Source organism: Parasteatoda tepidariorum, chromosome 8 (genome assembly GCF_982258835.1).
Source record: "Parasteatoda tepidariorum strain Cologne lab strain chromosome 8, Ptep-v5.0, whole genome shotgun sequence".
Classification (NCBI taxonomy): domain Eukaryota; kingdom Metazoa; phylum Arthropoda; class Arachnida; order Araneae; family Theridiidae; genus Parasteatoda; species Parasteatoda tepidariorum.
In genome coordinates this window covers 57,552,045-58,051,729 of record NC_141762.1, presented here as the reverse complement: position 1 = coordinate 58,051,729, position 499,685 = coordinate 57,552,045, and the positions used below count along the sequence as shown (strand labels likewise).

The following is a 499,685-nucleotide window of genomic DNA, read 5'->3' as shown; positions in this document are numbered from 1 at the left end:
AAATATTTTTATAATTTAGCAACTTTTAATCTATATTAAATCTACTTTTGTACATGATGTTGATTGCTAGTCATAATTTCAAACTTTTTATTTACCCCCAAAATGAGCTTTATTTTTTTTAATGAAATTATTTTTAAAGTGTATTAAATGTCTGTAAAAAGTGTATTTCTTAGCATAATTGTATGTTTAACATAAATTGTTTGTTGTTTTATATTTTTGGTTTTAAATTAAATGAAGATTTGTTAGAATAATAAAACTTAATTTATAATAGAAATGGGGAATTAAAACTGGTTAAAACAGCATAATATTTTTTAAAACTTTGTAAAATGCAAAGCAGAAAAATAACGCGACACCATTTAATGTATTGGAAGACCGAGCTTCCAATTATCTAACTGTTAGGAATGTCATATAAAAATAAAAGATGAATGGTTGGAGAACGAATGTTGAAAAAATGTTCCAACTCAAAGGAAAAAGAGCAAAAACGAATCATAAACAAAAAATCAACTAAGATCAGAAAAAAATGGAAGCAGAAAAGGAAAAATGAGAAAACGAATTAAAATTTTTCAAGCAGTAGATAAAATTGTGAATCGGTGTTTTAATTTGAAGAAAGCCTACTAAAAGTTTTTTTTAAAAGAATTAAAATGGAGTTTTGTTGCTTTTATATCAAAATTGTTCATTTTGTTAGTATAAACTCACTACACTTTTGCATTTCTATTTCAATCAGTAACTTCATTTAAAGCAGGCTTACAAATACTTATCCAAAGCGTGCAGCTTTTGATTTTCTGTTGCTCATATTCTCTTCAATAAAAAAATTTGCTTTAGTAATTTATATAGCAATGTTTCCATTACAATTATTCCAATCTTGATAAAAAGTTCTCACTGTTACAAAAATTTATCAGTGTCTAATGCAGCTCTTATTTACATTCCAATTTTTCTTTTTTTAAATAGATTGTTTTTCAATTTGTATTTTGTGCTCTAAATGTAAATAAAATATTTGTATGAAATTGCTATTAAGTGTGTGGTTTTGTGTGGTAATTCTTGTTTGAAATATGTAAAATGTGTGCAGAAAAGATGCAGCTTAAAACTTCAGGAACATGTTTTCTAAAATATATATATGTATATATATATATATATATATATATATATATATATATATATATATATATATATATATATATAAACATTAATTTTAAACTAAACTGTAATAAAAATTATTAATTAAAAGAATAATTTTAGATAAAATACAAATTAAAAATATTTTTTAAGAACATAATCATTAATTTCCTTCTAGGTTGTATGTTATTCTGTTTTTTTATTTTATTAATATTTAAGAATCATTTCTTACTAGCAGCCAATTTCATAACTTTATATTGTTTACCTTATTAATTATCAGATAATTTACCTTGCATACCTTATTTCATAATCAGAACTTAAAATTTTATCAATATGTCACTCATTTTGGTTGTAACTAATCATTCAAGATAAGTTATCTTAATGACCCCTCTTTAAACCATTTTTAAAAATTTGTAGTTATTAAATTGTTATTTGCAAATCACTTGAAAAAAACTGCACTAAGAATTCTCTTAAAATATTTGAAACTATCTTCATTATACAAGATTTGATATCATGTAATATAAATAGTTAATAAGTATATTCCCCTCATAAAATTTCATCTTAAGAAAATTTAAATTTTTTCTTTTTACAGGGTGCGTAGCCAAATCTTTGAATCAAAAATAAGCACTTTTTAAAAACTTTTCTAGCACTTTACAAAAATTTTCAAGCAGTCAAAAAATTCCTATTCAATCAGTGATATCATTGAAAAACAAAAACTTTTTATAAACAGTTTTAGCGTTAAAAAACCCCCAAAAAGAAACGGACGTAAATCAAAACAATCATTACTTTCCCACATCATCGAGTGAATTCAACTTGACCCTGAACTGAGAACAAAAGTACCCGTACCCCCTACGTCAGAAAAGTGCTAGAAGTAAAATAAAATAAATTAAAAAGAAAAACATTTCATAAGGATCTGATATTCTCCATCCGAATTGGAGCACTAGGGTTTCGGTTTCAAGTGTTCGTGAAAGCGCAAGTCATAACGTGGGTACGACATGAAGTCCGCGTGAATGATTACGTAGCAAACACCCCATTTTTCGTGAAATGACCTTTAAAAACGAAATCCCCAAAAAAGCACCTTTAAGTACTTTTTACAAACGCTACGCACCCTGTTAAATTGTTATTTGCAAATCACTTGAAAAAAGCTGCACTAAGAATTCTCTTAAAATATTTGAAACTATCTTTATTATACAAGATTTGATATCATGTAATATAAATAGTTAATAAGTATATTCCCCTCATAAAATTTCATCTTAAGAAAATTTAAATTTTTTCTTTTTATGATATCATTTAAGTTTTCTGAATATTCTAAAGCAAGAAATCAATCACTTTTGTATATTTTACGAATGAACCAAAAACGATATTATGCAATCTTGAAAAATTAATTTTTTCTAAACTAATATTGGGTTTTCAGAATTTTTTTAATAAGATTTAAAATAAATGCCTCAGTTTACCCATTTTATTATTTCAAGATTTATAAGTTAAGACTGGTATATTTAAATTTTTACATCTCCTGAAAAATCTCTGTAAAGATTAGGATTATAAAGACATCCTTTTTATCTAAACTGTCCAATTTTCTATTATCTGCAAGATAAATAATGGTGCAATTACAGAATCCTTAAAAATTTGGCTATTCAAATTTTTTTGATTAATTACACCTCGTTTTATAATCATTTTTCAATGGAATGGAAAAAACTTGTGGTTGAGTTCCCCCCCTTAAAGATAAAACAGTGAAAATTAACTAAATATCAGGTAGCTGGAATTTCTAATTCAGTTAACTAGAACTATGAAAGAAAAAACCACTAATAAATACTTTCAAACTTCTTTCGGGGGAATAAAAATATCTGCCACTACCTAGACTACTATGAAGCTTTGCATACAAATATATTCACACACAAAATCTATTGTATCCATTTTTAAAAGTAAAATTAATGAAATCACTAACTTTTTGTCAATCCTAACCCTTTTCACTTCCAAAATGCTATTTCGACTATCGAATACACTAAATCATTTTAATTATGAAACGTATTTTACCTAATAACTACAATGTTTCAATACATATTAAGATATGAACATTAATTTCAGAGTGGTGACTTTTGATGTCTCATTAGAGGACATCCAAGTGCAAAAGGTGAACTACTATGCCATCTATTTTTTTTTTTTTTCAGGCAAAGAACAATCCTGTAAATACATTATAGCTGTCAATAAGTCTTTGTATTTAAGGATATTTTTACTCAGTCGAAAACAAGATAAACTTCAAATAATTTTACTACCAGTGTTTTTTTTCCTTCCCCTTTTCAAAGTAGCTAAAGCAGATTGTGATAAAACAATAATCCTAATTTACTTCAACTTAAGGTTTATTACTTTAATTTACCTTTCCCTAAATCACTTAACTACTGATACCATATGATGCTAGCCATTATTTGCTAGATCCTGGTGAGTAAATACGTATACTCCCTATTCTAGTTTTTGAAAATTTTAATTAGGAACCCTTTGTTTTGCTAATACTTGTTGAATCTGCAAATTTTTTACTAAACATGGGTAATAGACATTTTTGCGGGAGAAAAGGAAAAAATGCTCACCAGTAACTCTAATCTGAGACTAATTAAAAATCCTTAAACTGAAAGAGAAAAGTATTTTTTCAAATTTGATTTTGAAATGAAATTCATGTTTATGTCGTAATTTTTGTACCAATATTTTTTTAAATTTTTTTTACTAGATTTTAAATTTTGGTGCTACTTTTTAAATGCTACATAAAATCTTACATTTACAAAAAGATCAACTAAAAATTAAGAAACATTTATTAAATATGAAGCTCGTAAAAACCTTGCACGTTAAATCTCTTGACTTTCACAAGATAGTATTTTACATAACATAATTTCCCATTATGTAAAAATACCCAGTGAAGGCTTTAACAATGAGAGTGAATATTTCTATGATATTTCAAAATTCTATCGCAATATTTTTATAAATTTACTTCAATTTAAACAAAATTTCGCCATCTTTGCAGTTTTAATTAATTCTTATAAATTCTCCTTTAAGGATAAATTTCAAAATGCAGAAGAAACAATAGATTACATGTGAATTTAAGATAAGTAGACTATACAAAAAACAAAGATACAATACAAAAACATTTTATTATTATAAAAATACAATAGAAAATTTCTTTAAAATATTGAAACATTTAACACTAACTATACATGTTCACTTTTATGTTTAAGAAGTTTTATCTTCTGCTTCATGACCCTTAGCAACATTTTCTTGATTCATTTCCTCCTTGAAAAGAAACAAAAATAAAGTTTAGCGCATGAAAAGTTTTTAATGTCTTTTTAGAAAAAGGAACTTCACAATACTTTAACCGAAAAAAAAAAGAGACAAATTTTAAAAAAACTACTAACTTTTCCTATTGCAATTTTTAACTGCAAATTTTATATATATATTAATTTGCTTTTAACATAAAAGTGATAACCTTGCAAATATGTTTGGAGTTAGACCTATCACAAGATTCAAAATTTTATTATGGCCAACTTAAATATCAACCTCAAATTTAATTCTGTTAAAAAATAAAAATGGTATAGCATTGGCATTATGATTTTAGACATATAGTTAAGTTTTACATTTCTTTAATGAAAAATATTAAAACAATTTCAAAAACGGTATGAAAGCTTTAAATTTAAAAATTTTTAAAACAAGTTTATTATTGGCTTGGAGTTATCTAAGTTCAGTAAACATCATTCAGAGAATATAAAAACAAAAAATTTAAAACTGAAAAAAAAATACAAATTCATTGAAGATAATGAATTTTTCTTAAAAAGATTTAAATAAAATTACTTATTAAATTCTTTCAAATTTACCATTTCAATTTCTTGGGATTTCAAACTTTGAATAACTTCTTCCAATGAAGCAACTTTTTGTCGAACTGTTTGTAACAAATTTATTGTTATTTCACCAGCATTAGTAGCCTGTAAAAAATATAAAGTAAAATAGTTAAAAAAAAAAACAGATTTTTAGCATGAAAAAAAAAAAGACCTCACATTAACAAATATTTTTCTTAATTTCAACTCAACTCCTGTTAAATTTTAAGGTAAATTTAAAACTTACAATTATAAAAAAATAATTTGGAAAAAAAAAGCTATAATAAACACCTATATTTAATCAATTTCAATAAATAAACTAAATGCTTAACAGAGACACTTTTACAGATGTTTGGATTATATTCAAATGTTTGATAGAAAATAAAATTCTCTAATGTCCTAAGGATTATCCAGATAATGATTCAATCTCTTTCTATTATAACTGGAATTATATTTAAACAGCACATTTGAAATATTAGATTCCAATAGAAAAACACTTCGATAGCAGTAATTTACAAAAAAATTTTCAAGCACTTTAAGTAATTAAAACAAGTTTGTCAACCACAAAGTGAAAAAAAGTAAAAATTGAGAGAAACATTTTTCAGTAGATTTTAAAATAGTTAGATTAATAAACACATTTTTGAAGATTTAAATCGGAACATTTGCTGAAAACAAAAAGATTACTGATGTTAATGTAAAAACTATACCTGATCAAGTTGGGTGAAAAGTTCCGTGGCATATCTTTGAGCAGTTTGAACACCATCCTGATAGGTTGAGGGAAGGGAAGCTAGAGGTAAAGTTGATGTAGTGTAAACATGTACAAGAACTGAAGTTGTTCTACGGGCCAGAGAAAGTGCTCTTTGTTCAAGACTCTGAAACAATGCATTCATTACTTACATTCTATAAAATTTCTTTAAAACTAATACGTTCAGTGAAAGAAAAAAAAACTAATTTAAACAAAAACTCTAGCTTTATATAATCAGATATTTTCTATCTTTCATTCCACTAGACACATAGGAAACTCATTTCTAGAGAAATTTCTCTATTGGGCCCAAAAAAATCTAATTAAGTTTAACGAATTCATAACCTTCCTGTGCAAATATTTGTTTTTTAAACACTATTTTTCCCAAAATCATGGCATGACAAATGTTATCAATTAAACATTTTGATGGCAAAAGAGCCCGATAGGACTATTGGGCAAGTTTGTGTTCTAGTTTCGTATTCTGCGATTTTTTTTCCTTCCCTATTAATTTTAACAATGAAAATATTTTATCTTAACATTGAAACAGCTATTTGCAATTACACTTAATTTGCGGATAATATGTTTTATAGTACGATTTTTTTTTTTTAAATATTGACTTTATATTATATACCATTTAAAGTCTGCCATCTTTTGGAAATTATAGTTTGTTAAAGGGGCTCTCTATAATTTTTGCAAAAATAACTATGAGAAATAAAATTTTAAAGTATTAATTGAGTTTAACTGATAGAAATTTCTAGTTAATTCCATAAAATCTTCAATAATTCACCAATAAATCTTCAAATAATTTTAATTAGATTTAAACCTTAATAGTTAGCATTCAAGTTTTAACCTTTCAATCCCATTTGGACAGGTATATTCCACAGATATTTTCAAAACGCTCATGAGCTAAATAAGCCTGAATTTTTTACAAACACATGTTTCACTGGTTTTCTGTGGTAATACAATAACATTTCAGTCCAATTGTTTACTTCTAATTGGCAGAATATTGTCATTTTCCCCTTATTTGATCTATTAAAGTCAGTCATTTAATTTGAACAGAAAACTAGTCTTGAAAGGGTTACGATGGTAGGTTTCATGAAAATGAGGAAAATAGTTTAAAGCAAGCACACATTTTGCAAGAGTCAATGCTTAAGAATATGGAAATTTATAAGGGAAAAATTTCAATTATGAGTGAATTAATTGAAATTACCTTTTCAGCTTCGTCAGATGCAGATGGTTCTTTGTTCAGTTCATCCCAAACCCAAGTTGCTTTCAATTTGGCTTCATCAACAACTTCCTGTACAGATTTATTGGCCACATTTTGTTTTAGCTGATTAACCTGATCAGTAGATTAAACAAGGTTTAAAATTCCAAAATTAAAATACGTAAATTAGAATTTGTCAATTGATACAGAATATCAAAGTGAAAATTTTTAAATTTGAGCAATTGTGCACAACTTGCTGAGAGGAACAATCTAATTATCTATAAACTAATCTATCATTCTAAATGTTACTGAATTTTAAACTAAAGCTTAGCTAGGTATTAGTATAAGCATAGCTAGGTATTAGTATAAGTATAGCTAAGTATTTTAGTAAGAAACTATTCCAGCAATTTAAAACATAACAAAAGCAATGAAAAAAAATTCTCTTATTATTAGAATGTTATCCCCAAAAATATGTTATTTCAAAAATACATAAATTGCATAAATGTTTTGTTTTTGAGAAATACTATCCGAAATTGCTAAGACTACGTCCATAATTCAAAGCTTTTAAAACAATAGTTGACCAAATATTTAAAAAAAAACTTTGCTACATGTCTTAGTTATTATGACACATTAAGCATTTTATTTTATAACCCTCGTTGATCAGCAGACCCAATTTTGAGTTTACAGCTACCAATGTTCAACTCCGCAGCCTCGTAATTTTGAACCAAATCCAGAAAACAAGGAAACTCCTGGATCAGTACCCCCAGAGGTATTCGTGATATAAACTTTGAGGACTTTGTGACCCAGATAGATTTAACGTGCACCACCATTTAATACACTGGGATTCTTCAGCTGGCTGGATGCGAACTCCCATCCTCTCGAACAATAGTTCAATGCCCTACTGACCAGGCAATTCCAGCAATTACCACTTAAGAACGAAATACAATTATATTATTAGTTTTTTAGCAGGTGCAAGTCCTTTTGCTGCCCACAAAGACACTCATGCATATTAAATTTTGTTACATCTAATAACTTAATTTTCTAGAAAGTATATTTAGTATTCTAGTCATCTTGTTCGTAATTCTTCACATATACAATCAACTCATTTCTTTTTGAATAACTTCTTTTACTATTAGTAAAATATTGCAAATTTATGTTATAACCTACTTTGAAATGTTATTAACTCTCCATGTTAGTTTTCAGACGAATCTAAGAGATTTTGTTCTAATAGTCTAACTCATGGTTGAAATTAGTATATAGCACACACTTTAGAATCAATATTTTAATTATAACTATTAAGAATTTTTTCATTTCACAGGAATGATTAATATTACTATAACACCCAAATTGAACATGCCAACTTTTTCTGAATCTGAAAGATTTAAATTGAAGTTTCGAGCTCCTATGTTTAGACATATGTTTAATTTATCAAAAGTAATACGAAACTTTAACCATAATAACCATTAATTTATCACAATACTTCTACATATTTTAAGCTGTATTTGAAAAAAAAATATGCAGTCAATTTTCATCTGTTTCTATAACAGATTTCTACCAATATGGTATTGTAATCAATTCATATCATGACTTGCATAGTTTCTTTTCAATGCAAATTCTGAAAACTAACAACTCCATGCCAAATATGGAATAAGAGCCTTCTAAATAATCAAGATATTTAATGAATTAAATTTTCTTTACGAAAAAATATATAAAAACATATTTAACTTACAAGTTCAAGAATGTAAGACAGTTTTGAAGCATATTCCTCTGAAACACGATGGACAACCATAACACGCTCCACACCATGACCATACAAACGTAATCCAATTTTGCTGGTTAGTTTAGAAGCCCGATCATACATAGAGGAACTTTGAGTTGAAGCTTCAGGAGATCCTAAAAAATTAAAAAAATGTTTTAGAACTTCAAACATCAAATATTACAGAGACAAAAATTAAATTTTTAGTACAAGAGCCAAATTTACTCATAAAGGTAAATTTAAATGACATACAAGAGAAATTGAGAGTTTTGTAAAGAATAAAAAGAAATGCCAATTAAACCCAATGGCAGTTTAGCAAATGGGCAAAAATCTGGAGGATGTTTTCACATTATGGACTACTTCCTTATTCAATAACAAGGGAAAACCAATTTGATTATAGAGAAAAATGCAGGTTAAAATAAGATTTTTATGTACAGGACTGTGGATAATTTGCAAAGAAAAATCTAAATCCATATTTTAAATTCATGCAAAAGCAAAGTTATTCTAAGTTAAGAAGATAATTTTTTTTTAATATAGAGAACAGTTAAAACGTAATGATAAATTTAAAAAATCGTAATCTGAAAACCATTAATAGTTTTGCTAAAATTATTTCCTGTTAAAAATTTGATTTCGTAATAAATTAAAAAATTTCTAAAGGATTATAAACCTTAGTCAATGCTACAATGAATTTTTAGAAGCTCAAATCCTTTTTTGCAGGACCCGGAATAAACTAACAGCACAATATTGCATTTAATTTCGAAACTAGAGTAGTTTATAACTGAGTTAACTTGTTTCAAATTAGTTTAAACTGTAATTAAAAAATATTTAAGACTAACCTTCACCAAAAGCTGGAGGTAAATAGGCATCAACCAAGTTTTCAGTTTGGTTCAAAACTTTAGAAGCAGTTTCTACACCATAGCTTTTAACATTATTTAAAGTTTCAGTGCCATAGGTTTTTATATCATCCACTTTTTGATTAGCAAAGTCAAGAGTAGAAGAAGTTATTTTCCTTGTTTCTTCAACAAGTTGTTCTGGAGGCATCGTAAGAAATGGAACTTTTTCTTCCATGGCAACTAAACCTTTGCAAGCAAGTTGATCAATGACTTTAGCTAAAATAAATTAAAGAAAACTTGTATAAAGATAAAATTATAACAGTAATCCTGAAATATTTTAATTACAGATATCAATCACTACAAAATACTCTTGTTTTAACGATTGAGATTTCGGACATCTTCAAACTTTTTAAAGTAAAAGAAAGAAAAAAATACTATGGGCATAGCAGTTTTGCAATACACACAAAGTATCAAAACAACCCTGGGCATATAATTTTTGAAGGAGACAAATACATTACTCCTCTAAATTTCTCATTTAAAAAAAAAAAAAAAATGAAATTTTATACAAGTAGACTTTTGTACTACTAACATATGTGTAACATCTTTAGGTTGTTGATAAAATTAAAGCTGTCTGTTAGTGAGATCTTAATAACTTTTTAGTCTGAGACCAAATAAAATAGACAACATGACTTCAAGACTTATTAAATTTAGTTTCTAAATAAAAATGTTTTGTACAAATAAGGCTTAAGAAAGATGAATAAGTACAACATAAAATATTAATATATATATAATTTTTTAAGTTTATTTTATCATAATGCCCTATCAACTTACACTCTGGAAAGAAAATTTTAAATAAAACAAAATAGAAAACTTTATATGCAAATTTGTTAATAAATTTTTATTCTTTAAGTTAATGAGTGGAACTTTAAAGTGTTTAAAATTACTATTGAAATAATTGAAATGTATTTTGACATTTAACACATTATAATGCCAGTTACTATAATTTTAAAAGAAATTTCACACCAAAAGAACTGCATTCTGGAAAATTATTAGGCTCTGAGAATTCTTTCTTTACACCAGACTTGTTCTAGGATTTAGTCAAAACAAATTAAATCTTTAACATGATTTTTTCTCAACTTGTCTAAAATATTAGAAGGACTTAGTCATTTTAAACGTAGAGAAACACTATCCCAAACAATAAATTTAGTTACATATTTCATTATGTGACACTTTAAGGAAAATATACTGTAATTATAACTGAATCATTTATTCATATTAAGAACCAGGAATTGTAAAAATTCTAGATCAAGGTCTTAAGCTCTCTTCAACAAATTTTAAAAACAAATTACAATCACAATTTCAATATAACAACTCAATCGCCCTGGCCAAAAACAAACATATTGTAGGATGCATGAAAGTTTTAATATTTACCTACTCCTAACTGAAAATGCTAGATTAATTTTTTTTTTCTTTGATGTTTAAATACATAAAAACAGTTTTAAAAAATGGCTAAATGGGGAAGATTTCCGCAACATGATCTGCGGAACAGCTACCAAGTCCGTGAGAAACTAAAGAAATATCTCAGAAAGAACAGACTAAGGGTATAAACTTGTAGCCACCTCAGAGTAAACACCACTACATTTTTTACTTTTTTCACAGTGTTTACATCGCAGAGAAAAAATGGGTGAGAATTTCTCACCCTTTCTCAAAAACAGGGTGAGATTTCAAAAAGTTAAGTGAGATTTCTAAAAATTAAAAAACAAAAACGTAAAGAGACATGAAAAAAATCATTTCTTTAATTATAATACATTTTTAATTTCTTATTTTTAAAGCATTGAATATTTTTGCTGCATCATCATATGGAAAATGTTCGATATCTACTTTTTCATCAGCTATTCTAATTAGGTAACTCAAATGCGTATTTGTTTCGTTTTGATCGTTTCTACCCACATTTGTTTCATTTTCATTTGTCCGTTTCGGAGTAGAAGATATTGCCTTTACAAGGTATTTGTCCATCTTGCATTAATGTGCAAAAAATTTGAACGTCTTACATGAAGAAACCTTTACTACAGTAAACACGTGGTTGCAGAGAAATGCGTTCTGAAAGAGGTTCGGAGGGATGGTGTTCTGTAGTTCTTAAAGATTCTGAACAATACTGGTAAACAGGGAAGCTAGATAATGGGGCAGATGTTGAAAATAATGAAAGATCCAGGAAGAAAAGTGAAACGGATTTCATTCTAATTGGCGCAATGAGAAATTTTTTTCAAAATGCGAGAAATTCGCGAATTTTGAAATTGGTTTATAGAATGCGCGAATTTCTCGCGGTAATCATTTTTTAATGCGAGAAAAGAAAAAAATATGCGAGATTCTCGCGTTCTCGCGCTGTAGTGAAAACACTGTTTCAATTTTAATTAAACTTGGCACCTGTTAATATCTTTTGTCAAGAAATTCAAAAAATGGACAAGGGAGTTTTGCTTTTGTTTAGACTCTTATTAAAATGTGCAACCATACAATTCAATTAAGTTCAACAATTTAGGAAAATAGTTACAGCATTTTAGGAAATTAAAGATAATTAATGCAAAAAAAGAGATATCAACCTATAAAATCTAATAAAAAAGAAATATTTATAAAAATAGATAATTTTCAAAATTTGTGACACCAATAAAGAAAAAGGTTTGCGATTAAAAAAATAAATAAGTTTAATTTAAATATATTTTGAATATTTAATACTTAAAAAAAATTAGTTTATGATTAAATTCTATATTATTTAATTTTCCTGTAAGTTATATCAGTCATCAATTTAGAAAAAATTTTAAATATCCAGTAAAATTAAATGTTTTAAAAACAAAATTTATTTTTCACTGTAAAATTTATTTTTTTTAATATTCCTACATTTTATGTTCATAAGTTTAAAAAGAGGTTTTGTATTATAAAGAGAAAAAAATTTATAAAAGAATTAGAAAAAATTTTATATATAACTAAACATTCAGTTACTTAAAGAACTTTAGTAAAATAAAATAAAGTTCACAGTGAGAAAAATAGATATAAAAAATTGTACCAAAGAATTTGAAACATTAAAAGATTAATAAATAAAATCTAACATGCAATAAAATAAAAATTCTATTCTTTGATTTCTTATAATTTTGGATTAACATTAATACAACTAAGCACTTACTCTCGGAAGTTTATTTATACAAATCAAACAATTTAGATCTATAAAGTTTTAGATCTTCAAGTTATTACATAAAAATAAAATAAGCAAAAAGATTTTAAAGAGTTAAAACAATTTGCAAATTTTCTACGAAAATTTTAGTTTTTAACAATACAATTTCTATGTCAATATGACCATTTATTGGAACAAGTCAAACTTCGCAAAAATAATCTTACATATTAAAATAAAAACTCATTGACTCCATTACATATCAAATATTAAAATTAGATTATAAAACTGGAATTTTTAAAAACTTAAAAATTACCTTGTGGTTGCACTTTTTCCAAAAATGGTTTAGCAGTTACAGCAAGATAAAGAGCTGTTGATTCAGCAGCAGTAAGAGCAGCTGAAGTAAATCTATTTAATCCTTTCACTTGATTGTACACAGCAGAGCCATATTCCATAGCACTACTCATAGCAGGGAGTTCTGACACTTTTTCCAGAAACTCACTCTTCATTTCTGGACTAGCAGTAGTTTGTTGTTGGGTTTCAGCTTCAGGATTTGCCATTTTATATTCAAAAAGTAGCGAACTAGACTTTCTAGAATTAAAGAATATTTCAGTTTTAATTAAAAGGCATTATATACATACGCATTAAAAGTTAAATTACAACTGTAAAAAAAAAATTACATTAATTAGGTGAATTCCTCTAGCTTTAAATATTTAAAATATATGTCATCAGTCAACACTTAAAATTTCTTTAAAAAAAAAAAAAGTTAAATTTAAGAACGATCGTAATAAGCTCAGGCAATAGGAGCCCCATATAATAAGATTAAACGAACTTAAAACATTTTAAAATAAAGAAATTTTATGCCAGTTTAGTTTTTTTAAGAACAAAATTTTGGAAAAATGCAGGGAAAAAAAAGTTTACAAAATAAAACAATTTACAAAGACTAGTTTACAATTAGGTTTGATGTTAGGTGCTCATACGCGAATAAACATTCGAGAAAATTCAGAATCAAAATATATATTAAACAAGCTTTACTCGATTTGCAGAACTATGTAATTAAAATAAAATGCTTTGAAAGGAAAGTTAATAAATTACAAAACATGCCACAACCTGTACAATACAAAAAAAAACTTAAATAGCTTTTGAAATTAAAATAGTGAGTGACAATTTTGCTCAATTTTTCCTGCTCAAACTTGAAACAAAATTAAATGGCTGAACATAAAACTTACAAACAAAAGTATCCTCACGTAAGTGGTTAGACACAATTAAATTAATTCTAAAGAGGACTTATTCCAGTAAAACAAAATTATTTATACTCAATTTCACACACTGACAGTTCAAAGTTCACATACGATATGTCATTTACGCACCTTTAAATTTGCATCCAATTGCGCTACTTGCTTTCTGGGCGGATCTAGCTTTAATCATGACATGACTTTATGACTACCATGTTACGAGTACTTATTGCTACTTTGGCGACATGTCTGAGTCAATATTAATCCTAATTTCATCATCTGACTAGATAAATTCCAGAATCGCTTCAGAAATATCTCTTAAAAATAGAAATAAAATTTAGAATTATAATCTTACACACTCGCAATCGAATACTAATTATAAATGTAAATGATTTCTATTTCTAAGAATAACTGAAATTCCAATTGGCGATCTGATGACGCATAAGGTTTTCGGCAAACCTAATGATAGAAAAAAACAAACAAAATAAACACGTGTTGCTTGCTTCTCTCTGAACTTTTGCAATACGTCATGGAGGGGGAAAAGTTTCTATCACATGATCACGTCAGTTTTACCTGTTGAATTCGAAGGAACTAATTAAAAAATACACGGCTTTTGGATTTATATCTATTTTAGTAAAATGAAGGGAAAAAGTTTGTGAAAAACTTTTATGTAGTCGATCTCATGCTTTTCTTTTCGAGATTTTTATTCTTCAATAATAAAAGTTTAAAAAAATATTGTTTTGTTGAATTTTAATTGGAATTTCTTTTCATATAACTGCAGGCACATGCATGATTTAAAAGTGAATTTCCATATATATATTTAGTATTATTAATAATGTATTAAATTTATATAATAATAAACAATATGCTTCAATTTTTTAAAATAAATTGTATGTCTTAATGTGGTAACAATTCAGGAAAATTCTATAGAATTCTGGAGAATTCTTTAAGGAAAGCATCCCATTTTGTGTCATAGTAAATTTTTATACTTTTATTTTTCTGTCACTTAATTTAAGCTTGAAACATACTAAATACATAAAACAAGTATTATAAATTTAAAAGAAAACCTAACTTGATAACTCAAGAGTAGAAACTCCCTTACAAAAAGTATAAAAATAGAATTTATCTTTTAACGTGTAGATCGCTCAAAATTGATACATGTTGGAAATTTTATTACACAATGCAGTATTATCAAAGGCATGTCTTTTTGACCTTGAAAAGATGGTGTACAGATCATTCGACCAAAACCGGGGCAACTGATCTCCACGCGCGGATCTGAAACAATTGAAAGATTGTCTTTTTATTTATTTATTATATAGTAAAATAATAATGTATATCCGGTGTGTTTTAACAAATATTTTCAATCAAATTACTTATTAATATGTTTTTCTTTTTTGGAAAACTACCTCAGAATAAAGTAATTTAAATGAGAAAACTGCAAATATTGCTTTTCAAACTTCAGCTGTACATCCTATCCTTTATGGCTTTTAAAAACTAAATACGTATAAAAAAAAGGAACATTGCCTGTATTTTAAAAAAGGTAGGTAGTCACAAAATTAAAATGTCTCTATTTATTATCACAGTGACGTTGTTGTTATTAATTTCGAACTTATAATTTCTTTATGCGTCAGGTTGAGTAATAGAACGATGAATCAGATCTCAATGCTCATTTAAAAATAAAAATAAAAATAGGTTTAAAAAATTTTGTATTTTTCTGATTTTTCAAAATTAAAATAAAATGTTTACTTTTTAAAAAACTGCTTTAAAAAAAAGCTGTACATTTTATCCTTTATGGCTTTTAAAAATTAAATATTAGAAAAAGAACATTGCCTGTATTTTAAAAAGATTTTGGTAGTCACGAAATTAAAATGTCTTTATTTATTATCACAGTGAAGTTGTTATTATTTTCGAACTTATAATTTCTTTATGCGTCAGGTTGAGTAATAGAGAGATGAATCAGATCCCAATGCTCATTTTTTAAAAAAAAATCGGTTCAAAAAATTTTGTATTTTTCTGATTTTTCAAAATTAAAATAAAATGTTTACTTTTTAAAAAACTGCTTTAAAAAAAAGCTGTACATTTTATCCTTTATGGCTTTTAAAAATTAAATATTAGAAAAAGAACATTGCCTGTATTTTAAAAAGATTTTGGTAGTCACGAAATTAAAATGTCTTTATTTATTATCACAGTGAAGTTGTTATTATTTTCGAACTTATAATTTCTTTATGCGTCAGGTTGAGTAATAGAAAGATGAATCAGATCTCAATGCTCATTTTTTTTAAAAAAATAGGTTTAAAAAATTTTGTATTTTTCTGATTTTTCAAAATTAAAATAAAATGTTTACTTTTTAAAAAACTGCTTTAAAAAAAAAGCTGTACATTTTATCCTTTATGGCTTTTAAAAATTAAATATAAGAAAAAGAACATTGCCTGTATTTTAAAAAGATTTTGGTAGTCACGAAATTAAAATGTCTTTATTTATTATCACAGTGAAGTTGTTATTATTTTCGAACTTATAATTTCTTTATGCGTCAGGTTGAGTAATAGAAAGATGAATCAGCTCTCAATGCTCATTTTTTTAAAAAAAATCGGTTTAAAAAATTTTGTATTTTTCTGATTTTTCAAAATTAAAATAAAATGTTTACTTTTTAAAAAACTGTTTTCTTAAAAAAAAAAAGTGTTAAATAATATGTTATAAACTTAAAATAGTTTAGATATTTTGTTTTAAAAAAGAGCAAATTACAAGCTATAAAATTTTTTTATTTTATTTTATACCCGTCGTTGAACAGCCGACCCAATTTTTGGGTTTACGACTACTAATGTTCAACTCCGTAGTCTTGTAATTTTGAACCAATCCAGAAGACAAAGAAATTCCTGAATTAGTACCTCCAGAGGTATTGATTTGTTACGGGAACATGGAGGACATTGCGACAAGCAAGATTTAACGTGCACCAGTCACCATTTACTACACGGGGAGTCTTCGGCGGGCGGGGATCCAACCCACGAGTTTAAACACTTAAAATAACTTCATTTTTTAAAAATAAAATAGTCCCGCAGTGGACTGATCGTTAAGACACGGTTCCCAGAAGATCACCGAAGTCAAGCATCACTGGCTGCGGTCAGTGTGCGGGTGGGTGTCCACTTGGATCAGTCTGCGTAGGAACCGAGGGTGTGCGGTATTGGTCCTCGTTAAACTGTTCTACCGTAAAGTGCTTGACTTCGCGTGCAGGTCGTCGGGCTACCGAAGCAGGGGTGCCATCCATAGAGATGCAGAGGATCAAAAATGTGATGGTGAGTCTTCGGATCATCCTCAGGGATGTTTCCCAGACCATCGCAAATAGCTCATTGTGCAGCTCTAGTGTGACGTAAATAAACTACAACAACAACTAAAAATAAAATAATTTCTCTTTATCAAAAGAAAATTATCAGTTGCATTGACTAGCGAGGACCTGCTGGACCTCCCGCCTGCATGAAATCATGGATTCATAGTTCCACGTTGATTCCTCTAAATTCTCAGCATAGTATTTTCCGTGTTAATCGGTAGATTAAAAATCTTCCTCGGGCTCACCTGTGCTGCCCATTACTCCTACACAAATTAAAAATTGTTTTCATATAATCGTCCATCTGCATAAACTCATCTCTTAGCGGTTCAATAGCAGGCGAACTGAAATCGGCTGTGCTGCACTTGATGCACGAGGGTACTTGATGGGAACGTGGTATTTAGCATTCCTGTCAATTAGGCTAATCACCACGACAATTAGCGAAGGTCGAAATAAAACTTTTTTTTAAATTTTTCAATTTCACTCACATGATTCAAATTTTTCGAATACTTGAAACCAAAGACCTTAATGTCATAGCCAAGTCAAAGAATGCGTCGCAACTTCCTACTTTTAAAAACTACCCATAAGACAAAATTAAAGCCAGAGGGTTATCTGTACAAGCTTGCTTTGCCGTTTTTCTTACGTAATTTATGATAAAATAATTTTTTTACTGTCGTGAAAAGCGATTTTCTTCAGAATACTGACAAAAATTGAAGTTTAAAAAAAAAATACACACTATTAAATTACCAATTCAATTTTACTGACAGCATACTTTTAAAGCTTTGCATTGTTTCCAGACGAAAAACTTGCACCAATCCTAAAAGTTATCTATGAAGGGACCTAAAATTCTAACCTAACAATCTAAGAATTTTAACCCAAAATTCAAGATGAAGTGAACGGATCCGACAATCCGGTCGACTTCAATGTGTGTTCGTCCCGCAGTGGACTGATCGTTAAGACACGGTTCCCAGCAGATCACCGAAGTCAAGCATCACTGGCTACGGTCAGTGTGCGGGTGGGTGACCACTTGGATCAGTCTGCGTAGGGACCGAGGGTGTGCGGTATTGGTCCTCGTTAAACTGTGCTACCGTAAAGTGCTCGACTTCGCGCGCAGGTCGTCGGGCTACCGAAGCGGGGGTGCCATCCCTTCCGCAGAGGATCAAAATTGTGATGGCATGTCTTCGGATCATCCTCCGGGATGTTTCCCAGACCGTCGCCAATAGCCCATTGTGCAGCTCTAGTGCGACGTAAAGTAACAACAACAACAACAAATCAATGTGTGTTCACACATTTTGATTTAAATACTAAACATTTAAAATCAGCGGATCAAATACTTTCAAATCAAGATGTTGTTTTCTTTTGTACAGAAAAATATCAATGCTGAATAAGGCTCAGTAAAAATTTTAAATTTGAGACACTTTTAAGAAAAAATTGTATTTCATTTATTAAAATGCACAAGTCCCGCAGTGGACTGATTCATAAGACACTGTTCCCAGCAGATCACTGAAGTAAAGCATCACTGGCTGCGGTCAGTGTGCTGATAGGTGTCCACTTGGATTAGTTTGCGAAGGGACCGAGGTTGTGCGGTATTGGTCCTCGTTAAACTGTTCTACCGTAAAGTGCTTGACTTCGCCTGCAGGTCGTTGGGCTACCATAGCGGGGGTGCCATCCCCTCTGCAGAGGATCGAATTGTGATGGCATGTCTTCGGATCATCCTCAGGGATGTTTCCCAGACCGTCGCCAATAGCCCATTGTGCAGCTCTAGTGCGACGACGTAAATGAACTACAACAGCAACAAAAATGCACAAAGTTTAAAATATGAAGATGATCTATAATGTATTTGTTTCTGAACTGTAAGTGCATGCTTATGACAAATATCGTGACGTGTAAAAAGGGGAAACAGTTTGTGACAAGGTCAAGGATGGGGGGATACAAAATGTGTGTCATCATTTATGACAGCCTTCATTTACATGGAACAATATTTCAATTTTATTTTTGGAAGCGATGAAAGACTTTAAGAAGAATTCTACAAGAAACTTCTCAATATTATGTATCACTTCCCAAAATCAGAACACTTCAGCTGGAATTTAAGGCATGGGTATCGTTGGAGAGAGAGAGTGGACGGTGCGTATATGCTCCCTTTAATAAGTCGAAATCTCTAATAATTCCCCTTAATATTTTAGACAAATAAAAAAAAATTGAATTATTATTGATTTAAATTCCTTAAAGATAAAAACAAGAACGTGAGAAAAATTTTTTTTGTGGGAATTTAGCTCATAAATTTTTATTTTTTTTATTTGTGAAATTAAGAAAACAATTTTGACTGTGTCATTTAATTTCGTCTTCTTCAAAAATATAGCTCGTGTGACGCACGCGTTTTAACCCTTTGACACAAAATTTTTATCAAGCATAATTTTCATATTTTTTTATTTATTATTTTGTACTAATTTAAGTCGAAAAATAAGCGAAAACTATTATATTTAGCATTTTAACAATTTATGGTTATGAAATACATCATGAAACACTGGAATGCTTTTTTGCATTTAAGGCAAAATATTCCAAACACGGTTCACTTTCAAGCAACAGTTTTTCAAATTTGCACTTATTTAGATCTAAGAGAAACAGTTATTCATGATTGAGATTTTGTTTTTTTACAAAATCAATTATTTATAAAATTTTGAATATAAATGAAAAAAAAAATTTCAAACTATTTTTAAAAAATATATATTTTAATACCAATGAAATTTTTATAATTTCGCAGAATTTTTTAGTAACTATTATACTGTTTTTTAATAATTAAAAAAATACTATAATATATATTTGAGCTTGTAATTAGAGTGTCAGTAAAAAAATATATACCGGTATCCCATCTGCGCCAATAATGGCATTTTATAAATGCAGTTGCAGTTTCATTTGTCATATCAATGTTTGTATTGAAACGAGAAGATTTACACGTTTAAGAATATATTATATAAGTTAGCTATTTATTTTCTCTTGCTGCTTAGATAGCTCTTAAAGAAACTATTCCATCACTGACATAGACCTATGGATAAACTATTAAAACGATATAATTTTGCTGGAAGTACTTAAAGCAGCTCTTTCAAATAAGTTTGAACTATAAAAAGTTATCTAAAAATTGAAATGATCGAAAAAAATTTAATAATTTTCAAGATCAATGTTTGTAATATTATATAGTATTTCTTTTAAGTACTTCTAAATTTTAAAAACTAAATTGCAGATATTGAAATTTTTAAAAATTTTACATAGTAATTACAGTATGGAATCGATTATCCGGAACGGTCGGGACCATCGCTATTCCGGATAACTGATTTTTCCGGTTTTCTGAATCGCTACAAAGAGTCGTTTTTTTATTGTTAAACCCAACTAAAAAAAAAAAAATTGGAAATAATCTTAAAAATAAGAAAAAACGATGAAGTAATACACTAATGATTATTTCCAAAATGATGGTAAGGTAAACATCTTTAAGTAAAGAAAGAAAAATCGTAAAATCTTATGAGGAAAAAATTTTTTTTTTTAAAAATGGCGAGAAAATTTATCGAATTTCGTTCCGGTTTTCTGATTTCCGGATAACGGGTTCTGTACTGTATAATAAAAAAAAATGAGGTTAAAAGATTTCAAGTTGCATATACAATCAGATTTTTAGTAAATAGATTCGGAATTTTATCTAGTGAAACTTAGAGTAACAATTTGATTGCTTTCGCTAAATACACAGTTTGTCAGTTAGTGATAAAAGGTATCTTTTACATCAAGTTTGATTTCAAATTTGTTAACCATTTAAAAATTATCCTGCTCGCTATAAAAAATTGCTAGAGCGAAAATAAGAAAACAAATTTATGCAAATTTTATTTAATTTTGATAGGAATGTCAAAGAGGTAACAGAACTAAAAACATTCAAATATTTATTTAAGCAAAACTCATGTCAATAAATGAAGCGGCGCATTTCGTAATGAAGCTCTTTAAATTTCCATCAATTTGATTTTAAAAAAACAGTGATATGTAATTATGATACGTCATGTCATGAGTTAATAAATTTTTTTTTTATTTCTTTGACTATTTTTTTCACTCTTATTTTAATTTTGTCAGAAGAAATATGACTCTGAGAAATTGAAAGTAATACAGCAATAAATGTTTATTATTATTATTATTTTTTGTATTGTTCTGCACTAAAAAATAATTTTTATTGATTGATAAATTCGACGTATAACTTCTTTAGCATTATAGCGTCAATTTGATTCGAGAGAAAAAGAAACTGTTAAAACATGAAAATGCCTCGTGTAAATCATCAGTGGCGTCCAATTTAAAGTCCAATGTATGAATCTATTTTGGTCAGATTTTTCTGAAATTCAAAAAAAGATACAATTTATATTTATCAATTTTCTTTCAAGTAACTGAGTAATCACGGAAATAAGATCATGGTTGAAGTTCAAAATGGCGATCGTAAAATGATAATACACGGATGTGATTTATAAATCACTGCAACTTGACTGAGTGAAAAATTATAATCATTGATAAAACCAAATGCTTTGCTTTTGATGCGAAAAGTATAACAAACGGAACTAAAAGTCAGATAACATGGATTAGATAGATTTTTTATGGATTTTTTTATTATTTTTATTTAATTATTTAATTCCAATATTGATAGTAATTTGATATTTGGAAAAAATCCAAATGATGACTGCTTTTATGCACAGCAATTTATTGGATGAAGGAACAAAAAAAATAATTAAATAAAATAAAAATTAATAAATATATAAATAAAAATATCATTATTTAAATAAAATATACTTTTTATGAAAGATTCATGGAAATACTAAGCATATTATGGTTAACTGTATAGTTTGTTATACGTACATAAAAAAGTGGCAAAATATTTGTCTCGGAACATTTTCTCTAAAGAATCTACAAACATTTTCACTTACGAATTGTATATTTTGTTATGAATATGGAAAAAAGGAGAAATTTCAAAATATTTGTCCCGGATCATATTTTCTAATGAATCTAAGAACATTTTCACTGTATATTTTATTAAGCATACATAAAAGAGGAAAAAAGCAAAATATTTGTAACGGAACATTTTCTCTAAAGAATCTACAAACATTTTCACTTACGAATTGTATATTTTGTTATGATTATATAAAAAAGGAGAAATTTCAAAATATTTGTCCCGGATCATATTTTCTAATGAATCTAAGAACATTTTCACTGTATATTTTATTAAGCATACATAAAAGAGGAAAAAAGCAAAATATTTGTCCCGGAACATTTTCTCTAATGAATCAATGAATATTTTCACTAATGAAGTATCATGGACAGATTAGCTATTGTTTGCGATGTGCGTAATTATTCTCCACTTATCATTTTTTCTTTCCAAGGTCATTTATAAAATTTCTTTCATTCCATTGGTATTTTCATTTGATAGAATTCTTTTTCGTTTTAGGACAATCAAATCTGATTGATAACTGTTCTCCGTATCTATTGGTATCCCAGAAGAATAATCAAAGCTTGCTAGATGTCATTCGAAAGATACCGGGAAAAAATGATAGTACTTGAGAAATTGAGTTGGATTTCCTGAATTTGAAAGTAAACAGAAGGGCTTCAAATCGATGTGATTAATGAAAAAAAAAAAAAAAAAATGTGTCATGCGCTGCCACTCGTTGCTCGTGTATTGTATATGAGCTAGAAAGTATTTAAAGGCAACTCGCTTTTTTAAGTTTAGCTTTCTGTTTTAAGAAATTGAGTTATTAATAACATTGAGGAACAATTTTTGTTTTTTGCTTTATGTTGTTTGAGATTCTTTAACGGATCTCAGATACTTCTATATCGCTGATTTCAAATCTGCAATCGGCTTCTCTCTCCAAACTACAAGTTTTTTTTCTTCTTTTTTTGTAAAATGTTATTTTTAATTTGTTTTTTGTTGAAACGTGCTGGTTAAAAAACATTTTACAGAACAGGGGTCGCGTAAATATTACGACATACTTCTAAGTGAGTTAGAACACATCATCAGGATTAAAATTGAATACCCTAAAACTAATTAACAATTTAGCGACCTTTAACGTCTTGCTCTCTTTTGTGGAGATTTTAATCTTGACTGTAGTTGGTCCTAATTATTATACAAGCATTTATTTCTTTTGAAATGTGTTACCTGAACTAACGTAATATCAATAATCAAGTTCTCTCCTTATTTAAATTAAAAAATTAAATAAAAAAATGCTAAACATGGGAGAGGGGTGTTAAACACCACTGGATAATAAATCGTTGCCCAAAAATGTCGTCATACGTCGCATGGGGGTGTTCCCTATTATGAACTGTTTCTTCGCATGCTTCTGAACAGGTCATTATAGAAATCCACCCCTAGCTGCGTACGGTGAAAATTCTGTGCATGGGTTTTTATGTAATTTTAATCTTGATGATGTGTCCTAACTTATCTAGAAGTTTATCGCAACATTTACGCGACCCCCTGTTATATGTAACGTTTTTAAACTTCGACATTTCGACAAAAAAAGAAGACAAAAAAGTGTCATTAAAAAAACTGTAACTTAATAAGTAAAACTAATTTCATATTTGAAATACCAACACCCAAATTAGGCAATATCAAGTATTTGCATACATGAACAAAACATTTGCTTCTCAGCGTAATTCACATTGTTAAGGAAAAATATATATAGAAAAAAATTATTACATTTCCATATATAACGACGCGTTTATAACATTTAAACATCCACTCCTATAATATTGTAACGAAGATTGTGGTTGTCTGTAGGAAAATTCAGGTATATATGCTAAAGTAATCTTGTTCGTGTTCGTATTTTTCATGATAGCAACTACATTTTTGGTTTGCCAGCTATGCGTAAACTAAATGACTAATGAACCAAGTTTTAAAAGAAAATATTAAAAATGAGTCAGACATTAATTAAAACGTACTTAAGTACTTCGAGTTTTTAAAAAAAAGTATCTTGCACAAAAGTTCTTTAAATTTTCTTTTTCTTTCTTTCTTTTAAACTTCCACAATTTAGGCTTAGAGCAAATATTACTTGAAATGATTTAAAAAGTATACGTTTACCTACATAAAAAAATTAAAAATTTTATAAATAAAAACTTTTTTTCCAAAAAGAGTTGCCGTTTAAATTTGAGTTTAGTTATTGAATTCATCTAAATCAACATTTGTTGTAGATAGACCTTATTTGTGACCAAAAAATTTCAAAACTGAAAGATTTTGAAAAGTTTTTTTTGCACAAGGGATATTTTTAAAGGTATGTAATGAAGTATTCGCATTAATTAATGTCTTTATAAATTTCTGATATTTTTTTAAATGACATTTTGCATAAAAAGTATTTTGTGCATGTATTATTTCAAACAAAATTAAAAAGGTTCCTGTCATAAATACATGTTTTATATGCACATATGTGCGAAAAGTGTTTCAAAAAAAAAAAAAAAAAAAAAAAACCCGGAATTTCTGTAGTTTTACGAAAGTTTCCCCCCTTCTTTCTTTTCTTTTTTTGTGTGGCTGTAGTAGAAAAGGTAATGTATTAATATTTTAATAAATTAGAATTATAAGAATTTTGTCTACCATTGCATATAGTTAATTTAAACATGCAATAAAACTATACGTATGATAGCCTAGCCTGAAAGTTCTATAAAAGTTTTAATTAAACTCGATTTTCTGTTTTAAAAAAATTCTGCTTTAGTTCACTACTATTGAGAAATATTTCGCGCAAATATTATGATTTCACGTTAACGTAATAATCAAAATGATGTTGTCCGCCATGGAATTTTAAAAACTGGATGACGTATAAAAAACTCAATAAGCTTGCTGTGCTGTTTTTAAATGCTAGCGCAAAGTTTTAAACAAACTTGCTTTCTTAGTAATCTTAGAAATACTATAATTATTTTATTCAATAACTTGCGAAGTGATAAATTCTGAGTTTACGACTATCACCATTCACCTCTGTCGTCTTGTAATTATGAGCCCCACCCAGAAGACAAGGAAACTCCTGTATCAAACATTGGGACAAACTACCCTTCGTGAGGACTTTTTTGATGGAACTACCCGTATTTACGTTACATGGAGAGGAAAACCACGATACCCTCTGATTGTTAGCCCGGCCGCAAAGGGATTCAAATCCATGATCCGTCAACCACTAAGGATAACTTAAATCGGCGAAAGAAGGAAAAGTTGCATATTCCCTGTCTTAAGGATTGGAAAGGTTATCATTTGGAATTGTGCAGCAGGGATCAGAGTTCGTATCGACCATCCCTCACTGGGATTCGAACCATGATCATCTCATTGGGAGGCGAACGCTCTATTCCCTGAACCATCATGACTGTTCGCTATTATTATAGTGGCAAGCTAAAACTCCAGTTTAACAGCTCTAAAACAATGAAACATTTTTATTCATTTCTTTTCAAATGCGATTTTTTAAAGTCCACTTTTCCCATTTACGAAATACAGTGTACAGGTACTTTTGCATCATTTTTAGAAGAAATTTTTATAGCATAAAATATCGAGCTCTTGGTGAATTTTAAATGTAATCACTGGAATTCATTTTTTTTATTCCATTGATTATGTTTATTTACAGAAAAATTCGTGATGTGTGTTATTTAGCCGCATTGTCAGTAGGAGAGAGAGTATTGAGGTTGATAATAATAGCAGTTGAAGTATCTGTAATAGCAGTTGAAGTATCTGTTTACAGTAACTCTCGTTAAGAGACTTAATTGGTCACAGTTAATAGTGGTGTTTACTGTTGTAATTTTGTTTTTAAGATTGGCAACATTTTGAAGTTTACCAAGTGCTTTTGAAAAAGCCTTTGTAAGGGAAACGACGAAACTTTTTCAACTTTTAAATTTCCATTTGTGTTTTAGTTATAAAGTACACGAACGATAATATAATCAAATGTATTAGTGTTCCATAATTAAAAAAACTTTTTCAAAACTCACATAGTTGTAATTTATTATTTGTTTGTGTTGTTCCTAGGATGTGTTGACCAACAAGGAGTTGACTATGGCTTGCCAGCACTGTTTGCAAGTTATAATGATTTTGAGTAATTCTTGATTTAAATGAATAATTTATCAAACTTTGCCAAACATGGGTGGAAGCTGTCAAGGGCAGGTAAAATTCTCACAACTGATTATTTCTGGTTTTCAAGTAATTTCACATGCAAATTTAAAAATGATTGTAATTTAATTTTTTTAACACTGTACATTATGTGTGGGTGACGTGCATACGAAAATTTAAAGGATGTTTGTTATCAATTTTTTTAATAATCCTGTACACTGCTACTTAGATGATAATGGCATTATCAATATATTACTTTATTATTAATGTTGTTTAGACACTGATTGTTCTTGAATTAATTTTATGCACTTATAATATTATAAGTATTATTAGTTGCTTTAATTTGTTTCTCTGGTCTTGTTAAGTGTAATCAATCTAATTAATTCTTTCGAATTTCAAAACATTTAAATCTAAAATTTCTGAAAAAAAAAATCACCTTTAACAAGTATCTTTTGGTTAATTTAAAAAGCAAATCATAATTTGATGTCTTTCGTGCATGATATCAAACTACAAATGAATTCTCCAGATTTTTATTTTGTAAGTTCTACTGTGTATGCTGTTAATGAAATCACTAAATTACTGACCTATAAAATTAGTCTGCTATAATAGATTCATTGCAATATCAAAGTATAATAAAACATGTTTTCATCAAAAATTTTTTCTCAATTTCTCACCACAAGGGAAAGTTTTCTTAAGTGGTTCTCTTCATCAATTCAAGTTTAAATTTAGCAATTCTACTAAATGCTACAGCCCAGAGCTCATTCTAGGCAGGGTAAACAGGGCACAGCACCCTGCTGCCATTTAGTCAAAAGAATCCACCCTGTTGCCCCTGAAGTAAATTAGTGCCCTGATGTAATAGACTCCATGCACTTTCTTTCCTCAACCCTTCTTTATTTCCCCCCCATTCTCTGCAATGGATTTCTTAAACTTTTGTTATTTTCGACTCTTTTTATTTTGTTTGTCGTTGCTGTCAATACATAGATTTATATGGGAAAGGAAAAATAACCATCACACCCCCTTGTTGCACTTGTCTTTGAAAGTTTGCAGCTAATTCCACTATCATTAAATCATAACTATTATTAATCATTTTAATTATTAAATCATTACTACAGACACTTAAAAACATACATTTATTATTTTATTAATATATGCATGCATTTTGAATAAATTACTAGGCTAATTAACTAGATATATATGTTAATTTTTTAATAAAAATTAGTAATTAATATGATTGCTTTGCTACCTTTAGTAAAGTGAAATTTTTTTTCTTTTTCTTTTACTAATTGACAATGTCTTTTAATAAAATGTGTAAAGCCCATAGAAAGAAATTGTTGCCTTTGTAGAATAATAATGCCCTTTTTTTAAACTTTTGCACCCTGCCCTTTTTTCTGCCTAGAATGAGCTCTGCTACAGCCTATTAGATACCCTAAAAAGTGTTATGGATGGTAAAGAAAATGTGCCCTGGCCTATAATGTTTACCTGAAAAAAAAAATTGGGTGAATGCAGTTTAAAATAAGTAAAATTAAAGCTTTCAAAAGAAACTAATAAAAGAAACTAATAAAAGAAAAGAAAAAAAAACAATTTTGTTATTAAAAAAATGCATAAAACAGATAAATACTAATGTATAAAACAGAATATGTGAATATAAATTGAAAACAATTATGCTGATTTCCACCTAGGCTCATGACACCGAGGAATTTGTATGAGATTTATATTCAGATTTAATGGGGGATTTATATTGTTTTAAATATGGCTTGATTTTAATGAAAAAGGAATAGGAAATTGGAATGTTCTGTGTCCTAAGCCCCCATATTTTACAAAGCAACCAAAGTTAGTAGTTACTGAAAGAATATATTATAGATCTATCTAATTACTTTTAGACTGCTAGGCATTCTCTTTTGTGTATTGACAACGCATTCAACATTTGCGCATTGCTATCTGGAAATGAAAATGCCAATAAACAAATATTACTTCCGTCAGTATACCCAATTGAAATAATTTAGTTACATTTGTACTATAAGTATGTAACCAGATTTTTTCCTATCAATTTGATTTTTAAAAAGATCCTAATAACAAAAAAAAAAAAAAAATATTTTAGCAACAATTAAAAAATTTCTCTTATAGGCACATTTAAGTTTCTCATAAAAATAGTAATTGTTTTGTATATGGCTTACATGCATGTATTTTAATGTATTTTTTATGTCTATTTTTATTTTATATTTTTGTCCATTAAAGCATTTATTTATAGCTTGGTTGTTGTTGTGGCTGTTCTCCGTGTCGCATGTGTTGCAGATTTCTGCCATCAGTAAGGGAATCAACGTCCACTAGACTCATGTATACATTGTACCTATTATTAGGCACACTTTTGATGTGTGTCATGCTAACAAGAGAAGTTCAAGATAGGATTATTGAAGTTGTGAGTTTGTGAAAATTCTTTATACTTGAAAATCTTTGTGTTCTACACCATTTGTTTAAAGCTATAAATTTATTATAATATTGCAGAAATGTCTTAGTAGACAAAGTGATGAAAATTGAAAAGATGAGAAGCTTGAAAAATGACCAAATTGTGTATTTTTTAAATATTTATTAATAATTATACAATTCGGTACAACTGTGCCGTATAACTACTACTGTATAATGTTTAAAATTTAGGTGTGTAATTCAAAAAACTTAGCAACTTCTTGTGTTCAGTGGCAGCTAATGATCTTTTTAGCTTATTTAAAATGGTTCCATTTCTAAAAATTAATTCAAAAATAGATCTTGGTAGAAAAATAGAGATATATAAAATCTAAATGAGGAAAAAAGAAATAAATAAACCTAAAATATTTAATATTAGTGATATATTTTAATTGATTTATTTTATTTAGGTGTAATAATGAAAGAAAATTATTCTTAGTCATTGTATTTAAATATGTTCACGAGACTCCTCTGGTAAATATTTAGAAAAAATTATTTGTCAGTTATATAAATAAACAGTTGCTCCTTTAAATACTATAATAATTTCTTGAATGTAATATGCATATTAGTGTTTCATAATCTTTCAAATATGTGACCTCATCCTAAGAAAAAAAGTGTTAAAAACTCATTTTTGGAAATAAAACATTTGCTTAACACATAACAATTGTTGCTTAATGTTAGTTTTTTTATTGTCTTTGATTTATTTTCAATATAAAATATTTCAAAATTTATCTTGAATCCTTCATAATTTTATGTGAAATAATTTTATAGTTTATTATATATATTACACATAGATTGATTTTATTATATATTTTTTTTATAGTTTCCAAAATACAATGTGACTTGCATAACATTGAATGCTGGAGAAAATTGTGATTTGCTTGTTGGTTACATGGCAGTTTACAGGGTGTCCTTAGCTATGGCCATATTCTTCTTTGTACAGGCTATTTTAACAATTGGTATATCAACAAGTCTTAACTGTAGATCTGGTTTACACAATGGGTAAAATTTTTTAAATTTTCTCCTTTAAACATATTAAACATAACCTACTCTTGCTGGTTCCTCGAAGAGTCAGTGATTTCATTTGTATTTACCATTAGTCATGTTAATGCTATTTGTTATTACTTGGCAATCAGCTAAAGTTAGTGCCAAGTTTTGGATAGCTTTCTTTACTTTCATTATCAGTTCTCACTAAACAGAGTATAGATAAGTTTTAATATACAGTATGAGACCACAAATCCTTAGACAGGAACCTCGTAAACTGTTCTACTGTAACGTGCTCAACTTTGTATGCAGGTCGTTGGGCTGCCAAAGCAGGGGGGCTATCCCCTCTGCAAAGGATCAAAATTACGATAGCGTGTCTGCAGATCATCCTCAGAGGTGTTTCCCAGACTGTCGCCAATAGCCCCCTGTGCAACTCTAGTGCGACGTAAATAAAGTACCTACCAAATCCTCAACACTGATTGCTGCTGATATTCCGGATTTTGGATCTGAACATCAACTAACAAAAAAATAGTATAATATGTAATAAAAAGTGTTATTTAATAATAAATAAAAACAATGATGGAATTTACAACCGAATCACTATTTATCCTGAACAACAGAGGTATTTTTTGTAAAAATCGATAAGTTTAAGGTATTTAAAACATTTCTGGTTCTTTTAATATTTCAGTTTCTATAATTTGTACAGCTGTGTAATTTGTTCCTATGGAATTAAGTTTTTTGGTTTTGTTTTAAGTTCGGAAATCAGTTCCTTCGTTAAATCATTTACTAATCGACACATTCTCTTTTACTGTTTTGTCTTTATCGCTGGTTTGGTATTGGCCGGTTAAAATAGTACGATGTGACAAATCAGCATTAAAGCAATCTTTAACTGCTTCATCATTTAATAGCACCTCTCCCTGACACAAAGCATTTGCCTTAGCATAACTGACTGATTCTTTAATAAGTCTTTTCTATTAAGAAATTAGAAATCTGAAATTCATCATCATGGCTCCCTGCGATGAATATGGGATACGGCCACAATTTTTGTAACTTAGTTATTAAAATTTCTTCATCCACTATGTATGTGTTACGATTTATCTCTGATGATTATTTATTCTCCAGTCAGTGCTTGCTCTGATTTTTTATAATAAATTTGTATTTTCTAGAATGTGGGGTTGGAAGTTCTTCATCCTTTGTCTCATATGTGCAGGTGTTTTTCTCATTCCTTCAAACTATGTTTCTTTATATGGCCATAGTAAGTAGATAATTATAGCATATTATATAACCTCACTTATAGCAGTATGTAACAATGACTTGAAATGCAACATTTTTTTAAAAGTCTTAAACAAATATTTTTTTTTAAACATAGTTTGGATGTATATCTCAATGGCTGGAGCTTCTGTGTTTATCATAATTCAACTTATGCTCATTGTAGACTTTGCACATGCTTGGACTGATAGTTGGTAAAATATTACTTTCATAAAATTTTATTTCTGATTTAAGGTAAACTAACCAGTGAAGGAACACTTAAGCTTCACTTGCCTTTTAAAAAATCATATTAATTTCAAAATTCGTAATTTCAGTTAAATGACAGTGTCAACATATTTGTTACTAATTGCAGACTATGCAAAAAAATTGTAGAGGACTTACATAATATTGTTTTAAAGTTTTGGAAATTCAAATAACAAGTAGTAAGAAGACCCAGTGAAGAAACAGCTCTTACCAGTGAAAGAACACAAAATTGCCCAGTAAAGGAACACTTAATTTTGGTTATTTTTTAATGCTCTTTATGAATTTTTTAGCCATACAAATATATAAAAACAAGACTATTTGTGAAATTATAACATACAAGTACTTGTAAAATGCTAACTTTTTTCTGTAATCATGAACTAGAAATTAACGTGATGTTAAATACAAAATAAATAATAAAAAAATCATTCTTTCTTATAATTTGACAGTCATTGTGTCATCCGATGCTGTTTATTATCATTATTATTTTATCACCTTCTTGTTTACTCTTTTTCCTCTTATTTCTTGAAGCTTTTTTTCTTTTTTAAGTATTTTTTTTTAAGTATTCTTTTTCTTTTCCATGTTCTCTTGTTTTAACTTTTCTTAGATCTTTCAGCCTCTTGAAATTTTTGCCATTTCTCTGAAGTTAGTGCAAAAGGTAATTTATTCGTTTTTCTTCTTATTTGACCTTTCTTTTTATCATCAATATTTGGCCAATGTAAATGGCCAAACTTCTTCTGATTTTTCAGCAACATTTCTAGAATGCCTTTCTCGAAAATAGACGGGGGAAAGGTGTCTTGAAGTTTGAGGCAAATCCATCTCTTGTTGACTTATATCTGAGGATCTTTAGAAGTACTGATTTTACTTATACAATCATTTCTTTTTTCAACTAAGAGAGGATCAGCATAAGGACTCATTTCAAATTCGATATCTAAGATGCATTCATTATCAATACTAGCTTCAGTTCCTAAGTTTGACTTAACCAAGTGGTCTTCTTTTAATACGTACTTCTTCCAAATTGAAAAAAGTACAGGCTCTTGGATATTTTCGATATTAGCACTCTTCAGTCAATGCTGCGTTAAGAATTTGCAACATATGAGTGATTTTCCTCTCAAGCTTTTGAAGAAATTGAGTATCGTTTTTGTTTAACTCTGTTCTTTGTTGAGGAGCTTGCTTCTAAATTCTAACATTGTAAAGTAGTTTTTATAAATTATATAATCACGTTGCTATCCTATAATGATAGCTTATTAGGAGTTCTTGGTGCAAAAGCCAGCGAAAAAATGTTCTATTCAAATTTTTATGATTATATTTAATTAGTTTTCGATTTGTAAACATAGTTTATTAAGTTGCCTAACATTTGATGTAACTACACACTCCATTAATAAATATGAATTATAATTTTTTCATAAATTAAGCTATTAAATTAACATTTTGAACTGAAATTATTTCAGGAATTATTCATACAATTTTTAACAAAATTTCGGTTGTCCTCTATATAGCAGAATTACTTTTCCTAGAGTCATGCAAAATCATATTTCACACATTACTGTTCATTCATCGGAAGTATTCCCAGTGAAGGAACATGCCTGTTTCTTCACTGGTTAGAAGTTGTCTTTTGTCTTTTAAACAGAATTTTGATGTATAATATGACTAAAATTACAAGAAAATTAAAAAATTTCTTTTGTTTTCATTAACTGGGAAAAGAACCCAGTAAAGAAACACTTGTTCCTTCACTGGTTTTTCATCGTTTGGTGATCCAGTGAATAAACACCCCCTTATCTCAGTGATTGATTATGCTATGGTGCTTTAAGAAAAATAAAACGTAACTTCAATAACTATATTTCGAATTCTCTTTTTCACAGGGAGAAAAATAAGACTATTACATACAATTAATTCCACTTCAAACATATAAATACAAGCACTCACCTTATAATTTTTTCAACGAAACAAGGTGTTGCAGAGATAATAACAGATTCAAAAATTTTTCCAGAGAAGTCTATTTGACCAGGTAATCCAAAATATTGCTAAATGACTTCCTATTGTTTGGCAGTACCAATCGATTATTGTTACCAATCAATCTAAAAAAAAAAACTTTCAAATTCTTATTTTTAATCAATATATATGAAATGTTCCTTCACTGGTTGGTTTACCCTATAATAAAATATAATAACTTTACAATTTTGCTGTATTATACATAACATTTATCTTTTCCTTTAAAAAAATTCAGTTTTGCTTTTGAGTTTAGTTTTTATTTTCATTTACTTCGACAGAGTTTAATTTCTAACCAGATTTTTCATTTGTCTTTCAAAATATTGAAGTGTTGTATTTTTTACTTTTCTTAGAATAAAGTAATACATTTATTGTTAATTGTACTGTCATACTATTTGTTCATAAACGGTTCTTTCTGTGAGATAGACTTTCTCATTGTTTAAGTTTATCTTTAAATCCAAAATATATTTAAATCATTGTTTCATATTATTTTCCAATATAAATAATTTATATTTATTATTACAATAGTTTAACACTAATTTATTATTCAATATTTATTGATTCTATTTTTGTTTTATATTGTTTCTACATTGTATTCTATGTAATTTCCTTTTTAATTGTGTTTCACTTAAATGTGGGCTTTTAATTTTAGGTTGCAAAGAGTATCTCGCGGAGGAAGTAGCTGTTGGTTTGTTTGTATGTATTATATTTTTCAGCTTTTTACTATGTTCTGTTCAATTAAAATAGTTGCAGTTATATTTTTATTCAATGGAATATATGTTTAAAATTAATCTTATAATTAAATTATGTTTAAGTCAAATGAAGATACATTTTTTAAAAAATTAAGATATATTTTTAAAAAAATTAAGATATATTTAAAAAAAAATTAAGATATATTTTTTGAGAATAAAGTTATTTTAATGAGGAAGCATGAAGGCAAAGGATAATTTTAAATTGTAAAACAATAAGTTCGTAAAGACAGACATACTGTGTGTTGATTTGCTTTTTGTCTGCATAATATTTTAAAGACTAGAAAAGTGTTATGTTTATGCACTATTTTTAAATCTACAATTGCATAGGCATAACATCAGGGAGAGTAGGTGTTTGATAGATTTATTAATTTATTAGACCTTATTGACAGAATCAAACATTTTCCTTCTCTCTTTTAGGTTTATTGAGTGTACTTATTTGTAAAATTTAATTAATTAATTCGTCTACATAGAATCATTTTCTCTTAAAATTACCTTAACTATATTTAGTTTATCACCTTTTATAGGTAGACAAAATTTTATCACACAAAATTCAGATTGTTAGTAAAAATTTATTCAGTGGCTGAATTCTAAATAATTTGTATTGACATTGTAATTGACAAGCCAAAAAAGCCTGTTTGCCAAACATTTGGTATTCCGACAAAGCTTATATTAAGTGTGTTGTTAAAAATCACCTATAAATACTTTCTTCTCTTATAGTAATGGTGTTTTGTGCAATGATAATCTACACTGCAGTTGTTATTGGAATAGTTTTGATTGCACAGAACTACACTCGTGCAGAAGGATGTTATACTAATAAAATCTTCATAGGAGCAAATGGTGGATTGTGCCTTCTGTGTTCTTTTATATCTATAATGCCTTGTGTAGAGAAAAGTGAGTGGTACTATTTATAAGAATTTACTTTTGAAGTTGTCAAAATTATTTTGTAAACTTCTTTTTGTTATTAAACATTTTTAAACATTACTTTTTATAAATATATCCAACCATTTGGTTAACTTATTGAGTACATAAATTGCTTAATATAGCATAAAAAATTACCAATATAGTTGAAGCAAGTGCAACAAATTTGCAACTGATGCTGCTCAGATAACTTGATTAGTCAGCTTGCTTTTGTAGTGATTAATAGATTTAACTGCAAATCTTGTAGACTTATGCAAGGGTAAGGGTATTCTGTTGTTTTATCTGCTTATTCGATATTGTGGGAATATAATCTACCTTTCAAATAGGTTTATGGTTAAGTATATGTGATTGTGACCTGAGTAATGTGGCTTGTTTTTTCTTGCCCATTTACCTTTACAATTTCATGTATATTAGAGTAAGAAGGCCAACTTTGAATAGGAATTTTGGTGGACAAAATATTCATGTTAGTAACCTGTCTGAAAAGTGGTTGTTTTGCTTCATTTTAACGGCAGCTGCACTTTTATGTAGTTAATAAACATTTTTTTAAACATGGTTTCTACATGTTTTGTGCATGATTTTTAAATTATTAATGTTTTAAATAAGTTGTGTAACATTGTAAAACCTTTCTAAATTATTTTTTATTCTAAATGAAATATGCTCTTCTTTGGATGGTGTCGAAATAAAGATCATTAAAAGATTCGGAGAGTGTCTTTAAAAATATCATTATTTAAATCTATTTTATGACAGATTATTCTTTAAAAATGTTCATTTAGTTCTTATCTAAAAATCCTTTTTTTTTTTTTAAAAAAAAAAAGATTATTGTATCACTTTTTATTTTGAACTTATAATTTCACCATTTTTTTTATTCAATGAATGTAGTAGTTTAATGTTTTTTTTCTGATTTCATAATGAATATGTTACTTAAACAAGCTAGAAAGCTGAAATTTTAAATTTATATCATTTGTGCTTTGTTGTTATTACATGAGTTAAAATGTTTTCAGATACTGGTGATTCAAGAGCTGGCCTACTCCAATCATCAATCATATCAGCTTATGTGGTCTATTTAACTTGGTCTGCTCTTTCAAGTGAACCAACAATTTATGGTTTGTTATTAATGTTATGTGGCTATTTAAATTTTTTATTGTTTTGTTTTAAAATACATGATGTTTTTTCAGGTCATTTTTTACTAGAATTTATGATTTATTTTTATTGCTCTGTTGAAAATGTTACATATTTGATGCAAAATATGCAATTCTAGTTAATGCTGTTTTTTGTTGTGAAATTATGTACAAAAATATTATATCTGTTAGATAATAGGTTTAATATAGGTGTTTAATTAAATATTTATGACTGAAACTATAATTTATAAATATTCTGTTATTTTTTCTTTATAATAATTGATATCAAGGTTTTAAATAATTTTTTGTTGTTGTTGATAGGTAGTGGTGTTGGAACTCAGCTAAAGAGATCAGATGAAGATGAAGAATATTGTGGCCCATCTGAAGTGTCTATTTTCTCCAACAAAGAAATTATATGCTATGGAGGAGTTATCATTACATTTATCATGGTCATTAGCTCTACGTTAGTAATTATATAATTTGATAAGATCATTTTAACTGAAAATTTGCAGTCTAGTTCATTTGTACTCTTATCATAACTAATTCATTTTTAGCATCAAACTTGCATTGAACATTTATCAACATAATATAATTTATTTACTTTGAGATTTGCATTGTTGTTTATGTTCAGCACAGGAAAGCCATTTTGTACTGATAAATAAACCCTACATTTAAACAAACATACCTTTCCAAAATCTAAACTCATTTATTGTATGTCTGGTTTCTAATCCAAAAACTTTCTTGTATAACCATCTAATCGTATATGTACAGAACCTCTTATCCGAAAACCAGAATGCCGGAAAACCAGAAAACCGGAACAAAATTCGATACATTTTCCCGCCATTCGAAAGAAATTTTTTTTTTTCCTCAAAAGATTTCAGAATTCTTTCTTTTTTAAAAGATGTTTACCATCATTTTAGAAATAATCATTAGTTCCCTACACTGTCAAAAGAAGTAAGGGTTTTTTAAAATTATTCTGAATATATATATATTTTTTTAGTTAAGTTTGACAATAAAAAAAACGGCTTTTTGTAGCGATTCAGAAAATTGGAAAAAATCAGTTATCCGGAATAGTGATGATCCCGATCATTCCGGATAATCGGTTCTCTACTGTACTTATTTTAATATATTTTTTCTGTGTGTATTGTTTTTCTGTGGAATAGCGCAGTAAAAATTTTGTAATTTTTGTTTTATGAAGCATATGATTTAGAACACATAATCTACATGTAGATATGTTTGATAGTTGAGGAATTATTTTCTCATCTTTTATTGAACTTCAGAGGGTATCAGGTTTAGGGTTTAAGTGCCCTGGGTAATAATTCATTGTTGATCCCCTCCTTTAAACAAGAAAAGTGTAATTTCTATACTTCAAAATATTCTTTTTTATATGTTAAATATTATTCTTTAAAGTATTAATTTTCAGAAACTTACTAAATTAATAATGTTAAAGTGTTTTGATATTGCAAGTTTTTGCAGAAAACTTAGCGTGTAATGGCTTACTTTGTTATTTACTTGATTTGTAGTACTGTCAAGGGTTAAAAAATTGTAAAATTTTCAAATATTTTTTTAAAAAATGTTTTGTTTTTTAACTTTTCGTTTTTCATGTGAATTATAACCAGGCCCTGAACTAACTTTGATCCGGAGCAATTGTCTTTTTTTCTTCTTCTTCCATCTTGAGAAATTGCCCTGCTGTCCTTTTATCTGAAATGCTTACTATGTTTTTACATATATTGTATTGCTTACTGTTTTTTTTCTTCTTCCTTTTTACAGATTGCGCACATCTCATTTTTCATACAAGTTAGGAATAAGAGCCCCAGATCCTAAAGTAAGTTCAGGATAGATTTATTTTTATGCATATTTTTAGGTTTATGTACTTTAATTCAACTGTATTTGGGCACAATTTTTATGTAATGTGTTTTAAGTATTGAAAATTTTAAGCATTCTAGAGAATGATATTAAACTAATAGAAGTAACCACATAATTATTTTCTTTAATTTAAGTATAAGTCGTATTTGCTATAGTATTTTTTTATGAGTTGAAGTATTAAGGTCAGAAGTGTGATATGCATCATACGTAATACACTAATAAATAAAATCAGAACTATGGTAAATATATTGAAACAACGTTAATTTAATTTTATCAGTGTATAGTTATTTCATATCGATAAATTGAAACATCTGATTAATCAGTGTGTTTGAATTAAATGGTTTTTTGTGATATGTTTTGTCTTATTTTATCTGATTCAAAGGTTTGATCATATTCAATGACTGAAATAAATTCTTAAAGAAAAGTGAAATAATTTTTTAGTTAATTGTAATTTATGAACCAACTGTGCAATTTCTATTAATTTAAACATAATTTTTTTTTAAAAATATTTAGTCTAATGTATTCAATTATATATTATCTCTAGGACTGTTGTTCATGCTGTGATAGTTCATCATCTAGAAGAGGTAATTCAATTTTAATTTTATTTCTAATTAGTAACGTTAGGAGTAATGTGTCTAGTCATATTACTAATTGTTCTAATTTAATTAGTAAAATAAAATATGAAATATAAATTTAATGTTTAAGGTATACATCATTTTTGAAACATTTCTGTTAAAAGGTGTAATATAAAATACAGCTTAAAATTTCTAATTTAATAACTACAGTGCCGCCGATTTGTGTTAGTAAAATCAGTTATTTATCAACATCAAATTTCCAAGAATGGAATTACTTAAGTATGATAACATTAAAATTTCTTCAGTTATCAGACCCATGACTACTAAATTTCAAAATCAAACTGATGGTAACTCATTGAAATTTATAGTCGTGACAGCCTTTATAAATTTTATAAGCCTTTAGAAATTTATAGTCGTGACAGTCGGAGATTCAGAAATGCTCAGTGGCAAATTTTTGCCCCTGTTAAATTACTTGTACTCATTTCATTGTTGTTATTAAATATTGTATTATATGCTGTAATTTCTTTACATTAAGCTAATCGGTTGCAAAACTTGTGTGTGCCCTCTAGGTTTTACTATTATATTCTTAATTAATTCTATAATAATTAATGATGTTTTTAAATTTTAGCATCCAAGAGGGTTGAAGAAGATGGAGGGCAAAAAGTTATTCATAATGAAGCAGAGGGTGTTACTTACAGCTATTCATTTTTCCATGTCATGTTTTTCTTGGCATCATTGTATATAATGATGCAACTCACTCATTGGTTTAAGTGAGTAGATTATTTTAAATAGTTTGTACTTTTGTCATTATTTTTATTTTTTAGCATTTTATACATTATTTACCTTTTTTAAACCCAATATAGTGATTTACAGTCATATAATCAATACAGTTTAAGGTCACTATTAAAAAATCAGCTGTTATTTATTGGTATATTTTTATAGTATATTTATATTATATAGTATTTTTAAGAGATATGTAACATGATATTAAATTAAGAACATAAGAATTTTAAGAATTTTTTTTTTTTTTGGAATGATTTTTAAGTATTGATTAGCAGTATGAATCAGCAAACTTATTGTTTTTGTTTTTTACGTAAAAACTAACCATAAAATATCTTGCTTTTTGAATCAGAAACTTTTTATTGCATATTATTTTTATTGCATATTATTTCTTAATAACCAATTCATTAATTCCCATTTGTGTTATTCCATAGATGTAATGTTATTTCAATGCCCATTAGAACGCACAAAATGAACTCTTCTTTTCATTAGAGTTATCTTAAGTTTTGTTTAGTTTTTTAAACATTTTTTATGCTTTCAAAACAGAAGATTTTCCAATGACAATGAATCAACGGACATCAAAAGTTTCCAGAAATACTTTGATACTACAGCTCAATAAATCTGAAATATCTTAAATTTTCTGTGATTGAAGAAAGAGTGACAAGTCCAACTATTTTTATCCTAGGTGGTTTGAAATGTAGTAATTGGTCAAAAAATAGTGAAATATTGATAATTTTTAATTATTTAGAAATGGCAGTGCATATTGCTATCTTGTGTGGAGATTACAGGCCCCTGTCACTGTATGCATTCATTATTTTTGTAAATTTTTACAAATGGTTAAGAGGACGCTATACCATAGAGAAACTCTTGGCGGCAAATTCTTTTTCACCTCCAAAAAGGAATTAAATATAGATGAAATGAGTTAAGGTAAACCTAGAGTAAGCAATGATGTTTCAAATGCTGAAAAAAAAAATTCAAAATATTAAAATGAAACAAATTATAGATGATTGATCAAAGTTATGTTGTAAAGTTCTCCAACATATTCCATTCTCCATTTTGATAACATTTTTTCAATGTTTGAAATTTATGGTTTTCCATAGGTTCACTTGAACTTATTTTTCTCTTAACTTTAAATTTTGTTGAACCAATGGAAATAAAACAGAATTTGGATCGAAAAGTTTCTTCTCCAATATAGCATCATCTTAAATAAATTCATCTATCATATTTTTCTTCTTTGAAATTGCAATCTTTTTTTGTGTGTAGTGTAATGTGAGGTAGTTTATTTTAAAGTTAAAATATGAGGTATTCACATTTTTCTTGATTTTATCTTTACTTAGACTTAATAGTTCAAAGGATGTGTAAAGCCATATGCTTAAAACTGAAGTTAAAAATTCTGGAGAAAGTGGACAGAAGAATAATGTTTTTGTTCAAATAATTTTAATATTTCTGAATTATGAGTAAATATTTGTTATAGTTTTGTGTTTTTTGTAATTTCATCTTAAATAATATTTTCTTATGTTTTTGTGAGTACAGTAAAAAAAATTTTTTTTTTGCCTTAATTTTTTCCAAGTGATGTAAAAAAAAAAATTATGATTTTGTTCCCTTTCAATAGGTTGAGCAAACATGAGTTTTTGCTGATAAGATCTGATGGGTTTTGGATTTAATTATTTGTTTGCCTGCAATGTATATAAAAGCTCTATAACCTCTGATATATTGGTTATATTCATATGAGCGAGGTTTTGAGTTACTATAATTCAATTCAGAGTAGAACAGAAGTACAAAACAAATGTCACTTGAGTGTCTTTGAATTATTAAACTATAAATCTCCTTTTCCCCCAGTAAGTTCTAGATTGAGGTTGCTGCTCACTTCAAGAGAAGGCTTTAGATATTTAAATTAGACCTAAATCAAGTATTTTAAAACAATTTATAACAGCAGCTCCATAATTATTTCTGTATGCAATTACTCAGGTAAAGGGTTTCTAACTTTAGGGCCTTATTATAAAAAAGTTAACTCAGAAACCATAGGTCTGTTGATTGATTTCGTTTCTGCTCTTCTTTTCCAGCAAATTTCGAACTCGTTTAGTTTTGCTGTGGGCAGTATTGATCAGTTTCTTGCTTCTTTAAGGTCTCACCGAATATACACTACACAAATGTTTATTTTTTAGGTACAACTTATTGATATTTACTCACATTAATATATACTTTTGTGGTTCAATGTTGCTCAGTTGGTTGGTAGATTTTGCCGGTCAAAGCGCATTTTTATGAAAAAAAGATTTTTTAATAACTTTCGTCTCAAATTTTCACTGAATTTGTCTTAACAGTTAGTGTGACAATAGTCTAGCATGAAATAACATTCAATGCCATGAATTACTGGTTTCATTACTGGTTGAATTACGGGTTCAAAAGTATTGCAACTTGTAGATATGTTTTTATCAAAGATCTGAGCCCCCTAACTTCAAGAAAAGTTTTTTTTTTTTTTTTTTTTAGCAAATGTGCTGATAAGATTTAGATTTGATTAGTTTTGCCAATTAGAGTCATAATTGTTTGTTTAATATAGTTATATCATTTGTTTTTGGAAACTTCAAAGAATTTTTGTATGATCATAATGAATGTACTTTTTCTTTCAATTTTCCCAAGTGATGCAAGAAAAAGAAAACATACCTGATTTGTTCCTTATTAATAAGTTGAGCAAACATGATTTTTGCTGATAAGATCTGATGGGTTCTTCTTACGTATCTAAATTTTACATGAAAATAGTACAGTTTTATTTTAACCATAATTCATCTCATAATATATTCTTTCGATGTTGAAAATAGAAGGAAAAAAAAGCATTTGTTTCAAGAATAAGTAATTAGGAAAAAAGAATTTGATATTTCAGTTGATCTCATGTTGATTTCTTTATTTGGCTACAATGAACTTTTTTTTTAAAGTTATAGCAGGTTATTATTAGTTAGCTTTATTTCTATTTCTGATTTTTTGCTTTTTTCTTAATTTTTCCCAAGTGATGCAAAAAAACTTATTTGATTTATTCCTTTTAAATAAGTTGAGTAAATATGATTTTTTTGCTGATAAGATCTGATGGGTTTTGTGAAAAGAGCTTAAAAATGGACATTGCTTTGAGAAATTGGCATGAGTTTTATTTTTTGTATACTTATGTTTTTTGGAGTGCCCAACATGAATTTGCATTTTGGGATAATTTTTTTTGTTGAGAAATATGTTTTTTTTCCTTGGAAAAATCCACTTATTATTTGCATATAATTTTTGATCTTCCCCCTAGAAATTTTTTTTATATGCTAGATCCCTCAAGAATTTTTTTTACTAATTTAAAACCTTTTATAAATTATTATTTTATAAATTTTATTTTATTTTTAAAATTTTACTATTTTATAATTTAGTCATTATTCCCATACTTATAATTTTTTGAGTAATGACCGTACAGACACATTGTTGGTATAGAATTAATAGGAAATTGTCTCTAGTTTTCGAAGATGATTTAAAAAATATTGTATTTTTAAAACATATGAAACTATATGTAAATAACAAGTTTTTCCTAGATAAAAACATTTTCTGGATTAGCAATTGGTCAAAAAAAGAAAAAGAAAAAAAAAACTCTCACTCAATTTTTTGATTTAATTATTCTATTGCCTGGGCTAATCTTTACGACAATCAACTAGTCTTTAAGACAACAATCTTAAGATAAATATTTATATACATTTAACAAAATTTTGTATGAAAAAAATATAATCGTAAAAATAGTTTAGTTTTAGATGAACTTTAATTTATTTTAAAATATATTCTCTCAAAAATGTATTGACTGCAATTTTGGTATGCAGTAGGGTAGATGGAAAAATTGAATTTGCTTGAAAGGAGCAGGGAGATAAAGATCTATTCTTCTTGTTTTATGTTTGAAATTTTTTTAGAAATTATTCTTTTACCTTGCCTTTTTTGTGACTGTCATCATATCACAATTAATAAACTTAAAGTTGCCACAATCAATAAACTTTTCTCAATTTTTCCCAAGTGATGCAAAAGAACTTATTTGATTTATTCCTTTTAAAAAAGTTGAGTAAATGATTTCTTTGCTGATAAGATCTGATGGGTTTCACATTTTTAAGACAATACTAAATCAATCTATACATTTAGCAAAATAATATGAAAAAAAAAATTAATTGCAAACATAGTTTCGTTTTTGATGAACTTTATTTCATAATGTAATCTTTCAAAATTGTGTTGATAACAATTTTGTTAATCAGTACTGTAAATGGAGAGATTGAATTTGCTTGAATTGAAAAAAGGAGGGAAATTTAAATCTAAGGTTTTTCTTTGATATTTGTAAAATTTTTACAAATTTACTCTTTGCTTTGCCTTTTTTGTGTTTGTCTTCATGTCCCAATTACTTAACTCTAAGTTTTGGACTAAATCTTGATTTTACATCTGACCAACCTTTTACATCTGACCTTTTTACCTTGATTTTACATCTGTACCAACCTGTATCTTGCTGCCATAATTGTTTGTGCTCTGTTTCCAGGAATCAGAAATTGATTTTATCTATGTATTTAACCTTTTTCGTTGTGATAGTTTCGTTGTGTTTTATGGAAACCTTTTTTGTTGTGTTTTATGGAAAAATTTTCAAAGGTTATTTTGTTTTGTTGTAATTACAAAATAGTGTAATGTTTCCTAATTTTCCCAGAATGAGGTTAGAAAACTTAGATGAATTGTTCTGTTTATTTATGTTGAACAACCGTGAATTTTTGTTGATAAGATCTGAGATGTTTGCTTATTTTAACTAGATTTGTGTATTCTTTTTTAATTATTTAAATTAATTGGAAAATTTAACTGTAATTTGATCCAAATTATTTAATCATAAATCTTATAGACAACTGATTTATAGACAATTTCTAGAAACTGAACTTGTCAATCATTTAATCACAAAAGTTAACACCCAATTAACAATCACATTTTACATGAATAAACCGTTACTTGTTTTTAATTTGAATTGCTTTTAATGTAGTTTTTTTATTTATTTTTTAATTTAAAAAATATTTTTAATTATTATTTCTTTATTTTTTAAATTATTTATCTTAAAAAATTGAAAATCATAACTTAATTTTTCTTATTAACAATAAAAGATAAAGGTATTTAAACTTATATTAAATACTTATAAGCATAAATACCTTTAATGAAAGTTACAAAAAAGTTATGATTCTGCTGTTAAATTGTATATATCAGCTATTCTAAATAAGAAAGTAGTAGTTTTGAATTGGTGTATTCTAGATTAATGTTTTCTACTAATGAAATTTAAATAAGGTTATGGCAGTAGTGAATCATAACAAAAATGTTTTCTATCTTTGTTAACTTTGAATAAAATTGATTTTAAAAACATAAGTCATTCGTTTATACTCTCTTGAAATTCAGTTTTTCAAGCTTCAAAGCTTTTACAAATATTGATACAATGAAAAAGTATTAATGAAATTAAATATTAAAGCAAGTAAGGAAAATGAAAGTTACATTATATTCTTCTCAATACAATGTTTACACTGAAGTTTCTTTATCTGATTATAATATAACTATCCATTATTTTTTTGGTGTTATGCAAGAATATTCTTTTCAATATAATAGGCTTCTAGTATACAACATCTGTTGTTTCAATTAATTTTCTTTTATTGATTTTGTACTTATCTTTGGATCATAAGATTATTCAGTTATTCTACATGTAAATTGCATTTTTTTAATTATTGTATTTTACGTGTACATTTTTCAGACCAGAGCAAGCTCATCTTCTTACTTTTGAAAGAAACTGGGCTTCTGTTTGGGTAAAAATTGCCTCATCATGGACCTGTATTGCCATATATTTATTGAGTCTCTTTACTCCCGAACTTTGTCCTGGACGCCTCAATCGGAGTCGCTCGGGTAGAGATGATGTAGAGATGAGCAGAACTCGACGATGTTCCTCGTCATCAAGTAATTAGCTTAAGGAGTGAATTGAATTGAGATTTTTTAATACAATATGCTTAATTAATGCTATTAGACATGTGAACCATTTATAAAATCTCAGCTCTATCTTATGTTGGAAGTATAATCTCATTGTTGTTAACTTTATTGCAGGTAGTTACATTTTTAAGAGCTTAATATTTTTTATTTTTATTTTAAAATTATATTCCGAAACAAATTCTCGTTTGGCCTCTTCACAGTGCTAATATATATAAGTTAGTAATTTATTTTATGCAATTTTAAATCTGAACTGCCTCAAATAATATTTATATTTCACGTTTTTATATTGACACTACACTGTGTTTAGACATTAGGCTTATTGTATCTTTGTAAGCACGTTTAAAAATTTCATACATCATTCTATATTTACATGCATTGTAAAATCTTTGTTTTAGTAAGGATGTCATTTGTATTTATGCAAAATTTTTACAATTATCACTCAACTTTTGCATAAATACAAATCATTAATATATTTTGTTTATTAACTTTAAGACTTATTTTGGATGAAAAAAAATTACTGTGTTAATGTGACTGAATGAATATTTCTCAAGTTGTTCAAAAAAGAGGCTTTTCATTAAGCTTTCAATCCTGCTTTGGCACATAAAAGTGAATTCTTATTTGATATAAATTCTAATGCTAAGCTAAAGCTAAAGGATATAGCGCTTTTCGCTTAGTAATCACATTAAGTTTTGAATTCCAATTTCTGGATAGAATCAAGTTGCTTTCCTGCCTATCAATTTTTCTTTTTCTTAATGATATTTTATGTGAAAATAAACAGCTGGAAATTTTTTTTTACAAATCTATTTAAGGTGCTCAACATTTTAAGAATAATGGTAACATAACAATTAATCTGCTAGCTCAGTGTTTCTCAAAGTGTGGTACACATACCCCCAGGGGTACGGGAACAGTTTAGAGGGGGTACATTTCTTATGCAAAATATCTTACAACAAACGAAAATTTAAAAATTTAAAAAAAAAAAAACAAAGCTAGCCATGAAAATTTATGATTACGTATTTTTCTATTGGCTATTTTTTGCAGAGTTAACAGTTAATAATTAGTGGTGTCAGCAGTCAGTTGTGATTTTTAACTTTTGTGCAATTTTTTTACAGTAAAAAATACATTCATTTTTTAATTAGTGGTACACAGCGTTACAAAAAATTTAGAAAAGGTACACAAAAGTCATAAGTTTGGGAAGCACTGTGCTAGCATATTAAATGGTTGGTCTTCTCATTTTTGAAATTCTGTGTGTTTTTTTAATTTTTCTTAATATCTAATTAAGCTTTTTCTGCTTTTATAAAAGTTTAATTTATGCTTATATACTCATTTTATATTAAGCTTATATATTTCACTGCTTTTTTCTAAATATACATTGTTCAGTTAGAACTGAATATATTGTAAAGCAACAGCTGGATTAAGTTAACTAATTTAAAGGGTGATATTATTATAATGTATGGTTTTACATTCTGATCTCACTGCTCCATTTTACAACCAATAGAATTGCAAATAAAAAAAAAAGATTTATTTCATGATATTAAATATTATTATTAACACTTTATTACACATTAATAAAATATAATAAATTATTATTCTAAGATAGATAGCATTTCCTTCCATAAAAATTTTTATCTTTTGTGAAAGTTTTACAGCCTTTAGTTTAGGCATGCATTTAAAAATGAAGCTAAAACTATATGAAAAAGAGTACAAATAATGTCTCATGAACAAAAACATATCAATTTGGTACAATTGTCTTCTTCAGTGTCAAAACTGATAAAACTATAGAAGAAACTATTTAAGAATATAACTATAAAGAAACTGTAAAACTGTATAAAAATATTTCGTTCTATGTTTTAAGATTGGATGAAATGATTTTTTGATAAGTCCTGGTCGAATTTTGCACAATTGTTGGGTATAAATGAAAACTTTAGTTTTCACTAAATACTTAACTTTCAAACTAAGAAGCAAAGACATTATATCATACTTGATTGCCAGCTTTTTAATTTAAAAATAAATAATTATTAATTCTGAGATTGTGAACATTTGATATGTTGGACTGGGAGGACATTTTTATATTGCACAAATGTGATTGAGGTATCTTATCTCTTCTAATTATTTGTGGTTTCGGAATTTTTTAAACTCTTGAAACTTCTTTTTTAAACTTATAAAGAAGAGAAAAAAACAAACTTGGCATCATGAAATTTTAGGAGTGTGAATTAAGTGTTATTTACTTATTTATTTTTAGAAGATTGAATCAAATGTTTAACTTTAGTTGCTTCAAAAATTTGGAATAATCTTTAAGTACAATTTATTTAGTGTGATTTTAGTTCAAATAATTTTTTGAAAATCACAGAAATTTTAAAACAGTAAATTTAAGGGATACTCTTCGATAATAATAACTATTTTTCATAGTGTTTAGCCGCATTCAAAATCATTGAAACACTTCTTTAATTAAAATCATTAATTTCAATTTTTAACAAAATATTAAACATTCAAATTTGTTCTTTGCAAGAATTAAATTCAATCTATAGTTCAATCTGTAATGACATTTTTAAACTACTAACAGAGGAAACATTCATAATTTAAAGTGAAATTTTTAGATACATGTATTGAAAAAATTCTTTAATTTCATTTATAGTTTGTTTAAATATTGTAACTTTTGTAATTAGTGTTTAATTTATAATAATGTCGGAAACATATTTCTGAAGTTTTACATTACTGTGCAAAGTTCAACAGATCTTAAATATTATCACGTAAACAAGAATATGATCTTTTTGGTACAATTGCTTTCTTTAGTGTCAAAACATGGAATGAAACTATGTTTTTCAATATGTTTTTGTTTTGCGTCTATTTTTTTCAATACTGCTGTGGCATGTTTCCGAAATGATAATCTTTCTGAACATTATTTGGCTCTTTTAATTTGTTTTAGCTCTCTTCCTGTACTAAGTTAATTTTTTCTCATTTGATTGTTAATTGTAAGTTGTAGAATTCTGTTAATTTGTTTTGTTAAAAATTTAATTGTTATAATTTTTTCTTCAATCAGTTAAAAAAATCATTGTTAGCAGTCTGATATTAGCTAAGAAGTTTAAATTTAAATTGCGATTATTAAAAACATATCTACAATAAAATTAAAGCAACAAAATACAACTTAAGAAATGGCATGTCTGTTAAAGTTTGGCAACAGTCTTGTCACATTTTGGCTTAAAGAAAAGGGTTTGACTAATTAATTATCCCTGCATTTACAAAATCCAATTTTTTTCCGTTTCAGCACAGCATTTATCAAGTGATAGCTAATCTAATTTATTAATTGTCTGTGCCTATATTATTGAAATGAGGTTTTTGAGACCATTTTATATTATCTTAAAGTAAATGTATACTAAAATTTTTTACTGTCGTATGTTGTATACAACCTTTTTTATTATATTTGTTGTAGACTAAAGTGTGAAATTTTAGCCAATAATGAATTTCATGCAATTTTTCTATTTGGAGCATATTGGATAATTGTTAATAGGATATTTAAAATGTTTAGATCCAGTTTATATATGTTTTTTTTGTTGAGATTATAGTAAAAATTTTACCATACTAGAATAAAATTGTGCATTTGTTCCACCGAAAAGAATTTTATAATTGCACAATTTTATTAGATGTTTTTATGCAATAAATACATTCTCTTAGATATGTATTTTTAAAAAATGTATAGTTGATATTGTTCCTTTTAATAATTTATTATATGTTTATTTTCTAAGAAGTTTAGTTTTTTCTTACAGATGTCAAAATTTCTTCCTATCATAGTTCCTTAATTATGTTTTTTGTTGAATATTTTTACTCCCCGTGTTTTTTTTTTAATTTTAGTAATATATTTTTTAAATTTCTCTCTTTATTATTGCATTTATGACATTCTTTTACTTGTACAAAAAATCATTTAGTGACTTAAGTTTTCAGTCCTACAAACTGTAAAAAAGAAAAAATAAATAAATAAATCAAAAAAAAAAAAAAAAAAAAAAAATATAATAGACAAAAGCATTTATTTATGTGAGATTTTAAATTTTTATAAATATTTTAACTAGTCGACTTTTTATAAGAGCAGGTTTCTTATGGATTAATATGATATTCTTTTCATTATGCAATTGCATTAATGAATTGAATGTAAAAAATTGCTACTTACCTGATAACTCACGAGCTTGTGTTTTAAAGTGTCTTATATATTGATATAAGTATTATATTCTTATCCATTGAAAGTTTTGTAAATAATTTAATATTAGTCACTCATTTATGCCTTTTATATGCCTTAACATTTTTCTTAAAAACTTGATATATTTTTATGTATATTTATAAATGCCTTATGAATAAAATAACAAATATTAATAAAATAATGAATCTTAAGTTGCACAGTTTATTTTTTTGAAAGATATCTATTCGCAATTGCTACTCACATTTTTCTGATAAAAAGCTCAACTTCAAATATTAATTATTTATTTTAAAAAACATGTAGGGAATTCATACATTCAAGATACAGTTTTCAACATAACATATAAGATACAACATTCAACATAACATATGATAAGATACTACTTTCAACATAACATATGATAAGATACCACTTTCAACACAACGTATAATAAAATACTACACTCGAGGACGTTAAAAAGTTTTATGACATATAAAAAATTATATAGCTTATTTTAAAATAAATTATATAAAAATAGTAAACTTTTTATTACTTTTAATTGGTGCTTTTCAACTTTTTGGTACACCTATCACTAATTACAATGATTATGACTAACAAGACGATAAAAAAATTTTTGTATCTAATTTTTTTAAAAATAAAAATAAAGTTATTTAATTTTGCTTGGAAAGCTTGCCTTACATTCTACGTAGTAGTGATCTTTACTTGCTTTATTATTTTAGCATCATTTATATATATATATGTACATACAGGAGTTGGACAAAAAAATGGAAACACTTTGATGCTAACAAATGTTCTGATATTTTTCAGAAAATCCTTAAAGAATCAGTTTATAAATTTCAAAGGGTTTAGATTGTGGGATTTCTAGTATTAATGATGTTTAAAGCTTTTTAAGGCTTGAGAAACCAACATTAAATTACAAACTGAAAAAAATGTTTTTGGACACCATAAAATGTTTTGAACACCATATACCGTAAAATGTACTAATAAATTTGTAACTTATAACTATGGTTTTGATTATTATATGCAATAATTGCTCAAATTTCCGTAATTCTAGCTTAAATTTTTTAGGAGATAGGGACATTGTTATAGAAATTTTTATTTTTTCCGTTTGCTATAACTTTGAAAATATTCAATAAAATGAAACAAAACTTTTGGATCAATTTGAAATTGATTACAAAATTACTGTTTTAGAATTTGAAAAAAATTCGTTCAAAACCGCGCAAGATAAATTAAGTAGTTCTTTTATACTACCCATGTTCGGAAAAATTAAAAATTTTTTGTTCTTCATTTGTAGTGAATCAGAGTGGGCAACTAATTAAAAAAAAGTTCGATTTGAATATCTAAAAAATTTAAATGCATAAAGCAATTTTCTAATAGTGATTTTTACGCTTTAAAAGAAAGTTTATACTATTAAACAAGATTTATTAAAAATGACACTGGCATTGTTGGTTATCCCCTATAAAAGTATTTTTTCTTGCGCATGTTTTATTTCCTAATTTCCTAACACCATCAAACTTTGTTGTCCGAACCATTATTAGAGGGGTATTATCGAAATGAAATTTGTAAGAACCCCATTATTTTGTAGTTTCTTTTAAGAGTAAAAAAACTACTGAGAAAATGGCTTGAAGCTTTTTAAATTTTTAAGATATTCAAATTGGACTTTTTTAATTAGTTGCCAAATACGATTCACTACAAAGTTAAGAAGAAATTTTTTTAAAAATTTTTTCCGCCCATACGCAGTATAAAAGAACTACTTTAATTACTAATTACTCATATCTTGTACAGTCTTTAAAGAATTTTTCTCAAATTTTAAAGCTATAATTTTGTAATCAATTTTAAATTGGTTGAAAAATTTTGCTTAATTTTATTGAATATTTTCAAAGTTATAGCAAAAAAACATAGACAAAAAAAATAAATTTTTTATAAAAATGTTCATATTTCCATAAATGGAGAAGTTAGGTGTATAAAATTTTGTGCAATTATTGCATATTATATTCAAGAAATTAGTAATAAGTTACCAATTTATTACTACATCTTATGGCATAGGGTGTAAAATTTTTTTCCCGTTCGTAATTTATTGTCGATCCCATAAACCTCAAAAGCTTTAAACTTCATTGAAATGCTTGAGAAATTGCATGATCACTTCTAAATTTATAAACTGATTTTTTAAGAATTTTTGAGAAATATCAAAAAATGTGTTAGTATTGAAGTGTTTCCATTATTTTGTCCAACCCTAAAATATATATGCATTATTTGAATTTTAATTATTTAACTTTTTTTATTAATTATTTAACCAGCTTTTTAGCAATGAATCAATATTGAATTGATATTAATGAATTTTCCGCATTTACACTTAGATATTAAAACTATAATTGAGATGAACCATTTATCTCTTGTTTTATTATTATATTAATTTCTTAAAATTTAGGTGTTTACTTTTGAATCCTTTTCTTCTTATTGTTTAACTTTTTTTTCAGAATTAAATGTTTCATTAATATTTATTGCAGAAAAATATTGAAGAACTTTTATAAGCATTATATAATTTAAGAGATAAAAGAAATTTATTTATTCATTACATTTTGAAAGAATTGAAGTTTAAGTGATACATGAATATTTTCTGAGTTTGTAGATGGTATGTAAAATATTGGAAACTATAATCTAAGACTGTTACTGCTAACTATACTGGGAGTTTATAATTATTTGGATAATATTAAGTAAAAAGTACTATACTCTAATCTTATGATTTCTAAATTGCAGTGCTTGTATTTTCAATCATTATATCTATCGATAACACACTACAATCAAAAACTTATTTATTCAAATATTTTGAAACACAAATGGAATCAATGTAGTTCAATACCTGTATCTGTAAATAAAAATATTTAAACTTTTACAGCTTAATATAAGATACCCACTATACAATGATTTTATCATTACTTAGATGATCTTGATTAAATAATTCGAATGACAGGTTTAAAACTTTGTAAAATGAATTATAAAAAATTTTTGTCAAACAAAATTCTTGAAGTTGAAAAAATTTTGCATTGAATCTTTTATAACTTATGAGTATAGACTGCTATTAGCTTCTAAATTCACTAACGCACCTTTTCGGAAAATTCCTTTTTGTTGTACTTACATTGATTACTTTAGATATTCTTTCTGCGATTGATATTCTCCATTCATAGGAACTTGTCACATTGTATTGTAATTTTAATTGATTGTGAACTTTTGGATCCTTCAAAATATTTTAAGTCATAGTAAAGGATGAACACGTTTTTTTTACACATTTCATCTGTAGGACTGCTTTATTTACGTTATATTTTAACTGCACAATGGGCTATTGTAAGCAGTCTGACAAACATCCTTGAGGATGGTTTAAAGATGGGACATCAAGACTGCTCCTCTGCAGAGGGGTTGTATCCCCCTTTTTGGTATCTCAACGACCTTCACACAAAGTTGACCATTTTATAGAAGCATAGTTTAAAGGGGACCGATACCGTACACCCTTAGCCCCTTCGCGAAGTAATCACTCACTCCCTCATGAGATTTAAATAAAATGCAAACTTCGCTCAAGCAAACACAAAATCTAATTAAAACACTTTCTACAAACAATTTATTAGCTATTGTTATTAATTTCAATCCTTTCGTGCCAACCAGTTTTAACGAAATGTGTTCGAAATGCACTGATTTTTTTAAGAGTATTATAATTTTCATAAAACTCTATATTGATTATAAAACATACCAGCACATATTTCTTTAAGCAGTTTTTGGAAGATGTAAAACTAGTTATTAAGTTACCTTATTCTTGGCTTTCTTTGTATATCTGAAATCTTAAGTCAGCGTTTTTTTTTATTGCAACGAGTTTAATATTATAACATTTTTTGTGATGGGGTTTTGAAGAATTTTCCATAAACAGCGTTCGCCTGCTCATGTTTGTCATGCGTATCTTCCGCCCACTGACAACAGTGATTTACTTGACTTTGGTGATTCACTGGAAAGTGTGTCTTCCGATCAGTCCACTGTGGGACATTTTGTTTGATTCATTTAATAATGCAACTAAATACTAAATGAATTAGGATGAAACTCAAATAATTTATGTAAATTAATAATACTCATTTAATACCTTTTACATATAAGAGTTTGGTCTCTGAGTAATCTTAGCATTGTTCTTGCTCTTTTGTGAGTGTACTTCCTGACAAAAGAATTGTCATCCACCACTAATCTGCTTTCTCTCTGGTTGCCAACTGTCTTCATATTGCCCATTATAATTAATTCTTTTCCAAGTCCAAGTTTAGGGCACTGGCAATGACTTGGAGACCATATGTACTCCCTGGGCATTATGGGTATTTTATTTTTGAAAGAACGGGTGACTTCTATTTCAAAACGAATATTTTCTTGTTGTTTTTCAAAGGAGAGCACAACAGCTTGCAATACTATAAGAAAAATTAGATCTTGAAGTAATAAGTTTATTGAGATTAAAAGTAAAATTAGTCCATTGTTAGTAATTATTTTTGAAAGTAAAATTAGTCCATTTGAAGCTAAAAACTTGGATTATTAATGTATATCAGAGCTCGAAAAAACTTAGAAATTTTACCCGTCCCCCAGGACGGCTTGTCCAACAATGTACCCGTCCTCCTTTGAAACTAACCCGTCGCTTCTAAATAAAAAAAAAATTATTTTTTCTTATTTATTACAAACATTTATATAAATTACACAATGAATTAGTAGCTACTAGGATTACATTATACAGTAATAAAAGAAATACTAGATTACTAATAGTAAAACCTAGTATTTCTTTTATGAAATAATTTCTTTCTTTTATGAAATAATTTAAATGACAAAGGTCAAGTTATCTGGAATGTCAATTTATCCGAGGGTACTGCGTTTTTTAAATGAATCAAATATGACGTTTGCCAGTTCCACAATCAAGCCTATGATTTACAGAGGTTTCTGCACAGAAATCTGAAAGGGGTTTTCCATTTAGGTGGATGTTCATAGTTGCGTTTAACGCTTACGTAATGTGTTTTTTTGTAAGTTCATTGCTGAAAAGTCCCTTTCAACTGCTGCAGTACTCCCAGACGGAAATAAACATCAATCCACCATGCGCAGTATGTTGCTGTACGGGATTTCTAGAATAGAGGGTCATTTTCGAAGTGAGGAGCTAGACTCTTGTAAGATAACAAAAATTGAAAGTGTATCACGAACATTAACGGGAAAATGGCCGTCCGCGCGGACGTCTGATTCGAGAAATTCGTTGTCCGCGGGAAATTTTTAACTGCCGAGGACGGGTGGTTTTTCGAGCCCTGATTGTATATATAGATATATTTTACAATTTTAATGACCATTGTGGAATTTTGATGTTTCCTCAAATTATAGTCTTAAAAATACCAAATTGATTAACTTTTACCAATATTTTTAAATTTATTCAAACAATAATTCTTAAAAAAGCCTTGGACTTATACCACATTTTAAATGAATTAATTCTATTTTCAAAAACAAGACATAATTCAACAACTTATTTTTACTCTCTTATTTTCTTGATAAAGATCATTGTGCCGCTCTTGTGCGCCGTAAATAAAGTACCTACCAACCTGTTTTCTTGAAAATATTATTTTAGTAAGAGAAAACAGTAAGTCAACCTTAAATTATTTTTGACAGTATTAATACTTAAAGCTTTTCGTCCACGAGCACTTAATTACGTTCTGATACTTTTTGAAGTTACAAAAACGTAATTTTCGAATAAACATACCTATTGTTTTAGACAGATTCAGATATTTTTTCCAGAAACTATGAAAAGTGTAAATCTAGAAAATATGGTCTCAATTGTTTAGTCAAGGAAAAATTGAAAGTTAGAGCCCCTTAATTTTGATTTTTGTATAATAATTGTATCTATTATAATTAATTTTATAATTATTTTGTATTGAGTGTTGCATAATTAATTTTTATTGATAAAATTATATAAGTGAATCCAAAAATATTTATGCTTAATTATAAAATTAATTTTTCTAAATATAACAGCATTTTTAAATGTTATAATTCAAAATTTGAGAGAAATCTGTCCAATTGCGCAATATGTAATGCTAAATCATTCTTTAATTTTGAAGAGCAAAATTTCGCTCTTGTTCTACAACTTAAAATATCATGTGTGCTAATCAGCACAGTTAACGTCTACCTCAAAAACCATACAAATTACATTTTAGTTTGGGAAAGTGCCCGCTTTCTTTTGTGCAGTTGTCACATGCCCTTTATATTTTTGGTACTAGCACCGATCTCATTTATATTATGTATGCTTTAGTCCTGTAATTATAGCAAATAAAAAGAGTGTTTCTTCTGAAAAATTAATACCCAAAATATTTTTTAATAAAAAGCAATTGAAATATTTACCAAAGTCACTGAGACAGAAGTGTTTTGTTTGGCGTTTTGATTTTGGACAAGGTTGACAGTTATCTGAAAAATGGAAGAAAAATAGATGTTACGTTAAAACTTAATCAAATTTACTGTTATGAAATTTATATTATTTTTCTTAAAACTATTACCGTTATTTGATTTTCTTTTCCTCTTATTGTGATTCTTTTTTTCTGAAAAGTAAAGAGAAAACGATTAAGTCTATGCTTGTTATTTGATAATTTTCGAAACTTAAAGAAATTTCGAAACATTTTTTTTCGAAACTTTACAAGAAATGATGTTTGTGTTGTTGCCGCAGGCCATTAAAGCAAGGGGTGCTATTGTTCTTGCTTTCCAGTGGCGCCGTCTATGGTCAAGAATTCGACTTCTGCCACACCCATATGTCGCACTTTATAGGGTGGATTTATTCATTCATCCATTTATTCATTCACAGATCGTATTTTTGACCTGAATCAGAGAACGCCCAATCTCCAATTCAGTAACCCCAGACGTATAATTTGATATGGGAACATAGAGGACTTTGTGACCTGACAAATTTAACGTGCACCAGTCACCATTTACTACACGGGGAGTCTTCAGTCAGCTGGATTCGTTCCAGCTCCCTGCCAACCTGACTTTCCCGGCCTAGCAGGAAATGATGAAAGGTTCGTAACAACGAATCCATTATCCAGAGAAAGTTTTATCAAATTTCTCCCTGTTTTTCGGCAACTTAGAAAAGATCAATAAAAATCATTAATTCCATGGGATATTAGATTTTTCCTTATGGTTTAAAGCAATGACTTATCTGATTCTGAAATTTTTTTTCTCTTAGCACCTTATATTATTCCTGTTCCTACGTATTACCTGCATTGACAAGATATCATTCAAAATTTTGAAATGTGGATTTTTATTCCATTCCATGATTCATTAGGGTTCTAAAATAAAAAAAAAGTGAGCTCAGCTTTAAAACAAGTAGTGAAAAAATGAGTTATTTAATAGTTTTGGGAAGAAAGAAAAAGTATGATTAGTACATGCGAAAAATCCGCAAGAGCAGTTTGATCAGTTTTCGGCATCTAATGCGGGGTAAATATACGCTCAAAAAATGCTCCTTTTCAAAACTTCTAAATAAATCAGGAATTTATTTTCCGATTACCACGATTAAGACAACATATTTTCTAATTACAAAATTCGAATTTTCTGCAAAAAAACGTTAATTAAAATAAATAAATAAAAAATAATAATAACTAAATAAATAAAAAGAAAGCAATTTTGGAGCTATTTGCTTGGTCGCCGCTGTAATTAGCCACTGCGATTTCTGGTAATGCGAGGACTAGGGTTAAAGATTGGTGGACCAGTAATATTCTTGGCCGTTTCGCGCAGCGAATATGGACGTGGACCACTTCAAATGACTTGGAAATGGGCCGAAATGGAATGCTCCTCTCCATCATTGTCCGTAAAGACTTATATGGTTAATCAATTTTAGTGTGTAATTTTACTCTGTGCTAAAAAAATAATAATTCCTGCTATCATCACCATGGTTTTAGAAGATTTTTCGCCAACTTTTTTTTTCCTAGCTCAAAATCTAAAAGATTTAAAAAAAAATTTTTTTTTGCCAATTTTTGGAAAAATGTTTAAGGAATGAATATTTTAATATAGAAATGTTTTTGTTGATTTTTGAGTTATTTTATGTCAAAATTCAGTTTTTTCTTCCCTATTCGGATTTGATGTAAAAGGAAAACCGATCTAAGTAGAATTGGATATTTGCACTTCAAGAAGATCACGGATACCCACTCATGTGACCTATGAGTCAGCGCCAGCTGATCGTTTATAAGCAAATGTGGCTAATTAAAGTTGAGCTAAATTTAAGCTAGAATGTTAATTAATGTGAATTTAATTAAATACAGCGCTGTATCGCACATCAAATTTATTAAAATACAATTTCACGTCTACGTCTTTTACTTAGATTTATTAATTGTTTATGTATTTTATTGTCACAGTGATATATTTTTGTTTAGTGTACCTGGCAACTTCGACGCATATTCAGTTTGTTTATGTTCTATATGGCTTCATGCCTGTCTTTGTGTTAAGTAAGAAATATGTAGTGAAAGAATTGCAATCATTGTTTAAATAATCTTTGTCAAAGACTATAGAATGTGTCACTCAAGAGAATTGATACTTGATGGGCTTGGCTTGAAATAGAAGAACAGTTGCTAACGTAAACAAATGTTGCGTTTTAATAACCAATCAGGATCGGGATACCAACACTGCGTCACTTGGAGGTATCTCATTATAGTTTTTTTTTGCATCAACGTATTCTTATGTCTGAAAAAAACTTGTGATTATTTTTTTAATATATTTTTTTTTAGGTTTGGAGGGATAAAATTATTAAGTTTTTTCATTTTAATGAAATTAATTTATGTAATCTCAAATAAATAACGAAGGGGAAAAAAAAAATCTTTTTTTTTTTTGTTGCTAATCCGTGATGTAATACGAGAGAAGCATATTGTCATCACGTCTGTATGATCTTGGGCTGCTAGTGTCAGAAAGGCTCGTTTTATATAAGATACCGTGGGCCGCGTAGGGTGATAGGTGCGATTACATATACGTGATCCCGGTTCTGGAATGGTTAAAGTTTAAAAGTTGTATTATGGAACAAAAGTTATGGCGAAAAAAATGTTCAAAGCGATTTGAAATGAACTGTGTAAGCAATTCCGATAGACGGTGAGCGATAACGAATAAGGGATGAACACTCTTAGTTAAAAACAAAATAATAGTTAAAAATTTTATTATAAGCATACTTACTTTTACCCCTTGTATTTAATGATTTTTCTTTTCGTCGGTTAATAATTGTTTCAATATTTGATTTATTTTTAATGTTCTGCTTCAGAAAATCATCTTGCACATTATATTCGAACACTTTGTTTTGGTTACCCATCTGCGCTGAAGTTCCAGTTGGCCTTCCAGCACTATCCAATGGAACTATTTTATCATTCAAAATGGGAAGGTTCTTGGATTTTATTTGTTGATAAACTATATTATTCGTGACCTCTTTCGCTTTGTTTTGATTCCAGTAAGCAGCCTCAGTTGTGCTTCCTCCATCAACAGAATAAATATGATTTGGATTTTGGTAAGATAAAATATTCAGAGGATTCTTGTAATTAGAAAATCTTTTGATGCTCCACGAAGGAACTGACTTTAAAATCTCATTTCGGTGGTAAAAGGAATTGTAGCCTTGGAGTTTTGGTGATAGAGTAATTTCTTTTGTAACGGGAGTTGGGTTCGTTTTTGGTTCATTAAATTTTGTGTGATAGGAACGTTGTTCCAAGGGGTCTGCTTGATATGAAGTATGTTGCTGACTTGTACGTTGTTTGTGGCTGTATGTTGACATCCAGTATTCATATTGCACTGTTGGAACGTCTCCATTTCCCATGACCTTAAAACAAAAGATTTAATATCTTTAAAAAAAACAAAAATTAAGCTCTAATTATGTTTTACTTTAAATCTATTTTTCGAAGGCTTCGTCATCATATGAAATGATGCGCTTTTGCGATTAATATGTTATTTTAATGATTGTTCTGAGTTGACAACTGTTATTTATGACTGTTAGATAATATTTAGCCAATCTAAAGCCAACACTGTCGATGCTTATTCTGAAAATGGCTCAAAACGTCAAGAAAAGTGAGCAAGAAAAGCGACAGTTTTGTAAAAATGAAAAGCGTTTATAATCTAATTAATATAAGAAAACTTACTCCAATGCTGAATTATCTGGAATCATAAAAATTTTCGAAAACTGAGAATTAGGTAGTGATTTTGATAATTTATATTTAATATCTAGCGGGAAAAATTTCGCCAAATTTTAAAATATTTAAGTCATTTGTCTGTTCTAAAACCCAGACAATTCTTTCAATATAATTATATACATATATAGTTTAAAATCGTCGCTTTGCTTCACTCGCAAGGCACTTAAACTGTAGCTTTTTTTCCCTTGGTTACAGAGCTTTGGAAAACCTTGTTGAACAATGTAATGCAACGGAAAATATGTATGAATTCAAACTTACTAAAACAATAAGTATGTATCTTGTAGGGTTCATTGAAGTCAATATTTCTGTTCCATCCCAAGTTCGATTGTAAATAAATTCTGATCCATGGACGTTAAATTTTCCGGGTGAATCAACTCTCCAGTTGCCATTTATAAAGTACTTCCCTTTTTGATCTGCCAAAGCTGCGGGAGGACAAGCAGAAAATGCATATAGAAAATGTCTTAAAATCATGACAGAAAAGAACAATTCACTATCATAGGGAAACTTATAATTCGTGTTTTTAGAACATATAAAACATTTTGGCATTTTGTAATCACCTGCTTTCATATCTATTTTTATGATTTTTTTATATCTTAAATAAAGTAAAAAAAGTACACTTTATGGATCAAAAACGTAATCAAATTCTGACGAACTACTTTTGAAGATGGCGAGATTAAAAGCATACGAACCTGTTTGATCGACGAAGATAGCTAAAAGAAAGCTGAAAGTGATCAGAAGCTCCTTCAAGTTATTATTGGTATGGTTATCAACCTGATTTTTATGTTTTAAACTCATCCTTCCTCATTAGTGATTCGTTCGATTTTGATAACGTTTTTGCCCCTCTATATAAATTTGTAAACCCTTATATGCTTATTATTTTATTTCATTTTTGGCAAGGATTCTAAAAACGTAGATTGATGGTAGGGGTTATGAAATACTTGAGTATTACACCAAATTTATAAATTTTTGTTCAACTAACTAGTTGTGGTGTGGTAGAAAGTTTTTTGATTCAAAAGTATCTTGAGGAGCAGAAATGATATGTACCGAAGAATGATTTCTTAAAATGAGAAAAACAACACAGTTTTTTTTTGAGAAAATAATTCTGTAAATGGTGAATTATCGAAACCTCTTTTTTATTTTCAATATTAAAATTTTGTTTTTTTCTCTAAAATAAAGCATATTAATAAATTTTTGTACGCATTTTTTTTATTGTACTGCTTTGCAAACAACAATGAATGCTATCAGAAATCGCTAGAGGGAGTTCAATATTATGCGTATTATACAACAATAAAAAGAAAATCATACAACAGTGTTTTATTGTTGTTGTATTTCAACACATGTTACACTTTAATGACTACTACAGCAGATGCTGAATTGTTGCGGCAGCAGGATATTTTCGAGATATATCTTGCATGTTAGAGAAGACATATCTTGTATGTTAGCTTTCCTTGTAGCGTCTATTAATTCGAGTCTCAAGACATCTCGCCCAAAGTTTGAACATCTCTTGTAGTAGTACTATTGGTACACAAGTGTGTGACATGTATAGAAACATTGAAGTTATTAGCATGGTTTTTGTTTATTGTTCTTGTGCATATCATATCACATATGCATTTTCATTTAGCAGTTCCATATTGCTCTAGCGATCCAATGTGATATTTTATTCATCCTCATTGTGTGTTCTTTCATTTCGTCGACGTTATTTTGTAGCACCCTGCAAAGAATCTGACTAGAAAGTGTTATCTCCCCTCAATATTGAAAGTGGTAACGAAATAAAGGATAAGGTTTGACAAATTTTTTCCTGCTTCAATCATCAGTTGTAATATATTTGTTTAAGTTTACAATGCAATGATGGTTAGAATCATTGTCAATTAATTTTATTTAATCATAAATAAAATAAGAAATTTTGGATTAACTAGCAAAAAAAAACTCGATATCACGCTTAACTTATTCTCCATCAATTGTGCTAGAGTAGTTTTGAAACATTATTTCTTTTAAAATTTCAGCAAAGTTGAAGTGTTTTAGTATTTGCATTTTGAAGTGTTTTAGTAGTAGTAAAGTGTTTTAGTATTTGCATTTGTTTAAAAGCAAGAAACTGTTAATATGTTGATATTATTAATATGCATACTTCTCTCTGAATTTAAGGAATAATGCCGTTTCAGGAGCTTTAGTGGTAATTAAAAAAGTAAGAAAAAAATCCATTTAATCTACATATGCTTGAATCTACGCCATTTTACGTAGAACAGGGATGGTATTTGACCTGTTGAATCAGGACAAAAGTGGAGATTTAAAATTAATATTAGGTGAATTGTGGAAAGTAATGTCGTTTCGGCTTATTAAATATTCGTTAGTCTTAAAAACCGATTCATTTTTTTCGATTAATTTTCGATACGGCATTGAAAGGTTGTTGCTAACGAGGGTAAATACATTATTGATTAAAAATAAAATCTTGATAACAAATATCAAATGCACCGAAACGATATTACTTTCCGACCCACCTAATATATGTGATTAAGTTACTTCATGATTTTCCTGCTGCTGACAAAATTGATACATATTTAAAGCTAACTTTAAAGAAACAGCTTTTCTCTTAACTGTAAATGTTTTGGAATATATTATAAAGCAAAACAGTACATTTTGAAAAATGGTAAACAAAGTTTTTAGAAATGAAATCTTAAGAGTTTGAATTTTAGGTTATTCTATTTGACTTTTTTTACCATTTCTTTTTCTTTCAACAAATAGATAACATAAGTATTCTAATTAGAAAATTAAATAATGCAAGAATTGAATTTTCTCCTTACCCAAGAAGTTCGTTTTGCTTGCTTCTTGCACAAGAATATTTGTTGCTCCAGTTGGTATACGAAATATTTCATCATATTCATAATGATAATCTGAAAATATAAAATATGTGTATCACACGGTGTTTCTACCCGGTGACTGAAGTAATGGAATGATTACAATAATGAAGTTTACTTATTAGGTCACGAGGTGACTATATAATCCAGTTTTAGTCGATTTTCTTTCTTGGCAATAAAATTATGCTGTTGATAAAAGTAACAAACTATTTGGATTAATCCCAAGTATATGTGAGGAATTATAGTTGAAGTAGCTGTTCGAATTCCGTCCTAGTAGAAGTTCGAATTCCACCCTAACCATGGGTGAATATATTTAGTATCTTTATCTAATTTGTGCCATCTATTCTTCATGTCTTGACGAGGGCTGTAAGCCGTCTTTGTAATGATCACAGAAGCCTGCATGAGTATAGATGTGAAATTTATTGTTGCACATATATATGCAGGCTTATATACTAATTATAAATGTAAGCCCTTGTTCAGTTTAACCCAATTTAACGAGTGAAACTCGTCGTGCATTTATTTATTATTTTTTTTTAAGGAAAATCATTTTTCTATAAAAAGTCAGATAGGCAAATGCTACTGTTTTAATAAATTTTTTCTGTTTGTTTCAAAAACATTTGCTTCACTTTACTACCATTTAAAAAAATTGTAATAGCCTCAAATAATTGGAGTCTCTGTGTATGTTAACAACAAATAAACAGTGCGTTATTAAAGTTAAAGTGGTAGGTAACAAAAAGAAATCACCACTTGATTCTATTTTGCGATAAAGTCTGTAATGCTGACTTGGAATCAGAAAAAAAATTACCGTCCTGTCAAAGCCAGATCTTCGTAGCTATAACTGTTGAACTCTGCTGTAGTAATAGCCATCAAAGGCAGTAGTAAATGATCTCAGAGATAAAAGTTAAAAATCTTGCAAGATATCTAGCTCCACCACCGTCTTACGTATTTAGCATGGAGCTATCTGGAAACAAATGTAACCTATCTCTTCTTGGAAATCGATCGTACATAGTTTCCATGGTAATAGCTTTCATTTGTTCAGAAATATGTCCTTTTTCACTATTTTTATATTTAGATCGAGGGGGGGCATATTCCAGCGCTTGGCGAACAAAGAACACGGGGCGCGCTCAAAAGAGCAGAAAATCAGGGTCATGAATCGTGGTTGCCGGGAGAAAAGTGTTGCACCAAGCAGACTCCTCAATTCTGCTTTTAACATGTAAAGTCTATGGCGGGCTTGTCATACTTTGAATCGATTTTTCTTGTTCAAGAATCGGAGTGATCAATTAAAAAAAAATACTAATAATTTTTTCAATCTTTCCTATCCACGAAAATGTAGGTTAATTTTTTTTATCTTTATTACTTTTTGTAATATTGCCTTTGAAACACAAGTCACTTTCTACCTTTGAGTAAGGGAGGAAGGCAACTTCCACCCCCAAGTTCACTAATCTTCTCGGTGGGAGGTCTTGCCCCCTTTTGAAAATCTTTTTCTCTCTCTCTGTCCTTCTGAAGAAGTGATATGGGGAACGCTTTAAAAACCGATAGCTTTCTCTTTAGTTATAAGCTTGTAATTTATTATGAAAATTATATTTGCTGATAATTCGTTCATTCTATATACATTTTATTTATTTAGTAGTAATAATTTTCTTGTGTTTATTCATTTTGAGAATGGAATTTATTTTTTAAATACATTATTCCCCTTTTTTTAAACTTTGTTTCTTGTTTTTTAAAGATGTTTCAGAATTAAAAAAAATTAGCTGCTGAATAAAGTGAGATTAATTAAAATCGAATAAATGACGTAAAGATCTTCCAATATGCTATAAAGCATCACAAACCGCCGTTTTCCTTTTCTTTAAAAAAAATATATCGTACACTCATTTGTAGGTTTGAAAAAACATTTACATTAAAGAAATTTAAAAGGTTCCAATTTTTTCATTCCGTAAATAGTTTTAATTACTCCAATAGCTGGGATAGTATGTTTTTTCACGGTAAGGAAAAAAAAAATAGCTAGTACACAAGACCACGCATCATCCAAACATGAGCAAGCACTTAACCCTGTTTTTAGGGCTTTAATGTAAATACACAAGAACACTAAAGTATTATGAAATTTTCATTTTAATCAGCAAATGAAGAAAAATATGAAAATACACGCATGTATTTTAAAATTCTTTAAAAAAAAAAGGGAAGTAAAAGAACATTAGTGGTCATAATTAATATTCACGAGAGAAAAATACAAACGGTATAATGAATCGATGCTTAGGAACGCAACATTGAAAATATTGAAACCAGTTTGATTGCCAGATGAAATAAAAAGAATGAGAAATGTGATTATTATAAACACCACGAAATTTCATTACGAAAAATTAAAAAATAAAAATAAGCTGTAATACTTAGAGTTAAGTTACTCTTTGTTACTTCAGACAGTCAAACTGGTTTTGATGTTTTCAGACCTGATTCCTTAGTACCTGATTCCTAATATTCCCTAATCGGTAATTCCTAATTAATACACTTTTTAAAACTTTTTTTCGCAATATTCTAAAAATATATATTAAGAGTAGTAATTATGCAATATCTTATGTATTTAATAATGAGAAATTTTTCGAATTCATATTAAAAGTGTATAATGTAACTTTTATTCATAATTTTTTGCTAGAACAAAGTATGTAATCAATGTGTTATTTTAATTTCTCTTCCTTGACCCTCTTTTGCCATTCATGGAGAAGAGTTTTAGTAGAAATTTCTATACTGCAAACTTTAATTAGTGTAATTATAGTTAATTAAAATATAAGAAAACTAACCGTCATTAGCATTACATAAAGAGGAAAAACACGAAAACTTCCCAGGGTTAGCCAGCATGCCATCTATATGAATATATCTCCCAGATAACCATAATTTTCTGTATTTTTGTATTTAATAAAATTTTGTAAAGTAAACTTGTCTCAATCTGTTGTTATGTTGTAAGTTTTAATGAAAACCAATAAATGCCTTTTCTTTCAAAAATTTCGTTATCGTACTTTTTTATAAATTAATTTCGATTATTTTGATAAATCTTTATATTAATTACAGTGAGCAGTCTCACAAATCTATGTACTAAAATGTAAAATAACATAGAATTGTTTTATTTTGTTGTTTTTAATGATCCATCGAAATGATCTATTAGAAAAATAAATTTAAACTGTCACTTCAGCTTATTAGTCGAAAATGTTATAATTTATTTTTACGACAGAAATGATGGTATTTTTTATGAATCCTCAAAACTGAAATGAAAGAGTTACATCAATTTTCTTATAATATTACTTCTACGTTTAGAAAATTATAAAGCTTATCAAAGATAGTTTTTAAGGAATTTCTTAGAAATAAGTTATACTTTTGTAAGTTATTTATTTGTCCTTTTATTTACGACATTTACAAATAAAATGCGTTCATTACCCACTTTTACCATCATTCTTTGTTATTAGGGTTATAATAATTTTAAGTTAAAGGCCTAAAATTAAAAATGAAGTTCCTTTATTAAAGTAATCACAAGATATTACTTGATAAAAATTATTTGATAAAATATAAATACCTTTTAACAAGCAAAAGCTGATAAATAAAATATTTTCGCTTTTTAATAAGTTATGTTTTCCTTTATTCCTTTAAAATAAACTTCATATAAAACTGCGCTTTCAAAATGTGCAGTTTAATAAATTTATACTAAATAACTGCTTTAGATCAATAAGGAATTTCTTTTGTATTATTGTTAAATAATATCTTTGGCGATAAGTTTTTAAAGTAACTATAACTGAGTAGAAATAATGTAAGTAAAAATGATGAATATGAGTTTGTGGGTGAAGTTTTAAATGTATCCGAGCTAAATTATTTGAATAAGTTAAGTGATATAATCGGAATTTAGATCTGTCTTAATATGATTTAAAATTTTGTGATAATTAAATCGAATAATTTTCAATTTTGATGTTTCAATTTGTTTGTGACAAATAACAAATAACCCCGGTGTTTATTTGTTAAGAATCAAATCAAAATAATAAACAATTCAAGATATAATTAGAAAAAGTGCATGTTAAATAAAATGATAAAACTATTTTGAAAATAAATAAAGTCGTTTTAGAGTTAAAAAAAATATTTTTTAAGTTTATCTTAGAAAGAGAAAAAGCATAATATAAGATGAAGAGTGAGTTTCTTCTGATATCTTTTGAAAGCTAGTTGACCCCCGCAGGTTGCAATTCCCCTTCTGTGACAGTGATTAGTTTCGGGTTACTTAACACACGCACCCCCACAAAAAATGTAGGGGAGACAGTGAAACGGGTTTTGGAGGTGCAATATATTTCGTCCCTTTTCGAACCTATCCTTACTGAAGGTTGGAATTGAAATGAAAAGGCCTCCTCAGGTATTCTTTGGCCAAGTTCCAGCGACACATTGGCAGAGGTAGTATAGAAGCCTTGTGATGAAGTTAAAGAGAACTATCAACTCTGGATGAAGCCGTCTTGGGTTTTCAGATTTCTAGGTCTATTTATGTCATAATTTCTCCAGAAAGGATAGTTGGTCAGGCTTCTGAGTTTTTGAAACAGGATCATCGGATATATACATTTAAGGGCAAATGCCTTACCGCTTTTGAAACCCAGGATCATCTGATATATGTATATAAGGGTAAATGCCCTACCACTTTTTTACAGAATTTTCCGGCAAACCTGATATTATTATTTTAAATGTACCTTTATTAGAATAGTATTCCCTGTTTCTAGGTCGTTTCCAAAATGTATTCTGAAATTTGACACAAGTTGAATTATTTCCATCACATATTCCACACTTATCCTTCTGCTTAAATGAACCAATTTTTCCAGAACAGTCGACAAGCTGAAAAAAACAAACAAACTTGACTTTAATAATGGTTTTTAAAATCCGTTACCCACATGAAATGTAATAAAAATTCTTATATTTTCAGGGAAACAAAATGATTCGTTCATTTCAAAAGATTTTATTGAGTAAAAGAGACCTATAATCTAAATTCTGCTGACTTTTGGTTACTTTTGTAAATACTTGAAAAAGCCTCTCTACGAGATAACTGGATCAAAGTAGCATTTTACATGTATATTTGCATTTACGTGGTAATCAAAAGTACTTAAAAAATTTACTATCTCCAAGAATCAAACATCAAGACACAAATTTTGCCTTCCATTCAAAAAAGTTTCCCTACAAAACGGAAGAAGTTGCCTGTTGGATGTAAAACTTGCGGTTTCTTCTCTATTTTAAAATATTCAAATCTAAGTCAAATGCATGTATGTGATGCTATTATAATCAACTAAATTTTATAATATGTATATAGGCATATTTACTAGTCAAAATATATTTTATAATATTTGATTTACTTTATAACCGAAGTTGAACAGCAGACACATTTCTGAGTTTACAGCTATTAATATTCAACTCAGTAGTCTTATAATCTTAGAACCTAACCCAAAAGACAAGGCTATTTTTGCCACAGGCATTAGACAAATTGGCTTTTGTGGAAGACTTTATGATAGAACTGATCCACATTTTCGTTACATAAAGAGGAAAATCTCTCACTGTTAGACCGCGACGGCAAGGGCATTTTGACCGAAAATCCGTCTACTCTGAGAATATTTAACGTTACTGTTTGTGCGAGCCGGTAGCTGAATTCGTCTATCCTTAGAGCAATTGAGAAAAAAATGTAAATTCTTAAAATTTAGCATATCTTACCGGTCAACAATGCATTATGTATAGAATATTCTAGAAAATGTTAGAATAATTGAGGGCCTCGAGGCTAGAACCAGGGTAGTGCCGATTTACAAATTGTAGGGGAAAACGAAATGGAATCAAGATGCTAGGTTGAAATGCAGTTTTTTTCCACTATTTATCATATAGAAAGCTGATGTCACACATGTGTCTGGCTCTTGTTCTGGTTGTTGCTCTTGTTTCGTAGTAAATCACAAATTTTTTTTCGAACTTACCACCTAATTCTTGCACCAAGTCTCTCAATAAAATTTTTTAGTCTATTTTAAAATCGAATTTTAATTGTTTTGCAGAGGTGTCAAATATTCAGAAAAAAATGTGATCTAATGGTAAAAATAGTATTGCAAGGTGTCTACCATTGACGAGAAACTCAAGCAAAAATCTTTTAGTAGTTCTTTTCATTGCTACTTTTCAAAAATGAATATCTATTTGATATTTTTTTTAAGAAAAAAGATTACCTACTTGAAGTATTATATCTTTCAATTTAGCTGCATCAAAAATCGTCGAATTCGGAATAAAGGCAGCGCAAATTTTCGTCTCAGGTAGACACCCTGTATTATAATCTGATTGTTCTATTTATCAGACAAGCTCACAGGACTGGCCTTCAATGCATATTACAAAAATCTTGAGGTTAAGTTATCCCTCAATATGGGGATAGGTGATTTATTAACAGTTGCAACATATAAGGGTGCAAGGTACTGTACTAAAAGAAATTGGTGGTCATGGGTGGATAACACTGGAGAACATTTTTTTATTTTTTGGTTTTGTTTTTTGTTGCATAAGATTTTTTTAAACAGATGAAGTACTTTCGAATCGCTGATTTCAAATCTGTCAAACTTCTTGGAGAGTTAGGGAGCGTCTTCCACATTAAAATTGCATAGAACCCCATGTGCAGAAATGTCTTACGCTGCTAGGGGCGCTTTCCTATAATGACCTGTTTAGAAGCACACGAAGAAGTAGTTCACAATAGGGAAGCACCCCTAGCGGCGTAAAACATTTTTGCGCATTGGTTCCTCTGCATTTTTAATCATGATGATGTGCCCTAACTCCCCTAGAAGTTTGATTCAATATTTACACATCCCCCTGTTATATATAACCTTTCTAAACTTTTACATCTTGACAAAAATAAGAGTAAAAATGACAGTTTAAAGAAAGGAGAGAGAAATCGATTGCAGATTTGAAATCAACACAACCCTAATCAGGCAAGATCAAGTATTTGTATAAATACAAAAAATTTTTTTTTCCCTAGTGTAATTAAAAACAAAAAAAGCTTCATATTTTTAGTTTTCACTTTATTTTCTGAAAAACAGATTTTGGAGATTTTACATGTAAATATACAATCTCACTTGCTTATAACAAAACCCTGGTTTAACGAGAACCCGGATTTAACGAAGAAATTAGAAATACTTGGTTGGTACAATGCTATGTCCATTAGAGGATTGCTTGTTTTTAAAGAGCAAACTCCAATTTTAGCAAGTGATATTTTTACGATTTATAAAATTTCAACTTAATTACACATCTCTAAGGAAGCTAATTCTTTCCTCAAAAGCTCCTTTTCGATGTTTTTTCGTTCGACGAATTCCTTTTTAATGATGACGATGTTCCGGGTCTTATCCGAAGAATAATAACACAGCAAGGAAACAATAAAGCAGTTTCAAAACATATTAACTTCTTTTGCATTACATAGACATAAAAAAAAAATTAGTAAGTACTATATTTCAAATTTAATAAGTTTTAAGGGTTTTTATGATTATATTCAAGGACCCGTTTCTTACGAGATCCCTATTGTAACCAGCAAATTTAAGGGTCCTTTTATCCTCGTTATAAGCGAGTTTGATTGTATATGTTGTATGTAACTGCTAAGTCGTCGTAGTTATGAATATTTTACTCCTTCTAAATATGTAACATTCAAGATACCACTTTTTATTTTTTTATGAAAAATGAACCGCTATAGTTGATTATATAAAACACATGAAGTTGATGTAAGTAGTTGATGCTTTCCTAAAAATGGATTACATACCGAGCACCTACCGTTGATACATATTGCTTCTTCTTCTTCTGTATTCATGTATGAACATTTTGTCCCGTCCATGACTTTGCCAAAACTGTGAATGATGAAATTTACTTTCGACCAGCACTGAAGTTGACAAGAATTTACTCCTAAAATATAGGTCATTTCAATAAATGTCAGGATAACTTGTTACAATATGCATAATACAATATGCATAATATGCATATAACAATATGCAGGATATGCATAATGAACATGATTTCAACTCATTCATATTAAAAGTCAGAATTTTTCAATAATGTTTTTTTCATCAATACTAAACGAGAAGAAATCTTCTATTAGAAATCATCTATATAATAGAAGAAATATAATAGAAGAAATCATCTAATAAAAATCTTAGACGTATTTCGTATCGTTCACGAATCGTTACGTACGTAACGTAATCCTTGACGTATTTGTATAGAAAAATGTAGGAAACTTCAATAAATGTGAGGAAAACATGTGGATATGCATAATGAACATGATTTCAACTCATTTATTCTCAGGTGAGAATTTTTCAGTAATACTTTTTTCATCAATATTAAATGTTTGAAATCTTAGACGTATTTCGTATCGTTCACGTATCGTTAAGTACGTAACGTAATCCTTGACATAATAAAATATGTGGATATGTATAATAAACATGATTTCAATTCATTCATCATAAGGTCAGCATTTTTCTATAATATTTTTTTTTCAATATTAATTGTTAGAAGGCGACAACGTATTTCGTATCGTTACGTACGTAACGAAAATATTGACGTATTTGTATGGAAAAACGTAGAAAACTTCAAAAAATGCCAGGAAAGCATGTTACAATATGTAGATATGTATAATGAACATAATTTCAACTCATGGATCATAAGGTCAGAATTAAATATATTTAAAAAGATACGGATCCACATTCAGAAAAAAGTTTTATTAAGTTGTTAATTTTGTTACATATTGAAAATGTCGCAAATTTTTTGCATGATTTAAATTGCATTTTTTCAAGATTTATCTACGTAAAGAGTGGTTTTAAAAATTTGAAAAAAGTGTTCTGGATAGATTCTGAGAGTTCAGGAGGGGATGGTAAAAAACGCGGTTTTTATCATAGGTTTTACCATAGTGTCCTAAACCTTGAAAACCCTATACATTGTTTAATAACTTACCATATTTGTAAGGGAGCCAATCGCTAACTCTTTTTCCCGCAATAACAAGGCCATTTTGTAACGAGCATTGATACTCCAAAAAGTCTTTGTCAATTGGTGAGCAGGTCTAAAAAAGCAATTTACAATTATTTGCATTACAGGGTTTGTACGGTCTTTAAGAAAACTTTATAAAATGCTGCTAATATTCATATAAAGAAGCATTGCATTTTTTCTTCTCATTAATATTCCCTTACTCATACTCATATGTGGTAGCTATATCTTAGCATCAGCCCCGCCAGGGGCTCTATCTAATTCATCTGAGTGGGAATGTATAATAAATCGCCGAAGCGCAATTGAATGGTGAAAGTTGGGGTTCAGTAACATTTACTGAGAGAAAATTAAAATAAAGTAGCGAGATTAAACAAACAAATTTAAGAGAGAGAAGAGGTTTTCCGGCAGACTGCCTCGCCTCCCCCCGAGGTATTACCCCCGAGCTTTGCAGGTGCATAGTAGTCACATAGCCTCAGAGAAATAGGAAAAACAATTATAATAAATGCGCAAAAATATATTGGTGAATATCGAGTGAAAAATTATATATAAGTGTTTACAACTATTTACAAAATTTTCGGGACAGTACCCCATCGGATAGGAAAAAGGCTGTTGCCGGACTATATTTTATATTATCTTTCATGAGCTCAAAATCAAAGTTTTTAAAGTAGTTGCACGCCTCCGGATTCTTCTAAAGAACGGTAAAGAACTATACACTAAAACTCGCTGATTTTCGGGTAATTTTGCTAATTCTTAAAAGGCTCAACACAGTATGCTCTTATTATGTGGCGTTTCAGATAAGCCTTTGAATTATTTAGAAATAGTGGTGAGAAAACCATGGAAATAGAATTTACTAACCAAAAATCATGCATTAAAACATTACAGTTAAAAAATATTTATCTGCAGTCCAGTCCGGAGCAAGTTGGCATTTCTAAGTTTCTAAATGCTTCAAGCATGATCTTTCAAATTTTGCCAACAGTTTTGCCATGCAAAAAGTTCCAAAAGATTTGCTGCTAACAGAGAGATAGTTTAAATAGAATTAGTATAGAAGTGCTCGCAGTATTTTATCATCTATCTGTATATAATCATGTATCTCACATTAATTTCTAGAGATAAATAACTAATTCTACGGAATTGAGTTGAATTCTAGACTATGGCATGAGAAAGGAAACTAGCTTCAGCATATTTTGTCAACTCTGTTTAAAGCTGGGTTATTTGTTGGCCATCAATCATCATATAAGACGCAGAAACAAGTCGAGACTTGCACACAAGTCAAAAATATTCCATCTTTGTCACTTGGCTGATTTCAGTAAAAATAATTTTATTTTTATTGGATTCATGAAATTTCTTGCGGATTTTTATTCATATGTATAATAGAGCAGTTTTTGCGGTTTACGTGGAAGATTTTATGCAGTTATAGTGGAACAAAAATAGCAAGAATTGTTTACATTTTGGCTGTTCTTAAAAAATGATATGGTTATCAGGTATTTCATACATCTATTTAGATTATTTATATGTGATGGTGGCGATAATCATTTTAAATAAAGTTTATTAGACTAAACATTAAATGTTAAATATATATATTTTGGATGCTAAAGTATATATTTTCTAGGATAAAATATATATTTCGGGTGTTAATCTAGTACAATTGGTAAAATCTTCCACAAAAAGCCTATAATAAGGTCATAAAGCAAATATTAATTTCTTGCCGTATGTCAAAGATAAAAACGAGCTTAATTTCGAATTTAGTTGTTAAAGAACTATTTCAGTGTAAATAAAAAGAAGTGTAATAATGTATTTAAAAAGCCATATTGACTAAAATTATTAATGATCATACAACACTGACTTTATTTCATAATGAAAAAATAAAAAATTAATTTGATTACAGCCGCTAATATAAAACTATTTGTTTAATGCGCATTAATTTTTTTTTAAAAATTTCTTTAAGTAATTTCGCTCTTTAAATTATTTAATTTTTTTTGAAAATCAATTTGCCACTTACGCTAGTAGAACAAAGTTCGTGTTCGACATTTTCTCCTAGGCATGAGTCATTTGATACTGAGTATCCATTCACTCTGAAAATAAGACGGAAACATGCTTATTTGGAAAATAATCTATTTAAAAAAAAAAAATCAATAAACTTTATTATAATAACTAAATAAATAATAAACTTTATTTAATTTTTTGGACAGTTAAATCACAATAACACAGGGGGACACAAATAATGTAGTTAATAGAGACAGACAAATGTTGTAGTATTATAACATCATAACAAGTACCATCCTCTGTGCTGAGTCTCAGATGATGGGATTTTTAATAGTGCCGATATTTTTGATTGCCTCATTTGAATAAATTTTTGTCCGTATGCGTTGTTATTCCCAGTTTTTTACTGCCGCATATATATATATATATATATATATATATATATATATATATATATATATATATATATATATATATATATATATATATATATATATATATATATATATATATATATATATATATATATATATATATATATATATATATATATATATATATATATATATATATATATATATATATACGTCGAAGAGCCATTACATTATGACCACACTGTTAATAACATGTAGGACCACCTTTAGCCCTCAAAACTGCCAGCACCCGCCGTGGCATTGATTCCACAAGGTGCTGATAGGTAGTTTGAGGTATCTGGTACCAAGAGCTCCTGCAATTCCCTCACATTGCGAGGGGGTAGCGTGGCAGCACGAAATTGGTTCTCCAAGTAGAATCACAAATGCTCTATTGGATCAAGGTCAGGTGAATTTGAGGGTCAAGACATGGCTTGAAAGTCACTGGAATGTTCCTCGACGATTCGACCCTTATGACATGGTGCATTATCCTGTTGGTAAACACCATCTCCCGGAGGAAAACTGTTGTCATGAATGGGCGAACCTGGTCTGCAACTGTGTTCGAGTAGCTTACAGACGTCAGGGATTGTTCTATGTTTGAGGATTATGGGTCCTAATGTACCCCATGAAAACATTGTTCCTGGGCGAAAAACCATGAAAACCTGGGCGAGCCCAATGTTGTAGATGGAGGGTGGTCATAATGTAATGGCTCTTCGGTGTATATATATATATATATACATATATATATATATATATATATATATATATATATATATATATATATATATATATATATATATATATATATATATATATATATATATATATATATATATATATATATATATATATATATATATATATATATTACCGGCAAAGTATAAAATATATCTCCGATTCGTTTCAAATATCACTTGGCAAGGTTCGTGACTTTTAACGTGTGGCTCGTGATTTTTGAGTAATAACAAAAATTATTTTTTTACTGTGCTACATGGAAATGGAGGAATTTAATGAAATTTGCATGGAAAAATTTAATGAAATGTAAATCAAAATGTCATTCAAGCCTGCCATGTTGCAACAAGTAGGTTAATTTCATATTTTTTATATGAAAATTTTGTTTCCCTTAATAAGAAAGACTTAAATTTTGTTTTACATAACTATTTAATTTTCTTCCCACATTTTGAATAAAGGTTTTTCAATGGCACTCTCAGTATTTTTTCAGAATAACATTTTTATTTTTGAGAAATGCATATTACTGTGAATGCCCGAAATCGGTACTTTTACATTTATTCGATATTTTAATACTTACTGACGATAGATTAGAAGAAGCATCAGTGTAGGGTATACCGGGCAAATCAATACCGGGCAGTGGCACTTGACCCTAAAAAAACATCAGTATAGGGTATACCGGGCAATGGCACATAACTAAAACTAGTATGACTTCGGTAAATGTCCGAAATGTATACTAGGTCTAGTTAAGCGCCATTGCCCGGTATACCTTACACTTTTTTTTTTATTTAGGGCCAAGTGGCATTGCCCGGTATACCTTACACTGATGTTTTTTTTAAGGTCAAGTGCCATTGCCCGGTATACATTTGAACGGTATACCTTACAATGATGTTTTTTTAAGGTTAAGTGCCACTGCCCGGTATACATTTGCCCGGTATATCCTACACTGATGTTTTTTTTAAGGTCAAGTGCCATTGCCCGGTATACCCTACACTGATTTTTTTTAAGGTCAAGTGCCATTGCCCGATATACATTTGCCCGATACTCCAAACACTGATGTTTCTTCTAATCTATCGTCAGCAAGCATTAAAATATCGAATAAAAGCAATTGTATCCTATAATAAATTAAATATCAAATCGGATGTAATAAATATTTCGGACATTCACTAAAGCGACTATGTGACTGTCAACATTCATCGGTGAAAGTCAACAACCACCGGTTTCGCTCATACACCGTAACATGCACATCATTCACATAATAACCTCATCGGTACGTTTATTTCATACTTTGTCGGTAATATATATATATATATATTAGTATAATAACAACAAGATATAAATAATAAAAATATAGTTATAACTCATCAGCAATGAACAACAATAATACATACCTTTTAACGATTTATTTCCTATTAACCCTTTGCACTCGAGAGGTAACTGTCAGTCACCACTGTCGCCTGTAAATTACCCACCATTCTAATTGTGAAATTTTTTTCATCTTAATGTTTAGTTACCACTTCATTAAGATATCTCCGGGTATTATTAGGTAAGTTTGTAAAAACTCTTTCAAAATGTTAGTGGTTTCGTCCATTTTTTTGACTGTTGAAATAACTTATAGTGCAAAGGTTAAATATTTAAATGTTAAATTTGTTTTCAAATATAAACCTCCTTTTTCCAAGTATGTGGTTAATTACAAAGAGGTTGCAACTGACTGCAATAGTTATACTGACATGGATTGCAAATGCAGTGAGTATAAAGATTCGATCTACTTTGATCAGCTTTAAAATCATATAATTACTGATTATATGAACTTTATTAAAGAAACCAATTTGAGAAACTTTTGCATGGTGCAAAATTTAGAGTCAACATATATGTTAATTTTAAATATGCTTTAGATTTTTTACAAAAAGATATTGCTTTGCGCCTTTTGAAACTGAGTTTTAAATTTTCTCTGTGCCAGTAGAATATAAAATTAAACTATTATTACCACTGCTTTAATTATCACTTAATACCCTTTTAAATTATTTAACTTTCACACCTCTCACTAAAAAAGATATTATTTTTTTCTAAAGGTAAAGACACTATTTTGTATTTATCACTGTGGATAAAGCAGCTAAAAATTACTCTATCTGTTTCAATTCATTTTATGCCAATATTATAATTAATAAAATTAGTAGCACTTGCACTTATAGATGTATTAAAGATAATATCAACTCAATTTTTTAAAAAAAGTTTGTGACAATGTATAAATACATGCAACTTAAAACACCAAGGCAGATTTCACAAAAATCCAGTTACCTTTCGTTTTATTCGCAGAGCTTGCAATCCTACTGGAATTTCAACTAAAAGAATTAGTTAGTGTTCTTAAATCAGGGAACTATCCATGATGGTTTTGAAAAATACAAAACAGTGGCGAGGTGATTGAAAAACTAAAATCTTGTAATAGCAGCGCTTCTAAAAGCATCTTTGATTTTGTTAATCTTTTTACCTCCTTGTCTCTCGAACTTTTATTATCAACAATTTCTAATTTAGTTCAATTTGCTTATGCACAAATTAAATTTTGTATTGATAAACTTCTAGCTCTTTTTAAAATTTTGTCTATACAACAACTACATTAATAATGACTTTTTTTTACTTCTAGAGATTAATGGTATTTCCGTGGGAGCCAATATTAGTTCAACTATGGCTAACCTATTTTCAATTTACTATGAAAAACAACTGTATTACAGGATAAATCACAATTTTATATTTTGCAGTTATATTGATGATATTTTCTGCATTAACTTTCTTGAGTTTCAAAGTTTACATCATTCAATTTATCCAAATCGTTTAAATCTTATTAAACTTCGCGTGCAGGTCATCGGGCTACCGAAGCGGGGGTGCCATCCCCTCTGTAGAGGATCAAAATTGTGATGGTATCTCTTAGGATCATCCTCAGGATTGTTTCCCAGACAGTCCCCAGTAGCCCATTGTGCAACTCTAGTGCGACGTAAATGAACTACAACAACTCTTATTAAAACTAATGATGATGATATTGCGGTAAACTTTTTAGATTTGCATAGTATTGGGCCACGAACCTATAACCCCTGTATACGATAAACGCAAAGACTTCAAATTTGAGATATTTAGTCTACATAACTATTTCAGTTGCATTAGTGTGAAGGTTCTCAGAGGTATTATTATTTCTCTCTCAAATCATCAAACTTAAAAGAATCTCTAACAACAAACCCAACTGTATGTTGGATGTGAAAAGCTTCAAAGTTAAAATTTTTTGCAATTACTTTTCAATTAATTTTGTCGATCCCCTTTTGGCTCAATTTAATATTTAAGTCTGAATTTAATTCTTGGGATTTACAGTGCCCACAAATGCCTAAACCGTAACCATCACTCTTATTAATTTATTACGCACCATCTCAAATCCAATAGTTCAGAAGGATGGTTGTTGATGTGGTGGTTATATGTGAACGTGGACTAGGACAGAATTTGGTTTTGCACGGAAAAAAAATTCCGTTTTATATTTTAAAAAATCTTTGATTTCTCATCTTATTATTGTTAGTGTAGGATCCACCGGATAGAATCTAATTAATAATTAATCAGTATTTTTTAAAATTTACATGATTTACAAAGAAAGATAATTAAAAAACACGTAACAGTACTTAGTAGGATTTGTATTACCATTGTGAAATGAAATTTTATAAGTATTACCTTATGCGACAATGTCTTGATCGCATTCTAACTCCTCCACCACAGGTGCGACTACATTCTGACCAATGTGTCCACGTTGACCATATCTTAGACGCAGATCTATGCCTCTCATACTGAAATTTCATTCCAGAACTGCTTTTGGCATTCACTAAGGACTAGCATCATTAAGAAAATAAATTTTTTGAGTTAAATTTCTGAAAGAGTTGGAAGAGTTTGCATGGCAAAATTGTTGACACAATTCGAAAGATCACGTTTGAAGCTTTCAGAAATGGGGTCCTTTTTACTCGCGCAAAATTTGACTCTGCTAAAATAGGAAGTTAAAAGTTTGTTTCCACATTTAATGCCACTATAATTTAAAAAAAATCATTTCACTTTAAAAACTGCAATTTTATAGAATGATTTCGAAATTACCGGTATTAAAACGAGGAGAAAGTTATTTTGATCGATCCGAATTTACCAAATGACACAATCTCTAAAAGCTTCAAGCATATAATCTTTTAAATTGTGTTTTGCCATGTAAAATCTTCAAAAACATTTGCTGCTGGAAGAAAGATTATTTACATAGTGTTTCCATATTTTTGTCCAACCCATGTATCTTTAAAATGCAGAATAATAAAAATATTTACAGTCGCTGCTGCGTCTTATTGAAAATAAAAGATTAGTGGGATGCTTAAGATATTTTTTGCTTACTTTTCGATGAAACGAAATATTTCAACCCTTTTCCCTCAAAGTACTTTGTTGTTTGCACTAGTATAAGAACTGAATAATTCAAACATTTTAATTTTAGAGTGGTGACTGCTGACGTCACCTCAGAGGCGACATCGGAGGGCAAAGGATTTTAGTACCACGGTATATTAGTAATTTAAATAATGCTATTTAGTATTAAAACTGCAAACGGTGTTATTTTCAAAATAAAGTGAAATCTAAAAATTAAAAATTTTGCTATCTTCAAATTAAATTAAAATATTTAAATTTTGTTTGTTAGTTAAACACATTTTAAAGTTGACGTGCACATTATGACATTATTTCTTCAATTGCTTACGTCTGTCATATAAAATTGAAAGTCAATCGTATGTTTGGAAGTGAAAATTACTTCATTTCCAATAAAACTCTCTGCCGCTATAACCGTCATTTGCTCATCACGACGTTTTTTTTCTTTCTAAATCATTTGATATGTTATCTAGAATGTTACATCTATTTTTTGATGTATTTTTGAATGATTTAAGTAGTTTACTTCGCCCAAATGATACTTTAGTACACTTCGTATTAATGATGTTCCTTTTTTCATTAAACAAAATTTCTACCACCTGGGTGTCTACCGGTTATGAAAATGCTTACGTTATATATTATAAATTCGATAATTTCCAAGGAGTCTTGAGCTAATTAATTAAGATAAATTTTTCCATTGAATCTGACATTGAGGAACAGGAATTAGCCTTTGACAAGAAGTGTTGATTCGCTAAAAGAGGTTTCAGTTTGAGTCTATAGACGTCATTTGCCTACTTATTGCTCAAAATTTAGACAGCAATAGTAATCATTTGGGGAAACGTGTTAAATTAAATAGCCTACCACTTTGTAATTTTTCTATAAAAGGCTGTGTGACCACTTATTGTCAAAATTTAAAGTTTAAATTAATTTTTATAAATTAATAATAAATTAATTTTTAAAATAATTTTTAATTAATTTTTAAAATAATTTTTAATTAATTTTTAAAATAATTTTTAACTAAATTTTAAACTTTTTGTTCAGTTCTAAAATATTTAAGTTAACTTTATTGTAAATCTAGGGTTTAAATGTCTTTTACAAGTGAGAAATAACCAACGATTAGAAATTCTAATACAAATAAAAGTCGATAAAACGAATTAAGAATGTTAGTGACAGAGATTTATTATATCTCAACATAAGAAAAATTAAAACTTGCATTTGACAGGTTGATCACAAAATGTCTGACCAAAATTAAAATTAAAATTTAAAGTATTTGGAAAGACATACATCACAGCTGGACTCACAGGGAGCACCGTAGCAGCCAAAGAACAGACCCAACTTGACCAATCCACAGGTATTGATAAGTCGCATTCAAGTGATTCCTGGCATTGCAGTTAAAGTGTGCCGATGCTTTATCGCGCTGAAACTATCATATATATCATCTACGAATGCACCGAAGCCCGACAATTAAGGCACAGTAATCCACAAAAGCACAACAACAGTTAGGGCAAGACCAGTAGCATGAAGATGGGGTATTTTTAGATACCCAATTGATGAAGTTCAACCCTCCGCCAGATTTTTAATTATTAAAAAAAACTAGTCTAGCTGAAAAAAATCTATTAGATGATCGGAATTATGTTTGTACTAAAATATAAAATCCAAAAAAAACAGTTTGAAATTTTTTTTCCAGTCATATTCAAAATTTTATCAATAATTGATTTCATAAATTAAAGAAATTTCAATGGTTAAGATCTTAAAAATTTTAGTTCTTAAAAAATGCAAATGAAAAAATTTTTGAATTCTGAAATTTGAAAATTGTTTTTCGTCTGGAAGTGAGCCGTGTTTGGAAGATTTTACCTTTAGCGCAGAAAAAGGCACCGGTGTTTCATGCCGTATTTCATAACCATAAATTATTAAAATGCTATATATAATATATTTCATTTATTTTGACTCAAATTAATACAAAATAATGAAAAAAAAGCATGGAAAATGTATTTAATTAAAATTCTGAACTAAAGAATTAATTGAAATTCATTGGTATAAATAAATAATAAATAGACTGAAATAAATAATAAATATATTGAAATAACTAATAAATAGATTGAAATAAATAATAAATAGATTGAAATAAATAATAAATAGATTAGAATAAAATAATAAATAGATTGAAATAAATGATAAATAGATTAAAATAAAAGGATAAAGAATTTCAAATAAGGTATTAAACAAATGTACATGAGACCTTATATGCCTCAAGCATGGTTAATCAGGATAACAACATGCAACAAATGGCATTTATCAAACATTAAATGTCAGTTAGAATAAAGGAGTTATAATTGCGATTTCAACTATGAGATAACCAGGGTAGAAAACTATATGTTAAGTTGGCATTTAAATAACGCCTTGGTTTTTAAGTAACAAGCATAACATAATCTACAGTTCCGTGTTCACTTATCAAACTGTCAAAAAGGCAACAGAAATAAATGTAGAGACTCATGACAATCCAACCTCTCGAAGTTTGCGTAGGACGAAAATGCATTTTCCTTTCCATAAACTTACAGTGCAATCAATAGCTTAAATACTATTCGAAACAAATATTGAATCATTTGACGAATTTCTGAAGTCTTAAATGCTCTTGAAAAATAGAGGACAATTATTTGAAATTGGATTATTTATCCTGTTAATGAATAGAAATAAAAATGCGTCGATATATGAAAATCACTTACGTGAACAATTTATATATAAAAGCATATATATAACATATATGCTTTTATATATAAATTGTTACTATACTATATGTAAACATTTCTACCTGCAATTTTATAGCTTCCAAGAAGTGCCATACTTTGTCTTCAGATAGGAATACAAGTATTTATTTTATTAATTAGCTATGGTACACAGAGCTGTCACATTTCTGAGGATAAAACACTTGTGCTACCATTTTTTTTCCTTCTTAAAAAAAGAAAAAAGAAAGGAAAAAGAAACGTGTCTTTAACGCATTGTTGACGGGGTATGTCTGATGACATACTTCGATGATCGAATGTAATTGACGAGGTAATGAATGTAATTTAAATGAATGCAATACATTAATATTGTGATTATCGTTTATTGACCTTTTAAATTACATTTTTAATTCTATCTATGGGTATAAGATATAAAATTCCAAATTGCATGATTGATGTTGCATTCCGAATAGCATGGTAATATCCCCCTATGCTAACATGTATGTCAGTGCTTCTACTTTAATTATTAACCTTTTTCATAGTTAGGCTGTTACTTCAAGTAGTGCTTTATTATTTAGTTTGTTATTTCGTGTTAATGATTTTGGTTTTCTTCTTCTGTGCTGATACTTTTAGTGTTCTTTTATGAGGTAATAACTCATTTTATTTCATCTTATATTGTAGAATAAGTACTGAGTAAGTTGTATCGTTTACATTGAGTAAGTTGTATGTTATAATTATTAATAAATTTATTAAACATTTCTTTGTAACTAAAGTTATATTTTTGCCGTGCACAAATCCAATTCGGGCGAATCCATGGCTAAAAATTTTCTAATGTATAATAAATACTCTTTTTTAATGAACTTTTTTAAAAATAATTTAATTAATTTCTCTAAAATCGTCAATATTAAAATTTTATAATTGAAATTCAAACTTATTACTTAGAAACTTTGAATTATCCAGTATAATGTAATTACCATGCGCATATCCGATTTCGAGCCATTCCAAGGTAGCTAACAAATTGGTAAGTAACTTTAAAAAATTTATAAATTTTTTTCCCTGTCTTTTTCGAGATTTTAACTTATTTTATGGGTTCCATGTATTTGCAACTTATGAGCAATAAATAAAACTTATTATTATTTCTCTATTTAATAATCATAATTTTATGTAACATTAAACATGCAGTAAGAATATAAAAAAAACGAAGTATTCTTACCGGTTTATTGATGAAGCAAAGAAAATATAATAGTGCCCACTGGTAAAATGTTATCTCGGTAGAAAGCATCCCCTTTTCCACCTGAAAGATTAAAAACGATATCACAAGTGACAAAGTAATAATAAATGGTAAAACTAATAAGTCCAGAAAATAAAGACAAAATAAATTTTAAATTGTCTTTTCCTAAAATAGAAAAAAAAATTCCATACCGAAGAAGAGGACAGATTTCTCAAGGATTTTTTGAAAATTAATTGGAACAACGTAATTCTGCACGCGTTTCTTTCCTTATTAATATTCATAATAATGTATTAAAATTTTATAATTTAAAATGTAACACTATAACGAGTTCATAGTATAAACATAATTAAAAGTATTAATTATAAATAGCGATAAAAAAAAATTCTTCCTGCTGTTCGTAATTTTTTTTTTGTTGCTCATTTTACCCCCTACAAAGGAAGGATTCTGATATTGTCCTTTCAAGTGGTCACCTGAGGCTACTTGCAGTCTTATTTCCATTCATCTTAAAACTTCGACGTTAAAGGGAAATTATAGTAGTAGTTGAAATGCAAATGGTGTACAAAAAAGCATACTTTGCCTTTATAGTAAAAAATAGTTAAATTGGCAATTTTTTTCAAGATTTCCAAAAAGGTGACTTTAGTGTAGTGTCAATAGAAAATGTATAGTGGGAAAAGTTACCCTGTTGTTCAGGTAACTTTAACCACTAGGTTTTTAATTTTTTGAAAGTAGAAAAAGCAATGAAAATCTATCTAAATGCTATAAATAAATTCCTTAAGCTCTCCTTCAAATCTGGAAATTTTTTCTTCGATCCAATAAAGAGGGAAGCATACAGTGCTTTAATAGAAGATTAAAACCGAGCAAAGTTGAGTAATATAACTGTTAACATGTTGAATGCCATGGGGGTCATCGGTCACCGGCGAAGCCAAGATCATTAGAAACACAATATTCGAGTAAATTTTTAATTTTAATAGATTATTATCGTTATTAAAATAGTTTGAAGAAATTAATGCAATATGTAACACACAAGAATAGTTTCATTTATGTACACAGAGATGCCAACTTGCTCCGGAGAGCGAGTAAATATTTTTCAGTGGTAGTTTATTAATTGTGGTTCTTGGTTTAATAAATTCAATTTAGTAGATTTTTATTCACCGCTATTTCTAAACAACTAGGAGGCTTCGCCCCCTGCTCGCTGGCGCTCGCCAACCCCCGGAACTGCTTTCGCAGTTCATTTCGGATTGCTTCCTAATCCGATGCTCGCTTTGCTCGCTCATTGGATACGTTCTTAACGTCTAGCTTTTGTATACTTTTTTGAACACTGAAGTTCCGAAAACTTTTCACTGTAGAAAATTCTAAACCTGTGCATTTCAATATTAATTTGAAATTGCAAACAGTTCACATATTTTTCTTAATCACACTATTCTAAATTTCAGTTGTTGAGAAAAGTAACTGTTGTAAGTTTTGTTTTAAAGTCTTTCCCACCAGAGGGCTAAAACCATGTGCTGTAAAACAATATAAAATAGTACTGAAAGCCGGGTGTAAAGCATCGGCTTCGATGAAGATAATTTTGTGAGAATTTTTTTGATAATTCGGTGAGAATTCACCCGATTAGACACATGATGCTCACTACGTGCTCTTGCGTGCCGAAGCCTATCAATTAAAACGTATTAGCGTTTTATATAATATAGATTAGCCATATGATGCTCACTACGTGCTCTTGCGTGCCGAAGCCTATCAATTAAAACGTATTAGCGTTTTATATAATATAGATTAGCCATATGATGCTCACTACGTGCTCTTGCACGCCGAAGCCTATCAGTTAAAAACGAAAACTGTTGCCAAAGCGAGAAAAGAAATATCATGGGTTTTATTGATACATACGTATTAGCGTTTTATATAATATAGATTCGTAGGCTTATATAATTCAACACTTTTTTCAGATATGTCATGCTAAACCTTTTTAAAAACTAGCAAAATCTGTCTAATATTTGCAAATTTAGTTTGTAGTTATTTACCATTCGGCCAGACGGGCAAGTCATGTAAAATTAGCGTGCCATTCAACGTGCTAAGTAGTGGCTATAAGTGCTAGTAAGTAGTAGGTAACACTGTTTGCTCTACTTTATAAAAGGTAAAAGAGACATATTTCACAATCAGTAGACTCATAGATTTTCTGGATGAGTAGCAGACCTGTTGCTAACTTTTAACTCTTTTGGTGAAAGCTTTTCTCAAATATTAAATCTGGGTGCAAATTAATGCTTCTACAAATAACTTGGGTTAAATAAATTTGATTTTACCATTTACCCGTCAAACTCATGTTTTTGTAAAAGTTAAAAAAGTGACTTTATAAGCAAAAGTGATGGCACATTTGAGACTAAATTAAGAAATATTTCATTCATTTAGCTATTTGGTTTAAAATATAACAACGACGATATTTCAGTATGAAATATAGATTTTAGTGTTATTTAAATATTTTGATGGATACGGTTTCTCTTATCCATGATAAATATTAATTATGAAACAACAAAACTCAGCATGGATGTCGTTAAAATCTTGATAATGGTGAATATTAAAAAAAAAAATAATCTTTTCGTTCAATATCACTCTTTGTTATTTACTCATGCAAATTTCGACATTCTGTAAGCACTGATAGGCTGGACCGTAAGTGAGAAATAATGTTATAAAAATGTTTTTACTCAAAATTCACCGGCAGTGCAAGTTTAATGTTGACATTTGTAGTTGTAGAGAAAAACGAATAAAAATCTAAGATTTTTTGGGGTATTTAACAGGGTATTGCATGCTGAACTGAACTGTACTGTATAAGAACATCTGAGAGCCAGAGGCGGCTTGCGACTCATTACACATTAACACTTCCAAAAATAAAGGTAAAACTAAATTCAATAATGTAACAAACCACCAGAACTGTAAAACTATTTGCTTCTAAACGTTCAATAATTTTTAGCTACCACTATTTTTTAAGTAACAAAGGGATAAAGCATGTCTTTCTTTTTTAAAGAATACACTGTTTAAAGTAGCAGTTCTTAATGCATTGCCTGATTAAAATTTACATTCGAAATTTGTTGTTCTGATAAGAAGGGTTGACAAATATTTCGGACACTGCAATTACTTTAAGTGCTGATGGATCATTTTGTTCTTACAGCAACATTCTTACATTATCGTTAAAATAGCCAGTAAAGAAAATATTAGGAGCTATTTTTATAAATAGCACAAAGAAATTCTTTTTCTATTAACAAATAATTCTTTTCATCGCTTGACGTAGCTTTGAAATAAATATTTTTATCACAGTTTTTATAACTTCTTCTTCTTCTTCTTCTTTTCTATTCTGATAAAAAGTAGCAGAATGGCAGTAAGAATAAACTTTAGAAAACTAAAAATCTTTTAGTTTTCCTTATCGAACAAATCATAAGTGAAAGAAGTTCATTCATGCGAATATCTTCTCTGAATATATTAATCAAGATTTTGGCAGAATCAGCTTTTCCATCCCTCAGGAAGAGAAAAAGAAGATAAAAAACGTGACAAAGAATGAAGGGGGGGGGGTTGAAAATCCCCTCTTCCCATTTCGATAAAATGAAATAAAAAAAAAACTATTATTGTAAATTTCGAAAAACCTTTTCATAGAAAAAGGATGAACATCAAGTTGTCATCTTTATAAAATGATTGAAGGGAAGAATATCATTTATTCGATTGTTGCATCATAGTACACAATAGCTAACATATTCTCGCTTCAGCTATCAAAATTTATTTTTTAATGTTTGGTTTTTATTTGATTGTAGCTAAAATGTTTCGAGGGTATACGAGAAATCAAGACACTTATTTCCCTTTGCCTTTAAATTTGCAAAATAAAAAAGAATAATAAAATAGAATTAATTTTGAAAAATAAAATCATTGGTAAGTTTACGATATTGCACGTTTATACATTGTTTATTTCAGCTGACAGCTAATGAGTAACATACGTTGTTCACTTCTGCTGACAGCTTATGAGTAAGATACCTTGCTTATTTCAGATGATAGCTTTTGAGTAAAATACGTTGTTTATTTCAGCTGACAGCTTGTGAGTAAGATACGTCGTTTATTTCAGCTGGCAGCTTAGGAGTAAGATACTTTGTTTATTTCTGCCGATAGCTTATGAGTAAGTTACGTTATTTATTTCAGTTGACAGCTTATGAGTAAGATACGTTGCTTATTTCAGCTGATAGCTTTTGAGTAAAATACGTTGTTTATTTCAGCTGACAGCTTGTGAGTAAGATACGTCGTTTATTTCAGCTGGCAGCTTAGGAGTAAGATACTTTGTTTATTTCTGCCGATAGCTTATGAGTAAGTTACGTTATTTATTTCAGTTGACAGCTTATGAGTAAGATACGTTGTTTATTTCAGCTGATAGCTTATGAGTAAGATGCTTTGTTTATTTGAGATGACAGCTTATGACTAAGATACGTTATTTATTTCAGCTGACAATGAAGAAGATAGAAAAATATAAAAAATGAACAAAGGCATTCTTATATAACATTCTAAAAGACTATGTAGACTCCATATATTATTCCAATCGATTTAGGCGGGCATTGCTGTTCCATAATTAGATAAATATGCATCCTCGTTCTCAAAAAAAGCAATGTGCATAAAAATTATTTTTTTAATTATGCTGGTCAGAGATATAATTCTAGAATCATTAAGTTGTATTTAATTGCTCATCAATTATTCTAAAATATAATTTCAAATTTCTTAAATTACGCTAGTTAACCCCATCAATTCAAAAACATGTTAAAAAATTTAAAGTTAATAGCTATTCATTTGTTCGATGTAACAAAAGTGGGGCTTAAATAAGGATATTATCGAACATTTTGTCCAAGGCTGTCCGCCTACGAGTCGAAATTTAAAAACTTTGCCATTCATGATTTATTAAGCGTAAAATTTCGGTAACTTTTGATGTGAAGCATGCATTTTTAAAGAACAATTCCTTAATAAAGTGAAACTAAATATCTTACGAATTTCGGCTGCAGCATATTAAATAACCTTTTATTGAATCAAAGTAACAATAGAACTCGAAACCGAGACTGTCTTTGTTAGAAACCTCGTCTTAATTTTAGAATAAAAGAAAGATGTGTCATCATAAATTTGTCTGCAGATCGCTAGTTTTAGAAAATGAAATCTTTTAGGGTCCCCTGCGGACAATAAAGATTGCACAAACCCATGTTAGTCCAAGTAGAATTAATTAAACGAAATTTCCCTACTTAAGAATCTAATTAGTATTTTTTAGTACATTTAGCTTCATTTTGTTCATTGAATTGTGCTCTATTGAATCTAGTTATCAAATTTTACATTTCAGAGTTATAAGTACCTTTAGAACTTTTTCAAAGTTTAAGTTTTAAAGAATACTTACCTTAATATTTTAAATTTAGTTCAATAAAACGCATTTTAAAGAATAAAAGAAAACTAAAAATTTTCAAAATATTTAATAGTTACTTAAATTGCGTTTATACAATTCCACGTTCATAAAGTAGAATCCGTTTTCTATGTTACTTATAAAAATTATAGGCCTATTTGTTATAAAATTTTATGACAAACTAATATAATTGTATCGATTTCTGAGAAGTTCAAAGCAATAGTTTTTCTTTAACTGGTATTGTTATAACAATATCAAAACAATTTTTATTTATTTAGATTCAGCATAAGTAATCAATCAAAACTACTAATTCCGACAGCAAAAACTTTTTTTTTTTTAGTTTAACGTAGTTTTATGAAAAATAAAAGAGAATATCAAAAAGGCTTATAAAAATAAAGCTTCAAAGTATTTTGTAGGAAATGACGAAGTAATTTAAAATGTATTTTGGAGAATTCGGGGCATAAATTAATATGGAATACGATAGGGATAGGTTTGGAAATAGTGAAGCATTCACAAAACTGCTTTTAATTTATTAGATCGGCTGTAAACTATTTTCTACTCTCTGATCAGACTTTTGTAGATGGGCAATATTATGATAAAGTTTTTACTCTTCAAACCGCTGTTCTATGTAATATAACACGGCTAAAACTAACCTGTACAGCAAAAAAACACACAGATTGAAATACGGACTAGGTGCTGATCAGCAGAAGATTTTTAAAGTGTTTTTAACTTTTTAAAAGAATTGTTATCAAAGCAGTTTTTTAATACAATTAAAATAAGGATTTGGATTGAAAAAGAGTTTGGAGCATTTTACATTAAAACAGATTTTTGATTGGAGTCCAATTCTGTTGGAAGTATATGAATTAAGTGCATATTTTGTGCCTTTTGATTTCGAAGTTTCTTCATCATAGGTAGAGCTATTAGCAATACACAACCTTTTAAGTAACCGTTTTTTCCTTCTGACGAACATACTTTTGTCACTTACAATGTAAACTTACCAAATAATCTCAGAAAACAGACAACCTAAAATAATCAATATCACAGTTTTGTGGGCAAGTTTTCTATGTATAGAAAGCAATTTGTGCAGAATTTAAGGAATATTATTTAATGCAAGGATCGAAGCAATGTTTTTAGTTTAAAACTTGTGTTTGCTATCGAGTAAATGTCAGATCTGCAAAGCAAGTAATATAAGTGCTTAAAACTAATTATCATGTCCATGACTTGACTCAAAACCTCACTACAAGCTTTGATATTTTCAAAATATATAGGGACGAGCTATAAGCACGATGACTTAAATTTTTTAAGCCCAATTCTATTTACTGATATACATTTTGTATTTGTTCCTTCTACCATATTCTCTGACCTTGTTTATGGTTCTCATTTATGGACTAATTTCTAAAAAAAATCAATAAAAAAGCAGGTTTATTTTTCAAAAAAAATTTTTTTTTTATAAATTATAAAATTACTTTAATTTAGTTTAGTGAGTAATGCAATAAAAAATTAGTAATTTATCTGTAATCAGTTACATTTGTTATTAAACAATCGCTTTTTGAAGATACTTCATCTAATTGTGATATGATTGAATGTTACATCAATCGCAATTAGTCGAAGAATGTCACGAATTTTCCGTTGGTGATAAAAATGTTGGAACACAAGCACATTAATCTTCATTTCGAACAGGAAGATGAATTTGATGAACGATTCCTCAATATGACAGGAACTTCCCCTACCCGATGACGTTTAAAAGGAATCGAGGGGCACAAATTTTATTAGTTGGTGTGAAGCTTTTACATCATTTTGTAATTTTTCTTGGTGTATAGTTAATTTAACCGTTTACCCGTTTGACTAACAGCTAGTAATAATAAAAAGGGCACCTTTCTGAAAAATAATTGTAATTATTGATAATTGAATTGAGATAATATTTTATACATTTAACTAATTTGGTTTTCATAAACTGTGAGGATTCAGAGGGAAATGAATCAGTTTAATCTATCAGACTTACTATTTACTGTCAACATTCCAGTCACCTAAGGGCACTAACATCAATGAAGTGAGAACGCAAAGCGGACAGGTATATCGAATCCCATGCAAAGCCAAGCCAAGAATAATTTCAGGAGATGAATTAGATTATTATATTATTACGTTTCACTCCAATGTCACCTTTGGGGCTTCATCAACAGTCACCAACAGTCGCCATCAACAGTCACTCATTTAATAATTAACCACAATAATTAGTAACCACATTATTTTAATTATATTAAAAAGTATGTCAAAATGTTGCATAATGTATTTTAAATGATTTAGAGCTAAAATTAGTTCAAAAGTATAGTTCGCTCACCAGGAGTTGGCACTTGGCTCCACCTCCTCGGACGCAGAATTCATTTCAGAGAGGGAGTAAGAGGAGAAACATCTCCGCGCTTGAAATTGCGACAACCCTTAATACGCGCCAAACGCAAACTGTGGATTCTTTTTCAGTCATTTACTTTGCTTTATCATCTGCTATTATACGTTTCGTCACTCTAGCTAATTAAATATACTTTAAATTTAAAAACTGCTGTTTTCCTCGCAAATTTTCTCAAAAAGGGCTAATTATTCACTCAAAAGAGAGAAATATCATCAAATTTATATGAAATATTTAATGTTAAAAAAATGCGCATAAAGATTGCGTAATAAATATTTCTGTCATACGATTGCCAAATAGCAAACCTTGTTCAGGATTGTTCACATCCTTCTCTTAGAAACAGCGGAATAGTATCGTCGGATACCACGTGATGAAGGCGGAGCCAAGTGCCAACTCCTGGTGAACGAACTATACTCGGAGTGCAAAGGGTTAAGAAATTTTGGTTGATATGAACGTCAACCGAAATCTTATCCAATATTAATGACTTACTAGTCTTTTGGAAAAAAAACCTGTCCCCGAAATTGAATTGTCTCCTCTTACTATTTTAGTTAAAAAGAAAATATATTTGCAAACAATAGTGATTAATGTTTAAATGTATTGATTGAAATGTCGAAAATGGGAAACCTTTTTTGAACTGAATATATTTCAATTGTATTTTTATGAACATACAAGGATTTTTCTTTTAAAAATAAAAACCTTTTGATTATTACACGGTGAAATATTTATTAATGATAAATCAGCCATTGCATGTATAATTTTGATCAAAAGATTATTAATTAGCCGATTTGGTCTTTTATAATTCTTTTACTACATCTTTTCAGTTACTTAATTTAAATATTATTTTTTCGGGAAATATTATCAGATGTTCAAATTTCTTTTAATAGCATAATGAATTTCGGCATATTTCTTTGATCAATTAACATTCCAGAGAAACTTAATATGTTTAATTTTCGATCTATAAATATAAATATGGAAAGATCGAAATGAATCTCTAAGATTCCTTTCTTTTTAAACTCGTATGTCAAATATTTATACAAGCACACACTAACAAATGAAACGGAATTAACTGAAAAGATCTAATTGTGATCAATTAAATGGGGAATTGATACGGCTCGTTCGATTTAGAACTGACAAAGATATGTTTTCTTTTATTTTGGAGATGTATGTGGTACTTGTAATCAATGAAAGAACCATCTGTTGAAGCGAATAAATATTTGATTGATTTAATGACACGATGCATAAAATGCAATAAATGAACTGATTGTTTAATTAAGCTCGATAAATAAGAACATATTATTCGAGATATAAAAAAAAGTCGAAACATCTAGGACCAGTTTGGGATCAAAGAACTGTCTGGTGGCTTTTAAAAAATCGGCAGGGCTACTAATTTTCGAAAAAAGAGAAAATAGTGCTATTAAAAAAATTTCATATTTGTTCTTTTTTTACCACGTTTATATTAACTTGCCTTCGTGTATGTCTGTTCGGGATGGAATTTTGTAATCGATTTTAAACTAACTTCCCGACTAGCTACAGACTTCAAAATAGGCGCATAGTTCAGAATTGGATGACAATGCATGAAAATGAAGAGAAAGAAGACATACAAAGTAAAATAAATGTTTATATTTTCGCGATTGTCTTTTGTTATCGATTCGATTGTTTCAAATTAGTGTTACATGTCAGTTGAAAAGTTTTGTTTACAGTGAGTGAAAAAATTGAGATTTTGGAAGTGAGTACAAAAAAAAAATCAAAATAAAAAATAACATTTTTAAAAACCTTGTTTTTGTAGTGGAGAATAATAATTAAAAAGCAAAAATTTGAAAAACGAAAAATGTGGGGCACATGGAATACATAACAGTACATATACACATTTTCTTACTCATACACATGCACAGCCACATACACATCCACATACACATGCATATACACAAACATATTCCACATCCACATCCACATTCAGATACAATTACAATTACAGATATACATACACATATTCTCATGAGCACACATACACACACTAATGTAACATTACTGTTATGTATTTCATGCTCCCCATGTTTTTCGTTTTTCAAATTTTTATTTTTCAATTATTATTCTCCACTGCAAAAATGTGATTTTTAAGAATATTATTTTTTATTTTGATTTTTTTTAGAATTACAATTATATATTAACAATTGCAATCGGATGCACGTTTCAGCGCTTGTAACGTGTAAACTTTTTCTTCGTTTATAAAATGTGATGGGTTCGTGACGGTCCCTGTTCTCCAAAAAATAAATTATCGAAAAGTTTTTAGCTGAAAATACGGCAATTTTTCTTTTAACAGTAAAATATTGCTGAACATCTTAGTTTTCTTGCTGATCTAAATAGTTCATTACTCTCTTTACTAACAATAAAACAATTTGAGACGAATTCTTTAAAGAGGAACACGCAGAAATTGTTTTTCGCTTGGCATTCATTCAAAGCGTCACATTTAATTACTCGTAAAATTTTGATTTGACCGGATTCGAATAGGAAAATGAATTAAAAATTTAAGCCTCTTCTTTTCTTTATAGATTGTGTTGTATTTAGTACAAGGAATAAATTGAAGCTATTGTATCATAAAAGGGTAAAAGACTTCGATAAAAATTAAAACTAAAGTTACTATAGGAACACTCGTATAGTTCGGTCCCTTCCCGAAGAAATTCTTTTCTTAAAAAATATTGAGACACACTTATTTGTATCTATACTGGGGTGATATGTATTTGTACTGAGCCCACAAAAACTGCAGTACAGGAGGAAAAAAATAAAAACATTCAAGATTAAAAGAAGAGTTTACGTGCCCCAGAGCAAAATTTATTGCGGGTCTCATCCTCAAAGCACAAAAATTCATTTTCATTTCTAGTCTAAATTTTTAAATACCTTTTTAAAAAATTTAGTTTTTATGCAGATGTAAAGAAATTTGCTGCCATTCTTTTGAAAGCATTAATGAATGAACAATATATTTTTTGTAAAGAATTTTCGTTGAGACCTCAGCCGTCTTGGGTCCGGGACAATTGTTCCTGTTTCCTCCCTCGCCTTAAATGCATAATTTTTTTAAAATTGTCGTTTAAAATAGAAATGTCAACTAGTTTTTCACTAAAATTCCAGAATATCTAGCTTTTTTCTGTAGATAACAGACAGTAAATGGTTAATAATTTCATACAACCTATCAGATAATTTAGTTCTCATTCCCATTTAAGAATTTGCAAATTATGTGAAAAAAAGGTAGAGAACTACGAACTAAAATTTAAAAATTCTCTGTTGATTTAGTCAATTTTTTAAAATGTTCAACACGGCCTAACTGCAACAAAGTTGTGTGTCTCATAAGCCTTTGAATTATTTAGACGTAGTGGTGAATAAGAACACTGTAAATCGAATCGATTAAACCAAGAATCATGTATTAATAGATTACTACTCGAAAATATTTATCCGCCGTCCGGAGCAAGTTAGCCGCTTTGTATCAGTCTCGTATCTGATATTATACGCACCAATCAAGAGGTAAAAATTAAATATAAAAAATTTAAAATTAATTCTCACAATTTGGCTGCATTTAATCCATTAACATTCGTAAGAACAACCTAACTGAAATCTGGTTTCAATAAAGTGTGAAAACGATTACTTCTTCAAAATGTTCTAATACCTGGAATTAAACTTCTAGAAATGGTTTTTGATCACCTAGATATTTTCCTTAGTAACGTAGATAATTTTCCGTTGTACAATAAAATACAAAGCTCGACTTTTCATTGACATTCTGTAAATTACATATGCATACCTGCCAACTTTTAATCCTTTCGAGGATGATTTTCCCCAGTGGTGGTAAAATGTAAGTTAAATTGCAATTTTATGCAGAAACATATGCTGTTTTTTGAAGAAGCTTAAGCGAACTGTCACAACAGTATTACATATTTATATATAAGTTTAATTTTTTAAAAATAGTGGTGGTCAAATAGATTATATATTAAGTTTGTAAATGCTGGGAATATATAGAAAGCATACATTTTGCTACCACTTTAAATATAGAAATAAAATTTTACGCCAAATGCGTAGAAGTTGGCATGTATGCATATGTATCAATTAATCATAAAATTATTAAATCGCATTAATATTAATGATCACAGTTGACAAAACCATAAAAAATGGCTTAGGACTTAATTACTGAATAATTGAGCAGAGAAAAAAAAGGTAAGTCACTAATATTTAAAACAGTTACTAAAAGTAAGAAGTAATTTAACCATGTACAAAAATATAAGTAGCTTTATAATCCTTTAGAAAGTTTTTTTTAATGAATCTAAATAATGACGAAATATATTTACATAAAGTTACAGTTAACATAGCTGATGCCACAATTTTCATGTTTACGGGAAAATTAAGTATGAAACTTAAATTGTAATCCTTTGTCTGAGGTTTTTCTTTGTTTTTTTGTTAATGCTTTCTAGATTAATTAGTAACGTTTGTTGCTTTGTTAGAAAAATAATTCGCGTAGTAAAAAAATGTGCTTGCAAAATTTATAGTTTAGTTGTTCGCAAGAAAAGTTTTTTGTTGAATGGAATGTCGGGCACAAATTTATTTTAGCTTCAGCAATTCGAAAGACTGAAAGCCATTTACATGTAAAGAATTTTTTAAGATTGATTAACCATGAGAATAGGGCGGCTTCTTTGCCAAAAGCTATCACATTTTGTTGAAGCTTGCAGTTACGTGATGTATGGTCGTAAGCTGCTCAACATAGATTTTTGTTTAGTATATTACTATGACAAAACAAAATGTACATCATTTTGCCGGAAGATATCCCGTTTCGCTAAAGTAAGTATTTATTAATGACTAAAGCTAATAGAAACTTCTGTGATGACAATGTGAAAGAAATGAAAAAGACACAAAATGTTTAGTTTTTTAGCAAACACTTTGGAATGAAAAATCACTCTTCGCATTTAACAGGCAAATATTTTATTCAAGTTTATAATTTCAGCGAATAATAAAATTAGTCGAATGAAAAAAGTCAGACAACTGTCCTAAGTAAATGCTTTCAATAAAATGAAAATAAAAAAAATTATGTTATTAACTGTGAATAATGAAATAAAATTATAATTTTATAAACTGCATTTCATAACTGTTGGCACATAATTTTTGAATGAGGGAATTTTTGGTGGTGATAAAAGTTTAAAACTAAAATGATGCATCTAGCGTTTTTTTTTTGTCTTCAGGTTTGACGATAATAGATATATTTTCTACTTTTGCCCACTTCAAAAACGCAAAAACGTAGTTTATAAATATATTTATTTTACTTAATTATTTTCTTCTTCTTAATTTTGTTTATATCAGAATGACGATATCTTCTATTTGGAGATTTCTATTTGTAGCGATCAGGAAACGACTGAACTTCGTATTGTCAGCAGACAATGAGGCTCAAGTAAGATTTTATAGTTCTAGCTAGTCAGAAAGTGGACAAATCTTTGCTGGTCAAAAATTTTTAGTTGTCTATAAAAGGACAATAAAAGTTGCTTGTAATGGTCAGGAATCGAATGAAACTTGTATTGTTTTCAGAAACAAAATTCTCAAGAAGAGGTCTATGAGTTTTAAGATGTGGGAAGATTCTACTCTAACCCAAATGGAAACGAGTTCATATAAACGGTAATAGTCTTAATAGTTTAATTAAAAAATTGTAATAGTTTAAAGGAAACATCCTACATATGCTAATTAACTTTTGCTATCAAATAAGAAACATAAAAATGTTGCTGTTGTTTTTATGACACTTGGACAAGTCAAGCTTGCCAGCCATCGATCTTTAGTGAATTAAGTCAGAAATATGTACCTTCCGTTTGACAAGAGAGCACCGCAAGGGTGAATGCACGTCTTAGCTCAGAACCCAAGGGATAGATGTCAATAATACTCATTTCGGTCGCCACTTCCTCAATTTAGACACAGATATGAAGGGGAAGGAAATTTTCTCCTGCTCACTCTGCCCAGGGTACTGTTCAGAGACCAACCATTGGACTTATTATTCCACAGATTTTACGATCACGTATACTCGATCATGTACTCGGTGGATCTTAGCAGAGTCAAGGATCGAACTTAAGCCCCTCCGGACCGGAGTTTGATTTTCTTACCACTGAACTGCCGCGCACCCTACATAAAAATGTACTTCCTATGGGTAAACTATCGCTTTCTTTCACAGAAAGTTTTTGAATGATTTCTTACCCTGTTCATGGCCGATCGCACATTTCCAAATCATGTGAAAAACGTCTTAATGAAAAAAGTGGACGCTTCTTAATGTCTTAAACAAGTAGAATTTTACTTTGTTTACTTACTTTAACTTTGCAAAGGCACTGACAGGAAGACATAAACTTTTTAAAAATATTATGAAATATTATGAAGGTAAAAACAGAAAAAGTATTCAAAGCCCCCTTAATTACTTTATGTTCACTCTATCAATGAAATCTGTTCATGTCACTATTCAATATTATATTATGTTCACTGTTTCAACTTCTTCCACCACGGGCGAACTTTTTGAAGTCTGAGTTTACCCGAGATTGAACCCAATAATGCCCGATTACAATTTCGCAATTATGTGAAAAGAGATTTTGCGAAACGAAAGTGGATTCTAAATCAAACAGTTCTCAAAAACAAATGTATATTTACTCAATTTACCTACCATTTAAAAGATCATGAGCCATATTTTTCAGATCCATATAAATATATTTATTGCTATTAGATTACGGTTGATAGAACTATCTTGTTTGTCCAAAATTAAGGCTACTGTTAATTCACTTCTGCTACCACTTTTTACTTTTTGCCGAAAAAATGATGCTGGAGATAAATGGGTTAAAATGCTACATACCAATAAAAACTATAACTTAAGGACAAAAATTTTGTGCGTTACTGGAATATTAGTGTAACCATTCAATCTCGTGATATAAATAATAAGTCATGAGTTATGATATTTTTATATGATATACTTTTTCTGAGAAAAAGTTTGTAAAAGATTACTGACAGAAGTAAAATCCATTTTTAAAGATTACTTATGTATATATATATATGTAAAGCTTCTCTTTCACCTTCCTAGCTCGAGCTCATGTCAGACCCTGGCTCAGGCTAAGCTCGTCCCATCTCTTCCTAAGACCCTTTCGCAAATCTGTTTTGCAGTATAACTGCGCTGTTTTATATTTCACGATTGCGTGCACGACTGTAAGTTTCTGTTAAGTAAAAACTGAAAATGAAGAGCAAAGAATATTTTTCAATGAAAAGAAGAATAGAGAAAGAAAAATAGGGAAACATATGATGAGAGGAATCGATAAGGAAATCATCGTGCTCTTGAGGATGATGCAAGGATTTATGGAAGAGGGTGATAAATGTTTAAGGATAAATGGCCGATTCTTTAGCAGCTTTAGAAAAATAGCTGACATGTGGTATGTTTCGTACGGGCTTTTATTCATCATGAAAGCTGGCTTTCAAGAAGTTATTTCACACAAAACGTGTGATATATCACCTTAGAGTTGCTTTCTTTCAACACTATTTCGCAAGAATTTTTTTTTTTTTTTTTGAAATAAACTAAACCAACTTCTGTCTGTTTATGATTGATTTAAACTTTTCATACCGAAAAAAAATTGCGGCTATTTTAAAAGTAATATCATATGAAAAGAAAAAGGAGAATTTTTTTTTATTTTTTGTTTCTCTAACTGATTAATGTTCGTTTATAAAAATGATCCACCTTTGAAACAACCTGTGTAAAAAATTGGCAGTCAATATTTGTTTATACCCAATAAGGTACACAAAACAAAAATATATCACGGTTACAATAAAATACATAAACAAATAACAAAAATAGTGCGTGGAGTCCCTCCGCGTGGAAGAAGTTAAACCTGCGTCGTTAATTGTAGAAGAATCAGCAGTCGTAGAAGGATCACTAGTTCTATTCAACGACTCTTTTTCCTGCTCCGCTCGCTTCCGTGCTCTGTAATAACGGTAATATTGTGCATTTTCCCCTCGTGAAACCTTTTGAACCAGTGGAAGTACTTGTGGTTGCCTCATCGTCTCGCCATGGAAAATGTATTTGCATTAATAATGTATGTGAATGCGTCATAATGTAATTTCAAAAGAGAAAACCTAACAATCAATTGATATTCACAAGAAACGTACCTTGACATAACCTTAAATCCGTCGCATTGTCCGTGGGATTGTTTTCACTCATTACTTACAATTGTTATCCACTAAATTTGAAAATAAAAATTTTTATACCATTAAATTATATGTGTATCAAATCAAACTAAAAGAAATATTTATAGAAAAACAGTATTTTTATTACTTTCATTTTTTTATGCTAGTGAGAACCAAAACAATATGGAAATGAATGAGGGAAAACTGGATCCTATCACGTGATTTCCCGGCCAATAAGAATGTAGCGTTAAACGTTTAACGCAACCTTGTTGGAAGTCGCATAAGAAGTATAACTTCAATAAATCTAAGTTAAGCAAAAGACATAGATGAGAAAGAATTATATTTGAACAAATTCAATGTGCGATACGGCACTATATTTATTTAACATCACGTTAATTCTAACCTAGGTGAAGAAACTTAGCTCAACTTAAACACGCCATTTTGCTTATAAACGATGAGCTGGCGCTTTACATCATTGGTCACATGCGTGGGTATTACCGATTTTCTTCTTGAAGTGCAAGTGCCCATTTATTAAGTGTGGGGGTCAAGTTTAAGTATTTTATTTAAAGTTTTTCTCGATTTGAAACTTATTATATTTTTTATAAAAATAAGCTCTTATGAATTTACCGTTTTCAGAAAGAATTTTTTAATTTAAATATTATTTGTTCAGGAGCAACAAACTAAAAGAATGATTGTTATAACCGTTACATTTCAGCTCAAAGTATTGCACACGTCCCTACAGAGGCTACTGTTTTTAAAATAATAGAAAATGAAATAAGGAGTGTTCTTCTCATGAGCTATGTTTCAGTGAAAAAGGTAAGATTAAGGTTCTTAATTAAGTATTTGTTCTTTGCTTTATTAATTCCTCTGTTATGCTACAATTTCAACGTGCTCTCAATGAAGCTCATATTTGGTTTGATAGAGCTATAAGCAAGCAAATCACTAATATTATGAAAGATGATATAATATTACCCCATAAAATTGGATTCGGCATCGGTAGTTGACCCTAAACGCACGCAATGCCCCAGAGACGAAATTATCTGGCATCATTGGTAGAAAGGATTGAAAAGGGATCAGAAATTTTTTTATTTTCTATACTTTTAAAAATTAATCAATCGTCTAATGATTTATTTTCTTCGTTTGGGTCGCAAATAAAAGGTAAAAATTGAGCCGCATATGTTTATCTAAATTCGAAGTTAATATCTGATAAAAACTCAGGGAAGTCACTATTTAAAAATTTCGAGGAAAAAGATGAAAAAGTGGATTTCCCCAATTACATTTTTAAAAATAGAAAGAATCGTCCAAAAAAATGAGAAAACAAGATGGTTTATTTTGAACCAAAAAATATAAACTTTACAATAAAAAAAAAGAACGAAAAAAGTTCTAGCACATTTTGTTTGAATGCAGTGGGCTTCCAAATGCAAAAATATATATTAAAAAAATCACGAAAAAGCATTTATAATACACCTAAAAACACTCATAGTTAAATATTAAATTTAAAAAAAAATCGAAAATCTGGTTTCATCATTTGTATACAAATAGATTTATCTAGTTTCATATTAAATGTCATATTTTTAGTTCCTACGTTGTACAATATAAATAAATTTCATTTTCTTCAAGAACACAGAAACAGCAAATTACAGTTGACATGTTTCAAGCACTTCAAAAATTGGCACCCATTTGCAAGACTTAAACAAGTCTTGAAAATGGACGGTTATTTTTCAAGAGCTTGAAACACGTTGACTGCTATTAGTTGTTTGTGTATTTTTGAAGCGAATGAGGTTTCTAATCAGGTAATATCTTACCGCTTCAGTTTTTTGGGATTATTTGTTTAACACAAATTCTTTATTTTATTACATATATAGATTGCTTGAACTAATGTAGTGTTAAACTTTCAAAATTAATTATATTATTGCGTTTGAATTAAAGATTTAGATGCTATATGCCATTGATAGTTATAAACATCTGAACTAATTTTTACCACGTTTATATCAACTTGCCTTCGTGTATGTCTGTTCGGGTGGAATTTTGTAATCGATTTTAAACTAACTTCCCGACTAGCTACAGAATTCAAATTTGGCACATAGTTCAGAATTGGAAGACAATGCATGAAAATGAAGAGAAAAAAGACATACAAAGGGAAATAAGATTAAAATTTAAAAAAAATTATTATTTTCGCGATTGTCTTTTGTTGTCGATTCGATTATTTCAAATTAGTGTCGCATGTCAGGTGAAAAGTTTTGTGTACAGTGAGTGAAAAAATTGAGATTTTGAAAGTGAGTACAGAAAAAAAAATCAAAATAAAAATAATATTTTTAAAAGCCACGTTTTTGTAGTAGAGAATAATTAAAAATCAAAAATTTGAAAAACGAATAACGTGGGGCACATGAAATACATAACAGTACATATACACTTACATATACACATTTTCTTACTTATACACATGCACAACCACATACACATCCACATATACATCCACATACACATCCACATTCAGATACAATTACAGTTATACATACGCATATTCTCATGAGCACACATAGTGTTACTGTTATGTATTTCATGCGCCCCACGTTTTTCGGTTTTCAAATTTTTGTTTTGAATCGCAGCGTTCATCAAATTCGTAAAAAGTGATTTTTTTTCAGCTTTTATTTTATTTTAAATTAAATCTACTTTCTAATGTTACGTAAAAAAAAAATTGCAGCGTGTGAAAGTAAACTGTAAATAAAAAAAAAAGATTAAAATTGTAGAAATTAATATTTTTTATTCAAGAGTGATATTAGAAAGTTTGCTTAGTGAAAACCTTGGAATCGCATCAAAATCGACTGTAAATTCTTACAACCAAACCAATCCATTTTCGTTTCCATCTCATTTCCATGCACCTGGATGACCCTGCGCCTGTTTAAAAAATCACCTATAAGGTCTTCCAACTTTCTTCATTTCAGCGAAGTAATCCGTCTCATTCTGATAACATTCGTGAAATAAAAAAAAAATTCGAGGCAGCATCTCAGGTGTTGACCTACAATTAAACGCTTTTCCAAAACACAGGGTGATTCAATCAGAGATACGTTATCCCCAAGCACTTGAGATGGAATCTTTGGTATGATACGTGATGGAGGAGGGGGAGAAAGGGGAGTAAGCTGGTGAACACTTGTTTTAATGGATTTCCACTTAGTGTCTCCGTCACCTTCTTCACACCAATTAATCATTATTTTTTTATTACTATTTTGTTTATTCTTCTGATTTCATGGGCGGAGATAGTGGCTGTTCATGACATATAGAAAAACACCGTTCAGCTGATAAAACAAGTTTTTTTTCATACGGAGTGTTCTTTGGAAACAGAGTCTTGTCAAATCGACAGTAAAAGAGAAATTTCAGAAGATAATTAATTAATTATTTTTTTAATTTGCTATTTCATGATTAATTTCTGTAGTTATTTAGTTATTTGTCGAGGAAACAAAACTTGAAGATCCGGGAAATTTGCAGGGCCTTAACACGTATGTACAAAAAAATAGAAATTACTACTAACAAATATAAAAATGACAAACGTGTTACAAAGTCTGTTAACTTCCTATTACGAAGTGTATTCACTGGGTTCTTTTTCAAATTTTTTAAAGCAGAAATAAAACTGTCAATCACAAAATTTGAAATGTCAAAAAATAATATCGTCCTCTTCAACGGGAGAAGTTGTTCCAAATATCATTGAAGTGGAATTTAAATTAATCTGGTTAGTCATGGATAATTTACTTCTTCTAAAAAAAGGTAGAAGTTAACCCTTTCCAGTGCAGAGTATATAATCTGGTAACACTAATTCAAACAAATGTTACAAACCACTAGAAATGTTAAACTAATTGCTTTTATGTTTATCGACCACCATATTTTTTGAACCTTCACACTTAGTAACCCAGCCGACTGTTAAGCTCGCTGTTCTCAATCCATCGATTAAAATACTTCAGGATGGATGGCATAAAGGTCGTTGCACAGCTCCAGTTGCCTAGATTTGAATTCACACTAGGACTAGGGTTCTTTAAACAACGAAGAGGTAAAGTATCATTTAGAAATGTAATGTCTCTGGTAGCACTGGCTTGTGTCTTGACTAATTAAAATTTGCAATCAAAATTCGCTGTTCAAAAAGGGATAAATTGTTTTACAACTAGTTTTCCGCTTTTCTGGATTAAGCCCGAAAATATAATTGCCTACTTATTATTTAATGCAATATAATAACTATTTACTATTTGCATTCCTCTTTCAACAAAATTGCTGTATATGAACAAAAAATTACTTATTTACTATATTTACGTGCAATAAATTTAATGATATAAAAATTAAGGGCATTTTAATACTTTAATGAATATGGTCTTATTTTCTGTATGGTTACGATAGACGTTTGTTTTATCTGATGACGGATGATTGTTTTATTCAATAAAGGCTCCTGATCATTAAAAAAATGCAGTGTTTCAATATTTTTAAAATTAAATGATAAAAGTGTAAAATATAAGAAGATGATTGTAAAATGTTTTCTTTTTTGTAGTACCAGCACAAAGCAAAACTAGTCTCAACTTTTAAGAGGTTGAATGAAAACTAAAACAGGATTTTAATGGTGATAGTATGAAATCTATTAGTTAAAAAGTAGTATCATAAGAACTTGTATTTTTAAGTATTCTTGTATATTTAAGTATTCTTTATGGTCAGGACAGCCGATTGTCTTATCTAATAATGGCATACATGAAATATTTATACATGCAAAGCGAAAGTCACATATTGCAATAAACAATATATAAAAAAAATTTAGTTTGGTTAATCTAAATAGAGACCAATATAAAAAAATAGTACGTAAATAAGTAAACTTGGAAAAACTTCATAAATATCGTATGTGGTTGTTTTATTCGGTAATGGATGATGATTATTAAAAATTGCAGTGTTTCATTATTTTTAAAGTCCAATGATATGCGTAATATCGGGTGTAGAGAATGTGTGCGAAAATATGATTCTAAAATGTTTACTTTCTTCTGATGTCAACAAAAAGCGAAACGAGGCTTAACTTTTAAGAGGTTGAATGAAAACTGAAGCAGGATTTTAATGGCGCTAGAATACGAAACCTATTAGTTAAAAAGCAGCGCAAGAGCTTCAAATATATTTAAGTACTTTTTCAACGCAGCATCATTAAAAGAACAACGACTCTTTATTTTCAGACGCTTAAAAAATAACAAAACCTCTGACAAAATACCTTCTGTTAAAAGAAAACTTACCATAAATAGATTTTGGATCCGCAAATCAATTTTTTTTCTTTGTTGTGGGAATCCATGCTGAGAAACATAAATGTTTGTGTTCCCTATTCGCATCTTTTTTTTATTTTTTATTTCAAGCGGAAATTAAGAGAGTACGAATTCTTCACGTTTTTCTACCTCTCTCGAATTTATGACATATTCCTACCTGGCAACAATTTTTTTTCCTTCTGAAAAGAATTACTGCGTTTATTAAACACTAGGCTAGATCTAAGGTCAAAGCTAAAGTTCAAGGCATAATATTTATTGTTTAGAAATACACACACCTGTGTAATACAGAAATAGAAATAAAAACATCTTAAATCGGTTGCTTACTTTTATAGAGATGCTAGTTAGTTAGCGATATTTATAGCGATGAAGTAATGGCAGAGCTATTTTTTCGTTGTTTCATGGAATAGAGATAATTTTCCATGATAGTATTAAAATGTAAATCGAAACATTTAATTCATATTGCATTAAATATATTTCAATAAAACAACAGAATTCGATTCTAAATATTTTACTGTATTACGATTATTAAAAGGGCTTTTGAAATTTTTTTTTTTAATGTTGCATAAACTTATTGAATAAAAAAACACAAGAATGTGCCAATAACATTACTAAAAATAAGCGGTTGTTTTCAAATTTAAATGCAAAAATAAATTATAATAATCATTATCGGCATGACAGCCCCTGATGGTCATTGGCCTTCTCTTGAACATTTCTCCATTTCATTCTCTTTGTTGCCAGATTTAGTTCAAGAAACTGATTGTTTTAAAATCTGCATTTATGGAGACCAGACATCAAAGTTTAGATTCTTTCTTTAGCTTTGCTATACCAATTGATTTGTATTTAAAAAAATTATGTTCTTGTCTAGTTATATTTTAACAGCAAATGTGTCCTTCAAATCTCATTCTGTTTAACTGTATACATTTTATTACAACAATGACCAAATAAATATTGTAAGTATAAATATAAATATAATATGTATTTGTATTCTGTTCTTCTACTGAAGAAATTGCCCTCTAAGATTCTGCAAAAAATAATTCGCTATAACTTTCTTTGGTGCAGTCCAATTTGCAAATGCATAGATCAGTACTGAACGTATTATAGTACTTTTGTTTTTCGTTTTAAGTATGCCGATCTAAGAAAAATTCTAAAAGTCAAACATCTTTTTGTTTCTATAGTATATAGTATACGAATACTGGAAAATAAAGGGTAATTGAAGTAAATCGAATATTGGATTTTTGTTGCTCATAGAATAGACCTTGAAAAATTAATTGCGTTGAAGCTAAGATTTTCCAAGGCTACTGAAAAGTGTTTAAATTTAGCTTTTATTTGAGAATTAAGAAATTTTTCCTGAGGTATTTTTCTTACACCTATATATATTTAATTTAATTAAAAATGTATAGGCAGTTTAAAGCATTTAGATTTATCTCACTTTTGCTACCATTATAAAAAAAAAACTTCCAGACCGTGGGAACTCTCGTTGAAATTTGGTGTTATTTCATATCTTTCATGATTTTCGTAAAAAATTAATAGAATTTAAAGTATTATTTGTCTCTGTTTTTATTTCAATCAAAGAAATGAAGGAAATCCAGAGTTATCAGTAACGAAATACGAATTTTTGACTTCTGTGTATTTAAGCACAGTTGAATGCTTGTCTTAACCAGCAACTGTGTTTCGTAACTCTTTTTATTTTAGTTTATTATATTGTTTCCTTTGACCTACCCCGGACTGGGCTGAGGCTCCATGCCATGTGCTGAAAAGCTGGGTCTCTAATAGGACTAGACTTTTTACGATTGTGTTTTAGTGGTTCGGAATCAACTTTATAATCTAATGTATCAAGAGATGTCAGAACCGGTAAAGTTCACCAACGGTTGGTCAATCGGGAAGATTAGTGGAAGGCCAAGTTATTACTTACACCATAACTTTGGTTTACACAATGGGATACCTGCAAGTGACGTAGAGTGGGGATCTCATTCCTGAGTAGTTGCTGAAACATGGCATTTGTTTACGTTAGCAACTGTTCCTTCAATTCCATTTCGAGTAAGCTAAGCCCATCAAGTATCAATTCCCTTAATAGTGACACATTCTGTATTCTTTCACAACTATTTCAATCCTTTCACTATACATTTTTTATTCAATACAAAGGCAAGCAAAAAGCCATGTAGAACATAAACAAATTAATTATGCATCGAAGTTGTTAGATGCACAAAGCAAAAATATATCAAGGTTAAAATAAATTACATAAACAAATAATAAATCTAAGTTAAATAAAATACTTAAATGAGAAGGAATTATATTCTAATAAAATCGATGAGTGAAACTGCTTTGTATTTAATTAACTGCAAGTTAATTTGCTTTTTGACTTATGTAGAGAAACTTAGCTTGACTTTAGCTCGCCCTTTTGTTCATTTACGATCAGCTGAGGTCATAGGTTACGTGTCTGTGTATAAGTGATCATCTTCTTCTCGAGTTGTTAGTACCCGATTGAGAACGTTCAGTATGTGCAGCATCAGTATTCTCTTTAGATCTCGTTAAGGACGATAATGATCCGAAGGTTTAAGAGCTGAAAAAGTCTACAAACGACTGGGTAGTTGGAAAGGAAGACGATATTATTGCTACCAAATTATGATGGTAATAACTGTGTGTGACGATCATCGTTCAGGATGAATCCGAGATCGTCACCAGTAGCTCCCTGGTGTGTCTCTAATGCGACTTTAACAAACATCTTTCTTTTTATTACAGTTGATCATAACCCTTCTCTTAATATTTTATTAAGTTGTTAGGGAAGGGAAAAGACGGTAACCACTTGATCATAGTGTCTGATTAGTTTTGATGCCAACAAATTCTCTTTTTGCAAAAGATTTATAGTGTGGTAGAAGATAAAAAACTGTAGCTTTCAATATAGTTGGTAATTTTGTTAACATTTAAAGAGTTTCTTCAACAAAATGGCAATTCCACAACAAAATGGCGTTTCATATAATTTGTAATTTTTCTGTAGTGGTGTGGAAAACAACTTTTAAGTAAATTTACAAAACAAAAATAATACATTAAAGCATAAACCTAGCTAACACTGGAAGAAAATTTTCCTAAAAAGCATAGAATGTCGGCAGTCCTGGACTGGTACAACTACTAGATATGACTGGATTAGATATGACTAGACGGCGAGAGTAGTAGGAGAATTGTAAAACTCATCAGATCAAAATCTTTTTTACTTTCAGATGATTCTCATGCATCGAAACGAAAATACATTCAAATTTAATTTATTATGTCAAAACTAAAATATTTAAGCATAAGTTCTTGCAACCACTAGGAAAAAGCTCAGTCTCCTCGTAATAACAATAAAATATAAAAAGAAAGAGACATTCCGCTGAAGTGGCGAAAAAATTTTTAGATTAGAGAAAAAGATTAAAACATTCTTACATCTTTCTTAATTACCATTAAAGTATTTGTCATCAGGCTCGCTTTAGTATTAGGGGCAATGAATAAAAGATAGCGAGCCATGTGCGAGGAACGGATGAGGAGGATAAAAAAGAAGAGGTCAAAAGTGGGGGTCCATAAAACTTTTCTAAAAGGGGATTAGTGTCAGGGCATGGAACAGGGAGTGAATAAATCCATCTTTAATGATTCACATCAAAGCTATCGAGGGACTTCTCGGCACTTCCGACAGAGATTTAGGTGTCCAGACAGGAGGGAGGGGGACTTTTCAGTTTATTTTGGGAGCATCGAGTAGAATATTTATCAAGTAGTTCCCATCATGGCCTTTTCCGATGGGGAAAGGTTGAAAACATGATTTAATCGATGGCTGAAGGCTAAAAAATCGCAACATTATCGTAATTTTAAGCAAAGAATAAATATTTCGAAAAAAAAAAGCGATGACCTTTGTTAATTTATTATTATTTTTCAATATTATTAATGCGATGGGGAAAAGAAGAAAGCATGATTTAATTGATAATTAAAAGGCAAAAAATCGTACTATAATTGTAATTTCAAACAAAGAATATAAATTTTGAAAGAAAAAAAACTATATTTTTTTGTTTCATGTCTGCTTTGGGTATTTTATTAATAATAATTATTTTTCATTAGTACTATAGCGATGGGAAAAAGTAGAAAACATGATTTCATCAGTGACTGAAGGCGGAAAATTGTAGCATAATTGTAATTTCTAGCAAATAATAAATTATTAAGAAAAAAATATAGAATGATTTTTATTATTTAACGGTTCAGGACTCTTATTAATTTTTTATTATTATTTTCTTAGTACTATTATTTTGAAAGGGTAAAGGATGATTTAGTTGATAATTGAAGGTAAAAAAATCTTAATTTCCAACAAAGAATAAAAATTTTGAAGAAAAGAAATAGCGATGATCTTTGTTACTTATCTGTTCAGGACATTTATTAATTTATGATTACTTTTTATAATAATTATTCTGATGAGGTAATGAAGACTGATTTAAAGGCCAGGATAGCCTGGTCGGTAGGGCGCTGGGCCCATGTCCGAGAGTTCGTGGGTTCGAACCCCGCCGGCCGAAGACTCCCCGTGTAGTTGGTGACTGATGCACGTTAAAATTCTGCCGAGTCGCGAAGTCCTGCATGTTCCCATAACAAATCAGTACCTCAGGGGGTAATGGATTGTAGATCGATAATTCTCTGATTCAGGTCAAAATTACGATCTGTGGATGAATGAATGGGTCCGCCTTATAAACAGGTGTGACGTATGATGCGGCAGAAATCGTATTCTTGGTCATAGATGGCGCCACTGAAAAACAAGAATCGCACACTCTGCCTTAAATTTGCTCGATTTCACCAAGCAGGCTTGCCCGTGTGACAAGTGGCATTAGAACCAACCAACCAACCAGACTGATTTAATCAATGGCTGAAGGCAAAAAACAGAGTTTAATTGGAATTTCTAACAAAGATTATAAATTTTGAAGAAAAAAAATCACGATGATCTTTGTTATTTATTAGTTTTGGGACTTTGCGGCCCCAGGTGTTTAGTTAAAAGATTATGATCGTAATATACTTTAAGTTGCTAATTTATTAGGGTTGTTACTTTGAAAAACCCGAAGTCTGGTGAATCTTAGATTTTACTGGTAAAACTTAGTTTTTATCAATGTGGCCAAGTCTGAAGTATGCTTTACTACGGTTTATTGGAAAACTTAGAAGTTATCAAACCCAGGGGCGGATCTACTTAAGGGCTTTTTGGGCTGCAGCCCAGGGCCCCGTGGATACAAAGGGCCCCAGTCTCCACTGAAAACAATAGGTGATATTTTGAATTTAAAAAAATATCTAATATTAAAAAAAACTATTATAAGGTTGGCAACCCTGAGATCAATCAACCCATGCATGTGCGCGTCTATCGAACGGAACGGGGAATTCCTCGGTACTTGTTTTTGGCCAGTGTATTTTTTCGCGTCTATTACGGGGGACTTCTCGGCGCGCCACTTTACGCCCGACGTAATTTTTTCTCTCCCACACTTCTGTTCTCGTCGTCAAAGTGACAAACTTGTTTAGTTTACTAAAAAATTATATCTTAAAAGTTATAAAGATCAGACCTTTCTCTTATTTTACTTATAATTGAAAGTATATAATCAGTATAAGAAAAGATTTCCTGCTCTTAGTTGGTAAGTGCGAAGAATTATAAATCATGTTTATTTTTGTTTTTAATGTATTTTTTCAATACTAAATGAACTTTTTAATCGATTTCTAATGATAATTTGTGAATTACTGCACTCATTACAAAGTATTAAAATGTGACGTGAAGAACAATATTACATCGATTATCTCGTTCCCTGCTTATTACCAGAAAATTATCAAGTTCATTGTTTATTTTCAGAAAAATATCAAAGTCTTATTTTACAATATGTCTGGTTGAAAATATAAAAGTGGAGCTGAGAAACGGAAATTACAGCTAGATCAAGAAAAAAAAAAAGAAAGAAATGTGCAAAAATTTAAACTTTTTTCAAATTAGAAAATAAAAACGAGAATGAAATAGCTACAAATTTATTAACAAGCGAAAAGGAAGGGATCTTATCCGAAGAGAATCTATTTGAAGGGAGCAGAAAATCGCAACACCAGGAAAAAAATACAAGTGATGAAAACTTACAAAGTCTTGACTACCAGCAACCCTCTGATCCCACTGAAAACTATATTGGTGTTCAGCAAGAGGACGGTAATACCGAGGCGGAAAGAAATTTAGAGAATACTAAGTTTGAGTTTGAGAAATATGTTGACGTGGGCTTGTGGCCAGAATTGCTAAATAATGATTTTATTTATGACATCCTCTCACATGAAATGACTGACTTTCAAAATAAAGATCCGAAAAATATATATTCAACTTCAATAAAGAAATACAAAGAACAAAACAAAACATTTTCAAATAGGTATTTCCTTAAGGAAATGAAAAATGGTCAATCACTGGAAAGATCTGGGTTATGTTATTCAATCAGGGTTGGTACTGTTTTTTGTTTGACTTGCAAACTTTTTTCTAAAATCCCTTCTCAATACACAACCGGATTTTCTGATTGGAAACACATAGGAACTTGTTTAGAAAATCACGAAAATTCTAATGAACATAAGAAATCAATGTTAGTGTGGTTGACACGAAAAGAAAATAGATCTGTTTTAGACAAGCAGCTTCAGAAGCAATTAAGAAAAGAAACAAAATATTATCACAATGTCCTAAAACGGGTTATTGCAGTGGTCAAAGTTTTAAGTATAAGGGGCTTAGCATTTAGAGGTTCCGAGGAAGTATTTGGTTTTCCACATAATGGTAATTTTATGGGCGTTGTGGAGCTATAGGCAGAGTTCGATCCATTCAGTCGTGAACACATTAAACAACGAGAGCTGTGACCAAAACCGATAATATCATACTTATCAAAAACAGTATATGAGGAAATAATTGAGATTATGGGCCGACAGATAATTAAACAAATTATAACTCAAATAAATAACGACGACACTAAGCATTATTCAATTGTGATGGATTCTACCCCAGATCTATCTCACAATGATCAATTTGCTATTGTATTACGATACTGTTTTCGGGGAAAAGTGTATGAAAGATGTGTATCCTTCATTAAAATTAGCAGTCATACTGGCTTACATTTATTTAATATTCTACATGACTTTTTAGAAACAAATGGACTACTACTGGATAATTGTAGAGGACGGTCTTATGACAACCCTGATGGCGGGTCACTACAATGGTGTACAAGCACTACTAAAACAAAAAAATAAATCCGCGGATTATGCTCCATGTGCTGTGCATTCCCTTAACCTAGTTGGTGAAGAATCTGTTAAGGTTGCAACCGAAATTGTGAACTTTTTTGGAGTAGTGCAAAAAATATACCTTTTCTTTTCTACTTCGATCCATAGGTGGGAACTGTTAAATCGTGAAACAAAACTCAAATTTACGTTAAAAAGTTTAAGCCAGACCATATGGTCTTGTCACTATGATGCTGTCAAAGCCTTGAAGAATAATTATGATGACATTAGGAAAATTTTCGAAAGTTTCAGAGAAAATGAGGATGAGAAAGTTGACTTCCGGAAAGAGGCACGAAATTTATTCAATAAAATGGCGAAAATCGATACTGCAATTTTGATTATTTTTTGGGAAGAAATTTTGGGGAAATTTAATTTAGTTAATAAAAAAATACAGAGCCCTGGTTCAGATATTTGTGAAGGCAACAAGTTAATTGTGTCATTAAAAGACTTTGTGAACAACATAAGGCACCAATCAGATCAGAAGCTAAAGGAATACGAAGAGAAAGCTAAAATATTAAGTAGTGAGGGAATAGACTACAATGACATAAACAAGAGACGCATTGCTCCAAAATTTTCAGATAAGTCTACAGATGAATTCTCAGTATACAGCGCAGAAAAATTTGAAAGAGACACGCTAAACGTTGCGTTGGATAAGCTGGTTATGGATTTAAATAAAAGGAGCCAAGTCTATCAGATGTACAGCAATAAATTCAAATTTTTAATGAATTTGCAAGACAAAAATATGGAAAACATAGATCGGAAAAGTGTGCGTAATATTGTTGATTATTATCCAGGTGACGTAGACGAGCATTTAGTGAATGAGTGCATGCATTCAGTTAAAATCTTATTTACTTCAGTCTAAGCCAGAGTCTTACATCTCTTGCAGGGAAATTTTTATGCTAATTTATGAAAAGAAACTTGTTGATGTTTTCCCAAATTGATATACTATCCTAAAGAATTTTTTAACTTTGTCAATCACTAGCTGTGAAGCGGAGCGCTCTTTCTCCAGGATGTCATATATGGAAAACAAATATAGGACAACAATGTCGAACCATCGACTAAATCATTTATCAGTTCTTTCCATAAATTGTGATTTAACGAAGGACTTACAATGTGATGAGCAAATAAATGAGTTTGCAGCACAAAACTGCAAAAAGGTTGCTTTATAATTTATATAACATAACTACACATAACCTGTCAATTTCTTTTGCAATAATGTTGTACAGTTGCTGTTTGTATGCACAAATAAAGATAAATAAATAAAAAATAAATAAAATTATTTTATTGTCCTATTTTTTTCTGTATACTTATCTACATCACTATAGAAAACAGTTTTTTTGACAAAATGGCTATTAGGGCCCCTAAGTAGTTTCAGCCCAGGGCCCCACAAATTCACGATCCGCCCATGATCAAACCACTTGTTTCCTAGGATTTACCAGACTTCCAGCGTATGTAGTAACAAGGATTTTTTTAATGCTTTGACTCTGCGAAAATGCGCTAATATAAAAAGGTTTTTTAATAATAATTTTCATCTTTTGGTCTTAATCAAAACTGTACAACTAAGTATCGCCATTTAAAAAAATAATCCATGTATTAAAGTTTATACCTGCCAATTTCATACCTGCCAACTTTTACTAGTCGAAAATGTTTTTTTCTTAGTGGTTGTTTAAGTGAAATACCATTTCAATTGAGATTATAAGCTGGTATTTCATTAACAATTAATCAATGCTTAAGCATATTTTGCAGAGAGCCAACAAGCCTACTATATACGTTTCAGGCATTTAAATGTAATTGTAGTCAAAATCATTTTATATCACGTTTAACCAAATATGAATAAAGCTCGAATGTGTAAATTTTGTTACCACACAAAAATCTAAAAGGTATGCAATTTCATATTGAAATCGTCAAATAAAACAAACGTAAAAAGTCTAGCTTATGCCTGCCTGCAAGAAAGCAGCACTTCTCTCTCCAGACATATAATTGCATTTAAAGAACAAAAGCTTAGGTTGATGCCGAAAATAAATAGAATCATTCCATAGAGTCTGTCAAATGTGTACCGGGGCAGATGTTATTGTTTGACTTAACCTAACAGCCAGCTAGAACAACAGAACACATGAAAGCGATTTCGCCCAAAATAACGAGAAAGACTCTATTTCCCCCTAATTGTCTCTTGGTATTATTTACTTTCTAGGAATTTTTAGGCTAGGAGAGCACGCCATTCTATTGCAGTAATAATGAAAGTTGTTTAGGGGTTAAACGCATAGAAATAACCTGAAGAGTTTAAAAATAGAAGTTTTTTAAAAGATGAAAATTTATTGTCGAAATACTTATATCATCGTTAATGTTACAAATTTTGAAGTTTATATAATTAAAAGACTTGTTTTAAGTGAAAAAGAAATTGGTAGAAATATTTTGGATCCCACTAAACAGCCTTATATAAGGATTTTATACCCATGTCTACTTGTAATTATCGAAATTTTCTTAAATCTTTATAAATTGCTACTGATTATATATTTTATTATTTGGAATGAAAAATGATTAATATATAGTAAATAATTCGTGTGCACATGATAATAATAAAATTCATGGATTAAAAAATACTACAAATTAAAAAATGTTTCATTAACCCATTTGGAAATAGCGTCCTTTTAGAAAGATGATTCCTTTTTATAAAAGATAAAAAGTGACAGCGCAAATGATACATTATTAAAACATATTTATTTTTGAAAAAGAAAAGAAATTCTGTCCACTATAATATATTAATAATATTATAATTTATAATTAGACCTGAAATCGAAGTACGGTGCTTTTTGATAGCTAATGTGATAAGTAACAGAAAGAAATATCCACTTGGTATAAATAAACACTCACAACCATTTTTTTTTTATCATTGGTTGTTTTACATATGTAAACCTCTTTTTCTGGTTGAATTCTTTTGGGTCAATTAAAGCTAAAAAAGCAGAGATGCAACCGGCTAATAAAGAGCACTAATCTAACAAAAGAGACTAATATTATCAACCTTAAATAAACATTTTTTTTTAGTTTACTTATGAAAGTAATAAAGATTGTTTTAAATATGTGAAATTTGCAGTATAAGCCATGATGGTAGTTGCGATTGTACAATTAAATAAATAAAAATGAACTGAGTTTTTATCAATTCTCGAATTTTTAGTCGCCCGTGGCATACCCGAAAAAATAAACGTAAGCAAATATTTTATTATGAGAATTTTTATTTTTATATTAGATCTACGAACACCTCTCGTTTTACAGTTAAGCAAAAAATTATTTTATAAAAGAAAGTGATAGGGTATTTATCATTTAACTCATTTGTAATGTTCTAGATTAAAAAGACAAAACATATAAAGCGCAAAAGTGCGATATATATATATATATATATATATATGTTTTGTCTCTCTTTAGTGCATACATATTCAAATTTGTAGCGAAAGTATCGGGCTGACCTAACATTACATCTGATATATGCACTTAAAGGAAAATCCTCTGCATGAAGATACCTTTTGCCTAATTGCATAATGGAGCGTGTACTTTCTTGGACAGAATTCTTCGGTAGACCTAATATTAACTTGTCACTATAATGCGATATATTTTCGTCTTTTCTTTGATGAATTATTTAGAAATCGAAGTGTAGGCTCTTTAGGGAGCAAGGAACTTAAACCATTTCTGCTATCTAACTATGATGTCATAATTATGTTGTTTGACTGAGTTACAAGGCTGTTCTAAGAATAAGATAAGAGATTTTAAAATAAATCTAGTCGTCTTTTATCGGCCATCTTGCCGCCAAAAATATCACCATCATTTAGGCACATAAGATAACAGCAGCACACCTTGTCTTTCACTAAGTTCAGTAAATCTTGGAATATTTCATGATGGTTCTAACACTATTAGAATATCTATTTATTAGACATTTTGACACGTTCCTTGTTTAAGTTTTAATTATGTAAATGGAACTATTGATATCTGTTTGAATAATTAATTGAAGAGATTATTCTGTGACTCTAGAGACGATTTGATGAATAAAATAAAAATAAAAAACTAATTTTGTTTGTTTGATTTGATCTAATCTTGCCTAAATTACATCATTATTTAATTCTCTTATAAGAACAACAAAATTGTCTTTGAGCTAGATATGGTATAATTTAGATATTTTTAGAAGAAGAAGGCGAATAACATGTAAAAAAATTTTTGCATTAAATTATTTAAGTAGAAGATAGGTTCATTTTTAACAGAGTAACAGTTTTAAAAGTCATAATCACAAAACGATATATAACAAAGACTTTGGGAAATAGAAAATGCCCGTTAAATTATATAATTCATAATTAGTGCAATAACTCATGCCGATAATATGGTGATTGAATAAGTTTTAAGACAAATTAAAAAAAATTACAAATAAATTATACATGAAAAAAAATTACGTGAATTGTTTCTAGTTCGCGTCTCTTTAGAATGAAAAATATATCATGTAGTTTACGTATATTTTGCTTCGCAATTTTTTTTTGTTCTATAAACTTTTGTCGTAAAATATAGCAGATACACAGTTTACACAATACTTTAAATAATTCGCATAGCAACCAATTTTTCCGGATTTCCTCGAAAATTTAATTTTTATATTTAAAGTGATAGTAAACCTTTTCCTTTTTTATCCCTGGATTTATAAATTTAATTTAGAATGATTTTAACTGACACTATATATAAATAGACAAAAAATTACTTAATAATCATATAAGATTATTAAGTAATCATATAATCATATAAGCCTTTAAGCTGTAGCAAAATATAAAAATAATTTTACCTATCATTTATTTTTCAATTTAATTTTACTACCGCTTTGAAAATAATTTTTAAAAATTTGGTAATTATCGTACCCAAATCAGTAGAAGTCTGAAGCAAAGTGGTGAAAAGTTGCAAATTATTTTGAATCGTTCACCCATCTCAACAATAAAAGTCTGAAGAAACGACGTGAAAAGTTGTTAATTCTCTTTTATCGTTCACCTATCTCATTAGAAGTCTGGAGCAAGTGGTGAAAAGTTGTGAATTCTTTTGAATCGTCTATGTATCTCAATAGAAGTCTGAAGAATAGTTGAGAATTCTTCTGTACTGTCCACCTATCTCAGTAGAAGTCTGAAGCAAACTGGTGAAAAGTTGAGAATTTTTTTAATATCGACCACTTATCTCAGTAGAAGTCTTAAGAAAAATAGTGTAAAGCAGTAATTTTACGAGAATAAAAGTAGGCAAACAGAAGCTGTACTCCGCGTTTCTTGTTTGTATGAATGAGACAATAGAAGTTCGACGGAAGGATAGCTAATGAAGGAGCAAGCGAAAAGTTTTAGTTACTGATCGCTAGAAAAATTTGTCGCCAATCAAAATTGGGATCAATTTCTTAAATAAACAAATGAAACTAAAAAAAAAGAAAATAAAAAGAATAAAATAATACGAAAAAATTTTATATTTATGTTTTAAAAGTAAACTATAATGAATTTGTTACTTTTCTCCAACCTAAAAACTTAACAGACACATCACTCTCGCAATATATCTCTATGAGCACCGAAAATTCCTCATATCTTTCGAAAGAGATGTGTCTCACTATTTCCGATTCAGGTCTGACAAAAAAATTTTTTCTTCTTTTTTGTTCAATTTAAAAACACAGAATTCAAAATTTTATTTTATTTTCTTATTATTTATTACGATCGTCAATTATAGATTACTGGGAATAAGATTCTAAGAAGAATATAATATTTTCAGAAACATTTTATTAATAGTATATATGAAATATGCACAATGATATAGATAATAACTCACCGATAATAGTCCTCTCTTCGTATCATTTATAGGTAATTTTTATTTTATTAATACAATCGAACTCGCTTATGGCGCGAAGGAACCGCAATTTGCTCGTTAAAACTGAGTGCTCGTAAAAAACGATTTATTGAAAATATCATAAAAATTCATACAAACTTACTAAATGGCAAATAAACTGCATACTTTATTCATTTATTTTTAACTTCTGAAGGTTCAAAAGAAGTTAGTTTATTTGATTTGAACTGTCTTATTCTATCTTTGCTGCATTCTTCCTTTTCTATAACTCATTGCCCAAGAAACAAGTCCAAGATGGGATTAGCTAAGCCTCAGAAGTAGAAATTTTAGTTAAATTTTATAAATTTTTAATCAAGTAGAAATTTTATGAATCACGGAAATATTGCTCCCTAAAATCGGAATTCATCTGTTTAAAGCGAGCTATGCTCCAAAGGACTCAATATTGTACCAAAGTAGTATTTGAAATTTCTTTATTATTTCCAGGTTATAGTTAAATCGGGTTTGACTGTAGTGACAGTAGTACTTAACTGCTCCATCATTTCTTTTGCTTTTATTCTTTCCTTTAATAATTATTTTTGATTGTAGATATTATAAATGAATGTGCTAATATTTTGATCTTTCGTAGTAAACAAAGCAGTTGAAAAAAGCAAATATTAATGGCTCAAATTTTAAGTATGATGGATCAATTGAGTTTGGAAGTTAAGCTTCATTTAATTGACATCAAAAGTTTTTGTAAAATAAACTACAACCTGTGAAAATTTTAAACTGCAATACAAATATCTATTCAAATCATCACTCATAGCGTATCACAGAAGACTAAATCACATGATCTGTTACTACATAAATAAAGCTGATGCAGACATGTGAAACTGTCAGCAGAAAATAAATAAAAAATTATTGCGCCATTCCCTTGTCAGTTATTTTTTATTATTTGCCTGATGTAGCATTACCTTCCAATAATTATGTCGTTGATTTTGTTCTATTTGTGACAAAGAAATGAGTTTAAGGCAAAACTTGATTTTTGTTTTTGCTTATTTAGTATTATTATTAGTATTCTAAGAAATTCTATAATAATAGATTATAAATATCACCGTCATATTAACAAGGCATTTTATGATTATTCTTTTTAGTTATCAAATGTTTTACTGCCAAATATACACGCTTCAATAAATAATTGTGTATGGGTTTTTAAAAGTTTTTCTTTCGTATATGTAAATACAAATTATATTAAGTTTATAATTTAAATGAGTATTTAAATTTATAAATTACTGAAAATTTTGTATTTCCGTGGATGAGGGTCGGGCGTGCTAAAACCTTCCTCATATACAGGGTATTTTAAAAACTTAAAAAGTAGTAGCAAAATGAAATGTATTTTAATATAGATCTTTAATATAAACTGATTAGCCTCCTCTAGGAAATATCTGGACAGATGGTAAAATTTTGATACGAATATTTGAAAATTAACCACTTTATCAATTATTCTTAGACCGAGATCCTTTGCTGGGATTCTCTAACAGAAAATAAATTTTAAAAAGATAATAGGGGAATTTTCGAATGCTCTTTTATAAATTTTGCAACCAATTATTTAGTTTTTTTTCTTCTTGAGAACGTTGGTCACCTGACAGTAATAATCACTATGGTCATAACATTTCGAAATAACTATATCTTGTTGTTAGAACTGGGATTTTGAATCTTTAATTTTAAAATGAAAGCTAATCAAATGAAATTTGCTACCACTTTATTAAATTATTGACATTACTTTTTTAATTTTTATAAGGACTTGACAAATGCTGTTTAAACAAAATTGTGTACTGTCCAGAAATTCAATTAAACAAGTTTAGAAATTCTTAAGCATTAATTATTTTTTCTCACGCCAACCATTATGCTGCGATAACTGAATTCCATATTGTAAGACTATTTAATTAAACTAAATTATCAGCCAATGTCAGAAATTCATTACATTTGTTCTAACGACAGAAAATAATTAATTTAAATATTTTTTCGCGAATAAAATAACTGAAAAATGTTTAGAGACGCAAAACAAATCTTTAGAGAAGAGAAGTCTGTGACATGAGGGGTCAAAGATAGGAATATTTTTTCTTTTAATGAGTTTCTTTAGATTTTTATGAAATTAGTTATTTTGTGTCGAAAAGCGAAGAGGATTGGGATTAGTTGTTCCCGCAATAGAAAATACAACAATTTAAATAAAAGTATTTATACTATTTTCACCGATTAATCATTTTTAGTTAAAAAGGTATTGAAAAATAAATTGCATAAACTATCTGGACTAATTAAATACTAATAAGTATATAGTTACGAAACCGATAAAAATTCTTTTCTTGCAGTGGTCAAGAAAAGTTGAAACAAACTGAGCTATAAGTTTGGCACAAATGACGAGCTAAATAATAGTTAAGAGTTATATTTTAGTTTAAACAATTCTTAATAGTTAATGGAGGAGTGGGACGCGATTTGTCAACGGAGATCATCCACAAATATGTTGCTCATTGAGTACACTTAAATTTTTGTTTTATCTCTAGCTTATTGGTTAAATATAATTTTCTGTCTTATCCCTGCGTTTTTCTTCAAAATGCTCTGTTTCGTATCAATCGCTTTTAAAATTCATTTTTATTTCCTATCCATTCAATTTTTACGAAAGCAGAAACAACAAAAAGTCTAGAATTAAAGAAATTTTTCAAAAAATAATAAAGACTAGACTGCCACAACTAAATTTTTAAAATGTAGCTCATTCATAAACGACAAAAGAAAACGTGAGAAAATAAAAAAAAGAATAGACATTTTTTGATTAAATGTAGTACAATAGTTTTCTTGTATTTGATATCATTTTAATTTTATGACTATGTCCAGAATATTTCAAATCTAAATATAATTCTTAATTATAAATGTTTGATTTGCTTAATAAGCAAAAAACTTACCTAAAACGAAAATTTTTGAATATCGCTTTTTCATATTTTTGGAAGTACATTTTTTAATTAAATGTAGTACTATAGATTTTTTTGTACTTGATATCATTTCAATTTCATTAAACTATGCCCAGAGTATTTCAAATCTAAATAAAATTTTTAATGAAAATTTTTTGGTTTATTTAGTAAGCAAGAAACTGACCAAAAACGAAAAACATTTAACATCACTTTTTATAGTTTTAGAAGAGTGTAACTGTCTCCAAGTAAAATCTTTTCAATATTAATTGTATATGCTCATTTTTTTAATAATTTCTAGCAAATATAAGGAGCAATTTTGTGTTGTTTTTGCAAAATATAAAGAAAGAAATTTTTTTAAAGAAAATTATAGAAATTTAAGGCATACCTGTTGCACCTTTTCAAAGAGGGAAATTAACCTTTAGATTATAAGGTGTTAATAAATTACTTTCATTTAAAACTTTTCATTATCTCCTAATTCTTCTACAGATTGCAAACTCTAATTTATTATTACTTTAAAAAAAAAAGCATCAAGAGAAACGTTTACAAAACAATAACATCCAAGCACACCCGCATTGGCTTTTCCCCACGTCTTTTCACGTCTGCTTGATGAATGAATGAAAAATGTTCTAATGTAATGGATGATTTTAGCGCCATCTATTAGAGAGAAACAAAACAGCCAGGCGATTAAATGAAGTAATATTTTTAAGTGCAGAATGATGAAATTTACCGGTAAAAGAATAAAAAAAGGGAGTAAAGTGGTTCCATATTGATATAAATGTTAATTATGACAACTTAATACTAACAGAGATGCCAGCTGCTCCGGACCCGCCAAAATAATAATAAAAAAGAAGGGTAAATAACTAAAAACTAAATGCTGAAAATATTTGACTATTCTTGCTTGGTTTTTAAATAGGTATAGCATGACACAACTACTGGATGGGATGTGTATGATGCTACGCGGGGGGAGAGAGGTCTAAGTCACCTGTTAGAAGACATCAAAAGTGACAACTGTAAAACTTAAAATGTTTATATTTTAATAATTGGTAACGTCATTATTATTCAGATATTATTTCAAACCGCATATTAAACTACTGGGAGTACAAAAGTGAAATATTTTAACATTCATCAGCATTTTAAATACAAAAAAACCCCCCTTAAAATATACATTTCGAACGTTGTTATGTCTTACAAGACTGCTAAGATCTTGAAACAAAAACGTGTTTAATGTTTCATGATACCAACCGAAATTCAATAGAATTCAATTTTAATTAAATTTAAGGAGCTGAATTAAGTAGTTTTCACATATATCCTCCCGAAGTTTTCAAACTTGCTAAATTATTACTCCTCAACTATTTTCAGAAATTATTTTTTTCATATATGTGTCTACTTTTAATTTTTCCGAGAGTGTTTTTTCTCACCACTGGTAGTAAAATTAAAATTGAATATTTGAATATTAAAATTAAAATTGAATATCAGAATTTCTCTAGTTACTGAGTATCAGCCCTTGTGGGCTCTGACTGATTTCATCCAGGCGACTAAGGCTTCAAAGATTTATTAAAAGGGACAAAAATTAGCAACTTTTTATTGCATACATTTTAGTTTACATTTGAAGCAATTGCAAAGAATGTTTTTCCTTTATGAATAATTTAAAATGTAAGTCAAATTAGTAATTACGATTTATCGATTAAAGAGATTATAAATAAATAAATAAAAAGAAATTGAGTTTCTACCACTTTTTACATTTTTAGTCTCCTATGGAAGCCCTGATTCTCCGGGTCTGACAAAACTCAAAGAGATATCATAAGTATAGGGACGGCACAAACATAATATAGAAAAAAACTGGCTACATGGGTGCACGGCCGTAGCTGTTTCACAGGAATAATATATATGAATGATATTAAATTTATTCAGATAGTGCGTTTTTAAATAATTTTATGATTTAAATTTTAATAAATAAAGAGTTAGGTAATTAAGATTGAATTTAGCCCTTTTGTGTCCAAATTCTCTGAATCTTATTTCCTATTGAATATCAACAAAATGGACCAGGAAGGATTTAAAAAAAAACACTTATTTCAAAACAATCCTTAAAGCTCCAAAATATCCAGTTCAGTTTTTAAATCCTTCATAAGATTTTAATCTGAATGATTCATTAGGAAACTTTAACTTTTACATTTATAACTCTACAACCATTTTATTACAATTTTGAGTTTTAGGACTACCTACTCGTCAAAATCCATTTTTCAAGAAATAAAAGTATCTAAAAACCACCTATAACTTCACTTTCATTTATTCTTTTAATTTATTGTGTGTAATAGGGCTGTTTGTAGCCCGGAAAAGGGAAAAAACAGGTTGTAAAATCCATTCTATTTCCAGCTTGCTGTGACCGCTGGTTACCACGATTTAATTACAGCTGTTTCCCATTAAACGAAGCGGTATGGTACATGCATTATAACATTTCATTAATGTTGATAACCACAGACTTTTTATAAGTAACAAAATAGTTTTAATACCAACTTCTTCGAGGAGCCGACAGCCCTGCTTTAAATTACACCTTTTGAGCTGTATCCACATTTTTTAAGCGAGTTTTTTGAGCTACAGCTCTTTTTTTAAGCATGCATTTTGGGCTATCTCCATCTTCTTAAATGGGCATTTTATTTTCTTAAAGGAAATTTTGAGCTATGTCCATTTTCTCAAACGCACATTTAGAGACATGTACATTTTTAAAAAGTGCATTTCATTTTCATGAACGCAAATTTTTATCTCCATTTTCTTAAACAAATAATTTTACCTATGCGCATTTTCCTTAAATGCACATTTCGAACTGTGTCCACTTCTTAAACCGTGCATTTTGAGCTATGTTCATTTTCTTAAACATGCAATTCTAACTAAGTACATTCTCTTAAGTGCGCATTTCAAGCTATGTTCATTTTCTTAAGATCACATTTTGAGTTATGTACATTTTCTTTGTTCAAAAATTAAAAAAGTTTGCTACTAACTGCTAAAAATGAAGATGCAGTTTTACTGATAAATCAAGAAAATATTAACCTAATATTTTACCTAAACATTTTTTTTCTTCTTCTTCGATCAAATGTTTTTTTAATTTTATTATATTCGATTCAAGCTATAAGCAATATTTTACATCTTCGCGATTTTTGTTAACTGTTTTATTATTGTACTTTTAAACCTAAACCGCGTTTTAATTCACGCCGGTAAGTTTGATTTCCTTTTACATTTTTCTTTTATTTCATGTTTTTTTACAACATTAGGTTTCTGCGATATCGACACATATAAAGAATAATTTTTATCTTAGGATAATTATTCTTTATTCAGAAATATCGCATTATTTATGGCAATTAGATGTGTCTTGACAACGACTATTTGCCTTTACCATTCTTGTTTCTCTACCATTTAGTTTTTTATTTTTATTTTATTCATGTTTTTCATGTTAATTTGTGTTATATATATATATATATATATATATATATATATATATATATATATATATATATATATATATATATATATGAGATTTACCATTATAACCACAAATGTAGGAAAATTTCAATATGTCCGTAAGAGAGATTTTGTGTCATGATTTATCAGCGAAGTACCTTTGAAATAAGGAAATCTAATTCTAAACGTAAGAATAAATTTTAAATGAGGTTTGATTTTTAAAATAAAAATCCACTGGGAACTGGAAAAAAGTCTGATATGATTTACGATGTCAGCTGTCTGAAAATAAAGCTGTCTGAAAATAAAATACACAGCATAAAGGTTTTTATGATATGAAAGAACTATTAAAATAGCCTATATTTTTTTCTCATGCGGAAATAGAGAATATTTTCATTCTTATGTAATGACAATAATAAAGTCTGAAGTACTGTTCTATATTTCCTATCTACTTAACATTCCTATTTCCTGTTGTCCTTCAGTAATTCTCCTCAAACACATTTCAATATTTTGGGAAAATAACATTTTTTCAATGCAGAGGAAACAATGACTAACATGTTTTTCTGTTAATATGCCTGTGTATTTTACTAAGAAAGGAAGTTTTAATCATTGAAGTATGCTATTGATGAGCTGAAACTTTTATAAAAATATTCTTTCAGTTTTAGCTTTATTTAATTTAGAACATTCCTGTAGAATGTTTGATAAATATGTTACTAAATACTCAAAAAACTTACTTAAAAATGTTGGAAATCTTTTTTTAAATCCAAGAAACTAATAATTCAATATAAAAATTAGATTTTCATAATACGAGATTTGCCAGAAAATTATTTTAAATTTTCACTTTCGTTTTCATCGCTGATTAAAGTTATGATCTCCAACAGACGGAAGCACAACTTTCTCATGAAACATTAATATTGGCTGTATTCGCTTTAAGCTAAAGAAATATAATTAGTATTATACAAGTAAACAAAAAAGGAAGATAATAAAACATCGTAATGCAGTTTTTTGGGAAAAACTATTAAAAAGAAACTATTGTAATTTAAATCAATAGAAGTATCGTGCTTGGTACAAATAGTATTGTGTACTTATAACAGCCCAGTAAACTGCGCATAAACATATATTATGCGACAAGGATGCAGCAATTTCTTAAAATTACGGGGTCGTGCTGCAGAAAATATAAAAAGTGACTAAAAATTTAAAAACAAATTTGAAAACAAAATATTTAAATTTCTCTCTTGTTCTAATTACTAATTTTCATTTATTACAGCAAATGAAGGACTTTTTGTTGCGCAAATCATAAAAGAATGTAGAAAATAAAAAACTGAGGAACGTATTGTTAAAAACACTGATATTAATTTAAAAAAAGTTTTAATAGTCTCTTGTTATTATAAGTCATCGAAGTATAAAAAATACCAAAATATTAAAATATCAGAAATTTCCCCCTACTTTTAAAACTTCATACTTCTATACTGCCGTCTTTCGACACTGAAACACCATTGTTACATTTAGGCTTAGCATCAAATTCTGTTAATGGTAAGGGGTCAATTGTTTAAAATTTCTGAGCAGATCATCCTTTCTCACAGGAAGCTGAAAATTTTATTATCTGGAGTATATTCGGAAATCTCGCTCAACATTCTTCACTTTTAAAATTCTTCAGCATCGAAACGAAACAGCAGAAACGAAAGAAGACTTGAATTTTGTCCACTCTGCTAGCACATCTACTTGTTCATAGAAAAGACCACTAATGTTCAACGCCGTAGCCTTGTAATTTTGAACCAATCCAGAAGACAAGGAAACTCCTGGATCGGTACCCCCAGAGGTATTGATTTGTTATGGGAACATGGAGGACTTTGAGACTCGACAGATTTAACGTGCATCAGTCACCATTCACTACACGGGGAGTCTTCGACCGGAGGGGACCGAACCCACGAACTCTTGGACATGGGCCCGGCACCCCACTGACCAGGCTGTCCCGGCTTAGGGGTTTAAATATTTGCAAAATTTCTATAACTCCTCTTTCCAAAATTCAAGATTTTGGGGGAACGTTGTCAAAATAATATATATTTTAACATGTTTTATGCCAAGGCGTCAAAAACATGTAGGGATATTAACATATTTGCTGATATAGATTGCAGTCTTTTCTCTGATGCACATTTTTGCATATTTAGTTAATATCCCTCTTAAAGTGTTAAACTATTTTGCCTCTTATTTTCATCATTTGTCAACTGAAAGCACACAACTATAGGAAAAACATGCTAGCTTGATTTTGAGACTTAGCATTTTATAAGACAAAACTTACTCGCCAGCCCTAAATATTCAGTGGCCAATTGCGAGCTGATGAGTGGAATATATTAATATATGTGTGTTAGCCCATATGAGGTAGTTCCAGTTCGCTATTGGTTCAGACTTCGTTTTTATGGATAATAGTGCGGAGCTACATAGAGTTCACATTGTTGAGGATTTTCTTAAAGGATATCTGGAATATATCGCCGCATGATACATCATCAAGTTTCAAACCAGTATATCAAGATTCGATATGCCAAATTTTTTTAAAATCAAATTTCTTGCTTATAATGTATTTTTAAGTTTCATACTAACGTATCAATATTCATTACACCATAATTTTTGTTAAATTCCATGCTTATAATGTGTTATCAAGTCTCATACTAACATATCAAGATTTATTGTACCATAATTTTTTTTATGAAATTCCATGCCTTTAATGAATGTATATTATTAAGTTGCATACATCATACTAACATTCAATAAGCCAAAATTCTTTTTAAAATTCCATGCTTATGATGTTTTATTAAGTTTCATACTAATATATCAAGATTCAAAATGTAATATTTTTTTCTTAAATTCAATGCTTATGATTTATTGCCAAGTTTGTATAGCGAAATCACGTTCAGTATGCTGTATTGTAAAGTTTCAAATTTTAAGCTTAGAATTTATTAAACTTTAATCAAAAACTTGATTTAAAAATTTCAAAATTGCTTGAAGAGGCTTTGTAAAATCTGGTTCAAGTTATAAGTGGTAACGCATGCACAGAATTATTAAAAAAAAATTCTCAAGCTGGATTAAAGTTATAAGGCGAAGAAGCTAAAATCAATAATTACTGTTAATCCACTGGGAACATTTCCCCTTCTGTGCCAAGCGTCTTTTAAACTCATAATGCACTGTTACAAAAAAAAAGTGGTATATATATAAGAAACACCTACGTAAAAAATGTGGTAGTACGTATTTTATTCTCTCATATTGATATTTACCAGTTAAATTTTTTAAAAAAAGCACTGCTTCGAGTCTCTGCAAATTTAAATATTTATACCATTAATATGTTATGGTAGACAGGCCTTGCTACCGCATAACAAATCTCAAAAATATTCAACATATTCAAAAATAATCAATTTCTTTTTGTAAAAGAAACAGCTCATTTTAAAGGTTGCTAGGATCATTTATATTAATAAAACAGTTCCTTTTTTAGAAAAAGAAAAAAGTGGTAGCTCAAGTTTTTTTAAATATTAAGCATTGTGAATAAAATGTATATTTCTTTTTTAGAGAATAGCATACAGTGGTTATCACAAGTATATTAAATAATTAAATGATCGAAGCTAAGCTCTTTTTTATTAAAACCATTTAATTATTTCTTGACCCGCGGATGCCCTCTATAAAGAAGATAAGAGATATGATGTATGGTAAATAAATAATGCTGATATATACCTTTGAATAAGGTGTAGATAAATAATTTGCAGGTTAATAATTTTTACCAAATTTAAACTGATCTTTGATATAAGCATCACAATCTTCTTTGATTATTAATAATTAAAGCGCGTGATTTTTCTGTCCAATAAGAATGTACGAAACGGCAAAAAAAAAAGAAAAAAAGAAAAAAGAATGAATTGCATTTTTATGATTTGTAGAGATATACTTAGAACTAATGCAGGTTAGATATGTTAGAATTAAAAAGTAAGCAAAGCTAAATTTGTTATCTTATTTATATCTTATTTATATTTTTGATACAATTTTATGTATTTTCCCTCTTTGACGCTTCTCAAAATATGTTTTTATTTTGGTTTTAAGGACAAATTTTACTTTTAACTTGTAAAAATGGATTTCTGACGCAAGTGAAAGGAAAATGTATTTATATCAGTAGTATATTTATTATTTTTACCTTCTTTTTTAAAGATATTTATTGAATATTTAGTAATTTGAGAACCGAATTTCTCCCTTTAATAGCATATATTGTATTAACTCTTGTGACTCATTTGGTTTACAATCTTTTAAGTCATTATTCTCAAAAATTACTTCCCTTCCCGTTAATATTATTAACTATTGCTAAACTTATGTTTATAAACTTATTATTAGTGAAACAAATATATTTTTATACAAATACTTGTCATAAAAACTCCCATTAATCATATGTTAGAAGTAATTATTTGTTTTAAAACCATTTAAATTAAAGCGAAATTTATAGATGGACAGTAGCGAAGATCAGTGAGAACACGAACGGTATTTTCGAATTTTAGATGAGAAGTTTGAATCTGGTTTCCAAATAAAATGTTTTCAATTACATCTCGAACATTTGAAGACATTCAAAGTTCCATAACGCAAATTAAAACTGGCCATACAGTTCCCATTCAAATACTTTTGCTTACATCTACATTAGCTTTATTTATATGGTAAGTACTAAAAGATTTTCAAACATTCCTTCTTAAAACAAGCAACATAACTTATACTGTAAAATTAATATTCAGTTGACAATTGTCGCTTCTATTTATGTTTTCGAAATTTGACTTGAGGAAAATGATTCAAAAAAATCAATAACGCCATGAGCTGTATAGTCATTAAAGCATAGAGAAAACAAAGAGTAAATGAGTACGTATTGCGGTAACTTCTAGCCCATCTCAAAATTTAATTCCTTCTTTTTTTTTCAAAATTTAAAATATTTTAATGGAACTTCATCATACAAGATTACTTATACATTTCAATGCATTCATTGCATTAAATGCATATTCATTTTACATTTATGGGCATATGAGGTGCCAAAAAATTGACGGTTAATTAAAAAGAAAAAACCAGAAAGACATATAAATGCATGATTTGCATAGACCAGTTCTGTTTCATTGGAAGTTTGAGAATGTATCTATTATTCGAATTTACGCTTCCTGCTGGAATGATTTTTTGCCTAAAACGTTATGAACAGCAGTTTTTACAGGTTTAATTAACTTACATATTTCACGATCCGACTTCCCAGAGCCTTTAAGAAAGCAAATCCTCAGAACTTCAGCTCAGATATAATAATTCTTTTAGGCGAGACATAGTGAATTTTCTTATGAAAACTAGCAAATTAAATTTTCATTTTCTTTATAATATTATCATTTGCGTTGTTTGCAAGGTAAAGTGACAGTTTACGATTTGCAAAGAAGAAAAAAATCGAAAAAGCAAAAGATTTTGAAAAAAGAAATATGTAGTCTTATACTTAATCCTTAAAAAAATCGTTTGCTGTGTGAAACTAACTCATTTTTTTAACTTTTTCATTTATTTGAGAAAATATAACTTATTATAAAATATAACTTATGTTGCTTCACAACTTTAAAATTATTCATTTCATGCAGTATACCCTAAATGAGTGATATATAGAATGATAATTTTGTAACATACTGCAATGAAACTGAAAGCTAATATATTCTAGGTATAACTACAGAATTCGAAATTATTGGAAGTCTAAAGGAATTTTTCAAGTGAAACCTCAATCAATATTTGGAGCATTTTTAGATATTGTAAAAAAGGTATATTAATTTTTATTATAGTGTTAAAATGTATATCTAAATAAACTTTTATATAACAATTAAACAATAAATAATTTTTAATAATAACCAGAGCGATTCTTATTTAACTCTTATGTTCCTGTTATGTTATGAGGTTATTAATGTGGTAAATAGCAAAATCATTCGAGTATCGAATTGTTATAGACACTTCTTATACTATACAATTTACGATCCTTTGTGTATCTTCTTTAAGTTCTTTACCCTTTTTCTTGTTAGGAACAAAAAGAGGTTATTGATGGTGCATGGTTGTCAATTTGCAACGGAATATTATTAAAGTGGTATGCGTATCAAAAATAAGCAGATTATAATTCTTTTTTAAATGTCGCTAATCAAATTCTATTTTTCAAATTCTTTTAATGACCACATTTGTCTTCTTCTTGTGGGATGAGTACGCCTTTGCTTATTCATCATGAAATGTTGTTTCAAGGTGAAATGTATAATGGTACCTATACGTTGTGGTTTTGTTCGTGTAAAACGCACCTAACTTATTACTCCAAAAATGTTCTATATGTAGATCTTTTAATATAATTTAATATTATGCCTTTTAAATGCTTTTAATTTAAACATTGTGATAGTTAACATATAACAAATAAATTTTACATAAGGGAAAAATATAAACGTTTAAATCATGCTACCAAAGTGAAATAAATTTTTGTTTTGTTTTTGTGATCAGAATTATTACTTTTTCTTTTATAATATATATACATATATATTATAAAAGCCGAGCAAAAAACCATGAGACGAAACTGAAAATTACTAGTGTGTAAGAAAAGTGTACAAGAATAACGATGGAATATATAAAATAACAATCGATAATTTGTTGAAGAATTATCAACTGTTAAACTTGTAAAAAATACCATACGTGCCACTCTACAGGCTGTGGAAATGCAACTCAAAGTTGAAATTTTGCATGCTGAAAAGGCCACATTTGTTTAGAGTTATTTTCGAAATTCCAATTTGTTACAAAGTTATTGCAATTTTAAATGCTTTTTTCCCCGTTGAATTTTGTTTTACTGCTCAAAATCTCTAACAATTAGAAACTTGAAATCATGAAGGTGTGTAGAAAAATGTGCAAGAAGTTCGATTGGATAACGAAATTCAACTCAACTGTTAGTTCTAGAATTATTAACTGATAAACTAGTTAAAATAATATTTTTCTTCTTCCAAAATTCCAATTTGTTCGAATGTTATTGTAAATTTTAGTGCATTTCCGTAATTTTTTTAGAAATTTTTTTAAATTTTTTTTTTTTTTTTTTTTTTAAATATTGACTATTTATACATTATCGAAGGAAATTTGTTTTTCCCTCGTGAGATCGTCATTTTATCAGCTCGTAATTGAGTAGATGTCAATCAAAAGTAGCAATAGGACGATACTACACGTTGCCAGATCTTCATTCGCAGTAAAACTTTCGCAAATAAAAAAAATTTAAAAAATTTAATGAATAGCAATAAAAACCTTTCCATATTTAAATTGGTATAAATCTTTTCAACGAGTGAAATTAGCATCTATATTTCTTATTCTTTTGGTATAAAATATGTGTTCCTTAGTTACAAAATCCTCTAATTTATATTTCGTAGGTACAAAAGATTATTTTTCATATATCGTCATTTTCGTTAATATTAACAACATTTTCTTACACAAAGCTAAAATAATTGTACATTTTGAAACCAAAATGTTCTGCTTTTTTAAAGATACTATTGACGTTTATAAAGAAATAAACAGAGATGAATGAGACACAATTACGAGAGCTGACAAGCAGAGCGAGTAGGGAGAGAATCATCCTAGTCATTTAAATAATTGGAAAAAAAAGGAATCTGTAGTTTAATTTGTAACTATGTAACATCAAATCTGTGCAAAAAATTAACTTTTCAAACATTCCTGCCGAACGAACTAATTTTATTTTATTTTATAACCGGCGTTGAACAGCCCACCCAATTTTAAATTCACGACTACCCCGATGTTCAACTCCGTAGCCTTGTAATTTTGGACCCAACCCAGAAGACAAGGAAACTCATGGATCAAGTATTGATAGAAATTTGCCTTCATGGACGACTTCTTGATGGAACTAACCAGCATTTGCTTTACATGGAGGGGATAACAACAAAAACCTTCCACGGTTAGCCAGACGGCAGCTTTTTTTTGGAACTAACTCTTTTTTGCGTTGCGTGGAGAGAAAAAATAGGGAACCCTTCCACTGTTTACCTCACTGCAAGGGGACTCTAATCAACAATGCGTCTACCACTGAGGATAGTTTTCGCCAGCACTGTGATCTGTGCGAAACGGGTGTGGAATTCGAATCCACCATCTATACTGGGATTTGAAACCGGTTCACCTCATTGGAAGGCGAGTGCTCTAATTTTTAACGATATTACTGGCCGGGATAGCCTGATTGGTAGAGAGTTGGCCCGATGTCCAAGCGGTTGTGAGTTCGATTCCCACCTGATACAGACTTCCGTGTACACAATGTTGACCGGTGCATGCTAAATCTGTCAGGGTCACAGAATCCTCCAAGTTTCTAAAACTAATAAATTTCTCTGGGACTTCTAGATCGGAGATTGTTAGTGCTTTGGTGTAGGTCAAAATTACGATTTGCGGATGGATGGTGTGTGAATTTGTCCTCGTATGTGTGTAAGAAGTCAAATTCCTGGCCATAGATGGCGTCACTGGAAAACAAGAAGAATCGCATCCCTATTGCATTAATGACCTACAACAACAGCAATGATATTACTGATCAAAGGCAAGAATTGCCGTTTGCACTCGCTGTTTAAATTCCAGGACACTAGCATAAATGGTTCTGGAATTATAAGAGAGACACTTGGACGCAATGACAAGCCAACTCTTCCTTTTATTTATTATACAATATTACTTTTTTATTAGGTTTTAATAATTGCAATATCTACGTACCTGTTACAGGAACTTTTCTTCATGACATAAGAGTTTTATTTATGCAATAAATAAATAAAGTAAGTGAATAAAGTGAATAAATAAAGTGAATAAATAATAAAAAAATAAAAAATATTAAGATTTATTACATTTATTTATTTTATGATTTTTCAGCCTGTACATGAGCTTGAGATTCAGAGGTACAAAAAATATGGTTCCCTTTATGGGTAAGATTAAAACTTTATTTATTTTATAAAATATCTGAATTTTTTAAAGGAAATAACCATTAAAAGAGAAAAGCGAATTATAAAATTCTGTTGTTGTCGAACATCCAAACAATGGATTTGTGATAGAATAGAAATGTCTTAAAGAAAACACTTACTATTTTTAACATAGCCAAACTACATAGCATGTTAATACTAAGTAAACAATTGACGATATTTTTTATTTTGGACATTAAAAAAGTGCGTTAAGAAAGTGATCATAGCTTGAAATACTAATTTAAAACAAACGGACATAGAATATTTTATTCTTTTCTTAAACTACTACTACGTTTATTGTACTTTCAAAGAATTAACTAATGAACCCAACTTTCGAATAGTCCTTAAAAATTAAAAAGTGGTGTTAATATTTAAATAATTAGAAATCAATTTTTATTAACTTTAATAATAAATATACAAAATCTGTGTTTTCGTAACTAAATATGCTTAATTTAGAAATATTAAGTGCGGTGGTGGACACTGTCTTATAAAAATACTTCTATTTTCTAATTTTTGCTACCACTTCTAAAATTTTTAAGGACACAACGAGCCCTGATGAAACCCTAATAAACCTTTAATTAGTTACTTTATACAATTTGCAAAAAATGAAAAGGTTCACACTTTCTAACATTTGAGCAATTGACGAAATTTTCATTCTGTAAATTTTTATAATAATGCTTGAAAGAAATCTTTTGCAAAAATACTCACAACAGTTAACTGCGACCGTTACGGAATATTATTATTTAAATGCTTATTTCATATTTTGTGTAAAAATGCATGGATTACTTCTTTCGATTAAGCGTGTAAAAACAACTATTGAAGCAAAATTTCACCAAGCTAACATTAAATATTTACTATTTTTACTATTTTTCTAACTATAAGAGGGCCTCACTCAGGGCGACCACAACCTAAAAAACTTTAAACAGAGTCTATAAAATCCTACCAAATCAGTTGATGAAGCTAGTAAATGCTGAAAAGTGAAATAAGTTAAAAGGAAGAGCATCCCCGGGTCTCTTAAATTGTTATAGTGGTTATTAGCTTTTCAACGCAATGGAGATTCATCTGGTTTATCAACTACTATTTCCAGGAACGTTTCATGCTATGAGTCCGTTTTTTTTAAATATTAGACAAGATTGGATACTCGATATTTTAGATTTTGCTTAAATTTTCAGGATTTGTTCATGTAAAACTATTACATGCGTATTTATTTTCGCGAAAACAAGTTCTTTTTCTCAAGATTTTTAACGTTATCTCCACTAATGTTAAATGAGATTTCTAAATTTAATAAAATTCAAAAATATTAAATTGAAGCGAAAATGACGTATTCATGAATATTCTTTATGCATGTCTTACGCTAAATATAAAAACCGTTTAGCTTAACCCATTTAGGTTTGTCCGATGTAGTAAATATCGTACTGGCAAAGTGTGTGGTAAATGCCCCAATGGTTTTCAATACTGATAGGAATTTTACGAGAGTTAAATTTAATTTTGTTAACAGGCCTAAAAATACTTAAGGAGCAAGATAGAAAACCATCAATCAACCATCAATTTCTGCGCATTGTTGAAATCTTGGGCGTAATTTCACTTTCGACAATGCCAAGTTATTTCCATCCCCACTACATCAACTCATTTGGATTCTCTGGAATCTTGTTTTATTCATATTAATGCTGATTCCTTTGTTAACGGCATTAGTTCCTCTCTACTTCTCCGTAGCATGACAAATTTTTTTATTATCCTGATTTGCCCCACTTCACTTAAGTTACAGTAGTGTCTCTTGTTTTGATTTTTCATCTTTTTTTCTTTAATCGTTTTTATTTTTTCCCTCCTAGCTGCTGCAGTTTCTTTAATTGTAATGTTATTCACTTTTATATTCCACTTTTTGTTGTCATTTGTCATGTTTTATGTTTCAAATCACTTTTTCGTTCATTCACGTCTGATAGGTCTTGAGAATCAACATACTGTAATTTCAGTTCCATAAAAAAAGAACTTCATTAATTTCTAAACATCAAATGACTTTTACTTCCCTTAAAATGTCTTTTGATGCCCTTGCATCAGAAAGCTTCTGGGTTCGAATCCCGGGCAAGGCATGGATGTTCTTTCCTTCTCTGTACTATCTGTTCTCACTGTGGGAGTGACGTTTGCCCACCTAATATGGTGCCCCTGAAAGAGAGGCAAACAAAATCGCCCTGTATATGCCCGAATTAACGGATGTTAACACAGGTGGGTATTGGAAAAAAAAGAGAAATGTCTTTTGATTACTTCCTTAGTGTCTAAACACTAAACACATTTGGTGTTTAAGGAGGCATTACGGATCGAAACTATAGTGTGTCCGTTTCCGTACTACTTTTATCTCTATTCACGTTTCCCCACTTTTTTTTTTTTTTTTTACTCTACGTGTTGTTGTTTCTAATCCCCAAGAGGCCTATCCCAATTAGACCAATTCCATAAGTCCAAAAATGTCCAGGAAGTCTAGAAACAGATGGGGTTTTGAAAAAACCTCGTCGATCTTAAAATCGATACAGTTTAGAATATGCTCGGGCGAAGCCTGAGCAGTCCTACATTTAGTGCAAAGTCCAAAAGTCTTTTGCCCCTGAACATACGAGAGACACCTCAAGTGACCACTTGCAAAGCGAGATAAACAAGTCTGCTGGCTTCTAGGTCCCTCAAAAAGCAAGGCACTTCCAGGTCGTTTTCTGAAATACCAACTATGCGGAGGAGGAACCCTCCAGAGGTCCATAAACAATTTTTTTGGACTCTGCAAAGACCTTCTTGAAAGTGGAAGGTAGATCTTTCTGTAGAGGTTCCAAAGAAGCATCTTTAGCCAGTGAGTCCGCCATCTACGTATTACAAAGTATACTCTGTCCACTTTTTTTATTTTTTGGGATTTTTTGATTATACATGGATTTGTACTACATGATGGTCATTTCTTAGATTTTTACCTTCCTATTCTATTTGTTTGTTACAGTTATTTTGAGGGATCTCTTCCAGTATTGTCTGTTGGTGATCCTCAACTCATACGAAAGATAATCGTTAAAGATTTCAACTACTTCACTGATACTTGGGTAAGAAAATATTGAGTTGAATCAATTTTATTACAGAATGTGCCGTATGTCCCAACAATGAAAAACGATTTGAAAAATCAATGAAAGAAAAACTAGAAGAGACAGAGAAATGTGCAGTTTGCTGTGTACTGCTTCGAAAAACAGAAACTCATTCGCGTTGTTTTAAAATTAGTTACAAAGTTTGCTAAGATATGTCGTTTCAAATTGGAAAAAATTTTAATAGAATACTTTTTATACTAACATTATTTGACGCGGTTCAGTCTGAAGACCAAACTGATGTATACCTGTACAAATCTTTCAGTTGAAGTGGTTTGACATGCAGGAGAAAACCTTGTTTTATAGTTTTTCAATAAACATCGCCATCTTTTGATTAAATTTGTAACTAGTTTTGTACACTTTCTGGATTCTTAAGCAAAATATAGTAAACTATTCTTAAAAAAGATTTCAAAACATTCCTTTCAAAAAGGATAATTTAACATCAATACAAAGTGCTGCGCCAGCCTGAAAATTTAAGCTCACTGTATTTTCCGTGGTAGAGGAAAAGAAATAAGGTAAACTTAATTTTGATTTTGCCACCTCTTAAGAAATTTATTTCACAAGTATGTTACCGTTTTTCTTTATTTTATGAGATGTGTGGTAACAACATTGTTGAGATAATTGAAGTAAAAAATTTTAAAGTAACAAAACTATTAAAAAAGTCATAATATTACTATTTTAAAAATGGTTAGATTATTTTTAAAAAGGAAGAGGTTGTCGCATTAAAAATTATGAATTTATTGTGAATTCTTATCCTCTACCATTTCTTTCGAAAAGGTTATTTAACATCACTACTAATTATGGCGCCAACTTGGAAGTTTAAGCTTACAACATTTAACGTCGCAGAGAAAGACAACAAGGCAAGCTTAATTTCAACTTTGCCTCCTCTTAAAAACTTTTTGTACAAATATCAGTTATTATCTATTTGTTCAAATTGTTTATACATTATGATGGTCAAAATCGTTGTAAATTAAATTTATTAAATCAAAAATGAAATATTGAGAAAATTACTATCGCTTCAAATATTATGAAAAAAATAACTCTATAAAGTAAAAGAAGATTCCCTTATTTATTTGATAGTGGCTTTTGGTAACGAAAATTTAAAAAACTTGCTCTTTCGATTTTCTTTAGAGATGCTTACTTCAGGGCTTATAATTTGAATGATCGTTGTGTAATTACCAATTTCAGTGGTAAATGCATTTATGAATCTACGTAAAAATCTTCGTTTATAAAATTATTGGGTCACCCGGAAAGTTCGTGCCGATTTTAGATTGGCACAAAGCTCCCAAATGCTCAATATTTCCAATTTTCTTTCTTTTTCAAGTCCACTCCTTTCCTGATTTTCAACTGTTTCAGTTGAGATAATAATCTTATAGCATACATCAGACTTGCACATGCGTAATAAGTGTCCAAATTTTTGTGGTGATCAAGAAAATTTAATAATCTATTTTTGAAAACAAGAAATTTATTTTAGAGTAAAAATTTTGCTACAACTTGAGTATTTTTGGCACACCTTTGGGAGCTCCACCAATCGAAAATAGGTGCGAACTTTTCAGAAGATAAATTATCATTGTAATAATATTGATTTATTTTCTACAACTAAATAACAGTTCAAAAATTTCTGCAATAGATATTTTGGTTAAACGCTTAAGCATTTAAGTGTAAGCGAAGAATCTCAATTTTATGAAAATTCGATCTACTTTAGTTTAAAGATTTTATTATCAATTAGTAAAAATTTTCTCCAAGACAGTACAAATTGGTAGCTATACAACTTTTTGTGCTTTTAAACAAATTTTAATGGTGCTTGCCTTTGGTTGAGCTTAAGAGCAACGAGAATAACCAGTTGTGGCAATTTTGCTCAAGATTATTTGACCGGACACAGCCTGCCCACGGTTTCTTAAAGGTAGTCCGATCAGACCACCATGAAGATTAGCCAGTTTTCGAAAGAACCATTTAATAAAAAAATTTAGTAAAAATAAGAAAGTGATTACAAATATTTGTCAAAAAAATTTTATAATTTATGAATATAATTTGTTTGTCTTATTTACTTGTCAACCACCATGGATTCAATTCTTAAATATGTACACTACATTTCTCTCAATTACTTTTAAAATAAAATTTGGATTCATGCGCACAACTGGTTCACTTTTTGAATTGTTGAGAGAACTATTTGCAAAAACCGCGTGGATGATGATCTCTGATATAGCAGATGATGTGCCATAACCCGATCGTGGTGCTATATCGGTTAATGTAAAAGTCTCAATTTTGTAAGTTTGATTTTAACCACCACTAATTGCGAATGGTTTAAATGCCCCATCAGTCAAGTCTAAATTTATGGTGAAATATAATTTTTTTTTCAAGTTTCTGCTATGAGATCTGTACCACTTTCATTAAATATTTTGCGGAAATTCGAGCATTTGCGTATGGAGAATTTTTTAAAAATATGATAAGAACGTTTAATCCTTTTGCAAATTATCTTAATCCTTGGTTTCTTTATGATTTCGATAATAGTTTCTTTTTTAAAGCAGATTTTTTGTCTAATTTTACTTTTATTTATAAAGTTGTAGCAAATCTTACGTTTTTTTTTTATTTAAATCAAATAATAAATCATTAAATGTCTTTCCATTAATAAAAAGCGTAAAATATCACCCGTACTTCCTTAATATATATGATTCATTCATTTCATTTTTAAAATCTTAAGTGATTTTACAGACATTTGATACTGGAGATGAAATTGCCGAATCAACTATTCAGATGCTTCATGGCGAAGAGTGGAAAAAAGTCAGAAGCATTATTGCTCCAAATTTCAGCACACTCAAAGTAAAAAAGGTCTGAATAAATCTTCGAAAAGTATGGTTTCTTTTTATCAAAATTGTCACAAGAAGTAGTACAAGGGTTTCATTGTTTACATTCATTTTGCAGTAAAATGACTGTACGGTCGACGATAATAATATAAATACTGTCGAACCGAAGTCAAAGTTTCGTATTAATCCGGTAGTAGAGTCAATCTGCAGTACAACTTTCCCATATTTAAATTTGTTTATGACTCTAACTCGGCCAGGTAGAGACATATTATTGAAGTATCAATCAGCAAAATAAGCACAGATTGGATAGATAAAAATAAAATGCAAAATTAAATTAAAAATGTGTTAATTTAATTAAAAAATTTTATACACTTTTAAATCAATGGATTTATAAAATAATTAAAATTTAAGAAATTGAATAAGTCCTTATGTTGTTTTTAAACGAATTAATAGTTTTTAGAAATTAAAAATATTTCAAAAAATTTTTCTGGTCTTTTAAATTTCTTATTTTTAAAAATTCTCGTTCATTAATCTGCAGCACCCGCTGCTGTGTTGGAGGATTTCTGCTGCCGGGACATAAACCGAAAAACAGAAATATGCTTTTTACGATAATTGTGAAAAAAAATTACTATAGCAAACAAATAAAAAAAACTTTAACAATATATCTTGAGAGAGCCGTTTTTGGCTCAGGGGAGAGAGCGCTCCACTGAGGTGCCCTAGGTTCGAATCCCAGAAATGGCTGGTCGATACGAATTCAGCCTCCGGCTCGCACCGACCACAGTGCTGACGTAAATTATCCTTTGTGTCGAACGGATCGTGGGTTAGAGAGATCGTGGATTAGATTGAGTTTGCCGTCAGGGTAACTGTGGGTGGTTTTCGTGCTTTTTGATCACCGTGTAAGGCAAATGCAGGTTAGTTGCACTAAAAAATCTTCCACGAAGACTACTTTCTCTCAATACTTGATCTAGGTGTTCCCTTGTCTTCTCGATTGGGTTCAAAATTACAGAACTACGGAATTTAATATTTGTAGTTGTAAACTCAAAATTTTCTCGGCTGTTCAACGATAGTTATTAAGAAAAGTAGCCAATGATGAGTCCTTTGATCGTCAGCTGTCCTTGGGAAGTTTTCGTACCTTCCCCCTCCCTAAACCATAAATGTGGATAAGTTCCATTATAAAATTCTCCACAGGAGGATAGTTTGTCTCAATGTTTGATCCAGAATTTTGATGAAGAAATAAAATATTCTTTGAGAAATATTTAATGGCCACTTTAAGTACATCAGTATTTTTGTACAGAAAAATATGTTTGTAATATCACCTAAGAAACACCCAAGCAATTACATACAGAGATATAAACACACAAGATGATTGCATTTGTATTGTAATATTCTTTTAAACAACAAATGATTAAGCTGAAATTGCTGTTTTTTTTCTTTTTTTCAAAAAATTCTACCACTAACATCTCATAAAAACTTCTGCTTGAGAGGGGGTTTTTTTCCTTCTCATTTTCATAACTAGATACCCGACAACAAAAATCAACAAGAAGCTTGCAACTAAATCAATTGAAGACCACAATAAATTTTACCATCAGCATTGAAAGAATGAAATTCGTTTCTCTTTCCCCGGAATGTCGACGTCACTCACCCAGTTGTCATCTCCTCACACGTTCTGTTGGCGACATAACCAATTATAAATTGATGTGTTACACGAATTTATCTGTAAGGTAAATACGTGTTAACAAGACAGGATTTCAAAATAAGTTGTTTTTTGAAATTAGTCGCATATAGATACTGTTTTCAACTTAATTTTATATTTGTCTTTATCATAAGTTTCTTTCTATTTTCTTTATTTTGTGATAATTTCATGCATTTTTTTCCAGATGTCTGAAAAAGTTAAATATTGTGCAAATGAATGCGTCAAAAACTTCGATGCTTTTGCAAAAATTGGACAGCCCGTAGACGTAAAAAAGTAATAGTATTAAAAGGATTATTTATTAAATACAACGTAATATATATTTTTAAATGCATATTATAAAGATAATTTATTAGTAATTATATTTATAACTCGTACCAAGGAAAATTCATTATTTTAGAAAAAAGTAGCTAGTTCTTCGTATTAGTACATTTGATTCAATAAAAGAAGGGTGCCTTGTACTTTTACGTTTCAGTTTGAAGAAAATAAGTTAAAAAAGTATGATATTACCCAAGTGTTAATTCATAAGTTACCAGAAAAAGTTATTTTTGCACTGACGATGACATCAGATTCTTCGTATTGTGAACTATAAATGACCACAAAATGCTTGTACTTTTTTGTTTTAGTCAGGTTATAAGAAAACTAAGTTAAAAAGCGCAATGTGTGTGATACTACGCAGGCGTTAAGTAGTAAGTTATCGGAAAAGGTCATTTTTGGCACTGACATTGGCATCAGATTCTCCAGATTGCGAACAATAAATGCAGTGGTCAATTAGGAATTTCATTAAATTTAATGTTTTCTTTTTTTAAATTTTTACTACTGTAAAGAGCTTAATATAATTTTTAAACTACTTATATAATTTATTAAATTGGATTTTTTTATATTCGACTAATTTCTTTCGTATTGGAACTGCATTATTACATTATAGACTTATAGTGCATATTTTTACAGATTTTACAATGCATTTACAATGGATGTTATCACAAATACTGCGTTCTCATTGAAAACAGATTCTCAAAGAAACCCAAGCAATGCCTTTGTTAAAAATGCAACCGATTTGTTCGAAAAAGGCATAAACTGGAGATATATTTTATACCGTAAGTACTGTATTTTTCATCATTTAAAACTTTCTTTTTATTTAGTTGTAATGCCCCTTCCTCAAAATGCTCTAAAATAAAATCATAAAACTTTGTTTCAACTATATACATATATATATATATATATATATATATATATATATATATATATATATATATATATATATATATATATATATATATATATATATATATATATATATATATATATATATATATATATATATATATATATATATATATATATATATATATATATATATATATATATATATATATATATATATATATATATATATATATATATATATATATATATATATATATAGGGTGATTCTAGAAAGATGGGCAAAGTTTTAGGAAGTGATAGTTCACACCCAAGCAAACAAATTTTATCAAAGAATGCATAGTCGAAAACAAACGCGTCAAAGTTTATGTTCTTACATGAGGCAAAAACACACAAAGAACGATGAAGTTAAGTTATAAAAGCAAATTTAATGGCATGTGATTACAATAAGTGCTCAAAACAGTGACCGGCAGCGGTTATGCACGCAGTAGAACGGCGAAGAAAAGATAGGCAAACATTCTGAAACACACCAGGCATATTACGAACTTTCCCTGCAGCGACCGAAAGCTTGGCAACAAGTTCTTCCGCAGATTCAATGGGAGTCTCATACATAAGAGCCTTCAGCTGTCCCCACAATAGTATTGGTCCTCGTTAAACTGTGCTACCGTAAAGTGCTCGACTTCGCGCGCAGGTCGTCGGGCTACCGAAGCGGGGGTGCCATCCCTTCCGCAGAGGATCAAAATTGTGATGGCATGTCTTCGGATAGCCCATTGTGCAGCTCTAGTGCGACGTAAATTAACAACAACAACTGTCCCCACAATAAGTCAATTATTTTTTTCATATTTTTAGACATTATAGCACTTGAAACAGCAGCTTTTATGTATGAATCGTGGCGAAAAATTTGCACACGAGCCCTTCTTCCCATAACATGCCAATAATAACTCGCAGCGCAGTAACTCGCAACAGGAATGGAGCTTTCACGTTTGCATCAAACAACTTTCCAAATGCGCCAGCACCTTTGCGTTTTGTTTTCGACCATGCATTCTTTGATAAAAATTGTTTGCTTGGGTGTGTATTATCACTTCCTAAAATTTTGCCCATCTCTTAATTAATATTTATGTATATATATATAAATATTAATTAAGAGCTCTGTTTGCTTTTTATGATAATATACTATAATTTTTGAATGAATAATTTCGTTTAAGTATATAATGACAAAAATTGGTTACAGTTGTGATTATTAGACTTTTTCTACCATGAAGGAAAACTCTTCGTATTTTCTTCAACTTGCTGTTGAAGACTTTCGGGCCGTACTTCGGTGATGTCTATACTCAGAAAACTGTGCAGAATTAAAAGGCGCTCGTCTCAGTGTTAAAAAACCTTATCTATTTTGTTTCCACAGATTAAAATTCAATCTAATTTGTCAAGGTGTTAATTATACACATTTTGGTTTTGATTTTTTATTACAGTTTATATAGTGGTAGCTGTGTAACAATTGATTTTACAATTGTAAGATAAAATTATTTTAAGTACGCAAACACCTATTTCAATTTATTTCATAACCAAAGTTGAACAGCCGACCTGTTAGTTATTATTTATCTTCATTTTTTTAAAAACAATTATGAAAAGAAGCTATTTCCACATTTATTACTGAATTTCTTTACTTTTAGTTTTGTTTCCACAACTATTTAAACTGCTTAAAGTTTCAGTCTATGAACCAAAAGCAACGGAGTTTTTCGTGAATGTCACAAACGAAGTGGTACGAGAACGAAGACGGAGCAGTTTAGTAAGTAATGCATTACGTGCAAATTATTCACGCATTACGCGTTTCAGATAATTTTTGATTCTTATTGTAATCACATTGAATCTGGTAGTTTTGTGATCATTATTTAATTCTTAATTTAAATTTTTTTCAAACAGAAATCGGATGACTTTCTTCAGTTTATGATGGACAATACTGATGAGCAAAATAACAAACGTGAAGCTCGTAGAAAAAGTAAGAATATTTTGCTCCATGTTTTAAATATATAACCAAAATATGGTTTTGAAAATTCTGAAGGTGTATAGACATAACCACAATATTATATGCTAGTGGGCTGTGCCCCCTGCTCGCTAACGCTCGCCAACCCCCGAAAATTGCTACGCAATCTTATAGGGTTAGCTTCGCAATCCAAGCTCGCTTCGCTCGCTACTAAGTTAGGTACATTGCAAATCCATAAAATTCTAAGAATTCAAAACAATCATTCAAATCCATATAACAACTTATTTTTAAAAAGAAAATTAAATCTTTTTAGTAAATACTAAGTCATTAAAATAAATTTGAATTCAAATAATAGACATGTAATTCGTTAAACCTATCAGAAATGTGCTATAGTATAAAATCTTAAGGCGTGACAGCACGACGGAGACTCATTTTTCAATGAATAACTAATAACAATAATAAAACAAATAAATTCGTGATATAAATCAAAAATCGTCTTCGTAATATATAAATTCGTGAAAAAAAGCGCTTTCGACAAAATACTAAAATAGAGATCTATCGACAAAGACTACTCACTTCTGCCTAGCTTAATAGTATGAGTTTGCCGCAGCTGATAGGGTGAATTTCGGAAGAGATCACATTTGTTTAGAATGCTCTTTTTGGTTATTTCAGTTTCCGTTTTTAAAAGCGCTATATGTTGAGTCACATCATCTAGATTTGGCATGTGAAATTTTTAGCGGAAATCATTGGTCGATTTTCTAGCATTGCCATTCGGGGTGTTGTAATGAGGCTTTTTTTGTCGCCGTGTAAGAGAAATATATATATAGATGATTCCAATAACCACTATCACAAATTTGCATCGACTAAAATGAGAGTAAGAAGTTATAAACTGATTACCATTACTAATACCACTATAATTTAAAAGCATTCTTATATAAATATTGCAAATTATTTATGAATTTCTAAAAAAATATAGCTAAAAAATAGTGCGTGGAGTCCCTCCGCGCGGAAGAAGTTAAACTTCGCAACGTTAGTTGTAGAAGAATCAGCAGTCGCAGAAGGATCACTAATTCTATTCAACGACTCTTTTTCCTGCTCCGCTCGCTTCCGTGCTCTGTAATCACGGTAATATTGTGCATTTTTCCCTCGTGGACCTCTTGAACCAGTGGAAGTGCTTGTGGTTGCCTCATCGTCTCGCCCTGGAAAATGTATTTGTATTAATAATGTATGTGAATGCCTTTTTTGCCAGATTGACATACACAGGAGAGTAGCGAGGGGGTAAGAAAAGGCAGTATTATCGTGATAGTTATAAAAGAATACTCTAGTCGGTCATCGATAGTTAAACTTATTGATTTTTTTAGTTGTCTTTTATTTCAAATGTATTTATTTATTTTTACATAAGCAAGGGAGCAGACGGTAAAATTATTTTGCCATGGACGAATTTCATTTCGCTTTTAGTCTGTCAAAGCTTCATTAAATAACAAAAGTCTATCAATAGTTAAATCAATGTATATTTTTCGTCGGACTTCTTCTTCAAATCCCTTCTTCTTCGAATCCCGCTCCAGGCATGGATGTTTCTCTTCATGTGTTGTCCTCTGTTGTATGTGATGTGTGAATGTGGCCCACCCTATGAACGGGTATCTGTGGCAGTGCGGGGTGGGTAATGTTGCTCGCCTCTGTGGTTCACAGATGCCCACTGGGTAAGGTTAAATGAGCAACACTTCCGGCATGTTCCCAGATGAAGAACGTAAAAGTTCAGTACTCTCCATTAGAATTTTTTTTTCTCCAGACTGTGACAACCCAGTATTATTGGTAGCGACCAATAAGATGGCATTTACGGGGTTTCACAGGAGACTATAAATGTAAAAAGTGGTAGAAACTCAATTCATTTTTGTTTACTTATTATCTCTTTAATTATTTAATTATAACTACCACTGTGACTTATAATTCAAATTATTCATGTTTAAAAAATGAAAAGAATTTCCATATTAACTTTTTAAGAAAAATTAATTAACTATTAAAATAATAAGTACACACTAAAATTATCTGTGCTTAGAGGTTTAATTCTGATTACTATTACTTTAGTAGGATAATTCTCCATTGGTTGAATTTTTATAAGTTTCTCTCTTTTGAGGGGGTATGTAGATGAATTTTTTAGTGATGTTAATATTTTTTTTAAAAATAAATACCTTTTTTGAAAGAATAAAAAGTACACTTTTAAATGTTCATTTTTTAATGATTTTTAGTTTAAATTATAGAAAAATGCTTTTAAGCTGTTTTTCAAAAAATTTTTTTTTTTTAGCTTACTTTCTTTTTTAAAAAAAAGTGCAGAGATGCTTGTATGTACAGAGATTGTAACTTGGCATGCATTTAATTATTTTTCATAAACTAAAAATTTTGGTAATGAGTGAGCATTACTATTTAAAATATAAATAATCCATTCAGTTATTACGCGATATTTGCATATTTTTATGAATTCTTTACTTTGTTAAGTGAGTAGTGCTCTTTCGAAACTCAAAGTGAGGAAGCCCCCTGCCCATTTTTATTCCTAGAGAGAACTCTATATAATGTTTCGAGAAACGAAGTGACTTCGTAATGCATTCTTTACAGTTAAACTAAAATAAAAAAACTGAGTTATATTTCCACAGTAGCTTTTATTTCTAGATATTTATTTATTAAAGTACGTTCATTAGAAAACTCATTTAGTTCTTTTTGTAAGAAGTTAACATAGATCCTGTCCATTAAATTTATTGGTAAAAGCACGAAAACGTTTTATTTCTTTGTTTCTTCTTTTCAGGTTTATCAGAACAGGAGTTAGTGTCACAATGTGTCTTCTCATTTTTGGCTGGATTCGAAACAACTGCCATCACTTTATGTTTCATTACATATTTCTTGGCGCTTTATCCGGACATTCAAGAGAAACTCATCGAAGAAGTAGATGCAATTATGACAAGTCATAATGTAAGTTTCAATGAGCTAAGACCAGGAGGCCATGTAATCTGGGCTGCCAACTCAAGAAGCTTTTAGGGAAATTGTCTCCTAGTAGTAACTAAGTCTATGTTTTAATGCATAGATTCTCAACCTTTTTAATGTTACCGCCCCCTTATGCAGCAAAAATATTTCAACGCCCCCCTTTGTGTAAATTCTGTTATTTAGAGCATGGTGATGGAACGATGTGTGCTCAATTATAGCAGACAACATTAAGCAATTTATTAAGAGTTACATTTGTTTGGTTTTTTAAAAAAATAATATGTACATTAACTCCATACTTTCTCACTGCGGGTAATCGCAGTCTATTTGTTTAAATTAAAATAGATACGGTAATGAAAAAAACACAACAAAGAAACCTATGCTTAAAAAGAATCCTTTATTCTTAATTAGATAGTTAAAAAAACACCCAAAATAATTTTTTACACTAAAAAGTAATATCAACGAAACATTAGTTTCTTAACGTTCGGTTCAATACATTTAGTGAGGTGAGAAGTCTTCTCGTTGCACAATTTCGAGCTGATTTCTTTTTTTTTTTGTGACAAGATCAACAAGTTCAAGTTCGACAAGGCAGGAGGAAGGGAAGGCATTTAAAAAATTTTTTATCGATAGTCCGCTGTTCAGGGTACTGATGTTACTTTGAACTTGAAGCCAAAATTCTGCGAGAGGATCATCACTTCAAAGTTTCATTTGTTGAAAGTTCGACCAATTCCTCATAAGTCTAAACCTCTGCTGTTTCAATATTCACAAAAAGATTCATAACCCAATAACCCATTGAGGGACTTTCAGGGAACGAAACATCTTTAAAACGGTCAGAAAAGTCCACGTGCAAAGAGTCAATGTGTTGACAATATTATTGTGCATCATCAGAGCGACTTAGCTGAACCCATTCCAACCAAAATTCTGCTTCCACAAAATGAGTTGTTTCAGAAAGGCAGAAATGACTGACTTTTGTAGGGATCAAATTGCACTCGTCGCCATGAAGATGTAAATTTATGCCATTAAACTTCGCAAATAAATCCGCCTAAGTCTTTCTTAAATTCTAGCATTCTGTCTCTCTGTTTTAGAGGAACTCCATCACTGAGTCGAAAAGAGTCCAAAACCTATTGAGACAGATGCCTTCGGAAAGTCAGAGAATCTCAGTGTGTAGTAGCAAGCGATTGAGTTCTTCATCATACACAGCTGTTTGAAAAATCAATCATTGAGAGCATTACTGCGAATTTTGCTCACAGCAAACATGACATATAGCAATAATTGATGCAAACGGTAGTTGAGATTTTTTCCTACTAAACGCTGTGTGTGAATGACGCAATGAACAGCTAAAATATCTGGTATTTCCCTTTACAAAAGGGTGATAAACCCACGATGTCGATCGACCATTGCAGGAGCGCCATCATCCCACTCACTGTATCGTTGTTTAAAGGGATATTTTTGATTGTATTGGATGTGGGTGGATGGTGTAAAACTGTTTCTAAAACTTCCTTGACAACCGGCAGTGTCAGCTCAGCGCCGATTGTATGAGCTTTCCCAGAATCAGCAATAAATTTTGATGTATCATAAGAAGCTATCGAACCATCGTCGAATTTTTGTGATGAGGTTGCTAGCAATCCTGAGACCGAAGGTGTCTTCAGAAACTTGTCTTTGTTCGTGAAAAATGACAAATCTTTATTTCGCTTATGTTTCTTTAGTTCGCTTTGTTACAAAGTAAACACATGGTCAGTTAGGAGTTCAACAGCGATTGAACAAATCCAAACCTCAAGTACGTGGTACGGTATTGATGACACTTCTTTTTGTTATTCGGCATTGCTGCTGGCAGCAAAATTCAAACGATGAAATAAAATCAACTATTTCTCCAAATTAATAAATAATTTATGGTAAAGAACTAATTCGCGCTTATACCTGGCCAAATAAACAATGAGATCGAATCAAAACTGGGGAAGAAACTGTAAGGAAACTAACGAAAATCATCATAAGAAGCATGGGTCAAATCAAACATTCATACCGAAAGCTCATGTACTTTGATTTCCACCAAATGGCTTGAATGAGTCAGAGCCATTCGCGAAATAGCTTGAATAAATCAGAGGCAAAAACTACTGACTCGTGCGCTGCGCTCAGAGCCTAACAAAGGCAGGGACATACTGACAGTTGCCCCAGGCCCCCCAAATCGAATTAAAAGTTTATTTTAAGTTTCCTTCTTTAATGAATTTTTTTTAAACAGAATATCAGTATAGTGTAAAATCCCTCTGTTTTATATTAGCTTCTTCATTAATCTATCGTATGTACACAAGAAATCTATATTTCGTAATTCCATGCCTTTCTGGTGCGGAATTCAGTTGAATTTTTGCAATTACGATGGACAAATTTAGCTAATCAAATGCCTATGTTTTTGCATATCGCAAAATGCGACATTTTACAAAAATGCAAGCTTCTGATGGTCTTAATTGAGTCATCGTAATCTCGAAAATTTAGCTGAATTTCACCTCAATGTCAGCAAGGATGTGAATTTTACGCTGCTAGATGACAACCAAAAAAAACTGCATTCGGCACGATGGACATAGAATTGTCAGAAAATCAATAAAATGGACAGAACGATACCATTGGAGGGTGGGGTGGGGGGACATTACAGCTATTTTAGTTTCTAGTCAATTTTCTTGTTATTCATGTATAATGAGGAGAAAAATTTAAATAACTCCATATAGTTTAAAGGAGGGCCCCAATTAGGCTAAGTTGGACCCTGGCTGCGTTGTGTTAGTTCGGATCGGAGAATAGGTGTCGTATAAGTTTGTTTCACTGGTGGTACAAAAGGTGTATCAGATAATCTTAATTTATTATATTAATTTAATCTTTTTTTTCTTTAATATTAATTTTATCAAATAAATTTAATTTAATAATTTTATTTGGAAGTCTTCATTTGTAAGTGTTGTATTGTTTTATTTGTGTTTTATCATAAAATTTAAAATTAAATTTAAAATTAAATTTCAATGACAAATCATGCTCATCACCCCCTTACCACCCAAAACATACCCAACGCCCCCCTGGCGCCCAAAACAAGTTCACCGCCCCTCAGCATACTCCCAACACCCCCGTTGAGAAACAATGTTTTAATGCATTATTCTTTGCAAATGAGATTTAATGTAATTTTCAACATCACATATTAGTGATTCAGAAGTTTAGATGAAACGCCGCCTTTGTTACCCCACGTTGTGAGGTTCTTAAAATGATGGCAAAATGTCCAAAAATCTGAAAGCTTCAGTTTTTAATCGTCCAAAACTCTTTAATATATTTTGCTAAAAACGCTTTAGTTGGTAGTTCTTCATTACCTTTCAAAAAGTCGGTAGGATGTAATTTAGCTATAGAGAATTTTTTGTTGAAAAATGCTATTGGATTATGAACCATAGGGGCATTAAATTATAATGTTTATTTCAGTTAAACGACATTATAAAATTTTTAAGACCAGTTGGATTATTGATTTTTCTTATTTACCATTTCTGACAGAAACTTCACTGAAGTAAATTCTTTCATTTTCAGGGAAATATTACATATGAAGTAATCCAAGAAATGCAATATATGGACCAGGTTATTTCTGAAACTATAAGACTTTGCCCTCCTACAGTTAGGTAAGTGTTTTACTGTTAAGAAAGCTACTAGGAAACTCTTAGGTAAGATATTTTGCAGTTAAATGTAAGCTGAAAGTTGATATTTTTTTGGAAATTAATGAAGAAATTTTTATTAGTTTTTTAATTTATTTTAAATTGCATTTTAGACATTTCAAAGTATTATAACATGGTCATAGTGGTCTAAATTCCGATTGAATAAATATTGGGAAACAAAGAAATAAGTAATGATATACAAGGTTTGCTGCTGTCATTAGGAACACTCTTTTAGGTTTAGATGGAGGAAAACCTTCAAACTAAAAATAAAAATTTAAACTGTGATGAATAAGTACTTGTTTCGCAATAACTTTTCTTCCAGAAACAATTTGATACAGATCTACTTTTCGATCAATTTTGTTATTTCCGGGTACGAAGAAAAATCTCTTAAACTCTTCAAAGCTAAAATGTTGTTGTTGTTTTCAATTTCACTTGCCTATACCAGAAAACCTGCTTGATGATACTAAGCGAATTTTTGGTCAGGGTGCATTTCTTGCCTTTCGGTGGTGCCATCTATGGCCAAGAATACGACTTCAGCAGCACATACTCCACAGCCCACTCATAGGGCGGAACCATTCATTCATCCACAGATCGTAGTTTTGACCTGAACCAGAGAACGTTACATTTCCATTGCAGTACCCCCCACAGGTATGATTTATAATGGCAACATGGAGGACTTTGAGACCCGAAAAATTTGACGTGCACCAGTCACCATTTACTACACTGGGAGTCTTCGGGCTGCGGAGATCAAAGTTACGACCTCTTGAACACAAGCGCAACGCCCTATCAACCAGGCTATCCGGCCCAAGCTAAAATGCTCTGAAATTTGTTTAAACAATGTTCTTATCAGTGGTGTATTGACTCCAATGGTGTAAAACGAAAGGGGTGTAAAATTTTACATAATTCTAGTGTCTATCGGTTAAAAAATTTTTGTTACCCTATTTAAGAAAAACTAGAATGTATGAACCCTATTTCCCTGACTTTTAATCTAAATTCGTCGAATTTCGAGGATTTTGGACCTTACTAATTTTGCAGATGCAATTTCTCAAATGGGTATTGGATCTTGCCTTGTTGCTCGGCACCAGCCTAAAGGCTTTCGCGGATTCATCTGGTATAGTAACAATAGAAGGTGATATAAATGTATCTTGGAATAATCAAATATAGAAGGATGATCACAAAACATAAAATTTAAAAGAATGAAAAATTATGTGCGCAGGCACAGGCTTAGCATATATTTTAAAAACACGTGATTAAAATAACATTATTCGATACTATATTCAAGTTATTTCCATACAGCGATTTCTCGAACAAATTCAAAATAATGAAATCAGAATTAGTCTTTTTTAATAGAATTGGTAGTTAACAGGGCCAGAAAAGCGAATTTTTGTTTGTGATATTCGTTAATGGTAGGCATCTTACTTAAACTTCGCCGCACGCAAGATTAAATTACAGTTTTGAGAAAAATCATTAAAAATTTAAATTTAAAAAAATTTAACTTCTTTAAAATGTAAATATCTTACTTTTTTAGATAAAGCTGTTTTTATTTAATGCTTAAAAAATTTAGGGAGTTGAATAATACCTTAAATTTTAAACTATGCGTGGAAAAACAGTTTCTGATTTTTTTTTTTAAATGACAATTCTTAAGGTGTATGCAGCGCCCTAATGAACTGGTTAATTTTTAGGTTGGACAGAGTATCTGTCAAAGATTACCAGATTGAAGATACGGGTATTGTTATACCCAAGGGAACTATCATTTTAATTCCAATTATTGCCATCCAAAGAGACGAGAAATATTATCCAGATCCAGAAAAATTTGACCCTGACAGGTAATTTTCTAATTTCAAGTGTGATATAGCACTGTAAAATCCACGGAAAAAAGTTTTTTTTCTTTCTGTTGTTGTAAATATAATGTTTTCGGTGAAAATATACGGTTTCAGTCATCGATCGGAACATCGTCGGGTTTCAATTCTGTTTTCTAAGTTAATGCGTTACCCATGATCAGTCTACCACTGAGGAAATTTCACGTCAGCACTGTGGTGGTCGGCACAAGCCGGATGCGGGATTCACACCTGGTTTATCTCGTTGGAAGGCGAACGCTTAGTCCCCTGAGACATCATGGCTCAATATACTTCCACTGTCACGATTTGGTTGAAAGAAATGCAGGATGAAATACAACAGAGTGTGAAATGCGCGTTTTAAAATTAGGCATAGCTCAAAAGGCGCGTATATGGAACAAAAACGTATATGCTCATGGAAAAAAACACACACTTCAAAATGCTGGTTTACGAAAAGGAGCAAAGCTTTGAAATGCGTCTTTGAAAAATTTATCATAGCTGAAAATGAGCATTAAAGAAACTGGACTTGATATGCACTTTTTTAATGCTACAAATGGGAAAAGATTCAGACCTTTAAAATATTTTCATTAAAAAAATATATACAAAATGATTTATACCTTACGAATTGTTTTGGATTCAATAGTTATTTCTTTTAATAAACAATTAAATAGTAGCTTAAATACCGGAATAAAGGCTAAGTCCATTTTCTTCAATACGCATTGTATGGTATGTCCATTTTTTCTTCTCAAACTTGCCTTTCAATACCTGTCTATTTTCTTAAACACCCATTTCATGTTATACTTAAATTTAAAACGCGTGTATCGAGCAATGTCCATTTTGAAACACGTATTTACAGCATTATTTTCGAGCCCACATTTTAAGTCAAGTTCATTTTCTTCTTACAAGGAAGCTATAACGCGAGAGACACTTTTCCTGACACATTCCGTTTCACCTCTATTTTTAAATTAAGGTTTAACACATAAAAGAAGTGCGTTCAGGTTGACCCAAAGTAAACCATGAAATTTCAATCGATGAATTTCTTTTTTCACAATATCAAAATGCAAGCAAACTACGGCAAGATTACTTTTCCACTGCTTATTTATGAATAATCTTGCCATAATCAGTTTACATTTTGATATTTTAAAAAACAAAGTCAGCATTTGAAACTTCGTGGTCTGCAGTAGGTTTACTTGTACTCAGTTTTTTTCTATACTTTAAATTTTAAAATACTAATGTATGTAAAACAGAATTTGCTAACAAGCGTTTCTCTTACGGTATAGCTTCCTCTTAAACACGAATTTTGAAGTGATGTGATTGTCTAATATAAAAAATATCATTGACAATAATATGTTGAATGCTAACTTTTTAGTGTCTAACCGCGAAATAAATTGAGTAGTTAATTGCCTGTTACTTTATTGTTTGTTACTTTATTGCATGAAACTTGTGTGTTAGTTAAAATCACAAAGGTCCAAATATTATTACTAAATTGCAACATTATTTTGGAGGGGAAGGCAAGATTATAAGAGCCAGAAGCTGAGCCCATTTTTTCTTTTAAAAAATGTCATTTGAGCTGCAATGATAGCATTCCTGCCATTTTTTACGATTTTTACGATCGATATCTTTTTGTGGTTGCTAATTTTATGCTTTATATTACTCTGAATTTGAAAAATTTGATTTAAAATTATCTTAATCACCGCAGCATAAAGAATTGAAAATAACATACTTAGGAATCGTGAAAATTGTGCTATATATGTGCGAATACCTGACAAAATTTAAGAAATTGCTAATAATTTTATACTTCCTCCGGCCCAAATTAGTTGCTACATTTAGGTCAAAAATTGCCGTTCAAATTGGTTGTTACATGTCTAGGAGGTGGAGTCATTAATGACCGATGCAGTCTAGTAGATTGACACCAGTAAAATTATACTACTACTGTAAATACAGGGCCAAGGATTTCAAATTATTAGCCAGTAAATTTGCTAAATATCAAAAGTCTTCGCCAATTTTCTTAAGTCTTCGCCAAATGCAAATCTTAAAAATTTTTTATGATTAATTTTTTCCCATGGAAAACTATTTTAAGGTAGTTTGTTTCTGGTTTATATTATTTGAATCCGATTCTAATTGGTTATGCAGCCCATACACCGAAAATTACTGTAGTCAAATAAAAAATACTGATTTGTTTAGAAAAATTCCTTTTGATGCAATTTTCAGGATCGAGTTAAATATATTTTTTCCTTTCCAGTGGAAACAAATCATTTCCCAATACTTTCGAAAAAATACAAATTTATTCGCCAAATTTATGATTTTATCGTATTTGGCGAGGTGACGAATTTTTAGCGTGCTCCCTGCAATATAACAGATTATAGTTTAATGCGGTTGAAGAGTTGTACTGGTTGAAGAGTTCTTACAAAATGGGACGTCGTGTACGAACCCAGGATTTTTTTTACCTAATTTGATACTGATTTAATTAGAGAAAAAGGGAAAGCTTGGTTATTAATGTTATTGATTGATAGCATAGCACCCTGAATCTCCGAATTATCTTCAAACATAATCGCAAAACCATCAGTATCAATAATCAGTACAAAAGTACTCAATGTAGCAACCAATTTGGGACAGAATGAATAGCTTTTACTCTTCTCTTCAATGACAAACGATGAAAAATCTTTAACAAAAGTCGTAAAAGTTTGCAGCTATACGATTGTTATTGACTTACCATCACAAGAAAAATTCCCACAATAATCCGAACCCGGAAGTGAGAAAAGAAATTGGCATCAAATTCGTTCTTTTTCTTGCTTGTTTTCAAAAGGAGTGAAAGATTTTTTCAAGCCTAGAATTAGTCCTGCATATTTTTATATCGTTTATGAAAGCATGATAGTGAAAGCTCTCGAAAACAAACTAGACGGGAAATAGTTTTTTTCCCTTTTCTCATTTCCATTCTTTTTAAAAGTTAATCTCGGGATGGTAAATCAGCAATTTGTCTTACATTTTTATCATTAACATTATTTTGTATGTTTTATCAGATTCAGTCCTGAAGAAAAGTCAAAGAGGGATCCTTTTACCTATTTGCCTTTTGGAGCAGGACCCAGGCAGTGCATTGGCATTAAATTGGCACTTTTAGAAGCAAAAATTTGCTTAGCATACGTATTAAGTCATTTTAGAGTTAAAAGATGCTCACAAACAAAGGTAAGCTTGTCATAAGTATTGTACATTTTCATATCTAATAGTCTCGCAGTGAACCTGATCGTAAAGACACGGTTTCCAGTAGAACATCGAAGTCAGGAATCAATGGTTGCGATCAGTGAACGGGTGGGTGATCACTTTGATCAGACTGCGTAGAGATTAAGCGTGGGCGGTATTGGTCCTTGTTAAACTGTTCTGCTGTAAAATTTCGACTTCGCTCGCGGTTCGCTGGGCTACCAAACGGGGGAAGCCATCATCACTGCAGAGAATCAATATTGTGATGGCATGTATTCGGATCTTTTCAGGGATGTTTCCCAGACCATCGCGCAGCTCAGGGTGGCATAAATTAAGTACAACTATTACTACCCATATCCGAGGATCATTTGTGCATTTGTGTATGCACCGTGTCTGCTTCGTACCTGCTCTCCATCTATTTTAGAAATTTCATAAAAGATTTCCTAATTATCTTTTTTTTCTTCTTTTTTTTTAAACTAAAGTTTATGATTATTTTGAGATAAAGATAAGTTACATCATTAATATTATTTTGTTGTTCGAATAAGGAAATATTTTGATTCAAGCTTGTTTATGATACGAACTCGTTTTATTATCATTTGTGGATTCTGGTGAGATTATTCGAAAGAAAAGTTTGCGTTATATTTTGAATTTTATCTAAATCAATTTTTCGTAGGAAATAGTTATTTATAACAAAAGTTATTTTAAAAAAATATTATTTTGCTTTTAACTTACTGTTACTGATATTTATTCGTGTTTCATTATTTTAAATATTTTTACTGATTGAAAGATATTTGGTTATGCTAAAAACTTTAAAAAAAAGTTGTAAGAACTGCAGAGAATTTTTTTTTAAATAGTTAATTTATTAACTCTCGAACTTTTAAATCGAATGAATTTTAAAATGGTTCCCATTTTAAACGAAGTAATACAGTTGAGTAACTGCAAATATTTTCCCCAATTGGCTTGTACCAAAAAAACATATCAAGTGGTATAAAAAGCATGTTGCGATTCAATTGTCTCTGTTTAAAATTTGATAATTTTTCCAAGTAATTAATCACAATACTAATGATGATGACGCTGGTGAAAATGTTAAAATATTTGTTAAAAAAATAACCGAATTTCAATTAACTAAATAATGTTTCTACTTTTTAGGAACCATTGGAATATAACAACGGTGTTGGCTTTCTTCATCCTAAAGAAGTTTTCGTAAATTTAGAAAAGCGGGAAGATTGTCCATTATCCTTACACTTACAAAAATGAGAATTTCTTTCCCATAAGAAACATTTTTTCTCATTGAATTTCTTCACCTCCATTCATTGTTATAAAAGGAAAAAGAACACGAAATACTTAATGCAGGATATTTACTATTTATATATTTATTTACCTTTATTTATGAATCATTGGTTTTCATCGCTTCAGTTATTGAAACAAACAATAAAATGTTTTTGGAAAAGAGTGAGTTTTGCAATTATTTTTTGTTTAGAAGAATGGATGTTTCATTATAAAGTGTTTCATAGAAAAATAAAGCGCTATAATCTTTTAATGTCTCTTTATTATATTTAAAAATCGTAAGGCCGTGGCTATTTAAAGTGTTAAACTTAACGTCACGTTTTATTTTGCTGCGTACAAGATTTTTGAATCAGAAATTTCAAATTACGATGGTGAGAAGAAAAATTGTGGGGTGATAACTATGGAATAAAAGAATTAACATTCCAGAATTGTAACTATTTGAGAGTTATTAACACGTTGAATGCCACGCTAATTTTACATGGCTTGCGCGTCTGGCCACAACGGTAAATAACTACAAACTAAATTTGCAAATATTAGACAGATTTTGCTAGTTTATTAAAAGGTTTATCATGACATTCCTTAAAAAAAGTGGTGAATTATATAAGCCTACGAATTCTTTCGAAATAATGGTGGATAAAAATCTGCTAAGTTGAATTTATTAAACCAAGAATCACAATTAATAAACTACCACTCGAAAATATTTATTCGCTGTCCGGAACAAGTTGGCATCTCTGTGTATATAAATGAAACTATTTTTGTGTGTTCTATATTGCATTAATTTCTTCAAACCATTTTAATAATGATAATAACATTAAAAAAAATTAAAAATTTACTCGAATTATGTGTTTCTAATAATCTTGGCTTCGCCGGTCACCGGTGACCCCTGTGGCATTCAACGTGTTAACTGTTAAACTAGTATTAAAAAATACCACGCGGACTTTCCTACAGAGAAAAGGAGCTAGGGATTTGATAATTGGTTTGGTAAAAAAGCAAAAAAAAAACACGAAGTATAAAGTGAAAAAGAGAAAAATATAACTTAAAGTATGGCGTTAATTATGAAAAATGTAAAGGCTGAAGTATAAAGCAAAGTAAACCTTAAAGTATTAAATAAAAGTTAAGTGTAAAAAGAGAATATAAAGCAAAGCGTATAATTTATAGCAACTCTGTCAGCTTTTATTTCCGAGGAAGTATTTCCCAAGTAGTAATGAAGACTGATTGAAATGCAATGGCAGATAAAGTTAACTTTTCCCAATTGCTATAACTCATTTCCGTTTCTATAACTAGCTCTTACATATAAGATTAATTTATTTGCATTAAGTGGTAGACAAAATCGTATTAAATTAAATTTATAAATCCAAGATTTAAAAAGAAATTTATATGATTCAAATATGAAATGCAAAAATGAAATACTAGGCATAATCAGTAACTGTTGGCAGCTATGTGCAGAGTATAAAGTAAATTGTAAAGTATAAAATAAAGTGTAGACTATGAAGAAAAAAATGTAATGCAAAGTTTAAAGCAAAATAAAAATGGAGCAAAATGTAAAGTAAATAATTAAATACTTGTTCAACTTAAAAAGAGGAAGAAATATTTGTTCTATTCAAAGAGAGAAAGAAATATTTGTTCAATTAAAAAAAAAGAGAGAGAGAGATATTTGTTTAATTCAATCCAAGAAATTTTATTTTTCTTATCCCATCCTAGTAGAGAAAGAAATGTATGTCTTTTGTTCTCCTTATGATTCTTGCCGAAAACGAGTAAAGAGCCAAAATTTATTTCTTATCCATAATGATAAATGAAGTGTGTGTGTGTGTGTTTCATAACTCAAGTACCGTTTCTGCTGGCGTCTTGAAATTTAGACAGTGGAGGAAAGTGACAATTTTAGCCCCCGATCTTAAAAATCGTTCAAAAATTTCAATTAGATTGTTCGATAGGGACGTTTAAAAAATGGAATTTTCTCATTGTCTTCGGACTCAAGATAAATATAAATTAAACTGCAGCTTATTCGGTTTTATCAAATAGTTTAAAGATAACAGCGATGTTTGCTGGCTTATAGTTTTCATTGATAATTCACATTCGAATAATAATTCGCATTGTTTTGAAATAATATATATGATTATCTTCTGCTAAATGCAATAACGATCAAAATTTGACACAATGAAAATAAAAAGCAATTTAACAAAAACGATTAGAATTTTTATTTTCAAATTCTTTTAAAACAATACTTAAATTTTCAGCATACGAGTAATTGTTGAAATATTTGAACATTTATGTGCAGACTTAAGGAAAAATTTCAAGAAATCGTGGGGAATCTTCTCTAGCGTAATTACTTTCCTGGATCATTTTCATAAGAGACTTTCTTCCATAATCTGCATTGTAAGTCTGCAAAATAAAGCTAAATTTTAATTTATTCGAATGGAACAAAATGTTATGACATTAAAGATTAAACATTATGTAAACATTTTTCTTTTTTTATGCATTTCTCATAGGCTTATTAACGAATCCGACTCTTATCAAATACCACTGTTACTTTGCAGTGCATTAATAAAACATTTTCTTGTACTTTCTAATTATCCTAAGATTAGTGGGCTTGCTGCATATTCTTGCATATCTAGAATTAGGTCTACTGGAAAAATTTCCCCTTGAAAGAACACGCCTCATTGTATAAGAAGGCAAAAAGGTGCCTTTACATATAAAAAAATGGTACCTTTAAATGTATATATCAGATGTACCGCTTAGTTCTGTCGGATGCTTTCGTAACAAGTTCTGAACATGTATGCACATGCTCTTTTGCGCCATATATGCTATGTCTCTTTTAAGCATTACAATTGGGTGAATAGCCTACAATTTTCTTTTATAAAAGAAACTTTTGCATTACTGTAAAAGGAGACGTGTACTTTCGCGGGTAAGACTTTCCGGTAGACCTAATGTATATGATATATATCTAATATATAAATGAAATATATATTAGGCTTATCATATGTAAGCCTGCATGAATTGAGGCAAATTACAAATTAGAGAATGTGCTGTATTTTTGAAGTCTAAGTATTTATTATATTATGAAACATATTGTCCTAAATCTGGATAAAATGAGGTTTTTAAATATTCAAATTAATATAAAAGTATATTAGGTCACATCAACCAGTTTTAAAAAGAGTCAAGCAAATTAAAAAAATGGTGGAGTGTTTTCAGGTTAGCCTGGTGCCCTGCAAGAAGACGGTGATATTTTGCAAGGATATACATCATTTCAATTAGCTTATGAAATATGTCATTTTCAAAATTGAATGTAAAAACAAATTAATTTTTTTTAATAAATCAAGATTCTTAAGTGAAACTTATGGGATTTGATAAAAAATTTAAAGTCGTTACACTTTTTCAAAATGCAACAAATCGCAAAATTAAGTCTAAAGACAACATGAACTCTGAAAACAAGGCTGATGGCAGACCTTGCGAGTTTAAAATCAAAAAACATAGAATTTTATAAAAATTTAACGAACTTTAGGAGTTGATTTCTACATATACTTTGAACTAATTCTAAATGCTTACCAATAAAGCTTACTAATAATTTTTTAGAACGTATTTAACATTTTAATTATCTAATAGATCCGTTAAAGACAACTTAAGAGATAAAAAAACAAAAACGCAATATGACGTTTTGGGAGGATGGGTTTCCTTTTTGTATAAATGTGAGACAGTGATATGACCCAACATTGAAAAATTTTAATAAAAAAACTAGTTATAAATCTGTCAATAAATGTAAAGGAAAGTTACTGTTTTTAATTATTGCCTAATCACATCAAGATAATGCTAAATCGTGATTATATTTATTTAAATTTTGGGGCATTACTTTATCTGAAAACAATGAGGTTTAATACGTAAACTCATTGAGTGATGATACGTAACTTGAATTATGGTACGAAAAATCATTGAAAAAAAAAAAAAAAAAAACACAATAAACACGTGTATTCACTCACCGTTTCGTACCTAGCCAAATTAGAAGATTCATCATGTTCACCATCTCTTGTAGAGTAATTAAAACGTAGCAATGGAGGTGGGATGTGATCACATTTTTCACATTTGCCACTGTTGTCTGTTTTGCTTTCTCTATGATCTTTTAAAACTGCAATTAAAATATATAATTCTTGCAAAGTCTTCTATGACCACTACTACTTATTAATAGTTCAAACGTTTTACTTATGGATTTCCGCTTATATTTTCCAAATACGTTTCTAAAATATTTTATACAGTATTTGTTTTTTTTACGCGAATAAAAACTGCCGACTCCAATCTCGCAATAGTAAATTTTATGGTGGTTAAGGAAATTTCTTTCCAGACAAATCTGTTGCTGAGCATCAATGCAGAGTTTCTATCGTCGACGAAAATCTCAAACAAAAATCTCGCTTAGCAGTTTTGTTAATTACCAATTAAATTATTATTACTATTCCATAATTTTGGTTTTTAATGATGAATTGTTATAATAAAAAGCAGTTTTGTCAAATTTTCTAGAAAGTCGCCGGAGGTCACAAATTTCCCTGATCGGTAGACACTCTGCAATGAGAGAAAATATGGTATTGACTGAAGAAATAAGAATTTTAAGAAGCTTATTTCACTTCCTAGCATTTGAAAGAATTCGATATTAAGTTTTATTCGATATTAAGATTATTTTACAATATTTTCCTCAAACATTTCAGGATTTTCCCTTGTGAGTTTAAAGTATATTCAAGTTTTTTTTTCACTCAGAAAAAGTGTCCCCTCCATGTAATTCAACAAAGGAACTATGTACTTAATAGAATTTTCTTTTGTTTTCTTTCTTTCTTTTATTAAAAACTGATATAAGTAAAATGAATTTAAAAATATTTTACATCTAATCTATTAAATTATAACGAAAGTGATGCTCACCATTTGAGCAACAAATATCTTCACAGCTTTCACTTTCAGAAAGATGAGCTCTAAGTTTCGGAGCTGAAGCATTAGAGCAACAAATGTCTGCATACCCACATTTAACATCTCGATTTAAAGGAATGCAAAGTTTAGGAGCGGGAACATTAAGGCAAAAAGCATGATCTGCCTCCAATAAGTTGTTATTGCATTCTTGATATTGTTTACAGCATCTAGGAAGTTAAAAATATTAAAATAAGTAAACATAAAACTATAATACTACGATAACCATTAATTATTATTTAATTTTTTTAAAATTTCAAACATTGATTTTGTACGTCAAAAAGCTACATAATAGAATTTTTTGGTAAGTAATCCTTACCATTTAATTACAGATATGTTTTCCCCAAAATGAATGTCTAGGCCATTATTCACAATAAAACAATACATACTGCAAGCATGCTTCTATTGTAGGACACAAAATCTTTGGTAGGTGATGGTACGTGGGTTTAAAAATAGTGATTAATTTAAAGCGTATATCTTTAAAAAGAGATTGAAATCAGCAACTCTTTAAATATATCTCTTTCAATTACTCTCTTTAATAACTCTCTAAATAATCTCAATATATCTCTTTAAATTTCTCTATCTTAATAAGAAAAATAAATACTAAAAAGAATTTCATTTTGAGGATACGTCATTCATATTGTAAAATATTGTGGCTGGAATGTATAGTTAATGTGTTAGGAATGTATAGTTAAATTGAGAAATAGTATATTTAAATAAATATTTGTTAAGCAATGGACAAAACAAGTTTTCTTTACATTGACGAGGCCAATAATCAAATATAAAAAACTTAATGAAACTAATCGGAAGAAAATTTATGCTCGAAGAAGATTAAGTTGGTATCTTTGTAAAATAACTGTTTTTTTAAAGTCGCTTCCAAGACTGTAATATAATTATGGCAAGAAGAATTTGCGTCAGCTCTTAAATGAATGTTAACGTGACTTGTGTCTCTAGTTATACATATATGTAAACTTTGTGGTATCAAGAATATTTCTTACGTTAAGAGCTAAATGTTTTAGCATTAATTTTGTTATTTTTAATAATTGGGAAAAAACTTCTTATTTCGGGAGAAATAATTGGTAAGATTTCCCTTTTAATCATCATTACTTTTTAATACGCTTGCATCGCAGGAGAATCTTTTCATTTATTGAAAAGCCGTTCTTTTTTCTTCTTTCAAAAAAATGACATTTTTACGTCGATCTTTACCTTCGATTGGTTTCCAGATGTTTTCATAAAAAAATATTTCTTTAACAAGTTGAAAGCGTGACTTTTGTATACTGCCCTAAATTCGGAGAGTACTTTTTCGTACTAAGCTCCAAACTTCTCATTAAGTCACTAAAATTCTTCACGCACTGTTTTTTTTATAAGTATAAGTTACTGTACAATGTATTAATCTAAATATTCGATACATTTTGCAAAATTAAAAGGGTACTAATCCGTTTCGGGGAGCCATAGAAAAATCGTCAAAATGACGCTGGTAATGCTTAAATAGTTGTGGTAATAGATACCTAATGTATCGTTATAGGTACTGCAACCATAGATATTTTATGGCCCCTAAAACTAATAAGTACAAAGAGTTTAAAGTCTCTGTTCAAAAATGAAGATGCATTACTTAGATGGTTGAGTGCAACATTTACACGAATCAGCTTTATGCATATCTGCCAATCTGGGAATTCATCAATAAAATTTTGGTCAATGGTTGAGTATATATATAACTATGATTCATCTAATTTTTCTTCATAAATAATAAATTCGTTACTTTAAACTTAAATAAAATAACGAACTTATTACTCACTTAACTCACCATGCTCGTAAGTTCAGGTTTCTAACGTCAGTGTTTGCGGGACGGGTCTCAATTGTGCAAAGCTCACTTGTTCTGACACCAAGTTTCTGCTACGGTGTGGCAACAAGATTGCTACTGATCCAGTTAATTCCTTTTAACTGTTTTATTATTTGGCACTTTAAAGCTTATAAAAATAAATTACCAATTTCAAAATGTTTTTTTTTTTTTTTTTTTTTTTTTTTTGCTAACATGGATATCAGTTAACATGGGTTACTGTTTCATAAAGACAATTTACTTTTATTTGACTTTATTTACTTGAAGATAACTATCATTCATTTTTCAAAGTACGTTTAATTATTTTCTGACTTAGCAATTTCACTTATTGTTTTGATAATTTATATGATGAGGATAATTTAAAGTTTCAACTGTAGGAAACTGCAGCAATACAATGCAACAGAAGTATTATCTTTAAAATTTATAAATATCATTAGTAAATTCCACTGCAACAAGGTAATATAATAGAGATTTAAAAAAAAACAAATATCACAAAGTCTCTCAGAATTACTAATACAATTACATCTAGAAAAATATTTGTATTAAAAATAAATTTTTTTAATTGACCACAAGATTGTTTAATTTTATGTTATTTATGTATACTATAATAGGTTAAATAATACATTCTCAATTATTTATTAAGGAAGTTATGTTTATGCTTTATTATTTGATAAAATTTCTTACAAATTTCATTTTTGAGTTACAACAGAGTTGTTTAAAATTTTAATTAACAATTTCAATAATTTTAATAACTTAGTTAATTTGAGCGAAGAACAAAAATTGGGAATTAAAAATCAAATTCAATTTACCTTATAAATCAATTTCTTGTTTCAAATATTACAAACATACACAAACTAATTAATAGTTTGATTTTAAGCAAATGTATGCTTACCTCTAAAAAATGCATTTGTTTGAAGTATTCTTAATGTCCGATACGATATAACGTTCTATTTAAAGAAAGATAAATTAATAAAATTATAAAATTTAAATAAATACTATTGCAACTAAATTGCAAAACGAATGAGAGAAAAAAAGTAATATTTTTAGTTCAAACACTTCTTTAATTAAATAAAAATATATTCTTTTCAAATATTATAAAATATTTTTAAATTATTTTATTTTAAAAAAAGAATAAAATAAGAAATTTATACTAAATTAAAATTTGGCACTAAAAGAAAAGGATTAGATGTTTTGTTGAAGAACTTTAAAAAAAAGTAGTAATAAGTTTGTCGTTTGTCATTAGTCATTAAAGAAGAAGAAAGCGCTTTTATAATGTCTAACTAAGAGGAAATTTCGAAACAAAATGACCTGACCGAAAGAAAATGTTAAGAGTTTCATATCCCCTATAAGTTTACTACATATTACATTAAATTACGAGAGTGTAATAGAAGAAAAGAATATATTTTTTATTACGCAATTTGGAAATTACCCGTTATTTGATAAGTCGATCACCAGATGAAAAATATTCAGAATAATTCCTTTTTTAAATAATTATTTTACTATTTATACTATGATGAGCTTCTTACTTTTATACACAAAATGAAGAAAAAAAAAGAGAAGCGTTTTTAATAGCATTTTGCAAATTTTTAATAACCGATCTAATTTTCTCATTTCGAGTTGTTCTACGCCTGCAAGACAATTTTAAAGAAATAACATAAAGTATTCTAATATTTTAAAAATATATGAGAGAAAGCTGAAGTCTTCATTTTCGCTCTTATATTGAATGCAAAAACGGTGCTATATTATGTATTTCTATCAATGATTTTTCTCTGCCACTCAAGCTTTTTTAATGAATAACAAATTAAGTAAAATATGCATCTTCATTGTTATAATTTTATTAGAAATTGTCATACTTATCGTAGTCATTTGTATTGGGCTCTTTATATATACTTTTTTGCGGGAATTTTATTTCATTGATTCAAAATACTTATATTCCGAAGCTTGCAAATTTTTACTGTTTTCTTTGTTAAAAAAATTATTGTTTTTCTAATATAGATTCCTTTTGTTTCAATTTTTAATGCGACACATCAATTTCTAAATTGTGCACAAACTCAAAGCAATATTTTCCCAACTATATAATGTTTGTGAAATTTTAAAATTTGATTGTTCTTTGTTAAATTAGTTCACTTTACTTTTGTTTTGTCTGAAATAAACATATTAGTATCTGATAAAAGTATATTTTGCAATTCATATTTCTAATTGATGGAGGTTTTGAATTCGCATAAACGCAATATTATTACAGTTATAGTTTTCTGATAATCTATAGTTTTTAAAAAAATCTGTTTTAATATAATTAAAATATAATCTTTTAGAGAACAGCTAAGATGATTACATATCTGAAATAATGCAATAATTTTATTTTTGTTAAGGACATATTGTTTTGGCTCGAAATGAAATGTAAAAGAAGTTTGATTTGGCACTAAATTTAAAAAAAACTGTTGAAAATTAAAGTGGACAATCATCATTAGTGAGTGGATACAACATAAAATAATGCAGTGTTTTAACCCCTGAATCTTTCCTTTACTTCCGTCTCTGTGACAGTGATGATCTGGAAAATTTGATCTCATCGTCATAAAGGAGCTTTGTCAAATCGTTGTCTAAATAATTATTGAAACAGTTTATTTTTCTAACAAATGCTTTGCATAATTTACGTTATAAAAAATGAACTACTCTATATTTTTTTCTACCAGGTTTTTTAATATTTTTCTAAGTGATGTAAAAGACAAGAAGAACATTTAAATAAAAATAAATAGTTTTAAAAAAAAAAGCTTCTTATTTCCATTACAAGAGAAATCTAAAAGTTTTCTAATTTTTTTAAATAGTTTTAAACTTCTTCAATTTGTGAAAATTGAAAATCTTTAAATTCTTGGGAAGAGGAGTGTGACCCCTCAGTGACCAAGTATTCCTGTCAATGTTTGATGCAAATTAATATGTTCTATATTTTGTGAATGGATGGTGTTTTCAATAGAAATGTAAACAATAACAATCTGGAGCTCGGCACCTACTCTAGTTCCGGTTAAAAAGTTTGCAGCTGCTTACTACATGTTATTCTGATAGGCGATGTTTTCAAACTAATAATTTTGTTTTCAATAAAAGAAATTAATTAGAAAATTTCAGAGCTCAAATCTGCCGTATTTCATAAGATATTATGTTATTATGTAATTCTGGGGAGTTTGGAGTGAAAATTTGCTTTAGTTATTTTGTTATTTATTATTAAAAAAGGTCACATGGTTGCTAGATTTTGAATAACTCGCTTTTTTGGCAATCTTGCCTTGGCCTCTTTCCATTTGTTTATTACTGTTTGTTTGTGTTGCAAGCTGTGCACCATCTTACGTTAGTGTTGTTAGCATTGTAAACATAAGTAATAAGTAATCAAATACATTGTTTGCAAGAATCTCAAAACACAATGATGCCAAATGGCTTTAAAATACAATGGAAACAGTAACCCGGAAATTTAGGCAGTCCCGAGCTTGCAGCGTTCCCTAGTGTAGAAAACACCATCCCTTGGACGATGTTTTTTTTAAAATAAAACGTCACTATCTCTGTTAGCGACATCTAGGATTGAATAAACTAGATTTTTGAGAAAAGAGTAAATTTTTATTCAAGCAGAAATAGACAGGCGGATGCGTAAGATTTCATATATTCAAAATAAATAAATGAGAACGTTTTTCGTCGCAATTCTTCGTCTATTAAAGTGTTCTTGATTTTCTCATACTATCAAAGTGTGGTATAGTTATCGGTTTGTTAGTGAAGTAAAAATAATTTCAGGTTTAATAATATATAAATATTTTAACATCAAATTTCAAATAAGTTTTGTTATTATGGAGACTTCAAGTGCAGGTAAAATAAAACCAACTTTGAAGAACTAGTAATTCTTAATGTCACAACGAAATAAATTTTGTATTTTTTCTATTGTTTCTGGTGTAATAGTATTTAGTTTCAAGTCGTGTTTTTAATTTCTAACAATTTGCTTCAGTTCAAAACTTAAATTGAATTAATTTTGGAATCTTAGGTTGTAATTTTTATTTTTGTTACCAGAGTTTTTTTTTATGTGTTTATACCTATGGTATTTGTTCAGTGTTCGACAAACTGTGGCTCATAAGAACTGTGACAAACTGTGGCTCAAAATTTTATAGCAGAGTTTGCTGCTGTATAACTGGAGTATATTAATTTCGTACAATTAATACTTTCTCTTTATCTAGATGCTGAGGTAAAAGATACATTAATAGAATCTGCTGATTATAATGTTCTGTCTAGGCCTCCAGAGTTAGTTGAGTCACAAAAGTCATCCAGTAGTAAAAAGAAATTTGGTGAAGTATTTTGTAAGTTATATTTTTAGTCTAGATTATTAAAGGGATCCCAATAATATTTTTTTAGATTATTTGTTGATGAGCATGTAAGTGTATGAGATAAACATACATGGTGTTTCACTGATTAACAATGTGGTAACTCCAGACTGCTTGATACTTGCAAGTGCAGTGCTTTCACTACAGCCCGAGAATCTCGCATATTTTTTTTTTTTTCTCGCATTAAAAAATGATTAACGCGAGAAGTTCGCGCACTCTATTAATCAATTTTAAAATGCGCGAATCACTCGAATTTTGGAAAAAATTTCGTCTTCCGCAAATTTGAATAAAATCCGCCATTTTGAAAAAGACATGAAAACAGCTACGACAAGTGTTGAGAAAAAAAAAATGAGTCCTTTATAATAATTTGTTTAAAGTTAGCTCCATTTTTAGCTGTAAATGAATTACCGAACTCCCTCACCGACAATTTACAGCAATTTGTAAAAGTTGAAGCCTGTGAAAACAATGCTGGAAGACCTAACAAGAAGTATGAACATGGAAATAACTTCAACAAACTATACTATAACAGAAATAATTGAAAAGCCTATACTGGCAGATGTAGAGGATAGGAAAGTGCGTGCACAATGCTACAAATTTAATTAGTGATTCCGAATATTTCAGCATCTGTCATTTAGCACTCAAAACCGAATTAAAACAAAATATTGCAACAGATTTGACTGATGAGCATTTTAGCAACCTAATGAGAATAGCTGATGAAAAAGTAGATATAGAACATTTTCCATATGATGATGCAATAAAAATATTCAATGGTTTAGAAATTAGAAGATGTTAAAAATGTATTATAATTAAAGAAATATTTTTTCCCCAAGTTTATTCGTGTTTTTTTAATTTTTAGAAATCTCACTTAACTTTTTGAAATCTCACCCTGTTTTTGAGAATGAGCGAGAAATTCTCTCCCATTTTTTTTCTGTAATGAAAAACCCAGAAGCAGAAAGTGCCTAAAACTGTGACGTACGTCGCAGAGCAAACGAAGTCCTGCAGAACAATTTGTAACTTGAATAAAATTCTCTTTAGCTTTTACCACTTGGTGTTTCCCAGGGATGACGTTGCTTTAGAACAGGAACATTTTACACCCTGCACAAATTTCAGCACATTTATCAGTAATCTCCCTTTATTTTTAATGTTCTGGTCTTCATATCATAGGCATTTTATTAATAATTCATCATCGTCATTAACAAAATTTTGTACTTCAAAAGTGATTGAAAAGTAAGAAAAATCAAGAATGTTTTCTTGGCTTAAAAAATAATGTAGTGTATCTGTGTATGATCCTGAATTTTAATAAATGAAAATACAGTATTTTAATGCAAAGTTGACTTTTTTAAGCCGTGAAATGCTTGGAGAACATTTGTATAAATTAATAAGTCCTGTTGCAGAACATTTGAAAATATTCTGCTTATGGGATGAAAACACTGAAGTGTATGGTTGAATTTCTGAAGAAATTTTTTGTTGACACAAATTTTATCTGGCCGATGATTAAATGTATTATGTTTCTTTGTTTTTTTCTCTAGGTGTTAATTTGTCATGTAATTAAAATGTATTAAGCTCTCTTTTCTTTATCTGTGTGTGTTGACAATTTACTCTATAAATTAATATGCAACATTATTTGTTCGCATATTATTTTTTATTCAAATTGCTAAAATATTGTTTGCTTATGTAACTTAAATTTGGTCGAAAAGTACAACTATAAATTTTTCATGCTTTTCTTTTTTTCCCTTCTATATATTATATATATGTATTTGTGTATTAAAAAAGCGATATTAAAAATATAAAGAGGGAAAATTGACTGTTTGACAAGTCAAAGTAATTTTTATTTAGTGGGATATTTTGTATTTTATAAGTTTTCTTTCATTTTTAAGTAGATCTCCAATTATGTTACTGCTTTTTAAGGATATAAATGCATTCTGAAAATTATCTTGCGATAGTTGTTTTTTTGTTCAAAAAGTGTTTCAGAGATAGCATTCATCAAAAGCTAAGTTTTTCAATTTTATGTTTTTATTTTTGCTTTTAAGTATGTTATTTACATACACACATTTTCTTTGAACACATTTCTTTGGACTTGTTTAAATGCAACATAGCCACCAAGACAGCTTATTAAATAATGCTGATCAGTATTATCAAAAATAAAAGTTGATTCATAAAAATTATTAAGGAATGCTTTGTGAGGGTGCTAAATTATCTTTTTTGGAAAATGTCAAAATTTTTTATGTTTTTATAAAACTTTCATAAAATTTATATATTTTTTTTTCTTCTTTTCCTACCTTCTACTGATATAACTTTGCATTTTTCCATTTCGAAAGATGTGTGTGACTGAAAATAAAGTATCAAATTTTAAGTCTGATTTAGAATCATTTGATCAAGAACAAGCACACAAGGACAAATAAGCAATCTGAGGTAGAATTTATTCAATGGTTTGCATAACAACAGCTTCTTTACATCTTTGATCTGATCACTCATAATTTTTTGTTCCGTATTGCTGTGTATCTTAATTGTTTGTGTGAGTCATGAAAAGGCAAGAAATATAGAAGATGAAAGAGACCATATATTGTTGCTTTTTGTTACTGAGAAAAATACATTATTTGAATAGTTTGAATAAAATAGGTTTTCGCCCCTTTCATAAGGACTGAAATTTGCAGAACAATCACAATATTTCTTTTTACTGTTATTTCCAATAAAATAATTTTCAAGAAATTCATGAAAAAATTATTATGAAATCAAAGTTGTGCTTTTAACAACAGATTTTTATAGTGTTTAATTTTTTTTTTCAAAATTAAGCTTCAAATTTTTTTTTAAAATTTCCTTGTTGTACCTGGTTTCTCTTTTAATAAGAGTTTAGAATGAAATAGTTAGGCAAAATACATACTTTTATGTAATTTGTAAGAATATCAAATTTTGCAGAATTACCTGCCATATTTAGAGTCTGAATTTCAGATATTTTGCTTTTATTTTCTTTTTAAAATAAAATTTAACAGCATTGTCAATAAATTTATCTTTATTATGTACCTTAAAAAACTGTAAAACACGAATTAAAGGGTCTAATAATTTTATTAATTTCCTTATATATATATATATATATATATATATATATATATATATATATATATATATATATATATATATATATATATATATATATATATATATATATACATATATATTTATTTATTTATTTATTTATTTGTTATAAATTTTTTAGGTGCTGAGGGAAACTTATCAGCAGAATACTATCCAATACAGAGATCTCAAATAATTGCTGCACCCCATTTTAGATCTTCGAGAACTAAAAGTAAAAGTGGCCATGAAAAAACTAGTGAGTAAAATGTTTTATTTATTTATTATTTTTTTTACTTCTATCTATTGGTTGGATATCAGATGAAGCTTGGCAAAATTTGCTAAGCTTCAATTTATCAGTTAGTAAACTAATTGACATTGGAGGACTTTTATTTTAATTACGTTTAGTTCTCACAAATAAGATAAAGTAGATAGAAAAATAATGTAAAAAAAATCAACTGAGATTATACACATGAAATCGTAAGTTTCTTTAAAAATTGCTGAATGGCTTCAAAATTGTGACTATTCTTCTTTTTAATACTTTAAAATAAGACTATTATCATTATATAAAGAAAAGTGATAATATGTAAATTATGACCATTGGTGTTCTCCCTAAGCAGTTTAACACTGTACAAACCATTATAAAGCCTGATTGCTCAACAACCTTAATCTAAACAAATATCACCAGGTATCATCTAACAAGATTATTTTAAAGGAAAGTTTTACATTAATAGAATTTTTTTTAAAACTGCAGCTGGCCAGGGTCTGACGTTGTTGACTTAAATCACTTGATTTAAATCATAATTTGAACACCAATTTTTTTTATTAAAAGAATCATTGATCACTGAAAATAAAAAGTTTTTTAAAAGACATCAATTTAAACAAGTTGAATTTTTTAAAAAAAATTTTTAAGTACGAATTTTTGTTGTTGTTGTATAATATAGTTAATAAATACATTTTTTAGAGTGTAATTTTTATTAAGTCTGATGTTGGTGAAATTTTACTAAGAATGGTGCTTATTTTTACTATTTTTAATAATACTTACTTTTTCTAAGTTTTTTTTTACCAAGAATGGAACATACATGTAATGAGTGGAATATACATGTAAATGATGTTACTCTGCGCTTTCCTTTCATTATTTAATTAAAAAAAGCTTTGATTTAAATAAACTTTTCTTTTTAAAATTCAACTAATTAAAATGTAACTGTTTTTTTTTTAAAATTATTTGTTTGAGTATAATTTTTTTTAAAATTTAATATAATTGTACGTTATATAAAAAGTAATTTTTTTTGAAGTCTTATTTCATAATAAAGATTTCTTACCAAGGAATAATAGAAGTGATAAACATGTAAATTATTATATTTTAAAATGGTCCAAAAATACAATACATATATATGTATATTTATAAGATATAATATTTATAAGATAGAATAATCTCTCTATATGAGGAAATATCTTTTTCTTTCAGTCAAAAGATTTTTTAGATTTATGAAACTTTTGTTAGAAATGCTTTTTTTAAATGATTTGTCTTTAGTATGCTTAATGTTTGTTTTGCAAGGTTTAGAAACAGTGTAGTTCAGGAATCGAGTTCCGTGATTACAAATAATTATATATTATTGTAGTATGTTATAGTTACAGTTATAAAAGAGTATTAATATTTTATTATTCAAAAAAAAAAAAAGAAAAAAAGGTCATCAACAGTGTTTTATCTCTTCAATTGTTGAGCTATTGTCTTATCTCTTCAATTATTGAGAAAATTTCCTTGCAGCACACTATTTTCTTATTCGAGAAACCACTTTTTGGATGCAGGAAAGCTACCAGTTTAAAGTTTGGAACAAATGCTCATTGGGTTTATCGAGAAATATATTTTTCTTCTAATCTAAAACATCAAGCTAATTAAATTTTCCGGCTTTAACCAATTTTGAAAATATTTTTAGACGACGCTAGATTTGTTTTAAAAATAGTTTTGAGAATTATTTCTGAACATTAAAAAAAAAAAAATAAAAAATAGTACAAGACTTTTTGAAATTAAAATGGAATTGAGATTTTAATGAAACGTTCAGGAACAATATTTAAAAGACAAAATCTGTGCTGTTTTTCATCTTAGGTTGATGTTATATGATTGATTTATATAAATATAATTTTGGATTTGTAGCTTCTAGTGATGGCAAAAAGAAACCAGTTAGAAAATCTACTGAAAAGCTATCAAAGGAAAAGTTTCTTAGAAATAAACTTGTCAAAAAAGGTGAGTTTAGTTTTATTTTAATAAGAACTTTATTGTTTTCTTTCTGTAGGAGAGAAGGGTGTTATTATGTTAATAAAACTTTTTTTTAATGCAAAAAGCTTGCCATATATCTCAAAAAAAAAGGAAAAAAAAAGAAGCAAAAAATATCTTAGTATGAAATCTTGTTACCAATTTAAAAAAGTTTAGTGATTCTAGGTATCAGACACACTAGGAATAGAAATTTGAACTTAAAAAATTTGTTTCCGCTAACTATTACAAATACTAACTACAAATTATTAAATAAAAATTTTGTTTAACAAAAAATAATATTAATAATTCTAATTAATAATAAGAAAAAATAATATTGATAACTATTATTCTGTGTTACATCAAATATGCAACATTTTTATTAAAAATGTACCAAGAATTATACTATTTAATGTTTCAAGTATATTATCAACTATAGAACTTTGTTTTTATAAAATTTAGCATATATATATATATATATTGCTAAATGTATCAAATTATGGTGTGCAAAATGTAATTCATAATAATTTAATGTCTCATTTTTATAAATTTTTTTACCTGATATATTTATTTAAATATATGAACATTCAATTTGTTTGTAAGTGTCTTATTGATTTTTAACTATGTCACCTCCTAAAATTAACTATATAATTTTGGATAAACTGAAAATAATGTTTGTGACAGGTCTAAAATTCTGATCATTGTTACTATTTAAAAATAATAATAAAATTTTTTTGCCTAATATCTTTCTAAATGAAAGTTCTTTATGTAAAAAAGTTTTCAAACATTCCTATAATAATTGTTGCTCATTTGTACAAATGTTTACACTGGGATGTACTAGTAGAAAATATTTGCCTTTAAATGTTTTAATGTCCAAAGTTTGCTAGAAATAATTATTTTACTGTATGTTAAGCTGATGAATAGTAAGAATTATTTATTTATTTATTTTTTCAAACTTTAATCCTCCTTTTATTTTCTACTGTCATATAGAAAAAAATAGCTTTCTTCTAAAAATGTTTGAAATATTTATATTTTAATGACCCAATGGCAGTATGTTTAACAATCCTCAGATTTAATGAAAACATTTGAACACACTGAAATAGTAATTTTGTATTTTCAACTTATAGTGTATTGAAATTTTTGATGGCATTCCTTTTATCTGTAATTAAATTTTTAATCGGTACTGTAAATCAGAAATTAAATTTTTTGTGTAGTTGAACTGCTTTTCTAATGTTTATATTTCTTCTAAAGTGCAAATTTTTGCATTATTTTAAACATTTTTAACATATTTGTATACTTTCACTTAAATTAAAAGAATTATCTTTAATATTATTTTTAATTTGCTTCACTCTATATCTTATTGAAATTTTCTCTTTTCCTTCATTATTGTTACAACTTTTTTCTCTTTATTTTGAAAGTTTTTTGAGTGCTGTTATTTATTTGATTTTTTTTCCAGCATTAAATTCTCTAAAATCAAATACTGCAGATGATGTGGTATCAATGAAGGAATTAAAAGCTGAAAGGTCTAAAATGTTGAATGAGAACTTTGATTCATATTTAAAGAAGGCACAAAAATCTGTAAAAACATCTGGGTATTCATATTCTCCTAAATCTGACGGAGGAGCTAAAGACAATTTGGAATCAAGTAACAGTGAGTATTTTTCAATTTGATGAGAGTTTTTATGTCTGGAAATAATTTTTAATGATGAAGTCACCATGAAAATACAATTTTCATACATATAATTTTTTTATTTAAGAATAATTTTTATTAAGGAGATATCAATGGTGGCATTTTTAAAAACTTTTAAAGTTGCACACTTTATTAAGCTTAGGAATATATTTTAGCTTATTGATCCAGCAAACATGCATATGCTGTTAAAAAAAATGTGAAAGCTATGAAAAACACTTTTAACTTTTAGTTTTGCTTTTTAACTTTTATGTATCTAAACTTTTTCAGTTGAAGATTATTTAGAATGTTTAACTTCCTTAATCATTAGTAAAATAAACTTTTCTAGAATGCATTAATTCAAAGCTTTTTTTTAAGAAAAAGAAGTTTTCTTTAATTGCTAATACTTATTTGAAATAGTTTCTTTGAAGCCTTGCTAAATCAAATGACATTGAAAGAACACTGTGTTCTAATGGACTTTAAAACAACATTGCCTCTTTAGAATAGCAAACAGGACTTTATCTGTGGGTGGCAGATCATGGTAATTGTGTTTATACAAAAGTATGCAGTGTCTGGTCATTATTTATTTAAAAGTATAAAACAAATAAAGTAAAACGAAAATATAAATAACAGATCAAGTGCAATAATACTTCACAAACCAGTCAACAAAATGGTGGCTGTTTAACATGTGATTGGCGTCAACCAATCAAAATCAAAAGCAGCACAAAGCCCAGCAGACCAGAGCACAAAGACTACTACCAGCCCTGTCAGAAGCATTTTAGTTATTTAGAATGAGCTTTTTTCAAAATTTTCTAAGATTGTTTTGTTATCCAGAAGTTTTAATAGTTTTTTGGTTTATTATTTTACTTATTATAATGTATAAGCATTGTTCATAAGCAATTTTTTTTTTCATTATAGAAGAACAGTATGAAAACTCACTTTTAAAACCAGCATTTACTGCTCAAGAGCGTTATGATATTTTGAATGCCAGAGACAAATTGATACGCTTAAGTAAGACTGAATTTTCATTTAAATTTTGTTTTATATTAGTTTGCCAAAATATTATATCAGTTACAGGATGAAAAAAAAATTTTTTTTGTCTGCTTTATTTTTTATGCCACACATTACTTTATTATCAGTTGCTTTTAGTTGGAATTGTGTGCAGTTTGACAAATAAATATTTTTATTTTAGTGTTTGTTGTATTTAAGCTTTATAATATATATATATATATATATATATATATATATATATATATATATATATATATATATATATATATATATTACTGAATTCCATGTATTTTGAATATTATGATGTTAAAGGAACTTCCCACTCATCAATTTTTTAGCTAAATATATTATAACATTAATAAGAGACAATGTATTTGAATAATTCCTACTATTAAAATTAATTAAAATTTTTTTGTTATTCTTTATCAATATTATAATTAGTTTTATTACAATATTTGTGATATTTTGATTTCAATGCTGTTTTAAATTTCATAATATTAATAAAATTGACTGTCTATTTAAAATCATATAGTACATGAGTTATTATGGATAATGTTTTATTGATTAATAATCCTTAATAATAAGTCTGTATGTTTCTGTTGTAGATGATACTAACAAAGGGGACTCAGAAGTAAAAAAGATTTCTGGTACATGTCCTGATATGTGCCCTGAAAAAGAAAGATATAGTCGTATTGCAAAGAACTGTTTGTCCATATTAGAGACAGAAAAAGCATTAAATTCATCAGTGAGTTCTGTACTTTGATTTACCAATTTTAAATAACTTTGCTATAAACTATAGTAATTATTAAGTTAAAGATAGTCCTCTTGTATCTAAATAGTTAGATTAATTTTGCTACTTTTTAGAGTTTGGTGGCCAGATATATGTCTTTACTCTATTATCTTTTGATGCTTCATATTTATTACATTATAATATTAATATGATTCAGAATATTTTATTTTGGTGCATAATATGTTTAAAACTTAATGTTGTTTTTTGAATATTGTTAAATTGTTTTTTTTCCTTCATATTTTGGTTCCTGCAAGTAAAAAATGATACAGTCTAACTCGTTTATAACGAGAACCCGGATTTTCCGACGGAAACCAGAATATTTGGTTGGATCAATGTTAAGTCTGTGGAACAGAAGTCGCTTTCAACGAGCAAGACCCAGTTTTAGCGAGCAATATTTTTCTGCCTTGCAATCTTTTTTCTCATCTTTCTAGTCTTTCTGTCTTATCTTTTTTTCAAAATGATAAAAAAAGGGGAACAAAATAAAAAAAACCCTGCTAACTGAAACTTAATTGCCCTTATTGCTCTATCTAATCTAAAGCTTTATCGGTTGATGAAAAAGTAAAAATTTTACGGGAGTTGGATGACGGTGTTAAAAATGTCGAAATCTGCAAAAGGTATGGATTGTCTTCATCTACTGTTTCCACACTGCTAAAAAAAGAAGGCAAGTTGATGGATGCATACGACCAAAATAAAACAGACTGTAAACGACTAAAGAAGTGTTCAAAAGAGGATTTGGACGAAGCGTTATTGAAATGGATGAAGGTGCAACGTAGTGCTGATTTACCTGTGAGTGGACCTATTCTAAAAGTGCAAGCAAAAAAATTTGCTGAACAATTTGGATATTCTGAGTTCGTTAGGGGGTCTAGTCTGTTCGTGTCATTAAGTTAAGCAAAGTATTTAATTAAATTAATTAATGTAATTAAAGTAAGTAAGTATTAATTAAATTTTAAGCAAACTTAATCATTTGACCTCCCAAACCCCCCTCTTCTGGTTGCACGCCTGCCTTAAGGGCCCGTTTATTACGAGCACTCGGATTTAGCGAGTTCATGTTACGGTCCCTTTGTGTTCCTTATAAACGAGTTTGACTGTAGTGTGTCTGAACTAAATAAAGCCACTTTAATTTTTTTCCATAACTGGATGCAATGAAAACCACACATATTAAGAAAATCTATAGCTAAACACTTATTTGCAAGGGGTAACTTACTTCTTGCTTCACCTGGACAGGAAAAAAACATCAAATAAGAAAATGAGTTAATCCTTGTTAATCTGTGTTTTAATATAGAGTTTTTTTAATACATATGTTTGGTTCTTATTATTTTTCTTTGCTCCCAGTATTGGCAAAAAGATCGAGATGATTTTATTTAGTTAGGACAGACTGTAATTCTTTTGTAACCTATGCATATTATTTTATTCACAATATACCATGAATTTAATGGACTATTCTTATTAAGTATATACTATTTTTTGTTGCAGTCTACTTCAAAGGAAGTTAATCATCAGTATATGGTGAAAGAATATAGTCGATCATCTGCTGATCAACAGGAACCATTGCCCAATGAATTGAGACCAGTTTCAGTTCTCAAATTTACCATGGACTATTTAATATGTAATATTATAGATAAACCAGCAACACACCTTTCTAAAGCTGATTGGTTTGATTTTATCTGGAATCGAACTCGTTCAATCAGGAAGGTAATGTTTAAATTGGTTTGTTGGAAAATTAATGACATATAACTAAAATATATGCTTTAGATCTTCTGTTTTACAAAGTTGAGTTTTCCATAGACAAATCTAAAATTGACAAATGCAACTGTGGTAAAAACTTGGCTATCTGGAGGGTAAATAACATATAGACAAAATGTCTAAATACTTGAGCTCTTATAAATCTAGGTTTTTCATCAATCAGAATCAGAAATAAGAAATGTTTCTGATTTTTTACTCTTGCTCACTACTGTGAGTTTCGATTCTTTAAGCAACACATAGCATTCATGCAATGCAGTTTTATATATTGTTTAGATTCATTCCACTACACTTAATTTCATTATGCATAGTGGAATCAATTCAATTCCATTCATTATACGGAAACCCTAGTGTAAATCTAATATTCGTTACTCCTGTTATTGTTTTGTATTTTTGCAAGGCATTGATGATTGCAAGATGGCATATTTCTTTTATTGGATCCATAAAGATACTCTAATAAAAATACCAATATACACATTCCCCTGAAACCTCCTTATATAAATATTTATTTCTGAGTTTTTATGTAAACGTTAGATTTTAATTTAATTAAAGGTAAAATTTTGTTTTACAAAATGGTGTTTTTTTTAAAGAGTTTATATAGCAAACGCATGCTTTTAGTTTCTCAACCATATCACATAATTTTTTTCCAAATACCAAAATTTAGATAAAATGTTGTGGGCACATTGGTCTCGCTGGTTGCCACTACCTATTAGCTTGTTAAATCAATTTATTAACCCATTTTACATTTCAATTTAAAATTAATTATGTATTTATTTTGTTAATGAATCTTAAAAGTTGATTTTATTTTTGCGCAGAGATATTTTCTTTTTTTACTTTTCCAAGAAAAATTATAACAAAAGAATCTCCAGAAATTATATATATATATACATATAAAATTTGTCTTTAAGTTCCATTTTTTTAAAAAAATAGGTATACATATAGCTATTAAACATATTTGTATTGCTTGGTGCAAGATTATTTTTTAAGTTAAGGCTCAATGTTCAGGCTTGCTATTTTGTTAAATTTAGCAATTTTAAAATACTTGGTTGTAGATTTTTAAAAATTTTTTTTTCTAATATAAATACATTTGTAATGTAAATATTTTTTTGTATAAAATTTCCCATATGATATTACTCGGCATTAGCTGTGTGACCCTGATAATATCAAAATTAATGAGAAACATAAATGCAAACACACACGTAATACTTTTCTTAAAAGCGTTAAATAATGTCATGAATTTCTTGATTTTTTTTTGTATGTATTATTTTTCATGATATCAAAGTTTTATAGAATATTGTTTCTATGATTCTTCTTTAAATGTATTATAAGTATAAAATATTTAATAGGACATCACTCAGCAGCAGCTGTGCGACCCTGATAGTGTTGAAATTATTGAGAAGTGTGTTAGGTTTCACATCTATTGTGCTGAGGCATTGTCAGAAGAAGATACAGCTACATTTGATCCTAAAATTAATAATGAAAACCTCACAAAATCTCTCCAAACTCTGAAGCATATGTACTATGACCTGCAAACCAGAGGAATAAAGTGCCCCAATGAAGCTGAATTCCGTGCTTATGATATTTTATTGAGTCTTACTGAAGGAGAAACTTTGAGGTGCTTTTACAAATGTTTCTTTCATTATTCAATTTAAAAACTTATCATTTACTTCTTAACGTCCAAGTGACAAGTTTTCAATAATATATGAGTTAAATGTCATAAAATAGATGTATGTCATGAACTATAAGTAGTGTAGATAATGGCTTGATTTACCTTTTTTCAATAATTATCTAGTTTTGAAATAATTTTTAGACTCACCATATATTTGTCTCTCTTCTCATTGAAAAATAATTTTTTACAACAAAGGTGTAAAAGATCCTGGAAATATTTTAAAGATATAAAATATTTATTTTACACAAATTCTTGAAATCTTCTTTAATACACATTGTATTTTTTTATTGGTATAATTCATCATAGCATTTCAAAATAATATAATTCTTGTTTTTTTATAATGATTATGCAGTTTTTTATTTTAAGATTAAGAATTTACAAAATCATATGGAAGAAAGGTCGACATGATTGAAAATAGCTTAAGTTAATTTCTTTATCTTTATTTCACTAAATGGTAACTGACTATTCACTTTTGTTTTTTAAAAATGCTAAAAGTATATAAAATTTATAAAATTGAAATTAGAAAGCTGATGTGGGTATTTATGTCAATATTAGTTAAATAGCTTTTATTTTTTGACTGTATATTTTAAAATTAGTACAAAAAAAAGTTTATTTAACTAAAAAATTAGCTTGTTATACATTTTTGTTGCGGTATACATATGGCTACATAATTTGATAGAAATTATATAGTTTTAAAAATCATATAAACGTGCATGGATCATGACAATTTTGAGGGAGACAAAATTAAAATACAAAGCCACAATAATTCTGAGAATTTTATGCAATAAAAAAAATATTCTTATACCTGTTAACCCACTGACAGTTCTGCACGTAAAAAATCGTATTTTAATCTGCAGTTTTCTCTGCACAGCACAACCGGTTTTCCCACGTTATTAGATAGAAAAGTGATGTATTGGGGAGAAACATTTTCCCAATTTTGCCCATTTGCTAAACTGCCAATGGGTTAAATAAGTGCAAGAAAATTTAATAATAAAAATTTTTTTTTCATGTTTTTTCATGTCATTTTTTTCATATTTTTCTTGTTCAAATCAATGTTTATTCACAGAAATTTTCTTTATTTGTCTGAAATATTGAAGGAAACTTTAAGAGATTTCTAATTATTGAGGTTGACATATACACTCACCCTATCCCAGGATGCCTATGTGCATGGATGTGCAGGACTAGAAATTAAGAAAACATCACGGGTCTGAAGGACCTGTAACTAAAAGATATTACTAGTCTGCACACATTGTCTGTTTATATATCTCTATTAGATTTTTTTAAAAAGTTAGTAAAGTTAATTTAAATAAAAGCAAAATATAATATAGAGAATGTGTAATGTCACTATTATGATGTGATGTGTTATTTTTTGACTGAAACATAGACTAAAGTATGAAACCAAAAATAAAAAAACTAAAACAGCAATATCATTCCATTACATTGAATGCTGGTTCGGGGGACGACTAATAATTATTATATGGTGATCTGAGTCAAATTTAGGGTTTCGGACTACTGAACTATTGTTAATTTTGAGCCCTGGATGCATATAATTGCAAGGCAGTTGGTTGCATTCTCTACTTCTCTCTATTTTGGTTTTGTTTCTTTATTAGAGAAGTATTTTTTTTAATAGTTGAACTATTTTAATGTCTTTTTAAAAAAAAAATTGAATTACTACCTATAGTGATCTCAATGGATAAATATTCATTTGAAATTGGTAAAATTAATAATTTGTTCAATCATCAGAATTTGCTATTTGATTTATTCTTTGTTTTCAGACTTGTGAAAGACATTCATAAAGACATTGTGAAGTCACCTGACTTAAAATTTGCATTTAACGCTGCATTAGCATTTGAGAGTAATAACTATGTCAAGTTTTTTAAGCTCTTTGAGAAAGCATCATTTTTAAATAGCTGCATCTTGCATCGATATATCAATGAAGCTCGAATCCGTGCTATACAAAGTATCATACGAGCATATTCAACTGCAAACTATTCTATTTTGGTATGTATTTTGTATATTAAAATTATATTCTATATTAATTTAAATACTAATAAATTTGTATATATTCACGAAACTGAGGAAATTTTTCTTCCCACATTGGCAATGGAAAGCTGAAACAAACCAAAATATAAGTTGTACAGAATTGAAATATTTGAAGAGAACTGTTCATATAAATAAATAATCTATTTTCCATTTTTATTTCAATTATGTTGAATTTGCTACTGAAGTAGGCTGATTTACTCAGGTTACATGATAATTGAAGAAAAACAAATAACTGGTTTACATTCTGCCAAAAAGATCTATTAGATTTTTTAATTTTCAGTTGACAGCTTTGGTTTTCTTATAAAGGAAATTTGTGAAAATTTTGGAAATAATGTTTTAATTTCCATGAAAAATTTTCATTTTCAAAAATCTCCAGTTAGAAATGGTGATACACTTTGTTTAATCAATGATTTCCTGGCACTTTTGAGTCGCATGTTCCTTTGCAATTATTCCATTCATACCTCATTGTATCTAGCCTATTGACCTATAGCTAACCTATATACTAATGTTTTACATCGTGAAAATTTAATGATTTCATACGTTTGATATAATACTCAGCCCCATATAGCTTCATTATGAAATCAACCTTGTGTAGAGTGCTAATTATAATTCATGATGTTATTATATATTATAGTGCTTTTTATTCGTAGTCTGACCGATTTCAACTAATGATAAATGATTGATAATATTATCTTTTATATTTAAAAATGTAGGTTTTAAGTTTATTTACTTATAAATATTATAAAAACCTTAATTTTTTAAAATTAATATTTATAATTTAACATAGTTTAGTGTACAGTGTACCAAAAAAAAGGACCACTCTGAATAACTTGATCTAATGACCGGATCTTCACATTCTGGGATTTAATCCTAATGGTTCGAGGGGTGACCTCAAATATGCTAATTAATTAGTGCAGACGATATTTTAAGTTACAAAATCCAACACAAAAATGTATTTTCTCTGAATAAACCTAGCTTTTTTCCGACTGATTCAGACTTTCTTCGTTGAATTGTAAGGCACATAATTTTTTTGCATCATTTTGAAGTATATAAATTTACATGGCAAAAAGCAAAATTTGTGCAAAATTAGTCTATAGTTCCTGAGAAATCAAATTTTAAAGAAGTTGTTTATTTGAAATTTGATATCTCAGGAACTATTCCACCGATTTCGCTCAAATTTTGTGTTTTGCCATGTAAAATTGCGTACTTTTATATGTTGTAAAGAAATACATACCTTACTATTCATTTCTTCCTACTGTTATTAAATAAAATAATTAAAAATAAATATTTGCTAACATTTATTTTTTGCTTGGCAGTATCTTTGAATGAACAAGTTGTGTAATTGTATGCAAAAATTTTTTGATTCGCTTAAAGAAATCTCTAGATATTTCGAAATACGCTAAAAGTAAAATTAACATTATGAGGTCCAAACTTTGGGTGCTCTTCTGACCAAACTATGGAGACCATTTGCGGCTACTGACTACCCCTCAATCTATTGGTGTTCAGAAATCTGAATCTGTCAACAAATAGGTATGTTTATTCAGAGAAAGTAAGTTTTTGTGTATGATTTCATAGCTTAAAATTTTTGCACTAATTAATTAGCATATTTGAGGTCACACATTAAAACCATTAAGATTGAGTCCTAGAATGTGACAATCCGATCATTAAACCAAAAGTTATTCAGGGTGGTCCCTTTTTTTTGGTGCACTATTTTCTTATTTTAATTAACAGAAGTTAATTGTTTTAGTTAGTTGTTTAACTTAAATTATTTTTTCTCCAGTACCCATTAGCCAATTTAGTGAGAGACTTAAAATTTGAGAATGATTTGGAAGCTGCCAACTTTTGCCACTGGCATGGACTTACAACTGATGATTTCTTTGTTACAATTGAAAGACAAACCTTTTCTAGACCTTCTTCTGCTTTTCCAGTTACAAGATCTCCTACTCTTGTCAATAATAAACTTAAATCAGGTCTTGGAGAGGTAATTTGATTTGATATTTATTTTATTTATATTTATGAATTCAAATTTATTTAAAAATTTTTGTATTGGGTTTGTTTGTTAACAGAATTTGCAGTTCTGATTTTTTTTCAGTAAAGAAATATTTGGTTCTTATTTATTCTGAATTTCCTGATTATATTTTATGTGTTCAGGACATTATTTTTTCTGAGAATTAATTTTTATTAATATTTATTATTTTCATCAAATGCAGTAACAAATTATGTGTAATGGAATTTTGTAGTTTAACTATTATTAATTGGTCTCTTTCATTGGATTTTAAAAATGATGGATTTCAATCAATATTACTGTGATTTTTTTCAATGAATTTTTAAGTGGTAAATTGTAGGATTATCTGCTAAATTACTTTTGTACAAATGTTTTATTGAGTTTTAGTTTCGAGATAATTTAAAAGATAATTAAATTTACTATGCAATTTAATTCGAGATAATTAAACTTGGAAGTGAAGATAATTGTGTATTTTTTTTCATAATTAGTTTATATAAACCAGAATAGTTATTAATTATTTTGTTTGAAAAACAGAAATTAAATTATTGGTTCATTTTTAAATAACAGTTAATTTTTTTTGCGTATTTAACATTTTCATACATATTTGCATTTTATTGCATTCAAAAATATTTAATTGGAACTTTCTTTAAAAAAAAATCAAGTTAAGCTCTCAGAGCAGTAAAAATATGTTTATCTTCTGGCATAAAAATAATATTTATAACAATTCTAAAATCTAAAAATTCTAAATTCTTATCTTCTGGCTAAACAATTACTAAAAATTAATGCTCATAAAACTGCTGTAATTAAAAATATCTTATCTAAAGATATGTGCAAGTTTTATAAGAATACATTAGTTTTTGGAGCTTTTATCATAATATTTAAAAGTTATGTTAACTCCATAGTTAAAGCGTGAAAATATTTTTGAGGTCTTGTTGTCTGAGAAAATGAATTTTCTCTACATCCAACATAATGATAATGAAGAAGTTAAATGAGAAGTCAAATGAATAATTTAAAATCATTGTGTGATGTTGAAATTTGTAATTATGAGATTTATCTTTAGGCTTTTTTATCTTTAAGGAAACAATAAAATTGAAATGTATAATGAATTGAATATATATGTAAGAAAAATACAACAACCCCTGTTGAGGTGAAATCATTGAAAACAAATTTCAATTCAATATTTTTCCTTTGGATCACTGTAGAACATAATATGCGAGTAATGCATAGATTTTATAATGCATATTTCTATGATTTATAATCATTATGGTTTTATTAAATTTAAATAAATACTAATGTCATTTCTTTTTTCAAATTATCCATTTATTCAACTATCACATTAATTTAGTAAAAATAGTTCATGGAGTTAGATTTCTCAATTGAGATATATCTCCTTTTAAATGGACTCTTCTTATGAGCAAACAATTTTCTCAGTCATTAGGTTGTACACTTTATTGAGGTTTCATTGAACTAGAAAAAAAAAAAGACTGTGAGATAGTTAAGTTAAGAAAATGTTAAATCTTGATTTATCTGAGAATTTGTAAGTTGCTGGAAGGTAAGTTGGATAAAATTTAACCCTTGGGAAACTGGAAAATTACTGCATACCTAAAAAGTCTGAAGGGGCGAGTCTGTCCCTTCCCAGATTGCTTGTGTTTAGATTTGTTAGAATTCTGCAATCTTAATATACATTCTATAACAAAAAAATCGACGCACCAAGAAGCAATCATCCGATTGCTTTGAAATTTCGTATGCACGAATGTTTTGAACAGATATGGCTGGAATGATGCCGACTGGGGACGTATAGTCTTTAGCGACGAATCCCGCTTCCAACTGTGTCCTGACGATCATCGAAGACGTGTTTGGAGACGCACAGGGCAAAGGGGGGATCCTGCCTTCACTATTGCACGCCACACCGGCCCTCAACAAGGCATTATAGTCTGGTGTGCCATTTCCTTTGACAGCCGGACCCCTTTGGTCGTTATTAGAGGTACACTTGCAGCATAGCGGTACGTCAACGACATCCTAAGACCTGTTTTGCTACCGTTCCTTTGGCAGCGCCCTGAGCTGGTTTTTCAGCAGGACAATGCCAGACCACATACGGCACATGTTGCTATGAACTGTCTGCAAGCTTGTCAAACTCTTCCTTCGCCTGCCAGATCACCAGATCTCTCTCCCATCGAGCATGTCTGGGATATGATGGGAAGAGGATTGCATCTGGCACGAAATGTTGATGACCTCGTTTGACAATTGGATCGAATTTGGGGGGAAATACAGCAAAAGACCATCCGGGAGCTTTATCGGTCTATGCCATGCCGTGTGGCAGCTTGTATCCAGGCTAGAGGCGGGTAAACACCTTATTGAACTTGTTACTATAACTCTGCAATAAATTATTCAATTGTTCTGAAATTTTAATCATTTACTATTCTGTACATTGTCTTCCTATCCACCAATTTTCGTTTCAATCGGACAACTCCTTCTAGGTGTGTCGATTTTTTTGTTATACAGGGATGAGATTCTTCCGCGGATTCGCGGATTTCTGCTTTTTCTCAGATTTTTCCATTTTTTCGCTAATTTCCGCTGAAATTGTTATTTGCACAAGTTAAAATATTTTATGAGGAATTTCATTTTCCGCGGAGCGAAATTATTGAAGTCCTCATTCCTTCATCTGAAGTTTCTCTAAAAATCATTTCCTTGGGATAAAACTGGTTGACCTTTATACAGGGATGAGATTTTTTTCGCTTTTGTCTCTCGAATTTCAGCCTTTTTATCAAAAACTCAGATTATCTAAAAGTTTCTTTTTTTTTATTTATTTATAAATATCCCGTTTTTTTTAAAAAAAAATTCAGTTGTTGAAGTCAAATAATTATATTTATTTACGATTTTCAACGAAACACAGAAAATTCAAACTACGTCCTAGCTGCTAACCCTTCCGCATGTTTACTTATATTAGCTATTTTCTCCGATTTCACGCACAAAAAATAAGATTTTCCGTATTTTTTATCCGTCAGCGGGATAGCTCGTATTTTCGTAATTTAGACGTCGCTGCTTCTTGTATTCTGGAGTGAAAGCAAACAAAAAAAGTGAAAAAAAATAGAGGTGAATTTGCGGTGAAAATATTTATTTGCTCATTCAATTAATCTTGTAAATTTTTATTTATTGTGTAAACAAAAAACAATTCAAACAAGCCTTTTAGAAATCCCAAGTCCAGACTCTGCAAATATCTCGATTTTTATTCACGCGATTTTAATATCAATCATCGATTTTCGTATTTACCTGATTTAAAAGTTGCGTATTGCAATTCTGACTTACGCTTTTTAAATATCGTACATTATGACTCGTATTTACGAGATTTAAAAATCTAGTATCGTGTTTTGTTTTTTGAATTTTTAAAATCGCGATTTTATTATCAATCATCGATTTTCGTATTTACCTGATTTAAAAGTTGAACGTTGCGATTCTTATTCTGGCCATTTAAATATTGTACATTGCGATTCTTATTTACGAGATTTAAAAAACCAATATCGTGATTTGTATTTACGAGTAGCTACGCGAGCTTAAAATCCAATATCGTGATTCGTTTTTGCCGTTGTAATATCTCGCGATTTTAAAATTATGCATCTTGATCTAAAAATTACGCATCATGATTTGTATGTTCGCATTTTTTAAATTCGATGTAGAGTTTCATATTCACGTGATTTAAAAGCCTCATATCGGGATTTATAATCACATGGTTTACAAGTTTGAAAATCGCACTTTTTTTTGTCAAATTTTTGTTTATATATATATTCTTGGATTTCCTCTTTTTTACTTTCTGACTACTCTAATCCCTGGTTATAGAGTGTATAATCAGAATTCATTTAATAAGAACATATTAGAGAAAAAGTCATCAAAATTCTGGGGTATTTTGTTCGATTTGATTAAGGAAATTATTTGATTAAGTAGAACATTGACTTTTCATTTATACTAATCCATTAGTTTAGATAATTGAGTTTCTTTTTCTCTATAAATAATAATGGAAGATATGTTGAAATACTCTTATTGCCCCCCCCCCCCATGAAACTGCGATACTGTATATCTACTAAGGTATCTGTTAACCTCTGCACGTTAACCCCAGCTTTTTCAAAAATTTTAACTGTAAGGTTTCATGTCTTAAAATACCAGTTTCTCCCATGTTATTAAATGGAAGAGTAGTAGAGAAATTTCCACACAATTTTACCCAGCTCAACACTTGGCAGGTTAAAATTAAAACCTAGATGGGATTATGGAGTACTTACCAAAATACCTTAGAGGCTCATCCGTCATTCTAGGTATAATATTCTATGTACATATATATGTTCCTATTAGGCTAACACGTGAATGGTTATATTGGCTCTTAAATTGGATCAAATTATGAAAAATCAAAAGGACTTAATACTTTCAGTAAGTTATTTTTATAATTCCAGAGCAATAAAAAAATGAGAAATACCAAAATGGCCCTAAACGTATTTTTGTGTTAATCATCGCATACTGTAAGAATGTTACATTGTTTCCCCTTATACTCTAGATAAGTTCAGCCTGTATTTCATAAATAGGTTGAAATGTATTATATTTAAAGATATATAAACCATGTTTAGTTATGCTTTTGAAATTTCAGGCCATAAACAAAGGACCTTTGAATCAAAACCCATTGATATGGTATAAGCCCCTTAACAGTTTCAATCATGAAGGATTATTGCAAGATGAAGGGTTATTGCAAGATGATTCTTTTTCATTTGAATCAAATCAAAGTAAGCACCTTGTTAACAATTTAAAGCTTTAAAATGACATTTATTATTTGCTTATTTTTGTTATTAATTAGTTAAATTGTTACTGAAATTAAACTAAGTTACTAAATAGACCAACTAAGTGTATAGCAATTTATTCATGCTGTTGTTATATATTCATCTATAGTTTATCTTTAAATTTATATATTCTTTATTTTTAATTATGATTTGTTTTGTTTGCTTGTTAAAATTCATTTTCAGCGTTTTTTTATTTTTAACTCTTTGAAAACTGCATATTTGTTTCAAATTATATTGATTGATCGTTTGTTTTTAAATTAGTATATTAAATGAGCATTGAAGTAGAAAAAAATAAAATGCATGATTACAAACATACAAAGTTAAAAAAAAAAAAAAAGAGTTCAATTTCACTGACCTGCTCAAAGCAGTGACAATTTTGCATCTCAGTTGCAGTGCAACTCAGAAACAAAAGCACACACACTTTAACAAGAATTATAATGAAAGTAGTTAAAATATGATATACCACACCAAAATATGCTTCTTCAGTTAAAATTTGTGAAATTGATATTGAACCAAATCAATTGAATTGATTGATTTGAATTGATTTTAATAGCACTACACTTTTGACATGTAGTTTAGCAGTGCTTTTAGAGTATATTTTCTGCTATTATTTATTGTATGGAATTTTAATTAAATTATTTAGTGTTTGGAAAAACTGACGTTTTAACATTCTTTGCTTGATCAGAGAGATGGTTATTCGATTTTCTCTAACTGCGCTAGCTTGTAATTTCACAGACAATTGTTTTAAAAAAAATTTTTGTGGGGAAAGAAAAAGCAATAATTAACTACAGATGATTTATTGGAATGAATGATTGATTCAGTTTCTATAATAGGATTTTTTTATTTGCTACTGTTTTAAATGTATTCAATATATTACTATCAATATATTCAATATATTACTATCAAAAATTATGAATTTCAAGATATAATTTGCATAATAAAAATATCTTACGTTAATATTTAATATTATTAATCCATCATAATATTAATCTTAAAAGGAAAATATTGTAGTCAAAAAATTTTTTGTAGTTAATAAAATATAGTTTTTTTGACAATAAAAATCTTTAAAATTTATCGTAAACATAAAATAAATTCAATGCTAATCAATGTGTAATCCTTTTAATACTGTTGATCTATCATAATGTTAATTAGATATAGAACATTGCAGTCAGCTTAAATTTATAGTTAATACAATATAATGTTTGAGTTTTTTTGACAGTAAAAATCTTTTAAACTCATCATGTCTGAAAATATTATCGGTGTTACCGAATAGTCATCATTACATTTGTATTGCTTTGTTAAGTCTGAGTCTTTTTCTTTTTATGTTGGCTGCTATGAAACTTGTGTTTTATGACACAGAACAAACATATTTGTGGAGCAATCATGGTAGTTAAAAATAAAACGATCATGAAATAGTAAAGAAAAAAAATGCTACATTTAAATATTTAATTTTGTACTACATGATTAGTTTTTTTTCTTTGAAAGTTTTAATCTGTTCTAACATAGCAGTATTTTTTTTTTGTTGATATTTAACTTTGTTGCTTCCCTCATGCTTTCTTTCCCCTTCGTTTTTTGTATTTAGGTATAGATGAAGATTTTGTAGAAGAAATGGATCAGGACATAGAAGAAGTGAAAGATACCAGTGAATCAATCTGGCCTGTTAAAGCTACTGTGAATGAAAATACTGTAAAAGATAATAGAGAAGCATTTTTTCCAGTCAAAACTTCTGTGGATAAAAATAACTTGAAAGATGTTAAAAAAACATTCGTTCCTTCAAAAATTTCTGTTAATGAGGAAAAAACTTCTTTGTTGAATTCTCATAAGGAAAAAGATGTTGAACAAAGCCAAACTTTCTCATTCAAAACTAATACTCAAGACAGCACTTGGTCATCAAAGAGTTTTATGAGCTTACAAAAGCAACCACATACGACAAATTCAGGAATACACAAATCTACCATCTCAAAAGCTCCTGTGGTATCAGTTGCTTCTGTTGAAGATTTTACAGCACCTCAGCCATTAAGGAGTTCTTCAAGTCATGTGGTTTCTAGTACTTTTTCATTTAAAGATTTTTCTGCACCTAAAAAATCTGTCGAATCAACTTCACAAAAGATGTTTACCCAAAAGAAATCAGTAACAGAAAAATCTTTTTTTGCTCCTGCAAACGAATTGAGACCATCATTGCCAATATCCCAATTTTTATCAAGTTCCTTTAACCGGACAGATCCAAACAGAGATAGACGCAGAGCTGTTGGCGAGGTTCCTCATGAAAAATCTGTCACACTCACATTAGACCAATCAAAGCCAAACATGAATAAGACACTGCCAAGATCTCCAGTCTCACAGCTTATAACTAGGCCTATTCAGCCATTGCAGCAAATTAGTACTATAAAGCCATTGCAGCAAATTAGTACTATAAAGCCATTACAGCAAATTAGTACTATAAAGCCATTGCAGCAAATTAGTACTGTAAAGTCATTGCAGCAAACTAATTCTTTTAAGCAATTACAGCAAACTAGTTCTGTTCAACCATTGGTGCAAGGAAGTTCAGCTAAAACATTGCAGCAAATCAGTTCTGTTGTACCACCTCTACAAACCCTTAATTCCATTAGTAAAATGCAGAAAACTAATTCCAAAAGTTTAGAGACGAAAATTAGTTCTGTTCTTCCATTTTCAAAGCTCATTAAGGTAATTATGTTTTTTAAATGAATATTACTTCTGATAATGCATTGAATATTGAATTGAAGTCTTATTTACAGCTACGCAATCTAGTAGTAAAAAATTTAAATAAACAAAATTATTTGGTCTAAATTATTATCATAAAAATGATAATATTATAGTTTTAATAATTTCATTATTAGAAAAGACAGAAAGATATAAATTTGTACTTTTTGACATTTTGACTTTAAACGGAATGCCACGTCTTTAATTAAGTGTCTGAATTTTCATTATATTTTATCAGAACTTTAAAAGTATACATCTTTATCAATCAATTATGAAAATTATTAATTATTGTGATTTGATAGAAATATGAAATGTTTTTCTTTGAACTCTGTGTCTTTAATCAGTTTTATTAAAAAATAACACTAAATTCCTTTTAACTAGTGGGCTGCGCCCCCTACTCGCTAACGCTCGCCAACCCCCGAAAATTGCTACGCAATCTTATATGGTTTGCTTCACAAACCAAGCTCGCTTTGCTCGCTACTAACTTAGGTGCATTGCAAATGCACAAAATTTTAAGAATTCAAAACAATCATTCAAATCCATATAAAACCTTTTTTTTTTTTTTAAAAAATTACATCTTTTTAGTAAATACTAAGTCATCAAAATAAATTTGAATTCAAATAAATGACATGTAATTCGTTAAACCTATTAGAAATGTGCTATAGTATAATTTGTGATCTAAATAAAAAATCATCAAATAAATTTGTAATATGCAAATTCGTGAAAAAAAAGCACTTTCGACAAAATACTAAAATAGAGATCTATTGACAAAGACTACTCACTTCTGCCTAGCTTAATAGTATGAGAATGCCGAAGCTGATGCTCTCTTGTTATTTCAGTTTCGGTTTTTAAAAGCGCTATATGTTGAGCCACCTCAGCTAGATTTGGCATGTGAAATTTTTAGAGGCAATCATTAGTCGATTCGCCGTGTAAGAGAAATAATAACGTAAACAAAACAGAGCAAACGTTGCCACCGGCGGAAAAGAAATACAGCCAAAATTTGGGAGCCACATAAGAGAATTATATATATTAGATTAGCCTTTTAATTGACGATCCTTAACAATACTAAATTTGTAGTCTTCAATCCGTTTGCTTTCCCTCTGAGGTAACTATCTTACACTTATATTATTCATTGGAGATACTGCACTACACTGGAAAATTTCTGTCTACGTAGCTTATTAGTTAAAGAAGGGGACATTATAGTCCAGTGGTTAGGGACTCGGACTTCTGTTTGGATAGGCTGGAATTTTATCCTCAATTCCACTAAAACTCGCCAAATGCTTGTAATCTATGTGCTCATAAAATCTGTTTAATCGAAAGTCTTATGGTCGTTGACTGATCAGTAACACGGCTGCAGATATCAGGAAAATTTTTTCTTCCCCTTCAGACCTATATCTAAATTGAGGAGATGGTCTTACAGATGAGTGGTGCTGCCATCTATTCACGAGGTTCTCAGCTAAGACATACTTTCAGCCTTGCAGTGCTCTTGTCAAAATGAGAGACTCACTTTCCTTACTTAATTTGCAAAAAACCAATTGATCACAAGCTTTGCTTGTCCAAGAGTTATTAGAAACAACAGCAGTTAAAGCTTGTTATCTCATTTCCATTTATATTGCTATTAGCAAACAGCCTGAAAATTAAAACTCAAAACTAGCTGAAATTTTTAAAACTTGACGTTGTCTGTTTTTTATAAGCATTTTGATCATTACCTTATCAATATTCCTTGAAAGTATCAATTAGCAAAATGCCCAGTAACCATAAATAAAATTAATGTGCAATATACGTTCTTTTTTTAGGATGAAATTTTGACAAATTTTGTAACCAATCAATATTTATGTAAACTTAAAAGCTATTGGTTTTCTGGCTTTTTACATATTATTAATACAATAATATAAAATTTAATATATGCAGTAATATAAAGTTTATGAAGACTCCCTATTTCATTTATAAAATTAATTAATTAGGCAAAATTGGAAGATTTAACAAATTATTTTCTTTTTTTAGCTGTGGAATTACTAAAATAAATAAATTAATTTTGTTCTGAATTAAAATTAAGACTTTTAACTCTTTAATATGAATTGACTCAACTAAGCTTGATCAGACAATGTTTAAAACAATTTTTTTTTATGCCATTTCCTGTACTTAGTATAGGATTTATAATAATTAAAAAAAAATTTTGTGCCTACATAAATAACTATTCTTAATTTTTAGTAGTTAGTTAAATGTATTTTTTCTTTCTTAAAATTCAGGATAAAACAGAGGGAATAATTAATGATAAAGAAGTTGCGGATAGTGTTTCAATTGCTTTTAGTTTAGGTAAAAATGAAACAGATGATCAAAACAATTGTTTAAAACAATTTTTTTTATGCCATTTCCTGTACTTAGTATAGGATTTATAATAATTAAAAAAAAATTTTGTGCCTACATAAATAACTATTCTTAATTTTTAGTAGTTAGTTAAATGTATTTTTTCTTTCTTAAAATTCAGGATAAAACAGAGGGAATAATTAATGATAAAGAAGTTGCGGATGGTGTTTCAATTGCTTTTAGTTTAGGTAAAAATGAAACAGATGATCAGAAAATTGCTGAGCTTGATTTTACTGAAAAGTAAGACACTTTTTTAACTTTCATTAAAATTAAGTAAAAAAATTTTTTTTTCTCTGTTAGTGCTCATGTATTCTCTTTTATATCAGTTACACTGAACAATGCTTCGTAATTAATTGTAAATGTTTACTTTGTTTTCATAGTTCTGATAGTTATGGCATTTCATCAGGTGAAGATGAAGAGGTATTATTGAAATTAAAGTAAGTGAAATTATTCATTATTTGCTACAATTGTTTGATTAAAAATCTGGTCTTTGTTTTTGTCATATGGGTAAACTCAAGTTTTAGACCTTATCCAATTAAATTGGAATTTCATATATAATTTGTTTTTATCTGCTGGCTAAAATGATTGTTCAAAATTGTCACTCATTATAAATTAATCTATGCAAACTCTTGCTCTGATGAATGCAGGCCAAGCTCACCAGCCATTGACCTTTTTTGATTTGAGTCGAAAAGCTGTGCCTTTTGTATTACAAGAGCACCACAAGGGTGAAAGTAAGTCTTAACTCAGAACTCCACCATATATATTTCAGTGCCACTCATTTGTAAGGTCACTTCCTCAATGGGGCAGGAATTTTTTCCAGATCCCTGCACCTATTATACTGCTCAGCGACCAACCACAGGACTTCTGATTTCTTAGATTTTATGAGCACATATGTCACATGTACTTGGTGCGTCTTAGCGGAATCGAGAATTGAACCCTCCAGATCGGAGTCCGGTTCTCCAACTAACCATTGGGTCACCAGAGCTCCTGATGAATGCTTCATTGCATGGTGTAACCCTTTTTTATTTAACTAATGTAATCAAGGAGAATTTGCAGTTTCCATCTATCCCTTTTTTAAATAGACTTTGAGGTCTTATCATCAAAATTTGAAAACTGAAATTTCATTCTGATTCATAAAAAAGTTATTTTAATAATTGTTGATACAGTTGTATGTGCTGATTTTTTTTTTTTTTTTTAGAATCTTAAAAATTTATAAGTTTGATATTGGTTGTTCTTGTTTAGGTTATAAATATTTTATTGCAATTTTTTCCCCATACATAGAGCTGAAACTGAAGCTGCATTAATTGCTGATGTGAGTGATGAAGTCTATACTCAGTGCATTGAAGAAATTTCTTCAAAAATTTGTGAAGAAATTATTGCTGAAGAGTGGAGTTACAAAAGAAAGCGTGATGAAGAATTGGCTAGGAAGCAAAAACAGATTGTCATGGGAACTGTTTATAAGTAATGTTTTTCTGGATCAATTTTTACTCATACATTTTGACAAAAATCATTTTAATCCTGATTCTATAATCTGTTCTTTCTATTATTTATTCTTCTTTTATCCATTCTTACTCCGTTTCACATTAAAGAATAAAAATTTAGTTTTTGAAAATTTATTGATTACAAATAAAAATATATTTTGTGGTGATATTTTTTAATTATGTGTTCTATGATACTATTTTTCCTGTTATTTTACTTCTCTGTTATATACCATATTTCTTAGCTTTTTAATTTAATTTTCTTCTGAAATCTTTTTTTCCTAATAAATAAAGCATTAAATTAATTTTTAATTAATACAATTCACTCAATGAGTGGATGAGTCTTCCTTTTCATAGCAGCTTACCTTTTATTTCAAAACAAGTGTGCAACCAGTTATTATTCAATATTATGCGAGCAAATTTCAAAAATCTATTTTTAATTGTTTTTTCTTCTACCACTTTAATGTTAGCATAGTATATATTGAATTCTCGAACATATATTTTTTCTTTGAGTTTCTTTTGCTGAGTTATTTAAAATATGAACAACAATTAATTATGGCTAAATTCACTTTTCATGTTATATCAATCAATATTGGATCTATCCTTATGTTTTAAGGTGTTTGTTAATATTTTTAATTAATTGTACTTTTAATTACTATAAGGTGAATGCAAGGCTTGGGGTGTTTGGCTTATCTTGTCCCTGAGTCAGAATGTTTAGGAATTATTGAAAAAAAAAAGAGAGATAAATTGAAGTTGCATGCTTGATTTTCTTTTGATAATGAACTAATAATTAGACATAGCTGCTAAAGAAACTGTTATCATTCATTGAGATAAGGCCTTGTTTCTTGAATCCCACTCGCTTTAATTAGATGAAAATTATTTAATAAAAAATTCTACAAATCTTTTGTTCGCTTGTGAGAAGATTTCGTCTGAACTCCACTTTTAAATATTCACCCATATCTAGGATTTTCTATCATAAAATCTAAAGATTCTTTTAACTTTTCTTAGCAAAATATAAATTAATGCTTTACTTAGCTTTGTTTTGTAATTTTGTGCTGGCAGGAAATGTTCTGTAGGGAATAGGTCTTGCAGCTGCACTTTCTGGGCCTTATTTCAGTGTTTACTATTTTAAGTTCATTTTTTTAAAAAAAAATAATTATAAATATGTTCATTAAAATGAATAATCATTTCATTTCAACTGAATGATTTGAATACATTTGTATTTGTTTAATTTCATTATTTTGAAAACAAAATGTGGACAATTTTGATTTCTTTCTTCTTAAATGATTACAAAAACTCATCAATAATTAATTATCAATGATTACAAAAACTCAAAAGTCTTCAAATGCTATTTCTTGTAAACAACCAATTCTTTGATAAATATATCTTTTAATCCACACCAATTTCCTTAATAATATGTGGCTCAAGTTTGCGCATTTCAATAAAATCCTGTCATCACTGCATCCAGTATCTGGTAGGCTTGCTTTCCAAGATAATTTATTCACATTATTCATAATATTTAATTTGCTTATTGTAATAGTACAAGACGAATAAAAAAAATGAGTTGGTTCTTGATAGGTTAGACTTTTAATTTGGCAGAAAACAAATTGCATAACTTATTGTGGAAAGTTATGAAAATTAATTATCATATTCATGTACTTGATTTGTTTTTCCATTCTTCTGATGTTATTATCAATGTTTTGTTCACACTGGTTTGCAATTTTTTTTATTAGATTACCATAGTTTTTACTGTTACTTTTAATCATGTGAACTAGAAATATCTCAAAAGAAATGTATTTCAGTTACAAAATTTTAATCATGTTTGTCTCATTTCCAAATCATTTTTTATTTATTCAGATTATTAAATTCAATTATTGTTACTATTGAACAAACTCTTCTAGTATGCATCCTGTTCTAAAATTTAAGCAAATTATGTTGAATAAATTTATTACAGAGTTTATAGGGAATTTTTACTAATGTGATTGAAAAATATTACTGCAAATTCAAAAAAATTAACAAATGAGATTTTTTTTTTTAAATATGCATAGATGTGAAAAAGGGCCTGTTGATAAATATTATAATAACAGCTTACTTTTATCGAAATGACATTTTGCCTTAAAGTAATTATCATTAAAATTCTGAAAATAGTTCAATTAAGAGTAATTTTAATGTTTAGATGGAAACTATACTGCCAACGGAAAAAGCAGAGAAAAATTATTGAAGATTTTGAACCCTCATCATCTTGGGTGCCTATGCTAATGAACTCAGAATATGTTTCATCAGGTGCTACCAGTCCTTTTACTGCTTATAAGACTCACTGTTCTGTTTCTCGCTTGGCAGGTATTTATTTATTTATATGAATAATGCATTTGTCTAAAATTATTTTACTCTAAATAAAGAATTAAAAAGAATTAATATTTAAGTGTAACTGGAAAGTGATTTAAGGAATTTACTTTTTAAAATTTAAACAGAAACATTTTAATGTTCACTAAATATTTTTGTTTTTCTTTATATAATTTATATATAAAAAAATCAATGTATTTCTACATTTTAATTATTTTATAATTATAACATTTCTAATTTATTTTGTTTCATTGATTGATTTCTATAGCAAATAACTGCCAAACTGGGGAAATCTTGCAAATAAGGGAAATGTTTATTCCACACAAATTGTTCAATAATTAAATATCAAGTTCAGCAGCAGAACTCTAGTGGATAATTCTGAAATTAAAAATGAATAATAAAAATGCCATAGCTAAAAATAATTACAATGAAAAGGCCTTAGTGCTTGTGGATGGAATTTAAAAAACAATTCTGAGCATTTCCTATTCAAAATTTTTTTTTTTTAATAATTTTTATGCAAAGGTGTTTTTTTCCTTTGACTTCTTCATTGCCTTAATTTTTCAGAGATACATCTTATGGGATATTCATCAAACCTGCAAAATTTGGCTGAAACCAAAAAATTATTTCATCAGAAATTCTGCACTAGAAGAACAATCATAAACTCAACTATGAAATAATGATATATTATTATGTTGCAAATGAAATAAGTAATTCAGCAGTAAATCATTGAAATAATAATTATAAATTCTATAAATGAATCTATGTAATTCTACTTTAAATCCAAAATAATGGATTTCAATTGCTTTCAAAATCAAGCTTTTCAAAAATATGTAAAATTTTATGATATACATTATTGTATAATTCAAACGGAAAACAATCACATGCATCAAATCATTAAATGCTAATTAAAAATAACATAATTACATGTAAATGAAGTGATTAAGGAGCTTAAAAGTTTCAAGGAAGTTATTAAAATTTAATAACAGGGTGGCCACCCACCTGGAAAACCTTGAAAACCTGGAATTATCAGGGAACTTTTTTTATACTGGAAAAAACCTGGAAATATCAGGGAAATTTGGATAAAAACCTGGAAAAATCAGGGAATTTTAAAGAAAAGCTGGAAATTTTTTCTTCGATAATTTTTTTAATTTAACTATTTTAAATTATATACTAATTTTCTTAATTTAAATTATTTCATCCATTATACCCACTTTTTTTTAATGGAAATGTATCGCCAAACAGTTGAAATATCATCAACTCAGCAATACTTTGCTCGCATCAAAATTTGCTCCATTACAGCTCTGTTAAGCTAGAATGCTACATAAAATTCTCTCACGATTGCTAAATGAATGTAGAAACCTTTGACCGCTGTGGGACTGTGCAATTTAGGAAAGATTTTGGTGGAGGTGGAAAAAGGGATTAGGATATTAGCTTCTGTTTTTAAATTCTGTCCTTGGGCTGAATCCATTTATGGCTCAAGTTTGTTCCGATGCTTTGGTGGTAATTTTTTTTCCTATTTTGACAAAATGTTTTTGTATTTTTAACTTTATAAAATTCTCCAAAAATTAGTTGGTTATAATTTAATAATAATAGATTTTATATTGCTCTCTTTTTCTGAAAGCTTTTCTACTCACATTCAAAGAAATCTGTGAATTATTTTTTCTCAGCAAACCAACCAATCACACATTTTTTTACAATCGCTCACAGCAATTTTTGTGGACAAATCATTACAATTGTTGCATTAATGTTTACTTTTTCTATTTCATTTTAAACTTTTATAACATATTTTAAAAAAAAGGTTTTTTTAAGAACCAACTATATATTAATATTTAATTTTACTCTTTTGTTGGTCAATATATGATTTTTGATTCAAAATTTTGTACCAAAACATTAAGAAATAACATTTTGAATAAAATATAGACAATTTTCTTGTACACATCCAACACTTTATAAGAAAAAAGAAACAAAAACCTGGAAATTTTAAGATTTTTATCTGGAAAACCTGTAAAAATCAGGGAAATTTGAAATCTGATTTGAGTGGCCACCCTGAATAAATAACTCTGAAAACAACCTTAATTTTGGGCAAAATTGTGTTAGATAAAACAATTGTGATTGCATCTCATTTCTTTATTCTATTTTGATTTGAAATACCTAATTTTTTATAAACCAAAGTGATTAAGCTACTAAAAACTGTTATAATAAATTTTTAAAAAAAGTTTTCTTTACACAAAATTATACCACATGGAACTGGATCCTACTGGTACATTCTTGCCACCAGTTTTCACCTGTATTGTTAATTCCTAAGAGAATTATTGATTGTAAAGTATAGAAATAGATGCTCCCAAAAGATAAAAAGGAGATGGGTGGTATTTACATGTTTTAGAATGAAATCAAGAAAATAGAATTTTAAACCTTAAGGAGAAAGAGAAGGCCAAAAAAAGTCTCCAGATAGGCTGTTCCATTAGATATGCTGCCCATACCAAAACTTGAGGTTTAAAATTTTAAATGCCATGGCGTATCTCTGCAAAATTATGGTAAGAGTGTAAAAATGAAAGAGCATATGAATACTTTGTATATATTTTAAAATCCATGTATGGTTGTTTTTAGCAAAAACTTAGAATGGAGCAATTTTATCCCTACATAGTTTAATTTTATTATGTTATAAACATTATAAAGTTACATTACATTATGTCAAAATTCATTTCAAAGGAATATATATTCAAAGCTCATCCCCGTCCCGCCCCCTAGCGGGGGCATCCGGGGTGAAAATTTATTGACCAACAAAAGGATGCAATACAATTTCCATTTTGAAAACAAAAGAAGATGAGAATTTACAATGATAAACATGAATAATAAAACAAAATAAATGAATAATAAATAAATATAATAATATTTAATGCTTATCCTAAATTTTAGTTGACATCCTATAATTTTAGTTGACAATGACTTGTATGCCTTAGATTTGAATAGAGACGAATTTGATATAGCATTACATGATTTCTTAAGTATCTTTGAATATTACTAACAACAGCAATCTGAAAAAGAATACAGTATATAACATTGGATCCAAGAGGGTAAACAGGTAAGTGAAAGATTGTAAACATTAAAAACATTGAATCAAAAGGTAAATTAGACAAGCAAAAGCAATTTAAACGTAAGAAATTGAACCAACAGGCTTCCAGAATATAAAATATAAAATATCATTGAACCAAAAGGGTTCCAAAGTTAAAAACAAATAAATAGCAATGAAGTGAAGTGAGTAGAATTAAAAGAAAGCATTAAGAGCAATTAGCTGTTTGTGGCAGGGCAGGTGGTCGCTATGCAACCCCGAGAGATGTTAATTAGGTGCAAAGATCTAAATTTGATTCATATGAAGAGGGTCCATGAGATCGTCTGGTGTCATTATATCTACCAGGGTACGTTTAATAATCTCAGTGATAGCATATTTTTGTGCTTTAGATCGGAACCAAAGAGTCAAGTCGTTCATATTACGAAAGAGATTTCCTCGGAGTGTCCGGAATTTGTCACATTCGGCGATTAGGTGTTTAAGAGATTGATATTTTCCACAGTATTTACAGCTGAATTTTATTATTTCAAAGGAATAAACTTTTTTTTTACCATAATAATGAAATAAAGGAATTTATTCTCAGTTTAAGGAGTTCTAATTTTAAAAAAAAAAATAAATTAAGTGGTATTTTAGATTTACTGTTTCTATGTCTATAGCATTAACACATTGATCTTTTAGTAATATAATATTTTATTGTAGATTCAAAAATTGAACAGCGAAAGCAAAAAGTTGGCTGGGAGCCACTAGATGACAAGAGTTTTTCAAGTGTATCAAAGCTTGCTGACTTCCCTCCTGCATATCTTAGAAATACTGGAATCACTCAATACTTCAAACTTGGCATTTTATTCATAAATTATGGTGAAGATAAATTATCTACTTTGCTTGAATGGTTGTCGGCAAAATTAAAGCTTACTCCTATACCAAACTCATCTGGGAGAAATGTAAGTTTTTATTTTAAATGCTTGGGTAATGTATATTAAAATGTTATATCTGTTTGATAGCGATAAATATATGCAAATTAAGGACGTTAAGAAATGTTATTTACTGTGCGAGTTTGGATTAGAAATTTCATGTTTACTTTAAGATTCAAAAGATTATTCAGTAGCCTGTAATTAAATTGATAAAATCTTCTTTTTTGGTCAGTTTAATATTGTAATTAAAAGTTAGTTAGAAATATCTTTTACTTTCCTTAAGAATTGTATATTTTGAAAATAAGTTCTAATGTTCGCTAGAAGTAAACTGAATGTACTTTGACACTCAATTTCTTTTCATATGCAAAGTGTCCCATAATTGGTGCAAATTTCCAGGAGAGTTAGAAATTTTTTTTTCTTTTCATTAAAAGAATGAGGAATTACATAGCAACAAATATCCTAAAATTAAAAAAAACAAGTATTCAAAAATGTCCTAAAAGGAAAAGAACTGTTCCAAAAATTAAACTAAAATTTTAAATTAAATGTAAATGTCATCAAAGTTCAGACTTTAGTAATAAGTCACATTTCTACATTATAGGCTAAAATTTTTGTGATCAAAGCTTAAGAAAATAAGTTTTATATAAGCACATGAAACTTATACCTTTCTTGTGATTTTATTTGGTTTTCAAATAATATTTGAATTATTTAAATCTTATTTGCATTAATTTTTATTGAGACATATCATAGAGGTCCTAAAACAATTTTATATGTTACAAATAAGTCTATTTTTGTTTTAAAATAAATCTTTTCTTATGAAATGTGGTGACGCAAAAATCGTCCAATTTCTGGAAACTCCCATATCTATACATCTATTTTATTGAATTAACCCCAGATGTAAACCTTATGTTTTCTCAATACTATACACTTTTTTTTGTTGTTGCAGAATCTCTTAAGTTTCTATGTTCTGAATGTGGGAACAACACTTGTAAGTATTGAGTGTGCAGTGTTTGATTCTTCGTCAACATCTGAACTTGAAGACTTTCTTCTTGGTGTGTCTGGAATTATTCTGTTTTGCCCTGCTAAGTTTCCTCATCAAGTGGTAGAGTATTCTTCATCTTTTCATTAAATGATATTGAAAAAGTATGGTTGAATTAAGTAACAAGTTTAATCAATGGTATATAAGTCTTTCATTGACGTGATTTTGTCTGAATGCTTGAGTTAAAAGTATCCTTGTCTTCAATGTTGGGTTCAGGATAGCCCAAAATCCAATGTTGATTAGCTGTTTCAAACTAGCAATAAAATAAAATCAGTTGTGTAGCTAGTGGTGATGATACAAGGGTTATAATTCATCTATAAAGTTAAAAATTGTTGGAAATCTTAACAAGTAATTTTTGTTAAAAAATGTTGTTATGAATTATTATTTAATATATATTTCTGCATTGCTAAGAAATTAGCAGTTTTTTAAATATTGATAAAAGTGTAATAAATTATGTTTGTACGCTACTTCGAGTATACTGACTCTTACAATTGCTACATTTGTATAGATATTTAAGTTTTTATAAGGTTAATTTTTAAAAGTGTATACTACAAGTCTAGAAATTTTTCTAAATTTTAAAAACCCAACACTTTAAGAATATCAACGCAAATTAATATTTTTCTAATGAATCAAAAATTTATTTCTGATTAAATGTTTGAAGCTGCTTAGATTTTTTTTAAAGCTTGTTTGAAAATTGGAAATATTGCTAGAAACTTTTTATCATTTTTTAATACACAAATTTTTTTGATGACTTGTTTTTGTATTAGTACTTATATTTTTGAATATAAGCTTATTTGCTTGTGAGCTGAAGAGTATGTTTTTTCTTTGAAAATTTACCCAAAATACAGAATTGTTGGTAAGCCAAAGTAAAAAAAATAGGGTGTGATACGCTTGGAAATACAAATTTACCCCCTCTCATGTAGTAACAGTAGATTTAGTGACAGTTGCAGAGTGGGTAAAAGAAGCATGGACCTTCCGAATTCGTAGTTAGAAAATTTAAAAATACTAGTATGGCTTTCATATTGTCTATTTGTCTTTTTGATGTGTTTTTTCAATTTTTGTATTTAAGCATGCCATTTAGAACTATTATTTTATGTATTTATTTTTATGTTTTGTATGTACATTTTAGAATATTTACTGATATTTTCTAATGCATGACAAAGGCGATAAGTCTTTTGGTGATGTCCTAATGGAACTTTTCAAAGTTGGTTTATGCCATTATAAGCCGACCCCCAACTTTAGCTTAGAAAATTTTCTTCAAATTCTCAGTTTATATTCACAAATATACCATATTTATTTTATATTTTATTAATTCCAAACTTTGTATACCTATGTTAAAAATATTTTACTCTTTTATTGTTTGTTTGCCCTAAACTTACACTGTCTTAATAATTTTGTTTCAGCATTTTAATGCAGCGTTGCGCTGGCTGCACACTGTGTTTGATGATAAAAACCTGCCACATCCTTTTCCATTATTCACATATATTTTGGATTCTTCTGAAAAATGCCATATTGTTAATCAGCTAGTATCCTTCTTAGACGGTCGATTGCACCTCGGTCAAAATTTCTCAACTGTGAAAATAGGAGAAATGCCTGTGGGACAAAATTATACTCAATACACCATTCAAGTAAGTATTAATTTATGTAAAATTATGCTTTGTTGTTTTATACATTTTGAGATGGAAGGTAGTTGTTGAAATGCAGAATAAATTTTAAAACAGCTACATTATCAAAAAATCATTTGTTTGATGAAAATTATTATGATTCAAACAAATGAAATTTTAAATATTGGTGTTTTCATTATAAATAATGTCATTAAGTGTGAAAGGCTGCAGTGGTTGTATCACTTAGTAAAAATGAATACGAATTGAGGTTTAAAATAGGTCTTTTTGGCACTTGAGGAAAAATAAAAGGAAAGAGTAGTATTGGGAGACCCAGAATACAGTGGTTTCAGGAAATTGAGTGAGACGTAAAAATCATTAAAATTAAAAATAGTAAGAAGAAAGCTGATGATTTAAAAGTTTGAAGATGTGTGGTGAGGTAGGGCAAGATTCTTCATGGGCTGTAGTGCCTAGAAGTAAGTGAGTGAGTGGCATTTTTCATTAATATCTAATTATTACCTATTTTCAATTTTATCTATTGAAAGCTTAATTGCTTGATATATTTCATAAGCATTTTGGTGCTCTTTTTGCTAATTACATTTTATATGAGCTACATAGCTCTTATCACAGATTATATATCTGCTTTGTCTGTACATTATTTAAAGTTTTGTGGTAAATAAAAATGCATGGTATTCTTTTTCTACCTTTTTTGGCCCATCTTTTTTTTTTGGTGATTATTCTTTTTTGTATTAGTAAGAGTAACTACTAATTAATGCAGAGTTCTCTTTAGGAATAAAAAAAAGCAATGTGCTTCCTCGTGAAAATGGGCACTCACTTATTACTGTTAAAATTTATTAAAATATGTAATACCATGAAAAAACTGAATTCGATCCTCAATTTTTAAATTATCCTCTTATACTATTTTATGTGTATATTTCACAAAGTAATTCTCACTCATTATCAAAATAGCAGAAAAACTTGATGCTTTTGAAAAATAATTAAAGGCAAGCTAAGAGACAATCTCTGTGTATAAATTTTCTTTAAATAAATAAATAAACTAAAAAAAAGGATTGATTGATATGCAACTTTAAAGTTTTTTTCTATATTTTGAATTGAAACTTATGAGAAAATAAACATCTGAAGGTACATTTTTTAAATAATAGGTATTCATTTAAAAAAAAAATATTGGTGTAATTTAAAATTATTAAAGGAATCAGTAATATACTTCCCTTCTTAATAAAAGATGTGAATATCTCTGGGGCTGAGTATCATGCGAACTTTAACTAAATAACTAGACAGTATAAGAAAATTTTCAATAAAAAGGAATGAAATTAAAAATTTAAGTTAAATAATTATTGTTAACTAAAAAAATCACAAACCACCTTCATTGAAGCAGGTGATAAAGAAAACCTTTTCCTGAAGGAAATAATAATAAGGTAGCATTTTTAAGGGTTGATAGCCTATTTTTAGAAAGGGGGCAAAAAGGACTCATTTATGAGGATTAAAGGGATCCAGGCCAGGCCGCCCTTAAAAAAAAATGCTTAGGGAGAACACTGATTAGAGTTTGTAGAAAAGAATTTTTTCTGTTTTTGTAAATATAAAACAGAAAAAGAAGTTGGTGCAATGCTCTAGAAGTTATGAAATATTTTTCAAATAGTATTGTTTCTGAATATAAGTTATTTCCCCCCCCGCCCCCCACCCCCCCAAAAAAACAAAGCAGAACAATGTTTTTTTGTAAAAGATGAGAAGGGTATAGAATTCTTTGATAATTTTTGAAAATTTATAAGATGGAAAAACTCTATCACTGTTTCATTATTTTAAAAATTGCTTGTAAAAAACATTAGTTTAATATGTTATCATCTGAAAATAACCAATATACAGAATTCTGTTTAACATGTTAAGTTTATTGAAATTATGGATATTAATAATTTGTTGCTTGAATTTTCAGTTGGAGGACAATTTTTTGTTGAAAAGAAGAATTTTTATTATATTTTTATTTTGTCAAAATTTTTATAATTGAAAATTGATAACTGAATAAAATTTTGATACTTTATCTCACTTAGTGTGTGTGTTTCTATGTCTAGAGAAAATAGTGCTTGTTTTTCTTAAAATTTAAAAGTGTTTAAGCTTAGGAATTAAAAAGTTATGTATTATGTTTCCTTTTGTTTTGTATGTAAGTGAAATTTTTAACGACCAGAGTTGAAGAATATATATGTTTTTGTTGCATTATTTCAGCTAGAAAATGCCATTAAATGGGTAATTGAAAATGTGGAACAGCCTCCTAAAATAAATAGTTGCAGTTTTAGAGATTATTTGGAAGATTCTTTTGCCTCAGCCTTTGATACTTTATTTTGGAAGTTGACCCTTGCTGATTTCAAGCTTTTAATGCAAGTATGTATTCTGGTCTAGTTATTTTAATTAAACATTTTTAAACTTAATTAATTTTTGTCTAAGTAGCTGCAAGAACCTAAACATATTCTTCTAGGTTCCCCAAGAGATGATAACATTTTATAATGATGTAATGAAAACTAGAGGAACATTATTGACATCTAATTTTTTGGCTCAAGTCCTAGAATTTTGGCCTCCTAAAGAACTATTTATGCTTCAACCTGGTAAGTAGTATTTTTTAATTTTTATTTTACCATTGTAACATTCTTAATTTACTGTGTAGTAAAATGAAAATCTGAACCTCTATAAATTTCGTTCATTCTGTTTCTGACATTTGAAAGCTTCAAAACCGCAAAGATTCCAATAAACAAAATATTGTAGTGATGTGTTTCTCTAATTTCCTACAGATGAATCAGTCTCCTCTAAAACGCATTTTTTCCCCTTCACGATATCATTCCATATCAGTCCTAGTTCATTAATATTGCTTTATGATAGTTTTAAATGCATTATCTTTATTTTCTGAAATAAGTTTTTTTAGAATCTATTGTTAATAACATATGTTACAAAATGCTTTTATTTTAAAACATTGTTTAGGATAAAAGCCTTTTCATTTTTGACAGTGTGTTTGTTATATATATTTAATATAATTGAAAATCAGCTTCATGCAATTACTGTGGAGTGAGACAGGACATTGAACATCTAATTAAGCACTGTCCAAGATTCCGGGCATTTCGTGGAACCCACATGAATAACTGCGAAGAGGAACATCAATTCTTTGCTATATTGACCTGCTGGAAAATTGTGACTCAAATTATTAAACAAACCCTCGAGGACATTTTAGCCCCAGATCAACTGACCCCAGTCATGAACCAACAATAGAGCATGTCATCGTTAATTTTTACTAATCAACTTTTAGCCTTACATTTTGAAATTTTATCTACTTTTGATTTTAGACTTCATCGGCTTCTAGTCAGACTTTTACTTTTAGACATATACACTTAGGACTATTAGCTTTCATTGATTTTAGTTTTGAGATTTTTTATCTCTTGTTTCCTTATTATTATAATAATTTAATTCTCGACATTTACACCGATGCTATTGGATTTCATTGCTTTTAAAACATGTTTTTAATTGTCAAGTGTTATAGTTAATCCACTTTTGACTGATCACCACCACTGTAATTTGGCAAAATTTTACTGTAATTTTAGTTTTTAGAGAATTGTTTATTGTAAAAATTTTACTTTTATCTCCGTATACCCCCCTGGGGTGGGTCGGAGTTCAACCTATCTTGTATTTAATATAATTTCTTTTTGACATTGATTATCTTTCAAACTGAAAGCTAAGGTTAAAGTGTGAGTTTGCTATTTTTATTCGGCTTGTTATTAAGAGTTTTCTTAAAGAATCTAATGTTGTATTAAATTTTTATTTCAAATTTATTATATAGTTAAAGCTTTTTAGCTTGCAACAAAAATTAACTATGTTATGTATATTATAATAGCCCATTGTGCAGCTCTAAAGTGATATAAATAAAGTACCTATAAAGTACCATATAAAAATAATAGGTAATTTTCATTTTCATGCTGAAATATGCCCTTTTGTGCAATTTTGATTTAAAATGAATTAAATTTGTTTTGAAATTATAATTATATACCCTTTTATCCTAATAAAAAAATTTAAATTAAATTTTCTAATAATCCTCTGTTAATAATCCTCTGAAAATCAGTCCATTCATTTAATATCACTATGATATTAATTAGTTATAAATTTAAACAAAGATATTATTTAATGGTCACTATATTAGGATTTAATAATTATGATTACATGTAAGTTCTATTTTCTAAGTTGATTTAAAGAATATAAATTATTATAATGGTGAGTCTCTCTCGACTTTGTTAAAGCGTTGCTGATATGAAGTAGGTCCCCCAGTTTTGATTATATGAGATAATTGAGATTTTGTTGTATTTACATAATTCTTATGTAATAAAAGGACGGTGTTTTCCTATTCTCTTAGCATTATAAAATAATAGCTTTAATTATATTTCGTGTTGCCTTAATTGTTTTAATTTGTGAAAATGTCTTTTACATGTCATTTATGTTTCAGATTTTAAGTTCATTGACATTGACTTCCAAAAAAAGTGTGAAGCATTCATAAATGATTTGTGTTTACCTTTGTATACTGGGGATCCTATGAATACTGCAGATATTTGGATGTATTTAAATGATATAACAGATCCTTTGGACAAAAATAAGGAATTATTGCTTTTAAGGTAAATTTATTGAATTTTAAGTTAAAGGTTAATGAATTTTAACTAGTTTTTTGAAAAAAAAATATTTTAAAATGTTACTTTTTTTTTAATTACAGCATAAGAAACTTACTTGAAAAAGACAGCAGCAACAGTTGGCCACATATTATTAGCAAGTGTGCATATTATTTAATATGCAATAAGTTTTCTACTTTTGATGTAAGTAAATGTTTAAATGTTGTGTATAAATGTGTTTGATAAGTTATTTCTGTTTTTTTTATTACATGTTTTCTGTTTTTGATAAGTATTTTCTGATTGATCTGCTGTTTAAGTCAACCCACTATTTTTACATTCACAATGGTGGAATTTGCTTGGACAAAACCTTAATTGACACTTATCCACCTTTTATTATATGGTATAATTTATACATCATATGAAATATTTTGAATGGGAGTCAGTTTTTGCTCTTTCACTCCAAATTAATGATTTTCCATCTTCTCATGTTCTCATTCTGATGAATTCTTGGCATATTATCTGTTTGTAAAATCTAACTAAGGTTAATTTTTTATTGCCAATAGTCAAATTTTGGCGAAAGAATTTCATTGCCCAATTGTATTACTTTTGAGTATAAGTCAAACACCAAAATTTTATTGCTATTTAGGGATTTGAAAAGCTGACTTATAGGCCAGAAAATATTGTAATCATTTTCTGAAGTGTTATATTTTCATTGCATTTTGATAATTTTGTACTTGATAATGGCTACTTTAAAATGATCTTGATTTTGAAATGCACTGAGTGAAAAATGCATCCCACTTACATGATTTGTTTAATATTGTGTAGTTATCTTATAGCTTAATTTAATATAATTAATGAATTTAAGCTTTGATGTTTTTAATTATTTCTGTGTAATAAACATTCTTACGAATCAGTTAAATTGTTTACTTGATTTTATACTTGAAATATTTTATAACATATATAATTATATGCATAAAAACCTCCTAACGTTCTTAAACTAAAATATCCAAAACTTAACTATTGCTTTTATCATACTAATGCTGTGTCAGAATACTTACTGTGGTTTTTTTTATAAGAGTTTCAAATAGTCAAATATCCAACAATTTTAACCCTTTGAAATTGGTTATTCATATAATAAGCTATCAAATTATTTATAAGTCTTGTTTTAAATAAAAAAATATTATATAATAATTGTTTCAAAATCTTTATTATAATAACTTTTTAAAGAAATTCAAAAGCTTGATAATAACATTTTAAGAAAACTAAAATGCTTAATTCTTTTCATTAAGCCTTTTATTTTCCCGTGTAAATACATTTTTGTCTTGAAAATAAATGAAACCTCTAGTGTAAAAAGTAGAGTTTTCTTAACACTTGAAAAGCATCAAGCAAAGTAAGAAATTGAAAAGCATCTTTCTGGAGAGCATTTCCCCCAGCGTTTCAGTTAAAAAGGAAATCAAATTTTCCTTCCATATTAAATGCTGAAGGACAAATGCAAATGACTTAAATTAATGGGAAGTTAAAATCACGGTGCAGTGTCAATTTTTTATTATATGTGATGTTGAAAAAATTACGCTTATTTAAACTTTTCAGTTTCTGTATATTTTTGTATATCAAGTACTTTTCAATAAATATTGATTTGTGGCATTTACGTGTGGAATGTGGCATTTTTAGAATGTGGCATTTATGTAAAGTTATTTATTATGTCTCTTTGTACGTTTTGTATGACACTAGGAGGAAGTTCTTTAAAGATCTTTTAAACAAGAAATTTGGAAGGAAAAAAAAAAGAGTCTAAAAATTGCTCCAACTAAAGTCATTATAATTGAAACAAATTGAATAATTAACATCTTGCATATTTAGGTTTGATAAAATTTATTTTAAATGCATGCATATTAATAAAATCAAATAACATAGAGGAGTGTGTAACTGTTATGAATTTTAGTTATGATAAATAAAATAATTGCAACAAAATGGTGCTGAAATCGAAATTTGAAATGTTTATAAAAATTTATTTTGCATGAACTATAAGGGTGAGTGAAAAGTTAATCTTGCATTAAGAGTATGTTAAGATGTCCCACCTTGAAGAAATTTAAATAGTCACATGCAAATTTCAATGTCTTAGGAATCACAATTTAAAATTGCTCTTTAAACCCTATAGTAAGTTATGAGGAATGCTAGAAAAAAGATTTGATTTATTCCTAGATTTTTTTCCAGATTATAATTAATCATGTCATTATATATATTAAATAATTTTTTTTTTGCTGTCTGTAAGTAATAGCGACGTTGTATTTATTTTACTGATTGTAAGTAATGATACCATTATATTTGTTTTGGTGACTGTAACAGTGCCATTATGTTGAACATTTTTGCAGTTTGTATCCTTATTTTTGCACTTTGAATTTTGAAAAGATTGATTTTAAATTTTCAGGAATTCTTAGATAAAGAAGTGTATTTTATGCAAAATGACCTCGAAGCTGTAAATTTTGACAGGTATTGGCAACTTTTATCCATCTCTCTGGAGAAGAAAAGACAAATTAGTAAGTAAAAACTTTAAAAAATATTGAATTATTTTATTCAAATGTATTTCTTTATTCATCAAAAATATGTTTTTTTAGTTATGAAGCGAAAACGTTTTCAAAAGTCTTACAGAAGAGTTTCAAAATTTTTAAAAAGTAGTTCAACTTCTTTTGATTTCCAAACCCCTGAATCCATGAAAAGATCCAAGACTGATATTTTTTCTAATTCTACTGGTATGAATTTTTTCTTTTTCTTTCAGTGACTAATTTAATTTATATGTTATTTCTTTCAATTATCTATTAGCAGTTTTTTTTCTTTGTAAGCCTATGCATGCCTTGTTATAAATTTCTAGTCATCTTTAAAAAACATAAAAGACATATTACTTTTGAATATTTCTTGATATAGTATTTGTTTTCTAGTTAGAAGATTGTTAAATTCTAAAGGAATAATTCAAAACAGTCCTCTAACATTTAAATGCTGAAAAAAAAGAAAAAAACTGATAGCTTTAAAAGTAATCTCAACTATGTTGTGTAGAATTTCAGCAATAGTTTAAGATAAGTACTTTAAAATCATAACAATCTTTTGTCATATAATTATATTTAATGATATATGACTTTCATGGCATAACTAAGGGTAAAGATGCTTTTTCACATATTTGCTTAAAAATAAATAAAATTATGCCATCAAGATCATTATTTCATAAAAAATTTTTTTTTTTCATATGTAGAATTTTTTGCAAGGGCTTAATTTATATTACAAGTAGAAATGGACAGTTACAGTAAATTTTTTTTGTAATTAAATTCAACTGTAATTAAATATGTTAAAAAAAGATAGAAGATGTTTTTCAGATGTACAATAAGTTATGCCCTAATGTACCTTAATTAAAATGTGGGCTTAATATAACGTACTATTTTTCTAGTATCATTGAATTTCAATAATACCCACTGAAATCTAGTTCATAGTTGACGGAATAATCTAGCTCTGAATATTTCAGATCTTTAGTTCAGTTCAGTAAATAAGGTGTAAGAATGAAGTTATGGATACTTAATATTATTTGTTCAAATAAAATCATCTGAAGCATTGTTTGCGAATTGATATGACTTGTGCTCATCTGCCGTATAAATAAAATCATCTGAAGCATTGTTTGCGAATTGATATGACTTGTGCTCATCTGCCGTTTGCTTACAATCACTGTGCATTGCCAGTAATGCATTTTGTGAACTCCGTAATTAAATTCAACAGTTTGAGTCTGTAATTAAATATGTCAGTACCAAGATAAGAAGTTATGCCCCAATGTAACTTAATGAAAATGTGGGTTTAATGGAACATATTTATATAATATCATTAAATTTCAATGGTATCCACTGAAACATAGTTAATAGCCGACGAAACCTTCTATCATTGAATGAAGATTTTTAAGTTCAGTAGAAAAAAATGTAAGACTTAGTTATGGATACCTGATATTACTTATTCTTATGATGCTTTATAAATACAATGAGGTTTTATTTTATGTTATTCAATTTCGGTTTAAGTGAAAGAAATGTTGAATACATTTTTATTTAGAATAGTTTTTGATTTTAAAAATGTAGAGAAACAAAAGTTTTTTATTTTTTTCAACTTGAATTTACTTTATGGAATTAATTTCAGCAAAAGAGTAGACTTTTTAAAAAAGTTGGGATTTCAGAAAACTTTGATTAATTTAAAAAAAAAAAAAAAGAAGATATTCGTTACAAAAATAAAATACTGATTTTATTGATAATGTCAAATCATATTCAACACTATAAAGCCGATAATTACCATCAACATTCTAAAGAAAGTTGCAGAAAATATTTTATTGTTATTGAATATTGTTTTAAGTTAAAAAAGTGTAGAAATTAATATATTCCAGTAAAAATCATTAACTTTGCTTTAATTGCATTAATTATATCTAAGCAAGTTGAAATAAGGCATACCCTTTAATTACCCCTATATTTTACGTAAGCAGGAATTAAATTTTGTAAATTTTTTTGCCATTTAAAAACTCTTCATTTTTCAAAGAATAGAAATGATAAGAATATATATCAAACATTACTGTCTTGTAATTATTTAATAAGTAATAGTAAAAGCACATTAGGTATTATTTAAGTTTTTTTTTCAGCTTTAGTGAAACAAAACCGTATAGCATAATAATTTCCTGAAATTATGTGGTTGAATTAAATTTCAATAAGTGAAGTTTTGAGCAGAAAGCTGTATTTTTAAAATTGTATTTCTCAGCAACCATTTGACCAATTTTGCTGACATTTTGTATTTTGTCACGTAAAATTACATTCTTTAAAATGATGTAAATAATTGTATTTATTTTTGTGCACTGTTTATTTAGAATGCATTATATTGGGATTTTTAATTATTATGTAATACTTTCAATAGCTATTGCTGATTCTGCTACATGTAAAGTGAGTAACATGTTGCAGTCGTTACAAAAAGCTATGAAAGAGCAAAGTTTAGAGTCAGAAAAGTTTTCACAAATGCTCAATGAATCTACAGGTTGTGATACTTCAAGCAGAGGTAATCTGTTATTATTTTTGAAATGATCTCCTTATTAAATTTTTCAAAATTTTCTTTTTAAGCCGTTTTCTTTTTTGAAGGCAATCAAAGCGATCATACGATAATTGAAAACAACAGCAGCACACCTTTATTCTCTAGTCATTCAAGTTCTTATCCTGCTACTAGTGTGTCCAGTATTCCATGTGAGGAATTTAATGTCACTTTTCACTCTGAGACAAATTCAAAGGAAAATACAATTTATAATGGTAGGCAAGTTTTCATTTTAATCAAATAAATTACAAAATTCAAATTAGTAATTGACATTATAGAATTGAGGGAAAACCTTTTTACTATATGCCATATGTAGGGCTGCCCAGATGCTCATAAATAGTTAATTTTCGGTATTAATTCAATAGTTAATTTTTTTAATCCATAAATAATTAATTTACTTCTGACTAAAGATTAGAAAAAAAATCATAAATTGTAAAAGAAATCCTATAAGTGTTTTTAAAACTAAATTGAATTTATTTAATTTCCAAAATGTAATTTTAATGCAGTATTTCAATGTGTCAAAAGATTTAAATGATTTAATATTTTTTTTTGTTGACCAAAACAAATGTAGGGAAAAATATATTTTATGCATTAATCTTAAATTCTTTGTTTAGTTCTTAACTTGTTTAATTAAAATATGCTTCCTTATGCGTTTTATTTTAATAATTTTTACTTTGTATTTAGTAAATAAATAATAACTTGTTTAAAATCTTTTACGTTATATAAATTTTGTCAGAAATGTAATTGTTTAAAATCTTTTTTTTTCTTCTGAAATAATAAGTATATATGTATTTTTTCCCATTTATTTAAGTGTCTTGTGATTGGCGAACTTTAGTGGGCCAACCTGCATCTTCATTTGAGTATACTTCACCTTCCAGTATATCTGAAAAATTAGCTGATTTAAAATACAATATTCAAAGAAATAAATTGTTAGAAGACAATCTCTCTCAATTGCTAAATAGTTAGTTAATTATTTTGTTGTTCTATTATTTGTACTTGGCATGCATTTTTTTATATACTGTTTACTGATAACCTGTAATCTTTTTTTCTAGTTTTTTAAATTTCTGTTGTCAAGATTTTTTTTAATGCCGAATTTTTTGAATTTCATGTACTATTACTTGTAACACAATTTTAAAAGGCTCTCTTATCTGAAAAGATTTTAGTTTTTTCTTATTTGAAAAGAGAAAGTTATACAGAGTCTTCTTCTTTATTCATTTTTTTTTGTCTTCTTCAACTTAGCTTATTGAGTGTAAAAGGTAACAAAAAATATTTAGTTATTGTCCATATTGTTTAACATTTGTCCCTGTATAAAAATTATCTTTGTTTAATGTAACACTACAATAAACATCAGCAATTCATCTTTCTTTTGGCTCTGTTTGCTATTAAAATGTTGTAACCTTCAAGTGTTTGTTAAAACAAATTATTGCCTTTTTCTTTTTACTCAAATAGTTTTTCATACTCATGAAGGTTTTTATCTTTGGCTCTTTGGTTGAAGTTTGCATTTTTGGGCTAAAAGTTATGAACTATATATTTTTTATTTAAATTTCCAATTAACTACTAGTTTTAAATGTTTAAAATTTTCCCATTAGCTTTATTTTTAAATATGTATAATTTTATGTGACTACAACAAGCTTCTAAGGGATAATTTATATTTTTGATAAAAATAAATCTAATGCTTGATATCAAAAAGAGTAAAAAAAAGGAAAAAATTAGATAATAAACAGAATTATCATAAGATATGACTGTTTTATCTGTGATATTATTTTTTCTATGTATATAATGTCATTTTATATTTCATCTATTTGTAACTTGTGTATGATTAGTTTAATTTTTTACATTGTTTGTTTATCACTATTTCATCATACTGTGTTTGTGTATATTTTATCATCATCCTTGTTGTATTTATACCAATATGTGCCTTTTTTCATATTTTCTAATTCTTTTTTTAACTTAATCCTCTGTCTTTGGATCTGAGCGATGTACATTGGAAAAAATCATCTTATCTTTTGTTTCTAAGTATTAAATCTGAGCAGAAGAAATATTTTAGAAGTTTTGTGTCAATAGATTATTAAAAATTATTCATAGTATTTTAATAATAGTTTTACAGTGTCAAATAACTACTTAACTTCAGTATTTGTATGAAAGTAGCAAAATGTTTCGTGTGATTAGACACTTTTTTTTGTGGAAATGTTTGTCCCAAAGTTTTTAACAACATGTTATCAGTAATCAACTAGGAATCATAATATTATAATCAGACTTAGATAAAAGGAAAAACTTTCTATGAATCTGAATTAACCAACTAGCAAATTTAACAAATAGGCAAAATTTAGCATAATGTCACCAATTCCCCAATACACTGATTTCCTATCTCATAGCATGGAAAAACTAATTTTGCTTTGTGTAAAAGACTGCAGGTTAAGTTATGATTTTTTACATGCACAAACGTCAAGTAGGTTGAAAAAACTTATCTAAACTTTCTTAATTGCTGTGGAAATTTCAATGTTGCTAGAAATGATTATCAGAAGCAACTGTACGCTCCTTCTGGCAGTCAAACAGGTTTTGATGCTTTTAATTCTCTCCTCCTAAATACAAATTATCAGATTTGTATAATGTTTTTTGCATTTCCTTTGTTTAAATGTATAATATTGATTTCATTTTTGTGGATGTATTAAAAGTATACATGTAGTTTAATAATTACAGAACATCCTATGTATGTGTAATGGAACTCAACACTTCTCCTAATTTATACTCAGCATTGCAATTCGATCTAGTGTTACTTGTCAGCACTTCTTTTTAATAATGTGCATTATATCACTATACGTTCATCAAAGTAATTTTATTCTTTTTTTCAGTGTTAATGCTACAAATATACATTATTGCTCTTTAGTAGTTTTTATAATTTTTCACTTTTCTTAAATTTGTCTATTCATTTTTTAATGAATTGAAATTTTCATTTAATTTATGAGCTGCTTTTATTTTTAAATTGAACCCATTAGTTCAGTTTGCTTTCCTTTCTTTCTTTTGAAATGGAGAAAAAAGTACTTTTTCCAAATCATAGCTGTTATTTCAAATTAATTTCACGCTCTTTTTCAATGTTAATGAAATTAAAATACATTAATGGATAATAACTTTTCAATATACTAATACAATTTCCAATATACTAATTAATAATACATAACTTATCAATGAGTTAAGATACTTAAATTTAATTTTTCATAATAAATGAATTGAATCTTCTTTGCAAGCTACAATTATTTTTAATTTGAAACTGATTGTTCAATTTGTTTTCTTTTCCATGATATCAAAATGGAAAAAAATTTTTCTCCTAATCTTTACCTGTATTTTCAACAATAAAGTTTCATCTCCTAAATCATTGAATTATTTAAAAAATTGATTTCTAAATGCATTTTTCTGTATTTATGGACAAACTAGATTACTTGTTTTGAAATGTAGTATCTGTATAAAAACGAAAAGTAGCAATGAAAGTTTTTTCTTCTTTTATAATTGGTCTGATTTTTAGGGAACCATGGTGTATTCACATTAGTGAGAATCAAGAATTTCATTATATTATGAGGCATCATAGTTAGAAACAAAATTTCTTCTAAGCATTATCTGAAATTTAGAATAAAAGCTAAAATAAGAAAAATAGCTCTATTATTACATTCTTAAAATACCTTTACTATTGCTTTCTTGATTTTTTTCTCTCCAGAAAATCACAATCTTAGAATGAGTTTAATAGAAGATTCTATAAACCTGAAAATTTAAATTGTTAGTGGCCAGTTGCTGGTAGACTCATAACTTAGTAGCCACTTTTTCTTCAAACCTAATGAGTTGATGACTGATATCGTTTTGGTCCTTTTCATTTAATGGCCACTTTTTGCAAAAAAAAATTATTTTGCTTGTATTTTTTGAAGAAAATCATATTAGAAACATTACATAATTTATAGCTATGGAAAGTTAATCCAACAATTAAAATAATATAAATATATGAAAAAATTTAGTTAAACATACTGAATTTGAAGAACTTTATTTAAAAATATTTGGGGAGAACATTGATGTACTTTTATGACTTAACAATATTTTTTTTTATTAAAAAAAAAGATAGGAAAAAGTGACTGTTTATTTAATTTAAGTTGCCACTTTCTTTTGTTGACTCGCCATTTGGTGAGCGGTTATTTTCATGTCTAATTTCTGTGTGTCATCTTATTGTTTTTTTTTGTTTTTTTTAAATTTAATACTTCTTATTAAAGAATGCGGTTTTGTGTAGTCTCTGAAAATACGATTTCTTACATTTTTTAGATGACTAATATATGCTTTTATACATAATTTAATTTAGTCAAAATAAATAAAACCTGAAGCTTTCAGATGTTTCTCCAACTCACCTTATTTATTAATTAACCTCTATTAATACATTAATTACTAATTAATTAATCTATCAATACAGTAGAAGATCTTTATAATGGGAACTTTGAAACCAAGGCCTTTGTTTTTTATGGAATTTTGTGTTATATAGTTACATTTGTACACGTGTGTTACACTTATCTTCAAATTTATCTACGAAATATGACAATTTTAATCTGGAACAGATCAATTTTAAAATACTGTAAAATAATATTTAGATACAAATACTTAAAAGCACAAAATATGCAACTAAATATTTATTACTTAGCAGAAAAAAAATTAATTCATATGCAGCATTAGTAACAAACAAATTAATCTATTTCGGTTTGCTTAGCATTCAAAATTTCAACCTCTTAGCACAAATAATTAAGCAAATAATGTAAAAAGTTAATAGTTATTGCTTAGTTATTGAAATTTCTTAACTTTAAATTTCTTTGTTTACACCCATGAAGTTAATGTGGCTTATGTCAAATTACAGTTCATAGAATTATGTTATATAGATTTTCTACTGTATTAAATATTAAGTTATTTTCCAGAATAGTATTTTTGCACAAATTGATTTGAGATACTTCTTATAATGCTATTTTTTGGTAGCATGTATTAGGTATCTAGGAAACCAGATTTTGCCAACAATTTTCTATCTAGTTACAAAGTAACTAGTTACAGAGTTAGCCAACAGTTTATGCTGCAGACTGGAAGATAATAAAAAAAGTTTTTTGCTGGGATATTCCTTTTGAAAAAATTATACAGACGTTTGTTAATTTTGTTTTCAGATTTGCTCCTCATTATAGCTGCAAATGGTGGTTATTTTGATTTTTTTTCCTTTTTTGTTTTTCTTTAGAATATATTCATTGATTATATTAGACATGGATTCCCAGTAGTTTATTGTGGAGTTAATGCTTTAAATGTTTTTTTTTCATTAATTAGTAAAAATTAAAAGCAATGTTTTTTTTTTGTTTTGTTCAAAAGGCGAGCACTGAGTTGGATAAGCATATAAAGTATACTAGATATGAAAAATGAGATTTTTTTAAATCTTTTTCTGTGTATCATGTACTTAATGTTTTGAAAAAAAGGAAATTTGTATTTTTATAAATAAATGTTTTGTTTGAATAAAGTAAAGTTTCAAAAGTAGTTTTTTATTTAGAAATAGTTGCAAAGGTTTTTTTCTCCAAGAAACAACAGTTGGAAGTTTTTTTTTTTTTACAAATGTTTTTCCTAAACATTTGAAGGTAAAAAAAAAAAAAAAAAGTTTCAAATGCTTAAAATGTTTTCTCTTTTTTCTAGCTTAAGTTCCCATCATTTTATCATATCACTAACGAAATTTCATGAAACTGTCTTACACAGACCGCCCACGAATGCCAGTTTTAATTTTTAACTCTATGTCTATAAAATTTCAAAAAGGATGATTGGAGAGATCACAAACAATCTTCTTCAGGGCGCTACGTTTTTGCTTCGAGGAGTATGTATGTATATTATTATTTATTCGGAATAAAGTCTAGTCATATTTCTATATTTTTAGTAACTTGCTTACGTATCTGTGATGGAAAGAGTCCCAAAATTTCTACTGCGCTTCTTGTTTGTTGACAATGCAAGTTTCTATCGTTTCCTGAACCATAAAAACAAAATTTGTATTGTCGCTGGCAATGGGAATTTATTGCTAATCAAAATAGTGACTACTCTAAAACTAGTTTAAGTACTCAAGTTGTATTTAGAGGTTTGTGCTAGATGTCAATACAAAATCCTTAAGCAAGATTCATCGTGATATTTTTCGCCGAGAAGGAATCGACTTTCAAAATCGACCAATAAGTTCGTTCCTCGACGTTGATTCTTGATTACGGTCTTCATCGATTTTTCTTAAGACTACTTAATACTCAAAATTTTAGCAGATCTGCGTTATGTGATCTTTTCTTTTTTTCTGATCACAATCTTTTTTCTGTTAAAGATGCCTTTCAAGCCCTTGAGGCCTCTGCTATAAATATGGGCCTTTCCATTAACGAAGACAAGACCAAATTCATGGAGTTTTCAAGCTCAACTGTTAACTATAGTGAACCTTTGCAGATAAACGGACATTCCTTTGAAAAGGTTAATGAATTTAAGTATCTTGGTACAATTATCAATGACCAAAACAAACTGAAATCTGAAATTGACAATAGAATCAATATGGCCAACAAATGTTTTTTTGGACTAAAAAGTCAACTAAGATCGAATTTTATTAGCCTAAAAACGAAACTAAAATTATATAAGACACTCATTCTGCCTGTCTTGCTATACGGAAGCGAAACCTGGACTTTAAACCTTGACGTCCAACGCCCGATAGAAACGTTTGAAAGAAAGATTCTTAGAACTATCTTTGGTGCTATACCAGAGGGGGGATGTTGGCGAACACGGTACGATTTTGAACTTTATGGGCCCTATAAACATCCTCAAATTATGCAGATAATCCGAAGCAACCGACTAAGATGGCTTGGCCATATATGGAGAGGCTCTGAAGATAGCCCTGTAAAAATTGCCACCTTCATGAACCCTCAGGGGTCCCGCTCTAGAGGTAGACCACCTACTCGGTGGCTCAACGACACCGAAAACGACCTCAAAGTCCTAAAACTTAAGAACTGGAGGGGAGTTGCCATGGACAGAGGGAGCTGGAGAAGGCGTGCTGTTGAGGCAGCCAAGGCCTGCAAAGGGCTGTTGCGCTCCTGAAGAAGAAGAAGAATCTTTTTTCTGACCATCTCAATCAGAATTTTTCATCATGTTATTGCCAGAAAAAAATAATTGTCGATATTCGAGTTAGCTTAAGTGATTAATTTTCAACTGGAATTCTGTGAATAGGAATTTTGTCCTCTGTGCGACAATATAGAGGGTTAAAATTGTAACTGAACTTACGGCAGGATTCAATTGTTTTTTGACTGCCATAAGCAGTGTTTATAGTCGTATCATCTACAAAGATAACTTATCATCAACTAAAATATTTACCACTTTCCGGCTAGTGCTCATATTAAAAAAGTTTTGAGTTAGATGACAACCGAAGATTCAATTGTTTCTTAACAACTTCTATCTTATTTTTTTCGTTTTATTATCGCCGTCTCGATCACTTTCTGATTAACTTAAACTATTAACTATACTATTAACTGAAGTTAAATGACAATAAACAATGTTAAATGACAACCCTTGTTTATTGGTTTCATTGCCTTTTATCATTTTTTTAATTCACCATTTTATTACTTAATCGAAATTTTTAATTGAAATTTCGAGTATTTTTCTGATTAGCCAGAGTAATCAAATTTTATCTTTGGCCCAGTGTTGGATGATAGTATAAATTTCGACGGTTTCCTGAGCGCACTATTAGTAATCGACGTGTTATCGCAAAATAAAAATTGTCTGTTGATACTTCGTACACTTTAAGATTAACTGAAATTATTTAAAAAAGTTATTGGAATTCAGTTTAAATTCAGAGCAACAGTTTTAATTCAAGTAGGCAACTTTATATTGAGGTCTGTGCCTAATGTTAATTAAAGCCCTAGATTACCTAGTGTCCTAAAATCTACGTATCTAGGGCTTTATTGTCAATATATGTTGCAATTATTTCATAAATTGTGTCCGCGTGCGAGTAAACTTCATCGCCAAGCCAGACTTCAACTTTTTCTAAAGTTACAATCTAAAAAGAACAAAATAGTTTGAATACTCTACATTTTGAAGTGTATAAAGAGAAAATTGTTATGTTTTTATCAGACTCAAGAACAAAAAACGTAGAGGGCTGTCAAATGACTTCTTTGCAAACTTCTTGAAATAAACTTATGCCACCAAAATTTTATTCCTTGGCTTCGAAAATTTTACGCCTAACGTTTTTTGTTCTCGGTCCATTTAAAGTTGTTCTGAATTTTTTTTATTTTTCTTTTTTATCTTATTATTTTTGTGAATGATACCTACACCACAATATTATTTATTCTAAATGAATTCTTATGTATACAATTTTGCTTGCTTTATAATGTTTAAAATAACCTTTTGTGGGTAAAATAATGAGCTTTATTTGCTTAAGAACATAAAAAGTTTGAAGAAAAGGGCTTTTTTTAAAAATTAAATAATGGAATTTGTCGACAGAAATTTCTTAATTTATCTTTGAAGATAATATTTTATTGAATATTTAGTATCCTTTTTCTGTTCTAGTTAATGAATGTTAGCTTTTTTTTTATTGAGGTTCAAAATATTTATTAATTTTTTCCACCTGGATTATTTAATTGTAATTAGCCGTTCTTTTTTTGAAAAATATATTTTTTTATCTTCTTATTGAAGGTAATATTAAAATATTTGATAAACGTACCCTTTATTAAATGTGCTAATTTTTCTAATTAACGTTTTTTTACTTTGGAATTGTATGCAACTTTTTATGTTTTTTCATATATTTTTTTCTTTTTTAATTAATTAGCTTCTCCTTCAACTATCCAGTGAAAATGTTATTGTTATTTGCTAATCAATATCGTTTTTGTGTAGGTAGCTTAATGAGGTTTGAAATCAAACATTGTCTCTAAATCCACAAAGTAAAATTTGCTTTTTTTTTTAACGTTTCATTGTTTAACAATGCTGCTTTTTATTTGTTCTCTTTCAATTTTCAAAAGTAAAGCAAATTCATTTCAAATATTCTCTTTTAAAAAATAAATATAATTAAAAAATTGTATTCAAGGTGTAGCTAAAACAAACATAAGTAAATCTCTAAGTACATGATATGGAAAAGTTTCTGAAATACAACAGTTCCAGTATATTCGTATTTTTGAGAAGACTCTATGAAATCTTTTAATGCTTTCTTCCACATATTTCTTTATTTAAATAACTAGTTTTTCTTGCATTAAATCATGTAAAAATTATTCGTATTTGTTAACCAATACCGTTTTTGTGTAAATGGTTTAATGATATTTGAAATGAAATAGTATTTTTACTTCCACGATGGAATGAAGTGTTTTTCGTTTTCAAAGATATTACGTGCTTTATTTGATCTTAAAGTCTTTTTTACTCTAATTTTTTTTTCAAAAGATGATGAAAACTTAATTTTTTATAGTTAATATAATTTAAAAGATAAGTGGAAGTAAGTTTTATATGGCATGTTGGAAAATATTTAGATTTAGCGGAGGAATAATCTATTTTAAGCTATTTTGAATTATAGAAAAATAATATATTATCTCAGTGGATGAATGTTTTAAGAAGTGTTGGTGTTTTCTGAGTGGGAGAAGATTCTAAAAAGTGTTATTGATTTCTGAGTGGGAGAAAATTCTAAAAAGTGTTAGTGTTTTCTGAGTGGGAGAAGATTCTGAAAAGTGTCAGTGTTTTCTGAGAGGGAGAAGATTCTGAAAAGTGTCAGTGTTTTCTGAGTGGGAGAAGATTCTAAAAAGCGAAAGAGTTTTTTTTGAGTGGAAAAAAGGTCTTTAAGTTCGTCTTCTAGAAAAAATGCAACTAATTAATTATTATAAATGAAGTGGGTGCCTCGTATCGTGTATAATGTGCTATGCAGTTTATAAAAATATTAAAAATTGATTCGAGTTGTCAGATATATATTCATTTATTTAGTTGTATCATGAGTGCATTTAACTTTCATTTCATATTTTATTCGCTCCTTTTATTCAATGTAATTTTTTCCCTCTCTTTTGTATGTACTTAACACTTAAAAATCATATGATAAAATAATATTTGCAATGCTACCACTTTATATATTCAAGAAAAATCCATAAAATCGAATGAAGTTGATATTTATGTGTATATTAAGCTTTATCATTGATTAAAATAAACCATATTAAGATTATTTTCTCCAAACAGTATTTATAGACTAAAGTTAATTCTATTTAGATTTTGTTTGATTTTCTTATAAGTAATAACAGTTAAAATAAATAGTTTTATGACTTGCCTACGTGACATGTCCACAGTAGTCACTTAATATAGGGTTATAGGGTGAACAGAAACAACCATTTTTTGAAGTATGAATGCAAATTACTTTAAGTGTTATTCAAAATAAAGACGATTTCAATTTGTAATAAAAAGTGCTAGACATTTTCAAAATAATAATTTTAAGGTTTTTGGCAATTTTATAAAAATTGCCCACTCCTGATCTTGTTTCCTTCCTTATACGTACGATAAATATTTTTAATTTAAAACTTATTGAACTGCGTGTTTTCATACTACGATTTATAAGTAGTATATTATTACAATGCGTTTTGAATTTCATAGTATTTTTAAAAGTGTTATTTTTAGTTCAAAGCTATTAATGTATCAAACGACAAAGAACTTTTAAAAAGGTCTAAACAATTTTCAAAAAAATATTTATCGATAGTACGAGGGAAAAAAAAATTGTGAAAAAATGGAATTACTGTGATTTTATGACTTTAACCCTTTCGGTCGCACAGGGACATATAAATTTCGCAGAAGAAAACTCCACTGGGAAATAGGTATCCTGTCTTAAAAAACCCGGTGGGATGCATATGATGGTTTGAGATGGAATCATGTGATCGTGATTATGAAGGTTCATCAAAGGAAAACCTTCAAAAATTCGAACTTTGGATATAAGAGGTTTCAAAAGGTTTGGGGAATATTTGGTTTGACAAAAATATAATTATTATCTCCTTTTTAGTTCACTTGACAAACGTAGTCCTTCATTTTTTCCCCCTTTTTGCTTATTATTTTCTTTCTTTTTAATTCGCGCAATTTAGTTTATGTTGAAAAAAGGTCAACATTTTCGAATGGTGATAAATTCTGCAGGTGACGGTTAGGGCCGATTGAACATGTATTGATATTAGGCTTAAGCTGTGGAAATATGAACTCTCCTGCTATTCAGAAAATTGTTTGAATTTCGGTTGGAGATTCATTATAATTGGCTATTAAATGAAGATAAATCCTGCTTGTAGCGATCAGAAAACGATTGATTCTTGTATTGTCGCTAGACACAGAGATGAAATTAAAACTTGAGTTCTCGAAGTGGTCGGAATTTTGATTGGTTATAAAATTCTTTGTTGGCATTAGATTTAGACTGTAGTGATCAGGAGATGGATATTCTTTTGTATTGTTACTAGGCATTTAGTTCCAGGGGAAATTTGAGCAATTTAAAAAGTTTGAAAGTTGTTAAAATTTCGATTGCGGTATACCATCGACGTGAATTCAAAAGCGAGATAATAAAAATGTTGTAAAAAAATTAAAGTTTTTTTAAAAGTATTATTTCTATCTAGTTTACTCGGACATAAAAATATAAAAAATCCAGTTAAATACGAGAATGCTCGTAAGAAATGACATCAAAATGATTTTCAGGAATTTAAGACAAAACTCTTTGGTATTTTGATGAGATGAAATTAGAAAATTGATTACTTGGATTTGCTTGGATAACCATAAAATAAATTTTTTTATCTTCTGAACAACAGAAACTCAATATAATTAAAAATCAAAGCTGTTTCGAGTTTTACTTTCTTTTTTTATTGTTTATTATAATAATAACAAATAAATGAGTAATAATAATAAAAAAAAAAGTTCATGCAGTAAACAAGAGAGTTTGCAAAGATAGTATGTCATAACGGAGAAAATTCGAATTCGTCTCGAAATAGTTTAAAGAAATACAGCAAATTATTTGTTAGCCACAAAATATGACGTCGACACAAGATTTTATGCAAATAAACGAAATCCAAGTTAATGTTATATGCAATCTCACTATCTTGATCCAATTGGTGAGTTTCTAAGCAATAAGTTTTAGAAGTATTTGAAAAGCATAAACAAGCATTTCAGTTGCAATTCTGAAGAGGAAAATTGATCTTTTTTAAAGGCAATTATGGTAATCCCATAAGAGAGAGAAAAAAAAAGGAGGGGGGGGGGGGGTAGGAAGGGATATCAACACTCATGTAAAACTCAGCATTGCATATGAGGTTCCTTTAAAAAGGTTCCGCTAAAAATATTCTTGTGTGTGAATGTTGAAGTATATATCACAAACTCAATTTTAACATTTTAAATGCTTTTTTTTATATCATATAACAACTTGAGTCTTTTAATTCATTTCATAAGTTTTGAGCCTATTGTAAGTGTAACAATGAAAAAGGAAGACGCCATCTTGAAGAAAATCCATTCTTTCATTTGTGGTACCCGCAACGGATTTGGAAAATTAAATGGTTACATCTCTGATAAATCTAATTTTTTTATGTATAGAAAATTTTAATTTTTCTATTACACTATTTGTACTAAAATAAAATTTATAAGCGTTATTAATTTTTTTTTACGAAATCAAGATTGGGTTTGAAGTAATTTGTATTGATGATTATAAAAATTTCATTATGGTGCCGAATAAATAATAGTTCCCTAACATACAACACGTCTAATTTTGTAGAAGATGGTAGATTAAAGCATGGAAAGCATTAGAAGATTGCGTGAATGCGTACAGTTTGGAAACAGAAGCCTTTTACTGGCTGTAATGCATGGTGTTTTAAAGAAAAAAAAATTCTTTTTTTAGGTTCTTTCTAAGTTCGTCATGTCAAATATGTGAGTTAAAACTTCGTTTTAAATGTTATTTTTGTCATAAAGAAGTATTTAAATTACTATAGTCCAAGATTATAGTAATTAGAGATTACGTGTTTATAATTTTTTTCGTACTATTTCATTCTCGGGACAATTTTTCTAGATTTTGCAGATTTGTTGACATTATTTTTATTATTTGAGACAACACTACGGCGGTTTTGAGTTTTTCAAATTTGGCAGAATTTTAATTTACACAGAGATTACATGTAAATTAGATACAATAAATTTGTATATCAAAATAATTATTATGCTTTAAATATTAGCTTTGAAAGGAATAACTCTTATTAAAAACATTTCCCCTATAAACAATTGAATCGGTAATAAAATGATCTAAGTATCTTAAATTACAGGCTAATTGTATATGTTAATTGTTCAGTTGTTGTTTGTAAAGTAAGCTTTGCTAAATGTATACTATATGTTTAAATAGTTTAATAAATGCATTCCTATCAAAATAATTTGAGTAGATTTATTTCAAATTTATCAATTGGAGTAGATATAAAGTATACACAAGTAGAAGAAGAGGTCATCGGTCTTATTCTGGACTCAGCTCAGAATGTGTGCTTAGGAAAATGAAAAAACTCATAAAGCGTTGAAGAATAAAACAAAGAAAATGGGGGTGGGGAAATAATAAGTAAAAAAATAACAAACAACAGTTTAAGAAAAAAAAGGATGAAATTTTATTTAAAAAACAGGAAAAAAGAGATATAATCTTTTCATTAGCCCACACGATTATATCCGCAAAACAGACTGCTTTCTGATACTGTATCAATAAAGCCAAAGCAAAATATATTAATACAATAGTGTGAAGAGCACTCAAAAAATTTTTTTATAAAAATTACAACAAATTAAAAAGAACATAAAAAGTAAAAATAACATGTAAAAACAGAAAATAAAATAAAAGAAAAAGAAAAAAAAGTATAAAAATGGACTATAAAGCGAGTAGCTAAATCAGATCAACTTACATGGACGGGAAATATTTCAAGAATGATTTAAAAATGTTTTCGCAGAAAGATTGCCAGATTACAAAACATGAAAACAAAAGCGCAAATTGAGTGTAACAAGAGGGTTTTAAAGTGTCGTTCTTACTGCACTGCTGAAGTGATTTGTTATTCTGTGCATTGATTTGTTAGTTACCAAGTTAAATATATATGTTTCTCGTTCTGTACAATTTGTTTTTGTTTAATTTTTTTTGGAAAATGAAGTAACCTTGAAAATATCTGGAATCCATTAGCCTAATTTGGAAACAGTTAATCTAATATACTTTAAATCTTCCAACATAAATCGGGGGATCACTAAAACTGTCAACGCTAGTCACTTAGTTCATCGTTTTATATCAATTAGCAAGCATTGAAATGGCAGATCAAGTGTAAACACCATGTATTGGCAGAGAATCAGAAGAAAAAAAGTTCGCGCTGAAATTCACTCGATTTTTATGCTATATTTCTGGCCAACTAAAATAAATAATTTCTCCTTCAAGCAATTGCGTGTATTAGGGCTCGCTTATGATTACATAGTGTTTTTTTTTCTTCCGTAGTGCCGTAATAGACAGAAAAAATGGCTCATAAATGGCTCATAAAAAATGGCTCAAGATGGCTCATATTTGCCTTTTATGCTATATTTCTGGCCAACTAAAATAAATAATTTCTCCTTCAAGCAATTGCGTGTAGTAGGGATCGCTTATGATTACATAGTGTTTTTTTTCTTCCGTAGTGCCATAATAGACAGAAAAAATGGCTCATAAAAAATGGCTCAAGATGGCTCATATTTGCCTTTTATGCTATATTTCTGGCCAATTAAAATAAATAATTTCTCCTTCAAGCAATTGCGTATAATAGGGATCGCTTATGATTACATAGTGTTTTTTTTCTTCCGTAGTGCGGTAATAGACAGAGAAAATGGCTCATAAATGGCTCATAAAAAATGGCTCAATATGGCTCATATTTGCCTTTTATGCTATATTTCCGGCCAACTAAAATAAATAATTTCTCCTTCAAGCAATTGCGTGTAATAGGGATCGCTTATGATTACATAGTGTTTTTTTTCTTCCATAGTGCCGTAATAGACAGAAAAAATGGCTCATAAAAAATGGCTCAAGATGGCTCATATTTGCCTTTTATGCTATATTTCTGGCCAACTAAAATAAATAATTTCTCCTTCAAGCAATTGCGTGTAGTAGGGATCGCTTATGATTACATAGTGTTTTTTTTCTTCCGTAGTGCCATAATAGACAGAAAAAATGGCTCATAAAAAATGGCTCAAGATGGCTCATATTTGCCTTTTATGCTATATTTCTGGCCAATTAAAATAAATAATTTCTCCTTCAAGCAATTGCGTATAATAGGGATCGCTTATGATTACATAGTGTTTTTTTTCTTCCGTAGTGCGGTAATAGACAGAGAAAATGGCTCATAAATGGCTCATAAAAAATGGCTCAATATGGCTCATATTTGCCTTTTATGCTATATTTCCGGCCAACTAAAATAAATAATTTCTCCTTCAAGCAATTGCGTGTAATAGGGATCGCTTATGATTACATAGTGTTTTTTTTCTTCCATAGTGCCGTAATAGACAGAAAAAATGGCTCATAAAAAATGGCTCAAGATGGCTCATATTTGCCTTTTATGCTATATTTCTGGCCAACTAAAATAAATAATTTCTCCTTCAAGCAATTGCGTGTAATAGGGATCGCTTATGATTACATAGTGTTTTTTTTTCTTCCGTAGTGACGTAATAGACAGAAAAAATGGCTCATAAAAAATGGCTCAAGATGGCTCATATTTGCCTTTTATGCTATATTTCTGGCCAACTAAAATAAATAATTTCTCCTTCAAGCAATTGCGTGTAATAGGGATCGCTTATGATTACATAGTGTTTTTTTTTCTTCCGTAGTGACGTAATAGACAGAAAAAATGGCTCATAAAAAATGGCTCAAGATGGCTCATATTTGCCTTTTATGCTATATTTCTGGCCAACTAAAATAAAAAATTTCTCCTTCAAGCAATTGCGTGTAATAGGGATCGCTTATGATTACATAGTGTTTTTTTTTCTTCCGTAGAGACGTAATAGACAGAAAAAATGGCTCATAAAAAATGGCTCAAGATGGCTCATATTTGCCTTTTATGCTATATTTCTGGCCAACTAAAATAAATAATTTCTCCTTCAAGCAATTGCGTGTAATAGGGATCGCTTATGATTACATAGTGTTTTTTTTTCTTCCGTAGTGACGTAATAGACAGAAAAAATGGCTCATAAAAAATGGCTCAAGATGGCTCATATTTGCCTTTTATGCTATATTTCTGGCCAACTAAAATAAATAATTTCTCCTTCAAGCAATTGCGTGTAATAGGGATCGCTTATGATTACATAGTGTTTTTTTTTCTTCCGTAGTGACGTAATAGACAGAAAAAATGGCTCATAAAAAATGGCTCAAGATGGCTCATATTTGCCTTTTATGCTATATTTCTGGCCAACTAAAATAAATAATTTCTCCTTCAAGCAATTGCGTGTAGTAGGGATCGCTTATGATTACATAGTGTTTTTTTTCTTCCGTAGTGCCATAATGGACAGAAAAAATGGCTCATAAATGGCTCATAAAAAATGGCTCAAGATGGCTCATATTTGCCTTTTATGCTATATTTCTGGCCAACTAAAATAAATAATTTCTCCTTCAAGCAATTGCGTGTAATAGGGATCGCTTCTGATTACATAGTGTTTTTTTTCTTCCGTAGTGCCGTAATAGACAGAAAAAATGGCTCATAAATGGCTCATAAAAAATGGCTCAAGACGGCTCATATTTGCCTTTTATGCTATATTTCTGGCCAACTAAAATAAATAATTTCTCCTTCAAGCAATTGCGTGTAATAGGGATCGCTTATGATTACATAGTGTTTTTTTTCTTCCGTAGTGCCGTAATAGACAGAAAAAATGGCTCATAAATGGCTCATAAAAAATGGCTCAAGATGGCTCATATTTGCCTTTTATGCTATATTTCTGGCCAACTAAAATAAATAATTTCTCCTTCAAGCAATTGCGTGTAATAGGGATCGCTTATGATTACATAGTGTTTTTTATCTTCCGTAGTGCAGTAATAAACAGAAAAAAATGGCTCAAGATGGCTCATACTTGCCTTTTATGCTATATTTCTGGCCAACTAAAATAAATAATTTCTCCTTCAAGCAATTGCGAGTAATAGGGATCGCTTATGATTACATAATGTTTTTTTTCTTCCGTATTGCCGTAATAGACAGAAAAAAAAACCCAACTTCATTTGAACTGTAATTAACTTATCTTTCACAAAAAATTGAAAGTTTTGGATAAATGTTTAGTTACTCTTTTAAAGACAAAATACTTGACCCATGACCGTTCTGAAGGAGCTCAAAATTTAGTAAAAAGTCACAAAAATATCATAAGGTTTTAATCTGAATTTTTTAAAGTGGAAAAAATTGCTTTATATTCAGCTTTAATGTATAAATATGTAAACTATAACTAAAAAAAATTCCATTTAAATAACTGCTCTCAAAACCTCCTAAAAGTATTCTAATAAATTAAAAGTTTCACAAAAATTGTCTGTTGCGAAAACTAGGGAAAAATATGCTGGTGTCAATAAAGTTTTTTTTCCCCTTGTTAAAACTGTTTTCATCAGTAAGCTAATCTCAAATATTTAGTAAATGGCTCATATTTGCCTCGCTCAGTCCCTGCATATTACAGAAAAAAAACAAAACAATTATGCCTTTTGGAAAGGACGTGCCTTCCTTCATCAGGTAGTTAAACATGAAAATTGAGAAAAATAGACTGTAACGAATGGGTGGAGAGAAAATTTCAACTAAATTAGGAAAGAAGAAAGGAAAGAAAGAGAATCAAAAATTAAAACATGGCAAAAATATGAAGGAAAAGGCAAAAGAAGAGAATGATGAAAATGAAAAGAAGGGAACACAAGTTGAAAAAAAAGTAAATAATTTTTCTTTTATATGGAATAGATGAGAGTTGAGAATCAGTTTTTTAAATTTACAATGACGTTGTCTTTATTAATAAAAATTGCAAAATTTTTATAGAAAAAATCAAGTTCAAACTTACAAATAACTTTAAAAACTATCTTTGTATGCCAGAAATTGAAAGTGTGGCCATAAGTCACAGGAATATGTGTCAATCGAAGATTTGAAAACTTTTTGATTGGATACATATTTTGCGAAACTCTTAGTTCTCGCTCTCTCAGAGTTTATCAAATACCAGAAAATTCAGAATTATCGCAAGAAATGTGATTTATGAAATTCCACTTATTTCTTACCGCCCATTTTATATCGTCATTTTTTGCTACCTGATGAAGGAAGGCTCGCACTTTCAAGAAACTTACAAAATCAATTATTGGTAAATTTTTGAATATAAATGAATTTTTTTATTTTCAAAATACTTTTTCTTTGGGTTTTATATTTGAGTACAAATAGAAATCCGATAATCTAACAAACTTTTTAGTAACTACTAGACTGCTTTTTATAATTAAAAAGTGCCAAAATATATTTTTACTTATAATTAGAGCGTGAGAAATATATATATATATATATATATATATATATATATATATATATATATATATATATATATATATATATATATATATATATATATATATATATATATATATATATATATATATATATATATATATATATATATATATATATATATATATATATATATATATGTGTGTGTGTAAAATCGACACCGGTGTTCCATCTGCGTCAAAGGATCAAGATGGAATGTTTCGTAGTTTCGTAAATGCGAGGTTATTATTATGTCGTCTAAAAGGAGTTAGAGAGATATTTTTCTTTGGAATGGAATAGTTTGATGTCACGGGAATATTTTTACGGATTTCTTATTGGGAAGGAAAGAATTTAATTGTTCTAAATAATTTTCCTTAAAAGAAAATAATGATTTTTTCCCCACATAAATGTAGCAAAATGAAACAATACATTTATTCTTTGGACATATATCTTTATTTTTCACATTTAAAACAAGCACCATTGTAGGTTTGATCTTGATTACAATATTGATGATAATATCAATGCTCTTACATTCAGAAGTGGAAGAGACTGAAGCAGTTAGGGAATACACGTTTCGCCAGTTAACTCATCGAGTTTTTCTACTAGAGCCCCAGGTATTAGTAGATCCACTCGATCAGAGGGACTTGCGATTTTCAAATATCAACACAGATACAAACACTCAACACAAACATTTAATTAAATACTTAACACTGTTGCTATTATATAAGTTAAGATGTGCCATCAAAAACCATGTAGATAAGTCATACTTAAATAATAACACATTCTGTTAGCTTTTCGGGATAAATTGTCAAACTTTTATGTGCAAGCTGTCTTAAGAAAACGACAGAACTGAGAATGAATACGAAAATCAAATATCATAAAATTATTTAAAAAAGAAAACATTGCATGTTGTAATTAAACTTCTTTTTGCGTGTTCGGCCGACTGATGTGTGGACCTTTTCCATGACCAGAAAGCTGCAAGATTAGTTTGTGTGTAGGAGAGAAAAATAATATTTTTTCTTATTAATATGTCAACAATTGAAGCTCCAGGATCTTTTAAAATGTTCTTATCTGTTTCAGAGTTATAAGATGGTTTCGTTTGTGGACGTACGAGGTCCGTTTACTAAAGAATACCTGGATGAACCATCCCTTGCACCAACGATGCGACCCTGAAGGAAGACATCTTTAAATGTCTCCCTGAACTGTCGGCTCATTCCACAGTAGATGGCAAAGTTAACTGGATAGCTCAGCATGATGAAAAAGTTGATGAACAGGATCGTCGAGTTGAGATCGTCGTAGTCGGCTATTTCTAAATCAAGAGCATTCTGCATGACGTGCAATAAAGTAGTCACTGCCATTGGAATTTCCACAGCCAAAAACACTGTAACGACCACAATGAGCATGAGCGTTGTGCAGTTGCTGTCCCGTAGTTTCTTACTTTCGCTCTTACGGTTCTCTTTGAACAATTTGTCTCGTTTCAGTTGAGCTTTCCTCAAAGCTGAAAACAGCAGAACATTGAATATGACTAGAGCTGAACATGGACCAACGTGAACGAACAGTATCCTAAATACGTAATATGACGTGTAATAGATGTTTTCTGTAATAATATCTCTCACCCAATCGGCAGTCATATAAATACAACCATCATGAAGACCTCCTCGCCAACGGAAGCGTACTGGCTGGAAGACTCTGTCAAAGAATCTTGTAGATTGATGTACCAGAGCTAGAATATAGATCCATCCCATAGCGTACCAAACTCTTGGAATTGTGCAGCATGTACGAGCTGTTGTAGGGTGGCACACATAAATGTACCTTTGTACTGCAAGCAACAGTGTGAGCCATATGGACGCTGTGTGGAAGAAAGCTGGGACAGACTCTATCATGGCATGATATGCGTAGCAAGCTGATGGGGGATATAAATTTTTGGAGTGATTGTTTAATGTGTACATGTAGAAATACCACGGTGCTGGGAAAAGTAGCGTCAGTAAATCAGATATGGCCATTGCGAGTAAAACTAAATTGGTCGGTGTCCTCATGTGCCTTTGTGCTAAAACCACCACTATTAAAGTATTAGCAATGATTGTTACAATTAAAAGAAAAGGCATAATGTATCCAAACAACGGCATGGCATATTTCAAGGGTACATCTCTTGTTACATTCATTAGAATGGGGATTTCTTCTGCGGTAGGAATATAATTGGAATAGTCTGTGTAGTTTCCAGTATAATTTTGGTAGTATTCGTCATCGGGATATGTTGTTGTGAAGTCCATCAGTTCTTGCATTGCAGTCATTGTTGTTGTAATTTCAATACTTGGCTTCTATGATATCAGATTGGTTCCTTTTCAGATACAGTGACAAAGCTCTTATTGATTATTGTCCAATTTTATGGGAAGAAGAAATCATGGAGGACCTCGAGAAATCCTAAAAACGAAATAATAAAATATTAGTAGTCTTAAAATACAAATGCTGTAAATAGGTTTATAAAAAATCAAATATGGTTTTAAGCCCCTTGAACGCCAATTTGTATAAAATATACCTGATCATGCTGCTACTCTAAATGTGTCTCATGTGTGTTTTAAATGTATTTGAATTCAGGGGCATGCAGTTTATATTCTAAATATTTTTTAAAAATATTTGTAACGCCAATTATGAAATGAAAAATACTTAATAACCCTTCAATGGAATATTAGTTTTTAATGAAATAACTCTACCAATCATACGTCTTAGGAGATTTATTTTCAAGTGATGAATTTCCATTTTGTTGTATTGAGGGTCATCTGTGATTTTTCTATCTTTTGTTTTGTTGTTATTAGTATTTATTATAAAGAAGCAAGATAGTTTTGTCCATATTACGTGTGCTCTGTATAATGTGATTGCCCAACACCTTTTGTAGTGTACGGAGCAATTTAAAAGTCCGTCGTATCGAACACAAACTGCTCAGTGGAAGATATGAGAAAGATGTCACTATGTTTGAACTAATAAATAATCGGATCTCTCATTTACGGCAACTCGTGTAGAGGCCTTCTCTCTTCCCGGAGGTGTTGGATCGTCTCGGTACCAGAAGGTTTTGATTCTAATAAACGGCTGAGTCCTCTAACCGAATGTCTTTTTCGAATTAGAAATGAGGTAGTATTTTCTCAGTTTTTCACGTCATTGTGACTATAAATATACAATAGGATTCAGCAAAATAATTCGATGTTTTAATTAATGTAACTATTGTATTTGAATTTGAATTTAACGTTCACAAGACTAAAAGTATACAAAATCAAGTCGATTCTTTTCGTTGATACCTTAATGCTATATTTTTTAAAAAAAGTACTTATGATTTTGAGAGAACAAATTAAGCATTTCTTCTTTTCGTAGGAGGGAACTATTTCCCACGCACTGACCGATCCTCATTCTAAAAAATACGAATCCCCACACCAGAGAAAAGAAACATAATTAGCCATTAAAGTGAGTATTAAAAAGAAACAAGTATTATTATGTGACGCCTAATCACAGATGACTTCATAGAAAACAGATGCAAGACATTACCAAGGGTGTTTCTTACCTTTCAACTCGAACTCATGTTTGAGTAAATTTAGTAAAATAATTTAACAGTTATTAAGTAGATTAGAGTCCGATATCCGACTATCGTGATTCAAGCAACAAAAGAAATTTTATTGTAATCACATATCCTATTTTTGGATCCTATTTTTGGAAATCTGTTGACAATAAGAAGCTAATTCCAGTCATTAGAGATCATTTAAACTGGCGGATACCATAACAATAAAAATATATTTAGACTAGTGGGCTGCGCCCCCTGCTCGCTAATGCTCGCCAACCCCCGAAAATTGCTACGCAATCTTATATGCATCGCAAACAAAGTTCGCTTCGCTCGCTACTAACTTAGGTACATTGCAAATGCACAAAATTCCAAGAATTCAAAACAATCATTCAAATCCATATAAAAACTTTTTTTTTAAAAAAATTACATCTTTTTAGTAAATACTAAGTCATTAAAATAAATTTGAATTCAAATAAATGACATGTAATTCGTTAAACCTATTAGAAATGTGCTGTAGTATAATTCGCGATATAAATCAAAAATCGTCAAATAAATTCGTAATATATAAATTCGTGAAAAAAAGCGCTTTCGACAAAATACTAAAATAGAGATCTATCGACAAAGACTACTCACTTCTGCCTAGCTTAATAGTATGAGATTGCCGCAGCTGATGCTCTTTGGTTATTTCAGTTTCCGTTTTTAAAAGTGCTATATGTTGAGCCACCTCAGCTAGATTTGGCATGTGACATTTTTAGAGGCAATCATTGGTCGATTCGCCGTGTAAGAGAAATAGTAACGTAAGCAAAACAAAGCAAGTGTTGCCACCGGCGGAAAAGAAATACAGCCAAAATTTGGGAGCCACGTAAGAGAATTATATATATATATTAGATTATGAGTAATACTGAAGTACCTTTTAAAGCTTTAAGCGGAAAGAAACAGAAGGAAATATACTTTTGAAGTAAACATATGTAAACTGCATCTTATTCGTATAGTTTTTTTTAACATCATTTTATTCGCCGTTGAACAGCCGACGCGATTTTGGGTTTACGACTACTAATGTTCAACTTACAACTACTAACGTCCTTGTAATTTTGAACCAATCCAGAAGACAAGGGAAATCCTGGGTACCCCCTAAAGTATTGATTTGTCATGGGAACATGAAGGACTTTGCGGCTCGACAGATTCAACGTTCATCAGTCACCCTTTATTACTCAGGGAGTCTTCGGTTGCCAGGGATCGAACCCACGACCTCTTGTACATTCACCCAATGCCCTACCAACCAGGCTATCCCGTCCTTTTTTAACATCATTGCAATATTTGTGGCCTGAGCCACGGGGGGCTCAGGGTATAGAGCGCTTGCCTCCCGATGAGGCGGTCTAGATCTGAATCCCTGAGATGGTTGGTCGATACGAATTCTGCTTCTGACCGGCACATGCAGACCATAGTGCTAGAGTGAAATATCGTCTGTGGTAAGAACCATTGCCGTCGGGCTAACCGTAGGACATTTTCATAATTTTCATCGACATGCAACACAAACACCCGCTACTTTCATCAGTTCCATCTAATTTGTCCCAATGCTTGATCCCCTCAATGCCCTTGTCTTCTGTGTTGGGTTTGTCTCATAATTTGATCTAGGTGTTTTCTTTTCTTTTGGGATGGCTTCCAAATTACTAAATTACAAGGATACAGAGTTGAAGCATTGATATTCGTAGACCCAAAGAAAAGGGTATGATGTTCAGTGCTAGTTATAATATAAAATGAAGTATTTGTGGTTAGAAGTTAATGATTTAGCTGATTGGATCGTTTTTCTTGCTGGTTATAATATAAAATAAAGTATTTGTGGTCGAAAATGAATGGTTTAGCTGGTTTGATAGTTTTTTTTGTTGCTGGTTGTAGTATAAAATAAAGTATTTGTGGTCGAAAATTAATGGGTTAGCTATTCGATCGTTTTTCTTACTTGTTATAATATAAAATAATGTATTTGTGGTTAGAAGTTAATGATTTAGCTGATTGGATCGTTTTTCTTGCTGGTTATACTATAAAATAAAGTATTTGTGGTCGAAAATTAATGGTTTAGCTGGTTTGATAGTTTTTATTGTTGCTGGTTGTAATATAAAATAAAGTATTTGTGGTCGAAAATTAATGGGTTAGCTGGTTCGATCGTTTTTCTTACTTGTTATAATATAAAATAAAGTATTTGTGGTCGAATTTTTTTTTAATGGATTAGCTGATTGAATTATTTTTCTTTCTCTCTTTTTTTTTTTAAACTTTCTGACATTTTATTTAATGCTAAGAGTGATTTTTATATTTTGCTAGATAAAAACGTAATTAACAACATAAATATACTGCGGATATAGTGATATATCCGTTCAAAATGGTAAAATTATAAAAGCAAATATTATTTTAATGCTATATAACCTTTTCTCCTTTGTGCATTAAAGTTTGTAGGCTATTGCTAAAGGATATGCAAATATAAAAAGTTGCAAAATGGAAATAATTACATGATGCTTTTACTAACAGACGAGTTAAAATAAAGGAAACAAAACAAGGCACTGTAAGTTGAAAAAATAGTGTACTTGTAGAATAAATAGGAAAAACTGTTCAAGGCAAATTATTTTGTATTTTGCTCTAGGGACATCTTCGTTATTTGCTGATAAAGAAACAGAACACACATTTTCCAACAACGCACGTAGTTTACAAATAACTTGTAGATCATTTTGGTACTGAAGGAAATAAAATTCTCAGATCAAGAATTTATTATAGACTTACAATTTTCCGTTTCGAAAATAAATTTCTAAAAATAATGAGTTACATCTCATCAATTTCATCTCTTCAATTTTATTGCCTCGAGGGAAAAAAGTAATGTTTTTCTCGTTTATTTTTCTGTTGCGCGTAAATATTCTTTATTGTCAGATTCAATGAATATATGAGGAAAATAAAACGTATGTTTTTTAAAGACATTTATAATAATTTAACGATGGACAGAGATTAACGTGCTAAACTCTAATCGAATACTGCTTATTTTTACCTTGTCCGAAATACATAAAAATTGAAGGGCACCACTGAAATTAAAATCCGTAGAGTTGAACCTTATGATTTTTATATGATATAAAATTTATTTCTTTGTTTATAGTCAATAAATTAAATTTATCCTCACATCATCCAACAATGGCTAATCACCTAACTCAGGGCTCTATCCTTTATTGTCCATGGTAGGAACGCCATGTAATTTTGGTTCAGGGGACGTTGGTAGCAACTGAGCTGGTACCCTTCTCTCAAAATTTCTAACAAGAGCCGCGATGGCTCAGGGGATAGAGCGTTCGCCTTCCAATAAAGCGAACCGGGTTCGAATCCCAGTCGATACGAATTCCGCATCCGGCTTTCACCGACCGCAGTGCTGACGTGAAATATCAGCTCAGTGGTAGACGAATCATGGGTTAGAGTCTTCTTGCCGTCAGGCTAACCGTGGGAAGTTCTCATGATCTTCCTCCCCATGTAACGCAAATGCTGGTTAGCTCAATCAAAAAGTCCTCCACGAAGGCAAATTTCTCCCAATACTCGATCCAGGAGTTCCCTTGTCTTCTGGATTAGGTTCAAAATGACAAGGCTACGGAGTTGAACATTAGTAGTCGTAAACCCATAAAATTGGGACGGCTGTTCAACGACGGTTATAACGAGGATTTTCAACCATGAAAGATTTAGACAGACAGATCTTGCTGAATATATGCATCGGTTGTTTAGTCAGCTGCCAGGATCGAACTCACAACCCACATCTCCTTAACACGTTTAGTGTGAGCCTGGATCGAGCATTGGGAGGAACTAGCCTTCGTGGAATACTTTTTGATGAAAATAAACAGCATTTAAGTTGCGTTATATGGTGGGGAAAATCACGAAATCTTACCATGATTACCCCACAGCAAGTGGATTCGAACCTATGATCCGTCTACCAAAAGGGATATTTTTATGTCAGCACTGTGGTCGGTGCGAGCAGGATGTAGAATTCTTTTTAGCTCCTGTTTTGAAAAGACAGCTATAGTCATAGAAATCGAGGTACTGGCTTTTAGGAGGATAGCTGCTTCTTACCAATTGAATCATCACATGAGCACTATTTATATTGTTCCATTTAGTTATTATGGCACTGTTTACATTGTCACTTTCTGTTATGATGACACTTATTACATTGTTACGCTCTGTTACTATGACATTATCGTATTATTTGCATTGTTACGTTCAGTTACAATGGCACTGATTACATTTCACGTTCTGTTACAATGGCACCACTTACATTGACTAAGTGATTCAGTTAGAATTACTATTGCTAAAATATACAAACGGAACATGAAATGTATATGAATAGTATAAAATTTTACGAGATTAACAAAGCCACGCTTCCCACACGTCGTCTACATTTAACAATAAATATAGACATACTATTTTAAACACTATTAACCAGCTTTATCGCTTACTTATTCTAGTCTCGTACTTTTACGAGTTAAAACTCTAATTCCAAATTAAGTCGCTCTTTGACTATGTCTGAAGTTAAATGTAGTAGCGAATATTTAATTTACTTTAAATAGATATTTTTAGTTTTTACAGCTATTCAGAGAGAACTTAAGAGGAGTATGAGTTGAAAATTTCAGTTCTCCGTAACTTAATAGCCATTTAATACTGTGCATATTCTATTTTGTCAGCAGAAGGGTTTGTCTATTCGAGATTCTGATAAAAGTAAAGTTTTAGTCTGCTTAGATTTACAACTGATAATTTGTTTTCATAGGTCAGTTGGTACAATAAACTAAGGAAAATATTTAAATATGTATTTGTAAACCTTAAAATTGTATACAAATTGAGTTCGTATCGTTTTGTTTGTAATGGTGATTTTATGCAATGACCTGTAATGGTGATTTTATACATGCAACGAGTTTTATTTCTTGAAAAAAGAAGTATTTTTTAATTTTTCTACAAAGGAGAAGTAAACAGGAGTAGAGGTTTTATTCTTATGACCGAAAATTTAATTATTGTTTTAATGCATATAAATTTAAATGTAGCGACAAACGTATAGAGGAGAATTTAAAAAAAAAAAATTACTTAAAATATATTTTTTTATAATGGATTAAAGATAGTTAACAGAAATTTGAACAGCTTTTTAAGTTAAATAAAATCTTGGAATTTTATAATAGTTATAAATATATATATATATATACACACAATATATATATATATATATATATATATATATATATATATATATATATATATATATATATATATATATATATATATATATATATATATATATATATATATATATATACACAATATATATATATATATATATATATATATATATATATATATATATATATATATACACAATATATATATATATATATATATATATATATATATATATATATATATATATATATATATATATATATATATATATATCCTATTTATATTTTGTTAATATTGGGAACTAATTTGCGACGTAATCCCGTGATTCGTGACGAAACGGAACCTCTCAACTATGCTACGAAAATGTCTCTTCAGCTCGGAACCTCATCGTAGCGCATTGTGGGAGATTGTTAGCGAATTGTGGGTGATTGTTGACGAAACGATGAAGACTAGACGATCGAAAATAAAGAGACGAAACAAGCTGCCTAACTGTATGATGGTCAAAGGGTTGGCCTTGTACCAGGAAGATATCTGGTTTAAATCCCAATTCGGGCATGGGCGCAATTTTTCTCTTCGTTCTATTTGTCTTTCGTGTTATTAAGGCCACATTGACCCTGCAATATGATGTCCTCGAGAAAGTGACGTTAGTTATTTCGTCACTTTGATGAAATGTTCGTTCGGAGCATGTACTCAAATTTCACTACACTTTTCTTTTATTTTTGACGAAACTTTTTCCTCGTATATACTCCGAGCGAATATTTCATCAAAGTAAATTTGAGTATTCATTTATTACAGAGTACCAGCTGAAGCTTAACGACAATCTTTTTGCTTTAACCTACTGATTATACTTCGAAAATTAGGCAAAAATTATATTGACGGACTTTTTTTTGTTTATTATGAAGCCTCGTATGCCAGAAAAATTCGTAACAAATTTGTGTATTATGTATTAAAGAAAGTTTTTTAGACTTTTTGATGACAATACGAAGTAATATCGCTCATATAATATCATATTAATCAGCAAATTTGACGCTTTTGCCTGTAAAGCAAGTAAAGGATATAGCATTCATAAATAAAACTTCTTCAATAGATTGCATGTGAATTTTGATCTTAAATACATTATGAGTGGGGACCGGATTCTAATATAAATGCAAATATATCTGTTGGCATTCTGAATTGCCTGTTCACATATATTTTTTGAATTCCTTTGAAACACGGAAGTCTTCGAGAACGTTTGTTATGAAAAGAATGTATGCACTTAGTGGTTTGTCCGTTTACTGATTTTCTAATATAATTCAAATCTATTTAAAAAAAGTTTCTGAATGCGTTGTTATTCAAATTTATCAATAATGGTCTTTTTTCTTTGCTAGAAAAACATTTATTTTCGTATTTTACTTTATTTTCCGCAACGAGTCATGAATTTTATTCGGAATATAAACATTTTAATAGAAAGGGGAGAATGTGAAATTAGAAATCACTTGAAAATAGGCTCGTAAGAAATATTAAAGGCATATTACAAACTTAGAACAAACATTTATAAATATTTAGTCTAATAAATATGAAAGATACATTATAGACATAGATTTTCTTTTTTTTAAAGAAAGGAAGTATTGAGATTTATCATTTTTTCGGATCACGTCTTAGCAGTTCGGAATCCTTTTTGATATAATATCTCTGATGACTTAACATGGAAAAGTTGCATATTCTTGGGTAGCATGGTACGGAGACTGAGTGATCATTACCCCATCTGCTCGCTAATCTGAATGGTGATAGTGTAGTAGACGTATGCGCCATTATTGTCTCCGGATTTATTCTAGACTAATGGTCGATAGCTTATTTGTGTGGTTCTAGTGCGATGTTGACAATCAAATCTATGTTTTAATTTAGCTCATAGATTTAGAGTCACGGTGGCTCAGAGGGTAGAGGGTTCACCTTCCAATGAGGTGAACCGGGTTTGAATCGGCTTGATTGATGGCTGGTCAATACGAATTTCGCACCTGACTCACACCGACCACAGTGATGACGTGAAATATACGAGGCGGTCGACGGATCATGGGTTTGAGTCCTATTGCCGTCGGACTATCCGTGTGAGTTTTCAAAGTTTTCCTCTTCATGTAACGCTAATACTGTTTAGTTTCATCAAAAAGTCCTCCATGATGGCAAAATTTTTCCCAATACTTGATCCTGAAGTTCCTTTGTCCTTCCCTTGTCTTCTAGATTGGGTTCAAAATCGCAAGGCTACGGCGTTGAGCATTGGGCAAACGTTAACTCAAAATTGGGTCGGCTGCTCAACAACGGTTATAAAAAAATGTCGCTTTTAGTAAATGGTACGCGAATTTGAATTTGGTATTTTGAATTTTTTTGTAGTTGCTTATAATATTTATTCCCAATATGTTTTTTTATTTGAGATTTTAATTTATTAATGTTCTTTGTATCTACTATCAATTTATAACAAGTCAGTATAAAATTAGAGAATTGCGCACATAAAGATTTAACACATGCTTCACTTTTTAGTGATGATCATTTTATGTAACCGTCGTTGAACAGCCGACCCAATATTGAATCTCCGATTACTAATGTTCGATTCTGTAACCTTGTAATTTCGAACTCAATCCAGAATACAAGGGAACTCCTGGATGGAGTCATGGAAAAAATTTGCCTTTGCGGAGGACTTTTTATAGAACTAACCCGTATCTTACTTCAGCACTATGATCAACGCGATCCGGTACTGAATTCGTATCGACCAGACATTGCTGGGATTCGAACCCGGTTCACCTCATTGGAAATCGAACTATCTCCACAGCTTCCACGGCTAAGTAATGATTAGTTAGTATAGCTGCCAACTTTTACAATTTTCGTTAATATTTTTTTGCAGTGGTTGAAAAAAAAGCAAATTAAAAGTATTTGAGTTATTCGCCATTCTAAATTTTTGTCAGGATTTCACACATTTATACCATTATTATACGATATTTACACATGTTATTTTTAAAATTCTTTATGTTGTGCTTGGAAAAATAATTTTAAATCAAATATTTTAAACTCAGAGTAATATATTAAAGTATATAAAATTGGTAATCACTAGAAAATATTATTCGTAAAAATCGTTAAAGTTGCTAGCCACGTTTGAAGTTATTTTTATTTTCAATTCAATTTTTGAAAAAAAAATTAACTTAAATAATTATCCATGCTATCCACTAATTGTTGCGCATAGAGCAGCGGTGGCTCAGGGGATAGAGTGTTCGCCTCCCAATGAGGTAACCAAGTTTAAATCCCAGTGGTGACTGGTTGATACCAATTCTGCTTCCGCCATTACTGACGTAAAATATCCTCAGTGGTAGTCGTAAGTTAGAATTCCTTTGTCGTCGAGCTAGCAGGGGGAGGCTTTCGTGATTTTCCTCTCCATGTAAAGCAAAATGCGGTTAATTCCCTAAAAAGTCCTCCACGAAGACTAGCTTCTCCCAATACTTGATCTAGGAGTTTCCTTGTATTCTGGGATAGGTTCAAAATTTCAAGGCTACGTAGTTGAACATTGAAACTCAGAATAGATCGGCTATTCAACCGCGCTTACAAAATTGTATCCCGTAGCTAATATTTTTCAAAGGGATGTAAAAAGTGCTTGAAAAATGTGCAAAAGTTTGAAATTACCTATTTTTTTACAACGTAAAGAGCTAACAAAATAATGATTATTTCAAAATTAAGTTATTTTTGATTACTAATTAAAAAACAATATTTCACTTCAAATTGTCTACCCGCCTAATACATATACATATATATATATATATATATATATATATATATATATATATATATATATATATATATATATATATATATATATATATATATATATATATATATATATATATATTATATATATATTTGTACTAAAAGTTAATATTTTTCAAATGACGTAAGTAACTCCGAGAAAATTGTGATTTCCATCCTGTTCCAACCTTTAATAAATAAAACCAAGGCTTGTTTGATAGGGTATTTTTCGAGAAAACGAAGTATATCTCTTGATCAATATAGCATTATAAACTGCTGTTTGTAGAAAATGCAACACCATGAAAGAATCATCAGAATCAAATGAAATTTAATGCAGAAACGACTTGTACTGATACAAATAAATGATGAAATTTTCAAAACAAAAGAAACAAATTAAGCGTCCGAAATCAGTATTTGTGCAGCCACCACGCGCTGCAATAAGTGCTGCTATACGACGTGGCATGGAGTCAAACAGATGTTGAATATCTGCTTGAGGAAGAGAATTCCATATCGCTTGTATGCGCAACCAAAGTTCGTCTTTGGAAACTGCAGGACGCGGATCACGAGTGAGACGCCGACCAACCATATCCCACACGTGCTCAATAGGCGACATATCCGGCGAATAAGCAGGCCAAGGAAGAAGTTGCATGCGTTGTGCTGAACAGAAGTCTCTAACAGTCCGCGCAACATGTGGGCGTGCATTATCCTGCTGAAAGATAGCTCCAGGGATGCCTTGAAGGAAAGGAACGACTTCGGGCTGTAGCACTTCACGGACGTATCTGTTGCTATTGAGATTACCCTCAATTCGTATCAAATTGGATCGTCCATGATACGAAATCGCACCCCAGACCATAACTCCGGGTGTTCGACCACTATGTCGTTCAATAATACACTCAGGAAGGCAGCGTTGACCGGCATAACGTCTAACACGAACACGGCCATCATGGGTCCACAAATTGAAGCGTGATTCATCTGAAAAGACAACTTGGTGCCAATCAGCTCGCCAGTCTCTGTGCTCAAGAGCCCACTGCCGACGCAGCCGTCGATGATCCGCCGTGAGGGGAATCCTGTATAATGGCACCCTTGCACGCAATCCACGGCGCAGCAGACGACGACGAATTGACGAAGCCGACAATTGTACACCTGTAGCAGTAGACCAATGTGCTGCCAGCTGCCTGGAGGAAGCTGTGCGATCATTCACCGCCATGCGGAGCAGGTGTCGATCATCGCGCTCTGACGTCACCTTCTGTCGTCCAGTGCCTGTTTTTCGAGTTGTTCGGTGCTCGTCGGTCCACTGCTTCCAAACTCGCATCACTGTGGAACTCTTCCGCTGCATACGAGCTGCTATTGCGCGATAGGAAAATCCTCCTTCTCGAAGGCCGATTATCCTCCCTCGTTCAAACTCCGTAAGTTGCTTGAATTTCTTATTCTTCCGTCGTGGAGGCATACTCAGGTCTCACTAAACGTTTGCCACTAACAAATAATCATAGACTATTTTCAACGTCCCGCTACAGCACTTTATTTATACGCTTTCAGCATCAATTCAGAGGGCGCTGCGCGCGCCACGCACGCGCGATGGCTCTGAAACTTTATTAATTTGCATAATATCCTATAATTGACATTTGCTGCGAATTTCATTTGATTCTGATGATTCCTTCATGGTGTTGCATTTTCTACAAACAGCAGTTTAAAATAGTTGACATAAAATCAATATAGTTTGTTATTGACTGCCAGTTGGTAACACACATTCTAAAATTCTTCTTTTTTTACTTTCACAACTCTATGGCCTATTTTTGGAAACGGAGTATATGGTAGAGTAATGTAATCAAAATTCAAAACCCTTGTGTGTTGATAATTCTGTTTTAGTAAGGATTTTTCTCAGTGTTGTGGGTTTTTTAATAGTTTCCCAACTTTTCATTGAGTTATCTACCGAATAAACTTGAGACATAAAAACACACTTTAAAGATACACATTCAAAAGTTTAGCTATAATTAAATACACTGCACTTTATCCTTTATTAAATTCACTGAGGAAATTCAACACAAAAATATTTATTGTTGTTAAAAGTGTTTTGTTATGAAAACCTTCACTGAAACTCGCGAAAACCATTCTTTACAGTTAATTAACTCTTTCTCCTTTCGAAACCGATGTTTACCTTTTTAAGAAATTTTCCTTAGTTAACAGTGCACTGAAGTTTAGTCAGAAATTTCGCTTTATAGCAGTAAAATTTCGTTTAGTACATTCTCAAGCAAAAACTTGGCGGATATTATTTAGCAAATTATTGGTTCACATGACAATGTAAAAATTTACAGGTCATATTACGGTATAAAGTACTGGAACTTTGTGTATCGTCCATAAAATCCGCTTTTAATGTAAAATATTATATCGTAATTTTTACAATAATAATTTAATCAGTGATTTTACGTTAATTATAACTGCAAAAATTACGGTACACGGTTAGAAATTTCTCGGAATAAATGGTGAAATAACAATTTATTTAATTGGTATTTTTTCACATTCAAACAAAACAGTCAAATAACTATAAATAAAATAGTATTCAAAATGTTAACTGTGAGAAAAACCGTCTAATAACAGCTTTCACCGTAAATACGGTTAAACACTCAGAATTTTATAGCATCAACTAAGCCCACCTTAATAAGTAACAGTTTCTCGTAGTTCGGTACATATTATAATCGAGAGAGCTAATCTGTCAATCTCATGACCGACAAAACAGGGTTCGAGTCCAAGCGTTGATACAATAATATTTCCTTCAACAAGGAGTTTCCAGTGTCCCTCACTCCCCAATTTGTGCCTGGAGTGCTAGAATATGATAATCGCATTTACACATAGATGACAGCACCACGCAGCTGCTAAACTATCTCTAATCTCCAGTTATTTGTTTTTTCGGTTTTGGAGCATGCTAGTTGTAAATGGTTAAAAAACAATCTAGTTTTGCATTCATGGTTTCTTACCCATACTAGTTGTAAACGGTTTCAAAACCATAAGGTTAAAATACGTTCTTTACCATAGATTTTATGGTTAATTGGATGGATAGACTGCTCGTTTCTCTACCATAATTTCAGAATGAAAATTCTAACAGTGTATATCAGATTTCTTTGCCACTGAGTAAGCCCAGATGGTTTTTCTTTTCACAATCGCGCATTTTTAAAACTTTTCATACTTTCAATTTAAAGGATTTTCAAGTTTTTCTGAAAATATCCTTCAGAATTACTGCAATATTTATTATTATTTACTTGTATTTCTTACTTTTTCTTTTAAAACGATCAACAATTTATTAGTTATGAAGGAATTATTTACCATCCTAAATTCAAAACTTTTAAACATTAAGCTAGTATATTCATGTTCTTATTAAAAATATTTTATTATAAGTTACATCAGATATGAGCACGATTTTTAATTTAGAATATTGCTTAAAGAGCTTTTGCAAATAAAGCTATAAAGGTTTAAGCAAGTTTCTTTTAACTATTTCATGCAGTTAATAGGAAAAATGTAGATATCAAAACTTTTTATGAGTATAGAATAAAATTTAAGAGCCAATTAAGTTTTCGCTATTGTCACTAGTATTTTAACTACCAAATATATTGAAAGGAAATAGTTTGAATAACGCGATAGTAAACAAATTAATCTATTTTTAAAAATTCATTCAAACATAATTTGTTTACAATAGCGTTTTTTTTCTGGTAAAAAAGTAACTAACTCAACTTGTAGATTTTTCTATCGTTTATCAATATTTATTTTACGAAAGAAAAAACTCGTTGTTAAAATATTGTATAAATCTTAATACAACATTACAGATATTTTGTAAGCCGATACATTTTTAATAAAATAAGCGACTTTTTTTTTAAATAAACAAATTTTTGAAACATCCACTTCTAAAAGAAATGTAATTTTGTTTACCTATCCTTAAAAATAAGCAAATAAAATTTCTTGAATTAGACGAATTAAATTATGTTATGTAGAATAATAAAAAAAAATCTATGAAAGTAAAAACAGTTTGTATAAAATAAGGTTTGATAAATAATAATTTTTTTTTAGATTTAAAAAGAAAATCGAGAAACTAGATTAAAGTTAAAAAAGAGGTAAAAAAAATAGTTTAAAAAAAGCTTGTTAATAACTGGATAATAATAATTTAGAGCATATAACGTGAATATAAAATGTAATATAAAATGAATATAAATGTATTGTTTTCATTGAAATAAAAAAGATTATAAAATAGAGTGTGTATATTCTTTACTTGAATTTAAGGAATTTAGGTTAGTTTTCTCATGAGTATAATGAAAATTTAGCTTTAAATAACACATTTTTTGAAAGGCGAAATAAATATACAGAAATAAAATTTTTTTTTATTAAATCTTAAATTATAATATTATATATTTATATATATATATATATATATATATATATATATATATATATATATATATATATATATATATATATATATATATATATATATATATATATATATATATATATATATATATATATATATATATATATATATATATATATATATATATTATGCCTTATTTATTTATATTAAAGTACAGTGTTCTCCTTATTCGTGCGCAGATTATTCAGTTTGCTCATTATTGTCGAATTTAGCCTTAGTAAAACAGATTTCAAAAGAAAAAAAATTGCCTTAATTTAAAGATATGTATATATTTTGAAATTAATACCAGTTAAAAAATATGAGTATACAAAATTTTCATTCACCACCGCCCTTAATATATATATATATATATATATATATTAAATTAAAATCAAAAATCTAAGCGAAATATGGAGATCTAAATCTGAACCTAAATCACTTTATTTAAGCTTCAGATCACTTTCCCAATAAATAACCATCAAATATCTTTTTGAGTGCCGGAATATGTTGGAAATCAAGTTCTATAAATAGATTTCCTTTATAAAATTGATTATAAGGTAGAAAATAAAATTCATTTATAAAATAGTTTTTATAAATTTTCCATCCCTAGCACATTTAAAACTTCTAAAGCTTATATCAAATGAGAATTATAGAATCAGCCACGACAATATACACTGTAAGAAATTCCGGATCATAATTACGATTAAAAGTACCGATACTCGGAGTGCCGATACTTTTTACCGTTAAATCCATGTTTCCCGGAAGATGTTAAGGAGCAAAAAATCTGTTATTCCGTAATTTTTACAGTAATAATTACTGTAAAATCATTGAATCACTCTATTTAAATGAATATTATTGTAAAACTTAGGTATAATGCTTTACAGTAAAAATTGATTGAATAGTAAAATGGATTTATGCTCTCAAAGTACCGGTACTTTATACCGTAATTTAATGAAGATTTCTTTTTTATAGTGTAGTCTTATTTTAAAATGAGTAAATTTATTTTAAATTATTAAGTTGTTTCTTTTAATTTAAATGCCTACGTTAAATTAAATGCTTTTCAAGTGCGTTTTTAATGACATGCAATAATTTCTTCATGAACATTGATTCCTTTTTCTGAGAAATAAATAAAACTATCGAAAATTTCCTTACATTCTACTTTCATGCTCTGAATTTATTTAACGAAACGTAGAGCAACTAATCAAGGCAATTAAAAAATAGATATTCAATTTTGTAAATTAACCTTCAGTAAATTTAATCACTATTTTCACATTCAGTTAATCTAATATACTCTAAACTTATTGAGCCCACATTGACTATATTCATGTTTTGAAGTATTTTCTATCTATTAGTATTTTTTTTCTTATTTATCTATTAAGGGGAATTTCTTAAAACGTTTTTCATTTACATTCAGAAGTATATATATATATATATATATATATATATATATATATATATATATATATATATATATATATATATATATATATATATATATATATATATATATATATATATAATATATATATATATATATATATGTATATATATATATATATATATATATATATATATATATATATATATATATATATATATATATATATATATATATATATATATATATATATATATATATATATATATATATATATATATATATATATATATATATATATATATATATATATATATATATATATATATATATATATATGTATGTATGTATGTATGTATCCTTATTGCGTCTACTCTTGTAATGCATTTTTGTGAAGAACCTCTCTGCTTAAAATTTCATACTAATTTCTTGCCTTCAAGAAAAAAGTAAGATGTTGGGCGAGGTGTTAATGTCTTGCAAGTTGAAAGTTTAAAATTGTTTGCTTGTGCGTATTAATTATTTTCCCATAAAAGAATATTTTCAAATTTTAAAACATGCAAAAGAAAATTTATAAGTTATGAATACATGAATTTGAGAAAAAGAGGTTTTATTAGATCAATGTTACATATTGCGCTATACGCGTTTGATGTTTTCAAGTTTTTATCGTTTTAAGTCGCTTTGAAGAAGGTGTTGAAGCTTTCGATACTAATGGCATAAAAAAGTATTATAATGTCTTAGGTAATTTCTTGCTCACTTAGAAGTACGACACTAACTAGATAACTAACAGCTTTTGCAGTGAATGATAAATACTTATATGTGTTCTGCAATTAGTTAGAAACCCTGTGAAAGCGTATTGGCCCACTCTAAAAAAATATCTTAAATTTATGAAATACAAAAAAACTGTTAGGTAATGTGTCATTATTAAACATTTTATTTCAGAGAAAAATCATTTTAAACTCTTACTTTTGACGATTCAGCAATTCTTTAGCTGTATTTCGTTAATTTTGAGACTCATTTCGTCAGGAAATCATAGGATTTGTGACAAAACGTGAATTCTCAAATGTATGACGAAAATGTTTTCTAAATTCAGAATCACGCCGCAGTGCTTTGGGGGAGATTGTTAACTAGATCGGCGAATAGAATCGAACTATTAAGTGGAACTGGTATCGAACGAGACGATCAAAAAGTGAAGTGATTCTGACCTGTTTGTATGATGGTTAAGAAGTTGGTCTCATAATCGGAAGATCTCGAGTTCGAAACCCTCTTCAGTCGTGTATGTAATTTTTCTCTCAGCTTTTCTTCCAATGTTTTGACCAGCCATATATATAAAATGATTATTGCAAAATTTAGATTTGAAAAAAAAAGTAGCACAATATTTTTCTAATTTTGACGAAATTCATGTCCTTGACAGTCATTTCGTCATTTTGACGAAACTTATTTGTTTGGAGTATATACCAAGAAATGGTTCTGTCAAAGACGAAGAAAGTTTTCTGAGCTGCCGCAGTAAGTTTAGTGCTTGAGTACAAAGAAAAATCTTAAACTTTTTTTATCTTAAAAAAATGTTACTTATTGAAATAATAATTAAATGTGAAAAGATTTGAAACTACAGTGGCTCACCCGCGTAAAAATGACTGGCAATTTAACTTACCAAAAAATTATATCTACAGGAAATAATAATCAGGAAGAGTATCAATTTGACAATAAAATCGAGCCACATTTTTATTGTTTTATATATACGATGCATCTTACGGTAAGTAAAAGTGTATAAAAAAACTAGAATTACGGCTAGAACTGACGGTCTTAATCAATTGATAATGAGAAACAGGGCAAAACCGTTTTGCTAACAAAACAGCTTAATATCGTCAAATATACTGAGAAAGCCTGTAAAAAAAAACTGTTTTTTTTTACAACGGGCGGGTAACGGATAAAACAAAACAAAAATCTGTATTTTTTCAGTTTTTTTCCTGTAAAAAAAATTTTTTTTTTCTGTCGAACTTAAATTCAGTGGAATTCTGTAGACTCTTATAATATTCAAAATCATAAAATAAATGCTTAAAAATATAAACAAGTAAAAAAAAAATAATCGCAAGGTTAGCAATCAAAGAAAATAATCGTAAGAAAAGTTTTCGTAAGATTATGAAAACTGCATAGAAAAAAACTAGAATTTGAGCTGACCTTTTTAATCCGTTAATGATTAGGATGAAGAACGGGTAACAACTAATTTGTTAAAAAAAATAGTTTTATTCGGTTAAATACGCAGAGAAAGTCTAACGAATAAAAACCTAAAAAAATCTGTATTTTTCTTTAATCAGTTTTTTTTTCTGTGAAAAATATGTTTTTTTTCCTGCAGATTTTGCAGTTATTTTTCACGATGTTGTATAGAGTGAGTATTTAAGTTTCAATCAGGTCTGAAATTATTGCAGTCAGTTGAAAGTATTTGTAATTTTTTCTTGTATGTGATGCTATTATAATCAGTAAAAATTATTTATAACTTTTGGATTCTTAGCCACTAATATAGTTAACCAAAAGCTTTATTATTTTTTTAATTCTTTACTATGATCATGGTAATAATCAATTTAGAGTAAAATATTACAACAAAATAAATTGAGGCGAAAGATATTTATAGAATAACTAAGTAAAAAAGAGAACATTTTATATATATTTATCATTCTTAGAGAATTTTATTGTGTTTATATTCTCCCCAGGGTGCACTTTAAGGATCCCCAAGGCGTTGCACTCGGAGTCAGTAAAGTAGATAATGAACTTTAAGAACAAAAACTGAAAGAGTTTGTGCTTAAAATTAACTTGATTGATGAAGAAGAAGGAGTTTCACTTTCATCGATTTGCATGGAAACAACAAAAGAAGTTGCGAACTCAGAACAATAAAAAAAGTTATTGTTCGTATAAGCAAGCTAAAGCAAGAGTAAAAAAGAATGATAAAAATGAGAGTTTTAGGGAATTATAAGATTGAATACAGTTTTTGGGATACAAGTTTCGTAAAATATTAGGAAAAGTTTTTGGCGTAATGTATATTTCATAGTTTCAAGATATTTGTTCAGTTCTTCTATTAAACGTTAAAAAACAAAAGTAAAATTACTGAAGGAAACTTAATATACAGCGACTATTGAGTGTAAGCATAAAAAAGTTTGAACAGTTTTTTTTTAATTTGTCATACTTTAAAGTTTTGACAGGCTATACATTGTAAAAAATTATAAATCAAATTACGATATAAAATACCGGTACTTTGGGCATATGATCTGTAAAATCCGTTTTACAATAAAACCCATTTTTATTGCAAAATATAAGTAATATCTATTTAATTCATTTATTTAATTTACTATTTATTTATTTATTAGTTTATCTATTCAGTTAGTGATTAATTTATTTTACCGTAATTATTACTGTAAAAATTATGGTATATCATATTTTTTGTTCCATAACCAAAGCCGGTCAAAATGTATTTTACAGTAAAAAATACAGGCACCTAGAGTGCCTATACGTTTTACCGTAATTTCATCCGGAATGTTTGATAGTATAAAAACTATTATATAATTAGATAATTTTACGATTTTATATTGACTTAGATAACATTATAATATATAATATTTAATATAATTACTTTATTTAACTTTACGTAGCTGAATTATTTACTTTTCGTTTAATAAAAAAATATTTATTCATTTTATAAATTTCAAAATATCCGTAAGAATTGGTTATCAATGATACAATGAGATGAGGAATCTTAAATATGTATTTTATTTATGTTTTTTTCTTCAAAATCGTATGAAAATATACAGCAAAAAAAGGGAAAATAACGAAAATTATTGCAAAATGAATTTTTAAGATTATCATTATCTTTATTAGAATTGTTAAAGTCCTTATTTAAAATTAAAATTTTAATTTTATCTTTTTAATTTCGTTATGAGAAGAAAAAAATAATATTATCAACATGCATAACAAAATTTCCAATTAGTTTTTTTTATCTAATTGTTTCAAAAATAAGTTCCTCATGTTACCGTTAAACAATCTATTTCTAGTAAAAATCTTAATATTTCAACTGTACAAAAAAATATTAAAAACTATTTTTAAAATTCTCACTCGAGAACAACTAATAAAATATTTGCTTTTCACTTTAAATGAACAAAATATACCACATAATGTGACCTCATTTATTGTCTTCTGAAGGTAATTTAGTTTAGATTCATCAATTTAAGGACTAAAGTAAATTTCTGTTTTCTATAAAAAATCATTAATACAAGGAAGTGTTAAAAAATCTCTTTTAAACGCTTACTTGAGAATAATAAAATGTTTGTTTATGTCTACAAATAAATAAGTTATGTGATCTAATTTACTGTCATAAACAAAAGATAATTTACATTCAAAATTAAAAATCTAAAAGGAATTTTTTTCTTCTAAAATTTGTTTGCTCAGCTTATTTCATTATTTTCGCTGTTAATAAAATTTTTTCTTTTGATGATAAAAATTTATCCGCAGTCCGAAGTTTGAAGTCCAAGTTTTAAACTAATTTTAATAAAATTTTTTTTTTGGTTCTATTCCCCTTCCATTCATGTCTCAATTGTTTTTTTTCCTTCAAATTTGTAAAAATATTATGCACATTAGGAGTAAAAATCAGACAAAAATTAATTTTGGAAAACTCAGTGTAAGTATATCAAAACTTGTTTGATTGAAAATTCAAATTAGAATGTATTTCGCATGATTTCTTTCTAACTTCAAAATGTTTCTACAGGCAATCAAACAGGTTTTTATATTTTTAATCTAGGCTTCATAAATAGTACTTCTATAAATTTTTATAGTATCATAGTTATTCAGTATATTTATAGTATCAGTAGTATTTTTATAGTGTAATTTTTATAGTATCATAGTCATCATTTTTATAGTAGTATTCTTCTAATTTATTAATTTGAAATCCTATTTTGTATATCTTTGAATTGTGTTTCGACAGAGGCTTTAAAAATATATATTAAAGGCGGTAATGAGATAATACCATTTATTTAAAATTTATATTCAAATTTTATTTTTTTAATTGAAAAATTATTAAAATGAGTCAGATGTTTCTATTTAGGTCATATTACCTTCGTCAGCTGTAGTCAATTTTTGAGAAGCTTTAAAACCGATTTTCAAAAACTTTTTTTTTTGTTTTATTCCATTTCTATTAATATCTCAATTTATTTTTTTTAAATTTATAAAATTTAGTTTTTGCATTTAAAAAAAAACTAATATCCAAATGTTAATCCTAAATGTATATTTAAAATTATCAGTGTTAAAATTTCGATCATAAAAAGTGTAAAACACAAATTTTTTTCAAATGGAATTAGTGTTTTTAATAAACTTAAGTAATAATAATTTATCAACCTAACAACGTAGATTACGATTAATTGGAATAGTTAGAATTGGAGTTTTTTCAGTATATTAACGATTGAAAATTTCTGAATATCTTAATAATAAAATGTATACCACAAAAAGAAAAACCCTCTTGAAAATCATTTCAGTTAAAAAATATTGTCACGGTTGATTATTTTGTTTAGAGGATAAAACATCGGTCCCTTTTTAAAAATATTACATTCTGCAGACAGCAGTAATGTGAAAAAAAATTAATGAGAATCAAATCTAAAATCGTGAAAATGTTTTCAATCGTTATGCTTGTTTCTTTAAATTTATTTTTATATATTTTATTTTCGTTCTCTCTTGGAAATTTACGAAATATCATTTCGTATACTTCCTTAGTCAAAATTCTTGCAAAATATCATTTCGCAAGATTTTGACATTTAATGCGAGGTATGGATATTGTTCAAAATAAAAATTGTTTAATGTTTATTTACTTTTCAAAAATATGAGAAAAAATATTTGATTAAGAGAATTGAATGCGTTAAGAATTATTGCATATTATTGCAATATCTTTTCACTGAATAAAGCAGTTTGGAAAATTAATAAGTTATTGATTGTCTATTATAGCATTGAGTTTAAATAATAATAAAAGATATAACATTCAAGTAAATCCTTAAAATTTAGTCGGAATTTAATTCGGAGAAAGAGTAAACATTGGGACGAATAAGTAAAATTTTGGATACTAAGGGGCTAAGTCCCATGCTTGCTTTCGCTCACCAATCCCAATGATAGCTTTGCACTAATTGTTGTTATATGAAACAATAATTAATGCAAACAGTTGAAATTATTCAACTAAAAATATATGTAATAAAAAGAACACTTGTGATATTACTTCCCACGTCCAAATATTTCCCTTATAATATTATTAACATCTATTTGTGGACGTAAATAATTTTTTTAGTAATCATTTTTTGAAATAGCATTTATAACTATAGTTCGTTCACCAGGAGTTGGCGCTCGGTTTCGCCTTCATCACGTGGTATCGGATGATACTATTTCGCTATTTCGGGGAGAAGGATGTGAATAAGGCTGCTATTTGGCGATCGTATGCCAAAAATATTTATTTCGTAATCTTCATGTGCATATTTTGAACATGTGCATTTTATTTCATAAACTTGTTGATATTTCTCTCTTTTTATTGAATAGTTTGTTCTTTTTGAGATATTTTGCTGGGAAAAAGTTTTTAAATATGAATTAGCTAGAATAACGAAAGGTATAATAGCTGATGATAAAGCGAAGTAAGTGACTGAAAAGGAATTCACGGTTTGTGTTTGGCCATCACCTTCTACATCAGAAAACCTCCACACGGTTTCTTATAAGTAGTCTGCGCAGACTATTTAAAAAGTGAACAGTTTCAGCACATGAAACCAAATTCTATTTTAAAAGTAACTGAGAGGAATTTGTCATATATATTTGAGAATTGACAATGACAAACTAATCATATTAAAAAATTAAGCAAATTTTTAGGCATATATTTGCTACTACTTTTTTATTTTTACTAGATTTTCTATTAAAGAGCTCTTTCGTAAACTGGTTTGCCTTCATAGTGGTCTGATTGGACTCCTTATAAAAAAGCATTAGAGGTAATCTCGATTTCAAGCGGGGGAATGTTTTTCCTCTTACTCCCCCGCGCTGAAATGAACTCTGCGTCCTAGGAGGTGGAGCCAAGTGCCACCTGGTGAACGAACTATAAATGTATATTGTTATAAGAAATTTGGAAAGTTCAAAACTGTAATTTAATATTTTTGTTTACTAAAATGACGGATATACTGTATAAACAATTTTTGCATTTACACTTTTTGCATGAAGGTAAAAGTTAAGTTCTAAATCATTTAATGAATCTCTTTAACAGCAATTTATAATAGTATCTATCTATATTATATAAAACGCTAATACGTACGTATGTATGTATCAATAAAACCGATGATATTTCTTTTCTCGCGCTGGCAACAGTTTTCATTTTTAATTGATTGGATTCGGCGCGCAAGAGCACGTAGTGAGCAACCAGATAACAATAGCCAGAGTGAGCACTATCAGGTTGTTCAATTCAGATTCATGCACTAAAAACATGACAATATTTAATTTAAACTCAATTAGGAATTAATTAATTAATTGAAGTGAGAATGCTTTAAAAAGCCGCTGTAGAATTGATATTTTTCTACTGGGAGCTACCTTAACGTCTAAAAAACGTTTAAGTGTTTGTATTGAATGCATTGAATTTTTTTATATTTCGCGTTTATTTATGCATTGAATTTTCACGCTTTAAAATGCAGAATATTAGTGAAGCAATATTTGATAATTTATTTTGCTAATATGTTTCTTATTTAGCTAATTTTTGATTTTTTCACCATGTACAATCTAAATAGCTAATATACTTTTTTAAAAGCCAATAAGAACATTGGTAGAATTCTTCTACATAAGTACAATACTATGTCTTTGATGATAAAATACTATGTCTTTGATGATAATATATTATGTCTTTGTGCTAGAGCATTGTGTTCATTGGCGAGCGAGCGCAGCGAGCCATGGTTCACGGCGTGAACCACATAGGATTGCGTAGCAATTCTCGGGGGTTGGCGAGCGTTAGCGTGCAGGGGGCGGAGCCTCCTAGTATTAATGTAATTTGCACTAAAAATAACAATTGTAAAATGGTTAATAAGATCAGACACTGGTTTAAATAAATTTGTTTTAGAATGTAAAGTAGAATTACGTTACATTTTATGCTGCTGACAACCAAATTAATATGAAAATTAATGTGGGAAAACTGAATCCAACCATGTGATTTTCCGGCCAATGAAAATGCACCAACAACAATCAAAAACTGCGACACCATCATTGGATTTTTATATATAGTTAGATTTTATAGAATGAATTAATCTATCGAAGTTGAATATATTTCGTAATATGATTTTAACAATGAAATTACAATTGTTAAGAGGTAGATTAATTTTAGAAGTTGCGAATATGTACACTGTGAAAACTATTGTGTAACATTGAATTTGGTGTTGAAAGTCTCTAAAAATTGTGTTTTATTTCAAGTTAATACCGAATTAAGAGTTACTCCTACTTAAATCTGAACTCCAATAATTGATAAAGATTATGCCACTCATGAATTATTTCCTCCAATCTTGGCATAAATTTTCAGCTGTCAGACGATTTATATATATTTTTTTCGTTAGCAAAAAGTTAAAAGTTTGATTTCGCACATGCGATTCTGAAAATTTAAAAGTTACAAATTTATGTTTTTAGTTCTAGGTATTTATGTTTTTAGTTCTATAATAAATATTATTATGTTTTCATAATCAAAAATCATAATCTGTCAACTGTATTAACAATTTTATATTTAATTTCTATCTGCTTCGGTTTTGTTAAGTGTTGTTCGAATTCACATTAATTTTCTCTCTGTGCCGTGTGTATTTTAGAGTAACAGACTAATTTTATTTTAAGAAATATTGTATACATGCATCCTAAATTAAGATTCTTGGATTATATTGAATCGTCTTTAAATCGATATTGAAAGACAAATGTGGCGATTACTTTACACCAGGTAGAGTGCAAAGAACATTCTTGGTGTTGTAGATTAATGATTGATGAGATTAATGAAAAATACATATGATTACAAGAGATTATATCATTTAGGTGTAAAGTACACCGTAAAATCTTTTTTTTAATGTAGAATATTTTACCGTAATTTTTACAGTAATGCTTATTAAATTAGAGTGATTCAGTGATTTTAAGTCAATTATTACTGAAAAAATTACTGTACATCAGACTTTTTGTTCCAGAATATGTCCTAGTAAAAATGGACATTCTGTAAAAAATACAATGATGGTACTTTTTACCGTAATTTGATCCGGAATCCATTACATTGTAGCTGCCACCATGTTTTATTGTGTACATAGATTTTAAAAATACAGTGTAATAAAAATACAAAGTAAATATAGTGTACATAGGTTTTTAAGTTTATATTAAAAAATATATTGTATATAGTTTTTTTGTGGTTAATATTTAAAAATGTAGTGCATATAGGTTTTACAGATTTAAAAAAAATGCGGACGCCTTATCTTATTGCATCAATATTTTGTTTTATGTTATTAGAATTGTTTGTGCGAAGAAGTAATAAAATATAGTAGCAATAGTTTAATCAAAGTATTATAATTATATAATTTGCACCTTTCAATGCAACCGATATTTGTATTCATAACTGTATTAACATGATGCCATTTATCACATTATACAAACATAATGTAAACATTATTTAGGTAGTCGGAAACATAAATCAAGAATAAATGAATGTTTGGAAAATTGTGATTCGGTTACTAATTTATAATGAAATTATAAATTTATGATACAGATGCATGTAGATATATGCATTTAAATCCGACTACCTTCGGGACAAAATTTTTGAAAAATAAATATTTTCCTCAACATTATTGCAATTTATATTGTATATTAATTTAAATAAACATATTTAATAGAGGAAATGTAAAAGTACAAGATATTTTTTGTTTAAAGAGTATTTTTTAGATAATTTTAATGAAAATAACTCATTAACGGAAAACACTCTACACAAAAAACTATTGTACATACAGCTATCAAAATTTCTGAGCAGTTTCGTATAACCATCTGAAGTGTTATGAACCTCAACTTAAATGATGTCATGAAATTAATAAAATTTATGGAGTGTTAAGCATATTTTTCCATTTTTTTCACATTTTCTTCGTATTATCTACTGCAAAATATCTCATAAAACAAAAAATATTACAGTTATCTGAATTCTGGAGGTTTGTTATATAACCATTAATGCAAGAAGCAATCTCTGAAAGTTTGAAGACAAATTTATAATAATTTGTTGAGTTATCTTGTTTTCCGTAGACAAAAAAACAGCAAAATTTTCATTTTGAGAAAAACATAATTGAAGTTTATGATTACATTTTTTTTAAAAACTACGAATTTTTGTCAGCTGGAAGCTATTATATTTTATAGGGGATGCATTTCTTCACACATATTCTGAGTTTTATTTTCATATTTAATGCCTGGAGTTTTTTGTAGCGATATTTTAACGCAGTTAGTGAATACCATCAAGAGTCTACTACTTATAAAGCATTTAACACAGGAGCAATTTTTTATTAAACAACCATCTTACTGTATTTTTACACTTTAATATATATGTCTAAATATAGTTTTTATTAATAATTAGAAGTAAAAAATATTTTTTATAATAGCCCAAATCTAGATTTTTCTCCTAAATGCAATTTGTTATCATAGCAAATCGGACAACATAATGAAGCTAATATCATCATCAGGATCTCAATATCCATTATTCGATTGCCACACAGATTGTTTTTATCCAAAGGGATCAGTTCTTTATTGACATCCATAGAAATTGATAATTTTGAAGAGCTTGAAGTAATAGATTCATCTGCTTTACACAATTTTGAAGAAATGGAATCATCAACTTTACTCGAATCATCGCTTTTGTAGGAATGTTGATTACCGTAATATTTACGTTTCTTAGATCGAGAAGTATGTTTGTCCATCTCAATAAATTTATCAAAATAAATAACAAATTTTTTGAAAGAAATCAATAAATTTCTTCAAAACAAATCAAAATCAGGATATAGAAAGAACGCTTCAAATAAAACAAACTATCAGAAAATATGCTAACTTTTCATGTTTGCCAACAGACAGTAACCACGAAGCGTAAAATCTAATTAAAAAAATAATTCAGATTATTAGCCGAGAGTTTAGGAGCTTTTAAAAATTAAATATCTAAGAGAAATAAACACACAAATAGAAATGGAACCGAAACTATTACCTATTTCTGGTTTCATTTTTGTAATTTCCGGTAAGTTTGGCAGCTGTCATCTGTTACTAAAATAGCTATAACTAAAGCTCTATTTGGCGTGCATTCAAAAACAAAACAGTTTTGAAAACTAGAAAAATTGGGCATTATAACAAAACAATAAAATAAAAATGTGATTTTTCTTTCAATATCATCGTTTTTAAGGTAGTCGGATACCTTAAGATAATAGCATTTTGAACTATAATACAACAAAAGCAAAATACATAATTTGCAATGCATATGTAATTTAATCATTATTAGCTGCTTAGTTAAATGCAGCAATCACGAGAAAATAAAGAGTTTGAAAATTTTGATTTGTGTATAAAACTTGTGTAAAAACTGGTTTATATGCATTAAATCGCATAAAATCAAATAAGATCTTAAAGCTATAAAATAAAAACAAAGCTATGAATATTAATAATTTTTTGAATAGATCATCTCTTTTAATGGAATACAAATTGCATCCTCCAAGGGCAGAGGCATTTGTAATCTAGCAATATGTATTTATATCAGATTCCCTGCGGACGAATGTTGTAACAAGCGGAATGAAAAAAAAAAACTTGTTAAATACATATTCCGAGCCCTATTAACGAGAATAGCTCCAAATCTTATTGCAAAAGTTAGTAAATAGCTGCTAGCACTTAAATAGAACAGAAAAATATTCAATTAGGAATCCCCAACTGAAGAATAAAGTGCTATCTAATAGCATTTATATCTTCAAAATATCAAGTATGGAACAAATATGCGGTTGTTCTCAGAATAAATATTTCAAAACAAAACATGGAAAGCATTATTCAATTCTGGCTAGCACCAAGCGAAATAGAATTGGAGGAAAGAGGAAAGGTTCGTAATTACGAATCTTCATAGCATTCCCGAAAACATTAAAATGCGTCGCCTACAGCAATATATGGCGACATTTATGAAAAATAATGTTATTAAGATGGCGGGGTTGAGAGTTATATGGCAAAATGAGCTATTATCCAAACAAAACGCAACATGTAAATCTAATTTTGAGTTCAGATAAAAAATGTTTCTTAGGTGTAATTCAATTTGAATATTTGTACTAGACAGAATGCGCAGTTTGTTTGTTGTAAAAGAACAGTTTATTCATTGCAATAATTTGAAATAAAGAATAAATTAGACGTGTTTAATAAATGAACTGTATTAAGAATATTATGTTAAAGGGAAGAGTCTAAATTTTATTTATTCTAGAGAATATTTAATAAATTTAACTACTTTTTTTTTAACTTTGTAGCATTATATGATAGTCCAGTAAATTTAAAATGAATTGTAGATATAGTTAAATTTATAACTATATACTTGTTTTAATTTGAAAAATGTTTTAGAAAATTACCTTTTAAGTTTCTGTTTACGTTTTGAGCTGCAGTGAATTGTAATGAAATTTTGAATATTTTATTTGATAGGGATAAAATAGATATGAAAATTTTAAAAATACGTAAGTGTGTGAAAAAATACTTAAAATTCGAATGATGGTTTAAAATCTACTTACAAAACTCATTTAAGAGTGATAAAGTCATTGATCAAGTTTCCTTTTGAAATTTTAAACGGTGTATATTATATGGATGGTGTTCCGTAATAACCACACTTGAACTCTCTGAATAAATTTTGATATAATGATCAGAATTTTGCGTACTAAGACTCAATATCCTTATTTGATGGGCTAACCTTAAATACGATAATTACTTAGTTGAAACAATACTTTTAAAAATACAAAATCAGGGCCAAAACTTACTTTCTCTGAATAAACGTACATTTTTTTCGAACGATTTGGAATTTCCCCCCTCAAAATATGGTGAGTTGCCACATTTAGAAAAATACTGCTAGTTTAGTGGTTGCAAATTTGGATTCTTTAGCGTTAATATCGCTATTTGCGTATTTCACCATCTCAAGTCACCTTTTTAAGCTTTCAATTCTCAAGAAGTATTCGACCGATTCTCTTCAAATTTTGAATTTTATCATTTAAAATTGCATAGAGAAAATTGATGTAAAAGTTTAAAAATTTGCTACGCATATTTGGATTTAAGCTTGTTAAAAATGTCTAACGTGTTAAGACGTGTTAAAAATGTCTTCATCAATGGAAGTTATGTTGCGCAGATGAATAGTAAAATTTTGTTGAAATCTCTGAAATTTTAAAACATCACAGATTTAGATAACATTGTTTACCTCCACAATTAGCTTAGGATTATTTACGTAAAATTGTCTTTAATATTGATAAAAAAAACGACTCCTACCGGTTGAAATCAGGAGAATATGGCAGCCAAATGATTCTAGTCCAGAGAGCTTTGGGTATCCCATAATCAGATTGTGCTCAGAAGCATTTTATTTCGATATTATAACTAATAAATTAGCGATACTTTCAATTAGAGTGCGCTTAGCAACAGAGATAACAATAGGAGAATAGCAATTAGAAAATATGATTAAATAACTAGTTATTAAAATATTTTTCCTTATTTTTAAAAAAAAAATTATTTGATTCTTTTGGATTACAGTTTATGTCATTGATAAAAATTTAAAGCTTTTTATTTGAATTCTAACACGATATAAAACAATTTTTTGAAATACATACATTATATTTTAAAAAATATTTAGTTTTTTAAATTAAATGACAATTTTATTATAGTTTTGGCATATTTTTTTAATGTTTTTAAAAGTTAAATTAATGAAAGAGGTCCTAATGAAAAAAATAGAATATTATAATTATTTGCTTATTAAATTAGCATATTTATTTATATTTTTAAAACACATAAATTACGCTATTAGAACTTTTATTTTTTTTAAAAATTAAAACGCAATTTTATAGTTTTGACAAGTATTATTAAAGTCTTTAAAAATAAGATTATGTAAAGATGTCTAAGCGAAAAAAATGAAAAACTGTTGTTATTTCTTTTTAAATATTTTATTACTTAAAAATATTTAAGGCAGCTGTTTTAATAGGTTATTTTTATTGATTTGTTTAGTAAAAAAACACAAAAAGAAATAAGTAACAAATATTGAAAACAGTAAAAACTAGTAATAGTTCCTCATAAAAACGTTGGTATGTCGATTGTTTTGGATCACTTTTTAATGAAAGAGATTCTATAAGGCTTTTATAATTCATTTTAACAGGAAACGCCAAAAATACACAACTTTATTAATAATTGATTAGGGTTTAAGAGAATCTTTTATGTTCTTTCTCAAATTATCATTCGCTGGGGATTGATTGCGAATGTCATTTATGATCTATGCTGGGTAAGGGTCAATTAATTTACGTTATGCTCACAAAATTGAGTGCGTGACTCCACTACATGCGTGGAATGGAACTTATTTCTGTTCCAAAAGAAAGGAAATGGCGCAGTTCTTAATTAAGAAAGGGCACGAATTCTGGTGTGAACAATGCGGGGCATTAATAAAACATGAAATATAAAAGGAGCTTTGAAAAAAAAAATGAATGAACTATGAATAGACACACTGAAGTATTATTCTAAACTTTGTATAAACTCAAGAAAAATTATTCTTTTGATTGGTTTTAAGCATCGTTTTCTATTTTTTGGAATGTCGCGTGGAATTTTGATTCTTTGTCAGCTTCATATGAATTAGAATTCATATCTCGAATAATTTTTTTTCGCGAGACTTATTCATTTCGACTGTTTTTACATGTCTCAAATTTGTTTCAATACTTAGCCAAATTTTTCTTCACCGTGAATACATATAATTTTAATAGGATATAACTGCATTATGATCCTTCTCGCCGTAGGAACATTTAAAAAATACATAGTTTTTTTCTCTCTGGCACTAGGTGGCACTGTTAGTTGATACCATCATCGTTGAAATTGCTTTTCTATCGAAAATCTGTCACCAAATGGAATTTCTTTTTTAATTACTCCTCTTAGATCAACTGTCTAAAGTCAAATTCTTCCAATGAAATATTAAATATTCTCTGCTTTTTTGCTCTAGGATCTTCTAAAGAATATACGAAATTTTGTAAGATTTCAAATGAAGAAAATCAAAGATACTGAACATTTAGTAATTAGATCACAGTTTATGAAAAAAAAGGACTTATTACCATGCCTAACCTAGTTCATCTGTTGATTAATTTCAAAATATTTAAATATTCATGACTATTCTATTTTAATAATACTTTCATCATCATATTTTTTTTATTTTCTTTTAATTAAATAATTTATCTGAATTAGTTTTAATTTTATACTTTATTCACTACTGTACAGATTAGGTTTATACATTTTTTATAATTTGGTATGATTTATTCAATGCATATTTTTTAAATGTTCTGTTAATTGTTCACTAACTCCAAAGTACATTATGGATTTATCAAATTTCAAAAGATTATTGTTTTTTTTAAACAATTGTTATAAACTACTACTCACCGATACGCACCATAAAAACAAAATAGATACACAAAAATATCTGATTAATGATTTGTTACGTTACAAAAATATTTAGTATTTTTATTTAAATATTTGTAATATAGGATAACTGTACGAGTTTAAAAATAAATAATAGTTTAAAAATTTCGAAGTTAATAATGTGATTTTTAAGGGAATGGTGGTTTAGCAATCTTCGCTATTAGATAATGTTTCTTATCCACATAACTTGTATGACGTAGAATGTTAAAAATAGTGCAGAAAGGTTTGTTGTCGTAAAAACCTATGTACAAACATGTGCAGCCGTTTAAGAGTTACTAACGAACGAACATACGTACTTTTCTGATAAGTTGAAAGTGTAAAAGTTTTAATTAGTGTGATGCTTACAAGAAATCACGGTATAGAAATTTAAATCAAGAATAAATTACTCAGAGAAAATTAAATTCTGAAAAAGAAACCGATAAGATTTTTCCTTATTCAACGAAGAAACTTTCAACTTTGCGAACGCTTCTTGCATTTACTATCAGCGCAGACCTTTTATTTTCATCGATGTCTGTCTTTCTACTAATGAATTATGCATTTATTTCGTTTAGTTATTCGGAAGAGTTTAAAACCTTTTCTTAAACTAACTGAAAAATGTTCATTGGTGTAAGAAAATCATTTTATTACAGGTGGCAATGAAAGCCTCTGAAAATGCAAACTTTTACTTTAAAGAAAGTTAAAGTTAATATTCAAATAGAATTATTCTAATTCAGATTTATTCAAAAAGTTTACTTTTGAATTAGGCATATTCTAGAATCTAGTTTTATTTAATGGTTGAGAAATTTTAAATGGAAGAAATAATAGTTAAAATATCATTGTATTGTAAGAAAAATATGAATAATGATTAAAATGGTATAATACTACAATGAAAATGTTTGTTTCTAATAGCACTATTAAAAAGGAATTCTTTTATCTAAAGCAGTTGGCTTTCGTGCATGAATTATAAATTTAGGAAGAATTTCAAACGATATTCAAATTTCGAATAATTTATTTTCATACTTTTATGCTTGCTTTACTGAACTTTATTTTGAATATAGAAAACGTTACATTGATTTTGTGCGTGATTTCATTTTATTCAATATCTTTAAAAACTATTATTTTTAATTTGAGTCTTTAGATAAAATCTGTTTTAAAAATATAGATTTTCGAAAGGTAATCGTTACCAAACGATTAAACGAGAGACGAAAAATAACCATTATTCTAATCAAACTAACTTTTTTGAAATATATTATCAATATAAAAAAGCAAAATGATGTATTATAGTTTGTATTCGGAATAAAATAAAAAAAGGATGTAGCTTGTTTTGGTTTGAAATTGGTATGAACACAGAATATTATTTTAGTTTTATCTGCTTTGTTTAATTCATATAAACAATGCAACAATACACAAAATGCGCTCGATTTCATTATCAATACGACTACGCAATTCCTACCGTCCTGCTGTTGCCCAAATGAAAGTTATTCTAATTGCTTTCTTATCACTTAATATGTATTGGAATTTTATGGCGCCATCAGAAATCAATATTCAGCTTATTATGCTTCTCTTTCTATACTTTTCATGTTTCTTTTAGTACAAATGTAATTAGAAAAAATGTTAATTTTATGTTTGTTGAAATATTAGAATCGTTATAAATGAAAAAAAAAATGTTTCATAAACAAAAAAAGTTCAGCAGTGGACTGATCGTTAAGACACGGTTCCCATCAGATCACCTAAGTCAAGCATCACTGGCTGCTGTCAGTGTGCGGGTGGGTGACCACTTGGATTAGTCTACGTAGGGACCGAGGGTGTGCGGTATTGGTCCTCGTTAAACTGTTCTGCCGTAAAGTGCTCAACTTCACGTGCAGGTCGTTGGGCTACCGGAACGGGGGTTCCATCCCCTCTGCAGAGGATCAAAATTGAGATGGCATGTTTTGGATTCATTCTCAGGGATGTTTCCCAGACCGTCGCCAATTGCCCGTTGTGCAGCTCTAGTCGTAACATAAGGAACTACAACAACAATAAGCAAAAATATATATATAAATTAATTTTCATTAAAAATACATAAATATTTCGATTTTTAACTAATTTTTCAATTTGTTTAATTTGAGTTGGAGTGAGTTTTCGCATTTGATATGTTTATCAATTTGCCACGGGGTTAGTTTATGATTTTACACTCATTTCAAAGACTTGAATCCGAATTTTAAGCAGTCGGAGGCTGTTGATTTGGGTAAATTATAAAATTTTATACAGTACTTTTCGAATGAAATAATATTGTAATAAGTTATTGTCTGAGACACACTGTAAAAAATTCCGGGTCAAACTATGGTAAAAACACCGGTACCCTAAGTGTCGGTTTATTCTACTATAAAATTTTACGGAACAAAAAATTTTATTACCGTAATTTTACATTTATATTTGCAGTATAATCTCTGGATCGCAGTAATTAATTAAATATTACTGTAAAAATTTCGGAATGAAATGTTACCTTAAAAAATTATTCATTTCTCTCGAAGTAGGCGTTGTATTCTACGAAAAATAAAGGATTAAACTCTCTGCTCGCCAAACCTCCACTGATTATCACGCCTCAGGCTATACTCCTTAATTTCCAAATCACGGGGATTGCTAATAGATTCTTAGAGGACGTTGACCTATAACTATTCTGCGATAACTTACGCACATATACTTTTCTCCCAAGTCAGAACTCAAACATTTATGGTTGATCACTATCCAGAAAAATATAAAAAATTCTAGAAAAAATATTCAATGTTAAACAAGAATAATTCCGTTAACCATTAATGTGAAACTCAATTTAACATCTGACTTTTTCACTTAAATAAATATTTCTGAAATGGACTTATTTAATGTTTCGATTTTCTAATTTCTAAATAAAAAAATTTTTTATGCCGCAAACTGTTGAGACATTGATAGTGGGAATAAAATTTTAAAGTAACCCAAAAGATTTATGATGACATCTGAAAAATGTTCTAATTTGGTATAATTTGTTAATTGTCTGTATTTATTTACTTTTGTTTGTAAACTTCTGCGGCAACTAAAATTCGAATTTTATGTTTCCCTGTTTTAATTTTTATTAGCTATTTTTTCTTTTTTATTTCGAATCTTCTTATCCTTCATGTTTATAGCGATGTCTAAGCTGACTTCACTTCATATAACATTATATATATATAATATTATTTAAGTTACGATATACATAACTTTGAATATAGCATGAATTTCCAAAGCAGTAGTAGTTACGAGAGTTTTCAAAATGCAGAGAGATTTTGATCTAGTACATCTAATATAGAATTAAGTATTAAAAGCTTTCGTTAAATTTAGAAATAATGCATATGCCGAGTTATTTATGCAGTACCGAGATGGCTATGCAGAATATTAACTAATATACGTAACAAATTAACTTTAAATACAACTTGCATCCCCAAAAATTTGCAAATGTTTTCGCAGATAGCGTTTTAAGGTTAGTTCATCATGAGTTATGATAATTGCTTCCTAACAAAATTATTCAATATAATCCATTACAAAATCCATTTTTAAGCTTTCATCTGCTTACGAATTACAACTTTCTCTAACATTTGGAGGTGTCTACTGTGCATATATGTAAAACTCTCTAATAGATTTAAACAAATTCTAAGATTACTCTGGAGTACAATAAAACCTGGGAAATCTGAATTAACGCATGGAGCTTTGATGCAATTTCGATTTCAAAACAACGCTTTCTCTTGCTAATTAGCAATACACAACCTTAAACTCATCTTGTTTTATGTAAACAGTGCCGTACATCTTTATAAAAGAACTCATTAAGAAACTCAACGGCCAATAAGATGTTGGCTAATTACCCATTGGCTGTTGGATGAGCTCATTCTTATTATCCTCGGTATAAATCTACTTGGCTGTAAATAGCTTAGCACAATATTATGGTCACTTCCCAATAAATATCATTGAAACACGGGAGATTCTTCCACGAAATTGCTATCCTTCCCTCGCATATCTCACTTTAATCAATTCCAGAGAAAAGATAAAATAGCTTGTTGGATAGTTTCGCCAAAATATTGGAACCATTAAAATAAACATTAAATAGTTCTGCCATCTTAATCTTTCAGGGCGTTTGTGCAAGTACCATAAAAATAAAACATTTTGTTCCATCCAGGTTTTTTTCAATTGAAACGAATTAAGAGGTTAAAAAATTGTTCTGGATTGAAGTTGTTAAAGAAAAGTGGAACTTTGTAAGTCTCCGATAACAAACGCGTTTAACGTTTTAGTGAACGAGAACTTGTTGTCAGGGAAAATCAATAAAGCAGTATTAGTCTCTACGATTTCCGGTGATTCCCGGGTTACTTTTATGCGATAGCTATAAAAAAGATCTTACAACATAAAAGAACTAAGCCCAATAAATTTAGTAATTTTTCTTGATTACAGATAAGCATCTGCCAATAGCAGATGAGGACGAAAATTACCGAGATTGCAAGAAGGAAAAAAAACTGTTATACTTAGTCTTCGTACTTGACCCAGGAAACCACTTTAATGAAAAAAAAAAAATACTATTTCATTTCTCATCTCTTTTAATCAATCAAAAATAAACCGTTTGTTTATTTCACTGTTATAATTTTCATTCTAAAATTTTGGTAAAATAACCTGCAGTAGCCTATTCATCCAATTAACAGTTTTATTCTAATCCCGTGATTCTCAACCTTTTTTGGGGGGCGGCACACTTTTAACGATTTCGAAATTTGACGGCACACAATGAAAAAAATTAGTTTAAAAGTTGTTTACTTTCCTATAATACACTGTGTTAAATAGTTTGTGATAATAATTTTGAATGTGAAATAAAATAATATGTACTGCAAAAGCACTTTTATTAAGGGATTAATTATTTCTTTCGACTAATTTTTTATTAGTTAGTAACAGTTATTCATTTTTTTTGCTAGTTATTAATTGTTAGCTTGTTTTCTATAGCTATTAACTGTTATTTTTGTGTGATTTCCTGTTAAATTTTTGGGGATTATTAATTGTTAGCTTATTTTTCTGATAGTTATCCTTTGTTAATTTGTTTTTATAACTATTAATTGCATAGCTTTTATTTCCATTTGAAAGTTAATATTTAGCTTGCTTTCCTTTGTTTATTACTAATTTTAATGGTCATTAAATTTCCTGCATATTTCAACATTTTTTTTAAATTGTCAAAGACAATTTAAACACTTCTATCTTATTTTAAGATTGTCAGAGACAAGACAATCACCGACAAAGATGTTCACGCTGTTAAAGCGTGGAAAAATTATTAAATGTATATATATACAGGGTTATTCATAATTCCCTCTGGGGTTTCGAAGCGTTATAGTAAAAAAAAGAAGACGAGTATGAAGAAAAGGAAGACGAATATGAAAAAAAAGAAACATATGAAATTATTCCGAAACTATTCAAGTTTTACTTACATACATTACAGATGTTCTATGTGTGAACTCTTGGTCACACGGCATATATCAATGCGATAGTCCAGGGGCATATATCAATGCGTCTGCCCGGAGGGAATTATGAATAACCCTGTATATATAAATATTATACATATATATACACTTTTCTTTAATTTAAACGTAATCCGCAATTAAAAAAAGTATTATAATTTTTATTTCCACGTTTCTAATATTTGGCGGCACATTTTAAGAATTTGGCGGCACACAAAAGTGCCGCGGCACAGTGGTTGAGAATCACTGTATCTAATCCATCCAATTAAAGTTTACTGTAAAGAACATTTTATACTTTGACGATTTGGAAACTGTTTACAAATAATGTGATTATAAAACAATGAATACAAAATTATACGGTTTTGTAACCGTTTACAACTATCCTGGTTTAAAAACATCAAAGAAGTAATTTAATTGGGCAATGGAGCTAGGCTTTTTGTTAGGTAATGGGCATTGGAGGGTGCGGGACACTGGAAACTCATAATGTGTTGCAGGAAATAGAAGTAATATTCTGGTGACAATTCTTTCTGCAACAACATGCACAAATCTTCAAGGAACTAATTTGCTTTGTTAGGCGATCTTAGTTGGTGCTAGAGAATTCTAGTTATTTAACCATATAAGGCGAAAATAGCTAATAAACAGTTTTTCTCCCAGTTAACAGTTTGAATACTGTCTTATTTATGGTTATTTGACTGTTTTGTTTGAATATGGTAAAATAGCAATTTAATAAATTGTTATTTAGCCATTTTTTCCGAGAAATTTCTCCATCAGTGTATAGTTGAATATTTAAAAGTTGAATATTAAATTTAGAAAAATGAAGTTGCTAGAAGAAAACTATTGAAAATGCGAGAGTGAAAGAGACATCAAATCAATCAAATACATCTAAGAATAAATTCAAGAATTAGGTGCAGACGACAAGTTTTTCAAAGCTGACATTTTTACATTAAATTGTCTCTTAATACTGTTACCAGGTAGATTCTTTAAAAATTACCCGACTTTAATAGAACGATAAACGAATTTCATAACTGTGTGCAAAATTTTTTACTTAGTTTTATAAGTTCTCGAGATGTGGTGAAATACGTAAAAAGTAAAATTAACATTGAGGGTTACAAACTTCCATTCTTCTGACCAAATAATTGAAACCATAATTTCCAGATTGTGACTATCCTTTATATTGTGAGGGTCTTAAATCCAAATCTGTCTAAAACATTGTATGTTTATTCAGAGAAAGCAAGTTTTTGTGTCCAATTTCATAACTTAAAATATCATCTGTATTAATTAATCAGCATGCTTAAAGTCATCCTTTCGAACTATTAAGATCCTGGAACGTGAAGATCCGATCATTAGATCAAAAGCTATTCAGGGTGGTCCGTTTTTATTTTCAGCACTGTACATAAAATTACAATAAAAATGTATGTTATGTACAAATAGTAAAGAAAAAGTAATTGCAAAAATATTTTAGTTTTTTAAGAGCTAAAGAAACTTGAATTACCAAATCATCCTAAATAAACGTGCATCTTTTTTGCAAAGGAGCAACAGGTCATAGATTACATACTTTAGTTTGAAACAAAATCTTTAAATTTCATTCAACTTTTTACTACACTGAGAAAAAAATGTATGATAAAAACTGCCAGGATATAAAATGTACCATGTTTCTGGCTTTTATGGGAACACTGAAGAGCTCGCTAATTTTAATCGAAACGCTTTGGTAATACTGTTTTATAATATGTGAAAAAATTTGGTAATTTTATCAAGATAGCTTAGAGTATGGCATAAAAACCATTAATTTGGTCAAATTTATTTTATAGTTTTGTATTTTTTCTAATAAGAACAATAATTTTGAAACTGGAATTTCTGGTAAATCGTTACCATATGAACGAAAAAATTACCAATGAAATGATTTAAATACAATTATTATTAGCTAATATTTTCGTTTCTTTTCTTCAGAAAAACAGAAATATCAGCTTTTTTTTGCTTAAAAGAAATGTAATGTAAGTAATTTTACTAGAGTGTAGGTAATTTTACTAGAATTTTTTCCTCTGTGTATAAAACTATTTTGCAAAAAATAAAAATTAAAACATATTTAAATTTTTCATTAACTTAGAAGAAAGAAACGCTTAGTTCTCGATTAGAGACGTGATGTTTCAATGAATGGTTTATGGTACTCAGCTATCATTTTAAAGGACTCGGGTTTGATTCCATGAGATGGCATGAAGCCGCTTTTCCTTAAAAACTTGTTTAAACGCCTTATAGCTTTCTGAAGAATAATCTTCGATTTAGTGTAACGTCTAACTACAGAAATACTTCTTCTGAGTGCACCAATACATTGGTACAACTTTGCGCCAGCTTCTTTTTAGATTGGTTTCAACTGAACTGGCATTATTTATTTGGTGACACGTTGAATTCTACTTTTAATAGAGTATTAACAATATTCAAAATCGGTTTATCGAAAAAATTTAAATATAAATTTATCTGAATAATTGTTTGCTAAGAAAATAATTTTAAGAGTATCTACTGATGAGCGTTTCTGAAGTTTAGAAATTGCATTTTTAATATTTAATTGCTTTGTTTTTACACTAAAAATTTCACGAGAATAAGGCGATGTATAAGGTAAATTAATTACTGCAAAATAAGTGGCGCATCTGTTGAAAACAGAAAAACAAAATAAAATTGCTGGGAATTTTTAATTAAGAATCCGTTCAAAATCTTCATATCTTTCGTTGTGTACTTTTCAATCGAGCAAATTTAGAAGAGTGTAATTTGGAAAAAGCAACCAAAAAAGGTAAAGTTTACGAACTTAAAGCAATTATAAACTTAAAACGAGCACCCACTAAGAAGATGTTCGCAGCAAAGTCTTAAAGCTTTGTTCTTAATAATGCTTTAATTTAAACTTAATTCTTTAAGGATTAACTTTAATGCTCACATTTTAAAAGCTTGTAAGTAAATCTTAGGGAAGATTTAATTAGTTGTAACTTGGTGAAAACTTGGCCTTTAATCCTTAGGATTTATTTTGACTCCAATTACTACGCTGCTTAATTTGTGCGAGTCGTAAATTAGATGCTTTTAATATTTCGTTATTTCATTTTAAATCATGAACGGAAATTATTACAGTAAATAGAATTACTTGCCTGCAAAAGTTTGCTCTAAATGTAGTCACTTACAAATTTATCCTCGCATAAACACATCACACACTTTTTTAACGCTTAAAAAAATGCCACTTTAATGTACATTGGAAAATTAATTTTGAAAATTAATGAGCAAAAGTGATTAAAAAAAAGATTGAAAAAATTCCTAAAATTTTAGAAAAGGAAGAAGTAACAATTTCTCTCAAAAGTTCGTAACAAATTTAATTGAAATTAATAGCCAAAGTAGAAGTAAATGAACTAGTTTTCAAAAATAACTAATACGAGGAAGAGCCCTAAATTTTGAATATAATAAAGTACAAGTAATTATACTAAATTTTGATTGTAGAGAGATGCAATCCTTACAAAAAATAAAAAATTAAAGGTGTTTTTGAAGTTGATAGGTGTAAAAGTACACTGAGGTAAAAAATGAAGTTATGCTTTGCATTAAAAATAACAGCATCAACAAACTTCAATTTCACCCTCATATACATCTTATAAAATCAACCTCATATATAGCTCAGTAATACCTTTAGCAAATTTCTTTTGAAATTATTCTTCCCTCAAATATATTTATTTGCCTAAAGTACGGAAAAAATTTCACGTAAACCTCAAAAATAACTCTAAGCTGGTTGTTTAAAGATGACTTCTATTAACCCCAAAACAACTTCAAGTGCGAATAAATCAACTTATTCAAACACCTTGACTATAAGCCTTGAGAGATTGATTTTTTAAGGTTGTTTCTTAAATCAACTTTAAATATACCTCAAATCTGCTTCAAGACCTAAAAGCAACCCCAAATAAACCTCAACAACAACCTCATGTATAAATGGACCTGAACTCACAGACCTTGAATGGGACAACTTATTCATAGACCTTGATTATAAGTTTTGAGAGGTTAATTTTTTAAGGTTAAGTTTGAAATCAAGAACAAACAAACCTCAAATCTACCTTAACACCTGAAAACAACTTCAAATAAACCTCCAAAACATCGTAAAATTTAATAAGGGAAGCCATAAAAAGCAATAAAGAACAACCAAAAATACGAAATTTGAAAAAAAAAAAGTGCAAGGTTATTAATTTCAAAAGTAATAAAATACAATTAAAAGGACAATTTAAAAAAAATGGAATTAACTAGGGGTGAATTAAAATATTTCATTTCTAATACAAAGAAGCCCAAATAAAACTGAGTATTTTTTACTTCGTAAGGTCGTAACAAGAGCAGAAGTGCAATGCATGTTCTCCAACTATGTATTCTAATAATACAAGCGTGCATCGTCTTGAATCTTTCTAGATCGTATGGTATAAAAATGTATATGTAGCTCTCAATCTAAATGCAAATACAGAATGGAATAAAAAATTATTCTTTGCCTGATACTTGAATGCATTCTTAAAGTTTTAGATGTAAACCAGTACACGCAAAATGCTTGTTGCCTTGCTTTTAAATAAGACTGAGTCCAGGGAAGGAAGTGTAGCAGAGTATATTTGAAAATATAAAGCGGTTCTTTAATTTTAAAGCCGCAAAAAATATTTTTTTCCGTCCATAACTGTTAGAGTTTCATTAAAGTAAGTACAAGAATTTATTGAAATCAATGTCTCCCTATTGTATTTAGCATTGAAAAGTGAGACTTGTGATACATTGATTTTGAAAAAAAAATGGTGGCAAAAATTGTGTTGTTGTCAGTCAATTTAAGAAAGTTATAATGTATCGATAACTACCCCGTAATGTAAATGATAATGTAAGTAGGTATCAAATTTTATTTGGTGAATAATCGACAAAACAAATAATAAAAAAATCATCTTTAATACTTACAATCAGTTTTTAATTTGACTCTTTCCTCCTAGCCTGATGTTTAAATAAATCAGATTCTAAAGAATTAAGTTTCCGTTCGCTGCTTTTTACGGAAATTTTAGATCATTAAAACTAAGAGGCTTCGCCCCTGTTTGCATTACTAACCATTTCCCATTACTTCTTCTCGTTCATCATTCGAGACGAATTCCTTTTAAATTTTGATTTTTATTGTACACTGTAAAAAATTTCGGATTGAATTATGGTAAACAGTACCGGCTCCCCGGGTGCCGGTACTTTTTACCATAGAATCTATTTTTTTTCTCCAGAACATGCTGCGGAACTAAAAAAATCTCATATACCATAATTATTACAGTAATAGTTACCACTAAATAAATATTACTGTAAAACGTATATCACTGTACTTTTCGTATAATATTTTAGAGTAAAATGGATTTTGCTGATGATACACCTAAAGTGTTGGTACTGTATCTCGTAATTTGATCCGAAATTTTTTACAGTGTAGGTCATTTACTTGATGAACGATTTGTAAAGCAAATGAAGTAAATTCCTTTTAAAATAATTTTTTGTCAAGCAATTACGATATTTTTTAAATATAAGAATGAAGCATATAACCTATACTCTATAATGATCAAAACTATTCTTTATGCATTCGTTGCTTCATGTGTCGTAGAATTTGATAATTTTTAAAAAAAATTATGTTAAAAGCACTTTGGTCGAAAATTTTTTAAACTTTGTGTGAAGGTGGTTTTAAAAACTCTTTTTTCTGTTTACAGTTTTAGTTCTAATGCTTTTTAAATATTGTACTTAGTGCTTTCTAAAAGTATTGCATTAGATGCCCTAATCATATTTGTTTTAAAACTTCAAACATACATTCTGAAATTATATTTCAATAGATGATGACTGTGAATCAATTATTTTTTTATATTCAATATTTATGACAAAACTATCACACAATGAAAGGAATGCTGATTTCTATTAACGAACGAGATATTTTGCTCGCCATATCAATTTCTCACCTACAAGCTGAGTAGACAATTAGGGGAGAGGGGGGCACGTGTGAACAAATTTTTTTATTTCTTCATTTTTCAAAAAATATCATCAGTTTTTCACAGTAAAGAAGTCCATATGTTTAAATAGTCTTTTCTTTGTCTTACGGAATTTTTTGAGATTTTTCAATAAAATATTTCTTTACTTTATGATATTTTAGAAAAATGACTTAAATTGTTCACATGTGCCCCCAATAGGGGCACATGTGAACATGTCTGGACACATATGAACAAGACAAAAAACACAAAGCAATCATCATATTTCAAAGAAAAAAATCTTTAATATAATAGATATAGATACGCATTATACTGAAGGGGTTGTAGCTTACTATGTGAATTTAAATTGTACAACAGTACTGTGAATAAGAAAAAAAAATTTCAGCTGTACAATAATTTTCCACTGTTGGGTTTTTCGCAACTTCATGTTCCTCAGGAGTTGTAATGAGCCTTTTTCTTTCTTCTCTGATACTCTTTCATACTTTTTTTTCATTTTTCTATTTTTTCATTTGTAGCTTTAGCAATACTAGCTTTCTCAGGCTAATATGCGTGATGTGCGATCAACCATTAAATAAAAAAAAATTTTTAAAGAAAAAATTTATAAATTAACTATGGAAAATCAAGTAATAATAATTCTAAATGCATACATATTTTTTAAACTTATAATATCATGAGGATGATAATCTTAATACTATGTAGGGGCACATGTGAACTGTTCACGTCTGCCCCAGATGTTTTGTTCACAAGTGCCTCATCATCCTTCTTAAACCTAACTTGAAAAATAAAGAATTTTTAATTGAGTAAAAAAAATAAATAATTGTCTTAAACTTACCTGGATGTTCATATAATGGTCTGCAATAGTTAATTTTAGTTTATTAGTTGATTTATACTATGCTTTCACTTGAAGAAGCGAATGATTATAATATATACAACACCAGCTGATATAAAGAAATTGTCAGAATAGAACAACAAAATGTCTCATTGTTCTGAAAGTTTTGCAGAGAGGTAGGACTAATACTGCCATGAATTGAAAATTTTTCAAGATTTTTTATTTCAAATCATATTGGTAAAACATACTATGTTCACATGTGCCCCCTCTCCCCTACCTGTCACACTAATTAAAACTTTACATTTTTGGCTAAAATTTCAGTTCCATTAAATAGAACAGTCTCAAAGTCTAATAACTATGCTAAATTATGCTTTAATAGTAATGTTCAAAAAAAAGAAAAAATTGAAGAGAAAAAAACAGCAACAGAAAATACATTCAAAATTTAGAAAAAAAAAAGATTAGATGGGAGCAGTGTCAAATTAGGGCAATTGGCGACGGTATCCTGAACTGGCGCGTTAGCTCACGGTACTACCACAGCTTAGATCGAAGGGCAGATGATGGTAGTCCTTCGTACCACTGAGATCAAAGAATAAAATGAATGTAGACATTTTTCTTCTCAGCTTGCAGTAAAATAATTTATTAAATCATGCGGATTAATTGTTACTCAAATTAGCAGCTTGAAAAGTTTCACTTTTATTTCATAGTTTCTATTTGAAATTTATTTTCAGGAACATTTGAGAAACTCTAAATAATTTATAAAACTTAACTTACTAACTAAATGTATGCAAAATAGTTCAGAGGAAGAGCGAAGTGGTAAAATAAATTACTCATTCTGCCGCTTTTTAAAGGAGTAATGAACTGAGTTTCCTAAACGCATCTATTGTGGAAGTATAAAATATTTATATTAAAACTAGAATTTTCTTTTTCTCGTTTTGAAAGCGACAGGAATATTCCATTCTTGCAACATTAAATTGCTTTTTCAGTATTTCGAGTAAAACTGTAGATTGTAATGTTCTGGTCTTATTCGTAATTCAAAAATATTTTAAAAGAAACATTATTAATTTTTAGTAAACTAGAACTCAATCTTATATAATGGGAGCCTAACTTTAGATATGCTTAGTGTAGAAGATATTTTATGTTACAAAACCAGACAGAAAAAACTTCAGTGAAACCTCTCAGGAGCGACCACCCTCTGCTTCACAGTAAAATGGCAGTTAATGGAAGTCCTCCACTGAGCTGGAATTGCTATTTACCGTCATGGGTACAACCGGATTGATTAATAAAATTTAGCATCAATAAAAATGATCCCTACTGATATAATGTGTAAAAACAAGTTTATCAATTATGCATTAAGTTGACTTTTCATTTTACATCATAAAAATTAGCTTTTAAAAATGAGAAGAGTTTTGTTTGTTTAAGATATTTATTTTTTTCTAAAATAACTTTTGTTACTAATGTAACTTTCAACTCTGAAAATAAATCATTGATAGCATAGTCTTTAGTGCACTATGACTGCTACATTAAGTTTTAGATCTCTGTCAAAGATTGTCAAAAATAGCTCTCTAAATAAGAGCCTCACACAGATATTTTGAATACTACATTATAATCTTCTTATTTGTTAATGTTTTTTGTTTTGATATTCTCTTGTGTTTCCTAAATTGACCTCTTTTTGTATTTGGTGCAGAAGTTTTCCAGTCGTTGGGAGAAGTTTTGATGGTCTCTCTTAAAGGTTTTCTTCAACAAAAAGTCTATGGAGAAAATGCCGTGCTGCCCAAATGTGGTCGCTACATAGAGATGATCTTTCCTGGAGGTTTCCCTGCATTTTCCTTGAATGAACTTACCGTTTTTTTTCTGACGGACTCAAAATATGAGAGTTAGTGTTAATCCCAAAAATATGGTTTTAATAGTTTAATCAGGAGAGTGGTCAAGAGTTTAGATCCCCAAATGTTAATTTAAATTTTTTGAGTTTTTCACCATCTCAAGGAGGTTGCATATTTAAACTTTTGGTTTCTCTGCTAGTTAACATATTCCAGTAACATATTGGATTCCATCTACTTAATTCCTGCCTATTTGGAACTACGTAGATTAAAATGACGGGAAAATATGTATAAAAAAATAAAAACTTCTTTGACTATAAATTAAATGATAAGAAATGCTAAATAATTATAAACTTTTATTTGGCATTATTTTTGTTGGTGCCTTATGCCACTGGCCAATACCAGCATTTTTAGCATGTACGATTTGATTTTTATAACCAAAATATAAATAAATAAATAACAAATTTCCAAACAATTTGGGTTGTTTATGAGAAAATACAAATCTTTAATTTTATTTATAGTTGAGCTGTTCCTTTTCATTTATTTCTAGACAAATAAATTTTTTCCCAAATTACTAGTCTTTTAGAAGAAGCTGGAAGTTGAAAGGATTCCGCAATTGTGAAGATACTTTTCTTGTTCAGTCTACCACTGAGAAAGATCGCAGTTACATTTGTGGTGCCTCGTTTAACATGTTGATATCCATTTTGTTATGTGCATTAATGCAATCAATAGGATAAATGAAGACCAGGAAGATAGCAATTTAGATGGTGATTCATCTCAATCTTTGTGTGTTCATTCATAGATATATGCCTTCAAGTATAATGAATATATTGGATTTTTCTATTTTGTCTCATTTCTAGTTTTCTTTTGTTCATCAGTAAAGATAAGATATACTTGTTTAAAAATAAAAGGAAATTAAATCGTTTAAACTTTGAATATAAACTTCATTTTATAATAAGTGGAGTTGGTTCAAAATTCACACGAGACCTTCAAATCACATGGAAAACTTATAAAATCATTTTATTGTCAAATGAATAAATGAATCACATAATTTGCCCGGCTTGTTCACTATTTATTGATTATAACGACATAGAAAGTGTTTTTTTTAATGAAACTATGTGTTTCCTTTACATTTTCAAGTGAAAGTAACAAACTTTAATGAGACTAAAATATAGCTTTACTAATCTGTCATTTAACATGCACTATTTTGTCATCAGCATTTTCGCTTGGCAATTTTGCTCATTTTAGCAGAACACAATAACAATTTACAGGCAAGGAAAGAAACTCTCATTTAATGTGCAACCGTCGCCAACTTAGCTTTCGGCAATTTTGGGGACAGAAACCTTCTTGCAGTTTTGAAGCTGTAGATGCATTAGGAAGCATTATATCCAAGAATTAATAGAAGCTTGGCGACTTTTCTTCAGCAAAAACGGTAAGTGATGGGCCATTATGGTTTTTATATATCTGTATCAAGCGCCTTTTGTTTATATAGAATCATATAGTTTCATCCAAAAGGCAGAAAAAACATTAAGTTTGTCGAACTGTGCAATTAATCAGTTCATTCTGTACAAAAACAAAGTATTTAAGTCTTGAACGTTTTTAATTGTATTTTTATAGAATATTTATTTCGCTTGAATTTTTTTCGTATCATTTATTTTTTCACCGCAAAACGAGATCAAACCATTTTTTTTTTTACTTTTTGCTAAATTTTTCTGCATTTTATGCTAAAAAAAGAAAAACACTTATAAAATTTAATTTAATGCTTAGAATCGGTTGATATTTTCTTACCCTCTAAAATTAAATAGTTGCGGCAGAATTTCGTAAAAGCATCAGACTTTCAAGGTTTTGTAATTTAAATTTGGTCGGTGACGATATCATTTGTTGACTTTGTGAAAGGAATGAAGACTGCGGAAAACTTCCACCCACCCGGTTTTCCTTTCTGGCTAAGAAAATAGAAGGGATAATATAATGAACCGCGAAGCTCCAAATTTACCTTACTTTTTCTAGCTCTTAACTCAGTCTACCTGGTTTGTCTTATTATTTATTTTGCATTCTTTTTGGACTTAGAACTTCCTCAGAAGTAACTAAAAGGAAATTTCTAGATGTCTAATATGAGGCATATTTTATGGCACACTTATGTTTTTATCTGCGAAATTTCCGGAAAAAATCCCAATAATTTCGCATTTTTGTTGTATTTAAAAAAAATTATAATACTATTAGAAATTGGAGAAACTTTTTGGTCTAAATAAATATCACTGAAATTGGTGGAATAGTGCCATATTATCTAAATTCTAAAAAAATAATATTTCTAGAATTTGATTACACATATTGGCATAATTTATTTAGTTTAATACTTTGTAAAGGTTGTAACTAGAGGAACTGTATTATTGTTTAACGAATTGTTCTGAAAGAGTAATATAAAAAAATAAAGTTATAGTTAATTTTTTTTAATTTGAATACAAAACTTACCTAAAATTTTAGAAAAAACTAGACTTTTTTCGGTTTAATATTAGAATACATGGAAATTTTTCAGAATTTCGATTTAGGAAAAAATGGGTAAAAATAGACGAATTTACTGGATTCATATTTAGTAGATGTTTAAATAATTTATAGTTTTTATAAAAGACTTTTTGATACGAAGAAAAGATTTTCCGAGATAAAATCAAACATATTCATATGTTTTTTTTACTCTTTTTGCAAAACTAAGAGACCTGTTCCATGCTCGCTTCTCTCAGCAACTCCCGTGATTACTTCTCATTTATCAGTTTCATCTTAAAAGTCAATATTTATCAAAAATAGAAAAAAAAGGTCATTTAGATCATTTTAGTACAAAGCTTATATTTTCTTTCAATTAATATAAATTACCATCATCAATATTTATCATCATTAGCGTCAGTGACTTTCTACAGTTCCTTTTGTTGCAAAAAAAAAACTTTTTCGTTAAACTGTGTATCGGTGCATGTTCAGTAAGTCCTGTTTGTATTTGGTATAATAGTGAATAAACCAAACTTTACAAGTGATTTATGTACAAACTGGCCGCCCTGTCCACCAGCTTAGCCATTTTTCAAGATTGTCTTGCACAATTTATTAACTTTAATGGTAAGCAAAACGAATGCCCATCCCTCCTCCAATCCTAACACAGTAGTTAGTTTTAAACAACATATTTACCAAATTTTTTACCGTCTAGCTATTGCTCGCGGCTTTTCCCGCGTGGATGTAATTTGATTTTAATTCTAACTAACTTACAAAATATACCCTTGATATTACCAGTGTTCCTTATGTACTGAGTTTTAGTCATAATTTAACCTCGATCCGGTAGTCATTAAATCGCACAAACCACTGTTAATACGAATTCGGGAAATGTCATTGTAGGCGGTAGAAGTATTAAAACTATTTCCATATCTGGCGGGAGATAAAATATAAAACTTATAGCTGTTTTACATTGCATGCTGTGCTACTACCTTGTGCACCTCTTAATCCACAATTTTTTTCCTAATGGCAGGCACTGATGTTTTACGTCCCTCACCTAAGAAGATACTAGAAGTATTACTCATTTAACGTTACGCAGTGGGCAGCTGTGAACCTAAGTCACGGAGGCGAGCAACATTACCCACGCCACACTGCCACATTCACATATCACACAATAGAGAACAACACACAGAGATAAACATCCATACCCTGAGCGGGATTCGACCCCGCAGACACTGGCTTAAGGCCTGGTTTCTTAGGACAGGACGCCGTCAGCTGGAAATCAGCGCTAACCTCCGATTGGTTCATTTGTGAGTTTGATAGTATACGTCATCGAACGCTCATCTTGAACTACAATTGCCGTCCAACTCAACTGCAGTTGGACTACAACGTGACGTTAACCACAATAGCAATGGCGGACGACATCCAACAGCACATTGAAATCAGCCAAGATTTTGATTTTGACATTAAACATATTATAGCTGAGCTAATTGAAGAGTGCTGTGTTTTTTCTTGGACAAAGTCATTATTTGTTCTCTAAAACACTGGTCGACAATAACAAAATCAAAACAAATTCAAAATAAATATTTGTTTACGTTATTAACGCATGCGCAATGAGAGATAATGTCTGCGTTGGACCGACTGCTCACGTTGAGCTAACAAAAAAGTATTTTTTTGGCGTCAGCTCCACGTCAATTTTCCGCTGACGCCCAGATAAAGCGCTAGTTCTAAGAAACCAGGCCTTGAGGTAACAAACCAGTATTTTGTTGGCGTCAGCGGGACGTTGACGTCCCGCTGACGCCGAGATAAGGCGCTTGTCCTAAGAAACCAGACCTTTAGCAGTCAGACACGCTAACCATTCGACCGTCTGGTCGGCTGTTCCATAACTAAAGTATCGCATGATAGATAAGTGCTATTGCTTCGTTCCCAATAATTGGTATGGCACCATAACTATATATATATATATATATATATATATATATATATATATATATATATATATATATATATATATATATATATATATATATATATATATATATATATATATATATATATATATATATATATATAAATATATAATTACAAAATATATCATTTTTAAGTGAGAAAAATTTAAAAAGATTATGTTAGTTGACTTTTTTATGATATGGAAAGCATTTATCGCGGGAAAAGAAAACTAATTAAATTTACGAATATAAAAGAATTGTATTTTTCAGAATGTACGTACGTTTTTTCCATTTAAAAAAATCGAAAATGCTTTTACAACAGATAAACAGAAAGTACGTGAACAGAGCAGTTTTAAAAGAAAATAAAAGTTACTGTTCACACACACTATAAGTTTTAGAATTTTGTTGATTGCATTAACACAGGAAATGAAGTGAATTGATGAAGGGTAAATAAAAAAGAAAGAAAAAGAGAGGTAAACTTTTGTTGTTTTTATCACGGAATCTTCGATAAACATATGCAAATGGTTTTAGACTGGATAAGATTTCGTAAATCTAACATAAATGTTGCCACTCTAATCGAATAAAAAACGGAATAAAAAGAAAAGAAAATAAACTATTCAGCCGGAAAAATAATTTTTCGGTTTCTGCCTCAATTTCCGTTTCATAATTACAAAACACATGGTTACTGATCACGTAGCTTAAAGGAAAGAAAATTGTTCTTTTTTTATTCGAAAATGCTATAAATATTAAAAAAAAAGAATGTACTAGTGTGATTAGGTCTCTCGAAAATTGAATTTATTATTAAGCCACGAAAAAAGTTCATTTGCAGGTGTTCCATATCCGATAGCTACCAGTACACTTCGTAAATAATTACTTGGAAACGGCGTCGAGAAAGGCTTAATGAATTTCACTTAGAATAAGATTTAAGATCGTGAAATTAATTTTTTTATACTTTTGGTGCGATTATGGATATTTAAATTCTTTATTTTAATATTCATATTCCAATTTCAGATTAAATGAAGCTGTTTTAGATTAGGATGTGTGCATACTATTATTTAATTTTTTCTCGGTATGTAAATATAATTGCAGAACATTTTCCCCTGAGCCTTAGTAATAATAATTTACATTTTAAATAAATAAATAATAAAATATACTTCGAATCATGTTGAGTAAAATGTTCTTTGTAAAACTACTGTTGCATGAATTAGGAACATAAAAGTTCGATTGATTAGTAGAAAAGAACATTTAATAAACTATAAATACATTTATAGATACGCAATATTTTTATTTATTCTTTATTTTATAACCAGTATTGAACAGCAGATACATTTTGAGTTCATTGTGATCAATGTTCATCTTTCCAACTTCGCAATTTTGAACCCAACCCAGTACTCAAGAATTTTCTCGAATCAAACTTTAGGACAATTTTGGCTTTGTCGAGGACTTTTTGGGGATTCTATTTCACATTTGTGTTTTATGAAGAAGAAAATCACTAAAGCTTTCTTCGATTAACGCTGTAGGAAGAGGGATCTAATCCATGATCCAGCTCCACTGCGGACATTAAACGTATGCAGCATTTGAATCGATCTGCTACCCTTGATTTGAGCCGTGGCTCCATATTGGGAGGCAAGAGATCTATTCCCTAATATTAACCTAACATTAACTTAAACCTGTGTGCAAAAATATCCAACCATATAGGGCTTTTTTAATTTCCAATGGCACGTATGTCAAAAACACAAGAACACAAGAAAAAAATGACACCAGTTAATCCATTAACTTAGATCTGGCAAATTAATAACGTTTCCATAAAGGAAAAGTGGAGAAGAAGGCAAGGGAAGCTACTGCAATTCTTTATGGAGACAAAGAGGGTGGGGAGGCAGTTAAACCCCGTGAAGATGTTTGCCTTTAAGAAGACATATCATTGTCACTGATTTATCACTTGGGTAAGACAGCACCAGGGCTTATGACTGCTTTTAACGGCAATATCTCGAAAGTAGAAGCTTGTAAGAATCTTTTTGATTATCATTTTGATGGAATGATGAACCAACTTCTGGTAATTTAGCTGTAAAATGTAAGTATCTTTTTATTGCCCGGGAGTCAGCAATCTCGTTTTCGTTGGTGCCGCAATGATTGGGTCAGAATCCCCTGCAAGTTTACTGGCTGAAGATTAACACGGTCATCAAACACTTCGGTTTGATGGAAGCAAGGAAAGTCTGTAGACAGAAGTGATGCTCTAAAATTGGCGCCGTGTTGGAAAAACATTGTAATGGACATTGTTGTAGTAGAGCTACGTGGGTAGAAAAGATCACTGCCATAAGTTGTCCCGTAATTAAGGGGGTAAGATGAACACTAAATCCAACAAAAATACAATAACCCATTCTTGAGCAAAATATTTATAACCTGAATTTAGCAACGTGTAGCACGCGAGTCGCATGCGGCTCAATAAAGTCATGGTTTGGGCCTTTGAGTAGTTCGATACTGTTGAAAAATTCAATGCAATACATTGTCAAAAAACTTTTTATTAGATAATCATCGTATTCTTATGCCTGTGTAGGGGACAGGGAACTGTCCTTGCATCAGAAAGGTCCTGGGTTCAAATCCCGGCCAAGGCATGGATGTTTCTTTCTCTCTGTGTGTGTTCTATGTCTTTTCTCCTTTGTGTGTGAATGTGACCCGCCCTATGAACGGGTTGTGGTTGTGTGAATGGCGTGGCAGAAGTCAAATTCCTGGCCATAGATGGCGCCACTGAAAAACAGTAACAATCGCACCCCCACTGCCTAAACAGGCGTACGACAAAAAAAAATCGTATTCTTATGTGTAACTCTTTAAGAAAAGTACCGCATTAGGAAAAAGGTCTGTTAACTAAAGGAAAGTTACCGTAGCCCGCAAAAACTAACGTACCTTTTGTTTAATGAAAATTAGTTTCTAATCCAATTTTCTTATGGATTTGGCAGTATGAAATATTTTTTTACCCGCATGATTTCTCTCAAAACAAATCAGTTTGCTTGCTGTTATCTTATAGAGAGACACGGAACAAAGAATAAGAGAAATCTATTCAGAAGAAATACTCATAGATAAATGCGCAGCTGATAAGATGGCCCTTAGTTAAATGGTATTCAGTATGTGTATAGGATGCATATTGAGTTCTGGGGAAACTTTTATCGGAAATTTTCATTCATAAATTTTTTTTCATATTGCATTTTTTTACAATTATTAGTTTTGAATTTCTTAATAAGGTAATGATTTTAATTTGGGGTGTCGTTTATTTGGACATATTGCAATGTTTCAAAAATACAAAAACGAAAAAAATATCAATTTTTAAAAAAGTTTAGGTTGTTTATCCGAGATAAAAGTGATGGATGAACAGTTCAAAAAATTATCTTTGCTAATGAAGTAATAATAAAATAGTTAATTATTAATAGTATGCTAAAACGGTTTAATGTGTGTTTATTAAAACAGTCAAATGACTGTTTTAATAAAAGTCTTCAATAAAAGTGTTCCTAGGTATTAAAAGACTTTTTACTTTTCGGCTCATCAACAGAAATGCACTCAGCGTTGCCTCGTATGTGCTTTAATATAATAGAAATATTTTTGTTATTTTAAGCCCGGGATTTACGGTGGGTATTAAAGTTTCTAATTTCATGATTAGGTCGATGTTCAAACAGTTAACAGTCAACAAATTTTCCAAGTTTCGGTTAAACATTTTTATATTTTCATTTCCTTCATTCTCAGCAACCTTCCGGTTTGATGAAGAAAATATGTCGCGTCTATATATCAGACAGATCAATAGTATGGGTCTTTAAAAATGAATGATTAAAAATGAAGCACTTGAAACAATTTATATATTATCTTCTTATTCAACCCGAAAGATTATTATTAATTTTTATAAGACCGTTGAAAATTTTATTTTTTCTTATAAGAGTTAAGGCTTGATTGAATTTGATTAAAAATGCGTAATATGCATTTGGAGATTGAAATTGGACTGAATTAGGTTTAAAACAGGCTTTTGATAAGCTGGGATAGTATGCATAGCAACACAGCTTCTATTCATGTATATTAATCTGTATAAATCACTGTAAGAAACATCGATATTATATAAAACGTTTATACGTACGAACAGTGGTAATAAAATCGATAATATTACCTTTTCAGCTTTGGTATTGGCATAAAACAAAACAGTTAAACGTTCTTTCATTATTCTATATTTTACGTTACATTCTGCTTTGTTTTAAGTTTAAAGCAAGGCAGTTAATCACTGCTTTATTATTCCATATTTTGCTCGTTTAAGTTAAATTATGTTTTTTTGAAAGTTAAATTTCATTTTCTTTAAGTTAAATTTTGTAAGAGTTTTTATTATTTTTTATAACCTACGAAAGAAGTATAATTATCCACGGAGAGGCGCTCAAATGAAATTCCAGATTATTAACATTGAATTTAAACTAAAGTTTCATGTCAACTCCCAGATACAATTTTAATTTTTAAATTTTTATACGACTTTACTCAATTTTATTGCTCTTTTTTTGGTTCTTATACACTATACAACTTTGCAATAAATTAAAGAACTGTTGTGTTTCTGAACACTGAAATTTAGAATTGTGCATTTGAAAAAAATCTATAAACTGTTTGCAGTTTCAAATTAATATTGAAATGCATATATTTAGAATTTTCTATAGAGAAAAGTTTCATGAACTATTTTTTTCTACACATTAGTTTTTTAAAAAAATATACAAGCCTACATAGAGATAAATGATCTAATGAGGAAGCTTAAAATTCTAAGGAAACTGCGAAAGTAGTTCTGGGGGTTGGTGAGCGTGTCTGTCTTTGTGTATGTCTCTCTGTAAATATATAATGAAATAACTGAAATCTTTGAGAAAGATTCTTTGTGAAAGAATTTAGAATGTGTCACTTAAGAGAATTGATACTTGATGGGCTTGGCTTACTCGAATTACAATTTCATCTCAAACTCAACGCCTTTATTGTCGAAGACTTATAATAGTTAAATAATTAATATATAAACGCTTTTCACTTAAATAAAAGCAAAAACAAAAACAAAAACATTTACTACTGACGCACTCGACTACTTTAGTTATATATATGATCAACATTAATATTTATGTAACGTATTTACGGCTTAAGTAGTGCTTCGTACGAGCCCTACTTGAGTATTTATTAAATTTTTTGGTGAGTTACTTATAAATTGAACTACATGGATGTTTATGCAACGTATGCACGCCTTAAGAAATGTTGCATACTTAAATACCAACTGACGTACACAAGTACTTTGTCAACTTTTTTGAGATTTACTTATGACATTATGAAATTTGATGTTTCTGTTATAGGTATGTCTTTTTTAATTATTTTAAAATACAGTGAAATATTTAATAAAAATTCTTTTAATGTCATTTAATTTATTATTTTATTTACGAAAATAACAAACGTAACAAAACTTATTAAACTCATAAACTTATTACTCTCTAGAAAACTTGCGAGTAACAAAACACTGTTTTGAGAAATGATTTAAAATGAGCGAAAAAGACTTATTCTATAAATGTTTCTGTTCATGAAATATGTGATGCATACGCCTGATTTTCGTAAGCTTTGGCTTATGATTTTCTTTTAAAATTTTCACGAAGGCACATTCTGATGAATTTATCAAAAATTTAAACAAGACACGTTTTTTTAAGAAACAATAAGTGGTGTTTTTCCTTAATTAAAATTTAAATAGGAAATGATTTATACTTAAAATAAAATTATGCAACTTTAGTTAACAATATTGAATGGAGAAGTTGAGATGAAAAAGTGATTTTTTTCAATAGAAAATAGCAAAGGAACATTTTATATGCCAGAATTCATTCAAAACTGTTTCTCTAAAAACTTAAAATTTCTTTATGAAATAAACTTTACTCTTTTACATTATGTGATAGAGCAATAGTTGAAAAGCAATACACGGATAAAAAAATTACCGTTCTGTATGGTAATGTTATTTCTGGTAAAAAAATTCATGATTCTGGTTAATAAAACCAAAATGTATGGTACTTTAACCATAGTTAGGTAATTTTTATTTCAAATGGCAACATTTTATCTGAAGTTTTGGTTTTCAAAAATATAGTTCTTATTATTACACATTTAGTAAAAACTATAAGACTGAAAAGTAAAATCTACCGAATAAACGGTTTTTAAGCCGTGCTCTATGAAGTAACATGATAAAAAAAGGAAAATGTAACTCCTTTTTCCAAATTTTAGCAAACATTTCAAAACCATATATTAGTGTAAATATTACCAAATTCATTACCAAAGTGCTTCGGTTAAAATAACCGAGATTTTTAGTGTTTCAAAACACGTTGATTTTTACCATATTCTGATAGTTTTGAACACGTTTTACTTTTTTTCTTAGTGAAGATAAAATCCATATTTAGAGCAAAAAAAAAGAATTGAAATGGAAATTTTAGAGGCTGAATGTTTAGAAAAGTATAAAGGAAATACGAAACAAAATATATGGCAGAGAGTATTAAATTTTATTTAATTAAATACATATCTATCTTTATAAATTAAACTTTCTAATTTTTCACCGTAAAATATAGTAATTAAATGGTAGTAAAAAGCGCAATAAATAATTTGACTTTTTACAACCATTTAATAATAAATTTGGTTTTTAATTCAGATAAATTGCATGAAAAGGAAGGGAAAATAAATTCATGTGTAAATTTTGGGTTGGTTGCAATCTTTATTTTTAAACGCACGAGTCGAAAGAATGGAAAAATATTTATCAACGCCTTAAAATAAAGCAATCATTGAAGCGGAAACAAAACAATGCAATGGGAGCTAGGAGCGAAAATATTGCTTCTTGAAATGATGCTTGAAATATTATGAAAGAACATTATTATCGGAAGTTGCTTTCAAGAAGATATTGAAAAAAAAAAAAGACTGAAAGGAAAACAATTTTGTAACGGTTCACGTAAACATGCTACTCTTTTTCCGGGTCCAAAATAAACTGAAGTATCTAAAAATGCGGCGTTTGCACTAAATGGCTTTTTCTGATGTTGAAGAAAAATATTGAACAGGAGAAAATATGTCTGTATGAGGAGATGTGCAATATATAATAGTTAAGGAGGTAAAAATATTTCTTTTTGAGAATTGAAATATGCACAAGAAAAAATCATTAAGACTCTGAAGGTTCTTTTAACACTAAAATGAAGAAATAACAAAATACCATTGAAACAGAAGTAAATATTATGGTGCTCGCCTATTATCCCGTTGGCTAATTTCGCTAATGCCCCGCAACAGTCTTTTTGGTATTTTCGAACTTAGGGTAGGGTATATTTGAGGGTGCCATTGATTCTCGCCAAGTTGTGATCGCAGTTGATTGCCAAGCTGGGCGATGGTGAAACCCAATCGTGATTCTGATTGGTTTAGATTTTTGCCTTATTTTTAAATGTTCAACGGTATATGTAATTTCAGAGGTAAGTTGAATACCGGCTGGTAAGGTTAATTTTGAATCTGGTCAATAAGATCGAAAGTATGTGGGCAGTCATAAAATGGGATTCAAGAAAAAAAATGTCACCGCTAGTCCGGTATTATAGACGCCATTTTCGATTCGGATTTCGTCAAATTTATGTGGCGATGGAAGTACACAGATTCTATTCATGATAAATTTAGACAGTATCCAACTGTTATTAGATAATTCTGTGCATCTAAATCTGAGAATATTCAATCTTAATGAAGAAGTGAGTTGTTTTCTTCCTTTTCTTTCTGCTCCTACTCCATTAATTTTTGCTTCAATTCAAAATCCTTTTATTGGGATTACTAATTTTGCTCATATTGGGTTCATTGCAAGTTTTGGCCGATGTTTTGTTTAAATTTTCCAATGTTTTATTGAAATAACATTATGTTTTGACCGCCATTCCTGTTACCACGATGTTCCGCGCAAACAGGAATAGCGCCAAACATAGGTCGCCAATTTCGCCAAGGGGCACCCTCAAGTATATTTTTCCCCGAACTTACTCATACATAGTAACTTATCTTACAAAATTAGACGAAATATATGTATATATAACTTATTGCATGCAAAAAATGAGAAAATATTTAAATGTGAACCACATGCAAACTCTTTTTCATATTCAGTGAAAATGGGTCGACGGGACAATAACAATTCTAAACTTATTAGCATTAAAAAAAACAGAGTGTAATCAGAAAAGCGAAATAGCCTTATGCTTACGAATCAAATCCTGAATTTAGCTTTTGAAAAAATACTTACCAGAAGTTATATGGTGTAAAAAATAGGAGAAAGATTTACCTCAAGGTGAACCGTTTAAATCATAGATGGTTAATCCACAGAATACGTGACACGACACGAAAAAATTTTGACCGTGACACGTGAAAAATTACCGAATATATATGCAATTTATTTAGAAGTGGGTATAATATGAAAAAAACACAACTACTTCGATTTAGTAGGAACAACATATGACGCAATGCTAAACGAATGGAATTTAGTTGTTGTTTATTTAGTTATTGTTATTAGTAGTTGTTGTTATTTGTTTTAGTTGTTGTTGTTTATTTAGTTGTATTTAGTTTCAATAACTTTTCTTTATAATGCAATAAAATCTGGCGAGCAGCTATTTAAACGATCGAACACTTCGTTTGTTTATTTGTGGCTTGAAGTTAGGCTCGCAGAAAATGCCGTTCATGGGTTAAATTTAGTAGGAACAATACAACCTATGACGTAGGCTATATTATACCCAATTAAATGATTTGTTGTTATGGTCTGTCTTATGCCACTTTTTAATATTAACAAGCCTATTGTAATTAACAAGCCTATAATAAATGTTTGAATTTATAAATTTTTATTGCATAGATGCACAGATTTCTTAATGATATGGGAGGCTTTGCTTATGCACGTTAGCAAATAAATGAAAAAAAATATGATTTAATCTTTGATGTTATAATGCTGTTTTTTTTAAGGTTCTGTAGTCGTCAAATGAAATGATGTTTTTTTGTGAATGATATGCTGTTTTCATAGATGCCGTGAGTTTGCAACAGTTACTGATGATTGTTAGGTCAATTTTAGCCTATATAAAGGCAGCGCTGTCTATTATTATTCAGAAAACGGCCAAAACGCTAATCTGGAGGAAAACCACAGTTTTGTAAAAAAAAAACTTTTGTGATTTAATTTTTTAATATTTTAATATTTTAATATTAAAATATTAAAATAGAACTTACTCCAATGCTGCATTATCTGGGCTCATAAAAATTTGCAAAAACTGAGATTAAGGAAGTTTTGTAATTTTCGTCTAGGTAGGAAAATGTTGCCATATTGGCGATTTTTTAAAAAAAAGTTTAATAATTTTAAAATATTTAAGTTATTGATCAATTGCAAAGTTCAGATAATTCTTAACGGCAGGATGATATATATGTAGTTTAAAATCATTGCTTTGTTTCGAGTGTAAGGTACTTAACTGCGGCTTTTTTATTTTCCTTGGCGCCAGATTTTCGATAAACAATGTTACGTTAGAGAAACGAAAAGTGGTGGGGAAAATGGATGCCTGAAATTTTTTTCAAGATGAAATCAACATTTTATTCAATCATTGAACAAAAATTTTAAAATTTCGAAAGAATAATCATAATTTATTAGCTGGTGTCAATATAAACGATGTCAGTAATAGTGCTGGATATGGAGAAGAAGTTCGAAAATTTACATAGCAATCTCCAATTTCATCTCTCTTAATACACGAAAGCTATAAGCGCATTTATGAAATATGGAGCGCCAAAACCGATCATCAGATTACTACTATGACAACTAAAAAACCATATCGATGTTTACTTGTTCCTTTTGCTTGAATCGCTTTCTTCATTTTTTTGATAAACCGTATAAATAAGGACTTTGATCATTAACGATTTTTACAATTATTTAATTTGGAACAAGCCTGTAGTTATATCTATAAAAAGTTAAAAAATATGGAAAATTAAAATATGAAATAATTACAAATAAAAAGAAACCTTTTTTTATCACAACAAATATACTATTTATTGCTTAACAAACATTAATGCCACTTGCCATTATATATATATATATATATATATATATATATATATATATATATATATATATATATATATATATATATATATATATATATATATATATATATATATATATATATATATATATATATATATATATATATATATATATATATATATATATATATATATATATGTATATATATATGTATATATATATATATATATATATATATATATATATATATATATATATATATATATATATATATATATATATATATATATATATATATATATATATATATATATATATATATATATATATATATATATGATGAAGAATTTGCAAACTTATTTCTTAACAGTAGAATGATAAAGATATTTAGTTTCTGTTTTAAAATTAAGCTCGTGAATAAGTTATATTTAATTTTGTAAGGCATTTTAAGTAAATTGTGTTCAATCAGTATGCAATTAAAATAATGAACACTAAATAACTATTTAAAATTCTAATGCACAGGATCTAAGTTTTAGCATTAACACTCTTCAGAAACATTGTATAATCTCTTGAGTGGAAAGTATTTAAAAAACTTAAAAGGGGAAAAAAATAAAAAAAACAAGCTGGTGAGAATAAAATGGAATATTAAATCTTTGTAAGTGCAATAAGAAAATTTTGGGATGATTTAACTGAATTCTTTTAAATTTTAAAGTAATAATCGGTTTATTATTAACTCCTCTCCAAAGTTTGGGAGAGGTGTTCGTGAAAGAAGTGAGCACAGGTCGGAGCTCAATATTAAAAGGCAGGGAATTATATTTTCTTAAATAAATTTCTTTTACAATAGGATGGACTTAAAATTTCATTCCATATGTATTAAATTGTAAGGCAACAGCTTATTTTTTTATTTTGCTTTATAACCGATGTTTAATATCCATCCCAATTCTGAGTTTAGAACTATCTATGTTCAACTGCGTAATCTTATAATTAAAAAATTAATCCAGAAGACAATATGACCCCTGGATTAAGAATTTCGACAAAGTAACTTTTGTAGAGGACTTTTTGAGGTAACTATCCCCCGTTTGCGTTACAGGAGAGGAAAAATATGGAAACATCCCACGGTTTGCCTGAGAGGCAAGGAGATTTTGACCCATGACCATCTACCACTCTGGATATATAACTGTGGTCGGCGTGAGCCGGGGGGAGGATACGAATCGTATAGTATATTGGATCGAACCTGATTCACCTCATTGAGAGGTGAGAGCTATATTCCCTGAGCCACCGCGGCTCATCGTTTATTATTTTTTTTTGTAACTTCTCATTGCTGTGCATAAAAAAATTACTTCCTTTTCGTAGTTTTTCATAATTATATATTTTCATATCTGAATAGTTACCGCACCCTTGCGCATGCGCAACAAAATCAGGAATGGTGTAAGAAGCAAAATGTAATAAGCTGTTAATTTTGCAGTGCGCCATGCTTACGCCCTATAGAATTACGAAAAGTGCACATCTTAGCATTTCACTCCATCGCAAAGTAGTTATTCAAGTTAAATATATAAGTTGTTATATGTAAGTAGCCGAGTAGTTACACGTAAGTTGAAATACAAATTGATATATAAGTTGATATATAAGTTTATATATAAGTTGATATATAAGTTTATATATAAGTTGATATATAAGTTTATATATAAGTTGATATGTAAGTTTATATATAAGTTGATATATATGTTGATATATAAGTTGATATATATGTTGATATATAAGTTTATAGATAAGTTGATACATCATTCAGTGTTGAATTGTCTACATATTTATTTTATTTATTGTTACACAGGGTATTTGATGAATGTTTCTTATTATTTTCAAAATAATAACAAAACGCATCTTTTTCCTTTTTAATAGAATAAAATATAATTTGTATAAAAATATTTGCTTATTTTTTTCTATTTTAACTTGTTAGGTTTTAATTTGTCATCGTTTAAGTTAATTTAGTTTTTTTATTTGTTTGATTACTAAATGAAACCATCTTACAAATTACAAATCAATTTGTATGATTTTTCTGTACCAGTGCTCTTTCTCAACCACAAAACTGACTTTTTTATACTTATATCTAACATCAGGTAACTTGTCGAGTTAAAGGAAAAATTAGAACATAGCTGTTTCACGATATTAACTTTAATTAAAAAATGGAAAACATAAAATTTACAGTTAACTACTATAAAAATAGGTTAGTTTTTTGATTTGATACATACTCAATGGAAACACTCAGTAAAAATTTATGTAATTTTTAAAAAAAAGTGCTTTACCAAAGAATCATTCGATTGAGCATAAAATAAACTCAACAAATCCGTAAAATCAACAAAATGTGCACCATATGAATAAAAGAAGCATGCATTTTTTCAAAATTGTAAACTATTAGAATAATTTGTTTATTTTTATTCAGTTTGAATTTCATTTATTTGGTATCATGAATATTAATCCCAATGAAATAAAACGTTGCTTTGAATGATTGAAGTTGAATTAAGTTTTTATTCAAGACTTAATCTTGCAAGAAAATAAACTTTTCTAGAAAATTCCTTACCTAAATTGAATTGAGTAAAATATAATCAATGTAATGTTTCTAAATATAGCATACATATACATATTAAAAAATTTAATTTTATATTTAGTAGTATATTAAGAAGAATGAGCAAATGGAATTAAAAAAGACTTTTTATATAAGGAAAATGTATAATAAATTAATGTAAAAGTTAATAATGCACATTGACATAGTAACTGTTATATTCTTCCTTATGAAACGAAGATTCGTAATGTGTTCTTAGGTACTCAATATTTAGTTAATGTTTAAAATGTGTGAAATTAAAAATTATATATTAAAGGCAACCTTTGCAACATAATTGATTGTCTGTTAAGCTGTGACATGGATAAAAATTTTAGGTCCTGAAACTTTCAAAAAGATTCAAAATGCATCAGAACGTTAATACTCAGACTCAAAAGCGTATGAAAAATTTCTTAAAATTGTAAAAATGGATTTCTTAAAATTGAATAATAATGTGTCAAAATAGCTCCGAAATAAAAATAATAGAATTTTTCACTATATTCATATAGTTAATATACTCATATAGTCATTATACTCATTATTGAGTTTAGTGACATGCTCAAATATGATGCTTGAATGTATAAGCTGTTTCACACTTACATACTATTTCGAGTTTTAGTTTGTTACTATGCTCAATAATGAGTTCACGGGGCTCTTAAATTCTGCTTTATTTATTTTTGAGCTATTTCGACGCAATTTTGCTCAATTTTGAGGAACTCCTAAGGCTTTCAGAGTATTATGTATCCAATACGTCATGTTTTGGGGGATTTAAAATATTTTTTTAACCTAAACTAGTCTTTTTTTTTCTTTGCGAAATATAAATTTAAATATTTTAAGAATTAATTCTTATTCAATGCTTGTATTTCTGGTAAAAAGGACCATAATTCTGGTAATAAAAACTTAAATATACGGTTTTTAAACCTTTCATTTCGTAAATGTTTCGTTCATTCGTTAACGGTTTACCGGAAATTCTGGTTTTCAAAAATATTTTTCTTATTACTACACATTTAGCAAAAAATACAAAACAAAAGTAAATATAACCGAGCAAATGGTTTTTGCACCTTTTGCAAAAGCCATTTGCTCGGCTTTTTGTAAAATTACCAAATTTTACCACATTATACAAAATTTATCATATATTATAAAACCATGTTTTACTGTTAGTTTTACCAAAATAATTATGAAAGCTTTTCGGTAAAAATTACAGAACTCTTTGATGTCCCCATAGAGAGAGAGAAACATGATAATCTTTAAAATATTCTGGTAGTTTCTACCATTCTTTTTTTCTCAGTGTAATAAGAAAAGTTAACGCTTTCTTCAATAGTAAGGACACAAGTAAGGACTTCATTATCGTCAAAAACGTATAGCCTAACATTTAATATCTTCAGTTGTGAAATATTTCACAAATTTATAATTATCATTTTAATTTTCAGCATAAATAAATAAATGCTCAAAATTAAGAAATTGTCTTAGTTTTTTTCAGACTCTTTGAGAAATGTTTCGAATGAACATTTCGTCAAATTCGGTTTCAAAAATTAATTTCATTTTGAATTCAGGATAATATAATTCTTTTTTTCTCGAACAAGTCATTTTATTTGCAGATTCCAAAAACAAGTTCTTAGGCAAGAAAATAGAAATAGAATCCCACTAAAAATTTATAATTATTACATCAATTTTCAGCATAAATAAATACATATTCAATTTATGAAATTGTCTTAATAATTGGTGAACAGTCTCTTTGTGAAATGTACCGATAGAACATTTTGTAAAATTCGATTTCAAAAAATAATTTCGTTTTGAACTCAGGATAACATAATTTTTATCTCCAACAAAGCTTTCTTTAATTCTCGAACTAGGCATTTCACTTGCAAATTCGAAACCAAAGTTCTTAAAAGTTCTTAAGTAAGAAAATAAAAATAGAATCTCTCCAAAAAAAAAAAATCAAAGAAGTCTTTTTGCATAAATTACCACCCCGACAGTTTAGAATAGTTCGTGATTTGACAAGTGCTTTACAGTCAAAAATAAAATAAAAGAATCTAAAGAAGTATGCAAAGCATGTTTCTCTATTTACGACGAATTTCAAAAAAAGGTAAAAAAAAAAATACCATTCTCATTCAAAAGAATTAACTCCAATGGCTCATTTTTGTAAGTTTCTATAATTATTGTTAAAACTAAAAGACTTACCCAGACATGTTAATTGCTTATGAGTATTAATTTACTTATTTTATTTTCAACCATTCGTGCATTAAATTGAGTTTATGAACGATTATGAAAATTAATTAAATAAAGCATTCCTTAAATATTTTAGTAAAAATATAATGACATAAAACATAAAAGATATTTGCGTAGACTCACCATTATATGTAAGTCTCCTTCACTTAGAGTGCTGTGATTAATGATTTCACAATTTGTTGTTTACACCTGAAAAAAGTAATTAAATGTAAGAATTCTGAAAAAACAGTTAAATGACTTAATGGTTTATGTGCACTTCAAAAAGAAGTTTTAAGCTATTTCATGCTAAGTTTATATTAATAGTCTTTATTCATTGAAATGTATATCAATACAACATTAGTTAAAAAGCTTTTGTTTTAGAGAAAATTTGTAAAGGCATTTTTATAAAGACTTTTTTTCTTTTGTAACCTATTAAATTTACTGTTTTCTAAAAACGCAATGCTTGCTTGAGGATTTAATCAACTAATAATATTTATTGTATTGACTTATGAGTTTCATAGAATTACTTAAATCCCAATATTTTGTTATACACATTTTTATAAATTAGTAATTTGAGATAATTAGTAATATGATATACTCGTATAATTAAAAAGAATTCATGATAACGGCATAATGGTTCAAAAGCTTAGAGATGTAGTAGATTTTGAAAAAGAAAATGATAGTAAAAATTAATTTTTCACTTGTAGAACCTCTCATTAGATACACTGTTAAAAATTTCTCAGAAAAATGGTTAAATAACAATTTATTTAATTATTATTTAATCATGTTTAAACAAGACAGTCATTTGACCATATGTATGGTACTTTAACTGTTGATTCTGAGAAAACCGTAAAACCTGTGAGAAAACTACTACGGTTAAACAACCAGAATTTGATGGCACCAACTAGGTCCACCTAATAAAGCCACTTAGCTCATTACAGCTGGGTATATATTATAGCCGAAAGAGCTAGTCTGTCAGTCTCATGACCAATAGAATGGGAGTTCGAGTTCCAGGGTTGACACCACAGTATTTCCTCATCAACACATGAAGGAATGGAAACTCTTCAACGCATGGAAGTTTCCAGTGCCCTGCACTCCTCAATTATCAAATAACCAAATCACGAAAAGCCTAGCTAAATTTAAATGTCTTTTTTTACGGCTTTGAAACCATACTAGTTGTAAATGGTTAAAACCATATAGTTTTATATTCATGGTTATTTAACCATGTTAGTTGTGAACGGTTACAAAACAGTAAAGGTAAAAAGTGATTTTTGCCGTAAACTTTACGGTTAATTTGGTGGACAGACTACCTGTTACTTTACCGTTATTTTAGAATGAAAATTCTATCAGTGTAGGGCGAATATAAACCATAATTAAAAAACAATCATGTAACAATGATGTATTTGTGACTTAAAGAAACAAATTCTTGAATGTCAAATAATTGTCTTTAAGCATCAAACATGCATTTTCAATTTTAGTATTTATTGAAAATAGAAGCATTTAGCACGCATAATTTTTCCCTAAGCATTTAAATAAATTTTTTTAATATTGTAATTATATATGGACAGATACAGGATGTAATATGATGCAGGATATAACATAGGATGTGCTGATAACAAATGTGTTAAAAAGAACTCCATTTAATACAACATAAATGGTATATGCTAGGCTACAATGTTTCAACTTTACATAAAAGCAATTTTAGTGTTCCCATAGAACCAGAAACGCGGTAAATTTTACCATATTCTGATAGTTCTGACCATACTTTTTTCTCTCAGCACAGATTGAGAATCACTGATTTAAGCAACAATTTAAGACAAAATAGGTTAACAGAGTAAAGATACAACAAAATAACTTGTTTTCAGCAAATGCAAGAAGATAATATCTTCGACTTATATTTAACAAAAACGAAATTATCCACATCCTTTGCTGTGTCAGTTCGTTTTTAACATTTTAAAAAGAAACCCAGTATAAGTTTATGAAGAAGAACACATTTTATTTTTCGCATTGCCATAAAGTCGCAGTATCGCATAAAAGCGACACATTATGTTGTCTACAACACCAGAAATGCTTTTTGAAAATATATTTTCTGTTGAGGTCTATAATTCCAAACCATTTCCTATCTTTGACGAAAAAAGCTCTCTAGCTTTCACATTTTATCTCCTTTTTTATGAAGCATTTCGACTACTAAAGAAGAAATGACATGAAAAAACATCGTTTCTGGAACATATGACATTATCGTGAAAACCCCGTTTCAATTAAGCTCGTTAACGGGCTGGAGGGAAACGGAACTAAGATCGAATGTCATGCCAACGGACGCATCGTTTTTCGGAAACTATGACAAAAACAGCCACATCGTCAGAACAATTTTCATTTTTGTACTAACTTTGAATGATGCCGTAAAAGAACTTGGGGCTTTAACAGAAGCTTTAGAAATGTATTTATTTCATTTGGATGAAAAAATAAATGTGTTGAAATAATTTAATCAAATTTTTCTATCTTTTCATGCATAATTTATTGCTACGAGTTTTTTTAAATGAATGTGAAAAAAATATTAGTAATAAAATTTGTTTGTAGTGGAAGTAAAAATTCTGGTTTTATGACTGAAAAAGTAGTTAATTCATTTTATGCAAATTAATTTTTAACAATATGATTGCAAATACAATTTTATTTTATTATGTTATATTTATATATTATATTTATTGTATCTGAAATGATTTTGAAAAAAGTAATAATAATTAAAATTGTTTTTAGTAGAAGTAAAAAATTGTGGTTATGAAGAAAAAATTATTATAATTAATTTACTTTATGCAAGTTCAGTTTTAACAATATGAATATAAATGTAATTTTATTTTACTATGTTAGATTTTTATATTATATTTATGTGGTGTCACAAAATGTAACAGTTGGGCGAATTGCATCATCTACTTCCTCGTTGAAAGGAGCCAGCCAGTCCAGAAAGGAAAGCCCCGGTATCCGCGGTGCCATAGAGTTCAGAGGGGGAAAGTCCCGAATAAATTAATAACTCTTACTCTTTTCCATAAAACAATCTGATTTAGCATTCTTTTCTTGATCCAGCAACACTGCGTGTAGGCAGCTCTCAGCGGTCATGATATCGCTGTTAAACTTAATTCCTTTTTTTTAAATTAAATGTTAAGTTTCATTATTAAACTATTGTATTTCTTTCCTCCCTTGCTTCACAAACTCCGACATTTATTTATTCAAATAATTTGAAGTAATTGCATTGAAATATTTATTTTTAAATTTTATATATAATTAATGAAATATTTATATTTAATTTGTATTTGAAATAATTGCGAAAAAAATTATAAGAATAAAATTGTTTTTAGTAGAATTAAAAAAACTGTAGTTTTATCAAATAAAATTATATATAACTAATTTATCTAATGCAAGTTAATTTTAAACAATATAAATATAAATGCAACGTTATTTTATTACAATATGTTTATATATTATATTTTCTATGTGAAAAAGTAATTATGTTTAAATTTGTTTTAGCAGATGTAAAAGTTTGGTTTTATGACCTAAAAATTAAATAATTTATTTTATTCAAGTTAATTTTTAACAATATAAATGCATTTATATATTTTCATTTTTAATGTTATATTTATATATTATATATTATATATTATATTTATTATATTTGAAATGATTGTGAAAAAATAATAACAATAGAATTTGTTTCTTATAGAATTAAAAATGTGGTTTTATACTCAAACACTAATTATAAACACTTTATTTTATGCAGTTGAAATTTTATTAATATGAATATAAATATGTCTCTATTTTATTACATTTTATTAATGTATAATATTTATTGTACTTTGATTGTGAAAAAGATAATTATACAATTTGTTTTTAGAAGGTAAAATTTTGCTTTTATGACAGGAAAATTAGTTATAACAAATCTATTTTATCGATGTTAATTTGTATAAATGTTAATTTGTATTATGTAATGTTAATTTGTGTTATATTGTATATAAAAAAGCTTAATTTTATGCTTCTTTTGTGAAAAAAATTTTCTTTTTTTTTTGAAATCGACAAATTGTTTTTATGAAATTGCACATATTTATATTTCTAGAATTTTTTTCATTTTAGAACAAAAAGTTATCCCATTTTTAAAATAACTACAAAAAAGTTGAGAGACTAATTTTCTTTTGATAAGATAGTTTTGTTGTGCAAACGAAATTTAATTTATAGTAAAAGGAATCCGAACTCATATGAAAAGTAACTTGCGATTTTGTTAAATATTTCAGGAGATTTTCTAATATACGGTTAAGATACGCAAAATGTTTGACCTGTTTTGATTTTATGAAGATGTTTCTAAATTTTGCGTTTTTTGTATAAAATATATCAATAATGATGGTAAACTATTTGCTTATATTATAAATAATTATAATTTAGGAAGCAAAAAGCAAAAATTATATCAAAATAGGATGAATCACGATTAAAGAAGGTGGGTTTAAAACTTTAAAAAACAGTTTGCATGGCGAATGATGCACGAAAGTATCTCTTTCATGTATCATTCGCCAATCAAACATCATATCATTCGTCAATAATGTTTTTTCTCTTTCTTCACTTAATAGATTTTGATGCTTTTGATCAGGCCTTCCTATCCCATGATTAAGTTAGGTTATTATTTCTTTAATATAAATAATAATTTGCAACACGTAAATGCAGCTTTTTTATTTTCATTTTTGACAAGGATCGTAACATATATATATTATATATATATAATATATATATATATATATATATATATATATATATATATATATATATATATATATATATATATATATATCTATCTATCTATCTATCTATCTATCTATCTATCTATCTATCTATCTATCTATATATATATATATATATATATATATATATATATATATATATATATATATATATATATATATATATATATATATATATATATATATCTATCTATCTATCTATCTATCTATCTATCTATATATATATATATATATATATATATATATATATATATATATATATATATATATATATATATATATATATATATATACTATATATATAGATAGATATAGATAGATAGATAGCGTTGTAAAAAGGGCACGCACGGACTAATTTAGTCTTTTTCCAATAATTTGCCTACCTATACCATACTTTTAATTATATTTCTATTTAACAATAAAAAATAAGGTATAGAAATTCTAGAACACTACTTCCGCTTTTAATTATCTGGAGGACTGACTGACTTTGGAGATCTTAGGATCCTGTCGGACAGTCGCAGCTCCCTTCAACACCTACACAACTGGACTAAAGTTGGAGACAAAACAAGCATCTCCATCCTTCTTAAACTTCAACTTATTTCAAAGCACCACGACGTTCATCTTCAGCGGATATCATCCCATGTTGACATCTTTGGAAATGAGCAAGCGGATCGCTTGGCCAAGGAAGGCTGTAGTCATTTAACATCTTCGTCCTCAGCCCTTACCTTTTCAGAGTATCAGTCCAAAATCAAAGGCCATCTATCAAAAAAGTGGAGGCTCTTCACTTGTTCATATAGGTGATAGAGCATCTCAAACAGCTATTTCCAGACTGGAAAGTGGACACACGAATAGTCTCTCGTACTTTAAAGGAAGAAAGACTTATGCAGTCTGCTCTAAATGTGAAGCCCAGCAGGCCTCAGCTGAACATATCCTCGACTGCTTGGGCCTTTCCAAGGAGGACTTATATGCTTCTCCACTTCTTGTAATCGACTTTTTGAGGGTCAACAACCTACTGGATCTTGTCTGACTTCGTCAGCCAATTAGAGGATAAGAAACAACAACAACACCAATTATCTGGACATTTTGTATGAGTCACATGTTATACATTTTCGTAATCATCTGATTTAATAGATTTTATTTTTTTTACCGACATTAAACACTCGACCCAATATTGAGTTTACGAATGTAAGCATTCAACTCTAGTCTAACTAAGAAGACCAGGGAACCGTGGACTTTTTGATGGAACTAACCCATACTCGTGCTACATTGAGAGGGAAATCATGAAAACTTGCCACGGTTTGCCCGATGGCTAGGAGATTCTAACCTATGATTCATTTGTAATGGTAGACACCACTGAAGCTATTTTACGTCATCTCTGTACAACTCGGGAGCAGAATTATCATTGATCTGCCATTGATGAGATTTAAACATGGCTCAACTCGTTTAAAAGAGAGCACTGTATCCCCTGCGTCACCCAATTACATTCAGTACATTTACTATACATTCACGTATCAGGACATTCACGTATCAGGACATTCACTATACAATACATTCACTATTCCACACATTCATTATTCAATAAAATTGTATTTTATCTGAATTTGTTTTTGGTCCACACGTTTTCTATTTCTACGTTTTTCTGTCATTTAAATTTTTTAAATCTCATTTGAAGCTTAAGAAATTTGAAGATGCTGCAAAAACAATGTTAAATAACTTAATAAGCAGACACTCTTTGTTAAGTTTCCAGTAAATAAAAACTGAAAAAACGAAATGGATGTGTACAAGTCTCGTTCTACTTGTTCATCACTTTGAAATAGCTTTTATTATATACAATTTACATTATATATTTTTTGAAGTATTTTCCCTAGCCGTTCAGGATTAAAAATAAAACACGTACTTTATGTTTATAAAATAGTTTTTGAAACTAAACTTGCGCCTCAGGTTGTTTAACGTACATAAAATATTATAAAAATAAACTCAGATGAGGACTGAAAATGGAAAAACAATACGTTCCTACACAAATAGTTACAGTAGGAAATTTTTCCCTTCGAACTTTAGAAATAAATTAGTCCAAAACGAGAAAGAAGTATAGAAAGTGAAATGCATTTAAAGCTGCTCATTGTGATTTCAGTTGCAGAAATGATTTCAAAATCGTCTAGGAGTAAGTAGTTTTCATTTCTTTCTACTCTTTTCTTCTCAAACTTGAAAGAATTCACCTTAAAGGCTTTCTAAAATAATTTCCTACAGGTGCAAAAAAGCATGCAAGAAGAAAAACAATTTTTTGCTGTTGTTTTTCAAAGGTTTTCTAAACTCTCATGCTTTACTGCATCGGTTAAATTTGATAAGAAACATAATAAAGTCTAATAAAGCATAAGAAACATGATAAAGTCTAATGAAGCATAAGAAACATAAAGTCTGATTTTTAGTTTTTGTAATTGGAAAAAATCAACTCTTTTGTTTATTTATTTCATTTAAAGTATTTCAGATATTCGAAAAAAAAAACTAAAGAAATAAATATCTGAACTGAAAAATCAGTACACCGAGAAGAAAATTCCGTTGATACCATACTGTGTGGTAATAGCATTTTCGGCAAAAAAAAATACATAATTCTCTTTAATAAAACCAAAATATTCGGTACTGCTATGATTCATTTGGAAATTTTTCTGTTCATCTTGTAACGGCTTACTTGCAATTCTAATTTTTAAAATTATAGTTCTTATGACCACAGATTTAGTAAAAAATACAAAACTGAAAAGGAAATTTTACCGAATAAATGCTTTTTAATGTTATGATTTAACTTATCATGATAAAATTACTAAATTTGACCTCATTTATCAAATTTTATTGCGCATTCTAAAATCATATTTTATTGTTAGTTTTACCAAAATCATTTCCAAACCATTTCGGTTCGAGAGCATTTTGGTGTTCCCATACATGAAAAAGGTTATCATATTTTAGTAGATTTGACCATGCTTTTTTTTCAGTGTACGATGAGAAACGATGCAGAAAGTACATATAAAAATTTGAAGTAAGTATGCTTTACTTTCATTAAACAAGCATTGCGAAAGCATGCATTACATTATTTGCCTTAGGAGCGAAAAGTTAAGCAAGAATATTTTTTATTTTATTCTTATCTATTTTTTTTTGCAATTTCTGAAACACGAAATTATTTGCGTGTGCTCATATTAATGGAGATTGTTGCTGTTTGCAAAGATAAATATAGATATACCACGCTTTTCTCTATTTATATAAAGAAGAAAAATTCGAATTATTGTTTTCATGAAAAATTTGGTCTTGTAACAGAGAACTTTTATATCTTTATTTATTGCCTTAAATATTACTAACTGTATTTTTTGTTGACATTTTTTATTTGAAATATTAAATTATATGAAACATGCATTGATTATTTGAGAATTTGATTGGCAAAATTTGCTCAGATCGAGCTAGATATAGAGGGAACGGACTGTTTAACACTTTGAAGCAGATGGGACGCCGGTGTCACTTTTATATATTTTTTTCTGACGCTCTATATACAATTAAAAATATAATTTAGTATTCTTCAAATATATCAAACCGTCTAATAGTCATTAAGAAATCTGTTAGAATATTGCAATTGAATTTGTACTAAAATATAAAATCCTAAAAAAGCAGTTTTCTGATACATTTTCAAAAATGTATCGATACTTGATTATGAAAATAAAGAAATTTTAATTATGAAAACTGTTTCTCTGAAATCTAAGTAACAAAGTGCAAATTCAAAAAATTATTGCTTGGAAGTTAGCCGGGTTAGGAAGATTTAACCTTTAGTAAAGAAAAACACACCTGTTTCATGCTGTATTTCTTAACCATAAATTATTAAATTGTTGTTGACATATGTCTGTTTAGGGAGAGGGGGGCGATTGTTCTTGTTTTTCCAGTGGCGCCATCTATGGCCAAGAATTCGACTTCTGCCACACCATACGTCACACCCATTTATAGGGCGGACCTACAGCCCCTGAATTAGACAGACCGACTCATCATCTATTTCTGTTCCAAAGAGCTAACATAAGCACAATACTAACATAACGTTAACTTGTGAGCTTTTTTGCTCCAATATTGCTTGATAGGTCAGCTCTGATAGTATAGGAGCCTTAGGCGGACCTATTCATACATCCATTCATTCATCTACAGATCGTAATTTAGACCTGAATCAGAGAACTATCGATCTCCCATCCAGTACCCCCAGAGGTATTGATTTGTTATGGGAACATGGAGGACTTTTGCGACTCGACAGATTTAACGTGCATCAGTCACTTTACTACACGGGGAGTCTTCGGCCGGCGGGGTTCGAACCCACGAACTCTCGGGCATGGGCCCTGTGCCCTACCGACCAGACTATCCCGGCCTTATTAAATTGTTAAATATAATATTTTTCACATATTTTGTCTAATGTGGAAAATAATTAAAAAAAGTGGGAAAATAAGGGGTAAATAATAAAAAAAAAGGAAAAATGTGATTAATAAAATTTCTGCATCAATTTTTAGTCTTTGGTAATTTTTTAAGCAGAAATGTTACAATATAAATGCGAAATATGTGATACGTAGTCACTATTCTTTATAATTTGTAAAAAAGAAAATTTCCATGATTACAGGTGGAAAAAAAAAACGTTTCATTTGTTTACGTTTTTTCAAACGTAAAAGTATGAGCTAAGTAAACTTAAAAAACGGTATTCGAGAAAGCAAATTTCACCAGAAAAGTTTTAATCTTGATGCATTCTGAGTTTGAAATAAATTAGAAAGTAGAGAGCACACGATATAAAACAAGCCTGGAAGCTATTCATTTTGATTTCGATTGCAAGAGCAATCTTAAAACCATCTTGGAGCATCTGGATCTTTTTTTTTCTATCTGTTTGGAAACCGGAAAAAATTCATCTTAAAGACTTTCCGAAATAATTTCCTAAAGGTACGAAAAAGCACGAAAGAAATAAAAAAAAAGATTTTTTTTTATTTTGTTAAAAACTTCCAAACTCTTACAGCTGCGTGGCATCGATCGGCATTCAGCTTAGAAAATGCATTCTGTGCCACAGGAGTCTATAATTCCAGAGCATTTTTAGAGACGAGAGTACCGACTCTTCTTGTTTTTTTTCTTTTTATTTCCATTCAAACATTCCGACTATCCCAGAAATTAAAAAGAAGGAAAAAACGACTTCGTTGGAACATTTTATATTGCTGTCGAAACTCCATTTCAATTAAGCTTGTTAACAAGAAAGAAGAGAGGCATCAGAGATTGAATGTCATGAAAACGGCCAAATCGGTTTCAAGAAGATGAAAAAGCTCATCTATGTCAAAATAGAATTTTTTCACTTTTCAAATTGGTAAGATATTGCATGGATGTTGGGTGGAGTTTCTATTGATACTTTTCAACAAGTCTATTTTAGTTGCGGATCAGAATATATACTTATATTTAAAAAGATTTATTTTAACCAAATCATATTTACAGACTGATCATAAAGCATGGGTCTTAGGCCTTGAAGCTGAATGAAAAATATTCATGTGTTGCATACGAGTATTAATAGTATTGTCATTTTATTTGTTAGAAATTTATCAATTAAGATAATTATATACTTCCAGTTTGTAGTGTAAAATTTTGATTTGATGAATTAGTTTTTATTACTTATGCAGACTTCCACGCATCAAATTTGTCAAATTTAGTTATGGACTAGAATATAAATGCATAATTTTAATCAAAATACTTATATTAGGACGATAAAGCATAGGAAAAAGGCCTTTCGCAAATAGTTGAAAGATATTCATTCACATGTAATAAACGAGATTTAATGTTAATACAGTTTTGTTTGATGGAAATGCATTAGTTAATAAAATTATATATTTTTAGTTTGTAGAGTTCTATACGAGTAGCTTCTTTTATTAGGATATGCCATCTATTTTTGCGTTTTTATACGTTGCGCAAAATAATTACTTTTTTTTTAAATAGATAGATTTTTGAAAGCAATTTATCTAATAGGGTTTTGCTCGTGACGTATTTGCGTAGGTATTAAGAAGTAGTTTTTAAAGACTTTTTTATGTGCAAAAATTGAATATCTTTGCAAATATCTACCAAAAATATAAACTAAAACACTTATTAATGAAATGGGTTTTGAATTACAGTGAACTTTAATTACTTTTATAATCCACAGTCCATTTTTAGGAGCAATTCAAAAAAACTAATCATAAGTCATAGGAATTATTTTTAAGTATCTTTTTCTTTTAATTTTTTTTAATGACAGTACCCATTAAAGATATATTTTATAATGAAGATGCTTGTTTGATAACTTAGAATTTGCTTGATAATGTATACTTTTGTTTGCTATAGTTTTTCCTCGTTAATACTTTTATTTTATAACATGACATATGTTTCATAACGTGTACTTTTTCTGATAATTTAGTTTTTCTTTGATAATGTAAGCTTTTATTTTACAACATTGCATTTGTTTGAAAACGTATACTTTTGATTGATAATATAGTTTTTCTTTGATATTGTAGACTTTTATTTAGAACATAGTATTTGTTTGATAACATATACTTTTGCTTGAAAATATATTTTTTCTTTGATAATGTACACTTTTATTTTATAACATAGTATTTGTTTGATAGTGTAAATATTCGTTCGAAAACATAGTATTTGTCTGATAATATAGACCAACGTGAAAGTAATTTATTTATTTATTCAAATCACAGAGGTGATTGGTTGATACGAATTCTGCTCGACATTTGCCCCGACCACTGTGATGCCTTAAAGCGTCCTCAGTGATAGTCAGGTCACGGGTCAAAATCCTTTTGCCAACGGGCTAACCATTGGATGGCTTCGTGGTTTTTCGTTCCATGCAACGCAAACGAGGGTTAATTAAATTAAAAAGCCTTCTACGAAAGCTAGTTTGCCCCAATGCTTGATCCAGGAATCCCCTTTGCATTGTGTCCAAAATTACAAGGATACGGTGTTGAACAATGATGGTCGTAAACTCAGTCGTAAGCTAAGCCGCTCAAAGCCAGTTACAAAATAAAATAAAATTTAACGTTTGAAACTTGGTAATTGAATTCAAAATGCTGGTAATTGAATGTTCAGAAATATTTATTATTTATTTAATAAATAGAAATATTGCGTTCATAGAAATATCCATACTATTTTGGCCAATACGAGATGTGTCCCCGATTTAACTGAAAAGAACCTTACAAAGAAATCGTTTCGTTCCCTCATGGTCTTGCCAGATCATGAGGGAACAACGGTAAAGTACAATATTTTTTTTCTGTAAAGGAGACCTCTAACCAATGAAAGACAAGTTAAATTTTACTTAAGTGAAAAATGTTTTAAATAATGATTCTTTTAACAAAAATAGAAAGTGTTTGTGAAACTCATATAAATTTGGACGTCTCTGAAATAATGCTTTTTCTTTCCCTTTCTAAATTTTATCAATTTTTCACAATTGTTTTACTTTAAGCAAAGTCAGAATGATAATGATGTGAAACAGTAAGTCGAAGTTTTTTCAAGTGGAAAGGGTAAAAAAAAAGCGATCCTAAGGGAACTTCAAGTTTTTTTAAAGTCTGTTAAAAGAAAAAACACAATCCTATAGCAACACAGTGTCTTACAAAAAGAGGAATTTAAGTGTTCTGAGAGTAAAGGATGGAAAATAATCCAGGTAAATTTTTCTCGAAGTGAACAAATATAAAACCGTAATTGAATAAAAGTATTCGTCCTATTTCATCAATTTTAAGCTTAAATGTAATGTTTGAAATTCTCTCCAGAAAACAGCTTTATTTGCTCTTCGATACTTTTAGATCTTTACACAGCCGATTATGGCACGTAATTTTGATCCTGGTAAGTACGATAAAATTTTTAAAATCCATTAGTTTTATTTTTATTATTTAATCAATTATTTTTCGATCTGTCATGTAAAAAATAAGATGAATAATCGAAGCAAAAATTGGAAAGAAAAATTAAGAACGATTTATTATAATAAATAGAAAAGTTAGTGTTTGCGTCTGCTTCATAATTCCAGAACTATTTGTGCAAAAATCCTGGAATTTGAAAAGCAGATGCAATCTTTCAAAAATTTGAATTAATTTGTTAGTTTATCATTCATTCATTTATTTAAAATGTATGTATTGCAAAATGTTTCATGTAAAATGCATTATTTTTTATTTATTTAAAATGTAGCTTACAGTTACGTCGATTCAGAAGCTTCAATGTGAATTTTTTGTGTATATTCTTTAGTTATTTGTCTTTGATCTATTATGTAAGGGTTGCGTAGAAAAAATTAACGTAGGATCACGTCAATAAATTTGCTGTTAAACAATGTTAAACCTGAAACCATGTTATTAGTTGTTAAACCTGATACCATGTTATTAGTTGTTAAGCCTGAAACCATGAATTATTTTCTTCTTACGATTTTGAAATGTATTTCTATAAATCTATACAAGATAGATCACAAGAGTTCTATTTCCTCTTGTTGCATCCAAATATTAATTTAATTGTTTGTACTAGTACATATAATTCAGTTTATATTAATTTTAATTTTCATTAATATTACAATTTAATTTAAAATGTTTTAATCAGAGATCCATACCATAGTACTAAGATACCATTGTATAAGATCCATACCGTGCCAGAAAAATATGCAGTAAAATTACAGTACTGCATGGTATAGAAATCTCTGAGGAAAAAACCTTGATTTTGATTAATAAAACCAAAATATAAGGTATTTAGACCTTTAATTTGGTATTTTTTCCGTTTACTAGAAATTATTATTTTCAGAATAATATTTCTTATCACTATATATTTAGAAAAAAAGACAAAACTGAGAAATAAATTTAACAAATTAAATGATTTTTACTCCAAACTCCAAGTTACGATGATGAAATTAGTAAATTTTATCACATATTATTAAAAAAAAATTTTGTTTTTAATTTTACCAAAATTATTACCAAACAGCTTAACTTTACCAAAAATTTACCGAGCTTTTTGATAGAGCCAGAATTAATTACACGTTAATTTAATATTTCACAGTGGTTATAGTATAAAATAAACAATTTAAACCACAATTTAAACTATTACTTCTTTAATAAATAACTAAAATTGCTGTACCGGATAAAAAGTTTTATATATTCTTAAAAATAATATACTGAAGAAACTATTCGAAACAGTATGTAAATCTCTTTTCCGATGTATATAATTATTTCGTTACCCAACTTCTTCTCGATGCATATTTCATACAAGCATTTTTTTCTTTACTTCATTCCAAATTTATCTTACAATCACATTTCAATTTCTTTTGCAACAGGCATGAAGAGCTGGCAGCAAAGTTCGAAATATGTCCATTTTAAAGACCGATAATTACTTTCGAGTGAACGAGACGTGACATACAGAAGAGGCATCAATCCACTCCACAAACGAGCAGACTCCAGAAGAAAATTTCGGCGTATTTGGCACATTGGAACATGAATAATGCATATACTTATTTTCCTTAACTTATAATTAATATACTGGAGTGGGAAGCTCCACCCCTCTTTTGGAGGTGCTTTTATCGCATCAACCCATCCTCTGGGAATGCTGGTTTCCATCGATTTTTCTCTTTTCCTGGTGGCATTATAGTTTATGGTTAGCATCCATCTTTACAGACTGCAGTTTAAATTCCATGCTAAAAGGATCTTTAGAATGGATATTTAATGCTGTTTTGCGGAATTTTTATTGAAGATCGGTAGGTAAGGCCTTACCATCTATGATTCGCCATTATGAGCGTAATATAAATATTTAAAGCTTAAGAGGGAATTAAGAAATTTTTAGGTGAAAATTCTTTCCACAGCTCTTCTTACTATCTCCATATGAATATTTAGAAGTTTTTTAATTTCTCAGTAATTTAATAAAATAAAAGGAAGAGTAATGTTATGTAAAGAAGGAGTAAGGAATGTCTATTTGCTTCGCTTGTAACACGAAAACTGTTTGAGCTAGCACCCTCAAATTTCTGCAGCGGATAGAAAGGGCAATTTTAGAACTCAATCCTGAAAATCGTTCAAATACTTCAATTAGTTTTTTAGGATGTGCTCAGATTTTTTGCATAGCTTTAGCATTACGCATTTATAAAAAATTTAACTGCAGATGCTTTTTCTTTTCATGATATCATTGTTTGATAGCTTACAGCTCTGTTTAATCAAAAACACAGTTTATTGCACATTGTTAAGTAATTAATATTGTTTTTTATTCTTCAAGTTATTTAAATTTAAAGATCAACGTGAATGTCACATTAGGGCTACACCGAATTAATAATCTCAAAACACATGTTAATTTTATTTACACTTATGCTTTTAAAACATGTTTCTAAAAAACTAAATAACATATTAATCAATGGCAGTTGAAAAAAAAGTTTATAAATGACAGCAAAATCAATATAGAAAATTGCCTGATTGTGGCAAATTTGGATTATAATGAAATGGCTGCGATTAGCAGCATTATTATCTGTGTCGAATGATATTGAGTACAATTAAGCTTTATCTTGCGGAGATAAACTTCTAAAAAAAGATTTGCTTAATTTAATAATGTAAAGTCGCCGTGAAGGGCAACAAATAATAATGATAAGAAAACTAGAATTCTTTTAGCTAGTTAAATTGCGTGGCTTTCAATTTTGTGTATGATTTCGAAGTTTTATTTAGTCAATACCGATTGATTAATTATTTATTCTCACTCGTATGAAAAATGGATATTCAGCCAGTATTTAGTAAAAAAGAATTCTCACGGGATATTTTTTACACTGATATTATAAATGTTTTTAAAGCTGTTGGATTTATAGGCTGAATATTTGAAATTTTATTATACGTAAACCTAATATTAAAAATACGCGCATTTATTTTCAAAATTCGCAATCCATTTACACTCTCTCTCAAAAACACCCATTTTCTTCATAACTTTCTCTGTGTATTTGACAGTTTAAAGCTGTTTTGTTTGTAAGACGATTTTTTAGATATAATCTTTTGCCAAGAGGCGAATGGCAACACGGTATTCCACTACATTGAAGCGTTTTAACACTTAAACATGATTTCAATATGTAGGATTTTTAAAGTAAAGCAGTTTTAGGCTTTTTTTTCATAATACAATTGTATTTTGAATAACAGGTTAAAACTGCTAATGTTAACACTAGCACCACGGTGGCCCAAGGGACAGAGAGCTCGCTTCCCAATGAATGTGATGCAGGTTAGAAACTTCAACCTAAAAATACTATAATAATACAATAATCTTGTTCTACAAGCTCCAATGTCTGCATACAGTGTGGAATTTACTTTAGCAGATCAGGGAATTTAAAAATTTCAATTTCGGGGCGAATTGTAAGGTTCTACATTTAGAGTTAAACTAAAAGCTAGCTTGTGTTTGCCACGCATTTTAATATAAGGATCCATATTTAAATCAATATAAATACTATACCTTGTGTTACAAAATAAACTTATAATATATTAAAAACCGTAAGAGCCACTGTTTCTGTCACCGCTCTTAAGAGTGTTCAACTTAACATTACACTTTGTTCTGGTTGAACATATAATTATTCTTTGGTGAAAAATTATATGACTTAGAAACTTGAAATTGCGAAGGTGTATAGAAAAATGTACAGGAAGTACGATGGAATGAGAAAAAAAGCTTATACTCGAAGTAAGTTCAGGAATTATTAACTGTTAAACTTGTAATAAAAAAACCCAGTTCAACAGCGAAGTTAAAATTAGAAATTGAAAAATTTTGTTTGGAAAAGTCACATGAGTTTTTTTTCTTTCAAAAATTTAATTTGTTTGAAACTTATTGCAATTTTGCGAATTGTTTCAACGCTTTTCTTTTCATGTTAATATATATATATATATATATTTATATATATATATATATATATATATATATATATATATATATATATATATATATATATATATATATATATATATATATATATATATATATATATATATATATATATATATATATATATATATATATATATATATATATATATATATATATATATATATATATATATATATATATATATATATATATATATATATATATATATATATATATATATATATATATATATATATATATATATATATATATATATATATATATATATATATATATATATATATATAAATGCCACGTGTTCCAATCTACTGCTCACTGAAATGCTATTTTCTGAACGAGTCTTTTTCATTCATGAACTTTACACTAGTTTTTTTTTCTTCAAAACTCCAATTCGTTTAGAAATTATTGATATTTTAATTGCTTTTTTCAAGAGTTTTGTAATTCTTTTTGTTTTAAGTAATGACTAATTGTGCAATGTTGTAGAAAAATTTGTTTGTCATTCTTGAGATCCACATTTTATGAGCCCGAGTTTGAATTGATGTGAAAAGTACCAAAAAAAAAATGAATAAATGAAGTAAAAAATTAAAATTTTTTCTGGCTTATATTTCAAATTTTGTATTGAAATTTTAAAAATATAAAATGCTCTAGAGATATAGAGATTGTTTCTAATTTCAAATGTTGTATGATGTAAGATATTTGATTCATGTTATTAATAAGTATCAGCATTTATTACTTCTCATTCAGTATTTCGTATTAAGTCGCATATTCCTGAGTTCAAATTTTTTTAAAGTACTGTTAAATCCAAGTAATCGTAAATTTGGTGAAAATCAAAATATAACTAAGTGGTTTCAGAAAAAATTATAATATTATTTATAAATTATATTAGTTATAAATTATGTGTAATTAAATTGATCTTAATTTTATAATAATTTTTTTAAATATATTGACATTTTAAGGAAAGGAAGATGAATGAGAGGCAACTACGGGGTTTTAGTTTATTAAAAAATTATATACAATACATTTTATATTTGCTGTTGTACAAGTTATCAGAAATTAATTTCCGACCTTTATAAAGAAATAAAATGTATAGTGTGTAGTTTTTCCCTCAGAATATATTTCCCCCTAATTTGTACTACTATTTTGTGTCCATTTAATTTAAGTTCAAATTAAATCTCTACTTTTTTCCAAGATTTAAGAAGCTATTTTAAAATTTTCTTTCTATTGATCTTTGATATTCCGATTCTAGGAGGAAATATATTTTGATAATTTAACTAGGAAAAACTTACTCTTCTTTGCCATAATTTCTTATTCTTATTTTCATCTATAACTCCAACTCAATAAACTTAACTCTGTTGTTTCTAATGACACTTGGAAAACCCAATATCGCCTTTTACGAATTACGTCAGGAAAGCAAGCTTTTCGTTTGACGAGAGTGCACCGCATGGGATAAAGTACGTCTTAACTCAGAGCCCCGCGTACAGATAGCAAAACAATTTATTCATTAGGCCACAATTTAAACGTAGATCTGAAGGAGAAGGAATTTTTTTTTCGGCTTCCTGTACCCATGATACTGCTCAGCAACCGACCACAAGACTTTTGATTATATAGTATATCTGTATAATCGGTGGGTCTTAGCGGAATCAAGCATCGAACCCCGGTCCCATCGTAACGGATTCCGATTCTCTAACTATGAGTTACCACCGCTTAACTTAACTCTAAAATACCATGTTTTTAAAACTTTATATTGCCTCTATGTTTTTTTTTAAAGTTCATTTTACTATCGCTTTCTGTTACCTCGAAAGGAATTATGAATTATCTTGTATATTTCCATACAATCCCAATGTTTAATTCGAAGTCAAAAAAATTTATAATTATTATTTAATATATATTTTTATCTGAAAATAATAATAAAGTCAATTCTTTAGAATTGAATACAAATGAACAATACATTAACACTCTTTTAATTAAGCACGCTACGTCACTATTCCCTTTCTTTGCTATAATTCTTTATCGATTAAATTAATAGAAAGGGAAAATTCTATAAAAATTGCCTTAAGCACCTTTCTTTTCTAAGTACATCAATAAAAGATATGTCATGGAATCGAAACGTTGAAGAGGGGTACAAATCCTTGAACTAAATTTTTGAGAAAGCTTTTCTCTTTTCTAAGATATAAATTTTTTCTCATCATAACTAAACACTTATATCATCTCCTTAAATCATTATTTTAGTTCCTCGTAACAATCGATTGGATAATTCTTAAAATAATTTTCTTCCTTAAAGACCTATAGATTTGCTTTTTTTTTAAACTAAGGAATTAAATATAAATATAGATTATAATTTAAATCAGAATTATTTTTTAAAGCATTTCAAATATTACTTGTATAACGTACAAAATCGCGGTAATTGGTTTTGATTTTTATCTTCCAAATAATATATTTTTACTCTATAATAAAAAAACTCCTCGAGATTGTTAAGGTTTTAGAAACTTTTTTATCAATGCGTCGATCGTTAAAGTATCTTTGAATCGAAATTTAGATGTAGAGCATGTGAAGAAAGTTTCTCATGTTATATAGTTATGAAAAGACGGTTATGACCAATTTTCGCTACTAATTCTACATTTGCTTTGAAGGAAATATTTTCAGGCTTTTTATTTATTTTTTTCACTATGTGGAGTAATAAATTTATCAACATTCATTCATGCAATGTTTTGTACTTAAGTAGCATATTATTCAATGTAATTTGAAAATTTCTTACCCCTTAATTATGGTTTTACTAGCTAAGAATTTTTGAAATTGTTCAGATTTCTCAAAAGGATGCTTTTCAACATGCGTGCGATACAATAGGTGATACACAATCTCTTTCACTTCTTAAGGGACCCTGAAGATCTAACAAAATATTTATTTAAAATTTTTTTCCTTGGCTTCAGTTGGGCTTAAAATTGGCTCAATATGGGTCCTAAAAGAACATGCACTGAGGGACCAATATTGGGGTGTCTAGATTTTTAATAGTGATCCTAGAATGGTCTACATAAGGCCAATATAGAGCCTATATTGGAATATTAAGTATCGGGTAATTTCGTCAATTCTATATAGAGCCGATAGTAGTTGTAAAGTGGCAGTAAAATATTGTGGGCATAGGACAATTCTATATAGATGTAATATCTGAAAACAGCGACCCTTTTAACCATTACTGAGCTAAGATTCATAAAAATTGTCCCAATGAGGGCCCAAGTTACTTTATTGCCAGGATATTGTCTTCTCACGTGAGTCTTGCTAATAGGGAACATAATTGCAGAAATAATCAACACTTGCTCTTATCCCTCTAAACAGTATAGATGCATTTCGATTAGATGAACTACTAAACAAAGTAAACTTACTAAATTGTATGTTGATGAAATTTTCAGATTGTTGTAAATACCAATGTCATAAATTTTTCACTCACATTACATTTTTGTGCGTTTAGGATGAAACAAAGAGGAAGTAAAATTTACGTTCAGATACTAATAGTAGGGGAGAGTGGGATCAATTGTAACAGGGTACGATTGTAACAGAACAAAAATTTCGAGTGTCGGGTTCTAGATTTGGTTCCTAGGTGGCGCATAAGGTGTATTTAATAAATCTACATGTACACCCTGCTGGCAACCACTTTTATGTACTTTTGAAAGAGGTACATCATAAAAGATATTTTCACGCTACGTAAGTACTTTTTATGGTATTAGAATATTATATTGTAACAAAGTAATTTTGTTTAAACAAATAAAAATTATTAACCGAATATGTAAGTGGATACCTTAATTAACATTTCAATAAAAAAATTTAGTTTTGTTAATTAACTAGCATTGTTTTTAACGAATGAAGCTGAAATAGCGTCTTGGAGACGATTGTAACAATAAGTAAAGGGACGATTGTAACAGCTGAAAATAAATAATCTAATGTTTACAAACCATTACTTAACTCATTAGGAACCACCAATAGTTTTCTATATCATTTATATTATGATGCATGTGCATTATTTTATTTGTCACCTTTCACAGCATTAATTAAAATTTTTAACCCCTTAAAGTTGAAAGTTTAGCCCTTTAGATCTCTGCTAATAATATATCGGATTTTTTGTTAGTTAAAAATAGTTAAGTAAAAAATGTTACAATTGACCCCACTCTCCCCTAGTAATATTTTGTTGACTTTGTACTAAAGCTGCTCAATGAGCAATGGTGACGGTATGGGATCTTGAAAACACCCTTAAGGATGATCGATCCTCTGCGTAAAGGATAACTCTCCCGCATGGCTTAATGAAGACAGGTAGCGTGCATCCTTTGTCCCTTGCCAGGCCGATCAAAGTGATCACCCACCCACTCACTGATCGCAATCAGTGTTGCTTGACTTCTGTTATGCACCGTGTCTAATGATGTATTGTGGAACTACATCCAGGCACATTTTTTACTTTATAGTTACACCGAAAAAAAAGTATGGTTAAGATTACAAGAATATATTAAACTTTACCATGTTTCTTGCTCAATGGAAATACGTGTTTAATAAGATGTGTGGTAATAAGAACGATGATTCTAAAAACCAATATTTCCAGAAAACAGTTACCATATGAATGAAAGAATTACAAAATGAGTGGTTTAAATATCATATACTTCGGCTTTATCAACCAGAATTATGGTTTTTTTTAAAATTTTTATCATTCAATCATTATCGTTCAATACGGTAATTTAACTAGAACTTTTCCTCCTTTAGAATATAGGAGTTAATTTACCATTTTTCGTGCTTACGTAATATAAAGGGCTTCGATGCCCATTGAACACTGACCACTAATGAAAAACTTTAGTTTGCATTCAGGATTTTTATTTATACCTTTTCCTTCATTGTTTACTTTTATTGTGAATTATACTTAAAATATCTAAACTTTTATTCTTGTCTTTATAAAATTAAATTTCAATTCTCATTTAGTTTGGTCCCTATTCATTTATGAAAGAACCATATAATTACAAATTTTAAAAATTACAGTGTAAGAACAAGGAATGAAGCTATAAAAAAATGGCAATGCTTTTTACGTCTCTTTTAATATTTTATGCCTTAGATAATTTATTTAAATATGCAAAAAGAAGAAGAGATTATAATTTTGTGGAGAACTCTTTTAATTGCAAATGGATCTTTATTGCTGTGCATATAAATAATTTGCATTCATATATATGAATACAAATTAGTCAAAATTTTATCCAACGCATTTCACATTTTTGATTTACAAATTTTTATATTAATTTTGAGAATTTCATTGAAATTTTAAAACTAAAAAGAGCCTTTATTGAAATTACTGAAATGTTTTTAAATATTTATAATTGTCATCAAATGTAATGAGCCTAAAAAATTTCTAATTTAAAAGCCACATATATATTTTGACGTGCCAGTTTATTTTCATATATGTGAATATAGACCTAAGTTTTACATTTTTTATAATGGCTTATATATTATTGGTTTTTATTATCTAATTTATAGAAATTTATAGGATATAAATTGATAAGAAATGTGTTGTTTAAAATACTTTAAGACTAAATATTCTTTTATTTAATAATTTTGATTATACCTAATTTAAAATATACTTAATATACATTTTTAAATATGTACTGAATCATAAATAGAGATAGTTTCATTATCTATGTTTATTAGTATACAAAGATTTAAATTTCAATTAATTAAAAAAAACTGTTCAAATTCATTTTATAATTCATGTTTAAAATGAAACTAAAAAATGATGTCAGGCTTAGGTGTTCATACATATCTAATAAAATAGTTTCAGTTGCAGTTTTTTAAATAAAAATAAAATTTTGATTTTGAGCTGTTTTCATGTACTCTTTTTAATATTTTAAAAATATTATGGTATTTTAACGATTTATGAGTTTTTTTCTTTAATTCTTGATGTTTATAACTTTTCTAAAAGATTTTTTTAATTTCTTAATATGTGTTTTAATGTTAATTTTCATCAAAATCAAATTCTGTTTAATTTTGCTTTATTGTATGCTTAAAAATAATTCGAAAATGTAATGTATAATTGAAAGCAATTTTGTTTTAATTCTTGCCTGAAAAGAGGCATGCAATATAATTTAGTTACTTCATTTTTAATTTTTTAAGAAAACTTACCACACCTAATAAAAAGCCCTATGCTTAAAAAATATGTTTTTGCTTTGAATTCATTACTCAATAGTAAGTTTTTAATAAAGTGGAACCTCTGAGATGGTGCATCGCAAATATTTAACTTAAGCAAAATATTTGACCTAAAAAGTTCGTAAATAAATATTTAAAATTAAGTAAAAAAAACTTACTTAAAAACATACTCAATTCATAATTTCTCTTGTTCTTATTATCCTTCTAATTTAGTTATTAGTCTTTAGGCTTACAGTTAACGTTTTTTAAATCAAAGATATTTAAAAATAATATTAAACACAGTGAAATAATTCTTGTTTGAAAAAAAAACAGTGTAATTTTTGCATGAATGTTAGCTTATTATGAAAAATAATAGTTACTTGTAGCAATAGTAACATTTTATAAAAATAGTAATTGTGTTGAAACTAATAATAAAAATAATATTGAAAATTATATAGAAAATTGTATTTAAGTAATGCAATTAAAAATTATAAATAAATTTTTTTACTGTATTTATGGACCTATTAGATGGCACTGTGTACTCTTACAGAGCATGAGCTGATTCCATTAATTCACATGAAGAAAAATTTTAACTGTAAAATTTACGAACGTATTACTGAAATTTGAGATGTTCTATAAAAGATAATGATTTAGAAAAACTGTATTAAGAAGACTTCTTATCGTTGGATTATTACAATATCAAGTTAAGCATACATGTATCAAAATTTAAAATTATTTTTAATACTCTTTTTAATAGTAGCTTATGAAAATAGGGTTGAGACAGTGAACAAACTTTTATATAAGTATACTTTGTAAGAGTTTATTGATTTCTAAAGCACTCTGCAATAGGCTTGTCCTTTAAAAGCTTTTCAGATTTTTCTCTAATGGACATAATATCAAGTGTCAGAGGAGACGATATTCGATTTGCAAAGTGTGGAATTTGATCTTCGAAGACAAAACAGAGAAAAAAGGAGACACTCATAGGCAATGTTCAGATATTTGAAGTTATAAAGCATAAACTAAGTAGCACAGAGCTTTTTTTAATCATTGTTCCTGCGTTTCATTTTCTGCGCTGCATCATCCATGTTTACAATTCCTTTGGAATTTAGAACATGGAGACAATAATTTAGGTTAAATTACCATACTGTATGATAATGACATTTCCTTAAAAAAATCATTCTAGTTAATGAAAATTAAATATGCGGTATTAAAACCATTCGTTTTGGCAATTTCTCAGTTCACATGGAAACGAATTACTTGAAATTCTGGTTTTCAAAATTATAGTTTTTATTACTGAATATTTAGTAAAAAGTACAAAACTGAAAAATTAATTTAAAAGAATGAATGGCTTTTATGTCAAGCTGCAAAATATCTGAAAAAAGTATCGAATTTTACCACATTTACCAAATTTATCACATATTATGCAAACATAATTTAACGTTAATTTTATAAAATTCACTTCCAAAGCGACTTTTTAAAAATTACTGAGCTTTTTGGTGTTTCTATGGTGGCGGAAAAACTGATTTTCCCCCACATTCTGGTGATTTTGAATATTCTTTTTTCTCAACACATTTTCTACCAAATTTAAGTGCACATTACTTAGGCTTCATTCCTTTAGAGTATACATTTTGTAACACCATCTTATTACATCTTAAATACTGCATTATATTAATCAATTAACTCAGTCAATGCGAAATTGTGAAGCAGCTATTTGATTATATTAAAATAAGTACAAAGGCTAACTGTGTAAAAAAAGTTAGAACATAAAAGGTTTTACTAATGAGATTTGCTTAGATGAAATAGATAAAATCAAAATTCTTTAAGTTTTATTGTTATATATTTTTTGATCAGACAAATTGATTTCCTTATTATCAGCTAGTATGTTAAAAACATGTGTAATAGCATTAAAAGAAATTGATTGACTTTTTTTATTAATAAAAGGAAATATAAAGTACTCACGAAGAAAAATATTTTCAATTGAAATACCCTCCATTGAGATTTGTTATTAACGAGGTTATATGTATTATTTATAATTAGATTAAAATGAAACTAAAACTGTTAGACATAATCATATTAGCGTGCAACACCAATTATAATAAATTAACTTTTAATTTTTCCTCGAGCTGTTTCAAGAGATAATTTGTAAATTAGGTATAAATTATGGTACCAAGCCTATTTTTGAGTTTAATCGGAGGATTTTTATCTATTAATCTCTTGAGGATATTTTAATTTATTGCGAAGTAGTATTAGAGAAAAAGACAGTAATGAATCGAAAAATCACACCTGTAAATAATAGATTTACATTTTTCGAGCTATTAAGAACTGTAAAAGTAAAGTCATGTAAACTATGGCAATTGAAACGAAATTCAAAAAATAAATCTCTGACTCGAATAAAAAGTTAAAAATGAAGCATATGTTATGCTTTAATTTAATTAAAAGGATCAGGACAAAATAAAAAAGAATTGAAATACACTTGCTGTCCTTAAGCTAGCCAATGATTAAGAAAAGTAACTCAAAGAAAAGTCGAAGGAAATAGAAATGCATAGTTTGCTGCGCTCTGCTTAGAAAACCATTTTTATCTCAACAAGTTTTGAAATAAGTTACTAACTAGAAAGTTATATGTTACTCTCAACAAGTTTAAATGAAAGATATAGCAAAATATTTTTATTTAAACTTGTATCTAAAACTTGTTAAAAATATTTTTATTAAAAGATTGCAAAATATTTTATTTAACTTTAGCAATATTCTTGCTGTAACAAAGATGTTGAAAGCTGAAATATTTGCGTAATTTATTTTCTCGCTGATTGCACCACGTTGCGGCTGCACGTTGTGGTTATTTTAAATGCTTTGCATTTAGCAGTGACTTCCTATTGGCAGATTTTATTTCTAATTTAATTTTTTTCAAAATAAATATCTTGTTTCCTTAGTAGAGCACAGTAAACCATAATAGATTTTTTAAAAATTATGATAGATGTTTGAAGAAATAATTTTAAGCACAGCTCTTAGCTAAATTTACAAAAAGTGTTATCAGATCCTTTTTTTATGTATACTTTTTGATGAATTTTTCAATTATGACAACAAAGTATTTTACTCGCGTTAAATTTTAAGGGAATTTATATTAAAAGATTTATAATGGATTTGTGTTCAAATATTTTCAGCAGATTTTTATTAAGAGATTATAAATCTTTTTGTTTGCAAAATATTGATGTCATAAGAGTGAGATTGTTATAAATCGTGCATGCGAAATGTTGTCCAGATGATATTGCATAGAGATTTCAATCACCCGAATGTCACGTGAGCGTCTGTTTGCGCGATTGTTTTTTTTAAAGTCTTGAAATTGATAGATAAATTAGCATTAAATTTCCTCTTTTGAATATTTATAACGAAGAGAAAAATATGCACACGAATAACACAAAATTAATAAATATAACTGATTGATGTAAAGAGTTGTAAAAATAAAACCATTACGTAGCAATTCAAAGAATAATAGCTAAATTGCGAAGTTTTTTTCAGCTTAAATCAGCGGATTTTTTTAGCGAAAAAACTTTTTTTATGTAATAAGTAGAATCATAGGGATGTATATTGTGATTATGATTCAATCTAATTTGGACAAACTGTTAAAAATCTAAACAGAAATTTAGTGCCTGCACTGTAAGAAATTCCGAATCAAATTACTATATAAAGAACCAGCACTTAGGGAGCATGATCCGTAAAATCCGTTTTTACCGTAAAATATTTAACTTTAATTTTTACTATTTATTTAATTAGAGTTATTCAGTGAATTGACGAGAATTATTACTGTAAAAATTACCGTATATCTGATTTTTTTTGTTCCGTAACATTTTCCATTAACAATGGATTTTGCTGTATAAAGTACCAGCACTCTGTTTCCGGTACATTACACCGTAGTTTGATCCAGAATTTTTTATAATGTATGTTGGTAGATAGAAACAAGCGTAACCAGCTAGCTGAAACATTGAAGTTATTTAGGCTGCTTTAAAATCAAGGAAATAATATATTTAAATCAATGCTGAGTAAGCATAGACTTGTGTAAGTGTAAATATAAAATAGAACGAGTAATATAACTGATTAACGTGAAATAAAAATGTTGCAAGTCTGAACAAGAGTCTAGTGTCTAAGAGATAGATAGAAGTATTCGTTACTGGCTAAATCGTTGACTAAACTGGATAAGAATAGTCTTGTGCAAAAGCAAATAATAAATTAAACAAACCTCAAAATAGTTGTTTATAATCACATTATTTAAACTATGTTTCAAATTAATGGTTTCCGGATTATTTATTGAAGTAATAGTCAAGTAGAAAAGAGCAAAAATAGATTAGGTTTGATGCAGTAAAAAATATTGTTACATTTCTCACGAAACACCATCACTCTCATCAATAAAATTCTTACTTTCGACCATTCCGCAATCCTTGAGCTGTATTTCTTTGATTTTGATAATCATTTCGTCACGAAATCACGTGATTTGCCACGAAACACGAACTGTCAAATATATGACAAAAATGTTTCCTGAACATGAAGACTCATCGTAGTGCATTGTGGGAGAATTGTTAACTAGAATGACGAAGCTAGAATATAGATTAGACGATCGAAAGTAAACTAAAGGAACAAGCCGACCTGCGTGTCTGGTGATCAAGAAGTTGGGGTTTGATTCCCGCATCGGGCCTTATCTGAGTTCTATCAGCTCTTCTTGGGTTCTTTGGGTGACATAGATCCACGAGAAAGTGATGTTAGAAAAATTAGATAAATTCGGAGCAACAAGTTTCTTTGTTCTTTTGAAATATTTCTTTTATTTCAATGAAATTTGTTACTTCAAAGAAGTGAAAGTTATTTCATCACTTTGACGTAATTTTTCCTCGGAGCGTATTATAGGAAACGATTTCGTCAAAAACACAGGGGGGTTTCGCAAAATTAGGGTATCTATTTTTTACAGTGCATATTTTTCGAGCTCTTACTTAAAACTTTTCGAAAAATAGTTTCAACATCGATATCTTGAGCCTTAATTTGGTACAAATTTTCTGTAACCTTATTATCTTATAATATTAACTAATGGATTAGCTCATTGACTTAGCTCATACTTACCCGACGCATTTGAATTTAGATAAAAAATTATTATAGAAAATTCTAAAAAAGAAAATCACCATGAAACTAGTTTTTTGAAATTGCTAGACTTAATACAGATAGTAAGCTAATAGACATGAATAATTAAAAAAATCTTCTAATCTAAAAATTAAAAAAATCTATCTTCTGAATAACTAAAAAATAATTCCACTTCGTCTGCAGTTTCATTTAAAACGCTGCTTAAGATAAAAATTAATTTTTAAACATTCCTCTTAAACGAATTAAAGTTTTGAAGGAGTTGCAAGATGAGTTCTAAAACTGCCCTTTGAACCCACTTTTTAAATTTCAAGCAGCCACAAACCTTTCTTTTCATCATCATACACCTAAATAGTGCTCCACAGAACTCCAGACTTCCGTTGAAGAAGTTTCACGAGTTAGTGTTTTTGGAAACCAGTGATGAGTTTTGAAACCTCCGATTATATTTAGATCAAACCTACAATTCATTATCGATTTTGTACTTCGGTTGCCACCATGAAATTACTTCAAACTAAATGACAATGAAGAAGAAATAGCATTTTTTAATTGAAAATGTACCTTTAATAGCACTACATTGAACGAATCATGAACAGAATAAGCATTTATAAAATATTGCATAGTATTTCCTATCACACTTTTCAAATGAAAATAAATGAATTAAATGAATTAAATACTTTAATAAATAAATATATATTTTTTAAATAAACATTTACAATGTTTATAATGGTTCTTTGAAGCTTTCATCTGAAAGTAAACCACAATTAGGCTTATTTTATTCGTTTTCAGCTTATGTATATGCACCAAAGACAAATACATAACTAGACTAGAAATAGCACATGAGCTGCAAATTTCACTGTATAACCTAATTTAAAATTATGAATGATAAAGCGACGAAAAAACTTCATTCCTCCAATTAAGAATTTCAAAAAGAGTCTTGCAGAGGTTATAACGTTTACAATTACCTTAATAAACTTCATTTATAAATTCGGAGTTCCGTCTGAAAAAGGTTGATTATTTAGGGTTCCATAGCCTCAGTAAAAAATTGGGAACCGCAACCATAGACTCACACTGTTTTACTGTATTTTCAAATAAAATAAATGAAGTGAGTGATCATGTTATAATTATAACATTTTTAAAAATTCAAATCAATAATTATATGATATTTGATTTAAAAAACACTTAAGATTCAGTCTTTGGTAATTTACAATTTATTTCAAACATCTTGTCATAAAAGTAAAAGAGAATTCTGAGTATTCTTAAAAAGCATTGAATATTCATATCTTTACTACTCTCTGAATTTCATTAAAAAACAATTTTCCGCTTCTATTTAACTGCAAAATGTCATAATGTCGATTCATTAGATGAATATTTCTTAGAAAAAATCTTTCAAAGTTATAAAAAATTACTAGATTCGATTCTAGACTAGGAAAAAAAGAATAAAAAGTGAAGAGGGAGGGGACCGAAATGTTCGAAATTCTTCCCTTTTCAGTATAGCACCGTTGGGATTCAGTTGAAAATTGGGTACTTAAGAAACATTTATAGCTTCAAACTAAAGAGAAAGTTGATGTTCTTTTTTTTTTCTCCCTTTTTTTCGAAGAGTCATTAAAGTTTACTCTGAAATTTGTAAATTTGATCTTCGGTATTTCAAGCTTTACCAAGCAAAACGCCTCTTAAAAAGTAATTTTTTATGAATCGCTGATTTTTTTATATTTTTAGGAGTTAAAATATTTTTGACATCTTTTTTTTGTCATGAAGACATGGAAAGAAAATGCTTTTAATGGTGTTCCTCTTTCTTTTGAAAGAGGAAAAAAATCATTTTTATTGCCTACTGCGGCGAAAATGTTTAAATTCTGCATACAGTTTTTTTTGTTTTATATGGAGTTTCAGTTTTTATTGAATAATTTAGGTAGGAAACATTTTACGAGGATAAAAAATTGTTTTTTTTATGTGTACAAAAATAACTAGCAACACTTGAAATTTTTTGTTTCCGTTGAATGAATTGGGTACTTGCACTTTAGGAAAGAGAAGATCACGGATACCTACACATGTGACCTATGACGTCAGCGCCAGATAATCGTTTATGAGCAAAATGGCGTGTTAAAGTAGACCTAAGTTTCTGCGCATAAGTTTGAATGTTAATTAACGCAAAGTCAATTAAATACAGCACTGTATCGCACATCGAATTTGTTAAAGTATAATTTTTTTCTGTCTTTGTCTTTTACTTAACTTAGTTTTATTATTCGTTTATGTATTTTATTGTTACCGTGATATACTTTTTTTGTGTACGTGGCATTTTCGATGTATAAGCTTGTTTATGTTTTATATGGCTTCATGCCTGTCCTTGTGTTAAGTAAGAAATGTATGGTGAAAAAATTGAAATATTTGTGATAAAATCTCTGTGTAAATATATAGAATATGTTGTTTAAGAGAAGTGATACTAGATTGGGTTTGTTTACTCGAAATTGAATAGAAAGAACAGTTGCAAACGTATACAAATGCCAGGTTTCAACAACCAATTAGGATCGATTTACCCACGCTACGTCACTTCCAGGTATTTCATTCAGATATCCACTAAAAAAATAGTTGAAAATATATAATCAGATAACACTCAATGCTTATTTTGGTGTATTTAGAAATATTTAATACATGTTGGTCAAATATAAAGTTGTTTCAATTCCTAACATGGAGGGATGGTTAATCTTGACGGTTCCTTTAAGGAACAAGATGATTTTTAATTTTTTTTATAAAATATTAAGTCAGAAACCATTAAAATATGATGGCTCATGATAGATTGCTTTCGTTGGGCTATCAAACAAAACCATAAAACCATCTTGGTTTTGCTCATATAGGCTTAACATAAAGCTGTTCCAATTCGTATTATGGAGTGATGGCCTGTCTTGATGGCACCATCAAGAAGTAAGATGGTTTTTGACTGATGCTTATAATAAAAATCATCTTGTTCATGTTGATCTATCAAAAATTTTGTCTTGGATATTTAAACTTTTTTTGTCAGATATCTGCGTTAAATACGTGTGTTTTCTCTGTCAAATATCTACATTTTTAGTGATCAACATAGTAAGTATCTTTCATTTGAGAATTGTGTCGATAATTCAAGGTGTTAAAATAGAAGAAAAAAACTTTTTAAAGGTGTATATTAGTTAACGTATCGTTGAAATCAATATCATTTCTTGAGTTTTTTAAAATAAAATTGGCTTTACATTGAGGCACCAAATGAAGGAAGAATCTAAAAAGCAAAAAGTAATTGAATGTTAATACATATTAAGGTCCGATCAGTTCTATGCAAAGTACCATTAAAATATTAAAAAATTTGATTTACTATGAGAATGGGTATTTTGTAAGTACTGTACATTTTTGTAAATTTTACTTAACATATGTTTAGTTTTTTTCCATAGTTTTTAAATAAATCATAATGTTTTGTTTGCATTGAGTTTTGCCTGTAAACAATTAAATCAAACTCATGACTCATAAAGTCTGTCTAATCTGGTTACTAAAGAATCCAATTTGTGTCAGAAACTTTCGTCAATTAAATTACCTTTTTAAAATCCTTTATAATATAAAAGCGTATTTTACTATGAAAAAAAACTAAACAAAATCAATGTGAACATGCCATCTTACGTCGAAAATTTTAAACTGTGTATATGCGGGGACAATAAACTTATTGTATTAATGAACTAGTCCGCGTTTGCTCCAGTATTATTATATTAAATTATCTGTAAAAGCATGCGAGAATTAACGCCTGTTGATTTCGGGCAACTACAGATTTATATTTTCGGTAGAATTAGTAGGAAGTCTGAATATGAAGCATTATTGCAGTATGTGGTAACTAGCTGTTGTTTATACAACTATTGTTTATACGAGGTGTAGAACATTGGAGAAATTTAATAAACTTCCAGCCTTAGTATATGAGTGAAAAATTTAGACTTCATAGAGATAAGGGATTCCTTTTCCAGTATGTTAACATATGGAGAATTACATAAACCATACTAATTAATTAATTAATCAATATTAGCAAAAAATATTTATTTTATTCTTTTCATAAAAATATGTTCTAATAAACTTAGTAACCAAACTCAAACTTTTTAGGAAGTTGTAAGTACACTCATTGCCAAAAAAATTAACGAACCAAGAAAAAGTTGTCAAAGTAAAACAAAATTTTACATGCGTAAGTATACTGTAAAAAATTTCAACTCAAATTACTGTGAAAAGTACCGATACCCAGGGTGCCTGTATTTTTTTACCGTAAGATCCATTTTCAAAGGAACATGTTACGGAACAAAGACCTGATATACCGGGATTACCGTAATAATATTTGCCGTAAAATCACTGAATCACTATAATTAAATAAATATTATGGTATAATATTTTACGGTAAAAATGAATTTTGTAGAAAAATAGATTTTTCAGATGATGCATCCAAAGCTATAGTACTTTATACTGTATTTTCCAAAATTTTTACTGCGAACAAAATTTAATATAAGTACGGGTTTAAAAATCAAAGCAAAACGATCACTTATTGCATGAAAAAATATAAATGAATGAAGGCTTTAGTACCCTTTTGGGTCACCTCAAGCTTAAATGCATGATTGGATATGGTCGGGCATTGAGGCAAACAAATCACTTATTATATTCTATTGCATCTCGTTCTACGTTTGTTGTAAACGTGCCTTTAATTCCACTAAACTCGGAGGCTGACCAATTTGCCGTTCCAAGTAATCCCAACTATACTCGAATGGTTCCAGGAGGATACAGAAAGCCAGAGTTGGTTTGTAATGTGGCGGAGGCAGTATTTTGACCCCCTTGCTGTGTGTGGCTCAGTATTATTTTGAAGAAAAATTGCTACTGGAAGCTCTGTGGCAACACATGTGACGAAGGACAGATGTCACGAAGGTACTGCTGGGCTGCCATGGCGCTATGGATTAATGTTAGGAGTGATCGCGTGTCACATGCAATGGCCCCAATACCATCACACCAGTTGTAAGAGGAGTGTGCCACTGCGTTGGTAGGATTGCGTTGGTAGGACTATAGCGTTGGTAGGATTAACATCCATGCAACATTGCCTCTGTTTGGAGTGGTGTCGCTTTCGAAGGAATAGAACTTATCTAATGGCACCAGGTCAACTTCAGCTACGTGTCCAAGTTTAATTCCGGCAGTTATGACCATCGTGTATGTGTGTGGAACACCTCAATCCTGAATAACTTGTTTAAAATATTTATAACTTTGAAAAAGTTTTAAAACTTAGGACCTTGGAACTTATTATTTGGCAACAAAGCATCAATATATCACATTCCAATGATTAAAATAAATAAATGAATTTTCGAAAATTGCTAGTTAGTTAATAAATAAGCAAATTGAGTTAAAATAATTATTCATTAGTTATGATGAAAAAAATAGAACCCCCCGTCTGCTTCGAAGGGGCGCTTAGCTCAACCAGAACTTTCTTTTTCTTTAAAGAAAAAAAAAAGAATTACTGAGACCCGAAATACTAAATGAAAATTGAAACAAAAGCATGTTCATATGGAAGCGAAAAAATTAACTTGATTCAATAAGATGTCTAACGTATTTTTTTTCTTCAAAAGTACATTTAGCAAGTTTGGTAACAGGGAATTCATATCATTCTTATTATTTTAACCCTGTGAATTGATCTATTACAGTACTGTTAACATAACTACGAATTTCAGAAACAACATTTTTTTCATTATTTTACATTTCTGTGTAATGTTTCAGTCTCTTTTTTTAAAAGTATCTTTATTGAACTAAAATATCACAAATTATACTTATTTACTTCTAAAAAAGTAAACATATAATAAATAATAAAGTTGTGCCCCATGTTAAATATATGTAACTTATAGTCGAAACTTTTAAAAATATTATTGACATTTTTCTAGAATAGGTTTCAAAATGAACATAAAAAATAATAAAAGGAACAAAATGAAAGCAAATATTATTCTTTTTGTTTGAAATGGCTCACTAAAATGTTCATTTTTTTATATTAGTTTCCACAAACACTCCCCTTTTTATAGCCGCAAGATGGACAATGATTACAAAAACGCGATTTTGCCTGTACCTGGCGATGATGATTGTTGCAATCATCGGATTTTTGATGGACTTGAGCATACTGCTCGAAAAGTACTTTTCGTAGTTATTTCTCCCGTAGGAGAAAAAGAAAGTTTTTTTTTTAAAGAAACAGTTTTCCTCTGGCAAAATGTTTATTGCTTTTCTTAGTTGGCAATTTTGAGTCTTACAAAACTGAGACAGCATATTTCTTTTTGTATAAAAGTTTTAACGTTTGTTCACGGTCAATAAAACAGAATATAGTAGCCTGGAAAGAAATGTACTTTTAATACTAAAGCTAAAGTATTATTTTAGTAAACAATGTATAAAACTGCGATGCTTGATTGGGCCTCTTTGTTTCAGGTTGAACAATAGATATAGTTTTTTTAGGGTAATTTGGCTATACTTTGAATAATAAATTATCTTTTATATTAATATCATGAAGATAGCCCATACATTGTTTAAATTTCATTTTAGTTTTGAAAATAGTCATATGTCTTCAAATGCTACGAAATATTTGAAATAAAATTTAATGGAATATGTATAAAGAAAATTTATAATTGAATAATGAATATGTATAAAGAGAACTTATAATTGAATAATGAATAAATAACTTAATAAAATAAAGAAACAAATGAAAAAAATGCTTCTTTAGATTAATACTATTGATTTTTTATCCCTAATCTTATTTAAAAATTTGAGTTTCATATTTTTTTTGATTTTGTTTTGCTTAATTCTTTCTGCGATTAATATGAAATTTATTTAATTTTATTTTTTTTATTCTATTATTGTTTTATTATTTAATTTGATTTATTTATTCATTTTTATTAATTTATTTTATTAATTAACACATTTTATTTATTCATTTATGTTTAAAAAATCTTTTTTAACCCTTTAGCAAGTTGAGTCATTTATGTCAACTTGGAAGTGCATGCGCATCATTTATATAGTTTAACTTCAAAAAATAATGTAAGACAGTTAATTTAAATTTTAATTATACTTAGCGATATATTATAGTTACAGTTAACATTAGTTAAAAACACAAGGAATTATAACCACAACAATGTATAATGATCTTCAGTTTACCGGAATGCAAATATTTACTGGTTTGATTTCAAAATAAAATATTGACATTTGCCATATATATTAACTAGTGACATTTACAATAGTTAAAAAATGTTATGGGAAGAAAGAAATTAATTCCTTTTACATTAAACTGACTGGCGCAGGGATTACTAGTTACAATCATAGAATATTAATTTTCAGCTATAGGGCGAAGTGAGGCAAGGGCGCGTAGCTTAAACAGGGTGCGTAGCCAAATCTTTGAATCAAAAATAAGCACTTTTTAAAAACTTTTCAAGCACTTTACAAAAATTTTCAAGCACTCAAAAAATTCATATTCAATCAGTGATATCATTGAAAAACAAAAACTTTTTATAAACAGTTTTAGCGTTAACAAAAACCCAAAAAGAAATAGACGTAATTCGAAACAATCATTACTTTCCCAAATCATCCGAGTGAATTCAACTTGACCCTGAACTCAGAACAAAATTACCCGCACCCCCTACGTCAAAAAAGTGTTAGAAGTAAAATAAAATAAACAATAATAAAATTAAAATAAATTAAAAAGAAAAACATTTCATAAGGATTTGATTTTCTCCATCCGAATTGGAGCACTCGGGTTTCGGTTTCAAGTGTGCGTGCATGCGCAATAAGTCATAACGTGGGTACGACATGAAGTCCGCGTGAATGATTACGTAGCAATCACCCCATTTTTCGTGAAATACATGGGATCCACCGGATATCACTGAAGGGAGAAAAAAAAATTATTCGGGGAAAAAAAGCACTTTTAAAAAACGCCAGCTGAAAAATGCACATTTAAAAGCTTTTAAAAACGAAATCCCCCCAAAAGCACCTTTAAGTACTTTTTACAAAAGCTACGCACCCTGTTAAACTTTAATGCGTTTTAGAGCTAAACTGTTCGACCTAACAACAGTCAGATTTAATCAAGATGTTCATTTTTTAGTTGTGTAGTACAGTGTGTCAAAAAAAGTGACCATTTTGAAAAACTTTTGGCTTAATGATTGGATCTTCACGTTCTAGGACTAAATTACTAAAATTTAATTCTTAATGGAACGAAGAGGTGACTTCAAATAGTCTAATTAATTACTGCAGACGATATTTTAAGTTATGAAATCAGACACAAAAACGTACTTTCTCTGAATAAACATAAATTTTTTAGACGGATTCGGATTTCTGACATCCAAAATGTAGCAGGTAGCCGCAATCTGGAAAATATGATCCTAATAGTTTGGTCTGGAGAGCGATCCAAAATTTGGACCTCCTTATGTTAATATTACTTTTCGCTTCTTTCGTCATATAAACTTCTCAAGAACTCAAGTACTTTTAAAGAGAATTGGAAAAAATTTTGCACACAATTATAAAAATCGTTTATCCAAAGACATGCAAAAAATAAATTTTAGTAAATATTTATTAATTTTTAGTAATTTATTTAATAATAGTCGAAAATTCGATTCAAACGTTCTCGAGATTTAGCAAAATACGCAGAAAGTAGAATTAATATTAAGTGTTCGAAACTTCGGATCTCTCTCCTGACTCTGTTAGGACCATATTTCAAAGATTTGCGGCTATCCCCTATGTTTTGAGGGTCAGAAATCAAAGTCAGTAAAAAAAGAGGTTTGTTCATTCAGAGAAAATACGTTTTTGTGTCTGATTTTGTAACTTAAAATATCGTCTACACTAATTAATTAGCATATTTGAGGTCACCGTCCCGAGTCATTAAGATTGAGTCCTAGAACGTGAGGATTCGATCATTAAATCTAAATATATTCAGGGTAGTCTGTTTTTTTAGCACATCGTACAATATATCATTCTTGAAAAGTCATAAATGTACGACTTTTTTGATCGATAAATTTTTCTTGAGCGAATCATGGTTTTTAGAATAAAATAATTTTCCTTTTGTTGCGGTACTTTTTGTACTATTTTATTTGAAATTTTTTTCATTCAGAAATTTATTTTTGTCTGCATAAGTTCTCTTCACAATTTCATTATTGCTTTATTTCACAACTAACTTGGTTAAATTTGTTTCTTAGACTCAAATGCATATTATTGGAATGCTATGCATATTATTAGTCATAACTTTTCTCGAGACTAAACTATGCAAAGAATATTAAGAGGATTTTCAGAATAGTATTTTCGCAAGAAATGTCAGACAAAATATTTCATGTCTGATGAAAAAGGATCCAGACATATAAAATCACAAAAGATGAAATACTAAAGCATATAGGATCATAAGCTTAGGCTATGTAATTATGTACCAAATCACGTAAACGTTGCGTGGATATTTCTCATAAATAACAAGAAAACATAACAACAGAAAATGATACCATGTTGCATTCTACAGCAAAATGTTTTATGACTAGATTACGCATACGGTGGAAAACATTGATTAACTTTATGTTAGGCAATCATGAATAAAACACATTAGTAATATGACGATAGGGAAGAGGATTTTGATTTATTGTTAGTTTTAAAACTAGAAAAACTAAATACCTACAGTTAGAAATCCTCTGTAAAAATGGTGAAAAACACTTTATTTGTTATTTTATTACATTCAATCAAAGCACCCAAATAACCATAAAAAACTGTGATATTTGAACTGTGAAAAGTGTGAAAAATCATTCAATGATTATTTTTTTCCTAATGTGGTTAAGCAACCAGAATTCTAATGGCTCCAATTAAGCCCATTTTCTGAAGCCATTTAGTTCCGTGTAAAACATACTATGTCCGAGACGACAAATCCGTCAATCTCGTGTACAACTGAACAGTGGTTTGAATCCCTGCTTTCATACCACAATATTTCGTTCATTCCTTAAAGCGTTCATTCATAAAGCGTTTCCAGCGTCCTACATTTTTCAATGTGATCTTGAACTATTATAATGCGAACCTATCATTCACGCATAAATTTTGCAGCATCACAGAGCTGTAATTTCCGCTTAAATTTCTTTTTTATAGTTTACAAAGTATACTGTTTGTAAATGGCTACGAGAGCGTATAGTTTTGAAATAACGGTTTCTCAATCGCGCCAGTTGTAAAACGGTTTCACATGCGTAAAGATAAAGAATTGTTCCTAACCATAAACATTATGAATCGGATGGGCGGACTACTGCCTGTTATTTTACCGTAATTTCAGAATGAAAATTCTAACAGTGTAGAAAGACTAAAGTGCCTAGTGGGGCACTTCTCAAATTGTTTGTGTAAAGATCAATTAGACATCCAAAATCTTAAAATATTATCATAATTAATTAAAAAAAAGCACGTGGACTTGATTGTCAAAATTCTATGATATTTTATTTGATTTGTTTAACCCTTTGTAAAGATGGACACAGATGTTGCTTTTATAGATTTTTTTTTCTGGCTCTCTAATTAGAAGTAAAGATATATTTGGTATTTTATAATCATAAAAAACAGTCTAATAGTTATTAAAAAATCTGTTAGACGTTCTGAATTATATTCTTATAAAAATATAAAACCCAAAATAGTAGTTTGAAAGAGAGTTTTTTCATTCATTTTCAAAACTTTATCAATAATTGATTTTGTAAATTAATGAGATTTCTATGATGAATAAATTTTTTCTTTGGATCTAAATAGCTGCATATAAGTGCAAATTTTGAAAACTTACAGTTTGGAAGTGAATCTTGTTTGAGAAATTGTACTTTTAACGCAGAAAAATATGCCAGTGTTTCATGCTGCATTGTGCAACTATAAATTATAAGTTCTTAATATAATATTTTTTCCTTATTTTGATTTAAATTAATACAAATTGATCATAATAGTATAGAAATGTGTTTAATAAAGATTCTGCGTCAAAAGGTTAACGAAAATATTTGATTAGACGGTAAACTGGCTATTCAATAATACGTATAAATTAGTTACTTAGATAATTGAATTTCTTTATATCAGTAAATAAAAATTATTGATAATTTGAAATGCCCTTGTTTGTTTAATGGAAACAGTACCTTATAAATACCAAAAGAAATCTTATACACAATACTACTAAGAGTTAAGGGATACCTATCAAAATATATCCTAAGGGACCACTCTGGCCCCTTATGTATTCTGATGACGGAATATACATACGTTCAATACATACGTTTCAATACATATGTTTCAAAAGACTTGCACAAGAAAGATTAAATAAACACTTAAATTTAATCAAATTATAAAATGTTCGAAATAGTCACCACTTTCAGTAAATTATTTTTCAAATTACTAAGTAACAAAGAGCAAGAGGGGACAAATTGACCCAATCCCTCTTTATGGTGTTGAAGCGAAATTTTAGTAATATGTACGAAAATGTAACTTTGAAATATGTTTTAAAACTTTTTGCCTACATATACCATATCTAAAAATTAAACTTTCTGATGTTTTTTTCTGGAAGAATAATAAATTTAGGTAGTGTTTGATTTTTAGCGTGAAAATGCTTTAATCTATTTTGCCTAGAATTGAATAAATTTTTGATAGTGTTTTTTATAGGTTATGAAATTGAGTATTGCTTTGGTTATTCTGTTAACCTAATTTGATTGATTAATCTGATACCAGGGAATGGATGATGATCCTTATACTTATGGCCAATGGTTTTTCAGTTTATAGTAACTTTTGATTATTTTGGAAAAGAACAATCAATTGGGCTTTGAATAAATGGTAATTTTCATTTGTTTCAAATTATTTGTCAGAAATATTTTATGAGAAACTGCTTAAATTTTGACAGCATCTGGCCATTAATAACAGCGTAAAAAGTCATGTAAACTTCCAAGATACTCTATCGTAAAATGATAATTGTAAGATAGTTGCTTCTTTGGAAGAATGTTTTCTTTTTCTTTCCTTTTTTTTTTCAAAAAATTCACATTATTAATTATCTGAGGTTTTAGCCAAGTTGATGTGATATAGGGAAGCAATATCTTTAGAACTCTTGTTAACAAAAGAATAAAAAAAAATTAAAACCGTTAGGATTGGAAAATTTATATTTAAGCAAAGACTAAATAGATATGCAAACGAAATCTTTCGTTAACTAGCGAGAAAACTGCAGTGAAAAACATAAAAACTAGCTTGGCTGCTGATTTTGGTGAGTTTGGAAGTGTTTTTAATATTAGCTCATTTACTTTTCTCCATTTCCCTCTGTAATTGAGCCGGTTCCTGCTATACTCTTTCTCTTTATTTTTTTCTCACTTAAGCATTAATTTATTAATTTTAATGTAAGTAATGTATGTAATTTCTCATTTAAACGTTAATTATGATCTTTTGTTGTATGTAAATTTATGTAATTCAACAACACTTTTTATAAGAGTACTACAATTTCATATAAAAGGTGGTCTTTATGGAACTTCTTAATACCAACCAGCTGTTAAAAAAAGCTCCATCATTTTTTTCAAAATTTGTGACTTAGCTGAGTTGTTCCTGAACTGATTTTTTTTAAAACTTGTTAAAGAATAAATACAGCGCGTCTGTAAGGCCATGGTCTACTTTTGGCCTAAAACTAGTTTGTCTTTACGAACACACTATTTAAGAACTGCTAAGTAGAAATTAGTAGAGCAGTAGTTAAAGGTATTAATCCTTTGTACTCGAAAAGTGCGTGTTAGTCAGCACTGCCATCCATAAAGCACCTACCAATCTAAATATTAAGATTTTTACATCTTAATGTTCAGTAATTCTTTTATTTAATGGTCAGTTATAATAGGGTTAGTATTTAAACATTTAAACATGCCTTATAAGTCGATAGGTATGTACTTTATTTACGTCCCAGTTAAGCTGCATATCGGGCTATAGGCGACGGTCGGGAAAACATCCCTGAGGATGATCCGAAGACATAATGATCCAATTTTGATCCTCAGCAGAAGAGATGGCCTTAGCCCGACGGCATGCGCGAAGTCGAGTTCTTTAAGACAAAATAGTTTAATGAGGATTAATACCGCATACCCTCGGTCCCTATGCTAATTGATCAAAGTGTAGGCCCCTTTCCAGCTTGCTGACCACAGTCAGTAATGCTTGACTTCAGTGTTCTTATGGGAACTGTGACTTTATGATCAGTCTAATGTAGGACAAACATACCTTATAAACTTTGAGTGATTATATCCGTTTTATCCATCAACCATTACTCCATTAAACAAATCTCAAGTTAATCTGACAAGGACTATAAATTCCTCATGTCAATAAATATGTAAGCATTTACATAAAATGGAGTAGTTCCTCAATAGTTTAAATAGCTTAAATGGAATGGAATAGTTTAAATGGAATAGTTTAAATGGAATGGTTCTTCATGTGAAGCATTTACATACAATTTACTCTGAATAAAAACTTTAGTTTAAAAAAAATAACGAACCAAAGCTGGCAGTTTGGGATCAAGCATTCTAGAAGGACATGTCACATGAGAATGTTTAATTCTTTCAATTATCCAACATTCTTATCTTATTTAGCATACGAGATAGATGAAATCAATGAAAAAGTAATATTAAATTTTAAAAAAAATATTTTTAATCTTCATAATTAATTTTTAAAAAACAGCATACGGTGAATAACGTGTGGGCGCAATCAAAGAAATATTCTCTGCGATAATTTAAGTGTAATAATACTTCAACAACAACCAAAATATGATGAATTAGCTTTGAATTTCATCACTCGGGGGAATCTAATAATGCCTGCTAATTAATAATACTTAATATTAATAAGAGGGTATAATTAGCTGGTGAAGCTAATGTTTCATAATTTGCATTGGAATTTTTCCCCGAAATATTATTTTTTTCATTTATTCTTTGATTCTTTTCTTTGAATTTTTAATATCTGATGAATCTGTGCATTTTAAATTTTTGAATGTGTTTGTGTTAAAAAAGAATAATAATCAATACAATACTCTGCAATTCTTTCTTGTTTGTGTAAGCGTTAAACGGAAATCGATCTGTGTTGTCAAAGATTAACAAAGTCTCTCCCAATAGAGAATCAGAATGTAGGATAAATTGAAATGTGATCCTTAAAGTTGAAGTTACTTTCTACGCGTACCACACATAAAAAGAAAGTTGTCTCCATACTTTTGAAACTGTTTTGTATGCCTTAACTTAACAAGTTACAAATGGTATTTCTAGAGATATAAAATTCAGTAATTAAATAAAATGTTTTAACCCAGTCTTTCAAAATACACGTTTTTAAAGACTTCAGATTTGAGTTAGACTTATTAAATACATACCAAATTTAAATAAGAAGTAGGTATTTATAAACATTTTGTTAAAAAAATTGATGGTTTATCTTATTTTTAAAATATTGTGTTTTGTTACGAGATTCTAATCTTGTCATACATTTAATATTTGAGATTATTTTTTTCTTTAATTTTTTATTTTGTAATCGAAATATTCGTGATCTTAAGTACAAATTTATGTTAGCGGAATTTTGAAGCCATACTGTAAAATACAGTAGGAGTTTCTTTTGAGATTCTGATTAAGGTTGATGTAACGTTAAATTGCTTTGGTTTAACAACAAATTTTTTCGGAACCTATTCCATTTCTATTCAAACTACAATATTCATCGTATTTCTGCCGAAAATTTATTTAATGCATTGATTTATAACCACTATACTTGAAAAAGAAAAAGGAATTGTAAGCATTTTGAATTTATGTCATTTTAATTGCAACTTGACGCCTTTGGTGAAAAATTGGTTCGTCTTTGAAATTGAGTTATAAATAATAGATTCCTAAATTTCTATAGTAAAATTCTGTTATGCATCTGCGATTTTTTTAATTACAATATTTTAAGCCGTGGTGGCTTAAGAGATAGATCATTCGCCTCCCAATCAGATGATTCCGGTTCGAATCCCAGCGCTGGTTGGTTGATACAAATTCCACACCTGGCTCGCACAGACAAAATTGCTGATGTAAAATATCCTCAGTAGTATTCGGATCATGGGTTAGAGTCCCCTTGCCACCAGGCCAAGCATGGGAGGTTTTCGTAGTTTTCCTCTCCATGTTTACTCAAATGCGGGTTAGTTACATGGAAAAATCTTCCACAATGGCAAATTTCTCAAGATACTTGAATCAGGATTTCCCTTGTTTCATGGATTGCGTTCAAACTTACGAGCTACGGAGTTGAACATCGGTAGTTGTAAACTCAAAATTGGGTCGGCTGTTCAACGACGATGATAAAATGAAGTAAAATTCATAATATTTTATAATGTTTGACTGGTTCCATTATTAGACTTGAATACCGTCTTTCTCAAAACAATTATATTTTTTTAAAACTATAGAAATAACATTTTTTGGAACAGTTTAACTGAGTTATTTTAGCTTTTAGCTTTCTCGCAACAGATATTTCATTCTTCAGAAAATGTTCATAAATAAGGTAGAATTATAAATAACTTATATAGGAAACTACAGCGAAGACACTGGAGAACAAATTCTTTCTGTTTTCTGCTGAATGAGATCTTTTAACATATCATATATATTTTCGCATCACTGATTTTAAATCTGCAATCGGTTCTCTCCAAACTACGGGTTTTTTTCAATGCTACTCTTAATATATCTTTTGTCGTATTGTACAAGTTTAAAAGCGTTATATATTACAGGGCATTGCATTAATATTGCAAGAATCTTCTAGGGGGATAGAGTAATTCGTCAGGATTAAAATTGCATTCAGACCAATGTTCAGAAACTTCATCATACGCCGATAGGGGTTCTTCCCTATTATGAACTGTTTTTTCGTGCGCTTCTAAAAAGATCATTAAAATGAAAGCACCCATAGCCATGTACAACATTTTCTGACGTAGGTTCCTATGCAATTTTACTTCTGATGAGGTCCCCTAACTTCCCTAGAAGTTTGTCGTAATATTGTCGCAATCCTCTGTTATACATAACGCTTTTATACTAGTACTTTACAAAAAATACAAAAAACAGACTAAAAATGTCATTGTAAAAAATATCTGTAGCTTTATGAACAAAACTAATTTCGAATTAGAAATCCTCGCATCCGAATTAGGCAAGTATTTTGCATAAATGAGAAAAAAATTTGTTCCCCGGTGCTTAAAACTTAATTAGATGAAGTTGTTGGAGTAGAGATATGTTTTTTTAAATTTTTTTTAAAAAAATGTATTTGTTTTTAACGATTTTTTAGTGACAGATGTTACTTTAATGGCTCATTACTCTAAATAAAGGCAAATTTTTAATATTTCTTTTATTTTAGTAGTTTTGATTTCCTTTCCTTCTCATTCCATGTCTGAAATTTTAAATGACTTTAATCTTATACTAGTATTTTAATCCTCTGTTAAAGCTGTCTTAATAGAAAAACCTTTATACTATCTCAAAAATTCTTTTACTATGTTTAAGATATAACGTATAAAGGCATTCATTTATTTCAAAATGGATACAGCTCCCTTTTGTTTGGACAGGATACGGAGCCACCAACTGCGAGTAAAATATTTAGAACTGTGGAACAGTTGGCATTTCAAACACACGCTGAACTGAACATCCATCATCGCCAAGCTTTTCTTCTTTTTTTACATCCTGCTCCCGCCACTCTGTTTTACCCTCATTTCGGTAGAACTGCATCATGAGAAATACAATAAAAGAAAGTTCTTTTCTACCCCCTTAGAGTTTCTCACCCTGTGAGATTATCGATTTAATATCTTTTATTTTTTTAGACAGATTTGTGACGTCATCCTTGTTCTTAATACTAGCACGCTCTCCTTTCTTTCACTAGGGTAAGAAAAGTAAGTTAAGTGCTGTTTTACTGTTCCATTTTCGAGCAAACAGAAGAATATGAGTGCAACTTTTGAAGCTGCGGTTGCTTTGCGTGCTCACAATCGATAAAAATTGGGATATATGTAGTAAATCATCCCCTCCATTTGAAATACTACGTTAGGTTATTCATCTAATGAGAGTGCTGAATTACACGCTGTATATTTACTTAACGTTTTTGTAACTTTCACTTTTATATGACACTATAAAATATGTATAAAAATTTCTTCTTCTTTTAAAATTAAAATGCTCTACATTTGGTTTTTTTATGATATTTATGTGAACAGGTTTCACGTTTAAACCTTAATTAATGTAAATGGAAAAACAAATGATATTTTTCTTTCAAAATATATTTTATGTATTGATTTGAGATAAAGCTGAAGCTAGATCAAGGGTTTTCAACTTATATGAGGGCAGGGGGCCACAATAAAAAACACAAGTCAAGTGGCGGGCTGCAATGTCAAAATTTTATACAGGAATCTTTTATGTTTGAATGAACATTAAATATTACTTCCAGATTTTTATCAAATTACTCAAAACATAGTATTGAATTACAAATAATAATATATGTTCTCTTGAATAGATATTTTCTTGGATGCCAAACCTGAAAAATAAATTTTTTGCACTGTTGGTATGTTCAATTTCACAAAAACGAAGAAATTAGTTTTTTTTAAACGAAAGAAAATTATTTTAAACCCATATAGATTCTTTACGAAAATTGTCAGCAAAAAAATAAAAACTAATATACTTCAGTTCGCGGGCCACAAAAAAAAGGCTTCGCGGACCGCCAGTTGGTAACCACTGAGATCATAGGCTCACCCTTCACTCGGCCAGCAATCTAGAGTCTATAATTAATTTAAGGATGATTAGTGTTACTTATTATAAATCTGCTAATACATGCTTGACACCCTGACCCTGGTCACTACAGACTTAAACATTAATCCTCCCTGAGTCGATAAAAAAATAATGTGGGTTGGTAATGGCTAGCATAATTTGTTATGTATCTGCCGATTCAAGTTTGGCTTTTGATTCCTGATCACTGTCCCAGTGATTCCCGATCAGTGTCACCCTTCTTGATCACTGGATGAATTTCTTCTTCCTTCCAATGTTGAAAAACAATCAGAGGATCCATTTTTGCGTAACTTGTTATGAATCTGCTGATCCGTGCCTGACTTTCAGCCCCTGGATAATGGTCAATCAACCACCAATCTATAAAAAATGTGGAGATGTAATGATATGTGTAGCTTACTACGCATCTGTCAATCCGTATCTGACTTTCGATTCCTGTTTCTAAGTCATTTATCCTTTCAGTGTTAATAAATAATGTGAGGATTTATTTTTAGTGTTACTTGTTATTAATCTGCTGATCCTTGCTTGACTTTCAGACCCAAGTCAGAGTCCACACAGCAAATTATCGATAAAAAATGCGCAGATGTAATGATTAAAGTAGCTTTTTATGCATCTGTCAATCCATATCTGACATTCGAATTCCGATCATCGTATTTAAGTTACCAGTCAGTTTTAGTCAAATTTCAGTGCATGGATAATAGTAAGTATTAATGAATATAATGACTAGTATTGCCTGTTTCAAATATGATAAACCATGCTCGACTCCTAGTCCCTGATAACCATTCACTCAACTATCAATCCGTCCGCTATCGATAAAATATATGAGGATGTAATGATTAGCATGACTTGCTACGCATCTGTTGATCTATATTTCACTTTAGATTTCTGATCACCTTACTAAAGACATTCATCCATCCAATGTGAATAAATAATGTGGGAAGAACCGCGATGGCTCAGGGGACAGAGCATTCGCCTCCAATGAGGCGAACCGGGTTCGAATCCCAGTTGACGAATTCAGCATCCAGCTTGTACCAACCACAATGTTGACTTGAAATATCCTCAGTAGGAGGCAGATCATGGGATCCCCTTGCCGTCAGGCTAACATGGGAGGTTCTCATGGTCTTCCTCTCCATGTAACGTAAATTAGGGTTAGCTCCATCAAAAAAGTCCTCCACGAAGGCAAATTTCTCCCGATACTCGATCCAGGAGTTCTCCTGTCTTCCGGATTGGGCTCAAAATTGCAAGGCTACGGAGTTGAAAATTCGTAGTCGTAAACCAATGAAATTGGTTCGGCAGTTCAACGACTGTTATAAAATAAAATAAAATAATGTGGGAATCTATTGGTTCATGTTACCTGTTACCAATCATCTGACACATGTTAAATTTCCAGTCCCTTTTTGTCACCCAATCAGCTATTCATCCCTATCAATATGTCCTAACAACCAGAATTTCAATCTTGACCTAGTTTCTTAACCCTAGCTAGACACTTGATGACAAACGAACTGACTCCAATGCCAGTAAAATCACCTTTGATTGTACTTATCTTTTAAATTTATTAAGAGAAGCAAAAAGTACAAAAAAATGTTGTTCTGCTTGATGGAAGCTTAATTTGACAACAAAGTTTTCCCCCGATGACATTCACACCAAGATTGTTTGAATCAGCCTCTTTATTTTCAAAACATGCTGTATTTCTGTGCATCTAAAGTAAACATATCTAATATGTTGATGGAATTAAAATAGTTTATACAATAATGGGAGTTGCGATGGCAAAATTGATAAAGCATGGAACTGAAGGACTGGAATGTTATCTTAGCGGTCGCTTGGAACACACCTATCTTCAGACCATTGTGTAAAACTCTGTTTGGAAAATAGAGGTAGCCGGGGAGCAGAACTACTATATTTTCCCCAACATGACATGAATCTCAAGTAGGAGGAACCTTAACCATCACAACTCCCCTGGTTTAAATATTTTCTGCTGTACGATTATTTTACTGTCATACAAGAATCAGATACAATAATTATCAGAGGATTACTTAATACTTTTGTTTGTAAATAAAATTTTTAATACATAAATTTATGCAATAGATCTCTTAATAAAATTTATTTCTTGTTAAACACATGATACTTGAAATTTACTCTGAAATTAAGTTATCTATCAATATGAATATTTATATTAACAATCAGAATATATTTAAACGAATTACCCAAAAAGTAATCTACTTGCTCTGTGTTATTTAAATGATTAGAGAATATAATTATTCATATTATGATATACACCAGTTTATAATGGATTTTATGACTTTAAATAATTTAAATATATCCTTTAATATAAATCATGAATATGTCACATCAATATCATGAATATATCATTTTAACGAATTTGCAAATGCAACTGAATATTAATTTCTTTAATAAACAGCTCTAATACTATTTGCATTTATAATATATTAATTAAATGCAACCCAATACCGTCTAGTCACCTTTTACAATCCGGTATACATTTCTATTGCAATTTTATTACCCATAAAGCGTCGGATTGCTAAAATATCTGTCGGAAATATTCCGCAATCATTGCTTATGTCTTTCTTCCTACTAGTATGCATAATCCCAAATGCGAAGTCTGTATAAGACCTAAACATATATGAGTTAATTTCAAAATCATATTAGTAATACTAAAGTAATATAATATTTCGAATGTGTCAAATACATTGAATGAAGCCAGCGGAACTTTTCCTTTCTTCTATAACTCCAATTAATCAAGTCACTCTAGCATTTAATTAATTACAGGTATGAGTAGTCTTTTAGCCATGAATAATACATGTGTCAAAAATAAAAGGATATGAATAATTTAGTGAAATTCGATATAACATCAAATTTGGGATAAAGTTTGTTATACTGAAGCCGTTTATGACTTTTAAGCTTTACTGACAAAGTATTCGGCTGCAAATAAATAGCTAAACAATACATTGTTGTAATGGCAACGAACCGAACTAATTCAATTAAGTTTTCTTTTGAATGTATAAAAATTTAATTAATATTAACTTTATGAAGTTATAAGATTAACATTTATTCACTGTTAAATATTTAAAGAGTAATATCTTTCAAATTTGCTGCAAAGTTTATATGTTGTTAAGGCGCATCGCGTTACCGTACTTCTGCCTGATTACATAATGATAAGGTTAAAAGTACCAGTATTATGGTCCCATGTTGAATGATATCATAATCCAACTTGATTAAACGATATTGTGGTTATAAGTTAAGTCATTATCTGACTTCAGCCTGATTACACGATCTTATGGCAGAACGTCTAACCGAGTTTTCAGAGACTGAATAAAAAATGTGAATTATAATGAAATATGTTTTTCTTTACATGGAATAATGCAGTGTTCCTGCATTAAACAATTGGTGCCTCTGGAGTATTAGAATGCGAAACTCTCATTCATGCATTGTTGTCAGCATCACGAAAAAGTCTAGTTTTTCCCATCTCTCGTGATGCCATCTAAACTAATTAAATCACAATCTACGGATCATTTTGCAAAACGCGACAAACAATCGAAATCCAATGTCCATTACCTAACGAAAAGTCAAGCATATCTTATCTACTAAGTCAAGTTTAAATTTATTTTTTACGATTTTGAAACTTTGCTAATTGGAAAATGGTTGCAAAACCTTATAGTTTTGGATTTATGGTTTTTCAATCATACGTGGCGTAACTACCACTACAAATATAAATTACCAAATCACTAGTATATAAGACATGTTAACTTGATTTTATATTGTGGTACCTTTTGGTAGATGAAGGTTGACATAGTCGATTTATAATACCCCTCATTAACTACCACTATAAATATTAAATACCAAATCACTAGTATATAAGACATGTTAACTTGATTTTATCTTGAGATACCTTATGGCAGATGATGGTTGACATAGTCGATTTATAATACCCCTCATTAACTACCACTATAAATATTAAATATCAAATCACTAGTATATAAGACTTGCTACTTTGATTTTATCTTAAGGTACCTTTTGGCAGATGAAGGTTGACATAGTCGATTTATAATACCCCTCATTAACTACCACTATAAATATTAAATACCAAATCACTAGTATATAAGACTTGCTACTTTGATTTTATCTTAAGGTACCTTTTGGCAGATGAAGGTTGACATAGTCGATTTATAATACCCCTCATTAACTACCACTATAAATATTAAATACCAAATCACTAGTATATAAGACATGTTAACTTGATTTTATCTTGAGATACCTTTTGGCAGATGAAGGTTGACATAGTCGATTTATAATACCCCTCATTAACTACCACTATAAATATTAAATACCAAATCACTAGTATATAAGACTTGCTACTTTGATTTTATCTTAAGGTACCTTTTGGCAGATGAAGGTTGACATAGTCGATTTATAATACCCCTCATTAACTACCACTATAAATATTAAATACCAAATCACTAGTATATAAGACTTGCTACTTTGATTTTATCTTGAGGTACCTTTTGGCAGATGAAGGTTGACATAGTCGATTTATAATACCCCTCATTAACTACCACTATAAATATTAAATACCAAATCACTAGTATATAAGACTTGCTACTTTGATTTTATCTTAAGGTACCTTTTGGCAGATGAAGGTTGACATAGTCGATTTATAATACCCCTCATTAACTACCACTATAAATATTAAATACCAAATCACTAGTATATAAGACTTGCTACTTTGATTTTATCTTAAGGTACCTTTTGGCAGATGAAGGTTGACATAGTCGATTTATAATACCCCTCATTAACTACCACTATAAATATTAAATACCAAATCACTAGTATATAAGGCATGTTAACTTGATTTTATCTTGAGATACCTTTTGGCAGATGAAGGTTGACATAGTCGATTTATAATACCCCTCATTAACTACCACTATAAATATTAAATACCAAATCACTAGTATATAAGACTTGCTACTTTGACTTTATCTTGAGGTACCTTTTGGCAGATGAAGGTTGACATAGTCGATTTATAATACCCCTCATTTACTACCACTATAAATATTAATTACCAAATCACTAGTATATAAGACATGTTAACTTGATTTTATCTTGAGGTAGCCTTTGGTAGATGAAGGTTGACATAGTCTAAGAATAAATTCCCCACGTTGGTGACCTGCGGGCGTGATAAGAAATTGTCATTGACGGATGATCCATATTAAAACTGTAGATTTGCTTAGAAAAATATGCAGCTAAAAAAAAAAAAAAAAAAAAAAAAAAAAAAATTCGGTGAAGTAAATAAAATCTCTCGGTCAATAAACAAAAATGTGGGAAAGAAAGAGAAATAATAAGCGAAATGCTACAAATAAAAAATGAAGAAAAAAGAGAAATAATAAGCAAAATGCTATAAAAACAAAAAAAATGAAGTAAAAATTTAATAAGCAAAATTGATATAAATAAATAAACAGCATAAATCAACTAGTTTCTTTCGTTCATCGAATTCTATCACTGATGAAATTCTGGAAGGGGATAAATGTGGCGAAACTACCACTACAGATATTAAATAACAAATCACTAATATATAAGACATGTTAACTTGATTCTATCTTGAGGTACCTTTGGTAGATGAAAATTGACATAGTCGATGATTAAATCTCCTTACATACTAGTTGTAAACGGTTTCTAACCGTAAACTTTATTGTTAATCAGGTATACTAACTGCTGTCCGTTATTTTACTGAAATTTTAGAATAAACATTCTAACAGTGTTTGGTGTATTTTTTAGTTCGTGGAAAGACGTAGGCGAGGATTCAAGTTTTAATTATAAAATTACATTATTTATCAAAAATGGAGAACCTTCATTACAACTAATTGCTGCTTCCACGTTTGAGGTGATGAAAATCATATGACTTGTTTACAGAATAGAAAAAAACAAGTTACACGGAAATCAATTATAAAGGAATAATTTTGGTAGATTGAAGGTAAGGCTTGTTTTAAGAAAAGAATTAAAGCGAAACTAAGCGAAATTTATCGGGAAAATTACTGAAACACAAGCGGCAGTAAAAAATAACTGGTGAAATTCTAGAATGAAAAGTCTATTATTTATTATCGGACTTGTTAACTTGATTCTATCTTGAGGTACCTTTGGCAGATGAAAATTGACATAGTCGATGATTAAATCTCCTTACATACTAGTTGTAAACGGTTTCTAACCGTAAACTTTATTGTTAATCGGGTATACTAAATGCTGTCCGTTATTTTACTGAAATTTTAGAATAAACATTCTAACAGTGTTTGGTGTATTTTTTAGTTCGTGGAAAGACGTAGGCGAGGATTCAAGTTTTAATTATAAAATTACATTATTTATCAAAAATGGAGAACCTTCATTACAACTAATTGCTGCTTCCACGTTTGAGGTGATGAAAATCATATGACTTGTTTACAGAATAGAAAAAAACAAGTTACACGGAAATCAATTATAAAGGAATAATTTTGGTAGATTGAAGGTAAGGCTTGTTTTAAGAAAAGAATTAAAGCGAAACTAAGCGAAATTTATCGGGAAAATTACTGAAACACAAGCGGCAGTAAAAAATAACTGGTGAAATTCTAGAATGAAAAGTCTATTATTTATTATCGGACTTGTTAACTTGATTCTATCTTGAGGTACCTTTGGCAGATGAAAATTGACATAGTCGATGATTAAATCTCCTTACATACTAGTTGTAAACGGTTTCTAACCGTAAACTTTATTGTTAATCGGGTATACTAAATGCTGTCCGTTATTTTACTGAAATTTTAGAATAAACATTCTAACAGTGTTTGGTGTATTTTTTAGTTCGTGGAAAGACGTAGGCGAGGATTCAAGTTTTAATTATAAAATTACATTATTTATCAAAAATGGAGAACCTTCATTACAACTAATTGCTGCTTCCACGTTTGAGGTGATGAAAATCATATGACTTGTTTACAGAATAGAAAAAAACAAGTTACACGGAAATCAATTATAAAGGAATAATTTTGGTAGATTGAAGGTAAGGCTTGTTTTAAGAAAAGAATTAAAGCGAAACTAAGCGAAATTTATCGGGAAAATTACTGAAACACAAGCGGCAGTAAAAAATAACTGGTGAAATTCTAGAATGAAAAGTCTATTATTTATTATCGGACTTGTTAACTTGATTCTATCTTGAGGTACCTTTGGCAGATGAAAATTGACATAGTCGATGATTAAATCTCCTTACATACTAGTTGTAAACGGTTTCTAACCGTAAACTTTATTGTTAATCGGGTATACTAAATGCTGTCCGTTATTTTACTGAAATTTTAGAATAAACATTCTAACAGTGTTTGGTGTATTTTTTAGTTCGTGGAAAGACGTAGGCGAGGATTCAAGTTTTAATTATAAAATTACATTATTTATCAAAAATGGAGAACCTTCATTACAACTAATTGCTGCTTCCACGTTTGAGGTGATGAAAATCATATGACTTGTTTACAGAATAGAAAAAAACAAGTTACACGGAAATCAATTATAAAGGAATAATTTTGGTAGATTGAAGGTAAGGCTTGTTTTAAGAAAAGAATTAAAGCGAAACTAAGCGAAATTTATCGGGAAAATTACTGAAACACAAGCGGCAGTAAAAAATAACTGGTGAAATTCTAGAATGAAAAGTCTATTATTTATTATCGGACTTGTTAACTTGATTCTATCTTGAGGTACCTTTGGCAGATGAAAATTGACATAGTCGATGATTAAATCTCCTTACATACTAGTTGTAAACGGTTTCTAACCGTAAACTTTATTGTTAATCGGGTATACTAAATGCTGTCCGTTACTTTACTGAAATTTTAGAATAAACATTCTAACAGTGTTTGGTGTATTTTTTAGTTCGTGGAAAGACGTAGGCGAGGATTCAAGTTTTAATTATAAAATTACATTATTTATCAAAAATGGAGAACCTTCATTACAACTAATTGCTGCTTCCACGTTTGAGGTGATGAAAATCATATGACTTGTTTACAGAATAGAAAAAAACAAGTTACACGGAAATCAATTATAAAGGAATAATTTTGGTAGATTGAAGGTAAGGCTTGTTTTAAGAAAAGAATTAAAGCGAAACTAAGCGAAATTTATCGGGAAAATTACTGAAACACAAGCGGCAGTAAAAAATAACTGGTGAAATTCTAGAATGAAAAGTCTATTATTTATTATCGGACTTGTTAACTTGATTCTATCTTGAGGTACCTTTGGCAGATGAAAATTGACATAGTCGATGATTAAATCTCCTTACATACTAGTTGTAAACGGTTTCTAACCGTAAACTTTATTGTTAATCGGGTATACTAAATGCTGTCCGTTATTTTACTGAAATTTTAGAATAAACATTCTAACAGTGTTTGGTGTATTTTTTAGTTCGTGGAAAGACGTAGGCGAGGATTCAAGTTTTAATTATAAAATTACATTATTTATCAAAAATGGAGAACCTTCATTACAACTAATTGCTGCTTCCACGTTTGAGGTGATGAAAATCATATGACTTGTTTACAGAATAGAAAAAAACAAGTTACACGGAAATCAATTATAAAGGAATAATTTTGGTAGATTGAAGGTAAGGCTTGTTTTAAGAAAAGAATTAAAGCGAAACTAAGCGAAATTTATCGGGAAAATTACTGAAACACAAGCGGCAGTAAAAAATAACTGGTGAAATTCTAGAATGAAAAGTCTATTATTTATTATCGGACTTGTTAACTTGATTCTATCTTGAGGTACCTTTGGCAGATGAAAATTGACATAGTCGATGATTAAATCTCCTTACATACTAGTTGTAAACGGTTTCTAACCGTAAACTTTATTGTTAATCGGGTATACTAAATGCTGTCCGTTATTTTACTGAAATTTTAGAATAAACATTCTAACAGTGTTTGGTGTATTTTTTAGTTCGTGGAAAGACGTAGGCGAGGATTCAAGTTTTAATTATAAAATTACATTATTTATCAAAAATGGAGAACCTTCATTACAACTAATTGCTGCTTCCACGTTTGAGGTGATGAAAATCATATGACTTGTTTACAGAATAGAAAAAAACAAGTTACACGGAAATCAATTATAAAGGAATAATTTTGGTAGATTGAAGGTAAGGCTTGTTTTAAGAAAAGAATTAAAGCGAAACTAAGCGAAATTTATCGGGAAAATTACTGAAACACAAGCGGCAGTAAAAAATAACTGGTGAAATTCTAGAATGAAAAGTCTATTATTTATTATCGGACTTGTTAACTTGATTCTATCTTGAGGTACCTTTGGCAGATGAAAATTGACATAGTCGATGATTAAATCTCCTTACATACTAGTTGTAAACGGTTTCTAACCGTAAACTTTATTGTTAATCGGGTATACTAAATGCTGTCCGTTACTTTACTGAAATTTTAGAATAAACATTCTAACAGTGTTTGGTGTATTTTTTAGTTCGTGGAAAGACGTAGGCGAGGATTCAAGTTTTAATTATAAAATTACATTATTTATCAAAAATGGAGAACCTTCATTACAACTAATTGCTGCTTCCACGTTTGAGGTGATGAAAATCATATGACTTGTTTACAGAATAGAAAAAAAACAAGTTACACGGAAATCAATTATATAGGAATAATTTTGGTAGATTGAAGGCGAGGCTTGTTTTAAGAAAAGAATTAAAGCGTAACTAATCGAAATTTATCGAGAAAATTACTGAAACACAAGAGGCAGTAAAAAATAACTGGTGAAATTCTAGAATGAAAAGTCTATTATTTATTATCGGAATAAACCGCTTAATAAAAGTTAAGCGAATGGAAGAGAAAAAAGTTACTGTAAATTTAAGACCGCTTTAAAGTCTTCACATATCGATAAAAAATGAAGCTTTTATGATTTGCCTGCGAGAAAGTAATATTCCAACAACATGAATAAAGTCGTCGTCACTTATCAGCAACTCTGATCAGAAAGAAATTTTTTAAAATGGGGAAAAAGAACCATTATTTATAGCTATTAAATTAAAAGAAAATGGCAACTTTTCAATCCCGTGCAAATAAACCTATGTCAATTTTTGTATTTTTAAAGCTGTTTAAAAGCAGGTATAATAAAATTTTTTTACTTAATAATCTGAAACACATTATGTTGTTCAGATAGGTAATTCGCTTAAAATGTTTGTTTTCATGAAAAAAAAAAAAAAAAAAAATATATATATATATATATATATATATATATATATATATATATATATATATATATATATATATATATATATATATATATATATATATATATATATATATATATATATATATATATATATATATATATATATATATATATATATGTATATATATATATATATATATATATAAAGCTAAACTCAGTGGCGCGACAGCCCTAGAGGGCCAAGGCTTACTGTGCCCATCTCAGTTTTCCTGACCCTGAGCTCTGGGGTGGGGTGCAGGAACAGATGTTCCGGTCAGGTGGTCAGCCGAACGCGGAACCCCCAGTGTTTAGTTCCCAAACATGCTTGGTACTCATTTATCGACCCACTGAAGGGATAAAAGGCTGAGTCAACCTTGCCCGCCCCGAGGATCGAACCAGGGACCTGTAACCAGGGACCTATATATATATATATATATATATATATATATATATATATATATATATATATATATATATATATATATATATATATATATATATATATATATATATATATTGTATGCAACTATAATAACATTGAAGAATAAATTGGCAAGAATCTCCGTCCTTGTTAGAAGTAAGAATGTTAATATAAGTTAGGTGTGCAATATATAATCTGATATTCCTTCATGTATATTCATAAGGCTCACTATTTTGTAGAAATAAAAGTGATTTAACATTATGGAGTGTGTGGCAAAAGACTGTTAGTCACCAATAAAATTTGTTACTTTAATGTGGAAAAACTACCATCATAAAGTCTATAGTCTTAAGTTAACTATTAAAGTCATCATTTAATGCAACAGAATGTATATTTTTTTTATTTCTCCAATTAAATTTATTTATTTTCTAAAATTCCAAGAAAAAGTCAGAAATTTTTTTCTGTGATCAGTATTTAAGTACTCATGGAAATTTATGAGCATCAATAAAGCATTTATTATAACTTATTTAAAACCACTGGTATTTAGTTCAAATTTTTTTAAATTAATGTATCTTACAAATTATATACAAAAAATGGCCACAAATCTTTTAGTGTGACTTTTTTATTGAAATTTAAAGACTCAAAAAATGATGTTTTTAATTGTTTATGAAATTTAAAATAATAAACTTCAAGAATTAAATATTTTGGTTTATATTAAATATAAAAATGTCGATACTGTTTATCGTCAAACTATAAATTGTTCAAACTATAAATTATATTTACTTTTTTGAGTCGAAGAAAGTAGGCTAAAACATTGTTTACAATGATTTAAAATAGATTTATGTAGTTGGGACTATATTGAGTTTGAGATGAGTTTTTCATCGAATGTTAAATGTATTGGTATTTTTATCCAGGAATCATAACTTTTTTAATAATTTATTGTAGAAAAAACATAGTTTTTTTATTTAGTAAGTATTTTAATGAGTTATTTTATATATTTTTTGTACTTAATTTCTTTATTACTTTAATTCTATTAGCCAGTAACTTTTCTGAATCCCGATACACTTTATATAATACTATTTTTTGATAAAATGTTTCTCAAAAAATTAAATTATATTTTGGGGGTCGAATCCATTAAGTGTTGTTCTGTAAATTTTAGTTACAGAACAAGACTTAATGGATTTGATTTAAATCAAAAGAAGACAGTTTACTATTTGGGAGTCAGCCAAATGTTACTTTTTGTATTTATTTTAGTTTTGGCGCATTTTAAATGCCACAAAAGTCTTGAATATAAATGACATTTCCCTGATTTTATTTCAAAGTATTCAATAAAATTATACAGTATTATCATTACTAAGCCATGCATAAATTACGTTTATCTTTTTTGAGATTGAAACTCTTTAAAGGTCTATAAATATCTATTTATATCAAAATTTAAAACTTAAAATAATACATTTAAATTTAATATTTTCTTAGAAATGAAAACATTTATGTGTTTTGAACAAATAAGTTATAAAATAACTGAGTCACTAATGGAAAATCTAACAATAATTTTAAAAATTCTATGCACATACCTATTTTTATAGTGTACGAAACGCAATAAATTGAAAGCTAATATAAAATATATTGATTTAGTTTGAATTTTTTGTAAATACTTTGATAGTTTATAGAATTCTTTTGCTAAAATTTGAGTCGCGACCCACTGGTCCACGGTCTTTGATATAAATTATGTCATTAAATGGAAAAATTCAAAGTATATTATGAAATTAAACATATTCAATTTTTTTGATAAATTTCAAAATTTGACACATGACAAGATGACAAATCCTAAGATTTGTAATAACTTCTAACCATACATGCTACAAAACATAAGGTAATGTATTAAAAAATGAAACTTTTTAAATTTAAAGTAAAATAAAACAATTTGAAGAAATTATAATTTTAAATAGGAAGTTGGAGAATTTGAGTGTATTGCCTATATGTCAAGCCATATGTTGTATAAAACAACTTCATAATTCGTCCTCACATTAGGAATGTACATCAACTGTCAGTTCCACAGCCTTTGATATAAACTATGACTTTCATCATTTAAATAATACTTTTGAACATAATAAAAAATTAAATACTTTCAGCTTTTTTATATAATGATAAATCTTAAGAATGGCATCTACTTATCCATATCACTAACCCTTTCAGGAAAATATATTTCAATTAAAAAATAGAACAACTTGAAACTAAATTCATTGACTAAGAACTGGAACTCTAGCTTATTGTTAAGAGCTCACCAACTGTCGTAAACAACTTCACAATTCGTCTTTATATTAGGAATATAAATTTACTGTCTGCTAAATTTATGTGTTCATATTTATTTCATACATGTATTAGGAAAGCCTAAACCGCAAATGTCACTGCCAGATGTGTTTTAGATATTATTAATCAGATGAACTATGGCAAGTTCCGTGCAATTAGTTGATGAAATGACGACAAAATTCAATTAAACCTAGGCGTAGATGACGGATGCTGGAGCTTGCTACCGTAAAATGTTTGCGCTTTGCAATTACTTATAGGTGCGTGTTACTGCTCATACAGACTGAGGTGCTGTAGATAAATATTATGATTGGATAATGAATGTAATATACCATGATTGGTGGCATGGTGAAGCTTATGCATAGCAACTATTAATGGCAATTTAGGGAACTGTTTGTATGTAAATTAGAAAAATACTACAATTTCCTTACTTGTCAAAGTACATTTTTAATAAATTTTAAATATTTATAAAATCTTCCTATTTGCTTATAATTTTTATTTTGAAATTTGTGATAACTGTTAGCTTTTTTTGAGCAGTACTTATACGAATTTCTTAATACGAAAGGTATTGTTAATACATATTTTATGACTGTGTTACACATGTGGATATCTTATTTAAATTGTGAAACAACTTCTTCTTTGCTTCAGAACCTTAATGTCTCTTACATTGGCATTATGTTAACTAATTTGTGGTTCTCACCGCATTTTGAAAAATTTCTGTAAATATGGAGAATTTTCACCCTTAATTTATACAGTGCTCTCTTTTTTTCTCCAGAAAAAAATTCCATTATCCGTAATTGTAACGAACTTTAACCAAACCAGTAGGTTTCATCATAAATGTGTGCAACCAGCTCTTTTTAAGGAAAAGGCACAGTGTTTGTAAAAGTACGAGCTTTAGAAAGAATAGCATAATAAGCCATTGATTTATATGCTTGATATATTAAGCTTCCTAACTCAATTCCGTGATGTACACCCTTCTCCCCAGTGGTAACATCACCAGGCTATGGACGCTAAGGTCTCAGACCTAAAAATTTCTTTTTTGCACTTTCCTGACATTGGTGACCACAAGCAACAAAATACACATTTCTCTCATTCTCCGACAGATGGTGGCACTACACTAGTTCATTATGTTTCATGGTTGGCTTTGATTCGACAAAGAAATCATATCGGTATACTAACAACATACAGGTTTGAACGAAAGCTAACTTTAATGAACCTAACGTTTAATTACTCTTAGATGATAAAAAATTTACGCACAGATCTGCTTTTTTGTGGTCATCTTAGACTTACATACCATAGCCATGTTAATATTTTGACAAGAAAATAGCGGGAAATTTTTTAGAGTGTGTTTGGAAGCCGAAATAGGCGGAAAGTTAATTTTCTAGTTTTAAAATAAGAGAGAAAAGGCTTGTAGGAATATAGAAGTGAAGTAAACTGAATTTTTTTTAGTATATAATGCAGGACCACTATTCCCATGAAGGCAACGTGAGTTATATGAGAAATATTAAACTCATTAATTACCTTACATTATGTGTAAGACGTGACAATGACATATTACAATAGATAATTTAACCACTCAGCGGTTCGAACATACAAGCATAAATTACAACAAAATTAATAATATAGTTAGGAAATTATTTAGTATGATTAATTCAATGTATAATAAAATATTTGAATTAATAATACTTCATTACACAATATTAGGGGTAAAGCAAATGTTTTTGATTGATCTCATTAAAATTACAATGGCAGCTGATTTAGTTTTCATGATAAAGTGGGGGCTCTTGTTAAGCAATCTTCTAGTGGACATCATTATAATAATCTGAAAATTAGTGTTAAGTACTAAATGTGTCAAACTGTAACTAATAATTTATCATAATAAATTGGAGGCACGTTTATTGTAAGTTTTGAGTTAGTAGATCAAGGACTGCTGAATAAGGACAAACTTTAAAAATAAAGGACATTTAAACTTCATTTTTCAAATAGAATGAGTTATTGCATAAACTTTAAAAATTTATAAACCTGCAAAAAAGCTTAAAAAAAAAAGTTTTTTTTAAAGTTATTTCCAAGATTTTCAAGAATAATTTATGTTCGCACATCAATCTAAAATGATGCAATTTAGCAGAATCTTTCCTTGTCAGTGACTAATAAATTTACTGAAATTTAATTTTCGTGTTTTATTTTTCTTTTCTTTTCTGTATCACTGACGATGTGTTTAAACGACTAAGCTTTTAAAAGAAAATATCCAACTAGAATTTAAAATTTTTTTCCCTGTTTTTCATGTCAAATCGTTACATTTCTTATCTTTTCCTTCTGAGATCTAAGAAATGCTCCTAAATTTGCAAATCATCATTAAGTATGTAACTTGCTTACATCACATATTCACTGAGAAAAAGAGTATTGTTAAGACTAACAGAATTTTGTAATATTTACTGAGTTTCTGGTTATGGGAACACCAAAAAGCTCGACAATATTTTCCGAAGAGCTTTAATAATGATTTTGGCAAAATTATCAATAAAATGTGATTTTCTAATCTAATCTGCTTTAAAATTTGGTAAATGTAACAAAATTTGGTAATGTTTTCGTGATACCTTAGGCATAAAAAACCACTTATTCTGTTAAGTTTGCTTTTCCTTTTTGTATTTGTGTAGTTATAAAATCTATAATCTTGAAAACTAGAATTTCCAGTAAATTGTCACCATCAAAATTTTTCGTTTTATATTCCGAAACTATATTATTTTATTTTATTTTTTATTTATTTATTTTACCCAGAAATGCCATTAAAATATCGTGCGGTAATTTGACCAGAAATTTTTTTCTCCGAGTTTTTCAAAGAAATTTGTGCAGCTTCAGATGTAAATTTTATTTCCTATTTTTTCCAATGACCAAAATATCTTTCTTGGTTTGCTTGCCAATTTACTAAAATATGAGCGTTTTTTGAAGACATATTAATTCTTGTATAAAATTTTCTTTCAATTTCTATCCTACAGAAGATCAATTTAGAAAACGTTCGCTAAGTAATTTAAAAATCTTTTAAGTTCAGCTTACATTTCGATATTTTGGCAATTTTTTCACTATCCCAGATTAGCAAAGACGATCTGAATTTTAAATTTAGTAAATGCGAATAAGCACGACTTCCTATGTTTAGGACTAATTAGACTCTAACTTTCCTTAAAATCCACTAATTCCTGCAAAAAAAAAATTTATCAGTAAAGCATGCATTTAAATTAAAACCCATTAAATTTATAGAAAGTCGTTAACTTGTTAATAATTACATCTAACATTTATATATTTATATACACTTAGAAAAAACTTTCACTTTTGACGATTCAGCAATCCTTGAGCTGCGTTTCGTTAATGTTGAGAATCATTCCGTCATGAAATCAAGTTATATGTGACTAAACGCGAACTCTCAAATATATGACGAAAATGTTACCTCCACTCGAAACCTCATCGCAGTACATTGTGGGAGATTGTTAGCGAGAATGACGAAACTAGAATGGAGATTAGACAATCGAAAATAAAGTATCGATATAAACCGACCTGCTGTATGGTGGTCAAGAAGAAGGTCCGCGTTCCAGGAAGATCTCGGGGTCGAATCCCTCTTCGGACATGTGTGTAATGTTCTATCTCTGTTCTATCTGTCCTTGTGTTATTTGGACGACATTGATCCTCCTGCATGATGACCACAGTAAGGAAATTAATAGAAAAGTTAGATGCATTAGGCTTTGCTAGTTTTCTTTTTCTTTTTGGAAAGAATTGCAGGACGAAATATTTCTTTAATTTTAACGCAAATCGTTTCCCCAAAGAAGTTATGATAGTTATTTCATCAATTTGACAAAATATTTGCTAAAAACACATACAATGTAACAGCGTTTTTAACCATCAATTTTTTACAGTGTACCTTTATTCCATATTATTTTTATTAGTAAAACTTGAATTTCTCTCTACTAAAATAAACAGTAGTTAGTTATAAAAGAATTTTGAACAAAATGAAAAAATAATTTAAAAAGAACAAAATGGATCACATCTCGAAAAGTATATCATACATTTACTACTTCTAATTCTTTCTACTTTAGATATCTCTAGAATTATTATACCAATAACCAGCTTCGCATCCTAATTTCAAAAAATATGATGATTGATATTTTTTTTTATATAAATATTCATAAAAATTCCATGAAGTACATCATTTTGTTAAATTTCTAATTATACTCATTTCAGTGCATTTATTATTTGTACCAATTTGTTAAAAATATGCTTCTTTCAAAAGCCTCTAGAAATGAACATTTTCCCAAATGTTATTTTAATAAGTTTGTCTTAAAACCAAAAACAATTCGAGAATTTGTATTTTCTTTGTTTTGTTACAAAAGAGATAAAAATGTTTTAAAAGTGGCTTATGCAAATTTAATTAAATGTAATTTAGTTTATTATCCGAGGACGGAATTTAGAGTTCATCTCATTTGATTTTGTTTATTCCATAAACATGATAAAAATAAAAAAAGATACTTCATCATTAAAATACTTAGATAAAAATATTTAGATAACGTTGAAATAATGCTCATGTAAATCTTATTTACTAATTTAAAAATAAGAGTTTAAGCCTGTTGAAATACAAATGAAGATAGAAAGTATCAAAAATAAGAAAGTTTTATTTCTGTAATGCTAAATGTTATGTTAAGAGTAAATTCTTATTCTAAAGACTTTTACATGACAAACAGAAAAAAAAGCTATTTAAAATGCAAATATGTCATTGTGCATTTTAAGTATGATATATTATTCATTCGCTTTAGCTTTTCTTGAATAAAAGAAATACCATATTATTTGCATTTCTTAAATTTCTCTTTTATGTATAATTTCTTGTTTCAGATAGAAATAAGTGTCTCTGTTTATTTGAACCTAACATTGAGAAATTCAATAAGTGGTTACATTGACAAAATCATATTTGATTGGGAAGGAAATATTTTCTTCAACTTAATCTTTTTCAACTTTTTCTTCAAATTTTTTACTTTATCTGGTATGAATATATGGACAATTGAAAATTTGTTTTTTCTTATAATTCGTTAGGATAATTTTAATGCCGATAAGAATTGCGTTAAAGAAAAGTAATTAAGTGTTTTCTTAAAGATTTATTAAAGAAAATTTGTACTTGATTAATAATTTATCCCCATAAACTCAGTTCTCAATAACTGAAATCTATGCGTTAAATGTCCCGCAGTGGACTGATCGTTAAGACACGGTTCCCAGCAGATCACCGAAGTCAAGCATCACTGGCAGCGGTCAGTGTGCGGGTGGGTGACCACTTGGATCAGTCTGCGTAGGGACCGAGGGTGTGCGGTTTTGGTCCTCGTTAAACTGTGCTACCGTAAAGTGCTCGACTTCGCGCGCAGGTCGTCGGGCTACCGAAGCGGGGGTGCCATCCCTTCCGCAGAGAATCAAAATTGTGATGGCATATCTTCGGATCATCCTCAGGGATGTTTCCCAGACCGTCGCCAATAGCCCATTGTGCAGCTCTAGTGCGACGTAAATGAACAACAACAAACTTTTTTGTGGATAAACATACTCAGCGGAAAAGTCTCACATAAGGTTCAAAGATCTCGTCCCTGTACTGCTGACCTGATAGAATACCTCTATCCTTCACATGAAGGTTTATCATGATTTTTGCCCAGACCATCAGACCACTTGGACCATAGTGGTCCTTATGACAGTGTTAGAGGGTCGATATCAACACCTGTATCCTCTCCACAAGAGAACATGTCTCAAGTAGCAGTCCAGACTGAATCGCAATTCATCACTCAAAAGAACCCACCCCCAATCGTCTTGTCCAAGACAGGTGTTCATGGAACCATGCTAGACGATTCTTTTGTGGTTAACAGCCAAAGAGATTTAAACTACATAGTGCCTGACATTCAGGCCACTTGCATTAAGTCTCTCAGCCACTGTAATCTGTTAAATGGATGCAAAGGTTATCGCTGTCAAGTACTTATTCTCTTTGGCTTGAAGTCTAAAATAACAATCTGGAAGTGTGTTATTGCCTTTTTGAGACCTTGTCCAGATGCGAAGACAACTGTTACTGTCCATGTGAACTATTTCCACAGAGTGATACCACATTTCTCGAAACCTTGTGGTCCCTACAACAGGTAGCCTGAATGATCAGCCTCGAGTCGTCCAACTGTCCGTCATCCTCTGGCATCATCTATTTATTCAAAGACGACCGACTATACTAACGATGGGAAAACAAAAAGATTCCAAAGACAAGGATAGGGCTAAGTTCAGATGTTTCAAATTGTCCTTTTACTGCGAAGCAAATGAAGTACCTCTGCACAAACACGAGTTCACGCCGCAAACTTTCTTATGACGTCACATACTGTATTGCTGATTGGTCATCGGAGTTTAGCTATAATCTGATACCTTATTCGCGTATAGAGTAACTTTTTTTCAAAAATTGTTCTTTTATCATTGAAATAAATATGATGCAGAGGATTTTTCTTTCTTTCTCGCTTTTTGCTTGAAACAAAGCATGAAGTTCATTTTTCTCTGCAAATCATAAATGAAAACAAAACAGAAAATATCATATTTTTCATAATACTTACTATTTTTTTGTTCATTTAATTCAATAATTGTTCAAACATTTTTGTAACGATATAATTTTAATAAAAAAATACTAAGTTCGAGCGAAATTGGAGAGATATTTTCTGAGTGATAAAAATTTCGAAATAATTTTTGTAATATTAATTTTTTCTTTTTGCATGATCAATTTGACCAATTATATGCGAAATTTGAATATCTTCATTAAAAATTATGTCTTTAAAATTTTGATATTGCATTTTCATGCATGAAAATTCGATCATTGTATAAAATATTTTTGAATTTCTCGTTTTATTTTGCACTGTGAACAGTTAATACTTAATAACATTGTGTGTTATATATTTATTCAAAATTGATTTATATTTAGTGAAATATGTCAAATAAAAGTTCATAAATCTGATTTAAATAACCAAATCAAAACAGGTTTACAAATTTAATTACAGAATATAATATGCAAACTAATATCAGCATAGTTTCTGCTTCAAATGTTAATATCATCTGCCTATATTCGAGCAATTCGCATCCAGAGCTTACAAAAGCTAGTTTTATCATATCGCATTACACAGAGTAGTTCATTATCAATATAAAACACGTATTTCCCTTCCTGTGGCATCGGATATTAATACGAATTCCATTAAGAGAAATTACAATCTCGATCAGCGCTGAACCTGCTTTAGATATACTTCAATATCCAATATTCTAGGCACCGAATTGAATTGTGTAATCGTGAGAACTTTCCGCCATCGCAGTGGAGAATTTCAAGACATCCGAGCTAAGATGGGATATTCGGTAATGATGACTATTGTCACATTATGTCAGGTTGGAATTTGGTCACTATTATTGATTAGAGAGGGAAAGGGTCAAAATTGAGTGAAAATTGGCTTTCTTGAACATAAGGCTGGAAAAACACTGCACTTAATCTTTACGTACAGCGCACACTTTGCATTGTCTCAACAGAAGGACAGATTATAGTAAATAGATATTGGAATCAGATACTAATTTTCAATATTTATTAATGTTCTTTATTTAATTTAATTAAATATTATTTATATTTTGCGCGAGTTTCATTTTTTAAGAGGTCCCACAGTGGATTGTAAGTGCACGTTTCCCAGTAGAACGCGGAAATCAAGCATCACTGGTTGCTACCATTAAGTGGGTGAGTGATCACTTTGATCAACCTGTGTAGGGACCTAGGGTGTGCGGTGTCGGTCCTCGTTAAACTGTTCTGCAGTAAAGTGCTCGACATGGGTTGCAGGTTGTCGGGCTACCAAATCGGGGGAGCCACCCCTTCTGCCGAGGATCAAAATTGCGATGGCCTGCTCGGGTTCATCCTCAGGGGTGCTTCCCAGATAACAAAATGTCGCTCATACTGGATAAGAGTAGTAAACTCAACTTGAGTATTTTTTTTCTTCCGAAAAGTAATTGTTATTCTTTTGACCAAATGATCTCTTATTATTCTACGACCACTTTGTAAGGTATTAATTTACCTATTGTCTTTTTCAAAATGTATTTTCATCCTACATTTTTCTCTAAAAAAAATATATCGGTGGAAAAAAATATATTTTGAAGGAAAAATATATCGGTTAAAACTAAAAAAATATAATGTTTTATTTCACTTAAATACTATTGTTGCGTATGGGTGCTATTTAGACAGTGGTTCAAATTCCGATAGAAGAGATAAGTAGTCCATGGTGTGGAATAAAAAAAATAATAATTTGTTAGTGAAGTCAAAAACAGCAAAACTCATTTGTTTTCCCAGTCATATATGTGAGCATTGCTTAAAACCAAAATACTCGTTTTCGATATTTAAAGACCCATCTCCTCACATTTCAAACCTTACCAAATCACAAATAATTTATTCGCCATTTTAGCTCACTGTATAAAATAACATACTTTTGGATGAGCAGGTGGCAGCACAATAGTTTCATAAGCATTTGAACATGTGATATTTTGTATAAACTTGATTGCATACCATTAAAATTTGATTAGAATATTCTAATTTTTGGTTTTAAGATATTAGTTCCTTTTAGTTATTAATTATGATGATAAAACGTGGAGAGGAACCTTACATACTGTGCAATAATGTCAATTATGTTATACTTTTAAAACTAGAATTCTTTCATCTCCTTATGCTTATCATGATGTTAAGTTAATCCTCGAAATTTCAATAATTAAATAAATTGCCTTTGGCACGCATTTATCTACTGAGAGAATGGTGATCTATTCTTAATTCCGATTAATTCTTCAAAAGCTTCGTAATTGTTTGAAAGGGAAACCGCTAATTCTCTAATGCCTCGTTCATCACCAGGAAAATTAAAACTAAGTACCTCTCCAAGTGAAAATAAGTTTCCTTTTCCATAAAATAAAGCAGCGGAAACCACAATTCCTGCAACGGATGTACTGGCGTATGTTTAATAGGCTGTTAACGCCAAAAGTAGAGCCAACAATAAAGTTTAGTTTATAAGTATTGGCTATTAGCAATATCTAGCTTTGGGTTCTAAGAGAAGAATTAATTTAAATCCATGCTTAAGAATTTTGCTAATTAGATATGAAATTTTAATGTTTGCAAGTATTTAAGATTATTTTAATTGCAAAAATATTTTAATTGACAAAACGATTTTGAATTACACTTTACTTAGAATTATTTCTCCTTCAATTTTTCTTTTTAGAGCAGAGATAATTTTTTATTTCAATTTGTGCATATTACCAAAATTAATTAAGTCTCATTTGGGTCTATAATAGTATGGCGATTTTTCACTGTTCATCTAAAAGAATAAGTACCTTTTCTGCATTAATTTTGCTTTCTAGAATATAGTTCTTTTTTAATTAAATTATTACCTGATAACAAATTTAATCAAGCATCATTGGCGTCAATAAGGATTTTTTTGCTTTTCTCCTGTACGAATTCGAATTAGTACTATTTTTTCTTTAATTTTGCTTTTTAATACACAACTTATTTTTTCATTTCAATTACTGTTGATATTAAATTATTTAGTTTTATAGATTCATGTTTCAAGGCATACCTTTAAACAAAATAAAACACGTGGTTTATTTTGTTTAAAGGTATGCCTTGACACTAGAAAAAAAAAACTGATGACGGAATTTGCCAACGATATCACGTTCATGCTGCTCTTTGATTTTGTCTGACTTAGCGAATAAAAAATAAGTAAAAATTAAAGAACATGCAAAAACTCGTTTTTTCCCTTCTTTTTTTTATAAGAGCTATGAGTTATCAAATATTACTGACGTAATCCTTAATATACTTGAAGAAAAAAATCCTCTTTTTTTTATTAATAGTGAAAATTAGGCTAAAAAAAAATTCAATTTTTTTTAATGGCTCTACATACAAACTACTTGAAAATGTTGAACGGGCTAGGGACAGGGAGCTAAATTTGCTTCTCGCTCCCGGTATACAAAATTCAGGCTAATAGAGAAAACTGTTCTGCAGTTGTAAAAAGAAACACATATAGAGATAGACAAACTTTTCCTTTTATCATTATAGATGCAACTAAATTATTTGTAGTTTTTAATGATAGGTGTACATTTATTTTTAATCAGGTAACAGTCTTACAAAGAAACTATAAACTGGTTTTTAAATATTGACAATTTACGTTATAGTGACAAATTTTACTAAATTATAAGCTTAAAATTTTTTTGTTATTCAATAAATTTTATTCTGTAAATTCCTCTTTGGATAATTTTTAAAATTCTCTTAAAACATTTGATGCTTATAATTAGTTAAACTTGAGTATAGTTTACATAGGTGGTCTGAATTAAAATATTCACTTGATTGGTCATAGTTAATATTTACTTTTACGATCTCCATCATTTGTTTATATAATGAGGATAATATCAGGATTGAGAACTGTATGCAGTCATTAATACTGAGCACCGTAGGTGGAAAAGTATAGGTCATTTTCATATTGTGAAACGTAGTTAGTTTGATATTTTACCCTGGTATGACAAGTCTCTTTTTAAAAATATTTTTTATATAAAAATACCTTAATTCAATCGCTCACAAAAGTGTCTGAAACTAAATGCTTATACTGCAAAAAGCTTTTTATATATTCTACTAATCTATGCTTAAAGTTTTTAATTGGTTTTATTCACATTTGAATGTTTTTATTTTGATATGTACTGTTTTACTAATGACGAAAACTTTATGAAAATGAAATTCAATTTCAAAAGAAATTGAATATCAAAAGTTTAAGTATAAAATTTCAATTAACATAAAATTGAAATTTTATACTTAAACTTTTGATATGTTTTGAAACACCATGTTTAGCTCAGAGGATCTTTCATTGAACCGTGTGCTATTAAACCCAACATTAAATTCAATGCATCCAAAATTTATACTTTTTGAAGCAAATAAAATAACAAGATAAATCATTTAAAAAAATATTTCTTTGAAAAGAAGCATTTCAATCAAGTTCCAAATACAAATATAAAACTATATCTAATACTTATTCTATATCATTTGTTCCAGACTAGATAGATATCAAAAGTTTTATTGAAGATTGCGAAACAGATATCCATATAAATGAACCCAATAAACTTTTTTATTATTCAAGCAAAAACAGCTTCTTTGGGAATTTCGCCAATTTATGAATAAACCGCCAATGTTTTCTGTTAGTCAACAACTGCAGGGAATTGAAAAAAAGGAAAAGAAAATGGCTATTGAAAAAATTCGGAGCAAAGAAAGTCTATTGTGTTTTAGGTATTCAATGGCGCCGATTACTCTGATACAATTAATCTTCTGAAAAACTTCCAGACAGCAGGAAAAAAATAGCTGACCAAAGGAACAAAAAGAAGTTGACATGAAAAACGGAGATTCTTAATCTTTGCCTTTCAAGAAATTAAGAAACGGCATTTAGTATAGTAAATTAACACTTAATTAAACGAAAGTTCCAGAAAATCGATAAAGGCTCATCAACAGTTTGGTGGAAAAAATACTAAATTTCAAATGCTTGGGAATTCTTTTGTCAGAAGAGTTCTAAACTATATTTTTAAATAGTCTCAGATTTGTGTGGTTTAATTGTAATGATTATAATGCACACAATGTACAATGAATTACACACATTTGAAAGCAGCCTTTTATTGTTCGAAATGAATGTAGTGAAGTAAAAAAATAACTATTTAAAACTTATATACAGTGATTATATTGAAAAACATCTTGCATAATTTTCATCCACATTATAGTTAAGTTATTTTTCAAACACAAAATGGCTGGATAACGATTAAAATATTCAAATTTAAAAAAAATCTACTTAAAATAGAAGTAAAAAAAGAGTGTTTCGGGAAAAAGAAAATCAACTGTCGAGTGTTCTGGCTCGCAGGAAATAAGGCGAAGTGAAAATAATATTACATTTATTAGAACATCCAAGTTCAATCATATATATATATATATATATATATATATATATATATATATATATATATATATATATATATATATATATATATATATATATATATATATATATATATATATATATATATATATATATATATATATATATATATATATATATATATATATATATATATATATATATATATATATATATATATATATATATATATATATATATATATATATATATATATATATATATATATATATATATATATATATATATATATATATATATATATATATATATATATATATATATATATATATATATATATATATATATATATATATATATATATATGTATTATATATATATATATATATATATATATATGTATATATATATATATATATATATATGTATATATATATATATATATATATATATATATATATATATATATATATATATATATATATATATATATATATATATATATATATATATATATATATATATATATATATATATATATATATATATATATATATCCCCTTGGATTCATTGGTACTAGTTTGTCAGGGAATTTAGTTTTAGACTTAATTGGGGGGTTAATCTCGAAATTGGGCTTTAAAATCTATAGCATCTTTGACTGTTGCATAACTGTTTTACTTCTTACGTTGTGCACAGATTTTAAAATTTTTTGTGATTATTTTAGAAAAAAACAAATAGTAATGAATGATTATTCTTAAGGACTGAAGTAGTTTATACTTGCTACATAAAGGAATGGAGTAAATGAGTTTGCTTAGAATATTTAGCAATAAAATTTTTTTCTAAAATATAATAGAACTTATAAATTAATTAATTATTTATGAGAAAATTAAGTAGCATAAATATACATTTTCATTCTCTAATTTATAATGAAACATTGTTTTTTTTCACCACATAAAAATTAATAGTTTTCCAATTAAAAAAATTAATTATTCCATTTAATGTTTTCCAACGAGATGTATAAACTTATGCGAGTAAAATATATCTTTTGTAAGTTATGCATGAAAAAATGATGGAAATTAACACAAAAGAAAAACTCTTTATGATACAAGCTCTTTGAAACGAACTTTTTCGTTCGTAGTTTCATATTACAAAAAATTAAACCGATTATGAATTCTTTTATTATCTACTAAGTTTCTACTTTTCAGTTAAAGAAATGGGAGCGAGGAAAAACAAATTCACCTTCTTTTGTGTCAGGGAAGAAAATAAATGTTTTATGCGGCATTTAACCTTTTCAAAAACAAAGTAGGGGTATTTCATTAAAATGTTTTTATAATGCTAAGATTATAAAAATACGTTGGAAAATGTGCTGGTAATTAACGTACAAAAATTTATTAAATTTTAAAACAGTTCGGAATTATTTCGAAACTTACTTGTTCAATTTTAGAAAGAAATATATTTATAATGTTTTAAAGAAATATATCTATATTTTAGAAAAAATAATATTTTAAAGAGAAATAAACCTCTTTTAAAAATAAAACCGCATATTAGTTGCAATATTTTAAATCCATATCTATATTTTAAAAAAAATTAACATTTTTAATGGAAAAAAAGTTTTGTTTTTTTAAATCTAACAACATATTAATGATAATTTTTTATATTAAGATTTTTCCATTTATAAATATCGTTTTAAAAATTTGTCCGCTAAAAACTGAATTAACATAAAACTATTTTAAAATTCATTTATTAGTTTTTATTGATTAGTATTTTCATATTATTATGCATTTACATTATCATGTCTGTATATTTTTATACATATATTTTGTAGGGATGTTAGGGCACCCTACAAGAGTGTCAAGTACGGAATTAATCATGCTCATAGTCAAATATTTCAGTGCAAATTTAGATGACATGCCTACTTCAGTGGTCATATACTAGGAGGAGGAGATGACCACTCGTCTCCTAATTAGGTGACCAGGGTTCGAATCCAGTGAAGGCCAGTCGATACGAATTCCGCACCTGGCTCGCACCGACGGCAGTGTTGACTTGAAATATCGTCAGAGGTAGACGGATCATGAAGTAGAGTCCTCTTGTCACAGTTTTCGCGATTTGCTCCCCCAGGCTTAAGGGAGGAGATTTTCGTGGATTTCCTCTCCATGTAACGCAAATGCGGGTTAGTTTCATTAAAATATCCGCCACGAAGACACATTTCTTCCAATACTTGACTCATGAGTTCCTTTGTTTTCTGCATTGGGTTAAAAATTACAAGGCTACGCAGTTGAACATTTGCAGTTATAATTGGGTCAGCTGTTCAACGACTGTCATAAAATATAGAATGTTCATTCTCAGTCCCGGTGGCTCCGAATGAGGTGACTCAGATTCGAATGCTAGCAGTAGCTGATTGATATGAATTTTTCTCCCGGATTGCCACAATTATAGTGCTAACTTAAAAAGTCCTCAGTGGTAGACGAATCATGGGCAAGAGTCCCCTTGCCGTTGGGCTAACAATATGAGGGTTTCTTCTGAGGTGATTTTCCTCTTCATATAACCTAATTGTGGGGTAGTTCCGTCAAAATATCCTCCGGGAAGGCTAGTTTGCCTTAATTGATCTAGAATTTCCCTTGTCTTGAGAGTTACAAAATTACAAGGTTACGAAATTTAGCGTTGATAGTTGTAAACTCATAATTGGAACGTCTGCAAAATGAAGGAAAATCTATGCTCATTTACATTTTTTCACGATTTACCAGAGCGTAATTCGAGTATTTACGAAGGAAAAGTTTTCGCGGAAAAAAAATGAGGTAAGCATATTCACAGACAAATTTTATAGATAACTTTTATTTAAAAAAAAAAAATTGCCTGAGGCTGAGATTGGGAGAGACGTTTGGATTCTGTTTCATAGTACTCTGAAGATGATATTGATACAAATGATACTTTATAGCTAGTACAAATGATAGTTTTTTTATGAGGACGAATACTTAGAAGAACGTTTTGATCATAACTCTGAATCAGTACCATCAGATTTGGATGCCTAACTACTGTTCAATAGCATTAGACAATAGCATTCATCCGAATATCATTCCTGAATCATTATACATGAGAGGAAAAATATGTCTGTGTTGAAACATTGAAACAAAAGGAAATATTATAGGAAATTTTTACAAATTACTAGCAGTTTAGTAACTAGTTAATGTAAAGCCTTTATTATATTATTTTAACAGAAATGTAGTATAAATCTTTTCTATATAACTTTTATTAACATATTATTTCAGTATTTCTTTATTTTATTTATTTAGAATAAATTTAATCATGTTATTTTAATGTTTAAGTATGTTTAAGGGTAAATTATAAAATGTATAATAAATCATTATAACTTAAAGATTTTGATAAAGTTTGGGTTTTACAATACCTACCCAGCTATTGATCGCGTGAAGAAAACGGGTTTAAGTGATAGTGGGTTAATATATAATAAATTTATACATTATTGTTATATATTTATATATTATTGCTATATTTTTATATATTGTTATAAATTTACATATTGTATTTAATTGATAAATATGCTTATATCTCGTAAGCAAATGTTTTAAAAGGGTTTTGCTTCTCAATTACAGAACTGATAAATTTTAATATCAAAAGATTTCTTTTAAACTTAGAAATACAATTGATGTTTTAACTATCAATTTCAATTTTCTAAATAATATACATATTTTTTTTATGGCTCCTAGAAATTAAACAGACTATTAAATAATTTAATATTTAAAAGCAAGATTTTGTAGAAAAAACCGTAAACGAATTTTATAATAGCATTGAGGCTAAATTTATTATTTGAAAGTAATAATCAAATATTTATTTGCATTCCAGAGAATTTTATCTAATATCAATTACAAATATTCCATTAAATTAATATTTAAACTTAAATATTTCATTTAAACCTTCGTTAATAATATAAATAACCTGAAAAAATTGGATTTGTTTAATTTGTTTATTATGACTCAGATTTCAATTACAGAATCTAACGAATGAAACTATTTATAATAAAACTGAAATAGTTCACGTAATTAAATAAATATATTTATGGATTTAAAGAATATAAGCTTTCTTATTTTGATTGGAAAATTTTTCCGGGCTTTAAGTTATATTTATTCTTTTTAATTAAAAGCTTAATTTTTAATTCATTTTATTGAAAGGTTTTCTTCAAAGCGGTTTTCCAAAATATGCAAATTACCTGTAAGTAATCAATTTCATTCGTTTATTTTGTCGATAATGTCGTCGGAATAGTCTGATATTTATTAAAACCATGTATGTTTTTTTTATAGTTATGTCTGTTCCTTTTAAGAATAAAGTTTAATGCATTTTTAATTTATTTTCTAAGCGTTTGAAAAGGAAGCAAATAAAAAGTAAAATTCAAAATTTAATTTCATTTACAAACACAGAAGTAGAAAACAACTTAAAAATTAATAAGGGAATTAATTAAAAATAATAGTTATGAAGTGTAACCTACAATGTATTTTTATATTAATTTTCAATTAAATTTTATTCCAACTATTTTAACTCATTATAGTCTAAAAGAATAACATCAACGCCCTTACATATTTTTTAATGTGCATCAATATTAATAATGTTAAGCCACAAAATTAATTAGACGATACATTATTGATATTATATTTACCAAACGGAATTTATTTTAAGGAACCAAAAATGCTGAATATCATATTATATAAGAAACCAAAAGGACTGAATATCCAACATTTCAAGGAACCTAAAGCACTAGATATCATACATTACAAAGAACTTGGACTGAATATTATATATTATAAAGAATTAAAATAATTGAACATCATATAGTAAAAAGAGTCAAAAGGGCTGGATATTTAGTATTAAAAAGAACTAAAAGAATTTTACATCATATATTATAAAGAATTAAAAGGATCAAATACTATTTATTAGAAGAAAAAAATTATTTTTTTATTGTGCTATGATATATATAGATATATATTAGTGTATAATGTAGATTTATACTAGCGTAAAACCTCAAGCGAAAAGAAATTACGCAAAAATAATATTTTGTAAGCATAATTCCAGATGGGCATTGATATTTCATCTATTTGCTGCTCATTTTAATAGCAATCCAGAGTCAAATAAAACTCATTAAGTATGATATTTACACATAAATTTAATACCTATGTGGTATTTCTAAAGATCCTTTTGTTCTCAGACTCAATTTAAACAAATAAATTAAACTCCACAAAAATGACTATTTAGACAAATTAGAAAAAACAACTTTTATGAACGAAGTTCTAGAAAATAATTTGCACATAAACTTCTTAAATGCAAATAATTAAATAAATAAAAGTTCAGATGGGATTTTTGTCTCCATCTTTGTACTAGTAGCATTGATTTGAAAAGAGTTTGTCTTTGAATAAATTTTTTATAATTGATAATTAAAGTGTTTCAACTATATTTTATACACAGTATTCCGCAAAACTCGACAAAAATTTTCTGACAGCTGATATATATATATATATATATATATATATATATATATATATATATATATATATATATATATATATATATATATATATATATATATATATATATATATATATATATATATATATAAACATAATGCAGGATAAAATGCAATAATATATAAAGCAAGTAGTGAATTTAAATGAATGTTTTTTTCTTTCTTTTCTTTATTATATTTTATATACAATATATTTTGTAAGATTATGTGAGGAATTTTAAATGATAAAATAATTAATTAAAATATAACATATTTAAGGAGAGCATAAATTTAATTCTGCATGAACGTTTTCCATGAAACAAAAACATTGTATGTACTAAAGTGTTATAAAAGAAAAAGATCCTATTTTTGAAAAAGTAGTAATAAGAAACACCTGATTTAGCATAATTTGGTGCATAGAAATATGATATTATTTCCTTGCTCTTGTCTTTTAACATTTCAACTTATGCAAGCAATTAACGTAAAAGCTTCAGTTAAAAGTTTTCTTTTTTTGTGGTGAACTATATTGAAATTTGACATTTAAAAGGGTTTTGATATGATTAATCCATTTAAGTTGCATTCACAAAAGTTTATAACTTTCTAGGAGAATCATTTTATGAATAGCTAACAGCATGGGTGTCAAACTTATTTTATTTATAACAAACATTGCACTACATGATATTTGGCATAGATATTATGTACTGTCATACTTGTTATAAATAAAAAAAAATATCATTAAAAATAATCAAAATATAACAACTAGAATTTTTTTATTGTTTATAAATGATTAATAGATATAATAGATAGTAAAAAATTGGCAGTTTGAATATGCTTGATAGATTTGATTATTTTATATTAATTGAAATTATTTTGATCACTTTTTGGAAACATTCTGAAAATTTGTAAATTCAAGACATTTCATTAACAAGTTTTGTTGTAAATGTTTTTTTCTTTTTGCAATTTGTATTAACGAATGAACTTGCTTTATAAAAAAAATTAAACACTTTTGGGTAACATTTTATTAGGCTTTAATTTAATATTTTATGCCATGATCGCAGCAAAATTAATTTGATATTTTATGCAGTAAAATTCAAATTATTTTATGCAAAAAATATCACGAACGTAATATAGTATGAAATGTGAAGTTATATATTTTTCTCACTGCAGGGTAAGTTTATTTACAAGCTCTCTTAAATTTACACCCTATTTAAAGTAAATTTTATGTACCTAAATGTGATTTCATTTAAAATTTTAATATTTAATGAATTTAAAATTAAATTCATAATTTTTTATACTGATGCATTATTAATAATTTTAAAATATAAAATCATTTCTACATATTATAATTATTTGAGGAATTTTTCTATTTTCATAGTTAATATTGTGAAATACTTAGGCTTTTGTTTGACTAAGAATTTAATAAAATAAAATTTTTAATATCTTATTTTTTTGTAATAATAAAAAGCAAATGTTACATTCAATAAATTGAATAAATTCTTCTTAAATTGAATAAAGCAAAAGCTTTCTTAAAAGAATAAAGGCATTACTTAAAAACTTTTAAAAAAATGCTTAAAGACTAGCTAACAAATTAAGCAGATGGAAATTTCTGTGCACCACTAAAGATTTTTATATTATTCATAAGTAAAGTACAAAAATACAAATTTATTTCTATACAAAATATTTATTCGTAGAATATTTCTGCTTTTATTCTTAAAATTGTAAAAAAAATTAGGCTTTTGTTTGCCTTAGAATTCTGCAAAATGTTTTAAAATCCTTCTTTCTTTTTTTTTGTATAGTAATAAAAGAGTACATATTCTATAAGTAGAATAAATTCCTCTTAACTTGAATAAAACAAAAGCCATTACAAAGAATACTGTATTACTTCTTCTAAGCATTCAGTAAAATACTTAAAGACTAGACAGCAAATCAGGCAGATGAAGAATTTCTGTACGTCTTCTGAAAAATTATTTTATTATAGATAAGAAGGACTGGAACCGTCCATAAAAGTATTTAGAGAAGTAAAGAGAGAGAGAAGAAAAAAACCAGAGGAAAGATGAAAGAGGAAGATTTCCCAGACATTCGGGAAAACGGTCTTTGATATCCTCTGTGAATAGTAGTTCTAAATCGAATGCATTTTTCAAATATTTCCTTCAAAGCAATTTTCCTAAGAAAAGTCTCATCTACGTCAGAAATTTTCAAATATGTCATTTCCAATGGACATCCAGAAAACCTAAGAGAGACCAATCTAAATAGTTCAAAACATTCGAATGTTTGGAAAATATGACATTTCTTCTGTTTTCTTTGTTTTTAGAAAATCTTATTTGCGGGGTAAAAAAAATGAAAGCTATTTTCGAAAAGTATCTTTTTGTTTGTAATTTGAGTGTGTGATTTACCGACATTTCTGATACTTGATACCAAAGATTTCAAAACCTGAAGTTACCAAATATTTGAAACCTGATATGCAGGTAGTTTTGTAAAAATTAAAAAAAAATGATAATTTTGAAATCAAAGTTATTTATATTGGTCATCTAAAAAACTTAAAAGGGATAAATTTGAATAGCTTGAAACATTCGTTTGAAACATTCTGTTTAGAAAATATGACATTCTGTCTTCCTCGCTATTAGAAAAGCTTATTTAATTGTTTAAAAAAAAGGAAAGCTATTTTTGAAAAGTATATTTGTGTTTGTTATTTGAGTGTGTGTTTTTATCGAAATTTCTGTTACTCGATTCCATAGATTTCGGAAAGAGAAGTGAATTATATGCAGACATTTTTGTAAAAAATGAGTGCTCTTTCTGTGGTTTACATGATATTTTTTGATTTCAGAGACAATTTTAAATTTTTTAACTAATTTTTTTTCTTGAGCAAACATTTCACTGTTACGCTCAGTTTAACACCTGATAATAAAGATTCATTTCACGGAAACATCATAGAGGTTGTACTACATATAGAGTTTAGGGTCGGCATTTAAAATATATTTGAGTTCCTAATTTAAAAATATTTGAATAAAACGTCGCAGAAGTTCCAAAAGCAGCTTATACAAAGAATGAGTTAAAAGACTTGAAACTGTGCAAGTTAAAATGTAAACATAATTACCCGTCACAATTATTTTACACAGTAATTATTTTTAAAATTCTATTGTGAAGATGGTTTCTACGGAAACAACAAATTTGTATTTATGCTTACAATTACTCCTACAATTACTAATAATACTTATAATTACTAATAATTATATTTAAAAGTATGTGTGCAATAAGAGAATCTTTAATTTTTGTTTTTTTAAACGAAAATTGGTTAGAACATTGAAATTGTATACTTCTTTCAATCTTTGTCTTTACATTAGTTTTTGTTGAAAGATTAAAATTATTCAAACTTTTATGCAAGTTTTGTATCAATTTAAGAGAACTTTAATTTAATGAAATATTCGAAGCTTTAATAGAATCTAAAACTGAAACTATAATGCAACCATTGCATTTAAATTTCAAACATTAAGAGAAGACATTAGAATATGAACAAAAATTAAATTTAAACTGATAAATATCTTACAAAATATATTTTTTATTAACCATAAACAAATTGTGTTTTTTTTCATATTGTCGAACAGTAAACCCAATTAAAAAAAGTTGAAGTAGAAATGAAATATGTCCTACGATAAAGATTTCATTTATACAGATTGGGCAAACTATGTGAGGTTTCTGGAAAGAATTTCTGCACTTCCACACTCAACCTTTTTTCAGTTATTGAATAATTTAATGAAAATTTTATTTATATTAAATAGAACTCTAAAAATTTTTACACGTGGGAATGCTGTTAATCTTACTATATATAAAATTCTAATGATGGTGTCGCAGTTTTCCATTGTTGTCGGTGCATTTTTATTGGTCAGAAAATCACGTGGTAGGATCCAGTTTTTCCTCATTCATTTCCATATTGTTTGGGTTGTCATCAGCACAAAATTAATAAGAGTTTTACATGTTTTTTTTTCTGTGAATGTTTTTGTATCCCTAATTTAAACTCATTTTCCTGCTCTGATATTATTACGCTTTTAATTCAAGAGTCTAAAAAAACTAAGAGAATCGTTGTTTTTTCATTATTATTATAGTGTAATTTTTCGCTACGTTTTAAGATAAAGTTATTTAGAATGGAGGTCTAATCTTATTTACCGTTTTAAAATTATTATTTTTGTGCAAATAACATTAATATACTGTTATAAATTACAGTTAAAGAGATCTGTTAAATGATTTAGAGCTTAATGATCATCTTCATGCGCTTTGAGATGCAAGCAAAAATAGTATTTAATATATGCTCTTAGTTTTAGACTTTTGAATTAAAAGCGTAATAATAGCAATACAGGAAAAAAACATTAAGTAAGGGATACAAAAATGTTTATAGAAAAATAGTACCTTTATGACTTTTATTAATTTTATGCTGAACCAGAACAATATGGAAATGAGTGAGGAAAAACTGGATTCAACCAAGTGATTTTCCGGCCAATAAAATGCACCGACAACATTGGGAGACTGCGACATAATCGTTAGATTTTTGTATAGAGAAAGATATTATAATGTAATTCTGGAGCTATATTTTATGATAAAGTTATTTAATAGCAGTTATTAACATACTGTTATTAATATACTGTTATAAATTACAGCTGAAGAGATTTGTTAAATGATTTAGAACTTAACGATCATGCACAATGAGATGCAAGCAAAATTTGTATTTAATATATCCGCCAGTTTGGTAAACGAAAACTTTAAATTACGGTTGTGAACTCAACAAATTTGTTTGAGCAATATAATTTTATAACAATATAAATGTTATTTTAAAAAATAATTTGCTCAGAAAAATTACTTCTGTTCACCAATAGATCTAATACAAATAGATATTATAATACAAATAGATAATAATATTTGGACGTGGGAAGTGGAGGTACAAGCGTATGCAAACAGAATCTATATATATATTTCTCTTACACGGTGACAAAAAAAAGCCTCATTACTACTCCCCGAATGGCAACGCTAGAAAATCGACCAATGATTGTCGCTAAATATGTCACATGCCAAATCTAGCTGAGATGACTCAACATATAGTGCTTTTAAAAACGGAAACTGAAATAGCCAGAGAGAGCATAAGCTAGGCAGAAGTGAGTAGTCTTTGTCGATAGATTTCTATTTTAGTATTTTGTCGAAAGCGCTTTTTTTCACGAATTCATATATTACGAATTTATTAATTATAGCCAAAATTTTAACCTTTTTAAAGAGATATCAGTTTTAGAAATGTTATCTTCAGATTTTGTACTATAGCACATTTCTAATAGGTATAACGAATTATATGTCTTTTATTTGAATTCATATTTATTTTGATGACTTTATTTACTAATAAGATGTAATTTTTTTTTTAAAAAAAAGTTGTTATATGGATTAGAATGATTGTTTTGAATTCTTAGAATTTTGTGCATTTGCAATGTACCTAAGTTAGTAGCGAGCTTGGTTTGCGAAGCAAACCATATAGATTGCGTAGCAATTTTCGGGGGTTGGCGAGCGTTAGCGAGAAGGGGGCGCAGCCCACTAGTAATATAAATCATTGACCGGTTTTAATGTATTTGCAATGGCTTCGTCTCATCCCCAGCCAGGAGGACCAAGGTGTTCCTCTTTGTCTGATGATAGTCAAAATAGATAATTATTCTATATTGTACACGCAATACATCATTTTAAACACGAATTGTGAGATAAAATTGTTTTATTTCACGTGCTTTTTCAAGTCTCAAATTCTTAACTTTAAATGATATTTTTACACAGATAAAATAATTAAAATTAGGGAATTTCAATTTTACCGTAATCATATCCTATTTTACAGCTAGTTATAGTTCTTATAATTAAACGCTTAAGACTTATTAAAATAACAAAGCTATAAACTTTTTTTTACCATTTTTTAGTATTTTTTAATAGAAATATATCGTGTCTTTTTTTTTAATATTTTAGTAAGATAATAATAGGAGCTTTACATTAAAATGTAAGTAAAAGGCTCTCCATTTTGTGTCAAACTGAAAGATAATCCATGCTACACGTGCAAATGCGATCAATGCTAAGCTTATTTGAGCCCTATGAAAACACATAAAACTAGAATAAAGTTTATTCTGAGGTTTTCACACCATATAGTTTATACAACACATGCACTCAACATTCGGCGCAACCGCAAGGACCAGACGGCACTTACCAGGCTTATCAGCGGCCACCTTAAATCTCTTTTTTTCGAGGGTAGTATTGAAATCTTCCCAAACTGCCCCAGGTGCCCCAACATGCAGGCTTCTCCCCAACATATCCTGGACTGTCTTGGTCTGGACAAAAGGGACATTCTTAATAACCCACTTTTGGTGGCTGACTTCCTCCAGGTCATGAATTTCATGGACATTGCTTTTTCCTGCTAATTTTGGGGATAAGGAAGAAGAAGAAGACAACGCATCCTATGCAAACAACTGTAAAAAAGATGCTCTCCGTGCTGACTCTCGGTGACAGCCAACCGAAAAAGTATTGAGCAATTTTCTTTATAATTTGGTTTCTTTCAAGCAATTTATAAACATAATTTTTAATTTTTGACGCGTCGCATCTCGAAGTGTTCCAAGAACTTTGAATTCGTTACAGGAAGATGTTCCAGTGGCCAGTGAGATGTTTTCACTTGGCAACTCCTTATAATGAAACATTATTATTGGTGAGAGATTTGATCTATGCTTTTGACTCAGAAATAGCTCAATAGCTATGCTGTATTTGATAAAAACATTGTTTTGGATCAAAGTTAATAGAAAATAATAAAACAAATAAGAAATAAGTTTAATAAAAAATTTGCGTCAAAGGGTTAAACGTCTTTTCAACTCATTAAGCAGACCTAGTTCCGTCTGAATTCATTTTCCATGAAAAAAAAACGCGTTTTGATTAAATGGAATGCATTAAAAAATAAGGAAATAAAAATATTCGAGAATTTCGCAAAGCACGAAACTTAGTATATTGAAAAGTAGCACTCAGAAAGATTAAATATCTATGTGCAGCATTCATGAAAAAGATATCCTCAAAGAAATTGATTCCTCCTTTTCTGAAATTTGCGATTTCTCAACAAAATAATCTCAATTTAAAATTTCTAGAAGTACTGGTTTAAGAATACATGATTTTTTTTAAGACTTCGAATCAAGATATAGATTTTAAGCTAAAATATATAAATCAAGCTGAGTTTTGTATTCTATAGTTTTGTATTTCTATTCTATTTTTCTTATTCTTGTAAGAGAAATAAAACCAACCTATAAGAATAGAAAAAAAGGCAAATTTTACTTATTGCTAAAAAAAACACAAATCAAAATTTATTATGATTTTCGAATAATTTATCTTTTATTATTCATGCAATTTTCAATTTTTTAATATATATATATATATATATATATATATATATATATATATATATATATATATATATATATATATATATATATATATATATATATATATATATATATATATATATATATATATATATATATATATATATATATATATATATATATATATATATATATATATATATATATATATATATATATATATATATATATATATATATATATATATATATATATATATATTGTATAATAGCGCTAATTATAGATTTTGTACAAGAGCCATCCATTAAAAATTTTACTTGAACATACAAAATTAAATAATGAAGAGTGTTTAATATCGTATTTTTGCTACATAGTAAGAAAAACGTAAACCTATTACGTTTATGAAAGGGATTTAAAGGTTAGAAAATAAAGCAGGCAAACAAATGAAAATATTTGTTTAGTCTGTGGTCTGGAAAGTTAAACAAAAGAAGCGCCTCAGAGAATGATATTTAAATATATAACAGTTTTCGTATTGGGTCAAAGGAAAACGCAATATTCCCTTTGTTTGTCAAGGTCATTTTTTAACTTATATTTATAAAACTGGAAATGGAGCCATTTATTAATGCCAATAATATTGGGGGTTACATACTTACTGAATTTAATCAGTTTCAAGTTATTTTTCTTAATTTAAAATTTGGTGTTTTCTTCATTCAAAATAATTTACTTCTTAATTTTGTTTATTCTTAGTTCAAAATAATTTACTTGGAAAATGAAATATGTAGAAGTTAGTTCAGTTATCACACTTTGTAAAAATATCAGCCGAATCACCAACACTCATCGGCAAAAAGTTAAACCCTCTAGTCCTAGGTCCTAATCCTAGGTTTGTCTAAGGTTTTGCTGTTAAAAATCCATGAACATATTATAGTAAGAAGTACCGGCACTCAGGGTGTTGGTACTTTTTTTCGCAAAACCCATTTTGCCCGAATTCAAACCCGGGATTTCCCTGGTACGAAGCCAACTACTTGACCACCATAAGGATTGGTCGGCTTCTATCGTCACTTTATTTTCGATCGTCTGATCTCCATTTTAGCTAATAGTCCCGTTAATAGAAAGAGAGATTGAGAGAGCGAGAGAGAGATAGAGAGAGAAATATAATAATATATGTTTAAAATTATCTTTAAATATAACGTGATAAGGTTAAATTTTCTACTTTGTTACTAAGTTAAAACGATACATAACAATCCATCAAAAAAGTACATAAATTAAGGGTCGAAAAGTGCACTATGTTGGGAATCAATGTTAAAAAAAATATTGATTTATTGATTAAAATATTTGCATCGTTAATCACATTTACATATGACGTATTTGAAATGTTCAAGATAGAAATTTAAATGTTTTTCATAATGGGTAATAAAGATAGATATTTTAATTTTGGTAAAGTGACAGAAAATAAAAATATTGAAAGTTTTCTATCGCTAGAAGATTTTAAAAAAAAAAACTAGACATAGCATAGAATTCTTCCGTTTATCGGCAAAGTTTTATGGCCGATAAAACCCATGTGTTCAATGTAAACTTTTATTATAATTGCTAAAAATGTTTTTTAAAAGCAGAAAGAAATTTCTAAATGGTTATGGTATTTTTAATTTACTTCTGGAGGAATTCTCTCACATAACATTAGTCGCTCACGTTCTTTTCAAGTTATGCGCTATTAAACCCATCATTTATGAAGCAATAAATCTTAAACGAAGTAAAGGATCATAAATTAGATAACCATCATTGATTTTACAGGAACCTACTTCAGCATTTGGCGATAAATTTAGTTTTTATTTTTAATTTTTTTTTTAAATTGAGAAGAAGAAAATTTTATTTCAAATAAATGATTAAGAATAAGCACGCCATCGTTCTATAAGTTGGTTCTTTTTTAAGAGAAACTTTAAAGAGCTGAATACTTGTAAAATTGTTTTAGGTTTTAAAACTGCAGCTGAATTTTTAATTTTAAATTGTAACATTGCAGCATATATAAACAAGTTCATTTCTTCACTGTAAAGATTAGTTTTTAAAGAATATAAGCTACATGGAATTGTTTAGACCAAAAATTATTGTAAATGCAGCGATATTTAATAACTAAAGTGTTAAAAATAGAAATAAGGTTTTCATTGGTGCAATATCTATCATTTATGAAGCAGTGAGCCTTAAACGAAGAAACGAATCATAAATTAGATAACCATCATTGATTTTGCATGAACCTACTTCAGCATTGCGTCATAAAATATTTTTTTTAAATTTTTGGCGATGAAAAGTTTTATTCGAAATTAATTCTTCAGAATAAAAAAGTTAATATTTAACATGTTGGTTCTTTTCTAAGAGAAATATTAAAGAGTAGAATAATTGATAAGTTATTTTAACTAGAAAATTACTTATGGAATTTTAATTATAATAGCTTAAAAATATAAAAGAGGAAGATTGTTTATAAAGTAATAACAGTAATTTCGATTAGTATTGTTCAAATACTGTGAAAATGTCATGTTTCCAGTGTTTTAAGAATTTTTGTTACTTTAAATTTTTATTTTAAATAATTGATAAAAAAAAAGTCTTTAACCATTAAACTTCAAGTTTCTTTTTTACGAGATATTCTAAAGAAAAAACATTCGTTAAACCTTTTCAGTATAGTGTGCGTAATAATAAAATATATTAAAGTATAATATAATGAAATTAGAAGTTTAGATTTTTATTTGTACAAATTTCTTTTTCAAGAATAACAAGCATTTGAAATTATATTGTTTCAAACTTACAGTAAATGCAACTTCCTAATAAAAAAATGTGTTGCATCAATCGAAGTAAAATATAAACCTTGACCAGAAAAAAAAATTTTCTTCTTGAAGTTTCTTAAAATTTTGGAGCGAAAAGGTTTTTTTTTTCGAATAAATAATTAAGAATAAGAGCATCAATTTTCGTTGTCGTTGGTTTATTTCTTTAAGATAAACTTCATTAAGATGATTTAGATTATAAAATAAAATCTGATATAATCTCCCGAGAAAGATATAACTTGCATTTCTTCTAACTGTACAAATTGATTATAAAGGAATTTAAATTGATTAAATTTGAATTATTAAACAATTACTTTAAATGTAACATATTATTCTATAAAAACTGCTTAAATAACAGCAAAAATAATGCTCTTATATAGAAAATTCTAAGTACCGATTGCGAACGTCACGAAACACATAAAAATTAAAAGTTATTAGCTTTATTGGAAAAGTGTCATAATTTTTTAAGATTTAACATTAAGTTCGTTTAAGTTAATTCATAAACTGTTTGAGAATAAAACGCATGGTATTTTTCCAGTTATTAAATAAACGTAATAACATTAAAATTTCAATAAATGTGTATTGATTTAATCGCATGCTTAGTAAAAAGTACAGTAAACTTTTTAGTACTATATCATAAGCACCATTCTTGTGACACAAACAGATAACAAAAATACATGTACACAATACAATTTCACTGTACATTTAAATAAAAAATATAATTTTTATTTTAAAAATAATTTTTATGAAATAAATTTAACATATTCAGCTTAATATCATATCAATATGTGTTTCATTATAAAAAAAATATGCATTGGCGCCTTTTTTAAAACAGGCTTTTCAAAACTCTTAAATTCTGTTAACATTAAAATTTTAAAATGATTAAAATATAATGAAGTTCAACGTTTTTGTCAATAAAAATTAGAGTTCTGTTTAAAACAGACAATAACACGAAGAATGAAGCTAAAATAATAGTTTAGAAAATAAATTAAAATTGCAATCATCAAGCTTTAATAAATTTTATGCAAAAATTAATTCTAGTTGTCTTAACATATATTGCTACTTTTAAAGTTAAGCAAGTTTTATAGTTAAGTCATTTTATCGTGAGTAAAAAGTATTATTTCTTAACTCTTGTTATACGTATTATTTTAAACATCATGCTTAATTACACCACTTTTTAATTTAAGGAAAATTTTGATTCGTACCAAAAGAATCAGACATATTTGTTGTCTGATTTGTGCCGAATTAGGAAATATTATTTCATTATGTGAAAAAACCCATAACTTTTTCCTATAAAATAATAAGCTAAATTTCGAAAATAAATTTAATATGCTCAAATATACTAAGTTAAGGTAAAAAAATAAAGGCATAATGTGTATCGGTTTATTCTTAAAACAAGGTTTCGTTAAGTTTTAACGCTTTATTTTTAAGTTATTTATAAAATGAAGTGTTTTAAGTTATTTATGAAGTGAAGTGAATTACGTTTCTTTCACTTAAGAAAAAAAAATCAGTTTAAATAAATAATATTTACGTTATTCATAAAAAAGAACACAAATATCTCAATTATTTACATTTCCTAGTTTGAACTGATAAAAATAAACTTTTTGTAATAAGTAAAATAATTGAGTAAAATTAAATTAGAATTATGTGAAATCTATAGTATAAAAAGTTAATATAATTTAATCTTCTTTCCGATTAATTAACGTTTATGGCACGTTGATAAAGGACGCTAATATTAGTAAATATAAAGCCTGCTTCAAAACAGTTTCTTATTCGTCATTAAATTCGCAATTCTGAATCATTATCTCAATTATTTCAATCATTATTACCTATTAAGAAAGCATTATAAAAATTATTAGATTGAAATTTCATTAGATGCAGAAATAGTTGTATTATAGATGCAATGAGAGCAACTATTTGTATAATAAGCATTTAATATGTTTTGTGCAATGAAACAATCGCCGATGCAATGTAATTATTACGCACGCAATGTAATTTTTCTGTTACATCAATTGCTGACATAAATCTAACTTGATCTTCGAAATTCAAGCTGTGTTTGTGATATTTATGCTGTGTAAAATTTGTTATTTGAAATAGAGTTATTAACAGTTAAAATACCAGACGTAAAACCTATACAATACGCTACAATAATGAAAGAAACACTTTCCCTTTTTGAGATTTTTTAAACTTTTTCAAGAAATGCTCAGGGGATAATTTTGTAACTTCACAGATGCGATGTTTCATATTTTGCAAAAAGGTTTAAAACTTTCAGAGGTTTGAGGGCCGACAATAAATTACCAAAGAAAATCAGTATTTTTAAACACCCAATGCCAGAAAATCAAGCAATAAGCTTATAACTCGTATAGATTACTTTAATTGTTATTTGTAATAACTGCATAAAATTACTCAATTCTAGCTTAAAGATTTATAGAGATATGGATATTTTAATTTAAAAAAAATTGTCTTACATTTTTTTTCTATAACATTAAAAATATAAAGTTAAATTAACAAAGTATTTGGAGCAATATAAAACTAAATACAAAAATCTCGTTTTAAAATTTGAAAAAAATTCACTTAAAACTACGCAAGATTAGAGTGTTTAAGGTAGTTTTTTTGAACTGCGCAAGCGCGAAAAGCTTTTTAAGAAACTCATAGTTTTGTAGTGTGTCGTCTTTGTCAAGTAATGGAAAAAGTCTTATTTGAATATCTTAAAAACGTTTCAAGCAATATTCTATGTAGTTTTTGTACTTTTTTAAAATAAAGATCAAAATGATCAGGGGTTTTCCAAAAATTTAATTTTGTTCTTGCTGTCCGGTTATAAAGTAGCGTTATTTGCAATACATAATAAAATATTTCAAGGCAAGGTTAAATTATTTTAATAAGACAATTAGTGATCTTTTTGTTTGTAAATATCCTTTATTACAAAAACCAAAATTGTCCATTTTTTGTGCATATCCACAGTGTCATTCTTTAGTATTTTATCCTTATAAGTCAAAAATTACTTTTTAGAGTTTTTATCAAATGTTCAGGCATGCGTGAGTTTATAACTAACTTTTAACTTGTGTTTTGACTTGTTGTCTTGAAAGAGATATTTAAATCTCTAACAAAGCTGTCAACTAACAGTACGAATACTTTTCTTTTAGGCAATTAAGCTTTGCATTCTTCATTTAATTTATAATTTATAATTTATGCATTCAAGAAAGATTTTTTTTAAATTTTTAATTTAATTGATTAGTAGAAAATAAATATCTGATGATATATCTGATAAAAGAAAACATGTGTTGGCATAAGGGAAATCACTGTACTTTAATAGGTCATTTATAATTTAAAACAAAGTGTACTCTCAGTAATAAAACTACCACTTTTGACCATTCAGAAATCTTTGAGGAGTATTCCGTTAATTTTGAAAAATATTTCGTCATTTATTACTTCAGAAAATCAAACGTGAACTCTCAAATATATGGCGAAAATGTTTCCTCTATTCGAAGTCACATCGTCATGCATTATGAGAGATAGGTCATTTGAATGACAAAACTGGGATGAAGACAATCGAAAATAAAGTGACATCAAAAGCCGACAGTTTGTATAGTGGCTAAAGAGTATGGCATTGTACCAGAAAGATCCCCGTTTCGAATCCCGCTTCGGGCATGGGTGTAATTTACCTCTTTGATTTATTTGTTCTCGTTTTGTTAAAGCGATATTGATGCAGCTATATGCATACCTGCCAACTTCTACACATTCTGCGTAAAATTTTATTTTTACACTTAAAGTGGTAGTAAAATGCATGCATTCTAAATATACCTTGAATTTATAAATTTTATAAACTTGATTGAAACTATAATGATTTGACACCATTATTTTTTTTAAAGAAAGCGTATTTATTAATACGTGATATTAACGTTGTTGTCTCCCCCATGCAATTGAGCTTCGGAAATTTATATCGATTTTCTCTCAGGCGAATTAGTTGGGGTCCCTAGAAAAGACTGATACTAAGATATCTAATTTAAATAGGCATAGGCCTAGACGTTGTTGTTTGTTTTTTTAAAATACAGTGTATGTTACTGCCTAAAATTGTGATTGAATTTCCATTTTACTACCACTTTTAAAAAATCATCCTCGAAAGGATTAACTGTTGGCAGGTATGTATAAGACAACCACGATAACTTTATTATTAGAAAGAACAGATATATTAGGTGTAAAGAGTTTTTCCCTCATTTCTTTAGGAGACAATAGAATGATGAAATTCGTTTCCTAAAAAAGTGAGGATAGTTATTTCTTCACTTAGACGAAAAATGCGCTCTGAGCATGTACCAGGAAACGGTTTCATCAAAATCTATCAAAGTTCCGTGAAATATTTGAGTATTTATTTTTTCGGTGTAGGAAAGTTCAGAATAATTAATATTACTCCATTTCCAGTAATATTATCAGAAAGAAAAATCGTACCATTGGTGAAAAATATTAATATTTTAAACTCAATTTCATATGATATCTGATAACACTAAAAACTGACAGAACTTTAAAGGCTTTAAGTAGCATGTTTATTAAGTAAGAATTGAGTTTATTAGAGAATTGAGTTAAAGAAGCTCAAAACATATAAGTATATATAATGCAGAACAATAATCAATAATATTTATGCCGAAATTAATACTATTGTTATTAAATTAATAATTCTTTTTAAATATGAATATAATATTAGGAAAGAGAATCGACTCAAATTATGAGGAATATATTGAGATAGTAAGGAGCACACTGCAAGGAAGTCTGGATCAAATTACGGTATAAATTACCGGAATTTTGGGTGTATCATTCTTAAACTCCATTTTATCGTAAAACCCATTTCTACAGTAAAATATTACACAGTATATCACAGAAATATTTAATTTAATTAGGGTGATACAGTGATTTTACGGTAATCATTAATGTAAAAATTACAGTATATCAGATATTCTTGGATCCGTAACATGTTCCGATAAAAATGGATTTTCTGTTATAAGGTACCAGCACCCTGAGAGCCGTTACTTTTTACCGTTACTCAATCGGGAATTTTTTGAAGTAGCAATGATGTCCATGCAAAATAATTTTGATAGCATTTTTTTTCTGAAACCGGAAAATAAAATCAAAATTCTTGGAAAGGAGTATGAATAGGTTGCTACTGATTACTTATTCAGTTTAGTACCAACATTTTGAAAAACATGTAAAAACATATAGCAACAAACATTCAGCTTTAGTACAAGAAATTTCAGATTCGACGACCTGATGTAAAATAGTTAAGTGTATACTATTAAATTTTACGTATAACGATATTCGGGGTCTCGGGTTCGTGCAGGGCTCTCAAAGGTTCCTTAATAATGAAGAACTCATCATAATAACATCATAAGAACTCATCACAATAATTAAGAAACTAATTAAGAAATTTGCCTAATTTCTCAACCACTTCAATATATATATGAGTCGCTCAGAAGCCAATGCGGTTACGTCCAAAACACAACAATTGAGAAAATTAATGTTTTTTGATACATTAGTTTTTAAAATTCCTGGTTTATTAATTTAATTGGAAAAGTGTATAAACTCTTTTTTCGAGGTGTAAACTCTGCAAAAAAACAAGATATATACAGGATGTGTAAATAAAAACGTAAGTATTTATTGAAATAATGACAGCATCTTACAAATTTTAGGACTTATACCTTTTGGCAGTTGAAAAAGATAGGAAATTGTCTTGCAAATGTCTTCTAGTATAAACGAACTTTTATTTTTCTCAATCATCTCTAGATACAGTGACTAATAGAAAATAAACTGTTGGATTATTTCAAAAATTGTTTTTTACTTCAAAACTAAAGTGGCACTTTTCTTTGTTTTAGGAAATGAAAAAAAAAAATTAAAAAAAATAAGAAATACCACATTTTAAAACTACGAAAAATACCATACCCCTTTTTTTGGTGAAAAAATACTACGTCTGGCAACCCTGGTTACTATGAATTTCTTGTTTTTCAGTGTTACCAACAAATATCGAAAGAAGAAGAAGAATTTAATTTTTATTTCATAGTTTATGTAAAAAAATATTGATAAAAGGTGGACTCATTCACAATGGCTTCTGAAATTATTGTATAATATATTCAGAAACTATTAAAAAAATTGATGTCTAACCTAGAAAAAAGTAACCAACGAGTAAATCCTTTAATAACTAAGATTATTATTTATTTCATCAAAATTTCCAAAAATCAGAAAATATCAAAAAATGGACTTAACCGCATTGGCTTCTGAGCGGCTCATACATATATATATATATATATATATATATATATATATATATATATATATATATATATATATATATATATATATATAAATCTTTCTTTTTTGCGGATATAATCGAGTGGGCTGATGAAAAGATTATATTTTTTATTTTCCGGATTTTTTAAAAAAATTTCATCCTTTTTTTTTCTTTCTTTTTTTCAGTTTTTTTTTCATTATTATTTCCCCCCTCCCCCTTTTTTTCATCATATGTCTATAATTTTCCTTTGTTTTATCTTCATTTTGAACTTATATATAAAAGAAATATAATATATATATATATACATATATATATATATATATATATATATATATATATATATATATATATATATATATATATATATATATATATATATATATATATATATATATATATATATATATATATATATATATATATATATATATATATATATATATATATATATATATATATATATATATATATATATATATATATATATATATATATATATATATAATAGATGTATGGACTTTTTGGACTGTATTCAACAAGAACTTTCTGGACAACCCAATAGACGAATAAGGATAAACTCTTAATACACATATATATATACATAGCTGAGTATTAACACAAAAGAACATATTATTAATTTTGTTTTCGGTTGCATGAGATTTTTTAATATATCTTGCATATTTTCACGTCTTTAATTTCAGATCTGCAATTGCTTTCTCTTTTAAATCTACAAATTTTTTAATTCAAATTTTCAGTTAATTTTTTTTAAAACGAATATGTAAGAATGCGTTCTTACCACTTATGGCGCAGTCTTTTTTTAAGAGTACCATACATCCGCCACTCCTTATTGCAAATGAAGTTCTTAAACTTATACATTTTGACAAAAAGAAAACTAAAAATGTTATTTGAAGAATCTGTAGTATTAGGAGCAAAACTGCTTCTCATCAGAAAGGCATGTATGTTCTTTCATTATTTGTACTCTCTGTCCTTACTGTGGGAGTAATGTTGGCCCACCTAATATGGTGCCCAAGAAGGAATGGCGTACAAATCCGCCCTACAGTTGCTTGTATTGATGAAAGGTCATTTCCCAGGTGGGCATTGGAAAAAAAGGAGCAAAACTAATTTTAGGTTTGAAATCCCCACACCAGAAGCAGGCAAGATCAAAGATTAGTATAAATGTAACAAAAGAAATTGCTCCCCAGTGCAATCAATGGCATTCAGTTAAAAGTATTCTGTTTTTGCCTATTTTAATTAGCAGTATTGGAGAAATAAAGCAATAGTTACCTAAAATATATGTATAAATCAAACGAGGAGCAAAAATAAACGACTTCTTTAAATGAATAGTTTATGCATTTTTTGGACCGATATTAATTTCGGGAATATCGGGAATATTATCGGATATATCGGATATTATCGGATATATCGGGGATATATCGGGAATATATATATCGGGAATCGGGAATATATATATATATCGGGAATATATATATATATATATATATATATATATATATATATATATATATATATATATATATAAGAATGAACATTTATTCTTCTTTGAGAAGATTCCTTAAATAAATTTTTCGAAACGAGTATATCCGTATAAATATTAAGCTTAAAAAAGGAAATCTTAGTTTTACAACTTAATGAAAGTAGTTAAGTGTGCACTGGAGAAAAGTACAGTTTTAGTTTTTACTTATATAGAAATAATTATATAATAAAAGCACTAATTTGACTGTTAAAATGTATAAATCACTAGAAAATTTTATTACAAATGGTAAATATTTGAAGATTTCTGTGTTAAAAAAGTTTAGCCCTTTGACGTAGAGTTTTTATTAAACATAGTTTTCGTATTTTTTTCAATGTTTCGTATATAGTAACGTCAAGACAAGTGGAAAATATTACATTTAGCATTTATATAATATATGTTTATGAAATACAGCACGAAATAACGGCAACTTTTTCAGCGTTAAATAAAAAATCTTTCAAACATGGCTCCCTTCCAGATGATAACTTTTCAATTCTGCTCTTATTTGTTATTTTAGAACATTTGTTAGAGAGACGGTTATTCATCATTGAAATAATTTTAATTTCCTAAATTAGTTATTAATAAATTTTTGAATATAAATGAAAAAAAAATTCAAACTAATTTTTTGGAATATTATATTTTAGTACAAATTTAATTACAATAATTTAACAGATTTTTCAGTAACTATTAGACTGTTTTTTCATAATTAAAAAATACCAAAATATATATTTGCTTATAAGTAAAGCTTCAGAAAAAATATATAAAAGGGAGTCCCATGTCTTATCTGGGTCAAAGGGTAAAGCTTCAAAAACTTGCTTTCGTTTAACAATTTTTATTAAATAAAATTTATTGAAAACCAGAATTTGATTTTTTTTCAAAGTCTAAATATACTGCTCAAATGTATTTTTAAAATAAATTCTAAATTTTGTCCTATAATTGCAGTGAAAACATGTAATTTTAAAACTAAAACATGCTATACAACTATTTTTTATCAAGAATTCTTGAAGTATGTATGTAAAAATGTTAAAGACAAGTAGATTGAAGTAGCATATAGTAATGATGCAGCAAAAAATTACCTTGTTAATAGTTAAGAAAAAAATCTAAACGTGCTTTTATTAGGTAATAAAATATTTAATTTTTTTATTTAATAATTCATATATCAAATAACATGTGAATATTTCAGTGATTCTGAGCAGTGATGAAAATAGGATTCGTGACTTACTATAATTAAAGTTATTTACAAATAAATGTCAGTCATAAAGTCAAAAGTCATAAATTAAAGTAGTCATAGTAGTTGCTTTGATAATCATAATAGTTAGCAAATTTCCATAGTTTTCATTACGTAAAAGTTTTAGTTAGTTTAATTTCGGCTTAGCGACATTTTAGCTTAGTTAAGTTAAAACATTTTATGGTGATAAATTTAATAAAACGAGATAAATATTTGAATAACAAAGTAAATGTTTGCAACATTGATGAAATGATCCATTATTTTATATTTATAAAACTAAAAATAGTGGAATTAAGTTTTGCTTACCTGTTAAAGGAAAGTGTTCTTTTATGTCTCAAATGTTATTGTATAAATACAACATAATCAACAGACTTTTACTTGTTAGTTCATTTAATTTTTACGTCAAAATCAATGAGATATAAGTTTTCACGTTAATTGCATTGTGTCTTTAAACTCTAGTAAAGCGCAACAGGTGTTTCTCATGGAGTGTTCCAAATCAAATTATTAAAAGGCAAGAAATATCTCCCAAGCAATGTTTCTTGTAAAAGTTTTTCTTGTATTTGGACAAAAATACTGTTATTCGATAGTTTCAAGAATAAGATTCCTTTCTTTCAGTTTTTGGATTTTGTACTTATAAATATATCACTTTAAAAAATTCAGTTTTAGTTCGGTAAGTATTTTCTTGGATTTGTTATGTGATTTATAGCTTTCCAATTTAGAAAATGGTAGCAGACGGTGCTGGCACAAGGAAACTTTAAACCACTTGTGGTATATTAGAAATTACTACAAAAGTTTATAATTAAAGCTTGCAACAACGATTCAATATTTTCCACGTAAAAAAACGCTTTGTTCAAACAATAAGTAAATTTAAGAACAAAAAAGTACACTAAATATTGCGGCAGACGATAATATAGATAATGAAGAAATACAAGAGAACTTCCAAAATTGTCTGTTCCAGATATGTGGGAAAAGATACAGGAAGTTTATGGTTTTGTGAGTCAGACGATATGGAAGCAACTAACTCCTTTGAATTCGCGTCATCGTCTGCGCGCTTTTCGCGACGATACCCTAACTCTCCCGGGATGGAAGCGCAAGCGCAACAGGATTCTCCACCCCTTTTTCTGTCTATTTTGTTCTAAAGAGCATCTGCGCGAACTTTCTTTTTAAGAGCGAATGCCAGACATATTTTTACTTTTTTAAGTGATATTGTTATATCATTTTTCACAGTGTTTTTATAAATAAAAGAATCGTTGCATTTCACATAATTTCAAAGATAACTATCTTTGTTTCTAAATGTTTACAGGTTTAATGAAAAACTTTGAGACACTTTTTAAAACGAGTTTTAGATAAAAATTTATAAAATTTTTTATTTGAATTGGAAACTATCTGAAAAATTTTAACGATATTTTTCGTAAATACTTCTAATATAGCTATTTCAAAATGAAAACAATCTAGCGCATTATCACACACATTCTGTATTCTGGACTTAATATCCACCGACAACTATCTGTTCCCAAATTAAATGTTATATAATGACTGAAATCAATTCTTCGTCTGGGGTAAAAAAAGAATCTGATCAATAAGAAAGAACTAAACGAAATCGTGCACATTACTGAAAGTTACATACCAATGCAATTAATAAAGCTGATTTTTTTCTTCTTTTATTATTTGTTGCTTTTATGAAGGCTTCATGTTATGTTAAGAAGGTTTTATAAGAAAGAGAAAAATACGATTTTTTAAAATCATCCCATTAAAATAAACCCTAACTGAATTCAGTGTCTATTAGAATATTGCACAGTTGCTTGATGGCATAATAGTCAATATATATATATATATATATATATATATATATATATATATATATATATATATATATATATATATATATATATATATATATATATATATATATATATATATAATAATCTATTTCATTTCTAATCATTATCAAATTGAATGTTTACAAAATATTTTAATGTACTCATATTACTTATAATTTACACTTTTACGCATAAAATGTTTGTATATATTTTATCATTGTTTTTTTATCATTACTTTTGCTCTAGTTATTAATAAATTATTTCTTAAATGCTAAGAGAACTTATAATAGAAATAAGGAATTTTATTAAAACTTTCGTAGTTTTTTATACATAATGTTTTGTATTTTAGTAGCATTTTGATCATTTCTATATCATTTACACTTTCACTAATACTATTAACATATTTTTTTTGTAATTTATGTATATAAATCTGATACTATACGAACAAACTAACAACATAAAATTGCAATGATAAATTGTATTTTTTTCAATTGTTTCAGCAGAATTATTTTCTATTAAAATTATCATTATTATGTCGAAAACATATTATTTTTTGGTTACATATTTATTCGTTTTCATAGTACTTTAAAACTGCTATTTATTTTTCCTATCATAAAGTTTGAAAAAGCGTGCTAAAATTTTAATGATATTTCATATGAAAAATTTATGTCACGTATAGTTTATTCCTTCATTAGTCGCATTTTCTTCCAAATTTTTCTTATTAATTTATTAGATTGTATATTAATAAATTTGGTAATTTGGTGGAATGCTGTGTTGGATTTTACAAAAAAGTTTTTATTGGTGAAATTTCGAATCATTATTAAATAGGATACTCATAAAAATGCATTGCATTAAAAAAATAAACTATTTTCAGATTACGAATTTATACTTTATGAAATTTGCTTATATTAGTTATCATTCCTAAAGCTAGTATTTAACTATTTCTTTTATGGTAATAAGTTAAAATCAAACGGTAAAGTTTTGCAGAATTTTAAAATTTTATCATCGAAAAGTTTCTCAGTTCTTTTAAATTTAATTACTTTTACACTTTTTCAATTATCTGATTATATTCATTGAACAACTAAAGCTTAATAAAATATTCAAAAGTTATATGAATAATAAAAGTTTATAACAGACTTAACTCTGGATGCAATATTTGATGGAATTTTTAATACTGTTTGCGATCAATTTTTATAGTGATTTGAAGATTTCTTCAGAAAAAAGTCGTTAAAATATTCTTTTGTAATAATGTACTGTATTGGAAAAATTTTAATGGAATGTTTTGTTCGTTTGTTCTTGATTATTCTTCTAAAAGGTTTGAATTTGCACTAAAATAGTTGAATTATGGAACAGAATACGAGGAAAAGGAGAAAACCATTGCAAGGTGAATTGATTTTCTTCTGCAGAATAAAATGCGTTTATTGGTGAAAAATTGGAATTCGATAATATTTCATTTTCAAGTTTTTTTTTACTTTTAAAATTCCATTTTAGTGATTTATTTTAGCACTGTGTCCATTTATTTCGATTGGAGGAGCATTAATTTGTTGCACATCTTTTTAATAATTGAGGTTAAATTCCTTGCTGATTTTGAAAGATTTTCAAAATGAGTTTTATAATAAATGATCAAAGTAAAAAAAAATCATATTTTAAAATATGTAAAGCGGAATAATAGCATAATAGATAGAAATGTAAAAAAATATATAATGCGCAAAGGAAGATGCAAATGTACAGGATATGTAAAAGTACTACGTAACTTAAAAAGCGTTAAAAAATTTGTTTTCAGAAAAATAATTTCATTTTATATTTTACTTTATGAAAGTCGTTGGACAGCCAAACCAATTTCAGGTTTACGACTATTAATGTTCAACTCAGTAGTCTTGTAATTTTTAAACAATCCTGAAGACAAGGAAACTCCTGGATAAGTACCCCAGAGGTATGATTTATTACGTAAACAAGGAGGACTTTGCGATTCGACAGGTATAACTTGCATCAGTCACCATTCATTACACGGGGATTCTTCGGCCGGCGGGGTTGGAACCCGCCATGACTTGGACACGGGCCCAGTGCCCTACATTTGAACAGATTTTATTTACCAATAGCTTGAAAGAGTTTTTTCATTAAATTTCTATACTTACATGGTTTAAATATTAGGCCCCAGATATTCAGTCAAAAAATTCAAAACAACGTAATCGGTATCATTCGAACTATAATATGGTGCAGAATTTTCGCAACTTTCATAAATTGCTTGATAGAGCCGTTTTTCCGTTCTAGGTGAGCTATAGTATCGTATGCTCAAGCTTAGAAGGTACGGTAATGTGGATGAATTCAGCACTATATTTACATTCTGGTTTAGACATTCTGTTCGAAATATTCTGTTAAAAAATTCGGTTCAACGTCATCGGTAGTATTTTAACCCTAATATAGCGCAGCTATGCTGTAACCTAAAAGAAATGCCTAATTGAGAATTTTTTCGTTCTGATTGCGCTATAGTATCATGTAATTAAGCTTAAGAAGTACTGTATGATAGATAAATTCTGCACTATATTTATTTTCCCGTTTAGACATTTGATCCCAGATATTTTGTTAAGAAATTTGGTTCATGGAGATGAATTCAGTGCTATATTTTGCTTGCAGAAAATCTGATTATTGATATTTTTCAATTTTTTAATACTCGAAATATTTTTATTCTGAAAGTATTTTATAGTATAGTAATGAGAAGCAGTAAAAGTATTCTTGCTACAGCCTTCTTTGGGTTAGGAGGGTATGTAGGTTAAGTCTCTAACATTTCGCTATCGGAGATATGGCTCTAGCAATGGTGTCAGCAATGCATACAGGCTACATTTACTTCCAACACGTGCTGTTTCTTACTGATCTGAAGCGGGGTGGGCTTCAAGCCTCTACTGGGAATCGAACTTCAGTTCTTCACATTGACATTTCATTGCCTTAACCTCTGACTAATCTCAGCTTAGTATAGAATGTATTCTCAACTGCAAGAATGTATTCACAAAATCTTCATAATGCATTTGTTTAATCAACGTATAACTTGCTTAATCTTTATTTCAATAAAAGGAGAGCATTATTATTGTTTACAAATATAAAATATAAGTCTTATTTTAAGATCTGAGTTTATTAAAATGGCACAAATATTCGAAACTATAATTGAAAAGTTAATAAATTTTTCCAAAGTCAAAATATTATGCATTTTATTTCTGGAAATGCATGGATATATGAAACTAGAAGTTTAGACAAAACAATTAGCAATGCTGCAAAATTTAAAAAGAGAGATGAAAAGCTCCGGAGAATTAGCAATTAAAAAAAAGACTTATTTTATTAATTATTCGGAGTTTTTAAGTTTCTTCGAATACTGTTTTGTCGAAATATTTTAAGCTTATTTCTCTGAAATATTGGGCATTTCCATAAAACGTAGGGGGATTAAAAAAATAGGAATTTATTGATACTTTTATTTTTTATTTCTAAATTTCGTTTTGATAAAGTAGAAACGAATCTCATGTAAAGGTTAAAAGTTGCGTTTGTAAAGATAATGTAAAAATTCTGTTAGACTCGCTTATCAGTTAATTATTTATTTATTTCCATTTAATTTTGAATAGCTAGAAAAAATTTAGAGTTGAAATTTTCATTTGCGGGTAGAATATACCATTGTAATGCCGGAAATATATCGTATAATAAAAAACAATTATGGTATTTTATACACGAGTATGGTATTTTACGCGGTTACATATAAAAAAAGTAATTTCATATGCATTCGTGTAATACATTGTAATATGCCTTTAGTGTAGAAAGTAACTTTATATGTAAACCTTACACCATTAAAATTTTCAATCGAAAATTATGGTAAAATAACCGACAGCAGTCTGTCTAAACTATTCACAGTAAAGTTTATGGTGAAGAATTTTTTTTTTACCTTTAAGGTTTTGAAACCATTTACAACTAGTATGATTAAAATACAATGAAAGCAAAAGTATACGGTTTTTAACCACTTATAACTAGTATTGTTCCAAAACTGTAAAATAGAATTTATCTGGACTTTGGAGCTAGATTTTCGTTAGGTATAGTGTAGCCTTCAGGAGAACTCCTCCAGACACCCGTCTCGCGTCGTGGCGGATACTATTGTTACGAGGAAAGGTGACTTCGAATAGGGGTGTGGGGTGAATATTTTTGTCTTAATCTTAGCGTAAGTCATCGTGAGTAAACCAATCGACACCTTCTTTCCTCCATTCCACCCCCATTAGAAATATGCTATAGCCTGTTACCATTGCAGCAGACAGCCACAGACTTTCTGTCTGGAGGAGTTCTTCTTACTATAGCCGTACTATAATGGACAGTGGAGGGAACAGTACACAATTTGGGGAGTGCAGGTTCACCCGTCGTAAGTAATGAGAAATACTGAACTTCAATTAAGCAGCTTTATGTCACTGCCACCTATGCTTGAATGAGAATATCGTATTCTAATAGTCCATGGTCACATATTGGGTAGGGACGGACTCTCTTTATTTGTTGAAGTTAATGGAAGAATATTATGTTTTTAATGCTGGGAGTCGATCTGCCGTTATGTCGATCATGAGATGAACTGCTTAGCCCTCTCGGGTATCTGTCAGTCAGACTGACAGATTAAGAGACTGTCGGTCATCAAATTGATAGATTGGCTTTAGTAGGTACCCAGCTGCAAGGAGCAGAGCGGTTTCTTTAGGTGGGCTTAGTTGGTGAGATAAAACTCTAGTTGATTGACCATATTAGGTGAAAGCAGTTTAAAAACGGTTTTTTCTCACAGTTAGCAGATTGAAAATCATTTGAGTTATGGTTACTTGACTATTTTGTTTGAAAATGGTAAAATAACAACTAAGCAGATTGCTATTTTTCCATTTTTCTGAGAAATTTTAAACAGTGTAGTAAGAAGTTCCATACCGGTTTGGGAAACCTAATGTGTGAATTGCAATGGATTTTATCATTTATTTTATAACTTATGATTTCTCTGTCGTTTCACTGATTGAAACATTGAGTAAAAGGCATTGTAAAAACTCCCAGAATACGGTAAAATTTGATATTTTTCTACCTCTATAGAAACACCAAGAAACTCGGTAGTGCTTACCAAAACGTTCTGATGATGCTTTAAAAGAAATCAAAATTAAGATATGGTTTAATAATAAGTGAAAAATTAGGTAATTTTATCATAATACCTTAGAATGTTATTAAAACCATTTATTTGGTAAAATTTGCTTTTCATTTTTGTGTATTTTACTAAATGTGGGGTAATAAGAAATATAGTTTTGAAAACTTTTCCATATAAAATTACCAAATGAATCATTTAAATACCGTCTCGGTATTTTACTTATTATTAACCAGATGTTTTTGAAGAAATGTCATAACTATTCAATACGGCAATTTTGCCAGTTTTTTTCTCTGTGAAAAGAATAACATGCAGAAGTTGCCATTTGCTTTAATATTTCATTTAATTCGTAAACATAATGCGATAATTCGATTATATTTTATTGATTATTCTTTTTTATTATTCGTTACGCTTATTTTACAAAAATTAAGAATTTCGAATAGAAATTACATATTTTATTTGCGATTTTTGAGATCGAGATTTTGTAGTTATTGACAAGACGTGCGAACTTCTAACTGCCAAGTAAATATATTAATAACAAGTTTACAATTAAGTTATTAAGATAATTAAGTTTTATAAGAGATAATTAAGTTTTGAAATAGCTACCTTGACCGTAAGTTCATTTGTGCATAAACAGGTTTCCTCTACAAGAAAAAGCGATTTTTAAACTTTCCTCTACAAGTGTTTTTGAATTTGATCAAAATATGGTTATCAGTAAGACTTTAAAGCTTTTAGTAATGTAATTTCTCTGAAAACATGTAAAACTGTGAACGATCTTATTTAACACTTTTGTTATGTAGATTAAATTTTGACCCTTAACGATCTTATTATTTTCAAGAAAACAGTTATAACAGTACCTATTGTTTCGATTTAAGAAAATTATGCAAAAAAAATGTATTTACAATGTATGTATTCATTTTTGATTTTTGGAATTTTTTCAGCTTGACATTTAAAACTTTTATTTTAAGATGAAGTCAATATTCAGGGCTATTAAGATTAAATGTTGGTTTTCCATTAAGCAAGGAAAAAAAATCGTGTTTAAAATTTTATTAAATATATGCATAATATTAATTAATATTTATATTTTTTTCTTGCAAAGACCAACATCACTCTCCAGTTGAATAAAAAATTGTTCGGAGAAGCCATCTAGTGAGTAAAGTAAGAAATAAAAAATATTCCGGGTACAAGAAAGAGATATTATTAAACCTTTTCGGTGTATTCTTTTTGAACTCTATAGCCCTGAATTATCATGGGCACGAGAAATAGGAGACGAAAATTAACACGTGATTTTGACGGATGTGAAAGGGAAAGGGTTAATTAGCGGTGGATAGCTAAATTAATAGCGAATTTTCAGCTTTGTTAAAACATAAATGCATAATGGCGAAATGATTTTAATGAGTCAGCTTCAGTTACTATATCTAGACTAACTTTTTGATAAGAAAAATACTGTTGCACCTAATTTAGTAAAACGTTTTTTGAATTAATTAAATATAAATTAGGTAATTATCAAATTTATTGGGCTAGATCAATGCCGGCACGCCTAAAATCTGTGAGTATAGGAAATCGCTCAGAAAATGGTGTTACTAAGTTTTCCCTCCAGGAGGTCATACAATCTCGCATTATTTACAAGCGATTAATTTACCGACTTGTAAAAAAGTGATACTGTGTAAAAAATAATTTGGCTACTGATTTATTACTAGAAACTTCTTTTCTCAATTAAGGATATTGATGATTTCCTTCATTAGACATATCGCACTAATTTTGGGCTTTTGTAATATTTACTTAACCTTTCATAATTGTAGGGAATGTACCAAAGTATGCTTAATTTTAAAAACTTATCTACATAAATATAAATCAACCTATAAAATGGAAAAATTTTTCAGTTTTAAAGGACATTTCGATTAAGTGGCCCGATGGTACAGCTGAACACTCAAAACAGCGAAAGTGGCGGCTCTTACGATTTTCTAATTTAGAGGGTGTTTTTATTTTTGATGTTTTTAACAGTTTAAAATTGCAAGGATTCATATACATTTCTAAAACTAACTTCGTTGTAAATACACACTGTAAAAAATAGATACTCGAATTTTACGAAACTTTGACGAAATCATTTCTTGGTATATACTACAAGCGGGTATTTCATCAAAGTGACAAAATAACTATCGTTACTTCTTTGTGGAAATGAATTTCATCAATAGTAGAAAAATATTTCGTCCTCCTATTTAATCCAATACTGAAAAATAAAAAATTAAAAATAAAACTTATAGTGCCCAATGTAACTAGATTTCATTAAAATCACTTTATCATGAGCACCATATAGCTGGGTCAATGTCACCTTAATAAAGCAGGAAAGACAAATAGAACAGACAGATAAAATAGATCCATACTCGAAACGGGACTTGAACCCGGGATGCTCCTTGTACGAGGCCAACTCCTTAATAAATGTAGCAATAAAGGAAACGAAGGAAATAAAAATAAAAATATGACCACCGAAGCCGACGTTTTCAGGGGGTTCCGGACCCGGTAGCCATAAAACAAAGCCTTTTCTATTGAGAGAGAGGGCAAATGCCTAAATTAACTCCCTCAGTACCCCGAAGGTTCTGTATAGAAGTCCAGGAAAAAAACATGAAATACATAGAACCACTTCAGAAAAGAAACTCAAACAAAATCATCAGAAAATGAAAACTCGCATTAACCAGGTCAAACAGCGATTTCACAAGCAAGCCAAATGAAAAGGAAACACTTGAAACAAAAAAACAAAAAAAAACCATCCTCTATTGAAATGCGCAGATTGAAAAAAAGAAGTCAAAGAAAAGATTACGTAACATATTAATAGCCAACTCCTTAACTATCATACAAACTGGTGGACTGGCTTCGTCACATTATTTTCACTCACCTAGGCTTCATCCTAGTTTTGTCATTTCAGTTAACAATTTCCAACAATGCAATACGATGAGGTTTCGAATAGAAGAAGCATTTTCGTCATACATTTAAGAGTTCCCAATTCGTCACAAATAACGTGATTTTTTACGTAATAAATGATGAAATAATTCTCAAAATTAACGAAATATAGCTCAAGGATTGTTGAATAGTTAAAAGTGAGAGCTTTATTTCTGACAGTGTAAAAATCTTTACGTTAAATTAATAAACAACAAAATGCACGTATGACAAATACTATGTTGTGTTTTTCAATAATAGACCATAAGAATGCAGAAAGAGCCAATAATAATAGACAGATATAAATAATGGATAAGATAGTTGAAGAGTTGGAGAAGATATGACAGCTTCTATCTAATGTGAATAAAATTCGCCGACAACAACAACTTTTGACAACATTTTAGACCTAAAATCGATTCTAAAACTCTAAATTTAGCTTTTGTGGTATTGATTTTATACGTTACAAGAAAAAATAAACATTTGAGAGAAAAAAAAGTTTTTTGAAATTTCATTCAATTAAACTGAAACTTTATATATTTTTTGATATATTGGGTATAACTATTAAACTCTAAAGATAAATTGTGTTTTCAGTATCCTTCCGAAAACAGAGAATTAAAGAGGAAAAATAGGGTATATAAAGATAAAAAGAATGTCATTAAGAGAAAATGCTTGCGTCAAATGCATTTAAGTTTGAAGCATAGTTTTTTATGTTTGTATGTATGAAGTATTATTATTTATTGCCTTTGTCCGGCGATATTACGCAAAATATGTGCTAGAAAGCTCGTCCCATCAATATGAACTGTATTCAGTATCATCTGGCATAATGCTCGAGGCCGATTTGTAGTATTTACGCACAGATTTTTGTACTTATACAACCACACATACTTATTATAGATGTATTTAAAAAATAAACTTTCATAGGTCTTTTGAATCTAAACTACGTAAACATGTTATGATAGAGCGGAATATTGATCGAGATCAGCTAAATTATTTCAGCCAATTTTCGATAAATAAATTTTATTAATAAATGACTCGATCTAAGTTAAAATTTACGCTTGAGATATAGGTAAAACGTTCCAAAATATTGGGGAAAATTTTGCACTGATTTAACAAGTCATTTACAAATATTTTCAGTTCCTGAACAGTACAATATTTTGCTAATTGAGTATCTGCAACTAGAGAAGAAGTGAAGTGATTATAGAAAACCATGTGATATAAATCAGATTTGATTGGATAACTGTAAGAGACGTCACACATGTGTATCAAAGCTGATTGGCTTTTGAATGCCACAATTTAATTTCGATGACGTCACTTGCAAGCATCCAGATGATAAATGAATATCTTTGACAGTTTCTTTCATTTAATATTTGAAACTAAAGAGCTAATACAGGCTTTTTGTTTAATATTTATGGAAATGATAATTTTGTTTTTACTCCTTTATAAACACTTTTATTTTTTTTATAAAAAAGGATATTATTTGTTTATTATTCATTATAATTTGCAAACTAGAAAACAATGTGAAAATCTGATCATATTTGCCCAGAATGTGTCTACATCATTTCAAAAAAATCACTTAATTTGATAAAGTATTAGGCTTAAATTCTGTACCAAGATATAAATTATTATCGGAATAAAAAGTTTTATTTAAAAGTCTTTTGTCCTACATTCGCTGATGCTTATCTGTCCTTTAGAATACTTAGTTCACCACTTTCTAAACTAGACTTGTTTGCCTGTCCTTCTTGTTTTACCTATCAAAGGCTATTCAATCTTAAATACTTTTAGTGATTTCATCTTTGTAAAAATAATGTTGTCTAGACACTTAACTTTTTCTCAAAATATTTACGAGATATCCTAACTTTTTGGTTAAGTTCATTCTCAACATGTCATGTGACAAACGATTTATCATTTTATCATAAGAAACTTACTTTCACAGTATTTGTAATATATATGCACAACATTGGTTCGGTATTAATGGGTATCAAATTTATTTATAAAATACTTTGTACCTATATGAATATAGTTGTTACATATCAAAACTGCACAAATTACCATGGTGGAGGTGAGCTTAGTGTAAAAATTAATTAAGCAACTTCGTGTACATGACGATTTTTTATGATTTCCCTAAACGAATAAATATGCTATTAAGAACATAGTTTTTTTCAATAAATAACCAGTGTCAAAACTAATTAAATACCATCGGTGTCAATAATATTATTGATTTTTTTAGAAAGTTAATTCCTCGATGGAATAATGATTGAATAAGTATCATTTCTCCGTTAATTTTCAATTTCCAGTACAAAACTTTTTCTTCGATTTTATACCGTTTATTTTAATTTATTTAATTTTACAGTAACTTCCTTTAAAAGTATAATTTTAAACCGAATAAGCACGTGGTTTCTGATAAATTAAGAACTACTTTTATGTATACCTACTAAAGATAATAATAAATTAAAATCCATCCCTTTTTCTATATAACTGTCGTTGAACAGCCGACGAAATTTTGAATTTACGACTACCAATGTTCAACTCCGCAGGCTTGTAATTTCGAACTCCATCCAGAGGGGAACTCCTGGATCAAGGAACTCCTTTTGCTTCGTGGAAGACTTTTTGATTGAACTGACCCACATTTGGGTTACATGTAGAGGTAAACCACGAAAGCACCCTACGGTTATCCAAAGGCAAGGGTACTCTAACCCATGATCCATCTACCACTTAGACTATTTTTCGTCAGCATTGTGGTCGTTGCGAGCCGGATGTGGAATTCGTATCGACCAGCCGATGCTAGGATACGAACCCGGTCACGTCATTGGGAGGCGAGCGCTCTATCCACTGAGCCACTACAGCTCAAATCATTCCTTTGTAATACTGAAACGATATTAACGATCGTAAATAGAGAGGAATTGAGCGCACAACCAAAATTCAGTACAAAAGAACGTTTGTTAATGCTTTTTGAAAAAAAAAATGGAATGGAATTCATCTTGTATTTAAATACAAACAATTGAATGGTTTATATCTAAATACAAACAACGCATTTGTAAAAAGAGTCTTCAAACATTCCACAAAATATGAAAATAAGGATTTTTGTGTTTTGAGGATGAGGCCCACAAAGAATTTTGTCCAGGGACTCGTAAAACTTTTGTTCAGCCTTTGATGTAGTAGTCTTCTTCCTCTGCTGCATTGTAGCCTTTGTAGTCCCAACATAGATACACATCAAGGAAGGCGGGAAGGCTCTGGACTACCTAGTACCCATTTTTACCTCTCCGGCAGAAGCTATCGAAACGAAGCAAAATTGTGCTTCTTATTGAGCTGAATTCTTATTGTTTGTTATGATAAGAGTCGTTAGTAAATGCGACTGGAATCGAAATAATTTTTATAGTTCTAATGATTATTAATAAGGAGAGTTTTCATACAAAAAACACATAGTTTGTTGACATAATAAAAACAAACTTACCTAGATTGACCACCTTAAATTAATCGACTACGACACGCCAAAATGGTGGGTCCTTCTTCTTAACTTGTAAAGTGCGATTTAGAACTTATCTACTAGATAACAGAACTATTTTCACCAAAATCGAGCTACTCGGTTTTACTCTATTACCTGGTTTCACCCCACTCTATTCTATTTATGTATATAGGGTAGTCGAAATTTACTGCTTATCGTTTGGATACATTTTATTAATACCACTTCGCTGAGAAAGGTTTATTATTTTAATTAATCTGTAATTCAAAGTATTAAATTTGTTTGAAAACAATGACTTGAGGATCAATGACTAGCAATTACTTGAAAACAACTTTATTCGAAATATTTTGTTCTAGAAAATATTGTCTGATTGGCTGTACACACATCGAAGTTCTTATAATAATTTGACCAAAAAAACATAGATTATTTTAATTTTTAAATATTGTATTAAACTACTCTTAAATTTTGACCTCTTAAAAGAAAACACAAGCTGCGCATTTATTCCAGGAATATGAGTATTTGTTTCTATACTCGTTTGTGCTTTTAATGCATAAGTCTTTTCAGATTTATTTTTAAAAAATAAATAAAAATGATTGCGTATATGTCTAAAAAGAACTAGATCTTGAAAAAATTAGACATTAAAAATGAAAGTGGAAGACTAAAAGAATTTCTTAAGATATGGCATAACGAAACAAAAAAAATGCTATAAAATTAGAGCGAAGTAAAATTCTAAATTATATTCAAATCACCCAACTTCCCGAGCAGGAAAAAAGTTCATAGCTCTCATTTGCATTTAAATTTGAATTCTTTTCAGTTTTTTTTCCTTCTTCACTTGCTTTTCGTGCGTCTAACGTCTAAATTTGAAATACAAGCCTCTGTTGATAAAATTAATTCATAGTGCATTTTTTAACTTTTGAAAGAAGTGAGTCGTAAAGCATTTAAGGCTTAAAAAGTTAACCACTGAATTTAATAAACTCGAAAGTTTTTCAGTTTGAAAAACCTTTTTTTATAATACAGGAACTTAATTACAGCAGAATAATGCTATTTTGTAGATAAAGCTTAGAACATTTACCAGTTCGTTAACATGAGTGGTTTGCTTAAAAGCTTACACTGATAATACATTTTTTTGATGTTGCAAAAACCAACTAAAGGTTTGCATTAAATTAAAAAAATAGAAAATATATAGAAATTTTTTAAAATTTACGTAACTGGCCCAAAAAGTAACTTGATATTAAGACTATATGGTATGTAAAAAAAATGTATTCTTCAATTTTGTTTCGTGTTTTTAAGATTACATTAGGCAATTAAACGTCTTCCGGAAAATACAGGAAAAAGTCAAATGCGATATTTTAATATTAAATTGTGCTATAGTATTTACGATGAAATAATTTTGAAGGTCTATTTTTTTGAAGAATGTTGAAGGAAGGCAGTAGTAGTAGAATACTAATCTTGAAGATGATTATTAACAGTAGTTGAAGAAGAATTGGTTGTTCGTGAGAAACAGTGTATGAAGAAACACGAATCATTGTAGGAAATTATTATTATTTATTTATCCAATTATTCTATTGGCCAGAGTGATGAAGTTAAGCAAATATTTATTAAAAATCATAAATTGTTTTTAAAAAGAATAAAATATGATCAATAATAAAAAAAACCTTTTATCTTTGCAATTATAGAGCTCAACTAAAATGTAAATTATTCTTCAGTTCAAATGCACATATGCATAACTAAAATAATAAATTTTTAGAATGGCTCAGATGGTGTGGCTGATGGTGCAAGCAACACAGGTCACCTCTGTCCATCGAGCAATTAAAAATGCAAGTGTATCAGGTATACGTTTGAATAGTTTTGTAGCGGTTTACAATATTTAATATAATCTTATTATTTAAAAACTGCAAAAAAACAAGAGACAACTTTTTGTATTTACATTTTTATTTCTCCCAGTTAAATCGACCACTTTTTTAAGTGTTTTTTTAGTATATTACGGGAAATCCCCGGCTGAAGTGTAAGTAGAAGTTGTTTCAGTAGCGCTTCTTGTTTTTACCAATAGGTGGCACTACCACAATATGACGAGGTTACCGACCCGACATCACTACCACAGTGTGACGATTTTACCGACCAGACAGTTTCTGCCAAAGAAAGTTAGAAAAGTCAGGTATTGACTATTAATTGCCTTAATTTATTGCCAAGGATCCTTTTCTCATTCTTCCTTATTAAAATACGTAAGCACGAAAGAAAGAGTAAGAAATAATAACGAATTTAAATAAAAAAAAGAAGCATTTAGCACCCATGTAATGGTTTTCGAATTCGATGCTAACGTGTTAGGCGGATGTAGAGGGAATCTCCAAAAAAAGATTTTTTTCTGCTCTTAATTCAAGGTTGTGATATAAGTAGATTACTAACTACATTGACGTATTTTTATTTACTAAGAGAAAGTTTAAATAACAAAAAAATTCAGTTTTTAATGTTATAATATTTAATTATGAATTTTAGAAGTATTATGAATATTTTTGTATGATAGTATTGTTTCGAAGTTGAAATTCAAAATTTTTATTTCCTAAATAACAGCATGATGCGCAGTAACATCTTACTGCCTACGGGGAAATCAAAATAGTTTTTTTACTATAAGCTATATAAAAACACCTTCCTGAACAGTTTAAAAATGTGGCTTATTATTGGTATGCCTCACACTCTTAAATTGCATCATTTTCTTATATTTATATAAATTTGATTTTAATTCAATGTTCGCTTTCATTTTTGAGAATTCATATAACATTTCAGTGTACATTTAAGTTCGCTGAGAGGAAACAAAACCAGAGAAATAACCTAAAACTGCAAAAATGATTTTTAAAAAATTTTTTTTTGCATAAAAATTTTTCTGTTATATAATATTTAGTGTTATGGTGAAAATCAACGTGTTAATCAGAAGAGAAGTCAGATATTAGATTTGAGAATAAGTGTTAAAGAAATATTTAAGGAAATGACTCTTAAAAATGAATTTTTTTCTCAAATATATAGAATTCTTATTTTTCCAAGCTATTTGGTTGAAATAAAGTTTTAGTTACGTTTAATATAGATAGACTTTCTCAATATCTTAAAAATACCCTTACATCCAACTTACTCTTTATCTCAGTTGAAGCGCAACTTGATTTTCATTCAAATAACTAAATTTTCTTTTGCTTGCATTTCGAGAGAAATTTTAGAACATATTTTAGTACTATTGCACAGTAAAAAATTTTAGTACATTTAAATTGTCTAAATGTACCTATTTTACATTAAAATGGTGTAGATTTTCGTTTTCTGTTAAGTTTTGTGGAACACCGGGGATGTTTCTTTTCACTACTTTTAGTGTATATGTATGGCAAATGCATTGGCTATAGCATTTTGAAATTTATATGAACATAGATACGATACACAAAAGAGTCAGTTAAGTTATTTTTATACAATTTACAGAAGGAACAATTAAGATGCTTATACTGCAGTACTATTGAAAAAACAAAGTAAGTGCTTCACAATTGATTCCGAGAAAAGTGACTTAACAACGGTTTTTCTTCTATTGCTTCCCACAGTGGACTGATCGTAGAGACACGATTCCCAGTCAAGCATCGCTGGCTGCCGTCAGTAAGTGGTTGGGTGACCACTTACTGATATTTGCACCACTTACGATATCACCCACCCTTGGTTCCACCAGCGTAGGAACCAAGGGTGAGTCGTACCGGTCCTCGTTGAACTGTTCTACCGTAAAGTGCTGGACTTCGGGGAAGTGCGGGACAGGTCGTCGGGCTACCAGATCAGCGGAGCATCTCCTCTGCAGAGGATCAAAACTGCAATGGCATGTCTTCGGATCATCCTCAGGGATGCTTCCCAGACCGTTGCCAATAGCCCATTGTGCAGCTCTAGGGTGACATAAATAAAGTACTTACCAATCTGATTCTGTTTCTGATGCCATGAACGATAAAAAAGAATTTCAAAAAATTGATAAAACAAAGTATATATTTAAAATTTTAGGTTTATACTGCCGTGCAATTGAAAAAACAACGTAAGTGCTTCACGATTGATTTTGAGAAAAGTGACTTGACAAAATTTCTCCTTCGAAAGCTAAAATAGCACTTCCAAAAAATTATAAAACAAATTTCATTTTCGAATTTTTTTGTATCTTACAATATAAAGATACCAAATATATGAGAAACTCAATTTTGAATATTTTGTCACGTTGATTTTTCAGTTGAACGGCAACATACACAAAAATTCTTTTATATGTGCTATGCAAATGTTTGTTACTCAAACATTTGCATAGCACAAATAAAGCATCAAGACGAATTCAAATTAGACTGAAGAAAAGAGAAGTGGATAGAAACTGAACATTATACAGTTATTTGAAATAATTCGCATATATTTTAGAAACAATACAATTATCCTTACTACAGAACTAAAAATATTTCATAGTGGTTAATTTTTGTTTTTGCAGTAACTTAGAAAAGTGAAAAACAACCACAAACTCACACCATTTCATACTCAATTGTAAACAATCTACCGTAGATATCTAAAATACGCCAAATTCGGTGTTTTTAGAAGCGATTGTAACTCACGAATGATGTGAAGGTTGGTGTAAGAATTTTTCCTTATCGACATTTAGATTTAATTACACTCCTTAAAGTACATATGAACGCACGATTTGATGTTAAACTGAAATAAAGGCACTTGCACCACAATTTTTAAAGTATATAAGAAGAGCCACCTGCACCGGTACCTAACTTAATTTAAGTGTTACGGGTAACATTCTCTAATTTGTATAAAGCCAAAAATAAATGCAAAGAAACAAAACAAAAATAAATGTCTTTGTCGGCAAAGCGGGATTGCTTTAAAATTAATCTTTAATTGAAATAATTTATATATATATATATATATATATATATATATATATATATATATATATATATATATATATATATATATATATATATATATATATATATATATATATATATATATATATATATATATATATACATATATATATATATATATATATATATATATATATATATATATATATATATATATATATATATATATATATATATATATATATATATATATATATATATATATATATATATATATATATATATAATATATATACATATATTACATATATATATATATATATATATATATATATATATATATATAATATATATACATATATTACATATATATATATATATATATATATATATATATATATATATATATATATATATATACTTCAATTGAAATTGGTTATAATCTTTAGTTTTCCTAATTTTTCACAGTGTATGGTAATTTGGAGATCATGGATTGATCTTGAAATATGAACTTTTAAAACAAAGAATTCCATCAATTTATTAGCGAAAAATTTCCATTCTTAAATTGAATGACTTTTAATCATATCAACCGATTTCAACTATATCTTTAAGTTTTTTTCCCGTAATTTTGTTACAAAGTTGAAAGTCAATTTGATGTGCTTCAAAAATACTTTGATAGAATTTTTGGTTAAAAAATGTGTATGCAGGCTATTGATAATTTATGTGTTTTTTGAAATTTTAAGTAATTATAATAATATTTAAATTATTTTAAAATATTAACTCTCAAAAAGATCTGTGATGTGGTATATTTTTATTTGAAAAAAAAAAACAATTTCTTTTAAAGAACGTGAACAAATAATTTTCCGGTGAAAAAATTCCAGTGATGCACTTGGTCTAATTAATTGAATAGTTGACATGTTTAAATTTTTTATCTAAAAAAAAAATAAAAATTTATACTCGTAGTCTGTTAGGCCTTAATATATTTGTTTTATAAAAGTTAGCTTGTTTAATTCATTTTTTCATGAAATTAACTTTAATTTCACGAGTTAGAAAATCTGTCAAGGTAGAAAACTAGCTTTCAAAATAAAAATAGCAAAGCAATTAGCTTGACAAAGTTGCTTTTTGCCAATTAAATTAACATTTTTTTTACTACTACGCAAATTTAAAACTATTTTGCATAAACTAATTACATTAAAAAAATCTTATACAATATTCCGAAAACATTGTGAAAATTAACACTTAATTTGACATTATGTACATGCATAAACCAATTAATTAAAATATCTAAAAACGAAAGAAAATAAAAACTTTTTATTACATGAAATAAGAGCGAAGTAATTGCGATGGCAAGCCGGATGTTTTTAGATATTTTACATAATGAAAAAAAAATGTCATGCATATTATAAAACGTTAATGAATCACTGTAGTTTAGAGCCGGTTAATAAAATATCACACACTCTACTCTAATAATTTCTTTAACGAAATGTAAAATTTTAATAACATCGAGCTAATCTCCGGTTTCAGGGATGCAAGATTTCAAAATTAATTTCCTCTGAGACTCTAATGTAGGAAAGCTAAAGATCTTATACGTTTTTTCAATCTTGTTTTAAAATCAATTACAGGTTCTTAATTTTTTGTGCTTTGAGAATATTGAAGTCAATTTTATACATAAAAACAAATAAAAACTAAGTTTAGAAAGTTAAAACATCCTCTGCGGGTAATAATTTATGAAATATTTCATTTGGTGTGAAAATAAATTTGCTTTTAATGACGGGTTTTACTCAGAGAAATATAAAAATAGAAAGTTTAGAGGCATGTATAAATGTTATCATAAATAGCTCTGATAAAAGAATGCTTTCTGATTAAAATATTTTATTTATGTTGTAATACATTTATTTTATTTATTTTCAAATAAATAATTTTAGAATACCAGCATTATCTATTCTAGATTAACGCAAGTTAATAACTTAAGTAAAGCAAAAAAAGCCGACCGGCCTGTGTAGGGGGCAGGGAATTGTCTTTGCATCAGCTTTGGACATTGTTGTGGTAGAGGTACGTGGGTAGAAAAGATCACTGCCATAAGTTGTCCCGTAATTAAGGGGGTAAGATGAACACTAAATCCAACAAAAGTACAATAACCCATTCTTGAGGAAAATATTTATAACCTGAATTCAGCAATGTGTAGCTCGCGAGCCGCATGCGGCTCAATAAAGTCATGGTTTGAGCCTTTGAGCAGTTCGATACTGTTGAAAAATTCGATGCAATACATTGTCAAAAAACTTTTTATTAGATAATCATCGTATTCTTATGCCTGTGTAGGGGGTAGGGAACTGTCCTTGCATCAGATGGGTCCTGGGGCCAAATCTCGGGCAAGGTATGGATGTTTCTTTCTCTCTCTGTGTGTTCTATGTCCTTTCTCCTTTGCGTGTGAATGTGACCACCCTTTAAACGGGTTGTGGTTGCGTGAATGGCGTGGCAGAGGTCAAATTCCTGGCCATAGATGGAGCCACTGAAAAACAGGAACAATCGCACCCCCACTGCCTAAACAGGCATACGAAAAAAGGAAAGAAAGCAAATAAAGCAGACACTCATGCTTGCTACTTTTCAGACTTTAAATTATAATTGAATTTTTTTAAGCTCTTTTGTGTTTTCCTTCATGCGTATGTAATTTTTTATAATTAAATTAATCATAATATATCAATTCATTTATGTAGTCACTGATATGGACCTCGAAATCTAAAAGTGTATTTCTGGACAATTTCTTTCTGTAGTCACTGACATGGACTTAGAGATCCAATCGTGGATCTCTAATCTAGTTTCTGTAGTCTCTGGCAGGGACTTAGAGATTCAAAAGTGGATCTCTAGTGTAAGTGGATCCCTAGTCTAACTCCCCTTTGTAGCCATTGACGTGGATCTAGAGATCCAAACATGGATTTCTAGTCTAACTTATTTCTCTAATCACTGACACGAACCTAGAGATTCCAGAGTGGATCACTAGTCCACCTCATTTCTGTAGTGACTGACATGGACCTAAAGATGCAAATTTATTTCTTCTTTGTATGTTTTATTTGTTATTGTATTGAATTATTAAATGTGTTTCAATCAGAAAAAATTACAAGAAACATAATTTTATTTACCTATTTTTTACACTTATACTATTTCTGCTTTTTCGGAAGTATTAGATAATACTGCCCTTATAGACGGTCAAATTTGTTACTATCTTCACACGTCTGATGATGTGGTTCCAAGATGAACTCAAGTATAATATGGTTCTATGATGAACATACGTTTTGTAGTGTATCTGCCAGTACAAAAATACAATTCCAATTCTCTAATATATAAATATTTTTTAACTCGATTCTATGTCAGGGGACCTTTTCATAGATGAAGGTAGTTATTGTCAATTTCTACTATCCCCACATTCATGAACTTCGGACATGATGTGAGCATGCCTACTTTGACAGAAACTTCCACTTCGCCACTTGACAGTAACGCCAACTTCGATCTGTACACTCCTACTTCGATGGAACCGTTCCACATTGAAATTTTGATTAGCTATTTGTGACTGCGACATTATCCCCCTCCTCGCGCTGTTGCTACTCAGTCTCGATCACACGCAATGTCGGCCTGCATACACTCGACTGCTAATGGCAGCACAAAAGCAACCACGACCGTAAGCCTAATGCAGCTCTCACTCCTACTTCGATGGAACCGTTCCACATTGAAATTTTGATTAGCTATTTGTGACTGCGACATTATCCCCCTCCTCGCGCTGTTGCTACTCAGTCTCGATCACACGCAATGTCGGCCAGCATACACTCGACTGCTAATGGCAGCACAAAAGCAACCACGACCGTAAGCCTAATGCATCTCTCACGATCAGAAAAAGTACGGTGATCTTAATACAGCTCTCCCGGAAGCAATGACACAACTAATGATATCCGTCATCAAATTCTATCACAGCTATAATTCTGGAGGGGGAGTACTGAAGTGTATCTACCACTACAAAAATACATTTTTAATTCACTATTATATAATACATGTTGACTCGATTCTATGTTGAGGTACCTTATCACAGATGAAAGTTGACATGATAGATGGGACAATCCCACACGTATATTAACACCTTTTTAAACTTTTTTTTACGATTTACTTTCATTCAGATTAACACCTATTTTAAGAAAGGAATACATTAGTTCCGTACTATGCTTTAATTTATCGAAATTATGTTTCGAAGTTGAACTGAAATGTCTGAGAATGTATGAAAAATTAACTTAAATTTCGGCACAAGAATCGAAAATTTTTTTATATATTTTTATTCCAACTTAAATTACCACTGAGCAAAAACAATTGAACGACATTGATCTTTTATTCCTTATTTGACTTACTAGGGAATGGAACTATGGAACTAATATTGTTAATAGCAGGCCAGACTTATTTTATGTACGAAGTTTTGTGTACAATTGTCTTCTTTTTATAATAAGCTAAGCTTACTATAAAAACCTTTGAGTGATTTTTGGAAAGTAGCTTATCATAAAAAGCTTATAAGCTTTTAAGGAGATTTTGAAGCTTTAAATTTGTTGTGTCTACCATTCTTATAATTATTTTTTTAAATGATTGAGATTTTTTAGTTGCATTATTCTTTAACTCTCAAGTCAGAAATAAATTTGCGTTGCTTTTCTTCTACAACAACAATATATATATATATATATATATACATATATTACATATATATATATATATATATATATATATATATATATATATATATATATACATATATTACATATATATATATATATATATATATATATATATATATATATACATATATTACATATATATATATATATATATATATATATATATATATACATATATTACATATATATATATATATATATATATATATATATACATATATTACATATATATATATATATATATATATATATATATATATATATATATATATATATATATATATATATATATATATATATATATATATATATATATATATATATATATACACCATGAAATCAAAAACCAGATCCATTTTGCCAATGGGTTATAAAAATTGCAACATTTTTGTAATTTAGGGAAATTAAGATATCAAATTTGAGTTTCTTTATTTTGTCTAGCTCTTAAAAAAAGTGAAATTTGATGCATGAAAAATATCCTTTTTCACTACATTTATAAATTTAATTTAATTTAATTAAATATTTCAGTCCAAAAAATTTTAAAAAATTAAAATTTAAGCTTTTTTATTTTTTAAAAAAATTTGCTTTGGGCTTAAGGAAAAATATTTATGACTTTTTCTTCTAATCTAAGAGAAAAAATATTACCTAAGAATAACTTATCTCCGTATAAAGCCGATGTTCTTTCTTGCTTTTCTTTAATTATATCCAGTATCGTGAATTTGAGTTGTAAATTGTATGCAAGTTATTCGCTGGCAGTAAATTTCGAAATTTTTCCAATTTAATGAAAATAATTAAAAAAAAGTAATTAAGATTTATGCCAAACTCTATCTCATGTTACTTTATTTTTCTAGACAGAATGCCACCAGCTGTGTCTAACTTTATTAGTTAATGTTTTTTTGATAAAATATTACTGTTTCATTTTAATTACTTTCACCTGCAGTTTTTTTTTCTTTTTGGAAATGAAAATAAATCTCTTGTGTACAGAATTCTTATAATAGTCTCAGTATTCTTTCTATTAAAAAATACTTTTTTTAGGTTTTCATATCGTTGAATGTATCTTTTTTATTACAGAAAAAAGTACTTTTAAACCTTTTTTATACCTTGATAAAAAATATATTAACTGTGTTAATAAATGTTTTCTTATAAAGACATGCAAATATGATAGAAATTACAAAATAGTAATAAATAATGAAAAAAAATGTTTTTTTTTTCAAATACCTTAAGGAGTTTAAATTAAATATGCTTGACAAAAAAAACTATTTACAAATTTTCGTTTTTTAATAACTCTTTATCCGATTCTATACAAAGTTTAGGTTTCGATTATTAATATTAAATTGTAATAAAAAATATCATAGCTGTATTTACAATTCAAAAAGCTATTAAACAATTTTAAAAATAAACAATATTAAATTATAAAAAATAGATTTACATTGAATTATATCTGAGTGAACCATGTTAGTTTACTTTAATGCTAGTTTACGCGCTATGATTCTCGAATTAAGCTTGCATGAATAACATTTTTTTCGAGATTGAGTCCTCCTGAAATCGATGATGAATGATTATTTGTAAATCAGAAAAAGGAAGTTTTCTCAACCCGTGGATAAATTCACCATCTCTAGGTTTATTTAGGGTTTTATGATAATCATTAAAGCTAGGTTTATTTGAGCAAGCTTTTATATACTTTCCTTAACACTTTAAAAGTGAAGGTTAGCCTGATTATTAAGTTACGTACTTGCAAATAAAACCTTAAATATGAGATATTTTTCCAAAGGTTTTTGTCCATCTTTAACGGAACATGCGTTGAATACTAATATTTCTAACAAGTTTAAATCATTTCTATTCCAACCAAATAAAAATGAAAATATAACAAATATGGAAAGGGTGCCTGCTATCTGGAATATGATAATGTAGAGTGTGGGGGGAGGGGTGGAGTTTTCGACCTTGCCAATCTTCATCTATCAAAAGTTACCTCGTGATTAAGAATCAAGTTAGCATGTCTTATATACCAGTGAATTAATGTTTAATATTCGTAGTGGTAGTTACGCCATAATACACCCCCACCAGAATTTTATCAGGGATAGAATTCGATGAACGGATCTCACTAGTTGCTGTACTTGTGAAAGACCGAGAGAGCTGTTTGTTGAGTGCTGAATGTGAGAGGTGTTTTAACATGGCATCGTGTTCACTCCTCTGTTGCCTTTAGCTGTCGAGTGTATACGTTGTGTATGATTGAAACTGAGCAGCGACAGCGTGAGGAGGTGGAATCTGTCGCAGTCACTCGTAGCAAGTCAACTGTTCAATGTGGTTTATCCATCGAAGTAGGCGTTACTGCGTGTTCAAATCACGTCCGGAGGTCACCAGTGTGTGTGGGGGGGCGGAGTTATCGACCATGGCAACCTTCATCTATCAAAAGGTACCTTGTGATTGAATCAAGTTAGCATGTCTTATATACCAGTGAATTGATGTTTAATATTCGTAGTGGTAGTTAAGCCACAATGTGAATTGTTTGTCCCTCCCTTTTCTTGATTTCTGAATAAGAGTGGCTAAACACAGCTTTATTCCATTTAAAGAATGCATAGCGTCCTGATTACCTTTTGACTCTGAAGATACGTTTAGGAGTTGAACTTTTGCATGCGTATACTATGATGAAGCTATAAACATTAAAAAACATGCCCGAATGGAATCAGTTTCAATGATTAGATAAACCAAACAGACACCAGAAGAAACCAAATTACCATTTTCTAAAGAAAGCTTCATATAAAAGTAATATAGATTCTGTACAATAAATTTTATTTTTTGTTTTGGTTTCAGACTTATCTACAACATGCTTGAGAGCTTTCTGTGATAATTCTGAACTCACAAGTATCTAAATAAAATATTCCGAAAATATAATTGCAAAAATGCCTTGTTTTTTATTTGGAGGTTTGCTTCCATTTCTGATATATTACGCAGATTAAAAAAATGTTTTAAATCTTAATTAAAAAAAAAAATAATTGATGGAATATTTGGATTAAAAATCGAAATAGTGGCTTTATCTGTCCTAATCAGAAATGTCTCAGAGCAGAAATATTTAAATCGAAAAAATCCCATTTCTAATCATATTTAGTTTAAAAAAAACTTGTTTTAAAAAAATAATAATTTTGGTCTCTAATGAGGTTTTTTACGGTAAATGGTTTAATTTAGGAAACAACCTAAAAGTCAATATTAATGTTGAGTTAAAGAGAAAATTTAAATTTAATCTATGGATATCATTTATTTTAAAGAACACTGAAACTGTCCTATAAAATATCTTATTTGAATTGTAGGAAATAATTTTTAACATTTCATTCATTCATTAAACCAGTTTTGTAACGAATATTTTTGTATTTGTTTCGTAAGCAAATCATTTAAACATCTCTTAAAAGTTTTGGATCTCATACGTTCGACATTTCAGAAGAAGTTGTAAAAATTTAAATTACTTTAAAAATTTATACTAATTTACATGTTCTAGTAATGATTTAATTTTTTAAACTGTAGCAATTTATTTCCTTTATTGATAAAACTTAGGATGAGGTTTTGATTTACAGCTTACCTTATTATGGAGAAATGTATCTTTCAAATATGCCAAAGTCAAAAAACTACTACTTATTTTATTCATTTTTTTAAGAAATTTAATAATTTCGCGTGGAAATTTAAGGTGATTGGCAAATAATTATTGGATTAAGCGAATGCAAAAAACATCAAAACCTGTTTATTTGCAGGCTGGAACTTACACTAGTCTATAACAAACGCGCTTTATAACTCCTCTTTTCTTTTCAAGAAAAATAAAAAAACTTGAATGTTTTTCCTCCTACCAACCATATTGGTTATATATTGAATAAAAGAAAAAGTACAATTTCTTGAATTTTATTCATTAGATTTATAAAAGACCATATAAGTAGAAATCATGAAATGAATTATTTTTAATCGAAAAGTTTGTCGTTTTTATAATTTTTAGATCATGTCATAATTATTATTTTAGATATGTTTTCCTTTTTGTTCATGAAAACATCTCTGAATCATTAAAGAACAGATTTTAAAACACATGTTTCGTTCCCATTTACTTTTGCATTCTATTGTGGAGTGTTAATAATCCTCTTTGCAGAAAGCCGACACCATATTGTTTATTCAACTCTTAATTAGGAATCACTACTTTAGAACTTAATCTTTTCTCTCCAAAGAATACAAATTACAATCAAAATATTTACATTCATTCAAAACACTACTTATGTAATCTATAACATGCTTGAGAACTTTCTGTAAAAATTCTAGCTTCAAGAGTGAAATAATCCAAAAATATAATTATAAGAATGCCTTAGGTTTCATTTAGTTTGATATATTATAAAAGAGTAAAGAAAAAAACATTAAATCCTAATTTTTAAAAGAAATAACTGATAGAATAATGGGATTAAAAATCGAAATAATGGCTTTATCTGTCTTAATAAAAATTGTCTTGCAACGGAAAACTTTAATTCGGAAAAAATCCATTCCAAATCTTATTTAGTTTAAAGAAATACGACTTTTTTAAATAATAATATTAGTTTTTAATGAGTTTTTTTTAGATAAATGATTCAATTTAGGAAACAACTTAAACGTCAATATTAATGGCGAGTTAAAGAGAAAACTTCAATTTAATTTATGGGTATCATTTATTTTAAAGAACACTGAAATCGACCGATAAAAATGTTTATTTGAATTGTTGGAGATAGTTTTTAACATTTCATTCATTCATGAAACCAGTTTTGTCACAAATATTTCTGTATTTGTTATCATAAGCAATCATTTGAATATCCCCAAGAAGTTTTGAACCTTGTATGTTCGATAAAATCATTTCAGATAAAGTTTTTATACTAAATTGCATGTTCTAAAAATGATTCAATTTTCAAACTGTAACATATTATTTCCTTTATTTATAAAAGTTAAGAAGTGGTACTGATTTACAGTCTACTTTATGAGGGAGAAATGCATCTTTCAAATGTATCAAAGTCAATCAACTGCTATTTATTTAATTCCTTTTTTAAAACAAAATCTTGAAATCTAATTTAAATATTACTCATGAAAATTTTAAATTTACACCTTTGTATCCTACGATATACATAATATGAAATGGGAAAGAATAAAAACTAATTAAACAGGACTAAATTGGTAAGTATCTCTGTATCTCGCTCTCTCTGTATATATATATTTATATATATATATATTTATATATATATATATTTATTTATATATATATATATATATATATATATATATATATATATATATATATATATATATATATATATATATATATATATATATATATATATATATATATATATATATATATATTTATATATATATATATTTATATATATATATATATATTTATATATATATATATTTATATATATATATATATATATATATATATATATATATATATATATATATATATATATATATATATATATATATATATATATATATATATATATATATATATATATATATATATATTTATATATATATATATTTATATATATATATATTTATATATATATATATTTATATATATATATATATATATATATATATATATATATATATATATATATATATATATATATATATATATATATATATATATATATATATATATATATATATAAAATTAAAGAGCCATGTTGACATATGACTTTATGACTAAAAAGTCATAAAGAGTCTAAAAGAGTCAACATCGTAGGGAAGTGATATTCAATTTCAACTCTACCGTTTTCCATTTTCTACGCATTATGTGTTCTCTAGTAAACAAATTATACAAAGGCGCAAATTGAAATGAAACTGCGACGAATAAGTTTCCTCTCGCTCACTTTTGTTTGGCGACTTGTGAACATTTAATGTTTTAATTGGATGTTTTAACATCAGAAAGCTACCAATGAATAGGTTTTGACACGAAAGGGTTATAATATATATGAATGAGAAAATCTTTTTATTTCACATGCTTTCGGGAGAGAAATAATAAAGGGGTATTATCAACACATGCCAAAAATATTTCATACAAGCCGCTCGTAAATAGATTAATGTTAATGAATTTAAACTGATGGTACTAACACTGATGATTAAACTATGTAAAGTCTACATTGTTTAAATAGAATGCAATGGAACAACTATAATGTATTCGTTAAATAATATTCAACTACAAGACCTGTGATAAAAAGCGATCTTTAGTAACTGATTTTGTTTGTTGCTAAAACAAAACAGTTGTCTCTTTTAATAAAATTTAAAAGCTAATCTTTCAACTGCAATTACAAAAGCTGATTTAATATTGTTTTTTTCTTATGTTGTGTTTCAAAGTGATGTTGAAACTTAGAAAGATTGCTTACTCCTTATAATTTTTTTCTTTTTGTTTTACTTTAAAACAATATATTTAGAAACCTATTGAAGGAGAATGAATAAAACTTAGATAATATAGATTGAGTTGGTTTCTTAATAAATCAGGATAGAATTTATGCTATATATGAAGAATAGTTATAAAAATTATGCCATATCAACAGACATGTGCAAACCTTCTTCAGTGTAGAAGCACAGAATGACGGGAAGGGAAACAATGAATCCCAAGTTACAAGCAAAAAAAAAAAAAAAAAAAAAAAAAAAAAAAAAAAAAAGAAAAGGAACATAGAAAGCTGGTGCTTAAGTTGTTACAGTCTTTAAAAAGTAAAGAAAATTGTGTTTCCAAAACGTTGAGAAGAACCGTATGTTATATAAAAATTAAGATAAAATATTACAATTGTATTAAACATGTAATGATTCCAGTGGCTGATGATCTGCGATGGATGATTTCCGAATGTGCGATGAGTGATGAATGATTTATACGTGTGATTTAAATCCCTGGAATACTGGGTGTTTTAAAAGCTACATATATTACATATTTTCGTTATTTTGCATTAATTTATAGTTAGGAAATTTATGAAACGACTTTAGATTTTTCTAGAAATAATGGGATAAAAATAGTGCGGGGAGTCCCTCCGCGTGGAAAAAGTTAAACTTCGAAAACCTGCGACGTTAATTGTAGAAGAATCAGCAGTCGTAGAAGTATCACTAGTTCTATTCAACGACTCTTTTTCCTGCTCCGCTCGCTTCCGTGCTCTGTAATCACGGTAATATTGTGCATTTTTCTCTCGTGGACCTCTTGAACCAGTGGAAGTGCTTGTGGTTCGTCTCGCCCGGGAAAATGTATTTGTATTAATAATGTATGTGAATGCGTCATAATGTAATTTCAGAAGAGAAACAATCTATTGATATTCACAAGAGACGTACCTTGACATAACCTTAAATCCGTCGCATTGACCGTGGGATTGTTTCCACTCATTTTTTACAATTGTTATCCACTAAATTTGAAAATAAGAAATACTATCCTATTAAATTATATGTGTATCAAAGCAAACTAAAAAAATATTTATAGAAAAACAATACTTTTATGACTTTTATTATTTTTATGCTAATGAGAACCAAAACAATATGGAGATGAATGAGGGAAAACTGGATCCTACCACGTGATTTCCCGGTCAATGAAAATGTAGCGTTAAACGTTTAACGCAATCTTGTTGGAAGTCGCATAAGAAGTATAGCTTCACAAATGTATAGAATTTAAATTTCAGAAGTTTCATGTTTTTTAAATACAAATTGCAAAAAATGTTGAACAAAAAATGAAGTGAATCAATTTTTACTAAAAAAAAATGAAAAAGTTTCAATAATGCAGGATTTTTTTTAAAGTTATATAAAAACTTAAAAAAAAAATAAATAAAAATTTTAACATTTTTTACTTTTTTAAAAATGTTTTAAAGATCTGTGAACATATTTTTGGGTGCTAGCACTTTTTAAAAATTTTAAAAGCAATGACCTAACTTCCGTAAACAAATTAAATTACCCAAAATCTTTATTTTAAGTTGAAAATTGCTATATTTTTAAAATTATTTATAGCAATATTCACGGATCAATATTTATATCCAGATGCACGAAAACTCACATTTACATTGTTTCTATTAATGTACCTTTCAGAAATTTCCTTTTGGGGTATGTTTTTAGTTAAGGGTATGTTTTCGGGTTTACTTACACGACAACTATTCTTATACGTTAACTCTGCTTTCATGAAGTCATTTCTGCTTACATGAAGTCATTTCTGCTTTTTATTTACACGACAACTATTCTTATAAGTTAACTTTGCTTTCATGAAGTCATTTCTGCTTTGTAAGTTCTTCGGGCGTAACATGAACAAAAAATAAGTTTTTATATTACTGTTCCAATTTAATTTGTTAATTGAATACGCAATATGTTAATTTCTTTCATTTGTTCAAATTGAAAGATTTTTTAATTGGGAAAATGAGACATTTTATTTGTCGTAAATATTTGAAAGAAAAAATGCAGAATGAAAATTTTCCTGTGTATCTAAATTGTACTCTTATTACTTTAAGAATAGTTTCCTTTGTTTAAATTTAGCATATTTTAATACTTTTAACTCTTTAAATGTCTTAAAATTTTATTTGAATGTAAATATTTAAAAAATAGAAAAAAATAAGAAACGAAAAGCATAAATGTTCTTTCTACTTTTGATATCTAATTTTTTTGACTTAATTTCTTTTTATTATTTGCATGCCATTTTATATTAGTCATGATGACGATCTAGTTAAGAGAAAAGAAGGTAAATTTGAAATAAATTTTCATTTCGAGCACTAAGAAATATTATAAAACGTTTTACTTGAATGATTTCTGCTATCTTTTGAATATAATTGAAACAAACTCGAAAGATTTGAAGTAAAAACTTTTTCTTCAATTACAGTATTGAAATAAAACAGTTAGACTATTTGGTATAAAAATTCTTCTGCAAAAGTTGCTTGAGTACCATAGGTGAAATTTCCCAACGTATTTCATTCCTACGAATAATAAAGGTGTCAAGTATATACTGATTGTAATATTTCAAACTTTGAGCCACACAAAAGTTAGCAAAAAGAAATATATCTCAATATCAAAGTTAAGCTGAGTCCGCATACTGTAAAAACCGTTATCGGAAACCTTTGGGTTAAAAAGAGAAAGAAAACATATCTTTTCGTTTTCAAAGAACAGAGATTTTTTTTGTTGTTTTAAGACAAACGACAAAATACTTTTTTCGTAGTTTTTCACATCGTAACGCTGGCAACGTATCCTGATTAAAAGTGGTTCTAGTGAGCACCAAGCGAGAATGCACCCTGGTATCTTTTTTCCTGTCCCTGTCGAAGCAGTATCCATCATCTCATTCTCCTAGCAGAATGTTCTCACGAAATAAGTTATATTATTGCTAGCCAAAGTGCCGGGTATTTTTAGAAGGTAAAGAACCATCCATCATTTTATGATTCTTTCTCTCACAGTTTGGCGATAAACAGGAAAATGACTGGTATGTGTTGTGTGTGTATTTCGAACGTACTGGACCTAAAAAGAGAGCAGGAAGTTTTTAGTTTTATAGTTTCCAATTAAAATAAGGAGGAAAAAAATATTCACTGCCAAAACAAGGAGAAGTTCTATATCACTACCAAAGATTACATTTAATTTAAAGGGTTTAACTGAAACTACTAATAGTTCACTGAAATTAAATATAAATTCTCATAAATAAAAAAAAAAATGCATTTTAAAACAACCATAGTTATTCAAACTTTATTTTATATTATGTTTATAAATATGCTAACTAAATTGCGCAAATGGAAAAACTAATTTTATTACGCCAATAAATATGCAAAATTGTTCCCATAAAATTTGCACTAATAAACAAAAATAGTTTCGCTTATTCTGTTGCAAATTTTACTGTTGAAATTTGTTTTGCATTTTTTAAATTAAAAAAATATTGAAACAAACAAATCGTTTACAAAAAAATTTAAAACAATTAAAAATTTAAAAAGTTTATATTTTTCTTAAAAATTTAACCTTAAGAATTAAAAATTAATATTTTTGATGTTGTTGCAGTAATTGCCAAGATGCCAGGTTGTCGAATAAGGAAATAATTAGTTGAAAGGCATAAATTGATTTTAACTTAGTCCTAGTATAGAAGATCTGATGTTTTCTTTCTAAAGTTTACTTCCAGATGTGAGCTTTAACCCTCATCTAGAATTTAAGGAGATGAAAGGGATTAAAACGGGGAAAACACTCTAACATTGCTATCTAGACTAAGGAGGCAAAGTAAATTTTTTTTTCTCCTCTGGATCGAATAAACCTAACGAAAATGTCAATGGATCTAACAGCTATTAAGTTATTAGAATTACATATGTTTATTGTATAAAAAGTCGAATTTTTACATTTTGACCAATTTCGTATTTTTACTAATATTTCTAGACAAGTTTATCTTTGTTTATTATGCCTTTACTTACGCTAAATCAAGTAAATGGAACTAACATTTTTATTCATTAATTTTTTTTAAATATTCACATTAAATATGTATACCGGAGTTTTTAAAATGAATTCTAGCTTTTACTTAATTATTTATATAAACCTAATTATTACATTTTCTATACCTAACTCTTACTTAATACTTTCTATACCTTTTGCACTGATATACTATGTTATGATATATGTTATAGCACTTTCTTATGATATGTAACTGGCCTATATGCAAACTTTTTAATAATACTAAAGCAGCTTCGTTGTTATAATAAATATCAAAATTTTATTGCATTTAGACAACTTAACTTCATCGATGGATATTTCATCAATGTAATCTGTTTACAAACTTAATTATGCAAATAAATATGCTAATTTTATAATATTAAAAATAAATCCTAATTGTACAGTAATGCTATCTGATTTAGTTAAATAAGCAAATGCACTAAATTGCTTTATGTATACGTAAATTATTGTACATTTATGACTACAGATTCTTAATTTCACCGATGAGAAAAAGGTTCAACACAGCTTTTACTATTTTCTAAACAACTAGACCAGAAACCAAGGTCTAAACAACTAGAAAATGGTTAAATTTAACGGATTTCTGATTGCATAGAAACAAAGAAAAGCTCAGTAATTTCTACTACCGCGCTTTGGTAATAATTCGGGTAAAATTAACCATAAATTACAATGTACCAGAAACCAAGGTCTAAACAACCAGAAAATGGCTAAATTTACCGGGTTTCTGATTGCATAGAAACATAAAAAATCTCAGTAATTTTTACTACCTACGCTTTGGTAATAATTCGGGTAAAATTAACTATAAATTATAATAGAATAATGTGTTATAATGTTTAGTAAATGTGGCAAAATTTGGTAATTTTATCATGATTTCTTAGACCATATGGCATACAAACCATTTAATTGAGTTTTGTACTTTTTACTAGATGTCTGGTATTAAAAACTAAAATTTTGAAACCCAGAATTTCCGGTAAACCGTTACCGTATGGAGGAATAAAATACCAAATGACAAGTTTATAAATACTATATATTTTGGTTTTATTGCCTGAATAATATTTTTCTTAACAAAATTGTCATTGCTATAGAATTTTTCCACCATGTTAAAAAAAATCGTTAAATTTAATAATTTACAAATTGGTTGATTAAAGTATCTCGAAAAAATGAAACTCATCAAATTTTTTAATAAAATAAAGAATCTAATAAAACACTACAAACTTTTTTAACTAATTAATTTAAATTAAAAATTCTTAAATAACTTAAAGCTAGGAAAACATTTTCGGTAAATTTTATAAAAGTTTTAAATCGAATTATTTGATTAATGCAAGTTTAATGTAATATAAATTTAGAAATCTAAAGAATTACAAATATATTTTGAACCGATACGTCGGTACAATCCTATCAAAAGTTTGATAAGAGAATACTTAGCTTCCATATATAATTGCTTTTATTGCAAGAAAATTCAATTTTTAGAGGCGGTCTGGAGGGCACACTTTATATTATGTCACTGAACACCATAAGGCATAAGAAAAAACAAATGCCTTCAAAAATAAAGTGCCAGAGTGCTAACAAAAGTGCACTTCAGCTTTTATTGTTTCGATGCTCATGTCGTCGTGTAATCTAATTTTAGTACAAGTAATGCCAAAGCAAAGTAAAAAAAAAAACAAAACGAGTAGAATATTTTTTTATCTTTCACTTATAAAATTGATGGTGGTTTTACTAGATACTATCTGATATAATAAGAATTGAAATATAAATCCAGTTATTTAGTGAGAACTTCTCTTAAAATATTTAATTTATACATAGTTTAGACTTTAAATGAATCGACCAAATGTTTTTCTTCTATGAGAAAATGTTTTTTTTTCTTTTTAAGGAAAAAAAATATTAACAAGGAAAAACAATGGAGCAAACAGCAACTATATATATATATATATATATATATATATATATATATATATATATATATATATATATATATATATATATATATATATATATATATATATATATATATATATATATATATATATATATATATATATATATATATATATATATATATATATATATATATATACACTACCTAAATTCAAAAATCGAGAAAAGTACACATGTTTTTCAAAATTCTATAACTTCGTCAAGAAACATCAAATCGATCTGAAATTTTGAGGGCTTACATAGAACGGTTCAAATAACTATTATCCATTAACAGAAAGTACAAAAATTTTTTTTTGCAAGTTTGGCAAGTGTTCAAATTTAACAACTTTTTTCACCTCAGAAACAACCCATGATGAAAAGCTGGATTCAGTTCGCAAAAAACAAAGTATTGCAATTTGATCATATGTAACTAACTGCAGAGGGTTCACTTTAGAACATATAAAATTTTCATGTAATTTGAATGATTTTTCGCAGTTCTATGAACATTTGAATTTAGACCTTTTTCTTGTAGATTTCAAAATTTTCGCTAACTTTTGACCGGTAGTGTATATATATATATATATATATATATATATATATATATATATATATATATATATATATATATATATATATATATATATATATATATATATATATATATATATATATATATATATATATATATATATATATATATATATATATATATATATATATATATATATATATATATATATATATATTGCTGTTGTTGCTTGTTTACGTCACACTAAGGCTGCATAATGGGCCATCGGTGACTTTCTGGGAAGCCTCCCTAAGCATGTTGAGAAGACATGCCATCACAATTTCGATCCTCTGCAGTGGGGATGGCTCCCCTGCTTCGGTAGCCCAACTACCTGCGCGAAGTCGAGCATTTCACGGTAGAACAGTTCAACGAGGACGGATACCGCACACCCTCGGTCCCTTTGTGAGCTGATTAAAGTGGTCACCCACCTGCACACTGACACAGTAGCCAGTAATGCTTAACTTCGGACGGTTTCTTAACGGTCAGTTCACTGCGGGACGGACATACACACACACACATCGTCTAACTTAACGAGAAATTTTATTTCTTTTAATAGTGTTTCATTAAATAAGCGAAAAAAATTGAGATGTACACATATTTTAGCCTCTGCAGTTACTTTAAGTTAGGATATTCACATATATGGAAATTATTAAATTTGTTACTATCAGGTTAAGTAAAAAAAATAATTAATTAAGAATAATAAACGTTCAATTTTTTATGCTAAACTGTCATTTTCAATACTTATATAATAACGTTAAATTGTATTTGTCTGTTTCTCCTGATGCATTATGTTTCGTAATGACCATTTTAAAATGTGTTTTAAAAATTCTTTTGAAAAGTTTCTTGAGTCAAAGGATATGGCTATTGCTTTTAATATTTTAGTGACTAAAAACAAATGTGCTTTCGAAGTATGGCAATTATTATTGAAGAAAGCGAATGAAAAATTATCAAAACCTGTTTATTTGTCGACTGGAACTTAAACTAGCTTCTAGTAAACACTTTTTAATTCCGCTTTATTTCTTCACGCATCTAAACAGGCATGAATTGAATGTTTTTTTCCCTATTAACCACATTTGTTATATATTAAGTGAAGGGAAAAGTACAATTTATAGATTTTTTATTCATTAGATTTAAAAAAAAACATATAAGTAGAAATTATGAAATCACTTATTTTTAATCGAAGTGCTTATCATTTTCATTATTTCTGATTTTTAGATCAAGTCATGCATATAATTTCTGATAAATGTTTCTTCTTGTACATTCGAACATCTCTGAATAATAGAAGGATTGATTTTTAAACAAATGTTTTGTTCCCATTTACATTATACATTCTTTTGTGGAACTTCAATCTGCGGAGTGTTAATAATCCTCTTTGCTGAAAGTCGACACCAGACAGTTTGTTTAACTCTTAATTAGGAATCACTACTTGAGAACTTGCCCAATTATTTTCTCTTCTAAAGAATACAAATGTTAATCAAAATATTTACATTTATTCAAAACACTATTTTTGTTTTCTGATCAATTGTACTTCACTCTAATTATTTACAAAGCTATTTCAGACTTTAGTCGATACATTATTGTAAGAGTCCGTGACAGAATTTATTTTTAATGATTACTATTTTAAAAAAGTATAAGTCTTTTACAGTGTTCGTAAAACTAGAGATGGCATCAATTGATTCATGGCATTTAGACAACCCAGGTGAGCATTTTTTTGCTTCCCTTTGCATGACATTTTTAATCGCCCTATATGCTACACTTTTAATTAAATGACATTTTACTCTATTTCTTGTTGATATGTACAAGCTTAAAACCGTTATATAAATGACCGGAGGTCACATAAGCATTATGACATACTTCTAGGTGAGTTAGCGTTAAAACAGCATAATCAGCGTTAAATCAGCATATGAACCCCTTGCCCTGAAATGTCATCATACGCCGCTAAGGGTCCTTCACCAATTATGAACTGTTTCATCGTATGCTTCTGAACATGTCATAATAGGAAAGCGCTCTACAAGGATATTTCCGGGCAAGGGTTCCCATGCAATTTCAATCTTGATGATGTGCCCTAACTTCTTTAGAAGTTTGTCGCTACATTTATGTGGTTTCTTGATACATATAACTTTTTCAAACTTATACATTTAGACACCAAATAAATAAAAAATGTCATTAAAAACTTATGTTGCCCTAGGAGTAAAACTAATTTCAGAATAGAAATGTTCTCAATCAAATTAGGAAAGACTAAGTACTTGAATAAGTTCAACAGAAAATTTGTTACCCTGTTTTATCAATTCCATATTGTCTGTTACATTAAACATAACTGTAAACGAGATTTAATTTTATTTTTAATTTATGTTTTTTATAAATCTGACTTATATTTGTTTTAGCGTTTCTTCTGAAAATGTAATTGCTTTGATTCTGGACCTGATAATTACTCGCAATTCTAGTTTGCAAGTAAAAGTATGGATGCCATTTTTTTCTTTTTAAATTGTTTACGCTAAGCAGAGAAACAATCTTAATTTTTTAAATGGTTAGATTTCTTCTGTACATGAATTATTTTAATTACTTTTATTTATAATTTTAAGTCTAGTAATATTAGTTTTGTAGGTTTTAAAATTCTATTTAATATTTTAGCTCCTCTTCTAATTTAACAGTGTATTCAATTTCATACATTTCATTCTAATGCCGGATCATAATTATGTTACTCATCTGACATTATGTTACATTTTTTCTTTATTGAAACTTTTATTTTTAATTAAAATTTATAAATTTTAGTCTAGTGTCTATCTACAAAACAAGGGAAGTGTAAAATATCATTTCACAGTTTACTTGTTCTCTTCTAAATTGACCGAATAAATTTTACCAGTTTGAAAAATAATTTTTGATTTTCATAATAAAAAGGTAATACAAAAAGGTAATAATAAAAGGTGTAGATTCAATATAGTTATTAAAATACAGTTTTAAGCTATGGTTTTAATTCTTCTATATTTTAATTTGAACTTGTTCTCTAGCATTAGTTTAAACTTATACTTCTTAATCTTGTCTTTTTTAATCACTGTACTTTTTTAAACTTGTGCTCTAGCGTTAGTTTAAACTTATACTTCTTAATCTTGTCTTTTTTAATCACTATACTTTTTTAATCATCAGAATTAGGACATAAATCATTAGACTTAGCACACAATATTATTATTTTACTATTCGCTTTTTGAGTTCATTATTCTTTTTCATTTTTCAAACATTTATTAAGTATAGTTTGTTATATTTAGATTTTATGCATATTTATGAGGTTCTAATATTTGTTTATTCTAACTGTAGTTAAAATTTTATCCTCGCTCGTATGTATAATATTTCAAAAACACTCAATACTGCTATTTTACATATAATTTTCTAAGTTTACTATTTTTATTTTTGATTTTTTTCAAGCATTTATTTAATATGGTTTGTTATGTTTAGATTTTATGTATACTTAAGAGGTTCTTGCTTTTTTCTTCGTTGTTAATTGCTAAGTTGGTTATGATATTTTTTAACAAAATATCATAACCAACTTAGTAACGCAACCATAACGCAAAATTTGTGCTTAATGTCAACATAATTGTACCACAATTTAAAAGCATAATTGATGCAAATAACTACTTCTCAGTTGAAAGTTATGAGTTTCATTTCCTTCATTAGTGCTAATTTACATAAAATATTCCACGGATATTCAAAATATTATAATCCTTATATCAGTCAAACCACAGGCGTTTAATTTCCCTTATTAAATTCTTTTAATTACAGAAAGTCTACCATTGAAAAGTGTCTGCTTTGGGACTGGTAATAAAACAGTTTGACAGAGACTAAGAAATACAGCTCGATTTATGGCATCACATGAAAAAAAAAGATATATATATATATATATATATATATATATATATATATATATATATATATATATATATATATATAACAGAAATATGTAATGGCATTATAAAGAAAGTATATATCCTATAAATTATACTTAATATTTAAATTAAGTAATTTTTTAAATAATTAATTTATAATTAATAAATTTATAATAATTAATAATTAATTAATTTAATAAATTAATTAATTAAATAAATAAATAAATTAATTTAATAAATTAATTTATTAATTTTTTAATTTATTTTTCAAATTAATTAATAAGTAAATTAATTATTTTCACTATTTAAAAAGTGAGAGAATGACACTAATAGTGAGGGAATGATATTTTATTTTAATACATGTTTTTATCTAAGTTACATCTACCTAAAGTTTGAAAATTATAACATACTAAGTATATCTAATATTTATTATAATTTAGTCTTATATATTTAATAGTTTTTACAGGTTTGGGAAATAAAATTGGCTGGCACGATTGAACAAAAAAAATATTGATAATATACTCCTCTTGAATCATTCCCTCACTTTAGCGTCATTCCCTCACTTTATACACTAGTGAGGGAATGACGAATTCAATAAAATTTAAAAATAACAGTTAGGCCTAATTAATTTCTGAAGTCAATCGCATACAATTATATTCATACAAGAAAGCAACATATAATTATCCACTTTCTCGATGAAGTTGTATTTTATTTTACTCTAAAAAATGACATGAGGGAATGATGAATGTAAAAAATTTTACCTGGTTTGATTCATTCAAATTTATTCCACAGCAAAGCTTCTTTAAGTTGAAGATTGAAACATACTGCAATTTTGTTCTATGATGCCAGTTGTTAACTTCTGAAGTTTTTATTAAAATATTTTTATTCTAAGAAGATTGCAGGTGATAAGAACATTGTTGTGAGGGAATGACGCGAAACACTGGGGACAAAGTTTAAAATAGTGCTGTGTTAATATTTTTATCAGAAATTAAATTTAAAATTGATTTCCTGAATTCTATGCTTCAGTATTCTGAAATAAAAAACACGAATTTGTAAAAAAAAATATTTTTATTTCAGAAACAATTTTTTTCTTTTTTTAAATCAGCAGTGGGGACAAGTAAGGGAATGACATATTGGTTTATTTTAATTACCTAAAATAAATAAAAAATAAAAATTGATAATTTTATTTTTATTCTTTTGTTAGCTTGCATTCTGAAGGACACTTTCCCTGAATTTTTTTTCTTCGTAAGCTGTAAAACAAACATAAAATATACTGGGGACATGAAAATGACTGTTTTTGTGAGAATGACCCATATATATATATATATATATATATATATATATATATATATATATATATATATATATATATATATATATATATATATATATATATATATATATATATATATATATATATATATATATATATATATATATATATATATATATATATATATATATATATATATATATATATATATATATATATATATATATATACATCATATTTTTACAAATGCTTTTAACAGAACAGAAAAATCTCCCTTCATTTTTGTTATTAGATTATCCATCGAACATCGTTCGTTACATCAAGCATTAATTTATGCTTGCAACTCTAGTTCTTATTATAAAGAAACTTTCAAAATACTTAATCGTTTTAGTCATTTTATCCGGGTAAAACTAGAAGAAAGAGGAACAAATTCATGAATGCTGGGTCTTTTTAAATATATTTCTCTGCAGAGAATTATTTCCATGATTTACAATTACACGTAGGGGAAAATATTGCTTTAGGGAATCATTAAGAGATAAAATATCACGCAATTTTAAGCCCAGGTTTCATTTGAGAGGGATGTACGTCAAATAAAATATAATCTCAATGCACCAATTCTATAAAAATATTTTTACCTCTTTTATAAATAGAAAATGATAAATTATATCGAATAATTTTCTTGCCTATTATATCTGTCAGAAAATATTAAATTACTTTCTTTCTGTTAAGTTATTTTGATCTAAGTTTCTTTTCTGCGAATGTTTTTGGTCATTAGTGACAAAAAATTACTTTTTATTAAAACTCAAATTGTATTTTTTTAAACTTTTGTAAGATTTATAATGCATTCATTTTTAACTATTTAAGAGTAAAAAACTGAATAAGCACTGCTAGTTAAGTCCAAACATCACAGAACGTTGAAGTAACAAATGTCTTATAAATTATGTTCGATAATATTTGGAGAAAGTCACACAAATGTCTTTATTAATTTCCTAAGCTATAGAAATGACCACATTTTTGCTACTGAGATAATTTTGAAAAGTTTCTGACGCACTTGAGAGAGATATTTATTATTAGAACAGCAAGAATGGTTATATTTAAAGTAAGTTATTTTAAAAATAAAATAAAATATGTTCAAAATACATAAGAAAAATTATGTTAGAAAACCGATACTTATGAATCATTGCCTTACAAAAGCTTTTTAAACATCCTGTAACGAAACCCCACTTCTCCTTATACCTTTAAGTGTTTTAAGAGCCCTTAGCTAACCTTTCAATAAGCAAATTTATTAGTGTTTTTATGAGTTTGTCTGTTCGCCCATTTAACTGAAATATTGTTATTTTCTTACTCTTAACAATATTTTTTGTTGGGCACTAAGTTAATAGAATGCTTAAACATAAATCACTTGCATTCTCTTAATTTATACTATTCTCATTACGTTATTATTTTTCAAAGGAAAATGATAAAATATGAGAAGTATGAAGGTAAAATTCAATACAATTTCGTTAAAAATATTTAAATATAACTATTATCATTATTAGCATAAATTTCCCCACTTATGGTGCTTCTCTTAGATTTTTATTTTTAATAAATTACTATGATACTTTTTACTGCGAGATTAATACTAAAATCGTTAAAATTATTATTAAATTAAAATTATTATTAAATTAAAATTATTATTAAATTAAAATTACTATTAAGTTAAAATTACTATTAAATTAAAATTATTATTAAATTAAAATTATTATTAAATATTAAGCTATTATAAAATTAAAATTATTATTAAATTAAAATTATTATTAAATATCAAACTATTATAAAATTAAAATTATTATTAAATTAAAATTTATTAGTTAAAATTAATTTTAACAATATCGATGAGTAATTTTTCTATTAAAATATTGACAAAGTTTTTTTACTGTTAAGCAAATACTGAAATTAACTTTCGGCTCATACTAGTCCTATTCAGCTAATATTAAACTATTCATACTATTCAGCCAATATTAAATATTTTTATTAAATAGTCTAGAAACGAAAAGGATAACTTAAAAAAAATGGAAAAAGTAGTAAGATGAAACATTGCAGATGCAATGTTGCATCTATCGCTTATTTCTTTGAAATTTAGGCATTTTAGCTGTAAGAGTTATGGTATGACAGATAATCTCTCTTTATCATTAAGTCATTTCAATAATAGACGGAAATGGTACGGATAATCACACGCAGACAAAAATGGTACTCATAATCACATGCATCACACCTGGCCAAATAAAACTTGCGGATCAGACTCTGAAAAATTACGGAACAAATTACGGTAAAAAGTATTGGTACTCAGAATGCTGAAACATTTTACGATAAAATTCATTTTATGGAAACATTTTAAGGAGCAAACAATCTAAAATACTGTAATTTTTATAGTAATAATTACCGTAAAATCATTGAATCATTAATTTATAAGAAAAAGTTAACATTGAAGAAATCATTCTGGGTTTAAATATAACAAACAAGTGACATAAAGTTAGAATTGCAATTAAGTTATCTGTAAGCAAATCATGAACCGAAAAAAATTAACACCTTTACAGATAGTAAGAAAAATAATTCAATTCAATTATAACTAAAAAAATTTTAAATTGTTGTTAAAATTGTTGTTCAATTTTAAATAATTCTATTAAATTTTTCAAAATATATGAATTAAATGCATTTAGTATTTCAAATTAAGTTTAAATAATTGTATTTCTCATTAGTTAATTTTTTAGAGTTAATTAAATTTGATCTTATGCCATTCATTAGTTGAAAGCTTTAAATGGCATTTTTTTACATAAGATTAGATTAGATATCATTAAAAAACGAAACACACTTTTAATATTAAACACGCATTAATTATCCACTAAATGAATAGTATAATTAACTTAATTTTATAAACAGATAACTGTTTCTGTTTTTCTTTCTATCATATAAATTATAGCTATTGACTTTAAGTCCATCTACTAATTTTATGAAATAGGTTACAAATAAAAGATAATACCATGTGACTTTTTCCAAAGCGTTAGTTGTATTTTTATTAACGAATGAGTTATTTTTTTGAAATATGTTTAAATCATTAATTTTTGAACTTAAAATAAGTAACCCTTTTTGAGGACGCAAACAAAATAAACGAGCTTCCTACTAAACACTCAAAATAGAACCATGGCATCGAGTGATGTTTAACACGCTCTGTCCTGGCGAAGGAAAATATTTTCGCATCAATCCCAAACTGTTCCAATTCAAGAGCTATTTCAGCATAATCTCATTAGTGGTGGAATTATTTGGTTTAAAAAGAAAGTAAAAAAAACGAAAAGAAAATATTTTTATGGATGTTTAATTTAAAAGTGTTACAGTTTTTTAAAAATAAAACATCTGTGGCCATTGATTATTTTCCTAATCAGGGAAATGTATGAAATTCAAATTACATTTAAATTCGTAACCTTTTCAAAATATCTATTTAATGGCAAAGATTTGTGTTAGTTTCAGCATTAATATTGGTCTATAAATACCTCTAAATTTTTTTGTACCCGCACTCTGAGTGCCGGTACCTTCTTTTATAATCCTTTTCTTTTATAAGGTAAATTCTTTCCTAATCCGTTAAATCTATTTTTGTCGAAACATGTTACGGAACAAAAAATCTCTTATATTATATTTTTAAAGTAATAATTACAGTAAAATCTCTGAATATTTCGAATTTATTAAATATTACTGTAAAAATTGCCGTATAATAACGGCAAAATGAATTTTACTGTTACTTTACACCGTGATTTATCTGGATATGAGAAGTTAACTCTTTAAAATTTTTTAGATATAAATGCAAATGATATGATTGAAATAATTTTTTTTTGGATAATGGCGTGCACTTGGGTCTATTTCCCATTGGCCTCAGAAATGCCAGAATTGCTACTCTCTTATCATTACCTAATGAGCACCTATGGCTAAGCCACGGTGGTGCACTGTGGAACAAAAATCCTTTTTCGCTGTCAAGAATAAAAAAAATTAAGTTATAAGAAGAAAAAATCTCAATATTGTTTTTTGTAGTAAAATGTCCAAGTAATATGACGGTGTATTTTGTTTTTTTTTTGGTTTATTAATGGAAATAGCAATTAAATGGAAACAAAGTCGAAATAAAAAAAAATTTTTTTTTTCATTTAAATTTTTATTAATATGATAAATACTTATAGTAAATAAAAATATTAAAACTATGCATGATTTATACATAAATGTATTTCTAAGATATCTATGAATTCATTATTTTATATAAATACTATTAAAACCAGAGCCATTTCCCTATTTCTGCTCTGTACAATGAAGTTGTAACTTTAGGGTGCTCTTTAAAAAAAGCCTTACGTTGCCGAGGTAAAAAAAAAAAAAAAGTTTACATTTGTTTGGTATGATCCACTCAAGAACTAAAAAAAATTAGCTGCGAATATTTGCGAATTTGGCTGATATATCGATTTTTATAGTTCTAACCATTTTTATAAAAACGATTTTCTTATATCCACAAGGCTGAACAATCTTGCCATTTCTTTAAACTGAAATTTAATTGAAATTTTTAAATCAAAATTTTTTATATCTAGCAAAATTGTTTCATTATTTTTTTTTAAATTCGATAATCGAATTTGTAATTAACAATCTTAAATATTTTGATTCAATTTATTTAGTTTAAATTTGGTTTGATAAATATTTGCGATTTTACATCTATTCCTTTATTTATTAAAATTATTAACCACAAATTCGTAATCAAAGATCTCAAAAACTACTAGTAAATAATTTTTATTTATTTAATTACAATTTTTTCAAAAATCATCCGCCATTTTGTTTTTTTGAAATTTTGACTTCACATTTGAACCAGCGACCCAAAAAATCTATAGGTGATAAGTTTTTAAAACATTCAAGTTAATTATCTAATTTTGGCAGCAATTTTCTGATTTTGTCCCACTGTGCGGTGGAGTAGCGTCGCCCACGTCATACAACCACAAACCCGTTTATAGGGTGGGTTACATTCACACAATCACTCAGAGGAACGGACATAGAACACAGTGAGAGATAATTAAAATAAGTTAAAACCGATAATTTGGATTTGGAAAGTGATTTAATATTCATACGATATTGCACATAACTTTATTTAAGTGATAATTTTCCAAGATTCTTTTCTCAAAAATATGCAAAGCTAGGAAATCTGAACAATCTAGAGTAATTTAATTGCTTAAATGCACATACGCTTAAAAATTAAGATGCATTTCATTATTACGGTAAAAATTATTTAAATGAACAAACAATGCGAAAAACAAAGATTTAAATTAAACTGGATCTGATTTCAATAATTTAATAGCGAAGTGCAATTTTTAACAGGAAAGTTGAGTGGCGTTATCATAATTTTATTAACAAGCAAAACTCTAAGTAAGTATGGATGAAATAATAAATTGTTATTAGAAAAGTAGTGACTTGCTTTCCTCTTTTAAGAAAACGTCGTAATTTAATTAGTCATTCAGATAATTAAATTTAGTTTCAACTCATTTATTTTATTACATAAGATTTTTAAAAAGTTCGATATTTATTTCTATTTTGTGCCAAAGACTCTTTGTTTTGCAAATACTACCTCTGTCAATTTTTCAGAATTTTTTTTTAACTTCTAAATGATTATGATATGACTTATTGTACTTAATTGATAAAAGTTGAACATTCAAATAAGTGGTTTAAAGCGGTGTCAATGATAATGATATATATCTGATGAGATTTAGCGATATCATTTAATGATCGATTTTAAAATGTTCGATATTTATTTCTATTTTGTGCCAAGGACTCTTTGTTTTTCAAATACTACAGCTGTCTATTTTTCGGAATTTTTTTTAAAAATCTTCTAGCTGATTATTACGACTTATTGTACTTAATTGATAAAAGTTGAACAATCAAATAAGTGGTTTAAAACGGTGTGAAAATGACATTATCCAACGTTAACTATAGAAATTTAATGATGAGATATATCTGATGAGATTTTGATATATAATTTAATGATCGACTAAGTACTTCAACTCTATCTCACATACATACAGGAGGACAAAAAAAAATGTAAATTGATAAATAGGATATATCTTCGCGAGAAACTTACCTAATTAATATTGAAATGCTTATTATAATAATTTTAGTTGAATTTATGTGTGATCGAATGTGCGTGTAAAAGGAGTGCAGGTGAATGGAAATTCTGCTTTTGTTGAAGGCAAAAAGGGAATATTGTCCAGGGTGGGAGTCGATTCCCTGCCGGTCATGATATTGTCGACTTAGCCTTGTTGTTGTTGTTGCTGCACACTCACATTGGCCAGCAGAGCTCAACCAGATCCATGACGTTATACACCCTCCAACACCGTCAATGGATCATCTGCTAAATCTTGAATAGTACGACTTAGCCCTTTCGCTAATATGTATACCAGCAATTTTTTGAATGTAGCAAATGAAATATTTTGAAAAATTGTAGCGTAAGATTCTTTTTTTATTTAGAGGTCTCTACAATACGTATTTTAGAAGCCGTGGTGGCTCAGAGGATAGAATATTCGCCTCCCAATGAGGTGAATTGGGATTCGATCCCAAATCCCAAAAAGCACACGAAGAAACAGTTCATAATAGCGGAGGAATTCATATCGGTGCATGACGAAATTTCAGGATATGGGTATAAATGAAATTTTAATCCCGATGAATTGTTCTACCCCCCCCCCCATAAAAGTTTGCTGCAATATTTACGCAAAGTTGATCAGCGATAGTTCAGGGCTATAGATCGATCGGCTCCCAATGAGGTGAACCGAGTTCGAATCCTGGTGATGGCTGGTTGATACGAATTCCGGCTCGCACCAACCACAGCGTTCACGAAAAATATCCACAGTGGTAGACGGATTATGTGTTAGAGTCTCTTTGCTGACAGACTGACCATGGGAGCTTTTCGTGGTTTTCCTCTCCACGTAACGCAAATGCTGGCTAGTTCCATCAAGCATTCCTCCACGAAGACGAATTTCTCCCAACAGTAGTTCTTTTGTCTTCTGGGTTGGGTTCAAAATTACAATTCATCGAATATTGGTAGTCGTAAGCCCGAAATTGAGTCGGCTGTTCAACGATTATTATAAAATATGTATTTTAATTAATGACTTTGAAATTTTTCTTGAACACTGTTTAGTTAAGTGTGTTGCGTACGTGCATAGCTAGCTAGTCCCTTTTGGAGACAGCTGACAGCCGTCTCCAAAAGATAAAATAATATTTGGCAAGATAGTATGAATTTAAATATTATTAATTACTCTAAAAAATCCATCTTCTTATCAAAAAAATTCGATGAAAAATATAGTCTCGTATGTATCCAAACAATTAAGAAAACTAACGACTTACTTAAACGTTGCATTAGAGTGATAAAAATTGAAACCGTTTTCAAGTTTTCTATAAAAGTTCCTTAGAGTATTAGAAAACAAAGATTAATGGGACAAAGTCAATGAACCAAATTAACACTTACTTAGTTTCTAGGAGTAGAATGGCCTATAAGCGGGAGTGAAAACATTAAATCGTAAAGAAGGTGTAAAAGGGCCTGGCGTGGCACTTGAAACTTCCCACACAAACTAATTTTGCCGTAGCACTAGACGCTATGCACATAGTTTCTCGGAAAATGTTTGGAGATACTTTGGTTTGATCGGAAAGTATTAAGCAGCAGCGAAAATTGTTCTTATATTTTTTTATTTTTAGAATAATAGATTTGCATTAAGTAGAACGAATAATCCATTGCCAGCCTATATGTTCCGTGTTGCTATAAAAAGTAAATGTTCTTTCGGGGAAGAATTTTTATGAGATGAGAAAGTTGCTGGTATTTTATTAATATATTGTAACTATTCTTATACGTTTCTTTGAAACACATATTTTTCATAACTCGCCACCTCTAAGAAGATTATTTTTTGTAAACAATTTTAAGGGAATTTTCTAGAAGGATTCCTCTTAGAAAACTAAAGTATTTATTAATTAATTCTGGTAAAATGTGACAGTTTAACTTTAAGGTAAACTACTCAAATATTTTACTAGATGTTAGGGACATGTTAGTCCAGTGGTTAGAGGAGCAGACTTCTGTTTGGAGGGAATTGATTTTATCAAAATCATTACCAAAGCGATTCGGTAAAAATTACCGAATTTTTTGGTGTTACTGTAGAGTTAGAACCGTGGTAAATTTTACGATATTCTGGCAGTTATAACCTCACTTTTTTTCAATGTAGGTTATGTTTACAAAAATACACTAACAAATAAAATTGGTTACATATTGATTAAAGAATACTAGGTAATATTTTGACACTTACCTTATTTATGGGGCCGTGGTAGGCCAGTGGTTAGAGAATCAGACTTCGGTCAGGAGGGTCCGGGATTCAATCCTTGACTCCAATAAAACACAGAGAGTACATGCTATATACGTCCATGTAAAATCTGCTGAATCGAAAGTTCAGTGGTCGGTCGTTGATAAGTACCATGGGTATAGAGATTTAAAGAAAATTTCCTTCCCTTTCACATATATGTCTAAATTGAGGAAATGGCCTTACGTATTAGTGGTGCTTCCCTTTATCCTTGTGGATCTGTGCTAAGATGTATTTTTATCCTTGCGGTGCTCTCTTGTTAAATGAAAGGCTCACTTCCTTGATTTAATTTGCAAAAGGCCAATGGCTGGCGAGTTTGGCTTGTCCAACCATTATTAGACACAACAATAATTGGATGTAAGTAAAAATTTTGAAGTGAACACACAGACAAAAAGAAAAACATTTCAGTCACAATTATTTTTTGGAACGATTTCAGAGATAAAATCCACATTTTTTGGTCATTTTGCAATTCTCTTGCTGAAATTCGCTACTTTTAACAATAATTTCTTGAACATGAGCATGAACTCATACTTTCTCACTGGTGTTTCATCCAAATATTCTGAGTGGTTTCGTGACTTCCCACTTGATATGTAAATATTATTGAACAGTACAACGACACACCATAAACTCAATGGCAAAGACATTCAAACTTTATAATTAATTCAATTTTCATAGTCTAATCTATAGTAGATTTCGTTCAGTCATCACAATAAGTTCACATCGTTTTAGATTATAAAATATATTTTGTTGTGTTTCAAATACATTTTTACTGTGTTCAAATTGAAAATTCAATAAGATTAAGAAATAGTATTGCATAGCTTGTTTGTTAATTTACATGGTTTATTTATTGGTTTGTGGTTTACTTAGTTTATTTGTAAAAATGTCTTTATTAATCCCGATTTGCGCATAGTTTGCAAAATATGGTATAAAATTGTGCTATTAACTATTAAAAAAAATTTTTTAAGTCAAATTTATATGAACTTTATTTTTGACATTTTGTCACATTTATACTAAGAAATATCTTTTTTACACTGTATGTTAAAACTTCTTTTTTCTTCAGTAGATACCAACTATTATCAAACATGGTATGAAAAACACTTAATTGGCTTAAAAAGGATTTCAGGTAAGAAGGTAAGATTCTGTTTTATAGCTTTTTTTGGAACTTAGAGAGACAAGAAGATTAGATTAGAAGAAACTAAATTGCTGCAAAATTAACTAAATGACAGACTATCAAAGTTTTTCCAGTCTTAACCAAAAAAAAAAATGCATTTAAAATTACATTTTTTACGTAGCGATATGTAAAAATATATATATATATAAATGCATCTTTTACACTTCGATAAAATATTTCCTTAAATTTTCTTTATTCCCGAAAAAAATGACATGTTGATGAAAAAATAATAAAAAAAATGTCTTTCTTTAAGTTTCCGTTACCTATAAAAGTTTTTAAAAAATGACCTGCTCAAAGCTTAGATATTATTGGCATTTTAATTCACCTGTCACACTTAACTATATTATAGCTTTTTATTGAAATTCAATTTTCTAAATCATTAATCTAGATCAGATTTTATCGTATATAAGAAAACTAATTACTAGTGTGCTCATTTTAAACTTACAATGAAATTAATATTCAAGATTTTTAATGTATTAAACTTCATTGATACTTTGTGAAATACGAGTATATTTAATTCGTTTAACCCTTGACGCAGACAGTGGAGTCCTTTTATATATTTTTTTCAGACAAGGGAAAATATATTTTTTAATTTTTTAATTCGAAAAAACACTCTAAAAAGAACTGTTAAGAAAGCTAAATAGATCAGTTAGATTATCGTAATTATATTTGTACTAAAATAACATGATTTTTTTCATTTATATTCAAATATTTATTAATAATTAATTTTGCGAATAAAAGAAAATTCAATGTTGATCAACTGTTTCTCTTAGTTGCAAATAAGTGCCTTTAACACGGAAATACACAACAATGCTTCATTCTTATTTTCATAACAATAAATTATTAAAATGCTAAAGATAATATTTTTAACTTGCCTTCAAACTTAAATTAATACAAAATAATGAAAAAATATATGAAAAATATGTTTAATAAAAATTCTGAGTCAAAGAGTGAACAAAATGCACTCTTCATACAACAGAACCCTTTCACTGTTCTCTAATAAATTGAATTTCAATTCATATGTTACAGCACACTATAAAAATTACGATAATAAAATCAATTACGACAAAAAGTACCGGCACTCAAGGTACCGGTACTTTACTTCCGTAAAATCCATTTTGCCGAAATATATATCTGAACAAAAAGGCTGATATACCGTAATTTTTACTTTAACAACTACCATAAAATCACTGAATCACTCTAATTAAATAAGTATCACAGTAAAGCTAACGTTGTAATATTTTACGCATATTATGAGAATGAATTTTAGGGATGATGCACCCTAAGTGCCGTACCGTTATTTTACACCGTAATTTTGTCTGATAATTTTTACTTCGCACTCCCTCCAAATTTGAATTGTAATAATTAAATTATATTTAAAAATAATGTAGTAAAGCATTCTTCAGGATTGATTCGCAAATTTTATCAGGTATTTTGTGTGAAATAATTTAGATCACAAATGTTTAATGAACAAAGTTTTATATAAAATTTATTAAATGACTTCTTTATGGTGTCTATAGAGTGTAAATATCTTAGCCATTTAATAATCTTAATAATTTATCTTAAATATTAAATTGCCATCTCTGAAGTTTGCACCAACTAACTTCATTCTGGATAAAAATACTTATTAAAGGTACATGTACATTTTTATGATAAAAACAGTATAAATATATATATATATATATATATATATATATATGTTATTATATATATATATATATATATATATATATATATATATATATATATATATATATATATATATATATATATATATATATATATATATATATATATATATATATATATATATATATATATATATATATATATATATATATATATATATATATATATATATATATATATATATATATATATACTTTTTTATAGAGTGTGTAGGCGAATGGAAAAAACGTGTTTGGTAGCAAAAAAAATAAAGAGACCCAAATGAAAACAAAAACTGCTGATAGTACCGATAAGATAAAGAGAGAGAGAGAGAGATTTCTAAAGAAAAACAAATCCAATACATGTCAAAGATAGTGATCTGTCGTCAGTACTTCTGATGTCGTGGTGCATAAAAGAACTGTTTCGTCTATTGATCACAGCTTGACTTTGATTTGTTTCGATGGTCCATGTCGAACAATTTTGGGGTCAGTTCTCTAACTCAATGCTTTACGTCTGAAAGAATTCTTCGGAAACTGCCATGAACTTAAGTCACTAATGTCCAGCCTGGAGTTTTTCAATATATTTGGTAGTTTTTCGGAAGCATTACAAGGCTGAATCCTTATACTTGTAATGTTATATAGTGTTAAATAAAGATTGATTTTAACTTTTCTAAGAAATAAATATTTTTTTTCAGATAGCATATATTATGGTATATTTTATATATATTTTTATGTATTTTTATATATATTTTATATTTTAAAATTTTTCATTGTTGTCAGTAAATTTTTATTGGCTGGAAAATCGCATAGTGGTATCCAATTTTTCCACATTAAATTCTATATTTTTTGGTTGTCATTAACTTTCAATGAATGATGGTCACAAAGATATTGTTTTTCTGTAACATTTTATAGAAATATCTGTGTCTCTCAAATTTAAACGTTTTTTAATTTATTTTTCTTATTTTACCCTACTATCATAACGTTTTGGAATATAATTGTTTTCTAAATTAATATTTTATAACTTTTAAGTACTTTTTTACTTACGTCGCACTTGAGAAGTACTATGTGCAATTGGCGTCCGTCTGAGAAACATCCCCGAGGACGATCCGGAGACAACATGCGTCACATCCCGTTTTACAAGGAGGACACATTCACACACTACATCCATCTGCATATCTTAATTTTGACCTGAACCAGAGCACGATCAATCTCCGATAGAATTTACCCGAATTCTTGAGCTAATGAGCTTGATTCATGTTTGTTAGCAGATCCATCTTTCAATTAAATTTGTTATTAATTTTAAGACGTTGTATAATTTTGAAATAAACTAACTGGCTTCTTAAGCAAAATTTAGAAGAATCATACTTGTATCTCCACTATCTTTCTTCAACAATAGGTTTTTTGAATCCTCGGTAATTTTTGAGAAGCCCTCTATAAGTTAATATAATTATTATTTTTTTATAATTTTGTAATCATCAACTTATTATTATTATTATAATAAGTGGTAGTAGTGATAGTACACTGTCAGAATTTTCATTCAAAACCTATGGTAAAATCACGGGCAGCTGTCACCTAACCGTATCGTAAGTTTACTGTAATGAAGATTTTTTTTACGTTTCGAAGTCGTTTACAACTAGTATTGTTAAAAAAAACAAGAATAAAGAAGTAAATGGTTTTTTAATCAATTACAACTAGCATGGTTTCAAAACCGTAAAAAAAGAAACTTACCTGGACATTGTTAGCAGCTTTATGGTTCTGGCATGTATGCGGGAATCAGAGTATCGTATTCTAATAGCCCAGGGACAAAAATTGAGGAATGCAGGACATTGGAAACTCTCCATGTGTTGGATCGAATGGAACGGAGGAAATTTTGTGGCGTCAGCACTGGGATTCGAACCCCCCCCCCCTTCTGCCGATCATGAGATTAGCTCACTCGGCTATAATATCTTTCCATCTGAAGAAACTAAGTATCTTCATTAGGTAGATCTAGTTTGTACGATAAAATTTTAGTGACATAACTATAATTAGATGAATGCAGAATTAGATGAACCGTTAACAAACGGTTTTTCTCACAGTCAACAGCTATAATACTGTCTTATTTATGATTATTTCACTGTTTTGCTTGATTATGATAAAATAACAATTAAATAAATCATTATTTAACTATGTCTTCAGAGAAATTTATCTCAGTGCAGTAATATTATTACTATTATTTTTATCAGAAGTCTATTTCAAATTGGATACAAAAAGAAACTATTAAACGTTCGTGAAAATTTTTAAAATTAGAACTCAAATGGAACTAACTGATTGTAAAAAAGCTGATACTCTTAAAAACTGCTGGTAGGGCATTACTTTTAGAATTCGAGATTTCAATCAGAAAAACCTTCTTACAAAAATGAGGATCTAAAGAATAGGTATGTTCTGGAAGTCTTAGAATTCAGAACACCTGTCACGAAAGCTATTTGTGTTCTCTTGCACCCTTTTCAAATCGTATGAAATGTGAAGTTTAAATTGAATTCGGTTTTAGAAACAACTCGTATCTGTCAAATATAGAGAGTTGTGACAGGGATAGAATATTATTGCTGTCTAAGATTCAATATCCGGAGCGGCAGCGTGTGTTAAATGACCAACATAGGAATATCGTACGTTATTTTCGATTATCTATAATAGTTTCTAGTAGTTGCAAGCCCCGTGTGGTTTCTCATTTACTGTGATGATTTGATATATATGTTAGAGTTTGTAAAATGCATTATATGTTGATAGTTTTGTATAATAAACTTATATGCAGAATTACCAATTCATAGAAATTTATTCATACACTTGTTGATAGACTAATTATTATCTTATTTACTAAATTAAGCGTATTTTGCAAAAGAATATTAATACAATAGTATTTGATGTCCTACATAACTTGAACAATTACACGAATACAATTCAAAAATGTAGCAGTTATTCACAGATCTATGATCATTTTTCTGCTGATTAAAACAGAACTGAATTTTTTACATTTTGGTGACCATTCCACTGCACTGCAAAAAATACAGGATTAAATTACTGTATAAAATACCGGAACTTTAGGTGTTTCATCCGTAAAAACCATTATTACAGTAAAATATTTTACCGCAATTTTGTTAAAATTACGGTATATCAGATCGTTTGTTCCATGTTATGTTCATACTATTAGAAACTTCTCCGAAAAAATGGTTAAATAACAATTCATCGCATGGTTATTTTACCATATTTAATCAAAACAGTCAAATAACCATAAATAAAAATGGTAATCAAACGGTTAAGTTTTAGAACAACTGTTTATTAACTGCTTTCTCCTAATACGGTCAAACAACCAGAATTTAATCGCGCCAACTAGAACCACCTAATGAAGCTACTTACTTCTTTGCAACTGAGTACATATCATCGCCGGGCGGGATTATCTATCAATCTCATGACCGGCAGAACTGGAGTTCGAGTCCTAGTGTTGACACCACAATAGTTCCTCCATTCCCTTCAACACATGAAGCATTTCCAGTGTCCGGCACTCTCCAATGCCCATTACCTTACGAAAAGCCGAGTTCCTATGTCCAGTTAAATAATAATTTTTTTTACGTCTTTGAAAAATACTTGTTGTAAATGGTTAAAAAACAGTACAGTTTTGTAATCATGGTTTTATAACCATACTTTTTGTAAATGGTTTCAAAACCATAAAAGAAAAAATGTTCTTTACCGTAAACTTAACTGTTAATCGGATGGACAGATAGCTGCCAGTTATTTTACCATAATTTTGGAATGAAAATTTTAACAGTGCAGTAAAAAGGGAGTTTAGGGTAAAAAGTTCCGGCACCCTTAATAAGGTACTTTTTACCGTAATTTGATATTGAATTTTTTACTGATACGGAATTTTTACTTAAGTGAGATTTTTCTTTTCAAATATGCTGCAATAGGATTTTAAATATAAGAGTCTTACAACGTTTGATAAAAATTGATAAAGAGGGTATAATCTTATAACTTTATCAGGATACCTTAAGGCATGGCATAGAAAGTCAATTATTTGGTTCAATTTATTTTTCTGCAATGCATTTTTTAATAAACATGTGGTAAAAAAAACTATGCTTTTGAATACCAGAATTTCTGGATAAAAGTTACCATATGAACCGAAAAATTACCAAATGAAAGGTTTAAATGCCATCTATTTGCTTTTATTAGCTTGAATTATGGATCCTGAAATGCCATTTCTATCAAAAATGATATTTTTACCTGAAATGCTGTTACCATACAATATTGTAATTTAACCAGATTTTTTTCTCCCTGTGCAGTGAATGCAGCAGACGTGCAACAATGAGATTTTAAGAATAAAAGTAACTGTTGATTTTTTTAAAAATACTCGAAATTTTTTTAATTGAAGCAGTATTTCTGTATAATACCAGATTTTGTATTACCTCATTTTTAATAGCTAGACAAAATTTTAATAAAGAAAAATAAGATTTACAAAATTAAAAGAAAAAAAGCTGAATTAGATTTAACTTGATTATTTAAATTTCACAGGGATAAAAAAACTAATTTAAAAAGCAAAACATCCAAAAATGCAGAAAATAAGTTTTGGCTAATTATGATTTCAAATATTATAGTTATCATTAATAAAGATATTGCTATACCCCATAATAATGTTTCTTTTTTCAGTGCCACCACTTCCTGGATATAGCAAAATTTCCCGTATTTATGATTCTATGAGGACACCAAAATACTCGGTACTTTTTACCGAACCACTATGGTAATAACTTTGGTAAAATTAACAATAGAATATTGTTTTATAATAAGTAATAAAATTTGGCAATTTAAACATGATACATTAAAATATGGAAAAATTCATTTACGAGTTTAAATGAACTTATCAGTTTTTTGTTGTATTTTGCAAAATGTGTATTAAAAAAAGAAAAAAAAATCATAATTTTGGAAACTAGAATTTCCGATAAATTCTAACCATATGAACTGAAAAATTATCAAATGAATGATTGAAATATATCTGATCGATATAAATATATTCATTTTTGTTTATATTTAGATTATATACCTGAAATGCTAGAACCTTTTTAATCTGAAATGTCTTTACTGTACGGTATGGTAATTTTACGAAAACTTTTCTCCGTGTTTATTTATTAAAAAAATAAAATTGTTAACTCCTTTTCAAACCAATACTAAATTCAATTTTATAATAACTTCTCAAAGTATCTGTAAATTGAATAAATAAGTTTTTTTTGGTGAATAATCATTTATATTTCCATGTAATTTAATATCATATCACATTTAGATTACTTTCAATCCATCAGAAAGTTTGAATAGTTCTCAAAATTTAAAACCGACGCTAATGATGCAGTTGTTAACGGATAAATAGTTTCCACGGAAACCACTCTGAGTAGAAATCATTGGATTCATTATTTTCTGAAAGAACCAGCATTCCCTGATAACGAGTCCAGTTTGAGCTTTTAAGTTCAAAGACTAGTCAAATATTTACTTTAGTAAACAATAAAAAAAATCCTAACAAGCTATAAATAAGGCTAAGAAAAATTGACTAAATTTCCCGATTAAATATATTAGAGGATTAAGTTTTCTTATTCAACTGTGTTGTTTTATGATAACAAAGTTTCAAATTTTAAATATACGATAATTTTAATACAATAAATATTTAATGTGCATCATTAGATTTCATTCTTCGTGTGTTATTTAATTTGAGAATCTAAGCATCTGCCTTTTTCTGTTCAAGCCTTTAAATTATTTTAATGTTTCTTTTGTTTTTCAAAAATATTTAATTACATTAGTGTTGAATATTAGTGAAAGATTTAGAAATAACTAGTTTGCTTGAATAATTTTTCAACTTCTCTTTAGTGTCTCTGCCTTTTATCTGTCATTGACGCTGAACGCTATTTTGAATACCTTATTTTATTTCCTAACCATCGTTGAACAGCTGACCCATTTTTTGGGCTTACGACTATTAATGTTCAACTGCGTAGCCTTGTAATTTTGTACCTAATCCAGAAGACAAGAGAACTCCTGTATCAAGTGTTTGGGGAAATATGCCTTCCTGGTGGACTTCATATATAATTGCCTTACCACCATTTTTGTTGTTGAGATAAACTAAAACTTTTTATAGTGTATGTAGTTACTTTTTTTCCATTGATATAGTTTCATTTATTAATTTTTTAATTGTTTATTCACTGACTACCCATATTTCCCTGCGCATTAGAGTAAATTTAATGGTTTTATTGTAAAAACATTTCGTTTAGAAGCAATCACGTTTTTAGTAATATATTAGGGCTAATTCTTTCAAATAATTGCTATTTTCACAATCTCATATAATTTTATGTACAATAACTACAGTTCTGTACTTAAAAATATATTTAGTTATCTCAGCACTAAGACTGGTGGCAACTATGCACACAATTGTTTTACCGTGAGACGACAAAGATGTACAAGAATATTTCAGCTGTAAAAAAATTAAAGTTTTAATAAAATAGCATCAACAATGAAAAAAACTTGTTTGGGTATAATATTACATTAATATGTTTATTTTGCTTTGCATCAAAAATTGCAGCAATCATTAATGAAAACTGCTATACTGGTTGTTGTTGCATTTCATTTTGAGTACGAAATTTAAAAAAAAAACAAACTTGATACTTGCCATTTGTAGTCTTTTAAAACTTTTAGAAATTAAAAATTTTTCTCTATGATTTTGCTATCAAAAAACTTAACAGAATGTAAATACAGCTCACAAAAAACTTAAGTATGATTAATTAAATGAGCTCGGTGGTTGAAATAAAATAAATTTAATTTATTTCTCTATTAGATATTTAGAAAAATACTTAAAACTAAAAAAAATAATTAAATAGTATTCACGTAAATTATGTTTAATTTATAAATGAAGCCGATAATATATCTGAGATAGCAGTGTGAGGTTGATTTTAATGTCACCAGCCACTTTTATCACAAAGCTCAACAAGGGTTATCAATGATGATTAGCAACTAAGCCAAGCAAACTTGAAATAATCTTAAATTTAACTATACTAGTTTACCCGCTTTAAGGTTCGCATCAAACTTGCATAAAAAAACCCGTCCAAAATCGAGAATGAATTTGTCTTTTCCAAAACAAGACTAAAAAAAACTGAATCGATGATCCATCTTCCTTCGCAAATCAAGAGTTGAATGCGTTTTCAAACTGAGGTTTAGTTCTCATTCTAAAGGATTATTTTAGATTTTATGACCACCGCTAGTACAAAATTTATTTGCACAGGGCTTTTGTATTCTTTCTTTAACACTTTAAAAGTGAAGGTGGTCCTAATTATTAAATTTCCAATTTAAACAAAATGTTGCAGTTATGAGCCTGGATAAAGCTGGAATGTAAGAAAATGCAGAAACGAGCATTTGAATTCCTGTAAATAAACGCTAAAAAATGATTAAATGGTTTTTCCATACGTTTATTCTTGAAGGAAACACGCTCCGCATACTAATATATTTTCTATATTTTAAAAAGGATTAATTAGTCAACGCTTCTATGTCAATCGAATAAAAATCAAAAAACAACGTTTGCCGTAAGGTTGTCTGCTATCTGTGTATCCGTAAAGCTTTCTTAGATTTATAATATACATTTCCATTTCATTTAACAAGTTCAAAAAAAGCTATAATTTCAATTCGAAATATTTCGTTGGGCTGTCAGTATACTAGACATTTTCCGTGGTTTAAAATTTTCGCACTCGCTTCTTAAAGACATTCTTGAGACAAATTTCAACAGCTTGTCTGTTGGGACGGAAGAAAAAGGAGCCAATAATTCATCTCCCGAGTATTTCTTCTTCCAAGACGTTGCATTTTGGTGATACAAGTGCCAGCCAAGCATCCTTTTTCTTTTCTGTATTCGTTTTTATGTCGCTTTTACTTATTTTTCTGCTTACGATTCATATCACCATTCAAGTGCTCTGGGAATATCAAACAGTCTGGAAAAGTATCTCGCGCGTGTAGTTCTGGTTTAAAAAATCTGTACCGACTGAAAGATTTTTCTGCTAGAAATTCAATCGCGGTTTATGTTCGTAAATAATAATAAAAATTTGCGTGAAAAATATTACTTTAGAAATCGATAACAGGTAAGAAATTATAAAGTAAAATGAATTGTGAAAGTGTAATTTTTTTACCTGCGCAGTCAGAAAAAAAAATGGAATCAGAAAAACATAATTAATTAAAGTAAAAAAATATTTAATAAACAAAGTAAGACTTATTAAGTAAAGTAAAAATGATAAATAAAGTACTTAATAAATAAAGTAAAACTTAATAAGGCAAAATAAATAAATTTAAGATTTCTTTTTTTTGTTGTACACTATAAAAAGTTTCGGATTAAATTGCGTTAAAAAGTACCAGCACTCAGGGTGCCGGTACAGAAGTATGCTGAAGGTGTACTGGTTTTAAATTAAAATAATCTGTATTTTTTTGATAAGTGGAGTTGAGGCCGGGATAGCCTGGTCGGTAGGGCGCTGGGCCCATATCCAAGAGGTCGTGGGTTCGATCCTCGCCGGCCGAAGACTCCCCGTGTAGTAAATGGTGACTGATGCACGTTAAATCTGTCGAGTCTCAAAGTCCTCCATGTTCCCACAACAAATCAATACCTTTGGGGGTACTCATCCAGGAGTTTCCTTGTCTTCTGGATTGGTTCACAATTACAAGGCTACGGAGTTGAACGTAAGTAGTCGTAAATCCATGAAATTGGGTCGGCTGTTCAACGACGGTTATAAAATAAGTGGAGTTGAGTCGCGGGATAGAGCGTTCACCTTTCAATGAGGTGAACCGGGTTCGAATCCCAGTTGATACGAATTCCGCATCCGGCTTGCGCCGACCACAGTGCTGATGTGAAATATCCTCAGAGGTACACGGATCATGGCTTAGAAACCCCTTGTCGTCAGGATAACTGTGGGAGGTTCTCGTGGTCTTCCTCTCTATGTAACGCAAATGCGGGTTAGCACCATCAAAAAATCTCCACGAAGGCAAATTTCCCCCAATCCAGGAGTTTCCTTGTTTCGATCCAGGAGTTCCCTTGTCTTTTGAATTGGGTTCAAAATTACAAGGTTACGGAGTTGAACATTAGTACTCGTAAACCCATAAAAGTGGGTCGGCTTTTCAACGGCGGTTAAAAAATTAAAAATTAAATAAATGAAGTTGCCCCATTACTGAAATGAGGACTTCATATTCAGTCTACCTAACATCTGCGCAATTAAAATTTAGAAATCATTCTGATACAGTTTGTGTCTTAAACTATTGCCTGAAGCAAATTAATTTGTGTTATTAACTTAAGTCTAAAAAAATATTTAAATAACTATCTTAATGTATTGGTAACTATCTTAAGTCACTGAAAAACTCAGGTATTAAAAAAAATTAATGAATCCTTCTTTTTTAAAATCACTAACTTATTAATTCACAACTTTAATCCCACTAAAAAATCAATTAAACTGATAACTAACCAGATGCTCTTTTAAATAATTAAATCACAAACTAAAATATTAAATCACATATTATCATATTATAATATCACATATCATATTATGTGGTATGTAAAATTATAATATGTGATACGTGATACTATTATCACATATATTATATTAAGTCACATATATAAATCCAAATATTAACTATTTATCTTACTTATGCATTATTAGGTGAAGATTTCTTTAAGATGGACGTCGGTCTAATTTATTTTTTCACCAACGACATGTGAGCAAATCTATATATCTTGTGAATTCTAATGAAATCTATTATAAGTCGAATCACTCCAATTAGCACAAAAATGTAAGACTACTAACCAAATGTCAAAAGTAATCTTGATAAAACTACCATCTGATACATGAGTTTTTCAGATTTTGAGAATGCAAACGCAATAAATCTAAAATTTCAAAGTACCAATCTGAATACAAAACTAATTAATAGTTTGGCGTAAAAATGCCAACAACAGAAAAAAAGTGTGGTTTATAACAAAATTTCATTAACCCTTCAATTTATCCAAAAGAATACGAAATAGGCCTCGAAATTAAAATTCTTTTCACGAAATTTCATTAAGTTAATGAACTAACTTTTCTTGGTAATCCTCTTAAATTTACGCACTTTTTTTCTGATTCTAAGCAATTATTATTAATCACTTAAATAAAAAAAAGAAATCTTAATGGTTATTCTTAAGTGACATCAACCATTCCCACTCATTTGATTGACTTCATAAAAGTAGACACAATTTTTATAATTGCCTATCACTCGAGAGCTGACGAAGCATACGACCACTGAGAATGGAGTTGTCTCTCCAACTCCTCCTTCAAAGAACGTGACTTCTAGAACGAAGGGATCGTAAAAATCTCGGTCTCTTCCTTCCATTACAAGAAGATGAAATGTTTTGCGTTTTCCGGTCACGATTTTCGTAAACAGTGGTTTTAAAAGCCGAAAGGAAGTGCAAATTCTCTTCGGATCAGTTCGGAAATGGACCGATTCTGAGAATCTGCAGCAGATTCTTTTTGTTCCAGCTATAAACATAGAGTGTTTACGGCGCACATGTTTGTTGTTCCAAAAAGAATATTTGTTTTATGTTTGTGAGAGAATTGCCTTGGACGTTTAAATTTCACATTTTAAAACAGTTAGTAGATTAAAAATATATTGTAGTAACATGCTTAATTTAGCCAAGCAATTAATATTTTCAGATGTGGAACAAAAAATTTAAGTGATGGTATTTTTTTCCTTCTTTATACCATGATAGCTCAGCTGTTAAGGCTGTTTCTCGAAGGCACCACGGCGAAATGAAATGGTGACTTTTTTTGCGAATAATTAGCTATAGTCATGACTGATTACTCATGACTCATGACTTTTATGTCAAGTTTAAAACATCTTCGGCCAGCGCTTTCAATTCTTATTCAAAAATTGGCGAACTAGCCATGGAAGAATAAATTTTTTATAGCATTATATATAAAATTTTAATGCATATTCTTTTTTGTTTTTTAATCAAATAAATGATGGAAAATTAGCCATATATGTTCTACGCTGCTAGAAATTTTCGAAAAAAATGGTTTAATAAAATTTTTTTTAATTATTATTTAACCAAATTTAAAAAAATAAAACAGTCAGAAACAAAACCATAAATAAGATGCTAGTTAAACTGTTAAATATGAGAAAAACTGTTTATTAACTGCACCAATATGCTGAAGCATCAATCAGAATTTTATCTATCAACTCGGCCTACCTAACAAAGCCAGTTATTTCATTGCATATTATAGCATATTATAGAGCACATATTATAGCCGAGAGGAATAATCTGTCAATCTCATGACCAAAAAAAATGGGGCTTCGAGTCTCAGTGTTAATACCTCATTATTTTCTTCATTCCCTTCAAAACACGAAGAGTTTCCAGTATCATGGGCACCCCAATTTGTTATCCTGGAGTATAAAATACAATTCCCTCATTCACTCGTGCTTATCGGCATTATAAAGCTGCTTAACGCGAAATGGTCTAGCATTTCCCATCTCTTTTGCTACGTGAAGCAACCAAAAAACTTTTTAAAACGCATTTTATGGTTCATTTGTTAAAACACAACTCAACCACAACCTAACCCCAATAACTATCACCTAACGAATAGCCTAGCTTCAATGTTCAGTTTAATTTTCTTTTTACAGTTTTGAAATTATGTCAGTTGTGAATGGTTAAGAAACCGTATAGTTCTGTATTCATGGTTTTTTAAACGTATTAGTAGGAAACGGATTCAAAACCGCAAAGTTAAATAACGTTTTTTTACTGTAAGCATTACGCTTAATTAGATGGACGGACTGCTATCACTTATTTTACCGTAATTGTAGAATGGAAATTCAAACAGTGTAGTAATTAAAAGAATATAGTTCATAATTCCAGAGGAGGACAAAATCCCTTCCTCTTCCCTAAAACCATATACTAATGGAATAATTTAAACAGCTGCATGGTACTGCCTTCTATGCGCGAATGAAAGTATCGTATAGTTCAGAGTTACAAATTGGGGAGTGCAGGTCACTGGAAACTCCCCATGTAAAAGGGATAGAGGAAATATTGAGTGATCAACGATGGGACACGAACCTCCGTTTCTTCGGTCATGAGATAGACAAATTTGTCCTCTTGGCTATAATATGTATCAACTGCAAAGAACTTAATGGCTTCATAAGGTGGTTCTAGTTGATGCGATAAAATTCTGGTTGTTTTACCGCATTAGGTGAAAGCATATAATAAACGGTTTTTATCACAGTTAGCCATTTGAATACCATCTTATTTATAGTTATTATTCAAGACTTAAGTCATAGAAAGTCATAAGTTTTGAAGTTATATTCACAGTATATATAGGCGTAATGGTGCTACATACTTTATCATTATATTTTTTTGAAAATTAGAATTGTTAATTAAAAATAGCTTAAAAAATATTATAATAATTCCAGTTATTTATATTCATATATTTTCCTTCATACCTTCTGCTATACAACCATATTTTTTTAAATTGCTTTAAGTTATTGTTGAATTCAGAATAGCAAAGAATTCATTGAAACGAAATTTATTCTTTTACAGGGCAGAGAAAATAAATTCAATTTTCATGTCAAGAAAAGTCATAAGTTTTGCAGTTATTTTCACAGTACATGTAGACATAATGGTGCTATTTACTCTGTCGTTATATTTTTCGAAATTTTGATTTGTTAACTAAAAATGGAGAATTATAAGGAATAAATATTTTAATAATGTTATTTATATTCATATCATTATTTCAGTTTTTTCAATTCATGTTTTTTCATTTATTTTTTGTGCTTCATAATTATTTCTTCTTTTAAATACAGTTAAGCTATTGTTGAATCTAGAATAGCTAGGAATTAAATGTAACAAAATGTATCCTCTTCCGGGACAGAGAAAATAGATTCAAGATTTAAGTCAAGGAGAGTCATAAGAATTGCAGTTATATTTATTAGTCATAAGATATATAAGCATAATGGTGTTATCTGCTTTCTCGTTATATTTTCTGAAATTTAGCGATGTTAATTAGAAATCGCTTAGTATAGGAAAATAAAAATAATAAAATAATTTCAATGAATTATATTACTATCAAAATGAAGTAGGACAGTATATATTTCAACGCACCTGAAAGGGTAAAATAATAAGCTAGATTTAAATAATTGGTCTAAATATACTTTTTCCCTCACAGTCATTAGCTTTTATATTATCCAGATCTTTCTTATAAAGAATGACTGCCATCAGAAAAAAAAATGATGCCATCTGGATTTAAAATTTATACTCTTGTCTCATTTTAAATAGCACCTGCCATGGGACAAGCGTCGTCACTTGAATTGATCGATTTGCATACAAATTATTTTTCTGAAGAAGTCGCTGACAATTCAAGAAAACGTTCTTTTCTTCTAAGGCATCATAATGATCATTTTTCTCTTTTATTCTTAAAGGAGGATTTAATGATGCCTAGAATATCGTAATTAGGCTGTAAATGATTCAGATGATGGAAGAAAGGTGAAGAAAGATGAATTTTATGGTGTAAGATTCATGTTTTTGTTCTAAGCGTGAAAAAATGTTCAAAGTTCCTTTGTAAATGGAATCGATTTCGCGAGTCATTTATTTTTAAGGGAATCTCAAAATAACCCTCGACTTTCATAAGTAATGAGGCTTTGCGTCTTTCTTCTGAGAATATTTTTGAATTCTAATATTTTTGTTAAACTTTTATGAGTGACTTTCTTCGAACCATTTCTGCTTCTCTGAAATGAATATAATATTCACTGAAATGAATATAATCACATTTTTTATCAATTTATTTATTGGTGAATTTAGAATAAGAGGTCAATTTTGGGACTTTAGTTGTTTCTAGTTATTTTTTTTTAAAAATAATTACTTGGTTTTCATACGCAATGGGAAAAATATTTTGGGTTTTTCTCTTTGCTTCTGGATAATTTTTCAAAGAATTCTTATATTTTTCTTAAAAATTTACGAGTAACGTTCTCTGAACCCTTCCTTCTTCACTGGAATAAATATAATCAAATTCAAATTTTCCTTTTTCAATTTATTTAAGTTAATGTAAAATAAAGAATAAAATATTTCGATAAGTAATTTCACTTATTTCAGATATTTTTTTAAATAATAAGATTACTTAAGGGTTTGTACTCTTTGAGGGAAAAAAAAGTTTATAAAGTGATTCTTAGCCATTTTTTTCAGAGTCTTTTAATTTCCTTTTTATTTACTATTTGATTTTTAATGCATTTATTCCTGCAGCTTCCAATTTATAGCTTTCAGCCATTTAATTTAAAGTTTTTTTGAGATATCTATAAATCTTAAAAGAATTCGTTCGATACTTTATTAAGGAAACCGATGTATGCCGAATGGCCTGTGTAGGGAGCAGGGAACTGTCCTTGCATCAGAAAGGTCCTGGGCTCGTATCCCGGGCAAGGCATGGATCTTTCTTTCTCTCTCTGTGTGTTCTATGTCCTTTCTCCTTTGTGTGTCAATGTGTGTGAATGTGACCCGCCCTATAAACGGGTTATGGTTGTGTGAATGGCGTGGCAGAAGTCGAATTCCTAGCCATAGATGGCACCACTGAAAAACAGGAACAATCACACCCCCACTGCCTAAACAAGCATACGAAAAAGAAAAAAAAAACGAAGTATAAATCTTTATGTCTGCTAATTTATAATTTATCCTACTTAGATATAAGTTTTTGAGGCATATATTCCATACTTATTCCAAGGTTCCACTGATAAGTTTTTTGAAAAATGTATTTTACAGTTCTCTGAATCAGCGTTTCTCAACCTTTCAGTATTCGCGGCACAGTTTTCAATCATAATTTTCATCGCGCCCCCCACTTGCAGTAAAATGTATACAACAATAATGTATATTGAGTATTCTGAATTCTGTCTTTAAATAATTTTTAACTAACTAACAAAACAAAAGTAAAGTAAAAATCAGCAACAATTGAGATTGTAGAAACTATGTTTGGAGCTATGTTGGTTGGTTGTTCAAAACAATTACAGTCCATACCTCTTTCAAATGATACTGTTGCTCGTCGAATAGGTGATACAGCTGAAAATGTAGTGTCAGCTTTTCTCGATGTTGCGTGACAAAATGTTTTCAATAAACTTTGAAGCAAGAGATATTAATAAAGATGCTAATTTCATTGCCTATGTTTGATTTTGTGATAATATGTCAGTAGCAGAACTACTTTTCTGCAAATCAATAGAACTCAAAAACAACAGCGCTAGCATTATTTGCTATTTTAAGTGATGTTATGAATGATGCAAACACAAAATGCAAAAATTGCATCGGAATATGCTTGTTCAATATCCGGAAGGTTCGAAAGTATACAAGCACTAGTAAAACAAAAATCGCCTCAATGCGTCTGGACACATTGCATGATCCACAAAGAAGCTTTGGGTTCGAAAGAAATACGTCCTGGTTTAAATATTGTATTAACTGCGGTTGTAACCATTTCAAATTATATAAAAATGAGAACCCTGAGATCAAGAATCTTTTCTGCTCTTTGTAATGACATGGGTTCAGTACATTCAGAGTTACTATTTAAATGTAAGGCAAGATGTTTATCACGTGAGAAATTTTAGCAACGTGCTCATGAATTAGGAGAAGAAATCGTCATTTTCTTAGAAGATAACAGACCGGAAACCGGGAATCTACACTATTGTTTATTTGTGATGAAATTGAGATACTTGGTCGTCACATTCGAGAAATTAAATAACTTGAATCTTAAACTCCAAGGAGCAAATACACATATGTTGGATACGAGTGATGAAGTTAATGCTTTTTGTAGAAAATTAGAATTGTGGGGCAGAAATTTAAAGCAAAAAAACCTAACAATGTTTGCAAATGTGGATAATTGTACTAAAACTTATAAGGCTGAAGAGGAATATATGAAAGTTACGTTTGTAACCATTGAAAATCATTTAGCCATGCTGGCAAAGAATTTTAAAAAGTATTTTCCTGCTCATGACAAACTGCTAGCAAGTTACGAGTGGGTTAGGAATCCATTTCATAAGACTCCCGAAGGACTCTCAATTGATGAGGAAGAAAAATTCCTAGACTTCACAAGTGGCGAAACTGAAATGCAATTTAGTTATAAATTACTATTTGAATTTTGGCAGGAAGAGGATTTTTCTGCACTGAAACAAAGGGCATTTCGCATTCTATTACTGTTTTCAATATCCTACCTTTGTGAAACTGAATTTTCTGCTGTGGCTTCTTTGAAGACAAAATATAGATCACGACTAAATATAGAAACAGGACTGAGAGTGGCTATTTCTAATATTAAGCCCACCTCAAAAAACTTTGCTCTGCAGGACAGACCCAAGGAAGTCACTAAAAATTATTAATTTTTTTTTAAAATTTAGTATGTTTGATTAAGTAAGGTGGGTAAGCCAAAGGTGGCCAGTGCTCCTAACGTAGCCCCCCCCCCCCCAAAGTAAAATAAAATTTATTTTGAATCATAAGATGTCGCTTCTGCATTGTAAATCTTGTATCTGAGGTGCACGAGGCTGAATTGGAAGATATTTCCTTGAATGGCCTCCATTGTATGAAGTGATTTAATTATTTGCAGTTGTCGTTCTAATTTCCAGATGAGAAAATAATGTGTTTAATTTCTTTGAACTTTGAGTTATAATATGTTTTCTGAAAGTTTATTTCTTTTTATTTAACCACATTACTTTAATTCGAATTAATCTATCAGATTAATAGTTTTATGTCGTGCAAATGGTAAGAGAGTACTTAAGTATGTTCCCAAGTGGCGCGACACTCGGGCCACCTTCGGAAGCAAACGTGAAATCTATAAAAGAGTTAATTATAAATCATTACGTAGCATATTATTGCTAAAAAAGGAATGCTTGAATTAAATGCCAATTGATTTATTTCATTTTAAGCAAATGTGGAACTTTGGTATTTTTTTAAATTTTTATAATATTTTGACGTTTTCTGCACTTTAGTAGACTTTGCGATATTTCGTTTCAAGTTTTTTGTTTTGTTTGCATTTTAAAGTCATTTTTCAGGTATTTTTTTATTTTTGTGGTAGTTATGAGTGTTTTTGTGGTCGATTCTGGTATTTTCTTGCAAATTTGGGTATTTTTAGATTAGTTATGGGTTTAGTTAGTAAACTCTAGTATGGTTATTTAACTCTTACTTGTTGGGTAATCCTTCTGAAAAAATCAACTCAATAATTCTTGATTAATTCTAATGAGTTAACTCAAAAGAATCACTATTGACGTCACACAAGAACTATCAAAGTAAAATCAATAAGCAAATTATACACTCTGAAAACAAATATCTTTTTTAAACTCGGGAAACTTGTTCCTACCAGCAAGACACTTAAAGTGCCTTTTTAAAAGAAGTTTGCCAGTCCAAGTGTTTTTTCTAAAGATAATTTGAGTAAGTGAAAAAGTGATTTCAAAAAATGGCTCACCTTTAGAACCTGTGCGAAACCTTAGGTGCAGAAGCTAAAATTTTAAAATTGTACTATAAAATAAATGAAATTTTATTTTACAATTAAAAGTATACGTGATATATATTAGAGATAGGTGTAAGATGTTACAGAAAAAATTCAGATACACAGACTTAATCAGAAAATTATAAAAAAAATCCTTAAGGCCAAGCCACCCTTGGCTCCCCACCTTAAATTTAGATTTAATAAGTAGTTTCACTTTAATAAGTTATTAAATATGTCAAAATGTATTTTGTTTTCTATGTATATGTGCGCTTTCCTTTCATCCAGTTAATCAATTTTTTTAAATAATATTTTCTCTTGAATATTCTCGCGCCACCCCTCTGGTGTGCTCGCGCCCCCCTAGGGGGGAGAGCCCCACAGGTTGAGATTCGCTGCTCTGAATCATTCAATATAATGAAAACTTGAGTTAATTTATGTTCTGGAATTTTTTGAAGTATCTGTTCTTTGGTTATTTCAGTCACCTATCCTATATTTTCGATTGAAACTATTCTATTGTTATTTGAAGTATTAATAGTTTAGATACAGAGAAAAGTAATCGGATAATTTTTATGTATTTATGCATGAACACTTACTGCATTGATTTGATTAGGAAGTTCAATAACCAAGAAACTCTTTCATTTCATTTAAAAGAAGTGTGCATTTAAACTTATCTACGTTTTTTACTATTTTGAAATAAAATATATACCCCATGTTGATGGGGCGTGCAAGTTTGACCCCCTCGCTAAAGGCTGCAGTCCTGATTTCATTGCACTTTCTCCCATTGTGTCTTATTATTTTATATTTCATAACCGTCGTTGAACAGCTGATCCAATTTTTGGGTTTACGACTACTAATGTTCAACTCAGTAGTGTTGTAATTTTGAACCCTATCCAGAAGACAGGGGAACTCCTGGGTCAAGTATTTGGAGAAATTGCCTTCGTGGAGGACTTTTTGAAGGAACTAACCAGCATTTGCGTTACGCAGAGAGGAAGACCACGAGAACCTCCCACGGTTAGTCTGACGGCAAGGGGACTCTAACCTATGATCTGTCTACCACTGAGGATATTTCACGCCAGCACTGTGGTCGGGGCAAGCCGGATGCGGAATTCATATCGAGCCATCGCCGGGATCGAACCCCGGTTCACCTCATTGGAAGGCAAACGCTCTATCCCCTGCGCCATGGTGGCACACTGTGTCTTAATAGTTCGGAATCTACTGTGAAATTTCACTCTTGTTAGTGTGATGTTGATAAGTGTGATGTAGAGGCCAGTTTATCCATCCCCAACATCTGCCGATTTATCCATCATCATCATTTACAATTCCATCTGAATTGTGTTCAGTTTGTTGATGTGTGAAAATATTTCCAGTTGATTGATATGTTTTTGTTGCATGATATTTACCTCGTCCACGAAATGAATATAGCGACTGTAGCTAGAGATTATATCGAATAGTATATAACATAAACTATTGACTTCTACAGAGGCTTCTGGCAGTTAAAAATTTTAAGGCTTGCGTTTTGATATCTATTCAAGTCTTTGCTTTTAAATTATAAATTTTTGAGAAAAGAGCTTGAAAAATTCCGGAATTATATTTGTAATCAGAATCTAGAAACTTTTAAGATTACTCGCAATAACTACAACTATTTCAATAAATAAATATCAAATACTGCTGTAGATTGCAAAATGAATTGCAACTTGATACCATCACCATCGTAAAGTTTCTAAATAAACATAACCAGCAAAGATGTATTTTTGATTACTTTTCCATGGTTATGACAAAATGTGAATCTTGCCATGTATATGAACAGAGCACATAAAGTTTCTAAGTCAAAAGTTTACTACGTTTTAATACAAATCTCGAAACAAAAGCTATTCATTAAAAACTGTTCGATCACCACCGTCACAATTTCCGAAATCGGCATTTAAATCTAAATTTATGTTTTCGGTGTTTCAGCAAAAACGTTGTAAAATTAGAGGCGAAATAGGATACATCACAGGGATATGAAAACTGTAAGGCAACCTATGACCGAAAAAATGGAAATCGTAAACCAATAGTGGCGTTTCTCCATTAGGAACTGGCTGTTCATGCGCATTTTATATAATACCGCTATTCGACTAAATTATCATATTTTTTGTAAATTTTACGTTTTCTAGATACGTATAAAAATTGAACTTAAGTAGTCCCAGAAATAGTTTTTATTGTTGCTAATTTTGTGATTAGATGACAGATCTGTCAATCTTACCATACTGGTCACCAATTTAGAGGGGAAGTACTGAGAAAATCACGGTGTTTCATGTCAAAGCGCTCTCTTGAAGCTTTTGAAAACATGGCATATCATTATATTCCTCCAAATATAAGAAAATAATTCTGTGTCCTAATTTTCCAATTTTAGAGCTTTTTTTGGTTAGACATAAACAAGAAACCTTAGTCATCAGAGTTGTAAGTTTTCAAGGAAAACAATATATTTCTTAATAAGCTTAAGATGCTTGAAATGCTAAATGTATTTCATTAAATGCTTTCCTGATGATTCAATAAATTTCCTATTTCATACTAACTCATATATTTCATACTAATTCATGAAATTTTTTTAAACTAATCGTTTAAAATAGTTTTTTTTTCTGAAAGTTATTCTTTTTCACATTAGTTGGCTCTTAATAATTTGGTTTTATAACAAAACAAATGCCAATTTGCAGTAAATTTTATTTGTTGTATAATGCAGATCAAAATCTGTATATAATATTTCACGGTTTAAAATCCAAAGGTATTGTTTAGATTTGATTTGAACTAATACAAATGAAAGTTTGTAAATAATTTGCAGGATTTAAGAAGAAAAGACTTTCAGGTTACTATCCTACTTAAATAATTTGCTTTCAAAATGGTATAAACATGAATACTAATACATATTAAAGTATTTACGCTATATTGTAGGGTTTAAACAGTTATTTGTTTATGAAATATTAGTAGCAAACAGAGTAGAAAATTTAAATTATCTAAACTATAACTCAAACAATTCCACATACTTAAAACGAAGGGTGGGTGTGCATATTTATTACTTAAATATTTATTAAACATATATTTATTATACATATATTTATTATACATGTATATTTACTATACATATATTTAGTATATGTATTTTAATTAGTTGATTCGTTTTATTTGCATCCATTAATAATTAAACTATATATGTATCTAGGTTATTTCGTTTGTTTATAACTCTACAAAATAGTGTGATCAGGCCAAAAGATGTCATTAAGCTCTTACGCTGAGAGGAATAAGCTGTCATTCTACTAATAGGCTGATAGGAGTATTGACATTTGAATTAGCCACCACGCATTTCTGACATTTTTAACATACATGAGCAATTCCTATTTCATAAATTGGTGAACATGGATTGCTGGAACAGGCAATTCTATTAAGCAGACATGGATGGCAGCACCAGCGTTCTGCTCATTGTCATCCGACTCATTTTAGTGCCAACCATCTATGACGCTTGGCATCACTATAGCGCACTAATGAAGTCCCATTCCCAAATTAGATGTCACTTGAAAAAATACATTTCAACCTCACCCCAACTCAAAATTAATGATTAAACCAGGAAAAATTACTGGTTTTTACAGAGAAAGTTTCTGAATTCTTCAGAAAATTTATTTCAAGTTTCTTGATTTTTAGAGGAATGGATTCTGCATTTAGAAAATTTAGTATGAGGTGCTCGATCTTCAGAGGAAAAATTCCTAAATTCCTAAATATCTAAAATAAAAATACCCGTTTAAAAAAAACAGCAATGTTACAGGTATAAATTAGTCACATTATCAGTTAAATTCTATTCCAAGAACAATCCTGACTTGGAAGTTTAACGTAGAAAGTTTGATAACAAACAATTTTAATTCAAATCTGAAGTAAATTCCGAAGCAGCAAAGAAAATTACATTATTTTCTTTTGAGAAGTTAAAAAAGCTTTTATCCAGTACAAAATAAAGACAAGTAGATAAAAATCCTGGGCAGTTTTTATCATGTTCCTTTGAAAAAAATCTACTCTTCTCAGCCGAAAAACTTAATATCAAATATTAAAGATGTTCTACCATTTAAGAAGTGAAGAACTCTATCAAGAAGCAAACAAGCAGCAAAAAATTCCACGAACGATGTGGAAAACTTTGATACAACTAACTGATCACGCTCTGTGCGTGGACTATAACGGAAAAAAACCGCAGCTAAAGGAAAAAAAGTCTGAAAAACTCGAGTACAAAAGAAAAATTGAGGCAGACGATATCAGAGAGAACGTGACCTATCATCTTATTCCAAGCACAAGCTGATCATTTAGTGGAAAGCAAAAGGAGTTTACTTTTTTTCTCTTTTTTTTTCTAGATTCAGATTTTTTTTTACAAAGTTGTTTTCCAACGATAAATGTTGAATGATCTCTCTAACTTCACTTAACCTCATGCTATTAGAAATGTATTTCAGACGATTTTCGATTGATAGTGGAAGAGTGTCGAAAATGGCATATGCTATTTATGTTTTATCATTTCTCATGACCTGTTGTCTATGCAGAAAAGAAAAAAAACTTCACTGCGACGAAAGGCTCGTGTACTTTCACCTACAATGTTTACATGCATTATTTCAAAAGTATAAGTCTATAAATGATAGTGGCATACATGCTTCATTCTTAAATTTAGCGAATTATATATATATATATATATATATATATATATATATATATATATATATATATATATATATATTGAAAATTCTAAATATTTCATTTAATTTTCTAAATTGGAGTTATTTAAGAAACATTCCTTTTCTTTTCAAATTTTGCAAAGTTTGTTTTTATCCCACTAACAAAAAATTAATTAAATTTAAAAAATAATAAAAATTTAAAAAAAAGAACTTAAACCCTAAAAACTCAGGAAATTCATAATAAAAAATGCTGGCACATTGGGTATTATTAACATTGGTTATTATTGACATGTATTTACATACTTTTTAATTGATTTTTGAATGATATTTTTTTCTTAAAAGCAGTTAATACTACTAAGTATACAGTTCAAATCATTAAGTAAACTTTTACAGCAAAAACGTAATAATATGAGCACATTTCCACATCATGTTCTTAGTCTCCATATTAGAGTGCCTTAAACTACAAGATCTCCTTGACTGAAAGGATTTCAAGAATATTTTATTCTGAGTCAAAATGATTAATTCCATGCATTACTTGTCATTGACTTTTATTTATTTCAAAGCAAATAAGATTAATTAAATTTTTTTTATGGTGACACGAATTCAGAGGGCGCATTTCTTTATTCCAATTACAATAAAAAAATTATTAAAAAAATACTGTTGAAAATATCAGCACTAATATTCAAACACTCAGATTTAATTTGATAAATGTTTGAAATAAAGCTCTGAATTCCAAACTCAAAGAACTAACGATATCATTTAAATGGAATATTCGAGCATTTGCTTGAAGAAACTACGAAAATCATTTATATTCTATGTTATGCGTTTCAACATTTTCTGCAGTTGCATGCCAGTATTTTTGCTCCATTTTCTTCTTTCATACAGTGAGAAAAAAAAGTATGGTCAAAATTACTAGAATATGGTAAAATTTACAGTGTTTCTGGCTCTATGGAAGCACTAAAAAGCTCGGTAATTATTACCAAAGCGTTTTTGTATTGATTTTGGTGAAATTAATAAAATATGGTTTTGAAAATGAGGTAAAATTTGGACATTTAATCCTGATACCTTAGAGCATGACATTAAAAGCATTTATTCGGTCGAATTGACTTTTCAGCTTTTTTTTACTAAGTGAGTGTTGCAGCAATAATTTGTAAAAACAGAATTTATTGTAAACCATTAGCATTTGAACAAAAAAATTGCCAAATAAATGCTTTAAATACAGTATGTTTTTGTTTTATTTGTCCGAAACAAGTAGTTTCCCCCCCCCCAGAAATGTCATTGCCTTGCACTATGATAATTTTAAGATTTTTTTCTCCGTGTGCTATACTATTGAGCATGGTCTAAAAGACATTGCCAATCATAGCATTCTACATTCCTATACACCAAGAAATACAAACAAAGAGTTAAAATTAACAATTTACGTGTTATGAATTATGTTTAGGAAATGAACCATAACAATGTTTTTTTAAAAAAAGTGTCTACAGAAACTGAAATCGATCATTCTTCTACAAGTTATAACTCTTCATTCATTATTTATAAAAGATCACCATAAACCGCAATTCTCATTCTTAAACCAACATGTTTATTTGATTTTGCCTCACGGAAACGTCTGGAATCCCCGCTGGAAATCAGTTCTGTCAAGCAAATGTCGGATCTACCAAACAACTGCGTCTGCACAGAGAAGTTTAGGGAAATACTTTTCAAATAGAATCACTCGGGGGATAAGTTCAGATAAGTAATTAGATCTGCATTTTGATGTGAACTAAAGATCATCCGCATTTACATCAATGACTTAAATCAAAAGAAATATTTAATTAGTTATGAGTTCTAGCCATTTCATGTGCTAGTTTATTCGACAATTTACTTACTGTTGTTGATGTAACTCAAGTATTACTGTATTGATATATTCATAATTAAACCACTTATATGGTTTAGATCACTATATATATATATATATATATATATATATATATATATATATATATATATATATATATATATATATATATATATATATATATATATATATATATATATATATATATATATATATGCAATTTAAGCCCGGTGTTGTGCATAAATAGTTTTATCAGCTAAGCGAATTTTATTGAATTCTCAATTTCTTAAAAAAATTATTAATTGCATTATCTCGCATTATTTATGTCTGTTGTTTTTTAGACAAAAGCATTTTACGAGTATTCTTCCCGATAGTTTTTATTAGCAAGGATATGCATAAGAAATTATGCTGTTAGAAATATTTTAACAGACAAAAGGGACTTAAATTTCAGAGAATTTAAGAGCTTTAAAAAGCTTTTGTTTCTTAGGGCTATATGGAGTTTCATTTTCATACAACGGAAGGAATTCATGTTTTGAAACATGACAAATATGCAAGTAATTAGCTTATCTGCGGGAGAAAACGACTTTTACAAAAACGAGTGTTTTAAACATGATCTTTACAAATATTTTTTTTATTTTTTATATTTCTCTTAAGGTAGTAGTTTCAAAGACAAGAAACTTTTTCAACGAACCATTTATTTTGTCGGTAGATAAATTATTACGAGAAAAGTGTAACTTGCTTGTAAAGGAACAAAGTGAAATATGCTTAATAGTCTTTAAAACGTTTCTTTGATAAAAGAAGAAATAGTTCTAACTACTAATTTTCCGAAATCGTTCTCTGGGGAAATCATTCTAGCAGCTTTCTCAGAATCAAATTATGAATATTTTGTTTCATCTCAAAGAACCTGTAATGAAATAACCTCTTAAACAGTTGAGGAAAATATGAAATATTAAATTATAGTGAATTTGACTAAAATGATTGTGTTATCTTTTCTCAAGAATACTAAAAATATGTTGCAAACTTCAACTATTAAAATGTCATTAATGCAAATGTCATTAATTTAAAGAACTTAGTAGTTTATTTTGTTCATAGATGCCTTTTGTCAAACATCTTTTTTCCTTTTATGTATATATCGGTGAACTCTCGCTACTACGATATTCAATACAACAGTAACTCGCTTTATTACGATAAAGTTTTGTGGCCCCGATGAACTTGCATGTGAATTAATGTCGTGCTTCTCTCAATATTACGATACTCGCTAAAACAATAAACCCCTGTAAAACGATTTTTTTTCCAAATTTCAATTTTCTCTTCTTATTTCATATATTCTTCTTATTTTCTCTATTTATGACAGGTTTTTAAATAATGTAAAAAATCCCATTTTATCATATTTTTTTCTATCTTTTCTTATAAGAGAAGACACACGGCTGACTACCCCAAGAAATCCTTTAGAATTGCCTCCCTTCTCTCTTAAGAAGTCACAGAGGTAACATTCCTGTCTGATGTCATTTTATGCATGTTAAAAGCTGATCATGAGTCACAAATGACCACAAGCATCCCATTAACACCTGAAAGAAATTTTTTTTCTATAGAGGGTGGGTGGAGCTCCATTCACAAACAAAAATCTTTTTCTCGTACTTTGGACTCTATGCATACATTTGTGGTTGACTTGACTGTCAAAAAAGGAATAAGCAAGCAAAAATATCAGACTATTTTCAATAAAAATGGTTTTCAGGTATGTTTACGATCCTATTTTCTGAATTCATTGAAATTGCCTTTAATATTTAATCATAATTAACACTCGGCAAGTTAATTTTTTGCATAATATACACTATCTGGAGGAAATTGACGGGACGACTGTAAAAATTGGTGGATGGGGATTGATGGTATGGGCCTGTTTTTCCTGGTATGGGGCTGGCGGCTGGCCCACTGGTGAAGGTTGATGGTATGATGAATGCCGATGGATACTGTGATATTCTCGATAATTATGTCCTTCCTACCTTGTGGGCAATGTAAGATTTGGATGATTGCTTGTATCAAGACGACAACGCAAGATCCCATGTTGCAAGGAGGACTCTTGATTGGTATGTGAACAACAGCGTTAAACGCATGGAGTGGCCGGTGTAGAGTCCTGATCTTAACCCAATTGAACATCTCTGGGATGAATTGGACCGTCGGTTGAGGAGCTGCACCCCACTCCCCAAAAGCAAGCATGAACTACGGAACTTCCTGTAAACATTTGGAAAGAAATTCCTCTTCCACTATGGCTAATTTAGTGGAAAGCATGCCCAGAATGAATGCAGCTGTGATCGCAGACAAAGGAGGCTCTACCTCGTATTAATTTTAATAAATATGAGTTTATGTCGTTATAGTGTCGTGTCCCGTCACTTTCTTCCAAATAGTGTATAAATACATTTATAGTTAATACATATTTAAGTATTAAAATTAAAAAGAAACTCTTATTGTGTCCCCAAAGTATGTATCTCCTCGATATAACAATATGTTGTAGAGGGCTACAACAATACATTTATTTGGTCCCCAAAATATTGTTGTAACGAGGTAAAATATCCAAATACGTCGAAAAAAGGTACGTTTATTCAGAGAAACTGCATTTTTGTGTCTAATTTTGGAATATAAAACATTGTCTGCACTAATTAATTAATATATTTAAAGTTAGATCCTCGAATCATTAAGATTGATTCAGAGAACATGAAAATCTGATTATTTGATCAAAACTCCTTAGGACGTTTTCCCTTTCCACCTTTTGGCTTACTTCAGAGCAGTGTTTACCAAAGTGTGGTACGCGAACCCCCAGGAATACGGGACCAGTTTAGCTGGGGTACGCGTTCTTATGCGAAATATCTTGTAACAAACGAAAATTTCAAAAATTTTATTTAAAAATAAAGCTAGCCATGAAAATTTCAATTACTTATTTTTCTGTTGGCTATTTTTTGCAGAGTTAACAGTTAATAATTAGTGGTGTCAACAGCCAGTTGCGATTTTTAACTTTTGTGCAATTTTTTTATAGTAAGAAATACATTCATTTTTTATTAGTGGTGCACTGCGTTAGGAAAAATTTAGAAAGGATACACAAAAGTAATAATTTTGGGAAACACTGCTTTAGAGAGACATATTCACAAACTACTTGCTCGATTTGAAGCTTCCTATAGCACTGTAAAAAATAAGTTCCGACCATAAATGTTAAATTGATTTGTTCTTTACCAGCAAGTGTGTTCTGTAATTTGATGTTGATATATTTCCAAGAAATGAGTTATTGAGTTTACTAAGAAAAATATTAATATTTTTTTTGGCCGGAATGATTTTGAAAGTTCCGGTATGTTTTTACCTTAAATCGAACCTTTGGTCATTGGTCACCATGGAATCACACACAATTACCATTTTCACTTTCATTTTAAAATACCATAATAGAAGGATTGATTTCTACGACTAATTTCTACTCCAAATTGATTAAATAATAAATAATTAAAATCTGATTAAACATAGCAAAACTTTCACTTTTTTAGTTTTTAGGGAGTTTTTAAATCTCGATATTACTCAATAAAATCACGAATATACATTATAATGGTGAGATTCCTTTAAACTTCCAAAATAAAACTTAAACGAAATAAGTTTGAAGTCGATTTTTTAACATTTCTCTTACTCCGTAGATAGCGTAGATTACGTTATTTTATGAAACTTTTCATTTTTCAAAAACTGATTGGCTAAATTATGGCTAAAAAATCGTCGATAATTCGATGGATTTTTTTCTGAATGAATGCGTTTTAGAGAGTTGCTAGCAAGCGTCTCCAGAGAATTGTTTTAAATTATAGCCCATATAAAAGTATTGTCCCAAGATATTAAGATATGAAAGTATAAAAGTATAAAGCACAAAAGTAATGTAAAGTATAAATGTAATATAAAGTGGAAAATCTATATAAAAGTATTGAACAACAATTGGATATACATATTTGACTATGCATAGTTTTTAAACCGTTTCAGTTTATTGATACGATTAGTTGAAAATTAAAACTAAAATAGATTTCTAAAAGTCAATCTTTTCAAACATTTAACTAAAGTTCCTATTTCGGCTAAAATTTATCATCTTAGAGTAAGAAATCAACTTTACTATTTTTATATATATTATAATGATACGGAGGAAAAAGTATATGACTCAAGCCATCTACGCTGTTAGTTAGTTCGCCAACTGTAGTAAATATTTAGTTAATTGACTCCCTTTGTTATGGTAAATAAATTATTTATTTACTACTATTGCTATCTAAATAAAGTATTTATTTACATTTGTTTAAACGAATTTACAACTTAACAATTAACAAATATACTTCTGTATTTAGTAAATACATTTTCATGAAATATGTTTTTATAAATGAGGAATTTAAATATCCGATTACCCAAAATGTACCTTCAAGAGTTAAAAGGATATTTTCGTAATTTAATCGTGAACAAGTTTACGTTTATACACACGTTTATTTGTGCAAATTAATAAAGCTTTTAAGTTAATGCCAATTATTCCATCAATAATGCTATCTATAACAGGAACATGTTCTATTATGAAATACGAACCTAACTTTAAGTGAATGAATATCGCCAAAGGAAAGTCAAATAATCGGAAGTATTTGAGCCCCCTGATGTGACGTCAATAACGTAGAAATTCGATTACATTGAATGCTTTCAATCTGGCGTAGAAATCTTCCCATTTTTCCGTAACAGAAAACTCCACATTATGTGATCTGACTTAAGTATGCCTGATATTCAAAATCTATGATCGCGTATATGCACATCACGTAGGATTGAGTTAGAATATGATTTCTTGTTAGTTTTCTAAGGAAGATTTTCTGTAAAAATATTCTCATTTTTATGAAAATGATCTGTATTTATTTAATGCAAAAAGTGTACAAAAGTGTTTTTTCATGAATTAAAATACTTAAGTCTCGTTAATAAAGGTTAACTCGTATTAAATATGGAGTGAGCAGCTAACTTTAAGTAAAGTCGAAATCTAGAAAATAAAAAAATTAATAAAAAGTAAAAATCTACATACACTAAGAAAATTTATTTTCGATTAAAAAAACAATTGTTTGCATTTATTTATGTATTTTTAATTGTAGCAAGATGAGGGGTTAAGTATTTGAAAAAAATTTAGCTGTGCTTGAAAAAATACACAAAATGTGTGACTTAATGAACTGTAATAAATAAGATGTAATTTCACATGTTAACAATTTATACCAATCGTTAATCGAAGTTAAATCGAAGCAAATCACAAGTAGCATCATAGTATTTGTTCAATGCATGTTTAACTTTATTTAAACTATGTGGTAATAAATAAAATGTTACTAATATCTAATCTTTAGAAAAGGAAGAAAAAAATGCTCTTTAATGGCACTTCGATTTGCTGTACATTATGTTTATATCATTTATTCAGTGCAGATTTTACGTTATATAAACTATTTAGTTTGACTTGTCTTGAAAGCAACTAAGATAAAATGTACTTGGCTATTGAAAAGCAAAACATAAGGAATGGTCTTATTAATTTATTCAAAGAAAAATTTATTTTAATATTTAGTTTCAAATTGAAAGCTAATTTTAGTATTTGTTATTAAGTATGTCAAGCTAACTGCCCATTATGCAGTTGCAACTTATAAACATTTTGAAATAACTTTGGAAGTTGTATATTTACTTACACTGTAAAAATTATGAATCAAATTACGGTGAAAAATACCTGAGGGCAGCATCCTTGTGTACCGTTACCCCTTTGGCTGTGATATCAAAATTTAAATTTAGTAACGGTTACCCAGGTTATTTAGTAGACAAATATCTAATGAATTACAGAAAACTGTTAACATTTAAAACTCATTTTTATTGCACCTCTAAATCTTCAAAAAACATAATTTCACACATTTCCAAATGCCAACATGGGAATAAACATTTATACATTAATTAAAACAAAAATGCAACCTTAAAACACTCAAGCATAACCTTCAATTTCTACAGTTCAAAAAAAGACATTTAAAAAATAAGAACTGCATTTAACATTTCTAAAAACACAGACTTGGTTTATGATATCTATAAATTACACTTAAATACTGATTGTTCTCCTACACAAAAAAAAAAAAAAAAAAAAACACAACATAACAGTTCAGAATTTTCGGTAAATGATTCCTCTAAAATGTTAACGAAATAAAATTTAAAGTTTTATAAGTACCCAAAAGAATTTACTGTTTGCTCTCTGGAACCGCCCACCGGAAAGGTAGATGAACTCATGGACAAACTCCTCGGCTAGGATCTCGAAATTTCTCCAGCTATTCTAATTTCAAGCGACTTAGGCATGCAGAAGGGGGACACCGAACGTCCAGCATAGATTCCCTCGGACTTGGCCCATCGTCTCGAGGATATCGGCTTTTGGCTAATCTTGGTAGTCCTTCCCGCTAGAAACTTCAGTTTAGCTTTCCCTAAGGTTACGATCCACCATCTCCGAGATACTGTCACGAACCACTCCTTCAGCGGACAAACTCCGTATCCCCAGGATACTGCTCTGGTTAACTGCTTACTACTGGTACTGCAACTGCTACTACCCTTAGCCACATTCGTCGCTTCTCTTTTATCCTCCCTTCAACAAGGCGAAAGAATCTAGACTGACCTGTTTACCACGTCCAGAGTCATCCCGCCTCCGGCGGACGTCAGAACCAAAAAAAAAGATCCCTGAGAAAAACCGTCATAAATCCACCAATACCCTATACAAGTTATAATACCATCCTCAATAAATATTAATAAATTTAGTTACATAGATTTCACCCCAAAAATCCCTTTTTAAAAGACTAATTCAAAATTTCTAAAAAAAAATATTATTACGATTGAATTTGCATTTTATCATAGTGGTGCCATCTACAGAAAAATAACTTATCTTTAAAAGTATTGAAAAAAACCTATAATAAATTTCAATTTATTACACTTGAAATCCATTTTACTGTAAAATCTGCTTTTACTGTTAACTTTTGTGCTGTAAATTTTACACTAATATTTATTTCACTACAATGATTGAACGATTTTACAGTAAATACCACTGTAAAAATTACGGTATATCAGACTTTTTGTTCCGTATTAAATTTTACAGAAGCGCTGGATTTTGCAGTGAAAAGTAATGGCACCCTGAACTACCAAGTCTGTTTACCGTAATTTGATCTGGAATTTGTTACAGAATATAATTAATCTGCAATAAGTTATCAGAGTCTTAATTCATCTCCTCTTTTCATTTATAAAAATAAAAATAGTCAGCTTATGCCATGCAAAATCTCCAAATACTATCTCTTGGCGCTTTGCAAAAAGTATTAAAAACTATCAAGATCTGAAAATATATAAAACTAGATGGATAACTGTTTTTTCTACTGTGTAAAATAATTATCCATATATCAGTATTAATCAACACTACAAAATTGCGTGCGAAACTGAATGACTTATACAGCCTCAATTAAACTGAAACAATTATTTATAAATTTTTTATAATTTGTTGTCTTTCCTGGTGGCTTATGTTATCAAATTAACCGAAAAATGTTTTTTTCTAAATTCATACTTTCAAAATAAAGATGAATAATATTCAGTAATATTTATGTGGTGCTATTTCTCCAGGTCAACTCTTGATATATATTCCAAAATTACCATTATCAACTATTTTCTATTGTACATATCCCTTTTGGTAGGCCGTAAAAACCTAATTCTATGTAGGTATCTTGGTAACAATATTAGCATATTTAGCATAGATTAAAAAACATGAATTAAAATAATAGGAGTAGTAGCTATTACTATCTTTTATTACGCATGAGTGGTGTCAATAATAATAGGACGAATTTTTTTATGATTTTTTAGATGAAGAAATATTCTCTATTAATTTAACTTGTTGTAACAAAATGTATCTTTTCGTATCAATTTGTGTCTATTACCTAAATAAATTTAGCATCATTAACAAAATTCCAACAAGGCATTTTAAGATTTATAAACACGCATAACCACCTTTTCTTCATTCATTTAGCATTTTTACTTTTTTTTTAATTCTAATTTGTGTCTATTACCAAATTAATTTAATTGTATTTCTTGAAAATAATTAGTTATGACAGTAATATTTTTATAATCATTTTTGGCAAATGTCCTAATATCAGTAATTATTTTGAAGGCCGTAAAAACCGCCAAACTATCATTGAAGCCTGTAATGCTTATTTAAATGTGATACTACATACTTCTGGTATTGTCGTTATAAATACTGTGGAAACGAGAACTTATTATACCAAGGTGCTTCTAGTATAGATACTGTGGTAATAGATTTTTATACCTCTCCGACACGGATAAGTACCCTAATATCACCATCCTTTACATTCATAGCACCGAATATACAACCTTTATTTTTCTTTAATTTGTTACAACCTCATACTATTAGATTTACCATAATCTGAGTAAGAATTTCTACTTGCTAAAAAAGATCACACCAAATATGGATGCGAATTAGGTCAGAATAGTGAATTTGCGTGAGGTACATACGCATAAGCGTACAAATATTCCGCTTTACCGCTCTTATATTAGCGGGACCAGAAAGTAATGTCACTTCGGTGTATTTGATATTTGTTAACAAGATTTTATTTTTAATCAATATTGTATTCACCTTCGTTAGAAACAAATGAAATCGAAAATGAATTGAAATAGATCGAAAAAAAATGAATTAGTTTTTAAGACTAAGAAATATTTTATGCACCGAAATTACATTACCTTCCGCACCAATTTCTAGACACTAAAAACACGAATTCAGACAGTTATATTTTTGTATTTCCTCAAATTGTTTCAGAAATTTTTTTCCATAATTTTTGAGATACTCGCAAGTGTATACAAGTCCGGAACATTCGAACCAAAGAAAAACTACAAAATTTTTCTTATAAGAACTATCGAATTTAAAGTCAGTTTTATTATTTGTCCGGTTTTCTTTTTGTAAAGTTTTCTTCATTATCCTCTACTGGAGCTCATTGTAAGTCTTAGTTTCATCAAAGAATTGTAATTGTTAAGTATTTTGATACAAGTTTTCATTCCGTAAATCAATGTGGTTTTGACAAAACCGAATGTCACTGCAAAACATTTCCGGCTTTGCTATAGGCAAAAGCAATCAATAAAAACCAATATTATTAGCAAATTAAAGAGTTTCAAGTTTTTAAAGTTTCAACATATTAAGTAACAATGTTTCTATAAAAACTTTTCGTTTTGTTTAAAAAAAAACATTGCATGGAAAGAAATAAGGAACTACATTTGCAAAAAAATATCTTCATTATTTCTAACAAAAATCAGTTCAAAAGAAGTAAAAGAAGCTGCACACAATTTAATTAAAGGATAAAAAATATAAACCACCTTGAGAAAACGTAGAGTTGCTTTTGGTAAGAAATGTTGCATTTGCTAAGAAATATTTGTATAAATATTATCAAAAGGAAATATTTTAAGGCATATTAAAAGCTCATAATAATAGCAGTTGTTTGTAATAACAATAAATACCACCATATTTCCCTTCATTAATTACTTTAATTAACGTTAAATATTTCAAAATATTTACAATGAGGAGAGGCAGGTATTATGTTGAAGAAATAATTATATATTTGAAGAAAAAACTAAATAGAAAAAACTCCTTGAAACAATCTTAAGATAAAAAAAAATCTTTAAAAAAATAGTGTGCATCATAATCATATTATTACAAGAATTATAGGATTAAAAATAATTCAAATATTTTTTTAAATGTAGCTCTTCAAGCAAAATCGTACTTTTTTCGGGTTTAGATAATTAGTTTTAGCCCATCAATATTTTTCTTCAAATAGTTTGTTTTGCGATATTAAATTCTCCGTCAAAAACTATTCAGGTTAATTACTTTACAAAGTTAAATGTCTTATATTCGCGCTTTTTTGTGCATTGAATTTATTAAGTAAACTTTCAAGTATCTTTTTTTATTCATTTTTCCTTAAATTTTTTTTTCTTTAATAACTAAATATTTGTTGTTTTTTTTCCCTCTGAAAACATTTCCATGATTTCGTCGACATAATCTTGTTAAAGAACAAAAACTTATTTTGTAATATGACCTCTATAAAATTTCCCTTTTTTATGAAACTTCTTTCAGAATAATTTTTCCGTTATTCTGTGATACTTTATACGATTAATTAAAGTTTTCCTACTTTTAGAAAAAAGATAAGGGCAGCACCTAAAAACCAGATATTTTTTTGAATTGTCATTCTATATTATGCAAGTTTCAGAAATGTGTATTGCATTTTATAACTTTTAATTTCAGAGTAATAAATTTTATTTTATCTTTTTATTTTAACAAAAAAATTAATAAAACATGTATATAAACATCATTTAAATATATAGTCATGCAAATGGTTTGAGTGTAATAAATGAAAGTTGATAACTTTTTTACCGGCTAAGTTTAAACCTAAATCATCTTGTTAATAAAATGGTTATGTAAATTGATTTTAAATTACATGAACAAAAATAAGAGACCAAATTAAGAAAAAATCATGATTTTGAAATGTTTTTTTTCTCCAAGCATTTTTCGATCGATTACTTTAAGCCTAAGTTGAACCTTTTTATTTGATTTCTTCAGTCTAGACAATTTTTTAACTATGATTCATGCAAATCACGAAATTTTTTCTTCATTTAAGTCTGAATAGAGGAGATATGAAAAAATAATCTCATAAATAAATCAAAATTTAAAGTTTAATTGGCAAACATTTTAATGGTCTCAAGTGTTCAGATTTTGATTCAAATAAAAATGAATAACTTGACACATTTAATTCCAAATAATTATTGAAAAATATAGTGTAATTGTTTTCCGACTGTAAATAAGTCGAGCTCTAATTACGGTAAAAATTACAGACACCTTGGGTGCAACATCAGAAAAATCCATCTTACCGTAAAATTCAGTTTAACCGTAAAATATTATACCGCAATTTTTACAGTAATATTCATTTAATTCGAATGATTCAGCGAATTTACCGTAATTATCACTGAAATAATTACGATTTTTATTCCCTAACATATTTTGTTAAAATCAATTTTACGGTAAAAATCATTGGCACCTTGATGCTGGTACTTTTTAAAGTAATTTAATCCCAGATTTTTTACAGTGTAGCAAACTGAAGTATGATTCAAAGATGCTAACAAAGTTAGGTGTTTCAGATGCATGTATGTTAATCAGGAGCAGTAATTTGGTTTTATTTATTTAATGACAGAAATCACCTATTTGCAAACATACAAGGAAAGTAGATTAAGTGATGAGATTGAAGACATATCATCCGGTAAAATAACCCCAGACCTACCAAACTTGACGGGGGGTGATAAGTGATTCTTTCATGCATTTTCATTAAAATTTTAAACTCGGTTGATTGATGTAGTTGTCCAAAGTTACCTTTCGTGAGGAATTTGTTATTTTTTGTTTTTGATGAACGCTGAAAATGAATGGCATTAATATGGAGCAATGGTATCTGATGGCTAAATGATTTTGCTTCAGACTTGAGCAACTAAATTTTTTTATAAATCTCTATTTCTACTAAATTCCATATCAAATTACGATGAAAAGCATTGGCACCCAGGGTTAGCGTAAACCACAAAATTATACCTCAAAAATGTACGGACCAAAAAAAAATCAGACATACCTTAGTTTTTACAGAAATATTTATTGTAAAATCACTGTAGTTAAATAATTATTACTGTAAAATATACGGTATATATTTTTACGGTAAAAATGAATTTTACGGTGAGATTAATTTTACGGATGAGTTGTTGTAGTTGTAGTTCATTTACGTCGCACTAGAGCTACACAATGGGCTATTGCCGACCGTCTGGGAAACATCCCTGAGGATGATCCGAAGACATGCCATCACAATTTTGATCCTCTGCAGAGGGGATGGCACCCCCGCTTCGGTAGCCCGACGACCTGCACGCGAAGTCAAGCACTTCAAGGTAGAACAGTTTAACGAGGACCAATACCGCACACCCTCGGTCCCTACGCAGACTGATCCAAGTGGTCACCCACCCGCACATTGACCGCAGCCAGTGATGCTTGACTTCGGTGAATTTTGCGGATGACGCACATAGGTTGACGGTACTTTATACCGCTCTTTGATTCGGGATTTTTATATTGTACAGAGTGAGTGTCCTTTGGTTTCAGTTGCTTAAGCATTTTCAGAAGGATGAGAATCATTGGAAGAGGAATCATGCCTCAGAGAAATGAATTCGACTGCAAGGACTGATGGCAATGTTGACAGAAACCGGGATCGTCAGTTTTCAGATTGTTGATTGACGATCAGACTGATCGAAGAACATCTGAATTCTTTTCCATTGAACAGATATTACGTGATGAATTTAGTTTGAACTACGAAAAATTATCATATGCCTGTGAATCCAAACCAGAACTGCAAAACGTTTTGTCACACCACAATGTCAATAAATGTGTTTTTGACTAATCTACCTCATACCTGTGGCTTCTCACCAGATTTAAGTTCTTTCGAGCTTTTCATCTTACCGAGATTGAAAAGTCATCTCAATTTACATAACTTCAGGACACTGGAAAGTATTAAAAAGACTGTAGATAACTATATAAAGACTGTAACTGACCAAGTAAATGTTGTAACTGACCAAATAAAGGCAACTGATCAGATAAAGACTGTCCCAGCTTGCAAATTCCAACACTGCTATTACGAGTGAAAGAACCGTTTATGACGTTGTATGGTATCCCAAGGGTATTAGTTCGAGGAATTAAATCTTGAATTGTTATTCTGCTTGAATAAAAATAATCGGTCTCATTGTTTAATTTACATACTTTCTGATCATTTCATTCTGATTCATTGATTCAGTGATCCAGACCTACAACAATATCTGTCAGCCAAACAGCTTAAGTTTCTACTGATACCATTTTTTATAAATAGATACAAATGAATTTTAAAATCGAAAAAAAAATTAGTTACAAATGAACTTATTCTACTTTCAATAATAAAGTTTTTCAAAAAATGAAAACAAAGCGAAAGTAAACGCCATATGTTTATAAGGCGATGGTAGCTATCGACAATGTCAACAATGTGGGGCGAGTAGTTACAGACCATGTCAACCGTCATCTATGAAAAGGTATCCCAACAAAAAATCGAGTTAACATGTCTTATATACTAGTGAATCTATATTACATAAAACGCTAATACGTATGTATCAATAAAGCCGATGATATTTCTTTTCTCGCGTTGGCAGCAGTTTTCATTTTCAATTGATAGGATTCGATGCGCAAGAGCATGTAGTGATCATCATATGGCTAATCTATATTATATAAAACGCTAATACGTTTTAATTGATAGGCTTCGGCGCATTATATGTCTAATCGGGTGAATTCTCAACGAATTATCAAAAAAATTCTCACAAAATTATCTTCATCGAAGCCGATGCTTTACATCCGGCGTTCAGTACTATTTTATATTGTTTTACAACACATGGTTTTAGCCCTCTGGTGGGAAAAACTTTAAAACAAAACTTACAACAGTTATTTTTCTCAGCAACTGAAATCTAGAATAGTGTGATTAAGAAAAATATGCGAACTGTTTGCAATTTCAAATTAATATTGAAATGTACAGGTTTAGAATTTTCTACAGTGAAAAGTTTTCGGAACTTCAGTGTTCAAAAAAGTGTACAAAAGCTAGACGTTAAGAACGTATCCAATGAGCGAGCATCGGATTGCGAAGCAATCTGATATGAACTGCGAAATCAGTTCTGGGGGTTGGCGAGCGCCAGCGAGCAGGGGGCGAAGCCTCCTAGTTGGAATTATATTTTTGTAGTGATCGATACGCTACAGTTTACACACAATGACTTTACTGAAATGGACTTTTTATGTTTAATTTTTTAACTAAATTAAAACATGCAAAGACATGGAAAATTAATTCTATTAAAAATAACAATTAAGTGCTCGTTGGGAATAGGTGCTATGTAAAACCACAAGCCCTTTTTATCCAGAGAGTACAAGGATAAGTGCTTGGATAACTAGGTTGACAGTTTCTCCTAGTTTAAGTCCTGCTATGAATGAGTGGGCCTTTCAACCTTTTTTTTAACGGTAAATATCAAATTCACAGTTAAAATGATTTGGTAATTACCAGTAATTTTTTTTCTTAGGAATATTTTCTAAGACACTAACTAAATTGTAAGCATACTTAATTTATTGTTTCTTAATCTGTTTTATTTTAGTTCAAAAAATTTAAAAAGGGTTTCATCAAAATAATAAGGCATTCAGGAATTAAAGTTTTTTTTTTTTTTTTTTTAAATTAATTTTGAGAAACAAATTAAAATTTCAGGTTAAATGTAGCTAATTTAAAATTAACTAACGTAAATTTTTTCTTAATACTTAAGGAATTTTGGTGCGCATTCAGTTGTGTTTAAGTTAAGAAATATATCTAAACGATTGAAATTTACTCCAAAAGACTTGCTCAACTCTAACTTAATCGCTTTATCCAATCGCTTAAAGCTGTCATCTTGACTTAGTAAACTCCATTTACAATTTTCTACATTCTCCGACTTCTTCCATTACGTGATCATTACAAAAAGACATTTAGATATATTTTTGCCCCAATATATCATACCACTGAGTAATTTGACGGTTGTACCACCAAGTACAAGAGGGATAAATGATACTTTAATATGCTTCCGTAGCCATTATGCTAATGGATTCGTTCCTTATCGGCAAAAAAAAAGCTTCGATGATATAATACTTTAATTTTGTAAAATTTTGAACTGTTTTTTTTAACGACTGAAATTATAGGCACTTTTTTATAACTGTGGAGTTTTCATTGAAAATATAAGTTAAATTCAAATAAATGGAGTGACTTTATATCCATCTTTTTTTTGTATAAAATGGCGTTGTTTAATGATTTTTTTAAAATTGATTACTATATAAATATACAGAGTACCATTGTATAGAACCAAAACTGATTACACTATAAGGATTAAATATATTTTAAGATTATAGAAAAAAGATAGTTTCAATAAATGTAGTATTATATATTAGTTTTGTTTAAATTTTCTAGACATTGTTTAATAACTTTTAAAATTGACTTCCTTTTCCGTTCGAGCATCATTAAAATTCAATTATTAATAGTTTGAAAGATTTGCTTGCAAATTCTGATAATTACTCTGAAGTTCAAATTAACAAATATGATTGGTAATGAAATATTAACTGCTTTACGCTCATGTTAAGTGACATGATATAGTGCAGTTTTTTCGTATGATAGAAATACTTGAGAATTGATTATGCATGCACAGTGAGCAAATAAATAAATGGGCCACCCTGTATACCTTTTGATCCAATCATCGGATCTTCACGTTCTAGTACTCAATCTTAATGAATCGGAGAGGTGATTAATGCAGATGATATTTTAACCCATATTTTACTACATTTAAAATAAAATCATATTTTTTCACATACTAATGAAACATTACGTAAAACACAACATTTAAAAAACTCTCCAAAACTTTGATTGTATAGGATTTAAAAGCGGGGCAACAGTGTTTTCTATTAGGATTTTTTATTAATATATGATCAGTTTGTAATTTCAAGTAGTCTGTGTTTCTTTGTAGAATGCCTAAGCCTCTTCCGGCAATATTTCGATCCACTCTCAATCCTAGGTAAGCTACTATAATGTGTCGCTGAAATTCGAAAAGATTTAGAGCTTGTTCAGGCCCAAAAAGTTTGGATAGCTTTCATGCTGCTACCAATGATATCTCAGATGTATTGATGCGTAATAGCCAATACCATTTTTTTTCTTTTAGAGAAGAACAATATTTTTCCGTGAGATTCTCAAACAAGTCTATACTTCCATCTTATACTTCTGCCATTCTTATACTTCTTATAATAAATAACAAATGATGGTAAATCTACTTTCTGCTCTTGTATTCAAAATTGATACTAATCAAATACTACTCTATTATCATACCAACGAGCTGATGCAATTTCATTTCTTAAATTAAACTTACGATCGGATGTTCCACGAACAATCTTCCCCAACATTTTAGATGAATTTAATGATGGAGATTTTTTCCCATTTCTTTTTCTCTAACAGTTCCTGTAGCAAAGATTTTACTTTTGATGCTAAAGAAATGATCATAAGATGTGAAAAAAGTTTTTCATATGAAATTTGTGCTTTGCTGGAGTTTCAACTATTGATAGCAAATTTTCAACTACCATATGAGATAATCACTTTTGTTTCTTTCTTTATGTCAAACTCAATATCTTTTTTGGATCATATGAATAGCATGTCCATATTCAATGCTGGTGCAGGCATCATCAATGTCTTCATCATCAGTGACTACGTCTAGATAAGGCGGTAATATTACCATTTTAGGATCAGTATCATCAAATTCATTGCTCAATGGCATTAAATAGTCATGATACTCATCAATTGTTAAAAATCTCCTATTCACTTTCAATACTTTTTTGCTAAAATGGATACGCATTAAACGCAAAGCTCACCTGTAAGTTCATTCGTTTTCCTCCAAAAGATAGCACAACCAAGTGACAAAACCTTATGACTGATTAGGAGTAATTCTAAAAGCAATCTATGGACTTATGTTCAGAGAAACCCTGATGCAATTGAGTTTCTCAGGTGAGCGCCTATAGTAGGGGATTTTACCATTGTCCTCCATATAGGACAACATCTGATTCACTCGTAAAATCAGTTTAAATATACATTTTTAGATTCAGTTTTCACTCAAATGTAATAGGAGTTAATAAAGTTAATAAATTGGAGTTAATAAATTTCTAAAGAAATTTATTGCTTTTTCTTGCAATTATTTAAAATGAAATTTTAATTCGTGTCAAATAAAATAGTAAAAAATAGCTATTTTCAAAAATATAAAAAATGATGCGGAAAACTTCTTTTTCTTCTTGCTTGAGCTTGTCCGATATGTGGCACCTCTTCATATGTTGCATTACGAAAAACTTAATATAAATCATAAAATGAGTTCAATGAATGTTAATCCATCTAAAATTTTAATTTAGAAGTGAAAAATAAATAAGCATAACAATATCTGCTTAAGGAAAAATCAAAATTGTAGGTACTGTGAGGAAATCCAGACAATTTATCACCTTATTAAATTTTGTCCCCCCGTCCAAACACTCCCTCAAACGCACTTTATTAATCTAAATCAACACCAATGCTTTTCCAAACTAGCCTGTAGAAATATTATCAAAACTATTATAAAAACCACCCTGGAGGATTTGATGTCAGACCTTTAGGCCCTGATCTGGATCAGACACTCATGTCGTCTACATGTTGCCGTTTATTCTCTTTTATCTATTTTGACTTTTAGTTTTTTTGATTATACCTATTTTAGATTGTTCTGTCGGTCTTTACATTTTGATCTTTTATTTATTCAGCTTTGTGCTTATCTTTGGTTTTAATGTAATTTTGCTCTTGGATTTTACCTATTCTACCTTGTTCTTTTAAAAATTCTATCGTGTCTTGACTTTGTTTTAACTTAGCTTTATCAATTTACCATTTTATACTTTTACTTGAGGTTGGTAATGTTTCACTGCACCATACCTCTTTTTTAACTTGTGTTATTTTACTTGCGTTCTGCTATACTATTGTCTTTCTTTTTCGCATTATTAATTTTATAAGGGCCTGTTGGCCTGACTTGACATTATCGTCTGTTTTACTTTTGGTTTCAGTTGGATGTGTCACAACTATACTATATAAGCACTGATTTATTTCTTTTATTGAATATTTATAATTCTGCTTTTGTTTCCAAATCCTATTCCGATTTTTATACTTGCTGTTTTTAGAGTTTTATGTATGCTTAATGTATTATTTTTGTATTTATTATGTATGTATCTACTCTCGTATGCCCTTAAAAAGGGCGAGTCATGAACCAAATAAACATTACAATATCTGCTGCAAACATGCAACAAATTGTAACTGCCCTCGATATTTGAAGATGGTAAAATATTACGGAATCAGACAGAAAAACGTACTTTTTCTGAATAGACATACTTTTTTTTTGGATTTGGATTTCTAGCCCCCAAAATACAGGGAGTGGCCACAATCTGGGAAATATGGGCCCTATAGTTTCGCTAGGAGAGCGATTCAAAGTTTTCACCCCTTAATGGTTATTTTATTTCTTTGCGTATTTCACTATTTTTTAAACAAATAGATTTTTTCTCACACTTATAAAATTCGTTTCTCCAAAAGTAATTCCATGAAAAAATAACTTATAGTAAATATTTATTATTTTTTAATATTTTATTTAATATTAGTCGAAAAAAAATGAATTGAAAATATACAATTTTGTACATAATTTTAAAGAATTTAATTTCACTTGTAATATAAAACATTGCATTGAAATCAGTCAAATAGTTCCTGTAGAATCAAGGAGATGCCGTATTTTTAAAATCCGATTTACCAAGACCAATTCGGCATCCATTAAAATGATGCAAAGAATTTATTTATCTTACAATTCAAAATATTATATTTACAGTTGAAAACTATTAAAAAATAAAATAATAATAAATAAAAAATATTTACTGAAAGTTATATTTCGCATGGAATTGTCTTCGGATAAACGAATTTTATAATCGCGTTTAAAAAGCTTTCAATTCACTCAAAAAGATCCAGAAATCTGATGAATCTATGCAAAAAGTAAAATTAACATATTGGGTCCTAACGTTGCACTGCTCTTCTGACAAAAAATGTGGCGACCATATTTCTCAAATTGGGGCTAGTCTCTGTACTTTGGGGACCAGAAATCCGAATGAGTCAAAAATATTTTTTTTATTTAGAGATTATGAGTTTTTGAGTCTGTTTTTGTAATTTAAAATATCGTCTGAATCAATTAATTAGTATATTTAAGACTCTCTCAAACCGTTGATTACTGGAACGTGAAAATAAAAATTATTAGATCAAAATTTATCAGGGTGGTCCGTTTTCTATTTTGCGCACAGTGCTGTTTTATTCTTTATTTTATAAAAGCACTTTTCTGTTTAGTTTGCAATTTTAGTTTTAAATCATGGTTGTGTTTAAATTTATGAAATTTTCTGTCATTAAATGATATCTGCTATTAAATGATCGTTTGAAAACTCGGCCGTTTAATTTTTGTTCTGCATTGGTCTAAATTGTTGTTGCAAAATTTTATCGTATGTTAGTTACATTGTTGTAAAAAATATTAAAATTTTCTAAAGAAACCACTGCATTGAGAAGAATTCCATCTAAATGTATTTTTTCTGCGATGTTTGTCGGTCGCGATAAATATCATGGTAAATAACAGCAATTTGGTTTGCATATCTGCCTAATGTGAAAACGAAATTTTCAAGAAGATATTAAAAGACTTAAAAATTGTCTTCGGTGAAATTCTCATTTAATTTGTGCAATTATATAATTATTTTAATGTGGCGGAAACTTAATATTTTCAAAGTAAACTTTAAGACGTATACTGTATATAATATATTTTGTGACAAACATAAATTTTTTTTTAAATCCCAGAAAAAACATAGTAATTAATTTTATGCAACAATCGTGATATGATTGGAGAATATATGAACATGTTATGGAATAATTAATATTTATTTTTCTATTAATTAATCTGAAATGCTACAATAAAATATTTTCGACCCATATTTACTTAAATGTCAATCCAATTGTAATTATCCAAAGACGTCCAACAGGGTTTCCCCCAAATGATTAAATGTTTGAAAAAAAACGAAAGGTTACAGAAAACAACATTCTAATAAGCGAAATCAGGTACTTTTTTATCGACAAATTTTTTAATTAATTGCAGATTGTTTAAACGCAAAGTGCTGCTGATGACATGCTATACATGACTTAAAAAGGTTTTCTTCAAAGTTTTTTCACTTTATATGGTAACAGATTTTAAATTTCTTGCCACCAATACATTTCAATTTTTCCCACCAATATCTTAATTTAATAAAGGCAAATTATAAACTTTGTAATCGATAGCTATTTTTAGAAAAATCATGGATCCTTTTATCATAATTGACAAAATATAGTTAAATGATTTGTGATTCTGTCGGGAAATTGAATTTTTGACTGAGCTATATTTAAAAAAAAGAATAATTTTAAATTATGATACCAAACTGCCAGTTCTCTTATATAATTGTACACATTTTTTTAAATATGCACTAATTGAATATTTTAAAATCGTTTAGGGCTTATTAATCTTTTTAAGGCCGTTTGCAGCTATCTGTTGAAAAGTTCAGAAAATTAGAAATAAAAGGAAAAAGGAAGGTTTTGTTTACATAAATGTAGGTTACAGCGTAAAAATACCTTATAAAATATTTGAATATCATACCTTAGTAAACAAATTAAAATTGTAGAATTTGAAATTAAACAAAAAATATCAAATTATATAAACAATTTAGTTTTTGCTGTACACTCTAAAAATAAAAATTTGATTGCAAATAAAACATAAGAGAAAGATATAATTAAAATACTGCACAGCAAAGCAGTTGAAAGCTGCAGTAAAATTAAAATTTTACCTAAGTTTATAGAGTTAAGAATACCCAATCATTTAAAGTATTTATCCAAAGCCCTTATCCTATTTCCAATTTAAATCAGTAAATAAAGCTTCATTTTAATATGGAATGGAATGCTTTTCAAAATCCATTTATTTTCTTGTTCCGATCGTAATATTAGATCAAAGGATCAATACCATTTTGAGAAAAGCCTTAATTCAAAACAAGTTAGTAGAATCGGAACACAATTGTAAGGAAATTCCAAACAGGTATGTGCATGAAATATTAAGCTTGCGTTGATTATTTGACGATTATTCAAGCTTTTGTTCTTAGAAATTTAAGCAATTCAAATGTTCAAAACAAAATTGATCTACAACGATCTACCATACAGCGATAAAAAGAAAAATTTCTAATCCCTAGACCAATTGCAAAACTTAAAATCTCAAAGCAATGTTAAAGAAATAACATTGTTTTGTGTAATTAAGAAAAGAATTCAAAATATTAATGCAAACAATTAATACAAATAAAATTAATTAAAAATAAATATAACATCCAAATGGAAAACATTACATATTTTATAATGTAAACATTACATTACATATTTCACTATTTATTCTTGTATTTTTGCATTCTTTTTCTGGACCGGGCCAACAGAGGACCGAGGTACAGAGAAAGCATTCTTGACTTTTGTCTTAGCTTTCTCGATAGAAAGAGTTTTGCATTTTTGTGACAATTCAAGGCTGGATGACGTCAGCCTTGATTGTCATATTTTTTCAATTTTTCAATTTTTTCTAATTTTTCTTCGTCTCAATCGCTTTGTGGATAAGCATAACCTTATTTGAAAAGGAAAATATGCTGCATTACCTTTCTAAATGAAATACAGTATGTTTATCTGACATGAATTGTTTTTAGTTATAAATGCTGTAAAATAGTTTAATAGTTATATTTTTCTTTTATTTACTTCTACACGTTTAGAATTTTCATTATAAAATTGCGGTAAAATGTCTGGCAGCAATCTGTTGATCCAATTAACCATGAAGTTTATGGCAAAGAACAGCAGTTAATTATGGCAGTTTAATTAGTTTATTTAGCTGTTACAAGTGTTGTAAAAGGTGGAAAACGGTAGACTTTTTCTTCTTCTCTTAAGCAACTTTATGGTGCTGCCATCTATACGTGAAGGAGAGCATAATGTTCTAATAGTCCAGGTTCACAAATTGGGGATTACAGAACACTGGAAATTCTTATGTATTAAAGGAAATGGTGGAGTTATTGTGGTGTACATTCTAGGAATCGAACCCATGTTTTGTTGTTCATGAGATCAACATGTGTGCTCATCCGACTAAAACCTGGTTAAATTACCGATTTCTGATAGAATACTAAAATTCTGACTAATAAAACCAAAATATATAGCATTTAAAACATTCACATTACCGTGTGAATGATTTGCCCATTCATACTAGAAACCCTGTTTTTCAAAATTAAAGCTCTAATTACCAAACATATGGTAAAAAAAAATGTATAACTGAAAAATAAATGTAAAATGTTTAATTCCCGGTGGTTTTGACCATACTTTATTTTCTCAACGTATTTTGAGTATGTTTAATTCATTGTTCTCTTGGAATAAACACAGAATATTAATTCATTTTGGAATGATGAACGTTCAGATGAAACTCATATATAAGTAATTAATGAATTTAGGAGTTTTGTTCTGAATAATACAATTTTTCATATAATTAACTGAAGAATGGCTATTTTTATGCATTTTTTTTATCTTCTGATGCAATTCAAATCTGGGTTTCACAGAATATAAATTTCATAATAATTTTTTTCTCCTAACTACCTGCTCAGTTGCAGCAAAAACAAATTATTAAAAGATAGTATTTATAGCTAAAATAAATAATATTTCATAGAGTAAATGGACAATATCGTTACTCAAGCAATTTTAAAACATATAGAAGTTTATTTTTCTGAATTAAAAATAAAAAATGGTTTGGATTAATTTTTAACTTTAGAAATTGATTTTTATCCATGATTTCTTAAAATCTTTTTTACAATTGCTTATATTTGCAGAAGGTCAATGTATTTGGAAAGTATGTTTGCTATTTATAAGGTAAGCTAAAATTAGAGTGATTGTTACTTCATGAAAACTGTGCTGCGGCTTTAGTTCCTGCTGTTATTTGTCTTATGCGTGGTTGTGATTCAAACGCAACATTACGAATGACTTGACGTAGAAAATGGAAAGATGTAGGCGGCAGTTTGTTAACTCATACCTAAATGTGAGTAGGCGGAAGCCGATATATATATCAACATTCGCTAGTTGGGTATATTTATTATTTATGGAGGATTAAATATTGTATCCGTATTAAATATAATCTTTATTTGATCCCAAAAATTGAAACAGAAAAAGAATTTTTTTATCTTGTAGTAATTCGTTCCTTCGTCTTTTACATTTGTTTATATCAATTTTATCCCTTTAATATCTCATTCTTTCAAACAGTATATTTGAAAAAAGATGATTAAAATTGTAAAATACAAAAGATAAAAAAACACTATTAATACCAATAAATTGAACGAAAACTTTTGCTCCTTTTTCAGACAATTATTTATTTTTAAAACTCTGTCCGAAACTTTGTTTTTTGAATTAAATAGTTTTTATGTAGAATATGGAAAAATCGTTTTAGGGTTTAAACAACGATTACGATCATTAGTAAATAATTTATAACGAGAATAATAGATTATTCTGGAACAGAATAATAAAATTTTTTGCATAATTACTTTAATATTTTTACTTTATATTTCTGCATTTTATTATTTTAATAGCGAGAGTATTAGTTAAAAACCCATATTTCAGAAAACATCAGTTTGTTAGAAATATTAATGCATTTCAAGTGATACGGATAATTAATAAGCACTATCTTCAATTTTAAATGTTTCTCTCACTTCGGCTTAGATTATAACAGGCTTTTTAGAGCCGGTACTAAGGAATATTTTGCTCGAACTAATCTGAATATAACCCTGCATCGAGGTAAGAAGCTTAATGATACTTTCTAAATGAACGTTTTTGCCAACGTCACAACAATATAAAATACAATATAATAATGATAAGTTATAAATACAGGAGTTAAGTTATAAAACTGGGCTATTTTTTTGAACTTGAAGGAAGACAACACAATTTGTTTTCTTTATTACAATTACTGAAGTATTAAATAATATTTTACTATTAGCTGAAGACAAAATAAAAAACTTCATAAACTAATTCTTGGAAAATAAATGAAGTTAAAAAATAATTTATGCTAGGCAATGGTTAAAATTCGTACATTATAAAGACTAATTCAGTCTGATTGCATTTTTTTATTCTTTTAAAAAAAATAATATGCTTATTAATATTTTCAACGGCTAGAAAGTCGTAATGACTTATGTGACTTGATCTGAGTTATAATATACTATTTAAAATATTTATAAGTAATGGTGCAAAAAGTTCCTTTAATTAAAGTTCATTAAAATATAAATACACTAACTTTGCTATAACAGGAAAAATATTTTCTGAAACCACGGATCACCCGTTGTAAAATTTTTCCTGAAACTGCCACAAATATTATAATACCAGTAATATATGTAACCAAATTTAGATTATAATATAATTCTTTTCAAACTTTATTAGGTTTTAGTTGCATTTCATTTTACATATAAATGAAATTTATTATTATTTATAGAAATTCAAATATTTGTATTAACTTGTATTTTTAAAACAGAAATCTAGTAGCATATGTTGTTAGTAATTATTTGTATCATGACTTTAAAAGTTTAATCTACTAACCAAAACTGCAAAACCATAATTTAATATCATAGTAATATAAACTATAAATTCACCTGTGCTAGAGAAATTAATATCATCTTCATAAAATGTTAACCATTCATCGTTTCCAAAAATAAATGTCTAGACTACAGTAATTTCTCGGTAAAAATAGTTGGATAGCAATTTACTAGTTATTTTATCATATTAAAAAAAAACGGATAAATAACTATAAAAAGATGATATTCAAACAATTGAGTGTTAGAAAAAATGTTTACTGATTACTTTTACTTAATACGGTTTAGCAACCAGAATTTTGTCCTCGCTAACTAGGCCTACCTTATGAAACCATTTTGTTCCGTGCAACTAAGTGCTCACTGTAACTGAGAGGTCTAATTGGTCAATCTCATAATCGGCTGAACAGGGGTTCGTATCCCAGCGTTGATAACACAATATTTTTTCCCTGTCTTCAGTGCATGAAGATTTTCTAGTATCCTGCACTCTCTTCAATCTGTGATCCTAGACTAATAGAATACGAAGCCATCATTCCCACATAAAATGACTCAGCTCCCTCAGAGCTCCAATGCCCATTTAAGTTTTATTTTTATGGTTTAGAAACTATGCTCCTAATGTCATTAAATTTATCAAAATTCAAAGGATTAAATGGGCAGGCCACACTATAAGAGTGGAGGATAGCAAGACAACCAAAAAAGTTTTCTGTGCCAGGCCAACAGGTACAAGAAAAAGAGTACGACCAAACCTAAGATTTTTAAACTGCCTTGAAAAGGACCTACAAGATTTAAAGATAATTAACTGGAGAACCTTGGCTAAGGGAAGAATGTCTTGGCATAGGCTTGTTGAGAAGGCCAAGACCCTTCCTGGGCTGTCGTGCCAGTGAGAAGAAGAAGAAGAAACTATGCTGGCAGTGTTACTAAGTGTCTAACGGTGTGAAAGTTTATCCAAGTAATCCAATAATATTTAATGGCTTAAAGTAATTTTGCTGCTAAATTACTAAGATAAAAATAAACACCAATGAATCATATCACATCTCAATCATCTAATACAATGTTCTGATGTATAAATGCTGAAAATCAGTTCACCTAAAGTTTTGCTGCCAAAAAATTTTCCCATTATAGTTTTTTCTTTGAAAATATATATAAGCCATTACAAAATCTTGGATTCCTTCAAAACATATTATCGTACTAATTTACAGCAATCGTAATAGTTTATCTATTATCGTAAAAATAATACTATTTGTGCTAAATGACACGGTACTGTGGTTCAAGTTGAATAAACACAGCTCAATTAAACACTTCATTAGAGGGGCAGGGAAATTACATAGTATTATGGTTCAATAGATCAACTTAGGCTTAATATTGGATAAATTTGTTTATAAATAAGCAGGCAGCTCAACAATTAAATTACGTTTAATAGCATTTCTTGCTTAAGTCAAAGTAATTAAATTTATTTGAATTTATTAATCAACTATCACAAAGAAAATATTATTTTTTTTAAATCCAACGAAAAAGTATAATACAATTCAGATAAAAGTAACAAAATCAATAAAAATTTGAAAGAAACATATATTTCTTAGTTAAAATGGAAAAAAAATTACCGTGCATAGTAACTCAGATTTAATTTAAATATAATTAGGATAAAGTCAAAAATTTCTTTACAACTTTTGAAATAAAAATAAGTAAACTAAATTTAAATTTTTTACCTCCGAAACTAATGACTAAGAAAACGGAACTTAATTTATCTTAATATTTATTGCAGGAATTAAAAAACTATCATTTTTAAAACTTGAGTCAAAATTTTCAGGAAAAGAAAATACTTTCTTAAAGGCTAGAAACATATGGCTTTACATCTCGAGTGCATGGAAGTATTCTATTTTTGAAACAAAACAAACACAGGAGTAATTAGCTTATCTAAGTCTCCAAACAGTTTTTGAGTTTACGGACTGCTCTTTACTTGCTATTAATATAGTTTTAAAGCTTTTTTTTTCTTAAAAAAAAGAGAGCCTCAAAGTTCTCCAAGCAACAAAAAAGAAATAATTATGAATAACAATGTCATTTTGTTGCATAGCATAACAATTAATTTTTACAAGAATACTTGAACTAATTTTTTTGCATTAAACGAAGGTAAACTAATCCTAATTGAAATTTAAAAATCTTTCAATCCTCGTAAAATTTAATTATTTTGCGTACATTGAAAGATGACTTAATAATAATCCAACTGGGAAACCCTTAACTAAAGTCTTGAACTTGCTGTTTTTTTCTTATTTATTATAGTTGTTACGATGTAAAATAACAGTAAAACTTCTAAAAAGCAAAATAAGATATGCAAAAAGGTAGTTTTAAGAAAAAAATTAACGAGTGTAATGACAGCAGAAAACAAAGAAAATTAATTAGAAACTTTCATAAGTAAAAGAAATTATCCTATCAAGAAGATGATAATATTTAAATTTTAGCTAATGAATTGAATTCATAAGAATTGAAGTATCGTAAACCGGGGCGAGTCTACCCATTTTTTCAGTTTGTCAACTTTCAAGTGGTCAAACTTTTGTAAATATTAAAGAAAAAAGGCTTTTAATAGGTGTTTCGGAATCGCTATTTATCCCTTTTTAATGCTGTGAAATCGATTTTAGAAAATATTACTGTTACTGTATATTTTTATAGAACTGCTGACAAATCTCTCGTATGGGGCGAGTCTACCCATTCTACTAAAATGAATGTTAACATTGTAAATAATCAAATTTTACTATTAAATTGTTATTTTTGTTACTATATAGGATATTTATGAAGTAAAATTCATAACTTTATTATATATTCCATTTTATATATATATATAAAATAACACAAATTGAGTATTTGATCGATTATCATATTTTGATCACAGTTTTGTTTTTATAATCATTAACATTATAAAATAACATTTTTTTCTGATTATTGTTAATAAAAATAAATTAAATTTATTATAAATTTACAATTAAATAATTAATAAATAATAATAATTAAAGATTATTAACAAAATCATGGCATTTTTTTGTAATATTAAAATCCATTTGTTTTGCGAATATAATTTCGAACCATCTGTAATAATAAATAATAATTTATTTAACTTGCATTAAATAAAAAAAGTTAATTTTGTGATATAAAAATTGAAAAAATAGGTAAAATAAACATATTTTATATTTACATTTATATTTAACCTATAAATTTTCTTATTAATGATAAATTTATCAATGCAGAATTAAAATAATATACTCAAATTCATTTAAAAGGACTTAATTTTAATATAAACAAAGTTCTAAATTATATTATTATGCTTTATTAAAACTAAATACGAATGGGTAGACTCGCCCCGCGAATTCTGGCTTTTTGCTTACAACAGCAAAACTTACATTCTTTTTGTTTTTTTTCATATAAAATTAATGTAATCTTAGTCTTAGATAAGTTTATCACTTAACCAAGGCGAAAATAGTAATAATAATAATATACTTACGGAGCACCAACTAAAAGTTTGCTGATTTTCAATACAAATCTCTCAAAAGACGTTTGAACAGGTCGGTTAAAAAGACATCAAATAAATAAAAACGGATCAAACTACTACAGCGCCATCTTCCTTAGAGTCTGAACTAAGTCCTCCGTCGGTAAAAATTTTTTTATTTGCAATTTAAAATAATGAAAATTAAATAAAACTAAAATGGGTAGACTCGCCCCCGTTTACGGCATAATTAAATAGTGAACTTTTGCATTACCAGTACCCAAAAAAAAGAATCCCACTCTAAAAAAATCTGGTCTTCATGAAATTGACCCAAAGATTTTGAAAACTTCAATCTCGAATTCACATCAACTGTTTTATTTATCTAATTATTCAATAACAAAATAATTACTAGTATTCTTAGAACCAATGACAATCTACAATTATTACTTCCATAATTAGCAACAAAAAAAAAGGAAAGGAAAATATGCTCCAACGATCGATTAATATCCTTGCTAACCTTAATATCCAGGATTTTTGAAAATGTTGGAGACAAAAATTTCTTTTATTTGCATTATATTAACTTTTCTTGAAGCAGAAGTATCGGCTTTTATACGATTCAGACACTTAAAGTGCCTAATATTAGTTCAATAAATTTATTTAAGACAGTATAAATGTAAGTAAAAAAACTGAAGCTTTTTTTAGACAAATTCATAGCAATTGGAGAAAAAGGATGCATGATTAGGCCTAACCATGCTGTTTAAATCAGATTTACTTAGATAACTGTGAGCGACGTCATGAGTATTTGTCAAACCTGATTGGATTCTGTATCGACGAATGCCGCCATTTACACACGATGGAATCGTTTGAGCTCTTAGCTTCTTATTATACTAATTTTCAAAGCATGGCAAAATGGCAATACTCTCATTATTTTTAATTGAATTTATGAAGTTTTTTGTAAACGATTGGTCATTAGCTTTTATTTAGTTATATAAAAATCTTAGTGGTTCTTTTAGTTCTTTTTGAGTTAGTTCTTTTTGGGTGTGGCATTTTAATAAAGGCAAAAGTGTATTTCCTTAAATAAATT

General features: G+C 28.8%; 7 protein-coding genes across 12 annotated transcripts; 3 read left to right on the top strand and 4 right to left on the bottom strand.

Moving 5' to 3' along the window:
• Positions 1-4,231: 4,231 nt before the first annotated feature.
• On the bottom strand, positions 4,232-14,364 carry LOC107450821 (perilipin-3). 2 transcript variants are annotated; one of them, XM_016066727.4, is made up of 8 exons: positions 14,033-14,364; positions 12,979-13,253; positions 9,506-9,778; positions 8,643-8,806; positions 6,920-7,048; positions 5,675-5,839; positions 4,968-5,075; positions 4,232-4,389 (listed from the first exon to the last, which is right to left on the bottom strand). In XM_016066727.4, the coding sequence occupies exons 2-8, from the start codon at positions 13,220-13,222 to the stop codon at positions 4,330-4,332; spliced, it is 1,143 nt and encodes a 380-aa protein (XP_015922213.1). In that variant the 5' UTR covers positions 13,223-13,253; positions 14,033-14,364; the 3' UTR covers positions 4,232-4,329. The 2 variants fall into 2 exon arrangements, with proteins under 2 accessions (XP_015922213.1, XP_015922212.1); XM_016066726.4 differs by lacking the exon at positions 14,033-14,364 and adding an exon at positions 13,892-13,934.
• An 11,498-nt stretch (positions 14,365-25,862) lies between these two features.
• Positions 25,863-46,743, top strand: LOC107450833 (putative serine incorporator). 2 transcript variants are annotated; one of them, XR_015428758.1, is made up of 14 exons: positions 25,863-26,343; positions 28,538-28,705; positions 29,570-29,748; positions 30,897-30,985; positions 31,100-31,193; positions 33,881-33,924; positions 34,698-34,871; positions 35,900-36,001; positions 36,338-36,479; positions 37,787-37,841; positions 38,427-38,466; positions 39,086-39,227; positions 44,999-46,061; positions 46,435-46,743. XR_015428758.1 is itself a non-coding variant. In XM_087150386.1 (13 exons), exons 1-13 carry the CDS (start codon positions 26,320-26,322, stop codon positions 45,204-45,206), a joined length of 1,461 nt encoding a protein of 486 aa, XP_087006512.1. In that variant the 5' UTR covers positions 25,863-26,319; the 3' UTR covers positions 45,207-46,743. The 2 variants fall into 2 exon arrangements, 1 of the variants encoding a protein (XP_087006512.1); XM_087150386.1 differs by having other exon boundaries at positions 44,999-46,743.
• A 5,114-nt stretch (positions 46,744-51,857) lies between these two features.
• Positions 51,858-120,803, bottom strand: LOC107450815 (ADAMTS-like protein 5). Its single transcript, XM_043043204.3, has 13 exons — positions 120,558-120,803; positions 82,886-82,966; positions 78,245-78,399; positions 73,420-73,492; positions 71,391-71,496; positions 70,210-70,349; positions 67,151-67,292; positions 62,394-62,483; positions 59,854-60,017; positions 58,598-59,228; positions 55,948-55,989; positions 55,796-55,858; positions 51,858-53,844 (listed from the first exon to the last, which is right to left on the bottom strand). The coding sequence occupies exons 2-13, from the start codon at positions 82,952-82,954 to the stop codon at positions 53,528-53,530; spliced, it is 1,992 nt and encodes a 663-aa protein (XP_042899138.3). The 5' UTR covers positions 82,955-82,966; positions 120,558-120,803; the 3' UTR covers positions 51,858-53,527.
• A 7,276-nt stretch (positions 120,804-128,079) lies between these two features.
• LOC107450814 (cytochrome P450 3A24) lies at positions 128,080-156,451 on the top strand. 3 transcript variants are annotated; one of them, XM_071181338.2, is made up of 14 exons: positions 128,080-128,301; positions 129,315-129,411; positions 132,509-132,561; positions 135,560-135,656; positions 138,405-138,512; positions 140,374-140,462; positions 141,138-141,283; positions 143,021-143,136; positions 143,271-143,346; positions 146,129-146,292; positions 149,848-149,936; positions 151,652-151,795; positions 154,825-154,987; positions 156,149-156,451. In XM_071181338.2, the coding sequence occupies exons 1-14, from the start codon at positions 128,180-128,182 to the stop codon at positions 156,254-156,256; spliced, it is 1,572 nt and encodes a 523-aa protein (XP_071037439.2). In that variant the 5' UTR covers positions 128,080-128,179; the 3' UTR covers positions 156,257-156,451. The 3 variants fall into 3 exon arrangements, with proteins under 3 accessions (XP_071037439.2, XP_042899145.2, XP_071037440.2); XM_043043211.3 differs by having other exon boundaries at positions 138,405-138,521; XM_071181339.2 differs by lacking the exon at positions 138,405-138,512.
• Positions 156,452-158,457: 2,006 nt separating this feature from the next.
• LOC122269505 (uncharacterized) lies at positions 158,458-162,971 on the bottom strand. Its single transcript, XM_071180892.2, has 4 exons — positions 162,837-162,971; positions 161,183-161,394; positions 160,258-160,403; positions 158,458-158,665 (listed from the first exon to the last, which is right to left on the bottom strand). Exons 1-4 carry the CDS (start codon positions 162,878-162,880, stop codon positions 158,564-158,566), a joined length of 504 nt encoding a protein of 167 aa, XP_071036993.2. The 5' UTR covers positions 162,881-162,971; the 3' UTR covers positions 158,458-158,563.
• Positions 162,972-166,664: 3,693 nt separating this feature from the next.
• Positions 166,665-215,435, top strand: xmas (RRM_XMAS2 and SAC3_GANP domain-containing protein xmas). Of its 2 annotated transcripts, XM_087150384.1 has the most exons (29): positions 166,665-166,901; positions 167,264-167,383; positions 170,622-170,735; positions 172,632-172,721; positions 174,184-174,378; positions 175,312-175,404; positions 176,010-176,149; positions 177,668-177,886; positions 179,281-179,549; positions 181,379-181,604; positions 183,427-183,627; positions 188,282-188,414; positions 190,051-191,153; positions 193,678-193,796; positions 193,937-193,993; positions 194,838-195,017; positions 197,211-197,374; positions 201,144-201,385; positions 202,299-202,454; positions 203,795-204,019; positions 206,228-206,383; positions 206,478-206,604; positions 208,482-208,647; positions 208,743-208,842; positions 211,064-211,172; positions 211,251-211,385; positions 213,559-213,696; positions 213,777-213,941; positions 214,538-215,435. In XM_087150384.1, exons 1-29 carry the CDS (start codon positions 166,883-166,885, stop codon positions 214,690-214,692), a joined length of 5,316 nt encoding a protein of 1,771 aa, XP_087006510.1. In that variant the 5' UTR covers positions 166,665-166,882; the 3' UTR covers positions 214,693-215,435. The 2 variants fall into 2 exon arrangements, with proteins under 2 accessions (XP_087006510.1, XP_087006511.1); XM_087150385.1 differs by lacking the exon at positions 213,777-213,941 and having other exon boundaries at positions 214,538-215,429.
• Positions 215,436-232,620: 17,185 nt separating this feature from the next.
• SPR (G protein-coupled sex peptide receptor) lies at positions 232,621-395,734 on the bottom strand. The gene is made up of 3 exons (XM_016066740.4): positions 394,940-395,734; positions 299,582-299,647; positions 232,621-234,611 (listed from the first exon to the last, which is right to left on the bottom strand). The coding sequence occupies exon 3, from the start codon at positions 234,479-234,481 to the stop codon at positions 233,273-233,275; it is 1,209 nt and encodes a 402-aa protein (XP_015922226.2). The 5' UTR covers positions 234,482-234,611; positions 299,582-299,647; positions 394,940-395,734; the 3' UTR covers positions 232,621-233,272.
• Between the last annotated feature and the right edge of the window lie 103,951 nt (positions 395,735-499,685).

Coding starts and splice junctions, on each gene's coding strand:
- LOC107450821 (XM_016066727.4), bottom strand. CDS start 13,222: ATGGCAAATCCTGAAGCTGAAACCCAACAACAAACTACTGCTAGTCCA. Junction 8,807..9,505: donor ACCTCCAGCTTTTGGTGAAG/GTTAGTCTTAAA, acceptor TTAATTTTTTAG/GATCTCCTGAAGCTTCAACT. Junction 5,076..5,674: donor TTTTCACCCAACTTGATCAG/GTATAGTTTTTA, acceptor TATTTTTTACAG/GCTACTAATGCTGGTGAAAT.
- LOC107450833 (XM_087150386.1), top strand. CDS start 26,320: ATGGGTGGAAGCTGTCAAGGGCAG. Junction 36,002..36,337: donor AAGTGAACCAACAATTTATG/GTTTGTTATTAA, acceptor TGTTGTTGATAG/GTAGTGGTGTTGGAACTCAG. Junction 38,467..39,085: donor TAGTTCATCATCTAGAAGAG/GTAATTCAATTT, acceptor TTTAAATTTTAG/CATCCAAGAGGGTTGAAGAA.
- LOC107450815 (XM_043043204.3), bottom strand. CDS start 82,954: ATGCTTTCTACCGAGATAACATTTTACCAGTGGGCACTATTATATTTT. Junction 60,018..62,393: donor AAGCAAAACGAACTTCTTGG/GTAAGGAGAAAA, acceptor GTCCTCCCGCAG/CTTTGGCAGATCAAAAAGGG. Junction 55,859..55,947: donor GAAAAGAAAATCAAATAACG/GTAATAGTTTTA, acceptor TCCATTTTTCAG/ATAACTGTCAACCTTGTCCA.
- LOC107450814 (XM_043043211.3), top strand. CDS start 128,180: ATGTTTTCAATTACATCTCGAACATTTGAAGACATTCAAAGTTCCATA. Junction 140,463..141,137: donor CAGCCCGTAGACGTAAAAAA/GTAATAGTATTA, acceptor ATATTTTTACAG/ATTTTACAATGCATTTACAA. Junction 149,937..151,651: donor CTTTGCCCTCCTACAGTTAG/GTAAGTGTTTTA, acceptor GTTAATTTTTAG/GTTGGACAGAGTATCTGTCA.
- LOC122269505 (XM_071180892.2), bottom strand. CDS start 162,880: ATGCATAAAGCTGATTCGTGTAAATGTTGCACTCAACCATCTAA. Junction 160,404..161,182: donor AGATATTTGTTGCTCAAATG/GTGAGCATCACT, acceptor TTTTAATTGCAG/TTTTAAAAGATCATAGAGAA. Junction 158,666..160,257: donor ATTTGGCTAGGTACGAAACG/GTGAGTGAATAC, acceptor TTTATTTTGCAG/ACTTACAATGCAGATTATGG.
- xmas (XM_087150384.1), top strand. Junction 202,455..203,794: donor CTAAGTTTCCTCATCAAGTG/GTAGAGTATTCT, acceptor ATTTTGTTTCAG/CATTTTAATGCAGCGTTGCG. Junction 208,843..211,063: donor ATAAGTTTTCTACTTTTGAT/GTAAGTAAATGT, acceptor TTAAATTTTCAG/GAATTCTTAGATAAAGAAGT.
- SPR (XM_016066740.4), bottom strand. CDS start 234,481: ATGACTGCAATGCAAGAACTGATGGACTTCACAACAACATATCCCGAT.